Source organism: Schistocerca americana, chromosome 2, assembly GCF_021461395.2.
Source record: "Schistocerca americana isolate TAMUIC-IGC-003095 chromosome 2, iqSchAmer2.1, whole genome shotgun sequence".
Classification (NCBI taxonomy): domain Eukaryota; kingdom Metazoa; phylum Arthropoda; class Insecta; order Orthoptera; family Acrididae; genus Schistocerca; species Schistocerca americana.
Window position 1 is genome coordinate 615,064,879 of NC_060120.1, and position 505,980 is coordinate 615,570,858.

The window sequence follows — 505,980 nt, forward strand, 5'->3', positions numbered from 1 at the left end:
CATATGCAGTTCTTCAAGCCTGAAAATCGTTAATGATTTCATCATTGACAATTGTACCCGGCTAATTGTACAGCATATGAAGGTGTCCTCTCTTCAGTTCACTCCAGTAGTAGTACTCTGATTAGACAAATGCTTCAGCACAGATTGCAAGCAGTCATCTCTTCACAGATGACAAACTCTATCTCTACTGGATTGCCCAGTTTTATGACAAGTTATGTTGTAATTGCATTTAGGATATTGTTAGCTCGAGACTTGCCATTGACATTCTAATGTACCCACCTATGTACAGTCACTTATATAGCCAATTAATATAAATTATTATATTTGCATGTAATGTTAAGACAGGAGGAATATACAGAAAATAGCATTGGTGTTGCTTGTTGAATCCAGTGTCAGCAGGTACAGATAGGTTTCCCACGGCATCAAAATATGGCTGTTTTTAAGAGTAGTGGGAATTTTAAATCAAACACTGGACATTTTGACATTAATGTAGAGTATAAGATGCACCTCAGTTTTGGAGGCAATTTTTTGAAGAAAAAAGTACATCTTACAATCCATAAAATACAGTATCCCCTTTTTGCCTTCCTAAGAGGTCTTCATGCTCTCATTATTTCAGGTGTTTTGTTACCATCAATGTCATTCTAGCTGTTCTCTTTCTGTACTTTATATCAAGGTTGAATCTATTTCCATCATTCACTTAATGTCTTCTTTACACACCATGTCATTATTTGTTGTATTGTATCACCTTCAAAACATCATTTCCAGTTGCAAATTCAAGTCTAGACGTCCCTGTTTAGATTTTTTGTTATTCCTGTTAATCATCCAGGAATTCGAGGTCCAAACAGTTCTAGTGAGCAATTTATTCTTTCAGCTATAACTTAAAATTATGAAACCAAGTTACAGCCAAAAAAATGGAAAACCACACACCTAGAGTGGAATCTGAATTAGTGAAGTCACTGACAAGAGAGGTGTAATACTGCAGCTGAGGAAAAACGAAATACCTTTAATACATGAAAAAAAATTTATACATAAGTATGTATACAATCATTACTTTTTTCCTTTACATTTCTTAATTAACGGGTGTAATGGTATGCAAACATGTTGCTGCAGAGCAGAATAATTTTATTGTGTGGGTGCAAAATTTTTATTACAGTTCCTCCAGGTGAGCTGGGAATGAAGTAGTTTAGAACTGAACTGATGTGCCAATTGTGATACACTATGTAATCAAAAGTACCTGGACACCTGGCTGATAATGACTTAAAAGTTTGTGGTGCCATCCATCAGTAATGCTGGAATTCAGTACCGGATTGGCCCACCCTTAGCCTTGATGACAGCTTCCACTCTCGCAGGCATACTTTCAATCAGGTCCTGGAAGGTTTCTTGGGGAGTGGCAGCCCATTCTTCACAGAGTGCTGTACTGAGGAGAGGTATTGATGTCGGTCGGTGATGCCTGGCACGAAGTCGGCGTTCCAAAACATCCCAAAGTTGTTTTATAGGATTCAGGTCACGACTCTGTGCAGGCCAGTCCATTACAGGGATGTTATTGTCGTGTAACCACTCCGCCACAGGCGGTGCATTATGAACAAGTGCTCGATCATGTTGAAAGATGCAGTCGCCATCTCTGAATTGCTCTTCAACAGTTAAAAGCAAGGAGGTGCTTAAAACATCAATGTAGGCCTGTGCTGTGATAGTACCATGCGAAACAATGGGTGCAAGCCCCCTCCTTGAAAAACTCGACCACACAAAGTAAATAGGAATATAAAAAAAAGGGAGGAAGGTTTATCTGTTTAGCAAGAGTAATAGGGGGCAGATTTCAGACTACCTAACAGATCAAAAAGAAAATTTCTGATCTGACACTGACAGTGTTGAGTGTTTGTGGAAGTTCAAGGCAATCGTAAAATGTGTTTTAGACAGGTACGTGCTGAGTAAAACTGTGAGGGACGGGAAAAACCCACCGTGGTTCAACAACAAAGTTAGGAAACTACTGCGAAAGCAAAGAGAGCTTCACTGCAAATTTAAACACAGCCAAAACCTCTCAGGCAAACTGAAGCTAAACGATGTCAAAGTTAGCGTAAGGAGGGCTATGCATGAAGCGTTCAGTAAATTCGAAAGTAAAATTCTACGTACCGACTTGACAGAAAATCCTCGGAAGTTCTGGTGTTAGGTTAAATCAGTAAGTGGATCGAAACAGCATATCCAGATACTGGGATGATAATGGCATTGAAACAGAGGATGACACGCATAAAGTTGAAATACTAAACACCCTTCTCCAAAGCTGTTTCACAGAGGAAGACCGCACTGCAGTTCCTTCTCTAAATCGTCGCACGAACGAAAAAATGGTTGACATTGAAATAAGTGTCCAAGGAATAGAAAAGCAACTGAAATCACTCAACAGAGTAAAGTCCACTGGACCTGACGGGATAGCAATTCGATTCTACACAGAGTACGCGAAAGAACTTGCCCCCCTTCTAACAGCCATGTACCGCAAGTTTCTAGAGGAACGGAAGGTTCCAAATGATTGGAAAAGAGCACAGGTAGTTCCAGTTTTCAAGAAGGGTCATCGAGCAGATGCGCAAAGCTATAGGCCTATATCTCTAACATCAATCTGTTGTAGAATTTTAGAACATGTTTTTTGCTCGCATATCATGTCATTTCTGGAAACCCAGAATCTACTCTGTAGGAATCAACATGGATTCTGGAAACAGTGATCGTGTGAGACCTGACTCACTTTATTTGTTCATGAGACCCAGAAAATATTAGATACAGGCTCCCAGGTAGATGCCATTTTCCTTGACTTCCGGAAGGCGTTAGATACAGTTTCACACTGTCGCCTGATAAAGTAAGAACCTATGGAATATATGATCAGCTGTGTGGCTGGGTTGAAGAGTTTTTAGCAAACAGAACACAGCTTGTTGTTCTCAATGGAGAGACATCTACAGACATTAAAGTAACCTCTGGCATGCCACAGGGGAGTGTTATGGGACCATTGCTTTTCACAATATATATAAATGACCTAGTAGATAGTCGGAAATTGCAGCATTAGAAAATTGTAGCGAAATGCAGGAAGATCTGCAGCGGATAGGCACTTGGTGCAGGGAGTGGCAACTGACCCTTAACATAGACAAATGTATTGTATTGCGAATACATAGAAAGAAGGATCCTTTATTGTATGATTATATGATAGCGGAAGAAACACTGGTAGTAGTTACTTCTGTAAAATATCTGGGAGTATGCGTGCGGAACGATTTGAAGTGGAATGATCATATAAAATTAATTGTTGGTAAGGCGGGTGCCAGGTTGAGATTCATTGGGAGAGTCCTTAGAAAATGTAGTCCATCAACAAAGGAGGTGGCTTACAAAACACTCGTGCGACCTATACTTGAGTATTGTTCATCAGTGTGGGATCTGTACCAGGTCGAGTTGACAGAGGAGATAGAGAAGATCCAAAGAAGAGCGGTGCGTTTCGTCACAGGTTTATTTGGTAAGCGTGATAGCGTTACGGAGATGTTTAGCAAACTCAAGTGGCAGACTCTGCAAGAGAGGCACTCTGCATCGCGGTGTAGCTCGCTGTCCACGTTTCGAGAGGGTGCGCTTCTGGATGAGGTATCGAATATATTGCTTCCCCCTACTTATACCTCCCGAGGAGATTACGAATGTAAAATTAGAGAGATTTGAGAGCACACGGATGCTTTCCGGCAGTCGTTTTTCCCGCGAACCATTCGCAACTGAAATAGGAAAGGGAGGTAATGACAGTGGCACGTAAAGTGCCCTCCGCCACACACCGTTGGGTGGCTTGCGGAGTATAAATGTAGATGTAGATGTAGACACACCATAACAACACAGTCTCCGAATTTTACTGTTGGCACTACACACGCTGGCAGATGACATTCACCGGGCTTTCGCCATACCACACGCTGTTATCGGATCGCCACTTTGTGTACCATGATTTGTCACTGCACACAACGTTTTTCCACTGTTCAATCGTCCAGTGTTTACACTCCTTACTCGAAGCGAGGCATCGTTTGGCATTTACCAGTGTGATGTGTGGCTTATGAGCAGCTGCTCGACCACGAAATCCAAGTTTTCTCACTTCCCGCCTAATTGTCATGGTACTTGCAGTGGATCCTGATGCAGTTTGGAATTCTTGTGTGATGTTTCCACTTCACTATCAAATCGGAAACAGTGAACCTAGGGATGTTTAGGAGTGTAGAACTCTCACGTACAGATGTATGACACAAGTGGCACCCAATCACCTGACGACGTTCAAAGTCTGTGAATTCTGCAGTGTGACCCATTCTGCTCTCTCAAGATGTCTAATGACTACTGAAGTCGCTGATATGGAGTACCTTGCACTAGGTGGCAGCACAATGCACATAATATGAAAAACATGTGTTTTTGGGGGTGCACGTATATTTTCAATCACGTAGTGCATCAACATGGCATACCACCAACGCAGCAGACATCAGAACAGGTGAAATGCAAACACCTGTGGACTGCTTAGCAAGGCACTGCGTAACTGCTGACTGTGTCAGAGTAACAAGAGGACCAAGCTCGGTGACTTAAAATCATTGCTGAAATTACCACAGCAAGGCCTGGAGTGCCGATCAGTCTAGTAAATGGGGACAAATACGCTTATGTACTCGGAACCACTGTGTCATAGGTTGGGGGCTTGGTTCCTACAAATAACACAGTTTTCAGAGCACAAGACATATTCTGTCACTCTGCAATTCTGCCTGTCTCGAAGAACCAGAGAGAATGACTGTCTAATGAGTTTCAGTGAAATCATGAGCTGTTCGATATAAATCAATCTGCCACATGCTTGTTGACTTCAGCGCCGAGGCAGCGAAACCTGATGCTTACCACAGCCGTGGTCTGCCATTGCTGCCTACTGGGTCATCATGGACAAGGAGACTGGTGAGCAGCCAGGCCCCCATCATCTGGGTCATCACGCATGATCTACAAGCTGCCATCTTTGCACCTACAAGTCTAAGCTCAGCCACGCAGCCTCCTGGCTGACTTTTGAACATCTGCTACAGTCTTGGTCAATCCATGGTGGGTGACCGTGTCCTCTGTGCTTAAGTACTGGCATCCTGTACCACAGTAGAGAGACTCCATATGTGCACAAGATGGGGAGATCACAAAGAGTGCTGAGGTGGTAGCTGATTGTGTCAGTGTCATCCATCTGGTACCCACGTGTGTCTTCATTCTTTCGCAGCACATGCGCCCTCCCAATGCCTGCATATTTGGAAGCTAAACGTTTGTGAATTCTGCTCAACCAATGAATGTATTTACAGGTCACACTGTATAACGCATGCTCAGAGGTGTGAACTAAGCTACTCACCCTCGCCCTCACATGAAGCCATGCTGTAGTGCCGTCTAGGAGCACTAGTACAATGTATTGTGGCGTGTGAACTGTTTCTTCATTAAAGGTCTTCTTTTTAGTGGGTTTGTGTTACTATGGGCCATGTCAGTTTGTAGATTACTATAGTTTAATCCACAAATGGTGGTGGTTCGCGCAGCTCAAGACACAGATGGGTATTGCATTGTTGCCAGTTAGAAGCAACAGTTGTGGTAAGTGCGCAAACACGCTCTGTGCTTGAAGAAAGTTTGTAAACTAAAAATTGTGTCGCTCACTTGCTTGTGCAGATTTTATTGATTACCATCACCGTGAGCTGTGACAGCTCACAACAAATGAGTTAAAAATTCACTATTAAATTGCTATGATTATGTTTAATTCTCACATTGGCTACAACTTTCACAGGAGAGCACTGAGAAGACTACTGAATGCTTATTGGCTGTTGGAGAATGTGCATATAGGTGCACAGAAAAAGCCTAAACTCGATTGCCATCATTTGTAACAACAGCTATAGAGATGCTTAAACCCTTTAAAACGATAGGACTTGATATTTTAGGACCTTTCAGTAGGACATCCACTGGGAATAAATCATAGATCACTTTTTGAGGTTCTTAGGAATGGTGGAGATTCTTGTAAGCAGGCCAGTACAGTAGCCTAGGCTTTGGTGAACAGTTGGATACCATATTTAAATTTGGAGTACCTTATACCTTAGTTACGGATCAGGGCACAAATTTTGTGTTGAATTTGTAGAAACACTATGAGAAGTATGGAAAGGAATACAAAGGTATTAAACAAACAGGAGAAATCAGTCAAACATACAGTAAGTTTACTGCCTATGAAGTAGAGCAGTGGGTGATATCCAGTTCCTTGCATGCCAAAAGGGAAGACGAAGAAGTTTATCACAAGGGCCCTATCAGGTTGAGGAGACTACTTCACCAGACAACGTGAACCTTCTGCTGCCAACAAGAATGACAACCGTACATGTTGGACATCTATGACTTTTCCTGGGATAGTCTGGAGTTGATTCTGTGAGTACCATGGGTGGATCCAGAGATGAAAGTGAGGAGGAGGAGGAGGAGGAGGAGTCACAGGATAGAGAAGATGTGGTTGAGCCCATGCGTGAGGTACTGTATTCATTAAGGTCAAGAATATGTCTGTCAAGGATTTCTTTTTTTGTGTTTGTGTATGTATGCAATTGTAGTGAATAAGTTATGTTGCTGTAAAGATTTTTTTTTGTGTTGCTTTATTGTATTTGAATGGGCCTGCTAGTGGCAGCAGCCTTCTGAGGAGGGAGAAAGGGTGATATTTGTCTCTGTCCTTAGGTTGCAATACATCAAGGGCAAGACTGGAAGGAATTGAAATCATAGTAGTATTACATTTTGTCACCTGAACAGTACTTTTCAGCGCTACAGAAAGTATGGAACCAGCTACTGCCTGAATTAAGCCTAATCATAGAACCTGGTAGATGAAACCTACCCTTCTACTACCACATAGTACAAACAGAAGTGGAAACTGACCAATCATGATTATGTATTCTAATTTCAATTCCGGTAAAGGAACACATGCACAGTTTAAGTGTTACGTCATTCATACATACCCAGTGAAGCTGGGAATTCTTGGGAATTTCATGCAGACGAGGATCTACAGGATATTATTCATTTCTGAAGATGATAGCAGGTGTGCAGTGATGATGGAGGAAGAGATACATTGTTGGAGGGGGGAAGTAACGGTATGTCTGACCATGGTAATACAAACCAGGTTGGGCACATGTGCGGTGCAATTGTTCCTAGCGTGACAGAAGGAACTATATTGTCTGACGCATGTCCTGGGACCCAGACTGTATTTCCAGCAAGCATGTTGTCATTGGATTCATTCCACCTATGATGACGCAGCAGTAGTGGCAAGTTGTTAAAGCAGGTGTAGTCCACTGAGGCCAGACAGATTGAACTTTGGGCAAACAGGTTATTAATTAGCAACACTACATGTGATAGAACAGCACTGGCATTCCATCTACCAGCCACAATTATGGGGATCACGCAAGTGAACATCTCACAACCACAGTTGTATTTGGCCAGATGTACCTTTGGAATTATTGCCAGCACCTAATATAACATTACTAACTCAAACTCTAGGATCTGACCTAATCCATCCCCTGGATCAATTCCCGAGTAGTTAATGCAACACACAGAGCAGTTCATAGGACACTGATACATGACAGTGATTTTATAGTGCTGCAATACCAAGTGACACAGTGGCTCTAACTCTGCTGTGTGCGACTTTCATTGTTCTCAGGCAGAGAGCTGAGCATCAGCATGAACCATCAATAGCCCAGATTCCAGCGAACTGGATTCCCAGAGAGAGTAAGAGGGTAATCTTGCAGTATGAATGTAAAAGGAAAACATGTACATTTAGTGTTAAGGGAAAGGGAAGCCAGTGGAACGAGCTGTAAAGGTTAAATTGTCAGAAGTGCAGAACAAGTGTGATAATTAGATTGATATGCAAAGTAGCATTAAGCAGCACAGTAAGAAAGACTGGATGCAGTATCTAACCCATATTGGCAAGCCACCAATGGTTTTGGTTAAAATTCCTCTGTATTTTGCACAAACATGAAGCATAGTATGAAACAGATTTTAGGGTTGACATGAGGGAGTCGGTCTTGTTCATAGTAGAGGTAATAGTAGTGGACAGCCATATACGAGTACATTAATGAGAGCCTCAACAATATATTGTAGCAGCACTAACAGCGGGCAAGCATAAGAAGTTGTTACGTGTGTGTGTGTGTGTGTGTGTGTGTGTGTGTGTGTGTGTGTGTGTGTGTGTGAAGCTGAGCTTATGTAAGTATGTATATATGTACATGGAAGAACTTCTACCAGGGCCCTGGACCAAAGTGGGAGAAATGAGACACAAATTCCATGCCCTGAGAGGATCAACATAGGGGAGATTATAATGCTGCGTTTTTTTTAAGTACCTGCCTTATAGGCTGCCATCCATGACAGGTGTATTATGTGGGAATAGTATCAATTTACCTTATCAGCCTGCATTTTAGGGTAACTTTCATGTCATGGACAAGAAAAAGTTTTCCAATCTCCTTTGTGTAAGCTGTGCAGCACAACAATTGTGTTGTGTTGGAGTGATATTGGCATGGATTATTGGCCTAATTTGCATGGTAGCTTACATGTCATGGGAACAAAAGCATTTCCAAGCCCCTGACATATAGGCTATGCTGCATGAGGGACGTGTTATGGGAGTAGTACCAGCATGTTTTATCAACCTCTTTTGCGAGGGCTACAATTGCAGATGGGCATGCCTGAGAAATGGTGAGATGGACGGATGAGGTGAGAGAGGGGGGGGGGGGGGGGGGGGGGGGAGCGGGCAGAGGAGATGGATAGGGAGAGAGGATAGGACAAGGAGATGTGAAGATGGAGGGAGGGGGAGAAGGGGATGAACAGAAAGAGAGGAGGGAATGGACAGAGAGAGGTGGGAGGATGAGTTGGGCAGATAGGGAGGCGAGAAGGTGATGGGCAGAAAGAGTGTAGAGGAGGAAATGAACAAAGAGATGTGCAAATTATGTGACATTCATGTTTGTATGTCTGGGATCTCTTCCCAAAGCCCTGGATCGATTTCAACAAAAATTAGCAGAAAAATATCAAGTCTCACAAGTATCAGTACTGTAGGGTTCATAACCTCCCAGCTCCAATAGGAGCAGAGGTAGAGGCAAAAAGTGTTGTTTCTCAGCCCCTGAAATTTAGGCTTCACTGTATGTCAGACATGCTTTGTAGGGCAGCTTACACATCAGAGGCAACAAATGGTTTTCTACTACCAGCGTGTAGCCTCATTTGCATGACAGGCATGTTGTGGTTGTAGTATAGGTTTGCTTTACTGATCTGTGAGACGTGCTTCTGTCCGTCTCGTTTAAACATGCACCCTACTTACGCCTTGGCTTCCCGCCGGCGCCGTCTGTTCTCCTCGTCTCATGCCCCGCCCTCTAGGTCGGCGGGTTGGAGTGACCGAGTCGTGAAGCGTGGCAGTACGCCATCGACTCCGGAAGTGCTTGTTTACCTTACTTGCGGTGGTTTGTGTGGTGTCGGTCTGCTCATTCCACCGTGAGGTTCTACGGCATAGCGTGTCTAACTTGGAGAAGCTGTTAGCTCCGATTATGCTTGTTCTGGTCAGAAGATAATTGAAATAAGGAGCTGTGATGTTGCTGTTCCGGAGAATAGTGGGAGTCGCCAAGGACAGTTGCTCCGGGAATGTTTTGAGCACTGAGGGTGGCAGGTTTTCTTCCGGGACTGAAGTTGAGTATATTTCGCTATTGCCGTTGGGCTTTTGACTTGCTATTGCCTTGTATTAGGGTGGTGTTTGTGACTTCCTTTATGTTGCTGCCGCCGACATTGTGTGTTTTCCGTCCACCGGTTTAGCTCGCCGGTTCTGAACCTATGAAAGAAAAGGTTGAATGTTAGTTCTGCACTGTGTTTGCGGAGTTTGACTTCGAGTGTGTAGGTTGTTCTTGTACTGCTGGGCTGGTTCCTCAGTTAGGCGTCGACGTGAGTGTGAATTGCTTGGTTAAAATTTGCAGTAGGCACTCCGGGCGTGGTCGAAGCTGTACAACAAGGATAGTAGAACATGTTGAATCAAAGGCTGTGAATGTGAACTGTTGCTCTGTCATGTCACACTAGGAGACTGTCTAATTAGGTACTGATATATTGGTAGCTATCTATTGATTCTTGTGACCAATTTGGTAGTCAGTTCCAAGCCTTCGTGTTCTATGTATGTGAGAGAAAGAAAAGAAATTTGTGAAGTACGTGGCTGTGCACACCTTAAAAGTTGTTGGTGCATGTGTTTATCTTAAAGATTGGTTTAATACTGTACGTTATCATCAGCCCCCTTTAGACTGAAAATTTTACAGGGTTAGAAAATTTGAATTGTATGTTTGCCTATATGAACAGTGTCGATTGAGCTGGTGGCTTTTACGCCAGTTTGTGAAATGTGGCAGCTTTACGCTGCAGTTTAATGATTTGTAATTGAAGGGCATCATTTAATTCCTCTTTGGGGCGTGCCTTGTATTTTTCCTGTTTCGTACTACCTGAAGATTGTAAATCATGATATTGGGGCACGATGACTGATTGGTAGCCTTGCAGCTGCTTGTATTTCACACTCAGTAACTGTGGTTAAACTTTCGTAAATTTGCTGGCCATGTTGGTGTGTGATTGTTTGCACTTTAAATTTAGATTTTATGCAAGTTTACCTTTTAGAAGTATATGCATGTATTGTTCTCCCTAGGTTTTAAGCTGGATAGGATCAATTGATTGATTTAAGGTTGCTAAGTTTTAGGGAATTGCTTCTCTATATGATAGATCTTAATGCTTAATGTGGATTCTAAATGTACTGTGGCCCTTAAGGCTCGATTACTGATAAATTTGTTGATTTGCCTTCTATTTTTGAGAACTTGCCTAACCTTAACCATCGACCAGCCCTTCAGGCTGAGCTGTTTATTAAGTACCTTGATGAATTGGCCCTTCAAGCACCCTTTTGAAAGCTCTACAGCCCTTAAGGCTTTGAAATCCAGTTTTAATATTTAACCTCCCTTGTTAGTGTACTGGGACCCTTAAGGCTGGCTTACTGAAATTCGTGGGCATTACTTACTTATTGCAGAATTTGTTTGACTAATTTCATTTATTACCTGGCCCTCAAGGTCGAGTTGTTAATAAGCACTTATTTTCCATTTGATATTTTTAAGATTTTCTTATCTTGTTAATTTGGCCCTTCAGGCCCCTTACTTGGAAGTTGCACGGCCTTTATTGTTTCACACTGCCTTGCCTAAACTGTTGGTAAATCTGTTCTTTAACTAAAGTCTAGTTAACTATTTTGGTGGCCCTTCAGGCTCAACACGTTATGTGTATTCTTTATAACTTGGCCCTTCAGGCTTTCTTTGTGATTGTAGCCCTTAAGGCATATGCAGTACTGTTGCGTGGTACAATGTTAAATTGTTGATGATCTAGTTTCTTAAGGTTTGATTCTACCTATATTCATTATCTTGGCAGATTGTATATTATGTTTTAGCTAGTTTTAATAAATGCATTAGAAGTAAGGTGTTGTGTTACTTCTACCAGCACTTGGCCCCGCTTCCTTGCCCGATCCTAGTGGCTCCTTACTTCCTTGATTGTTAGAATTTTTGCCCGTTAGCCACTGTTATCGGTTTCAATCTGTTTTTCAGGTGCTAAATCTGCGGATTGGCATGGCTGGGGGACGTTTGAGATGAATTGAACAGGGAATGGACAGAGAGAGGAGGTGGTAGGTTAGGGGGAAAGGAGGGGGGGGCTAGAGGGGATGGAGCGAGAGAGGGGAAGCAGGAGATCAGGGAGGAGGAGGGAAGGGACAGCAAGAGGAGGAGGAGGAGGAGGGAGTAGAGGGATACGGAGTGGTGGGAGGAGCAGCTTAGTGAGTTGAAGAGAGGAGGAGGAAATGATTAAGGGGAGAGGGAGGTATAGAGAGGAGGGGCAGGAGATGGACAGGGGAAAGGGCAGGAAGGACATGTATATGGGTGATGATATGGAGGAAATGCTAGTCTAAAGCTTTATAAAGATGAACAAATTTATGTATGTGTAAGAACTACTCCTATCCCTTTGACTGCAATGGGCCAAATCTGACACACAAACTCCTTGCCCCAAGAGGACGAATATAGGGGGGTTTATAAAGATCTAGCTCTAATATTTACAGAGATACAAACATGCAAAATCTTTATTAGATCCCTCATTGGCACTCAGATAGGCAACCCACAATACATTGATGTGTTTCCCTCCCCCTCAGCCATCAGTGTTTAGCTCCAAGGCACAGATCATCAGTACATTAAAGCAAGCAAGCATGCTACATGCTTTGTGATTACACACCATGTTGACAGTATGGTACAATTACTGATTGAATGCTTGCAGTCACTGACACCACCTTTTCTGCCGTCATACCATTTTACACTGAAGGCAGGCATATGCATTGTGTTACTGTGAAATCAGAGTGCACAAAATGTGTGCAATGGAACATGACTATGCACGATGAAGGTATTACTAAATGTAACAGGAACAACTGTCATAATAGGTAGGCATGCTGGTGATTCAATATATGTACGATACACATACCTCGCATATCCCTAATGCCATCGAATGTCCTAGTACCATTTTTTAGACTGCAGATCACTGTACAATTGGCATTTGTCATCACTATAAATAAGGGCAATGGCCTTGCCGCAGTGGATACACCGGTTTCCATCAGATCACCGAAGTTAAGCGCTGTTGGGCATGGCTGGCACTTGGATGGGTGACCATCCGGGCTGCCGTGTGCTGTTGCCATTTTTTGGGGTGCACTCAGTCTCGTGATGCCAATTGAGGAGCTACTCAACCGAATAGTAGCGGTTCCGGTTTAAAGAAAACCATCGTAACGACCGGGAGAGCGGTGTGCTGACCACATGCCCCTCCTATCCACATCCTCAGCTGAGGATGACACGGCAGTTGGATGGTCCCAATGGGCCACTTGTGGCCTGATGACAGAGTGCTAAACCACTATAAATAAAACATGGGGGCAAACTGTGGATGAATGACTTACCAACCTTACAATATCCTGTTTATCATGTGGCTATTTGCATGTGGCATGCAGCAGAGTTAGCTCGCCCAGCAATTTACACATCACAACACCTAGGAATAGTAAGCCAGCTATTGTATATAATACTGTACTATTGTGAATCAATGTATCCCTACATATCAGTCATCGTGTCTTCATTCCGTGTCTGTATCGATTTCCACCAATCGCTACTGATTGGTGGAGTGTGGAGCACAAGGATGGTTGGGGCGGAGTACAATGACACAAGTGCAGCTGTGGTTTTTGGTCAAGGGGGGGGGGGGAGGAGATTGACAGAAAGAGAATATGAGCAGGCAGATGGTGCTTGTGTAGGGAGGTAGGGGGAAAGGGACAGGTTGTGAGGAGGCAAGTGGAAGAGGAAGCAACAAATAACTGGGTGGAGCTGGGATGTTCAGCTATATTTATATCTATCATAAGATATGTAAAGCTGAGAATATGTATGTTTGAAACTGCTCCCAGGGCCCTGGACTGAAGTGGAATAAGTTTGTCACAGGAAATCCTTGCTCTGTTAGGACCAGCAACAAGGGCGAGGGAGGGGAGGTTTAAAACACTCTAGCTTTAATATTGATGGAGATACAGACAAGGTTTTTTAAGTCCACACTGTATAGACTGCACTGCACAACAGATGTGTTGCATGGGAATAGTATCGATGTGCCTTATCAACCTGCTCTACAGGGCAAGCTACATGTCAGCCCATTACGGGCACTCAAGTAGCTAATCTGCCACACACAGCTGTATTGCGTACCCCCTCCCCCCTGGCACATACCCATCCATTCCCTTCCTTCTGCAGACAACAATGTATCATTTTCAAGGTGATGATCATCAGTACATCACAGTAAGCCCACTACGTACTTTGCGATTACGCAACTGGAATGTGCGTCATGTTGTGAGGTCACTGGATATATGCCAGGCTCTTAGTACAGGTATGTCCCAATATATTCATCCAATATGAAATAACTACGTGTTTCCATCTCCCCTTGTATGTATGTATGTATGTACAAAGGCTACATTTATTAAATGTTTGGCAAGGATGGCACAGTACACTGCTATGTCACTGAACAGCATTGTTACCTCCTGACACTGGACCTGAACACACTTCAAACTCCTCTACTGCAACACACATGATATACATGTGTGCAACTTACTGAGACGGAAGCATATGCCAGTAGATTAAGTGTTCCCCTGTGGTATATATAATATATATATTTATTGTGTACGCAGGAACATCCTGAAGATGTAAAACCACCTCATGCTCAGATTCTAACAACTGCAGCAACATGCAGAGTGTTAGATTCTGCTGGTGACAGTGCTGCAAGGCTTAAACAGTTAAGACAGTATGTCTCACACTTGCTAGTACATGGACTCCACTACAATGTGAGACACTTCTCAAAAACATGAGACATCATCAGGCAGAGGCATATAAACACCTATCCATGCTGGCCTACCTTTATATACCTTGTGAGATATATGCAGAGGTACCATTTGTTTGTCTGGATGAAATGTCAGCATTATGTTCGCATTGCTTGTGTAAAGTGGTTTCTGGTGAACCATCTAGCATGTGATATAGGGATGGTAAGGTTAAACTGCCACACCCTGCACCCACACCAGCCAAATTACATGCATTGACACAAGGGGACAAGCCACAGCTGAGACAATTCTTACAGCTCATATGAAAATGTAATGCAGCATTCCAGATGATGCCATTTGGTACATCAGCACCATGTACGAGGGCTATCCACAAAGTTCATTACGTTTTGGAATTAAAAATAAATAAAGTATTGGAAATTCTTTTTTATTATATACAGATGAAAGCCACACTTAAATACTACTTTTCTACATAGTTGCCATTTAAATTAAGGCACTTATCGTAGCGATGGACAAGCTTGGAAATTCCTTCATCGTAAAATTCGGCCGCCTGCACCTTCAACCACATGGTTACCTCTTCTTGAAGCTGTGCGTCGTCATCAAAACGCTGCATAGCCAACCACTTCTTCATTGCTGGGAATAAGTGGAAGTCGCTCGGTGCTAGGTTGGGACTGTATGGCGGGTGAGCAAACAACTCCCACTTAAAAGATTCGAGAACTTCACAAGTGGCTTTTGCCGTGTGGGCCCGGGCGTTGTCGTGAATCAGCAAGATCTTTGAGCCCAACTTTCCCCTGCACTTGTTTTGTATTGCTCTTCTGAGGTTGTGCAGAGTTTGGCAATACCTTTGAGAGTTTATTGTAGTGCCTCTTTCCAGGAAATCCACAAAAATCACACCTTTTCTGTCCAAAAGACAGTCGCCATCACCTTCCTTGCCGACATTGTCTGCATGCATTTCTTGGTTTTTTTTTTTGGGGTGGGGGGGGGGGATTTGTGTGCCCCCACTGCATTGACTGCAATTTTGTCTCGCAGTTCACATGCTTAACCCATGTTTTGTCACCAGTAACGATGCGATCGAGTAATGAGTTGCCATCTTTCTCGTAAGCGTCCAAAAATGTTAACGCTGCAGCCATTCGCTGATATTTGTGAATCTCTGTCATGATTTTTGGTATCCATCTTGCACAAAACTTGTGGTAACCAAGCTTTTCGGTAATGATTCCGTGCAACAAACTTCGTGAAATTTGTGGAAAACTCATAGAGAGTTCCGTTATTGTGAAATTACGGTTTTCACGGATCGCAGCATCGACTTTTTCGACAAGTTCGGCAGTCACTATGCTGGGTCTTCCACTTTGCTCTTCGTCGTGAACATTAGTTTGGCCATTTTTAAATTTTATGACTCATTGACGCACTCCACCTTCAGTGATTATGTTGTCACCATACACTTCACAAAGCTGCCGATAGATTTCTATCGGTGTACAGTTTTTTGCAGTCATAAACCTTATTACAGCACGCATTTTGCACTTCGCGGCATTTTCAATTAATGCTGACATTTCAAACTGTCACTGTAACTCAATGGAGTACAGCACGAACCTCTCACTAGCACGGCAGGATGCCGACTGAGCAGTGGAATGCCTTGACACCAAGATGGCTGTGCTAGCCCCGCCCCTAACGGACACAAACGAAAACGTAATGTACTTTGTGGATAGCCCTCGTATATACACTGGAGTGGGCACTACCAGTAATATTCTACATGAATTAGCGAATTTAATCATGGTACTTTTCTTGCCCTATGCATTAATAACTTTCAGAAGTTAAATTAATAATTAAATTAACTAATTTAATAATGCAGAAACTTAAATTCTGGTGTACCCTTGTAGCACCACAAAAAATAAAAACAGTGAATAGTTGAGGGAATATTAATGAGAACAGTGGCATATTTAAGTTTACAAAATAATGACAAGTTTTAAATATACCTTTAGTAACTACAACTTTCTGGAGAACCAGCTGATAAATGTTCCACAAAAATAACAAACGCCAATCGGTTAAGGAATGGTGTTTGATAGGAAAAGCATACCTCAATGGCAGTTCCATGAAGCAGTGTTGCATTATCTCCTTATGACTATACAGTTGGTCCAGATAACGATTCGTGTTGACAAGTGTTTTGAAAAACTGTACTGAACTGCAGCACTGTGATTCTTCATAATCTTCCCCTGACATAAACTCCTGTTTAATCCTTTCTTGGGTGTCCTGAGACCAATAAGTCTTTAGTTAAGTCTCTCTGAATTCACCATAGCTGGAGGAATTTGCTGCAGAGCTATGCATGTGCTCAGCTTTTGAAGTTTCCAGGTATCCACAGGTAAAAAACAGTTCATATACTAGTGACCATGACTTGGGTAGTACCCTATCATACTAACCACTCAATGACATGGAATGTAATGAATTGCAGTTGTCCTTGTAATCCTGAAAATTCTGAACTGAGAGAAAATGTTTTAAGTCAAAATACTTATCATTTCGCACCACTGGACTTCTCTAACTTCTGGCACATGTGTGCCCAAGATTTCATGGTCAACTGATCCCTGAATGCTGTTGTACCCTCGTTTCCTGTCATCAGAGTCACATGGCAATGTTTCTGTATGTCTGAGTAGCATGCAACCATGGCACGGCTGATTACTTTGTGCGCTACGTGCCACTGACTGTGTGGTCCACCGAGAGCTGTACACCATTACATGGGCATTCTTGCCATATATTGGCCTGTGGTGGGAACGTGGCTACAGATTGAGTTACAAAATTTTGTCTTTGACATTCCTGGTGACCAATGAACTCACAGCGACATGCTGTTGCTTTGGGCTGGATTCCTACACAAGTGACCCGTTCGCACATTTGTCTTATCTGCGTCGGCTCTTTCTAGGGTAGTGAGATGTGTTAGATCATCTTTGATTTCTAACATGTAATCCTTTGTCTTTTCAACTAATCACTGTCCCTATTTTTTAAGTGCAGGAATGACTGGTTGCACTCACTTCAACCTTTGCCAGCACTACCTGATCTTGTGCAATTTTGGCACTTTTTTGTGCATCTCGTGCTACTAATCTGGCTGTCCAAGCCTCACATTTTGACTTTACCGCTACTTCTCACTTCTCATCTGACGTTTTCCTAATGTCTTCAACCTCTGATATTACACCCTTACCTTCATTCCTGACTGATTTACATTTCTGACGAACTCATCAACCTCCTTCGAATTTCCTTAATTTCTTGTGTGACTTCATCCTGTCTATTTTCCTCCTCCTCTTGTCACTTCTCAGTTTCTCTGATTTCATTAATGAGGATTCTCTGTCTTTGGTCTCCCTGCCATCATCTCTTCCTGCCTCTTGCATAAACTGAATGATCGATTACATACTTCCAGTAACGTACTCAGGACTAGACACACACGACTCGACTACGACACCTTGCCCGTGAAATCAGACTGTTACTTTCCTCAACTGTATCTCTTTCTTGTATTTACAGAACCTACAAAACCTGCCACCTCGGCATCATTTTCACTTTCATTTCTTGAGTGAACTGAGCGTTGTCATTTAGTATTCTGGTTTTGATATTTGCGCCCTATTTGCAGACTGATTTAAATGAACGTCTTCCATCATTCTATCTTTTTCTGCCTCAATGTCTGGCTCATGTTCCATTTTAGATGACTTTAGCTTGCAGCCTTTCTCACCGTACGAAAGAGCTTTGCTTCTCGAAAGCATTCAAATCAATTGCTTCTTCTGCCAGTTTCCAATTCTAACGCATCATGCACCACACCTCTACTCTGATCTTCTCTTAAATAATGCACACTTTTATGCCTAATTCTATGAAACATAACTTTCTCTAAAATGTCGTACATATTCCGACAATCAAATACCTTCCACAAAAGGATGCATAACAGTGTTAGCAATGACACATCATCGGACAACGACAGACAACAGGTGATGCAGAAGTCACTTCCATAAAATGAGAAACAAATAAAGAAAAATAAATGACACTAAAAATAAAATGACTACAACATTCTGAGATACAATGCACGGTGTCAATCCTGAGTCTGAATGTTCTTGGTGCACCATAGCCTCACTCTGAAAAATAAAAAAGATAAACATCTGTCTGTTACATGCTGGTCGCGGTGGCTGAGCGGTTCTAGGCGCTTCAGTTCGGAACCGCGCGACTGCTACGGTCGCAGGTTCGGATCCTGCTCGGGCATGGATGTGTGTGATGTCCTTATGTTAGTTAGGTTTAAGTAGTTGTAAATTCTAGGGGACTGATGACCTCAGACGTTAAGTCGCACAGTGCTCAGAGCCATTTGAACTATTTGTGCCTGTTACATAAGATAACACGCTAAGCATCTCACAAAAGTACTACGATTAGAGATCCTGGCCAAGGGACACCAATTGCAAGCCGTCACTTGTGTTAATCAATAATATATGTCTGAGTAGGTTAGGTTAGGTTAGTGTTGTTCAACGTCCCGTCGACAACGAGGTCATTAGAGACGGAGCGCTAGCTCGGGTTAGGGAAGGATGGGGAAGGAAATCGGCCGTACCCTTTGAAAGGAACCATCCCAGCATTTGCCTGAAACGATTTAGGGAAATCACGGAAAACCTAAATCAGGATGGCTGGAGACGGGATTGAACCGTCGTCCTCCCGAATGCGAGTCCAGTGTGCTAACCACTGCGCCACCTCGCTCGGTATGTCTGAGTAAAGCTAAGTGTTATTGTCTTTGGATAAAAAAAAATTATCTTAGCAGAAACTTCAAAATATGTACTACTCACTTGAGTATTTTATACGAATTAGTGAAGTTACACATGGTACTTGTCCTATGCATATAATCACTTTCAGAAGTTAAATAAGCAGTCAAATTAACTAATTTAATACTGTTGAAACTTTAATTTCTTATGTTCTCGTGTAACACCACAATAAAATAAAAACAGTGAATAGTTTAGGAAATATGAACGAAAACAGTGGCATATTTAAGTTCACAAAATAAGTTTTAGTATACCTTTAGTAACTACAACTTCCTGTAGAACCAGCTGATAAATGTCGTATAAAAATTACAAACGTAAATCAGTTAAGGAATGGTGTTTGATAGGCAAAGCATACATTTGGATGGAAGCTATATAAATTCTCCCCTGAAATAATCCCTCCTGAAACACAATCTGACTTTGTGTACATGAATCCACTGCGACACCCAACTCTGTTCAAATGGAATCAACTATACCACAAACTATGGTTCACCTGAGAACAGGGAGCTGTGAATGTCATTGACAACTCTACACCAGTGTAGCAGTAGTTTCCTTTCACCATGATTCAGGTGGTAGCAGAAAACGACGCACTGTGTGTGAGAAGCAGTGCACTGCAGCTGCTGTAAAGTTCTGACGTGTCCATGGAAATATACCAATTAAGAGCTCCGGCGTTCTAATTATCAGTGTGTGGGACATTTCCCTATCATAGTCCTGACATCCCGGCAGATTTCAGTGTGAGATGCACTTGTACACTGGTCTGGCTAAACCAATTTGACTCACAGGCATAACGGTGCATGCTGGAATTGCCAAACATCAGGCAGCTGAATCAGGATGAATAAGTTCATCCTCGTGACACATGATATGACTGAGATGATGTGCAGTTCCACTGTTTGTACAGTTGGAAACTGCCATGTGCTCTTTCTCCACCATAAGATACAGACCCTAAGTCTTACTCACTAGGGATAGACATGAAGTTCTCCACCAGGGGAGAAACAGATGATGATTCCCTCCAAGAATCACCACCACTTTCCATCAAGCCTCAGTACAAGAAGTGAATTAGCAGAACGAAACTACTCCCACATTGTACAAACCAATGGAACAATGCTCTGCTCATTGAATCTCCTCTCTTCACTGTTTTGTTGGTGTGGGGTTCCCACACTGGGGATCAAGCTTCTCCTTTGCGTATACTGAGAGGGGCCAATCACCGCCTCCAGATCTCTCTTGTATGAAAATGAAAGACTTTAGGGTAGGTAAGCATCGTTCTCACAGTGTGGCCATCTACCTAGATGGGACCACAGTCCCTCATTTATGCAGCAATCTAATCTTTCCACTGTTTACACAAAAGCTCACTTTACAGCAGTCTCTCTTAAATAGCTTCGTCCACCCACTTTCATCCATCTGGCTGTCTTTCACAGTGGACTGATGCCTGGGCCAGGTAACATATTTTGCGAACTGGTGCCCTTCTGTCCGACCCTAAGCAGGAGGAGTAGACACCTTCGGCCAGAAGTCCCTCTGCAGGCAAGAACCATCTGCACAGGGCGAGACAGGCTCTCACGATTTTTTTAGTAAATGCTAGTATGATACAGCATTACATTGGTAAAAGGGGACCTGTCATTGTGTACAAAACAGCTATGTTCTCTTGAATTATAGCTTTTTGATGTGAAGCATAAAATGAATGTGTTTTTTTCCGACATGTGAGCCAATGGCATGAAGAACTGTATTCTCTAATGTTATTTCTTGTGCATTACAGTTTATTTACAGACACTAAACGCAAGAGATGCTCTCAGGTCGTGTAATTTGTTCAACAAGGTGAAAGAAATTGCTTAATATAGATTATTATTTTTTCTTCTTTCGAGTTTATTTCTCGCTTTTTCTGTACTCTGATGACGTTTTCGAGATAACGAAAACATTGTGCGGTGATCGGTAATTCGCACCAAAATAGTTAGTGTTTTCCATCGCAGAACGAGAGGCCTATTGGAGACGTTGGGAGCCTGCCTACTCTGTGTTAGGTCGGTAGGTCGGCGCCGCATGTGCGCTCCCTAACCATTAGAGGCGACTGTGTCACTATACTTCAGATGAATAAGTTGCACTTGAGGCGGCCCTCCTTTTATCGCCTATTGTTTAGTTGAATATACACGCTATTGTGTTGGCGGAGGAGCGTCGCTTTAATGCGGCGACCAGATGGTAGAAAGTTGACTGCTGCGGACCATCTGAGCCACTATCCAGATGGGCGGTTTTATGCTACTAAATTTCCCTTTTGTGCTAAGGGGCGCTGCCTCAAGGCATGCCACGTATGTCGCGAGTGACTGCCGAGGGCAGCGAAACACCTGGTGCGGCCAGCGGCCTTAGAGATTTGGTAGCAGGGGCGCGAGCCTCTCAGCGGAGCATCTGGCCGTTTCAATGAAGCCTCTCCCCCTCCCCGTAGGTGGTTGGGGGGGGGGGGGGGGAAGGGATGGAGGAAGGGAGGAAGAGGGCCTCGATTTTCGGCAGTTTGTGGACGGCTATCGAGGAGAACAAACGTTCAACTTTGTCTTTCGGGGGTGGAGGGGGCATGGGTGATAAATTGATCAATTTAATTAATTTTCATATCAACTTTGCAGTCTTTTAGGATGACGATTTTCCCCAGTACATGTGCTGCATTATGGCCCGTCCATTACGAGTACTGGTTTTTTCATGGCAATTTCGAAGTGAAATTAGAATTTTGACTCATTTTTCTCCATCAGTTGTGATAGTGTGTGTCGGCTTCGATTACCTGGGCTGTAGGATGATTTTTGAGCAGGTGTCTGTAGCGAACTCTGACACCAAACAGCGATAGATACTGTATGCTTACAGGTAACACACTTTTTAAATTCCTCTCTGTCCAACACCGGCATCTCGTCAGATGAGCGTATTTCCCACCATAAAGAATAAAGATAATAACCTACACCCCTGATTTTTTTCCCGCCAGCTTGTAGATGTAGGGTAGAGTTCTGAGTGTCATTGGTTTCGAGTGGTATTGCGAAATTTTTTCCCAGCATGATAATACCAGTTGCATGGCATCATCAGTTTTTGAGTGGTACTGCGATTTTACGCCATCCTTCTGTAGCTCTGTGCATATGGTTGTGTAATTAGGCCCAGTCTTTATGATTAATTACGTAATTTTACCGATCTTTGCGTTAGTTTCCCAACAATAATAAATATCGTATGCTAACCTAACCTTCCTCCAGCATCTAGACAGTTTCCATTTGCTGTGGGGGGAGGGGTGCACTCGGGCTTTCCATCCAGTAGAATCAGGGTTTGAGTCCTTGCAAAGGGCACCGCCATTTTTAATTTCCTATCAATGCCAAGCGCCTCTGGTGGTTTAATTGTGTTAGAAGGGCTTTTGGGCCAGGCAGACCAGTGTTCGAATCCCGGAAAGGGCACCACCAATTTTAATTTCTCGCCAATTCCTGGGTGGGGGATGTGGTGGGACACCATAATTCGAAATTTTCGCTAATAGGGTAGGTTGGGGTCGGGGGTGGCGCGGTCGGGGGCGGGGGTGGAGGGGGCATGGATGATAAATTGATCAATTTAATTAATTTTCATATCAATTTGATATCAAAATTGCGCTGACGCCGCCACTACCGTATACCGTACTACTCCCGGGTCTCACACTGTCTGAATTTCATCTGTGAGGCCCAATAAAGGATGTACTCCACAGGAAGCAGTAGGTGGATGATGGGGGAGTTATTGACACAGCAAGACGTTGGCTCCAACGTCGACCAGTAGAATGGTAGCATGTGGGCACACAGGCCTTCCCAGAAATGGGAGCGTAAGGCTGTTGCATTGAACAGAGATTATTTTGAAAAATAGAATTTTGTTGCAAAAAGAGTTGGGAATAACATGATATACTGGAATCCCGAATAAAACCAACCTGCATTTAAAAAATGTATTGCATTTCTTATTAAATGCCCCTCATACCACAGCCCCTCAGATATCCTCCCACAGAGATCGTGAGGACAAGATTAGATTAATTCCAGCACACACAGAGGCACTCATTCTTCCTGCTCTCCACACATGAATGAAACGGGAAAAAGCCCTAGTAACTGGTACAGTGGAACATACTCCCTGCCATGTACTTCTCAGAGGTTCGCCGAGTGTAGATGTAAATGTAGATCTGTGTACGTTTTGGTGGGTTTGGATATTATGGTATTCAGTCTCGCTACAAAGACCTTTTGGCCAGTAATTCTTGTATCTGTCATGATGCTTCCCATTTCCTCAGGATTATTTGTAGCTAAGAAAAAGTATGTTTTCGCAATCATTTACACTTTAATGAGTGGCTCTTGAACTAATTGTTCAAACTAATTTTTGGAGGAAAGCATTTAGCATAATTTTGGACGATGGTTTATACCTTCCACTGGTTTTAAACATGCATTTTCGCCAACATAACGATGACTGATTGAAGTCACTGCCCTACAACTATGTGAGCAAAGAACCTATTTGGAATGAGACTCAAGTTTTCCTTCAACTGTTTAGCGTTTGAATCATCTGAGTTGGTGCCTTGGTAAAAGGAAACAATACTTAATTTTTTTGTTGTTAAGTGTAACTACTATCCATACTAATTCACAGGACCTATCTACCATATTCCAGTTCCACTCCAAGAGAAACTGCTTCTAACAGCAATGAACACTCTACCACTCACTGTTTTTAGTCTCTCTCATCTTTGTACTCTTAGATCCTTTGCAAAATTTTGGCTAAACTTCTCTCTGGTTGTAGCCAGTTTTCAGCATGCGTAACGATTTGAGCTTCAGTGCTTCCTATTAGCACTTGGAGCTCTGGTTCTTTCTCAGCCCAGCTAGGCCACCAGCTATAATAACAATTCTTGCTAGGTCTACCCTTGTCCTTTGTTTTACACACAGCCTTTGAGACCAAAGATCTTTCTGTACTTTTCCAAGATTGTCTAAACAAAGAACGACGCAGTCCACTCCCCATAGTCTACGCCACATAGTCCCCATTTACACTGCCTCCTTTGTGTAATGGACCCTTGACCTACTAAGTAGAACCTGAAACTCCACCACCTTATGGCCCAAGTCAAGAAACCTGCAGTCTACACAGTCGCAGAACTGTCCAAGCCCCTGATTCAAACCCTCAACTCAGCTCTGTACCAGAGGTTCACAGCCATTCCTGTTGAAGGTGCTACAGATGATGAGTTCTGCCTTCATCTTGCAAGTAAGGTTGGCAGTCTTTACCATTTCAGACAGCTGCCTTAAACTGCAGGCAATCTCTTGTGATCCAAAGCAACACTCATCATTTGTACTGACATGAGCCACCATCTGTAGTCTGTTGCACCTGGTACTCTTCAAGGTATCCAGAAGCACCCATTTCACATTTGAGATTACTTCACCTGGTATGCACAATGAGAACACACTGGATTACTTCACCTCCTTGGCAACCATATCCCTAGGGGATCCGATTACACACCTAAATTTGGAGCTCCCAACTACCAGTAATCTCATCCTCTGTTAAGGCTCAGACCATGCAGGCCAAAATACTTCCTCTGAAATAGGATAAGCAACTGCATCTAGCTCAGAACCTTTGTCAGCCACAGATAGCACCTGAAATCTCTTTGTCAGAGGAAATGGAGAGACGTTTTGACTGGCCCCTTGGAAAGTCTTTCAGCACCTTTCACACCTTGAAATGACCTGCTCTCGACTACAGGTGTGGAATCAGCCTCAGTGCGGTCAGTAACTGGGGCTGCTGCAGTAGTGGATTGATTGGAGGAAACATAGGACGTTCTCACAATGATTCCCACTGGCAACCTCCTAAAGCTGCGTGACAGAAACCAGCACCACATCGTGGTGTGAGCAAAGGGTCATCAATTCAACTCACATCCGTACACAGCAATCACAGTTCTTAAACATACTAAGGGCAGCAGAATTATACAATACGCATTTACTAACATGTGGGACTGTGCCCAGTAAATACACAAACGCACAAAAAATTTGAGGACTGAAACTAAAAAGCACATAGATAGGCTAAAATAGCCCGCTGGTTAGAAGCTCACAGAGCAATTCACAGACGAAACAACGTGCCCTGCCATTCTGCTACAGGGATGGAAGCTGGTGCCTAACTGATATCAAGAAAGAGTTGTCAGAGGAAATGGAGAGGCATTTTGACTGATCCCTTGGAAAGTATTTCAGCGCCTTTCACACCTTGAAATGACCTTTGTTCGACTACAGGTGTGAAGTAAAAATGCAGTGTGGGAATGAAAATTAAGTTTCTTCAGCAGGCAAACCGTCATCTCAATCAGCCGAAATCGTAATTGGACTGAGGCGATTAAGGCATTGCAGAAGTACAACAACGCAGATGAAGACAATACTTCAGTGCTTCAGAGTATATCAAAGGCAAATGAAGACCTGTTCTCACGTAAGTTTGGTAAGACCAACGGTTGGCTCAGCTCTGAGGTCTTTTACACTAATATTTAACTAATATTCTACAAGAGCATATCATTATATCAGGGTATATTTGATTCTTGCTTACCATATCCTAGAACAACAAGTAAAAGGTATTTAAGTGATAATGGGGCACTCGGTTTCACAAGTGCTGTAATATGTCTGCAGAACTCTATGGATTTAATGGTAGTGAAATGGTGAGCGTGTGTATAGGCAAGACATTGTATCTGAACAGCTTGAGTGTCATAATGGCCCAAGGCACAGGCTTCTCTTTGCAGACAGAAGAGAGGGACATGAGGGATATGGGAAATCAGAGACCTCTTACAATTAGCTATTAAAGCGGCATTCCTTCTGTCTTTCATTTAGTTTTTGAGATCCCTCTGTGCCTGTGTTCTTGGGGGGGGACCTGCATCGCTGTTTGTAATGACAGATTCGTGGAACACTTTGAGCAACGATCAAGATGGTGCAGTGATTGCTATACTGGACATACATTTGGAAGAATGATGGTTCAATTTGTATAGTGCTTTGTCATAAAACCTGGCTGCCACAGAAACTATAAGACTGAGTCATTTACTTAAGGTGGCAGTAAAACTGGCCTGACTGCTCCTTAGAATCCTAATTCGGTCCATCTACACGAAGTGGCAGTTCTTTAGAACGCAAAAGTTTCTGGAGGAAATACATATTCCATGTGAGCTGTTCTAGTGCTACATCTATTTGTGATCTTGTGGCACATGTCACACAATGTAAACGCAAAGTAGAAAGTTCAAGCTCACAACAACATGACTTTGGCACGAATTGTGCCCTCCGCCACACACCGCCTGGTGGCTAGCGGAGTATATATATGTAGACGTAGATATAGTTTGGTACTTCCATTTAATTTTTATTAAAAATGGGACACTTTTAAAAGTTTATTATAAACTGGGACATTTAAGAAAAATAAACGGAACACAAATTGTACTGGCAAAATTTGATGGACACACAAGTTTACCTTTGTATCATGCATTCAGATGATCCCAAATGAATTTTTACATTTTATTCCGCTGCACTGTCACCATAATTTTCACTTTTATGGATTTAAAAAGAATTGCTTTTCTTTTACATTTCGCATAAAAGTCAGAACGTGAAACCCCATTAAAGTATTTTTTGACAGTGAGCAAGGCCTTAACTGTTCGGCATTGATTCTAATATTTTTTCAGCTGACCACAAAGTGTTCAGTAAGGTAAACACATGAACATTCAACAGTTTCTCCACTATCAGCGATAAAAGGAAATTCACTTTTTATATTGCAGTTAAATTCACACTTTCGTTTTGCTATGATAAAACAGTGATTGCGTAGGATTAAAGTTGCCATGTATTCACTATAACGTCTTCAGAGTTCTTACCACTATGGAAAAGGAATTTCTTACTATCTAAACCAACCGAAAATGCAACTCAGCATGAATCGATACAAACAAGAACGTAAAACATTAACAGTAAATAGACAAAGTTTGTAGAGCAAGTTGCCGGCCGAAGTGGCCGAGCGGTTCTAGGAGCTACAGTCTGGAACCGCGCGACCGCTACGTCGCAGGTTCGAATCCTGCCTCGGGCATGGATGTGTGTGATGTCCTTATAGGTTAGTTAGGTTTAAGTAGTTCTAAGTTATAGGGGACTGATGACCAAAGAAGTTAAGTCCCATAGTGCTCAGAGCCATTTAGAGCAAGTTGTGCAAGAGATGATTCCTCGCGTATGTGCTTGCACTGTTAACTGCGAGCGTAAAATACTTCAGCCAAGCGGAATCACAAAAAGAGGACATTTGAGCGTCCCAGAAAAAAAAAAAAAACTTTCGGAGCCGCGGGACAATATGGGAAAAAAAAGAACAGGGCTGTCCTGGGAAAAACGGAACGAACGGTCTCCCTAGTCTGATAACATTACCCTGATTACCGTGGATAATGACTTTGAAGATGTGAAGAAAAAAAAGCACTGATTGAATAGTCTGCCATATGGTTCCACAATAACAAGCTTATCCTAAACTATAGCAAGATTGAAACTATGTATTTCTTCCTGCACAAGCTAAATGAAAAAGTGAATGAGTCTGGATCTGTTAAACTTCTTGGGATCCACATGGATCCCAAACTGATTTGGAACAGCCACTCCAAACAGTTATGTATCAAAGTATCTGGAGTAGTCTTTTTGCTGAACAAATGAAGAGTTTTAGGAACAGACTACTACTTCTGTCTTCCTTTGTGCCTTCTTTCAGTCTCATAAGCAATAAAATTGTGGGACAACTCTCCTGGTGCTCATGCGGTGTTAATGTGACAGGGGAAAGTTGCAAGAGCAATCACAGGTATGACAAACTTAGAACCATGTCGAAAGCAGTTTAATGTTCTAAATATCTTGACTGTACCTTCTCTTTCGAAATTAGCCTCAAACACACAGAAATGAAGCTATATATCAATCTGCAATCATCAGTGTGTGACTTACCCTGTGATGTTTTCGAGGAGTACCTCCATAAATTGTTAGTTGCTGAGAATGTTTATAGTGTTAAGGAATTTGAAAATGCTTAACAAATCTCCTCATCCTCGTGTATTACTCAAACCCATTAACTACAGTAAAAATTAAACTAAGAAGAAAATAAAAAATTCATTATTGTATATTGCTGAAACTGTTAAATTGTACGCAAACATCGAGTATGTATAGTCTTACCAGTTCCCAGCGCATTTCATCTGTTTGACAGTAATAAGCAAATTTAAGCATCAAGATGGTAAACTATTAAATGTGTCGTAAAACTTCAATTGTAAAATTGTCTATTTCAACGTATGTTGGCTAACAACAAATAAATACACTACTGGCCATTAAAATTGCTACACCAAGAAGAAATGCAGATGATAAACGGGTATTCATTGGACAAATACATTATACTAGAACTGACATGTGATTACATTTTCACGCAATGTGGGTGCATAGATCCTGAGAAATCAGTACCCAGAACAACCACCTCTGGCCGTAATAACGGCCTTGATACGCCTGGGCATTGAGTCAAACAGAGCTTGGATGGCGTGTACAGGTACAGCTGCCCTTGCAGCTTCAACACGATACCACAGTTCATCAAGAGTAGTGACTGGCGTATTGAGACGAGCCAGTTGCTTGGTCACCATTGACAAGATGTTTTCAATTGGTGAGAGATGTGGAGAATATGCTGGCCAGCGTAGCAGTCGAACATTTTCTGTATCCAGAAAGGCCCGTACAGGACCTGCAACATGCGGTCGTGCATTATCCTGCTGAAATGTAGGGTTTCGCAGGGATCGAATGAAGGGTAGAGCCACGGATCGTAACACGTCTGAAATGTAACGTCCACAGTGCCGTCAATGCGAAGAAGAGGTGACCAAGACGTGTAACGAATGGTACCCCATACCATCACGCCGGGTGATACGCTAGTATGGCGATGATGAATACACGGTTCCAATGTGTGTTCACTGCGATGTCGCCAAACACGGATGCGACCATCATGATTCTGTAAACAGAACCTGGATTCATCCGAAAAAATGACGTTTTGCCATTCGTGCACCCAGGTTCGTCGTTGAGTACACCTTCGCAGGCGCTCCTGTCTGCTATGCAGCGTCAAGGGTGACCGCAGCCATGGTCTCCGAGATGATAGTCCATGCTGCTGCAAACGTCGTCGAACTGTTCGTGCAGATGGTTGTTGTCCCGCAAACGTCCCCATCTGTTGACTCAGGGATCGAGATGTGGCTGCACGATCCGTTACAGCCATGCGGATAAGATGCCTGTCATCTCGACTACTAGTGATACGAGGCCATTGGGATCCAGCACGGCGTTCCGTGTTACCCTCCTGAACCCACCGATTCCATATTCTGCTAACAGTCAATGGGTCTCGACCAACGCGAGCAGCAATGTCGCGATACGATAAACCGCAATCGCGATAGGGTACAATCCGACCTTTATCAAAGTCGGAAACGTGATGGTACGCATTTCTCCTTCTTACACGAGGCATCGCAACAACGTTTCACCAGACAACGCCGGTCAACTACTGTTTGTGTATGAGAAATCGGTTGGAAGCTTTCCTCGTGTCAACACGTTGTAGGTGTAGCCACCGGCGCCAACCTTGTGTGAATGCTCTGAAAAGCTAATCATTTGCATATCACAGCATCTTCTTCCTGTCGGTTAAATTTCGCGTCTGTAGCACTTTATCTTCGTGGTGTAGCAATTTTAATGGCCATTAGTGTAAATGTCACAGACCAGAACAGCTTCCGCTAGAGTGCTTCCTCGATGCGGCTGACGCCACCCGGCGTCCCCCTCCGTGATCGAAACTGATCACTCCCTCTGCTTATGAGCTACAGCTCACGTTTCTGCAGTCTATCGATTAGCAAAAAAAGAAATGATTTATTATTGTAGTCTGATTTTCAGCACGAAATATCATCGTTAATTCTAGGTGATACATTACAATAACAAGAGTAGTGTGACCACTTCTCATGCAGGGTATGACATCAGGAATATTGTAGTACGTAAGTTACCATTGTGGACAGAATTTACCCGAGAAAAGTAAATATTTGTGCATTAGTTTGTGGTGCTTTTGCTTGGCGTATTGTCATGGTGGTTGTGTGAGAGTACAGAATTTTTACGTAGTTAGATTTGGTACCTCACCTTTTCAGGTCCGAGATGCGAAGTTTTCTGTAGACTTGTTTTATGTCAATGAGTAGTCATGTAGTTTATTAATGGTAGGATAAAGATGAATGTTTCAAGGGAAATGCAGTTCCGTATTTTTGCATGGGATATATTATATCAGTACAGAGATTTTTTTGTGGTTAACTGTTATCTGTCTGAGGTACTCGTTGGGCGGTATGAGGCATCTAAAGTTCCCAAGCAACGCGCCACGAAGGAATTATGCAAATGCAACGGAAATCTGTAGATGTGATGTACCTGTGCAGAAAAATAACTGATCATAAATTCGGAAACATTTGATGACTTATTCGAGAGAAAGTGCTTCACAAATTGAGCAAGTCAATAACGCTTTGGTCCACCTTCGGCCATTATGCAAGTAGTTATTAACTTGGCATTGACTGGTAAGAGTTGGCGGATACCCTCTTGACGGGTGTCATGTCAAATTCTGTCCGATTGGCGTGATAGATCATCAAAATCCCAGCATGGTTGGAGGGCCCTGCCCATAACACTCCAGAAGTTCTCTCTTGGGCAGAAATCCAACGACCTTGCTTTCCCTGGTGGGGTTTTCCAAGCACGAAGGCAATCTGTAGAAACTCTCGATGTGTGTGTGTGTGTGTGTGTGGTGTGTGTGTGTGTGTGTGTGTGTGTGTGTGTGTGTGTGTGTGTGTGTGTTCCTGAGATGTAAGCTCAGGATGGCTTGCCAGGAAGGACAGTAAAATGGGGAGTAGAATGTCGTCCACACACCGCTGTGCTGTAAGGGTGGCGGCATGACAACCAAGAGGGTCTTGCTATGAAAAGAAATGGCACTCCAGACTATTGCTCGTGGTTGTCAGACGGTATGATACGTGACAGACAGGATGGTATCATATCACTGTCCGGGGTGTCTCCAGCCACGTATTCGCTGGTCAGCGGGGCTCAATTCAAAATGGTACTTATTACTAAGACAGTCCTGCTCCAGTCAATGAGAGTCCAGGCCGAAGACGTGTCTGGAGATGCCCCAGATAGTGATGGGGTATCAACCTAAAGCCCATCTCACACGGGGTAAGATTCTCTGCAATCTTGCTTATTGGCTCATGTGACACCTCCCTTGGTGGTTCTGTTTTCTGCTAGCTGACTATCCTGCAGGGAGCTGTGTATGTTCCCCATGGTACGTCCGGTGCTATTTTTTTTGTGAGACCTAGATGGGTTCCTTGCTTGCTACCTGCACTGGCCAAACAAGAGTCCTATTTGGTGACTGATGTCACAGCCTAAAGGGCAGGAACTCTGGGACAACTTCAGTTAACTTTCAAGACTAAACAGAACGTCACGTTTCCGCTGACTGACCTTCGATCTTCCTCAAACTATTGTAAAGGAACTATTCGGTAAAAAATTTAGTTCTCATACATATTATTTCGTTAACGGTCACATTTGCTGTGATATTTTAGGATTAAGTAAACTACTGCAAGAATTTCGGAAGTTTACACTGAAAAATAGAGGTCGCTATGAATTTGCATTTGGTGCATGTTATGTCATATTTTGCTGCATATGAAACGTAATTAACATGTTTGCTGCAGATGAAATGTAACTAACGTAGTGAAGGATGTTGCTATCTACCACCAATCTTAAGATAATGGGTCGTATGTAACGTAATTTTTGGAGCTGCGCGCCAGCGAAAAAGCCAGAACGAAATATTCACAAAATTTATCATATGTCGAAACAAGATTTTGGCAAATTACAGTATGCAAAAGGGAGAGTATCTCGCCATATGATTAATATGCAAAACTTCCACATGTACTGCGATATTCAAGCGACTGTCCTATACCCCAGTGTATTTTTAATAACAAATGATATGGACTAGGACTTGGCAACGGATTTTATTTCTGTTCCACAATAATCTAAGAATTATGAAAACCACAGGACATAGCATGCAATCTTTTCTTTCCTATCCCTGTACAGAATGAATGACTGCACTTTTTCACCCAAACATCCTTTAGTTTGTCAAAGGTATTGGTAATCTTTTTACGTCTTGATACGTAGTTGACTGGATTTTACAAATTTAAACGTCGTATCTCTCAGATCATTGAGATACAGAAATGAAATTCTTTGGTCGGTGTCACTCCACATAATTTATTATTAAACACACACTGGGGTACAGGATTTCATTAAAATTTTAACTGAATTATCGATTATTTTCGGCTGACTTCTTATTTCCTTTCATTTTCTTCATGGAGGCGTTATCAGTGGCGAGTTTTGAGTAATACCTAAAGTTCTCTTGTTTCCGCTTTCAAATCTGCTTCTTTCGCCAAATCACAGCAGAGTTTGTAAATATTGATGTCACTAAAATTCTAATGCAGTTGAAATTGCGACAGAATCATAAAACAGTAACTGATGGAAAGACAAGTGAGTAGTTTATGAATACACTGACGTCCAATATTTCAGCAGCAAAATGCTATTTCCCCTTCCTGTGTCTAATTCACGATATAATCACCAAACTGTCAACCAGATGTCCATACCATCGTGTCCAGCACGGAAAATGGCATTCCACTCAACAGACAACCATGCCATTGATGACGTCAGGGCACCTACGAAACGGGTAATGTTTCCGGGTAGCCCACATTCACAATCGCCGTGTACACAGTCACAGACGGTGCAGTATGGCACTCGGGCCTGTACTCCTGCCAGAGGTGGCCACACCCTATACTGAGCACATTAACCAGTTGTCAGATTGTGTGTGCAAGTCCGTTCAGTTATAAAAAAGCGAAGAACATTTTTTCTACCTTTATGCTTGTTGCAGTTGTTTACGTTCTGTATTTTTTACATTGTTTCTGCTTTACTATCACCTGTTTATACTGCTTTGTGGCAAAATGAAGACAACCTTGCACAATTTTCCGTTTTTTGCTTTAATTTTGGACACCAGTGTATGCCCAGTCTCGGTATGAAAGTAAAGTGAAATTTCAGCACATACGTTATTCCAAACCCACACTAATTCTCGTTTCACCAGCTATCAATCGAGCTTAGATATTACATCACTTCATTGAAAACTCTGTAGCCGCTTGAATATTTCGGTAGATATGGAACTTTTGCATGTTAATCAAACGGGAAAATAGTCTTCTCTTTGCGTTCTATCATTTGCCAAAACCATGTTTCAGTATCTGAAACTGTTTACGAGATACAACGAGTTTTGTGGATATTTCATTCTGGATTTTTCGCTGGCATTTGAGCTGGGGACGAAGCACTTTGTATACAATCCATTTCCTCGAGACTGGTAATACACACATCAAAAAAGGTTATGCATCACCTCGGTTCCTAGAGTTCCGGAACCTGTACAGAAAATTGGAATAGAGATCAACATAAACATAATTTCCGCCCTTTTTATTGCTCATGAAAACCACACGTTGCATGTTGTACAACCACACAGCGAGATCTTCAGGGGTGGTGCTCAAGACTGCTGTACACACCGATACCTCTAATACCCAGTAGCATGTCTTATTGCACTGCTGCATGCCTGTATTCGTCGTGGCATACTATCCACAAGTTCATCAAGGCACTGTTGGTCCAGTTTGTCCCACTCCTCAACGGCGATTCGGCGTAGATCCCTCAGAGTGGTTGGTTGGTCACGTCATCCATAAACAGCCATTTTCAATCAATCCCAGGCATGTTCGATGGGGCTCATATCTGGAGAACATGCTGGTTACTCCAGTCGACCGATGTCGTTATCCTGAAGGAAGTCATTCACAATATGTGCACGATGGGGGCGCGAATTGTCGTCCATGAAGACGAATGCCTCGCCAATATGCTGCCGATATGGTTGAACTCTCGGCCGGGGGATGGCATTCACGTATCGTACAACCGTTACAGCGCCTTCCATGACCACCAGCGGTGTACGTCGGCGCCACATAATGCCACCCCAGAACAGTAGGGAACTTTCACCTTGCTGCGTTCGCTGGACTGCGTATCTAAGGAGTTCAGCCCGACCGGGTTGTCTCCAAACAAGTCTCCGACGATTATCTGGTTGAAGGCATATGCAACACTCATTGGTGAAGAGAACGCGATGCCAATCCTGAGCGGTCCATTCAGCATATTGTTGGGCCCATCTGTACCACGCTGCATGGTGTCGTGGTTGCAAAGATGGACCTCGCTATGGACGTCGGGAGTGAAGTTGCGCATCATGCAGCCTACTGCACACAGTTTGAGTTGTAACACGACGTCCTGTGGCTGCACAAAAAGCATTATGTGATGGCGTTGCTGTCAGGGTTCCTCCGAGCCATAATCCATAGGTATCCACTGCAGTAGCAGCCCTTGGGCGGCCTGAATGAGGCATGTCCTCAACAGTTCCTGTCTCTCAGTATCTCCTCCATGTCTGCACAACATCACTTTGGTTCACTCCGAGACGCCTGGACACTTCCCTTGTTGAGAGCCCTTCCTGGCACAAAGTAACAATGCGGACGCGATCGAACCGCGGTGTTGACCGTTCAGGCATGGCTGAACTACAGACAATACGAACTGTGTACCTCCTTCATGGTGGAATGACTGGAACTGATTGGCTGTCGGACCCCCTCCGTCTAATAGGCGCTGCTCGTGCATGGTTGTTTACATCTTTGGGCGGGTTTAGTGACATCCTTGAACAGTCAAAGGGACTGTGACTGTGATACAATATCCACATTCAACGCCTATCTTCAGGAGTTCTGGGACCTGGGGTGATGTAAAACTTTTTTTTATATGTGTAAATAGCAATATCCTTCAAACTTAAAAAAAATTCAATATGTTAGCTACATTTCATATGCAGCAACCTATGACCGAACATGCATCAAACGCAAATTCATAGCAACCTCTATTTTTCACTGCAGACGTTCCTAAATTCTTGCAGTAGTTTACTTAGTCCGAAAATATCACAATAAAAATGACGAATGGAGCTATATCATGAATGAGAATCAAATCTTTTTACCGAATAGTTTCTTTATAATCGTCTGAGAAAGATTGCAGTTCGGCCGGCTCGGGGGCCCTGCCGTTCACGGAGTCAAGTCAGCCAGCTAATTTCTCCTGTCTCCCCGTGTGAGAGGTTCAGCATGTGAGGTAGCTGTCATCCCTCTGCTAGCCTGCAGCCGTGTGCGCTATCTAGCAAAAGTGCAGAGAGCCTTACACTTTGTGAGACGGGCTTAAATGTCGCCAGCGATATGGCCCACCAACCAGTGGTGCCATTTTTTTTCATAGCAGGACCACTCTGGTAGTCATCCATGGCACCCTCACAGCTCAGCGGTATATCGACGATTATCTATGTCTCGTTTTGTTGCACTCCATGGCAAGCCATCTTGGGCTTACATTTCGCAAGACAACGCCTAGCCGCTCATGGCGAGAGTTTCGACGGCTTGTCGCCAGACGTCTCCCCATTAGAGAACGTTTGGAGCATTGAGGGCAGGGGTCCTCCTACCATATCGGGATTTTGAATCTCTAACTCGCCAATTTTACAGAGTTTGTCATAGTATCCCTCAGGACGACATCCAACAACTCTGGCAATCAATGCCATGCTGAATAACAGTTTGCACAAGGGCCAGAAGTGGACCAATGCGTTATTGACTTGCTCAAGCAGCTTTTTCTGTTGAATAAGCCATCAAATTTTTCTGAAACTTTAATCATCTGTTTGTACATGTACGTCATGTATACCGATTTCCGTCCCATTCCGATAATTCTGTTGTGGTCCGTCGTTTTTTGTCTTTTTTGTCTTAGGATATACACATAAAAAACTGCTCAGAAAATCTGCGTTTTCGTTTTAGTATTGAAAGTGGTACACATTGTCAGATATCCACACACACAGCATTTTGCACAAGTTCACACAATAAATGTACACTGTTATTTAACCCTGTAGATAATCAAGTTCAAGTGGCTCTAAGCACTATGGGACTTAACATCTGAGGTCATCAGTCCCCTTGGCTTAGAACTACTTAAACCTAACTAACCTAAGGACATCACACACATTCATGCCCAAAGCAGGATTCGAACCAGCGACTGTAGCAGCCGCGCGGCGCTGGAATGAATATTAAATGAAACTTCCTGGCAGATTAAAAGTATGAGTTGGAGGGGGGACCTAAACCTGGAACCTTTGTCATTCATGGGCGATTGCTCTACTGACTGAGCTGTCCAAGCATGACTCACGATTCTCCCACGCAGCTTTACTTCCGTATTACCTCTTCTCCCACCTTCCAGACTTCACCAAGGCACTCCTGCATATCTTGCGGGACTATTGCGCTACAGGGGAATGGGGAGCCGTTCGTCCGGCGTAGTCGCTCTCTCAGTGGGGTATTGTAGATTTCATGGTCTGCCAGGAGAGACGGGATTCTGTTGGAGGTGGGGGTGGCTGCAGTAAGGCCCTTTATTGCTAATCAAACTGGGGCGGATGCTGATCGGGGCCTTCGTCTGGGAGCGCAGCTTGGTGTCGATCCATACCGTCTTTGAGTCAGTGTGGCGACCGGGGTCGTCGCATGGGATGGCACACGTCTATACTGGTGTTTGGGAGTCGTGAATCGATTAGCTGATCTGTTCAACGACATTCCAATTGTTATTGTATTAAAGTTAATATATATTCGCGAGGCGGCGTGTTTTGCCTGCGTGAGCGAAATACACTACTGGCCATTAAAATTGCTACACCAAGAAGAAATGCAGATGATAAACGGGTATTCGTTGGACAAATATATTATACTAGACCTGACATTTGATTACATTTTCACGCAGTTTGGGTGCATAGATCCTGAGAAATCAGTACCCAGAACAACCACCTCTGGCCGCAATAACGGCCTTGATACGCCTGGGCATTGAGTCAAACAGAGCTTGGATGGCGTGTACAGGTACAGCTGCCCACGCAGCATCAACACGATACCACAGTTCTTCAAGAATAGACCTAGTGACTGGAATATTGTGACGAGCCAGTTGCTCGGTCACCATTGACAAGACGTTTTCATTGGTGAGAGATCTGGAGAATGTGCTGGGCAGGGCAGCAGTCGAACATTTTCTGTATCCAGAAAGGCCCGTACAGGACCTGCAACATCCGGCCGTGCATTATCCTGCTGAAATGTAGGGTTTTGCAGGGATCGAAGGGTAGAGCCACGGGTCGTAACACATCTGAAATTTAACGTCCACTGTTCAAAGTGCCGTCAATGCGAACAAGAGGTGACCGAGACGTGTACCGAATGGCACCCCATACTATAACGCCGGGTGATACGCCAGTATGGCGATGACGAATACACGCTTCCAATGTGCGTTCACTGCGATGTCGCCAAACACGGATGGGACCATGATGATGCTGTAAACAGAACCTGGATTCATCCGAAAACATAACGTTTTGCCATTCGTGCACCCAGGTTCGTCGTTGAGTACACCATCGCAGGCACTCCTGTCTGTGATGCAGCATCAAGGGTAACCGCAGCCATGGTCTCCGAGCTGATAGTCCATGCTGTTGCAAACGTCGTCGAACTGTTCGTGCAGATGGTTGTTGACTTGCAAACGTCCCCATCAGTTGACTCAGCGATCGAGACGTGGCTGAACGATCCGTTACAGCCATGCGGATAAGATGCCTGTCATCTCGACTGCTAGTGATTCGAGGCCGTTGGGATCCAGCACGGCGTTCCGTACTACCCTCCTGAACACACCGATTCCATATTCTGCTAACGGTCATTGGATCTCGACCAACGCGAGCAGCAATGTCGCGATACGATAAACCGCAATCACGATAGGCTACAATCCGACGTTTATCAAAGTCGGAAACGTGATGGTACGCATTTCTCCTCCTTACACGAGGCATAACAACAACGTTTCACCAGGCAACGCCGGTCAACTACTGTTTGCGTATGAGAAATCGGTTGGAAACTTTCCTCATGTCAGAACGTTGTGGGTGTCACCACCAGCGACAACCTTGTGTAAATGCTCTGAGAAGCTAATCATTTGCATATCACAGCATCTTCGTGGTGTAGCAATTTTAACGGCCAGTAGTGTATTTATTCCTTGACTTAGCGCTTCTCCACGGCGAGCAAAGAAATATGAAAATCGGTATGTGTCGGGACTTTGTTGCGAGACAGGATAACGAGAGGACGTGTTGAGGTGTGTGCAATGAAACAGTCATTGTTGGGCGCCATATCGTATAATTTCTGTTTTCAGACATTCGCAAGCGGTATGTAACGTTGGTGTGGAGATTAGTAACAGTCATAATACAGTCTGGCGCATTTCAAAGGTAAGTTCACGTATTTATTTGTGATCAAAAGCTTCTGTGATGAACTGTAATATATGATAAGCTTGCATAGGACTTCGAACATTTGGTGGTCGATGTTTGCTGTAGAACCTGTTCCAATAACACAGTCAAAAGCATAAAGAATATTTTCTCTGCTAAAACGAACTCATTTTATTCGCAGTCATCGCATTATCAAATTCGGATGGCAGTATCCCAGTTCGAAAAGATCCTATAGAAGTTTTCTCCCTCTCTTAATTTTCAAAGAATTTTATAGGCGACCGTCGGAGTCGACAGCTGCTTCTATACCACGAGAGTAACTTGTCTACCTGTACGAAATTACGTACGCTGTGGAAATTGTCGACGCCTCTCTGGAAATTGATATTGTCCTCCACAGACATACAAACAGACACACTACACACACTAGTTCAATAACAACGAGTTTAATATTACCAGCTTAAAAACATTAATTTCATCTTTTGAGCCATAACATTATAAAAATGGCTAAAGCGTGACAGGATCTGCAAGGAGTGAAACATAAACACTGTCAAGTATTTCACGTCCAAAAACAAATTAATAGACAATCATTCAGTTATATGTATTTATTGTATATATTGTGATAAATGTGTATTATATGTTATGTATATGTACTAATGTTGTACTTTGTATAATTTCATGTACGACTGATGGAATCATTCTATGTGAGTTACATCCGACATCAGAAGGCCAAGACAGCGCGGGTCCATCACATATGAACTTTATGCGGCTCTACTCGACAGTAAAGGCAAGCACAAGAATGACACGCTAACTCATTGCACATATTAGTCTGGTCTTTGTAGATAACGACTGGGTTAGGAATATTTGTAGATTTAGTTATTTTATGTTTTAGTATATGCACAGCGATTTGTGTGTGTGTGTTTTTTTGTTCACTATTGTGGAGAGATGTTCTGGGGTATAGAATGTGATGTGTATTTTCGTAGGGTAAAGCTGAATTGTATCCAGAGTAAAGTAATTAAAAGAATAGCGAACAACTAAATTCTTGTGGTTAAAACCAGATCACAGTTTAAAATGCAGAGGGAACAGGAAGCGAATGTGCAGCCCAGTGGTGATGAACAACACCCAGGCAAACGGTAGATGTTAGCCAAGGAGAATCCAAAGATCCTATGGCTGAACTAGTAAATCAAATGAAACTTTTGATGAATACCGTAGTTAGTTTAGCTTCAGAACAATCTCACATGTCTGCTATTCAAATGACCATGTCTGCTACGCAAGCGAATATTTCAACAACAGTTGAAAATTTAGCTTTGGAACAGTCCAACATGTGTGCTACTCAGACGAAACTGTTAGCTGAGCAAACGAGTATGTCTGCTGCGCAGGCGGCTATTTCCGCAAATGTAGAAGCGATACCTATGGAACGGGCAAATATAGCAAGTAACAAATCTAACCACCTAACTACCACTGTGAGCAATTTAGTGGCAGAACAGGCAGAGTTAGCCGACAAAGTAAAGGGTATAACCTATAAAGCAAAGGAACTGCCCACAAGAGAAGATTTTTTTAAAAGTATTAGTTGATGTGAGTACTTTGACAGATGAACAGACAGAATTGAGGAACGAAATAAATAGTATGAAGCAAACCCACAGACAATTTCCGATCGAAATAGAGTCTAAACAGTGAAATTGAAACCGCGCGGAGGAGACAACAAACGGTAGAAATAGAGGTACAAAACCTGGCCTCAACAGTAAAGGAAATAGTTTCCGGATGTGAAGTGCGAATGGAACAAAAGTTCCAAGAAAAAAACTAGCAATTTAAGCAACAATTAGACGACTAGGCAGTGGATAAGGAACAGTAAGTGATATAGTCCATTAATAAAGAAATCAAATGGTTCAAATGACTCTGAGCACTATGGGACTTAACATCTGAGGTCATCAGTCTCCTAGAACTTAGAACTACTTAAACCTAACTAAAATAAAGGCATCAAGGAAGCGGTAGAGAATATAGTGAGTGAAGGCCTACCGTTACCTCGCCAAACAGACCAAGAGTTGAAGGAAGTTTTTGAGCAGATAGCAACCGAGTTCCAAAGATGGAAAGGAGAAGTTACACAGAATTTGCAAGCGGACACTCAAAGGATGGAGGAAGTACAGGGGGTGAAGAAAGAAAGGAAGCCAGCCCAGAGAGGAGACCTAGAGGTAGAAATCAGGGCTCAATATATAATTATGAGGGTGATGAGCAGTACCCAGATACAAGCTCAAACAAACAGATGTATGGAAGTATGTCACCTGTGAGTGATTACACCAGATCCATCATGGAAGAGAAAAAGCTGAAGCATAGGCAGTTCCAAATCTTTTTTCCGGAAGAGAAGACATTAAATCCTGTTATATTTATCAGAGGATTCAGAGGAGTGTTACCACAAGCTTGGTCTGATCGACAGAGAATCGAATGTGTGTCAGGTTACATACAAGCTGATGGTAGTCTGTGAGTGCCTGACGTAATAGACAAGTCGTCACTCCTACGAAGAATTTGAGAAGGCATTCCTCAATAGATATTGGTTAAGAGGCATTCAGGAGAGATTGAAAAAGGAAGTGCATAGCCCGGAACCCTTCTCTTACCGAAACGGGAACTCAAGAAGATACTTCAAAAATATTTGAATAAAGCAAGATATTGGGATCAAACAACAGATCACAAAAGGGTGATAATGATCATCAAAGCTCAGCTTCTGATGGAGATCAGGCAAAACCTGCTGCAGGTTTCAGAAGATAATCTGGATGAATTCATGTCTGCAGTAGATTCAATCGATTTGCTACAGGAGGAACGAAGACGAAGAAATAATTTGCAATAAATCCTATCAAATGGAAAATAAGCAGACAGGTTATAACAGTAATAACGGAAGAAATTATGAGCCAAACAGAAACAGACAAAGGCGATTTGAAAGGAGGTACAATTCTGTAAATAATGACAATAGACATCTGGGACAAAGTAATCAAACCATATATGAGGCGAGGCCAAGGCCAACAAATAATCAAGCCTGGAGAGAACAACCACCGGTCATAGTCATAACAACTGACGGTAACAACGGATCGGCTAGAAAGGGCAATTTAAACTGAATCCGACTGGATTACGCACCAGAGGTTCGGTCAATAAAAGAGTAATGGGGGGCAAGCAATCACTTGTAAACTGTTTGGGGTACAGCGATGGAATGAGGGCCATTGAGGAGTTAACAGAAGACTTAAATCCTGGGGAACAAGTTTCTAATAAAGTGTCAATATCAGCAAACTGCGCCGAAATATCAGATACACCTGTCAGAGTAATCTTGGATTCGGGAGCTTCGATAAATGCGATCTCCAACAATTTATTTAAATGGCTATCCAAGAAGACAAGTTATCGACGTTGCTGATACGAAACTCTGAGATCATTGGATCCTTAGGTACACACTCGTAACCAGTCTGGATACAAACTTTGCTAGATGTAACAATAGGAAATACAGCGATAAGATGTGTGTTCACAGTAATTCAAAAATTAATAGAAGATTGTATCATAGGATTAGAGACTATGGAGGAGAAGGACTTTAAAATAGACTTCTCGTCCGTTACAGTCAGTTTTTGTGGAAATGAGGAAATGGTACAAGTTGATCTGATCATGGAAAAAAGGAGCATTGGGAATTACTGTCCTGGGCACGGTATTAAGCTCATTAGGAAAGAAAGGAGATGTAAATGAACAAAAGAGGTAAAGGAAAGCAAGATACTCAGGATAACAGAACAAGTGGAAGAAAAGGCAAAGGAAGCTGATGGATTGGAAAATGAACAAAATGATCAACTGGTGGATCTTTTGGAGAAATATATCCAGGCTTTAAAGAAAGGCCAGGAATTATTAAGGGATTTATATGCCATTTGGAGGTGTCTTCTCATGAGACATATTGTTATAAATCATATCCAATTCCATGGAGATTGAAGAAATAAGTAGGTGAAGAAATAAACAGGATGATAAACTGGGACCTTATAGAACCATCAGTCAGTCCATATTGCATTCTGCTGTTATTTGTACCTAAACCAGGGGGAAAAGTAAGACTGGTATTGGACGCAAGAGTCATCAACACAATTATTGTACTGGTGAGAATTGACCCAGAAAATATAGATAAACTCATTCAGAAGGTTCATGGAGCCAAGTACTTTGTCAGTATTGACCTACAGACTTTCTATTGTCAGATCAAATTGGATTAACAATCAAGACAATATACAGCCCTCATACACTACTGGCCATTAAAATTGCTACACCAAGAAGAAATGCAGATGATAAACGAGTATTCATTGGACAAATATATTATACTAGACCTGACATGTGATTGCATTTTCACGCAATTTGGGTGCATAGATCATGAGAAATCAGTACCCAGAACAACCACTTCTGGCCGTAATAACGGCCTTGATACGCCTGGGCATTGAGTCAAACAGAGCTTGGAGGCATGTACAGGTACAGCTGCCCATGCAGCTTCACCACGATACCACAGTTCATCAAGAGTAGACCTAGTGACTGGAATATTGTGATGAGCCAGTTGCTCGGTCACCATTGACAAGACGTTTTCAATTGGTGAGAGATCTGGAGAATGTGCTGGCCAGGGCAGCAGTCGAACATTTTCTATATCCAGAAAGACCTGTACAGGACCTGCAACATGCGGTCGTGCATTATCCTGCTGAAATGTACCGTTTCAAAAAATGTTCAAATGTGTGTGAAAACTTATGGGACTTAACTGCTAAGGTCATCAGTCCCTAAGCCCACACGCTACTTAACCTAAATTATCCTAAGGACAAACACACACACCCATGCCTGAAGGAGGACTCGAACCTCCGGCAGTACCGGCCGCATAGTCCATGACTGCAGCGCCTTAGACCACTAGTGTAGGGTTTCATAGGGATCGAATGAAGGGTAGAGCCACGGTCGTAACACATCTGAAATGTAACGTCCACTGTTCATAGTGCCGTCAATGCGAACAATAGGTGACCAAGACGTGTAACAAATGGCACCCCATACCATTATGCCGTGTGATACGCCAGTATGGCGATGACGAATCCACACTTCCAAGGTACGTTCACCGCCATGTCGCCAAACACAGATGCGACGCTGTAAACAGCACCTGGATTCATTCGAAAAAATGTCATTTTGCCATTCGTGCACCCAGGTTCGTCATTGAATACACCATCGCAGGCACTCCTGTCTCTGATGCAGCGTCAAGGGTAACCGCAGCTATGGTCTCCGAGCTGATAGTCCATGCTGCTGCAAACGTCGTCGAACTGTTCGTGCAGATGGTTGTTGTCTTGCAAACGTCCCCATCTGTTGACTCAGGGATCGAGATGTGGCTGCACGATCCGTTACAGCCATGCGGATAAGATGCCTGTCATCTCGACTGATAGTGATACGAGGCTGTTGGGATCCAGCTCGGCGTTCAGTATTACCCTCCTGAACTCACCGATTCCATACTCTGCTAACAGTCATTGGATCTCGACCAACGCGAGCAGCAACGTCGCGATACGATAAACCGCAATCGCAATAGGCTACAATCCGACCTTTATCAAAGTCGGAAACGTGATGGTACGCATTTCTCCTCCTTACACGAGGCATCACAACAACGTTTCACCAGGAAACGCCCGTCAACGGAAGTTTGTGTATGAGAAATCGTTTGGAAACTTTCCTCATGTCAGCACGTTGTAGGTGTCACCAGCGGCGCCAACCTTGTGTAAATGCTCTGAAAAGCTAATCATTTGCGTATCACAGCATCTTCTTCCTGTCGGTTAAATTTCGCGTCTGTAGCACGTCATCTTCGTGGTGTAACAATTTTAATGGGCAGTAGTGTATATGCCAGAAGAAGTTATCATTCTGAAGTACTGCCTTTCGGTTTGAATGTGACCGCAGTAGTATTTATAATGACATCAGATGCAGTGCTAGGACCAGAACTAACAAGTCAGCTCACCCGGTTCGTCGATGACTTCTTAATGGCTACCGCAACATGGGAACAGCACATCTGCTTATTAGAGAGATTATTGTAAACTTTTAGGAGATCTCGAATAGCCGCAAACCTGCAAAAGTCTCACTTAGGGTTGAATGAGATAAACTTTTTGGTTCATTTAATTGATGACAAATGAATTTTGCCGGGTAGTGCCTAGATAAGCACTACTAAGAATTTGCCTACACCTAGGGATAAGAAACAACTTAAGGCGTTTTTTGGTTTAGCCTCATTTTTCGACGTTTCATAGAGGACCAAGGCATGAAAGCAGAGCCATTAGTAAATTTGTTAAGAAAAAATGTTTCTTGGCAATGCATTGGAGAAAATCAAATAAGCTCTGGTAAATGCGAAATTGTTGCATCACCCAGATATGGATTTAGATTTTTGCTTGATGACAGAGTCTTCAAATGTTGGATTAGGATCTTGTCTCTTCCAAATTAAGACAGTTAATGGGCAATCCACGATTTCCCTGCTAGCTTTTGCAAGTAGACTGTTATCGAGTTGTGAAAAGACATATACCACGACTGAGACGGAAGCATTAGCTACAGTTTGGGCTTTCAGGAAGTTCCATTATTATTTATATGGGGCACAAACAATAGTCTATTGTGATCATCAAGCTCTCAGCTTCTTGCAGTTGGTCAAGGTGCTCACACCAAGGTTATTACGATAGACAATGCCATTACAGGAGTATTGATTTCACATACCGTATATTAAAGGAAAGAACAGTCAAATTGCTGAATCCATATCTAGACTGCCAGAAGAATTAGATCAGGAAGAACAATTAGGTAAGTGCAGAGAAAAATTTGCTGTCATGTTAATGAAAGAACCAACGACAAGAAGGTATTATTTGGAATTATGCCAGAGGTTGGAGAAGTTACAGAAAAAGGATATACGCTGGTGTGGTATCCAACCTGAAAGACTATTTTAAGGTGATAAATGGAGTTTTATTCCATCAGAGGAATGCAAACAGAGATAATTGTGTGTATGTATTTCTGAAAGCCATGAAGTCAAGTTGATACAATATACACATCTAGCATGGGGCTCCTCTGGAGTGATTAAGTGTCCCAATAAGCTACGAACATATTGCTACTTTCCTAATTTGCAATGGAAAGTACAGAAGGTCATTAGAATGTGTGCAATATGTCAAAAACCAAAACCTAATAATAAAGGTAGCAGGAGTTTCCTCCATTCTGTATTACCGGAGAAATGACTAGCTTTGGTATCCACAGATGTCTGCGGGGAATCACCCAGAGCGCGATGAGGATGTAGATACATTGTAGTCTTCATGGATGTATTTATAAAACGTGAAGTTATATCCAATAAAAATCGCAATGAGTAAAACCATCTTAAGAAAATTATTGCTGGAATATATAGGATGAGTCGCTAACTATTGCCACCTAGAATAACTCCGAAAGTATGATAGTAACTGAAAAGTTTGTGGGACAAATATTGCATGGGACAAAGGGGGCCATATTGGTTTTTTGTGGTTTGTTAGATGGGGGCACGTCAGAGGTATGAAGGTCAACTTTGTTTTTTAAATGGGATGCTATAGTTTGGTACTTATTTTCTGATAGCGGATATCGAGACGAATTCAATGATGTGTAACAGTAAGGTCTTTGAAGGTCAATGAAGGTCACAAAGGTGGCTTGAACGTTCGTCCATTTGCAGAAGGTGTTCGAAGTGATGGCCATTGGTATCACTGCAGTGCTGAAGTCTTCATATCATGGATTGAGTGGTATTCCTTATCACTTCGGCACTTATCGAAGCAAATGCTCTGACAGTTCTCTCTTGTACATCGTGCAAATAGTAAAAATTAGCTGAATACGGCGTATCCATCTAACGTACCGTTGAAAAATAAACACCATTCAAGGGGTTTCGCAATACAACACTAATAGGAACCGTAAGAAAAGTATCATCGAATCAAGCGAATGTCAGTGATGTATTCCTTCGAAGAACAAGTCTATATGCTTCTCATTTACAGAGATTGCCAACGAATTGCCGTGAGAGCTAGAGTCTTATACGCTGAAAGATATTCTCAACGTACTCATCCTATACATTGTACATTTAAATATGTGTATGATAAATTGAGAACAAATGGATCTTTAATGCATTGGAAACATATCCGGCAAAGGAAAGTTACTAACAAGGAAACGGAAATGGGTACTCTTGCCACTGTGGTTCGAGATCCTTGTGTTAGTTCATGTCAAATCGCAATGGCATCTGGCATAAGCCAGAGTAGTGTTGTTTGTGTTCTGCATCGCCATAAATATCATCCTTAGCATAACAATCTCCACCAAGAATTAACTGGTATGGATTGTATGCATCACACTGAATTCTGCTGATGGGCTCAACTTCGGATTTAGTGGGATGACACATTTATTAATCTGATTTTATTTACTGACGAGGCTACATTCACGAACCGTGGAAATGTTAATTTGCGTAACATGCATTATTGGGCAACTGAAAATCCAGGTTGGCTGTGGCAAGTTGTACACCAAAAATCGTGGGCGGTGAATGCATGGTGTGGGATTCTGGAGGACAGAATTATAGGCCCCTATTTCATCGAATGTAATCTTAATGGTAGGGAGTACACTACATTCCTGCAAGAAACGTTAGGGTTGCTATTGGAAGAAATACGTTTAGGAACAAGAAACAGAATGTAGTATCAATGCGATGGGTCTCCAGCACACTTTTTGCTGATGGCTAGAAATTAGTTGTGGAGACAATTCCCAAATCGTTGGATTAGACACTCAGGAGATGTCATGGCCAGTTCATTCGCTAGACTTGACGCCTCTGGATTTTTTCTTGTGGGGATTCGTAAAAGACATTGTTTATAAAAAAATGGTTCAAATGGCTCTGAGCACTATGGGACTTAACTGCTGAGGTCATCAGTACCCTAGAACTCAGAACTACTTAAACCTAACTAACCTAAGGACATCACACACATCCATGCCCGAGACAGGATTCGAACCTGCGACCGTAGCGATCGCGTGGCTCCAGACTGCAGCGCCTAGAACTGCTCAGCCACTCTGGGCGGCCATTGTTTATAAAGACGTTCCAACTACACCTGAAGGTATGTGAGAGGGAATTATCAGATCATGTGCTTCGATAAGTGCCAATGTGATAAGGAATACCGCTCAGTCCATGATAAGAAGATCTCAGCGCTGCATTGATACCAGTGGTTATCACTTCAAACACCTTCTGTAAATGGACGTCATACCACCTTTGTGAACTTCGTTGACCTTCAGAGACCTTACTGTTACACATCATTGGATTCGTCTTGTTAGCCACTACCAAAAAATAAGTACCAAACTATAGCATCCCATTTAGAAAACAAAGTTAACCTCCATATCTCTGAATCGACCCTTCCTAGTAACAGAAAATCAATGTCATATTATGGCCCCTGTTGTCACATACAACTTTTGTCCCACAAACTTTTCAGCTCCTAACATACTTTCGGATTTATTATTGGTGGCAGTAGTTAGTGACTCACCCTGTATACCACAAGTAGTGAAACCACAAGCTATTATATAATATAATGGCAGTAATGTTACCCCATATACCTGGAGGAACGCATTGGAGCAAAATAGAATTAAACAAATACTAACACCAGGATATAATCCACAAGCGAGCCCAATTGACAGGGTTTTTCGCAAGCTAAATCGATTTATGAGGACATATTGTCCGAATAGTCAAATGTGGTGGATAGAATACGTGCAAGAGTTCGAAGACATTGTAAATAATTTACTCCATACCTCAACTGGTTTCACGCCAGAGGAATTTATGTTTCAAAAGGAAGAAAGAAATGAGTGAGAGAACTGGGAAGAAAAGATTAAGATGGCGAAAAAGGCCAGAAAGAGAAAGTTAAAATATGACAATAAATTAAGGAAAGTACAAACTTTTTATGTGGGGGATAGAGTGTTGTTGCTCACTCATCCACAGGCATATTTACTGAAGAAGATGAACAAGGAATGGCAATTGCTATTTGTTCGGCCGTTTGAAATAATATGGATTCCACACCCTGGGATGTATCTATTGGCCTACCTAGTGACAGGAAAGATGAAGGGACTCTATCCTCACCATGATATTAAAAAGTACTATTTGAAGATAAAATAGAATTAGTCCAGTCTCTAGTAAAGATTGTATACATTAAGCAGATTTTATTTCATTGAGTTTTTTTGTTGTAGGTAGGCTTAGTTAGATAACAAAGTGTATATATGTTTGTTTTTGGCAGAACCACAGAAGGAGAGCTGATGCTGCTTGTATACTTTTATGTGTGTATGAAAAACTTTTGTGTTTATTTCCAGATTGAATTTTAATTTTGTTCCTGTTCATGTTCTAGATTAAGTATAAAGAGTAATGTAGTTCATGAGCGATAGTGTCAGTAATTACTGGAAGCAAATACTTTGAAAGGAAATGGTTCCAAGTAGCTCTGGACATTGTACTTCATGCACTTGTCTGAGAACTATGCCAAGGGAGAATAATTTTCTGGGGATACTAGACAACAAAGTGTAGGGGTGTGCATGTCATCTCATGGTTGGCTTTAATACAATTAGGTGGACCTTTGCTATATAACTAAATGTTCATGTTATGTGTAAGGTAAACAAATGGTGGCTGAGCTATGTTAGATTCGGATGCTAGCAAGAAATTGTCATGTATTAGGGGTTAAATGTTTATATTACTTGAGCAGAATGAACTTCCAGTAAAGCAAGCTAAGTAATATGACAATGTAAATAAAGCCTAAGATTGTTGATAAGGTACAACCAATGCACCATAATTACAAACATTATGAGAATTCATATCGTGTTGAGACTGATCCACGGTGTAATTCAATGAAAATAGGATATAATAACAGTGACTTTTAATAGAAGTGTTACAAATGTGAAAGAATGGTGAAAAGTGAACAAAGAAGAACTCTATCTCAATCTATCATGCCAGCACAGATACATGTTAGCACGCCAATCTACTAACAATTAAAGGGTCAAGAAGAAATTCAGAATAATGGGTCAGAAGGCTCAGACTTGTTATTCTGTTTCATGTCCACCACATCCCACTCCTGATCCCGATGCAAGCCTGTAATCACCTGGTCCACCATGAGAGACAAACCGATCCTGATCCATCGACTATGCATTGCGGTAGCAGTCGTGGGGAGAGAGTCATCATTCGAGACCAGCCTGCCCTGTTGCGCCCAACTTCCTTGCAAGATCGACTGACGTCACCCATGTTCTCTGCAACAAATAATTGTGAAATAACTGAACATGAAGATTGTAATTTAGAGTCAGAAATTTCAGTCAACAACATTCGTTAATGTACAAAAATGAGAAATGAGATAGGAAACCAGACTGGCTGACCTCACTACCAGTTTTCCATGGTTTCCCGTGGAGGCTTTGCCCAGATGGAGGGGTCCTAAATCTAAAGGGGCCATAGCCTTGCCAATCGCCTATTGTCAACGGTGTTTGGCAAGCATAGTCCAGCCTGGAGTAAGGATAGGGAAAGGTTCTTGATAGAAGCCATTTATGAAATTAGGCTGAGAAATAATATTTTATGTAAAGTTAAAGTGAGTAGTGGGACCACCTTTGTGTCAGTCCAAAGTACCGTTATTCAAGATGGCGGCTGTGACGTTCATGTGATGAAGTCGCCCAAAATGGCGGCTTTTGGCGGGAAGTTTGAATTTTGGTGGGAAGATAGGTCAGTTGGGTTACCTCTACTAATCCAACACCCCCTTCCCCTCCCCCAGAAAATGGCGGGAAGCTCAAATTCCACCAGGACAGTGCAACACACCTCTACTAACCAAGGAAAATGGCGGGAAAAAAGTCACTTGGGCTACCTCCACTAAACTAAGTCATCCGACCGCCACCTCTTCCTAGGGATTGGTGGGAAACTGACTCAGCCTGCACTGGGCTGCTGGAGAGAGGAAGGAGTGTACTTTAATAATTTTGGAACAATTCATTCAGGGACGGATTTTGAAAGATGGTATATTTATCACAGTGATACAGAACACACACTCTGACATGCTTGGGGTTACGCCACACACCCTACAGACCTGCAAACCACTCGTAAATAATACAATACATTTATGTCCAGAGAGGCAAACAACACGTAAATCGTCAAAATAATAACCCATCTAAAACACTCTGCAAACATGCTTGCTAATCATCAACTGTCGAAATCATGCACCAGTCTTTATTTAAACAATTAGAGGCACTACCGCCATCCAGTGTGTTTGCCATGAGGTCCCGAGTCCTACTGACCTAGTACACAGTATTGTCACCAGAGGGTGCTGTCATCCATTCCATGACATAACCGAAGATGACTGTCTGGAGGGGAAAATGACTCAGCCTATGCTGGGCTGCTGGGGAGAAGACGGAGTGTACTTTATTTGTTTTGCAGCAATTTATTTAGGGATGGATCTGAGATAGTATATTTATCACACTGATACAAACACACGCTCTGACATGCTTGGGGTCATCCCACACAGCTCACAGACCTGCAAACTACACTTAAATAATGCTCTGCAGACTCGCAAACAACTGTTAAATTACAGAAATAATTTCAGTACAGATATTCAAACTGCTCTTAAATAATGCAGTACACTGATGTGCAGACATGAAATCAACTAGTTAACTGTCCAAATAATGCATAGCACAGACTACAGACCTGCTCGCAAAATAGTGCAGCAGACACGGAAACAATGTATGCAGGCACTGCCCACCACCCCCTGTCCATTGGGTTGCAGATGAGGCTGCCGCACACGCTCCCAGAAGTTGGGATGCACCGCCATCCCCCACAAAGTGATGCACAGGTGCCCATTTGGGTCCTGCAAGCATCATGTGGTGACATCCCATTCATAGTTTTTACCTGAGAAATTCCTCTCAAAGTACGTGTTCACCTAGGCACTGTTTCTGACACGACCAGACGGAGCAAAAGCCTACACTCCTGGAAATTGAAATAAGAACACCGTGAATTCATTGTCCCAGGAAGGGGAAACTTTATTGACACATTCCTGGGGTCAGATACATCACATGATCACACTGACAGAACCACAGGCACATAGACACAGGCAACAGAGCATGCACAATGTCGGCACTAGTACAGTGTATATCCACCTTTCGCAGCAATGCAGGCTGCTATTCTCCCATGGAGACGATCGTAGAGATGCTGGATGTAGTCCTGTGGAACGGCTTGCCATGCCATTTCCACCTGGCGCCTCAGTTGGACCAGCGTTCGTGCTGGACGTGCAGACCGTGTGAGACGACGCTTCATCCAGTCCCAAACATGCTCAATGGGGGACAGATCCGGAGATCTTGCTGGCCAGGGTAGTTGACTTACACCTTCTAGAGCACGTTGGGTGGCACGGGATACATGCGGACGTGCATTGTCCTGTTGGAACAGCAAGTTCCCTTGCCGGTCTAGGAATGGTAGAATGATGGGTTCGATGACGGTTTGGATGTACCGTGCACTATTCAGTGTCCCCTCGACGATCACCAGTGGTGTACGGCCAGTGTAGGAGATCGCTCCCCACACCATGATGCCGGGTGTTGGCCCTGTGTGCCTCGGTCGTATGCAGTCCTGATTGTGGCGCTCACCTGCACGGCGCCAAACACGCATACGACCATCATTGGCACCAAGGCAGAAGCAACTCTCATCGCTGAAGACGACACGTCTCCATTCGTCCCTCCATTCACGCCTGTCGCGAACTACTGGAGGCGGGCTGCACGATGTTGGGGCGTGAGCGGAAGACGGCCTAACGGTGTGCGGGACCGTAGCCCAGCTTCATGGAGACGGTTGCGAATGGTCCTTGCCGATACCCCAGGAGCAACAGTGTCCCTAATTTGCTGGGAAGTGGCGGTGCGGTCCCCTACGGCACTGCGTAGGATCCTACAGTCCTGCGTAGGATCCTACGGTCTTGGCGTGCATCCGTGCGTCGCTGCAGTCCGGTTCCAGGTCGACGGGCATGTGCACCTTCCGCCGACCACTGGCGACAACATCGATGTACTGTGAGACCTCACGCCCCACATGTTGAGCAATTCGGCGGTACGTCCACCCGGCCTCCCGCATGCCCACTATACGTCCTCGCTCAAAGTCCGTCAACTGCCCATACGGTTCACGTCCACGCTGTCGCGGCATGCTACCAGTGTTAAAGACTGCGATGGAGCTCCGTATACCATGGCAAACAGGCTGACACTGACGGCGGCGGTGCACAAATGCTGCGCAGCTAGCGCCATTCGACGGCCAACACCGCGGTTCCTGGTGTGTCCGCTGAGCCGTGCGTGTGAACATTGCTTGTACAGCCCTCTCGCAGTGTCTGGAGCAAGTATGGTGGGTCTGACGCACCGGTGTCAATGTGTTCTTTTTTCCATTTCCAGGAGTGTATTTACAGAGCGCAAACACTCCAAGGGCGCCCGCACATCGATGCCACCATGAGCCACAGCTTGACGCAACCCAGTGCGAGCCATCACTCTCACTCCACTGCAGATGGCATGTGAAAGTTCTTAGAGTGTTAAACTGATATCACATGTCTATCTAAATAAGGGCCAAGTCATCCTCTGGATTGTGTGTGCATATGTTCACCTTTGCTGGTGTGATGAGGCATAGCTGCGGTGCAGGTCCAGTGGGAGCACCATTCGCCCTTATTTTCTGCAGACGAGACTTTCAGCGGTAAAATTAACTGACAGTTAAACCCACAAAATTTGTCTACAGATCATCAAATACATACAAGACTCACAAGAATATTGGAAGCCAGGAACATATTTACCAGTGTAATTACCATTAAATATTCAGATTGCTGCTACAGTCTGACACTGATTGATGAACAATGATGCCTCCTCTTGACAGGTGGGAAGATAGGTCACTTGCGCTATCTCCACTAACCTAAGTCACCTAACTGCCACTTCTTTCTAGGGATTGGCGGGAGCATGACTCAGCCTGCACTGGACTGCTGGAGAGGGAAAGGAGTGTACTTTATTAATTTTGGAACAATTTATTCAGGGATGGATTTTGAAAGATGGTATATTTATCACAGTGATACAGAACACACACTCTGACATGCGTAGGGTCACGCCACTCAGCCTACAGACCTGCAAACCAGTTGCAAAGAATGCAACACATTTAGGTCCATAGAGCCAAACAACTCATAAATTGTCAAAATAATAATCCATCTAAAAGACTCTGCAAACATGCAAGCTAATTGTCAACTATCGAAATAATGCACCAGTCTTTATTTAAACAATTTGAGGCACTACCACCAGCCAGTGTGTTTCCCATGAGGTCTAGAGTCCTACTGACCTAGTACCTAGTACATAGTACCACCACCAGAGTGTGCTGTCATCTGTTCCGTGACGTAATCCAAGATGGCACCCATGATGTCTGTTGATGATGCAAGTACTGTTATCCAAGATGGCGGATTTTGGCGGGAAACAGTTAAACCCACAAAATTTGTCTACAGATCATCAAATAAATACAAGACGCACAAGAATATTGGAAGCCAGGAACATATTTACCAGTCTAATTACAATTAAATATTCAGATTGCTGCTACAGTCTGACACCAATTGATGTACAATGATGTCTCCTCTTGACGGCTGTGATTCTGGAACGAATCTCAGTATCTAGAGTGCACATAATTTTCCACATAAAAAAATCACTCTCATACCCTCATGGTTATCGATATGCTGAATCTATATACATCCCTCATGATAGTACACACACTCATCTTCTCTGGTCATACCACAACATAAGCCACAGTAACTTAACACTGCAATATATACACATTTTACACAAACAGTGCAGTTATGTTTTATATCTGCACAATGCCCGAAAAAATTATGGTATGCCTACACACTCACCAGCTATATGTCTCGATTCTTCTCGGTCCTAGGAAAGTATCTGATAAAGTCTTACAATCAGCACTTATGGAAGGTGATGCATCCTGCCAAGATTCTCTAAAAAAGTGTTATGAAGGGCAGGCGTCCGACACCGGGTGTGATAATGAATACCACACCCCTGGATGTAATGCTTGGAAAGACATCACCGATGCAGCTTGGTGTACTGTAATCATCATCACTACCGATACAACAACAAGAAAAATGCGAATTCCTTCTTCCTTGAGATCCTAAAAGGCCCCCATCCACCTCATGTTACCCTTCTTGCTTTCAACATCCACAAACGTGCTCACCGCTATCTAGAGACTCCTACATCCCAGCAAGAAGGATGTATTGTGAATGAATGGTGTCTTTTCCACCCCATTCCGTCCACTGGTATGCTGTTGGTTACCACATAATAATTGACTGACGTCGCTTGTTTGAGCTAGAGAAAGAGTTTTGGTGCAGGGACAACACATTCTGGGGATGAATAGCACCGAAACAACGATCGCGTACATGACTGCAATGAGAGGAATCAGTCAAAATGGAACACAAAGCCATTAGCTATTCTGTCAATGCTAAAGATGAGTTTAAATGTAGAGGTCGTCAATCACTTTCGGACAGCAGTTTGGAAACCCAGTACAACGCTGCCAGACTCTTCCAGTTTCCTTATGTCGTAACTGTCTTTTATTTAAAATCACCCAGTGTGTGTGGTGTGTTATGGTAGCCGCAGTAACAAGATGATTTACACGGTGCGACGTCTAGTTTTCTGCAAGAGGCAATGGATCAGAACGTGTTAATGTCAGTTTAGAACCTGACATGGCCCTGGAAGTCGTGGAGGAAAAACAAAATGTATGGCAGTGTACAGAGCATGTTACAGCAGAGAACAACCAATGCTTCAAACAACGACATGAGGTCACAGGGAGCGTCTCTTGCGACTTACAATACAGTTTGTGGGATACAGTCATCCTCCTACAGTACAGGTGATGACACTTTAAGCTGGTCTGTGTAGTGGATCAATAGCTGTATATTGAATGGGCTTGTGACATGTGCTCAATGCCGGCACACATGCGGTATTTGTTTTCGATACATGGGAGGAGAGAGATATGATCTTATCGAGTTCTCTATCGGATGAAGTTAATGGAGCTTTTATAGTTCGTAATTTTTCTCTGGTGGATGGAACAGAATAACGATGATAGAATGTTGGGGTGATAGAGGTGAATGGACCCTGAGGGACGTGGATCGGTAGTACCTGCTTGTAGTTTGGAGAAGCACCACAATGAAGTAGCAAAATCCATGTCCTTCCCCCAGTTCCTGTACTGTCTTTTATACTACCTCGTGTTGCAGGAGCAGGCTTCGTTTCCATCAAATGGTCCAAACACATATCTGTCACAGTAACTCATCTTCGCATGTTGTCGAAGGTGGTAGATATAGCTTTCTGCGACTTCTACTCAGTTCTGCCTTATATTGAAACAATGCGGAAAGCTGTAGGGATGGTAGCACAAAGTCTCAGGAGTAGTTGCAACATACATAGGGGCTGCCTAAAACAATGTTGTAATTTTACTGTAGTAGATAGGTTCGAGAAACGTGGCTCGTTTCGAGATATGAGAGTGCCAGAAATATGATATGGCTTCGAGACAGAATGCGTTACAAATACTGGAGAAATATCTAATGGCGGCGGCGTGAGGGCGTTGCAAATATCTGTTTCATACCACGCTCCTTAACCGAATCACTTTCAAAATTCGATAATTTTATTACGAGGGTTCACTGTCGAATGCGTGTAACCACACTCCTGGTGTGTTAATATACACTCCGGCGATCACTGTCTATATTCAGTGTCATGGTGTTTGTCTGGAAAAACCATGTCATTTGTAGGTAATGCCATACATGGATTTATAAAGCGAGTATAGCTTCTAACATGGATACTTGTGTGCACCTGTAGAACTAAGACCGCTTGTGATGATAATGTTGTTGTGTGTTTTTTTTTAACATATAGCGGTTTGTAAGACAATTACACCTCTCTTTCTAAGACGCGGTGGTAGCACTCGCAAGAAAAATTTATGAGACATGTCCACCCATCATTGATTTTCGGTTGGTATTATTTTGTATCGTCTGCAATCATTTATTGGTGATGTATTATACAGAGTAGTAGGTGGTGCATGATGGGTTCATCTTGAGCATCAGGCTTATAAAGTATGTGTTTGTGTTCCGACATGTGCAAAAGAAATGACTATGTCCAGCTGTAAGGAAGTTACGGATTTGACATGGAGTACTGTGACAACAAAGGGAAGAGTATGTCAAGTCACAAGAATGGTACAGGTATTTCTATTTCCAGAGCCACAACCATCAGCAGGGTGTATTTCCGATACTTCACTCTTTGTCAAATGTCCTTCAACTGAGACCGCCATTGTAACATTTAGTTGTAAGTGCAATGGTAAAACATATATTTGACCAGTTTCCTAGGACGATTCTACCTGTACGTGCTTGGCATGTAGCGCCGGTGATGGGAATGGTTCAAGTTTCTCGTTGACAGTAGAAACTGTCCTAATGTAGAGGCCTGTTGGAGTGTAGCAATGTAGCTGACTTAACCGTATTGTCCTGTAGACAGTTGAATAGCAAACTAGTACTTAGTATATATTGGGCAGCTTTCGTGATCAAGTGGAAATTTGACAAGATTCAATATGAACATGTGTTTGCGCTGGACCATTATTCCCTCCCATGTAAATTGTTTAGTTGACTGCTTCTTCGCATTTGACTACTTTATTTAGTTGAGTGAAGTTCGATTGTGGTGAGTGGATCTAGCAGGTGGAAGACACATTTTCCGGTTCTCTAGACATGAGAAACACCTTAGTCGAATTTGTAAATTATAGGGATAATTTGGAATCTGTTACATCACCGAGATCGGTATTTGCAAGTGGAAATATCATTTCCCTCCATTTAATTCGAGTTCTCACGTAAAGGTCTTCACAGACAGGATAAGTTTCTACTTACTCAGTGGTTTAGAGCACGCTCCACCTCGCTAAAGTTTGGGGTTTGTAGAGAAATAATTTCCAGTCTATATATTCGGAATTATGCTGCATGAGCGATCAATAGGATACTGCTGTGTGCTTGATATCGAGAATTACCGCGAAAATGGTGTAATATTATGGCAAACCATGCGAAAATACATGTGTTCTTGCAATCCCAGTGTCTGGAGATGGGTGTAGAAAAACAAGCGAGCAAGTAGGTTCGGACCAGAAACTGTAACGCGTTCTTGCCGAGGGGAAATAAGACCGAATTTGTAGAACAGTTCTGCCCACTGAGGGTGCTCTGGTCACCCGTCGGTAGTGGATGACTGCCGCCCTCACAGAGCAATATCTAGTGCTGCGAGGGCTGTATACGGTGCTGCCTGTCTTCGTGGTATATGTATGAATGCTGTAAGAGGGCTGATTTTGTATGGCACAGGATACGAATTATATGTTTACTACATTGCCAAGGTACGCGGTGATATATTGCTGGGTTGGAGATCGGTTTCATGCTCTAATATTCAATCTACTGTCTTCAGAGGGACAGCAGTGCAATTAAGAGTCTTTCCATATTTGAAGATATGTAGGGCACTTTGCAAGGTTTAGATGTCAGTGCAATATGGCGATTTGTGTAAAATAGTTTTCTGCTGCTGAAAGTCTTGTCTGCAGAAAAAAAAGAAAGGTGGACAGTGCTTCCATACCGGTGGCATCAGTAATTTGGGGGTTAAATTCGATAAGAGCCAATCATAATCCACCATTCATTCACAAGACATCCTTTGTGCTGGGAGTCTCTACATAGCAGTGAGAACGTTTGTGTGTGTTGAAAGCAGGAAGGATATCATGTGATGAATGGGGGCCTCATTAGGATCTCAAGGAAGAAGGAATTCGCATTTTTCTTGTTGTTGTATCGGTAGTGATGATGATTACAGTACACCAAGCTGCATCGGTGATGTCGTTCCAAGCATTACATCCAGGGGTGTGGTATTCATTATCACACCCGGTGTCGGACGCCTGCCCTTCATAACACTTTTTTAGAGAATCTTGGCAGGATGCATCACCTTCCATAACTGCTGATTGTAAGACTTTATCAGATACTTTCCTAGGACCGAGGAGAATCGAGACATATAGCTGGTATGAGTGTAGGCATACCATAATTTTTTCGTGCATTGTACAGATATAAAACATAACTGCACTGTTTGTGTAAAATGTGTGTATATTGCAGTGTTAAGTTACTGTGGCTTATGTTGTGGTATGACCAGAGAAGATGAGTGTGTGTACTATCATGAGGGATGTATATAGATTCAGCATATCGATAACCATGAGGGTATGAGAGTGATTTTTTTATGTGGAAAATTATGTGCACTCTAGATACTGAGATTCGTTGCAGAATCACAGCCGTCAAGAGGAGACATCATTGTACATCAATTGGTGTCAGACTGTAGCAGCAATCTGAATATTTAATTGTAATTAGACTGGTAAATATGTTCCTGGCTTCCAATATTCTTGTGCGTCTTGTATGTATTTGATGATCTGTAGACAAATTTTGTGGGTTTAACTGTTTCCCGCCAAAATCCGCCATCTTGGATAACAGTACTTGCATCATCAACAGACATCATGGGTGCCATCTTGGATTACGTCACGGAACAGATGACAGCACACTCTGGTGGTGGTACTATGTACTAGGTACTAGGTCAGTAGGACTCTAGACCTCATGGGAAACACACTGGCTGGTGGTAGTGCCTCAAATTGTTTAAATAAAGACTGGTGCATTATTTCGATAGTTGACAATTAGCTTGCATGTTTGCAGAGTCTTTTAGATGGATTATTATTTTGACAATTTATGAGTTGTTTGGCTCTATGGACATAAATGTGTTGCATTCTTTGCAAGTGGTTTGCAGGTCTGTAGGCTGAGTGGCGTGACCCCACGCATGTCAGAGTGTGTGTTCTGTATCACTGTGATAAATATACCATCTTTCAAAATCCGTCCCTGAATAAATTGTTCCAAAATTAATAAAGTACACTCCTTTCCCTCTCCAGCAGTCCAGTGCAGGCTGAGTAATTCTCCCGCCAATCCCTAGAAAGAGGTGGCAGTCAGGTGACTTAGGTTAGTGGAGGTAGTGCAAGTGACCTATCTTCCCACCAAAATTCAAACTTCCGGCCAAAAGCCGCTATTTTGGATGATGTCATCACATGACGTCATGGCCGCCATCTGGGGTGATGTCATCGCACTCATCTTGGATAATGGTACTTCGGGGGGACATGAAGGTAGTCCCACTACTGAAGTGAACGCCTTTTGGTTGACAAGGTATTGCATACGGCTAGTGCAGAGTGGGTTTGCGAAGCATTCTAAACAAAATTTCGCTCTTACGGGGGTGGCCACATAATATCGCTTGTCGGTGGGGGGTCTTGAATCGATCAGCTGATTCATTCAATGACCTTCCTATTGTTATTGTTTCAAAGCTAATATATACTGCGAGGCGGTGCATTTCCCCCGCACGAGTGTAATATTTATTCCTTGACTTATCGTTGCTCCATGGCGAGCGAAGAAATGTAAGAAAATCAGTATGTGGCTGGACTTTGTTGCGAAACTGGATAATGAGAGGACTTGAATGAAGTGTGTGCAATGAAAAGTCATTGTTAGCCGCCATATTGTATAATTTATGTTTATTGAGATCCACAAGCGGTATGTAACGCTGATGTGGAAATCAGTAACAGGCATAATACAGTCTGGCGCATTTCATAGGTAATTTCGCGCATTTCTTTGTGATCAAAAGATTCTGTGATGAACTGTAATGTATGACAAGTTTGTATAGGACTTTGAACATTTGGTGGTCGATATTTGCTGTAGAATCTGCTTCAATAACACAGTCAAAAGTATAAAGAAAGTTTTCTCTGCTAAACGATTTCATTTCACTCACAAACAATCATCGTATTATCAAATGCGAATGGCAGTATCCCAATTCGAGAAGATCCTATAGAATTTTTCTCTCTCTTACATTTCAAAAAATTTTCAGGCGACCATCAGAGCCGGCAGCTGCTTTTACACCACCAGAGTAACTTGTCTATGTGTACGAAATTGCGTATGCTGTGGATGTAGTGGACGTCACTCTGGAAATTAAAATTCTCCTTCACAGACATACAAACAGAGACACTACACATACTAGTTCAATAACAAAGAGTTTAATATTACCAGCTTAAAAACATTAATTTCTTCTTTTGAGATGTCGAGCTTCTCCTACATTACAGCGAGCTTCATCTTAGATTAACAACACACTTGTGTACTCTGCTATGATGTACTCAGGCATCCTGTTACTGCAGTACTAATCACCATTGAAGTGAACTGACACATCATCAGGAAGCACGAAAACAAGACAGATGAAAACAGAGAACATCACGTGACACCACGTCATGATACCATAAGTGAATGTAGATAGCCTACTGTAACAGACGAACAGTGTAACAAATATCTGTTGCTTGACTGAGGTCTTGTTTCCCTTGCAACCTGGAGACAAACCATTTCCGGACATGGGTTGCTATGTAAAACTTGTTCTACTACATCCCCTCTACAACCTCTAAAAGTGTGTAACATGAATTGTGAAACACCCTCTATATGTCTGTAGTGCCCATTCTGTTGGACGTGTCTGACAAAAGAGACACCATACTCTATTGTGATTCAGTGGGCGTGAATATCAATATTCGGGGAAATTTTTCCGAAGGTGGCTGCATTGGCGAACTAAAATTAATCAGTGTTGCGAGTTGAAAATTTGTGCTGGATCGCGACTGGGATCCGGACGCTTGTTTCTCTACAATGGTTGCCTTAACTGCCTCAACCATCCAGACACGCTTTCCGACCGACCCAACTTCCCCAGTCCAAATAACGTCAATACGGCCTTCTGGACCATGTACCTCTCAGCTGAATTGATTAATTTCAATCTCTAATGTGGTCACTGTCTGAATAATTTTTTAGAATATTGTTGTTCATAGCTGCTATGTTATAAGAGTGTAGAGTGTCTGTTCCGCCGGACATGGCCGACAGCATTGTCATTACACATTTTTCGAGATTATTAGTATTAATATTAAACACTGACATGGCTTTTATCGTCATGTAGATTGTAACTGGGTGTTTATATTCGATATATGTTTAAAACATGTGTAGCCTATGTCTGTCTGAAGGTTTAGTGGAGTATTGTGCAAAAATTTGAAATATATGAGTCAAGAACTTTTAGAGATTCTTGCTGTCAACATTTCCTCTTTTTATATGTATAAAATATGAAACTTGTTTCATCTGAACGTTTATTGAAGAAATATGTAAAACTTTGAAGTAAATTACTCAAGAACTTGTCTTTATATACTGGTAGTAGTATAAATGCCAGTTTGGCTACTGACATTATCAGGTCAAAACTTAGAACCTGTAAAACAAAGTTCAATGTCAGTATCAATAAAACACATTCTTAATTGTAGCATCAACAGAATCTTGTTTTCAAAGTTCTAACTTTTGATCTGATGATGCTAGCACCTAGAATGGCGCTATAAATAAAGACATATGTTAAGTGGTCTAGTCTGTTTTATTCACAAAATATTCACAATGATCATGAACTCATAAGGAAATTTAGTTCCTCTCTTAATAGGCTGGTATTTTCTTGTCACTTAGATTTAAAAATATTGAAAACGGTTCTGCCGTAAGAGTTAACGTAGACTTCAAAATTTTATGTTTTGTAGTACAGCAAGTTCATTCCACACTAAAGCTACAATTGATTTTATCTTCCAAATTACAAATTTCCTCTATAATCCATCACTGGGACGATCCTTGTGAATCCATAAGGAAACCCGAAGAAAATTTCTCCATCATAAGTCTTCTCGCCTCCTTGATTCCTTGAGTCAGTTACACATACAGATCTGTAGATGAAAAACTTACAATATTGCATTCTTGTTAATATCTGCATTTTTCTATCTCTACTAATGTAATTTATTAGTTTTCCATGAACCCAAATTTACTGCATTTCTGAAAAAGAGGACATTGTATACGTCTTAACACGAATTTAAAAGTTGCAGTTTAACTTTGTGCTGCAGTGAAATGTGGATGGTAGGCAATTTAGACAATAAGAAGATACAAACTTGTGAAAGGTATTCTATAGAAGAATACTGAAGATTAAATTGTTATATCGATAACAAATGAGGATGTACTCTACATCTACATCTATATCTACATCTACATTTATATGCTGCAAATCACTTACCACTGTGAAGTGCATGACAGAGGGTACATCCCAGTGTATCGGATATTAGGGTTTCCCCGCATCCCATTCACATATGAGATGCGAGAAGAATGAGTGTTTAAATGCCTCTTGTGTGCTGTAATTAACGTAATCTTGTCTCCCTATGGGTGCATTATGTAGGGGGAGTCATGTAGAATCATCATTTAAAGCTGGTCCTTGAAACATTGTAAGTAGGGCTTCTCAGGATAGTTTATGTCTACCTTCCTGCCAGTTCACTTTCTTCAGCACCTCTGTAACGTTGTCCCTTAATTCAAACAAACATGTTACCATTCATGCTGTCCTCCTCTATATCGGGTGGTCCATTGACCATGACCGGGGCAAATATCTCACGAAATACGCGTCAAACGAAAAAACTACAAAGAACGAAACGTGTCTAGCTTGAAGGGGGAAACCAGATGGCGCTATGGTTGTCCCACTAGATGCAGCTGCCATAGTTCAAACGGATATCAACTGAGTTTTTTTTAAAATAGGAACCCCCATTTTTTATTACATATTCATGTAGTACATATAGAAATATGAATGTTTTAGTTGGATTATTGCTAGGATAGTCTATAAATGCTGTCAGTCATTGAAGGAAATTGCTTACAAATCACACGTGTGACCCATTCTAGAATACTGCCGAATTGTATAACCAAACAGGACAAACAGGATGTATTGAACATATATAGAGGAGGACAACACGAATGGTAACATGTTTGTTTGACTCAAGGGACAGCATTAGTACAGAGATGCTGAAGAAAGTGAACTGGCAGGCTCTTGAAGGTAGACATATACTATCCTGAGAAGTCCTACTTACAATGTTTCAAGAAACGGCTTTAAATTATGGTTCTACATGACTCCTCCTGCATAATGCACCCACACGGAGACGAGATTAGGTTATTTACAGCACACAAGAGGCATTTAAACAATCATTCTTCTCGCACCTCATATGTGACTGGGATGCAAGGAAACCCTAGTATCTGATACACTGGGATATACCCTCTGCCATGCACTTTACAGTGGCCCGTGATTTGCAGTGTATAGATGTAGTTGTAGATATAGATTTAGATGTAATGGGAAGAACAAATGAAGTAGGCAATAAATCGGTAAAACTCTTAGGTATTCACATTGACTCTAAACTCTATTGGGAGGAACATATCAATCATGTATGTGAAAAAATATCTTGGGTGGCAGATCTTATCTTGAAACTAAGGGAGGTAGTGAGCTTGGAGCACCTTAGGGTGACATACTTTGGGCTATTCGAGTCACATATTTCATGTGGTCTGATTATATGGGGGGCACTCTCCTCACATCAAGAACATCTTGAAATTACAAAAAAAAAAAAAAGTCTTACGCATAATATGTAAAAGAGATCATAGGGAACACTGTCGTCTTCTTCTTTCCAGACTCATAACACTCACAATTATAAATTTATACATCTGTGTGTCTGTACTCTACATTAAAAATAATATTTCAGAATTTATTGCTAGAGGGGAAATACATGAACACAACATCAGGGCTAAGGGTAATTTAGACCTACTACGCCACAGATTAGCAAGAACAGGAAATTCCCACAAAGTTAACCCACTCAAAATATTCAATAAACTGCCAATTGATGTTCAGTCTATGGATATAATTTTTTTTTAATTGAGTGGTGCAGCTGGCTGTCAGATCATTCATTCTATGACGTTAAAGAATTCTTTGAGATGCCTGAGGAGAATATTAGCATTTAAAGGTTGTCTGTAGTTAAACATATTATTGTGTGCTGTGGTTAATCGTGTGTAATTACATAGTGTATACAATAATCAATACAATAGTATATTAATTAGATTAAAGTATAGCTTAATGCATTAACTTTCAGAAGCTATCCTGGTGTAATTTGGTAAGTTGCCATGCTTGAAATGTATTCTATAATATACTGACACTTGTTTATTTTATTATTCTGTATGTACTAGTACATCCTGTATGACGAAGCCAAAATAATTGTAAAATGACCTGTGGTGAATACAATTTTTGATTCTTGAGTATATCCTCATTTGGTATCGATCTAACAACTTAATCTTCAGCATTCTTCCATAGTACAACGTTTCAGAAGTTTGTATCTTCTTCTTGTCTAAATTGTCTACCATCCACATTTCACTGCAGTACAAAGTTAAACTGCAACTTTTAAATTCGTGTTAAGACGTAAACAATGTCCTCTTTTTCAGAAATTCAGTAAATGTGGGTTCATGGAAAACTAATAAATTACATTAGTAGAGATAGAAAAATGCAGATATTAACAAGAATGCAATATTGTAAGTTTTTCACCTACAGATCTGTATGTGTAACTGACTCAAGGAATCAAGGAGGCGAGAAGACTTATGATGGAGAAATTTTCTTCGGGTTTCCTTATGGATTCACAAGGATCGTCCCAGTGATGGATTATAGAGGAAATTTGTAATTTGGAAGATAAAATCAATTGTAGCTTTAGTGTGGAATGAACTTGCTGTACTACAAAACATAAAATTTTGAAGTCTACATTAACTCTTGAGGCAGAACCGTTTTCAATATTTTTGAATCTAAGTGACAAGAAAATACCAACCTATTAAGAAAGGAACTAAATTTCCTTATGAGTTCATGGTCATTGTGAATATTTTGTGAATAGAACGGACTAGTCCACTTAACATATGTCTTTATTTATAGCGCCATTCTGGGTGCTACCATCATCAGATCAAAAGTTAGAACTTTGAAAACAAGATTCCATTGATCCTCCAATTAAGAATGTGTTTTATTGATACTGACATTGAACTTTGTTTTACAGGTTCTAAGTTTCGTTCTGATGATGCCAGTAGCCAAATTTACATCTAGAGGGTGGACCATTGGTGACTGGGCCAAATATCTCATGAAATAAGCATCAAACGAAGAAACTACAAAGAACGAAACTCATCTATCTTGAAGGGGGTAACCAGATGGCGCTGTGGTTGGCTCGCTAGATGGCGCTGCCATAGGTCAAACGGATATCAACTGCGTTTTTTAAAATAGGAACCCCCATTTTTATTACATGTTCATGTAGTACGTAAGGAAGTATGAATATTTTAGTTGGACCACTTTTTTCGCTTTGTGATAGATGGCGCGGTAATAGTCACAAATGTATAACATTCCGCCAGTGCGGAGGTATTTGCTTCGTGATACATTAGCTGTGTTAAAATGGACCGTTTACCAATTGCGGAAAAGGTCGATATCGTATTGATGTATGGCTATTGTGATCAAAATGCCCAACGCGCATGTGCTATGTATGCTGTTCGGTATCCTGGACGACATCATCCTAAGTGTCCAGATCGCTCGCCGGATAATTACGTTATTTAAGGAAACAGGAAGTGTTCAGCGACATGTGAAACGTTACCCACAACCTGCAACGAATGATGATGCCCAAGCAGGTGTTTTAGCTGCTGTCGCGGCTAATCCGCACATCAGTAAAAGACAAATTGCGCGAGAATCGGGAATCTCAGAAACGTCGGCGTTGAGAAGGCTACATCAACATGGATTGCACCCATACCATATTTCTATGCACCAGGAATTGCATGGCGACGACTTTGAACGTCATGTTCAGTTCTGCCACTGGGCACAACAGAAATTACGGGACGATGACAGATTTTTTGCACGCGTTCTATTTAGTGACGAAGCGTCATTCACCAACACCGGCATAATATGCACTATTGGGCAAAGGAAAATCCACGATGGCTACGACAAGTAGAACATCAGCGACCTTGGTGGGTTAATATATGGTGCAGCATTATGGGAGGAAGGATAATTGGCCCCCATTTTATCGACGGCAATCTAAATGGTGCAATGTGTGCTGCTTTCCTACGTAATGTTTTACTGGTGTTACTACAAGATGTTTCACTGCATGACAGAATGACGATGCACTTCTAACATGAAGGATGTCTGGCACATAGCTCGCGTGGGGTTGAAGCGGAATTGAATAGCTTATTTCATGAGAGGTTGAGTGGTCGTCGAAGCACCAAACCATGGCCCACACGTTCTTCATCGGATCTGACGTCCCCGGATTTCTTTCTGCGGGGAAAGTTGAAGGATATTTGCTATCGTGATCCACCGAAATGCCTGACAACATGCGTCAGCGCCTTGTCAATATGTGTGAACATTACGGAAGGCGAACTACTCGCTGTTGAGAGGAATGTCGTTACACGTATTGCCAAATGCATTGAGGTTGACGGACACCATTTTGAGCGTTTATTGCATTAATGTGGTATTTACAGATAATCACGCTGTAACGGCATGCGTTCTCAGAAATGATAAGTTCACAAAGGTACACGCATCACATTGCAACAACCGAAATAAAATGTTCAAACATACCTACGTTCTGTATTTTAATTTAAAAAAGCTACCTGTTACCAGCTGTTTGTCTAAAATTGTGAGCCATATGTTTGTGACTATTACAGCGGCATCTATCACAAAGCGAAAAAAGTGGTCCAACTAAAACATTCATATTTCTTTACGTACTACATGAATATGTAATAAAAAATGTGGGTTCCTATTTTAAAAAAACCCAGTTGATATCCGTTTGACCTATGGCAGTGCCATCTAGCAGGCCAACCATAACGCCATCTGGTTTCCCCCTTCAAACTAGACAAGTTTCGTTCTTTGTAGTTTTTTCTTTTGACGCTTATTTCGTGAGATATTTGGCCCGGTCACGATCAATGGAGTACTCTGTATACTACTACCAGTATATAAAGACAAGTTGTTGTTTAATGTTGTTACCGGCCGCCCGGAGTGGCCGTGCAGTTCTAGGCGCTACAGTCTGGAGCCGCGTGACTGCTACGGTCGCAGGTTCGAATCCTGCCTCAGGCATGGATGTGTGTGATGTCCTTAGATTAGTTAGGTTTAAGTAGTTCTAAGTTCTAGGGGACTGATGACCTCAGCAGTTAAGTCCCATAGTGCTCAGAGCCATTTGTACCATTTTTTTAATGTTGTGACCAAAAATCTCGAAAAGTTCTAGAGTGATTTAATTCAAATTTTTATATGTTTCTCTAATAAAACTTCAGATGACATAAGTTTCATATTTTATTCATATGAAAAGAGGAAACATTGTTAGCAAGAATCTCGAAAATTTCTTGACTGATATACTTCAAATTTTTGTACAATACTCCACTAAACCTCCAGATAGACATAGGCTATACATTTTTTAAACTTATATCGTATATAAATCCATAGTTACAATCTATATGACCATAAAAGCCTAGTTAATGTTTAATGTTACTGCTAAAAATCTCGAAATGCTCTTGACCAATTTACTTCCTGTTTTAAACAATACTGTAATAAAAGTTCGGACTGTGCAAGAACGAAAATGCTGTGCTCCCCATTTGCAGAACAGAACTATGTGAAATACTGTCACTGAAGCCACTATCTTCACGAATCCAGCAGTGGGAGAGTTCACATACCCTGTGCACCAATGATCCTACCCGATTTACCCATTTATTTTAAGCGATTTTAATTCCCAATCAAGGTTTCGTTGGCTATAACAATAAACAAGGTTCAAGGTCAGTGACAGGGGGAGAGAGGAGATGGACAGAGAGTGGTGGAGGAAAAGCATGTGTAGAGGGTGGAGCAGAGATAGGACAGGAGGATATGTACAGATACAGAGAGGGGGAGGAGACAGATAGAGAGGGGAGCAGTAGATGAGAATGTATATCCAATTCCCATACACATTTAGCAATTGTGAAACATTAGGGGGTTTGCCATTTAAAAGTAGAAACATGCAGATTGTTGGAGTGTATGTACAGATACTTGTATTGGTGACTGAGGACCATGTACTGAATAAAATTACAACAGTATTTACTTCATATATACTAAGATGGTATCTGTTCTTTCTGACATGTCTGGGACAATACGTTGAGAATATGGGTTCCACGGGAGGCGTGCCAGAGATAAATCTCTGCAGTCGCACTATCCTCTGTGTCCTCAGTGACTCAAATGGATAGAGTGTCTGCCATGTAAGCAGGAGATCCCGGGTTCGAGTCCCGGTTGGGGCACACATTTTCATCTGTCTTCGCTGACGTATGTCAACGCCTGTAGGCAGCTAAGGGTTTTCATTTAATTGTAAAGTATTTACTTCATTTGCAGACTAATAATTGTAGCTATTGTGAGTGGTATGTGTTTAGGTTGGTTAGTATCTGCAAATACATTTGGCAGGAGCAGACCATTGATGTTTATTTTTGCCTTTGGCAATGGGCCAGGTATTGAAATGTGGACACAGAACGGTCAGCCTATACTGACATGTGTAGTCCACTTACTGCTGTAGCTACCACCAAGCAGAAAACATCAGGACTAAATTATGGGGAAGACTGATGGATGCATGAAAAACAACTAACACAATGAAGTGGGTACATGTTGCGGTACCAAGGGCACGTTATCTGCACTGATACCCCTTGCAATACGCACTTATACCCCTAACACTCTGTATAATAATCGATCTAGACGATTTTATTCGCAAAAGAAAATATCAGTTGACTATAGCATGATAAGTCTGAGACATTTGAGGAAGTGAGTCAATGATCACAGAGCTGTGATGTTCCCAAGTCTCAGTTACACTAGCGGTAGGAAGAATAAGATTCCGCAGTCAATCTTGAGTGTCTCACATGTGAGGAAAACGGCAGCTTGCACCTGGTAGCGGTGACCGTTTTAGCTGTTTAGTAAGACAGGTTTGTAGCCCATTTTATTAGTGCGCGAAATCAATTTTTGTAAGCAACATTTGCGTTTTCTTTTCTGTGTATTTAGCCCTTGGCTCAGTTGTAATATCACAGTATGTGCTACTACATTAGCAACTACGTAGCATTTGTGTCGTCCTGTGTGAACGGTAGCTGATGATGAGACTGCAGAACAGTGCGAGCTGTAGCGTGATTTTGGATGTAAGGACCCGGCTTCAAGAATAGATTTTGGTTTTTGAGTACTTATTCGTTTAAAAGTGTTTTTGATGGCGACGTGTTATTTCTTAACGAAACAAACTTCCTACTCTAACTTCCATGGTTTCTCTCCTTCTTACTGGATTCCTAACTCTGATCTAATGTCATAACCTAAATGCTAGCATCAGTGTCCGCCCGAATATCTCATTTCAGGGCATATTAAAATCTGTGCACCAGAATTTTGACAGGAGCGTACGGGAACCTTGAAGGTATTTTTAAGCCCAGTCCACACGCAACGATGTGTCTGCGCAGTCATTGGCGCAGATGTCTGTACATGCAAAAGATCGCTGCAAATGTGGTGTGTTCACACGACACAAATCCCAATCTAGTACTCGCCCGCCATCTGTTGGTGTAGAAAAGAAATCAGTGGCAAGCGACTACGCTCCCCGTAAACGTCAAAAATTTAATTCAGTTATTCTGAAATATAGAAATGGAGGAAGTTCTGTTGTGGTCTGTGTTTGCAACTTGTGTTGCAAAAAACATTCAGACCAACCGCAGGAAACAGTGAAAGCGGTCAAAATGGTGTAGACAGTGGCTGCTAAAGCGAAAGCAGTTTTCTCACGTAAATTTACTGCGAGATTTGCAGGGCGAACCTTAAGAAAGCCAAGCAGATCAAAATACTACGAGGGCAGTTCAATAAGCAATGCAACATTTTTTTTTCTTGGCCAATTTTGGTTGAAAAAAACCGGAAATTTCTTGTGGAATATTTTAAAACATACCCGCTTCGTCTCGTATAGTTTCATTGACTTCCGACAGGTGGCAGCGCTGTACGGAGCTGTTAAAATGGCGTCTGTAACGGATGTGCGTTGCAAACAACGGGCAGTGATCGAGTTTCTTTTGGCGGAAAACCAGGGCATCTCAGATATTCATAGGCGCTTGTAGAATGTCTACAGTGATCTGGCAGTGGACAAAAGCACGGTGAGTCGTTGGGCAAAGCGCGTGTCATCATCGCAGCAAGGTCAAGCAAGACTGTCTGATCTCCCGCGTGCGGGCCGGCCGTGCACAGCTGTGACTCCTGCAATGGCGGAGCTTGCGAACACACTCGTTCGAGATGATCGACGGATCACCATCAAACAACTCAGTGCTCAACTTGACATCTCTGTTGGTAGTGCTGTCACAATTGTTCACCAGTTGGGATATTCAAAGGTTTGTTCCCGCTGGGTCCCTCGTTGACTAACCGAACACCATAAAGAGCAAAGGAGAACCATCTGTGCGGAATTGCTTGCTCGTCATGTGGCTGAGGGTGACAATTTCTTGTCAAAGATTGTTACAGGCGATGAAACATGGGTTCATCACTTCGAACCTGAAACAAAACGGCAATCAATGGAGTGGCGCCACACCCACTCCCCTACCAAGAAAAAGTTTAAAGCCATACCCTCAGCCGGTAAAGTCATGGTTACAGTCTTCTGGTACGCTGAAGGGATTATTCTGTTCGATGTCCTTCCCCATAGTCAAACAATCAACTCTGAAGGGTATTGCGCTACTCTTCAGAAATTGAAGAAACGATCTTAGCGTGTTCGTAGGCACAAAAATCTGAACGAACTTCTCCTTCTTCATGACAACGTAAGACCTCACACAAGTCTTCGCACCCGAGAGGAGCTCACAAAACTTCAGTGGACTGTTCTTCCTCATGCACACTACAGCCCCTATCACGCACCGTCGGATTTCCATATGTTTGGTCCAATGAAGGACGCAATCCTTGGGAGGCACTACGCGGATGATGAAGTTATTGATGCAGTATGACGTTGGCACCGACATCGACCAGTGGAATGGTACTGTGCAGGCATACAGGCCCTCATTTCAAGGTGGCGTAAGGCCGTAGCATTGAATGGAGATTACTTTGAAAAATAGTGTTGTGTAGCTAAAAGATTGGGGAATAACCTGGTGTATTTCAATGCTGACTAAAACAACCCCTGTTTCAGAAAAAAAAATGTGTTGCATTACTTATTGAACTGCCCTCGTATAACGTTGGCTGGTATACTTGATCTACTCCTACACCAGATCTTCTAGATTTCTGAACTTTGGATAACTCTTTTCGGTAAACAGTTCGCAACGAAATTTTTTTTTTATTACTGTTTCTCTGTTTGCTGAGGCGTCAACTGCCCGCAATTTTTCAATTAGAGCATTGTATGGTGCTGTCTTTTTGTCTCGGTCACTATATTCTTTACTTCCACAAACATGGGTGGTTTCTACATATTTCAATGAATTCACTAACAAACTCTCGAGAACACTGATGATTTATCAGCCATTTTAATGCCCTGTGCGCACAAATTCAAACACTAGACTGAGCAAACAGCTGTTTCGCGCCAGATCTGCGGCGATCTCCTGTCCACACGCTCCAACTCGTCTGCGCAGATGTGGTTTGAACCCACAGATTTGAGAGGTTTCGCGCAAACCTCCAACTCCAACTTGCAGGTTTGCACACACCTCAGGTTGGTGCAAATCTTCTGTCCACACGCAACGATCTGTCTGCGCAGATGTGATGTGCGCAGACAGATCGTTGCGTGTGGACGGGCCTTTACCTCCATGTGGAAATAGTAACAGACGGCGCCGCTGCCGTATTAGCCGTCGTGCCACTTCCTGCAGCGTTACTTTAGCGGCACTATTACGAAGTGGCATTGCATTTCGGGGAAACCAGTAACTTCGGTGCTTCTCCCTCTTCTTTACTTTTTTGATTCTGGTAGCAGTAGTATCTGGTTCTCCTTGTAACCTAGCACTGACTTACAAAGATACGTGGTGTGCTGAAAACAAAGGAACGATAGTAAGTGATGCAACTCATCACAATAGCCAGATTTATTAAACGAATCATTTATGTTTGAGAACGAGCTATGTTCGCTTCTTCAGCTATCAGTTTTCGAATTGACCTATCTTTCAGATGTTGTACGAAGGGTCGTACATAAAAGCTAAAGTAGTTGCTAGTATCTATAAAGATTTTTTGCAAAAAAAAAAAAAAAAAAAAAAAAAAAAAAAAAAAAAAAAAAAAAAGAAAGGTGTATAAACACCCAGTCAGATTTTAATAAGTTTTCAGAGTGATGTGCAGATTGGCAACTTACTTCAAGTGGTCAGAAATATAAAATTGTGTTCGTTACAAAACGCAGAAAAACTTTTTAACAAATCTATGAGTCACAGGCAGTCATACAAATACTGTTCGCGGCTCGTGGTCTTGCGGTACGTTCTCGCTTCCCGCGCTCGCGGTGCCGAGTTCGATTCTTTCGATTCCCGGCGGGGTCAGGGATTTTCTCTGCCTCGAGATGACTGGGTGTTGTGTGTCTTTCATCATCATTTCATCCTCATTCACTCGCAAGTCGCCGTAGTGGCGTTAAAGAACTTGTGGAGCGGCGGTCGAACCTCCCTGCGAGGGGTCTCCCGGCCACCAATGCCATACGCTCATTATTATACAAATTTGTTTTAAGGCTTACTGGACACATACACTGTATTTGACATGTCCGATACTATTGTACTGAATGTTTTGAGAACAATGAATAAGTAAATAAATAATCACCTAGGTCTCGTGTGAAAAGCGGGAGGCACACCCTGGTGCATTGCTAGGATACTGCAAAAATGCAGTTAGGTAGTCTACAAAGGGGATTGCTTGCGAAACACTACTGCGACATACTGTTCATCTGAGTGGGATCCATAAGAAATAGGACTATCAGAATCAGAGGATACTGAAGAGTACAACGAAGGGCGGCGTAATGGTCATTTGACTCACGGGAGGACGCCACCAAAATGCTGATGAAACTGAGCTGTCAGACGCTTGAAGACAGGTGTAAACACTTTTGTTACTAGCGATTACAATAAGATGTATCACTTCCCGTTCTAATTCCTTTCCGGCTGACAATATCGCCTTTGAGAGCTTGAATTTAAGTACCGCTTCGGAATATCCTTACTAGCAATTACAGTTAAGCAATGAACAATGTTGCACTATTATCTCATTATGAAAGCTCCGTAGCGCCCTAAACCACTCTCAGTTCAAAGTCTTATTTCCGACGAGATGTAGAACATTAATATTCAAGTATTTTCTCATTGTCAGAGTTAAAAATAAAACCAATTTAGCTCAGGACCAGTGTACTTGGCAAACGTGGGTGACATGTGTGGGTTCTACATTAAGCATTTCATGAACAATACTTGGAAGGTAATGCAGTCCTGGTCTGCATATCGGTTATTGAAATGAAGAAAAGTTGTCTACATTTGCCTTTTCTCCTCCTCCAACAAGGCTGCATGTAAACTTTCTCGGGGGGTTTTGACAGCTATTCTTGGAGAAATACCTCGCCGTAAACGTAGACTCTTTTTTATTCTAGCGGAGATAAAATTCACTGACCGGCCACATAAATATGTAATAAACCAATATCTTTTGAGGAGACTCGCAGCACCAGAAGCTATTCTTTCTCGTACTTCAGCGATGAAATGGTTAGGGGATCGAATCAAAACAGATGGCAGCTCTAGTACAAGTATGTGGGAGGTTTACTGACAAGCAAGGTTTCGATACCTATTTTAATGAAACGTAAACGATAAAAATGTGTTCTTGAGTGAAATGAGCTGATTGCCCACTGATGGAATAGTTATGAATCTAATACCTTGCAACGCGTGCTGCTTGGACTTTGATCTGCAATAGTAGTGGGAGTTGGTGGGTTGTTGCGTCAGTGTAATGGTTAGAGCATGCAAGAAGTCGGTGGAAGTATGATGAAGAATCTGAAATGAATCTAAAAGAGAGCTGGAACATGCTGTCGACTTCATAGTATTCGTGATTGAAGTTACAGCGGCAAGTGTATGTAGTAGTGTGCTCAACATGGCTTCATCGAACAGAGGAATAGGATTGCAGATAGGTTCGGCTTGGTTTCAGAGAAAAATTAATCTCAGGCCACAACATAGAGGTGTACATCTAGTGACGGAAGAAATTTTAAGGCAAATGCCAGAAATATGTCAATTCTCAGTTGGACTGTTTCATGTACAGAGTAAGTGTAAAGCAAATTTCCAAACCAATTTACGTAATGTATGCTATTTCATTGTTACGGACTTGCGTAAATATTAGTGAAGCTGTAGCAAAGAAGTATGGGAACTGTGCGAGTGAACAAGAGCTGTGTTACAGAGTGTAGTTATTGTTCGCGTTGGTCAGATAACCTCTGCAGTTGTGAAGGGCGCGCGAGGTGGTTGGCATTATTTCACTACTAGCCTGTATTTCTGTTTTACTGCTGGAGGCAATCGCCTGTAGCAGAATTAGAACGTCATAATGTGATTGTTAGGTGTTACCTACAGTAGATCTCGTCGGTGAATGGAAAACGTGTAGTGTAAAATAGTCTTATATGATTGGGAACGTAATGTAAACATAACAGGTTTTGTTTTTACCTCAGTTTCCTGAGTTCTGTTGTACTGGCATGATTCTAATCATTGACTTGTTCATCCCAGATCAGTAGACTTTTGCAGTTGTATAGGACAATGTGTCATAAATTGAAAGTACGATAAAAATGACTCGTTTTTCTTATGTTCCCAGGACTTCATAAATTATTTGAAAAGCGTTTAGTGTTAGTGTCCTCCATTTAAGCTTGTTAAAACGTGGGCATAATTTTGCCAAATAAATTCACCAGTTTTGTGCACTGATGTGTGTTAATTTGCTAATTAATAATTTTACTCGGTTGAGTTGATGACCTCTTCTTTTAAAGTTTCTTAGTAAGTCAGTAATGAGTTGTAAGCCATCAGGCAACATATTATGTAGTCAGTAACACAACTCCATACCCAAATAACATTTTTGTTGCTATAACAAATTTACACATGGAAAGTTGTATGTCTTATAACTTTTGATACTGTATTTACTTATTTCTTACCTACTTGTGAATTACTGTTTAATAATAGAACTGCAAATCAGTTTACCTTTATAATTTCAATCTTTAATTATGTAAAGGAAAAAATTTATCCTGTCATCATTGACAGATTGATTGTCTAAAGATGTATTGGGGGGGGGGGGGGGGGACTAGCAATTGGGCAACTGCAGCACACAGGGCCTGTCATAATATTGCACAAATTCATATCAGTTCAGAGTCATGTTTTCATTTTCTGGTTCATAATGGGTCAAAGATAGGCAAGTGACTGTTTAATTACTTCTTCTGTTATTGCTGATAATTCATCAAAATTTTCATTTTCCTGTTATGTGTGTGGCTCAGTCACATTACTTAGTTTGGTGTAAACATTGGGAAATCAGCATTTCATGTAAATAAATGTTACTGGTTACTTTGGAGAAATTTTCTGTTTTTGTTATGAAGCCAACATTAAGATCTTTTTTGGGCTCAATTGGATATTTACTTGTGATTTTTTTTTTTATTTTGTTCAGGGAACATCAATAAGAATAATATTTCATGTCCTTGATTTTCTAATGGGATTTTCCTTCTTTGGTCCAATCGCATAAGAATCAATAAACTTTAGTGTAATAAATGACAGTTGCCATTATTTAAGTTAGACTTAAATATGACAGTTGATATTTAAAACAGTTTAAACATTTGCTTTATCTATATTTGATATCGAATGTTGAATTTTTCCCATAGAATGTGTTATAAAAAGTTGAGAGGAAGTTGTCATTGTGTGTTGGAGCACAGTGTCAAATCTGACTTGTGTTGATAATCTTGAACAGTTACCATTCTTACTGAACATCATTTGTCTTTAAAATTCTTCACCACAGAATGACTGTCATTTAGAGTTGTTGTATTTAAAATTACAATGAAAACTGTGATAACTTCCCCTTTCTATGCCTTTAAACTATGTTGACACTTGGTACAGTGCTTGGTGGGAGTGACTGTAAAGGCATTCCCCATTTCCAGTCACTCCCATAAGCCACAACCCGAATGTGAACATAGTTTGTGTATATAATGTATTCTTTTAGCTTGTCATTGTTGTTGTTCTGCCAAAAATAAATTCTAATTAAGGCCACAAAGTTCATTTTGAGTTAGGAAATAAATTTCCGAAGAACTACTTGTATGAAAATAATTCATTACTAAGATATTGTTACTGCTTCTGTATGAAGTAGTTGACTTATGCATTATTTCTACTGTCAAAACATTTTGAAAGTTGTTTTTTTTATCATGGATTTAGATGAATTTAATTATTGATAAAGGATAATCTGACTATGCTACTATGTTTCAAATATGTTTGTGTAATATCAGTAAAATAGAAAAATTGGTCTGAGTATGGGTGTTATACTTGAACTATAAAGTTAGTGCTTTCGTATTAGTAAGAAGTACAAAATATCAGCATAGTATTATCTACCTTTCTTTCTGAAACACTGAAATTTTTTAGCAAAGACAGTTACGCAATGCACTTCAGCTGGGACATTTTCTCTTTTAATGTGTGTCCGTTTCCATTACACTTCAGAACTCATGTCTGGTAGGTGGTTTAACTGTACAAATGATATTACCTGAAAAGATACACAGAAATACATAAGAGAGAAAAACGTATGCTTCTTTCTGCTCGTAGTGTGGCTGGGTGCTACAGACCCTCCAGCTTCATCTCATCATTATAATAGAGCAGTTGAAAAAACACACACACACACACACACACACACACACACACACACACACACACAGAGAGAGAGAGAGAGAGAGAGAGAGAGAGAGAGAGAGAGAGAGAGAGAGAGAGAGAGTCAAAACTTTCATACACTTGATACTTTGTGATTGAGAGAAACATCTATCCCTGTTTTACTTTATTGTAAAAATAAGATCTAACTTATAAATTACCGTAAGGATTCTGATGGCAACTCACAAACAATTAAAAACTCATTTCCCAAAATGTAAACAGTGCAGGAAAGCAAGTACTAAATTTAAGTTTTAAGTTTTTTTAAGGTCACTTCGGAGTACTCCGATCTTGCAATTAATTTCGTTTGAGGAGATTATTTTTACCAGGAGTTACAGGATGAAGTGCATTGCTACTTATGAAATGTTTTTCTTGGTTTTAATATGTAATTTTTGAGAATATTTCCTTGTTATGACTTTAATTTTAATTTGTTGCAGTTCTTCATACATCAGCTAGCTTAGCTCTTAATGAAAGTTGGTAATTTTAATTTGTTGCAGTTCTTCATACATCAGCTAGCTTAGCTCTTAATGAAAGTTGGGACCCTGATGTAAGGTAAGTATATAGAATAGCTGTAGTATATGGTATGAGAATGCTTATGTTTAGATCATTAAGTAGGAATGCTATGATATGGGTAATATTTTTTTGTAAAATCCAGGTCTCAAAACTCCAGATAAGAGACTAGAGTTAAAGTTTATTAATGTTTCAATAAGATACTTTTGTGTATATCTACCATAAGTCTGAATTTAGAGCAGCTGCATATCCATGCCAGTTCCAGAATTAGTACTTGTCACAAGTATTGATTAAATGGTGACCTAAAAACATTTCATATTCAGAAACTGTGGGTTTTTGATACAAGTGATTCACTTGAGGGTTGTACCATTTTTTCCAAATTTTTTTTACCATTCTAATGTGTCAACTCTTCTGCTGCAGAAGACAGACAAACTGCTATCACCTTCTTCTAAAGGAATTGCGTGTACCTTGACTTATTTTAATGACATGTAACTTATGACATCTTAGACTATAAGTAGTTGACAGTGGTTTGTGTAAATTATTGTGGTATTGCTTTGGGATCTCAGCACTCTGTCTGTCTGTCTGTCTGTCTCTTCTGTACGATGAAGGGCAATAACAGTGCTTCATTGCTCATAACGGAAGGAACAAATATCTTTCTCAGTATCAGTATTTTGAAGAGCCATTTCATGATCATCACCTGTTACAGTGATTAATTCAATAAAAGTGCACTTACAGTGTTAGGGGCTCTTGTGTTGCGTGGCAGTGTTGGTAACACTTCATGTGATGAACGAAGGGAACTGAATGATGATTGATGAGTTGGTTGTCAGTAACCACTCAGAATACCTGTTCCTAATTTCCTATAGTTCATGAATAAAGCTAGCTGGTATTTTAATAATGTAGCAAAAGATAGATTGTTATTTACCTTAAAGATGACACTTAATGTTTCAGACAGAAACATTTAAAAGACACTTAGATAAGTTTTGGCCACAGCCTTCATCAGAAAAAGAAACACACACACACACACACACACACACACACACACACACACACATGACCGCCAACTCGGGCAGCTCAGATCAGCTGTGGCCAAATGCTTGTGCGTACGTCTCTTGTAATTGTGCTTGTCTGCAACTTAACACGTCATCTTTATGGTAAGCAGTATCTTTTCCTACATTGTTGGTATTCCAGCCTGGACTTCCCATTGTTTGATTTAGCTGGTATTTCGTTATATTAGATTAGAATTTGACCACATCATCAGAATGTTCGGCAAAATAGGAAACAAGACACATAAATTGATCTTGCAATGACATACATATATCTTGGGCAATGCTGCACATCAATTTGTTGTGGCAGTCATGTTGTTGTGTTGAGATTTGGGTATTAGCTTCACCAACTCTCAAGCAGATTGTCACATTCCAACCTACAGGTCAGTTAAGCACATCTGTTTTTATTTCCATTAATGTCAAAAGCAAATGCAGTCGAGAAACATTAGATTCTGAAATCATTAGACGCAGCAATTCTTATTGACTACTGCTTGCTATCGCCAGATTGGCTCTCATCGTCAACGAATTGCAAATACCAGTATGTAACACAAGAACTGTGGACACTGTAAGATCACTTTAGCAATTAATTGTTCAGGTACATTTATTGTTTTTTTAATTAAGTAATGGAAATAAAATAATTCAGCCAGTTAGGAGACATAGAGTATATTTTAAATGTGGTATTGTATATAAGAAATGAATTTAGGTCCTGCCCTCTGACAAAATCAGATTCTTTTCACAATCTGCAGTCACTGACCTCATTCCACACAAAGTTTTTGCAGTTTTATATAGTGGTTTAGTGTTGTGATAGTCAGTAATGAATTTGGCAATGTAGTGTTTCATATGTGATGCTCTGCTCAACTTGCAAAAAATAGTTTATTTATAAAAGTAAGAATGCAAGTTGGTTGAAATGTGAAGTGAGGAACTTTGATTAATCAGAATATTATCACAATAAAACTGAAGAATTGCAACAAAGTTTCATGAAGGCAGTGTTTCTACGCTTGCAGGAAGTCTAGGCTTTATTTGTGCTTACCATAAGAAGGATAAGTTTAAATTTTGTGAAATGTCGAAATAAATAACACAGTGAAGCAGTGTTTCAGCCATCAGCATTTGAGGCTTTTGGCATGATACACATTATGACATAACCACAAGGAAAAAGCTTCGGAATATTCTTTAGTTTATACACTTAGGAGTAGAAAAAAAAATTGCTTTTTATTGAGAGAACATTAAGGGTAGTATTTTGCATTAGAAAGGTAAAATGGTTAAATGTACTTCTAATCAGATTCTTTAAAAGAACTAGTCATTAATAACAGTTGCTCATATAGTATATATACATATAAGCTAAAATTTAGTTTATGAAGTCTGTTTTATAAAAAAAGATGAATATTACTGCTTTTCAGCATCACCCTTATAGACCACTAAAAGATCCTACCTGGGAAAAGGAAAATTGCTGGTAATGTTCTTACCGTATTTAAGTGTTAACTTGTTTCCCAGGCATGGTCTTATTTATGTTCTTGTTGAAGATGTATTGAAAGTTAAAAGTAGGGATACTAATTCATTGTTGTTACATAGAGTGCAGTTGCAGACACAATTAAAAAAAATGTGGTAGGCCATACTGATTTTTTCATAGTGTTGGGAGTAGTTTGTCTACTAAACGATTGTTCACAAAATTTAAAGTGAATGTTACTGTTTGCGACTGGACTTCTCGGTTAGAACTAGCTATATTTTTGTAGGTAGCTATTTAACCAGTGTGTTTTTAAACCTCACTAAACATGATAGTTATTCTTTAAAAATAAACAAATTTTTATGTAGCATGTTGTGAAAAGCATAGGGTTCTCAAATATACATTCAGGAAACTGAGATGAAATTTCACTCATCTGATATGATAATTTGTGACAGTTTGGTAAGTGCTCATTAAGAAACGGAAGACTTTACACCTCATCACAAATGTCAAGTGCTCTTAAAAAACTGAACTTATGTATGTTGTGGAAAAAATTTATCGTAGATGTAGGGCCTTTAAATGTCAGATAATGGAGTGATTTATCTTACAGAACCTGCTCTAAAATGCAAATTTCCTCCCAAATCAACTCAAGAAATTTCACTAGAAATTAAGATGATGCCAAACATGTTTGTATGAGGCATCGTTATGAGTGTGTGAAGTATCAGTTGAAATGCTCGGAGGTATTGAGTATTGGAAAAGTGAGTTTTATTCTTAAAAACTTGTCCATTATTATGCTATCACACCAAACTATGTCAGCATCGATAGAATGTAGACATAGACATATCTTCCTTCTTGTTAAGAATTAGGTAACCAATCATAAAGGACAAAAAGTGGTTTTGTTGAGGTTAACATTCCACCATTGTCATCATTGATGACCTCAGGAAATTAGTTTCTCTTTTGTTAATGAATATTCCTGTTTTGCTACAGCAAAGTGAGACATGTACTTCCACATCTACATGGCTGCCCTGCAGATCACATGTCTCTGTTATTCCACTCTCAAACAGTATGTGGGTGAAACTGACACCTATATCTTCCCATGCAAGCTCTAATTTCTCGTATTTTATTATGGTGATTGTTTCTACCTATGTAGGTCACTGGCAATAAAATATTTTCACATTCGGAGGAGAAAGTTAGTGACTGAAATTTTATGAGAGGATCCCACTATAACGAAAAACACATTTGTTTTAATGATTTCCACACTGAATCCTGTATCATGTCTGTGGCACTTTCTCCCCAATTTCTCAATAAAAGAAAATGTACTCCCCTTCTTTGAACCTTACAGTAGTGAATTAGTAAAACTTATTGTTTAGGATATATTTATTTATTATTTATTTGTCCTGTGGCCATTTGACACAGCAGTATAGAACATGTTGTATACAGGGCAGAAATAAAATATGTACTGCATATATAAACATGAAGTAGGATAGAATTAGGCGAGGAAAGAACAGAAAGTAGGTCATTGCCTTATCAAGAAAACCACTCTAGCATTCACCTTAGCAACTTCCAGATACCATGAAAAACTTGGGTCAGGATGGCCTGACAGGGTACAAACCCCACTCCATCCAAATGTGCATCCAGTGCAATAACCATGATATAGTTATCTTTATCAGGATGTGATTTGCAAAGAAAACCACATGCACCTAGTTTACAAGGAACTTAAATCATACAGAAGTTATAAAATCAGTAATGTAAGTAGAACATGAAACTTGGTTACACGTTTCTGAAAAATGTAGACACATGAACACATGTCAATGTTGTATCCATCATAAATTTTCTTGCAACTGATTCCCTGCTCTGAGGAAATGTATTTTGCTGCATCTGAAACAGAAAATTGGAAACCAACGGCAGAAACATTGTTGTGCAAGGGTGCACAGGTCATAGGTGGTACACCCTATAACAGATGACAAAATACTCAGCAGGAAACGAATGCCTAGTATTTCTGCAAGACAATGTATTCACTTACACTGCAGATACATTTCTTAAAAAGAATTTTTTTTTAACTATGGCCTGAAAGCTGTTTCCTTCTTCAGCCTCGTCTTGTACATTAGCAGTGCATTATAAATAAAGACACCAAGTAAGAGTTGTTTTTATTTGTTCTTCGTGGAAGGACCCACGTTTGCTGTTGGTTTACAGGTCATAAAGTTTAGCTTGTCATCGGCACACATTTATATATAGGGAAGCTACAGTAAGAGCACACAACTTTTCAAATAGGGGCTTGCAGAACTATGTGACAAAATTTAAATTTCCATTTTCTGTAATATAAACATTTCATTTAACTAACTATTAGTGTTACCTCAAAAACACTAGTCTGTAAACTATAAGGGGCTGAAAGCAACCAAAGTAAGCCATTGTAGCACCTTGTGAGGGGCATACTTTTAAAGTGATTCTCAGAGCAAAACATGCTGAACTGAGTCTCTGGGAGAGTTCTGCTAAATGATCTTTCTAGTTTGTCTGGATTAACATACATTTTTTAAAGTTTTGTGCATCAAATTCTTTCTAACTCAGTTTCATAGAGTACCAGGTGGTTTTGATTCATTTTCCCAAGTTGAATGTAATGTAATTTGTTTCGTGCATATTAATGATTGGGGCATTGAACTATGAGTGTATGGCTTGAGAACTCGATCAGTTGTTGCAGGTGTTGACTTCTGAACATTGCTCATTATTTCAATAGTGTCACCTATAACCAACATGATTTTACTTGCAGTTTCTGAGGACTCAATATCATTTATATAAATAAGGAACAGAAGGCGGGCCTAACACACTGCTCTGAGGTACCCAGTATCTACTTTCTTTGCGTTTGATACAAATCTGATTTTCTGATTAGAATGAACCAGTGTGAGTTCCGCAACCTATGATCTATTGTACAAATAAAACTGAAACCATTTGTTTCTTATCCATTTGACACCCATTGCTACCAGTTTTTCAGCTTTCCCATGACATGGTCTGTCATCATTTAAATCTGCTAGTGTTCCCCTAAATTACTCCCTGCAGATATCAGGCTTTCTATTTTTCTTCCAGAAAGGTCACATCTGATTTTCTGTTCATGGCCTTGTCAAAACATACTCTCTAATTGATAAGCTGTTGATTATATAAAAAAGTCTTTAGAAAATGTGACCACCTGTCAAGGCGTGAATAACCCTTTTGCAGTGTGGACCACTTTGAGAATTACTGGAAGAGTATCTATGTGGTTGTGCAAGGTACCGACAGCAATGTGGAGTCGTACCAACTCCAGTGCCGTGGCCAGCTGCTCAAGGTTTCTCGGACGAGTTTCTACGGCATGAACAGTCCTATAGGGGTAGTCCCACAGATTCATGATTGGGTTTAAATCTGGGGAGTTTGGTAGCCAGAGGAGTATCCTAAATTCATTGTGGGCTCTTCAAATCACGGACGTACGCTACAAGCTGAGAGAGATGTTGCATTGTCCTGCTGGTAGATGCCATCATGCTGAGGAAAAACACACTGTATGTAGGGGTGGACATGTTTCCCAAGATAGATATATACCTGTATTGATCCATTGTACATTTGCCTGTACATTTCTCTGCAGTCGTTGTGCACCCATCAGCTGTTGCCCATGGTTATTTCAGCACCAGTTTTGGATAGCACCACTTTGCCATGCATGGTATATTTTACCCACGTCAGCATGCAGCCAGTTTACAAATTTTGCCATTTTGAAAATGCTTCCGTCCTTGGCCCAAAAGCCTATTATTGTGCCCCATTGAATGCCAGATAAATCACGACATTTCCAAATTACTGCACTGTTTTCAGATTCTCCCCTGACAAACTTTATATACACTCCACTGCTAGTGCTGCCACCTGTGAGTGGTTATGGAATGTTGATGTCAGAACATGCATGGTGCTCACATTAAAGTGACTGGACAGTATAGCTTGCTTTTTTTGTGTTTGAGGAACTTGAAGCATGGCTAGTGTGTATCAGTAAACTATGGAAGTTCAGTGCAGAATGTTATATGCAGAATTTGTGCCAGCTTTTGAAAGTTATGTCATTGTTGCCTTTGTTGTGGTCTTCAGTCCTAAGACTGGTTTGATGCAGCTCTCCATGCTGCTCTATCTTATGTAAGCCTCTTCATCTCTGAATAAATACTAAAGTATACATTCTTCTGAATTTGCTTACTGTAGTCATGTCTACCTCTATGTCTACACTTCGCTCCGGTACTAAATTGGTGATCCCTTGACGTCTCAAGATTGTGACCAATAAATCTATCCCTTCTCCTAGTCAGGTTGTGCCACAAATTTCTTTTCTCCCCAATTCTATTCGGTAATTCCTCATTACTTTCATGATCTACCCATCTAATCTTCAGCATTCTTCTATAGCACCACATTTCGAAAGCTTATGTTCTCTTCTTGTCTAAACTGTTTATTGTCCATGTTCCACTTCCATTCATAGCTATACTCCATACAAATATTGTCAAAAAGGACAGCCGAACATGTAAATCTGTATTTGACCTCAACAAATCTCTCTTCCTCAGAAATGCTTTTCTAGCCGTTACCAGTCTCCTTTTTATACCCTCTCTACTTTGACCATCATAGTTATTTTGCTGTCCAAACAGCAGAACTCGTCTACTACTTGACGTGTCATTTCCTAATCTCATTCCTCCAACATCACCTGATTTAACTAGACTACATTCCATTATCCTCATTTCGCTTTTGTTGATGTTCATCTTATATCCTCCTTTCAAGACACTGGGCATTCCATTCAACTGTTCTTCCAAGTCCTTTGCTGTCTCTGACAGAATTACAACGTCACTGGCAAATCTCAAAATTTTTATTTCTTCTTTCTGGACTTTAATTCCTACTCCAAATTTTTCTTTGGTTTCCTTTACTGCTTGCTCAATGTACAGATTGAATAGCATCGGGAATAGGGTACAATCCTGTCTCACTCCCTACTCAAACATCACTTCCCTTTGATGTCCCTCGACCCCTTACAACTGCCATCTGGTTCCTGTAGAAGCCGTAAATAGCCTTTCACTCCATGTATTTTACACCTACTACCTTCAGAATTTGAGAGAGAGTATTCCAGTCAACTTTGTCAAAAGTTTTCTGTAAGCCTACAGATACTATAAATGTAGGTTTGCCTTCCTTAAACGATATCCTAAGAGAGGTTGTAGGGTCATTGTTGTCTTGTGTGTTCCTACATTTGTCCAGAATCCAAATTGATGTTCCCTGAGGTTGGCTCCTATCAGTTTTTCCATTCTTCTTTAAAGAATTTGAGTTAGTATTTTGCAACCAGGATTATTAAACTGAAGGTTCGGTAATATTCACACCTGCCAGCACCTGTTTTTTTTGGATTGGAATTATTGTACTCTCCTCGATGTCTCAGGGTATTTCGCCTATTTCATACATATTGCGCATCAGATGGAAGATTTTGCCATGGTTGGCTCTCCCAAGGCTATCAGTAGTTCTGATAGAATGTCCTCTACTTTTGGGGCCTCGTTTCAACTTAGGTCTTTCAGTGCTCTGTCAGATTTGTCTCGCAGTATCTTGTCTCCCATCTATCTCATCTTGATCTGTGTCCTTTTCTGTTTCTATAATATTGCCTAAAAGTTTATCTCCCGTCTATAGACCCTCTGTATACTCCTTCCACCTTCTCAGCTTTTCCTTCTTTGCTTAGGACAGGTCTTCCATCTGGGCTCTTAAAGTTCGTACATCTGCTTCTCTACAAAGGCCTATTAGTGAAATATGCTTCTAAATCCTTGCATTTGTCATCGAGCTATTCCTGCTTAGCCATTTTGCACTTCCTGTCAATCAGATTTTTTAGACATTTGTATTCCGTTTCAACTTCTTCGTTTACTGCGTTTTTATATTTTCTCCTGTCATCAGTTAAATTCAGTATCTCCTGTGTTATACAAGGATTTGTGTTTGGCCTTGCCTTTTGACCTATTTGATCTTCTATTGCCTTCAGTATTTCATCTGTCAGAGCTAACCATTCTTCTTCTACTGTATTCCTTTCCCCCTATTCTTGTCAAACACTGCCTATTGCACCCTCTGAAATTCCCATAAACATCTGGTTCCTTCAACTTATCCAGGTGCCATCTCCTTAATTTCATACCTTTTTTTGCAATTTCTTCAGTTTTAATCTACAGTAAATATATTTTGATAGGGGTTCACATCTGCCCCTGGAAACGTCTTAAAATTTAAAATTTTACCATTACATAATCAATTTGAAACCTTCCAATGTCTACAGGTCTCTTCCATGTGTACAACCTTCTTTCATGATTCATAAAATAGGTGTTAGTGATAATTAAACTGTTCTCTTTGCGAAGGTGATTTCCTTTTCATTCTTTTCACCCAGTCTATATTCATCAACTATTTTTTTCCTTCTCTTCCTTTTCCTACTGTTGAAATTCAGCCACCCATTACTATTACATTTTCATTTCCATTAAATAAATCTCTTCTTCATCAGTGGAGTTAGTTGGCATATAAACTTTACTACTGTGATGGCAACTTACCCGAATTTGTATTTTCTCATTCATTATTAAACCTAGGCCTACTCCTGAATTTTCCCTATTTCACATTGTGTTTGTAACCCTGTATCCACCTGATGGGGAGTCCTGTTTCAGCTGCCACCGAGCTTCACTAATTCCCACAAAATGTAACTGTAACCTATCCATTTCTTTCTTTAAATTTTCTAACCAAGGTGCTTGATTAAGGGATCTGACATTCCACGATCTGTCGAACGCCAGTTTTGTATCTCCTAATGATGACATCCGCCTGAGTAGTTCCCACCCGGAGATCTGAATGGGGGACTATTTTACATCTGGAATATTTTACCCAGTAGGATGCCTTCATCATATAACCATACAGTAGAGCTGCATGCCCTCGGAAAAAATTATGGCTGTAGTTTCCCCCTACTTTCAGCTGTTTGCAGTAGCAGTACAGCAGCACCATTTTGGTTATGTTACGAGGCCAGATCAGTCAATCATCCAGACAGTTGTCCCTGCAACTGCTGAAAAGGCTGCTGGCTCTCTACAGGAGCCATGTGTTTGTCTGGCCTCTCAGCAGATAGCCCGCCTTCATGATTGTACCTATGGCACGGCTATCTGTATTGCTGAGACACGCAAGCCTCCCCACCAATGGCAAGAACTCTGAATAATGAATAAAATGAAAACAGACTTTACCTTCGTTGTGTCAGAAGTTTGTGAGAAACTTTTTCTATAAGTAAAGTGGTTCGTAGTAACTAAAGAAGACTCGCACCCAGTTAGCTATGTGGCTCAAGTATATGAACTTACAACAGTGTGTATTATGACACTTTGGCAATGTGGTGATTGTCCTTCTGCCACCACTCGGCACTTACAGACACTGACACCATTCATAACAACTTTGCAGCATGCTACAAGAAATCTTACGTTGAATGTCAGAGGTTTCACATTTTTTGCATGCGAAAATATAATCATGTCTCTAACTCTATAGTTGATGGAATTTGCAGGTACCATGTCTATTGGTTTGGTATCTTGCACCTTGCATGAAACAGTTGACAATATCAACTCAGCTAGACTTGTTTTACACATCACTGAACAAAGTGAACAAATTACCCTTCTGTTTTAAGCATTTGTATCTGTACACTGATGGCATCATAGGGATAATATGGCGTGTTAAAATGCTATTAAGGGGTTGTACAGAGTTTTACATGAATGGGTGTAGAGCTATTCAGATATTTTGTCTGACTTATCTTTGAACTTTTTCAGAATAGACAATTGAGAAATGTTGTTATTGAAAGTTTTTGGCAGTGTGTGTTATACAACCAAGGCTTTTTCATTTGTTCAGTGTGTTTAATGTATTAAAAAGTCCTATAAAAATCTTTAGCACAAATCTCCAGGCATAAGATCTTTGCAGAAAATTTTCAACAGTTAGTAGGCTTTTGTGGATTTGTGTTTCCTTATGATATTTCTTCTTTATCATGTCACCACACTGCAGATTAAGAAGTTAAGATCGTATGGCATGGTCTGGTGGATTTTAAAATACTAAACTTACTTCCACCCAGAAAATGCTGGCAGAAATATATCTTGAAAACATGGGACATATTCTCAATTGTCCACAAACTTGTGGCTAGGCCTGTTCCACTTTGTTTTCTACAGAATTAAAAATGCTTGGTACAGTTTTACATGCTTTGTGACTTAAGTCACCAGTAGTAGTTGCCAAAATGACTTCACTGGTAGATCAGTATCAATTTTATGTATAAACACAGTGTTTGTGGACAGTTAGTCTTCCCACATAGATGGAATGAAGGGTAGGCAATAATGATACCCAAAGTACCATACACAGTAATATGGCTTGTGGGGTATAAGCATTACTTAAATTAAATCCATTAAGAAATTCTCTGACATCTGCAGAAAGAGATACTATACAAAGCAATTAAGCAGGTGATAATAGCGTTTGCAGCTAGATTATTTCATTAAGAATAATTTCTATTTCTGCTCTAAGACAGTAAGAATTAATGTAACTATGAGAGTTGGAATTTCACTTCAATACGCAGAAATACAAAATACACAGAAAAAGCCTTTTGAACTGTCAGGATTTCCATGTTCTGACAAAAAAGTGCTTTGCTGACAATGATTTACTCCAACTAACAAAGTAAAGTTTGCAGGTAGTGCAAGTTTCACAGAAAGTGTGTGAAACTGACCCTTTCTCCATTTTACATGTACTTTTACCACTCACAGTTGTAAAATAGTAGATGATTTTGTTTTGATTGTTCTTTGTTAAAATTTCCTCAATTTACTTAAACAAAGAAATATTGGCAACTTCTTGGAACATCAGCAGTTTTTCTTCATATAAGAATAAGAAGTCACAGTGTAAGTCACAGTTCCTTATCTTTCTGTTTTTGGTGAGCAGTTTTGATTATCATAACCATTATCTGACAAAAATTAATTTGTCCAGATGACGTGAGGAGATGATGTCTTGAGCCATTGTGTGCCGCTGAAAGATAAGCTGTCACCAGCTGAGCAGTTGGTGATGGCTACATTGTAATCTGCCACCTTCAACAAATGTTTTTAATAATATTAAAGGTGTAGGGTGTATAGAAGACAAGTATGTCCAGAGTATTAATAGAGTACCGTACTTGCTGGGAGCAAATTAAGTTAGTGTGATCGGAATTGTGATTTTCTTGGGTGTTCTTTGGGTCTGTGTGATGTCTATTAATTAGTGACAGTGAGTGCTTACTTTTTTTTTGTTGGTTCCATATTAAACACAGTTACATTCTATAAGTCATTCGAGGGTATGGCAATACATTTTTCACACTTGATAGTGTTACCACTTCGTCATATTTACAGTGCTGCTTCTGCTCTATATGACTTTTCTTTGGTTCCAAAAGTGAAGACTCAACTGTAAGAATACGCAAGTAATTTATAAATTTTAAACATTTTTTTAAGTTCATTCACATAACAATTCTTACACAGCAAATACTGTTACAAGCAGTTGAATAAGCGATTGCTGTTGTATTGAGAATTGTCCATTCCTGTTCCTACGGTGAATGAATAGCGTTGTGTGTCACATGAATGGAATCTATGTCTATTTATGGTATATACTCCACAAGGTACTTTTCAGTTATGGCAGAGCATACTTCATGCCAGTGTTAATGATTATCTGTCCTAATACATTTGTATGGACATTAATGACAAAAATGACTCTCTGTGCCCCTGTACAAGTTGTAAACTCTCTTATCTTATTATATTGTCCTTTCATGAGGTAAACTGATCAACAAAAGGGCTGCACCATCCTCATGACTTGCAATGTTTGTGTTTTCGTGGTCAGAAACCCCTTTCTCAACCCTCATGTGACAACATAGCTGCTATGGTGAGAGATAATACACAGAATTGATCTGCCTCATCATGGTCACCTCAAGTCTACACCACCAACTGATGACCATTGTCTACATATTGTAGCTCACAGATACCTCAAGTAGAATGCAACAGAACTGTGCACTGCCTTCATGGAGCCGAGTGGGAGGGCTGTGTCAATCCATTCAGTAAATAATTGCCTCCATGCAATAGATTTGCTTCTAGGTGCCCATTACGAATAACAGTTCAACCCACCTGTTCCCAGCAGTGTGGTGTGTGACTGTGGGCAAGGAAATGCCTGGAATGGAACCAGGCTCCATGGCTTTGGAATGTCTTCACCAATGAGGGCAGTATTTCTCTGATAGCTTATAATCATTGTAGAAGAGAGTGAAGGTGCCAAGGACCATTGCACATCGCGGGCATGCAGTTTCATGTGCTCAACAGGGAGATGAGTTACTTATGTTCTGGAGCAGTGCCATGTACGGATGATGGGTGCTTCTCAACATTAAGAGAATTTGAGGGCTATGTGGTATCAGGACAGGATCCTCCAATCTACTGGGAAGCCCTGTCATCAAAGGTCAGTTATTCTTCCAAAATAATGCACATGCACAGATCACCCATGTCACGAAAACTTTCCTTCAGGAGGCTGGAATGACCTGCAGTATCTGCTGACATAAATCTGGGTAACCACTCATGAGATATGTTGGAACTTCTGTGTATTGTCACAGGAACTCTCATCACCAACTGAATTATATAAGTAGGGCTGATATTGAAGAGTAAGACAGTTATGACCAGCAATGTCTTGACCATGTTGTGGTGACCATGCAAAGGAGGAGCCAAGCATGTTACAGTGCATAGGGTGGAGCAACATGATATTGAATGTTAGCTATCAACAGACTTTGTGTGATAAATGACATTATTTGTGTACCTAGACGAGTATAAGGCTGCTTGATTTTTATACTTTTATTTTTCCAGGTTAGCTTCGATCTACATTGTGTCAGTGGTGTTTTATTTTCATGCCTTCACAGTATTTTTGCTTAGCCTCATATATACAATTACAAAGATATTCTGGAAACCAGATAAAATTAATAGAACATCTCCATAAACATCTGAAAACATTTTATGTGGGCATGAAAATAAAATAAAAGATCACTGATGATGAGCGTGTAGTTAAGTAATGTCTAAGAAAAATAAAAATATAAAAACAAGCTGCCTTGTCCTTGTTTATGTAGTTAATAAACGTTATTTGTATATATAAAGTCTGCAGGATGCTGTGAATTCAAAACAGATTTTAATCCCATAGATGTCCTCTTTTGAACAGAGTGCCTTTATTTTGGCTATTTTTTGCAGTAAAGCTACTTTTTAGCATCGTGGTGATTATTAATGCAGTCTCTGCTACCCGTGACTCTTAAGCTTGCTCACATTCGCAGATATGCAGGTGCTACAAAACTTATTTTGAGCAGTTTGTGTTTTTGTGGCATCAGAGTTGTCACCCAGTCATTCTTAATGCTATTCATCATAAATGTACATGACAAGGTCCTGTAAGAGCTATGTTGTCTTTCTTCCAAATGTTTCCATTTATGTTCAGTCAGCATCTTTATTATACACTCTAAGATAAAAACATCTTGCAACCATGAAGGAATTATCCTAAACATATGCAGACAAGCAAATGATTAAATTTCAGAAAAAACTGCTGATTTATTCAAGAGGAAGAACTTCACAAATTGGGCAAGTTAATTGTGCGCTGGTCCAACTATGACCCTTAGGCAAGCAGGTATTTGGCTTACCATTGATTGATGAAGTTGTTGGACATCCTCGTGAGAGATATTGTGCAAAATTCTGCCCAATTGGAGCATTAAATTTTCAAAATCTCAAGCTGGTTGGTGAGCCCTACCCATAATGCCCCAAATGTTCTCAGTTGGGCAGAGATCCAGCGACCTTGCTGGCCAATGTAGGACTTGACAAGCACAAAGACAAGAAGTAGAAACTCAGCTTGTGCGGGAGGTCATTATTTTGCTGAAATGTAAGCCCACAGGGCTTGCCATATAGAACAACAAAACGGGTGTAGAATATTGTCAGTGTATCACTGGGCTGTACGGATGCTTGCTTTGCCGTAGGGGTGCCACAGATGACAGCCAAAAGGATTATACTATGAAATGAAATGACACTCCAGACCATCACTACTAGTTGTTGGGCCCTATGGCAGGTGACAGTAGAGTTATTATCTCACCACTGTCCTGGGCATTCCCAGACATGTCTTCAGCTTGGATTTCATTGACTGGAGTAGAATTGTCTTCAGTGAGTCTCGCTTCAAATTGGGCCTGATGACCAGGAAGAAGTGTCTGGAGATGCCTTGGATAGTGATGGAATGTCTACCTGACTGTCACCCTCTATAAAGTCCTACAATCAGGAATCGTCATCTAGGTACCATTTCTTTTCATAGTAGTCACCCGCAGCACCCTTACAGCACAGCAGTATATTGACAATATTCTACACTCCATTTTTGTTGCCTTTCATGGCAGTCCATCCTGGGCTTATGCCCACCTGCACGCGACAAGAGTTTCTACAGCTTTTCTCTGTGCTTGCCAATCCCTACCTTGGCCATCAAGGATCTCTTCCCAATTGAGAATGTGTGAAGCATTATGGGCAGGGCCCTCCAATCACCTCAGGAATTGATGATCTCACATGCCAGTTGGACAGCATTTCACATGATATCCCTCAGGAGGACATCCAACAACGCTTATCTGTCAATGCAGAGCCGAATAACTAAATGTATATGGGCCAGAGGTGTGTCAGTGCATTATTGACTGACTCAATTTGTGAAGTTAGTTCTCTTCAATAAATTACCCAATTTCTCTGAAATTATAATCATTTGTGTGTCTGTAGATGCATGCCACATCTAACAAGTTTAATGAAATTTGGATAATTCCATTGTGATGTGTCTTTGTTTTGTATCAGCTGTGCTGACCTGTTCCCAGTTGTAACAATGCGTCTCCGAAAACACTAGCATTTTGTATGTATATTCCTTCACAGATGTACACACTTTCTCAGAACCCTGTCAACAGATCTAAATCCTCCATTAACTAACCCTACTACAAATTTCAGGGGCTCATACCTTTACATATTGTTTCCTAGTATTACCTTGAAATATTTAAATGATATGTCTTGTTAGATATTCACTGCTTATCTTGTAGTTGTACGCTACAAACAAACCTGGCAGTTTGTTGCAATTGCTTAATATATATAGGACTGAATATATGTCCTGATCTCCTCCTTCCCCATCTCTCCATCCATCTCCTGCTCTCCCATCTCTTTATGTCCTCCTCCTCCCTGTCTTCCTTATTAATGCCTCCTGCTGCCTCTCTCTGTGCATCACCTCCCACCTTATGCATCACCTTCCCCACTCCTTCTGTCCATTACCTTACTCTCTCCCTCTCCCCGCCAATCACTCCCAGCCAATCACTCCCCGCCAATCACTCCCAGCCAATCACTCCCCGCCAATCACTCCCAGCCAATCACTCCCAGCCAATCACTCCCCCCCGCCAATCACTCCCCCCCGCCAATCACTCCCCCCCGCCAATCACTCCCCCCCGCCAATCACTCCCCCCCGCCAATCACTCCCCCCCCGCCAATCACTCCCCCCCCGCCAATCACTCCCCCCCCCGCCAATCACTCCCCCCCCCGCCAATCACTCCCCCCCCCGCCAATCACTCCCCCCCCGCCAATCACTCCCCCCCCGCCAATCACTCCCCCCCCGCCAATCACTCCCCCCCACCAGTCACTCCCCCCCGCCAGTCACTCCCCCCTCAACCTCTCTCCCCCCATCCACCCTCAACCTCTCTCCCCCCCATCCACCCTCAACCTCCCCCCCTCAATCTCTCTCTCCCTCCATCCTATCTCCCCCCCAACCTCTCTCTCTCCCCCCTGCCCCCTCCACCTCTCCGCATCCCCCCTGTCTCTGTCCCATTCCCCCCATCTGACACCCCCATCTCCCCCCCCCCCCCCATCACTCACCTCCTGCCCCCTCCACCTCTCTCCATCCCCGCTCTCTCTGTCCCATACCCATTTTCCCTTGCTCCCATCACTGACATTGAGCCTTGTTTGTTGTTTACAGCCAGCGAATCCGTGATAGGGATTTGAAGTTGCTTAAAATAAATGGGTAAATTGGTTGGAATAATTGGTGATCAGGATATGAGAGACCTCTCCTGCTGCTGGATCTTTGAGGATAGTAGCTTCAGTGACAGTATTTCACGTAGTTTCTATCTGCAAATGGGTAGAACTACAAATTATCGGACAACTCAGATTCCGTAGTAGTATTATAATCATAAACCCATAAGCCATAAATACAACTTTCAGGTTTTCTGGTAAAACAGACTGTGAGGTAGAAAACAAACTAGTACATAATTTTGTACACAGTTTTTGTTTAAAGTTGTGTATAAGGAGAAAGAATATATGTGGGTGAAACAATTTGTGTAATGTTTTAAACATCCTGCTATCATGGTTAGAGCTGACACTGAGAAAGAAAACATAACCACATATTTTCACAGCACTGTATAGCATTTCTTTCTCACAGTCAGTTTTGACAGAAATATTATGCGTTGTTGTTTAAAAAAGTTTATAGCTTGTGTTCGTATGAATGTTTCTAAGAATGTTGTGTAAATTTTTAAGTAAATTGGTCTAGAATTTTTCAGGGTTTTTGGTAATGATGTTAAACATAGGTTTATGTTTCTGATTCCAAAAATATATTTACATACTACATATATTTAAAACATACTTAGCCTATATGTGTCTGAAGATTTATTAGAATATTTGTAAAAATTTGAAGTAAATGGTCAAGTAATTTTCGAGATTTTTGCTGACAACATCAGATAACTTGTCTTTATGTAGTAATATGGATTGGGTTCTCTCTGTTTATGGTCATTGCCTTGCTTTTATTCACATTGAAAGAGATCTAACATTCTTAACGCCAAGTTTTACTTCTTTCCAATATTTTCAACATTAATGCTTGCCTCGGCACATCACATCAGCAAACAGTATTACACTGCCGTGATCCTATCTGGAAAATTATTTATGTTTATTGAGAATGTTAGGTGATCCTATTGCACTTTCTTATGGCATATCCAATTTTACTTTCATGTCTGTTGCATATACCTCATCTAGAACATCATGTTGGGCTCTACTAGTAACAAATTCATCAAGCCAGTTGCATATCTGAAGATACTCCATATGATGGTATCTTGGTTATTAATTGACAGTGTGGTAAAATGAAACATGGTGTATGCTTATTTCAGTATCTCCTGTTTATGAGTGTGTGTAGTGATCAAAGACTAATATGATAGTATCTTCGTGCTGCTCTTTAACACAAGAGTCGTGTGCATAGTGGTGAAGATGTATGATATCAGTACATTTAATCTTGCTCAAATTGTAGGTTGCAAATCCATGGGACACTCAATACGTAATGAAGTGGAGACAGAGCTTTTCAAGTCACCTTCTTATCGATGTATGATGATTACTAGGTGAACTGTGACCACGAAAGTGGACTGTTGTGCGGGCAACAGTGTGTTTATGACAGGGATAATCATCACCTGTCTTGGATTGTAACACTGGATTGGTAGAGCACAGTGCAGCAAATCATGTGCACCTATTGATCACTCACTCATTCACTGCAAAACTGCCATTGAGCCAGCGTAGTGCACAGAACCACCACCTGGCTATGGGTGTAAAAGCAGCTTCCACACACCTCTTCTGTTCAGCACACATCACAGGGTACAGACATTAGTATGGATTCAGGAACACTGTCAAGGGCTGGTCAGAGTACTAGTAAATGTTGTCTGGACTGATGAGATATGCCTCACCTTGGTACATACTGACAGCAGGTTACCAAATGAAGTGGAATCATTCTGCTTGCCAACAGAGTAACATTTAGGCAGGTGGGTGAAGTATTTTCAAATGGGGCCATTGATACATTGGCAGTTGTATGTTACTGGGAAATGCAATAGAAACATATTGTACCGTAAATTCCATCTACATGTTCATCTAGAAAATGTAGCTGGCCACCTGTACCTTGTCAAGTCTGTGCACCATCTGATCATTTTCGAATTTTGCCTGAATGGTTTTGAGGGACATTCCACAGACATGATCTCAATCATATTGAGCATTGGGCGAGATCTGTGCACCTTGGATCCAACTCCGACCAGTCTCTGTGAATTTTGGGCAGTGGAGAGTGGGCTTGAATAAGCATGGATTTCAAATACTTTTGATATGTTGTAAAGACCATGCCTTGACACCACTCCACAGTTGTCAGAGCAGAAGGAAATGCTACATGTTGCTAGGCAGGCGCCTTAATTCATTTAGTCTGGAATGAATTTTTTTCATGTGTGTAAATGCTACTGTTGAGCAACAGAAATGCAGAACATGATTTGTATGTTTAGGTGCTGAAAATGAAGCATTAGTTCTTCAAATTAATGTGAATAGGTAGTTGAGGTGATAAAAGGTAAGTGTGTCTCAGTGAAAGAGAGGGTCTGGGTAAAGAATACTATGAATACTGAAGATTGAAAAGTAGAAAGTTGGCACTATAAATGCCTACGAAATTGACAGATAATATTTTATCTAATGAAGGAGTTTATTGAAGAATTCTCTTGCATAGATGTTGGAAATGATCATATATTAGAAGTCGATGCAAGAAATGAAGTTTAATGTGGAGGTAAATGTTAGATGGTAGACAAACAATAATGAAGTTACTAAAACAGTTCAATAAGAAGAATATTAGAATATAAATATAGAATATGCATCTTGGCGCTGAAGAAATGGCAGTAGGATTGTCACTTGTATGGGAAGGGTAGAGGAAAAAATTAGCCTGGAAAATGGAAATGTGTAGCTTCAGGAAAGATTTAAACAGATACAATGTTGCTGGGGTGACGTACAGAAAACGTGTAAAATTATTGGGATTGGCAGATGAGATAGACCGATAAAGTTTGATATGAAAGCATTAGAAGGAAGGTCAAGAAACTGAAGATTCTTTTAAGGCCAAGTGAAGAAGCAGGGCCAGACCGAGAGCATTTTTCCACAGAAGCGAACTACCATTTGGCACCTCCACCTCCCCCCCCCCCTTTCTTTCTCTTGTGCAGTTTCTCCTGTGTCAGTTTTTGCCACTAATTGTGCACTTGGGATGTCCTCTAAACCTGGTGCCCTAAGCAGCTATTACTAATTGTGATATATCCTGTTTGGAAATCTGACACTTGTGTTACCTCTGGTGCCTGAAGTAGCGACTTCTGTGACATATTAGCCGTAAACTGGCCCCGTGAAAAAGAATGTGATAGAAGCCATTAAATGTTAACTACAAAGAGTAATGCATTACATGTGCGATGCTGGATTTGTGGCTTACCATGTAGCTTCTAATATTAGCCTGGGTGTTCATGTCCCATATTGACGTCATATGTTGAAAAAAGGGGGGAGAGGGTTTATACCTGGATTTGTTGCTTTGCCAGTCATGTGATTGTTGCATCTATAAATCTATAATACTGTTGATAGTAAAAATGTTTTCAGGCCTAATGACCACACATAAAAATGCATAATTGTGTAGCGTGTAAAACAAGTCTTATAGAATATGTAGCCAATGCTAAAGTTCCAAATGCTCATGATGTCATGTGGGCTGGCTGTGGAGTGATGTAGCAGTATTTTGACAATTTCAGCATTGATAATGGCTTCAGTTGTGGAGCTTGATATGCAGCACATTTTTGGAAGATGCAAAAAATAATGTGTTCCTCCTCCTGTCACATTGGATATGTGAGAGTTGTGTTGGATGTCTTATTTATCGATTGTTGGTGAGTGTAATGGAGAGGTGTATAATGTAGTGCTGTGTTTCCATTGTATTATGATGGTGATGGTGGTGATGATGATGATGGTGGTGGTGGTGGTGGAAGGGAAAGGGTGAAACCCAGTGCTGGCACATAGTGTATTTTTCTCGATTAGTACCAAGCAGGCTCCGATCTTGATGTCTCCATCAGACAGACAGATCACTGTCAACATGTCACAGGTGCTCATTGTGCAGAGATTTGAAATTTAATCCAGGTAGTTGGTGCACTGATTGCTGGCATCTCTCCTGTCCTTGCTGGTGAAATACTGGAAGTGAAAATTTTGTCCGCCACCAGAACTTGGATTGGCTTACCTCCTAGTTGAGCTTCACACACAAACTTGTGTTAGTGACCTCCACATGGAGGTGAGTTACACAGGTGTATGTGGTTTGCATTAATAAACAACTAACCCTTTGAGCTTCAAGATTAACAAGTTTATCTATGTTTACATTTGGAATGTAGCATTGGAAAGTTCTTCCCCTGACTTTTAATACTACTGTATTTTCTGTTTCTGAAATATAATCTACAAATTACAACAGTGTGGCTCTGTTAATGAAATTCATTCTTACGTTGTTGTTGAAGTAGAATATTTGGTGTCTTTTTGGGTCCTTTCATTTTTGGATCAAAATGCAGGTGTTCTGCAACTAGTATTTGTGCACTTGGTCCAAGCTCCCATTATACCCATGTGTACAAACTTATGCTAATCCTGTAACAAAATTTAAAGCCAGAACTGTCTGGATTGAAACATAGATGGCATGCAACTTTCATCTCTGTCTCAAATGCTTGCACTGAAAAGCTAGAGTCTGCAAGTACATAAAGAACCTGAAGTGGGTTGCAAGGCGTCATAGCCAAACCTTTGTGGCATATCTCCCCACTTCTATGAAAGGGCAAAGAACCATGTGTAACTCTTCCAAAAAAGAAAGAAAAGAAAAAAAAACTTACTAAATATTTTCTGTATTTTTAGGGTATGTTTTTCAATTTTTCCTTTTAATATGCTGAAGAAGACTTTGGAAGTTCAAATTATGTAATATAACTTAGCCTAGAGATTTGAGTTGCATATAGGCACAAAAAAAAAAAGACTGTCAGAAAGTGAGCCTTCGGCCGACAAGGCCTTTGTCAGAAATAGAGAAAAACACACACACACACACACACACACACACACACACACACACACACACACACACACCTACCTCATGTGCAAGTGCAACTCATAGTATTACATTCCATCATTGTTTGATTTAGCATAGAGATTTAGTGGAAAAACGTGTGCAGAATTAGAGTGGCCATTTCTCGCAGGGTATTTAAATTAACGTTCAAGACTCGTGAATGAACTGGCCACATTGTCATGAGCCCAGAGATATCATAAATGGGAAAATTTGTTTAAAATTGTTACAGAAAGTGAAATCAATAAATTTGAGGGAATAAATTGGATTTTATCGGTTGTATTGATTTTGAATTAAAGAGGTGCTTTTACGAAGTTATTTAAGAGTGTTTCACTTTGCCTGTTGCATCACACTGATTGTTTTACATGTGTTCATTTGTGCTAGAGTGTAGTGGTGCGAGATTATTTCTATTCCCAAGCTTCCCTATTTTAAAGGCTTGCCAAAACAAAGCAGAGCTAGGTGTACATCAAAAGGTATACCATTGATACCTATTGAAAGTGGGAATTCCATCACTTCGGGGGTACAGACAAAAGGGAAAGAAGAAAAAATTTATCGAGGAAGTGAGAATAATGCATACTTCGGAGCTACAGTGCTAGGAAAGCCAAAGGTTAGGATGGTGCTTAATAGCTCATCCTGTCTTGTAGCATCTCCCTTGATCCAGAGACATGAATGATTTTTTTATTCAATTCCTGATAACGTCATTTTCCCCTTATTTTGGGAAAACAAACATTCCATTTCAGGAATGTAGTGAATGTGGCATCTTTTTTGTCGTATATTTATTGGCATCAATAAGTGCATAGAAAACTTCATGTAACTGAATTGCTACCACTGATGTCTGTGTAGATCAGCTTTGACATTTCAAATCTGACACATGGGACACTATAGTGAAAAAAAGTTCTGCATTCCAACTCAGGTGCTCCTGGTTTAACTGTGGGGAAACATGTGTCTGCAGTTGCCTCTCTTGCATCATAAACGTCATGAAAATATAATTCTAAGATGTATTTTTCTGATTTCCTTATTTTGTGAGAGATTTCAGTGTCACTATTAAATATTTTATTATTTATTTTTTATTCACTATTCAATACTTGGTTTTTAAGGCTAAATGGAAGTATGAATTTAACATTTCTCACAACATTTTTATAATTATCTTATCAAAAACTTTATTCTCTATGATTAAACCAGCAGGCTGACGTTATTTGAGGAAAGAATGATTTCAGTGAAGTTATCTACACGTTCATTTCCAGATATGACAGCTTCTTCGTGAGTTGCATGATACATATCTATAATGATTTTTTCTATTTGCAGTGAAGTATTTGAGAACCCTGAGCTTAGTAACACTTTAGCAACAGCTTTCATATGTAGAGTTAGGGTAGGAATCATCCCATGAGAGGCTGTGTGTTGTCTGGTTAGAAAACTTGTCATTTTCTTTAGATATAGGTGAAGTAGTGTTAGATGAACGTACTGTTGGAAATAACATTATTGATAGATTCTTTAATTTCAGAGGTCCTGTCAGTCTCAAATAGTGGTGCTGCATGGACAAATCTAATGCATGGATTCATTTAGTAATATACTAGTCCTAAATTTGTCATTATAGGTAATTGTTTGATGTATTTAAAGTACAGAAATACTAAGTTTATTGAAACTGAAAGAATAATATTTTCAGTGGAGAGTATCTGCTGGGTTCTGTGTGTACAAGTATGTCTGAAGGCAAAAGATTTAACTATGTAATTAACACTTCTGCTTATATATTTGTAAATTACTCATGGCATTCAGTACTTTAAGTTGTAAAAAAGCAAAATGCTGTATGGTTATACTGAATTCTATAGAGATTTTCAGGTTTCTTCTGTTAATTCATGCCATGTAGAAGAATTATTGAATGTTGTTTTTGCGTAATGTAAAACATCATGGTTTTGGTACTTTTTCACATAATGCTGCTGTGTTAGAATTAGTGCAGTAACAAAATGGAGAATGGAGTTCAGAATTATGTGAATGATTTTACCAAGAAATTTTTCTCTGAGGCAAGGCAGTTGTTATACTTACTGTTGAAGAAGTCAGAAATATCTTTATTTTTCATGTTATGGAAACCATTATTTATTTGTTACGTGAGGTAGCATTGCCAAGATATCTTTTTTCCCCCACAAGTTATACAGAAAATAACCTTATTAGAATGCAATGAAATATCTATCCATTTTTACCTCAATTGTTTTATTGTCTTATGGTATTGCTTGCCTCCCAGTGCAGTTCTTTTCATTATGCTTGAATCATTTAGACGCATTCTCCATCCTAATTTCATGACAGGAACTTACTTTTTAACTGTTCACATTGAGGAAGAAGAAATAGAGATCTACATTGTAGGGAAATAATGACTGATGCACTGGCAAGAGTTTTCAACTTTGTAATTTACCTGTTGTTTATCTGAAACATACATAGAGTTGAAAGTTTGACTCTTTGTCATAATCACACGTTATATGTGTTACATGTGTACATACTAATATGTATGGGAAATTAATTTACTTTCTTATTAACAGAGCCTGAAAGAATACTGCTCAAACAAAATACCAAACACCTTTGTTAAATCAATGATGATAGAACATTTGTCTACTTCATTTTAATCTGAGAAGATATTAGTTTTCTTAAACATCCCAAATTTTGGGTCACTAAGCAGTAGATATAAATTTTCCTACACAGATCACAGATTAGGATCCCGTGTTACATTCTTATGCAGTTTACTTTCTTTTCAAGCCTATGTAACCAAACATCTAAGAAAAGAAAACAGAAAAGAGGATTGTTTTTTTAAATATTAAGATTTCACTGCACACTGCTGTTGATATTCATCCAGAGAACATGTGATTATAATTTAAGCTCTGTTTAAATTAATAATATTCCATCTGCAGTTCTCTCTGTCCTTCTGTTTGTCTAAAACTATGCACGCACACAATAATTGTCAAATAATTATAGAGATGCCAATCACACCTGCAAATACTGATTCACCTTTATAACTTCCCTTGTGGAATATAGACTTTGAAGCACTGCAAAGATAATTATTTGTAAGGAAGTTCTTTTAATTAGTCTGTCCAGTGGATGTGCCATAGAATACATGTGTGTTTATGGCAGAAAATAATTGTTGCTACTGGATATCACAGGAATACAATTGTATGAACCACAAGCTGTACAGGAATAATTTTTCCATGTTGTAAAATAAAATTTGAAAGGTTTTTGCAGGTTCTCAGTTGCTGGCCATAGCAGAACTGAGCATTTATGCACGAGAGATAGATTTTAAAATGCTTCGTGGTTGGTTGTTTATCAGTTGTCATAGAAGTACATGGCAGTATGATCATCTGTAGATGATATTTGTTGTCTATACTTTGTAAATGTAGGCTAATTTGTACTGCTAGATAAATTCTTAAAGCAGTTCAGTGCATCTCTTGGAATTTCTTTTGAAGGAATGAATGTAGTATTTCATATGATTTTGTATAAAAAAAGGAGTGTATTTGGAGAAGATTACCAATTAGGCTGTGCTTAATAATTTTATGCTTGTTATATTTAACATATCAAATGAGCTGATAGCAATAATTCCATAATATTAATTGTATCATTCAGTAATTAAAGAGAGCTGCATAAAAAAAGTCCGTCTGTACAAAAACGTGTAATTTTTTCCCACCATAAGCTGTGCAATTCTGTTTGTATATTTTTTTTTCTTTACTTGGTTCTTGAATATCATGCTGTCATCAGTGTCCATTAGAAAATCCAAACATGGTGAGCATTTGTTAGTAGCTGATTATATAGTTTTTCTAATTGAACTTCAACATGTAACATTTTCTTTTTAGATGCACAGAAATTTGTGAATTATTTTGCTAGCTTAAATGTGACATTATAATTTGTCCTAGAATGGAAAGAATATAACGATGAGGTGTAATAACTTGTCAATCATAAAAAAAGGAGGAGGAAAACATTATTCTAGGAAAATTGTAACTACTCCTTTGTGCTCCGTCATATAATGGAGAAGCACGTTTCCACAGTCCAGAGGAAGGATACAGTTCATGGTTAAAAAAAAGTCCCATCTAACAAGCCACAAAGAGTCATTTCTTGAAAATTCTCACACTAATTGGCCACAATGAATTCTTTGTTATGTAAGCACATATTTTGTAATCAAGATACTATACTGCAATATGTAATGGAATACATGCATAAATCAGAATAAATCAGAAGATATACAACACAAATGTTGCAGTATTTGCAAAAGTGTGGGTTTAGTGCAGTTAAAATATTATTGCAAGGAAACACATCTGATTAGCAGAGAACATAAAAATTAAATGTTAGCCGACCTCAGTAGCTAATGTGCATACAGTGTGAAGACTGATAAAATAAATTCATGTGTACATTAAGAAATAAGATTCTCTCTCTGCATTTGATAAAATTAGACTATTTTACAAGCGTATCTTGCACTAGTGGGTTTCTAGCTGTACTGATGTGACAAAAATTACATTAAATGTTGGGAGCCAGTTGAATAAATGATGCCAGTTATTTTATGTAATTGTTTTGTTTTCGTTACACCATGGTGACTGGTCATGGTAAGAGAATACAGACTTAAATGTCTGGTAAAGACAATCTTAGCATTTGATTTAGGAGCAGTGGCCTAGGTTACTCTTTATTTTCCAACATCTCATGTGAATTTGAAGTGCAGATCTCAAGGATTTATTGTAACTGCTTAACATCCTTATTTGTAGTAATGTGTTACTCTAATCCCAAGTGCTGGGCACGTCCTGATTTTTTTATTTTATTATTATTTTTATTCAGATGGTTCCCATTGATGTTTTACTGGTATCTGTATTCCCAGTATTAAGGCTAACATCTCATAAAGCTTTACTCCATCCTCATTCTTCTTATTGGTATCTCTCCAAATGTGACATGACAGTTGTGAGCATCGTTCACGACTTTGGAGTCTAAAGTTGGTGTTATATATGTTTTGCTCTAGCTGATTTACTGATACATTGTTAACAGTACTGTTATTGAGATCTTTTCTTTTTATTGTTCATATCGATATAATGTCACAGGCATAATCCATACAGCAATGTTTTATAAGATGCTTAACTCATTTTGGAAGACCATGGTAGACGTCAGTCTGTCATTTTTCTTAAAAATGTAACGTGATTGGACAGATAAAAAAATATACTCACCAAGAGGTGTCAGCAGAACAACCACATAAAGGTATTAAAGTTTGCAAGCTTTCGGATTCGGTGGCTCCTTCTTCTGGCAGAAGGGTGGAAGTGGGAGGAAGGGGGTGAAGGAAAAGGAAATGAGGTTCGGGAAAAGTGGCAGAGTTCAGAAAAGTCACCCAAAACTCTGGGTCAGGGGAGACTCAAGGGACTCATCCTGTCCAGTAAGTCTCTCCTGATGCGAGATTCTGAGCGACCTTTGCAAATTCTACGCCTTTTTGTAAACCTCGCCAGTCCTTTCCCGTCACTCCTCCTCCTTCCCCTTCAACCCTTGTGCCAGGAGGAGGAGGAGGAGCCACTGTCTCCAAAAGCTTGCAAACTTTAATACCTTTACAAGTGTGTTCTCCTGCTGCTGCTTGGTGCGTAGATTTTTTTATCTGTCCAGTTACACTATATTTTCAAAATTTTATTAACTTCATTCCTGTATCATTTTCCTTAGTTTCAGTATTTTTTTTAATTGTATTTTAAACGCATTGTCCAAACAGTTCTTCTTTTTCACGAAAAAGAAAAGGCAGAGCTGTCTTTACATTCTTCACTTTCCTGTAAAAGCGATAATGTCTAACAATTTGTAGTTTAGTGGATGTCTAATAAGTTATTAGATTAACACCTTCTATATTTAATTGTTTGTCCTAGTAAATTGACAAATTTGTACTTGCAACTTGAAGCAATAGTTTTGTATAGTGAGGAACTCTCTAATGCAAGAAATTATATCATATTTCTCAAAACAATTTTACAATAACAGCTGTAATACAATAGTACTGATCATTGCTGTCTCTTAGTGAAACTAATTTGTAGGATCTGGTGGCTAACTCCACAAAAGGTATTACCCTAATGAGCATAATTGTTTTCTGCCTGTGTAGTTCCATTCCACAAGTTTATTACACCAACAGAAATTCTAGGACTTAAAAAATAAACAAAAATTGGTAAAGATAACTGCTCACTTTTGTCTGATTTTATGTCTAAAGCTTCAAACGCATAACAGTCATTAAAACATGCCGACCCCTCCCAAATCTCTCTCTCTCTCTCTCTCTCTCTCTCTCTCTCTCTCTCTCTCTCTCTCTGTGCTGTTGTGTCTTTCCATACATATCAGTTTTATTTATTTTTATACAGTTTCAAAGCTTCAAGGAACTAAGCATATCTTAATTCTTCCACAATTTACATCTGACTCCAGCCCTTGTAATACCGCATCATCTGAAACAAACTAGTTGAACCTAATTAAGTTATGAAGCTTCACTGAAGCTTCATTTCATATGCTCCTAGAGAACGTTTTGCTCTCCAAAGCTAACAGCAATAGCCACTAGTCTCATTTTCTCATCAATTTGACCATTTATCTCATGGCAGATGGTTGTGATGTTGCTTGCTGCTCTTAATTGTAATGTCAGTTCTCTTTCAGTGGAGGGCAGAATGGCAGTGTTCACAGTTGAAAATGTGTTATTTGCATCAGCATACACTGGCCAATAAATAAGAGCTAGTCCAGGAGTTATTTAAAACTCAATGTATCTTTATGGAATTTGAACCTATTATTGATGTACTTCATGTTGAATTACTGAAAACTAGAGTATATTTTGCTTAATGGGAACGGTTCTTATCTTGATATTCTATATGTGTAAAGGTGTATCCAGATAGTATCTCCTTACTTAGTGTAACATATAATAGTCAAAGGCCATTTACGTAACAAAACTTTCACAGCAAAACGAGATGAACATGTGCAATTTAAAAACTATACATCCACATTGCTGAAGAGCTAGTACATTGTACGCATATTAGTCACTATGTCAATGACTTTTTCAGGGGTGGATGTAAGTAAAGGTTGAATTCGAGATACGTATGACAACCTCAATTTTCTATGTAAAAAACATACTTTTTGTCACATGGAGTTGGAAGCATTGGGTAACATAGTTTCCCTTATAAAGGTGTTGCTTTGTGAGAAGGGATGAATCCTTATAAGTTGACACATAGTGAATTCTGACTGTTTCGGCAGAGATGTGTGTGTGTTCATTTTATATATGCTAAAAAAATTTCAGCTTCTTATCTTGCAGTTGCTCTCTGATGTTTACTTCAGTGGGTAGATATTAGTCAGACCTGCTGTTACACTGCATTCATATGTGTACATAGTGGATTTTCATTGGTACAGTTTTGTTGGTTTATGTAACATAACTGTAGTGATTTAAAAATGATATTCATATTACTCTGTAAGACAGTGCGAAATCGATCTCACCTATGCCTTGGCATTTTCTGTCACTTGTTTAAATGATCAGCTGTGAACTATTGCACCTCACCTGGTTCTCTTAAACATATACAGAGGACTCATTTCCGGAAAATGTACATTGCTACCTCACACATTTTATGTATGAGTTACCTATTACTGAATCTCATGATTGTGAACGTAATAGTGGGAAAATTGTTTTTGCAAGGTTATAAGAAAAACATAGAGGAAATTTTTATTTGATTTTTTTATTAGACTATAAAATTGCTGTTGGAAGCAAAAGTTGTACTTCTTATAATATACAAAATGATATCAGGTATTCTCAAAACTTTGTGTATTGTTCATAAATTGCCCATGTAAACATTAATGTATGTTTGCACCACTTTTAACAAATTTCAAAGATGGTACTTGTTAATTCAAGTTGCATTATTTTTTATTCATTAAGTTGAGTGATGTGGAGCTAACTGCACTTAGTTTACATTGTTTTCAGTTGAATGTTTATGTGATTCATTAATGTTGGCCTTGAACCTTTAAGCATTGTTCCAGAGTATTCTTAACAGAGAGTAGATATAGTTGTGTTGCTGATGCCAACTGCACATATTTTGTGTATAAGTAGGATAACTAGCAGTTCTATTACAGTAGCCATTCTGTTGCCTCTTTTAGAGTAAATCTTAACAAGTTGTGATTTTTCGAATGATTAGTTAGAACAAAAACCAGTGTCATGCTATCTCAGTTTGGTATTAAAATCTACCATGTGATTGTACACCATTAGAACATTGAACACTCTTTATGTGAATTATTCAGCAGCCACTTGTTACAGTTGTTATCTGTGCCACTAAAAGTGAAAGACTTTGAATTTGTAACCATTACTTTGTACACTATTGATATAAAAAAGATAATATGGAATTTTTATTGTAATTCCAAGTGACTGCTGTGAAATGGACTGATTTTGTTTTGGAAAGTGAAAGCTTCTTTGTCTAGAGAGGTCACACACTATTCCTGTTGCAACAGAAAGAGAGGAAAAATTGGTTAGTGTTCTCAAACAGGGAATAAACTATAAATTAGTATTGTTGTTGGTGCATTAGAAAGCACATTATATGAATTATCACCTCATTGTTATTTTTGACAGAGTTCTGTAAAAGTGGTGTGGTAGTGCCTTTAATTTCATTATCCTCTCCTGGATTTCAGACTAGTGTTTTATGAAGTATGTGTGTCTCATATTTACATGTAAGGAATTGTTAAGACATGAGTGTGCCCTTGAATGTCTTAAAATCTACTTACTATTCCAGCATCAGAAAATTATGCCAAAGTTTTCTGAGTCTCACACTATAGGGACTATTTGATCTATAAATTTTTTTTTCAATAATTGTAGTGGTACAATTAGCATTGAATGCTTCCTATTTTATACAGAAATGTTGAGTGTAAGATAGTGGAATGCCACAATATAGCTAAAAGCCTACACTGTGGATTACATTCACCTCTCTCACAGACAGGAATCAGATTTTCCAAAATTAAGAACATAATTACATTTCATGTAGAATGTGTTGTCCAGGCAAGATTTATGATCTGAAGACAAAGTTGGCAGCCAGGAAAATCCAGAGGAAATAGGAAATATAAACACTTAACCTCCTAGTTCCTATTCAAATACTTTGTATAAAACATTTATCAGGCTATATACATCACAAAATGTTAGAGAGTTTTCGATTTATGTTAAGTAAAATACCTTTATGCCTAAAATTCTTTTATATTTTTCTTCGTTAATTGACTTTGGATATAGGATAACACCATTTAGAACATACCTTCAATGAAATGTTTTCCTTTGCCAGTTCTCAATAGTTACACGTCTTAATTTTTAAAACTCACCTTGTACTTATATCTTTGTTCACAAGAATTTGACGTCTCTTTTCACCAGGAACACATTATGATTAAATCCCAGTAAGATATTATCTCTGTTAGCCAGTGATACAGTGTACTTCTTTAAAAAAAAATACTTCAAAAGTATTGGAGTTTTAGAACATCAGTTCACTGCATGCACACATTGAGCTATTAGGGCAAGAAAATACATAAAATGCAGTATTCAGTCAGAAGTGATACATTGTGCATATCCTACATTACATTTATTTTGTAGCACTATATTTAAATAAACTACAGATGAAAGAAATTTAATGAAGACATTATGCCTAGGTAGTAAAGAAAGTAGATCACTGCTTATCTTAAGCTTAGAGGGAAACATTCAAAAGGGTAAAACACAGCATTTAGTCTTCTCTATTTAAACAAAAGGGAAAAAGATGTCAGAAATTTACTTGCTGCCACCAAAAATTTTAATTGGAGTTGGTTTGCTGATTTTTAGTATGCACATTAATCAAATTTTCAGGTACCTCATAATGAATTCTGATAAAACAGAATGAAAATTGAATCCTAATTTTTGCAAATATTGTCATTTAAAATGTGCTGGAAATAAGGGTAGATCAAATCCCACTTTTGCATACATTGCAGTTTTCAATCTCATGGGAGTAAGTTTAAATCAGAGCCCACTTTTGTATACAATTGCCATTTTGAATGTTATGGAAGTAAGGTTGTCTTGCAGTGTCCCAGCAAACTTGATTATTTTTATTTGTTTAATTAAGTGTTTCTTATTGGCCATACCAAACCAAATAGAGGTATAATAATTGTGATAACTGTGAACTGTAAGACAGTGTTCGCCAACATTCTTTATGCTGTCACAACTTACGAAGTTCTTACAGGCTGTGAACATAACAATACAAGTTTTTATGTGGAAAGATAGTCTGTGAAAAATTTGATTCATTAAATATTTTTGTAGTTCTCGTTTTGTGCTTTGCTATGGAAAAAGATGTGTTCACAGGGCATATGCAGTTAATCTGAAGGAAGGATTGAATTCTTCGAATTATGCTAAGACTGATATTGCCTGAAAGAACTGAATCTGTACCTGCTGTAGTAAAGATGAATGTTTACGTTTTTATTTATAAAAGTGGCATGACCTAAAATATGGAATGAGAAACTTGTTTTCACATGTGTGTTTAATTATTTGATATTTCTGGGATTAATGCACATTAATTAGAGTGGTAGAAACTTCTGGATTCATAAATTTATTAAATAAGAGAAAATATCACCTGTAAGTGTATAACATAGAGTTATAGTTTTTATGTTTACTATGACACGTTATTTCTTACGCATTGGCTTTCCATATCATTCAGATACATTTAGAAAGTTTTTCCTGCGTACTGGTTTGCCACTGAATGTGCAATAGTTTCTGAACGTGACGTCACAGGTGCTACTGTGTGGAAATCTTTTTCCCCTCTTCCCTTTTGAGACACAAATTACATTTATTTCAGTGAAGTACAGCAACATAGTTGGTGATAACTTCTCTTACACTCAATATTGTAAATTAAATTTTTTAAAGTAATTATTGTGATTCCCACCAGCTACTAAAATACTAAATAATGAATTTCATAGCAGCTTTGTATCTGATGTATACTAGTACACACAGACACCTAAGGAAGTGCTTTAAGACAAAGTAAGGTAATCACTACAATGTTATAACTGTACCTCATTTTGAAAGAAAAAAAAAAAAAAAAAAAAAAAAAGGGCGATTTCTCCTATGTTATTTATTTTTGTATTAGGATTCTCATATAGCTATGGTAACATTGTGATAAGCAGTTTAGTAATACTGTGCCTTTAACTCTGGAATTAGGTATTTTTAATTTGTGGCACTGATAGTATGTTTGTAGTACATCCATATCAAAGTTAAAAAGTATTGTTGTCAACACTGTTTAATGTGTGTAGTAATGGCAGTGTGGTTTCATCTGTACTCAGTAATATGTGGTTTTCTGATATTACTTAGCTTTTAAACGTCAATACATCTGTATGATATAGCTCGTGATCAGTATTCTTAAATGGCTGGTTGTTGTTGCTTAATCTTATATGTAATGCATTACTGGTTGCTTCTGTGTGTCATCTTTACTTTTAGTTATTCTGACAGTGTATCAGAACATAAACTGCTCAGTAAATATTTTGTTATAGTTGATTTCTTAGTTTGACTTCTGATAATACAGAATGTATTTATGTGGACATCCTAGAGTTTTTGTATACATTGCTGAAGGTGCAACATGAAAGTCATATACCACATTGTTCCTAATTAAACTATTCTAGTGTATTCTGCAAAGAATACTTCATAATGTCAGGTGTTACAAGATACAGCATAATTAAGATTGTAGATCACATGGCGGAAATTCAGGAAAGGAAATACAGAATTTATAGGCATCACTAATGGATGCTATGAAATTCATTGGGAACACAGTCTTTTATTTAGTCTTACATACCCTAAAATCCAGCATATACCGTCTTTAATTAATAGGCGATTGTACAAAAAATAAAAAGTAGCAAAATAATCAATTTCAGAAAACACAAAAAGAGAGGTGTGTTCTAGTCAAACTTTGGCTTGTTGAAAACAACTGCAGCAATTTTGTACACAATTGGTTTAATTTCTGGTGCCTGTGAAGCATTAATAACAGATTTCTTGATGTTTAATGATTAACCTAATTATTTATTTTGTTAGCAACTAATTCTTAACATACAAAATTTGGTGCCTAACCTAAATATCTTTTGTGGGGAGCTGAATATAATACAAATTTGTATGGCTCGGAAAATATTTTTGTGAGGAGTCAATATGTAAATATTCTGCTAAAGTTCTTCCATTTATACAGTTAGCTTAATGATAATAATTTGTTTGTATATTTGAACAGCATTGTGTAGTGAATATTGTCCTCCCTTTTGTAAGTTGTACCTTTGTCAGGAATTCTGTAGTGTGCTTTTGAATGTTAATGTTGACGTTATGTACATAGTGATTCGATTTTGCTTTCTTTTCTAGGGATGACATGGAAATGATGCTGAATAAAATTGTGCCTGAGGTAAGTCAGAATGAGTGTACAGCACTGTAAAATATCTTATCATTTGGGTTACTGTCATGTTTCACACAAGAACATTGGGTTTTGGTTTATATGTTTTATTTAGTTATTCATTTTTGTAATATGATATTTAATATAATAATGATTTTTTAGCTACATTAGAATATAATTTTCCATTTGTTTTTAATACTTTAATGAAAACTTATCTTATTAGCAAATAACATATTTGTCAATAGAAAAAATGTAGCAGATAAAGTGCTTTATTCATACCCATTGGTGGTATGGTACACTTACTGAAAGCTGTGGGTTTGATTGCAGACAGCTGGCCACCATGAAAGACAAATGTGAAACTCAAATTAAGCTCACTCATGCCTACTTTGTGGTAATTAGCTTGTCTGATCACAACTCACAGTTAATCAAATTATGTAAAGTTGTGTATACAATTTACAAAAAAACACAAAGAAAAGAGTGAGACTGATTAACAATAGAACAAAAGCAAACTTAAGAGAGAGATTTAAAAATCCTTGACAAGAATGATTTTAAAATGTTTTTAAATAAGGTTCTTTTAAATACAGTTTAAAACAAAAATATTAAATGCCACACTAGGTAGTCATCAAGGATACTCGGATCACTACAGATTCAAGAGGTCTCAAATGAAAAAGTGACATCTACAAATTGTCAGAAGGAGTAATGAACTGGAAGTAGGTTCACAGTACTATTACAGAAAATGCAGGTTTATGAAAGAATTTTCCGTTGTAGAGATATTTAAAAAAAATTACTGTTTAAAACATGCTGAGGAAATTGGTTAAAATTGTTTGGGAGATACAGCAGTGGAGTACAATGAAAAAGCCATACAGAGGAATCAAAATTTTTCACAAGCCTTCTAAAAATGAGACGCCCTATCATTAACATGAAAAAAGTTTATTTGGTGATTCACGGTATTTCCAATAAGATATGTAAAAGATGTGATCCTATTATATGTAACTTTTGCAACCACATGTATAATTACACCATTAATCTGTGCTGATTTCCCAGACAGATCAAAATATACCATTAGTAGGCCTCACTGAGAAGGGTGCTCCGACAGGTGTGGGTGACTACTGGACATTCACCTAACTTCATTTCCCAGATTATTTTGAGGCAGTAATGTACTAACATACTATCAACAAATTACATTAGTCAGTTCTAGACCTATTTTGAATTCTAAAATGTTTGCTTTACCAATACTGCTATTCATACACTAATTGTGCACAATATAAACATTTTACTTTAAATGGTGTGGAGTACTGAAAGTTGGTATCTTCTTTGACGTATCCAAAGTATATCAGCCATAGCATTGTATTAGAAAATCTACATTTTTGTTGCATTTGTGGTTTGGCATGTGCCTAGGTTTGCTCCTGTGTATGAAACAGAATCTAGAAAGTTACAGTAAGGGATACAAGTAATTTGTAAAGACATTAGACAGCAGCTGCCAGGAGTAGGAATTACAATGGATGTTATGCAGGATCTCCTTATACAGTTACATTTGTCTGGTTGAGTAGAAGGTAAACAACAAAGAAAATTTTTCTCATGTGCCCTTTCAAAATGAAACACACCGTTAACCTACAAAGTAAAAGTTTCTTTGGTGATTTGCAATATTTGCAGTAAGATGTGAAGTTACGTGACTCTGGTATATGTAACTTTTGCAACTACATTGTATGTTTGTGAAAATTATTAGACTGTTTTACAGAAATTGGTGTATGTTAAACTTGGGGTGGGGGGGATGATGTAATCACCAAATTCTATATTTGAAAACAAAAATCAGGTAATTTAGTGTTTCTACAAGAAATAGGAAACAGAGCAGAGAGTAGCTAGTATTTCAGCATGCATACTGATTACAAACAAAAATACCACATAGAGATTTGCTCAAATGTTTAAAATCATTTGAATAAATCCAAAGAGTTGGAATTCATGTATAATGTTTGGCGGAATTTTCTGAGAAGGCAAAAAATATTTGTTTTCAAAAGATAAAAAATGAATTCTCTCTCTCTCTCTCTCTCTCTCTCTCTCTCTCTCTCAGCAACTGCACTGATATTGTGCATGTATTAATAGCCAACACTTCATCGGTACAATGTGACCAGATATGATTGTCATAGTCGTGTAAGACACAAAACTATTCAGTTTGCTAGGGGAACTGGATTGCTTTCTCCCTCCCCCCACCTCCCTCGCTCTCCCCCCACCTCCCTCGCTCTCCCCCCACCTCCCTCGCTCTCCCCCCCACCTCCCTCGCTCTCCCCCCACCTCCCTCGCTCTCCCCCCCACCTCCCTCGCTCTCCCCCCACCTCCCTCGCTCTCCCCCCACCTCCCTCGCTCTCCCCCCACCTCCCTCGCTCTCCCCCCACCTCCCTCGCTCTCCCCCCACCTCCCTCGCTCTCCCCCCCACCTCCCTCGCTCTCCCCTCCCACCTCCCTCGCTCTCCCCTCCCACCTCCCTCGCTCTCCCCTCCCACCTCCCTCGCTCTCCCCCCACCTCCCTCGCTCTCCCCCCACCTCCCTCGCTCTCCCCCCCACCTCCCTCGCTCTCCCCCCCACCTCCCTCGCTCTCCCCCCCACCTCCCTCGCTCTCCCCCCCCACCTCCCTCGCTCTCCCCCCCACCTCCCTCGCTCTCCCCCCCACCTCCCTCGCTCTCCCCCCCCACCTCCCTCGCTCTCCCCCCCACCTCCCTCGCTCTCCCCCCCACCTCCCTCGCTCTCCCCCCCCACCTCCCTCGCTCTCCCCCCCACCTCCCTCGCTCTCCCCCCCACCTCCCTCGCTCTCCCCCCCACCTCCCTCGCTCTCCCCCCCCACCACCTCCCTCGCTCTCCCCCCCCCCCACCTCCCTCGCTCTCCCCCCCCCCCCCACCTCACTCGCTCTCCCCCCCCCCCCACCTCCCTCGCTCTCCCCCCCCACCTCCCTCGCTCTCCCCTCCCACCTCCCTCGCTCACCCCTCCCACCTCCCTCACTCTCCCCTCCCACCTCCCTCGCTCTCCCCTCCCACCTCCCTCGCTCTCCCCTCCCACCTCCCTCGCTCTCCCCTCCCACCTCCCTCGCTCTCCCCCCCCCACCTCCCTCGCTCTCCCCTCCCACCTCCCTCGCTCTCCCCCCCCCACCTCCCTCGCTCTCTCCCCCCCACCTCCCTCGCTCTCTCCCCCCACCTCCCTCGCTCTCTCCCCCCACCTCCCTCGCTCTCTCCCCCCACCTCCCTCGCTCTCTCCCCCCACCTCCCTCGCTCTCTCCCCCACCTCCCTCGCTCTCTCCCCCACCTCCCTCGCTCTCTCCCCCACCTCCCTCGCTCCCCCCCCCCCCCCACCTGTCCCGCTCCCTCCCCCCACCTCCCCGCTCCCTCCCCCCCACCTGCCCCGCTCCCTCCCCCCACCTCCCTCGCTCTCTCCCCCCACCTCCCTCGCTCTCTCCCCCACCTCCCTCGCTCTCCCCCCCCCCCCCCACCTCCCTCGCTCCCCCCCCCCCCACCTGCCCCGCTCCCTCCCCCCACCTCCCCGCTCCCTCCCCCCCACCTGCCCCGCTCCCTCCCCCCACCTCCCCGCTCCCTCCCCCCACCTGCCCCGCTCCCTCCCCCCACCTCCCCCGCTCGCTCCCCCCACCTACCTCGCCCTCTTGCTCCACCTCGACCTGTCCAGCCATCCTGATTTAAGTTTTCCATGATTTCCCTAAATCGCTTCAGGCAAATGCCGGGATGGTTCCTGTGAAAGGGCATGGCTGACTTCTCCATGCTTTCCTAATCCAATGAGGCCGATTACCTCGCTGTTTGGTGTCCGTCTCCAAATCAGACTGCACCTACCCCTCCCCAAATCCTCTACCCCCTGAATCCTCCACCCCCCGAATCCTCTACCCCCCCAATCCTCTAACCCCCCCAACCCTCTAACCCCCCCAACCCTCTAACCCTTCCCCCAATCTTCTGCCCCCTAATCCTCTACCCCCCTTCTCCTCTGCCCCCTAATCCTCTGCCCCCTAATCCTCTACCCCCTAATCCTCTGCCCCCTAATCCTCTACCCCCTTCTCCTCTACCCCCCTTCTACACCCCACCACCCCATCTGCACCCCCCTGCCCCATCTGCACCCCCCTGCCCCATCTGCACCCCCCTGCCCCATCTGCACCCCCCTGCCCCATCTGCACCCCCCTGCCCCATCTGCACCCCCCTGCCCCATCTGCACCCCCCTGCCCCATCTGCACCCCCCTGCCCCATCTGCACCCCCCCGCCCCATCTGCACCCCCCCGCCCCATCTGCACCCCCCCGCCCCATCTGCACCCCCCCGCCCCATCTGCACCCCCCCGCCCCATCTGCACCCCCCCGCCCCATCTGCACCCCCCCCCGCCCCATCTGCACCCCCCCCCCGCCCCATCTGCACCCCCCCGCCCAATCTGCACCCCCCCGCCCCATCTGCACCCCCCCGCCCCATCTGCACCCCCCCGCCCCATCTGCACCCCCCCGCCCCATCTGCACCCCCCCCGCCCCATCTCCACCCCCCCGCCCCATCTCCACCCCCTGCCCCATCTCCACCCCCTGCCCCATCTGCACCCCCTGCCCCATCTGCACCCCCTGCCCCATCTGCACCCCCTGCCCCATCTGCACCCCCTGCCCCATCTGCCCCCCCCTGCCGCATCTGCCCCCTGCCCCCCTGCCCAATCTGCCCCCCCCCCACCGTGCCCCATCTGCCCCCCCCCCCCCACCGTGCACCATCTGCCCCCCCCCCCCCCACCGTGCCCCATCTTCAACAACCCTCCCTGTCCTGCCTACACCTCCACCTGCCCTTCTACACACTTTACCCTACACCTCCTACACCCCCACTCACAATCACCCACCCCCAATCCCTGACCCCCAACACCTCACCCTGTCTACACCTCCTAAACCCCCTCTCCCCTGCCCCGTCTATGCCCCTCTCCCCTGCCCCGTCTACGCCCCCTCCCCTCTCCCCTGCCCCGCCTGTGCCCCCGCCGGCCTCCGCTGCCCCGCCTGTGCCCCCCTCGCCCTCCGCTGCCCCGTCTGCACCCCCCTCGCTCTCCGCTGCCCCGTCTGCACCCCCTTCGCCCTCCGCTGCCCCGTCTGCACCCCCCTCGCCCTCCGCTGCCCCGTCTGCACCCCCCTCGCCCTCCCCTGCCCCGTCTGCGTCACCCTCGCCCTCCCCTGCCCCGTCTCGCCCCCTCCCCCGTCCCCTGCCCCATAACCTACCCCCGAACCCTCCTCCCCCGCCTACAGCCCCCTCTCCCTCTTCCCATTTACTCCCGCCCTTCACCCATCTCTCTCCCACCCTTACCCCTCCAACCCCAACAGAACGACCACCTATAATTTAGTTGCTCATACTGCTCATGAGTATATTTGTTTGTTATTCTCTAGTAAAAAGAAAAGAAAATGAATTTCTATGATGTGTGTTATAATTAATTTGTGGAAGTTGAAGATAGATAGCAGGTGGTTATAAAGTGAAGCTGCTCACAGAGGTGCAGTGTGGGCTGCAATTATCGTATCGCAACAAAAATTGGTAGATATTCTAGTGTGTTAATGTGGAATTTATTTATGCTGGAAAAAATTAGGTCCAGTTTTGGCCACCTGGTGAAAATCTGGTGCTGTGTATGTCAGCCAGGACATTATGACTTCCTACCTTGTAGCCAGTATGTCCACCTTGGCACAGAAAACAGTGACAACATACCATGACATGGAAGCAGTGAGGCCTTTGTAAGTTACTGGAGGGACCTGACACCACATCTGCAATCACATGTCACCTAATTCCCATATATTAAGAGGGAGGGGTCAATGAACTCTGACACCACATTTCATCACATCCCAGATGTGTTTGATCTGATTCAGATCTGGTGAGTTGGGGCCAGCACAACAGTTTGAACTCGCTACTGTGTTCCTTGAACCACTCCATCACACGCCTGGCCTTGTGACATGGCACATTGCATTGTTGAAAAATGCATGACACATGATCGACATGAAGGGATGTCGTGGTCTGCACCCAAAGTAGGATACTCCTTGACAATTATGGTGTCTTGCATGAGCTCCACTGGACTCATGGATGGCCAAGTGAATGTTCCCCAGAGCATAATGGAGCCGGTACCCAGCTTGTCCCGTCCCACTGTAAAGGTATCAAGCTGCTGTTACCCTGGAAGATGACGGATTTGTGACCCCCTTCGGCATGATGAAGATGGTATTGGGATTCATCTGACCATCAGTGCTCTGCCATTGTGCCGACGTCCAATGCCTGTGGCAGCGTGCCCATTTCAGTTGTAGCTGCTGATGTCATGGTGTTAACATTGGCATATGCAAGGGTCATTGGCTGGGGAAGCCCATTGTTTGGAGTGTTCAGTGCACTGTGTGTTCAGACACAGTTGTACTCTGCCCAGCCATAAAGTCTGATGTTAGTTCCGCAAAGTTTGTGGCCTGAACTGTTTTACCATTGTGCCCAGCTATAATGAAGGATGGCCACCCAAACCTAAGATGTCTGGACGTGGTTTCACTTTTGTTTTGCCATGTGAAGAAAACAATCACGACAGCACTCATCAAACAGCTGACAAGTTGTGCAGTTTCCGAAATGCTCATGCCCAACCTTGGGCCATCACAATCTGCCCTCAGCCAAACCCACATGGATTGCATGTCTTCCACTTTCTTCACACAGCACACTAACTGACACTACATGTGCCATTCGTGTGTCTGACTAGCAGTCATTCCTCACCAGGTGACATTGTCAGGGTGGGCTTATATTGATAGTAGGCTGGTGGTCATAATATTCTCCCTGATGAATGTAGAAATGTTTACATATGTAATGGATTAGGAAAGGGATGTGGACAGTAAAGCACAAATAAGTAAGGAAGGCATAATGTAGATTTTGTTCAGCATGAGCACCGGAGATGTTGTTGTGATGCTGCATTTGTAAGATGACACGATCAACAGTTGCTCACAGCAGTTACGGTGGAATCTGAGTGACATGTTCCTGTATACTGGCCTTCAGATCAGATAGAGACTGAATATATTCCTGCTAAACACATTCTTTTACATATCCCCAGAGCCAAAAGTCACAGTGATTTAGATCAGGTGATACTGCAGGCCATCCATAGGGAAAACCTATGGAGGAGGAGGGTTGCATTAAGCAGATCACAGGGAGAGCAACATGAGGTGTCACTCAATCTTGCATGAAAACAGTGGTTTCCACACTGTTCTGCTCTTCCAAAGCAGGAACCACATGCTATGCAAGGAGGTCTCACAAACATGCAGGCATCACAGCACACCTGACAGGCCCTCTGCGTGTATTCTCTACCAAAAAAGAAAGGACTGGGAATATAGGTATGTGAGAATCCACATTACTGTCACCTACAGCAAGTGCAGTGGCTCTTCATGCACATCATCACAACATGCGGTTTAACAGTATCCCAAATTTGATAGTTCTGTGTATTCACTTGACCCTTTAGTGTAAAATGTGCCTCATCACCTCATAGAATATTGCCCTGTCGCACATCATCAACTTCGATCTGAACCAGAAACAGAGGAGCAAATTCAGAACATTGCTGCAGATTGTCTGGTTTCACTTGCTGCACCATTTGGATCTTTCACAGGTGCCAGGGTAAAACTGCAAAACTTTCTGTACTGTAGACTGTGGGATGGACAATTCTTGTGACTCTGCAAGTGAACAAGCGCTACCTGGAACGTGGACTAGACATTGGATGTCATCTGACATGCAAATGTATTGGGACATTTCAACTCTTCCAAAGATTCCCAAGGTGACTGCTAGTGATGTGATTGTGAAGTCGAAACATGAAGGAACAGTCACGGCTAAACCAAGATCAGACAGACCTCCACGTACTGACGGACAGGGACTGTCAAGCATTACAGAGGGTTGGTGTATAAAATCACTTGAAATAACCGTCAGTTCCAAAGTGCAACCAGCAATGCAGCTGCCACAGTGATTTTGTGTAAAGACTTTAAAAGGAATGGGATACAATGGTCAAGCAGCTCCTTATAAACCACACATTTCTGTGTCATTGCTAAGTGACACCCAAGGTGGTGTAAAGTAGTGATCTGAACAAGAAAATGAAAAGAATCAATTGACTCATTCAGTTGTAGCTTTAGGTATCAGTTAATTAATTAATAAATTAATAAATCAATTCTTTTGAGTGAAATCATTCATGGGGTGCAGATGAATGAAAACAATCAATTCTATCAGCTCTAGCTTGTACATATCAGTTCGTCTACACATCCGTTCTTCTGATTGAAACCAATCTGTTGGTGCAACTCAATGAAAACAGTAATTTCGGGGGGATTGGGGGGGGGGGGGGGGGGGGGGGGAGAGAATGCTTTAAGAAATTTGAATGAAAAGGTATTAATTAGTTATTTACGTATAATTTTATAATGCAGCACCAGTACTTAATCTTTTAAAACCAACCAAAAATCTGTATCTGAAGTCAGAAGTATGAAAAAATCATTTTCATGTAAATAAATACATAAATTTAGAAAATACATAATTTTAAAATATATAGTTTTTACTCAACTATCCTTGAAATAATATGTGTTGTTTGACTCTAAAAAGATTATGGTTCATGTGTAACTGAAATGGCTGAAAAAGTATGGAAATGAAATCACTCAAATCCATTTGAGTGAAAAACTTATAGCTGACATGGCTGCAGAGACTAGTTCCATTTCATTCTTTCATTCAGCTGAAAAAATCAGCCTGTCAGTTTGTTTTAATTTCCTATCAGTAGTGCAAAGAGTGATGCCACTGGACAGAAGATGACTGGAAACAAGTGGTTTGAAGTGATGAATCACACTAGACCTTCTGACAATCTGATGAATGGTTTTGAGTTTGGTGAATGCCTGGCGAGTATTAGCTACCATAATGTGAAGTGCCAACAGTGAAGTATGGAGGAGGTAGTGTCATGATATGGGGGTGTCTTTAATGGTTAGGTTGTTGCCTACTTTTTGCACTTAAATGCTGTACTTAAAAAAATATGAACACATTACAGCATTGTGTACTGTGTACAGGAGAGGAAGGGTTCATAGACGATGGTATCAACATGACAACATAGTGTGTCATAAATTTGCATATGTGAAGCCACGGTTTGTGGACAGTAACATTCCTGAAATGGAATGGCCTGTCCAGAGTCCTGACCTGAACCCAGTGGAACACATTTGCGATGAGTTATAATGATGATTTTGCTCCAGACCCCAGTGTCAAGCATCGCCACCTTCTCTGGTTTTGGCTCTTTAGGAAGAATGAATGGAGAGTTCAAGCCTTCATAAAGGAGAATGCCCACTTGGTGGTGTTGGGATATATTTGATAAGATAGTATATATACTATTAGCTAATGTAAATGAAATGATCATGTTGTTTGAGCAATGAAATTTTACTTCACTTCATGTTGGGAACATATAACAGAATTTTTGTGTATTAGTAATCCATCATGGGTTGGGGAATAACATCATGAGTTAGTAGTGGAGGAAGTTGGTAACCAGCAACTTAGACAAGGAACTTGCCAAAATATGTTTACAGGGTTCGTTTATTGCCTCTGCAAACTCAGTTTTTGAGTATAAATTGATTATTTCATTGTAAAGGAGGAGCCAACAAGAAGAAGATATGTAGAATGACGCAAGCATACACAATGTCGGTGTAAAGGAACATGGCAATTTCAGTAACACATTTAAACCACTTATGGTTGATGTAATCTGAAAACAATGGCCCAAAAAGGTTTTTAAAATCGGGGAGAATTTAGTGAGTTACACCAGTTAAGATGACTTAATAGGGGATTATGTTGAAGAAATGTAACTGATTTCATTAGTTGAATAAAACCAGTGATATATTTGTGTTAGATGTCAATACCAATATGAATAAAAGCTGTTCGCATTGCATGTTATTGGCAGCAAGGCACAGTGAGCGCTTTACCTTCAACAGTAAACTTTATTTCTGTCAAATGCTCACATAAATTCCTTAATGGTTAGACTGGTGTCGACTCAGTAGCCATTGCTGTACACCAATAACAAGTAAGGAATGGTATACAAGTGGACTTACAGTGATGTTACACTGAAAATCTAAATAAATATTACTGAACTACTAAAATTTAAAAGTGATAACATAAGTAGCTTTTGGCTCATGGTTATGTCAGAACATGAGAAGCCAAGAATTACAGTTGCTCATACTAGGGGGTTGACATTTGGTTAGCCATTGTAAGTCCTTACACAGCGAGACCTAGCTGTGGAAGCCATGACACTTTGGTCACGTTCATTAGCTGCCTAAGAATAAGTGATGAGAATAGGAAATTGGTGGCAAAAGTTCAGATTCTGTACTGTTGTTTTTAAATCACTATTAAAAATGTCCAAGGAAGTGTTACTTGATGACAGTAAGATGCTTTAGTTAACCTGAAATTGTCACACAACTATTCAGTGGAATTAGACAAGAGATGATACAGAATGATTTGAACTTCACATGAAAATCTGCCATTGACATTTCAATCACATACTGTCAACAAAATAGTTATGAATGCCGAGTTTCTGCAACATCATGTATTGTGTAGGTATTGCTTTAATGAATTTTAAGTTGTTTGTTGTGTGTGTGTGTGTGTGTGTGTGTGTGTGTGTGTGTGTGTGTGTGTGTGTGTTTTCGCCCCTACACATCCTGCTCTGAGGAAGAACAAGAGTTTGAATGTCTACATCAGTGATTCCCGACCTTTGGAGTGTGCCCCACATGGGTGGGTGGGTGAGTGAGTGAGGGGGGGGGGGGGGGTTGTGAGAGATTTTATAGGATGAGGAGGGGGGAGGCAAGCAGCTTAGAAGAAAGCAGAAACTTGTAGTCAGAAAAGTCGGAAATTTTATATTCTTATTATTACATATAGTGAGTTCATTTTTTTGTAGTGTTGGCAACAGCAGCTTTGCCTCACGCATCACCAAATTATTGCTGACACAACAAATTCTTCAGTTTGCATTGTGCGTACTTAACCACGTATTATGCCTGTTGTGTTCCGTAGAAGTAAATAGTATTTTTATTGGTTTTGTACATTGAGTGAAAGTGTCTACTAAAAGGAGATTGAATAATGAAGAACATATCAAGTATGAATTCACATTTATTCAAAAATACAATGTCCAACCACCACAGTGTGTAGTGTGTCATAATGCCCTCAGTAACAACTTGTAGTGGCCTGGAACATCACCTAACAACAGCTCATACGGTGCTGAAAAATAAACCAAAAGATATTTTTTGTTGGAAAAAGACATTCTTTAAGTCACATGAAACTGGACTCTGCTGGGATTACCCTTTGCAATTGATGTGCGTGCACTTCCTTATGAATATGCACTTATATGCACTTCCTGATGAAATACTAGAGGATGTGGTTGAAATGAAATGTGATTAGGGTGCTAAAGAACAGTTTCAACAATTGGGATTGGAAGAATTTTGGGACAGTTTCCTTTCTATTTATCCAGGAGTGGCAAAACAAGCCTTAAACATCCTCATACAGTTCTCACCTCCATACCTATGTGGGACCAGTTTCTAGACACCAGCTGTTGCGAGGAGGGGGTGAACACTGCAGTTTTAATTTAGCTACCAAGTCTTTTGAAACACTAAAGTTTTGTACTACTCTGTATACGATAACCCTGTTTCTACTGATGTGTCAATTGCAGAGTGTCAAAGAAAATTTTCCGAAAGCAGCAAATAAATAAATAAAATAAATGCATGGGCATGAGATATTCTGGGGTTTTAAAGGTGGGCAGCAGAAAGAAATAATTGGGAAACACTGTTCTACATAGTCACCACAACATTTTGTGCCTCTCACCTCTAAGACCTTCACAATAAAAACACATGCAAACAAATATTTTTGCTGGAGGTCTTGGGCTTCATGCCAGCATAAAATAATACAACGTGTAGATAGTTAAGGCACAGTATTTTGATTGTGTCTGGGACTGTATGTTGACTATAAGCAACAGTTTTTTGATTGTCTCATGCATTTATGTTAATAATGGAAACATGTTTGAAGTACAGTAGGCAAGAGGAGCTGATACACAAGATGTGTAATAAAGTATCTCCAAACACATTGGTTGCTGCCATCTTCAGTAAAATGGTCACTATCAAAAATAGGTAATGCAGTATTTCTTTAGCATTCGAATTGTACAAGTTCGGTTACCTACTGCTGTAGTGAATGTGTCTCTTGCATAAAAAAATGACAACATTGCAATAATGGGGAAACTACTAGACACTGTATTCTGCTAACATTAAATGTGAGAATGCTTTCTGATGATGTCTTTGAGTAGTACACCACAATAGAGCCACATAAAGTCAAGACGAAATCGGTAGCTGTCAGGTATTTCTGAAATTACAGTTTGGGAAACACTGTTATCTTGGGGTGAGGGGGGAGAGTGATCCTGAGCAGTTAGATGGTCAGTGGAGTCATACTGATGAAAGTGTACCAGTATTGCTTCAGCATATTCAGTAGTGTTGGAATTTCATCTCCCTACCTCCCACTGCATAAGAATTTCCATTTGTAAAAGATTTCATACCTTAATCTGGGGGCTCAGTTTCGGGATTCCAAGTGAAAACTAGTGCAAAACACCTTTGAGAGAGGGATATTCCCCTCCCCCCTCCTCCTCCCCACTCCTTCTAGGGTTCTTGTGTGTGTAGAAAGTTGTCTTGGTTGACTTAGTATTTATCTGTACAAATCGATTACACACTTGTACAGACTGTCTTCCAAACATAATTTTAAACCTTTGGTCAAGGCAGTAAGGTATGTTGTGTAGTATCCAACATCAGTTGGAAGAACATGAAAAGACTCAAATACTTTCTGTTCCCATCACAGACTGAAATTTTGTTGGAGCACCACAGGAATGTCCCACCCTAAACTTATCTCCAAATGCTTGTCACAAACTGCCATCACTGTACATGTAACACACCCAGCCAATGTGGCATTTGTTCATATTGCATGCACACATTGATTGCTTTGACATAAATTAGGGGTTATAAGGAATGCAACTAGACAGTGTTACATGTTTTGATTTTGACCAGTGCGCACAAACTGTTCACTTGTTTCATAGATACATTGTTTGTTCATACTAGGAGGAAACTGAAAACAAGTTACACAGATGATAGGAATCAATCTTTTTAGAACTTGAGAAGATTAAGTTTGTGGACTATGTGATCTTAGTTCACAATATAAGTATTGTGTTGTTTGTAAATTTATACAGACTTTACCTGTAATATATTCTAAGATTTATTGCTGTGCTGCAATTGGCTGAAGAGTGGGATAACAATGACTGCTGCATTTGCTGATTTGTACAAAATGTGTACACCTAAAATTATAAATAAAACACTGAAATAATGACACACTAATAAAGAGGCTAGTTTTTAATTAATATTGCAGTGAACAATTTACTAAATAAATAAGAATTATTTAGGAATAAAGGAGGCGACTCACCGAAAAACAGAAGCAGTGTGTCGTTGATAGGTACACAAACAAAAGGTACAGAATGTTGCTGGATTTCGGAATGGGCTTCCTTTTTCAAGCTGTAGGAAGAACATGTGTGTGCATGCACACCCACACTATAGGGGTGGGGGTGGAGGGGGGGAGGAAGCGGTGCAGCGAGGTGCCTTAGGTTTAGGCCAGGAAGCTTATGGGAGCAGCAGATGTGCTGTAAGGATAGCTACCATCTGCACAGCTCAGAAAAGCTGGTGGTGGTGGTGGGGAGGATTCAGATGGCATTGGTTGCGAAGCAGTCATTGACATCTTGCATTTTGTGCTCTGTTGCCTATTGTGCCACTGGGTGTTCCACCTTGTTTTTGACAACAGCTTAGCGGTGGCCATTCATTCTAGTTGACAACTAGTTGGTTGTTGTACCAATGTAAAATGCTGTGTAGTTATTGAAGCAGAGCTGGCATATAACATGGCTGCTTTCACAGGTGGTCTGGTCTCTGGGGTAGGATAGGCCCGTCACGGGATTGGAGTAGATGGTGCTGGGTGGGTGGATTGGGAAGGTCTTGCATCTGGGTCTTTCTCAGGGTTATGATCCCTGTGGAAGGGGTTTGAGGGTGGGTGTGGCATAGGGTTGAACTAGGATGTTGTGGAGGTTGGGTCGGTGGCAGAACACTACTTTGGGAGGCGTTGGAAGTATTTTGGGTAGGATGTGCCTCATTTCTGGGCACGATGACACATAGTCAAAGCCCTGATGAAGGATGTGGTTCAGTCACTCCAGTAAAGGGTAGTATTAGGTGACAAAGGGGGGGGGGGGGGTGCTTTTTGTGGTTGATTCTTGGGATGGATGTGAAGATCAGGTAGGTGTGTGTGTGTGTGTGTGTGTGTGTGTTTGTGTGTGTGTGTGAAGTTACGGCATAGAAGATCTGCTTGTGACTTAGGTCTTGAGGTATAGCATGTTTGCAATGACCACTTTGAGGCTTTCAGCATACTGGGTGAGGGAGTTTTCATCACTGGAGATACCTCTACCACGGGTGGCCAGGCTGTATGGGAGGGATTTTTTGGTGCGGAAGAGGCAGCAGCTGTCAAAGAGCAGATGCTGCTGGTAATAGGTGGGTTTTATGTGGACCGAAGTGTAGGTGGAGCCATCTGAGAGAAGATCAACACCTAGGAAGGTGGCATGATGGGTGGAGGAGGACCAGATGAAGTGGATGGGAGAGACGGTGTTGAGCTTTTGAAGGAATGAGGATAAGGGGTCCTGGCCTTGGTTCCAGACTATAAAGAGGTCATCAATAAACCTGAACCAGATCAGGGATTTGGGTTTCTGGGAAGCTAGGAATGTTCCTCTAGGTGGCCCTTGATGAGGTTGGCATAGGAGGGTGACATGCAGGTGCCCATGGTTGTGCCACAAATTTGTTTGCGTACCATCTCTTCAAAGGTGAAATAGTTATGGATTAGGGTGTAGCTGGTTAGGTGTACAAGGATGAGGTGGGGTCTGGAATCTGCAGAGTGATGCGAGAGGTAGTGTTCAACCATGGCAAGGTCATGGGCATGAGGGTCTGCTGGTGTATAGGGAGGTTGCATCAACAGTGATGAGTAGGGATCCGGGAGGTAAGGGTGTGGGGATGGTTGAGAGCCGCTGCAGGAAGTGGTTGGTATCTTTAATGTGAGAGGCTAGGTTTTGGACCATTGGTTGGAGATGTTGATGAACAAGGATCAAGATGCTTTTTGGTGGAAGCACTGTAAGCAGACACAATTGGGTGCTCAGGGTTGTTAGGGTTGTGGATTTTGGGGAGCATCTAGAAGATGGATGTGCTAGCTGTTGTTGAGTGATTAGGGAGATTGGATTCAGGGGTGAGTTTCTGGGAAGGGCCTAAGCATTTCAGCAGATCTTGGAGATTATGTTGGATTTCTGGGATATGGGGTCACTTTGGCAGAGCTTGTAGGTGGAGGTGTCGGACAACTGGCAGAAGCCCTCTGCCCAGTAGTCACTCCAGTTCATTGCAACAATGGTGGAATATTCGTCTGCCAGGAGGGTAATCAGGTCAGGATCCGTTTTTAGATTATTTAGAACAGTCCTCTCTTCTGTTGAAAGGTTTTTGTTCTTAGGGAGGGACCTGGGGAAGGAACAATCTGGATTTCATGGGGTGTTTGTAGGATTATTTGGAGGAAAGGTTGGAAAGGGCAGTTAGGCAGCGTCTGGATTCTATGAAGGGTTGATGAGGAGGTACACTGTGGGTAGGATGGTGGTTGCACAGTAATAATAATAATAATAAAGATTTTATTGTCTTTAGGCCATTACAGCAATTGACAACGTCAAATGAAGTTACAATTTATAATACAGTGTGATAAGGTATTGACTACTGAAATATTTTAGCTTATATTGCAATAAATGTACAGTGGGTCATCCGTTGGATTACTGCATTTTACAGTTAAAGAATTCATTGATATCATAGAACGGATGGGCAATAAACCATTCATGCAATCTTTCTTTGAATGTATGTTCAGGAAGATCCTGTATAGCATGTGGCAGCTTATTAAATAGTTTGTGCCCTGTGACTTCATAGCTATTTATTGATTTTGATAGTCTGTGGTAAGGCGTGTATAAGTGTTTGATGCTTCTTGTGTTGTAACAATGTACATTTTCTCTACGTTTCACATCTTGTAGCTTCTTCTTTGTAAAGATTAAGACATTGTATATATAGAGGTTTATTACTGTCATAATTTTTTGTTTAGTAAATAAGGGTTTGCAGTGAGCTTTATGTGAAGAATTTGTAATTATCCTAATGGCTTTCTTCTGCAATAATAGGATGTCATGTATATGACTACAGTTACCCCACAAGATAATGCCATAGGATATTATACTTTGGAAAAATGCAAAATAAGATGATCTGATGTATGCTTCAGGTACACAATTTCTGAGTTGTCTTAATAAATAAATTACTCTAGATAGCTTACTACTAATATAGTTTACATGTTGGCCCCAGGATAACTTTTCGTCTAAATAAACTCCCAGGAATTTAACAGAACTAGGGTCATCAGATAGTGGCTTGTCTCTTAGAGTGTAGATTATCTTCTGAATTTTATTTTCATTTAGCAGGAAACCATTTGCTCTGAACAAATATGCTGCACGAGTGAGTGTATTTTCAGCACAGGTTTTAAGATAATTAAGATTGTTACTACTATGAAGAAAAGTCGTATCATCTGCATACAATACAGTGGTAGATCTAATAAACGAGGGGAGGTCATTGATCATTATCAGAAACAGGAAGGGCCCCAGTACAGATGCCTGAGGCACACCTACTTTAACATTTTCTATTTTTGACATTTCCTTACCAACACAAACTACCTGTTTACGGTTGTTGAGACTCTTTCCTTTGATGCCGTAGAATTCTAGTTTCTCTAGTAGTGGCGTGTGCTCAACACAGTCGAAGGCCTTGCTTAGGTCACAGAATGAGACCTGAGCAAAGCCTTTGTTCTCAAAAACTTTGAGGATGTAACTGACTACCGTGTTGATTGCATCAATGGTCGACAGATCCTTCCTAAACCCGTATTGTGTAGCATTAATTAGACCTAGATTCTCAAAGTGAGATGATAATTGTTGGTACATGATGCATTCTATTACCTTGGAGAATGCGGGTACTATTGAAATAGGCCTGTAACTAGTTGGAGAGTCTTTATCTCCCTGTTTGTATACTGGGACGATCCTAGACAGTTTTAACTCATCAGGAAAATATCCCTCAAGTAAGCACTTGTTTATGCAATGGGTTAAAGGGTACAGAATGCAATCACACACTTTTTTTAGCAGGTTGGAAGCTATCAGATGATTTCAGTTGTTTTATGACCCCTTGTACATATCTAGGTGATACTTCGGAGAAGGTTAGCATGCTTGTATGTAGTGACTGTCTACCCCAAGGTGTCCCAAGGTGGGAGTTGGATGTCAGCAGGCTGGATGACTTGTGGAGGTGGTGTCTGGAATGTTCTTCTAGGTGTTGAAGTGTTAGAATTTCAATTTGGGTGATGAGGTGTAGGTAGTGAGGATTGCATAGTAACAGTATTTTGCGGTGGTAATGAAGGTGGTTCAGGGATGCCTATGCCATAGAGATATGTTTGTATTGAATGAGGTGTGTGAGGGAAAGGGACTGGTAGAATCTGAAAAGATGGAGGTCGTTGCGGAAGGACAGGTGGGATTCAGAAATAACGATTTTGGCTAGGAATAGGGAAATTTTTCTGAACTGGTGCACATAAATAGAGCAGGGGTTCATTGTGGAGAGGTGGGAGGAGGGATAGTGCTGACGAAGGAAATTGGCATTGGAAGTGGTGAGTAAAGCTGTGAGGTGGTTGTAGGGAGGGTTGAGTAACTAACATTGATGGGTGTAACGAATAGAAGGAATTGTGTTGGGGGCAGGAGGTAGTATTGTGACTGGAGAACATCTGATCATTTCCCCACAAGCTCCTCCCTGCCTGCTGCCTCTCTCCATCCCTCACCCTCACCCCCACCCCACCCCACCCCAGTACAGTACAGTACAGTACAGTACAGTACAGTACAGTCTCCATGGGCCAGAAAAGAGCAGTTGACTGAACACAATGTAGGGAAACAGGTATGTAAGTACGTGTGTGTGTGTGTGTGTGTGTGTGTGTGTGTGTGTGTGTGTGTGTGTGTGTGTGTGTGTGTGTGCCTGCCTGCATATTTTTCCTTCAAGCTTGAAAAAGGAAGCACGTTCAGAAAGCCAGCCAAGCTGTGTACCTTTTCTTTTTGTACCTATTGACGACACAGCGCTTCTGCCTTTCAGTGAGTCTTCTCCTTTATTCCTAAATAATATGTAATTCTCAGCCAGAACTGTCTGTACATTACAATTTAATAAACAGTTTGTAGAAATACTAGTTCCATTATTTTGGTTGTTAATATGGCACTAAAGTAAAGTTGTACAGTATTGTTGACTGGGAGACCCCAAAGGGTAGGTTCAGCTGTCTTATTGAAAAAGTTTCTCTTATCCTTTAACAGAGTGGCACCTCTCATTTTTGAAGTATGATAGTTGTTGTTTTAACTGTATTTGATAAGTGTGTGTGACTTACTGGTGTATGTAGTGTTTTAATGATGATAATACATGGGAGAAGATGAAACTCAGTGCCAGCACATAGCTTTCTACTCTCAAATAGCAGCAAAGGGGGACTGAGCTTAACATTTCCATCTGACTGATGGTCACCATCAGCAGCATCACATGCCCTTACATTCAGACAGTGCCGAGAGGTTTGGAATTTAATCTAAGACGTTGGCACAAAGATGGGGTTCAGCAACTCTATGCCATCACCACTCCTCCCCTTTGCTGCAGAGGCAAAGGCAAAGCAGCCAATAACACATGACATTCATTGGCAATTACCCATCCAAGTACTGCCCATGCCTGAAGTTGCTTGACTTCAGTGATCTGATGAGAACTGGTGTATTCAATGAGGCTGCAATATGGCAGTAATAGATTGAGATTATGTGGCAGTTAGACTAGTTATGGTTAGCTTTCCAGCCTGTTCTATTACTGAATATGTAATCAGTCATCCTATTCATGTAAAATGTTTTAGTTTCATGCGAAGTATTGAGAGAAGTATTAGAAATTGTTGATAAGAATCAAATTCATATCCCTTCATCGAGGTGCACTTTTAGGTAGTTTTTTAGAGCATGCAGAGACTGGCAGGAAGAACAGTTTGATATTTTAAATAGTGACTCTTCTGATTGTATTATCTTCTCTTTCCTTGACCCTTTGCACCCACAAATGATGAAATTCCTGCTTAAATAATAGTTCATCTGACTGGTATTTAGTTTGAAATGAATAGTGGAACAGTCCATATTTGGAAATAACTGAGCTATGGTAAATATGAAACAGTTTACCGATTACCATAAACAGTGCAATGCTGAAAAATAGTTACCACATTCCAATTTTACCTCTTTTTTTTTTTTTTGCAAGTAATTGTCGGATATGACTTCTGTTTCCTAGTACCTTATTTTGTTCATTTGTATTTAGGTCACAGCAATTGAGACTGTGAAATTAAAATTCTGATAACTCGTTACCAAGGGAGTGGTCACAGGAAATATATTTTTATTCTGGTTTCTGGAAGAAAATATTATTTGCCATTCATGAATTGTAATGATGTTGCAGTGCCACAATATACAATGAGGTGACAAAAGTTATGGCAAGAGCTGATTGCAGGGTTAGAGTGTGACGCAGACCCCATGAAGCCATGGACCAAGTTGTCAACGAGGCAGTGTGCAATCTGGTGGTGGCTCCATAATGGTGTGGGTTATATTGTTGCAAAAGAAGCTGAGTAGTCACCTTGGTGTAGTGGTTGTACGGAGGGTCGTGAGTCCAGATCTCACCTGAACTGCAAAATTTTAATTTCTGTATTCGGTTTGAGTACATTATAAAAGTATCCACAAATGTCAGGAATCATTGTACTGGAATGTTCTGTAACTGTATATATACTGTATGTGTTTTGGCCGGAGGCAGTTCAATCCACACTCTTGTATGTGCAAGTGCTGAACAAACCTTCATTAAGTGAAGTTAGTGTTCGTCATTCATCTAATTATACCTTCTTCTATGTGACATTATTCTGGTGGAGACGCTGCTTATTGGAACGTGTGATAGTGCACGTTATCGATGACACAGTGGCGAGAAACCTGAGTTCGAGCCATATTCAATAGATCGCAATCTATTGGAGACAGAAGAAGAAGAAGAAGAAGAAGAAGAGGACGTTACAATGACAGCTACTGTGTGCTACCACATGAGACATCCTTCCGGATTCTCTGGTGGCCAAGATTCAAACAAGTGGCTGAAGGTCTATGAGCGTATTGCCAAATTTAACAAATGGGATGACACCATGTGTTTGGCTAACCTGTTTTTCTACTTGGAGGGCACTGCCAAGCAATGGTATGAGAACAACGAGGAGAAGTTCACAAGCTGGAAAGTATTGCAGGCGGAACTGTGCAAGGCTGAAGATAAAGTGTCCAGGAGAAACTACAGCATCCTACATTCAAGATGTCTTGGAGCTGTGTAAAATAGTGAATCCTAGAATGGAGGAGGAACATAATGTTGCACACCTCATGAAGGGTGTTGCTGAGGACATGTCTCATGCCTTACTCCTGAAGGACGTTTCGACAGCAGACGACTTCATAAAATGGTGCTACTATATTGAGACAATGCATCAAAGAAGAATTACATGCAAGAAGTTTGAGCACCTTCCAAACATCGTATTGATGTCTGCGATGGAGGAAGGAACTGATTTCACAAGTGTTCATCAGATAGAGAGAGAGGAAGTTCAGAAGGCACTGGGGTTGCACGACGAGCAAAAAACTGAGACTCTTCAGTAGGTCATAAGGGAGGAAGTGGAACAGACACCCAATCTCTTGTCCTTCATTTCCCTTTAAAACGGTGAAATACCAAGACCCAGGCAAAGTTATGTTCCTACAATGCCCCATGAGGAACCTGTTTGGGCACCAAGGAAGACTGCTGTCTGGAGGACCCAGGATAACCAACCAGTTTGTTTCCACTGTGGACGACCGGAACATGTGGTGCGCTATTGTTGAGAAAGGCGGCAGATATTTGACGACGCTCGTAACAGAAGACAGCAGACTGATCTTAGCCGATGCCAACTCCAGGACGATGAAGATGAACAAGCAGATGGGGGTGCAGGATGACATAGGTCACCATCGCCGCAAGCTAGTCACTGGAGAGGACGCTCCCCAACACGCCGATTGAGGTCTGCATCGCCGTTTAGAAGCTCCAGCCGATCACCTAGCCGCTGCAACTTGGAAAACTAAAGGGTGTGACCTTCCTTGGAGGTGAGGCCGCTGAAGAGAAATATCCTCCGCCATCGATCACTACAAAAATGATAGGAAACTATGTCAATATCCTCAGGGATGGTCGATCAGCCCATGCTCTTGTGGGCTCTGGAGCATCATCTTCAGTCATTTTGAAGAAGTATCGTCGCCAGTTGCAGAAAACCATATTCGTCAACAACAAAACATCTCTGCTGAAGGTGGCTAATGGGAAATATGTAAAACCTACAGGAAGATGTGTCATTTGTGTGGGTATAAGTGGCCATACACAGCCCTTAGAATTCATTGTATTACAAGAGTGTAGTCACGACGTCATTCTCAGATGGGACTTTTTGAAAGTTTCTGAGGCAATTATACATTGTAGTCACTCGAAGATTATGCTCGATGAGATGAGATACTGTGGACAGGAAGATGCGCATCTGAGTGTATGGAGACTGTGTGTGCTGGTTGAAGTGATGATTCCTGCAGTCAGCTCTAGAAAGGTAACTGTCATGTGCCATGCCATGCATCAACCAGTGGATCTTGTAGTGGAATGTAAGAGAAGCATAGTAGTGGAATGTAAGAGAAGCATAGCACTGAAGTATAACTTGGTCATCCCAGCCTCTGTCGTCTCGTTTAGGAATGGATTCGGTGAATTGTGGATAGTTAATGGTCGCCGAGAACAGCAGATTATGCTCGATGAGATGAGATACTGTGGACAGGAAGATGCGCATCCGACTGCCTACCATCTGCAAACTAATGAGCTTACTGAATGCCTTAACAAGACCTTGGCCGACATGCTATCAATGTTCGTCAGTGTTGAGCAGAGAAAGTGGGATGAGGTGCTACCTTTCATGATGTTTACCTACAACACCACCAAACATGACACCACAGGATTTCGCCATTTTTCCTGGTGCATGAGCATGAGGCGACTATGATGATGGACACTGTGTTTCCATTATATCCTGATGACGTGGATGTTGACTACATTGGCCAGGTGTTAACCAGAGCTGAGGAAGCTTGGCAGTTAGCTCAACTCTGCACGTTGCAGGCTCAAGAAAACAATTGCCGAAGGTATGACACAAGCCATCGCCCTACTGTCTACCAGCCCAGTGACCTCATCTGGATCTTCACTCCTCTTTGGAAGGTTGGTCTCTCTGAGAAGTTCCTCAGGTGCTACTTTGGATCTTATAAGGTTGTAAAACAATTGTCTGATGTTACTTATGAAGTTGAAGATTTTGACCCCAACACAAGACAACGAAAGACCAGGGATATGGTCCACATCCTTTGAATGAGGCCCTATAAGGATCCTGCAACCCAGGGTAAATTCAAAGCTCTGGTGACAGGCAACAAGCGGAAAGGTGATGAAGAACATAACGGCAAAGGAAGTTCTAAGATCGCCGCCAGGGCAAACGTCAGTCATCGGGAGTCGGAGTATGCAGGAGAGACGACTCGTTCCTGGACTAGGAGGACGTAACACTGAGACTCTGTTCTCTTAAGGAGGGAGCAGTGTTGCAAAAGATGTCGAGTAGCACAGTCACTGTGGTGTAGTGCTTATGATACTAGACTGTTGCATGGAGGGTCGTGAGTTCAAAACTCACCTGAACTGTAAAATTTTAATTTCTATATTCGGTTCCAATACATTCTAGAAGTACCCACAAATGTCAAGAATCATTGTACTGGAATGTTCTGTAACTGTACACATACATATGTGTTCTGGCTGGAGGCAGTGCGCTCCGCGCTCTTGTATGTGCAAGTGTTGAATAAACCTTCATTAAGTGAGGTTAGTGTTTGTCATTCGTATAATTACATCTTCTTCTACGTGACATTATTTACATGGGCTGGAACCGATCATTGACTGGCAATGGTTACCTTTGTTTATGAGGAGACCATTTGCAGCTATTCATGGACTTCACGTTCCCAGACAGTAATGGAATTTTTATGGATGACAATGCTCCATGTCACAAGGACACAGTTGTTCGTAATTGGTTTGAAGGACATCCTGAAGAATTGAAGCGAATGATTTGGCCATGCAGATTGCCTGAAATGAATCCCATCAAACATTATGGGACAAAATCAAAAGGTGAGTTTATGCATAAAATCTTGCACTGGGGACACTTTCGCAATTCTGGGCATCTGTAGAGGCAGCATGGCTCAGTATTACTGCAGAGGACTTCCAATGACTTGTTGAGTCCATGCCACACGAGTTGCTGCTCTATGCCAAACAAAAGGTGGTCTGACGTGATGTTAGGAGGTACCCTTGACCTTTGTCACCATTGTGGTATGTTGACCTATGTTAAAACTGCAACATCGTGATACAGTTATTTCTTTTATTAATCATTCTAGAGCACCATATAAACACTGTAAAAGTTGGAAATGTTTCTCTCATGGTAGTCTTAATTTCATTTGCTTCCAACTTCATTACTACCACAATGTCATTTTTTCTTATTTTTTTCAATGTTGCTGCATTGTGTTGAATTTAGCATGTATTGGCTGTATTGTGGAAGAACTACCTGCTGTGTTGCTTCATTCCAGGCCTGCTTGTTAACTGGTACTGACAGCTGGACATCATTAATTTAGTTGTGAAATAGTTAAACCCTACAAATGTTGAAAGAGAAAGGTATGAAAAATTGCGATTTCAGGAAACGGGCACCATCAGATGTAATTTTAAGACGACTTCCACATTCAGAGCATCGTAAAGTATAATATCGTATTGAAACATAATGCCTGGCGGGTGCTGAATGATGAGGATTACTTCATTTTCAGTATAAAAAAGTTGCTTTTATTCACATGCCCATTGTCATAGTGGACATAAGCCAAATAAATAATTTGTAAGTGTGCTCTTTCACGCCGTCCTTAATGTAACGGACACCTTAAAGTAATGAAAGTTTGAAAGACTCGTTGGTAGGCAACTCCTACTCTGTAGATGAATATCTTAACAGGGACTGTTAGATCAGCTTAATTAAAATTGACTGTTGCTTCATGACTAATATTAACTGAGAATCTTGGGGATAATGACTGTGGAGGCACTGATTGTACAGTGGAGACGAAGGGAGGTTGCAAGGTGTTTAAAACATTGGGCTTGCATTTAGGAGGAGTGGGGTTTAAATCTCTGTCTACCTATCCAAATTTAGGTTATTTCTCTAAATTGTTTAATGTGCTAGTTCCTACAGAAAGGATATGGCTGACTTCTTTTCCCATTCAAATAAAAATTATGCAGAACTCCTGTGGACCATTTGGTGAAATCCTTTTTCAATCTGAAGTACACATACAAAAGCGTGTGTGAGAGAGCCCTCCACCCTCCCCTCCCCTCCCCTCCCCTCCCTTTCCTCTCTCACCCTCGTCTCTCTCTCTCTCTCTCTCTCTCTCTCTGTGTGTGTGTGTGTGTGTGTGTGTGTGTGTGTGTGTGTGTGTGTGTGTGTGTGTGCGGCATTTCTCATTAAATGTTGTAAATGTTGCTTAATCGTAATTCGTGGAAATGATTTTCAAAAACTATGCCCAACTTTAAGAGCAATTGACTACCTTGTTGAAGAGGAACAAGGGATAGCTTAGGGAAGGAGGGCTAGTCCCGCATACCACAGGTAGGGAGGGACCCACTTGCTTTGAGGATGAACTGTAGACGAGGATGAAGGGAGAGGTATCAGAGAGATTTATTTTATGTAGGAGTAAGGGGGAGGAGAGTAGGTGATAGTCACACAAAATTATTGTGGAAATGATACAATTTTCATTTTGTTTACAGGGTTTGCCTTATAGACATTCCTGTGAAGGGCCTGACGACATGGTGAGTATTCCATTTACTTTTTGGCTCTAAATGATTATACTTCTATATAAGTTTATTTATCATTAGCCACATTCCATGTGGTGTATATCCATTATTTTTTCTAGGTTACTGCTATTGGCTTGTTTCATTTTCAAATTGTCAGTTTAGAGTAAATGACCTGTAATTGAACAGCTGTAAAATTTTTACTGTTAAACAGAGGTAAGCCTTGAAGCAATAGACCTAAGTGTTGTTTAAAATAAGAATGTACATGTTCATGTAGTATGAAGTTTACTGCAGTTTATATATCATTATGAATATGTTCTGAAATGTATAATTTTGTTACAGCCAGCTCATGTAAAAGCCTGCTTCCTTGGCTCTTCACTTACAATACCAATAACGGATGGTAAATTAAATCTTGGTACATGGCAGGGTATCTGGCTGTGTGAACACCGAGACCACGCAGGCTCTCGCAAAGTGGTAATTACAGTTAATGGTTGCCTCAGAGACTCGAGTCGAAGCCCATTGAGCCCCGTTTCACCGATAGCATCTACAAGTAGTTAAGGGTTCAGGGAGAAGTATATGATGTGTGGGCCGTAGATTTAACATTCCGTACTACAGAAGTGATTGATAATAATTTCATACATCTTCATTTATAATGAAGAGTGGTGTGATGGGAAGTTTAGGTGAGACAACGATGTTTCTTAGTTGCAAAACATTGTTAACAGGGAAGCAAGAAGAAAGTTGATAATGGCACAAGTGCAATTCTCTGATATGTTGTGTAAACATATGAAAAAGGCAGTTTTTGTGTGCTCAACTTGCTGCAACATTTCAGTGATCCTACGAATGTCACCCAGTTATCCCTCAGGGTACGAGTGTGTAAAAACACTACACTCACTTCGCCGATGAAGTTGTGAAGTTGAGAGTATTTAGTTAAGGAAACAGAGTTCATTCCTTGTTGTGCAAGGAACACACAGCAGATGGTAGTTTGGAAAGGAAAAAGATTTGGCCTTTCACTGCCACAGCACAAGAAGTATACTTTATTTTGTGAAACACAAATAACCACGTACGTGCTGTACCTGGGCTTTATGATATGACATGTACAGTTATATAGAAATAAACAAACTGGTCACTTATACATACATTAGTATCCTTCCACATATTTGCAAGAAAAAACACACAAATGTAAAAAAAAAGAAAAAAAATCCCTAAATGTTTTCTACACTTGCATTATGGTTTCCTGAGTATTGCATCATACATGAAAATTTTAATTAACATTCCATTTATGATTACTGTTCCTTGTTTTTGTGAAATAATTATTTAAGACTCTTCCTTTAAGGGGCTTAAGGTTTGGTATTATTGTTATAATTTGCTCACACTGCGGGTACTTTGAGTCTAAAAGCACATGTGTGACTGATGTTCGAGAGTGTTTCATATACAGGGTTTAGTTTGATTATTGTTAGCTTATTATAAACAAACGAATGATAAGAAATTCCTTCGTACCTGATACTTTATCCCAACGATGAGAAATAGATGTTTTGTAATGTTTTTCCAAGTCAGAATGTTGTTGACATGTATGTAAACCTTGTACACTCAATATTTTTTTAAAGGCCCAGGTGCCAGTGTGTGGAGGATGTAAAACCTCAGTGTGATGTCCCTACGTTTGGAGAACAGTGTGAGGAAAGTGTGGTAACTTCCAGTAAGCTAAATATTTTGTGACAGGTCCATTGAAAATCTTCACTTGTATTAATATGTTACCTTGGTTTATCTTGATGGTGTAATATTTCTCCTAAAAATTGTCACATTTGCTTTTTTTTCTCTTGCAGTCATGTCACAAAGTAGGAGTCTTCCACATGAATGTTAATTATGTGTAGGTTTTATCAGGCTTGTAAAAGTTAAATGAAAATGCTCACGACATATCGAATTTTACTTCAGAATTGGAAATTTCTGTCTGTGCATTTCATTGTCACATGGTAGAGCAAGCACATCAGTATCAATGCTAGAAAGCTGTGTGTATTGGTACAATATTACTGATGTGTACAGAGTTTTGTTAATGTTATCTGAGAGATGTAAGTCTGTTGACTTTTTTTAGTATATGTGTAAGCACAGTTACACATTGAAATTTTCAGTGGTGTGAAAGTTGACTAACACATGGACAGTTCCATTGAGATGTTGTCATTCCTTTTGATGTTCCTTTCTACTTAAATGGCTGCACATAATAACAACCACAAAAATGGGTGGTGATGGAGGGAGCAGTGGATAATGCAGAGGCATTGATATTGGAAAATAAAAATAGTTGGAGCAATTATAATGAGACTTGGTTTATTTAAACCCCTATTCCCTTCACACTGTGTAGTATTATTGTCTTTCATTTAGTCACTTCCAGAAGTTTATTTATTCATGATTGTGGGACATGGAAGAACTTCATTTTTGTGGCAATATGTTAAAACACTAAAGTCTTTTAGATGACTCAACTGAAACAAGGACTGCATCTTTGATCATTAATTGCTATGATTACTTTTTATAAAATTTTGCAACATTTTTTTGCAAGGAAATGTATCTCAAAGCTTTGACAATGATTTGGTCTTCTTTGGTATGTCATCCCTTAACTTTCTACAGGTTTTATTTACTCTGTGCTAATAATTATTACTAGACTTTGGCCCTGAATTTATCTCCCAGAATTACAAGTCATTATTCTGGTTGTTGCACTTAGTGCTGAATGTCTGATGTGTTTCTGTAATTAAATTATCGTCATAAATGAAATTGTAACAGATAAAAGGTGTGGCAGCTAAACAAAAACATTCGAATTTGAGCTTGCTACTCACTATGAATGCTAGCTGGTGTTAAAGTGGCACATGTGCACACACATACATCGATAAAGCAGTTATGAAGAATGAGTGACAGTTAACACAAATGAGTGTGGGCTGGAGCTGAAAAATTAAAAAATTATAATGTTTAAGAGTGTGAAGTTCTTTTGATTGCCTTAGTTTGTCAGTTTAATGTGTGATCCCGGAAGTATCTATATTTTCAATTAATACAAGGCGCAATCCTGTGGTTTACTGAGCAACACAAAATTTGGAACCCGGATCATTACTAAAAATCTTAGAGGTTTGATGGGAGCAATACTTGCATGCAAGCAGCTTGTGATATACCCAACATGTTTGACAAAGCGAGACATAAATATGAGGCAGAATGATGAGGTATTTGAAGTTTTGCAGAGAGAAATAATATTTTTGTATTAGTTAAATTACTTATTCATTTAACTGAAGTGGCATCCTTTAGAATAACTGACTTCAGGCTATGAACACACAACAAACAAAGAGTAAATGCATGCACATCTCAGAAAACTAGGAACTTTACCTTTATGCACACTGAAACTATATGCAAGCACTTAAATCATTTTCAACACTCCCTGTGCTTTAGTGATTGCATTAAGTTTTGAACACAAATAAATAATTTTTTTTGTATAAGATCACCTGCATAATCAGCATCAGAAAAATGCACTAGTTGTAGTTTGCTCATGTTGTTGGAGTGCTCTGTACCATTATCTTCTCTTTCAGTCAGTAATGAAAAAGTCCCTTAACCACTTGCCTACATGCCTTATTATGATCTACCGAAACCTATACTGTTTACTGAAAGTGAAGTATCTGATCACAAGATAATGGGTAAAAAGTAAGTGGTCCATCCACTTCACGGTACAGCATTTTCTCAACCTCTAAGTCTTTTTCAAAAAGTAGTAAATGGACGTGAGAATCAGCCACAACACTCAAGACCATCTGCATCACCCATTCCAAACTTTTAAATTTATTCTTCTTGTTTGTATGCACTGATTCATTAATATTTTCTCTTCTGCATGCTCTCTTTATTTCTGCCCTCATAAAACAATGACCATCTTAGATTGTAATACGAAACAATTCTTATAGTGATGTGACAACTTTACAAATCACTTTCCTCAATTTTGATGAAGCAATAAGTCCATCACCTCCAAATAACGACAACAAAAGAACTTCACCACTTGTTGGGGTAAGGAATATACATGAATCAGACTCATTTACTTCAAAATTAAACTGCAAAAGAAAATCTATAAACTTCTTGTTTCAGAACTGAGGAACCTGCATGAGCAGCTACAAAGACTTCTCAAGCTTGCAAACAGCAGGATTCTTTGTGTCAGTAACCAATCCCTTAGTTATTTCCATATAGATTTCTTCTTCAAGAAGAGTTGCAGTGCAGATGTGAAACTGTATCATCTTTGATTATTCATGTGTGTCAGCTGCCACGAAAGATCTGAAAACGTCATACCATATGACTGGTGAAAAGGTTTCATTACAGAGCGAGGTGGCACAGTGGTTAGCACACTCGACTTGCATTCGGGAGGGCGACGTTTCAAACCTGGGTCTGGCCATCCTGATTTAGGTTTCCCGTGATTTCCCTAAATCACTTCAGTCAAATGTCGGGATGGTTGAGGGCATGGCCATCTGCCTTCCCCATCCTTTTCTAATCCGATGGGACCGATGACCTCGCTGTTTGGTCCCTCTCCCAAATCGGTCAACCAACCAACCAATCCTAGTGCTCCATATATTAGAGCAATAACAAGGTTTCATTGTAGTTGATGCTGTACTCGTGTTTGAGGCCTCTTGCATGAAGCTGTACTTTGAACCCAGTGATCTTTGCTGTTTGTGTCAAACAAGACCTTGAAGTGAATAACTTGCCAGCTGGTGGTTGGAGGAAAGATCTTCCAAGTTTTGTTCTCCTCATGAGCTTCCAGGTTCAAATGGCTCCGAGCACTATGGGACTCATCTGCTGAGGTCATTAGTCCCCTAGAACTTAGAACTAGTTAAACCTAACTAACCTAAGGACATCACAAACATCTATGCCCGAGGCAGGATTCGAACCTGCGACCGTAGCGGTCTTGCGGTTCCAGACTGCAGCGCCTTTAACCGCACGGCCACTTCGGCCGGCGATGAGCTTCCAGTTTCTCTGTGATTGCCTCCCTCAAATATTTCGAGTCTGTACTGGAAACTGCTTCCTTCAAGCTACTGAGAGTTTAATATTGGATGAAATGAGCTTCTTACCTTACTGGTTGATTAGGATATAGTGTCTCTTCCTGTACTTACAATGGCCTGATATGAACTTGCTTGTCATGATCCGCAAATTCTTTGTCATCTTTGATCTTTTAAGTTACATGTCATCATTTTGTTGTATTGCTGGCATTATGCTGCTACTCAGGTCAATGAATGTGACATCTTGGGATGTGAAAACCTCTCAGTTTTCAGGGTAAAAAACCCAATAACTTGTCGAGTGTCCTTGGTATTCAGCAGACATAATTTTTGGCTTTGGCTTTGAGTGTGCTTTGAAATTATGTTGGCACATGAGCAAAACCATTAGATTAAGAGATGTGGGGGTTTACAAGATACGGTTTTCGTAGGTTCTGTAACTCGTATGGAGTTTGCTTCAGTGTGTGCTTCATCAGACTCCTGTTTACTATGTAGAAGGCAGTGTTAATTGCTTATGCCCTTGAAAACTTAGGAAGAGTCTCGGTTTTTAACAAGGTGTGTGTGCTTTCAACAATTGGTAGACTGTACCTCTTTAATCAACCATTCTGTTCTAGTGTGTATGGTGCATTGTCTCCAGCTGGAATCCAAGGTTTCTGACATGCTATTTCATGGCACAGTTAATAAACTTAGTTTCATTGTTCATGCACAGTGTTTTGATTCTTCGACCTAACATGTTCAACACGAGCACTGCATTCATGAAGTCAGTGACACCAGATTTGTGTATGAGAAAATAAAAAGGCCTGTGTCCTGTTGCATCATCTTTAAATGTGACAAAAAAAAGCTTTGCACCACTGACAGATTCAAGTGATATATCAGACCACAGACATATGAATGTATAAATTCAATTGATTTCGTAGAACAAATCATGTTTTTGTTGTTGAACTTCAGCAGATGTACCTTGTCTAGCTGACTTGACAGGCCCCCCCCCCCCCCCCCAAAAAAAAAAAAAAAAAAAAAAAAAAAAAAAAAAAAAAAAAAAAAAAAAAAAAAAAAAAAACCTACTTCTTTGATGATATTACGCTCAACGTACCCTTGGCGATCATTTGCTGATTTATCAGTTTATTGATGTGCTCCAGTCATTCATGTGACTTATTTCAGCTTATTCACTGCAACATTTACTTCATCTCACTCTCTTGAGTCACACCTTCTGCTACAGTTTGTCATAAACTAAAGTAACTTGATTGTTTTTGAAGTACAGTAAATAATTTAGTTTGATAGCTGATTAGAATGTTGTTGAGATGTGCCACACTCGTTTTCCATCTTATTATTTGTTGGGAGTGCCAGTTCCCCTCAAGGTGACATGGTATTCTTTATCATTACTAAGTGATAAATGTTCTGCTCTCTGAAGCAAAACGTCCATGCTTTCTGCAGAACCTTTGGTTTTATGAGGTGAAATTACCTTTTTGTTTTGCTTTCTGATCACCATCACTGCAAATGCACCAACTTTTTCACTATCCATGACCAACTGGCACTCTTCTTGATGAGACGTCCATCAGCGTTTCCACATTTTGTTGACCATCTGACACACTGTCTCGTGCTTCTTTGAACTTATATTACTTTGATGGCAATGGTGTGATGATTTTTGCCATTATGGCTACACCCAAGACATTTTTCCCAGTATTTTGAATCTGCAATGCCAGCTTTTCAAGTTTGGCAATGTGTGCAATGACTGAATCATTCACATCCATTCAGTATTCATGAAAACACTGCATCAAGGTTAACTTAGATTACTCTGATCATTGCTCTTGTATAAATATCAACTTTTTCCATATTCCATGTGCTGTTTCACAAATGAACAGACTTTGCATTTGATTTTGAAGTACTGACGTGGAAATCAGGGACATAGGCTTGGTATTTTCACGTGTATCTGCTTGTTATGTCCTCACCATCAATTTTATGTGTTTGAATTCATGCATGTTCCAATTGTACAAGCTCACCATACAGGCCTTCAAGGCCCAAGTAATGTTGACTGGCCACTGGGTCATCTTTTGCGTTGTGATGTCTTGCAATTGCGGTATGGGTGTGCATGTGGTCAACACAGTGCTGTCTTGGCCATTTTTCTAACTTTTCAGACTGTGGAGCTGTTGCTTTTCATGCAAGTACCTCCTCAACTGGCATCAAATGGCTGAGTGCATCCTGTACCAGGAATCAAACCTGGGTCCTTGGTATGGCAGTGATCTATGCTGGCCTGTCAGCTACGGAGGTACAATTACAACATTAAAAATTCAGTAGGCTTTGAGAATTGCAGGGCATGTAATTTCCAAGCTTGACACTTCATTTCATCTAATTTTGCAGTGAGCATAACAGAAATTTCTTTGGAGTTGTAGATTAGTTTTAATTTGAGCGCAGTGTGATTGGGGTTCTGAAACTTTGCTTAGTAACAATGGCCGACAATGATTTTTTTAACTTTTCATGGTATAACTTGTCCAGTTCTCTTTGACATATCATTCAGTGCCTGGGCCCGTAACCTGATGAGGTATTTGAAGATTTGCGATGAGAAATTACATTTTGTATCAATCAAACACCTGTTTTATTTGAGTGAACTAATGTCCTTTACAGTGACTGACTTAAGCATAGTAATACCAAATACAAACATGTAAAACTTTTTCAACTTAGACTCTTATATGAAGTGTGATGCAAGTTGTCACTTACTGCAAGGCCATTTGAGAAGAAGGCTGTGTCACTACTTCCATGACATACATCAGTGTATGTGACAGAGACATAACCTCTTGCTGCACAGAGGCCATGGTGAGCACATAAAATGTAAAATTATTTCCCCTACTTTTTAACTGCAGTAGTAGGTATATGTAATGGTTTTACTTTGTCACTAAGAGATTTATGTCAGTTAGTATCCGATATGTAAATAGTTTGCTGTACCTCAAGAAACAATTTTTCGGATGCATTTAAAAATAGCACAGCAACTGTCCAATACTACATGGTTTTAACTTTTTCAGGCGCTAGATCTGTTAAAATTCTATAAATAAATTTGAAGCTTGGTAAACACCATTTCATGAAATAAGGTATTAAAGAAGAATGAATTTTGTTGACAGTAGGAATCAAAGGGAATTTTGAGTTTTTATCTCACAGTGTAATGTCATGCAAAGTTACGTTTTGAATCTTTTACAGTTGGTAATATTTTTCTTTTGCAAAACATTATTATAGTGCGTATGTTAATTGAAAAATGAGCAGTGTTTGTACTGGGGGAAGATGCCTTTCCAAGACAAATACTGCAACTGCCATACAACATGACTAAGAGTCATTGTCCTGCCACAGACTATAACTCTCTTTGAGTAATTATGTTGTAATAATTAGGTTTATGGAGCAATATACAGTGTGATTGACAATGGATTTTACACTGATTGCTTATGCAAGTGTTCCTTTCACTATTTTGTTACAAAAGTAATTGTACCAGTATATCTCTCTCTGCCCAGTCTGTATATTTATATTTCTTGAGACGGTTGCACAGCCTCAGTGAAAAGTGTTAAAAAAAAAAAAAAAAAAATTGAAGAATTTGTTGTAGTTGGGTCCTGAAACATGTTCCTTAACCTCTGCCCTTCCAGCAAAATTTTTACATTAACAACACTCCACCACTTGCACATAGTTTCAGTGAATAATGGGGCACTCAGTGGTACATGGAGCAATATTCACTAAGGGCAATATTAAAAATTTTGACAGCAAGTTTAACATTTTGTCTCTCCAATGAAGATAGCCATGAAAATATCAATATCAGTCCATTACCACACTTTAATAAGTTCCCTTTTTGGACCATTTGCCATGTTTTCAGTGAACTGGCAGCTACAGTGTCACTGGGATTCAGCTAGTCATTACATATGCATTTTAAGATGTGCATGCTTATTCTAAAAAAAAAAAAAAAAGTTTGAAACTGAAATTTGCTACTAGCATCAAGATGGGTGCTAAAAATTAAACTTCATCTCAGGAGGATTATTGAAATATGACACGACCTTTCTGTTAATTCTTCTGCTGTTGAAAATAGCTTCAATACGTCATGTCCTGTTGCCTCCAAGTTAATGATGACCTGACCTTGTTTCTGAGTTCAAAAATAAGATGAAAAGACTTATCCTTAGTGCTTTTGTCTGGCAGAATGTGAGCCATGTTGTGGTTCTATACAAGCAAAATATGAATCATGAAGTGAAGCAGCATTGGATGATCATTCAGCTCCAGAATGTGCTTGGCCAACAATATTACCACCGTTGTAGTGTAGCTGTGACTTAAAGCACATTTTGTCAAAAAGAAACGGCAGTTCCTCATCGTCTCCATTGAGAATTTGGGCTATTTTGTGCTAGTGGGGGAGGGGGGGGGGGGGGCAAGGTAGCAAGGTAGCAAATATATTGGAGTCTTTTTTTTCTGATATCAGTCTTGTTGAAAGATTACTACACAGCTGTGACAGTTTTACATGACTGGGTCAAACTAACACAATGTAAAAGCCGGCCCCGAGTACTAGCCTGCTTCTTGTCAATCAACTGTTAAGTAATGATATACCTGTGCATTAGCTTAATAGATATTTTTTATTATCTAATTATTATGTGTTTATCTATTTGTTATTGTATATTCTCAAGGTGGGTAATAATTTATGCATAATTGGCAAGCAGTCCGTACTTGAAGCTGTTTTTTTGGACGCTGCCATGTAGACTAAAACAATAAACACACAATTGTTCACACACACACACACACACACACACACACACACACACACACACACAAATATTCTTCTTAACACTACAGCCATTCACCCAGCAAAGGTTATTGTGTGTTACATGAAACACTGAACTTAAATTAGTCAAATTCTCAATTTTAACTGGAAGATTTGTACTTCCCACACTCTTCACGTGCATATTGTCAAACTTAACACTTGGAAACAATCAACTATCAATAACTAAATGGCAGAAAACTTTAAAGTTCTGGACATCTTTCACAAGCAGGGGACCAGTGAGATTGTGATTCGTTTGAAGTAGCCCCTCACAGTGTATTTTACATTTCTATATCATCCCTTTCAGATCACATAATGTGGTGAACTATATATATTGTTCAAATACAAAATTACAGCACTTTTAAGCAGGGAGTTCTCCAAGTGTGCCTGTGATCTGTAGCATCTCTCCCAGATGATGATTTAGATAGATCAGTAATGCAGCAAAATATCACAAAGATTTTTAAACTTCTTTGCTTTGAGTGAGTAACAGTAAATGCACTGCATCATGTAGCTCAAAATGTAGTTCACACACTTGTAAACACAACAAAGAAGTTAGAATTCATATTTGGCACACACTACTACTGGACTTTGGGACAATTTATGTTAAAATTCTCAACATCACACAATAAATGTTGTTTTCACACTACTTCCACTGCTAATAAATTGAAAGCCAAAGGAAGAACAAATAAAAATCAAACTTACTATGGACTGTTGTGTTCTGATGAAATTTTATCTGTGCATTTCTCTCATAACTTTTTAAATAATGGAAAGTCTGGATTAGGATATCGACAACATAATGAAAAGGCTCGAGTGCTGTTCACCTTTAAGGCGACATGTTGAATTGCAAGCAGGCTCAATGAAAAGGCTGTTACATTTAAGTTTTCAGCCAAGGTATCTTTCAGAAAAGAGAAATGCACACAAGGAAGCACACCTCACGCTGCATGACTGCTCACTCCAGCCACTCTGGCCAGACTGCAACAAAAATGCGTTGAACGGAAGCGACAATCCGAAGTGGGGTGGATAAGGTGGAGGGACAGCAGGGTACGGGTGAGGGAGGAGGAATTGGTGTGGCCTGGCTAAGCATGGAGGGATTAGAGGGGCAGAGCATGAGTGACAGTCACAGCCTCGAGAGGCTGTGGGGGAGGGAGAGGAGGAGGGGGAACAGGAAGCAGAAGTAGAGGAGCAGAGAAGGGGAATAGAATGGTGGATGCACTGGCAGAGAGCAGGGTAGAATGAGAGTGAGGGGAGCTGAATTGAGAGGAGATGACAGGGCAGAGGCTGGAAACAGTTGGGTGGCAGGTGTGGGAACAGAAGGTTACCGTAGGTTGAGGGCTGATGATTTTGGGAGTGGAGAATGCATTATAAGTATAACTCTCATCTGCACAGTTCAGAAAAGCTGGAGGTGGAAGGAAGGATCCAGATGCCCCATGTTGTGAATCAAATGTTATGTACAGCTACATGTTGTGCCACAGGGTGGTTCACTTTGCTCTTGGCCACAGTTTGGTGGTTGCCTTTCATCTTCATAGACAGCCGATATAAAAAGCGGAACAATGATTGCAGAAGAGCTGGTATATAACAGGACTGCTTTCACAGGTGGCTCACCTCCCCCAGGGTGTTTTTGTGTACTACTGAATTAGAAAAGTTTGTTTCTTATATACCTGCAGACATGGCTGTTATCTAATTCTGATAGGTTGTTAAGGATGAAAGGGAGGGATGTTAGAAGTCTTTATTGGTGTTTTTATTATTTCTTTTCATTGGTGGAAACCCGACATTTTGATTGGTGTTTGCATTACTACTTGTGATTGGTGGAAATTGGCAAATTGAAAACCAGGCAGCAGTCGTGACGTGGTGTTGTTTTCCGGCTTTCTTGCACCAGCTGAGGTGCACCAGTACTCTATGTACCTGCAGCTGCTGCAGTCCGCTGCATGCCTGTGTGTCTTGCTTCATGTGAGCTGTCGTCCTGTAGCACTGTTATTGCTGGCAGTCAAGTCATCAGAAGTCATTACTGGTATTTACTGTTGGTGGGTCATTTGGCTATTTCTGTTGCCTCTCTGATCTTCCTCCTGGAAGTAAGAGGCTATTTCACCACTACGCGAGCTTCACCACTACACGAGCTTCGAATATTGCCCCATCTGTGGCATGCAGGAGCATGTGTGAAGGTGGTACTATGTGCACCCCCTCTGCTAGAATGCATATTCGTGGAGTTAAAATTCATATCTCAAATTAATAAAATTAATTGTGGCAGGATGTGTCATTAGGCATAAAATGTTTTCTTTCTGAAGATATTTAAGAAATCACTGGTTCCCATGGCCTTATCCAGTTGAAGGTCATCATCATCATTAATAAGATCTTCTGCCAAATGTATTTCCACAGTCTCCTTAATGACTGAATCCCAGAAGGATCTCAAAGCCAAGTTTTCCATGGGAGAATAATCTGTAGACTGTTCTGTTGAGATACATTGCTCAGCTATGGCTAACTTAGTGAGCTGTGAAGGATGAGTGTTGCACTTTTCATATAATGTGAGACTTTAAGGAGAGGGAACTTGATGTGGCAGAACCTAAACCAAAAGTCTTATGGTGGTATATTGATGATACTTTTGTGGTGTGGGCCCACAGTGAAAGAGAACTTCATGATTTTTGCGGTATCTGGATTCAATCCATGAGTATATTCTGTTTATGATGAAAGTGGAGAAAGGTGGCTGTGTGCTGTTTCTGGTTGTCTGGTCAGTCACTTCGTGACTGTGTCATTGCGTTGTTGTGTTTACCTTAAGCCCACACATATGGACCTGTATGTGCAAGCATCTGTCTGTCACAACCCTGCACAAACTAGGCATCCTTTGAACCTTGGTGCAGTGAGCATATGTTGTGTCTGATAGAGGTATCTTTGCAAAGGAGCTGAAACACCTCAGTTTGTATTCAAAGCTAATGGATATTCTCCACATTGGACTGGTGTAGTTTTTAGAGGAAGAAACGTGACCACTCTCAAGATGAAGAGGAGAAGAAGCTGTTCAAACCCAGGGCAGTACTCCCATTTGTCAGCAATATTTTGTTGAAACTGGGCAGTATCCTAAGGTAACATTATGTTGAAGTGATCATTCAGCCACCTATGAAGACTTGTGCTCTTCTTGGTTCAGTAAAGGATGATGCGGGATTTTGGAAGACAGGAATCTACAGAATACATTGTTAGTGTGGCAAAGCTTACATTGGTTAGACCAAATTCACAGTATGCGAAAGATGCAATGAATCTAATCACCACACTCACCTTTCAAGCAAGTCAGCCATAGCTGAGTATTCTACCTCCACAGCACATTCTATGCATTAGTCTTCCTCAGAATCTTGGCCCTGGCCTGATCCTTCTAGGTTTAAGTTATTAAGGAATTGGTGGAAATATGTTTGGCAGAAGATAAGGTGTGAGATGCGGTGATTTCTTTAATAACTTCAGAAAGAAATCATTTTATGTCTTATGGCATGTGTAGCCAGAACTAATTTTAATGCATTTTTAACTCCTTGACACATGTACCTGCACTCCAAAGATCTCTCATGCTCTTCAAATATAAAGAGGGTGCTACACTCTGCAAAGGGCACACATGTAGTGGCTGTGTATGCTCATACGTCTCTGCGAAAATCCATACATCTTATAAAATGGGTGTATGTATGTGTGTATGTTTCACATCTCCCAAACATCTGGGCCTGTTTCAACCAAACGTGGGACACACATTCCTTACTGTCAGACAACAGTCACTGTGGGGTAAGAACCACCTACTTATCATTATTCTGGAGATATGCTGTCATAAACAATGAGATGCATGAAAAATTGCCGCATCATGCATGATTGTGGAATTTATTACTTCTGGGCTACTAACACTATTCACAATGAATTTCGTAGACATTGCCACATATTCCACTTAATGCATCTACAAAATTATATAACGGTACCACACGCAGTTCAAGAGGTAAGATGCCATAAACACTTAGACATGTGAAAAAATGCAGCATCATGCATAAAGTTTGAATACATTTATTCTTTACTACTAAGACACTCCTGCAGTTAAGTCAACTGAAGGAAATCCGTGACACCTGTCAGTGCTTTTGACAGCTTTCAACTGTGATGTGCAAATGGCTGTAGGCAAAAACAATAGCTGGTTGTAGAGTTATGAAGAGGTGTTGCCATAGAGACATTTACAAAATCGTGTTGTAGACAGGCAAAGCAGGTGTGGCCAGCATACAGAAACTGTTTCATCATTTCAAAGATGTTTTTCATTTTTGATATTACACTACAAACACAGTTCATTTTTGTTTTTTGTTTCTAATAGAAAATTGGCAAAATAAATACCCAGGCAATGCAGGGTGTGTGAGCTAGCTTTTAGTATAAAATTAGTGATGTGCACTAAAATACTCATCTAAAAATGGCTGAAGAGTTGTCAGGCAAATTATCATGGCAAGACGCTGATATCGTCTAGATGCAGTCCCGAAACTTCTGCAACACTCTTCACATTGGAACACTTCAAGATTCAAATAATTCGGGTGAGTGTAATGACATTGACCCAATGTAAATTTAATTGACTGTAGATAAAATCTGCAAATTTTGTGTATTGTAGTTTAAATTTTGTTTCTGATTACAGTTTAATAATTTAACAATAGCTGCTCAGCAAATCTAGGCAGTTGATGCTTCCTTTTTCTTTCTTAATATTAAGTGTTACTGCTTAGTTTCTGCATCAGCTTATTTGTTTGAAGATAAAGCTCATCACTGGTGATAGAGAAGTAACAGAATCTTATCGTTTGATCCAATATCTTATTTCCAAAAATAAACATAAGGAAATTGAATATAAATTATTGCTGCATTACTTTTTCAAATAAATCCCAAGTAATGAAAGTTCCACTTGGATTTTTAATTGCTAGACATACAAGAGTATCATGATGAGGTAAGTGTGCAAGAGCTGCCAAACTAAACAAGATAGTCGCAGTGTTATATCAATGCAATTAATTACTGACTAATTTTATTTGGATTAGCAAAACCTGGCTGCATTTATGTAGGCAAACTCTGGTAATTATTTTATCCGTCATTAAAACAGCGTTACTGTATTCGGAATAGGTGACACAATTATATTAGCAACCAGGTATTAATCCTCTGTCATTATTGCAGTACAAAATTTTATTCATGGCTTGGTGCTCAGCACAGTATAAATTTAGTAAATGCTGACAAATCATGCCACTGTTGTCTACATCCCAAAATCGTTGTGATTTCTCTGTTTGATGTGATTGCGGCACTAACTCCAGCCCATTGGACACTGGACTTGCATTCTGTAGGATCAGAATTCATTTCACTGTCTGCTCATTCAGTGTTAGGTTTTCTGGGACTTGCTTAAGTCAAATCCCAGAATCAGTCTTTCTTATGGATGATTTTCTACCTTGCCATTCCTCACCCCCAAACAAGCTCAGTTTGTAATGACCTCTATGGGATGTTAAACCCCAGTCTTCCTTTTTTTCCTTTGAGGCCGTTGTATTTTAAACGTTCTTAGAAATCCTAAAGATAGTAGTGCAAAATACTAAAGATGAGCAGTGTGGTCTACATCTCGCTATCAAGCGACTAGTTGCTAGCATTACTGCATACACTTGTAAGTTTTGAACTAAGGGAAACCTCTCTTGAAGCCTGTATAAAATGAATAGAGTTGGACATTTACTAAAACACCACAATATAGTGTTATGTCAAGGCACTCCATTTCCATTTCTCGAAGTCCCTCCGAATAATTTACTATAACACTTTCAACAAGTCCGTTGCAACATGTTTTAGCAATTCCCTGTTAAAAATTAACAAACATGTCTTTGTTCGTGCTACTAATGAATTATAAAATTAAATTTTAATTTTATTAAATGGCTAATTAGATCCAAAAAATTGTTAAATTTACAGAAAGATGGATGTGTTGGCCAGTGCTTACCTCAATGAGCCGCAGCTGCTAGTACTGTTAACAGAACCACACAAAACAAGATCTTGTATAGTTTCATTTGGTAAGGCTCAAGTTTTGTCTGGCAAATTCTTACAGTGGTTCCCTGTAAGCCAGCTGGTTTACCTTATCCGATTACATTTAATTTAGTGAATTCAGAAAAGCCCCTTTAACTTCAACCTTTCAATGAAAACATTCAGTAAGAGCAATAAATTCCTTTCCTCCCATATGTTACATTATATAACACATTTGGATGACTACCGGCAGGGTCAGGGATTTTCACCTTCCTCAAGATGATTGGTTGTTTGTATTGTCCTCATCATTTCACCATCATTACTGAAAGTGGCGAGAGTGGAATGACCAAAGGTTGGGAATTTGTACGGGAGCTGATAACCGTGCAGTTGAGCGCCCCACAAACCAAATATCATCATCATCTGGATGACTACACACAAGCAACTGCACACTGCATATTTGAAACTTACAGCAAATGGATTATGGGAGGTATGTTCAGTATCACTGATGCATGCTAGCTTCAACGAATTGCCGCTTTCATGTAATTTAACATTCTGCTCAAACTCTCCTCAAAAACTGAAATGTTTACTTTGGTTCTGAACTGTATTATACTTCGACTTCTTTCGTGAAGGCATTCCGGAAAACTGTATTTAGTAACTCCGCTTTAGTGGCACCATCATCGGTAACATTTTCATCGCTATCGCGCATTGACGGGATTGACTGTTTTTTGCCACTGGTGTACTTAACATACGACCAGAATCTCTATGGGTTTTCTACCATATTTTGAGACAATATTTCATTGTCGAAACTATTAAAACCATCTCACATTGACGTCCGCACTAAATTTCAAGCTTCCATGAAACTTAGCCAGTCTTGAGGATTTTGCGTTCTTCTGAATTTGGCATGCTTTTTTCGTTGCTTCTGCAACAGTGTTCTGACGTGTTTTGTGTACCATGGTGGATCAGTCCCGTCTCATATTAACTTATGCGGTATGAATGTATCTATTGCTGTTGATTCTGTATCTTTGAATTTGAGCCATATCTGGTCTACACTTACATAATTAGCTTGGAAGGAATGGAGACTCTCTCTTAGGAAGGCATCAAGCGAATTTTTATCTGGTGTTTTAAATCGATATATTTTGCGTTTATTTTTAGTGGTTTTGGTTGATATGGTTTCGAGCCTCGCTACAATGACCTTGTGTTCACTCGTCCTTGTATCCATCATGACGATCTCCATTAGATCAGGATTATTTGTGGCTATGAGGTCAAGAGTGTTTTCGCAACCATGAACTAATTGTTCAAAGTAATTCTCAGGCAAAGCATTACATCTTGAGTTATTGCGATACAGGGCAGTGTTTTCTAGTGGTGACTTGTTGGAACCATTTTCAATAGTGAAACGACTGTACCGAGGGGCGATTAGAGGACCTGCTAGACAGCTGCGCTATGTGGGTTGCATTCGAATCAGGCGAAATGCAATTCAGGTCGTTAGGATACTTTTGAGCATGGCTGTACAGCGTGTGCAGGCACTATCAGCAGCTAATTGGCCTCCACGGGTACACTTCGGCGAATGGTTCATCCAACAATGTGTCAATCCTCATTTTAGTGCAAATGTTCTATTTACGGATGAGGCTTCATTCCAACGTGATCAAATTGTAAATTTTCGCAATCAACATGTGTGGGCTGACGAGAATCCGCACGCAATCGTGCAATCACGTCATCATAAGAGATTTTCTGTGAACGTTTGGGCAGGCATTGTTGGTGATGTCTTGATTGGGCCCCATGTTCTTCCACCTACGCTCAATGGAGCACGTTACCCACATAACATATTTTCTTTCTTTGTGTGTGAGGAATGTTTCCTGAAAGTTTGGCCGTACCTTTTTGTAACACCCTGTATAAGACGAATTCTGTATGTCAGTAAATTTCTGACAATTTATTTATACAGGGTATTACAAAAAGATACGGCCAAACTTTCAGGAAACATTCCTCACACACAAAGAAAGAAAATATGTTATGTGGACATGTGTCCGGAAACGCTTACTTTCCATGTTAGAGCTCATTTTATTACTTCTCTTCAAGTTACATTAATCATGGAATGGAAACACACAGCAACAGAACGTACCAGCGTGACTTCAAACACTTTGTTACAGGAAGTGTTCAAAATGTCCTCCGCTAGCGAGGATACATGCATCCACCCTCCGTCGCATGGAATCCCTGGTGCGCTGATGCAGCCCTGGAGAATGGCGTATTGTATCACAGCCGTCCACAATACGAGCACTAAGTCTCTACATTTGGTACCGGGGTTGCGTAGACAAGAGCTTTCAAATGCCCCCATAAATGAAAGTCAAGAGGGTTGAGGTCAGGAGAGCGTGGAGGCCATGGAATTGGTCCGCCTCTACCAATCCATCGCTCACCGAATCTGTTGTTGAGAAGCATACGAACACTTCGACTGAAATGTGCAGGAGCTCCATCGTGCATGAACCACATGTTGTGTCGCACTTGTAAAGGCACATGTTCTAGCAGCACAGGTAGAGTATCCCGTATGAAATCACGATAACGTGCTCCATTGAGCGTAGGTGGAAGAACATGGGGCCCAATCAAGACATCACCAACAATGCCTGACCAAACGTTCACAGAAAATCTGTGTTGATGACGTGATTGCACAATTGCGTGCGGATTCTCGTCAGCCCACACATGTTGATCGTGAAAATTTACAATTTGATCACGTTGGAATGAAGCCTCATCCGTAAAGAGAACATTTGCACTGAAATGAGGATTGACACATTGTTGGATGAACCATTCGCAGAAGTGTACCCGTGGAGGCCAATCAGCTGCTGATAGTGCCTGCACACGCTGTACATGGTACATGGTACGGAAACAACTGGTTCTCCCGTAGCACTCTCCATACAGTGTTATCGTCAACTGCACGAAGAATTGCCTCGTCCATTGCAGGTGTCCTCGTCGTTCTATGTCTTCCCAAGTCGCGAGTCATAGGCTGGAATGTTCCGTGCTCCCTAAGACGCCGATCAATTGCTTCGAACATCTTCCTGTCGGGACACCTTCGTTCTGGAAATCTGTCTCGATACAAACGTATCACGCCACGGCTATTGCCCCGTGCTAATCCATACATCAAATGGGCATCTGCCAACTCCGCATTTGTAAACATTGCACTGACTGCAAAACCACGTTCGTGATGAACACTAACCTGTTGATGCTACGTACTGATGTGCTTGATGCTAGTACTATAGAGCAATGAGTCGCATGTCAACACAAGCACCGAAGTCAACATTACCTTCCTTCAATTGGGCCAACTGGCGGTGAATCGAGGAAGAGCAGTACATACTGACGAAACTAAAATGAGCTCTAACATGGAAATTAAGCGTTTCCGGACACATGTCCACATAACATCTTTTCTTTATTTGTGTGTGAGGAATGTTTCCTGAAAGTTTGGCCGTACCTTTTTGTAACACCGTGTAGACATAGGAAGTGACAGGGAGATTCTGGGTATGAAGGCTTAACTACAAAGAGAGAACAGGTAACATGATTTAGAATGTCCTGTGTTAAAAAGGGCGCTAATATGTTCGCATACGAAAAATTTTGGCAAAGAAGGTAAAATAAGGATTGAGGCAACTGGTTCCCCCGTTTTCTGTCTGAATCTTTTAAAGGGGAACATATTCGCCTTTTTTATGCTCTGACAGGACCATTCTTCCTCTTGTTGTTTTGATAGTGTACTAGACAGCTCTTTTATTGTTGCTGCCTTCGGTTATCGTATGCACTGTTAGAATAAGTTTGAAGATGTCTCGGCAGAGTCCACCAGAACACGGTTGCATGAGTATCACTCCGTTTGTGGGTAACTTGCGTTATTAGTAAGTTTCTTTTTCGTGTGTGAACCGTGCCAGAGTTTAGGGAGTTTTATTTTCTTGTGATTAATTGAAGCATACCACGAGTTCGAAAGCAGTACAATATGAATTCATTGTGCCATTTATTAGGTAAAAATTTGGAACATGTGGTTAGGATGAAACTGAATGGACTTGGTGCGCCCACACCTGAGCTAAACACCAGTCATCAACAACAACAGAGTAAATCCAGGCAAGGGTATACACGCTATTTTAACAGAGCAATGTACAATTCAGTTGTGTGGTTGTGAATTTAAAAATTCATTACTCTGTTTTTCCTGTCTTGTGACAAAAAATAGCGATAACTTATGGACTGGGAATGGTATCAAAGACTTAAGAAATTTTCGCGCAAAGGTGAAAAAAGACAATTCCAGTGAAAAACATGTAAATGGTTTTATTGAATTTTCAATGCTAGGGAAGTGGGCATTACTTGCCAACTAGGGATTTCTTACTGCCCTAATACGGAGACGTATAATGAAAATGTGTTAAAGCCCGATACATATTGAGTTAACTGATAGACTGCGTTAAATTTTGCCGCAAATTTGTGCTTGGTTTAAGGGCCATGTCGAAACAGAAAATTCTAAGAATCTGGGAATTTTTCGAGGTCTAGTTGATCTGATATCAGAACTGAACCGCGTCTTGAAACAACACATTTAAAAGTAGGCTTGTGCAAAACTGTTTAAAATGAACTGCTGGAATCAGTTTATGAGGTATGCCTCAGTATCATTAGGAGTGAACTCTCGAAGACAAATTTCCTCGCAGTCGAAGTTGATGAAACCACTGACTGTAATAATTCGGTATGAGCTACTGGGGAAAATAAACGAAATATTTATTTCTTTTGTCACTGCAGACGAACTAACTGTAACTGTTCTCAGCGATCCAGAGAAAATGAACATAAATGAAACACCTGAAAAACTGATAGGTCCATTGTTTCGACGGTGCTCCTGTTATGAGCAGCTACAAAAGTGAAGTTCAAATCAGAATTAAAGATCTGTATGGAAATGCTTACTTCGTTCACTGCTACACACATCAGTAGAATTTAATTGTTGAACGTTGTGTGACAGGCAGTAATCAAGTGCGGATCTTCTTCAGCAACTTGGAAGGCTTTTTTGCCTTTCCTTTCCAGTCTGCTAAACGCACAGCCGTCCTTGACGAGATAGTGAAGAAACGTATTCCTGCCTGTGCTCAGTTCATCACATGCAATTTCAAGCCACTATATACAAATATCAAAAGGTAATTGTTGAGTGCATGGAAATAAATATTGTTGATGATACTAATGATTGCAGGACTATAAACAAGGCTGTGGGACTGAAGGGTTCTGTGCAGGACGTAATTGTCCTCTTCTGGTTACACCTTTTCTTTTTTTAATAAAGTTATGCCTCATTATGATTCAGCTCAATCATCTATAGCAAAGAAATGCTGACGCAGTTAAAACTGTTGAATACATACCTCACTTTGCAGCTTCTGTCCAACACGTTAGGGCCTCACCTAACACCTAAGATCACTGGAAATAGGAAGAACCAACTGCAAAACGGGGACGTGTCATGGAATCAAGAATGATGTGTGCGCAAGACGTCTGCAGCCGCATCATGACTCAGATCAGTAATCTATTCAGTTTTAATGATCAGTTGTCAAATGCACAATTGTTTGAACCGTTGTTGTTTTCGAAACATAAAATTATTTTCCCTGAAAAATAAATGATATTAGCTGTTAATATATTTAAATTACATTCTTCAGACTGACGTCGTGAACCGATTGTGTATATAGCCGAAAGGAGTTTGTGACAGCGTCATGTGCTTTGACCTCGTTAAAAACATTTTGGTAAAAGCTTTTTTTGAAAATGTTTAATTCCTACAGATAGTAGTTACTAGCATCAGACTTTAATGTTGGGGAGAGTATAAGCATGTCTGAAGACTCCTAACGATGGGTCTCCATAGCCGACGACCCACGCATGTTCTAATGTTAACACTACGACATCGGCAACTATTTTAGTACTGAAATGGCCACGTGACTATCGGCATTGGTCGTTGGCGCAGTGGCAGAGCGTTTCATGGTCTGATGAATCCCGATACCTCCTCATCATGCCGACGGGAGGGCGCGAATCCGTCGTCTTCCAGGGTAACAGCTCCTTGACGCTTATACGGCGGAACGGGGACAAGCTGACGGCGGCTCCATTATGCTCTGGGTAGGTCCAGTGGAGCTCGTGCAAGGCACCATGACGGCCAAGGAGTATCGTATACTGGTTGCAGACCACGTATACCCCTTCAGTAGTGTTTTTCATCAAGATAATGCACCATGTCACAAGGCCAGAATTGTCATGGAGTGGCCCGAGGAACACATTGGCGAGTTGCAATTGATGTGCTGCTCTCCTCAACTCGCCAGGTTTGAACCCGATGTAACAAATGGCTCTGAGCACTATGGGACTTAACTTCTGAGGTCATCAGTCCCCTAGAACTTAGAACTACTTAAACCTAACTAACCTAAGGACATCACACACACCCATGCCCGAGGCAGGATTCGAACCTGCGACCGTAGCGGTCGATGTAACACATCTGGGATATGATTGAATGTAGTGTCAGAGCTCATCACCCTCCTCCTCAGAATTTACGGGAATTAGGTGATTTGTGCGTGCAGATATGTGTGCCAACTCCCTACCAGAGCCCATTGCTTGCATGCCACAACCCATCCCCGCTGTTATCCATGCCAAAGGTGGACACATCGGCTATTAGATAGTTGGTCATAATGTTCTGGCTGATCAGTGTAAAGTTCTAATGTTTAGAACCGAAAACACCAAAAAAATTAAGCATGGAACGGAAAGTAGACGTAGTATGTAAACGTTTGGCTAGAGTGTGATATTGCAACCTATCCCTGAAATCTTGGTTGTGGTGACAGACTGATCAGTAGCGTAGCCCGAGGTCTAAGTTACCTTTCCATCGATGTATGTCGCAGCCTTCCCCAGTATGGAAACCATGAGCTTCGCCTGCTCCATGGCATGCTTTACCTATGCTCCTATGCATTACATACGCCGCTATTATCTGAGTCTCAACACATAGTTTGTTATAGAAGAAACCACTCTGTCTACCAGCAACGTTGTCGAAGACGAAAAAACTATCCTGATTCGTTGTGCTGACCACGTGCAAGCTTGAAAGAGCCAAGGCAGCTTTACCACAGTGGTTGAACAAATTACTGGAGCAGCAAATTCGTGAAGCTATATACCGAGTGATCAAAAAGTCAGTATAAATTTGAAAACTGAATAAATCACGGAACAATGTAGATAGAGAGGTACAAATTGACTCACATGCTTGGAATGACATGGGGTTTATTAGAACCAAAAAAATACAAAAGTTCAAAAAATGTCCGACAGATGGCGCTTCATCTGATCTGAATAGCAATAATTAGCATAACAAAGTAAGACAAAGCAAAGATGATGTTTTTTACAGGAAATGCTCAACATGTCCACCTTCATTCCTCAACAATAGCTGTAGTCGAGGAATAATGTTGTGAACAGCACTGTAAAGCATGTCCGGAGTTATGGTGAGGCATTGGCGTCGGATGTTGTCTTTCGGCATCCCTAGAGATCACAATACACTTTCGACTTCAGGTAACCCCAAAGCCAATAATCTCACGGACTGAGGTCTGGGGACCTGGGAGGCGAAGCATGACGAAAAAGGCGGCTGAGCACACGATCACCACCAAACGACGCGCGCAAGAGATCTTTCACGCGTCTAGCAGTAGGGGGGGGGGGGGGGGGGGGGGGGGTGGAGCGCCATCCTGCATAAACATCGTACGTTCCAGCAAGTGTTTATCAGCCAGGCTTGGGATGATGCGATTCTGTAACATATCGTCGTACCTCTCACCCGTAGCAGTCACAAAGCCAGAATCACGCATTTCCGCGAAGAAAAAAGGCCTGATAACGGTAGATGTGGTAAATCCAACCCATACCGTGACTTTCTCGTCGTGCAATGGAGTTTCCACGACAGTTCTAGGATTTTCGGTAGCCCAAATTCTGCAGTTTGTGGGCGTTGACAGACCCTTGGAGCGTGAAATGAGCTTCGTCGGTCCACAACACGTTTTACTCAACCAATCCTCATCTTCTGCCATCTTTTGAAACGCCCACACCGCAAATGCCCTCCGCTCCACTAAATCGCCAGGTAACAGTTCATGATGCCGATGGATTTTGTACGTATAGCATCGGAGGGTACGCCTCAGTGTCAACCAAACAGTAGTGTATGGAATGCCGGTGCGACGTGCGACTGCACGAGCGCTGACTTTCCCGTGCATAGACGAACCCGCTACAGTCTCCATTTCTTCCTGAACTGTCTCAGCAGCATACGCCTTGTGCTCGTTCGGCCACTACGGGGTCTATCGTCTAAACAACCCGTGGCTTCGAACTTCGAAATCATTCTCGCCACATCTGCATTTGTCAACGGACCTTTACCCGTTGGAATCCCCTTCCTGTGGCGATAGGATCGTAACGCTGAACTAGCAAATTCCCCATTCTGATAATACAGTTTCACTAAAAGCGCCTTTTCAGGTAACGTCAACATGCTGCGACTGCTGGCGCATCTGATTTTCTCTCTCATTACAGCTCCTTTTATACACGATTGTCATGCGCAGTCACAGACGTTTTGCTGTCCAGTGCCATCTGTCGGACATTTTGTGAACTTTGTTTTTTTTTTTTCTTTTTTGGTTCTAATAAAACCCCATGTCATTCCAAGCATGTGTGTCAATTTTTACCTCTCTATCTACATTATTCCGTGGTTTATTAAGTTTTGAAATTTATACTGACTTTTTGATCACCCGGTACATAGAAAAATTGAGCAGTAGCGTAACTTCCCAGTTCAGGCGTCATCTAAAGGAGTTAGTTGACTCTAAGCTTATGCCTGATGATGCCCTGGGGGTGATATGGATAAGAAAGTTGTCCCCTCAAACCCAATTTCTTTGATTACTAACGAGAGCGACACGCACAATAATGATTTACAGATCGCCGACTAGTTTTTTGCACTGCAAGATACACGCCATTATTACCATGAGTAACAGGTGGTCTACGACAGGAACAGCTATATTACACCGCGACACAACAATCAGAAAACCGGTAAGAGCCAAAGAAGTCCGGAGAAACATGACGCGTTCGACTGAGATCAACACTACTCGACTCTCAGATTTAACGGAGAGAATACTTGACAACAGACGTACTGGTGATTCCATTCCTGGTGTTATCAGCCAACCACCAATACCTACTCTATCGATGTTGATAGACTCCTCTGCATCAGCAACTAAAGAACTTCAAGACTCATACCGGTCGCGTACTAAATAAATGGCTACTACAGCCTAGTGTACATAGACATGAAAATGGAACACGAAAAATTAGGGGACGAAAATTTGGTGTTATACAAAACTTTACATGAGAAATGCCGCAAATTAGCTGAGGTCAAGCACTGACTATCACTATTAACGGTTAATGCAATTACTGACACCGAGCTTCATCTCCTCTTCTCCACACCACGTTACAAACCATGGAGAAATTAAATATTATGACAAGCAACTTTAGTGGATCACTTGAGGAATATGAAGAATATAAATACATGGACGAGAAACTCTCTCAAACCTTATTGGAACCAGATGCTGTGTACACTCGAGATAATGAGGACATAAAACGGTTATGTAAAGACGTAACAGTCACTAATGTATCACCTAGTTAGAATTGTCGGTAACTTCACTACACGTACTCTCCCCAACCATAGAATCGACGCCGAAGCCACGGAGCAAATACAGGTCAGATTCACAGGTCACAGCCACTGTGACATCGGTGAATCTTCTCCCCTTCCCAGTGTTACTTCCATTTCGTCCAGTGTTTATATATTATCAACTCAACGTGGCACTAGGATGGGAACCATCCACAGGATAAACATTTCTGAAGAACCCACAATCTTGTAGAAAGCACGACACCTAACTTCAGCTGAGATAAATGCATTGAAAGCAGTTGTCACAGAATTATTAAATAAGGGTATCGTGCGACCATCAGATGGTGCATGGGCTCCACACACACTTAGTGCCTAAGAAATCTGGCATATATACGAAGGATGTGCGGTGACTACATAGTATTGATCGCCAGAATGGTACCAGATGCGTATTCAATCCATTGTTCAGTCTCTGGTTGGCACTTCGACATTAAATGTTGACGACTGTGAAAACGTATACCTCCAGAGCCCAATGGCAACGGAAGACATTTCCAAGACCGCCATAATTACTCCTTTTGGATTAAGTGAATTCTTGTATATGTCATATGGGTTTAAAAAAACGCTGCCAAAACGTGGCAGCACTCTTCAGTAGGGCTCTCAGTCACCCTCCAGTCTGTTTTCTGTACCTATACGATATACCGATTTCTTCTTTTTCCCCAAGCAATACCAAAAACTGGTTTTCTGGGCGCTAGGAAAATTTGGTGTTGTGGTAAGCGAGGAAAATTCCAATCACACAAGAAAGAGTTACATTCTTGGAAAACGTGATGACATGAGATGGTATCAGACTGACACAAGTTTGCATAGAACTCATCCGTCAGACACCACACAGCTTTAATCGGCCAGGAAGTTGCAGTTACTATTTTGCTTAATGGAAAACCCTCAGTATGAGGACTAGCCCATCCACAAGAGGACCTTACATCTGCGTTTGGTACAGCCAGCTATGGTTTGCTGCCCCACTCCCCATCCCGTGTCAGAGAGACTGTTGTACAGACGTCATCACTTCGACAAAATGCCGACGCCTCTACCCTAGAGACAGAGAGTGATTCATTGGCATCATCGCTTCGAGAGGATGCTGTCACCCCTCTTCACTCTTGCTACAACCAGCTCCTCAAGACCCCGCCTTCCTGCACGTACGTTAAGAATTAATGGTGCCTCCACCTTCCTTTTCTTCCGTGCTCTGCATTGAATAGGTGACTCTGTGGGGAGCATGACTTCAAAGGTCGATTCAATGACTGAAATGAAGACCAAGGAACGTAAGGTGCGTTTGTTTGAAAGTCTTTATCTTTGTAGCTCTTTGACCAGTCCGTTGACGGTAGGTGACTTTAATCAATATTCATTTCGGTGTCTCCCATTTTATACAAATGAAATGGATCAATCTTATTGCAACAATATGCGAGTGTTATTGCGTCTACTCACATACACGGAATTTCCAACAAACATTTAAGAACAGTTTTGATTCTGTCCAACAGTTGACAGCAGCCACTAGTTTGGCCATCTACCATCTTGAATACTGTCTGTAAACCAAATTTATGCCACTTTATTTTGAGCTACTTTTTGTCACAAAAATGTGTAATTTACTACCGAAAAACTGTTTAAAATTAAGATGCATGCCGTTTACTTATGTGTAGAAATTAGCTATTGACTAAACCATACCCACCATTGTAAGCAATACATTATTTATCACTCTGCCGTTGAAAACAGCCTTGTGAGTTATTTTGTGGCAAAACTGGACAACTTTACACCACTAAGAGGTTGGAGTAGAATATTCTTAGCTTATTTTAGAGTTGATTAAGCCTGGGATGAATCTCATTACATTCAAAAAGAATATTGCTCAGAGATTAATGATGTTTTACTTTGATGCAAATGTAAACAAAAGCCAGGAGCTTGCTGATACGCAGTTTACAGCACTGGAAACCTGAAAGACTGCTTAGAATTCATAAGAAATAGAACACTTGCTTGAAATGTTTCAAAATGTATTTGAGTCAGTGCTTGACACTAGTAAATAACCTAAGAAGAGAAAAATCCAGACAGTGATCGATAATTCTAGTGACGAAGACATGTTCGGCGAACAAATTCTTCAGGAAAGTCGATAATAATCAGGCAAAAAAAAAAAGTCAGGCTTTGTCCCCTCAGAATGGAGAGCCTCAACCGAAACTACAAGAAGAAATAAAATCAACCAGCAAGCCAATTAGTGTGTTTGTGGTTATACATTACACCACTGTTACGGTATTGAAATTTAAATTATGACAATGTAACTAAATACCATGATGACATTCTTAAAAACCGGAAATGGCCTGTAAATGGAGATGTCGAAGGTTTAATGTCCCCCAAAGTTTTGAGCAAAAGAGGCATTTTCTCAATCCCAGAGCTGGTTGATTGTGATGAATATGTGTAAAATACTCGTATTTTCCCGTCACTTACATTTTGTCACACGAACTAATTACACATTGGTGTTCTATTTGTTGCCAAAACAATACCAATTGTAGTTACTGTGCTATGCTTTTCTTACATGTCAAATAAAAAATGTTGGACTGTCATCCATTGTTATTATTTTTCGCTTTATTACCCAGAAAACAGCGAACTTACATGAAGTGTTGGGAACCCGTCCATGCATAAGGGATGTGATAAACTTTTTAGTTTCACATATAGTTTAGCTCTGTCATTACTTTATTTGTGAATTCATATATGGCTTTCTATGTAAAGAATCTTTCTCAAGGCCAAACTGAGATGTGATTAATAAGCTACATCCTCAAAATTTACTCTGTGTTCTGTTGTAGATTGTTGTTGTTGTGCTCTTCAGTCCAGAGATTGGTTTGATGCAGCTCTCCATGCTGCTCTATTCTGTGCAAACTTCTTCATCTCCCAGTACTTACTGCGACCTATATCCTTCTGAATCTGCTTAGTGTATTCATCTCTTGGCTTCCCTCTACGGATTTGACCCTCCACGCTGCCCTCCAATGCTAAATTTGTGATCCCCTGATGTCTCAGAACATGTCCTACCAACCGGTCCCTTCTTCTTGTCAAGTTGTGCCACAAACTCCTTTTTTCCCCAATTCTGTTCAATACCTCCTCATTAGTTATGTGATCTACCCATCTAATCTTTAGCATTCTTCTGTGGCACCACATTTCGAAGCTTCTATTCTCTTCTTGTCCAAACTACTTATAGTCTATGTTTCACTTCCAGCATGGCTACACTACATACAAATACTTTCAGAAGCGGCTTTCTGACACTTAAATCTATACTCGATGTTAACAAATTTCTCTTTTTCAGAAACGCTTTCCTTGCCATTGCCAGTCTACATTTTGTATCCTCTCTACTTCGACCATCATCAGTTAATTTGCTCCCCAAATAGCAAAACTCCTTTACTACTTTAAGTGTCTCATTTCCTAAACCAGTTTCCTCAGCATCACCCGACTTAATTCAACTACATTCCATTATCCTCGTTTTGCTTTTGTTGATGTTCATCTTATATCATCCTTTCAAGACACTGTCCATTCTGTTCAACTGCTCTACCAAGTCCTTTGCTGTCTCTGACAGAATTACAATGTCATCGGCGAACCTCAAAGTTTTTATTTCTTCTCCATGGATTTTAATACCTCCTCCGAATTTTTCTTTTGTTTTCTTTACTGCTTGCTCAATATACAGATTTAATAACATCGGAGAGAGGCTACAACCCTGTCTGATTTCCTTCCCAACCACTGCTTCCCTTTCGTGCCCCTCGACTCTTATAACTGCCATCTGGTTTCTGTACAAATTGTAAATAGCCTTTCGCTCCCTGTATTTTACCCCTGCCACCTTTAGAATTTGAAAGAGGGTATTCCAGTCAACATTGTCAAAAGCTTTCTCTACGTCTACAAATTCTAGAAACGTAGGTTTGCCCTTTCTTAATCTTTCTTCTAAGATAAGTCGTAAGGTCAGTATTGCCTCACGTGTTCCAATATTTCTACGGAATCCATTTTGCAGCGGTGACTTATTAAACTGATAGTTCGGTAATTTTCACATCTGTCAACACCTGCTTTCTTTGGGAGTGGAATTATTATATTCTTCTTGAAGTCTGAGGGTATTTCGCCTGTCTCATACATCTTGCTCACCAGATGGTAGAGTTTTGTCAGGACTGGCTCTCTCAAGGCCGTCAGTAGTTCTATGGAATGTTGTCTACCCCCGGGGCCTTGTTTCGACTCAGGTCTTTCAGTGCTCTGTTAGACTCTTCACGCAGTACCGTATCTCCCATTTCATCTTCACCTACATCCTCTTCCATTTCCATAATATTGTCCTCGAGTACATCGCCCTTGTATAGACCCTCTATATACTCCCTCGACCTTTCTTCTTTCTCTTCTTTGCTTAGAACTGGGTTTCCATCTGAGCTCTTGATATTCATACAAGTGGTTCTCTTTTCTCCAAAGGTCTCTTTAATTTTCCGGTAGGCAGTATTCCTTTTAGTCTGCTTCATTTACTGCATTTTTATATTTTCTCCTTTCATCAATTGAATTCAATATTTCTTCTGTTACCCAAGGAGTTCTACTAGCCCTCGTCTTTTTACCTACTTGATCCTCTGCTGCCGTCACTACTTCAACCCTCAGAGCTACCCATTCTTCTTCTACTATATTTATTTCCCCCATTCCTGTCAATTGTTCCCGTATGCCCTCCCTGAAACTGTGTACAACCTCTGGTTTAGTCAGTTTATCCAGGTTCCATCTCCTTAAATTCCCATCTGTTTGCAGTTTCTTCAGTTTTAATCTACAGGCTGCTGCTGCCACTCTTCAGGAACCACACGTTTGTCTGGCCTCTCAAAGGCATGCAAGCCTCCACACCAACGGGAAGGTCCATGGTTTATGGGGGTGTGGGGGGGAGGGGGGGGGGAGGGGGGGGAGGGGGGTAGATAACTTTCTCAAATTTTTCGGAAAAGACAGGAAGGAATGAAACTGCTTTATAACTACAGGTCTCATTTTCATTAACTGTGTTCCTATTGCATATTTAAGTCTGGCAGGGAATATCAATTAACACATTGATTTAATACAACGACAGCTCAGTGGTGGTCCTACCAAATCAATGCAAAATTTTGATACGCTTCATAGAAACACAAATCACAGATAACAATAACAGCATTGTGAGAAGGCTTCCGTTCCACTTCCATTTGTAACAGGTCTCCCCTGACATCAATCTATGGGGACATATTTTCTACCAGCGTGAACAACTACTACGTGGAGGTCTTCTGATCGAGGACATGATATACAGCTCTCTCTTCCAAAGAAGAGATAATTTAATCCCACGTGCTACCATCCTTGCCCCTATATCTGTTTATCGAAATTTGTTTACGGAGAAAACAGCATACCAATTCCTATAGAAATATACTTTCAAACAGTTAAAATTTTCAGCTACATTGCTAAATTTGTTCATCTCTTACCATTCTTTTTCCCTCGAGTTGTCCCTGAATTCTGCAATGACTCTGTTTATACAAAATTCTGCTTCCATGATGTAAACGCAACTGGCGAGCACGTTTTATTGTTAAAATATGAACTTCTCGAGCAGCTAAGCCATTTACTATCAGTGTGACATTACAATTACTTGGGTTAAAAAAAAATTCTGACTGATTTTTACTTTGTTGTTTGGGTCAGATAATGAATATATCTGACATGGAAACTCAAATATTTATTACTGCAAGTTTTCATTACCGTGGAAATCTAATAGCTTCATACTAATAGGCAATTCCTAAATTAAAACTGAAGTACAGGCCATTAATGGTACATTTGATGTTTAGTGCTACTATATTTTACTTTTCCACTGCAATCATTCTTATAAATAGAGATTTTTCTTTCTTTGTATTTCTAATGACACTAATTATAAAACAGCTGGGAAATGAATTTTTTTACTTTTGTTACAGGACACACACACATGTATCAAACTTCGGTTTTATAGCGCTGTTGTTAATGCACTTCATTCTTCTACCTGCAACACGTACATCCTTGTTAAAATTTTCAACGTTTTAGTTAGAGGGTGAAATATTACATTTCAAAAGTATTGTAATCGCATTTATTCTGCTAGTAGAACTACCAAGGTTTATGTGATTTTCTACTGGTTGAACAGTTGCATTTTGAGTGCAATTCACCCTTGAATATGAAATTACTCTTATATGATAGGTCAGAAGAATAATTAAACACAATGAGAACTATATTAGCATGTCCTGGAATGCATTTTTGCAACAGGTTTTGGGCTTAGAGAACGTCAAACACTTTTTATTCAACAATGATTTTTTGAACAGTCTGAAGACGTCGTGATGAGGAGTCCTTTGACTCCCTGAGAGACCAACCTTTTTATGGAAAATTTTGAGAAGAGGGCACTCAACTTAGAAGCTTTAAAACCAAAAGTATTTTGTTGATACATATATAATTTGATCTATTGGTTCAGACAGCCTCCAAGAGTTCCACCAGCGCCTTAATTCCATATATGAAAATACAAGATTTGCTGTGGAGATGGAGAAAGAAGGTTGTTTGTAACTTTTTGATGTCTTAGTGTATGATAAGAACAATGATGTACTCAGAAATGTGGGGTACCAAAGCCCACTCATACAGACCTGCATTTAGAGTCTGCCATAGACCCCAAGCTGATATGCGTTTGTTGTGCCGTACATTTCACATTGTTTTTGGGGGATATGCCGAAGCTGTAATGTTCACCTTTGGCATACTAGTGTAAAAGGGGAAGCAGCATCATTAACTGGCAAAATCTGTACAGTTCGCACTTCTGTTTACTTATAATTACGTTTATAAGCTGACTCCCAGCATTACCTTTGTCTTCGAATAAAATCACTGCATTACATAAATTTATTTGGAAAGCTTCGTTACAAAAACTTGATGTGTTTTTGTGCTAATTTTATCAAAACTCATGCGAGTACCATGATATTTAGTGTAGTATTGTTGTAATTTGTAAACATAGCCTGTGATTTACGGTGAGGTGTTACAGACTGTTGTGTAATACTCGTATATTGTCAGCTGTGAACTCAACTTTGTTATCCAGCGCACAAAATGGGCGTTCTCAACACCTTGGGTCACTTTGTTCATAATGTAAGCTGCTAAAAACTTGCAGGCAGAGTTGGGACACCTCCACACCACGTTCTTAGAAAATTGATATTCGTCTCGTCTCATCACACACAGAGAGCACAAAGCGTCTAAATAGAAAAAGAGGAAGAGGATGAAACCTTCAAGACAACAGCTTACCTGCTATATGCGGGAAAAGTTTCCGCAAAAATAGGCAGAGTACTAAGAAAAAATTCGAATATGCTCCACAGTTTTGTTTCATTATAACTTACTGAATGACCAGTAGAATACAAAATTAAACGATGGCGGATTTGCCAATTTGGAGAAGACCAGTATGTCGCTGCTGCTCCACAGTGTGCTCCCAAAGTTTATGCATGCACAGAGTCCTATTAACTCCTACCTTGTGCTGCTCTAAATCACATTTGACCTATTCCACAAGTGCGGATATTTTTTGCTGGTGGACGAAAGCCAAGGTTAAAGCAGTAAACAGATAACATGACTCAGCACAATCGTCACTTGTAAAGCGAATTTTAGTTTTCCTTGATAGTTTCTCTGAAACAACTGTCTGTAGTTACTGTTCACTCAAATTTGTAACTCATTTATTTGATATCCACCATGATTACCAGCTGCTTTTGCTTTAATTTAAGTGTTAGCAATGCAGATAAAACTGAGTTAATATTCCTTCTGTTTAACACTTAATGTTAAGCGATGTGTCACCCTGTATTGCTTCATAAACTCTAACCATGAACTGTACAAATGGATAAAAGACTCACATGAAGTAATAAACACGTGCCAAAATGAAACTTACAAACCTGTGAAAGAAAAACTACAGAAAGATTTACTGTACAGGATGACAACGAAGTTCATCCCCCCCCCCCCCCTATAAATGACATGAACAGCGGTTCTTTAGAGGAGTTTTCATGAGTTATGAACCTTGTAGAGCTGTCCGCGAGAGGCAGTTTACGTTACCGATGGCAACGTAAATTCTACCGCTTGCACAGCTACAGGTTCCGAGTTCGAGTCTCGGTCCGGCACACAGTTTTAATCTGCCAAGAAGTTTCATATCAGCGCACACTTCGCTGCAGAGTGAAAATTTCTTTCTGATAACGATACCTCTGTCTTTCAGGAGGACGAGGGAAAGACTATTGATGCAATTTAGATTTCACACGAAGCAACCGAAGTGACTCTAGATAAAGAATTTTTTCGACCATGAAAAGTATTTTTAATAAACTGTCAGACAATATAATTTCCGACAGCTCTGTATCATTTGAGGTTTATCACGAGAACAGTGTTCTCAAATTTCAGTCATTTGTGCCTTATCGGTTTGCATCGGCACGTTTTATGAATTGCCTTGCGGCACAATAAGCAGAGCAACGGTCAGGATCATTTCTTACTCCAGCACAATTCTGTCTAAAAACTAATTACTGTGACGTGCCCGAAACCATTCATTGTTCTTTTGTCAGGTGTGCCTGGTATAAGAAAAATGTTTGTTTTCGTCATTCAAATGACACTTCGCTTTATTTTAATCACTATGGAGAATAAACAAGGAACGGTTTCATTGTATTAAAATATGCGTTACTCAGAAATTATCGTAAGAACTGTGCTACAGGAGTTGTTATAAAATACCGTAAGTGTGAGAAATATTTCATTTCAATAAATTGAAGTCACGATTGATGGAAGTCGTCTGCAACGTAACGTCTTTGTAAGAATTACATATGCATCAGTTTAGCTGTCGATACGAATTGCCTCTTGTTCAAAACATAAATAGTACGTGATACTCTTTAGGTGGTTTAGGAGCTTCACGTTCGCTCGCGCCGCACTTGCTAGCCGCGCGGTCTTGGGCGCCTTGCCATGGTTCGCCCGGCTCCCCCCGGCGGAGGTTCGAGTCATGCCTCGGGTATGGGCGTGTGTGTTGTCCTTAGCGTAAGTTAGTTTAAGTTAGATTAAGTAGTGTGTAAGCCTAGGGACCGATGGCCTCAGTAGTTTGGTCCCATAGGAACTTACCACCGGCACATTCGCTTGTGTCATCCCGGATATTAGCACTATGTGGTGCTACGCTCTCTTGTCATTGCCGATCGCTCGCTGGGTAGCAAGGACTGTACAGTCCCCTGTGATAAGCGGTTCTTTGTGCGACAAAAACGAGTAACTAGAACAATTTTCAATACTACCAGTCAACCTTAGCAGCTAAAATTTTACCAGTTTCATTTCTTTCGTTGTATTCTTCCTGCTAAAATTCTGACAGTGCATTTCTTTTGTTGTATTTTTCCTGCATAAAAAATTTGAGCGTGGCTTTATACATGCCGGACTGGACCATTCCCTTGTCAGTGAGTACACCTGGTGCCTCATACAAAACGTTAAAGAGGCCATTCCCTCAGCCATTGTGGGGACATGGTACATACAACCAACTGCACGTGGAGCACGTTGGAACAGATCATACCTCTTCGTCTGGGGTCTGACCTCACTCATGGCTCATACCAGTGACTGGCAGAGAAGGTTGAGAAGAACAGTCTTATTCGTGGAGGATCAGTTACGTTTACATTTTCCAGCATTGTCCCCGGCCCTGAAGCAGAGGCTTCGAAGATTCTATGAAAATCTAGCCTGCGTCTGCCTGGACTTGAGCCACTGGGTTGACAACTAGATGGTCCTCCTAAATGGGTCAGATGTGCACTATACATCAGAAGCTGCTTCCTAGGAATGTGTCTATGCCTCAAGCGTTCCGTTTTGGAAGTTTTGACTCTTGAATTCCTTCGTTGTAATATAGTTCACACTCTTTTATTTCTGGGTTTCATTTGTATGAGAGGTCTATGCGGCGTGTCGCCTGCTCAGACTATTCATCACAAAATATGAGTCGTGTGGTAAGAATAGATTACGTAAGTAAATGCGATGAATAGTGAGAGCAGGCGAGATGCCGCATAGACCTCTCACAGAAATGAAAACAACAAATAAACGGGTGTGAACTATGTTACAACCAAGGAATTCTCGAGTCAAAAGTTCCAAAACGGAACGCAAGACGTAGCCTATAATATGTGGTACCTGTGTAGAGCAAATAGGAGATACGTTTATCAGGAGGTCCCTTCGTTACACGTCGCTGTTGCAAACTGACAGTATGCCATGACACATACACAAATTTTAATACAGCGAACAGACACGTCAATGACCTGACGGAAAGTCCATCACAACGACCACACAACCATGACACGACGAACATATACATCCCTTGACACTGCACATATTTCATATGGACCGTTCACTGTTTCTGCTGTCCTTTTTTCCGCTGTTACAAGCCATTCATGTTTTCATGTTCGATCTGTGTTCAGTTTTGACGGGCTATCCAATGGGCCAACTTACCACTGAATCTGAGGGGGGTGCGATGGGGAGATTCCCTTGTTGGAACAGGTTGTTTAGAATCCGATGTAAATATATCGGATCTAACAGCAAAAAATAGGCCTGACCTCTTGAAGTCTGTCCATAAAGACACTGGACTCAGTGGCCATGAGGCAGTTGTAGCAACAATGACTACCAAAGTACCAACTAAAATAAGTAAATGGATTCATATATTCAGCAAACTAGATAAGGAGGCAGTGGTGTCACATCTCAATAATACGGAAATCGAAACACTTGTCTCTGGAGAGGAACATTTTGAAGAACCGTGGCTCCGGTTTAGCTGGCTCGATAGATATGTTTCTAGTAGAACATTTCATAATGGGAGAGATCCCCCATGACAAACAGTCACTGTAAAGAAACTTTTAAAGAAACAGGGACCGCTGCCTAATAGGAACAAAACAAAGCATAAGGATAGAGACAGAAGTTTAATGAAACGCGCTTGTCTGTCAAGAGGCAAAAGGTGAATCCTTCAGAGACTACCGTAACAAGGACTATTATAGAAAGATCTTTCACCAAACCCAAAGAAATTCTGGTAATGTGTAAAGGCTGTTAGTGCTACCAAAGAAGACAGGAACTGAAACTGACGGAAGCAAAGCTAAAGCAGAAATGCTGAACTCCGTTCTCAAATGTTCCTTTATAAATGAAAATCCAGAGTATTGCCCCAGTTTGATTGTCATGCCACCGCAAGATGGGTGATATAAATATTAGTGTTGGTGGTTTCGAGAAGAAGTTGACACTGCTAAAATTAAACAAAGCTCCATGACACGACGGAATCGCTATTAGGTTCTTTACCGAATTTGTCGTTGAGTTAGCCCCTCTTTTAATCATGAACTATCACAGATACTTCGAAAAAAATGTGACCAGTAGTTGCAAGAAAGCACACACCACAAGAAGGGTAGCAGGAGTGATCTTCAAAACTACCTTGCAACATCCTTGACATCTGCTTGTTGATGAATCTTAGAACAAGTTCTGGGCACAAACATAACGAGGTATCTTGAAAAGAATGACCTCCTCCACACAAGCCAGCATGGGTTCTGAAGATTTCGATCGTATGAAACCCAATGCGCATTTTTTTCACATGATGATGTGTAGGCTCTGGATCAAAGCAGTCAAATAGGTGCAATGTTTCTCATTTTCCGAAAAGCATTTGATTCAGTGGCACACAGATGCTTATTATCAAAAGTACGGTCGTATGGGGTATCAAGCGGAATTTGTGACTTGATTAGAGATTTCTTGGTAGGGAGGACGCAGAATGTTATCTTGTCTGGAGAGTCATCGGCAGATGTAGAAGTAACATCAAGTGGTCCCCAGAGAAGTCTGTTGAGACCTTGCTGTTCGTGCTGTGTAGTAATGGCTTCGCAGTCAGTATAGATAGTAATTGCAGAATTTTTGTTAGTGATGTAGTTATCTATAATGAAGTACTGTCTCAAAAAATTTGCACGAATGTTCAGCCAGATGTTGATAAGATTTCAAAGTGGTATAGTGTTGCAGTGGCACAATTTGTAGTATGCTGCCTGCTATCTGTTTTTAGCCCATTTTTTGTTCCCACTATCTACTGTATTTGCGACAGGAATCTGAGAATTTCTCATTTCTTTGACAAAACTGCCTTGTAATGTATTCAAAAATGCAGTTCAAAATCAGTCTATCTCACTAACACATCAAATGTAATAATTTCTTGTGGCTCAGTGGCCTCGACCGGTGAAGGGGGACTTCAGTTCAACGTGGAATACGAACCTCGTGTTGTTTCTGGTGAATCTTCACATCACTGACACTAGAATACTAGTTTAAAAGCAAATTGAAAAACTCTGTGGATCGAGCGGGATTCCATCCCGCGACCTTCCTGTTTCCAGACACGTTCATTATCAGTTTCTTTTTTCTATCTATTTGAGTGTGGCCTGTCCCCTGACGGAAAATGCTGAGCTACCGTGCCGGTGCTGGTAGACCACCGCATAACTGCAAAAAGTGCACCTACAACAATGTCAGCTACTGTTAGTTATGTGTGTCACTTTGACAATTAGTAACAAACTTCTTAAAGAATATTGTTATAGAATTTCCTTTTCGTTAATAAAGGTACGAATACATGCAAGTAAAATGCAAATGCTTTAATTGAATTTTTGAGGACAATTAACTTGAAAGGAAAATCACATGTCAGAATTTTTGCTGGAAGAAGGTCAGTCTGATAACGCTGTGTTTATGAAGATTCATTGTATAGTCATTTTATAACAGGTCCGTTGTAGATCTGTTGGATTAGTTAACATATTTTGGAAGACGTTTTTATTTGTTCCATAAATCATTACAAGTAAATATGTCCAGTGGAGTTTATTTATCTCAGCTCAAATTGCACTGTACATGAAGTCTTGAAGTACAATTGTGGACAGAATATGTTATACAGATGAGCAGGGCTTTACAAATCACAAGCCATTCACATTTAGGACATCAGATATTATATAACTGCAGAGTGTTAGAATAATGAAGTCTTCTTCACAGTGCACCTGCACAGTGTTGACCGAGGTTAAGGCATCTCTGAGAGAATACAGAGACTGGAGCTGTTGCATGCTACAAAAAAGCAAAAGTCTTACCTCCTCCGAAATTATATGGTAAGTACAAACCAAAAATGGAATACTTACGGTTATAATAAGTTGCACCTGTTAACTGTTTGTGAGTTCAAAAAAAATTATTGTAAGAAATCTTGCCTGTTACTCTACATAAAGACAAGTCACATAAATATTTACAAAAATACTACGTTAAAGTTAGATTGCAGTGATACATGTGGCCCTACAGTGGAGTACTAACGTTGGTATCTTCACAGGAGCTCAAAAGAGCCATTAATTCTGTGTCTGGTGGTAATTTTTCCTGACTTTGTTTCCGACAGTAAAAACCACCATTCATTCTTCAAGGTTACTACATGAACTTGACTCAATGTTTGATGTCATAGTCATCATGTAGCAGTGTTACTTGGCATTTTGTTGACCGAGGTTCAGGTTCCTATCCGGGATTTCATGGGGGCCTGGACTGAGTTCTTTTATCTTGTTCTGTGCTTCGAGGAAGCTCGACCTGATGTTTTCCAGAGCTTCCCCTAGCCCTTGTTTGACATCGTTGAACTCGGAGCCGACGAAAGCGAGTCTCTTGAGCAGGTAGTTGAGGTTGTCGTCGACGACGCTCATCCGGCTGGTGATCTCCCCGACTTTGCCCTCCATGCTGTCCATGGTGTGGAGGCTGCCGTTGACGTACTGCTCCGTCTGCTGCTGCAGCCGATCCAGCGCCGTGGTGGAGGCGGACAGCTGGTTGTACATGGTGCCGATCTGGCGCCACACCTGGCTGATCTCCTGCTCGATCTTTGAGCTCAGGTTCGCCAAAGCGCCTGTCTGGTTATCCAAGATTGTTGCCGAAATGTCATCGAAACGCCGATTGAAGGTGTTGTTCAGGTCTTTGGAATGGATCTTGACTGTATCTCCTACCTGAAAAATAGAGAGAAAGACTTCAGAATCAAATCGTCGTGGTGCATCAATCTTTCAAGACTGTAGGGAATGATAAGACATTAAGTCAACTGGGTCAATGCAAAAATCTAAAATTGCCAACATTATTCTCATTGCTAATTTTGTTGCTATGTCTTAATGAAAGTTGTTTGGTATTAGACGTCTCAACAGCGAAACAAGACTGAGGTGTCAGATACATAACTGCAATCAGTGGCTTACTGTGACACGTGTTTTGAAGTTAACGCTGTTTTTACGTCGCCACACTTGACTTTGGCAGCAAAAACGGACACAGCTTGCTTCTCATGAAGAGCATGAAGGCAACAACAGACCATGTGTCCTCCATATTATAAGCAGTTTATCATCAAATATGTAGGTAAGGAGAGGTTAGAAATATAATTTATTTATTGCAAATTTTGAGAAGATCTGAAAGGCAGCACTTAATGACATTATATTCCGGTTGCAGCACCATCTGAAGGGGTCTTTTGATTTGATATGTCTGAATGAAACGTATATGAATCATTTGTGCTCTGTCGGCCGGTGTGGCCGAGCGGTTCTAGGCGTGTCAGTCTGGAACCGCGCGACCGCTACGTCGCAGGTTCGAATCCTGCCTCGGGCATGGATGTGTGTGATGTCCTTAGGTTAGTTAGCTTTAAGTAGTTCTAAGTTTTAGGGGACTTATGACCTCAGATGTTAGGTCCCATAGTGCTCAGAGCCATTTGAACCATGTGTGCTCTCCAGTGTGTTTATCTCACCCTCTTGATTAGAAAGCACAATCCCAAGCTGAAAAGTGGAACCCGCCTTAGTTTGCTCCCTGACATAGTGAAAACTTGGCAGGGTGATAGGATGAAAATAAAAGGACAACCACTTTGGCTTAGGTACCAACAGGCAACAGTTTCCGAGAAACTGATGGTCCAAGCTTCCACGCGACCTCATCAGGCCACTCGCACGTCGTGAAGTCAGCTGCGTTGGTAGTGCAGTCACTAAGAGCACCGTTTCGAAATTTCACTATGCCTGTCCAAATCCAATCTTACGTTATGTGTTTCTTTTGTTTTGGTGGAAGTAAGTTATCACAATACCTTTTTTTGACGTTGTGAAACACAATGACAAAAGAAATAATAGTCTGATATCTTATTAAAATAGATTTTGTTCTCACAGTTGACACGGATTAACACTTTCTAGAAAACTGATACCATGTTTCCGCTTGTGGCAGGCAACAGTAAGGTTGGTATATCTTCACTTTCCAGGGCGTCTCCAGATACGTTTTCGTTGGTCATCTGGGCTCAGTTCGAAGTGGGACTTATCACTGAAGACAATTCTGCTCCAGTCAATGAGATTGCAGGTCGAAGACTTGTCTGGAAACGCCCTGAACAGCGGTGGGATACCAAATTGATGGTCGTCCACCATAGGGTCCGACATCCAGGAGTGATGGTCTGGGGTACCGTTTCTTTTCATAGCAGGACCCCCTTGATTGTCATCTGCGGCTTCCTTACAGAACAGTGGTATGATGTTGATACCTCGTTGCGTTTCATGGAAAGCCATCCTGGGCTCACATTTCAGCAAGACAATGCCAACCTGGACACTGCGAAATTTTTTACTGCCTTTCTTCGTGCTTGCCAAGCCCTTCCTTGGCCAGCAAGGCTGCCGGATCTCTCCCCAGCTCAGATCGTTTGGAGCCTTACAGGCTCGGGATTTTAACGGTGTATCGCGCCATTTCGACAGAACATGGCATGATATCCCTCAGGAAAACATCGAACAACTTTATCAACAAACGCCAACCCGAATGACTGCTTGCATAAGGGCCAGAGGTGGACCACTGCGTTATTGAGTTACCCGATTGTGAAGTTTTTCCTTTTGAATAAATCATTCAGTTTTTCCTGAAATTGTAATCATTTGTTTGTCTGCACATATGCATCGTTTCCACCAGTTTCCGTCGTGTTCGGGTAATTCCTTCATGGTGCTGCGTTATTGAGTTACCCGATTGTGAAGTTTTTCCTTTTGAATAAATCATTCAGTTTTTCCTGAAATTGTAATCATTTGTTTGTCTGCACATGTGCATCGTTTCCACCAGTTTCCGTCGTGTTCGGGTAATTCCTTCATGGTGCTGCGCTTTTCTTTTTTCTTGTTTGTCTTAGGGTGTGTTTACCCTGAAACAACTGATAGAACATAGAGCCTTAAAAACCAAAAGACAGTAGTGAACTTTGCGAAGGCTTATGAGTCCATCGACATATAGACTTTTGGAAGAATTCTGAAGAACACAGAACTAGAAGGCACTATATGAGGATTGACAGCGGGAATTCTAACAGCCGCAAAGGCAAGGGTTAGATCCGGAGGAGCATAATCGGAAGAGTTTGATATCAACACAGGCATTAAACAGGGAAATGGACCGTCACCAATTTTGTTCATAGCACTGGATAGAGTGAACAAGTAGTGCAGAGGAATACAAGAGGGACAAAAAGACGATAGAGCCTATAGGCACTGCTTAGTCTTTGTGGATGACACAGCAGAAGTGAGACAGAAGAAGTCGCGAAGATATAACTCGACAACCTAGGAAAGGCTCACCTAGAACAAGACAAAGACATTGTATACCACTTGAAGTAGGAAAACACCAGAAGACAAACTTAAATTGTGGTGTCACCGCCGGACACCACACTTGCTAGGTGGTAGCTTAAATCGGCCGCGGTCCATTTAGTACATGTCGGACCCGCGTGTCGCCACTGTGTGATCGCAGACCTAGCGCCACCACAAGGCAGGTCTCGACATACGATAGAGCACTCGCCCCAGTTGTACGGACGACATTGCTAGCGACAATACGGACGAAGCCTTCCTCTCATTTGCCGAGAGTCAGTTAGAATAGCCTTCTGCTAAGTCCATGGCTACGACCTAGCAAGGCGCCAATTGTAACAGTGCATGTATCTTACGAGTCTCATTTGTATAGCCAAGAGAGATGTATCACAAGGAATAAATAAAGTTAAGTATATTCCAAAGCTACGTATTTTCTTGATAGCAGTCATAACGTATCTTGTTCCAGACTTGACGCCATTCGGCGTGTGTGTACGCGTGCCTTTCTTTCGGCTACTTCAGTGTGGCGTAACAGTCTTATTACGTCACAACAGATTGGCGACGAGACAACGGAAAGGGTCTTGTTCTTTCTAATTGCTTACATTTACTTGTGTCATGGCTTCGCCAGATGTACTGTCCGAATTTTATCGCTTGCAGAATCAGCAGACGCAGGCGTTATTGGATGCCCTTGGACAGCTCGTCCAGGGTCAACGTGCCATTCAAACCGATGCGGCAGCCGCCGCTTCACCGCTCCCGCAGCCACACCATGCCGTTGCACCGCCGTTTCGCAGTTTTAACGCGGCGCACGAATCGTGGCCAGAATGGTCCCGCCAGTTCGCCTTTCATCTAGGCGCCTACAGAATTCAAGGTAATGAGCGGCAGCCGTTTTTGCTTTCTTGTGTCGGTGTGTCCACCTACCGTGTGTTGGGTAAAATTAACTATTATCATAAATATGTGCGCAATGCCTCTTCCATTTCAGCTCCGCTTCATCGCTTACGCCGTAAAGGTGTTCCGTTCGTCTGGACGACGGAATGCGAACGCGCCTTTCGCCAGTTGAAATCGGCGTTGCTTTCTAATACTTGCCTCACGCCTTTCGATCCCCAGAAACCCCTTTTGTTGATGGTAGATGCATCGGATTTCGGGATCGGTGCTGTGCTTGCGCACAAAGTTGGCTCCCATGATCGCGCTATTGCCTTTGCGTCCAAATTGCTCTCGTCTGCGCAACGAAATTACTCGCAGATAGAGAAATAAGCTTTGGCTCTCGTGTTTGGTGTTACTAAGTTCCATGATTTCTTGTATGGTCGTCACTTTACCATCATCACAGACCACAAACCTTTGACGTCACTTTTTCATCCGACCAAGACTGTACCTCCACGTACAGCGCAGAAATTCATTCGCTGGTCTATTTTCCTCTCGCAGTACCGCTACGATATCTTGTATCGGTCCACTGCTAAGCACGGAAACGCCGATGCGTTGTCCCGTTTGCCTGTTGCTGAGGATAACGCATTCGATTCTTCCGAACTTGCTTGCATGTTCATTGATTCGGAAACCGATGAAGTGGTCGAATCGTTTCCGATTGATTTTCGTCGTGTCGCTACAGCCAGAGCTGCTGACCCAGTCCTTGCTACCGTTTTGCGTTTTGTTGCTACGCAATGGCCTTTGTCAAAGTCTCGGATCGAGGATCCGTTGGTTCGCCGATTTTTTGCTCACACGGAGAGACTTTTTGTTCGACGTGGTGTTTTGTTGTTGCGTTCTGATAATGATCAGTCCCGAGTCGTGGTCCCACGCTCGTTACAGTCCTCTGTTTTACGGCTTCTTCACCAAGGACATTGGGGTATAGTGCGAACGAAACAACTTGCTCGTCAGCACTGTACTTGGTTCGGAATAGATGCTGCGATTACGAATATGTGTTCTTCTTGCATGGCGTGTGCCGAACAACAATCCGCACCGCCGCGGAAAGTCTTTGCATGGCCAAAAGCCACTTCCCCTTGGCAACGCTTGCACATTGATTTTGCTGGTCCATTCTGGAATGCTCGATGGTTGGTTCTGGTCGATGCCTTCAGTAATTTTCCTTTTGTTGTCCGGATGCCTTCCAAGACGTCCTCCGCCACCATCCAAGCGTTGTCTGCTATCTTTTGCATTGAAGGTCTACCGCAGACTATTGTTTCCGACAATGGCCCACAATTCATGTCCGCAGAATTTCAGTCATTCTGCCAGGCCAATGGTATTCAACATCTGACATCCGCGCCGTTTTCGCCTCAGTCAAACGGTGCCGCTGAACGATTGGTCCGGACTTTCAAGTCACAGATGTTGAAATTGAAAGAGTCGCATTCTCGGGAGGACGCATTGTTGCTCTTTTTGTCATCGTATCGCTCTCAGCCCCGAGATGGTCGCTCGCCGGCTGAGTTGCTCCACGGTCGTCCTCATCGAACCCTGATGTCTTTGCTGCATCCGCCGCATCAGGTTCCTGTGCAGCGGCAGACTCCTGCTTTTGCTCCAGGCGACGTTGTATTTTATCGCAACTATCGAGGATCACGGCGTTGGCTCGCAGGGCGCATTCTTCGCTGCCCCGGCCGCGCGATGTCTTTGGTTTTGGGGGCATCTGGTGAGGTGCGTCGGCATCTCAATCAGCTGCGCCTCTGTCGTCGCATGGGTTCTGCCGCTCCCCGTCTGCTTTCAGCGACGGTGCCGTCCGGTCAGCGCCCTGGGGACCCATCTACTGGCTCGCCTCATCCCCAGGTGTTACCGACGATGCCTTCCATTTTGCCCCATGGCGACGCGCCGCCGCAGCAGCCGCCGCCGCTGCCGCCGCCTGTTCTCCCGCCGGCGCCGCCCGCATTCGACGCTTCGCTGCAGCCGCCGAGCGCCTCCCTGGGTCACGCGCCGCCGATCGCTTCCCGTGACCAGCCGTCCTCCGCCATGGACCTCTTGCCCGCTCCGGACCACATGACGTCATGGCGCGTCGGGTACCCCGACGCAATGGAGGTCGACCCTTCGGCCCCTCCTGTCTCATTACGGGCGCATACACCGCATGTTGACGTGCACCCTGGACTAGGTTTTCAGGCGTTTCCTAGATCCCCTCGGACCGAATGGCCGGGTGCGGGTGGCACAGCCTCGCCTGTTGTTAGGCTCCCCACCTCATCGCATACGTCAACATGGGGTCCTCCCCACGGCGGGCGGAAGCCTTATCACACGACCGCTCGCCGATTTGCGGGGGAGGAATGTGGTGTCACCGCCAGACACCACACTTGCTAGGTGGTAGCTTAAATCGGCCGCGGTCCATTTAGTACATGTCGGACCCGCGTGTCGCCACTGTGTGATCGCAGAGCTAGCGCCACCACAAGGCAGGTCTCGATATACGATAGAGCACTCGCCCCAGTTGTACGGACGACATTGCTAGCGACAATACGGACGAAGCCTTCCTCTCATTTGCCGAGAGTCAGTTAGAATAGCCTTCTGCTAAGTCCATGGCTACGACCTAGCAAGGCACCAATTGTAACAGTGCATGTATCTTACGAGTCTCATTTGTATAGCCAAGAGAGATGTATCACAAGGAATAAATAAAGTTAAGTATATTCCAAAGCTACGTATTTTCTTGATAGCAGTCGTAACGTATCTTGTTCCAGACTTGACGCCATTCGGCGTGTGTGTACGCGTGCCTTTCTTTCGGCTACTTCAGTGTGGCGTAACAGTCTTGTTACGTCACAACATAAATATTTGGTAGAACTTATATAACAGGAAGAACCGTGAGCTATGAGGACCGCGCGGCCACTACGCCATGTCGCTGACTGCGTGGCCCATCCCGCCGGAGGTTCGAGTCCTCCCTCGGGCATGGATGTGTGTGTGTTGTTATTAGCATAAGTTACTTCAAGTAGTGTGTACGTCTAGGGAACGATGACCTCAGCAGTTTGGTCCTTTAGGAATTCACACACATATCAACAACATATGAAGCTATGAGGGACTAAAGTCTGATTTAAAGTAGTCAGTCACTTGACGTATGCGCTGCGAAGTTGCGGCGTTGTCACGTCAAGCACTAGCTGGAGGCAGCCGCCTCAGCGCATCGCTAGCCCCGGCGATAGAAAATCGTTTTAAAGCCTTTATGTTCTACATAAAGTAAGTAAAAAATTTCAAACCCACATATGATGTATATCTCTACAATGTCTCTCAATCTGTCAAATATCTATTCTTAATTTTAATTAGGACAAGAGTTACGTTAATTTGTTTGAAACCATTTAAATTCTCGTTTTCGCAAACAGCTTCTAACTTATCACGTCATTACTGAAAAACTATTGGTGTCATAGCAAAATATTTTTTTCCATTCATTGCCAAAATAATGCACGCGGCAAAGAATCCTTAAAAGTCTTCGTAGTACATTACGTTTCCCGTAGATAAATTTCTGAAAACAGCGTTTTTAAGCAACCCTATCAGTACTGAACTCGAAACAAGTATGACGTTTAAAATCTCTATCTCCTATAAATATTATGTAAATATTTTGAAATTTACGTACAGTATCGGTCTCAGTGGTATCGATAAGCATATCAAATATCTTGTCTTAATTTTAATTACGGCCGTTGTTACATTAACTATTGAAGTGTGAGAAATTTTTGCGTCCGGAAAAGTTTTCTTCTTTGGATTGCAAATCTCGAAAACTATTACACACATTGAATAACATCTTGGTGTATATACAAAATGAAATAGAATTAAAATTCAGTCTAACTTAACGTAAGGAGGTGATGAGAGCTGGCCAAACAGTATTTCTTAGTCTCACAACAAGAATAAGAATTAATCGAAATAAATTCACAAACACAATATTTAATGGCAGTAAGTACACTACACACTAATCAGACAATGCGAAAACACCGCTTAATTCAGAGTCAGTGGAACTATCCGTGTCGCTGCTCGTATTGACAGATATAATCAAGTCTTCGAGACTTTGTTGTAAGATACCTTCGTTGTTCCATGCGTCCTGTATCACTCTTTCACGTGATGCACTACATTCTGCCAGTCTTCCGATGTCACAATTTCAACTGCCTCTTTCAAAAGGAGTTCCACTCCGGTTAATGTGAATTTCTTATTTCCTGCCGTTTAACCCGAGCCCAAATCAGCTCTATTGCGTTGAAAGGGCAATGGCGAGGAGGCAATCTGAGCACTTTATGCCCGTATTTTTTTGCTACTTCATCCACAATGTAAATCGGGTTCTTTGGCTTGTGTTGCGATACAAGTTCTAATACTTCTGCCCTTGTCAAATTACTGTCGAACTTTACCTTATGTTTCTGTAGCCAGCTAACAATGTCGTTTTTCCTCGTTGCCTTTGTGGATGCTTTATCTTGTATTACTGAGTGATAAGGAGCGTTATCTATAACAATGATAGGGTTTTTTGTTAAGTTCTGGAGCACACAGTCTTCAAACCATTTCGCAAAAGTATTGTGGTTCATCTCTTCGTGGTAGCCGGAGGTCTGAACTGAATAGCAGCAGACTATATGGAACGAAACCTTTTGAATTTCCGGCATGTGCTACAATTATCCTTTTTCCTCTGCCGATCTGAGCTGCCATACTGCTGCTGATGGTACCGTTTGTCCAGCCTTTTTTAAAACTGTGTCCTACATTCACCCACGTTTCATCAAGCCAAACGATATCATCAAAATTTGTTCCCACTAATTCTCTAAGAAAGCGGCATCGCCAGGCTGCCTTATCTTGGCGCTCCATTAGTAGCTTTCTGCCAGAGATGGATTTATAGCGGAATCCTAACATTTTCACGACTCGTAACAATGCCGATTTACTACCCTGAAACAGGTCAGCCTCTGTGAGGGTAGCATGTAGTTTTTTGAGTGTCGGATACTGCTTCCTCGAATAAATTGCCTATATTTGATGACGAATGGCGTCATCCTGAAAAGAGTCAAGTTTTGTGACCCTCTTCTCTAGTCGCCTCTTTTCCCCAGGTGTCTCCAATTTAGATGATTCACTTGAGCCTTCTTTCGTGAATTTCTCCTTGCAGATTCTTATTACTGATCGTTCGCTAACTTGCAGAGCAGCTGCAGTTCGCTCCACCACCTTATCCAAAGGAACGAGAGGCCCTCCTGCATCCCTCTCTCTCTCTCAAAATACTCCCTTAAGGAACACACGTACTCACGCGCCCGCCTGCGTATAACGACGCCATGTCCGCCATTTTGTGGAGGTTACCGAGGAGTGTGCCACCTCGGCCTCCCTCTCTTGCGACTGCTTTCATCAGACATCGTAAACACGCGAAGCTACAAGTCACTCAAATCTCTCACCCGCACGCCTACAACGGCTCGCTGAGGACTGGCTGGCACAATGCCTTAGTCAGCTCAGCAGAGCGAAGTGGCAACGCATTGGCAGCCGACAGCGCCGGCTGCCATTGGTTTATTGGTGGCGGGAGCCCTGCAGCCCGTTGCCTGTCAAGTGACAACTAGTTTAAATAATAGTATAATACAGGACAACGAACATGAAGTCCGTCTTGTGCATGGCCAAAGACATATTCAATAAAAAGAAAATATTAACAGATGCAAGGATAAGACATTAAAAGGCAGCTGTGAGGCATACAGTACTATATGAAGCTGAGGTGATAACACTAGGAAGAAATAATGCAGAACAACTGCAGGAAGAAGAGAGAGAAACACTGAGGGAAATACTAGGTCTTAATAGAGGTAGTGAGGGATGGATGCAAAAACCTAGGGAAGAATTATACCGGAGCGTGAGGACAGCATCAGGAGAATCAGGGGGAAAGGGCAAGGATTGCTAGACATGTGATCGGGATGAATATGGATAGAATGACAAAAAGAATATGGGAAACCACGGACAGGACAAGAGGAAAGACAGGAACTAAGCGGGTTGTTGAAGAACTGGGCGAAATTGGGGATCAAGGTGCAAGTAAAGGAGAAGTGGAGAAGCAAGTACACACCGACCGATAAGCCAGCAATCGACAACAGAGGACAGATAGTTACCAGTGGAGAAGATAAGTGAAGAAGTTACTGAAGACGTCGGAAGGAGAGTGGGAGAGACGAAGAGAAAGGATAAAGATGTTCTGGGAGGAGAAGATAAAACTGCAACCCTTGAAGGGTCTGCCTGTCGTCCTAAAGCGACCAAAGGCAAGAAGAAGAAGAAGAAGAAGAAGAAGCTGCCGCAAAAGGGGATTTATTGAAAAGTGTTTTAGTGGCAGTACAAGAAGGGAGTACAGTAAATCAGTTTAGGGCTGAAATACGTCGAATTGCTCCACTCAGGTATTGCAGGAACTCGTTTACAGGGAATATGGGAGAGAATAAGGTTCTCATGAGTCAGTTATTAAACACGTGCAGGGAGTCAGAGAAAGCGTATTCCTGTTGTGTTTACCATACCCTCAAAAACAAACTGTATAATACATTGTTAATCTTTTAAGGCTCATAGGTAGACAGAGAACTATTTTTTGTAAATTTCCTAACACTTTGTGCAGTTATATGACTTAGTGCAAAATATTCAAGCAATGAGGAGGGGGGGGGGGGGGGGGGGGAGGAAATTGTCATCGAGATAAAGAAAATGGAAGAAGTCTGAGTGGGAAGTGTTTTAGCTGTGGTAATACATATCATCAGTAGAGAGAGGATTGACTCTTATACTCAGAAGAAACGTAAGAAAAAAGTAACGTACTAGGATTGTCGTGATACAGAATATAAGTAATAACTGCCTGCAGAAGGAATTGGGTCTGGAGTTTTGAGAACCACTACAAAGAAAGCAGAATGAGGGAAAGGCAGTTTGCGCTGTGAGGACAGGTGAGCTGCAGAATTTACCTTTTGTTCGTTATGCTGTTAATAACGAACCAGTTTGTGCACTACTTGATTCAAACTGACTGTAAATGGGATAAGTTGAGACAAGAAGCAGTGCAGTATAAAGTGGCAAATCAATCTAATATGGGGGTAAAAGGGGTGGTTTTGGTAAAGGTTAGAATAAAAGTATTTATATGGGAAGTTAACATTTGTGGCATAATAATTTGGCAACTAATGGCACTTTGCGGTCCAGTTTTATATCCAGAGCCAATCCAGTTACCAGCTGGAGTGATAGTAAGTAAATTTCCCTTTAAATTTAAGCCACAAAAGAGTTTTTGTTTTATAACCACAAATGTTGGGGTGCAGCGGTTATTGCAAGTAGTAAACAAGTACTTCTAATAATTTCCGGGTACGCAGCCGGATCCCGTCGGCATTCTGCCACGATATTTCGGCCCAGAGACGTCCGGCCATCATCAAGTGAGTACACAACTACTGAAGAGCCCAGGTGCAGTCGCGGTTTTTATGCCGAATCTCGCGCAAGCGTAATGTACTCTGGGCCGAAATATCGTGGCAGAATGTCGACGGGATCCGGCTGCATACACGGAATTTATTAGAAGGAGAAATACACCGGGAAAATTTCAGAAGTCACAGTTAACAAGTAGTTCTAACGTAAGGATAGGGAGAAGAAAATGTATTAGAAGAACAATTGGGGCACCTAAATATAGGAACTCAATCGGTATAAAAAGTCGAATGTGTTAACCCCAACCCCCGCCAGCCGCGGTGGCCGAGCGGTTCTAGGCGCTTCAGTCCGGAACCACGCGACTGCTACGGCCGCATGTGCGAATCCTGCCTCGGGCATGGATGTGTGTGATGTCCGTAGGTTAGTTTGGTTTAAGTAGTTCTAAGTTCTAGGGAACTGATGACCTCAGAAGTTAAGTCCCATAGTGCTCAGAGCCATTTGAACCATTTGTTAACCCCCCCCCCCCCCTCCCCACCCAAGTTAGGGATTACTATAATATTAGAATATAATACTGAACTGACTGATAATATTCCAGTTAAAAGACAACCCTGTAAGTTAGCCCATTCCAGAATGAAGGCATTAGAACAGTTGACTGATAGTATACTACTGCAAGGGATCATTCATCCTTCAAAATCACTGTATGCCTCATGTATATTCCTGACACCAAAGCGAAATGGGGAAAATGTAGGCTATTTTATGCTCACGAGTAGAACACGGCAAGTGCCATAACCCGATTTATCATAAACGTCGCTCAGTGGCTTATCCATAGGTATTCAGCCGTTTCTGAGAAAAAGACGGTCAAAGTTTTCCAAGTAATTTACGTGCCTTTTAACGCGGAATCAGTTCAATAGAAGCGGTGGCGCCGTGGCTTGCGCTTGTGGCTTCACAGCTTCGCGCTCCATGTTCGAAACCAGACTATTATTTTTATTTTTGTTTTTCATTTATCTACTCATATCCATAGAAGAATGTTTTCCAGTATATACCGAACTATCGTTGCCCTTATTCGTCTACTAATTCTATCTCTGGTGAAGGAATTTAAAGAAAAGAGAAGAAGAAATAAAAATAAAGGAACGAAAAATATTTGAAATTGTTTTCAGTGATATTTCTGTAGCGTATGTTGATTCATAAACAGTAGCAAGCGCCCGTTTTCGGAAAGGTGATACGTTATGCGTGGTGCACCGCAAAATTATTGCCAACGCGTGAAATCTTTGGCAAAGTTAACGAAGTTTCTTTCTCGAGTGAGAATCATACCAAGAAACGTAGCTGTGGCAAACCTGCCACCGCGCGATGCTTGTCGTGTTCATAATTTGTATGGTTCGAATGTTTCTACAATCGATATCATCCAAGGGAATGCAATAAATCTTCCTGACGAATAAACACAAGAAGAAAATTTAGGAATCAAGGATTGAAATAAGAATGAAATACAAGAATATGAGAATTTTAAAAGTTTCTAATACATGATACCACACACATATATACTGTATAATAAATGTATGGCATTTATTGTGAAACCCAGTTGTAATTTTGTTATTAATATAATGCCCTGGCATCCGCTAACATGAAAAGGAATTTTCGCATAGTAACCTTCTGTGGGCGTAGGTAGCTAAATGAAGAACATAAAATAAAATAAATAAAAACAATTATCGGGTTCCGAACATGGGACGCGAAAGTGAGAGCCCGCAACATTAGCCATCATGTCACCAGCTGGGCTGAACTTGTGGCGCACTAAAAGGCATTCAAATAGCGCCGAAAATCTACGACGGTCGTTTTCGTAGAAACGGTCGAGTATCTGCGGATAAGGTGAGACACATGTTTGCTTATTTTGGCTCCTCTTCCACTGAGAAAGTTTTCTGGGAAATCGGGTTACGTGACATGCCGTCTTCTCCTCGTCAGTGTGTCTACCGGACCTACATTCCTGCTTCGTGTGGTTTCATGGAGCAAGGATATATACCACATTGGATTTGGATCAGACATACAATCAGATCCCCCTTCCTGAAATTTCAAAATCGATTACAGAGTTTGCCAAAACTGGAACATCTTTAAACCCTATAGAGTTCGTTTTGGACTCTCTAGGGGCGCGTCTGTATTTTCTCAATTGATGGACAGCACATTTTCCGACATTAAGTTACAGTTTGTTTATCACTATACAGACAATTTAGTGGTTTATAGTCAGGGTGAGCATTTCCACCGTTTGTGTGAGTCTTTTAAAGCGTGAGGAGAGCCAGAATAATTGCGAATCCACGCAAGATTAAGTCTGACGGCGCCTCTTAGAGCCGGGACTCAGGGGATAACCGTTGATCCAGATCGGGTTAAAGCTTTTCGTGAGTCGCCGGTCCCTAAGGATAGGAAGGCGGTTCCCAGGTTAACTCGTACGGCCAATTTATTTCGTTAATTTGTTCCGAGTTTTGCAGATAAGGCTCCACCATCGAACGAATTGTGCGGAAAAGGATGAACATTTGAACGGTGTCCCTCGAGAGAAGCATCTTTTTCGGCGTTAAAGCAGGCATTAATGACAATACCTGTTCTGATACCTACTGGTTTTAATCCGACATTTATATCCCAGACTGGTGCTCTGGCTGTAAGAATAGGGACTATTTTAAACAAAAAAGCAAAGAGAGAAGAAGGCCGATTGTTTATGTTTCTAGAATACTGAACGATTTCTATAGTGTTATTCTGTGTATAATTTGGATTTCAAGCGTTGGCAGACTGTTCGGAATCTAGAAATTCAAATACCGTCTCGGACACACTCTATTTACTCTTTAAACCGACGACCTGGTTTTAAGTTGGGCCCGAAAGACAAGAAGAATCACGCTTGGTTTTTCAGTTCCAGTTTCATAATACTGAGAGATTGAATAATCTAATAATTGATGGACAGAGCCCAATGTTTGAGCGTGAATTAGATAGGTAGTTACCACACAATGAGCTCACTGTATCCGGGGAAATTCCACCTATCAGTTAAGTAATAACTGAGTTTCCACAATTGCTTAGAGACATTAGATAATATTAAAATATTGTTGAACATTCGGGAAAATCAAAGGTCTCTCGAACGGACAATGTGTGAAGCCTTATTTAATTAAAGATAACGTAGTTTGTTGTTGCATGCAGTGTGACAGTAGTGAATCTACCGGAATTGGTGACCTCTTTATTTATTTTCACGAACCACTGATTGAGGGGCATTTAGACGTTTACAAAACGAGGGTCAAAATCAAGCAACAATTCATTTGGAAAAGAACAAATAAAGACATTAAGACATGAATAGAGAATCTGAATGTGTCTACGATGAGCAGACCAACTGAAAATATCAGGGTAACCTTATTTTCTTTGAAGCCAATTGATCGCCCATTCCTAAAGAGCTTTTTTTAACATTTTGTTGGCCCCTAGTAGGTCAAGGTAGAGAACGGTTGGTGTGCGTGGACGCTTTGACGAGGTTCACTTGGCCTTTTCCGATCATGGTTGCTACCACACACTCTAAATTTATAATCTACAGAATATTTTTAGTGTTTTTGGGCCTCCCACAGTGAGTTATAAGAGACGATGCTACCTACACTAATGGCCATTAAAATTGCTACACCAAGAAGAAACGCAGATGATAAACGGGTATTCATTGGACATATATATTATGCTAGAACTGACATGTGATTACATTTTCACGCAATTTGGATGGATAGATCCTGAGAAATCAGTACCCAGAACAACCACCTCTGGCCGTAATAACGGCCTTGATACGCCTGGTCATTGAGTCAAACAGAGCTTGGATGGCGTGTACAGGTACAGCTGTCCATGCAGCTTCAACACGATACCACAGTTCATCAATAGTAGTGACTGGCGTATTGTGACGAGCCAGTTGCTCGGCCACCATTGACCAGACGTTTTCATTCGGTGAGAGATCTGGAGAATGTGCTGGCCAGGACAGCAGTCAAACATTTTCTGTATCCGGAAAGGCCCATACAGGACCTGCAACATGCGGGCGTGCATTGTCCTGCTGAAATGTAGGGTAGAGCCACGGGTCGTAACACATCTGAAATGTAACGTCTACTGTACAAAGTGCCGTCAATGCGAACAAGACGTGACCGAGACGTGTAACCAATGGCACCCCATACCATCACGCCGGGTGATACGCCAGTATGGCGATGACGAATACACGCTTCCAATGTGCGTTCACCGCGATGTCGCCAAAACACGGATGCGACCATCATGATGCTGTAAACAGAACCTGGATTCATCCGAAAAAATGACGTTTTGCCATTCGTGCACCCAGGTTCGTCGTTGAGTACACCATCGCAGTCGCTCCTGTCTGTGACGCAGCGTCAAGGGTATCCGCAGCCATGGTCTCCGAGCTGATAGTCCATGCTGCTGGAAACGTCGTCGAACTGTTCGTGCAGATGGTTATTGTCTTGCAAACGTCCCCATCTGTTGACTCAGGGATCGAGACGTGACTGCACGATCCGTTACATCCATGCGAATAAGATGCCTGTCATCTCGACTGCTAGTGATACGAGGCCGTTGGGATCCAGCATGGCGTTCCGTATTACCCTCCTGAACCCAACGATTCCATATTCTAACAGTCATTGGATCTCGACCAACGCGAGCAGTAATGTCGCGATACGATAAACCGCAATCGCGATAGGCTACAATCCGACCTTTATAAAAGTAGGAAACGTGATGGTACGCAATTCTCCTCCTTACACGAGGCATCACAACAACGTTTCACCAGGCAACGCCGGTCAACTGCTGTTTGTGTATGAGAAATCGGTTGGAAACTTTCCTCATGTCAGCACGTTGTAGGTGCCGCCACCGGCGCCAACCCTATGTGAACTCTCTGCAAGGCAAATCATTTGCGTATCACAGCATCTTCTTTCCGTCGGTTAAATTTCGCGTCTGTAGCACGTCATCTTCGTGGTGTAGCAATTTTAATGGCCAGTAGTGTAGTTTACTTTCCAGGGTTCAAACAATTTTGTACGGGCATGGGGATTCAGCATCAGAATAAATCAGAACACATTCTGAGTTATAATATAATAAATTTCCTTGAGGCACGAAAGGTACTGTCCACAAATCAACACAGATTTAGTAGGCATCGCTTGTACGAAACGCAGCTTGCTCTTTTTTCACATGGTATCTTACAAACCATTGATGGTGGGCAACAGGTAGAGTCTATATTCTTAGATTTGCGTAAAGCCTTTGACACGGTGCCTCTCTGCAGACAGTTGGCGAAGGTCCAAGCATGCTTAATAGATTCCCAGATATGACGAGTGTTCATCAGGACAAGGGTATCTGCGGTGCACGGGAAGGTGTCTTTGTTGAGAGACTTAGAGAAAATTTCTAGCTGTTGTGATGACGGGCAGCTTGTTCTAAATGTAGAAAAACGTAAGTTAGTGCGGTCGAGAAGGAAAAACGATCCTGTAATGTTCAAAAATGGGTCAAATGGTTCTGAGCACTATGGGACTCAACTGCTGAGGTCATTAGCCCCCTAGAACTTAGAACTAATTAAACCTAACTAACCTAAGGACATCACAAACATCCATGCCCGAAGCAGGATTCGAACCTGCGACCGTAGCGGTCTTGCGGTTCCAGACTGCAGCGCCTTTAACCGCACGGCCACTTCGGCCGGCCCTGTAATGTTCGAATACAGCAATAGTGGTGTGCTACTTGACACACTCACATAGATTTTTTTAGTTGGCGTAATTTGCAGAGCGATATGAAATGCAATGACCACGTCAGATTGGTAGTATGGAAAGCGAATGCTCGGCTTTGTTTTATTGGGAGAATTTTGGGAAAGTGTAACTCGTCTATAAAGGAGACGGCGTATAGAATGCTAGTGCGATCCATTCCTGAGTGCTGTTCTAGTGATTGGGATCCTCACTATTCCGGATTAATGGGAGACATCGAAGGAATTCGAAGGCGTGTTGCTAGACTTGTTACCGGTAGGTTTAATTAGCACGCAAGTATTACGGTGGCGCTTCGTTTACTCAAATGGGAATCTCTGGAGGGAAGATGACGCTCTATTCGCAAGAAAATATTGCGGAAATTTAGAGAACCGGTGTTTGAGGCCGACTGCAGAACGATCCTAATTCTCGCAGCGCACGTTTCACGTAAGGACCATAAAGATAAGACGCGAGAAATTATGGCTCGTGAGGATGCTCTTAGACAGCCGTTTTTCCCTCGCTCTATTTGCGATTGGAAAAGGAAAGGAAATAACTAGTACTAGTACTACAAGTAGTAGTGGTAGTAGTAGTACTAGTACGCGGGCCCTCCACCATGCACTGTACGGTGGCATGCGGAGTATGTACGTAGATGTAGATGTACAACTCACTGCTATCCCAATACCTCCCACAGGTAAACATTAATAAGAATTTAAGGGCCACATTGACAGCCAATCATAGTAAGGATCAGAGGGGATGGAATCGTTTACTCCCTTGATAGAAATTAGCCTTTAAAACGCTAAGCATGAAAGCCATAAATCCAAACCTACCGAATTCCTCTTGAATTTTCGAATGACCACACCACTTGGTTTATTAATGATCTGTTGCCGAAGTGGATCGCATCACCTCAACTGACTGCCCGATGGAGGAAAACCAGAAGAAACATTAAAACAGCTCATCAATTTGAAATCAGAAATAATAAAACGCTGTAGCTAAACCCTAAAGTCCATATTACGCGGTGCATCTAAGGAGTACACGTCTGCGCAACGCCCCAATCTTACATGTTTGGAATTACAGACTGGTCGCCCGATAATACGATACACGCAGGATGTTAACGGCGCGAATCCGCGCATGCGCGCTAGACAGAAATAAGACTTGAAATTCGAATGGGGATGTTTGATTTCTTGTAAAATGTTTCAAATGGCTCTGAGCACTATGGGACTTAACTGCTGAGGTCATCAGCCCCCTAGAACTTAGAACTACTTAAACCTAACTAACGTAAGGACATCACACACACCCATGCCCAAGGCAGGATTCGAACCTGCGACCGTAGCGTCAGCGCGGCTCCAGACTGTAGCGCCTAGAACCGCTCGGCCACTCCGGCCGACGATTTCTTGTAAAGTCGTTCATTCGAATTAAAAATTTTTGAGCGCTCGAGATTCCTATTTATTACGAATAAATAGCTGTTGGTCTCTTATGTAGGTAGCTATCAAGGAATTTCGTTATTACTGTCCTGAATTATGGACACAATTATTCCTTTTATTTTATGACACTTCGTTGCACAAGTGTACGTTTAATTTACGTTTATACAAAATTTTGCATATGTAGGACAAGTTGTTTCTGGAACCATTGACCTGGCAATGTATATAACCCACTGGCCGACCGTTGTGGCCGAGCGGTTCTAGGCGCTTCAGTCCGGAACCGCGCTGCTGCTACGGTCGCAGGTTCGAATCGTGCCTCTGACACGGATGTGTGAGATGTCTTTAGGTTAGTTAGATTTAAGTGGTTTTAAGTCCAGGGGACTGATGATCTCAGACGTTAAGTCCCATAGTCCTCAGGGCCATATGATTTTTTCTATAACCCACAGGATTAGAAGGCGACGACGGTGAAGAGCCAGATGTTATTGAGTTCGCCGCTGGCTGGGAAGAAGGGACGAAAGCAGGAGCACATATTCCCTATTAATGAAGGAACTCATGCCCAAAGATCCACAGGAATTTCTGAATTTCGTGAGAATGGACGTGGCTTGTTGATGATACAGGAAGGAATTTGCTGAAGTGACACAGTAATGTAGGAGGCAATTTCAACTAGTTGGAAGTAAGAATTAACCCATTCGTTTATTCATTGTATGAAGGAACTCTCTCACCAACTACTGCCACTTTCTCCCTCCTGGCATGCAATCAAATCAAACGTGAACTTTCGTCTATTAAGGCGCTACCTATACAAATTGAAAATCACACATGTAAAGTTTATGTACGTTTACTCAGAAATAAACGACTGCCAGCATGCCTTGTTGTGATAAAGAGGGTCGTGAGGATCAGACACCTATTTTCGACAGCCATAGGACGCTTAACACTTGTTTGGTCCATTCCATTTCTGGAATACGAAGTAATCAGTATTGGTGCTAAGAATGTTTTTTTTGCAAACAGCTTGTGTAGAAGAAAGTCTACCGGCAAAAAATGTTGCTTTTCTTTAAATACTGCACTTATGAAAGTTTACTCGCTGAAAAACAAGTAAAAGCACCAATATGAGCACCTGAAGGTACGTGCTGGCCACAGATGTCAATAAGGACAGTACAATGTGCACGCGCGGATTCAAGGCAGTTTAGAACTGCTGTCTCCTATCGCCAGATGGCTATCGCGGTGGACCTGTAACGTTTGTCCTATAATACTCCCTCTGATAGGTTGGAGATAAGGTGTTTGAAAAAAAAAAAAAAAAAACAGATCTTTAGTAATGCAGCTGATAAAATTACTAAAAACCTTATGTCTTTCTAAACCGTTATAAAACCGATTTTTTTTAACTTTGTCAGGTCTGCAAAAAGTAAGGGGGATCCTTGCTCACCTCTCGCAGATTAACCCAGGCACCAATCCAGTAAGTAAAGAAGTCATGATCAGGAATTGAGGCGTGTGGGGGGGGGGGGGGGGGGCATATGTGCCATGGTTGACATTATCATACCTACACTCTTCACAACTTTCATAAGCATTATGTCAAAGATTCGAGCGAGATATTTGTCCTGGTTTGGGATACAGCGATATAGCGGCCAGTTGAAAAGGCAAGAAGTGGCGGTTCTTGCCCGCCAGTCATGATAGGTGCCCGTGATTCTAGTGTATGAAGTAGCAGTCATAATGTGTGCAAAGAAAAAAAGAGCTATGTGCACATAGTGGTGTTCAGCCCATCTGTCTGCGAGAAACAGCTTGTAATGGAGTCACGTAGCAACAGACGCAGGTATGTTGGTGTCTGCAGCCAGTGCCTGATACTACATTGAACGGTAGGTGCCATTCTGCCTCTATTTATGGCTCTATTGTGCTGGTGTACGCTGGCGCCAGCACGCCATGTGGCATAGAGGTTACGAGAGTATCGACAGAGGCCAACGACAAGACTCGCTGGAAATGCGATGCCAACGTCATCTCCGCCGCCAGTATTTAAGATAGCCGCTGCGGACCGAAGGGCCAGTTCGTTCGAGTTAGTCACTTAGTTCGTTCCAGTTAGTTCAGTTAGTTCGAGGCTGTATGCTGTGTGAATTCCAGCGTGTCACCGAGACGGAGCCGCAGACTTGGCCTCTAGCACAGAGACAGGCAGCACATAGCAAACTTATAGTGAACACAGCGGGCTCCTACTTCAACAGTATTGAGGCTACGTGGTCTATACAGAAGAGAGCTTGTACCACAGCACATGGAAACTCTCTTTTTTATGAATAAAGAACCCAGTTATTAATTGCATGCAGTTTGTGTTATGGAACGAGGATACCGGCCACCAACCAACATCCTCTCCTTGCTTCCCATGGCACAGCTCTACAGAGAATACAACATCTACACCATGCGTGAAGCATAGTATGTACCGCTGAATACTGAACTGCTCATTGACAGTAGAGTATACCCTCATTAAGCAATGAGGCTCCAGGTTGTGGCAAGCATGTGCTTTCCCATGTTGAGTTAGATAATCTTGATTGAATTTTCTCATTCTGAGAGCATTGAAGGGCGATCTGTTTTAATTGTTAAAAACCATTCAAAAGCCATGATCGCACAAAATATTTTTTATTCAAGACAATCGGTTTCAACAGTCTTAGTTGTCTTCTTCAAGTTTTAAACATTTTTTTGTTGCAAAACATGTTCATTTTACGCTGAACCTCATGCACAACATTCAAGAGGATAAACTCAGCGCCGGCCGCGGTGGTCTCGCGGTTCTAGGCGCGCAGTCCGGAACCGTGCGACTGCTACGGTCGCAGGTTCGAATCCTGCCTCGGGCATGGATGTGTGTGATGTCCTTAGGTTAGTTAGGTTTAAGTAGTTCTAAGTTCTAGGGGACTAATGACCACAGCAGTTGAGTCCCATAGTGCTCAGAGCCATTTGAACCATTTTTTTGATAAACTCAGCACATTATAAACGTTTGTCATCGGTAAAATATTTAAAAACTCACAGCACCTTGTCCAAAAGGCCATGTCTATATAGAGGATGACTATAATTAAAGTTAAACTTTCAAAACACTGTAGAAATAACACCACTGGTCAGAATGACGTCAAATTGGAGAAGAGGGAAAACGTATGGCAGAAGAAAAAATATAGTGTGAAAATTGATCAATAGATGGCAATGTATGTGTCAGAATACGTAAATGAAAACACCTGTCATGCGCACGATCCATTGATATTGCTATAAACACGCCGGGTTGTAAAGCTGGAAATGCATATCCTCCTATTTCCATCTATTGTACTATAAATTTTTTCCTTATTTTGTTACTTGAAGATATGACATTTATGTGTCTTTATATATTGTAATTGTTTTACTATTTTTATATATATATTTATGCATTTATGTCGATGTATAATTGGTTTGTTTTGTAAATATTATTTGTAATTTTACGCTGGGTCTTGCCTAGGGAAAACTATGCTATCGAACGATTACATCGATAGGTCGTGTGGAGAACCAAAGTATTTAGGATCTTTGGTAGTGTTAACTCTGCCGCATGGAGCGCGGGCAGAGAGAGTCTGGCTGGAGTAGGGCAGTGGAGCAGGTGTGTTGTGTGACGCTCCCGCGAGTTGCCGCGCTTTCGGGGTTTGGCAGCATGTAATTGCGCTCGACTTGCTAAGATAGTTTCTGACACGGTGTCGCGTACGGGAAGCATTAGCTGGCGCTCATCAAGAGCCCGTTTCGCCTGGTGACCGTGTCGAGAAGAAGGCGCGCCAACATCCAGCTTCTGCAACAGTGACGGCCGACAATGAGTGACTGTCGCCACCTCCTCGACCGACGACTTCAAACCTTCAATCAACCAACAAGGAAGACTTGAAGCACGTAAAGTTTTAGAACTGTATGGCAGACCTCAGCTTTTAAAATTGTTCCATTTGCCTCACATAATTACAGCAACTTAGTATGAACCTTTGTTGCTCACTGTCCCAATTGGATTACCAAGCATGGTCCCTTCCTTTTCCGGAATGAACCCGAGTGTCGTTGAAATTCAAACGCCAGCATTAAAGTAATATCATTCGATTTCACTGCTTTAATTTCAAAGTTCAGTTAAGGTATTCATAGCTGGCTACAATATTTAGATTACACAAGCACAAATTAAGAGTGCGAGTTTTGTTACCATATTTTAGCTTACCTGTGACTGCAGCTCAGCTTGGTATGTACTAAATTTTACTATTGTTAATTGTTCAGAATCATTTAATTCAAGTTCAAAGTTAAATCACTTATTTCTAAATTGCGTAGATTCAAGTAGCTTTTGAAATGATTGTTGAGGTAGCCCAAGACTAACCTTATTTTGCTGAATTTCGTAGTGCTTCAGAAACAAAGCTCACTATTAATTTCAGTCACTAAATTAACTTTTAATTTTCCGGTTTTATTAATTCTTTTGCTAAATTAAGTCAGAGTGTAGCGAAATTTATTACTTCTGACAAACATCCAGTTTTCACACAACATGTGTCAACCTTCAGTTCCCACGCTTTTAGTGCTAATTATATGTTCAATAACCTTTGGTTGGTTCAAATCGCTCTGAGCACTATGGGACTTAACTTCTGAGGTCATCAGTCCCCTAGAACTTAGAACTACTTAAACCTAACTAACCTAAGGATATCACACACATCCATGCCCGAGGCAGGATTCAAACCTGCGACCGTATCGGTCGCGCGGTTCCAGACTGTAGCGCCTAGAATTGCTCGGCCACCCGGGCCGGCTCAATAACCTTTCTTTTTCAGTTATTATAGTAGTTGTCCATAGGACTGGCGACCGTAATTTCCCCCAAAACTCAAATATCAAATTAACGCCAGTTAATTGTTAACGTAACGACCGCACATTTACTTTCTTTATTAATTTTACCCTCTTCTCAAAATTAATTTCCACCAATTTCATTTGCATTTTTCCTTTCATTTAGATGTAACCCTTTCCTCCCTCTTTACCGACAAATTAACTTCGGTGACGATTGCTTTTCCCAAATTTCCATTAGGTGGACGCGGTTTAATTTTTCACTGTCGTTAAGGTCGATAAGTGAGAGGGAGGTTACAGGGTACGCGGCTTTTCCTCCTTACGCGTCTCCGACGTTTGCCATGACTGTCTCAATGCAGGATCGCGCTCTGTTTGTAAAGCTGTATTACAAGAATGATGACTGTGCACACGTCACTCAGCAGAAGTTCCGGACACTGAAGGGGTTGAAAAAAGGCGTTGGTCCGATGACTGCCGTGGGTCTGGAGAAAATGATTCGGGAATTTGAAAACACAGTTTCTTTTGCTGTGCAACCTGGTAGAGGGAGGAAACAAATTGATTCGATGTCAGTGGAAATAGTGGCCACAGCAATGGAGGAAGAGGCGAGTGGTGGTGTACAAAAGAGGTAGTGCGTGGAAAATTGCCCGAACATTGGACATATCCGTGATCACGGTGCGAAAAATCCCACGAAACATCCTTCTTTGCTACCTATTCAAAATTGCCTATGTGCACGAGTTGGCCGCGCGGGATTAGCCGAGCGGTCTAGGCGCTGCAGTCATTGACTGTGCGGCTGGTCCCGGCGGAGGTTCGAGTCCTCCATCGGGCATGTGTGTGTGTGTGTGTGTGTGTGTGTGTGTGTGTGTGTGTGTGTGTGTGTGTGTGTGTTTGTCCTTAGGATAATTTAGGTTAAGTAGTGTGTAAGCTTAGGGACTGATGACCCTAACAGACCAGTCCCATAATATTTCACACACATTTTAGCATTTTTTTTTTTTGCCCGAGTTGCTTCCTGTTGACCTGCCAGCAAGAGAGACCTTTGCTTTAGAATTTCTTGCTCGCATGGAAGTGGACAATGATTAACTGTGGAAGATTTTGTGGGCAGACAAAGCCCACTTCCATGTGACAGGATATGTCAATACACAGAACTGTCGAATATGGGTAACGGAAAATCCACAAGCAAATCAAACAGTATCACTTCATCCTGAAAAGGCCACTGTGTGGTGCGGGTTTACGGGCTTATTTATCATAGGGCCATATTTTTTCGAAGAGACAGGTGCTTCCGGTCCCATTACCTGTAGCATCACTGATAAGCGCTATGAGTGTCTTTTGCGCAACCACGTCAATCCAGCTCTTCAACAGCGTGTATGTGTGAATGGAATCATTTTTATGCAAGATGACGCACCTCCGCACGTTGCAAATCCAGTTAAGCAGCTGCTGAAGCGCCATTTCGGAAATGCTAGAATTATCAGCCGCTATTTCCCTACAACCTGGCCGTCCCGATCACCTGATCTTAATCAGTGTGACTTCTGGCCGTGGGACTATCTGAAAGCTGTTGCGTTCAGTGTTCTGACTGCAAACTTAGCTGCATTGAAGGCACGCATTGCACAACACATTCTGAACGTGACCGCGGAAACACTTCAATCAGTTGTGGAACATGCTGTTTCTCGATTTCAACTTATTGCAAAAAACGGTGGACAGCCTACTGAACATGTTTTGCGCCAGTCACACGGAAATTAATAACCCAATTTGATTTTTATTTATGCTTTGTATGCGGTTTTTGGTCTCAGTACAATTAAAAACCGATTTTTCCCATCCGATGTTGTATGACCTTTCCGTGGTGGATGGGCTTACGTAACTAACAGTAACACACCTGTACATCAATGCACACTGAGTAGTACAGTTTGTGTAACGTCAAACGCATACCTTAGGCATTGTTGTATGATTCATTTGTCATTTGTAGTCGACCACTATTAAATTATGATGCTTACAGCGCCATCTATCGCTACATTTTGTAACTATTTATTTTTCTTCTGCCATATGTTTTCCCCCTTCTCCGATAATATTCCGTTGCAATTTGACGTCATTCTGATCAGTGGTGTTATTTCTACAGCGTTCTGAGAGTTTAACTTTAATTATAATCACCCTGTACATATTGCTGACGGATGCTTGTTACATGGTACAAATACAGTACACAATAGCACATCTGTTTACCTATATTGGACACTTAATAAACAATCGTTTAGTCAGTTAACATCTGACGCTTCAAGGATCAGCTAGAGCAGCAACCATTTAAAACCATTCTTAAAATTAAGCAATTCCTTAGCAATATAAAAAACAGCTTAGAATAGGACAACTTTTCAAATTTATTATTGCTACTTAATAAATATTTTGGTAAAACTGTATCAAGTTTTTAAAAAGTTTCAATTTTGCGCTGTATGAATGTAGAGTTTTATTACTAAAATCAAATGTATTTATTGATATAAGCAGATTAAATAGTAGTTATACTCTTTTTCCGTCACAGTCAACTTGGATCACTATGGAGAAGGTCCACTAGTGCCACCCTATAACGCCAGCTATTTGTTACTATTTCTGCTGACACCTCGTTTATACTTGGTGCCTTTCCTCCTTTCATACTGCACAGTGCTGATTCTACTTCTTTTCCTTGTCGTTACTCATGTCCTCATTGGGCCTCTCCTCCTCACCTATCCAATCTAGATTTAAAACTGATTTGAAGTGATCTTTCCACATGACTTTCAATTTCTTCTTACCATTTACATCCGGAATAGTGAGATTGTCATTCACAACTTTCCTGTTTCCCGCCACTATCCCATGTAGTATTTCCTGTTGCTTTTGCTGTGCTACTCCATCATCTCTGCCCATTTCCTCCTCTCCTCTGCCAACATCTTCGTGGCAGCCTCTGAGTCGTAAACATCCATTCAAACAGTCTATTACCCGCTTCGAGTGGTTGATGTGTATGCTAGGCTACTAGTTAAGTGACTTCCCCTCACTAAAAGGCGTCATGTGGCAGGGAAAATTTGTTTTCTAGCAATCTGTCATTGAACTCTGGGTGAATACGGTAGAGTACAGTACTGCGGCGAGCCGCAGTGCAACTGGGAGAGTGACTATATCAGTCTGTTCATCTGCGGCTCTCAAAGGACACGTCACAAGACAAAAAGTCTTTTGGGTAAAAAGGCCGATTTGATTGCAGCTGTTCTCATCTAGGGGTGTATCATGTTAGAAACACGTAGAAGTTCCCTAGGAGTACTGTGACAGATGCAATTTTTGGGAATGGTCTCTCACAACAGTATGTATTCTCTTTACATGATGCAAGTGGAACTGGTCTCCATCTGACTCTTGCTAATGCCCACCACACTGTGTTGCTTTATTGACACTCTCTCTGTGTGTGTGTGTGTGTGTGTGTGTGCGCGCGCGTGCGCGCGTGTGTGTTTTGAGGACGAGTAGATGAACGTGAGAACACACGCGTCTTGAGGGCCTAGCAAGCTCTAGGATCTACATTCGATTGAAGAGGCATGGTCTATCAAAGAACCATTGCTGACCTCTAGAAGGTGTCTGTCCAGCAATGGTTAGCAGTACTGCGAGACGTGCTGGACGACTTCTTCTGTGTTATGGGGAACCTTTGTGCATCCCGTACAGCCACGTGAAGATGTCAAAACTCTTATTGACATTATCTACGTTTTTAGCGAAAGGACTGCACACAATATAAACCCTACCCGAAAGGCACGACCAGTTTTCTGATAATTCTTGTATCCATATCACTATGTCACGTGTCGGAATGTTACGTAGGTACCTATTACTGACCAAATGCTCTCTACGGTTATGGACATGAATGTGGATTAATTCAACAAACGCCTGACATCGCTTTCATTAGCAGAATGATGCAAATTTAATCAAGGAATTTAATAACAACGAAGTTTTTCACGATGATGGCATCCTTATATAAAATCTTCTCGTAGTTGAGACTGCGTCAGATAGGAGGCAAAACTCGAGCTTTCAAAGATCACCACCATCTTCTTCGTCAGAAGATGAATGTTTGCTGGGAGCGAAGCGTTCAAGCTTCTTATTGGTCGGGTGACGCCGCCAGGAATTCGAATTTCTATTGGCTGTGTGACGTCGCCTGTAGGGTAGGATCTGTATGGGCAAATACAGGATATAGGCAATGTGGCAGAGAGCCCTCCGCCATTCACCGGGTCCCAACTGAAGAACGGAAGGGGAACTGAGACCAACCCCAGCATCACCTCTCCCCTTAAAAGCTACGATTTTGAGTGTATTTCTCTAAAGACTATCTCTTTTAACGGCTGGTCTCCAGGTAAAATTCAGTTTAAAACCTCCATCTCTGTTAAAGTTGTTATTGCACATTTTAATTTCAATCGGTCCTTTTATTATTCTGGCAGTTGTCCCTGAAAGTAAATAAATTTAACATATGGCGCATTTGTAGAAAAAGAAACTCTACTATCAATGTAAAATCGCCGGAAACAGTAGCTACCGTAAAATATCTAGGAGTAGCTATCGAGAACGACTTTAAGTGGAATCATCACATAAAACAAATAGTAGGAAAAAAAGATGCTAGACTGAGAGTCATAGGAAGAATCTTAAGAAAATTTAACTCATAAACGAAAGAAACGGCTTACAAGGAACTTGTTTGACCGATTCCTGACTACTGTTCACCAGTCTATTGATTCCTTCCACATACATCTCATGAAATAACCACGACGAGAAAACTCGAGAAATTGAAGTTAAAACAGAGACTTAGCGACAATCGTTCTTCCGACGCGCCATTCACATGTAGAACAGGGAAGGGGGGATAAGTTAGTGATAACAGGAATACCCTCCACCAAATACCGTCAGGTGGCTTGCAGAGTATTGGTCTAGATGTAAATTACGGAATGCTAGTAAGTCGATACCTAACCCGCCCGGCTAGCCGCGCGGTCTAACGCACTGCTTGCCGAGCGGGAAGGCATGCCGGTCCCCGGCACGGGTCCGTCCGGCGGATTTGTGTCGAGGTCCGGTGTGCCGGCCAGCCTGTGGATGGTTTTTAAGGCGGTTTTCCATCTACCTCGGCGAATGCGGGCTGGTTCCCCTTACTCCGCCTGAGTTACACTAAGTCGGTCGGTGATTGCTGCGCAAACACTGTCTCCACGTACGCGTACACCATAATTACTCTTCCACGCGAACATTTGGGGTTACACTCGTCTGGTATGAGACGTTCCTGGGGCGGGTCCACTGGAGGCCGAACCGCACAATAACCCTGGTGGGTTCGGCATGGGGCGGCGGTGGGGTGGGTGGACTGCTGTGGCCTATTATGGGGTTGTGAACCACTGAGGCCTACGGCGGGACGAAGCCTCTCCGTCGTTTCTAGGTCCCCAGTTTGCTACACAGTACACAAGTCGATCCCTGGGAGAGGACTTTCGTTTCCTCAAAGTTTATCTTGTGCTCTTCTGTGAGGCTGTTCTGCTATCGCTGGAATCTCAATATTTCTGTTCTTGGTGTGCCATCTATTTTGATTGTGGGCTGTCCATTGACAATCAACACTCCGGACAGCAGGTACACTCGAATCCAGGCCGTCTTTCACTGGACGCATTAATTCCTTTATTTTCAGTGGAGGTCGGCATACTTGTCTAATACCACATAAACGAATATACTCCCAATCTTGCTTGAGGTGGCCCTGCAGAATGTTGTGGGTTTGCTTCCTTTCGTTGCTACCTAATGGGTTGTATAGACTTGTAAGCTCCAACTATCGCAGCAGATGCCGTTTTCAAAACTTCCGTAATGACAGAAGGCACCGTGCTGTTTCGAATAATATGAGCCCGTTTCATGCCTACTTATACCAGAGGGACGTGGCATCACATCTGAAACTCTAACTCCTCCATAATGCCCACCTGCAGTAGAGACAAAAAATATTTTGAAAAACACATTTTCATAAGAAAAACACCTTACTCAGCAGAAAATCTTTACAACTGTTATGTAGCTTGATTTACAGCGCAATTGCGCTAATATCACAAAACAAGGACCACTGTGTTCCATAACTGGCGACATCACAATAATTTCACAAAATTACAGTAGATTGTCAAAGTCATATTACATCTTACAAGACTTGCGGAAGTCAAATTAGTGTACACAGCCATTAGTGCATGATTGCGTAACCTTTCGCTTTAATTACAGCTGCTTAGCGCTATGATACGGAGTCATAGCGAGCAGCCAAATGACGCAGGGGGATTTTCTACGGTCTTTAACCAAAAATTGCTACAGCTGGTCGTGGCTGGGGAATTTTCGTTCCTTAGCCTTCGTTCGAATTCATCCCACAGATGTTCAATACGAGTGAGATCTGGGCTTCGGCTGGGGCACTTAAGCATCCTTACTCACATCCTTCTCAAAATGTCTGTTCCATGGGCAGAGGTGTGCTTAGGATCATTGTCGTGCTGAAATTCCCAGTTTCGTCCCATTTTATCTTTGGCATGTGGCAACATGTGCATCCTCAAGATTTCAAAATATTTGAAGCGATCCATATTCCCTTCAATAGGCACCAGAGGGCCGACTCCTGAACGGGAGAAGCATCCCCCCATCACGACGTTCTCATCACCACTTGGGTACTTGGTAACGGGCATCGTTTCTTGCATTGAACGGTCGTCGAACATACTGAATCCAATCGAAAGAAAACAAATTAAAGTTACTTTCATCGCTCTAGAGCACACGCGACCACTGTTGAGGTGTCCAGTCCTTACGCGCTCTGGTAAACTCAAGTCGGGCTTTCCTTTTCATTGCCGACGTCAGTGGGTTTTTGATAGGGCAGCAGCTATGAGGATTAGACTCTCCGGGGATCCGTTTTACGGTACTGTCCCATTTTTCAACGTTGTGTAGTTCACGCAGCTCTCTGTTTATGTCAACGGCAGTCTTCTTTGGGTCATTCTTTGACATCCTCCTTATGAGATTATTCGTTCGGAGGGTGACATTGCTGGGCCGACCCATTCTTTGTTTATTATCTTTGATTCCTGTGAATCGTTTCTCCTTGTTCCAGACTTTCACAATTTGTGTCGACAAACCAAAACTTGCTTTGCTGTAGGACGAAAATTACCGCATCTTTGAGGTCTGCTGAATGCTTAATGACCTTCGGTATGTCGCGAACTGCGTAAAAACAAAACAAAGGCTAATGTAAACCAAAGGTATTCGGCGGAATACTGGCGTAGCCATTTGTTTCCCGACAATAAACCACAGTGTCAAAATACTTTTGGATGGACTACAACAGCACTGTCAGTGTTGTACTTACCGCCACTACGCTGAATCCTGATGCATGTGTTTGTATGGATGCTTGCCATTGCACAGTCAGCCAAGACGGGCTGGATAGGCAGGAAAGCGCACGGCGCACACCCTTGCGGCGAAAATACTTATTGTCGCTACTGTAGATCTATAAACTCTTGGCCCAGTTCTTTGAAGCCTTCACCAAAAACGGCATTAAAAGCTCTCATATCTTTACCTCTCTTTGTAGCACATTTTGCTTTAATACTATTTCTCGTTACTGCCAGTAGATCGTTACTGCCGGTAGACCTGAAGGAGCTGTGTCAGTGTGGGATTTCTTACAACTAGTTTTCTTCAAACGAGTTGTTCACGACTGAAAACCCAAAAATGTTGAGCAGTTTATGCACGACACCTACCCAGTAGACTTGCGGTTTTCATTTAAAACCAACGGAAATATATATTTTTAATGCAGCTGCTTCCTCACAATTCGTGATTACAGTTAGAAGCGCTAGGAATGGGGAATCTGTGCTGTTTGTAGCCACCTCTTTGCAGTCAAACATTACCAAGCCTCCGTTCATGTTTCCTATCCCGAGCCACGAGACCTGGTGCGGGTATCACATCCATTTCGGCTGTGCTCTCCCCGTCTCGCTTACTCGGTAATGCGAGACTCTAGCACGCGCCAAAAAGAGCCCCGCACCGCAAAAATTCGACAATTTCTTTAAAATGCTATTTTTGCGTTTAGTTGTCGCAAAATTTCCTCTGGTAGGGCTCACAGCACGGTCTTAGCCTAGGCATCTGCTCTCACTAAACGTACAAATAGGGTGAAGTCCATTAATTACTTGAGAGGTGTTCTTTAAAATTTGGACCGCGCCTCTCCTTTTGGTGAGATTTGGTTAGGTGTGGTAGGACACCCCTCCCCCCCCCCCCCCCCCCCCCAACCTCCTCCTCGCTCCACCCCCACGTGAGAATAACACAGCAGTTGCTTAAAAATATGTAAAAATGAAATTTTCTTATTTATTTTAAATATTGATTAAAACCTTTAATAAAACGTTATTCTTATAAACGTGCCAGTCAAGAGTAGTATTCGGACGGACAGACAGACAGCCAGAGACAGACAGGCAAAAAGGCTCTGTGTAAATAGTGTTAACCATTTGAATGGTCTCTAAAAAACTGACCATTTACTAGCGTATTACATACATCAAATGTCACTGGACCTTGTTTGTAACTTCCTTTGATCGCTGTGTGTACGTGACTTTTCAGTTTCCTGATTTACACGACCAGTACGAGAATTCTGTCAATGAGCTTCAGCATAGCTTCCTACCACAAACAATTAAATTTCTGCTAACACGTGTTATTCAACTTGTCGGCTTGCCGCTTAACGTACGCTTCTAAAAGTTTTGATACAAATTGATGTTGAATGCAGTAATATCGGATTTATATGTGTTACAAGAATATCGCGACTGACTTACTGACTGGGACGTAGAGTTTTAGAGTGGCACGGCAGAGAAGTCCTCGAATTAAATCTGCCACTTGTGCGGCACTTGTTTCAAATCGGGGTATCCTGGGGACGAACATGTATAAGGCCCTCAATCCAGTGCAGAGTGGCCATAAAGATTGCGGGCGCTTAATATTTTCTACGCTTGGGATTAATTTTATGAAACAAAATTTTAACCATTTTAGTAATGTATATTCTCTGAATGAAAAAGTTGATGTGAGATGATCATTGCTGCCCCCCCCCCCCCCCCCGGTCCGTGACCCACATTTAAATTGAGCACCTTTCAGCCCACCATAAACATTACAATATTTTCACAAGCTGTGACATGGTCGCGAATTGAACATTGACCCGAATATAGAACACATTTCCTTTACCTGACGTCTATGGTCACAACTACTGGACAATTAATCATTGAAGAATGTGTGTACGCCTACGCTAACGACATCTGGCGAACTTGCAACACAAACATTTTGTGGCTACTGTACGGCAGTTTGTTTCGAACAGTAGTGTTGCTGACAAGGTGACTATTGTATATACTATTATTTATAAATATATTTGACGATGCTGGCGCTGATTTTGTGTTTAGCATTTGACGATGACACTATGGTTCCAGCGCGTTAGGAAATGTTTTTATAAAACAGGTATGCCTCTTCATATTTAAAGCGCACACACGCACATATATATCAATAATTCTTCTCACTGTGGTCTATTTTATTGTTTTAAGCTGTAGACAAACTGCTAGTGTATTTGTGTTTTTCCCAAGTTTTTCTGCAGATCTGAAGATGGTCATTATAGACCGAAACCGGTAGTCTGATGACACGAAATTTGTGACCATAGACGTGAAGTAAAGGAAACATTACAATAATTTGGGACAGCTCTGTAGAACTGTACGAGCACTTAGGATATTTTACAAGAAATGTATTCGCAGTTGCGTATATGGACAACCGTCAGCTGTATAAGGGATTGAGGACGTTGAAAACTTGTGCCAGACCGGACTCGAACCCGGATTTCCCGCTTATCGAGAGCGGTCGCGTTACCAGTTGGTTATCTGGGCGAGGCTCACGGCCATGCATCGTGCTCCGATAACCAAAAGGTGAGGCGACAATTCTCGATAAAAGGGGAAACCCGGGTTCGAGTCCGGTCTGGCAAAAATTTTCATCGTCCTCAGTGCACTATACAGATGATGGTTGTCCTTATTTGCAACTGCGAATACATTCATTGCATTTCATAATGGCTGTAGTCACCGCAGTGTGCATGTCCGAAGAAATATTGCAGCGTAATTCGGAATAACACAGGCACTCAATATCGGTAGGGTATTTTGTATGACATGCAACAAAACGAAGTGTTGAAAAATCAAACAGAGGTCTGGTTAGGTGGAGGTTAAGGTGAGGTAAGGTGTGATTCAAGTAAAGCTTCAGAATGAAGAGTCCGGGTGAGATATGTTAGGTTAAACGGATGAGTAAAGGTAAGGTAACGTAAGGTAAGGGGGAGGTAGGTCTGGGAGCGGAGCACCCACCTGCAGCAGGATCTGATGGACGCCGTACTCAATGCGGCGCTTGGTGTCGAGCACGTTGTCGGCCGTCTGAATGAGCACCCTCTCCACCTTGGCGAGCGCCTGTACTTCGGAACGCAGCTGCTCGTAGCTGGCCGTCACGCCCGAGAAGAGCGTCTCAGCCGCCTGGTTGCCTTCGGACACGGCGCGCACCACCTGCACAGTAGCACGCTGTTCAGAGCTCCCCGGTCAAACTGTTGTCACCCAGGCAGCAGTAACTGCTACTCTCTGCTACTGCGTCACCTGGTGCATCTTCCTAACGTACTCACTAGAGCTGGACAAGATAATTTATGGACTTCTACATAGAGCAAGGCCACCTTTGACATCGAAGTCTGTCAGTGTCTTTCTGGAGATCATTGCATATAAATCCTGATTGGTAGTCAATAGGATCTTGCACCATTGCTGAAAAAAATGTGATTAGGACTCACGAACTGAGGGTTCCATACAAACTTAATCATGTATACAGACAGTTCTTCCAACCCGGGAATCGAGAATCTCAACGACTTTTGCCTGTCGGAATAGACAGGCCCCCTGGCTCAGCAGCTGTTGTGGCAGAACACCTGAAGGAAAATTTGGAAAATATTTCGAGTAGATTTCCTGACCATGTTATAGTTCTGGGTGGAGATTTTAATTTACCAGATACAGGCTGGGAGAATCAAACGTTTATAACGGGTGGCAGGGACAAAGATTTCAGTTGTGTCGCAGGGGAGTGTTGTATGACCATTGCTATTCAAAATAAATGATCTTGTGGATAACGTCGGAAGTTCACTGAGGCTTTCTGCGGATGATGCTGTAGTACATCTAGAGGTTGTAACAATGGAAAATTATACTGAAATGCAGAAGGATCTGCAACGAATTGGCGCATGGTGCAGGGAATGGCAATTGAATCTCAATGTAGACAAGTGTAATGTGCTGCGAATACATAGAAAGAAGGATCCTTTATCATTTAGCTACAATATAGCAGGTCAGTAACTGGAAGCAGTTAATTCCATAAATTATCTGGGAGTAGGCATTAGGAGTGATTTAAAATGGAATGACCATACAAAATTAATCGTCGGTAAAGCAGATGCCAGACAGATTCATTGGAAAAATCTTAAGGAAATGCAGTCCGAAAACAAAGGAAGTAGGTTACAGTACATTTGTCCACCCACTGCTTGAATACTGCTCATTGGTGTGGGATCCGTACCAGACAGGGTTGATAGAAGAGATAGAGAAGATCCAACGGAGAGCAGCGCGCTTCGTTACAGGATCATTTAGTAATCTCGAAAGTGTTACAGAGATGACAGATAAACTCCAGTGGAAGACTCTGCAAGAGAGACGCTCAGTAGATCGGTACGGGCTTTTGTTGAAGTTTCGAGAACATACCTTCACTGAGGAGTCAAGCAGTATATTGCTCCCTCCTACGTATGTCTCGCGAAGAGACCACGAGGATAAAATCAGAGAGAGAGCCCACACAGGGGCATAGCGACAATCTTTCTTTCCACGAACAATACGAGACTGGAACAGAAGGGAGAAACAATAGAGGTACTCAAGGTACCCGCCGCCACACACCGTCAGGTGGCTTGCGGAGTATGGATGTAGATGTAGAAGATATTAATCCTGGAAATTCCAAGATCGTTTCGAAATATGTACAATAGGTCCTGAGACTAGCCCGTACATACAAAAGAAGCGATCTGGGATTCAGTTTCTATATTTAACGAAGTATTTTGTTTACTTACTAAAACATTACTGCAACTAACAGTTAATGTTTGAATGAAGTAGTGTTTTTCTGTCATGTGTTTTTCTGTCATGCTTTTGACCGATGATGAATGCAGTATAAATTCCAATGGTAAAAACATATTTTTTATGTAATATAATTAAAATGTAACAATTTTTTTATTTTATACCTTTACTTGTACTGTGAAACTTTGTTTCTTGCCAAATCTCATGATTCTAGATCACCGGGAAGTTGATGAGTGATTCTGCGAGTATCAAAACATGTGGCATAAACGACCGCATCTTTTAACTGCACTGATTTAAAAGTTTAAATGTTTTACCCCACCAAGGTGTCTTAGACTTTAGTGAGTGTCATAAATCAGAACTTGATACTCCTCTCCGTTACTCAGAAAAAGGAGTCTTCAGACGGACCATGAAATAGACGAAAAAATGACAATTTTTTTTCACGTTATGACTGTTTAGAGCGCCATATTTTCGCCTGGTGGCAGAGAGTGGAACTGTCATTTTTTCAGCATACTTTGCGAATGCTTGGATTAATGAACATACCTTCGATTCTTGGGTTACCCATTAGTAAAGGTGTCAGTGTCTCATAAAGGAGTTCAATCCATATCAACAAAATTTTTCGATTTATTGCCCAGTAATATGAAATGTCTGAAAGGTAGCAAAGCAAGGTTTAAATTCAGCTTAAAAGCTTTTGTTCTGACAACTCCTCATTCCCACAGACGAAATTTTATCTAATTACCTGCAAGAGAAACCTGATTTTTAAATATCATAGCAAAAGTAGGTCAGTAAAATATTACATTCATTATTGTTAAAACTAATAACGTTTGTAAACTGACTTGCTCCACTTTATTTCGACAGAGAAATCGTCCAACTGTTCCATCGAACGTGTAATTAACTACTGTACGTAACTTTTCCCATTCACTTACTGTACTTGCTGCCCACTTAAGTCTTTGCCATCACACTTGAGTTCTATGCTGCTCGTTTCTGTCTCGGGTTTACTTTTTCGGCCGTGTTAGTTGCTTGCTGACAGTGATACACAGCACTGCGGACAGGTTTATTGATGAACAATACATTTAAGAGAACAATTCTGGTGCGACCCCTCCCGCCGGTGGTTCGAGTCCTCCCTCGGGCATGGGTCTGTGTGTTATTTTCACCGTAAGTTAGTTTAAGTAGTGTGTAAGTCTAGTGACCGATGACCTCAGCAGTTTGGTCCCTTAGAAATTCACACACATTTGAACATTTGAACAAAACACTTCTATATTTACTCATCATATAGTTTTGCAGCTATTGCAGTACCCATGTATCGGTGTTTGTAGACAAAATTACTGGATATCAGGTCTGCCTGTTATGAAAACAACTGTTTTTTGCATTAATTCAAACATGTTTCAGTATCCTTGTGACATCGTCAGTGGATATTCTTTATTCAGTTCTTTAAAGTGTAAACATGTTTAAATAATAATTATTTAACGAAATGAAAGCGAAAAAGAGTTTTTGTCTGTTGTTGTCATTTTGTACGTTACTTTTTCTACATTTCTGGGTTGTTTAGGACCTTTGTACATCAATGGATATTGTTAACTTGGCAACCAAACTCACAATATTATCATTTAATTACAGATGACGAGCTAACCAATATCCAGTGTCTTACAGAAGGCCCGACATAATGTGATGATGATGTTTGGTTTGTGGAGCGCTCAACTGCGCGGTCATCAGCGCCCGACCGAATAATGTAGAAGAATAAACGTAATGTCAACAACAGACAAAAACTGTTTATAGGCCTAATGTCGTTAGAATAATTACAACTTAGAATATGTTTACATTTTACAGAACTGGGTAAAGAATATCCACTCACGGTGGCACAAAGATGCTGAAACGTGTTTCGATTTGTATAAAACACAGCTCTTCGTATGAGAGGCGGGCCTGATATTCAGTAATTAAATTCTGCATTTGTTATATAATGTACTGTACATCGACAGTACATTACGTATTTCCTGCATCACCCTTTGTTTTGTGTTGTACGCTTTGGTGATTGCTTATATAGGCATTTTCACTGTCACAAAGGTACGAGGGCGGTTCAGAAAGTAACCTCCGATTGGTCACAGTGCGGGTTGTGGGGGGAGTAGCGACGCCATCTGTGCGTTCACGCACTCAACAGGTCAGTCGGCATCAAGCCGTGGTCGAGTGAACGTCGTACCTGCGCTAGTTTAGTTTTTGTGGCAGTTTGAAATGTGTGCTGCAATAGAAAACCCCGCCAAACGTGAAGTGCGTGCTGTCATAAGGCTTTTTACAGCCAAAGGATATTCTGCAGCAGCTATTCATCATGAGCTTTGTGCCGTGTATGGACCAAGAGTTATGAGTGAAGGAGTTGTCCGTGAATGGGTACGTTTATTTAAAAGTGGACGAGAAAACGTTCATGATGAAGAGAGGAGTGGTAGACCACCATTGGTGACTGACGAATTCGTTCAGACAGTTGATGCAAAAGTTCTTGAAAATCGACGTTTCTCAATGTCGGAGTTGTCTACTGGTTTTCCACAGATTTCTAAGACTCTCTTGTACGAGATAGTGACAGCAAGATTGGGTTACCGTAAGTTCTGTGCACGATGGGTGCCCAAAATTCTTACCGACCACCACAAAACTCAAAGAATGGCCTCTGCATTAGACTTTCTGTCACGTTATGAGGACGAAGGAGAACCATTGTTAAACAGAATCGTGACTGGTGACGAAACCTGGATTAAGTACGTGAACCCTGAGACAAAAGAACAATCAAAGATGTGGGCACATTCAAATTCGCCTACCAAACCAAGAAAAGGCTCGCAAGATTTTTCTGCCAGAAAACTGATGGCAACGGTGTTTTGGGATGCCAAAGGGGTGTTGTTGGTTGAATTCATGGAACGTGGTACGACCATTAATCAAGACGTGTACTGTGAAACAATAAAAAAGTTACGACGGGCTATACAGAACAAACGCCGTGGTATGCTGACTTCCGGTATCGTTTTTTTGCACGATAACGCCCGTACTCACTCTGCTCGCAGAACAACGGCCCTTCTTGAGTCCTTCAAGTGGGACGTTATCAACCATCCACCTTACAGCCCAGACCTGGCGCCAAGTGATTATCACCTCTTCATGCATTTGAAGAAATGGCTCGGGTCACAGCGGTTTGATGACGACGAAGAGCTCAATGATGCGGTCACAGGCTGGCTCCAGGCACAAGCGGGTGATTTTTATGCAGAAGGAATTTCAAAGCTTGTGAAGAGATACAATAAGTGCCTCAATCGCTATGGAGACTATGTAGAAAAATAGTGCAAAGATGTAGTTGGAAGATGTATATATTAAAATATTTTTATTTAACTTGGTGTATTTTTTTAAATCAACCGGAGGTTACTTTCTGAACGGCCCTCGTATATTCAAAAAAACAAGGGCGATCGCCGTAACAAACCGAATAAATTATAATTACATTATTACCGTAACGATCCACTGAAGAGCACCAGTCCATTATGGCAAAACATTCCAGAGCAACCATCGAAATTTTGTCGGAGGAGTCTGCTTTCACTCATTATACAGTGTGGTTACAATTGAAATACAGCTATTCGCGGAGGTCCAAAGTGAGCCGTAATTATCGTGTGACAGCGAAACTTGGTAGATATGCTAATGCCGTAACGCGGATTCGATTTACGCTGGAAAAATGAGTTCCAATTTTGGTCACCAGGTGCAAATCTGGCGCTGTACACAGTTTGTTTGACGGTATGACACCCACGTTGTGATTTGACAGGCCACAGCGTGAGTGAACAGTATGGCTGTCGAGAAGAGAGACCGTGTGCTTTTAGTGAAATTGTTTTTAGCAAACGAGGTTGCTGTTGCTGTAACTGCCCATGCAGCAAGTGTCCCAGCCAGTGCTAGCGCTCGTGTAGTGTCACGAGAATTGTCCATCCCACGGTCAACAGTACGAAAAGTTTTGCGGTCCATTTTACGCTGCTACCCGTATGAGATCCAGGCGGTGCAACAACTGAAACCTCGTGATCCGCAGCGACGCGTTGAATTTGCTTTTCGGTTTCTGGCACGGATCGAAGTTGATGACATGTGGCCGGGCAATATTCTGTGGAGTGACGAGGCACATTTTACACTACAGGGTGGAGTGAATGCACAGAACTGCCCAATCTGGAGTACTGCTAAACAGCGTATTGTGCACGAACGGGCACTGCACTTGCCGTTTGTGACCGTGTGGTGTGGATTCACAGGCAGCTTTTTTTCACTGTCATTTCTTCTTTGAAGAGAATATATCCAGAGGGCCTGCCAGTTGTACCGTGACGTCTGCACGTTATAGAGACCTCCTTGTGCAGCATGTGATTCCTGCTTTGGAAGACAGTAAGTGTGTGGAAACCACTGTTCTCATGCAAGATGAGGCGTCACCTCTTGTTGTTTACCCCGTAAAATTTCTGCTTAATGCAACCTTCCACGAACGTATTATCTCCACAGGTTTCTCAGAAGGTCTGCAAGATCATCTGATTTGAAGCCACGTGAAATTTGACTCTGCGGATTTCCAAAGGAACGCATTTACCAGGGATATGCTTGGGTTCTATATGATCTGACGGTCAATTGCTCAGATTCCACGGGAACTGCTGTGAGCAACTGTTGAGCGCGTCGTTTTACGTACGGATGAAGTAACTTGTCAATGTCTCTGGTGCTCATACTGAACAAACTGTATAAGCGGTGGTTAATAATAAAATCAACATCATGCCTTTCTCATTTGTTTGGCCTTTTCTGTGCACGTCCCGTTCCTAATCTAGTACATATGGAAAGATTTCCACGTGCCTTGTTTGAATTCACAGCGCCAGATTAGACCTAGTGGCCAAAACTGGAACTAATTTTTATTCAGCCCAAGCTAGTTCCACATTAACGCATTAGAATATCTACCAAGTTTCGCTGCTGTACGATAATTACAGTGAACACTAGAACTCTGTGAGTAGCTGCACTTTAAACATAACAATCTGGTACTATCACTGCTCTAGGAGAATTCGTAGCAGCTAGCACGTGGCGCCGACACTACAGTCTGATCAACATTTGGCCATTTACTACGCTGGTAATGAGGGCTCCACTACTCGTGTTGGGCAGTTTGTAAGTAGGCTGTTTAGGTTTTTATGTTGGTAACGCCACGTAGCGCTCTGTATGAAAATCACTGACTGTGCTGTGTGCAGTCTGTGGCTGGTTTGGATTGTTGGAATATTGGCTATTGTAGTGTTGGGCAGTTGGATGTGAACAGCGCGTAGCGTTGCGCAGTTCGAGGTGAGCCGCCAGCAGTGGTGGATGTGGGGAGAGAGATGGCGGAGTTTTGAGATGTTAATATGAGCAGACGATCTTGAAGTGTGTCGGTCAGAAAAAGGAAATTTGCCAAACTGGATGTCACAAATTATACATATATATTATGACTTTTGAACACTGTTAAGGTAAATACATTGTTTGTTCTCTATCAAAATCTTTCATTTGCTAACTATCCCTATCAGTAGTTAGTGCCTTCAATAGTTAGAATCTTTTATTTAGCTGGCAGTATTGGCGCTCGCTGTATTGCAGCAGTTCGAGTAACGAAGATTTTTGTGAGGTAAGTGATTTATGAATGGTATAGGTTATTGTTGTTGTTGTTGTTGTTGTTGTTGTGGTCTTCAGTCCTGAGACTGGTTTGATGCACCTCTCCATGCTACTCTATCCTGTGCAAGCCTCTTCATCTCCCAGTACCTACTGCAGCCTACATCCTTCTGAATCTGCTTAGTGTTTTCATCTCTTGGCCTCCCTCTACAATTTTTACCCTCCACGCTGCCCTCCAGTACTAAATTGGTGATCCCTTGATGCCTCAGAACATGTCCTACCAACCGGTCCCTTCTCCTTGTCAAGTTGTGCCACAAACTCCTTTTCTCCCCAGTTGCATTCAATAGCTCCTCATTAGTTATGTGATCTACCCATCTTCAGCATTCTTCTGTAGCACCACATTTCGAAAGCTTCTATTCTCTTCTTGTCCAAACTATTTGTCGTCCATGTTTCACTTCCTTACATGGCTATACTCAATACAAATACTTTCAGAAACGACTTCCTTACATTTAAATCTATACTCGATATTAACAAATTTTTCTTCTTCAGAAACGCTTTTCTTGCCATTGCCAGTCTACATTTTATATCCTCTCTACTTCGACCATCATCAGTTATTTTGCTCCCCAAATAGTTAGTCGGAGCAACTCTTTTGTAGGGATTGTTGAAAGTCAGACTGCGTTGTGCTAAAAATATTGTGTGTCAGTTTAGTGATGATCAGAATAAGTAAAGAGAGAAATGTCTGAGTACGTTCAGTTTTGCTCAGCTGTTTGAAAATCAAATAACGTCAGAGGTTTATCAGCACAGTCATTTATAACATTTTCTAAGGACGCGTTTCAACTTTCGTTCTGCCATGCTCATCGCCCCTCTGACCACAGTACAAAAGCTAGTCGAGCGGGAGTTCGTGGCTGCAGCACCTACCTCCTCGTGGTCCTGCGCGGCGGCGGCGCGCACGTCGGCCAGCTTGCCCTCCAGCACGCCGGCGGTCTTGTAGGTGACGGCGGCCAGCTCGCGGCGCACGTCCTCCAGGCGCTCCAGCGTCGCGTTGGCGGTCTTCTCCAGCTCGCGGTGGACGGCGTGCCGCGCCTCGCGCGCGCCTTCTGCCGCCGCGCCCGCCAGCCGCCGCGTCTCCTCCAGCGACGACCGCTGAGACTCCAGCGCCTCCAGCACCTCGGACCGCCACTCGGCGGGCACGGCCGCCGCCGTCGGCGCGCACGGGCGCTCCGTGGCCGTCTGCTCCTGCAACCGCCGCAGTCTTCACTCACTAACATGTACGGAGCGTCCCAAAATAACGATTCATTTTCATATAACGCATGTTTAATATACACAGTGTTTCAGATAAACTGTATCCCCCCTGTAACTTACAAAATAATAAGTGACTGGAATATTTATTGAGATAGGTCCCTAAAGCAAAAATTATACTTCCTGTGGTGCTATGAACATAGTTTACTGACTTATTTTCCGGAGAGTTACAGTAACGAGATACAATTTTTTTAAATATGTGAGCGTGGGGTTGATATGAGATTCTGTTATTCTGCGCAACGGATTAATCTGAGATGTACCCTTTACCCTGTGGCTCCTGCAAGATGCAATTTCCACCCCCACACTACTACAGAAGTCAGACAGGCGCTCCCAACGTTCTAAAGAGAAATGCCTGAAAAACTTTCAGCAATAAATATCTTCTGGAGTCGTCCGCTGTAAGGAAATGACACAAAAAATTCACAAAATTTCTTACGTAACTAGTGGGATACTTGGGTACTGGAGTAGTGCTAGTTAGTGTAAGAAAAACATGAAACTAACGAAAGTTATTATTTATTTTGCAAAAATTCTGAGATATCACAATGGCACTTTTAGTTATGAATTGAACAAGATATATCCTGATTCTTTTCAGTATGTGAAGTTACCTCTTAAGGATAGGATTCATTAATGAAATTTCTGTACAAAGTTTGACATTGTTATTGACTTGGCAGAATGGTTGAGAGGCGCGCCTACTCAACTTGAATAATTATCCTTTAGAATGTTGCTAGGTACAGTCGAGTCTGTCGTGTGTGGAATGCAGTGAAGTGTACTGTTGTGGAGGAAGCATGGGGCTCGCAATAGCTGTAGCGCACAATACCGTAAGCTGCGATAACTGCTGTCTGCGCCACTCGCTGCTGACAAATAAGATAACTCTCGTTCTATCTGGATTGACCTTCGCCAATCAAACTCTCCCTACGCCTTGATGAAGTCAAGGATTCCTATTCGTCCCTAGTCTAACTATTGGCGTGGTACACCGGTCAGATAACCAGTCCAATGCAATGCCACTGAAAAATTCGCTCGCAGGCGTTTAACTATAGCTCTGTCCGTTCACACCGCACAATAAGTGTGTCGGCCAATACAGTGAACAACGCTTAATCGCAAGGACTCAATATAGAGAGTCGCACTTAGATTCGCTCCCGACAGAGGTGCTCTCCCAGTGAAGTACTGAGGAGAGACTTGTTCCTCACTCCAAAAGCGACAACGGAACGGCACCTCTCCACGCCAGACGTGAAGGGGTATATCTTTCGGTCTCTTCCATTACTCCTTCAGCTCAAGGCGTCAGAAATATCGTTTGCCAATCATCATTGCTCTTCTAAAACTGGAGAATGACGTTTCGTTTAAGGCGACCAATCTGGATATCTGTAGTATCAGTTTTTGGCGTTTGCTGTCTCCCTGTGAAAATCTCTGAAACTGCGTGCTATGTGTAAGGAATGCGTAGGCTGGTCGCTCCTACATATCATCATCATCATCATCATTATCATCATCAGTGTTCTGCCTAAAGGCAGGTTTTCACATGGTAGTTCTCCGGGCTGTCCGGTCTTCTGCCATCCTCTTCAGATCTGCATAATTTCCTATTCCCTTTATGTCGTCTATCGCCTTGTATCTCCTTCTTCCTCTCAGTCTTATCCCACAAACCAATCCTTCCAAAGCATACACAATGTAACGGAATTTGATTTTAAGCCGAACACGGGGTCGTTCCTCCTTTCCCTCGAGCGAACGCTGTCCGCTCCACGGGCGGCCACCGGCCGACATAGATGGGTTGGGACTGGCCTCCTGGCGTGCAGTTGCCTCTCTCGAACTAAAAGTTCCTGTGACCGTCGTGTCTGGAATGTATGTGTGTACGCCAGCCTCGAGTATTTCAGCCACGGTGCGCACTTGCGATTTATTAGTTCTTTGCATATCGTTTACATGAATTCATACAACATTGACTTTATCTTATCGAGTTTGGGTTCGAATGAAGCGTCTTGATGTGCGGAATATGATTGTGAGGGCGGAATATGTAAGCAATGAGGGTCAGGAGACCACGACGTCTTACAAATACAACATTAGTTTTTTACTGTGAAGCGCCAAAGAAACTGGTATAGGCATGCGTATTCAAATACAGAGATGCGTAAACACGCAGAATACGGCGCTGCGGTCGGCAACGCCTATATATGACAAGTGTCTGTTGCAGTTGTTAGATCGGTTACTGTTGCTATAATTGCAGGTTATCAAGATTTAAGTGAGTTCGAACGTGGAGTTATACTAGACGCATGAGCGATGGGACACAGCAGCTCCGAGGTAGCGATGAAGTGGGGATTTTCCCGTACGATCGTTTCACGAGTGTACCTTGAATATCAGGAATCCGGTAAAACATCAAATCTCATCGTTGCCACCAGAAAAAGATCCTGCGAAAATGGGACCAACGACGACCAAAGAGAATTGTTTAACGTAACAGAAGCGCAACACTTTCGCATATTGTTGAAGATTTCAGTGGTGGTCCATCAACTACCGTCAACGTACGAACCATTCAACGAAACATCATCGATACGGGCTTTCGCAGCCGAAGGCCCACTCGAGTACCCTTCATGACTACACGACACTAAACTTTACGCTTCACCTGGACTCTTGATTAGTGGAAACATGTTGCCTGGTCGGACGAGTCTCGTTTCAAATTGTATCGAGCAGATGGACGTTTAGAGGTATGGAGACAATCTGATGAATCCATGGACCCTGAATGTGAGCAGGGGACTGTTAAAGCTGGTCAGACTCTGTAATGGTGTGGGGCGTGTACCGTTGGAGTGATATGGGACCCCTGATACGTCTAGATACGACTCTGACAGGTAAGCATCCTGTTTGATCACCTTCATCCATTCATGTCCATTGTGCATTCCGACGGACTTTGGCAATTCCAGCGACACCCCACACGTCCAGAATTGCTACAGAGTGGGTCCAGGAACACTCTTCTGGGTTTAAGCACTCCCGCTGGTCACCAAACTCCCCAGATATGAACATTATTGAGCATATCTGGGATGCCTTGCAAAGTGCTGTTCAGAAGAGATCTCCACCCCCTCGTACTCTTACGGATTTATGGACAGCCCTGTAGGATTTTTGGTGACAATACCCTCCAGCACTACTTCAGACATTATTCGAGTCCATGCTGTCGTGTTGCGGTACTTCTGCGTGCTCATGGGGGCCCTACACGATATTAGGCAGGTGTACCAGTATGTTTGTCTCTTCAGTGTATATCATGTAGCTGTGTACAAATCAGTTCAGTACTTAAAAAATTGTTCAAATCACTTTGGAAGCTATAAACTCTCAAAATATTGTGCATAATACTTGGATGCTTGCAGATGAATAGTCTGGTGGCGGAATTGTTAATGTAACTGAAGTGTTCAAATGTGTATCCATGTTTCTGATGCACAACGCAATGCGCCTTCTAAATAATCTGCAGACGTCGTCGGTGTCACAGAGCGACATGCTTCCTCGATGCCCTGTCTGAAGTCATCTAGGGTTTTGGGTTGACATAAACACGACTCTTTAGACATCCCCACAAAAATAATTCTACTGTGTTAAATCGGGAGACAATAACAATCATTCCGCAAGACCATAACACTCTAATCGTCTTCCCAGAGGACCTCAATTTTCGACGATAAAAGCTCCATACGTCTTACTGGTCGGTCTACCTGCGAAGTAGTATGGACCGACCATTTTATCTCCAAAGATTCACACAGACATTAATGGACTATCTCCATTGACGAGCGACAGGACGTACCAACATAGAATTTTCTGTGACCCAGTAAAGATTATTATGACGGTCACTGACCATGATTTGTTAACGTGGGTTCGGAGAAGGCGTGCAGAGTGAAATTATGCACGGCCCACTCGCAGAAAGTAACTCTCCAATTGAAATCGTTCCCATTGAGCTCCCGTATCTGTGACAGGTGGTACGCCTGAAACCTGTAAGCCTGACTATACGCCACACAGATGAAAGGCTGATACCAGTAACTGCAGCAAACGTCTCGTAAGCTGACATGGGCATCGCGATGTGCTGCAGCTAAAACAAATTCCTTCATCTCTTCACTTCTTGCTGGTCTTCGTCTCGTACTTCCACGCCTACTGAAACTGCTTGTTTTCGAAGTACTTGTTGAGCACGCAAGAACGTAATGGCTGTCAGAGAGAGCTCTTCAGCCAGGATATCTCGTGGCATACGCCATGGTTGCTTCATTGGCATCGTGTCGCCAGTCGCCGAGCATCAGCAACATATCAGCGTACCCGTTGGATGTGTATGCCATGTTTATTCGACGTCAGTATCGCGGCACACCTCGTTTGTTTGTGAGGTCTGATCTTCCATGTATTTGGCGGTGTATGACAACGGTTGGCAGTCTAACGAAAGTGACATACACCGATGAGCTAAAACATTATGACCACCTGTTTAATAGCCTGTTTGTCCGTCTTTTGGCGAAATACCTCACTGATTATGCTTATCAGGGATCAGACAGTTTGTTGTTTGCTGGTAGATAAGTGGGATATGATGTCTACGCACAGGTCATGTAAATCGCGTAAATAACGGGACGCTGATTTTCGTACGCGGTGATGGCGCCCGAAAGCGACGCAGATGGGTCCCATAGGATTCACATCAGGCGAGTTTGGTCGCCTAGACATCAACTCGAGTTCACTACACGCATACCATCATACAGGGAGACATTCAGAGGTAGTGGTCCAGATTGCTGTAAACACGGTACCTCTAATACCCGGTAACACGTCCTCTTACATTGATGCATGCCTACATTCATCGTGGCATACTATCCACAAGTTCATCAAGCCACTGTTGGTCCAGATTGTCCCACTCCTCAGCGTTGATTCGCCGTAGATCCCTCAGAGTGGTTGGTGGGTCACGTCGTTCATAAACAGTCCTTTTCAATCTATCCCAGGCATGTTCGATAGGGTCCATGCTCGCCACTCTAGTCGAGCGATGTCGTTATCCTGAAAGAAGTCATTCGCAAGATGTGCACGATCGGGGCGCGAATTGTCGTCCAAGAAGACGAATGCCTCGCCAATATGCTGTCGATATGGTTGCACTATCGGTCGGAGGATGACATTCACGTATCGTACAGCCTTTACGGAGCCTTCCATGACTACCAGCGACGTACCTTGGCCCCACATAATGCCACTTCAAAACAGCAGAGAACGTCCACCTTGCTGCACTCGCTGGACAGTGTGTGTAAGGCGTTCAGCACGGCCGGGTTGCCTCCAAACACGTCGCCGACGATTGTCTGGTTGAAGGCATATGCGACACTCATCGGTGAAGAGAACATGACGCCATTCCTGAGCGGTCCATTCGGAATACTGTAAGGCTCATCTGTACCGCACTGCGTGATGTCGTGGTTGCGAAGATGGACCTCACCATGGACGTCGGGAGTGAAGTTGCGCATCACGCAGCCTATTTTGCACACAGTTTGAGTCGTAACACGGCGTCCTGTGGCTGCACGAAAAGCATTATTCAACACGTTGGCGTTGCTGTCAGGATTCCTCCGAGCCATAATCCGTAGGTAGCGGTCATCCACTGCAGTAGAAGCCCTTGGGCGGCTTGAGCGAAGCATGTCATCGACAGTTCCTTTCTCTCTGTATCTCCTCCATGTCCGAACAACATCGCTTTGGTTCATTCCGAGACGCATGGACTCTTCCCTTGTTGAGAGCCCTTCCTGGCACAAGGTAACAATGTGGACGCGATTGAACCGTGGTACTGACCGTCTAGGCTTGGTTGAACTACAGACAACACAACCTCCTTCCTGGTGGAATGACTGGAATTGATCGAGTGTTGGACCCTCTCCGTCTAATAGGCGCTACTCATGCATGGTTGTTTATATCATTTCGGTGGGTTTAGTGACATCTCTGAATGAAAGGGATTGTGTCTGTGGTAGAATATCCAGTCAACGTCCATCTTCAGGAGTTCTGGGAACCGGAGCGATGCAAAACTTTTTTTATGTGTGTATAAATGTTCACCATTTTGATGGTAACGAAGACATCGAACTTGTTGCAGCGAGCTTGTTGGAGCATCTGTCAGACGATTTCTTGACAGATGGACTAGAAAAACTGCAACATCAATGTTTAAGTGTATCAACCTGGCGTGGGGAGAATGTTGAATAGATGTGTACTGTCATAATACTGACACTATTCTGCTTTTCAGCAACCCAGTGTAGTGTAAGAAGTGGCTACTCAGCTGAAAATGATTGTTTATGATGGTAAACTATTTGATCAAAAGTAACCGCACACCCCTATGTGATGCAGAACTGACCACTAGAGCTCACGAGATGCGGATCCACCATACAAAATGAGGTGGGGAGTACTTTATCGTCAGCAGAGATGTAGTAACAGCAGAATAGCTCGGCCAGGAGACCTCAATAAGTGCGAATGTGGAATAGTTCTTGAATTTCAGCTGAGTGACAAATCCATCACGGACACTTCAACCCGTATACAACTGCTCAATCGACTGTTGTTGATGTGACTGTGAATCAGTTATTTTGCTCCCCAAATAGCAAAACTCCTTTATACTTTAAGTGTCTCATTTCCTAACCTAATTCCCTCAGCATCACCCGACTTAATTCCACTGCATTCCATTATCCTCGTTTTGCTTATGTTGATGTTCATCTTATACCATCCTTTCAAGACACTGTCCATTCCGTTCAACTGCTCTTCCAAGCCCTTTGCTGTCTCTGACAGAATTACAATGTCATCGGCGAACCTCAAAGTTTTTATTTCTTCTCCATGGATTTTAATACCTACTCCGAACTTTTCTTTTGTTTCCTTTATTGCTTGCTCTCTAACTGGTGTCAGGATATATTCGTTCAGAAAGTACGTCTGCCTTGAGGAGAGGCAAAACGGGAAGCACAAAAGAAGAAAACAATAAGGCGTGCAGTAAGAATGGAGAGTTACCATGGCGATGCGGGCCTCGAGACGGTCGACGGAGTGCGCGAGCCGCGCGGCGGCCTCCGCGGCTTTGGCGGCGGCCGGGCCGTCCTCCTCGGAAGAGGCCTGCACCTTGTTCTGAGAGCGCAGCGCCTCCTCCGCCACCTTCTGCCACGACTCCAGGCGCTCCAGGCCCGCCTGCAGCCGCCGCAGCTGCTCAGCCTGCCGCTCCTCGCGCTGGAACACGCCAACAGCCGTCTCTCTCACTCTCCCACTCATACAAAACATGCGAGTATACATATATCGAACAAAACGTTGTTTACATTCAAGGAGGGATTACGCTTCACCGTGTAGCACAGTGTCTACTGTTGGTGACGTCCTCAATTCGGTGCAGAAGTGAATGCACAAGTTTCTTCGTGTTTGAGTATCTAGTTGAAGTCACTCACTGATGATTACACCCTGTGGAATTACCAAACTGCGGGGATATTGACTGCTACGTTTCACCCACTACTCCGAGTAGATCTAAACATTTTCAATGGGATTATGACCGATCGATTTAGGGTGCCAGGTGAGACGCGATATGGTGTCTGAGTATTCGTCAAACCAGGAACCTATACAAGCAGCCCTGTGAACACGGCTGTTGTCATCTTGACAAGCGGGAGTGTCCACGGCACATTCACCACAAAACTTTAGAAGAAAGGGCAAAACTTGATGACCGAGCACGCTGAAATAAACATCCTGGCTCCAAAATGTTCAAATGTTTGTGAATTCCTAAGGGACCAAACTGCTGAGGTCATCGGTCGCTAGACTTACACACTACTTAAACTAACTTATGGTAAGAACAATACACACACCCGTGCCTGAGGGAGGACTCGAACCTCCGGCGGGAAGGCCCCGCAATCCGAACTTGGCGCCTCAGGCCGCGCTGCCACTCCGCGGGGCTCATCCTGGTTACAGTCCATAGTAAGTTGAACGAATGTGTCTAAGTCATGGTACGAAAAGCACCGCCTAAACATCACTGAACCACTAATGGCATGACCTGTATCCTCCGAATACTGCAATTCCAATGCGTTATCCGGCCATCGGTGCAACCGCACCTTGGATCATTTGAAAAGAAACAAACTGGAGATTAATCGGTTCAGACTACAGCTGCTGTCCAGTTTCTGTTTTGTTCGACCGGCTGAAGACGTGCAGCGCTATGAACCCCTGTGAGCAGTGGTCTATTGCCAGTTACGAGACTCCCCCCTGTGTGCCGTTCTCTTCGCAGTATTCGCTCGGAAACTGGTTGGCGTGCACTTAACATTCACTGGAAATAACAATTCATGTCGGGATTGGAAGAGAGTGGCATTGACAATGCATCTTCTTTCAGCCACTGTTGTTACGCCCTGTTAGCTGGGAGCGACTGGTACACCATTTCTTGTGGACACGTTGTAACCTCCCAACAAAAAAATTCCGTAACTTACCAATAATACAATGCGACTAATTTCTCAATAAAATTGTGACTCACTTATAACCTTTCAATAATTGAGTGTGAACTTAAACTGGTAAATTCTGGACGTCAGCAGTGCTGCGTCATGGCCCTGAGAGATCATACTGAATAGATTGAAATTCTTACCTCAATAAGGTCGCCGGATAACGCGTATATATCTGCTCCTATAAGAAATTTTTCTGGCACAGCCCTGTGCAATGCTGGCCGATAGATTTGTCATGTATAAAAAGAAACAACTGATTTTTCTTTACAATAATCGGGATGACCATGGATTAGAGAAATTAGTAAGTTCTTTAAATTGAGATGAATGATTATCAAAAGTTTATTTTTTATAAGAAATATTATTATTAAGAGATTTTTTAAAAACATTTACATGGGGCTTGACATAACAATAGTACATATGGGCGAGGCTGCTTTTACCTTATACTACAACGCTCAGGCTCCGCCATCGCTCCCCACGACCGGCCCAGCCAACACGATACACCAGACTGATCGCTAGCAACAACTTACTCCTACTGCTGACAACACTGCTCTCTGGTCTGAGATTCTCTTATACCTCACATATCGCAGGCAGCGCATGAGCAATCCATCGAAATTACATCTGCTCGAGTGCACTAGCAACAAATTCCTTAATCATGGACCTCTTACAACGTAGGATCCTCCCTGCTGATACCCAACAAATCAGACAACTTCATTCACAGTTTCGTAATAGGCACGTCCTAAAACCATCGCTCCTTTCCACCATTTTGCCACGTCTCCGCTTCGGCCCATTCTACTGCGTTGATTCTATACTTTGCACCACTGCCTGCCATTCCTTGTGTCAGCGACTGAGGGTCACAAGACCGCCTGGTACCAGGTCTACACCATCTACAGCGTTCCAAAGCGACCAGTGTGCTCTTTTGAGGAAGTGACCAGTATCTTGTTTAGTGAGTTTATTTTAACCCTGATTTGTGGGCGAAAGCGGGGCAGGTCGCCCTTAAAAAGACAGTGTGAGGGAGGCAAAATTTTGAGGAAAATTTTCGGAGCAAAAAGGGATGACATTAGCAGAGAGTGGCGAAAAGTGCACAACGAAGAGGTTCACGAACTCTATTCAAGCCCTGACTTAATCAGTATTATTAAATCACGTAGGCTGCGATGGGCGGGTCACGTAGCTCTCGAATGGATGAGGGCAGGGCAGCGCACAGAGTACTGGTAGGGCACCTAGAAGGAAAACGTCCTGTGGGGAAACCGAGGCGTAGATGGGAGGACAATGTGAAGGCTGATTTGAGGAGCCTAGGTATTCAAGGTGAATGGAAGGAAATAGCCCAAGAGAGGGACAGGTGGCGAAAATACGTTGCTGCGGTAATGGACTCTCGAGTCCGGTATGACCAGTGAGTAAGTAAGAGGGAGGCAGAAGTGCTGAGAATTGATACCGCCCGCCTACAAACGTTCTCTTGTTAATCGGGTGTGTAATATGTTGCATAATTGCCGCACGTGGCTAGGAGGGCTTATATTATGACCACCAGCAATCTCGAGATTTCGTGCGACACTACGGCGTGTCTCAGGACGAGTCGAATGAACGTCTCACATAATTTTTGACGTGCTACAGGTAACACATGCTCTGCTCTTACTCACCGCAAGTGCGCGAGAATCTTCGTGTGTCGCTTCCTGTCACCAGGGCCGTATGAAGGCTGGCGGAACCGCTGTGTAATACCAACACGTGCGCGTGCACGCGACACACACACACACACACACACACACACACACACACACAGAGTGGTGCTCACCAGCCTGTCCTCCTGCTCCGACCTGCGCATGCGGTCGTCCAGGATGGCGATGGCTGAGGCGAGCGAGTCGAGCGCCGCGTCGGTGGAGACGGCGCGCTTGCCCAGGTTGGCCAGCGACTTCTTGAGCTGCTCGCCCAGCTGCCGCTCGCGGTACTCGTGCCGCTCCAGCTTGTCCCCCGTGTCGTGCATCACGCGCACCAGCGACACGATCGCGTCGCGCACGTAGTCCAACCTGCAGAAGGCGACGGCGGTCACTCGACTACTATCTTTTGCGTAATATTTTTATTCCTTCTCCAACAGAAATGTCCATTATGTGAAGGTTCTTTGTGGTCTAGTTCAGAGTCTGTGCAGTATAAATGTTCCCAGAATGAGATTTTCACTCTGCAGCGGGGTGTGCGCTGATATGAAACTTTCCTGGCAGATTAAAACAGTGTGCCGGACCGAGACTCGAACTCGGGACCTTTGCCTTTCGCGGGCAAGTGCTCTACCATCTGAGCTACCCAAGCACGACTCACGAAGTTAGGAAAGTAGGAGACGAGGTACTGGCGGAAGTAAAGCTGTCAGGACGGCGCGTGAGTCGTGCTTGGGTAGCTCAGATGGCGCCGGCACGGTAGCTCAGCGTGTTCGGTCAGAGAGCTGGATGGCCTCTGTAATAAAATAACTGAGTGGAAGGATCAACAAACGAACTTAAACGGATGTCATGTGACGTCCGCAATGATCAAACCCAACGATCAACAACGAACAAAAATGCAAAAAAAAAAAAAAAAAATGATAGAGCACTAGCCCGCGAAAGGCAAAGGTCCCGAGTTCGAGTCTCGGTCCAGCACACTGTTTTAATCTGCCAGGAAAGTTTCAGTATAAATGTATTTATTATTTCTTTTCTTCATGACTGATGAGTCATAAGTGAAGTTCTTGATTCTGATACTAAAAGTGATGTTAAAATACAAAAAAAAAACATTGAAATTTATTCTGTCACTAAGAATAGGTCCTAAATGATAAAACCATTTTAAATATTCACCGTAACCTGTCATATTCTTTATACGGGATGACCTTCATTGCGTCGTGTATTATCTTACGCCAGCCAGTGTGGCCGAGCGGTTATAGGCGCTTCAGGCTGGAACCGCGCGTCCGCTACGGTCGCAGGTTCGAATCCTGCTTCGGGCATGGATGTGTGTGATGTCCTTAGGTTAGTTAGGTTTAAGTAGTTCTAAGTTCTAGGGGACTGATGACCTCAGATGTTAAGTCCCATAGTGCTCAGAGCCATTTGAACCATTTTTATTATCTTACGTTACTGACCGGTAGTGGCCTGCAGTCATTTTCGAATACAGTTCAAAAATGGCTCTGAGCACTATGGGACTCAACTGCTGTGGTCATCAGTCCCCTAGAACTTAGAACTACTTAAAACTAACTAACCTAAGGACATCACATACACCCATGCCCGAAGCAAGATTCGAACCTTGCGACCGTAGCAGCAGCGCGGCTCCTGGCCTGGAGCGCCTAGAACCGCACAGCCACGGCGGCCGGCGAATGCAGTTGTGTGGATGATAAGTGCGTCAGATTTAAATACTATTTAGCGCTACGTCCTTAAAGTTGTAAATAGTTTTTAAATACAACAAACTTAGAACGGAAACAACTGCATTCGAAAATGTCCACATGACGAAACTATCCAGTAATATAAGGTAATACACGATGCAGTTAAGGTCATCTTGTATGAAGAATGTGATAGACTACGGTGAATAGTTAAAATGGTTCCATCATGCAGGAATTACGTTAAGCTGTGGATCCACACGTGAAGAAACTAAGAAAAGCACTTAAACGTATCAGAGAACTATTTGTGCCCGGATAATCAGACACACATGTAATTCACATCGCACACTTCTACAAAGTTGGAGACAACTGAACTATTTTTTCGATACATTCATTGCTTTAGAAGTCTAACAATGTCGCTGGAAATACTATATTACTATTAATTACAAATCCTTCGCAAATGATAAAGGCGCACCGAAAGAAATGAAAGATTCAGTTACATTAAAGGGAACATATACAAAACTCTGAATAACAAGGTGAGGAAATGAACCTTAATAAAGTCCTACAAAATAGTACCAGTCGCGTCTATACTTTTCGACATTGAGACCTAGCCAATAGCAGCTAGAAATTATCGGAAATACAAGCTGCGGAAACATGGTTTTTGAGAAGAGTAGTATCAGATATGATAAGGGATACAATAATTAGAGAAGACTTAGCGCTTACAACCATAACAGAACAAGGGCTATAGATACAATGCAGAGACCACGTCACAAAAATGAATGAAAATAGAATGCCCAAAATAATAATGAATTATTGGCCACAGGGAAAACATCAATAGGCAGATTAGGAAAGAGGCGGAGAAATAAACTGAAGCTAACCACATACAGTAAGAAGACGTAACATGCAAATGCCTAACACTTACAGCAAGAAGAATAAGAATAAGAAGTTATAATTTTCGTGTCAGTAAACCCTCAAGTTGTTGACAATATTTGCATTTCTACACACCGTAAACTCGAACTCAGTTGATGGCTAAGAATAAAGGGACCATTACCGTTATCAACAAGTTCTGTGAGTGAATCAAATAAGTTAATTTCTAGGCTGGACACATGGCGCATTCCGTCGACATTTATAAAGTCGTGCAGCATGTTCAGAACAATATATTAACAAGGTAAGTGAGGGTAAAAACTCAGACGAAGTTATGAAATTCTATAACTATGCATCGGAGAGCACTTCATACTAAAGTATAAGGGGCGAGCAAAAAGTTTACGTTAAAAGGCCACACTACCTCCTTGCCTACCTGTCGGTGCTTATATACCAGCGTTGCAAATACGCTGAAGCAAAGTCTTTAACGGAAAAATTTTGATTACCCCTTAGGTAATATTCCTGAAGAACACAAGAAACATTGTCGACGGAGTTAGTGTTCACCCAGTTTACATTATTAACCTAGATCACCAGTTCAAGTACGAAACAAAAATTCTAAGGAACAGTTTTGGATCATGAGGAGAAGAAAACAGTCTTGGTTGTGACGTTGAAAATAATGTTTTATTTATTCATCAATTTCGCGCGTTTCGGCCAATTCAAGGCATCTTCATATTGGCTGATAAATGTTGATAAGCAAGTTATGGATATCGTTGATAAAAAATCGGCACAAATAAATCAGTCGAGGCGAATGTACGCTCCCGTCATGTATTAAAATCAAAACACCCGATAATCTTGCCGGGACGCGTAATGTTTCATTCAATGAAACAAATGTTTTTGCTGATTAATCTTCGACGGCGAAATGCTGCGCATTGTTGTGGCACGGTGCAGTGTCGTCTGTAGAACGACCAAATAAGGAAATGTTTCAGGGAACCTGCTGGTTGGTGGAGACAGTGCGAAGACCGATTTGAACTTTTGAAATAAGAATGCCTTACACAGGGTGATTCAAAAGTAACTATTGACGTAATGGATACATAAAAAATGGTTCAAATGGCTCTGAGCACTATGGGACTTAACATCTGAGCTCATCAGTCCCCTAGAACTTGGAACTACTTAAACCTAACTAACCTAAGGACATCACACACATCCATGCCAGACTCAAGAGCCTAGAACCGCTCGTCCACAGTGGTCGGCCTAATGTATGTATCAAAATGAGATTAAAATGTTAAGTAAAGTTTTGTCTGAAATTACTTTATTTCAGAGTTATGTAGTAGAGTAGGGACAAGTGCAATACAAACACTAAATAAATTCTTTGCGGAAACAACAACGCGGAAGGGTCCGAAATTTAATATAAGTGCGTACTGTACATTTGCCGCAGAATGTGTTCAAAAGGATGTCCACACAGACGAAGAACGTGACGTGCTCGACGTGTTGCTGCTCTCGTAATGTAGCAGGCTCCGTTCACCTCACTGTGCACAGCTGCACAGCCATTTTCAATTTGCTGTTGTAGCTACGCTACTTCCTCATTGCAACACTACACGTTAGCTCCTTGAGACGATCCCAAAGACAGAAGTGCAAGTATTTAAGATCCGGAGATCTGGCTGGCCAAGCAATTTGTCCACCACAACCTATCCGCTTATTTGGATAAACAATAGTGAGATACTCTCCTGCCTCCCGACTGAAATGCGCAGCGGAACCGTCTTGCATAAACCATAAGTTGTTTTGTATATCGAGTGGGACATTATGAAGCAGACGAACCAGTTCATGTTCCAGAAACGGTCGATACACTCTGCCTCTCAAGCTCTGTAGAAGAACATGTGCGCAGAATAACTAATTGTCTATTATACCACATCAAATGGTCACTGCAAAAGTATGTTGATATCCTAGTATTGTAGTTATTCGAGGGTTGACATGCGCCATCACGTACATGTTAAAAGCTTTCACGATAGCCACACGGGTAAACAGGCTCCTGTGCCTTCTTCAGGTGAAATGGGTGGAATCGCTGTCTCCAAAGCAGGCGCCATGCAGTTGATTGTGAAACCCCTACAGTGGAGCGGGTGCATATGGTTGGATCTTCATCTACCAATTACAGAACCCACTCCATTCAAATTAGGTTGACATAACAGTGGAGCAACATGAATGCTATATTCCCTTAAACGCCTGTCCACGCCAGTCAAAGTCTGATTGTTTGGTACTCTTCTGTTTGGAAAGATTTCCATGTATCGTCGTCTTGGTACTTGTACACTGCCTTCTGTTGCGCCGCGAAGGAAGTGCATGTCAGCATATTCACCGTCTGAGTATCGTACACAACGACTGCAGTCTATAAACTACCGACAGAATGAATTTACGTAGTACCTCTGGTTCTGCTATAGCACAACAGCACGATAGATTACAACAGATAACACCGTAGTCAATACGTGCCAAAAGGAACCAAACAGTACAGAGTGGTGTACTAAGCAACATCAGTCGACATGCCGACGAACGTGATACGCCAGAAGCCTGTACTGGCCCAGGATGTGATGCCTGTCACAAATGACGTAATGCAGCACAACTCGGAAATAAAGCAATTTCAAACAGAACTTTGTTTAACGTTTTACTCTTTTTTGGATGTGTACATTACACCCACTAAGTGTTACTTTTGATTCACTCGGCATATTAAAATGGAAAGACATTAACTAAACTAAAACGTAAAGTAAATGGAGTCTATGAAGATCTGTATATCACGTGTGTGTCAGAAAAGATACAGATTATTAGAACATTTTCTGTTGAAAAGATATGTGTAGATGTCAGCCAGGGAAGGTAAGTGGATCAGCCATACGCCCTCTTTCGTCGTAGCGAGATAGGCAGGAGGACGGACAATGCGACTCCAGGCGTGGGGTAGCCGACGTGGATGGCGGAAGCATTGGGTCGCAAGAACGGGTGCGTTGGCGTCGTAGCACAAACTTTTTTCGCAGTTAATGCGGTGATGTGGTCGTACCTGTGATCTGAGCATGAGTGAAGATGACTGGCTGTCTGGGATGAGGGCCGCAGGAGGGGCTACAAAATTCTGCCTCATCCGACTTAAATGCAGGCGATCTTGGCTAGGCGTACAGGGAAGGACTGAAACGTAGGCATCTGAAATATTAAACGTAGACGTCCAGTAAAGGGACATACATAAACAATAATATCATTAAACCTGTGAACCAAATCGATTATAGAATCAATAGTATTCATACTATTTACCGTTTACATCTCAACAAAGTCTACAACTGCGTACGAGATCTATGTGGAAAGAGTGCTGGAATCTCGGATCAATAATAGCAAAACTAATCGTATTTGAAGTCTGAATTATTGTGACTGAGCACATGAGGGACTTATCCTCTTAGAATGAAAATAGAGGAAGATATTGCAAGCTATATTGGGTCTAAAATATCACAATAACATAAGACTGAATGACTCCAAATCAACGAAACGCATCTACAGCATCTTCGACTCGAATCCGATAAAAAGATTACCCTGATGCCTACGTGAGCTTCAAAATAGCTCTAGAGGAAATAGACGTACAGGCAAAAGAAGCACAAAACCGGAACATCTTTAGAACAGCAGTAGTAACATTTGGGACTTTTCGGCGCCAGAACCGACCAAGAAATGAGTATTTTGTTATACTCAATAAATTAATAAAAAAACATCTAGCTTAAGAGAGAGCGTAATAACTGGGAACTGACATGTTGGTATCAACAGCCACTATTCCGTCAATCGACCTACATCACTGTTAAATACAATATTTGAACTAACTTCCCTACTACTAAATTCTCAGGTGAAATACTTTTTAGAAAGACATAACTATGCCTCACTGACTGTTCTAAAATTTGTTTCTGCTTATTTTTAACAGTAACTGATAGTTTCAATACTTTTGTGCTTGTTGATAGGTATGCACTCTAAGTGTTTGAAAATGACGTCAATTAAGATACTGTAACTCAGTTGGTAATATTGCCGTACGGTAAAATTGTAACTTCGTAAAGACAGCAGGCATGAAACGTTAAACTAAGATGAAGTGTATGACGTGGATGGATATGGCAATGATTGGCCTTTCAGAACAACTGCTCGAAGAAGGAAGGAATAATACCATCCAAATTCTGTACGTAAGGAAAGTTTAACATTTGAATGTACTTTGCTTGTGAGAAGACGGTGTTATGCCTCGTATAAGAAATTTCTAGTTGCACCTGTCAGAATTTGAGAACGGCAGGATCATGACCCGCGTCCGTGAAAACTGCTTCTCACTTTGGCCGGAATCCCTCGTTTGTCACAGGAGGATCAGACTCAACGCCATGCAAGAGTTATATGGCCCCGCGTTACTAGCGCCCAGGAGGACAGAATAATGTTCGCTCGACTGTGAAATGTCGTACAGGCACGCCACATACCTGAGTCAATGAAGTTTTTTTTTTCAGCAAGAATGATTTCAATACCGACAGTGTGGCGACGTCTGGGCTGGTAGCGCGCCAACCATAGTTGCGGTTCCCTTGACGTGGCAGGAGAGAGTAATGCATGGACAGTTATAAACCCAACAACGCAGGACACAGGAGTGGCGCCACGTCGTCTTTTCAGACGGTTCTGCATACATAGTCATGTTAGGCGCATCGTTGTGTGGAGGCTCTGAGGAGAATGAAAGTTGCCAAATTGAATTCGTGATCGTCTTACAGGCCCATGAGCTGGTGTGATGGTATGGGGTGCCACTGCGTGTACGACACGATCACCCCCGGTTCGCATAGCCTGTAGTTTGGACAGTAGATGCTACATTTATGACGTGTTAAGGCTGGTGGCTGCGCATTATCTTTGAAGTCGCTGTGACGTTACCTTTCTACAAGATAACTCGAGACTTCATGTTGCCTGTGCTGTTCTGAGCTACCTCAAAGCAAGGTCGTTCAACTGTTGCCCTTGTCAGCACATTCACCAGAACTCTCACCACTGTTTGCCTTTGTGCTTGCGAAGGTTAACTCTCGTCGCCACATAAACCATAGTCAGATGCGTCTTTGCTAGGGCTTACCGCAAAAGCAACTGTAACCAGTTACAAACACGGGGTGATCTGTTGGTGATGTTAGGAAAGTAAAACACTGTATACAAGAAATTATGCAAATTCATTGCTTTTTAACGGTATATACGTGTGTAGGAGAGTCTGCCGTTTGTGTCACAGCCAATTAGCACTCAACGTGTCCGCGATTGAGAATGCGGTATGTATCATACGTCGCGTCTATGTTGCGCCATGTGGTCCCTCAGCTTTTTTTGGAGTGATTTGCTGAAAGGCAGCTGTAATCTGCCTCCGTAGGTCGACTTGATTCTGTGGTTTTTGTACAAACATTGTTGACTTGACATATGCTCACCCAAAAAATCTGTAGGCGTTAGGTCGGGGCTATTAGGAGGCCATGGGATAGATCCAACACGGCTGCGCCAACGATCGTTGAGTATCTGGTTTAATCGTTCCGGCGCTATGACACCCCAATGTGGTGCAGCGCCGTCCTGTTGACAATGGTGCCTAGTACCCCATCTTGTAATTATTGGACCACATGCTGCTCGATCATATCAAGGTAAGTGACGACACGAACAGTCTCCTCCGCAAAAAGGAATGGGCCGATAACATTGTAACGACGTCTGAGAGCTGTCTGGGTCCCCACTACACACGAAAACTTCGCATGCCCTAAGACACTTAATATGAGCGCGTTGTTGTACAGTAACGACTACTTTCACTTAACTACCGAGACACGCTGAACGTACTAACGTATGCCACCTACGAACATTAATTTAATAAATATAGCATTATACTTTTCTGACACCTCAAACGGAACACCCTGTAGTTCGCATTTTTGGTTTGAGTGATTAATTAAAATGAAGACGACAGTTAGATTTCACACTGAAAGATGTTTCAAAAGTTCTACGTTTTAATCTGGCGATGGCAGTAGCTGAACGACGTTATAAATAAAGTAATATATGAAGCGATCTAGACGGTTTCATTTACAAAATAACCACAATGGTCGTAGACTCCTTCAGGAAATTTGTTTCCTTTATCCATTTTCACGTACTGGAAACAGAAATTAAGTCGCCCACTTTATTCCATCTCTGCTTCATAATACTTCTTCTGCTACCTACCAGAACAAGATGAAAGAAACATTATATTTAAGAATAAATTTATATCTGATGCTGATCAGTCGATAGTAGTTGGCAACATTCTACTTAGACTGGGCAGAAAAAGAACTTGTTCCGAAGTACGAGTAATAGCAATTAGCTTTAGTTTAATCATAAACTGTTCATTCTTCCCTCTTTAGCGATGTGTCCGCAATTTGTCGTAATTTACCTGCCAGGCACGAAGCTGCTGCGCCGTGGGCAGTTCGGTGCCTAATGGCGCAACGCTGGAGGTACAGCGGCGGCTGCAGCCGTTTCTAATTACCGGCGACCGTCCCAATTGGACGCAAAGTGCTGCCGGCGGTCGTTAGCCTGATGGCTCTCCCGGGTGTTCGCGACTCTACGAAGCGTTTCCGCGTGGGGCGGTGTTTCGCGCTCGGCTCACGATCAGAGAAGGCTGCGACTCAAGCGTTCTATAGGTTGTGGAACATTATTTTCGTTCCGGTGTTCAAAAATAAACAACTCACTAATATTACTCTCAAATAATCTGTTACAATGCTTTTACTATAGCGGAGCGGGTGTCAACATTATTCGTCCCACACTAATAATGTAGTGTTGGCAGAAGAGCCAACACTGTTTTTCTAGAGGAGGCCGAAATGCACGCGTTTAATTACACGCTGACTGGCGTGAGGTCTGGAACAGGACAATATCTTGAGAATTGTAAATAAAGTACATAGATGATGTAATACTTAACTTTAATCCACAATTGTAGAACATCTCTCGTTACGGTACATGCTTCATAATATTAATTATCAATTGAATACGGCGCCTTGCTAGGTCGTAGCAAATGTAGCTGAAGGCTATGCTAACTATCGTCTCGGCAAATGAGAGCGTATTTGTCAGTGAACCATTGCTGTGAACGTCGGCTGTACAACTGGGGCGAGTGCCAGGACGTCTCTCTAGACCTGCCGTGTGGTGGCGGTCGGTCTGCAATTACTGACAGTGGCGACACGCGGGTCCGGCGTATACTAATGGACCGCGGCCGATTTAAAGGCTACCACCTAGCAAGTGTGGTGTCTGGCGGTGACACCACAAATAACATTTGACAGAGAGAAAGAGAATGTATCAAGGACAATACAAAGGGACTGAAGGCAATGTCGTAGAAAGGGAAGAGGAAGTAAATGAAGATAAGCTGGGAGATATGATAGTGCGGGAAGAATTTGACAGGACACTCAAAGACAAAAGTCGAAACAAGGGCCTTGGAGTACATGACATTCCATCAGAATTATCGAGATCCTTGGGGGAGCTAGCAACAACAAAATTGTTCCATCTGATGTGCAACACGTGTGAAACACGCGAGACACCCTCAGATATCAAAAAGAAAGTAATAACTCCAGTTCCAAAGAAGGCAGCTGCTGACAGGTGAGAATGTTACTCAAATATCAGTTTAATATGTTAATATTGGAAAATACTGACACCCATTATCTATAGAAAAGTGGTAGAGACCGACCGCGGGGAAGATTAATTTGGGTTCCAGAAACATAGGAAGACTTCAAGCAAAACTAACTCGGCGACTTAGAAGATAGGTTAAAGAAATGCAAACCTATGTTTACAGCATTTGTTGATCTAGAGAAAGCTGTTGACATTGTTGACCGGAATACACTAAATTTGTAAAGGTAGCTGGGATAAAGTACAAGAAGCGAAAGGTTGTTTAGGACTTGGCAGAAATCAAGACAGCAATAATAGTCGAAGGACACGAAAAGGAAGCAATGGTTGAGAAGGGAGTGAGACAGGGTCGTAGCCTGTCCGCGATGTTATTGGCTCTGAGCACTATGAGACTTAGCATCTGAGGTCATCAGTCCTCTTGAACTTAGAACTACTTAAACCTAACTAACCTAAGGGCATCACACACATCCATGGCCGAAGCAGGATTCGAACCTGCGACCGTAGCGGTCGCGCTGTTACAGACTGAAGGGCCTAAAACCGCTCGGCCACTAAGGCCAGCGCGATGTAATTCAATCTGTATACTGAGCAAGCAATAAATAAGATCAATAAAAATATAATAAGGGAATTAACGTTCAGGGGGAAGAAATGAAACTTTGAGATATCCCGATGACGCTGCAATTCTGTGAGAGACGGCAAAGGACCTGGAGGAGCAATTGAACGGAATGTTCAGTGTCTCGAAGAGGTTATAATTTGAACATCAATAAAAGTAAAACAAGACTAATGGGATGCGTTCGAAGAAAAACAGTTATGCTGAGGGACTTAGATTGAAAAATGAGACACTAAACGTAGTAGATGAATTTTACAAAATAAGTTACGGTTTTCAAAGAAGAGAGGATGTTAAATTCAGTATGTCTCTGGCAAGGAAAGCAATTCTGAAAATGACGAAGTTGTTAAGAATACAAATCTAGGAGTTAGGAAGTCTTTTCTGAAGGTATTTGTTTGGAGTGTAGCCTCGTACAGTAGTGAAAGTTACACAATAAGCAGTTCAGAAAAGAAGAGATTAGGAACTTTTGAAATGTGGTGCTGCAAAAGAATGCTGAAGATTAGGTGGATAGATCGAGTAACTAATGAGAATGAACTGAGTTAAGCTGGAGAAAAAATAATGATGCAACTTGATTAAAAGAAGTGATTAAGAGGAGACATACTGAGGTATGAAGGAATCGTCAATTTGCTAATGGAGGGAAGTGTGTGACGGTAAAACTGCAGAGGGAGTAGAAGGAATGGAAACAATAAGCAGGTTCAATAGCTATTCGGATACAAAGAGGCTTCACATAGAAGATCACAACAACAACAGCGTTGAACATCGGGTATTTCAGGATAATTTGTGTCTACCCTACCCACTGCGTAACAGGAGTTTCTTTCAGGACAAGTCTCTTTTTCTATGCGAAATATTTTAATATCTGAAAGGGTCCTCTACAGTTCATGTTCTTAAAATCACATTATTGTACCCGTTGGAAAAATGTGAGTTGATGCGGATGAGTAGGAAGATCAAACCTGTAATGTTCGGTTACAGTATGACTAGTGTCCTGCTCGACACAGTCACGTCGTTTAAATATCTGGGCATAACGTTGCAAAGCGATATGGGATGGAACGAGCACGTGAGAACTGTGATCGGGAAGAAGAATGGTCGACTTCGGTTTATTGGGAGAACTTTAGCAGAGTGGTTCACCTGTAAAGGAGACTGCATATAGGACGCGGGTGCGACCTGTTATTGAGTACTGCTCTAGTGTTTGGGATCTGTATCAGGTTGGATTGAAGGAAGACAACGAATCAATTCAGAGGCGGGCTGCTAGATTTGTTACCCGTAGATTCGAACAACACGTAAGTGTTGCGGAGATACTTCGGGCACTCATATGGGAATCCCTGGGGGAGGGGGGGAGAGAGGGGGGAAGGCGACGTTCTTCTCGAGAAACACTATTGAGAAAATTTAAAGAAACAGCATTTGAAGCTGAATGCCGAACGATTCTGCTGCCGCCAACATATTGAGCGTAAGGATCACGAAGATAAGATACAAGAAATTAGGGCTCATACGGAGGCATATAGATAGTCGTTTTCCCTCGCTCTATTTGCGAGTGGAACAGGAAAGGAAATGACTAGTAGTGGTACAGGGTACGCCACGCACCGTACGGTGGCTTGCGGAGTATATTATATATATTATGTTGATGTAGATGTAGATGTAAATATAGATGGAGACGTAGAAAATCGCAGTCATTGACTCGTTAGAAAGGGCTGCCTTTGTTTTTATACCTACCACTAAGTATGAGTGAATATTTCCCGTGCTTTGGAGCGACGCTCTCACTCGGGAAGCGAATATTCCTTGCTATTTTGTTTAAACTTTACGCTACTGGGTCATGATGCAAGCAAATAAAAAATTTTGGGAGGGTGAGGGATATGTCATCACTGTGATTTGATGCGGTCTACCATGATTTTATATCCTGCGCCAATCTCTTCATTTCGTTTTAGCACTTACACTCAGTCCATTCAGTTATATGTTCTATGTACTGTATTGCCAATCTCTGTCTTGCCTTACAATCTTTGCTCCCTACGTCTCCGTCTAGTTCCATGTAGGTCATTTATTAACGTCTTAACACATGTCCTATCATCTTGTCCCTTCTATTAATGTTTGCGACACATCCCTTTCGTCCTCAAATCGGCGGAGAACCTCCTCACACTCATGTCAGTCCACTTAAATTTCAGTATTCCTCTGTTGCTACTACATCTCAGACGCTTCGATTGTTTTTATTTTCCGGCTTTCTCACAGCCCATTATTCAATTCCATACAAATCTGTGACCCAGATGTACATACAAATTTACATCTATGTTTGAAGCTAGTAGACTTCTTTTAGCCAGAAATGCCCTCTTTGCTAATGGTAGACTGCTTGTCATATCCTCCTTGCCTTGTCCATAATGCAGACAACTTTCTTCACTTCTTCTAATAAGATGTCAGTAATTTTAATGAGAAGTTCGTCACTAATTCCATTCTCGCTACTCCTCAATTCATTCACCTTTTTTTAGTTTACTCTCAGTCTATGTTCTGTACTCAGTAGAATGTCCACTCCGTTCAGCAGATCCTATAATTCTTACTCTGGTTCGCAGAGAATAGCAATGCATTAATTTACCAGAAAAAGATGATTATTTTCATGCAGCAACTGATTTAGAACAATGGAGCCTCTTCTTGTTGACAGCTCTTTGTAGGGAAACAATCTAAGAAAGTGCTTTTCAAAGTCTGAGCGAGGCTGTGAACATTTTCTTAGCGATTCACAGCAGGACAGCGCAGTAATACGAACGTGGTGTCGTTATCAAGGCCACCATTTATTTTTGTACGGTTCGTCATGCTCCTGAAAAAAAGTGTCAGTGTATTTGTAAAGGTCACATTAGTGTAGTCAAATATAAACCTTAGGTAACTGCAACCACCGTAAAGCTGTGTGTACCTCTAGTCAAAACTGCACCCTGCGCAGACTCCATAACAGCACCATCCATTATACGGTCACTTGGACAAGGAGACGGCCATCCTAGGCTGAAATCAGATTTGCGCGCTCCAATATCCGCAACAGCTAAGCCCGACCGTCTTGTAACAACTGGTTCCACTTACACATTCCCTGGACGAGTCCAAATATTGGAGTATCACAGACCCATTTCCCAGTGGCCACTTCTTCTACTTGTTCGGACTCACATGAAGATGATTTCGCGCCGACGATCTAGATTTCCACTTACTTTCACATTTCCACTTCGTCTGGCTGCTCAATACGTGCCCATCTTGGCGCAACAACGATCTTTTCGGTCATTGGAGACTGCTGCTTCACTGTTTCCATTTTAATCGCTTAATACTAATACATTGTCCTACAGGTCCTTCTTTCAGGATGCTGCAATTATCAAGTAAGTAAGTGTAGAAAGAAAACAAACAGTTACAACTTGTAGCTACTTCTCGTGTTTCATAACAGCGTAAAAATATTTTGGGGCACAAAAGTGATGGTGTACCACCACGCTGCCCAGCGTCACCCTTCGGCATTATAGTGACTCTACCCCCCCCCTCTCCCCCCCTCCCCACGCAACGTCTACTCAAGTAATGAACTGTTCGATACCATCTGAATTTTAGCCCGACTTGAGTTGACTTTATTACGTGAATTATTTATTTCCCATCTATGAACGGTTATAAACTTTACCGTAAATATATTTGCCACTTGTATTTTGATATCACACCATGAAAATTAGTAGATACAATTCTTAAAGTATATAATATGAAAAGAAGTCTATCTTAACTACAATAATTTGTAATTTTCAGTGTTAACTGTAAACAAAATATCTGTTTCCATTTATAATTTCGTTAATTTTGCCATCGATAACGAAACCTGATATAATGAAATGAGAGGAAGCTTCTATTTTTAATACGTTTGTTATTAACCATTCGGTCTATAAATCTTTACATAGGCCGGCCGAAGTGGCCGAGTGGTTCTAGGCGCTGCAGTCAGGAACCGCGCGACCGCTACCGTCGCGGGTTCGAATCCTGCCTCGGGCATGGATGTGTGTTATGTCCTTAGGTTAGTTAGATTTAAGTAGTTCTAAGTTCTAGGGGACTGATGACCACAGCAGTTAAGTCCCATAGTGCTCAGTGCCATTTGAACCGTTCGAACCAATCTTTACATAATTATTTTCAGAAAACAATTTATAAATCAAAACCGACAAATAATGAAAGCCACCTTAATGTGAAATTTATTTTCGGTTCTAGACGATTCTGGAACCTGAATGTATAATACACTCGTATACACAATTTTATACGGCAAGTGCGTCAGAGTGGGATTAGCATTTTTAGAATTTTGTTCACGTTGCTCTCAGCTTATGATCGGAAGGTTTTTCGGTGAAAGTCTTTGTGTTGTATGACTAAGGTACCTGTTGTTTCCGAAAAATATTTATACAGTATTTGTGAGAATATGGGTGCTCAATTGAGAAGATAAAAAAGGAAACAGCTGTGGTAAACTGAAATTCTGAGTGAACGTAAAGCAACCGCCTCAGCTGCTGTAATGTTACACTTGGGTGGACAAGCCCCAGTCAACACACGACAAGCTTCCCTCCTAACCTCTTCCGCAGCCTCGGAAGGTGGTTTATAAATAGCCTGTTCAATAGAACTAACAAAATCAACGACTGGCAAACTCTTAGGCGACGGTGCGAAATTCAAACCTTTCCCCAGCACAGACAAAGCTGCGTCGTCAAACGATTTCTCCGTGAGATTGATCACAGAACGTCGAGAATTAAAATTATTGTAATTCCCAGTCCAAGAGGCACCGTCCACCTAACTTCCAAGAAAATTCAGAAACATTAGACGCCATCATTAAATGAAGCTGAAATAATTCCTTAGAAACAAAATCTAATTGACGGCGAGTATAGTGGGTCCTTTCACGAACAAGAGCTAAACCAGCACGTTGCTTGATGCGATTGGCGGCACGAGAATTAATATGATGCACAACCTTAGCAAACGTTGGAACCACACTATGATAAATAAAAACGATAATGCACATTCCAGCTTAACTCTACTGCTGCGAAGTTTATCCAACCTCCGCAAGCAACGATACATTTCCTCTCCGTAGAGGTAAACAATGTGAGACCTTAACTTTTCCCGGCGAATTGAATGTTCAAATAATTTACGGGTTTGCTGCCGGGTGACTTTGTCGATCACCGCCGATATTTCGGCAGGAGCACTGTGGAAGACCGGTGTATTGAACATAAGCGTCACACACGCTTACAACAGCCGAGCAAATCCGATACTGCAGAACATTGCCTTGACACCGGTCATCCTATGGAATACAACACGGAGATTCTGGCTTGCACGTCCAGCTATTGGGATAGTGTCATTAAGGAAGCTGTTGGCTCAAATGGTTCAAATGGCTCTGAGCACTATGGGACTCAACTGCTGAGGTCATTAGTCCCCTAGAACTTAGAACTAGTTAAACCTAACTAACCTAAGGACTTCACAAACATCCATGCCCGAGGCAGGATTCGAACCTGCGACTGTAGCGGTCTTGCGGTTCCAGACTGCAGCGCCTTTAACCGCACGGCCACTTCGGCCGGAAGGAAGCTGTTGAAATCAAACTATCAAGCAACCTTATAAACAGAGATGGTGGGTTTTGTCTAAATGCTGCTTGGAATTCGGCTCTATCTCTCATCAAAAAACAGAGGGACAGAATTAGGGCTACCTCACCTGTTGATTAATAGTCACTATCGATATTTCTGATGTTGGTTATCTTTGGTTGTGTGTTGACTTTGCGGTTACTTGTTCTGTATGTGGTATCTTCCTTGTTTCTCCTCTGTGAACCACGGTATTAAATTCCCTTGCACCTTACTTCATCCTTGCAGTTGTGGCTTGAGAATGGCAGTGTGTGCTCCTTCCGAAATATCGGCGGTGGTCGACGACGTCACCCGGCAGCAAACCCGTAAATTATTTGGACATTAAATTCGCCGGGAAAAGTTAAGGTCTCACATAGCTTACTTATTATTTCTTCACTGCCTAATTATTACATGTTTATCTCTTCTGCTCGTAGCGGTCATCAAATCGTGCGTAATTGGCATGCAGTCTGTACTCGGGGCCGGTTTTTCGTGCGCCACCTTATATTATTTTACTGCGATCAGCCACATAACGCTACAGTTGGCTAAACGAAAAGTTTTGCAGAATCACGAAAATTACAAGTGTGTGATAATTCTGTTATGAATAAAAACTCAGTACACGAGAGGGGGGGGGGGGGGGGGGGGGAAGTACCTTCCATCTTCAGTCACCTATACTACTAATTTTCAATTTTTCATAGGCACGATATACAAAGTAAAATGAACGGTGAATGAATAAAAATGAACTGTTCCCAAAAAAGAGCGATCACCAGTGAACTAGCGCCCAAGGATGAACGACTTTGCCCATCTGTAATCAAGACCGCTTGCACGCAGCGTAACATGGCCGTGGCGCGAGAATGAAGTGTTTGTTTGCTGTTGCTCTATATATAGGGTGTTCATTTTAACTAAAGACATTGAAATATCGCGAAAACTACTCATCGGATTAAAAAAAAAGGTTATAATTTATAATTCCAGTTTCTCTGTCTCGGAGGGGGACATCCAATGATACCACACTCGACCCGCCACCACACCTCGTGCGTGGGTGGCGGGGGACAACTTTGAAATCTTCAATGGGAACCCTGTTTTAATTTATTTAGTTTTTTGCAGATTACGATTCTACGGCAAAATTTACATGTTTTGTCTGAAGCATTTTCTTCGTTTCGCCACAGATGGTGCTGCAATCGGATGAATAGAAATGGGTAGGCAATCATAATTTATGACATGCTACTCAATGGCCCCCTCTCTGCATTCTGCAAGGGTAGGACAGGCAAGTATTTCATAACTTCTCATAGGAAACCCCATTTGCGACACTGTATTCCTCCGACATGTCGGACAGGGGACTGACTACTGGACGCGCACTGTGACCGAGGCTCCAGGCGAACGCCACTCTACTCTTCCAATTAGAGAGAGTGTTCAAAAGTAATACCACCAACTTAGCGATCTCCGTTTCAAATGACAGTACACAGGACAGAAGCATATCTGCGGGAATGTCAGCACAGGCGCTTCTGATACGGTCGACCATGTCATAACGGCTGTTGGCACTTGTCGGTACACCTTTTCTTTTAAATACCCCACAGAAAGATATCCGGCGGCGTCAAATACGACGACATAGCGAACCAATTAATAGGGCCCCCTTTGCCTATCCACTGACCAATGTAAATACGACCTAATACCTCCAGTATTTCAATCGCGTGACGCGCTTCGCAACCGTCATGCTGAAACAACATACTATGTCGAACGTCCACGGCAACATCCTGCAGTAGTACCGGTAGTTCCTCTTCCAAAGACGTTCGATATTTGCTTCCCTTCACTGTGCCGCCGATAAATACAGGGCAGTGAGTGTGTTCCCCACAATGCCACAACATACGTTAAACGATCAAGGACGTTGTTTCTCAACTTACCGCAAGCAATGGGGTGTGTTTACACTCGAGTAATACATGTTATCCCGGTTAACGCTACCATGATATGTAAAAGTAGACTCATCGGAAAATAGTACTTCGGCGAAGAACGTGGAGGGAAGTTTGCATTTGTTAATGTGCACGTTGACAAAACAATACCCGGTGTTGGCAATCGGCGACGTGAAGTTCTCGAAGCGCTGTCACGTGGTATGGATGATACTTATGACGATGCAGTATTGTGATTACACTACCTGCGGACAAACCGGATTTGCGGTGTAATTGCCAGGCGCTTGGCCGTACGGAGTGGTGCACTGCCGCTAGTACACCTATTTTACTATATTCTCCAGTAACTCGTTTGCTTCGTTTCCTTTTGCTCGTCTGTGCGCTGCCATCAAACATAAAGGAGCTCACAACGTTGTAAAAGAACGAACGAGAGCGAGATTTTTCTGGAAAACAGCAGCCTCAACATTTCTTCTACATTATCCGTAAATCAGGATAATTTCAGTTGTTTTTTCTGTGGTTACAATATTCATCATCCTCTTTCACGTCTGTTCTCCGGATGTTTAGAGCCAACATCTGTACTACGTCTGTACGGTACATGAGCTTCGGTCGCAGTGTACTGCCTGTTACGATACTTCATATTTCGCTACACGGCTACAGTGACGCGTTGAGTAGTCCCCTGTTCGATATGTGGGAGGAATACAACGTTGCGAATGGGATTTACAATTAGAAGCAATGAAATACAGGGCTCTCCTACTCTCACACCATGGAGGTGATGTCCCACGTGCCATTGGATATTCAAGGGCCATTGAGTAAAATGTTGTAAATTACCATTGTGTACCCATTTCTACTCTTCCAATTACAGCACCATCTGTGGTGAAACGAAGAAAATGATTCAGACAAAACGTATGTAGATTTTGCCATAGAATCTTAATCTGCAATAAAAAAGGGGGGTTCCCATTGAAAAATTTAAAGTTGCTCTCACCACCCACGCACAGGATGGGGTGGCGGATCGAAGTGTGGTATCGGTGGATGCCTCCTTCCGAGACAAGCAAATTGGAATTATAGCTTTTTTGATGCAATGTGTTGTTTTCGACATATTTCAATGTCTCCAGTTAACATGATCACCCTGTATGTTCATGACTATTTTGCCAAGAAATAAATGTCACCTCAACACGGCGGATTGTATATTGAGTTTGGATAGATCAACCACTAAGAACATTGCCCGCGAAGACAACGAACTGTGCTCAGGTCCCAGTCTGGCAGACATTTAACCGGCTACGAACTTTCCAAATAACGCACACATCGCTATAGAGGAAAATGTTTATTCGGCGAAACCTTCCCAGGACAGGCGCGCCTGAAGGAAAAGAAGGGCAGGTGTATGAGTACCATGAACTCTTATGCGAAACCAGCACTAAGCAAAGAAGTGAAGGCTGGGAGGAGCATATAGAAAAAAATAAACAACGGAAACGAACTTCAAGACAATGTTATTGAGAGAGGCGAGGAAGTAGATGAAGATGAGATTGGAGATACGATAGTACGATAAGAATTTGACATAGCGCTGAATCCTCGAAGTCTAAACAAGGCGGTGCAATAGACGACATTCCATCAGAATTACAGAAATCATTGGGAAAACATACCATGACAAAAGTAATCGTCCTGCTATGTGAGATACATGAAACAGGCAAAATGCCTACAGACTTCAAGAATAATAATTGCAAATTCAAAAAAATGCAGGTGGTGGAAGATGTGACTATTGCAGCAGTGTCAGTCATGGCTGTAAAATACTGACACGAATTGCTTGCAGAAGATTGGAAAGACTGGTAGAAGTCGACCACAGGGAAGGTCAATTTGGGTTTCGAAGAAATGTAAGAACCCGCGAGGTGCTACTGACCCTACGACTAATATCAATAGACTGAAGAAAGGCACACCTGCTGTATAGCATCTGCATATTTAGAGTAAGTTTTTGATCATGTTTACTGGAGGTGATAGGTATAAAATACACAGCGTGAATGGTTATCTATAACTCGTCTGCACAAGACGTAGATAACCATTCGCTCCCTGTATTTTGTCCCTCTACCTCCAACGAAGGAAATGAAAGGGAGGCACTAGTGGATAAGGGTGTCATAAAGAGTTGTAACCGTCCCCAGTATTATCCAATCTGTGTGGTGAGCAAGAAGTAAAGGAAACTACGGACGAAATTATAAATGGAATTATAGTTCAGGGAGCAGAAATAAAACTCTAAGGTTTGCTAATGACATTGCAATTCTGTCAGACATGGCAAGGAATTGCGAGATCATTTGAACAGAATGGAAAGAGGATGCAAGACGAATATAAAAAAAAAGGAAAACGAGGGAAAAGGAATGTAGTCGAATTAGATCAGGCTATGCTGAGGGAATTAGATCAACAATAGAGTCACTAAAAGTAGTAGACGAGTTTTACTGTTTGGGCAGCAGAATAACTGACGATGGTCAAAATAGAGAGGATATAAAACGTAGACTGGCAACTGCAAGAAAATGTTTCTTAAAACGAGAAATTTGTTGACATCGAATACAAATTTAATTGCTAGGAAGTATTTTCTGAATACATCTGGAGTGTAGACTTGTACAGAAGTGAAACGTGGTGATGGACAGTTAAGGCAAGCAGAGTACAAAAGAGTTTGAAATTTGGTGCCACAACGGAATGCAGTAGATTGGATGAGCGGATGTGATAACTAATGAAGAGGCACTAAATAGAAAATAAATTTATTGCAATTCATTGAAAGAAGGGATCGGTTGACAGGGCGCATCCTGAAGCATCAAAAAAACGTCAGTTTGGTAGCTGAATGAAATTTTGGGATGGGGAGTAAAAATTGTAGAGGAAGACCAAGGCAGGTTCAAATGGATTGTAGGCTGTAGAAAGTATACAGATACGTGGAAGTTTAGACACGACAGAGTAGTGTGGAGGGCTGCATAAACAAGGACTACTAGAGCAACGGAATGAGAGTGTGGAGAGTGTACGATGGAAGGAGCGTGTTGTGAGTACTCACGTGATGGCCGGGCCCCTCTGCGGCGGCGCGGCGTGCGCCCCCAAGCAGAGCAGTCCCACCCCCAGCCACAGCAGCAGCAGACACGGCGCGCCCCCTGCGGTCTTCATGGCTCTACTCGCCTGCAACACAAGAAGCGCCTTGCCAAAGCTCTTTCGTCTCTTCACCATGGCTGACTTGGCTTATTAACGGAAAGACGAGACTTAGGGAAAAACCAATGACAGTTCTAATGAACTGAGTCATTATTCTGAATGAAATTATATCCTGTCAGAGGAGACACGTGAATGACTTAATATAAACTTTAAATGTAGGAAACATAAAAACTATATATAAAAGCTACAATGAAACGCAAGAATGCAACAGTGACATTCATCAGTGAAGCCCTTGACTTATAGAATTCGAGGAAAATTTTAAAATCTACTTCAGTCCAACGTTTGTCTTTAAATTTAAAGATCTGGCGTGTTCTGCTTTGGTGTAAAGGGAACGCGCGCGTCTATGTACAGGGTGACTCACCTAAAACTTGCACCGCATATATTGCGGAAATTGAGTGCTATTGATGTGTAGTTTTCACAGAATAGATTGGTAGTCAGGGGCCCGTATTTTTAGTCAGTCAACAGATCATAATAATACTTACAAAGTGTATTTTTTGTGCACATATAGACTGTTTTAAATGGAACAATGACTGTTGACATTAATATACTAAAATGCGGGTAACTAGAATGTCAGTGGTGTTTGTTAGACGAATCTAGTGCGAGTCGTTTACGAGATAACGTATTACGAAAAATTTCCACACCGGCACTTGTTTGCGTCATTCAACATTCGTAGTTGCTAGATACGATGTTGTTATGTTTGTTTACAGTGTGCTTTTATGTTCCTTGAGGACACTGTCACTTGCTAGTTTGTTAGTGTGTGACAGTCTTAGCACTAGGTCGTCAACGGACGATGCGATTTACCATTTCAGAAAAAGCCGACATGCTCATGGTGTGCGGAGAGTGTAGGAAGAATGTAATTTGTTCTTGTACGGTGTATGTGGCAAGATATCCCAATAGACATCAACCATCTCGATAAATTTTTATCACCCTCTTCAGCCATTTACGTGAAAGTGGTAGTGCAACACCTAGACAAAGTAGCAGCAGGAAGCAAGTGACGAGACAAGAGGGGAACATTAATACTCTTGCTCATGTTCTAGTTGATCCGCACGCTAGCTGCCGCGCAGTCGCACGAGAAAGTGACGTGAGTCAGGTAAGTTTCCTACGCAATCCCCATCGACAGCTGCATCCCTGTCACATCTCTCATCATATAGAGCTTCACAGAAACCATTATGAGAATCGGGTTTATTTGTGTACATGAGCATTAAGACACAACACTCCAGAAGTGTCATGTATCTTGCTTATTGATGAAGCAACTTTTACCAATAATGGCCAGGTAAACCGCCGAAAAATGCACTGTTGGTCTGTTGAAAATCCCCGTTGGATTCATTAGGTAGAACGTCAGCTTCTATGTAGTGTAAACGTGTGGTGTGCGACATTGAACCATCAGCTCATAGGCCTGTTTTTCAAAGACGAAGCACTGAACGCGCACAAGTATCACGGCCTCGTAACCGACCATCTACCACGAATGCTAGAAGACTTTCCTGTGCAGATTACGGGGAACCCGTGGCACCAGCATGATGGGTGTCCAGCCCATAATGCACCAAGTACTACAGCATGTCTTCACGAATTGTTTCCAAATCGTTGGACTAAAGTCAGAGGACCTGTACCTTGGCCTGCCTGTTCGCAGGATTTGACACCTATAGACTTTTTTCTGTGGGGAAAGCTGAAAGACGCTGTCTACAAGAAAGCACCAACGACGAATTACTGCAGCCTGCTCGGACACCTCCACTGACTTGGTAACACATGTGCCGCATTCGTTCAATACTAGAGTGGAAGCGTGTATTTGCGCTGCCGTTGTCATTTTGTAATAACATGTGATGGTCGATTGTCTCGTTACTGGTCAGAATCCATATAACTGGTGGGTGCAGTTACGTTGCAGGAAACGTACAAGTATCGGGGTTTTTCAAGACACGATGTCTCTTAAACGACCCACATTAGAATCCTGCAACAAACAGCACTGACATTGTAACTGACCCTACTTTAAGTTTTTTAATCTAAATAGGCATTGCTCCATTTAAAAAGTGCAGGTTTGAACAAAAAATATACTTTCCGAGTCTTATTACAATCTGTTTATTAGCTAACAAAACGAGGCCCTCACAACCAGTCCGTTCTGCGAAAACCGCACATCGATAGCGCTTTTCATTTCCGCAATGTTTGCGGTGCTGGTGCTACTTTTAGGCGATTCGTTCTATATATATGGATATAAGTGCAGATATTTTTATATGTGGTGTCTTAATACGTACACACATCAGTGTGCTGGTTGTTTTTTCCTGCGTGTCTTCCCACAACACGCAAACTTTACGACCTGATGTTTCTGCACTGTTATAGCTCCCCCTCTCAGTGGACTACGCCAGTCAGTATAGACTGGTCGTTTTGCAACACACTTCAACAGCTGATCTGCTACCCAGGGGAAAAAGCATTAATGGCTTGCTTGTACCACGCATATATGGAGGTACTACTGAACCTAAAAACATACGTCTTGTAGTAACTGTAATTATTAACCTGCAAATGACATAAATACATCATCCTCAGTGAACAATAGAAAAATCTGTACTTATACCTGTTACACCATATATTAAAAAAAGGAAAGGAAAGAAGATTAGGTTTTGGCGTCCCATATATATAGTGCTTGCTTTGTAACAGTACGCACTGGTACCAAATACCGGTACTTCAACAAGAAAGTCAGAACCGCAGATTTTGTGGTGTGCTACGATAGAACATCCTTTTTTAAATTATTTACTAGTACTAATTTTGTACTCACACTTTATGTATGTGTTTGTGTGTGCGTGTGTTTGAAAAAGAGGGAGAGAGAGAGAGAGAGAGAGAGAGAGAGAGAGAGAGAGAGAGAGAAGTGACGTAATTCACGTATGAATACCGTTGGCATTTAATAGTTCGATGAAAGAGTCATGTTAAGGTGCAGTCAGCCGACAGTGCGCACCAAAACACCTATCGTCAGATCATGCAACGGCTCTTCAGAGTACTGATGGAGATTTTCTAATGCGTAATGACGGTAAAAATAAAATTCGCACGATAATATTTATACCGTTGATGCGTAATTGACCCTTGTTAACGAAGCTGCATTTGTATTCTTATAATTTTACTTTTGTGCAGGAGTTGAAGCGTCCAGATGAAATTTCGCGTGTTAAGTTATGCCGGTGATCTCTGACTCAAGTCGAATCAGAATTTTTGGGTCCTCAGTGTTTCTGCAGATGAGGTCTGGTTCAGCCTGTCATGGATGCGAACTCACTGAACATGCGCAATTACGAATTAGAAGATCACCTTCATTAATTCGAAGTGCCGTTGCATGATATCAAGATTGGTGTTCGCTGCGCAGTGTCTAGTGTGTCAGAAACTGTGTAATCCATGTGTGGATCAACTCACAGACATATCCGGCAGTACGGAACAGCAGCACATGCCGCCCTGCCACTGAGCAGAGGCGGTGCAGGCTCCTGGCCACCGTGAATGCCTGAGCTCTCTCCCTTTTGACTTTTAGCTTTGGAGCACATAGGAGGAGCTGGCGTACTCAAATAATCCTCACAGGTTGCAAGAGCTACAGCAGAATACTGAAAACGCTATTGCTGCCATCTGTCCGGCAGGACTGCTGGTACGTCACATAGTTTAATTACCCGATAACAAAGGTCTATCGACGTGGACAGTGCCCATGTGACCATGAAATTCATTAGCAATGGTCAATCCGAAACAGTGTTATCGTATTTATTTTCTGGATCTGCTTTATTTTGCACACACAATACTCATATAACATACAAATAGAAGATTCTAACGTATAAATATACGCTTTTCCTTCTTTTTGATTTGTAGATTCTGTAAATGGACAACGTATTATCAAAACTAGTAATCATATTCTGGAACTATTTCTAAAATTTGAAAGGTCTATCATTATTTTGCGCTTATTAAAAAAAACTGTTACATACCATAACCTAATTTGTGGACACACGATAATAGCGCACCAGGCGTATCCTCCATGTGAGGTTCGCTAGTGAATAAAAGTATTTTCCTGGGTTGCTTGCAGTAAGAAGATGTGCTTCACGATTTAGAGCTTGTATTCAGTCTCTTCTCCCCAATTCTATTCAGTTGGGGAGAAGAGAAATTTGTGACATAACTTGACTAGAAGAAGGGATCGGTTGGTAGGACATATTTTGAGGCATCAAGGGATCACCAATTTAGTACTGGAGGGTATCGTGGAGGCCAAAAAAACGTGGAGGGAGACCAAGAGATGAATACACTAAGCAGATTCAGATGGATGTAGGTTATAGTAGGTACTGGGAGATGAAGAATCTTGCACAGGATAGAGTAACTTGGAAAGCTGCATCAAACCAGTCTCTGGACAGAAGACCACAACAACAACAACAATGCAGTCTCTAAAAACATCTTCATGGACGGGAATTTAAATATTAATGTTCCTTCCTTCCTTCCTGCCACGATAACCTAACCTAGGTCTGTACATGTTATAAGGTGCAGTAAAATGAAAACGAGACAGATGGCAAAAAGTAGGTAACCGTTTCTCGCTTCAGTGGTTCACGGGGGTGACTTCGGATGACGTTGTGAACTACTGAAGCAGTTAACGCAAAAGTCTCAAACAACACAGACTATTCAATTTTTTCAAAAGTAATCGCCATAACTGTTAATACTCGTACATTTATCCTACTGTGAGCCAAGACAGTCGGTACCTTCATGTAGGAAAGCTTGCCGTCGCATGATTGCACCCGGACGTGCACCTCTTCCTCCGAAGCAAATCGACAGCCATGAATGTCTTTCTTCAGCGCTCAAAAACTATGGAAATCACACTGGGAGAGAAAGGGACTTACGGAGGATGTGTAAGGGCTTCACACAGAATCTTCTACAGCGTAATCACAACAAACTTGGCAACACGTGATCCCGCCCACATGTTTCGATTACGCTGCGGATGTTTCGCTGGGAAGCCCTTATACAAACTCCATACAGTTCCGATCTGTCCACATGCGATTTGAGTATTTTTGGAGCCCTGAAGAAGGACAACCGCGCCGTCGATTTGCTTTAGACGAAGGTCTGAGTACGATCATGGTTCCGCAGGCAACTACAAACTTTTTTCCATAAAAGCATTGATCGTCTTGTCACACAATGGGATAAATGTGTAACAGTTACGTCAATAAATTTGGAATAATGAACAGTTTGTATTGTACTGTATTAAACCGGGGATCTAGAAATGACGGAGAGGCTTCGTTCCGCCAGAGCCCTCAGTTGTTCACAAGCCCTCAACAGGCCACAGCACTCTGCCCGCCCCACCGCCGCCCCACACCGCAGCCAGGGTTATTGTGCGGTTCGGCCCCCAGTGGACACCCCGGGATATTATTTTACAAGACGAATGTAGAATAATTATGGTGTACGCTCACGTGGAAATGGTGTTTGCGCAGCAATCGTCGACACAGTGTGACTTAGGCGGAGTAAGGGGACCCAGCCCGCCGAGGTAGATGGAAAACCATCCACAGGCTGGCCAGTGCACCGGACCTCGACACTAATCCGCCGGGCGGATCCGTGACGGGGACCAGCACGCCTTCCCGCTCGGGAAGCAGGACATTAGACCGAACTGTTTACTTACATTTTCTTCCATCCGTCTCGTTTTCATTTGACTCTATATACCGAATTAAACTACTGGCCGTTAAAACTGCAGCAACAGCAAGAATAGCAAGAAAAGAAATTTTACTTATTGTGCGTATGTATACGAGGAATACATTATTAAATATTTAGATGATTTCCGTGTACACAGGATGCCAAATTTATTACACAGAGCTCTCAATTCTGGTAGCACAACGTCTCTCACCATGCTGGGAATCATCTGAGCCTGGCTGAGAGATACTGGTTCGTCATTCCACGCTGCTTAACCTCTGCGCCAGAGTTCTTCAACTATAATGACCGGCGAATGACGGCATGCCGGTCTCACGGCAACCTGAGATAACCACATGTACCCTAGGAAACACAACTAAAGAGTCACTTTTTCAAGTCCATGCAAATGTCTCCTATTGCAAAGTAGGCGTTTGAAATTTGGCTTAAAGGTGCCTACATTCTTCCTCAATAATAGTGCAGAAGCGTGGCGTCCTGAGATGTCACCCTCGGCTTGGCGACGCTTCAAACTCCAAGGTGTGGACACGTACGAAGAAAACACCAGAGATCGGAAGCTTATGTGAGGTGTAATGTGGGAAAATGACGTCACATTGGCGCCAAATTTCACCACAATTCTGCCCGACGGCACCGTGGACATGTCACACGTCGGAGAGGTCGCCACAGCCCTCCCGTTGACACCTCTGTGATGGAAGTCAGAACCGTGACGTCCAGCGTTGAACTCATGCAGTTTTCTTATTTCTTATGGGTGGCAGAGGAAAACATTTCAGACACGCTGCCTCTCAGATTAGACACTAAAAGGCCTCAGCGGGTGGCGTAAAAGGTGTAATTGAAACAACCCCTTCCTTTGGGACGTTGATTCCCACACATTACGAAATAGAAAACGACAGTTCGCAGTGCGATGAGCAACAGGACAACACTCTTGACAACCATTGACACTGCTGACACCCTCCGGACGATCCTATGCCTCTCTAAGAGCAATGAGCTCCTACTACCCACTGAATGTGATAGCATCCCTTTGGAACGTAGCACGATCGCAATATTTGCCCTTGTGTACAAAGTGGAACCACTCGGGACCGTGCAAAATCATTCGACGAAATTCGAACGTGGTTAGAAGCAACAAAGGGTGTTCATGCTTTTTCAGTCCCCCTGTTTCGCGCCTTCCTGTGGCGCGATCACGGGGGCGTGCGACATTGGTATGGAAAACGGTCCCACTAGCATCACCGAGTTTGGCATCACCGTCAGTGCCACACGCGCACATTTGTTGGACACTTTAAACATATTCTTGTATACAGACAACTATCCACTGATTCCTAGGTACTGGCGTGACAGGCGCCGTATCAGCACACCTCAGCTGAATGGCTCTGTATCACTGAAATAGCGCCTGCCGGTGGCATGCGAAATCTAACGGGACGAAATGGACATCTGTCTCACCGGCGCCTAGGAATCGCTGAGAAGTTGTCACTGCACAGGGCCATTGTTAAAGTGCCCAACAAAAGTGCGCAGTTGGCGCAGAGGGTGTTGCCGAACTCGGTGAGTCTTAGAGGGATCCTTTGCCACACCTGTATCAATGTAACACCTCGCCATGATCACGCCACATGAGGGCGCGATGCAGGAGGGCTGAAAAAGCATAAACACTCTTTGTTGCTTCTGATCATGTTCAAATTTCGTCGAAAGATTTTGAACGATCCCTAGCTGTTCCATTCCGTACACCTGAGGAGAATCTGCGGTCGTGCTTAACTCCAGTGGGGTGTGATCACGTTCAGTGTGGTTGGAAGCCCGCGGTTTACGTAGAGAAGAGGTGAATTGTCTGGGTGATGTCAGCAGTGTCAAAGGTTGTCAAGAATGTCGTCCTGTTGCCCATCGCAAAGCGAACTATAGTTTTAGACTGCGAAATGTGTGGGCACGAACGCCCCAATGGAAGGCAAGGTTTCACTGACGCCCTTTACGCCACCCCTTGAGGCCTTATCGTGTCGATTCTCAGTGGCAGTGTGTTTGAAATGTTTTCCTCTGCCATTTATAAGAAAACTGCGTGCTGCAACGCTGGGCGTCACGGTCCTGACCTTCATTGCAGAGGCGTCAACAGAAGGGGTGAAGTATGAGTAAGAGCGATGTGGCCACTTTCTGTCCACGGTGCCATTGGGCACAATTGTGGGGAAATTTGGTGCCGATGTGACATAACTAACCCACCTTACAGCTCACATGAACTTATAAGCGCAGGCCTTTTATTTCGCATGTGTGCATACCTTGCCGGCCGGAGTGGCCGAGCGGTTCTAGGCGCTACAGTCTGGAACCGCGCGACCGCTGCGGTCGCAGGTTTGAATCCTGCCTCGGTCATGGATGTGTGTGATGTCCTTAGGTTAGTTAGGTTTAAGTAGTTCTAAGTTCTAGAGGACTGATGACCTCAGAAGTTGAGTCCCATAGTGCTCAGAGCCATTTGAACCATTTGTGCATACATTGATGTCTGAAGCGTCGTCCAATTGGAAGGTGACCTTGCAAGACGCCACGCTTTTGCATCATTACAGGAAGGTTGTAGGCACCTTTGACCCAAATTTCAAACTTCCACGTCACAATGGGAGACAGTTACGGGGTTTCGAAAAACTGACCCTTTAATTGTGTTGCACGGCGTAGATGTTTACAATGGGTACGTGGTCTAGAAAACTGGCTGATGTTGGCAGCAGTCTAATACCCTATGTACCGAGTGAGGTTAGAACAGCATGGACACTACACGATTTTGCGTTATCTTGTTGAGGGATAACATCATGGAGATCTCGAAGACAGGGCACGGGCACCGATCTTAACACGTCAAAAATTTAACGCTGTTTTCCAAATTACCGGCTACGGGAGCAGAGATAATGGTGATGTGCAACCAGGGGCACCATGGTGAGACGACATGACGTTAACAAATGGTATCTGGCAAGGTTCATAATCTCATAGCCTTCATACAAACTTACATCCATTCAGAGGCCGTACACAGAAGCGGCACTCGTCTGAATATACACTACTGGCCATTAAAACCAAGAAGAAACGCAGACGATAAACGGGTATTCATTGGACAGATATATTATACTAGAACTGACATGTGATTACATTTTCACGCAAAAAAGTGGTTCAAATGGCTCTGAGCACTATGCGACTTAACTTCTGAGGTCATCAATCGCCTAGAACTTAGAACTAATTAAACCTAACTAACCTAAGGACATCACACACATCCATGCGTATTGTGATGAGCCAGTTGTTCGGTCACCATTGACCAAACGTTTTCAATTGCTGAGAGATCTGAATAATGTGCCGGCCAGGGCAGCAGTCGAACATTTTCTGTATCCAGAAAGATCCGTACAGGACCTGCAACATGCGGTCGTGCATTGCCCTACTGAAATGTAGGGTTTTGCAGGGATCGAATGAAGGGTAGAGCCACGGGTCGTAACACATCTGAAATGTAACGTCCACTGTTCAAAGTGTCGTCAATGCGAACAAGAGGTGACCGAGACGTGTAACTAATGGCAACCCATACCATCACGCCGGGTGGTACGCCAGTGTGGCGATGACGAATGCACGCTTCCAATGTGCGTTCACTGCGATGTCACCAAACGGGGATGGACCATCATGATGCTGTAAACAGAACCTGGATTCATCCGAAAAAAATGACGTTTTGCCATTCGTGCACCCAGGTTCGTCGTTGAGTACACCATCGCAGGTGCTCCTGTCTGTGATGAAGCGTCAAGAGTAACCGCAGCCATGGTCTCCGAGCTGATCGTCCATGCTGCTGCAAACGTCGCCGAACTATTCGTGCAGATGGTTGTTGTCTTGCAAACGTCCCCATCTGTAGCTCGGGGATCGAGACGTGACTGTACGATGCGTTACAGCGATGTGGATAAGATGCCTGCCATCTCGACTGCTAGTGATACGAGGCCGTTGGGATCCAGCACAGCATTCCGTATTACCCTCCTGAACCCACCCAGTCCATACTCTGCTTACAGTCATTGGATCTCGACCAACGCGTGCAGCAATGTCGCGATACGATAAACCGCAATCGCGGTTTATCAAAGTCGTAAACGTGATGGTACGCATTTCTCCTCCTTTCGCGAGGCATCACAACAACGTTTCACCAGGCAACGCCGGTCAACTGCTGTTTGCGCATGAGAAATCGGTTGGAAACTTTCCTCATGTCAGCACGTTGTAGGTGTCGCCACCGGCGCCAACCTTGAGTGAATGCTCTGAAAAGCTAATCATTTGCGTATCACAGCATCTTCTTCCTTGTCGGTTAAAGTTCACGTCTGTAGCACGTCATCTTCGTGGTGTAGCAGTTTTAATGGCCAGTACTGTACGACATAGTGTCGTCGATGGGAGAATCACTGTCATGGCGTAATTGCTGCCGCATCCAGGGAAGCTGCAATAATGGTCGCCGTGCAGACACTGCGTGGTGTCCCAGATATCGTGGCACTGTCCGTGTTAGCGCTTGCCTTGCTGTAAACAAGCCAGTTCCCTGACTGAACGTAGGTGGATCGTTTGTGCGATCGTTTGTGGGCGAGCGAATCTCTGTCCTCTCGAGCGCCAATTGAGGCGAATCAGCCCCTCCTAAGCTCAATGATTTCACATTCGCACGACACTCGTGGGATCCCGACTAACGAAAGCAGCGATATCACTAGACAATAAATCGTAGTCTCGACAGGCCACGACCCTGCCACTGTCGAATGCCTACACTTTTTTCTCCATCTCACACGAGGCTTCACACGACCTTTTCACAAATATAAGGATATATATCTCAACTGGCGTAGCTTTCATCATCCAGCTCATAAGAGAGTTACGCTGAACATTCTAATACACAGTGCCAGGGCTATTTCGGACTAGGACCACTTCGACTCCGAAATTAACCACCTGACGACATCTGACGACAATCTTAAGAAGGGACGGGTATCATTCCGTGACATCAGATCAACTCTGTCGAGGAAATCAAGAGGCCATGTCGTTCAGCCAAGAAGTCCAGCACATAGCGTGGCTTCCATTCTGCAGCGCAATGTCAGTAAGACAAGTAAAGTCCTAAACAGGCGGCGAATCAGACCAGTGTTCCAGCCACCCATAAACATTAAAGAAATGTTACGACCCGCTAAATGGAATCTCGGCCTGAGAATACCAGAGATTTGTAGTATTTCTGATCTGGCAGTCGTTAGTGTAGAGTATGAACAACACAGACGCCAACAGACTTTCCTGGTGCACACATGAAGTACTTCTACACCTGTAAATGACTCTCCATTCAAGGTAAAATGCTACACCATCCCTGCAAAGGAAACCTCAGTCCAGTCACAAATTTTGTTGATAGACGATGTAAGCGTACCCTTGTTACCAATCATTGATGTAATACAGAGTAAGATGCATATGCCTCTACACCCACACCGTGTAAACCACTGTAATGAGCGTCTCAGAAGCATTTCCCTTTGAACCAGTGGCTAGGGGTCTTTTCCCCCTTCCGTTCATGTTTGGAACGCGGGAGAAAGATTGCTTAAACACCTCTGTACACACTGTTGTTAGTCTTATCTTCACGATCCTTGTGGGAGAAATACGAAGGAGACTGTAGTATATTCCTCCATTCATCAGTTACAACTGGTTCTTCACACTTACGAAGTATGCTTTCATGGGATACTTTTCGTCTATCTTTACGTGTTTACCAATTCTCTCAGTGCGTCTGTGACGCTCACACATGGGTCAAGTAGACCTGCTGCGATGCGTGCTGCCCTTCTTTGTATTCCCTGTTCATCATGTTTGGTACGCACGAGCAGTTGTAAGTAATCTCCTCTGTGGACTGCATTTCCCTGTTATTCTACCAATGAACCAAAGTCTGCCTTCTGATTTACCTACAACTGATCCAAAGAGATCGGTCCATTTCATATGCCTTCAAATTGTTACACCCAGTTTTTCCTATGAGTTGCTCAATTCCAACTACAACTCATCGGTATTGTTGTCATAGGATGCTAAGGTTTTCCTTTTGGTGAAGTGCAAGATTTTACATTTCTGAACTGTTGTGCAGCAGAATAATTTTATTGTACATTTAAATCTTTTAAAAGTTCTACCAGGCGACGTCAGAGCAAAGCAAAGCAGAGCTCAGAGCGTGGCCGGTTTGCCAATCGGAATGTCAACAAGACGTACCGCCAGTGTAACAGACGTCAGGGAAAGAGGGGAGCACCTAAGAGTGAGGCCGGGAGCAACGAGAAAGTTGCCTTGTACATAACAAGGCAATGTGAGGTAACACTACGCAATTCAAAGCCCGAGTACCACCTCAAAATCCATAAAAAAACACGTGAATAGACCACGAATTAACGTGCTGCAACAGAAACTGTTTTGCAGAAGAAACGTTTTGCTGAGCCGCTCAAACAGCTAAGTTCAATAACATTTGGTTTTCGTACAATTTCTAGTTTGCGAGAAACCACATCAACAAACTAACGTATTTTGCACATTGCAGCATAGTACATATACCCACACAGTGTCCGTTGGAACAGCGATCAATACAACGAGAAAAAAAATTATTTGCTGTAGTCTATCGCCACACTTTTATTTTGCGTAATGCGATCGTAAATGATGGGCTCACTGTGTCCTCGTGGCAATATTGATTGCACTGTACCTCGCAGCCATGCATTATGAGACATTGTCAGTAAACAGTGCAGGTGTAGTACTTAAACACATATTGGACGGAAGACTACATATGCAGTCCAGACTCCATTCTAAAACTTGGAGAAATGCATAAATACACACAGTGCTGTCTTACAATACGCTTACTCAATACTAGTTTCGTTCATGGACCATATTCACAGTAGAAAACTGTCTACTGCAACAACTTCACATGGCAGACATGCTATTTAACCAGGAAAGAATACACAATTTCTGACTAGAAAACGTAAGAAAACGCCCTAATACAAACTTAACCACACAGAAAACAATGTTGAACACATGAAAACGTTGTCCATGATCGAAACCAGTAGTGAATAAATATATTTGTAAGACAGCACATTATGTATCATGCATTTGTCCAAGTATATCGATCCTGTTAGTTGCAGGAAAAAAAAAATTTGATCCATTCTAAAAGGTTCACAAATCTCATCCACGTAAGACAAGAATGCTAAGAATGCCCCTCCAGTTTATACACTCCTGGAAATGGAAAAAAGAACACATTGACACCGGTGTGTCAGACCCACCATACTTGCTCCGGACACTGCGAGAGGGCTGTACAAGCAATGATCACACGCACGGCACAGCGGACACACCAGGAACCGCGGTGTTGGCCGTCGAATGGCGCGAGCTGCGCAGCATTTGTGCACCGTCGCCGTAAGTGTCAGCCAGTTTGCCGTGGCATACGGAGCTCCATCGCAGTCTTTAACACTGGTAGCATGCCGCGACAGCGTGGACGTGAGCCGTATGTGCAGTTGACGGACTTTGAGCGAGGGCGTATAGTGGGCATGCGGGAGGCCGGGTGGACGTACCGCCGAATTGCTCAACACGTGGGGCGTGAGGTCTCCACAGTACATCGATGTTGTCGCCAGTGGTCGGCGGAAGGTGCACGTGCCCGTCGACCTGGGACCGGACCGCAGCGACGCACGGATGCACGCCAAGACCGTAGGATCCTACGCAGTGCCGTATGGGACCGCACCGCCACTTCCCAGCAAATTAGGGACACTGTTGCTCCTGGGGTATCGGCGAGGACCATTCGCAACCGTCTCCATGAAGCTGGGCTACGGTCCCGCACACCGTTAGGCCGTCTTCCGCTCACGCCCCAACATCGTGCAGCCCGCCTCCAGTGGTGTCGCGACAGGCGTGAATGGAGGGACTAATGGAGACGTGTCGTCTTCAGCGATGAGAGTCGCTTCTGCCTTGGTGCCAATGATGGTCGTATGCGTGTTTGGCGCCGTGCAGGTGAGCGCCACAATCAGGACTGCATACGACCGAGGCACACAGGGCCAACACCAGGCATCATGGTGTGGGGAGCGATCTCCTACACTGGCCGTACACCACTGGTGATCGTCGAGGGGACACTGAATAGTGCACGGTACATCCAAACCGTCATCGAACCCATCGTTCTACCATTCTTAGACCTGCAAGGGAACTTGCTGTTCCAACAGGACAATGCACGTCCGCATGTATCCCGTGCCACCCAACGTGCTCTAGAAGGTGTAAGTCAACTACCCTGGCCAGCAAGATCTCCGGATCTGTCCCCCAATGAACATGTTTGGGACTGGATGAAGCGTCGTCTCACGCGGTCTGCACGTCCAGCACGAACGCTGGTCCAACTGAGGCGCCAGGTGGAAATGGCATGGCAAGCCGTTCCACAGGACTACATCCAGCATCTCTACGATCGTCTCCATGGGAGAATAGCAGCCTGCATTGCTGCGAAAGGTGGATATACACTGTACTAGTGCCGACATTGTGCATGCTCTGTTGCCTGTGTCTATGAGCCTGTGGTTCTGTCAGTGTGATCATGTGATGTATCTGACCCCAGGAATGTGTCAATAAAGTTTCCCCTTCCTGGGACAATGAATTCACGGTGTTCTTATTTCAATTTCCAGGAGTGTACACCCGCAGAGCTGAATCTGTCTGTAAGTTATTACAGTCGCGCTTATGAACGGTTTAGCCTGACCATCAACATCCCAAACACTAAAGTACCCGCACAGAGAGACTGGTCCTGCCTATCCGGATTTCAATACCTCTATTTCCAGCGTAACATTGGAACAAGTAGATCACGCAGGTATTCGAATTGGCATTGATTGATACAGTTGTTGCCGGCCGCGGTGGCCGTGCGGTTCTAGGCACTGCAGTCCGGAACCACGTGACTGCTACGGTCGCTGGTTCGAATCCTACCTCGGGCATGGATGTGTGTGATGTCCTTAGGTTAGTTAGGTTTAAGTAGTTCTAAGTTCTAGGGGACTGATGACCTCAGATGTTGAGTCCCATAGTGCTCAGACCCATTTGAACCATTTGATACAGTTGTTGGATGTGCCCTGAGGGATAACGAATCAACTTCTGTCCGTTTGGCGCGCTAGTTCGTAAAAATCCGGAGCTGTTTGGAGGGCCCTGCTCATAATGCTCCAAACGTTCTCAACTGAGGAGAGATCCCGCGAACTTGCTGGCCAAAGCAGGGCCAGCAAGCATGAAGACAGGCAGCAGAAACTCTCACCATGTGCGGGTCGGCATTATCTTGCTGATACGTAAGCTTAGGATGGCTTGCCATGAAGGACAACGAAACCGGGCGTACCGACGTACCGCTGTGTTGTAAGCGTGCCACAGATGACCACCAAAGTGGGCCTGCTATGAAAAAAAAATGGCACACCAGACCATCAGTCCTGGATGTCGGGCTGTACGGCGGCTGACAATCTGGTTGGTATCCCACCGCTGTCCCGGGAGTATCCAGATACGTCTGCGCTGGTCATCGGTTCAAAACGGGACTCATCACTGAAGGCAATTCTAGTCCACTCAATGACATTACGGGCCTGAGGTGGTCCAATTCCGGTTTTTAAGGCTTTCGTTGTCGGACATCACAGAACCTATGTGAACCAGAACGTTTAGTAACCCTTCCCTTTCTGATGAGTGAAGACAGCTAGAGAAGTAAAGGTTACTTATAATCTGTCTTGATTGCAGAAATGTTTATTCACATGACCGGATTCGGTTCCTCTAGAACCATCTTCAGATCTGCAATTTCGGTTACAGAAGTAACCTGTCCATACACAGCAACCTTCACATGCTGCTGCGAAGGTTGCTGTGTGTGGACGGGTTACTCCTGTAACCGAAATTGCAGATCTGAAGATGGTTCTAGAGGAACCGAAACCGGTCATGCGAATAAACATTTTTGCAATCAAGACGGATTATAAGTAACATTGTATAACCAGTAATTGCGGTATCCCTTCAAACATTATGTCTGTTTTTGCAAAAAGTGAAGGTACTGTTCTGTGTGTGTGTGTGTGTGTGTGTGTGTGTGTGTGTGTGTGTGTGTGTGTGTTTTTTCGATAGACACTGCGGCCCAATATTCCATACGGTTTTATCCGTGTGAGAACCTCCAAGAATGGCAGCTGACCACCCGTGGTGAACTGAATTTGATTGTGCGTAGAGTTCAGGTGTTGCAAGAAAACCTGAAGCTCATCGTTCCTGTGAGGCCAAACGACGAACGTATAGTAAACATATCTGTAGAAAACTGCCGATTTTAATGGTGCTGCCTTGTTCTCAGAGTTCTCCATGTACATATTGATCATCACAGGTGAAGGAGGACCATCCATATGGACGCCATTTGTCTGTTAATAGTAACGTCCGTCAAAATGAAAATGTGTGGACGTGAGCACGAAACTGAAAATTTCGGAGAACGAGGGCTCAATTTCCTTTCCAATTGTTCCAGCAACTCCTTGAGTGAATATCTGGTGAAAAGTCCTAGGGATGGAGACCCCAAAACAATTGTCAAATAAATCCCAAGTTCCAAAGCCCTAAGATAAAAAGAGGGGAAGACAGAGTGCAACTGGCACTGGTTCTTCTAAAACATGGGATAACCCAGCTAATTCGAGTCGTGGCAGCACCATCCAGTGACTCAGCCGAGTGTAACGACTGAACACACTGTATGGTGACATGTGGATCAGAATAACATACAGGTAAGGGGATTGGGAGACGAGGCTAGTCGCGCTCAGCGAAAAACTGCACCACACAGCGGTAATGACTGCAGCAGGTGGGCTGATCTCACCATATCAGGGCGATTCCTACATTATGGGCGACGTGACTAGGTGCCGGGGTTTAGTGAAACAAAAACGTCTCTGAGCTGTATAAATATATCTAAATCTTGAGGCAGAGGCATTCTCGTCGTCAGGGCTACCCCAGAGAGCGAGATGTCTGGGCACCACCAGCAGCAGCCGTGGGTTCGAGACCGGGCAGCGCCTACCTCCAGCAGTGAGTACCTCGCGGGACCTAGTGCCACAGCCCACCAATCTGCCGTCCGCACCTGTGGCTGCCAGTACTGAGTGCGCTCCCCGCGACTTAGTACCGTAGTGGCAGGAGCTGTACAACTCCTGCCAGAGAGCAAAAGCTCGAGTTCTACGCACGGCAGTCTGCACGTGTCACCGCGATGGCGAAGTGCGGAACTGGGGGGTCGTTCCAGGGACAGTCACCGACTGAGCAGTAGCGCACCGATGACGGTGATTTACAGAGGCCACCAATCGTCCACGGGCTCGCCGACATCACTGCGGATGGGACTACTGATATTTCTAAAAGTATCGGGAATCCGATATATCGATACTTAAGAAAGGTATGATTATCGGCCCTCGATATATGGAAAAAGTATTGATATCTCGATGTGTGACGGAAAAATATCGACGTATCGACCTACAAAAACATCAGCTGCACATTGTAAACATGCTGTCGGTTTTGGAAGATTATATACATGTATACATGTATAGGAGTATACATGTATAGGTGTTATGTACATCAACAAGTTAGCACCCTGCTGAAACACAGAGCAAGAATCGAAAGGAAATGATGCAGGTTCACGGTTGGCTATAACCACTTTGCTAACAATGGTAACTGCATGTAAGTGGCACAATAAAAGGTGCCCGATGGGTCCGTCGTTCGATTTCGTCACATATTGGATTTGACTGGAACATTTCATGTCGACCCCTGTTTTTTCCATTTCTGCAAACGCCAGAAACCTAGCAGTTGCAGTATCAAAACTGCGCGGCGAAGTTAAACATTACTGTTTCTGTTAGCAGCGGCGATTACGTCCGCAATTCCCTTCACACGTCTCCGCCCACCGCAAGGACCAAGCCTGTCAATTCCATTTTTGTTCGTCATTTTATGCGAGTGTTTTTGAAGAGTTACGATGTGAAGAAATAGCACACTAGTTACATAAAAGATTATTTGGTGTGCTATTTCTTCACATCGGAAATCTTGTGTTATTCTATTTCTATTCACTCCCCCCTCTCCACCTGCCAATGCAGTCGGGCTTCTTCTTTGTGCCACCTGTACTTGCTTCACACAATCAAAGAGAAAGACTGGACGTGATGAAAGCTCAAATACCAGTAACGCTCCTTCACACAGTGAAAATAAAATTATGGCTCTGAGCACTATGGGACTCAACTGCTGAGGTCATTAGTCCCCTAGAACTTAGAACTAGTTAAACCTAAGGACATCACAAACATCCATGCCCGAGGCAGGATTCGAACCTGCGACCGTAGCGGTCTTGCGGTTCCAGACTGCAGCGCCTTTAACCGCACGGCCACTTCGGCCGGCAAAATAAAATTATGTTCTACTACAATTTCAAAAGACCAGTTTCAAATATTAAACGAAAATTGTGAAAAAATATAACATAGAATAAAAATATCGGCTCTTGATATTGCGGTTTCGATCGCGATATATAGGAGAACAGGATATCACCAATATGTGTCGATGTTTGTAGCGTAAACGTCGACATATAGATGTTGTTGTTGTTGTGGTGTTCAGTCCTGAGACTGGTTTGATGGAGCTCTCCATGCTACTCTATCCTGTGCCAGCTTCTTCATCTCCCAGTATCTACTGCAGCCTACATCCATCTGAAACTGCTTAGTGTATTCATCTCTTGGTCTCCCTCTACGATTTTTACCCTCCACGCTGCCCTCCAATACTAAATTGGTGATCCCTCGATGTCTCAGAACATGTCCTACCAACCGATCCCTTATTATAGTCAAATTGTGCCACAAGCTCCTCTTCTCCCCAATTCTATTCAATAGCTCCTTATTAGTTATGTGATCTACCCATCTAATCTTCAGCATTCTTCTGTAGCACCACATTTAGAAAGTTTCTATTCTCTTCTTGTCTAAACTATTTATCGTCCACGTTTCACTTCCATACATGGCTACACTCCATCCATATACTTTCCGAAACGACCTCCTGACATTTAAATGTATACTCGATGTTAACAAATTTTTCTTCTTCAGAAACGTTTCCTTGCCATTGCCATTCTACATTTTATATCCTCTCTACTTCGACCATCATCAGTTATTTTGCTCCCCAAATAGCAAAACTCCTTTACTACTTTAAGCGTCTCATTTCCTAATCTAATTCCCTCACCATCACCCGACTCAATTCGACTACATTCCATTATCCTTGTTTTGCTGTTGTTGATGTTCATCTTATACCCTCCTTTCAAGACACTGTCCATTCCGTTCAGCTGCTCTTCCAAGTCCTTTGCTGTCTCTGACAGAATTGCAATGTCATCGGTGAACCTCAAAGTTTTTATGTCTTCTCCATGGATTTTAATACCTACTCCGAACTTTTCTTTTGTTTCCTTTATTGCCGGCTCAAAGTACAGATTGAATAACATCGGGGAGAGGCTACAACCCTGCCTCACTCCTTTCCCAACCACTGCTTCCCTTTCATACCCCTCGACTCTTATAACTGCCATCTGGTTTCTGTACAAATTGTAAATAGCCTTTTGTTCCCTGTATTTTACCCCTGCCACCTTCAGAATTTGAAAGAGAGTATTCCAATCAACATTGCCAATAGCTTTCTCTAAGTCTACAAATGCTAGAAACGTAGGTTTGCCTTTCCTTAATCTTTCTTCTAAGATAAGTCGTAGGGTCAGTATTGCCTCACGTGTTCCAACATTTCTACGGAATCCAAACTGATCTGCCCCGAGGTAGGCTTCTATCAGTTTTTCCATTCGTCTGTAAAGAATTCGCGTTAGTATTTTGCAGCCGTGACTTATTAAACTGATAGTTCGGTAATTTTCACATCTGTCAACACCTGCTTTCTTTGGGATTGGAATTATTATATTCTTCTTGAAGTCCGAGGGTATTTCGCCTGTCTCATACATCTTGCTCACCAGATGGTAGAGTTTTGTCAGGACTGGCTCTCCCAAGGCCATCAGTAGTTCTAATGGAATGTTGTCTACTGCGGGGGCCTTGTTTCGACTCAGGTCTTTCAGAGCTCTGTCAAACTCTTCACGCAATATCATATCTCCAATTTCATCTTCATCTACATCCTCTTCGATTTCTATAATATTGTCCTCAAGAACATCGCCCCTGTATAGACCCTCTATATACTCCATCCGTTTTCTGCTTTCCCTTGTTTGCTTAGAACTGGGTTTCCATCTGAGCTCTTGATATTCATACAAGTGGTTCTCTTTTCTCCAAAGGTCTCTTTAATTTTCCTGTAGACAGTATCTATCTTGCCCCTAGTGAGATAAGCCTTTACATCCTTACATTTGTCTTCTAGCCATTCCTGCTTAGCCATTTTGCACTTCCTGTTGATCTCATTTTTGAGACGTTTGTATTCCTTTTTGCCTGTTTCATTTACTGCATTTTTATATTTTCTCCTTTCATCAATTAAATTCAGTATTTCTTCTGTTACCCGAGGATTTCTACTAGCCCTCGTCTTTTTGCCTATTTGATCCTCTGCTGCCTTCACTATTTCATCCCTCAAAGCTTCCCATTCTTCTTCTACTGTATTTCTTCCCCCATTCCTGTCAATTGTTCCCTTATGCTCTCCCTGAAACTCTGTACAACCTCTGGTTCTTTCAGTTTATCCAGGTCCCATCTCCTTAAAGTCCCACCTTTTTACAGTTTCTTCAGTTTTAATCTACAGTTCATAACCAGTAGATTGTGGTCAGAGTCCACATCTACCCCTAGAAATGTCTTACAATTTAAAACCTGTTTCCTAAATCTCTGTCTTACCATTATATAATCTATCTGATACCTTTTAGTATACAGATGTATCGACATTTTATAAACATCCGTAATTGCGGAGCAGCAACGCAGCATGCTCTCACAAAGGCCGCCGCCTTTGTCAGCGCCGGCCAGGGTCAACCGCATGAGACGTGTTTTGCCTCACCAAGCCACGGCAAATTTTGTACTGATACTGAACAAAAGCCTCTTTGTCAGCAGTTTTACCTCTGGACCCTCCGGCCCGTCACAGCCGCCTCTCACCGCTCCAAGTGCAACTGCAATCTGCAGAGTGCTACGCCATCTACAGCGCCCCACAGCGACCAGCGTGTTATTTTAAGGACGTGAAAAACATTTTGTTCGGTCGGTTCGGTTTACCGCAGGAAAACCGCGAATGCAGGTATTCTATAGTGTCTGTTAGTATGATAAGGTACTCTTCACACTCAAGAGCTGCTCAAGATAAACGATGTCAGACCATCAACTGTTGTCGTTTGTGACACAAGGAGAAAAAAACAAAAACAACAAAAGGGGAAGCAGCCCGAGCGGAGTGTCAGCTCTGGCTGACGGTGCGGGCCTGGCCAGGCCACGGCTGCAGGGCCCCGCTCTCATTTGGCCGCCTAGCCGAGCCGCCTACCTGTTGTCGCTAATGAGCACTGCTACGCGACAACGCGCTGCTGGCGCTCTTAATGAAGGGGTCGGCCCACTGTCTGGTGACGGGCGGCATCGCTTTAAATGCTAATAAACAACTGTTAATGCACCTACCGAAGGTACGGCACAAAGGGGCACTTTGGAAAGCATTATTTCTGCATTTTGTCGCCACTGAACTGCGCGACTTTTGCTCGAGTATCTCTTGTTTTAAAGTTGAACGTATTTAAACAAGTGGTCTTAATGATCGTGGCAAGTGAAAGAAGAGGGTCTATAAAGAGGTTATTATCTACATCTACACTCCACGAACTAGTGTGAAGTGCATAACAGAAGCTATGTACCACTGTACCAGTTATTAGGACTTTTTCCCGTTCCACTCACGTATGGAGCGCGGGAAGAATTATTGTTTAATTGCCTCAATGCGCACTGCAACTAATCTAAGCTTGTCCTGGCTATCCATGTGGGAGCGATACATACAGGGTCATAGTATACGCGGTGATTCAAGAAGATACGCAAATATTTTAATATATTATTCTGCAAGTAAAACTAAAGAAAAAGTTCGTATAAACATAAGTCCGCAAATGTTTAGTTGCGGAGTTAGGGATAGTAAAAGATTTTACCGGAAATATAGCAACTTCGCTAATATGAAGCCATCGCAAAACAGTACGAGGTTGAAGTAAAGCACGATTTCGATTTATTTTGTTGTTATTGATCTGGTGACTCTAGTAAAATATGTCTCAGGCGTGTATCTGCAGTAGTTTTCTAGAACATTCAGAGAAGTAAAGCAGAAATTTCGCAAAATTTTTAATTTATTAAGTACTTTTTTTAAATTACAGACAACAGCACAAAGCTTTCAACAGAAGTTGTAGAGAATTTAATTTTGGAAAAATGATGGTAATAACGTTAATTGAAACTGTGTGAATGTGTCAGATAATCTGCTTTTATTAATACGATAGCATACGTGAATTCATGTTAAACCGGAAAGAAACAAAACTCAGTGTTAGGCAAGTTGTACAGTGTAAATACAATTTCACTGAACAATGCAGCAAACTAACTCGTTTCAAGGTTAGGAAACGACTAAACAACTCACTAACGGTTGCCAACAATGACATAAACGTTTCTACATTCTTAATGGAAAGTAAACAAATTTACTTGTGTAATGACATCTTGGGTTGTCGGGTGTTCTGCCAGATATCAGCGTCGTACTTGCACGATATTTCGGTAGCGTAGCTCTTTACCTTCATCAGGTGCGACCTGAGACAGTCTCAGGTCACACCTGATGAAGGTAAAATGCTACGCTACCGAAATATCGTGCAAGTACGATGCTGATATCCGGCAGATCACCCGACAACCCAAGATGTCATTAGATCGCCGGGAAAGCCTGAAGAATTATACTTGTATAATCTTTGCTTCTCTGGATGTTCTGGAAAACTACTGCAGATACGCGTGTGGGACATGTTTTATTAGAGTCACTAGACCAATAACAACAAAATGCACTCCTGGAAATTGAAATAAGAACACCGTGAATTCATTGTCCCAGGAAGGGGAAACTTTATTGACACATTCCTGGGGTCAGATACATCACATGATCACACTGACAGAACCACAGGCACATAGACACAGGCAACAGAGCATGCACAATGTCGGCACTAGTACAGTGTATATCCACCTTTCGCAGCAATGCAGGCTGCTATTCTCCCATGGAGACGATCATAGAGATGCTGGATGTAGTCCTGTGGAACGGCTTGCCATGCCATTTCCACCTGGCGCCTCAGTTGGACCAGCGTTCGTGCTGGACGTGCAGACCGCGTGAGACGACGCTTCATCCAGTCCCAAACATGCTCAATGGGGGACAGATCCCGAGATCTTGCTGGCCAGGGTAGTTGACTTACACCTTCTAGAGCACGTTGGGTGGCACGGGATACATGCGGACGTGCATTGTCCTGTTGGAACAGCAAGCTCCCTTGCCGGTCTAGGAATGGTAGAACGATGGGTTCGATGACGGTTTGGATGTACCGTGCACTATTCAGTGTCCCCTCGACGATCACCAGTGGTGTACGGCCAGTGTAGGAGATCGCTCCCCACACCATGATGCCGGGTGTTGGCCCTGTGTGCGTCGGTCGTATGCAGTCCTGATTGTGGCGCTCACCTGCACGGCGCCAAACACGCATACGACCATCATTGGCACCAAGGCAGAAGCGACTCTCATCGCTGAAGACGACACGTCTCCATTCGTCCCTCCATTCACGCCTGTCGCGACACCACTGGAGGCGGGCTGCACGATGTTGGGGCGTGAGCGGAAGACGGCCTAACGGTGTGCGGGACCGTAGCCCAGCTTCATGGAGACGGTTGCGAATGGTCCTCGCCGATACCCCAGGAGCAACAGTGTCCCTAATTTGCTGGGAAGTGGCGGTGCGGTCCCCTACGGCACTGCGTAGGATCCTACGGTCTTGGCGTGCATCCGTGCGTCGCTGCGGTCCGGTCCCAGGTCGACGGGCACGTGCACCTTCCGCCGACCACTGGCGACAACATCGATGTACTGTGGAGACCTCACGCCCCACGTGTTGAGCAATTCGGTGGTACGTCCACCCGGCCTCCCGCATGCCCACTATACGCCCTCGCTCAAAGTCCGTCAACTGCACATACGGTTCACGTCCACGCTGTCGCGGCATGCTACCAGTGTTAAAGACTGCGATGGAGCTCCGTATGCCACAGCAAACTGGCTGACACTGACGGCGGCGGTGCACAACTGCTGCGCAGCTAGCGCCATTCGACGGCCAACACCGCGGTTCCTGGTGTGTCCGCTGTGCCGTGCGTGTGATCATTGCTTGTACAGACCTCTCGCAGTGTCCGGAGCAAGTATGGTGGGTCTGACACACCGGTGTCAATGTGTTCTTTTTTCCATTTCCAGGAGTGTAAATGGAAATTGTGCTTTACTTCAACCTCGCACTGTTTTTCGATGGCTTCATATTAGCGAAGTTGCTAAATTTCAGGCAAAATCTTTTATTAGCCTAACTCCGTAACTAATCATTTGCGGACCTATATTTACATGATTTTTTTGTACTTTTACTTGTAGGATAACATATTAGAATATTTGCATGTCTTCGTGAATCAGCCAGTATTCCTAGAGTCATCATTTAGAGGCGGTTTTTAAAATTTCCTTATCAGACTTTTTCGGGATGGCAGATTAGTTCTTTCATCATCTCTGGGACACACTCCCGCCGCGGTTCAAGCAAACCTGTGACCATTCGTGCCACAAATCTCTGTATAAGTTCAACATCCCCTGCTAGTACTATTTGGTCCCACATATCTGAGCATTATTCTATACCGAGCGAGGTGGCGCAGTGGTTAGCACACTGGACTCGCATTCGGGAGGACGACGGTTCAATCCCGTCTCCGGCCATCCTGATTTAGGTTTTCCGTGATTTCCCTAAATCGTTTCAGGCAAATGCCGGGATGGTTCCTTTGAAAGGGCACGGCCGATTTCCTTCCCAATCCTTCCCTAACCCGAGCTTGCGCTCCGTCTCTAATGACCTCGTTGTCGACGGGACGTTAAACACTAACCACAACAACAACATTATTCTATGATGGGTCGCACGAGTGATTTGTAAGCAATCTAATTTGTAGAATGATTGCATTTCCCTAGTATTCTACTAATAACCCGAATTCTGCTACCTGTTTTACCCAAGACCGAGCCTATATGTTCGTTCCATTTCTTATCCCTACTGTAACACCCGGGAATTGGTGTGAGTTGACAGATTCCAGATGTGACTCACTAATATATTCATGGCACACTATGCTTTTTCGTTTTGTCAACTGCACAATTTTAAATTTAAGAACATTTAAAGCATGATGTCAACTTTCGTACCACTTTGAAATATTATGAAGGTTTGACTCAATATTTGCAGAATTTCGTTTAAACTGTACTTCGTTGTCGATAATTACATCATCTGCGACTGGGAAAAGACATCAGTCCACCGGAGTGCATTTTAAAATCGTACCTTATTCAGCACTACTAGTTTCAAGCATGATCCATTTTCAGGTGCATCAATAAAAGATGTGGAACCATCGTCCCTGTCCCGTCATACAAAAGTCGTGTACCATGTGTAACTGTGCATAGCACGGTCGTCAAAGTGCATCATCTCGTGATTTAAAGCTATAAAACATACCAACAAATATTTCTTTACCATAAACAGATCCACAACCGTTACTAAATGTAATACCAGAACCGCCGTTTATGCCAGCTCAGTACATGCAGGCTGTAAGGTGGATATAATTTCGCACCTTACAAGAACTCATCCATATACTGTGCCGTGATCTACAAACACAATTAGGTATCATATGACAGGTTGTACATCGTATATATGAATATATAAAGGAGACTGACATTGTCACGTACGTCTCGTAAATAATTGTTAACGCTTATTGGATGAAAGGTGACGGAGTGGCTTTATTATAAAAACGGTGTAATGAATTACTGCCTATACTAGAACGCCAGTGGCGATGAAACAGCAGGCAGAATTCATGCCCTGGGTGGAAGGCCCGCACAGGTGTTGGTCCCGCTTAAACAAAGGAAGTAGCTAGGCAGACGTCGTGGCACCTGAGCTCTGGAGCACAGTAGGGTGACGGCCGGCCGCTGTTGTAGTAAGGGCCGGAAGGATAACCGGATAACGCTGAAAATCTTGGAAGCGGTGAGAGGAACGAAGAAGCGGCACCTCGGAAACCACGCAGGCTGCGTTATTTCCAAGGATTTTTACTCAGAAGCGTACGATTGTACGAATATAGGCTTTTCCTCGCAAATATTCCGCGCTGGACGATAAAAGACTAAAATATGGTTGGTCGGCGTTCGGAAGAATCTGTAGAGAGGGAGAATATTCCGTGGTTTCGGGAATATGATTCGTTTCGGAATTAAGATGGTGGGGAGCCGAGCCTTGCTGGGAAGCCAGCGCTGGAGAGACGAGGTCTTCCGTTGTGAGCGCCCGTGTGTGACGGTCGCTTGATATCAGCTTTTGTTGGTACAGATGGACTTGCTGTCTTTGTTCTCAGTAGATTTTATAGTAAGAACAGTTAGGAACTGTACTGGTGCGAACCTATACGATTCTGCACTTCACCTCCGGGTTGGAAATCGTCGTTTAGTATGCAGCCTATACCTACGTTGAGACGTTACCTGAACTCCGCTCTTGTGGTTGGGAGTTCGCGTTTCTCGTCTGTAGAAGACAGAGAGGAGAAGACAGTATTAGAGTGTATTAGTCAGAGGACCGCCTTCTGCCGTCCTAGTGTTTGAAAGAGTTTATTTGTGGCTGGAGTTCTTCCATCGTCGCAGACGAGTACGAGAACCATCGCTTCGACGCACCGGACGCAGTACATACGGTGATATCGCAAATTGCTTCGGCTTATTAGGGCTATAAAAGCTAAACAGCTGTGATCGCGTTAGTTTATTTCCACTGAGGTTCTACACCACCGTCGATCATCTTTGAAAGTAGTGTCTTCTAGTGTTTGTTATGTAGATGATGTCAGTCATTCCGCTTTATTGCCATTAGACCGCGCAGTCATAATAAGGGGTAGAGTTGGGCAATTGATCAGTAATTTTACTTAGGAAGTGTAAACTTTGTAATATAAAGTTTTTTTTTAAATCTACAATTAATATATAAGCAGGAAAAACGTTTATCATTTAGTAGGATTAGTTGCCTTCATCATTCATTTATGTTTAGATTGTAATTTATATGTTAAAGTCCATTAAGAGATCCTAAGATCTGCTTCAGAGGGTAGTCAGACAGGGCCAAATCTTCATTTTAGCCTTTATTATTTTCCGTTGCGCACATTCGTTTTACACCCGCCTGGAGTAGCATCTTGGAAGACAATAGCTCACTGTCTGTTACAGAAATGGAAGACAAACTCCACCTAGACCGTTGGAGAAGAAATGCTATTAGACGACCACAAGCCCCGGTATCGATCACGTCTTTTCTGAAGGACCCGTCTCGAGAAAGTTCTCATTTTTCCCGAATGTGACTCAAATGTTTTAACCACTGCCGCACGTCGCTGAGTTACTTCAAAGAATAACATGGTGGAAATCTTTCGAAAATCATTTTCCATAGTACAGTTACTTCTGCACAATACGGTAAAAGAACTGTGTACATAAATTCTGCACTATACGGAATTAAGGTACTTCCCAAAAATTCTTATTTGACATCATACCGCTTCAAACAACGAAAGGAGTCCGCAATGAAAGTGTACTACATTTAAGGGACAGTCAAATGACAACCGAACACCCGTCACAACGGAACGATGGAATGATTCCATTGAAAAGTAACTGCCACACGCGTTAAGATATTCATCCCACTGAAAGACGAAACGACCAATTAATGTTTCACAGAACGCGGTCGGCCGCTGACGGATCCACAACCGCACCACTCTTGCAGTTCCTCGTCTGACTGACACAGACGTCCACGGATGTCTTTCTTCAGGTCGCCAAAGATGAGAAAATCACATGGTGAAACATCCGGGTTGTACGGAGGATGTTGCAGTGTATACCAACCAAATTACTGAAGCGCGGAGTGGCCTTCGTCCGATTGTTAGTGTGGGGGCGGGCGTTATCTTGCAACAGGGTGATTTCGCCTGACAGCGTTCTTGGGCCTTTCGACTTAGAGGCGCAGTCTCTGCAAAGTGTCTTGTGGCGCTGCGTATCGATTCTGATTCAACGTTCGAGGAACTCGAAGAGCAGAGAGCCCCTGGAGTTGAAGAAAGATGTCATAATGACCTTACCAGAACTTGTGTGAAAAGATTTGTATTAGTTTGACGAGTGGGATGTTTCCACTACTGGCTTTGCCGTTTGCCCTCGGGCTCGCAGTGGTGGTGACCTGAAGATGGACAGACGCGCACGTCGGTTGCAGTCGGACGAGGAAGGGCGAGAGCGGGTACAGTTGTGGATATGTCAGCGGCCGACCGCGTTCTATGAAACATGGATTGATCATCTCGTTTCCCCGTGGGATAAATTTCTATATGCTCTAGTGATTACTGTTGAATGAAACCATTTCATGGTCCCCTTGTAACGGGTGTTCGGTTTTCATTTGACTGTCCCTCATAGTATCTCTGACGTTTGTATGGAAAAGACTGAAACAAAATATAGACAGAAATAAATAAGCAACATTGCTACCAACATAAAGTATTGTCTTGTTTTGGTTACACTGGAACTATCCTAAGAAACACCTCGTCGATGGGTCTACAGAGAGGTAGAAAACTGATTGTGGTATGGGAGCAAACCTGCTATTTCGTTCTTATGTCAGTCCTGTGACAAAGTACTGTAATTATTTCCTCTATCTTCGATATCCTCATTCAAATTGTGTCTAGTCCAATTTAATTTTTCCCTCTTAGATTTTTTTCTGCTACAGTTATGTAATATTTCATTGGTTTAAGATTTTAATAAAATTGTGTCCACAACCATACAAATATTGCGAATGATAACAGTCATTCATACTAGGAGTCAGTCATTCCATGCCAGGCTTTGGATATCGTACCTTTACTACAGTCTGCTCATACACGTCCCTGATTTTATGAGCTCCATTTCTAGTATAAATTTATATCAGAAGATTTCTTTAATTACCTACAGTCCGTCACATCCTCATTCATGTTCATCACTCTTTGATGCTGTCTACATTTGATATCCATACTGTTGTATTATTAATCGGCTATATAATTTTTTGAGAAGAAACCTACGAATGAAAAACCTTAGGCGATGGGTGCAAAGTTACATCACTTTGATATCGGCAATAGGTTGTAACAGTAATGATTATACCTGACCAGAATAACGAAGTGGTTTATTGTTGAACATGGGAGCAACGGTGTTGTCGTTTCACGTTTGTCTGCGAACACAATATGGCTGCGGCAGCAATGGCGGGACGTTTTTGTTCTGGAGACATCCGCTGTTGGTGAGCAATATCAGGTACCCTATGTGAGGAGAAGTATACGGATACCCGGCTGAAAATGACTTACAAGTTCGTGGCGCCCTCCTCCGGTAATGCTGGAATTCAATGTGGTGTTGGCCCACCCTTATTCTTGATGACAGCTTCCACTCTCGCAGGCATACGTTCAATCAGGTGCTCGAAGGTTTCTTGGGAAATGGCAACCAATTCTTCACGGAGTGCTGCTCTGAGGAGAGGTATTGATGTCGGTCGGTGAGGCCTGGCACCAAGTCGGCGTGCCAAAACATCCCAAAGGCGTTCTATAGGTTTCAGGTCAGGACTCTGTGCAGCCCAGTCCATTACAGGTATGTTATTGTCGTGTAACCACTCCGCCACAGGCCGTGCATAATGAACAGGTGCTCGATCGTGTTGAAAGGTGCAATCGCCATCCCCGAATTGCTCTTCAACAGTGGGATGCAAGAAGGTGCTTAAAACATCAATGTAGGCCTGTGCTGTGATAGTGCCACACGAAACATTAAGGGGTGCAGGCCCCCTCCATGAAAAACACGACCACAACATAACACCACCGTCTCCGAATTTTCTAATGGTTCAAATGGCTCTAAGCACTATAGGACTTAACATCTGAGGTCATCAGTCCCCTAGACTTAGAACTACTTAGACCTAACGACATGCCTGAGGCAGGATTCGAACCTGCGACCGTAGCAGCCGCGAGGTTCCGGACTGAAGTGCCTAGAACCGCTCGGTCACAGCAGCCGGCTCTCCGAATTTTACTGTTGGCACTACACACGCTGACAGATGCCGTTCACCGGGCATTTGTCGTACCCACACCCTGCCATCGGGTCGCCACATTGTGTACCGTGATCTTTAGGACAGTGTGTCACGTAAAATAAACACACCGCCCAGAGAAACTATGCAGACAACGAAAACGAATCACAGTTGTTACGTCAGTGGATGCAAGTGTTTTCTGCAACTAACTGGCGACTGGCGCCTGAGATACCTAGTAGTGCGACTTAACAATGGTGAACGTAAAGAGCCCTACATATCCACTAACCAACCTACCGACAGACCGAGGAATTGGTCGTGTGCAGATGTTTTGGTCAGCTGACCGACCGACTTCTGTTCGTCTGATCCTGTTATACACTCCTGGAAATGGAAAAAAGAACACATTGACACCGGTGTGTCAGACCCACCATACTTGCTCCGGACACTGCGAGAGGGCTGTACAAGCAATGATCACACGCACGGCACAGCGGACACACCAGGAACCGCGGTGTTGGCCGTCGAATGGCGCTAGCTGCGCAGCATTTGTGCACCGCCGCCGTCAGTGTCAGCCAGTTTGCCGTGGCATACGGAGCTCCATCGCAGTCTTTAACACTGGTAGCATGCCGCGACAGCGTGGACGTGAACCGTATGTGCAGCTGACGGACTTTGAGCGAGGGCGTATAGTGGGCATGCGGGAGGCCGGGTGGACGTACGGCCGAATTGCTCAACACGTGGGGCGTGAGGTCTCCACAGTACATCGATGTTGTCGCCAGTGGTTGGCGGAAGGTGCACGTTCCCGTCGACCTGGGACCGGACCGCAGCGACGCACGGATGCACGCCAAGACCGTAGGATCCTACGCAGTGCCGTAGGGGACCGCACCGCCACTTCCCAGCAAATTAGGGACACTGTTGCTCCTGGGGTATCGGCGAGGACCATTCGCAACCGTCTCCATGAAGCTGGGCTACGGTCCCGCACACCGTTAGGCCGTCTTCCGCTCACGCCCCAACATCGTGCAGCCCGCCTCCAGTGGTGTCGCGACAGGCGTGAATGGAGGGACGAATGGAGACGTGTCGTCTTCAGCGATGAGAGTCGCTTCTGCCTTGGTGCCAATGATGGTCGTATGCGTGTTTGGCGCCGTGCAGGTGAGCGCCACAATCAGGACTGCATACGACCGACGCACACAGGGCCAACACCCGGCATCATGGTGTGGGGAGCGATCTCCTACACTGGCCGTACACCACTGGTGATCGTCGAGGGGACACTGAATAGTGCACGGTACATCCAAACCGTCATCGAACCCATCGTTCTACCATTCCTAGACCGGCAAGGGAACTTGCTGTTCCAACAGGACAATGCACGTCCGCATGTATCCCGTGCCACCCAACGTGCTCTAGAAGGTGTAAGTCAACTACCCTGGCCAGCAAGATCTCGGGATCTGTCCCCCATTGAGCATGTTTGGGACTGGATGAAGCGTCGTCTCACGCGGTCTGCACGTCCAGCACGAACGCTGGTCCAACTGAGGCGCCAGGTGGAAATGGCATGGCAAGCCGTTCCACAGGACTACATCCAGCATCTCTACGATAGTCTCGATGGGAGAATAGCAGCCTGCATTGCTGCGAAAGGTGGATATACACTGTACTAGTGCCGACATTGTGCATGCTCTGTTGCCTGTGTCTATGTGCCTGTGGTTCTGTCAGTGTGATCATGTGATGTATCTGACCCCAGGAATGTGTCAATAAAGTTTCCCCTTCCTGGGACAATGAATTCACGGTGTTCTTATTTCAATTTCCAGGAGTGTACATATCGATCCGATATTAACAAGCAATTCTGATTATTTCAGTGAGCCTACAAGATGAACTATCGGCTGAAGTGAAACGCAGGTTAAGGTGTGACCAGATGAACGGATAACGTCACTTTAATAAAATATATGCTCTTCACTTGCTGGCGGGAGCATTTCCACTGAACTTACCTCTGCTGCAGGCAACCCGCACACCTGTACAGTTCTCCAGGTTGCAGGCCGACAAGTGGTACCGAAACTAGAGTGCTGGAGAACGCGTTCCTGATATCGTAGTCTACAGGTAAATAGACATGAAATTATGCGATTTCAACATTTTGAAGTGGTTCAGTTTGATTTTGACTTACATAGTGGGCATGTGCATATTATGACATTATCTACCGTCTCTGTGTGGTGCACGTATTGCCAATTTTAGATCGTTGTCATTAAGATGAGGCACTTTCACTGCAGTCTCAGTAGATTAGGTCTGAGAATGAACCAGTCGGTTCGAAACTAGTCGCCAAAATATGTGTATGCTACTGCAATTGTGGCAGATTTGTAATAAAGACTTCAGACGTAATATTATCAAAATTTTGCTTCGATACAGATGCCATGAGTTCTGCTTCCGAAATAATTTAATGCTCTTTTCTATTATAAGCAAATTGCCTGTGATTTACAAGAGGTAGGAACCAGTGGAGGACATTGGTTTGGCATGATATACTACTTATTAATTAATAGTTTCACCTTATTAATTAATAGTTTCAAATTATTAACTACAGATAAAAGAAAAAGGTTTGTAATTAAGAGATGAGAACAGACATTGTGTCTGTTATACAATTTTTATGTCATTCAACTGAAGTTTAACAGCTTGAGCAACGTAGCAGATTACCAATGGCAGTTACAGATTTGTTTAAACGTGGGTTCGCTTTAGATGAAGATAGTTAAGATGTCAATTGGCAAAACGATGAACAACTCTCGTAACATTATTAATCAGCCACAGAAGGCTTAGTAATGAATTCTTTCCTAGTTGCACAGCAGTTCGTAGCAACCCAAAGTTGGCAGCAGCAAAAGTACAGACAAGGTAATTCCAAGTCCCATCCACCGTTTTTGCACAATCGCTCGCCGACCTGTAATAGCCTACAGTTCCATAGCGTGCTAGCTCCTACAACTCCTTTATTGGACCTAAACGACCTGTGTAGGCGGCAGTTGTATGAGCCAATGGCACGCTAATGCCGCGTAAACCATCTTAGACGTGCGTTCGGTAGCGGTAGGCTCTTCATGATGCTACTTGGACGAAATGACGCTGTAGAAATGAGATGCTTTACCTACTACCCTTGCGTCGATACTCTGCGGTTAGCTTTAGGTGTGTGCTCGATCTGTAATGACCTCGACGTCGACGATACGATAAGCCCTAAAGTTTCCTTACAGGAATTTATTTTAATAGTAACTAATTCTTATTATTTAGTCTAGTCACACAGTTTTGCTGTCACGGAAAGGCTTCTCGTATGTGGAAGATGGGAATACAAGGAGAAGAGGAACTTATGTACCTCTGCCAGTTTTTTGTTTTTGACCTGGTTTTGCGCTTCCTCTGTGGCTACACCCTTGACGGGGGCCTACCTCGTCACCTTTGGTACGGCCATGCGCATGCAACATTCATACTACAGCGTAGAATTCATCCATTTGTAGTTTCTTATTCTTGATCCGTATGAGAATACACTTTTCACAGGCAAAACAAGGTACAATATCGTTGATTTTTTTCCTTGACATTAAAATCTAAACCCAATTACGCTGTAGCTGTCGACTTCAATCTGACTTCTTGCATTAGTGGAGAAGAAACTTAAGTCAGACGAGATAACTCACTGACTCAGGCTGCCGTCACGTTCTCTCCAGGCGTCAAGCGTTGTCGCATCAGCTGTTGATGTGACGCAGCGGGCAGGCGTTTCTTGCGATCCCCGCGTGACACATGGGGAGTTTGACCTTGACCGTTTGAGCTTCCTGCTGTGGAGACGGGGGCGGAGGTGGAGCAGGGCGTGAAGCAGAGCGCAGCAGAGCAGAGAGGCGGCAGCCGTGGGTTTTTTGTGGCGACCCCTGCCGGCTGTGTCCGTCGGGGCTGTTTGCACTGCGCCTCCCGTCTGGAGACACAACAGACGCCGACGCCATACGACGCACGAATCCATCTGCCGCGGCACACCGCCTCCGAGCAAGGCTCAACCAGACCGCTGGCGAAACTCTTCTTGTCGTGTTAGTTGTTTTACGCTTCCGCTCATGCGTGACTGAAGAAATGTCCACTGCATGCAGAAAGCTGCATTCACCTTGTGACTCTGGACCACACCAACGATTATTAACGAAACTACGATCATGTGGTGTATCAAACGAAATTTATGATTTTGTTTACGATTTTTTAGCACGGAGGACGCAGCATGTTATCTTCGATGGAGGGACATTGACAGATGAACTGACTTCAAGGCGAAGTGTGTAGGGGCCAGAGTTGTAAAACTACCTTAGTGTACAGTAGACTATCATAAGTAAGCGGAGACTATGGTGGATTACCTAGTAGCTTTGGTCAGTAAGATCGTACCCGCGTTACCTGTTCGTTAAGTGTGTTGCATACGTATTGGGCGTTACCTCACATGACTTTCTTTGAGTATGCGACCAGTGTTTTCCTAGATTCCCCTAGAAACCGGAAGAAGTGAAACGTCTAGAAACTGAATGACGATATATAAAGGGCCGCGTAACTTAGGGACATCTTTGTTCTATATAGTTTTCTTCCTGTCTATTACTTAAAAATAAACAGTATTTATAGCAACACTGAAACTGTCAATGATTAACTCAGGTTTTATTCGAAAATTGTTGATTAGTAACAAGAAACAGAGAGATGTTGTGGTAAAAATAAAAAATACTGATTTATCACATAGCTCTCGAATCTCAATTTCATGAAAAAAAACGTACAAATAAAAGAAGATGCATAACAAAAACACAGCAGACATCGCTTCCGTGCTTCGGGGAGCTTACATAAAACATATTTATGTTATTCATAAATTCATAACAACTTTCGTGCATAGTAACAGGAAACTCCTGTCTTTGGTCATGATGAAACCTTCTATTGAGTACAAAATAACAACAGTAATTATATAGATTTTTTATGATTGTGTATGTAAACTGTACTTTCATCAAAAGTAATTACTTTGGTTGCATAGAAAGCGCAGAATTTACGGATCAACTAATTTTTACCACCTGTGAAATGAAATTTATACATTGCAGCGCCAAAGAAAATGGTATAGGCAAGTGTATTCAAATACAGAGATATGTAAACAGGCAGAATACGGTGCTGCGGTCGGGCTGGTGGAGGGGCGTGTGCCTGTATAACACAAGTGTCTGGCGCAGTTGTTGGTTCGGTTACCGCTGCTGCAATGGCAGAGTATCAAGAATTAAGCGAGTTTGAACGTGGTGTTACCAGTTCCCGTGTTCACCACGTGAATATCAGGAATCCACTAAAACATTAAATCTATGACATCGCTACGGCCGCGAAAAGATCCTGCAAGAACGGGACCAACGACGACTGAAGAGAATCGTTCAACGTGACGGAAGTGCAACCCTTCCGCAAATTGTTGCAGCTTTCAATGCTGGGCCATCAACAAGTGTCAGCGTGCGAACCATTCAACGAAACATCACCGACACGGGCTTTCGGAGCCGAAGGTCCACTCGTGTACGCTTGATTACTGCACGACACAAAGCTATGTGCCTCGCCTGGGACCGTCAACACCAACATTGGACTGTTGATGGCTGGAAACATGTTGTCTGGTCGGACGAGTCTTATTTCAAATTATATCGAGCGGGTGGTCGTGTACGGGTATGGAGACAACCTTATGAATCCATGGACCCGGCACGCTAGCAGGGGATTGTTCGAGCTGGTGGAGCGGCGTGTGCAGTTGGAGTGATATGTGATCCCTGATACGTCTAGATACGAATCTGACGGGTGACACGTACATAAGCATCCTGTCTGATCACCTGCGTTTGTTCACGTCCATTGTGCATTCCAACGGACTTGGACAATTCCAGCGGTACAGTGCGACACCCCACACGTCCAGAACTGCTACAGTGCGGCTCCAGGAACACTCTTCTGAGTTTAAACACTTCCGCTGGCCACCAAACTCCCCAGACATGAACATTATTGAGCATATCTGGGATACCTTGTAATCTTACGGATTTATGGACAGCCCTACAGGATTCATGGTGTCAATTCCCTCCAGCACCACTTCTGATATTAGTCGACTCCATGCTACATCGTATTGCGGCACTTCTGCGTTGTCGCGGGGCCCTACAAGATATTAGGCAAGTGTATCAGTTTCTTTGGCTCTATAGTGTATTTTGTGTTCATATAAAAGGGACAGTGGACTAACACTAAACGATGTATGGTGCTAGTTACACGAAAAACAAACAAAAAACAGAGAGAAGTTGTCGGTTCCCAGTTTACCTCTCACACATTCATTTATGTTTCTTTGCGTACCAATGCTATCAGTAATACCGGTAATCCTACCATTTACTGCTTCATTTATGTGTTATACCACAAATACAGAACTGTAGTTTTGGTAGAGCGCAACTCTAGTAGGGACCTACGCTGCTCATGTTGCATGTCAGTGACTTGGCAGATGATACTGATAGTAAACACATAGCTTTTGTAAACAGTGCAATCTACAGGATGTTCCAAAATGAACACAGGTTTCAAGGCTTTGTAGAATTTATTGCATTCAACTTGTAATTATAAATAATACATCAAATAAAAGAGCGGCTCAAACAGTTTTGTTTGTACATATTTCCGCAAAGGGAAGAGTATGGAACGACCAAGAGTGACGGAAGAATGTGTTGAACGAGTAAGAGTCTTTCCGCGAAGCCCCAAGTAATCAGTTCGGATACCTAATCGTGAAAAAGCAATTTCAGGGACGTCTATATGGAGTCTTAAAAAGTGCTTACTACTAGTCCTTATTGTTTGCAGTTGTTACAAGCTCTAAAGCATACAGACTACGGTTTAGTGCCATCTTTGTAAACGAAATGTTGCTGCATAACAACCAAGATTTTCGGGATCGTGTCGTCTTCAATGATGCATCGACATTTCACCCATGTGAAAACGTGAGCACAGATATCGGGGAGTCAGAAAATCCTCACGAGATAGTACACACTGCCACGAGCCCCCCCCCCCCCCCCCCCAAAAAAAAAACAATTGAATCTTTTACCATATCCCGGCGAAAATTTATGGGCCTTTCTTCTTCGTTGAAGCAACTGGTGTGTGTTATCTTGATGCATTAGAACTACGTCCGCCCTTGGTAGCTGAATGGTCAGCGCGACGGAATGTCATACGTAACGGTCCGGGTTCGATTCCCGGCTGGGTCGGAGATTTTCTCCGCTCAGGGACTGGGTGTTGTGTTGTCCTTATCATCATACTTTCATCCCCATCGACACGCAAGTCGCCGAAGTGGCGTCTACTAGAAAGACTTGCGCCAGACGAACGGTCTACCCGACGGGCGGCCCTAGCCATACGGCATTTCCATTAGAACGACAGCTCTTTCCTCAATTGGAAGAAGCTGTACAACAGAACTTCATTTGGTAGCCAGATGGTGCGCCGCCTCAATGGCATAACTCAATGCGCGATTGGTTAAACGACGTTTCACCCGACCGCTGGATTGGCCGCATAGCTTATTTTGCGTGACCCGCACATTAACATCCGAAGTGACACCAAGCGATTTTCACCTTTGGGGGTTCATAGAGGTTCATGCGCATGTGCTTCCGCTACCTGACTTCAGCAACAGCATTTTTGCAACAATTATTTCAGACACCCTGATCAAGGTCTGGGAAGAATTCGCCTATCGACTCGACGCGTGACGAGCTGTGCTCACAATGAACACTTGTAATGTAACGGGCTTACCTGTCTTATCTTACTATGTGGTACACCTACTACTACTGATCGTTGTCCTTCTGTAAAATATTAATGAAGTCTGTATGTGCTTCCTCCTGTACTTTTTTTCCTTTTCTGCGTTAACGTTGCTTATCTTGGATTATAACCATTTTATACATACAGATGAAATGTAATGTATTATGATGTAGAATCAATATTATTTACGTTGTAATGTTGTTCCAATACATTATGCAATTTCGTTGTAATTCGAGGAGCTTCGACATGTTAGAAAAGTTAATGTCTACAGAGAATGCTAAAAAGAGCAGCTGGGGAGCAATAGTGAGTGATCTTATGCTACAGTTGCGAGTAAAGCTGAACACTACGAGTGAGATTGACTGTCGTCATTTCAGACTGTCAGCCGTGTATGGTCAGATTCCGTACGCTCAAAACTGTATCTGAATATTATGTGAGGCTGAGTTGCTAAACAATTTAATTCCGACGTCGTGAAAAATAAACGGGCGGACTGCACGCCAGGGTGAATATTCAGCCAGCCATCCACTGTTGTTTTCTGGAAATCATCTTGTGTTCTTAATAAATTTACTCCATCTGCCTGCCCCGTCCTTCTGAAAATGGAAAGGTTTATTATGAAGTATTTCGGCGGGTCAGCGAACGACGAGAAACGGACCATGGACGCCAGAGATCCTACAGCACTCGTCTTAGGTAGGAAGCTGCAGCATACACATCTCTGCAATCACATTGCCGATTGTCAACCGATATTACATTGCTAAGAGTTGTCAACAGGAATGCCTTTTGATAAACATTATTAAAGTGCGTTAATAAATTCAAATCGATTCTCAATTTACCGTTCAGCATTTCGTCTGCAGTAACATCTCGGATTAAATTTTCGTTATGTGCTGTAAAAGTCTATTTAAAATGCCAGAACTTTACGTAGTCGTCTTATAAAAAAAGTGTGTTGATATGATTGTTCATGCTGAGATCTTGATAATCAGTTAACTACTTTACATAATCAGTTCACTACTTTACATAATGTGTCTGTAAGGATTTATCAAAAATCCTTACAGACACATTATGTAAAGCCAGGTCATCACTCATTTTTTAGTGCTGACACTAACTTCATTCCTATCAGGGATCATATATTTGTTTGTTGATTGGTCTGCTTAATAATTAAGAAATGACGTTCTGAATTCTAATAAATACAAATTGCTAATACACATTGCAATACAATTCATATTATCTGGCTTGGTGAAAATGTCCAGTCAGACGTTGAGCTCTGAATGCGGTACAAACATAGACAATTTGTTTTAAATGGTCAGAAATGTAAAACTGGGCACTTTACAAAACGAAAAAAAGTAGTTTCCTTTTTTTGGTCATCAGTCTACTGACTGGTTTGATGCGGCCCGCCACGAATTCCTTTCCTGTGCTAACCTCTTCATCTCAGAATAGCACTTGCAACCTACGTCCTCAATTATTTGCTTGACGTATTCCAATATCTGTCTTCCTCTACAGTTTTTGCCCTCTACAGCTCCCTCTAGTACCATGGAAGCCATCCCCTCATGTCTTAGCAGATGTCCTATCATCCTGTCCCTTCTCCTTATCAGTGTTTTCCACATATTCCTTTCCTCTCCTATTCTGCGCAGAACCTCCTCATTCCTTACCTTATCAGTCCACCTAATTTTCAACATTCGTCTATAGCACCACATCTGAAATGCTTCGATTCTCTTCTGTTCCGGTTTTCCCACAGTCCATGTTTCACTACCATACAATGCTGTACTCCAGACGTACATCCTCAGAAATTTCTTCCTCAAATTAAGGCCGGTATTTGATATTAGTAGACTTCTCTTGGCCAGAAATGCCTTTTCTACCATAGCGAGTCTACTTTTGATGTCCTCCTTGCTCCGTCCGTCATTGGTTATTTTACTGCCTAGGTAGCAGAATTCCTTAACTTCAATGACTTCGTGGCCATCAATCCTGATGTTAAGTTTCTCGCTGTTCTCATTTCTACTACTTCTCATTACCTTCGTCTTTCTCCGATTTACTCTCAAACCATACTGTGTACTCATTAGACTGTTCATTCCGTTCAGCAGATCATTTAATTCTTCTTCACTTTCACTCAGGATAGCAATGTCATCAGCGAATCGTATCATTGATATCCTTTCACCTTGTATTTTAATTCCACTCCTGAACCTTTCTTTTATTTCCGTCATTGCTTCCTCGATGTACAGATTGAAGAGTAGGGGCGAAAGGCTACAGCCTTGTCTTACACCCTTCTTAATACGAGCACTTCGTTCTTGATCGTCCACTCTTATTATTCCCTCTTGGTTGTTGTACATATTGTATATGACCCGGCTCTCCCTATAGCTTACCCCTACTTTTTTCAGAATCTCGAACAGCTTGCACCATTTTATATTGTCGAACGCTTTCTCCAGGTCGACAAATCCTATGAAAGTGTCTTGATTTTTCTTTAGCCTTGCTTCCATTATTAGCCGTAACGTCAGAATTGCCTCCCTCGTCCCTTTACTTTTCCTAAAGCCAAACTGGTCGTCACCTAGCGCATTCTCAATTTTCTTTTCCATTCTTCTGTATATTATTCTTGTAAGCAGCTTCGATGCATGAGCTGTTAAGCTGATTGTGCGATAATTCTCGCACTTGTCAGCTCTTGCCGTCTTCGGAATTGTGTGGATGATGCTTTTCCGAAAGTCAGATGGTATGTCGCCAGACTCATATATTCTACCAACCAACGTGAATAGTCGTTTTGTTGCCACTTCCCCCAATGATTTTAGCAATTCTGATGGAATGTTATCTATCCCTTCTGCCTTATTTGACCGTAAGTCCTCCAAAGCTCTTTTAAATTACGATTCGAATACTGGTTCCCCTATCTCTTCTAAATCGACTCCTGTTTCTTCTTCTATCACATCAGACAAATCTTCACCCTCATAGAGGCTTTCAATGTATTCATTCCACCTATCTGCTCTCTCCTCTGCATTTAACAGTGGAATTCCCGTTACACTCTTAATGTTACCACCGTTGCTTTTAATGTCACCAAAGGTTGTTTTGACTTTCCTGTATGCTGAGTCTGTCCTTCCGACAATCATATCTTTTTCGATGTCTTCACATTTTATCTGCAGCCATTTCGTCTTAGCTTCCCTGCACTTCCTATTTATTTTATTCCTCAGCGACTTCTATTTCTGTATTCCTGATTTTCCCGAACATGTTTGTACTTCCTCCTTTCATCAATCAACTGAAGTATTTCTTCTGTTACCCATGGTTTCTTAGCAGCTACCTTCTTTGTACCTATGTTTTCCTTCCCAACTTCTGTGATGGCCCTTTTTAGAGATGTCCATTCCTCTTCAACTGTACTGCCTACTGCGCTATTCCTTATTGCTGTATCTATAGCGTTAGAGAACTTCAAACGTATCTCGTCATTCCTCAGTACTTCCGTATCCCACTTCTTTGCGTATTGATTCTTCCTGACTAATGTGTTGAACTTCAGCCTACTCTTCATCATTACTATATTGTGATCTGAGTCTATATCTGCTCCTGGGTACGCCTTACAATCCAGTATCTGATTTCGGAATCTCTGTCTGACCATGATGTAATCTAATTGAAATCTTCCCGTATCTCCCGGCCTTTTCCAAGTATACCTCCTCCTCTTGTGATTCTTGAACAGGGTATTCGCTATTACTAGCTGAAACTTGTTACAGAACTCAATTAGTCTTTCTCCTCTTTCATTCCTTGTCCCAAGCCCATATTCTCCTGTAACCTTTTCTTCTACTCCTTCTCCTACAACTGCATTCCAGTCGCCCATGACTGTTAGATTTTCGTCCCCCTTTACATACTGCATTACCCTTTCAATATCCTCATACACTTCCTCTATCTGTTCATCTTCAGCTTGCGACGTCGGCATGTATACCTGAACTATCGTTGTCGGTGTTGGTCTGCTGTCGATTCTGATTAGAACATCCCGGTCACTGAACTGTTCACAGTAAGACACTCTCTGCCCTACCTTCCTATTCATAACGAATCCTACACCTGTTATACCATTTTCTGCTGCTTTTGATATTACCCGATACTCATCTGACCAGAAATCCTTGTCTTCTTTCCACTTCACTTCCTATGATTACACAATTGAAATCAGTCAAATCATGCAAAACTGGGTGTGACAATTTGCCAAGATATTAAAGCGAATGGTGACAAAGGCTAAATCGTACGTAAAGCAGGTGTCAGGTGAAAATTCATTGATAAAATAATGGTACAATGCAGTCCTTCTATAAAGGAAAGTAGTTCCAAAACACTCTTGTGCCCCGTCCAACAATATAGTTCAAGTGTGTGATCGTAAAGGATGAGTCATGAAACTCCTCGGAATGTAAACACTCTTCCGACGTCACAGTTATGTGGCACTCAGAGTGTGTGTAATCCAAGACTTTTCTATGATATATAACAGTGTAGTGCACTCCGGTTGCGTGAAAAGAAAGAATGTTTAACCACGTAAGAAACTTTATACATTAACATCAATTTTCCTCAGTCATTTGCTCCCACTGAAGTGTTGCTTAGGTAAAGGACCGTCAGAATGGTCATGTTTAATAACCTAAATTACACAGCATAAAATCGAAGAGCTTGTTCATCATTAGCTGTATTTCTCTTAGAATTGGGCCTGTGAGCACAGCTCTATAGACTGTGGTATGCAGCCGGGATATGTTGTTTATTCCTGTAGTTTCCACCTACGTTTGGGAGCGCCAGCCTTCCTGTTACTGTTTTCTTAGTAAAAGTCTTGCTGTCGTTTCCCATCTCTACCAACAGACTTATGAATTGTGTCGGACTTGTTGCTGACAACAAGTAACCTAGTATGTGGGCCTTTCGTGGCTGGTATCTCCTCTTCTAGTGGTCAGGTGAGGAACCAACAGAGAAATACCTTGTGTTAACTATAGCTTGTAATTTTTAGAATACCTCGCCATTTCTGAGCCTTCCAATTTTCCTGCCACTATATTCTCCGGAAGTTAGCTGAGAAGTTTGGAAATTTGTGTACATAAAAACGTAAAAGCTTTAGTTAAGTGTTCTTCTGAGGTGGGTCATGATCCAACGATGCACCCTCGCCCCAACGCCCCTCCCTCCAGATCCCTTTCTGCACGATAGTTCCTCTTGGTAACAGGTGTGTCCACTTTACTATTCGCCTTCAAGCTTGCATTCAGTACTGTTAAGCTCATTCTTGGGTTTGTTTTACAAGAGTCTTACAAGGAACCCCTTGAGTGCGAGGTTGCAGGTTCAGTCTTTACTAAGGCTCATTTGAAAATCTTGTGTTGATAGTTATGACACGAAAATTTTTTGCTGCTAATGACCCACCATGTGTATCAGGAGGGTGACAGAAAATCAGTCTGGAAGATGCAGAGATCAACCTTCTATGGGATGTATCTATTACACTTCACAATACAGACATCGTCGACATCCAAGAAATGTTCAAATCAAACCATTAACTTGCACCATGAAAACCGAATTAAAAATGGCGCGCCATAGTGATCGCAAAGATTCGCACCATCAAGATCGAAGGCGAACTCCTTAGGAGTTACAAAACGAGGAGGATTTTCAGCTAGGTATACAATCTTAAGGAATACTTATAGAATCATATTGATGTATTGCAGGTGATGTGACGGCATGCGACAAATGCGAAGCAGTCTGTCGTGGAGCTTATCGTGAAACTGGCTCTTCTTTAAGGTGTTGCTGCAGACAGGGCGATATGTTTTATAAGAACGGAAAAGACAAACATCCAAAAGCTGAATCTGTCCAGAGTTTCCAGGTGGTATAAATTGCAATGTCACACACTTTTCAGGAGGGATAGTTTGCTCTAAAGGAGTATGCTATTTATATGCAGACCAGGGATCAAGCAAACGCAAGTTTTTTTGATCAGCTATTGGCCAAAAGCTGTCCTCATACCATAGTTACTATTTTCTAGCTCCCATTTTCCCAATCTTGCTTGCTATGACGTAAATATTGTCTACTGCCTTTGCAAGGCACGTCCAGCTTCTCGGAGCACAGTAAATAACTTTACTGGCAGTTAACCATCAATCTACCATCCAGGTCAACAGTCGGCATAATTGTAAACGTTAAGTCATTGACAATAGTTGACCATGAAACAACACTCTTGGTACCTTTAATTTCCAGGGTTCTTTTCATATGCGTTTCCTCTTAAATCCCGATTGGGTGGAGTTGGAAATAAATTCCTTGCTGAACGATGAGATAAGTTTGTTTATCTCATCTACAAATTTTCGGGCCGATTCCGCAGTTTGCTGTGCATCGTCAAGTTGACGTTTTGTTTGAAATGTTATCGTGCGACCTCGAATTCTGTAGCACTGTTTGAAGTTATGTAACCATCCACTGCTTCCCTTGAAATCACTGTATTCTGTACCTTGCGGAGTTTGATGCGCATAGCGTCGTGGGTCACCACCATGCAATATTGTAAATAGTATCGAGCATCCTTCAAAAGCGCAAACAACGGTTTCGGTAACAAGTGTGCCTTGACGTCCCTTGAATATCAGCAGTTTTTCTTATCCACTACACGATCATATTGCTGCAGACTTATTCGAAATCTGTTTTTTTTTTTTTTTTTTTTTTTTTTTACTATGCTGCGGATGATCTTCCACTTGGGTTTCTTTCTGACGGAATGTCAACTTCGGCAACTGTTGTTGTAGATATAATGCAATGTTTGCTTTGTTTATCGTTGCTATTTCTCTGCTTTGTATCAACGCCACTAGCACTGCAGCACTGCTGGGAGTTACTCGTCGACAAAGCAGTTCAACTACGCACCGTTACCTCATGCTGTGCTCGCCATTGGATACCTCCAGTCCCGCCTCTTGTTGCCATTAGCAGCCAATATTGTGGTTGCACGGCAGACAATGTGTGGGACGTCGAATGCCGTAAGCCTCATTGGCCTTTAGCGACGGGTACTGAAAACTGCACACACTGAAATTTACGCCCAGTGAAATTTTCACCCAGAAAGGGTCGAGGAAGGATCCACTAATCCCCTCGCCCGGCAGGTAGGAGAGCTGAGGGACGCTACGTAAAGGTTTCCAAGGTCGCACTTTCAAGCCGTACTATGCAGAACACTGCGAACTGAGAAGGTCAATATTAAGACTGCATCGACAGCTTTCTACAAGAATCGATACACATTGTAAAACTAAGGAACGTGTAATAGATCTGTTTTAGATCCTAGTCATTTGATTAAAACTTCAGAAACGAAACTTCCGACGGTTATACAAAAGTCACTTGGCAATTATCATGAGGTTCCTGAAAACGGTATCCTTGCACAAATTTCGCGACTAAGAAGATTTTTTCCGAAACTGTTCCCAACTTTATTTTGGCGCTAAGATTTTTCTTCGTATGTTTCGATAGCATTATGTAAGAGAACTCCCTTTTTCAAAAAGTCAAATTAATTAAGAATTATCTTAAGTCCGACTATGAGTCAGGCACGACTGTCTAATTTAGGTGTTAGTTAATAAAAAAATGGGCTATCTAAAGACATCGATACTGATGAGGTAATTACAAAATTTGCATCCGAAAAAGAAACAAGAAATTCTAAGCTACGTGCTAGTCACCTGTCACTAAAAAGATATTGGGTGAAGATCTCCGGTTAAAAGTCCTGCTTTCTTAATAATCACTTAAACTATGCGTTTTTTAAAAAGAAAAACGCATATTATTTATTCGTTTTCATCCATAAAAAACTATTTGCCAGGTGGTTAACATTAATCTTTGATTACTTAATCACGCATATCATAAAACTCCTATACACAAATGTTGTACTTCGTGCTTTTGTGAGGTTGGCAATTTGGAGGAGGGGAGGGGGGATTATTAAGAAAGCGAAAACAAATGTTGCGTTTGGTGTTTTATTATCGTTAGAGATGTAGCTTTCGCTCGGATTTGTGGTCATTGGAGGCGGAGGAAGCAACCATGGCCTCTTTAAGGAACCATCCCAGCATTTGCATGAAATGATCTGAGAAACAAAGGAAAACTAAATTTGCTATGGCCACAGAATTGAGCCCAAGTTTTCAAAAAATCAGATTTATCCAGGCTTTGGACAGGCTAAATGGCAAAAGTAAATTATTGACATTTAGGTGTATTTAAAATCACCGTATAAGCAAAATCCATACATCTATTTTCAGTTTTTTATTTACAAGTTGCTATTCACATTTTGTACATTTTTCTATCTATATGCAGCTTCTGATAAATTTAGTCAGGTTTTTGTAGGTAGGAGATAGCTTCTAAGCAGGCCCTGATCTCACCACCCTCTTCGTACATTTTTACTGCTTATTTCCAACCTATTATCCCGTTTCATGTAGACTGTTTATTTTTCGTTTGCGTTCCATACTCAGCTCTGCCCTCATTAACGCGCAATATGAATTTTGATACACCTAATTATGTCATTGAGTTTAGGATTTGGTTTAGCAAGCATGTTATTAATTTTGTGGTGCCAGCCTTCTATAGCGTTGGTCGTTCGATAGCACCGTTTGTAGCAATTCCAAAGTCTGATAGGGTTTTCTTCATTTTCCAACCATCTATCCACAAAGTAGTAAAAAAAATCAGAAAGCCTGGGGATATCTGGTGTTTGTGAATGTATGTCGAGGCAGCCATCACATACGTCTTCAGCCCGTAGAAACGCCAATGCATCACTTCCCTGTTTTCTTTGCATTCATGAGTAACTCCTAGATCTTGTATTTTTCTCCAGTGACACTTTTTCATGTGGGAATAACATCCATGCTCTTCCGTTGTCGATAGCTTAACTTTAAATGCAGAAATCCCTGCTGACTAGGAACCTACGGTCACGTTTGCTGGTTTCCATTCTGGAATAATTTCCACCAAATTTCGGAAAAGACGGATGTAAGTCTCCTTCGTTTTGTTTGGCAACAATGCGAAGGCAACTGGATAGATGTTTGTCTCTTTATCTGTGCTCCCAAAGACGGTCGTGAGTGCTGTATATTTGGGAATACTGTTTCTGCAGCACTTGAACTTGCCACCCGCAAAAGAGTTTTGTATACTTCTTCGAGTCTCTGTCTCTACTCTTCTGCTAAAATCTGTTATCCTTTCTCCTAATTTGTCGTTGCTTAACAGAAAACTGCTGCCATCATTCATTGCTACTAACTCTGCCTTGAAGCCAGTTTCGTCTCCTGTCTGCGGGTGTCTCTCATTTCCCCGTCGTTTTTCCCGTTGCTAGCATAAAGTTGTCTTCGTTGCTTGCTGCTCTGGCATTTCAGTGACAAAATCACACCCTCGATTACGCAGGCATCCCAGCTCCTCTGGATATATTTTTGAAATCGAAGTCTCTTCCCTCGTGGCCTTTTCTTCCCTGGTTCAAAGTCTTCTTTACTTTCAACCGAGCGTCATTCGGAGCTTCACACTGATGCTCCAGTGAAAAAAGCACCGTCGAATTTTTGGATTTAAGCATTCTTTCAGCAATGGTTTGCTTTCTGTCTTCAGCACCACGTCACAGACGCGTCTTCTTTCGTTCTCTTCACCGTATAAGAATAACCTTCATAGCGGTAACATGGCTTACAGCGAATAGTCGTTGAAACTTCCATATCGAAAATGTGACAGGAATACACAAGTTGCACGATAGCAACTCTACGACAGCTAGTGCGGTACTAGGGTTGTTTGTGCAGATAGTCAGCTACTGTGGTAGATGAGGTCTACCGGGTCGCGTTTTGGCCGTGTCTAGGAAGTGGGTAGTTTACATAATTACTACAGTCCGGGCGCAGGTAAGCCGTGACACATAGGGACCAGGTGTTGGGCGCAGATTTCACAGGTTTCTGGTTGGGCTCAAATTTCACTGGGCGCAGTTTTCATGCATTCTTAGTGATCTCGCAGTCAAGGGGTTCCTTGTTAAATGTTAATATGCAGTGATACACAACAGTGTGATAGGTTTACTGGTGTGAGGGCCAGTATTCGCCTCTTGGGTGGGTTCACTGAATACAATGGAAGAGCGGCGCAAGGACGCTACCCTGTGCTGTTCCCGCAGCCACGGCAGCTGCATCGCAGTGCTTCGGCATCTGCCCGAGGGTTGTTACATTATTTAGTGTTTCGTGTTCTACATTTTGGTGGTTACATATTACAAGCCTTTAAGCTGTCGTGAACGTACTTTCGTAGAAACAAGGGTAACTGGGGTAACAAACAGAAAAAATCACAATTATAATAGCGACCTGCCCTGGCTTCGCGCGGCAAACGCTAACAAGAAGAGGGTGTGATATGTGGGCCACCGATTTTTATCAAGTTTTATAAGGACGTTCTAGTTTGAAAATAAAGAGACACATGTTTCGTCTTTTTGCTAGACACTCCCCAGATTTTGAAAAACATCTAGGTCAAAATTCGTGGCGGAAAATTGTATTTTCTATTGTGTATATCGAATGATCGCCTGAAAACAAACATTTTTATTAATATAGTTTAGGGTCCAAAGTTAGTAATATTTGAGCTATTAACAGTTTAGTGTTTTCACGGTGCAGGTCGGTTGAACATCATCATCTACGAAAGTCCTATCTAGAGCGTCATGTATCGCGACGAAAATAACTATTAATACATTGTATATATTATTTGATTGTTAATGACACACCTCCCAATGATTTACTTTTAAAAACTGCAAAGAAAAGTGTTCCGATTTTCAGAATATTATCATAAACACCTAAAAATGTAATAAAAAGATTCTACGACCAAGAATCGAATACGATGTCGCTATGATAGATACCTTGAATGACGGTTACCCAAGCTACAGCATGAAAACACAAAAATGTTAATAACTCGAACGTTATTAACTTTGGATCCTAAATTACGTTAACAAAAAAATGTTAGTTTTTAGACGATCCTTCGATGTATAGCATCGAAAATACGGTTTTCCGTCGTCATCTTCGACGTCAATTTTTTCAAAACCTAGGAACGTATAGCAAAACGCCGTAACTCTTGTCGCTTTATTTTCCGTACAGAACGTCCTTGCAAAACTTGATCAAAATCGATGTCCCACATGTCAAACCTTCCCCTTATAAGTAACAACGGTCGAAACAGTTATCTGGCGTAAGGTATTAAATTACGTACGCAAGTCCTCATCGTGAATCAGTCTTTCTATCCGCGAAAACCATATCAAAATCCTGAACAAACAGACAGAAACCACTGTGGGGGATGTTAATTTATAATACAATATGTATATATATATAGATTATTACTCTCTAACTAGCCATTGGACACCACAGATCCCTCATACAAAAATATTTAGTTTACATTCCTCAGAATTTCCGAAATTTCACCGGCCAGATTTCAGGTTCATCCTTTATATCAAATCCTTCAAGTGATGTTACACAAATTAGTTCACTATCGACAAATATGGTGATTTTGGCGGTACTAGCACTCAGAAAATTAATTGTTGCCTGTACTTTGACGTCTACGCTTACGTGTAGTGTATACTCTATCATCCCTGTTATAATGTCACGTGTTGAATCTCCGAAATATCCTTTCTTCTATGAGTGTTAGTCTCGTAAGTTTCGCAGGAGAACTTCTGTGAAGTTTGGAAGGTAAGAGACAAGGTGCTGTCGGAAGTAAAACTGTGAGGAGACTGCCTGAGGTGTGCTTTGATAGTTTAGTCAGTAGAGCGCTTGTCTCAGAAAGGCAAAGGTCCCAAGATCGAGTCTCGGTCCGGCACACAGTTTTAATTTGCAAGGAAGTTTCATATCAGCGTCCACTCCGCTGCAGAGTGAAAATTTCTTGCTTGTATCAAATAGTTCACTCGTCTTGAGTGGTATGGGCGATCGGTATTGATTACTCGAGCGTAGGTGAACTTCTTAGCCAAGATCGCTTGTAAACAACCTTTATTGTCGATTACCGGTTTCTGTAAGCATGGTTACCATCTTCAGACCTCGATAAAAGATTATTACATGTCTCCTATATCAGCTGTACAAGTACTGTTTTTAAGACTTTGCCAGGTATGTGAGGGACGAAATGGACGACGCACTGGCAAGCCAAGGTTAAAACCACGGTATACAGAGTAATTCGCCAAATGCTGGTGTCCCATACCACAAGCTACCATGTACTTCATTGCAGCTAGGGCACCGCTAGAAAAAATGGCTCTGAGCACTATGGGACTTAACATCTGAGGTCATCAGTCCCCTGGACTTAGAACTACTTAAACTTAACAATCCTAAGGACATCACACACATCCACGGCCGGCCGTTGTGGCCGAGCGGTTCTAGGCGCTTCAGTCTGGAACCGCGCGACCGCTACGCTGGATGTGTGTGATGTCCTTAGGTTAGTTAGGTTTAAGTAGTTCTAAGTTCTAGGGGACTGAAGACCTCTGATGTTAAGTCCCATAGTGCTCAGAGCCATATGAACCATTTGAACACACATCCATGCCCGAGGCAGGATTCGAACCTGCGACCGTAGCAGTCGCGCGATTCCGGACTGAACCGCTCGGTCACAACGGCCGGCGCACCACTACACAGTTCAGCTAGTATAAGAGACTTTTACTTAGATCTGAAGATGGTAACCATACTTACCGAAACCGATAATCGACAGTGAAGGCTGTTTACAAGCGATCTTCACTAAGAAATGCCCCTTCTCTCATGTTGTATCAGATCCTTCAGCTGGCCTCTCCAATTCGGCAAGCAACCAGTTACAAAGAAAAATTAAAAAAATAAAGGGAGACTGTCGTCGTTATTACATACAGAAACTGGTTCATTTGCGAAAAAGGAGTAAATGGAAGTAGCCGGTTGAAGAAACTACACCTCAAATAATTTCGTTGAAGTGCAGAAAAGTAAATCGGTACTGCCGGACGTGCATTTGATATTGCTGCTCCGTCACGATAAATATACTTGCTGTTATTTCATTGATACTCATTGTTCGTGCTGCTTTCCCGGTGTGAAGCTTGGCGGCTAAATTGCGCCTCTTGCAGACGCTCCTGCAGCCACCGTGCTACAGGTGTCTGGTTTCCCCGGTGCGGCTGCGACCCTCGCCGTCGCCATGGCAACGTGCAGTTCCCAGTCCCCTGCTGCCCAGACTCGGCGCCTTACGCTGCAACGTCTGAGCTGCCACAACAAGTGATAGAGTACGCTGTGGTGGATCATTCACGAAATTGGAATTTGACGTAAACATTTACGAACAGAGGGTTCAGTATTTATTTATTATAAACCAAAACCCCAGGCCTATAACGTGACCCACTGAAATCCATCACGATCTTACGATTTGGACTGTTCGCAGTTTGTACGAAGCACTCAGAAAGCAGAAACTATGATACGTCTCGGCTGTGTGGCGTTTGTTACGTTTATCTGGAGCAACATGATTTCAGCCTTTAAGCACGCTGGGATATGAAGTGGAGTTCCTCTCTAGCCCACCTCCTCTAGCTCAGCCTGTGAGATCCTCCTGCAGTCGACCCCTTGATTCCTGTCACAAGTAAAAATTTGACTGATTAACCATGTGCCTATGTTTAATCTATATGTTGCATCACGGTGCGCTACCAAGCTCTTACTCAGGCTCCACCACTACTATCGATGCCCTCTGCAATTCTGTACCTGCAGACAGCTGTTTAACACACGGCTGGGTGCACTCTTAAATCATAGTGTCAGATATCTGATAAATACTGCATTGTAAGCTCGTTAGGCATATATTAGTCGTTCCCATAAAAGAGCGAGTAGGTCGTTTAGGAGCAACTTAAACAGGTCTGGAACCGGTACCAGGCGGTCATGTGTCTCTTCACCATTGACTTAACTCATGGCAGTGAGGCGGTGTGTGTCCTCAGTCAGTTGTACGGAATCAGTGCAATAAGATGGGTCCACATGAGGACGTGGCACAATGACAGAAGCATTACGTTTAGAGGTGTCCGTGACTACACTGTGTATGAAGTTGCCCGATTTGTTGGTATATCAACGTCGAATGTCCAACGTGTCTGCAAGCAATGGTGTGCCACTTGCAGCCATGTAACACGTCGTAAGAACAGTGGTTGCGAAAGCATCCTAATCGAGACGGACAAGAGACGAATGTCACGCCTGACCAATGACAACCGGTTTCCAACTCGACAGGAACTGCAACTGTTAATGAATGCAGGTCTGTCTCAAGCAGTTTCCGAGCATGTAATGGACTTTTTGAGTAACGTACCCCGCAAGAAGTCATTGGTCACAATGGTACGTAAAGCTGCAAGTCTATAAAGGGTCACATGACACATAAACTGGATTGTAGCTGGATGGAGGCGTGTAGTATGGTGGAATGAGTCGCGATTTTGCTTCTTTTTCAGTATCTGGAGTGTGTAGCTCGGGCTACATGTCCAATGTGCCTATGTTTCGAAAAAAAAAAAGCAATGTTCATCAACGTTTTTCACAATATTTTACACTTTGTAAATGTCAATCCTCTGGGTGTCAAGATGTTCCGTTTTGACTAATTACGTCATGCGACGAACAAGTAATTGAGCAGACTGCGCAAATGGCTTGTCAAACACGTAGTAAGCACTGGAAAACTTGCAGTGAGCGTCGGGATGATTATGTAGGAAATCGATACCGCTTTTTTCCGTGTGTGCCCTATAAATAATTTTTTTAATGTATATAGTTTTCATTTGTTTCACATATCCTGTTCTGACTTACGACAACTTTCTTCAAAACAAGGTAATTGTCTTCGAGCTATCTTGGAACTTGATGAGGAAGGAAACCGTTCCCTTCTCTTCAGCTTCCGAGGTCGTTCTGTGCGGTCATCCAGACCGCAGGCTGAACCGGTAGCTTGGGACATCGACACCTGGCCGGACACCGGATACCGCCATTAACACTGCAGCAGCAGCGGCAGCCACGCGGGCTACCCCACCCACAGCCGGTGCCACCACGTTCTGGCCGGGCTGGTCCGGCGCGGCAGTCTACCACGTAACAAGGCCCGAACGCTGTTTCTACATCTAAACTCTCAACGTAATTGTGAAGTGCGTGGCAGAGGGTGTTTTTTAATGAATGACACAGCAAGGTTTTTTTCCCATTCCCTTCTCGAGCGAACGTGATAAGTTTGTTTGTTTATCTCCGTTTGTGTTGTTACTAGGCTGACCTTCTGTCCACTGTCCTACGAGCACATGGCAGGTGCAGTCCGTACTACTGTATTTCCAAAAGGCGCTCGACAGTGTACCACATTCTCGACAAATGGTTCAAATGGCTCTGAGCACTATGCGACTTAACTTCTGAGGTCATCAGTCGCCTAGAACTTAGAACTAATTAAACCTAACTAACCTAAGGACATCACACTCATCCATACCCGAGGCAGGATTCGAACCTGCGACCGCAGCGGTCGCTCGGGTCCAGACTGTAGCGCCTAGAACCGCACGGCCACTTCGGCCGGCTCATTCTCGACAGATGACAGATTTAATCGTACGCAATATTATGACAAGTATTCGCTTGCTTCCAAAATTTATTCTCTAACAGAACCCAGGATGCGGTACTGAGAGGGGCAAGTTCAGTCTAAACGACAATAACGTTAGGTATGCCCCAAGAAAGTATAACAGGACAGCAAATATTCACAATATACAATAATAGTAAGTGCTGCTCTGAGATGAAGAGGTTAGAGAACGAGAGAAAATTACGGGAGGGTACGCATCAAACCACTATCAAGATTAAAAAAAGAAAAATTAAAGAAGGTCTCTAGTGATGTTCTATAGGGGTAGGCATCATCATTGTATTATCGTAACTGAATACGGAGCAACATTGGCTGCATTTCCACTTGATGTAGCGAAAATCAGCTCTTTTTAAATGTGGATAAATACTTGATAACGCTCAAAACAAAGAGAAGAACCCGACAGTATCTGATTAGAATATTAATGATACATTACACATACTGCCAGATCTGTCAAATATCTAGGACAGCGTGTAAAAAAAGATTTATCGCATATCTTAGGACTATATTTTGTCTGTGAATGCAGATAGAAACTTGGGGCTCATTTTAAGTTATGCGTCGAAGTTAAGAGCTTCCCTTCGCGGCAGCTGTGTCGCCGCTTCATGTGGCTGCTGACTGGGGACTCCCTGGTGCAGCAAGCTCTTTCATTACCCAACCTGCGTCTAGTTTCGCACGGTAACAAAATGTGTTTTGGGGTCTCCGTTTCAATAGGTGCAATTCAGTTACAGCTGTGCGACGTGTTTTTTGTCGAGAGTACGGCTCATATGCTCCCTCATCGATTGATCGGCTACAAGGGCCGTACGGATCACGTATTGCAACACTGGCTCCAGAAGTCGCATGGCCTAACAGCATTTATTTATCTTACGTGCTTTGGAAGGACTCCGTCTTTGTATGCCTCCCATCAAGATGCAGTGAACTGTAACGCGCATACACTAACTTCAAATATGGTCGCCAAATCGCGGAGCGAGTATGACTATCACCTGGATGTTTGTCTTACGTCCGATGGAGAGCACATCGTATCTTTATGAAAGGTAAATAAAAACTTTGTTGCGAAACGGAATTGTAAAAAGTACCCCAAGATTGTCTGTGCAAGCGCATAAATGATATTTTAAAAAAGAGCTACTCGTCAGGCCGTAAAGGCTCAAGGGATGTTTACCGACCGCCGTGTCATCCTCTGCCTTGTGGAGTCGTGCCGATGCGGTATGCAGGGTCATGTGGTCAACACACGGCCCTCCTGTCGTGTTGTAGACTTTCCACGCCGTGCAGCAGTTAGTACTCGGTCAAGCAGCTCCTCGAATGACCTGACGAGGGTGAGTGCACCCGACACCAGACCTGCCACCAAGGAAACATCCTTGACAGTACCGGGAATCGAAACCGGGTCCTCCACATGACGGCCATCTAACAGTCAGCTACGGAGGCAGACGTGTAAAACATATACCCCTGTAAACTTGGATAGTTCTTCTGAAAATAAAATTGTTGTAGTCCTGTGTAAGGTAAAACTCACCCCATGTTGCTGTCGTTGTTTTGGTAGAAGATATACTGTAGTCTTATGAAACAGGATAAATCTTTCTGAAACACCCTTTGCTACGAAACAATATCAAATACGATAAACATGTGCAGTCAGTATGCACGGCAATTGGAACACGAATATTTGTTGCAAAGATTCTACGAAAGTGAGAGGCATATATAGAGAAATCTGCTTACAAGAAACTAGTGCCAAGTATTCTGACGCGCTCTTTCATAGTTTAGAGTCCAATCATGCAGACGTAAGTGAATACATTGAGCGAATTCAGAGGAGTCCTGCTGGAGTCATAACAGGCTTGTATAGCTCATACAATGGTGTTATAGAGATGCTCAGATAACTCGAATAGTTACAGTCTGATATAATATAGGTACACAGCTTTTATGTAACTATTTAACAGAGTAATTACTCCTTACAGTTTTCAAATTTTTTATTGTGAAACCAACAAATAAAATGTTTTGACAGACTTAAGATGAAATTTCTTAATTAAACTATAATCTCTGAATCAAAGGTGAAGCTGTCTCGTGGTCAATTTAGAGAAATGATAGTCCTTAGACGACCATGGGACAATTCTAATGCCCGCATTGTATAGCTTGCTTAGGAATTAAAAGAATAAAGAGAGATTTTTACATTATAAGTTTTCCGTTACCCCTTTCAAGATAGAATAGGTGAGACTGTCTGTAGTATTTGTGCGAAGCAAATACAGCCATGGTCCGTACAGTGGCTTCTGGAGTGCATATGTAGACGCTGCTGCCTGTGCGCGCTTCGTACCGCTCACTCTGTCGAGAACGAAAACTACAGCAGAGTGGGATTCTGCAAGACATACTGTGGCCAGCCCAAAGTAACCCAGATTTAAAAAAAAAATGTTCGTTGATGGGATGAACTTCTCACAGAGAGACAGAGTAAAGCTTAGTTCGGCTCCGCAACACTTAAATCAAACTAAAAATAAAGATCGCGTCCGTAAAACATAGTCCGTGAAGATGTTGCTATCCGTATCCTTCATCTACGAATATTGAGTTGATGAAAAACAAAGCGTCACTGCACCCTTTCGGACATCCAAAGGCAATGTAGAGTAGTTTTTAATAGGGATTCGCAACACAAGAGGACTATAATAAAAATGTGAAAACGTACAACCGGCATTTCATCATACGGTTTCATTCCTGGAATATATTCAAGTATCTGTATCGAAGTACAAGCATAACTGGTAATGCAGTTAGGTTATAACACTACAGAACTAATAACATCGCTTGAAAATATAATTAGTGTAGTGTTTGTTAGCGTGCTGGTTGAATGCAGCGGTGATGGGGAATACGAAAAAGACGGTTTCATCAAATAATTATACTTTTATTACCTGTTTACTTAGCTCCCAGTTCCACACTAAAATTTTGTAAATTTGTAAAAATAAATCTATAATTTATAAATGGGCCCAGTTTTCATAAGCAAGTGATTATGTAATTATGGCTTCATACACTATGAGATCAAAAGTATCCGGACACCCCCCAAAAAATGCGTCTTTCATATTAGGTGCATAGTGCTGCCACCTGCTGCCAGGTACTCCATATTAGCGACCTCAGTAGCTATTAGACATCGTGAGTGAGCAGAATGGGGCGCTCCGCGGAACTCACGGACTTCGAACGTGGTCAGGTGATTGGGTGTCACTTGTGGCATACGTCTGTACGCGAGATTTCCACACTCCTAAACATCCCTAGGTCCACTGTTTCCGATGCAGTAGTGAAGTGGAAACGTGAAGGGACACGTACAGCACAAAAGCGTACAGGCCGACCTCGTCTGTTGACTGACAGAGACCGCCGACAGTTGAAGAGGGTCGTAATGTGTAATAGGCAGACATCTATCCAGACCATCACACAGGAATTCCAAACTACATCAGGATCCATTGCAAGTACTATGGCAGTTAGGCGAGAGGTGAGAAAACTTGGATTTCATAGTCGAGTGGCTGCTCAGAAGCCACACATCAGGCAGGTAAATGATACACGACGCCGCGCTTGGTGTAAGGAGCGTAAACAATGGATGACTGAACAGTGGAAAAACGTTGTGTGGAGTGACGAATCACGGTACAGAATGTGGCGATGCAATGGCAGGGTGAGGGTATAGCGAATGCCTGGTGAACGTCATCTGCCAGCGTGTGTAGCGGTGTTATGGTGCGGTCGTGTTTTTCACGGAGGAGGCTTACATACCTTATTGTTATGCGTGGCACTATCACAGCACAGGCCTACATTGATGATTCAAATTCAAATGGCTCCAAGCACTATGGGACTTAACATCTGAGGTCAGCAGTGCCCTAGACTTAGAACTACTTAAACCTAACTAACCTAAGGACTTCACACACATCCATGCCCGAGGCAGGATTCGAACCTGCGACCGTTGCGGTCGCGCGGTCCCATACTGTAGCGCATAGAACCGCTCGACCACAGCGGCCGGCACATTGATGTTTTAAGCACCTTCTTGTTTCCCACTGTTGAAGAGGAATTCGAGGCTGGCGATTGCATCTTCCAACACGATCGAGCACCTGTTCATAATGCAGGGCCTGTGGCGAAGTGGTTACACGACAATAACATCCCTGCAATGGACTGGCCTGCACAGAGTCCGGACCTGAATCCTATAGAACACTTTTGGGATGTTTGGAAAGCCGACTTCGTGCCAGGCCTCTTCGATCGGCATCGATACCTCTCCTCAGTGCAGCACTCCTTCAAGAATGGGCTGACATTCCCCAAGAAACCTTCCAGCACCTGACTGAACGTATGCCTGCGAGAGTGGAAGCTGTCATTAAGCCTAAGGGTGGGCAACACCATATTGAACGTCCAGCAATACCGTTGGAGGCCGCTACTAACTTGTAAGCCATTTTCAGGCAGGTGTACGAATACTTTTGATCACATAGTGTATATGGATGTTTCAAGAGGGAAAGTGAATAGGATGAGGTAGTCAAGACTAAATCGAATAAAACATTCCACATGAAACATCTAGAATGTCTATTGCTTACAAATTTGCTAGAACAAACTCATAGAAAGTGTTAAAGCAAAAGCAGATGACTATGTTCTAAGTTGGTTCTCATAAATTTCTACTCCGACATGAATGTGATTTCGAATTATGCTGAGAACATTGCATGTAGCTCTTCTGAAGTCGTTTTGACATTCTTTTATGAGGGCAGCATTGTTCATAAACCGAACGATCAATTCATCTCGTGTATTTCCTTATTGTACGTAGGCTTCGTCTTTCAACCATACTTACAGGCAAAAATCTAAAGGGGGTAAGGACCCGGGACCTGGGTGGCCAAAAAACGTAACCACTTCTGCCTATCCATCTTCCGCTTACATTTATACTCCTGGCCATTAAAATAACTACACCACGAAGATGACGTGCTACAGACGCAAAAATTACCAGACAGGAAGAAGGTGCTGTGATATGCAAATGATTAGCTTTTCAGACCATTCACACAAGGTTGGTGCCGGTGGCGACACCTACAACGTGCTGACATGAGGAAAGTTTCCAACCGATTTCTCATACGCAAACAGCAATTGACCGGCGTTGCCTGGTGAAACGTTGTTGTGGTGCCTCGTATAAGGAGGAGAATTGCGTACCATCACGTTTCCGACTTTGATAAAGGTCGGATTGTAGCCTATCGCGATTGCGGTTTATCGTATCGCGACATTGCTGCTCGCGTTGGTCGAGATCCAATGACTGTTAGCAGAATATGGAATCGGTGGCTTCAGGAGGGTAATACGGAACGCAATGCTGTATCCCAACGGCCTCGTATCACTAGCAGTCGAGATGACAGGCATCTTATCCGCATGGCTGTAACGGATCGTTCAGCCACGTCTCGATCCCTGAGTCAACAGATGGGGACGTTTGCAAGTCAACAACCATCTGCACGAACAGTTCGACGACGTTTGCAACAGCATGGACTATCAGTTCGGAGACCATGGCTGCGGTTACCCTTGATGCTGCATCACAGACAGGAGCGCCTGTGATGGTGTACTCAACGACGAACCTGGGTGCACGAATGGCAAAACGTCATGTTTTCGGATGAATCCAGGTTCTGTTTACAGCATCATGATGGTCGCATCCGTGTTTGGCAACATCGCGGTGGACGCACATTGGAAGCGTGTATTCGTCATCGCCATACTGGCGTATCACCCGGCGTGATGGTATGGGGTGCCATTGGTTACACGTCTCGGTCACCTCTGGTTTGCATTGACGGTACTTTGAATAGTGGACGTTACATTTCAGATGTGTTACGACCCGTGGCTCTACCCTTCATTCGATCCCTACATTTCAGCAGGATAATGCACGACCACATGTTGCAGGTCCTGTACTGGCCTTTCTGGATACAGAAAATGTTCGACTGCTGCCCTGGCCAGCACATTCTCCAGATCTCTCACCAATTGAAAACGTCTGGTCAATGGTGGCTGAGCAACTGGCTTGTCACAATACGCCAGTCACTGCTCTTGATGAACTGTGGTATCGTGTTGAAGCTGCAAGGGCAACTGTACCTGTACGCGCCATCCAATCCCTGTAAGACTCAATGGCCAGGCGTATCAAGGCCGTTATTACGGCCAGATGTGGTTGTTCTGGGTACTGATTTCTCAGGAACTATGCACCAAAATTACGTGAAAATGTAATCACATGTCAGTTCTAGTATAATATATTTGTGTAATGAATATCCGTTTATCATCGGCATTTCTTCTTGGTGTAGCAATTTTAATGGCCAGTAGTGTAGATGATCTGTCACCTTACGACTAGACTGTCCAGGGGCGCATTCCTGCAGGTAGGACATACATATCATTATAGTGAAAGCAACCTCTTCCATTAACGGTGTGTGCTCGATTAAGAGGAAGTCTATTTAATGTGTCCCTGTAAGATGATGCGGTAACACAAAACACCGTAACAGACATGTACATAGAAGCATTGTTGCAAATGTATCTACAGAAAGGCATGTGAGCTCCCGTCGGCCTACCGATGCGAGCTACGAGTGTTACTGATAGCATCACAAGTGAAATTGGCTTGATGAGTAAACAGTATTAATGGAACTACTCGGAAATTTGTAATCAGTCAATGAGAAAATTTCAATCGTCTACCTTTATTTCCATTTCGAAGGTGTTCGCTGAAAGTGGTAAGAATAGAGGCCGGGCATACCACATTCTTGTACGAGGGACGTTCAATAAGTAATGCAATAGATTTCTTTCTCGGCCAATTTCGGTGGAATAAATTCGGAATTTTTTGTGTGATATCGTGTAATATTCCAGCTTCAGCCCCTATAGCTTCACGAAGTTCCGGTTGGTCACGGCACTATACACCGATGAGTCAAAACATGACCACTGCCCACCGCGACGTTGAATGCCGCTTGGTGGCGTTACGATCACGTGACGCGGTAACAAAAGTATGTAAGCGGAGCAGACGCGGACGGGGGCTTTACACTAGCGAAAATGTGGGTTTGCAAATGGGGAAATCCACTGAGATAAGTGACTTTGATAAAGGAGAGGTTATTATTACGCAGAGCCGGTGAACGAGTATCTCGGAAACGGCGAAGCTGGTCGAACGGTCACGTGCGCCTCTACGGAAAGAGGTAGAAGGGCAGTGAAGCTACCATTAGGTGCTAAATGGTTGGACGTCCACGACCTTACACAGAACGTGGGGTTCGGAGGCTTATCTGCTCTGTAAATTAGGACAGATGGTGATCTCTAACATCTCTGCCGAAAGAGCACAGTGGCGGTGCAAATGCAAGTGTATCGTAGCACACCGTTCCTCGCACACTGTTGAACAAGGATCTCAGCAGCAGACCACCCCTACGTGTTCACGTGTTGAACCAACGAGGTCGTCAGTTACCATTGCAATGGGCACGGGACCATCGGGACTCGACGGTCTATCAGTGGAAACGTGTCGGCTCTTCGGGTGAGTCACACTTTTGCAACGCTTGGCCATCGATGTGATCGGTGGCTCGAAACACGCGCTGCGCCACCGACGCAGGCTGGTGGGAGCAGTACTGTGCTGCGGTAGACACGCTCCTGCGCTTGCACGGGACCTGACGGCTGCGAACTACTCGCATCCCTTCGTGTTTGATGTCTTCCCCGACGGCGATGACGTCTTTCACCTGTTTAATTGTCCGTGTCTTAGAGCCAGAACCGTCCCACTGTGCTTTGAGAAGCATTATAGTGAACTGACGTTGACGTTTCGGCGACCAAATTCGCCTGATGTAAATTCTATGGGACCCATTTGGGTCCCTATCATGCTACATCACGGCTTGCGTAAATCAGCGGCCTGTTATTTACGCGAATTACATGACCTTTGCGTAGACATCTAATGCCACATACTTCTACAAACCTACCAGCAAATTGTCATATCATTGATGCGCAGAATCAGTGATGAATTTCGTTCCAAAAACGGACAAACGAGTTATTAAGCAGATGTTCATAATGCTTTGGCTCATCAGTGTACGTACAGTTCAAAAACACTTATCTCTGTAACCAAAACTGGATACAAGCTATATGGAATGTTTTATTTAAATTAGTCATACCACCACCTACCAAAATATCTACTATTCCTCCTAGAACAACCTACATAATGTAAAATACCTTGTATATGCCACCACACATATCTCTTTTATGACTGCTGATAGTAAAACTCATCATGTACTAACTTCTCAGTTTTATCTCGTACCAGCTAACCATCTGCAACGGCCTGGGTCCTAATTTTTCCCAGAACAAAAATACCCCGAGAAAATGATTTCCCACATGTTTAGTTCTTGTAGAAATTCCTAGAGAGTTCTGTTCGTTTCTAAAATTACTCAGCTTTATGTTCTATGTATCATTTTGTATGATTAATCATAATGATATGGAGCGAGTCACTTTACATTCACGTTACACATTCATATATAAATATGACAACAAGCTATACACTTTCCTGTTTTTTACAGTTTTCTAGTAGATTAATAACAGACTTAAATATCATCGGAACTACCCCCCATCAGCCTAGTGATTCCGCAAACTGTACATTTCTTACTCGTATTGGCGTGTTTCGAGTACTCTTGCCCACCCCAACCGCCACATCTTAACGGTAAAATGTCATTGTGTCCGTCATCAATCACCTCAGAGATTTAATATTGGATATTATGAAATGTCTTCTTGTCACCTTCTTCTCACGCCCACTGCCTCTTATATGGAGCTAAATGTGCCTTATTCCCACAGAGCGTATGTACCAAGTTTGGTTGTAATTATATAGGCATTCTATAATTATGCCGCAAAATACACACATCTAGCGATAGGCGTTAAACATAATTGTTACTGTTGTATATTACTGTTGCAACATGATCTGCTGGCACTGAACTGGTTTAAGCTCATAGTTTTGTTTTCAGTTTACTACTTTGTAATGACAACAGTTATCTACTTGGCACTATTTATATTCGCATTGTGCCAGTGATAAATTGTGTCTTTGTTTATTCTGTTGTTAAAATGAACGGCTGAAATGATGTTTTGTTTATCTTTGCATATCAGTGGTGTAGAAATGCATATTCCTATTAACTATGGAGTGATGTTAATATAACCATAGCTATTGTTTTACTTACTTATGCATCGTAATTTTAGTACTTCTTGTAAAAAAATCAACTTCGCTCAGAAAAAAACACAAAGGTGGAAAAGATACATACTTGATGTTGAAGTATGAAGCTTCGATAGAGATATTAGGTTAAATTATTTCGTGCTATGATGCAAAATTTTTTGCTTTTTTCAATTGGGTTACATAGAAGTGGAAGGGCGAAGACACAGTTGATGTAGGAGAGTTGTAGCAGAAAGGTTAAAAGCAGCGTACAGCGAGGTCGTGACACGCAGTTGATTGAAAACTTAACAATGAAGTTTATGTGCTTCTACAAGAGACATTGGACACAAATTATGCGCGGGGGACTTAGAAATCACTTAATGTTCCTGAATCACTGAGGTTAAACGTTTGTGACTAAAAACCATAATAAAAATTCAGTTGCAGAAGGCGAGTACAAACAGTCATTCTAACCTAAAAGATTGAGAGCAATCCTGAAGAGATTATCTTAATTGGAAGCGTGGTGAGCGTGTTTAAAAAAGGAATGAAAGACTAGAACTCTTATAGCAAAGCAATGATACAGATTTTTTTATCTTAATGTTTTTAATAAACTCTAAAACAAAACAAAAATGACTCGCCACAAACGAATTAGACAGGACCTACATCTTCAGACAAACAAATAGTTCCAATTTCAGAATAATTGGATGATTCATTCAAAAGAAAGAGGTTCACAGATTGAGCAAGTCAATAACGCCTTGGACAACCATTGGGCCTTATACAAGCAATTATTCGGCTTGGCATTGATTAAAGAGTTGTTGGATGTCCACTCGAGAGATATCGGTCCACATCCTGTCCGATCAGAGCGATAGATCGACAGAATCCTCAATTGGTTGGAGGGCCCTGCCCATAATGCTCCAAACCATCTCAACTGCCAGACATCCGGCGACCCTGTTGGCCAACGTAGGGACTGGCAAGCACGAAGATAAGCAATGGAGACTCTCACCGTGTTCGGGCTTGTACTATCGTGCCCAAGATCACCATGAAGAGAGACATAACTGGGATAGAATGTCGTCGACGTACCGCTGTGTTGTTAAGGGCGCCGCGACTGACGACAAATGGAATTCTGCTATAAAATGGAGTGGCACCCCAGACCATCTCTCGTGGTTGTCGGGGCGTATGGCGAGCGAGAGACAATTGGATCTCCCACAACTGTCTGCGGCGTCTCAGACAGTTTTTAGCTGGTCATCGGGGCTTATTTCCAAGTGGGTCTCACCACTGAAGACTGTTCTACTTCAGCAAATGAGATTCCAAGCCGACTTTGCCCGACAACACTGCAAACTGGATTCTTGGTCTGCAGAGATGAATAGTAGTCGGCGAGAGGGGCGCCGTGAATCCAACCTCCATTCTTTACAGACGAATGGAAAAACTGGTAGAAGCCAACCTCGGGGAAGATCATTTTGGATTCTGTAGAAATATTGGAACACGTGAGGCAATACTGACTTAACGACTTATCTTAGAAGAAAGCTTAAAGAAAGGCAAAACTACGTTTCTAGCATTTGTAGACTTACAGAAAGCTTTTGACAATGTTGACTGGAATACTCTCTTTCAAATTCTAAAGGTGGCATGGGTAAAATACAGGGAGCAAAATGCCATTTACAAATTTTACAGAAACCAGATGGCAGTTATAAGAGCCATGGGGCATGAAGGGGAAGCAGTGGCTGGGAAGGGAGTGAGATAGGGTTGTAACCTATCCCCGATGTTATTCAATCTGTATATTTAGCAAGCAGTAATGAAAACAAAAGAAAAATTCGGAGTAGGAATTAAAATCCACGGAGAAGAAATAAAGACTTTGAGGTTCACCGATGACATTGTAATTCTGTCAAGAGACAGCAAAGGACCTGGAAAAGCAGCTGAACGGCATGGACAGTGTCTTGAAAGGAGGCTATAAGATGGACATCAATAGAAGCAATTCGAGAATAATGGAATGTAGTCGAATTTAGTCGGGTGATGCTGTGGAAATTAGATTAGGTAATGAGACGCTTAAAGTAATAAATGGGTTTTGCTATTTGGGGAGCAAAATAACAGATGATGGTCGAAGTAGAGAGGATGTAAAATGTAGACTGGCGATGGCAAGGAAAGCGTTTCTGAAGAAGAGAAATTTGTTAACATCGAGTATAGATATAAGTGTCAATAAGTCGTTTCTAAAATTATTTGTGTTGAGTGTAGCCATGTATGGAAGTGAAACATGGACGATAAATAGTTTAGACAAGAAGAGAATAGAAGCTTTCGAAATGTGGTGCTACAGAAGAATGGTGAAGATTGGATGGGTAGATCACATAACTAATGAGGAGGTATTGAATAGGATTGGGGAGAAGAGAAGTTTGTGGCACAACTTGACTAGAAGAAGGTATCGGTTGGTAGAACATGTTCTGAGGCATCAACGGATCACCAGTTTAGTATTGGAGGGTAGCGTGGAGGGTAAAAATCGTAGAGAGAGACCAATAGATGAATACACTAAGCAGATTCAGAAGGATGTAGGTTACAGTAGGTACTGTGAGATGAAGAAGCCTGCACAGGATAGAGTAGCATGGAGAGCTGCATCAAACCAGTCTCAGGACTGAAGACCACAACAACAACAACATCCTGTGATCCATCTATTAATGATCCTTCTGGTCACTGAAGCACCAGTTGCATACCAGGTCAATGACAATGATGAATCCAGCACTCTGAGTGCTTCTCTGACGATTGCTCAGTCGTCATGCTCTACCGTCTCTCTAGGTCGACAGCTTCGGTATTCACCCTGTGTTGGCTATGGTTCACCCATCCCTGCCAACATCGTTGAATTGTGGTATCGCTCCTCTTCAGATGTCGAGCGATTCGCCAATTACTCCAACTGTCTTCTTTGAGCCCAAGTATATGTCAGATGTCGAGCGATTCGCCAATTACTCCAACTTTCTTTGAGCCTAACTACATGTCCTCTTCCAAATGCTGACATCTGTGAATATTGTTGACGCGCCTTTCTACGAGGTACGATTATTGTCCACCTGAGTACACGGATAGATATTCGAAAAGACTTTATGGCCTGGTATCGACATGTCTTCTGTTTACCCTCCCTACCAGTTGCGCCGAGAAAAAGCGCTGCACCCTCACACGTTTAGACTATCCATCGGCAGCAAAAGTTAACAGTTTTACATCTTTCGTCGATTCCTGTATGAATTTGCATGACTCCTTCGTGTTTTGCTTCTGGTTTTTTCCGTTGGAGTGTACATTTCTCCTGTATGGTATCTAGATGCTTGTCTTCGATCACAAACTGTTGATAATTCAAACATCAGTTACGATAAGATGTTTATTTAGAATGGCAATTGTTTTGCAAGCAACAGTTAATGCCCTTAGTCTGTATTGGTGTAGATGGGAGATGATGATGAGGTCCCATATCCCGAGGAGCGTAGGTGACGATGCGAGAGCCCCTCACCGCCGACTAGTCAAGGTCCTGGCGGAGGTGGTTTGCCATTGCGTTCCTTAAACCGTAATGGGGATGAATGATGAGGGTGAAGACGACACGATAACACCCAGTCATCTCGAGACAGGGAAAATCCCTGACCCCGCCGGGAATCGAACCTGGGACCCCGTGCGCAGGAAGCGAGAACGCTACCGCAAGACCACGAGCTGCAGCCGTACATGGGGTTCGAGGTTAATTACATTCATCGCCAGTTGTACAAAAGGGGACTGCGCACTTCGTACCACTGCTATTTGTGACTCAGACGTAAAGAAAATCTCGTTTAATGTCGTTTTCGAGGACAACTTGGCTATCAAAATTGCAAATGAGACGAATGTTCTCTGAGAAGTCGTACAAATATAAGTACGATTAAAATTCTGTGAGTGTTCGTGAAGCCACGACTGCGCCCGGCGTCGAATCTGGAAGAGACCTGGGGAGTCGCTCATTGTTTCTTTCGGCCCCGCGTCGCCGTAACTGTCCCGTGCAGTAATTTGTCGCGCTGTGGCCGAAATCCCAGCAAGACAGCGACTCCGTAACCGCGCTCAGTAGTCAATGAGGCACTTTGTATGAAGTGGACCGGAGCGCCACGGTACGCGAACAGTAAAAAGCCGCCGTATTCGCCAAGGCGACGGCGCCACAAAGGCAGCGTAATGTGCCAGCGACGCGGACGGCATCGCTGAGACGGCCGGCGCCCACGTGTAAATGCACCGGCCACAACTTTCTTCTGCCGTCCCGTTTCGGGGACACCCGGCCGCCCTTCTGTCAAGGCGCAGCTGTTCCCACGTTGTCACTCCCACAAAGAGCGAATTCCCACGTATGCTTCGACACTAAGTTATCATACTGCTCATTTTGCATATTTGCTAGTTAAGCTGTCGTAGCCGGCCGATATGGCCGAGCGGTTCTAGGCGCTTCAGTCCGGAACCGCGCTGCTGCTGCGGTCGCAGTTTCGAATTCTGCCTCGTTCACCGATGTGTGTGATGTCCTTAGGTTAGTTAGGTTTAAGTAGTTCTAAGTTCTAGGGGACTGATGACCTCAGACGTTAAGTCCCATAGTGCTTAGAGCTTTTGAACTATTTTTTAAGGCATCGTAGCAGAAATTACACTGACACAAATAAAAATTTCCAAGAAATAATGTGAAGTAATAAAATTTCGTAAATGCATTCGTCTAGGTAGAATATTTAAATGATTAACGTTACAAGACCACACTTTAATGTAAGTGTGAAATAAGACATTGCAAATGTGAAATGCTGGTACATTAATAACCGGTCTGACCCTAGAATGTTGAATGCAAGCGTGCAAACATGCATGCATTGTATCGTACAGGTGCCGGATATCAGTTTGTGGGATGGAGTTCCACACCTGTTGCTTCTAGTCGTCAATACAGGAACAGTTGATGCTGGTTGTGGATGATGCTGGCTAGAGTTATCGTCCGTAATGTCCCATACGTGCTCGTTTGGGGACAGGTCTGGTAACTGAGCAGGCCAAGACAACACGCCTTGGGCTACAGCATTGGAACGTGGGCGACTTGTATCCTATTGGAAAACACTCGTAGGAATGGGAGCACAACAAGCCGAATCACCAGACTGGCCTACAAATTTACAGTCAGGGTGCGTGGAATAACAACGAGAGTGGTCCTGCTGTCATACGAAATCGCACCCCAGACCATAACAAGAGGTGTAGGGTCAGCGGGTCTAGGCTACAGACAGGTTGGGAGCAGGCCTTCAAGTGGCCTGCTTCTAACCAACACACGGCCATCACTGGCCCAGAGGTGTGACCAGATTTCATCATACAACTCAACAGACTTCCGCTCTGCCCTCCAGCGAGTTCTCACTTGACACCGCAGAGATCGCAAACGGCGGTGGTTTGGGGTCGGTGGAATGTACGCCATAGTGCGTCTGGCTCAGAGCTGTCCTCTAGGTAATCAGTTTGTAACAGTTCGTTGTGTCGCTGTGGTGCCAACTGCTGCTCAGACTGCTGCTGCAGATGCAGTGCCCCAGAGCCATACGCCTAACACGATGGTTTTCCCTCTGGATATTGCAACGTACCCATCCGGAGCCCGGTCTTCTTGCGACTGTGCATTCTCATGTCCACTGCTGCCATCAATCATGACAGTGGCTACATTCCTGCCAAGTCTTTCTGCAGTATCGCAAATGGAGCATCCAGTTTCTCGTAGCCCTATTACACGCACTCTGTCTTCAGGCCACAAGTGGCCCATCGGGACCATCCGATCGCCGTGTCATCCTCAGTGGAGGATGCGGATAGGAGGGGCGTGTGGCCAGCACACCGCTATCCCGGTCGTTATGATGGTTTTCTTTGACCGGAGCCGCTATTGTTCGGTCGAGTAGCTCCTCAATTGGCATCACGAGGCTGAGTGCACCCCGAAAAATGGCAACAGCACATGGCGGCCCATCCAAGTGCCGGCCACGCCCGACAGCGCTTAACTTCGGTGATCTGACGGGAACCGGTGTATCCACTGCGGCAAGGCCGTTGCTTTCCTATTACACGACCTCATACAAATTCAGTGAGGTGCTGATAATGGCATTTTTGACTGACATTGGACTAACCTCCAATGTCAAAGCTACTAACGCTCACGACCGTTGAAACGTGTATTTAAAGCAAACCTGGTTTTCATCGTCATAGAGGTGCTAGTAGCGTGACAGACACGGAATTTGAATAGAGATCATCTCCCAAATGTAGCTCGCTTCTACCGACTTTCGTTTACGTCGCACAACTTCTTCTTCGTGTTGCGATCTTCATCTGTCAGTGTATTTGTCATAATGTAGCTTAGATTACACAATTTCCGCTCCATAGACCTCCAACGAAAAGAGTCAAGTACGTATGAAACATATCGCACAAACAAAATTACTTATTAGACTTTTACATATGCTAATGCTCTTGTCAGAGTTCCTAAATGAAATGCTCCCCAAGGAAGTGGGAAGTGGAAAAAGTAAATATATATATATATATATATATATATATATATATATATATATATATATAATTTAATGAATGAAAAATTAAAAGTTTGTGGCAGACTGAGATTCAGATCTGGATTTCCTACTTATGACAAACAATCTCTTTAGTCATTACGGCATCTTTCTTTTTCATTAAATTATATCATATTTTCAGTTTTTACACAGAATAACATTAAAGTCATAAATAATAAATGCATCCCTTCTTCATTAAGCATTAAGAATTTTATTGAAAGCCTAAATTACTCTTCCAAACCTGAGATCTTCTTGAGTACTAGATTTTCTTGAAAAATAAAATTTCTTCTGAGGACCTAAGTCGCCTTTGGAGGCTAAAAGTCGTCTTTTGAATAGAAAGTCTCTAAAGTAATGGTCCTCTTGAAATCTAACTGTCGTTCTGGTGTTAATGCTATGTGTAGGTAAGCCTGAAGTTTGTTTGTGCAGCTGTCTCCATTTCGTCGTTTCAACATCTAATCCTGCAGAAGAAGGAAGTATGGGAACTCTTCCAAGGTTGGGCTGTAGTTTTGGTCTTCACAACGTAATACGTAAAATGTCCGGGTGGCCAATTGTAATAATTGTATCTGACGTTGGGAGAGAGCTTCCAAGATATTTCATATTGATTTTAATTATTTGAGGTACGGCCTTCGTGATTAAGGCTTTCTCTTTTCTGGTCAAATTCTAAACTAAAATGGTTTCCTTGCATTGCATAGGAAGACATGAGGTACAGTAGCCTCCAAACTGAAAAAAAAGTGAACTCGGAATCAGGTGAAGCTTGTGGTTGTTGCCGGTACCGGAACTGTCTCAGTGACTATTTTGTAAAGAGAGCTCTGATATTTGTGGCCAGGATCGGAGATTGGAAAAAGATTCCTATTTGAGGTCAGTTTGTTCGTGGATACTTGACATGCATCATTAAACTTTTTTTAAACTTGATTTTAGATAGAAAGATCGCGACACGTGGGCACTCCACTGGTTGACATGTATTGGCTCTCTGGTCTCTGCTTCAAACTTTTGTAACAATTGATGTTTCCACTTAGGAGTTGAGAACAAAACTACGAGAGGCTGTCTCACGAGGCGTGTGGAAACAGAACGGGGAAATAGGGGGAACTCAGTCGGTCCAGGCCCTTGACTTATTTTACAAGTTAATTGAAAGCTTACCATAAATGCTTTCAAGTACTCACACTCCGAAGGCTTTTGAAGCCAAGCATCGTCAAAAACAGTTTCATAGATCACATTATTGCACTGAACCTGTGCCGCAGTCAGGCATTACGTATGATTCATATCATGAGATATAGTTAAAGATACAATGTGTTAACTGCAAGCATGGCGATACCAAAGGAAATTGCGTGGAGCGGAGGAAGAAAGTCTGTTCGCCACATAGATCGCCACGGGGTTGCTACGTTGTAAGTACATCATTTAGTTCTTCTAAGAAATTCATCAGTGGCTTAGGAGGAACAGATCAGTAATAAATCCCTTAGGCTCCTCTTAAAACTTTACCGAATGATACAAAGAGAAAGAACAGGTTTCAGTTTTTATTGCAAACTGTAAAAGATAGATACATATTGTGCATCCCACTGTATAGAAGAAGGTCCAAAGCTTTGACACAGCTGCGCTTTTATTTGTTTGTAGCAACACGGCGACTACACCAGAAGAGAAATAATTTCGTGTGTTGGAATGTGCTCGAAGTCAATCCATTGTTCAAGTGCAGCGCACGTGGCGTCGTTGATTCAGCAAGAAGCCGCCTCAGTACAAGCACATTTAAGAGTGGCACGTAAAATTCTTGGAAGTTGATTGCATACGGAAAGGGAAGGGTACTGGTCGCTTACGCACGTCTGATGAAAATGTCGAGCGTATCCAATATGCGTCCACACAGAACCCTCGGATGTCCATAAGAAGGGCTGGCCATGAACTTCAGTTTCCTCAAACAACGGTGTGGCGTGTTCTGTAACAACGCCTGCATATGAAGCCTTACAAGCTGCAGTTACTGGAATTGCGTTCCGGTGACCGTAACAGAAGGTACGAATTTTGCATCTCATTTCTCCTGGATGTGGCAGAGGACACTGTTTCCGAATGACTCTTTTTTCGGACGAATCGACGTTTCATCTACTGGGTAAAGCAAACCGCCCTAATGTAGGCATTTGGGAGTCACAAAATTCTGGCGTCATCGTAGAACTTGAAAGAGACTCGCTGAAAACGAATGTGTTTTGTACCGTTTCTGTTCACAAAGTTTACGGACATTTCCTTTTTGAGGAGGAAACTGTGGCAGGAATGTCATACCTGGACGTGCAGCTAAACTGGTTGTTTCCTCAACTTCACGAAGAGCCCAATGATTTCGTTTTTATGCACGACAGCGGTGCGCCTCACTTTCACCATGAGATGCGGCGTTATCATAACAACACCATCCGAGAACTTTGGATTGGAAGAGGTGGACAACGTGATCTTTTTCATTGCTTTGGCCAGCCAGGTCACCGGACTTCACACCCTGCGATACTTTTCTGTGGGTGTACATAAGAGAAAGGGTCTCTTCAAGAGCTGAGAAATCGGATCTGAAGCTGTCGATCAATAAACAGGGACCTGTTGGTTCGAGTGTGGAATGAAATGTACTACCGTTTCGATGTTTTTCCAGAGATACATGGTGCTGATGTTGAGTGCATGGTGTAGTGTCTGACCAGGGACAAAACTTTCCACCTTCATTCATCCAGTGACATGCGCAATGTGTTTCTATCTTTCATAGATTGTCTGTAACAGACAACTGAAATTTGTTCTTTCTTTTTGAATCACTCTGCACTTTATTAACAGCAAAACTATTTATGGTTGAAACTTCGCGACGGATTAAAACTGTGCGCTGGACCGGCAGTCGAACACGAAACTATGTCTTTCGCGAGCGATGTTCTTACTGACTGACCTATCCAGGCACAAATAAATCCATTTTCCTCATCGATTAAAGTACAATTTTAGGCCTATTGCTATGCCATCGGAGTTTGCAAAAGTTTTTGAACATGCTTCTTTGCAAGGGTAATTAATCATTTCAGTACACGTAGTTTTCCGTCAAACGTCTAGTTTGGTTTCAAAGGCTCAACCACTGAAAACGCTATATTCTCTTCTCTCAGTGAGGTACTGGACAGATTAAACAAAAATTTGCGAATACTAGGCATCTTCTTTTATTTAGGTAAGGCGTTTGATTGTGTGGATCACAAAATATTACTACAGAAATTGGCCCATGGTGGAATAAGAGGAGTAGTTCACAGTTGGATCATCTTATACTTTAAGGACAGACAGAAAAGGTCATTTTCACAGTAATGAGAACGGCTATGAAGGGGTGTCTGCCTCTTGGGGTAGCCGTGCGATCTAGGGCGCCTTGTCACGGTCCGCTCGGTTCCCTCCGTCAGAGGTTCATGGGTGCGTGTGTTGTCCTTAACGTAAGTTAGTTTAAGTTAGATTAAATAGTGTGTAAGCTCAGGGATCGATGGCATCAGCAGTTTGGTCCCGCAAGATCTTATCACAAACTTCCAATTTCCAAGGGGCGTCTGATCGTGAGAAGGGTAAGTGGGTGGTGGGGGGTGGGGCGGCGGGGAGGGGGGAAGGGTGCTTCAGGTGTCATTGTTGTGACCACTACTGTTTCTCATATACCGGGGATCTCTCTTAAGAGACGTCAGGAGAATTTTTTCTAGTGCTCTGGCAAATATTTGCAATTTTGTTTTTGCAACGTGCAGCTAGCGTCAGCCCAAACAAATGCTGCTCAGCACATGTTTGATGCGACGCTCAACGTCGACGGAATGCATCGGTTTGTTTCCTACTTCAAACAATATTTTTTTAATTTGAATTTTAGATGCCCAATCGATAGAGCGCAACCAGATGAGTCTAGCACCAAATTCGTTTTAAGATGTGTATTAGCAGAAACAGTTAAATACGAGGAATGACAAGTACTCCAGCAGCGACTGAGCAGCGCGCCTCTCCGAGGCGGCAGCAGTCAGGGCGGGCCAGTGCAGTGCCGTGGCTGCTGAATTACTCGTTCTTCCTAATGTTTTACTGTGTCTGCTAATACATACCGGTAAAACGAATATCTCAGTACACTAATTTGGAGGCTCTCTGTAGAATGGACAAGTAACCTCCACCTTAAAAATCATTTTGTTTTGTAAAGGGAAACAAACCGACGCTCTTCATCGACGCTGGGCATCGCATGTAAAAGGAACGTGCTGAGCAGTATTTGTTTGGGCTGACTCCAGCTACGCGGGGTAAAAATTAAATTGCAAATACCTGCCGAAACACCAGAGAAAATCCACCTGACGACTCTAAAGAGAGACCCGGTATATGAGATATTTCTCGTAAAATTGCAGACGATTCTAAAATATTTCTGTTTTCTGATGATACCAGCTGCTGAATGGTACAAAGGCAATGTATCAAATACTACAGTTGTAAGTTGATGTCTTCTAGGAAATAAATTAATGCTAAATCACAGTAAGACTCAGTTTTTGCAGTTTCTAACACACAATCTAACTAAAATTGGCATTTGGATTATACATGATGGGCATATGATCGGTGAGTCTGAACAATTAAAATTTCTGGGTGTTCAGATAATAAACTGTCATGGACTGCCCATGTTCAGGACCTTGTTCAAAAACTGAAAGTCGCTTTGTTTATCAATAGAACAGTAACTACAATAAGTGAGGGCCCAACACGAAAATTCGACTACTTTGCTTACTTTGATTCGCTTATAACATATGGCGTTATATTCTGACGTACCTCTTCCCATTCAGAAGCGGTATTTTTAACTGGTGATCGTGCATTCGAGCAGTATGTGGTCTAAGCTCGCAGTTCGCTCGTTGAGCCCTGTTCAGGAGTCCGAGAATTCTGACATTGGCCATTGGATATTTACTTTCTTTAACGTCGCTTGTTGTTAATAATGTGACCTTATTGCCAAGAACAAGCAGCTTTCACTCAGTTAATACTAGGCAGAAGTACAGTCGTGGACAAAACGAGCGAGACCCCTCGCCTTTTCGTTATGCTGATCCGCACAGCTTTAGAGTCCGCTACACAGCATAACAGGCAAGGCGACGAAGTGCTACCAACATACTATGCAAGTTCGCTGAGCGGATGTGCTTAGATAGCTAGCGCTGGAGAAACTCGCGCTTCGAAGACGCCACAGCATCGTCTGCCACCACTTCGTGGGAAATGAAATACCTCAAGTATAATCCAATGAGTTGTATTCGCATATCTGTGACTATGACTTGGATCTAAAGTATGGTAATGGATAGTACGTAAGCTCAGATTGCGAATCTAACACCATGAATAAAGGCAAGGGGAAATGAATTAGGCGTCCTTCCTCTTCCGTAACATCAAATATATTTTAGTTATTCTTTTTTAAATGAACTGCGCAGAAAATCATTCACCAGAACTGAATAACTTTTTAGTAACACCAGATGATATTAACAACTTGCCGGCGCGGGTTAGTCGTGCGCTCATCGGCGTCATATCGCGAACCGCGCGGCTCCTTGCGCCGTCAGTTCGAATCCTGCCCCAGGCATGGATGTGTGTTAGGTTCGGTAGGTTGAAGTAGATCTAGGTGTAGGGGACTGATGACCTAAGCAGTTTGGTGGCTTAGTTCTTAGAGTCTTTTCTGACCTTTCGCGTAGATTTTCTTTACATAAACGGTCGTATCTTTAGATTGCGTTGACATAGCTCACTTTTTACACCACCAAGGGACCGTATACCGCAGGAAGTGCGATACGTTTCCGCTTATTATGTCCACCCGTACTCGAGGTAAACGGGTTTTAAGGGTTGGGTGGACAGATAGACGGTTAAGAAAGTGAGACTAGTTCCATTTTTACCGATTTTCGTGACGAAATCCTAACAACGAAAATAGTTACCACAGTTACTGAAGATGAGGGCCGCACAATAATTCCCCCTACTCTTTATTCGAAATGTTCCAGTTGAAGTCGATACATCAGTATACTAACCGTAGCTACGCTTTCTATCCAAATCACGTTTAAAGGAATGCAAATGAAATCCATTTGCCTATACACGTGGTAATTCAGATCCCACTTTTAATGCCACCGCGTTTTAAATGTGCGAGCATTCCCATTATTAGCTACCTTAAGGAACACTTCGGCTAATGAACGTTTTCTGGCTGTGGCACGTCTAATTGAGAAATCGAAACATTGTAGAATACGTTTGGCAGCTACGTCGCCTTTTATTTCCTGGGGTGGTGCAGAATTATCTTACTAAATTTACTCGCTAATAACAGTTTTTTGTTCAAAATGGTTCAAATGGCTCTGAGCACTATGGGACTTAACTTCTGAGGTCATCAGTCCCCTAGAACTTAAACCTAACTAACCTAAGGGCAGCACACACATCCATGCCCGAGGCAGGATACGAACCTGCGACCGTAGCGGTCGCGCGGCTCCAGACTGTAGCGCCTACAACCGCTCGGCCACTCTGGCCGGCTCAGTTTTTTGATATTTCGGTACACATCCCGAATTATTTTCACATAAGCGGAGACATAAAGGTAGACAATTCATGTTTTTGAGTCCAGAAAACTCTGTGCAACAGAAAATGCAGATCATTTTGCCATTGTCATTGCGAAATTGCCGGCTTATTCATGTCTGGGGCAATAATAGAGGGCCGTTTGACTGGGTTGTCTGCTAGCGAAGTGAAAGGTGTTTGCTACTGCAAGGGAGGTCTGGTTTGTTTTCGATTTCAATTTCGATGGAGGCAGATAGACTATCAGTAAAGGAGTTTTAAGAAATTCTCGCGCTCCCAATACGTTTTATTGCTACCTTTATTCTGTACTGGCGCTCTGTGGATGTCGATATGAAACTCTTGTAGAATTTCATACTTGTTACTGCCTACTTTTTCCGCTTCTTTCAATAATTGAATTGACTTAGGTGTGGCACTGAATGATTTTTAACTGAATTTCGTTATGAATCTTCACGCATTGCTACATTGCAACGGTAATCCAGTATGACTGGTCTGAACGTTGACGCAGACCATTTCGGGGCCGAATGCGCGTAATATTTTGCTAATTCGTAACGATCTGGGGTACTTTGTCTTACTAGAACAGTTATGTTATCTCGATAAGCTGAAATTCATTTTTATTAGTACAGTTCATACTAATTAGCGTTTCTTCTTTCGTTTATATCTTATACTTAGGTGTTGTGGTTAACACACTAATTAGTATTAATATAGTCTTACACATGATTGAAAACAGTCTGATAAATTTCGGATAGTTTTTCAATTTTGCGCCTGTGCATAGTATGTTGGTAGCACTTCGTCGCCTTGCCTGTTATGCTGTGTAGCAGACTTTAAAGCTGTGTGGATCAGGATAATGAAAAGGCGAGGGGTCTCGCTCGTTTTGTCCACGACTGTACATTATGCATTTGGATCGCACCCACTTGACTTTTGTGCAGAAAGGCGTGCAGTATACTGCTGCATCCTTTTTCAACATACTCTCACAAGAATTTAAACGTCTTAGTAGAATACCTTATACATTCAAGTCTAGACTGAAGAATTTCTTCATGGATCACTCCTTCTGTTCTGTCGGGGAGCTCACGAAAAAAAAAAAAAGTTTATTCCTGTGCTATTTCGATGATTGTGGTAACATATACTCGCAGCTTGTCATATGCATGGAATTTGTCTATGTTTTATTTTATCTGCGTTAGTTTCAAGTACTGACTCGTTCAGTGACCATAGAGATTTGCTGAATCTGTAGAACAAAAAAATAAATTTAATAATCCTAAGACTAACCGAGGATCGAATCCAAGTCTTTTTGATCCACACTTTAGGACCTAACGAGTGATCTACCAAGACACACCGAGCGGCTCACGTATCCACATCCAACCATCCTGAATCTGTAAAACACAACAGGTGAATGGTAGGATGACGATTTCGCATTGTAGAACTGAAAATGAGCTCCATCCCGAAGTCAGAGTGACATTAGACCATATCCCGCCGTCCTCTTTTTCTCGTGCAAAGGGCGATGAGTGTATTATTTGTTGGGGACGTTTTAATGATGGTACACGTTTCCTCATGAGGTGCCAGATACCTGAAATGGAACGGTTGTATCGAAATAATGAACAACTATTTTTTGCCGTTACCCCAACTTCTTACTGAGACCCCAATATTACTAGCCCCCACTTCCAAGAACAGAGTTCCTTAGCCTACCGCCGCGCGGCATTAGCCGAGCGGTCTAGGGCACTGCAGTCATGAACTGTGCGGCTGGTACCAGCGTAGGTTCGAGTCCTCCCTCGGGCGTGGGTGTATGTGTGTGTCTGTCTTTAGGATAATTTAGGTTAAGTAGTGTGTAAGCTTAAGGACTGATGACCTTAGCAGTTAAGTCCCATAAGATATTACACACAATTGAGCATTTTTAGTCTACCATACTCAGTATTAACTCTGTCACTGTCGGATTCACGAGTAACATGGCTCTGAGCACTATGGGACTTAACTTCTAAGGTCATCAGTCCCCTAGAACTTAGAACTACTTAAACCTAACTAACCTAAATACATCACACACATCCATGCCCGAGGCAGGATTCGAACCTGCGACTGTAGCGGTCGCGCGGTTCCAGACTGTAGCGCCTACAACCGCTCGGCCACTCCGGCCGGCTATTCACGAGTAACGATGCATTGTGGGTGGCTCGCGATGTCCCAGGATTAGAACCCAATGAAAATCACTGTGGTCGCGTCGATCAAGTGTACGACCAATTCCATTTCTGATTCGCGGTTGAACGCCTCTTGTTCCGCCTTCAGGCGGTATCAGCGTGACGGCGTCTGCGTAATACGCTTCATTCGTGCCTCTGATAACGCTGGTCAGAGGCCGGCTGCATCTTTTTAATTGATTTGCCTTTTCACGTGCACTGCGAGGCGCGACCTCTCACGCTGCTGCTGTGTGCTCACCAGCGGGCTTTCGACTGGACGAGCAACTGAAATTGATGAAACTTTTAATAGGCAAGATCACATTCGAAACTGTTTATTCTCAATGACCGGTTTCAACAGTTAAGTTTGTCGTCTCCTGATCTTCAAAAAACTTTTTATATGTCCTGTTCCGTTATGGTTCAAATGGCTCTGAGCGCTATGGGGGTTAACATCTGAGGTCATCAGTCCCCTAGAACTTAGAACTACTTAAACCTAACTAACCTAAGGACATCACACACATCCATGCCCGAGGCAGGATTCGAACCTGCGACCGTAGCGGTCGTGCGGTTCCAGACTGAAGCACCTAGAACCGTTTGGCCACCACGGCCGGCTGTTCCGTTATGACTGTATCCTACATGTCATGGTGGCATTAAAGTGGACTGTATGTAGCACACTCGACACAGGTTGCTAAACTGTGGATGTATACACACACACACACACACACACACACACACACACACACACACACACACACACACACACCTAACATTCGACTGGTACTTGTTAGATGTTGAATTGTTAACAGTGCACATTTGTGCTTATGTTTACCTTTATATGATGAGTGAAATGCATCATAAAACCACATCGCTTGAAGTACACAGTCAGAAGCATTAATCGGCGACAATATTATTGCACCTGTGAGTGAGGGTGCTTTGGTCGGTTATCGTGATATTTCACGAGGACACACTGAACGCCGGCCGATGTGGCCGAGCGGTTCTAGGCGCTTCAGTCCGCTGCGGTCGCAGGTTCGAATCCTGCCTTGGGCATGGATGTGTGTGATGTCCATAGCTTGGTTAGGTTTAAGTAGTTCTAAGTCTAGGGGACCGATGACCTCAGGTGTCAAGTCCCATAGTGCTTAGAGCCATTAGAACCATTTGAACACGCTGAACCAGTTGGCTATCCTGAAAGCATTCACGGTGCAATGCGTTTTCCTTAGAATTACCACTGTACTTGTTCACTGTAAGGTCACAGCGTGTTTCTGACTGCGGCGACGAAAGGCCAAGTGCAGTAATATCGTGGTCGGGTAGAACTGTGAGTCGGCTATACTGTGTACTTTAAAAAATATTGATCCGTGTTGTATTTAACTCGTCAACTAAAGGCAAAAATTGTGCACAAATGTTCAGTGTTACATATTTCAACATTTAACAGGTGTCAATGGAACGCTATTTTGTGGGAACTGTAGCTAGACAAGGCGCTTTTTAACTGCATTGTTTTTATTTGTACTGAGCGAGGTGGCGCACAGTGCTTAGCATACTGGACTCGCATTCGGGAGGGCGACAGTTCAAACCTGCCTCCAGCCATCCAGCTTTAGGTTTTCCGTGATTTCTCTAAATCGCTCCAGGCAAATGCCTGGATGGTACGCCGATTTTCTTCCCCATTCTTCTCTCATCCGCGCTTGTACTCTGTCTCTAATGACCTCGTTGTCGACGGGACGTTAAACACTAATCCCTCCTCCACCTCCCCCTGTTTTTATTTGTAACAAACCTGTTTTTGTTTTTAACAAACCTGTGTGGAATGTGCTACATACTACCCACTATTTCAGCATTGCATGTATGATAGTCATTATGGAACAGGACGTATAACAAAAAGTTTTTTGAAGATCAGTAGATGACAGTCTTACCTGCTGCAAGCGGTCATCAGGAATAAATAGTGTTGAATGCGATCTTGGCTAATAAAATTTTCTTCAAAGCAAGTACAGATCGCTCCTTCCAATCTCTAATTATGAGAAACTGCAAACAACTGAAATGAATACAGTACAAGTGGCACTCGGCTGAAATCGGCTCATTAAAATATGGCGCAAAGTAAATATTAGGCTAAGCTTCAAGTCAATGTTACCACAACATTTTCCTTGAAATTTCATTGTTGTGCTCCTCAGTAAAGTATATGTTGTTACAAACATTTGTGGAAAGTTAAAACTGCGTAAATAATAATGTTTGGCGGATGATATATTCCACTAAACAGTAAAAACCCTGAGGCTATAGTTAAGTCTTGACTCTGAAACTTTCCCTTAGAAAAATTAATGAATTACTGTGCTGGTAAACACCTTACGTTATTTGATTTTAAAGCAGCTGAGCAGAACTGAACGTACTCAGACATTTCTCTCTTTACTTATTCTGTTCAACACTAAATTGACACACAATAATTTTAGCGCAACGCAATCTGACTTTTAATAATCCCTACAAAAGAATGGCCCTGACTAACAATAACCTATACCTTTCATGAATCACTTACCTCACAAAAATCTTCGTTATTCGAACTACTGCAATACAGCGAGCGCCAACACTGCCAGCTAAATAAAAGATTCTAACTAGTGAAGGCACTAACTACTGATAGGCATAGTTAGCAAATGAAAGATTTTGATAGAGAACAAACAATGTACGTATTTACCTTAATAGTGTTCAAAAGCCATAATATATGTATCAGTTCATGACAACCAGTCTTACAAATTTACTCTCTCTGGTGGACACACGTCCAGATCATCCGCTCTCAAAGCTCCGCCATCTCTCTCCCCACATCCACCACTGCTGGCGGCCCACCTCCAACTGTCCAACGCTACGCACTCTTCACATGCAACTGCCCAGCACTACAATAGCGACTATTCCAACAATGCCAGCCAGCCACAGACTTCACACAGCACAGTCAGTGAGTTTCATACACAGCGCTACGTGGCGTTACCAACATAAAAACCTAAACAGCCTACTTCACTGTAGCCTTTCTACCAAAGATGTTTGCGCTGCCGCTCGCTTGGGCAGTCTCTTTTGAGTGACGGAGGCGAGGAGAGTGACTAGTGACATACAGTTTTAACTTATCACAAATGTTTTAAGTAACTGCTTAGGTCTTAACGATGCATCCTCCTGAATCAACAGATACATTAAACCAGTTGCATGAAAGTGCAGAAATGCTCACTACAAGTAAGACGTTCATACCTTTTGTTGCTTGACCTGTATTGCTTCCTGCCGTAGATTCCGGACGTTTTCTTACTGCAAAAAAAGAAATAAGTGCTATGTTTTCTTTAGATGATAGCAAACGAGTAAACTTATCAACAGGAAACAAAGTATGTAAGCTATGTTTTAGTCTATATATCTTCCATCACCATAGTATGACGCACATCAGCCTTTATAGTTTCTTGGTGCCAGGGCATAGCGCAGAACGCATTGCACGTCAATGAATGAAATACTGACTGACTTAATAACATGTGCCAATTGTATGGAATGAATTAGGGAGTTACCTGATTCTGTTCAAATATTAGAAATCAACTGAGACGACGAGATGCATCCCGTATTATCGTTTGGCCTGCTCCATATGGCCTCCTACAACATGTGTGCAGTATTCGACAAGCGTTACTGTTGTGTATGACGACGGTATTTGGTGGCAGTTCAGAGTAGCGTCAGGTCTTTGTTTGTGAGAATTGTACGAGAAGAGGACAAAGGATGAAAGAACACACAGCCTACTTATTGCGGAGAACATCGGGAGAGATACCGATCTTAATGCTTCTTTCCATCTGAGGCCTTCACTTCTGTCTCTCATTAGTTTTCGGACTGGCTTCTTGTTATTAAAATATCCACTAAAACTTGAAGTCATGCAGTACCTGACCGCACGCGCAGGCGTTCCAATGTTCTGGTACAAAAGGTAGCCGTATAATAATGCGAATATTATCTAGTCCTTCTTCTTTTGTTGCCATGTTATACCGGGTAGACAATGACTGACCTTGCCTTTGAATTCCTTCCGTCCCAATTAAGCGTGCTTCTGTTCTGAAACCATGTGCCGTTCACTTACGTACTCCTTTCCACGACATTGCAACATAATATGTCATCAAAAGAATTTTGGAATTGGTGTGTCCCAAACTACTGCAGACTTTGTTACCGCTTTGACAAAGATTTTATGAATTTCAGTAACAGCAGCTGCAGTGGCCAGTGAATACGAACGATTTCAAAAAGCTGCACAGGAGACTGACCGGACATTAAATATCACTATTTTGACAAACCTGCTGTTGCCGAACACAGCATCATAAACATACGAAAGTGTTTAACGAAATTAATGTCTTAGCTCACGCATCTACGTGATAGGATTCTGTCATCAAGAAAGTTGTGGGAACAAGAGACCGACCAGTGAAGTGCATTGTTTATTCCTAGGGAGAGTAACTAATTATGACAGTTGGGTGTTTATTCTTTGTTTTTTATTTCTTTAGAGCTGGTGCTTCCAACTGTAAGCTAACTAAATAAATTTCTCGAGTTACATGTGAGTTTGATCTTTGACATACATAACTGGTGAGCGCGAAATCAAGAACGGTTTAAGTCGCAATAACATTTTTCGGGTTACATCTGTTAAGCATGGAAGACGCAATAAATTTTTTACAAACTTCTGGTGACGAGATCCGGCAGACTATCTCATAACGGCATCACTACCACCTCAAACGGAGCTACCACTACTGGTAAAGGCATTCGTGACGATTGGCAAGGATGAGAGGACCACCAGCGTCCCGCCATGGGGAACATCAGGTTTTCTGGCAAAAAGCGTTGGCGGATTGCTCGAACGTCAGGTTGCGCACAGATGCCTTACGGGCTCCTCTAGAACCTCCTTATACCGGATCCTACCAGGTACTGCGATGTGATACCCATACCACAGACAACTTGCAAAATAGAAAAACTGTCAGTGTGTACAGTGAAAGAGTGAAACCAGCATGGATCTTACCATCGCCGATGCACGAAAGCACTACTATAGTTCAGGGTGACCTCGGGGCAGTCGAGCCAACACCCAGTCGAACGGAAGAAACAACGCCAAGATGCCAGACGACTGCGGAACAACCATTCACATGTGTGCTCATGCTGACACAACAACCGGTCGTCCGTATAAGAGCTAGACGACAAGTCAAATTCAAGTACCCATGCATCTCAGGTGCTCCGCATATTTTAAGGGTGAGCAGTGTGGGTACAAGAGACCAACCAGTGAAGTGCACTGTTTATTCCTTGAAAGAGTAACTGATTTTGAGTGTTGGAATTTTATTCTTTGTTTTTTTTGTGTAAAGCTGTTACTTCCGATTGCAAGCTAACTAAAATGACTCTGAGCTACGAAGCTGCTGAAATCAGAATGTACAACAGCAACTACTTCAACTGGGACAGCGGCTACACCCTTCGTGGTTTGTGGGAAACAGGGGCGTGATGCTGAAAATATGCCTTCAAATAAGCTATCATATAAAGACATCAGCATCAGTTCTAATTTTCCTCCATCACAGACGTATACATAATCTCTGGTATCACGTGGAAGATCCGTGACTTCATGACGTCTAGATGACATACTTCAGCGAACAAGAATATACAGCACCCAACGGCCAGTTCGTCAGGTGGTTAAAAAACCACGAGCTTTCGACTGAGCTCTTCTGCGCCATTGTTAAGTGGTAAATGACTACCGAGTCGCCGTGGCCTCGCCGTTATATAGGCTGTGACGTCACTGGTGCTCACTTCCTCGCTGTGTTGAGTGACCGTGACGGACGGTCACTGAACAGGACTGTGACAGAAAACAAGAGGACGACAACTGCAAAACTCACTACATCATTGCATGTCACGCTCGAGAAACTCCATGAAGACCAAAACAACACGAAGGGAGCTCCATAAGCTGAGAATTGCAGGGACAGCCGCAATTCTAAAACCAACCAACAGTGATGAAAATACTCGTAATATGAAAACGTGGCGCGAAGCCGTAAAACATTGAGTAAGGAGGAATGGAAGGAAATCATTTGGTCGAATGAGTTTCGTCTCACACTGTCTCTAACTTCAGCCCGAGTCAACGTCCCAAGCATGAAATATTGCGGAGGTTCGGTGATGATTTGGGCAGCCATATTATGGTATACCATGAGTCCCGTGGATAGTACGGAAGGTTGCATTACTGTGAAGGATTATGTGACCATTCTGGTGGATCAGGTCCACCCCATTGTTCAATGTTTGTTCCCCAGTGGTGATGACGCGTTCCAAGACAACCAAGCCCCTGTTACGCAGGTTCCTTCGTCAGGACTATAGTAGCTTCCTGAGCACGAGGATGAACTGGTCATCACAGTCACCAGATCTCAATGTTATTGAGCCTTTGTCGTATACTTTGGGGACAGGGCGGGATGGCTGTCCACCTTCACTTGCCATTATTTTGCAGGAAGAGTGGAATAACGTTCTCTTGAAAATCATTCAGGACCTATATTTATCCATTCCGAGACCACTAGAAATTACTTTGAATGCCAACGTATTTTCCTATACAATGTTAGACATGGCTACTCGTTGTCTTATTGGTGTTTCCATTTTTTGTCCAATCCCAATTTGTTCGACTAGCACTGTAGTGCTCAAGAGGACTGATATTAAACTTTGATATAACAGCGAAGTTTCCATCGGAATAGTAATCGATTCACACACTCGCTAACGACTCTTCTCCATCTCCATGTTATCAGTCTGTCCACAAAAGTAGGCAGCATCACGAATCAGATGGGGGATACACTGCTATGCATGTAGAGCAAAACATCGACTTCACCATGCTGTACACGCTTATACACAAACTATCTGAGGCAAATGCCCGTTCTGGCCAAGGTTTTCAGCAGGTGGCAAGGCAGATGCCGGGACTGGAAGTTGCGTTCCAAACATTTACGGTTGGGAAACCCAGCTGCCTCACTGCCAGCTCGTTGGGATGTACTTGAAAAGAACGAACCACTCTGCCAGGGAACGAAATGTACACTGCTGGTCGTCAAAATTGCAGCGCCTGCAACACTAGCAAATAACGTTATATTACTTATTTTGCATAAACCGTGTAATGGCAATAACAGATAATTAAATTTATTGGCGATTGGGGTTTCCAACGTGCGGAATTTACTACGCAGAGCTCATACATCTGGCACCAACAACGGCAAAAATCAGAATGGGCTTCGATTCCAAATGAGCTTGGGTGAGAGATTCGGATCCGTCATTTCATGCTGCTTCAACTCTAAGCAAGTATTTATAAATGGTAATAGCTGACGGCATGTGGCGGGCCACTGTTTCGCCAGCCGACGACCAGACAGTTTTAATGGGCGAGAGATGTGAAAACGCGCTGGCCACGTCAACAGTCGAACGCACTCTTTGTATCGATGTGAGTCTTTACAGCACGGCCAGCATCACAATCTCGTGTCGTATTGTTGGAAGATAACATACCGCAGACCTCGAAGACAGTGCACAGCTACCGGCCTTAGTAGGTCAGAAAAATAGCGACTGCTGCCCAAATTACCGATTGTGTGAAGCATAGGCGCTCGTGTTGCCTAACCAAAGATACCCCATAACACGCTAAGTGCAGAGCTCGTAGTGCGATGACGAATGCAATCTGGCACGTTCGTTCACCTCGTTGCCTCCAAACACTGATACCTTCATCGTGGCGCAGTGCGCAGATCAGGGACTCGCCTGAGAAGATGATACGGTGCCGCTCCTGTCTGGAATGTTGTCGTTGGGAGCACCAGTTTTGGCGCTCCTCTTCGCTGCTGCGTCAAGGGATGTTGCAATGACGATTGCTTTGGTGACGGTACGTGGAGCTCCAGACGTTGTCGCACTGTCCACGTGGTTACTTGTCATGCTTCTATAGCCCATTCCCTGACTGGAAGTAGGTGACATGGCTGTGCCATCTCACACGTCCTCTGAGGGGCTAGCCGCTTGGAGTCGTTGAGATGTCAACGCCTGCTTCGCGTTGAGTGCGGCTTTCCTCAACTCCTGAGTTCCATATTTTCACGACAGGCTTCCTGTTGAACGCCAGCAGCAATATCACAGAAAGTTAAAGCGAAGTCTCTTTAGGTCACAGTCCTGCTGTTTTCGAATTCCAACTCGGACTGTTTGTCGTGTCTCCTTCTTACGCGAGGCGGAAAACGATCATCTCGCAGCCAACATTCAAATGTGATTTCTAAATGAGGAACACACTGTGTACCCTTTCTTCATGCACAGAATGTATACAACATTACTCCTATCTACTTTGTTCAGTTGAGTCGAAATGTTTATTTACGTGTCAGAGGCTGTAGTACACTTCGTGCTAATTTTTCTTTTGTTGAATGCCGTCTTCGTGGAGAAATAACCTGCTCATATAGGATAACGCGTACTGGGGAGATGAGACACATCCGGATCATATACGCTCTGCTGATTAGCGACCGAGGGCTGATGCTCAGACCAGCCTGATTGTGCTTTCTAAGTAGTTTTCCACGTCCTTTGAGGCATATGCTGGGCTGGTGTCTAAACTTCAATCTCACAGGATACGATACACAAACATATGTTAACACACAGGACAAAAATTTACACGATCGCGGAAAGTCGGCACACACAGCTGTGTGTTTAGTCAGGCATCCGGCTGCAAAGTTAAATCCATACATATAATAAAAATCGAAGTACGTATATACAGTATATATGTATGTTCGACATCTCCTACTAAAGCAGCGGATCGATTTCAACGAAGCTTCGTAAAGAAGTCACTTACTGCCTGGAAATCATCGCTGTGGTGCTAAGAACCATCTACCTATCAAAGGCGTGAGGATGACGGTGAAAGAGCAGTGTAGCCCACGACACGCAAATTCCCTTACTTTCGTCACCAAGTATTTGAGAATAGGACCACTTAGAGCCACCCAACAATCTTTACACATATTTTCAAATCTTCTCGAAACTTTTTCTCGCTGATAAATGCCACAAAATGACGAAAGGAAAAAAGTTTATCCCTTACTACATTTTCGTTGTTCTTGCAGTAAAACTGGCTCATGAAGCACGGCATTTCACTTTATTACTCTTGACGACTAACTGTGCTCGTGACACGTTTTGAAGACAGTGTTCATACATGGCACTGAATGTACCAGGAAAATTATATCATTGTACGACACATAGTTTAGGAGATTGACGTCAAACACAGGGATGCGTGAAAAACTGTCAAATCATGAATGACGTTTTAATTTATTGATTCTTTACTACTTACTCTATTCGAAATGAATTTCGCAGAGAGTATACATGTATATTGCTGAATGTACCTACAAAGATAAACAATTGTACGACATAAAAGTTTAGCATATATGACGTTAAATACTGAGATGTGTTTCATCTGTGATATCATCTATGACGTTTTAATTTCATGATTCTTTACTACCAACTCTTTTCACAAAACATTTTGCACGCAGTAGCCGCATCTACCATTGGATGTACCTGAAAAATCATATCATTGTTGAGCACGTAGTTCAGAGATATGGCATCATAAACATTGAGCTGCGTGAAAATGAAATACCCGGGCGAAATTCTCTAGAGATACAGGCGACATATATGTGTGAAATATGTTAAATATATGCAAAATTTATTTAACATTCGCATATGCGGGCAAAGCCACACGTAAAAAGCTAATCCTAAAAGCCTGGAACGATTTCAGCCGAATTTGGTACATGTATTAGTTATAATACTGTGCGGGTAAAAACCACCAGCCTCATATTGGACTGATCGTGATAGCTTGGAGAGAAAAAGATAGAGGAGGAGATGAACAGACAATGGAGGTGAATGGGCAGATTGGCACTGATATGGGTGAGAAGGAGATGGCTAGAGAGAAGTGGTGCGAAAAATGGATAGAGAGAGGAGAATGGAAAAGATAGACAGAGAAAGGAAAGAGGAGGAGATAAACAGAGAGAGGGGAGGAGGAGGTAGGCAGAGAGAGGGGATGGGGAAGATGAAGAGACAGAGGGGGAGGATGAAATGGAGAGATGAAGGGAAAAGATGGACAGAGAAAGGAGAGAGGAGGAGAGGACGAAATGGAGAGGTAAAGGGAAGAGGAGAAGATGGACAGAGAAAGAAGAGAGGAGACAGACACAGAAAGGAAAGAGGAGGAGATAAACAGAGACACGGGAGGAAGAAGGAGGCAGAGAGAGGGGAGGGGGAAGATGAAGAGACAGAGGGGGAGGACGATATGGAGAGATAAAGGGAAGGGGAGAAGATAGACAGAGAAAGGAGAGAGGAGGAGAGGACGAAATGGAGAGGTAAAGGGAAGAGGAGAAGATGGACAGAGAAAGGAGAGAGGAGGAGACGGACACGGAAAGGAAAGAGGAGGAGATTAATAGGAAGAGGAGCGAGGAGGAGATGGATAGAGGGAGGGGGAAGGAGGAGAAGGACTAATGGAAGATTGGAATCTGTGCATTTCCGTGAAATGGCAGGCACTCAGCTAGTAGAAAAACAAAACTTGTTATATCCTGATAAAGCTGATGCCGTGTTGGACGGGATAAACGCTGCGGGGAAGAACGAAAGACAGGAAGAAAGAAAGAAGGTACAAAAGAAGTAGTCAGTTTTTGTAATGGGCAGAATGAAACAAATGCTTTGAAAAGGCAGAAACGCCTATCTGAAAATTACGTGGATTTTCACAGAGTACTAGCGAAACTAAGAGCCTAATGACAGTGGAGTGTATTGGTGTATTTGCTCATGGCGCCTTCTTCCTACTTTCAAGACGGGTCACTGTGCTCCTGATGGAGCAGAGGCACGTAATAGTAGCACGCCACGTCACTTAGGGCGGCGCGTGTGGCCTGGGAGTCGCAAGTCGCACACGTGCAGGCGGTACGTGCTCCAGTAAGGCGGCAGCAGCCGGCCATCAGGAATGGCCGAACTGTGCTCCCGTAAGGCGAGCGAGCCCAGAGTGCTGCTGAGTGCCGAGCCGCGGGCAGCGTGGCACGTGTCCGTCGGCGACAGAGAGCAGCCCTTATTGAATGGCCCGGCACGCACGCCAGTGACGCGTCGGTTCGCCTTTCATGTCCATAACTCTATATCGGGACATCAAAAGCGGCAGCACTCGTCTTTTCCTTGAGAGCTCTCTCGGGGCGCTGATGAAACGCGTCTATTTTAAAAGCGAGTGATTCACATGTTTCACTCGAACTTAAATACGACGGGAACATAGGGTGTAAAGAACACTCACGAAACGCATTCGAGAGCTCTGCGCTCTAGACGTCTTTTAGGTGTTGTGTTGGAGCATAGATATACCGGGTGATCAAAAAGTCAGTATAAATTTGAAAACTTAATAAACCACGGAATAATGTAGATAGAGAGGTAAAAATTGACACACATGCTTGGAATGACATGGGGTTTTATTAGAAACACCCCGTATTCCTAGACGCTTGAAAGATCTCTTACGCTCGTCGTTTGGTGGTGATCGTTTGCTCAGCCGCCACTTTCGTCATGCTTGGCCTTGGAGGCCCCAGACCTCAGTCCGTGCGATTATTGGTTTTGGGGTTGCCTGAAGTCGCAAGTGTATCGTGATCGACCGACATCTTTAGGGATGCCGAAAGACAACATCCGACGCCAATGCCTCACCATAACTCCGAACATGCTTTACAGTGCTGTTCACAACATTATTCCTCGACTACAGCTATTGTTGAGGAATGATGGTGGACATATTGAGCATTTCCTGTAAAGAACATCATTTTTGTTTTGTCTTACTTTGTTATGCTAGTTATTGCTATTCTGATCAGATGAAGCGCCATCTGTCGGACATTTTTGAACTCTTGTATTTTTTTGGTTCTAATAAAACACCATGTCATTCCAAGCATGTGTGTCAATTTGTACCTCTCTATCTACATTATTCCGTGATTTATTCAGTTTTCAAATTTATACTGACTTTTTGATCACCCGGTACGTGTTCTTGATCGAAAGAGCTAATGTGTCCATCATTATATACACTGAAGCGCCAAATAAACTGGTTTAGGCATGCGTATTCAGATACAGAGATATGTAAAGGGTCAGAATACTGTGCTGCGGCAGGCAACGCCTACATAAGACAAAAGATGTCTGGCGCAGTTGTTAAACCGGTTGCTCCAGCTGCAATAGCAGATTATCAAGATGTAAGTGAGTCTGGACGTGATATTATAGTTGGCGCACGAGCGATGGGACACAGCATCTCCGAGGCGGCGATGAAGTGGGGATTTTCCCGTACGACCATTTCACGAGTGTACCGTGAATATCAGGAATCAGGTAAAGCATCAAATCTCCGACATCGCTGCGGCTGGAAAAAGATCATGCAAGAACGGTACCAACAACGACTGAAGAGAATCATTCGACGTGACACAAGTGTAGCTCATCCGCAAACTGCTGCAGATTTCAATGCTGGGCCATCAACAAGTTTCAGCGTGCGAACCATTTAACGGAACATCATCGATATGGACTTTCGGAGCCGAAGGCCCACCCGTGTACCCTTGATAACTGCACGACACAAAGCTTTACGCTTCGCCTCAACACCGACATTGGATGGCTGATGACAGAAAACATGTTGCCTCGCCGGACGAGTCTCGTTTCAGATTGTATCGAGCGGATAGACGTGTAGGTATGGAGACAATCTCATGAATCCATGGACCCTGCATGTCAACATTTTAAAAAGCTGGTGGAGGCTCTATAATGGTGTGGGGCCTGTGCAGTTCGAATGATATGAGACCCCTTATACGACTCTGACAGGGGACACGTACGTAAGAAACCTGTCTGATCACCTGCGTCCACTCATGTCCATTGTGCATGCAGGATAATGCGGCACCCTACATGTCCAGAATTGCTACAGAGTGACTCGAGGAACACTCTTCTGAGTTTAAATACTTCCACTGACCACCAAACTCCTCAGGCATGAATATTATTCAGCATATCTGGAATGCCTTGCAGTGTGCTATTCAGAAGAGATCACCTCCTCGCACTGTTACGGATTTATGGACAGCCCTGCAGGATTCATGGTGTCGATTCCCTCCAGAACTACTTCAGACATTAGTTGAGTCCATGCCCGTCGTGTTGCGCCACTTCTGCGTGCTCGCGGGGGCCCTACACGATATTAGGCAGATGTATCAGTTTCTTTGACTCTTCAGTATATTTCAGTTGACTTCATTTCAAGCAATTTTTTTTAAGAAATGCAGAAGACATTTGGAAATACCCATCAAACGAGTACACAGCAAGGTTAATTTAAAACAGGCCGTGGGAAGAGAGCCGATTGATAGATTAGGATAGATTAGTCCAAAAATATAATGGTAATGTCTAGAACAGTAGGAGACTACTATGAAAAAAAAAGAAGGAAGTGTAGTTTAACGTCGAGGGCAGTAGAGATGTAGAGTAAGCTCGCATTGGGTGAGAATGGGAAAGAAGTCGGAAATTGTTATTTTTCAGTATGCAATACACGAGCAGTTTTCTATTACTTGGAGGATGTTACCACACTGTTTCGAAACCACGTAAATGTCTCCCATAGCAACACGTAAGTTTGATATTTGGCTCAAAACTGCCTACAATCTTCATCTGCAATGATGCAAAAGCGTGGTGGCGCCTTACGACAGCATCCTCGGACTCGGCGATGTTTCAAACAGCAAGGTACCGACACATACATAAAAAAAGGGCCACAGCTCAGAAGTTAACACGAGGTGTACGGTGGGTTAATGATGGTTAGGCACCAAATTTCACCACAATTCCGCACAACGCCATCGTGGGCGTGTCTGACGGTGGGGATGTTGTCACACCTCCTCTTACCCAAGTTTCGTCCCTTCTTTTGGTACGTCGGTGGTGGAAGTCAGCACTGCGACACCCAGGATTGAAATCAAGCGATTTTCTTATGGGTCGCCGAGGAAAACTATTCAGACACACCGTCACTCAGAATCGACACGAGAAACCCTTAGGAGCTGGCATAAACGCCGTCAATGAAACCATCCTTTCCCTGGCAGCGTTGATTCCAACACATTTAGCGGCCGACAACGACAGTTCACAGTCCGACGAGCTACAGGACGACGTTATTCACCACCTTTTCCACTGCTGCCACCCTCTGGGCGATGCAACGTACTTTACAGAAAATCATGGGACTGCAACCCCGCTGAACGTGATCGGACTCCTTTGGAGTGTAGTGTAACCTCAACCTTTTTCGATGGGAAGTGTTTGATCACTCACAATACAGCTCTTAATTGGTTCCCTCCGATGTTCATCGCTGCTCACAAGAACAGCTGGCTACGAAGACAATATTTTGGCACAAACAACGAAAGGCAGACCAGCGTAGATAATTGGCGGGAAGCACAGGCGACTGCTTTCTGTGACGAAGGTACTAGAAAGTTTGTACAACGCCACGAAAAATGTCTAAGTCAGATCTATGATTAATTAGAGAGGTAGCTCTAAGGTTTGGCTAACTATTGCGAATAAAAATTTTTTGATTTTCACTGCGGTTTCTATTTCGCGACGGATCGGACCTTACTTTCCGAACAGCCCTCGTACAAATAACGTTCTAACAACAAAACCATGACTTGACAAGTGTATGATCCAAAGTAGACAGGATATAAAAAATATGATACATAAAACTTCCTACAATAGCGTTCCCGTCTGCCAGATGTTCTTGCTAAACTGGATACCGTCTTAGAGCTTCCAGTGCTGGCCATGACTCAGACATCAACTTGCTCTCTAGCTTAATCACTGTGATTATGGTCAAGCTACAGGAGCGCAGACTGCTCAAAGAAACTGATACACAGAACAAAACGCACAAATACACAAACAAGAAACTCATTAATCAGCTGACGTGACAGCCTTGTAATAACTGGCAAAGTGAGCTTAAACTGTTGAACCTGCGCCGGTTTTTCGACGTGCAGTCACGGCTCGATCCACAGAAGGATGTCACATACAACAAATGCTGAAACATGTGAGAAAAAGACGACATAGATTCCGGTTAATAATACTACGGATGCAGCAGAAGTGTTAGCGTCACCTGACAGGCAACTTGGATGACTCCGAGATTCGGTTGCGGTCATACTTTCGAACTATCATCATAACATTTATTAATCAACTTGTCACGACAATTGAGCAATATGGTGCCTACAGGGTTTGTTCGTTAAAAAACTGGCAAGCTTCAGGGCTCAAACTGCTACAAACTATCATCCAAACTGTTGGCTCATGTGGCTCGGAGGATGACTGCACCTGCCCCAAAAAGTGCGTGATTACTTCTTCACAAAGATTTGAAAAGTGAACATGAGTGAGATACTGTTCGCGGAGGGAAGTGGGGAATTGGAGTGCTATTTAAAATCTCGACTCCCAACGAAAGCATCGGCTGTCCAAAGTCTAACTGCTTTTTATGGTCAACCTAATTATTTTTTGCAGCAGTTCCGAAAGTACTGCTCTTGAACATTAAGTTGGCAGGCACTAGCGTCTCCTAACGACCTGCTCCAGCTTACAGGTGTGTTCTTGTGCGTCAAAGCATTCAAGTTCTTAGAAAAACTTGGTTTTAATGAAAGACCATCTTGCCGAAAGTCAGTAACGTTTTCATACAACTAGGTATCAACTCCAAAACATCAGGGGTAAATAAGCTATCCTGGATATAATCATTAGCTATTTATCACCTCTCTGCTGCCCTCGCGTCACACATAATATTGATATTCAAATTTTACAACTTCTTGGTTCTAAAATAATATTTATTTTCAAGAGCGTCATTTCTTTTAAAACAAGTAAAGTTTTGTCACTCTCCATCAAATTTGTTCCTTACATCTCCAAATAAATTACATTCCATCTAGTCCGTAATAATGGAGCCGGTCTTTGTGGCCGAGCGGTTCTAGGCGCTTCAGTCCAGAACCGCACTGATGCTACGGTCGTAGGTTCGAATCCTGCCTCGGGCATGGATGTATGTGATGTCTTTAGCTTAGTTAGGTTTAAGTAGTTCTAAGTCTAGGGGACTGATGACCTCCGATGTTAAGTCCCATAGTGCTCAGCGCCGTTTTTTGTAATAATGGATAAAGTTAGTTTATAACAGTCACAGAGATATAGCTTAAGATTTTTCTAAGGGCCTTCTTTTATGTCAATGACGTCAAAAAACGTTTCTCAAGTTAGTGAGCTCATATGTGGCAGCCAGTTAAACGTATTTTTCTCCAGCAGCAAATTATTTGTTGTACATGACTTCTTACTCTTGGCGCTTCCTTAACTGTTGCCTAAGGTAATGTTCGAGTCGATGTCTTAAGAAGCGACGGACAGGTTAACACTTGAAACTATATGGGAAAAAATAGGTTATGATCTTATTGGTGTTCGCTTGTAATTTTTTACCACGATGTAGACACCAAATTACTAACACACCAATGCAGCAAGGACAATAGCACAAGCCGACCGGTGTGGCCGAGCGGTTCTAGGCGCTACAGTCTGGAACTGCGCGACCGATACGGTCGCAGGTTCGAATCCTGCCTCGGGCATGGATGTTTGTGATGTCCTTAGGCTAGTCAGGTTTAAGTAGTTCTAAGTTCTAGGGGACTGATGACCTCAGAAGTTAAGTCCCATAGTGCTCAGAGCCATTTGAACCATTTGAACCACAATAGCACAAGATATAGCTCACAGATACACTCTAAGACAAAACGCAACACTAAGGAATTATCCGACTGGGACGAGAATCTGTAGATGTGATACACATGTAAATACAAACAAATCAATACAGTTTCGGAAAAAATCGATGATACATTCAGGCGAAAGAGCTTCACAAATTGAGCGAGTGAATGAGGTTTCTATCCTCTTCTGGCCCTTATGCAAGCAGTTATTCAGCTTGGAATTGATTGTGTTCCTGAGGGATATCTTGCCAAATTCTCCCCAAGTGGAGCGTTATATCGTCAAAATCCCGAGATGGTTCGAGAGCTCCGCCCGTAATACTCCAAACGTTCTCAGTTGGGCAGAGGTCCGGCGACCTTGCTGGCACGGAGATAAGCGGTAGAAACTCTCGCCGTGTGCGGGCGGGAATTGTCTTGCTGAAATGTAAGCCCAGGATGGCTTACAATGAAGGCAACAAAACGGGGCGTAGAATATCGTCCACTTACCGCCATTCTGTACGGGTGTCGCGGATGGCAATCAAAGGGGTGCTGCTACGAAAAGAAGCGGCACCCCACACCATCACTCGTGGTTGTCGCGCCGTATGGCGGGCGTCAGTCGGGTTGGTATCCCACTGCTATCTGAGGCGTCTTCAGACGCGTCTTCGCTGCTCATAGGGGCTCAGTTCGAAACGGTCTCGTCACTGATGACAATTCTACCCCAGCCAACGATATTCCAGATCGAAGACATGTCTGGAAACGCCCCCGAGAACACTACATGTATATCACGTCTACCGTGTTTCGTAATTCCTTACTTAAAAGTGTATCCAAACATACCAATAGACCTCGCATCCATCTCAGTCTTACACAAATGCGAATTACCAACAAACAAACAAACAAATAACAAAAATTGCAGTAGTTAAACAGTAATTTCCGTGGAGCGTGACATTCGGTTCACGCTTTGAGGGTGAGCATCTGCAGACATTGCAGAGTGAGCAAAAGAGTTATAGGGTCTTTTGTAACAAATACCGACAAATATAAACTTCACAAACGCATGAGTGGAAATAGTTGCATCACATTCCCATCATGCAATTGCAGGCTCATTATTTACCCTCCCTCAAATTGTGATTCGTTCACATCTTCCTGGTTACTCCTTTACATACGTCACTATTATCCCTTGTTTGACTGTAAACTCACTACACGCAGCATGTCGGTAGCTCGCCCTGCACTTTGTTTGTTCGTCTGGTGATAAGATGTTTGCCCGTATGTACACTAGGAATCGCTCACCTCTGTACGTGTTTGTTTGTTTGTACACTTAGATATGTAATTCTCCATTTCTTACATCCATATAGTCAAAAGTTTCAGACTACTAAACAAACTGCAATCTCGGTATCTTCAAACAAACAATTCTAAATCACAAACTAATAACCAAAAATTGTAACAATGGAAGACTAACACACTTACTTTGAAACAAACCGAATGTAATGAAGATAGAGAAAACTATCAAAAACGTTTTGGTTGCATAAGGAGCACTTAAGGCCGCCATACAAGCTGGCATCGACCATAAAAGGAAGGGATTGAAAAGTGCAAATAAATATATAGTCTACATACATACACAAAGAACTCCTAGAACACTTATAATTTCGTAGCGGTACTACCTACACTGATTCTGTACAAAGATTATTTTTAGTCTCATTTGTGGACGGACCAAAGAACTGAGGAGGAAATGACAGATATCTCAAAACATAATACCCCCAAAGTATGCTGAAATAGTACACACGTAAAATGGTCAGAAATTATTTATCACGACATTCAGCAGCTACAGAAGACTTCAAAAAGCGGAGCAGGGGTTCTGAGTGAGGTGAACAGCTTGCTGAGAGAGCAAGTGTGGATGTAAACTAGGCAGGAGATTGTGCAGATTAAATATCGGGCACTTGTTGAAGACTGTGGGCGACGCTTGACAAAGAAGCGCTGCGGCCGGCTAACTCATTGCTTGACGATAGAGAGAGATGACTATAACAAAACAGTAAAGGCCATCAGCCGGCCGGAGTGGCCGTGCGGTTCTGGGCGCTACAGTCTGGAGCCGAGCGACCGCTACGGTCACAGGTTCGAATCCTGCCTAGGGCATGGATGTGTGTGATGTCCTTAGGTTAGTTAGGTTTAATTAGTTCTAAGTTCTAGGCGACTGATGACCTCAGAAGTTAAGTCGCATAGTGCTCAGAGCCATTTGGACTATTTTTGAAGGCCATCAGAAGCGTATTTGTAAGAATCTTATGGTAACGATATTGAGCTTTTGGGCTTCATTCCCGTGACGTGCTGGTACAGCCACCGTATCAGATAACAAGGCGGGCTGGCACGCACTTCACCGTGGAGAGGAACAGTAGCCCTTTGATTAGTGCGTGTGTCGACGGCCAGCACGGGAGCTGGCGCCGGCGGCAGGCCTGTCAGCCAGGGGTCACGCCCCGCGGCCGGCAAGTTCATTAGCCCCGCGCAAAAACACGCGGCTGACAGGGCGCCTCTGTCGGGCGCACCGCCCGGTTCAAGGGTGGCCGCGGCAGCCGCCTACACGCACGCCAGCAGAGTCGCTTCTGATATTACATCAACAGCGATGCAGTCATCGATGCCGTTACATTAGGAAAAGGAACGCTCGACTGCCGGGAAGCAGCAACGTGACTTTACTTCGTTCAACGACGTGTTTCGATAGCTTCGAAATCACCATCGTCATATTGTCAGTGTAGTTGAGTCATACTGGCTAACTATGGCGAGCTATTGTCATCATGTGCAATAAATCACTAAACGTTTCAAACATTACTGTATGTACGGGAGAGGCGGGCAAAGTGGACGGACTAACGTAATCCTATTTTTAAGCTTTGTAGCAATAGAGGTAAATGCATAGAAATCAGCGATTATAATCCATAACAATTGAAGCACAATATAGAATAGCTTAATCACCTTAAAATAAAATGAAGTACTTTAAGCAATTCACAAAGTGACAAAACAGTCACTCTGCCATACATGAGCAGTGAAAAGTGACCATTAGGCTATACACTCAAAAATAAGGGATAAAAACCTGTATTAACAAGGATCTAAATGTATCTTATTTGCGAAAGGTGATTCGAATTACAGTTTTCACAAGTAAAACTCAAACAGTGTTCCTCAACTCCTGTAGAGCTCTTGTTACCAGAGGGAGCACAGTCGACACTTAATCCACTGTTCCTATAGTCTTGAATTTGAAAATTTTTCTTCACAGTCGTCGTCGTCGTCGTCAAAAAGATTTCTTCTAGGATGCAGTTTCCTGCTCTCGGCAACTTTCTTTGTACTGCCTTTCTTCTCTTCGGCTGCTTTCCATTTTTTCCTTCTTGTTACTTTCTTTTTCTTATCTTTCTTTATTTACTTCTTCTAGGTCTCTGTTATAACGACTTGCTGTACGTATCGCAGCGGAGGCTTCTTTCTGTCGTTGCCTTTACGTTTTCTCCATACACAGAGTGGCCAGAAGACACCGCCGATATGGTTACCTTGCCCGCACTGACTCCTTTACACAAAAGCTGCGTACCCTCTAATGACCGAACTTCCAGTAACTAAGGTCAACATATTTTCAACACAATTTCATTAAAAACACGGTAAGTGACATTCACTCTCAATAACAAATACACAGTGTGTCCCCTTGAGTTACATCAGGATAACTAAAATCCACAAATATTGTTATAACTCCGAGAAACGGCACAGCAGACAGCTCAGGCTTGACGGGGTGACTGGGCTTCCAGGGAGAATAAGTTGAGAGATTTTTCGCTCGATGTCAGCTCCCAGGCCCCCAATAGCCACTTTGCCAGGCATGGCCACTTTACCCGGTTCTCCTCTACCTACATAATTAGCATATTTTATAAAAATAGTTGAGAGTTTAGTGGCCGTTTGTTGACGTACTTGCCTGTTGGCTTTTGACTAGGGATCTTCTGCCGAAGTTTAGTTAATGGTGTGCTAGACTTGACACCATGTAAACTTTAGGTGTGGTACAGGTACGCTGACGACAGCTTAGCCACGTAGAGCCGCGGTGAGGAACATCTCGGTGGCTATCTAGGACGTCTCAGCAGTATCCATGCCAACAGCAGATTTAGTGTGGAAGTAATAAGCATCAACAGCTAATCTATCTAGATGTGCTAATTACGAGTAATAGTGAGAAACCCAATACACACAAACCTATGCTTGAGTGAACTTTCAGATTATCGCCAGAACAGAGGAATGATTAATACGCTTGTAATGAGCGCAGGACGAATGTGTGAGCGGCAGCAGCTGGGACGCGACGTGCAACGTCTGGGGTGCCTTCTCAGGAGTTGTGTAAAAAAAATCACGAAATCTAAGTCGGCCGCGGTGGTCTCGCGGTTCTAGGCGCGCAGTCAGGAACCGTGCGATTGCTGCGGTCGCAGGTTCGAATCCTGCCTCGGGCATGGATGTGTGTGCTGTCCTTAGGTTAGTTAGGTTTAAGTAGTTCTAAGTTCTAGGGGACTGATGACCACAGCAGTTGAGTCCCATAGTGCTCAGAGCCATTTGAACCATTTGAACGAAATCTAAAATCCGGCGAAGTGACTCGCTGGAAGAAGAAATGTGCGCTATGGCCTTTTTTCCGAGAAGGACTGACACTCCCGCTTGTCGGGAGAAACCATAGAAATTCACAAAAATGAAAACATTTTCGACAAGCAAGGAGAACGCTCCAAAGTAAAAACATCGTGGATTGTTGTACTGCAGTAGCCGTCCATTGCCGGTAATAAGGGGAGAATCACAGTGGTAACGACCAGGGAAAGGTCCTCACACGTTGACACAACAAGTGTGCGCGGTTCGATTCCAGTCCGCCATCAGAATGGAGAGTGAATCTTCGACAATGCTAGACACCAGTGCTGGCAAAAGTCAGAAAAATCTTTCACCAAAGACGGCCGAAGATCCCGAAACGAAAGCGAACAGGCTGTAAGAAAGTCTATCAAATATGTAAACTTTATAAAGGACAGGTTAACGTTTAAAAAATCAAAATACGTTTGATTATATTCTCACTATCAGGTGTCACAGTCATGTAGAATTGTCTAAATCATAACGTTTTCGTCATGTAACAATCATTTTTAGTTCCATTTGGACACTACAACGATTTCAGCTCTGTTACTATTTTAAAATGTTTCATTATTCTTTTGAAATTGGTTACTGCATGTCGTATCATATGTGAAGAACATTCTGTTCCTTATTTGAACATACAGGAATAGTCATGTAAACACCAGTTACATTACCTGATTAAAAGTATCTGGTCACTGCTACGTAATGTGGAACTGACTGCTAGGTTTCACGAGAGACGGACCCGTCAGTGTAAAAGGAGGCGGAAAGCGTTGTTAGTAGAGAAGCACTAAGAGCAGAGAGGGCCAACCCGGAGTGGTCATTAACTTCGAATGTGGACTAGCCACTGCACATCACCTGCGGTACAACCCTGACAGGGCAATTCAACCCTACTAAAGCTCCCCACGTCGACTGTTGGTGACGTGATTGTGAGGTGGCAATCTGAAGGAACAACCACAGCTAAACCAAGACCACGCAGAACTTGCGTACTGGCGGACAGTGACTGTTGAGGACTGCGGAGGGAGGTTGTAAGAAATCGCACGAAATCAGCGGAAGGAATCACTCGTGAGCACCAGAGTGCTATCAGCTGTCCAGCAAGTGCAATAACAGTGCTTAGGTAGTTATGAAGAATGGAATGCAACAATCAAGTCGCTTCTCATAAGCCACACATTTCTGTACTCGAAGCTAAGGGACACTTGAGATAACGCCGCTGGATGAATCTCGACGTACCCTGTGGCAATTCAACGGAAGGGTTCGGGTTTGCCGAATCCCTGGAGAACGCTACCTACCATCATGTGTAGTGTCAATAGTAAAGTACTGAGGACGTGGTGTTACGGTATGGGGGTGTTTTTCGTGGCTAGTGCGTGTCCCCTTGTTACGTTTAAGAAAACGCTAAATGTGGAAGGACAGGAAGACATTTTACAACACTGTGTACTGAGTACAGAAGAGAAACAGTCCGGAGACGATGCCTGTTTGTATCCCGTAAGACAATGCAACCTGTCATGAAGCAGCATCTGGGGGGTAGTGGTATGTGCTCAATAACTTTCCTGAAATGGACTGGCCTGTCCAGAGTCCCGACTTGAACCCAATGGAACACCTCTGGGAGGAGTTAGAACGTAGGCTTCGCCCTACATCTCAGCATCCAACAAGACCATCTCCTTTAGTTTCGGCTCTTGAGGAAGCAAGGGCTGCCAATCCTCCATAGACATCCAGGCACCTCCCTGAAAGTGCTCCCAACAGATTTCAACCTGTCATAATGGCGTCGGATGGGCACAGTCATTTTTAATATCCACTAGTAGATGTTAAAGCAGTGTTTGTGGTACGTAAAACATCCAAATGCGTCGGGTACGACAGTACCAAGCTACTGTGTTAACACGGCCCAGCTATACATGTATAACTCTGCTGCGGAATGTGTGCAACCTTTTTAGATTTGTTTGCTGTCAACATTCGCGTAAGTTTTTAAATTTCAATTTTTTCGTTGCAAGGCAGTAAATATGCCCCGTTGTAAATCGAATGTGAGATGCTAGACTCATCCCTCTTCCGTACTATTGCGGAAGCAAATTATCCTGTGACTTCTTGCAGTGAAATTTTTGTTCGCAGTTTTTCATGTGATTATACGTCGTCAGCAACTCAAAAGTAAATCATATGGTCTACAGCAACGGTGATGGAGAGTTCTTTCCAGTGCTACAGTGTGTGAAATGTTTAAGTATCAATTCAGGGGATAAACTTCCGGTGCTAATGTTGTACTCCCGGTGGGCTGTTACACTCACAGAAAGCTGTTTATACTGACATACATTGACTGTTGATAGGTCCTACGGCAAATCAACACTTGGGAGGATATCGAGTTGCAAAGAGGCTTTGATGAACAGCCGAAGGTGGCGCTGACCTGTTAAGCATACGTCGTTGTACACTTCCAAATAAACAAGAGGGCCGTTTGTTGTTGCTGCTCTGTATGCAACACTGAGCTAACGCGATTTCAGTACACGCAGAATTATCAGCAGTTATTGCACGTCTTTGTAACTGGCTCTCCAAAATTATTTGCTTCTGCTGGATGGTTTCTACTCTTTCAAGAATTCGCTGGTTATGACTGAAATCTGTGACTTCGTGCTGGGGGATGGTTCTCTAGTATGCATTCGTTTTTAAAAATAAGGTAATAATGAACCTCAGATGTTGAGTAAGTTTAGGTAGTCTCGTACACCCACCATAGCCTTTTTTTTTTTAAGAAAATATTCCGCCAAACCTCGAGCGATTTAGGGAAATTACGGAAAATTAAATCAGAATAGCTAGAAGGGAGCATGAACCCCACTCCAGCCGAATGCGAGTCAAATGTCTTATTCCTGCGTCACTCTGTGCGTTTTTTTAAACTTTGATTTCGTTCTTTATTAGTCGAAATATGCTTACCTATTTATACGTGTCAGTTCGTTTAGTGAAGGTCAAGAGAAATATCAATCTTTTCTCTAGCACAACGTGACAAATAGTTCTTTCATCCTGTTGAACCGGAATGACAATATATTTGTCTCCATTTTTCCAGTCTATGTTCTCTGACGACACAGGTATGTCACCAAACGATACCTCGATTAAATATTAGTGATTAAAGCCAGGTACCAATCACATTCGTTACCTAATAGTGTTAGGAGATAATACTTAGCTCTCAGCACGGAACGTTTGTTACACATCCGGTAAAGCACCTGCTACATTGCTGTTTAAAATGGTTTAAATGGCTCTGAGCACTATGGGACTTAACATCTATGGTCATCAGTCCCCTAGAACTTAGAACTACTTAAACCTAACTAACCTAAGGACAGCACACAACACCCAGCCATCACGAGGAAGAGAAAATCCCTGACCCCGTACATTGCTGTAAACGGACCTTTATGTACTGGAGTTACGCTGGATTTACGACTAGTTATTATGTAAGTTATGATAGACCTTAATTGGCTAATACCGAGCTGTTGATACATGTCTTACATCACGATGTCAATATGCAGTGCGTCCATTGAATAAAAATAAATGACCTTCATTATTGAAAGGTAGCGTTGGCAGGTAATGAGGGCTTTTATCAGGAGAGTAGATATTGGCTGGGAGCTGGTCGTCTTTATTGGACAATTTAGAAAGCAATTTGGCCTCATTACAACTGAACTGGGCGCAGCAGTGAGGAAAATGATACAGACTTAGAAATGAGTCAGTGACAGACGCCTTCGAGCTAATATTCAGCTTTTACTGTCCTTTTTCTATATCTGAGAAGTACAGTTCTAGAAACAAGAGCATTTGCTTTAGTGAAGGTGACAGTTAAACGGAATTAAAGATACGAAAAATTTCTGCGAGTAAAGGATTATTTTATCAGAATTATGATATTTATATTTGTACAAAAATAGAAAAATTCTCTTTACAGATATGTTAGTAACATATTTCATAAACGGTTACATTCCTAAGGATGTTTGATGCTAAATAATTTCATTTGAGGGAGTTATGTGCTTATTTACAGCAAATTTGGGAATCCTGATAGCTACGAGATGTATCTTTCTAGTGCAACATAACGTAATGTGATCATCAATGCACACCTTTATCTACGAATCACAATGATGACATTTATGCATTCTTGCGGATCGTACTCTTTAAAGCCATGGATGTTTAAAACTTACAACACATGCTAAATAACAATGTGCGTTTGAAATTACTAAGGCAACGAAACTGTCAATAAGATGAAAAAAACACAAATGATATTTCTAAAATTTCCAGAAAAAACCCACGGTTAATAATGTGCTTTCAGAACATTGACAGTGATTTTTGGGAGATGAACGAGAAACTCACGTGTCGTGAGACAGCCATTTTTGTTTTGACCTGTCCTTCAGGAATGACATCTTAGAACAGCTAAAATCTGCTCTGTAAATAATATATTACTTACAACTATTTTCGGATGTTACGATCAGGTCCGCTATACAACAAAACATATGAAAGTACACGGAATATGCAAATGAACATAGTAATAAAAGGATGTCGACTCTCGTGATACATAGAATAATGCGAATACTCAGTATCATAATTAATATGACGTGGAGGGGAAGTTCACTGACACTGAAGGGAGATGTATGAACCTCCTTATTGAGGATCATGATTCCAGAAATTCTTCAGTTCGTTGATATTACATGTACAAACAGATTATGAATGACCACTTTATTATACATAACGGTTCTAAAATGAACGATAAATACAAAATAAAGAGTTTGCATAATCACGAATGACAAAACCATAAAAGCCAACCACAACTCCTCATCTGGATGAAGGTGGGAATACCACTGAAGTCACTACAGACTTCAGTGAGGTGAGCTAGAGTCTTGTATAGACAGCAACACGAAACTAGTCGTAAATAAAACAACGTTGATACAGCAGCTTTTAGCAGTTTAAAATGTGATCCCTGAGTAATTTCAGAACTAATGAACACTGCTTGCAAAAATTATTTTAGTATGTCTGTTTTTAAGTTGTAGTATTATCTGTAACAGGTACCGGAAATGTGTATGTATCTTTCGTGGTACTTTATTGTAACGGTCCGTCTCCATTGGACGTCCTTACGCCTCTATTATTTCCTCCATCAGGTAATAAGGCAAGGAAGATGGTGTAAAGAGAAATGTTCCTGAGCGACAACTCAAGGTACGAGTGGGGGATTAAACATGTATTCATTGTTTTAAGAACTGTCGTAAAAAAAATGATACGCCGTCACACAGCAGCCTGGAGCGCTGGAGAATGACGCACCTGGTCTCACCAGCACGTGCAGTGACAGCAAGGCGGCAGTGGACCTGCCGCCAAGGAGCGTGAAAAAATGATAAAGAGAAGTTGTAACCGTCAGTCATACTATTTAATTATCTGACTGACGTATGCTTTTATGTTCCGCCAGGCCATACTATTTAATGAAGTGTATTGTAAATGCTAAATGAGAAGCTCCACGTTATAGACAAAGTTACGTTTTAACAGTATTCATTGGTTCTGGTTAGTAGTTCGAAGTTATTGGAGAGATAGTAATGAACTGTGATAACCACTTTGAAGAATAATATACAGTACAACTTTTATTTCATGTGAGTAATAGTTACGAGAACTGATCAGAACATTTATTCTCTGGAATTTATAGAAATACCTAGGATTTTTAACTTTAGAACTGTGTAGGGAAGGACTTGTTTCAGTACGCAGTTAGATGTATATCCAGGGCCAAAAATAAAAATATTATTATTCACTTATTCAGTATTTAACACGAGCATCTGCAAATCGTGTGGTTTTTTACTACAAATTTCTGAGGTGTTTTAACGGCATGCCATTCGCAGTCGTCAATTGTTTGTGATTAGTTAAGGTATGTAAAACTGTCAGAGGATGAAATTTAGAAAATGGAAGGCTTCCACATACAACAGGGCGTTTACTAGGGCCTGTAAAACCCCAAGAATATGCAAACCTCTTTGCTTCGTCTGGTAGGAGTGTAGTATTCTGCAATACAGCTACATCTTAGCTTGTCATCTTGTCTGTGTGGAAAATGTCCTGCTCTTTATTCAAATAGGTTTACATCATATGAAAATGAAACAATATAATTTAAAACTTGATATATTCAAAATGAGTTTAAGATAATTATTTCTCTGAGAGTATTAAAGAAATGAAATGTTGACCTTCTCCCTTTCTAAATTAAACAATAAAAGAAATTTAGAAAGATACAGATAAAGATGAAAGATATTTAAAGAGAAGCGCTACACATTTACTTAAATTGGAAGGACATGCACTGGGAAGACGTATATTTAGGACGGGAAGGATTAGAGGGATCCTGTAGGGTCATAACGCGTGTATACAAACAAACAGACCAGGTGAATTGAAATGTGGAAGTGAGGGAAGATGGGCGCGTGACTAGTAGGGGACAAAAATAGAGTAGCAGTCATGATATGAAAAGGAAAGGAACAGGAAAATGTGATGGAGAAGTCCTGATGTCGTATAGGATAGCAATGGCAGCATACCGTTCCTGTCGCCACCTCGTTACCCTCCGGAACGGAATATATGTATCCCAGCTGTCTGTTTGTAGTGTTATTTATGTGCAAAGGACCGAAAGTTTTCTAAATGTTTGCAAATCGTGTAAATAACGTGGGACTGGGGTACCAGCCCGGTATTCACCTAACGGGATACGGGAAACAGCCTAGAAAGCACGTCCAGGCTCGACGGCACACACATCCATGCCCGAGGCAGGATTCAAACCTGCGACCGTAACGGTCGCGCGGTTCCAGACTGTAGCACCCAGAACCGCTCGGCCACTCCGGCCGGCTAAATATCGGTACCTGTTTGCACTCTAAATAGTCGAGTACATTCCTACCAACGAACTTAGTATAAATTACGAAGTCGAAAGTCCGTCAGTTCGCCGTGACGTCGGAGTATGGCTTACGCAGTGGACAGTAAAGCCTCACGTGCGCTGTCCATTGGTTGCCAGCGAGTAAGTCGACAGCAGTCAGGAGGTATTAGGTATGATGTGTGCGCTTAAACGCCCGGTCAGCAGAACCAACGAGTCGCCCGAGACTGGTATGCACTCCCAGTCTCGTCTGACCACTGGATTTCAAATCGGGAAATGAATCTTTGTGGTTCTAAACTGGATGACGAAGGATGACGCTTTTCGCGGATGATGCTGTAGTATACATAGAAGTTGCAGCATTAGAAAATTGTAGCGAAATGCAGGAAGATCTGCAGCGGATAGGCACTTGGTGCAGGGAGTGGCAACTGACCCTTAACATAGACAAATGTAATGTATTGCGAATACATAGAAAGAAGGATCCTTTATTGTATGATTATATGATAGCGGAACAAACACTGGTAGCAGTTACTTCTGTAAAATATCTGGGAGTATGCGTGCGGAACGATTTGAAGTGGAATGATCATATAAAATTAATTGTTGGTAAGGCGGGTACCAGGTTGAGATTCATTGGGAGAGTGCTTAGAAAATGTAGTCCATCAACAAAGGAGGTGGCTTACAAAACACTCGTTCGACCTATACTTGAGTATTGCTCATCAGTGTGGGATCCGTACCAGATTGGTCTGACGGAGGAGATAGAGAAGATACAAAGAAGAGCGGCGCGTTTCGTCACAGGGTTATTTGGTAACCGTGATAGCGTTACCGAGATGTTTAATAAACTCAAGTGGCAGACTCTGCAAGAGAGGCGCTCTGCATCGCGGTGTAGCTTGCTCGCCAGGTTTCGAGAGGGTGCGTTTCTGGATGAGGTATCGAATATATTGCTTCCCCCTACTTATACCTCCCGAGGAGATCACGAATGTAAAATTAGAGAGATTAGAGCGCGCACGGAGGCTTTCAGACAGTCGTTCTTCCCGCGAACCATACGCGACTGGAACAGGAAAGGGAGGGAGGTAATGACAGTGGCACGCAAAGTGCCCTCCGCCACACACCGTTGGGTGGCTTGCGGAGTATCAATGTAGATGTAGATGTAGATGTAGATATCAATTTTTATTCAGTTTCCACATCCACAGTCTTCTAATACCTCTCCTCGAAATTTTTTTATGTAATTACCTTTTACCTGAAATAGTTATTAACATTTTTTCGCTGTTTTCTAACAGCATAGTTCTTGGAGTAATGTTTCACTTGTTTCCAACAGTATTCAAGAATACAACAAATTAAAATTACTGAAAGATTCAGTTCCGACACTTTAAAGCTTAAAATATAGTATACACTCAAGCGCCAAATAAACTGGTATATAAGACAAGTGTCTGGCGCACTTGTTGGATCCGTTACTGCTACTACAATGGCAGGTTATCAAGATTTCAGTGAGTTTGAACGTGGTGCTACAGTTGGCGCACGAGTGATGGGACACAGCATCTCCGAGGAGTCCTATAAAACATCGAATCTCCGACATTCCCGCTGCCGGAAAAAGATCCTGCAAGAACGGGACCATCGACGACTGAAGAGAATCATTCAACGCGACAGAAGTGCAGTCCTCCCGCAAATTTCAGAATTTTTCAGTGCCGGGCCATCAAAAACTAAAAAAAAAGCGTGAGAAGCATTCAATGAAACATCATCGATATGAGCTTTCGGAGCCAAAGGCCCACTCGTGTACCCTTGATGACTGCACGACACTTAGGTTTACTTCTCGCCTGGACCCATCAGCACCGACACTGGACTGTTGATGACTGGAAACATGTTATCTGGTCAGACGAGTCTCGTTTCTAATTGCATCTAGCGGACGGGCATGTAAGGGGATGGAGACAGCCTCATGATTTCGTGGAACCTGTTTGTCAAGCTTTTGGAGGCTGTGTAATGGTGTGGGGCGTGTGCAGTTCGAGTGATATGGAACCCCTGATATGTCTAGATACGACTCTGACAGGTGACACGTGCGTGAGCATCCTGTCTGATCACCTGAATCCATTCATGTCCATTGTGCATTCCGAAGGACTTGAGCAATTCCAGCAGGACAATGCGACACACTACACGTCCAGGATTGCTACAGATTGGCTCTAGGAGCACTCTTCTGAGTTTAAACACTTTCGCTGGCCACCAGACTCCCCAGACATAAACATTATTGAGCACTGGAATGCCTTGCAACGTGCTGTTCAGAAGAGATCTCCACCCCCTTGTACTCTTACAGGTTTGTGGACAGCCCTGCAGGATTCATGGTGTCAATTTTCTCCAGCACTGCTTCACACATTAATCGAGTCCATGCCACATCGTGTTGCTGCGCTTCAGCGTGCTCGGGGGGGCCCTACACGATATTAGGCAGGTGTACCTGTTTCTTTGGTTCTTCAGTGTATTATAATGAATCAATAAGATAAGTTCAATATAATTGTTTTATGTAGCATTCTCCTGCCGTTCTAGCTCCCCCTTATTTTTGAAAAGAATTACGAAAAAAATCTATCCTGAAACTATCTTTGCTGGAATTCTCGAGTAATTAGAAAGTTTGCTGCCATATTTTCTCCATTCATTACAGAAAGTAGTAAATGAGACATTGAAAGTAGTAGACTAGTATTGTTATTCTGGCAGCAAAACAACTCATGATGGTCGAAGTACGAAAGACATTAAATGTAGACTGTCAATAACAATAAAAGCTTTACTGAAAAAGAGGACTTTGCTAACACCAATGTAATTTTAAGTGTTAGGAAGTCTTTTCTGAAGATATTTATATCGAGTTAAGTACTGTAGGCAACGCGAAAAAAAAATAGAAGCTTTTGACAAGTGATGTTGCAGAAGCACGCTTAAAATTGGATGGGTAGATTGAATAACAAATTCAGAGGTACTGAATCGAACTGGGGAAAAAAGAACTTTATGGCACAATTTGACTAAAAGAAGCTATCGGTTGAGAGGTCACACCCTGGCGCATCAAGGAACTGTCCATTTGGTAATGGAAAAAAATATGTGTGTGTGTCGGGGGGGGGGGGGGGGGGGGGGAAATTGAAGACCGAGACTTGAATACAGCAAGAAGATTGAGATTGAAATGGATATGGACTGCGGTAGTTATGCAGAGATGGAGAGGCTTGCACAGGGTAGTCTAGATTGGAGAGCTGCATCATCAAACCATTCTTATGACTGAAGACAACGACAACAGCAATCATAGAAAACTGTAACATTCCCCTTACTTCTTCGTTCTATTTTTCTCCGTTTTCTTGGCTTTTTTTTCCTAAGCAATCGCAAGAATTCCTACGACTGCGTATACTGCGTCCTTCTCACTGCACACCGAAAGCGAAGAACCCAGATTGGTTGTTCTCTGATCTTCTCCTAGTAGTTGCTTAATTCTTTTCGTTACTAGCAATCATGAAAGAAATATCGTGGTTTGTTATACTTATCGTTTTCAGGCTCAGGAAGTAGTTCGTTTCGTTTTTGTTATTGTCGTTCCATCCTCCTCGTTCCACGGACAAACAGTCCGTTGTCATAGGCATAACTGATATACTGCTCTTGGTCAAATGGGTGAGAAATTGATAAAGACGAAGCAATATAATTAAAAACGTGAAATATTAACAATTATTAAAAAAGCTCCGGATAATTTCAAACAACAAACTATCGGTTTTTCCCGTTTTTAAATTCGACAACACGTATGATAAAAATAAAATACAAGAAGCGTATCATATAAAAACTAGTTTTGGACATTCACTGAAATTAGAAGCAACTGCTCCGAGAAGGGACATATCTAGGAAAGCAAGGAATAGAGATTATGAAGTATCTACATCTTCCTATACTACTGGACAAGCTACTTTATATAGCATGCTGGAGGGTACCGCGTACTAGTCATTTTTTTCCTCTCCCACTCGCAAATAGAGCGAAGGAAAAACGGCTGTCTATAAGTCTCCGTACAAGCCCTAATTTCTCTAATCGTATCTTCGTGGTCCTTACTCGAAATGTACGTTCGCGGCAGTAGAATCATTCTGTAGTCGGCCTCAAATGCCGATTCGCTAAATTTCCGCAATAGCGCCTTACGAAAGAAGCATCGTTCTCCCTCCAGAGAAGCGTGCTAATCGGATCTACCGCTGACAATTCTAACAGCCTGCCTCTGAATTGTTTCGAAGTCTTCCTTTAATCTGACCTGGTCGCGAACCGAAACATTCGAGCAGTACTCTCCATTATAAATGAGCTGCTCTTTCCCATAATCCTCCCAATAATACGATGTCGAGCATTCGCCTTCACTACTGGCAACCTGACATGCTCATTCATTTATTATCGCTCTGCAACGTCACTCCTAGATCTTTAATAGATTTGACTGTATCAAGCAGCACACGAACAATGCTGTAGTCGAACGTTACAGAGTTGTTTTTGCTACTCATCCGCATTAACTTACATTTTCTACATTTAGAGCAAGCTGTCATTCGTGACACCAAACAGAAACTCTATGTAAGTCATCTTGCATCTTCCGACAGTGACTCAACGACAACACATTCCCGTACACTGCAGCGTCATCAGTAAACAGCCGTAAATTACTGCTCACCCTGTACGTCAGATCACTTATGTACGCTCTAAGACAAAAAAGACGCACCATGAAGGAGTTATGTTCACACAGGTACCGACAAAAAATGCAAAACTGTAAACTCTGGTGGCTGATTGATGAATGTGTGATACTTGAGCGCAGTTTCACCGCTTAGCTGGCAGGGATAGTAAAGAGGGGACATGTCGATACCTGATTATAAAGTTTTTGCGTATTTCATTCCGTGTACCCAGATGGACAGTAACTATACCTCGCAGAGAGATGCGTGAATAATATACGTAGGTATCAGCTTCTGAGAGAAGTCGTATATTTAAGCTTAAAGTAGCCGGTAGGAGTGACTGGCAATTCGCTCGACAATGGAATACGAACTATGCTACTCTTCGACGATGGTGGCAGGAATGGGTCAGTCATGACAGAATACAGCGTCGAGAAGGAAGCAGTCGATCTAGAGAAACGACAGAAAGTGAGGAAAGTCCGATCATGAGAAAGATGCTCAGCGCCCATGATGTATCATCATCATCGATCTGATGTGCAACTGATACTTCAGGCGGCTCACAGAAAGAGGGCTGAGCTCACGAAGCCCCTTGCGTCGACTACCATTGATCTCTGTACCCCAACAAGCCGATCTGCAGGGGTGTTGGACGCATTTGTCCTGGAATCTACTTGACTGGAGTAGAATTGTCTTCAGTGATGAACTGAATTCCGATGAGCACCGAAAACGTGTCTGGAGACGTCCTGGACAGCGATGGGGTAACGACCTGATTGTCGCCTGCCATACGGCCCGAGAACCAGGACTGATCGTCTGGGGTGCCACTTCTTTTCGTAGCCGTTTGGCTTTCATCCATGGTACCCTTACAGCACAGCGGTACGTCTTCGATATTCTACGCCCCGTTTTGTTGCCCTTTATGGCAAGCTACTCTGGGCTTATATTTCAGCAAGGAAATGCTCACCCGCACGCTGCGAGAGTTTCTACTGCTTGTCTTTGTGATTGCCAAACTCTATCTTGGCAAGTATGGTCAACGGATTTCTTCCCAATTGAGAACTTTTGAAACCTTATGGAAAGAGCCTTCCTACCAGTTCGGGATTCTGACGATCTAACGCGCCAATAGGACAAAATCTGGCATGTTATTCCTCAAGAGGACATCTAACACTCTATGAATCAAAGACAAGCCAAATAATAGCTTGTACAGGGCCTACAGGTTGACCAGTGCTTTACTGACGTGCTCAGTTTTTGAAGCTCTTTCCATTGAATAAATTATCCAGTTGTTCTGATATTTTAATAATTTGTTTGTCTGTACATGTACACCACATCCACCGACTACCGTCCCCGTGTATATAAACAGACGAAACACGTGGGTTGTAGTGTGGAGATGAGGATAGATAAGGGGATGGATGGTAGAAGACATCAAGAAATGGAATAGGACAACGAGGTGCGTTCCCGACTATTGTGGGAAGAGGAAAGGGACGGGGACACATGGAGAGGAATGTGGACAGCCCTGGTATGGTGCGGGATGGAGAGGAAAGAGCTGATGTGATAGGTAAGTATGGGAATGTGCAGTATTGTCTTGAGGAGGTAATCTGTTGAAATTTCGTCGGGAGGGAGTGTGGAGAGTTTGCAGGTGTTTGGTGTACAGTGCGCAAGAGACCTCATTAGGTCTCCCGCACAGTGTCGGTATCGGTCTGGATAGCTCGCTGCGTCGCTGAAATCCGTTGCATGTCACAAGTGCTTCCTTGAGGGACGTGGGTGTCAGCTTTCGCTAGCCATCACGTGCCGCAGCTGGCGCTGTTGCGCAGAGACGAAGCAATAGGCGACGGCGATTTGCTGGGAAGTCGTAGGCGGTGAGGGCCGCGGCACAGCCACTTGTTTGCAAGCAGACGCAGCTGCGTGTGGTGCGTAGGCTGCGCGCCGCGGCCAGCATACTGTACAACCCGCTACAGTTAGCCACGCACATTCACTGGCAGGCCGGGTCTCCAGATTCTCCGCCGTTTTAAGTGTCTCACACACTATCGCGAAAAAAAAGTTGTCGTTTTCAGTTCGAACACTGGTTTGATGCATCTCTCCAAGCTAGTGTATCCTTTGTAAGCCTCTTCAACTAACTACCGCTACCTACATCTACTTAACCTGCTTATGGGGTGGTGAAGCTTTGGTCTCCTTCTACAATTTTCACTCCCTGCACTATCCTAAATTACAAAATTGGCAGTTTCTTGACGCCTTAGGATATGACCTGTCAAACGAACCCTTCTTTTAGTCATGTTGTACGATATTTTTTTTCTTCCCAATTCTTTTCAGTAACTCGTCGTTGGTTGTACCCATTTAATCCTCGGCATTCTTCTGTAGCACCATATTTCCGAAATTTTTATTGTCTTCTTCTATTGACTATTTATCGTCGACATTTCACTTGGGTCCAAGGCTAAAATACTTTCAGAAAATACTTCTTAAACTTAAATTTACGTTAGAAATGCTTTTCTTGCTATTGCCGGTCTGCATTTTATATCCTCTCTAGATCGTCAATCGTCAGTTATTTTGCAGCTCCTAACAGAACTCTTCTATAATTTTAGCGTCTCATATCCTGATTTTATTCCCTCAGCATCGCCTAATTTAATTCGACTGCTTTACTTTTGTTCATACTCATCTTACACAGTCCAGTCACGTTAATGTGACCATCGTCTGTGTTCGACATCAGCGTGCAATAACCACTCAAAGACGGTAGGCGGCAGCTATTTGAAGAGGGTATATGAAGCGTGTCGGGGAGACGGTGGTGGGGGTGGAGGAGGAGGACGTGGATAACACTGCAGCCATTGTCGTAATGCGGAAACGGAGCCATTTATCAGATGTCCAAAAGGGCTTGATCGTTGGCGTTCGGGCCAAGGATGGAAGCATTTTCTAAACCAATAAGTCTGTAAACTGTTCGCTTGCCGCCATTGTTAAAGTATACCGTGCATAGCAAAATAGCGCTATCCAAAACTGGCGCCAAGGCAACTGCGGTGCACCACGGGGCCGTAGATGACACGGACGAACGACAGCTGCGGAGATGCGTACTGGCGAATATACATGCAATTGTCGAATAGCTGACTGCCCAGATGAACCAAGGGGCTATCAACAGTGTCTCCTAACGACCGTTCAGGTAACGTTGTTTGGTATGGACTTCTGCAGCAGGCGCCTGGTTCCTGCACTGATGCCAACTGCTTTTCATCGGCGACGAAGGCTGGAATTTGCACGCCAGTACCGCAAGTGTACTTCCACTGAGTGCCGACGGGAGGCCTCTCGATATGATTCACTTTTTATGCTCCATACGGCGTGGAACGTCTGAAAGCAAACACCCTGCAACAATCGTCGGAAGGATCCAGGCAACAGGAGGGAGCGGTATGTCTGCAGAATGTATTCGTGGTATTCGCTGGGTGATCTCTGTTGTGTACATAGTTCTGCGTAGTCAGTGCGTACACAACTCTCCCACTAGAGCGCGCCCCGCTAAACATAACAGCGCAGGCGCAGCGCTCGTCCGTCTCCGCACTACGAGATGGTGCTGCCATAGAGACGGACCAAATTCTGCTTCCGCCGATCTGCGTATTAATATGTAACGCAGCCAATGAGATTGCTGCTAACGTAGAACCTTTTCTCCTGGCGGATCACACTCACGCAATGATACATGAATGCACGAGGTATTATAACGAGTGTACAGACCTCCTATTAGTCAGTCTGCATTTGTCTGCACCAGTCTGTACCAGTCTGCATTTGTATGTACCAGTCTGTACGAGTTCTTCTTTTGTCTGTACCAGTCTATAGTCAAGTTTCAGTCTGCGCCTAATAAGATTACCATATACCTGTACATAGCCATGAAGATAAATGTATAGACACTTTTGTCAAGTATCAGAGATATATGTGAGAATAAGATTAACGTACCAATACCAAAGGAACTTCAGATTGTCAATTGTAAATAGCATCCAGAACCAAGTTAAGTAATTTTTATGCTTGTTATTATTTTAATAAATGTGTGTGAAAATTAATCAAGTTCTGTTTAAAGTTGGTCACCGTCAATCTGCTACTCTAAGCATGCAAGTGGCATTTCTATCGTCTGACCTAATGGCAGAAGATAAACACGCCAAAATAAAACCACGAGACATATTTCTGACACTCGCCTACTTCGTTAGAGCGACAGGTCAAATAATCTGATGGTGTGTGTACTGAAGGTCTTACAGTACGCACACCACAATCTCGTTATGCTGAAAGGCACAATGGTTCAACAGAAGTATCCATCTAGCCTAGGGGACCGTGTCCACACCTATATCCAGTCTGTTTTCCTCAGCACGATGGCATCTACCAGCAGTACAATGCAATCTGTCACACTGTTCGCAGCGCGACTGCATGGTTCGGAGAGCACCACGATGAGTTTAGCGTACGTCCCCCGCCATCAAAGTTCTCGGATTTAAACTCAGTCGAGAATATGTGGGACTACCTTGATCAGGCTGTTCGCGCAATGGATCTTGAATCGAGAAAGCTAATGCAACTTGGCAACGACATTGGAGTTGTCTCCCATCCTGTTGGAGCCTTCCAGAATCTCATCTTCCCGCATGTCTCGCAGCGGTCCGAGCTTGAAAATCTCGTTATTCAGGCTTTTGACAGGTGGTCACATTATTGTGATCAGACACTGTATAACCTCTTTTCAGGATAATATCCATTGCATTCAACTTATTTTCCAAGTTGTTTGCCTTCTCTGACAGAATTATATCGTCGCCAAACCTTAAAATTTTCCCCATCTGCTTTATAAAAAGAAACAGTAAATAAAAAAAGATGGAATAAAAACAAAAGCATCCGTTCATACGCTGTTTAGCATTGTGGAGTAATGTTGAAACGCTGCCACTGAAACCACCAGTTTTGTAGGCTCTGTGATGATCTGTTAACAAATGCGCCAGATCATAATCCACTACGATTTAGGAACTGGTTCTGCTAGAAAATTTCTAATTTTTGTGGACGAGTGTCCCATCTCGATCTTTCACTCATGTCTTAGTAGTGTAAGAGGTCCATGATTAAAGAATTTGTTGCTAGCGCACTCGAGCAGATGTAATTTCGATGGATTGCTCACGCGCTGCCTGCGATACGTAAGCTATAAGAGAATTTCAGACCAAAGAGCAGTGTTGACTGCAGTAGGAACTGTGTAGCAGTAGGAGTAAGTAGTTGCTAGCGAGCTGTCGTGTGTATCGAGTTGGCTGGGCCGGTCGTGTGGAGAGCAATGGCGGTGCCTGAGCGTTGTAGTATAGCCACGCGCATATTTAGATTGTTATATCAAGTCCCATGCAAATGCTTTTAAAAAGAAATCTCTTAATAATAATCTTTCTCATAAAAAGTAACTTTTGACAATCATTCATTTCCATTTAAAGAATTTACTAATTTCTCCAATCCTTGGTCATCCCGATTATTGAAAAGAAAAATCAGTTGTTTCTTTTTATACATGACAAATCTATCGGCCAGCAATGAACTCGGCTGTGCCAGAAAAATTTCTTATAGGGGCAGATATATATGCGTTATCCGGCGATCTTATTGAGGTAAGAATTTTCAATTTATTCAGAATGATCTTTCAGGACCATGACGCAGCACTGCTGACGTCCAAAATTTACCAGTTTAAATTCACAGTCAACTATTGAAAGGTTGTAAGTGAACCACAATTTTTTATTGAGAGATTAGTCACATTTTATTATTGATAGGTTACGCAGTTTATTTTTTGGGAGGTTACGCTAAATGTCAATGTTATGGTTATATTTTTTACTGTTGGGAGGTTTCGGAACTTTTACTGTTGGGAGGTTACACTAAATGTGAATATTATTCATAATATTTAATTGTGGGGAGGTTACAGTAGCATTCTCGCAGGATCTCACTGAATAAAAACATTAGAAGAGGATGGGATCCGAACCCACGCCTGCAGAACACTCTGGGTAAGTAGTCCAGCGCTTTAATCGCTCTGCCTCCATGCTTTACTCTTTTTTATGTTTAAATGCAACGAGCTACAATGTTGTAAAAACGTTGATAGCTTAGCCACTGTCGAAACATCTCCCAAATTATTTACATTTAGCAATAAAAAAGTCCAGTTTTGCACAAAACAATTGTTTTGTGTCTACAGAATTCCTTTATATAGTGTCAAAACATTCTGCATTTGAAGTGTATTTACTTTCTCATTTTAGAAGATAATTTTCCCAACCAATGTTCTATCCGGTGATGGTGTTACTGGTTGGAATGGAAACTCTTCGTCATCGTTTTCAATTCTTGACCTGTCTTGAGAATCAAACGCAGACAGCCATGTAATTATGGTCCATACATGACCCTTAGATGAGATTTTAGACTTCACTGTCGCAATGATTAGAAAATGGATAAATTCCTGTATGTATCTACGGTTGAGTCTGACAAGAAAAAATGACAGATGACTGACATTCTAGCCAAATGCATTGTCTTGACAACCCGGGAGAAATTACTAATCCGGCAGCAAAATTTGATCGTCGTCTATCATATTTCTAGCAGTTCTCGTGGTGATACAGAGATTTTTCGTTCGCCCTATTCCAAATGTCCCCCCCCCATGAACCATGGACCTTGCCGTTGGTGGGGAGGCTTGCGTGCCTCAGCGATACAGATAGCCGTACCGTAGGTGCAACCACAACGGAGGGGTATCTGTTGAGAGGCCAGACAAACGTGTGGTTCCTGAAGAGGGGCAGCAGCCTTTTCAGTAGTTGCAAGGGCAACAGTCTGGATGATTGACTGATCTGGCCTTGTAGCAATAACCAAAACGGCCTTGCTATGCTGGTACTGCGAACGGCTGAAAGCAAGGGGAAACTACAGCCGTAATTTTTCCCGAGGGCATGCAGCTTTACTGTATGATTACATGATGATGGCGTCCTCTTGGGTAAAATATTCCAGAGGTAAAATAGTCCCCCATTCGGATCTCCGGGCGGGGACTACTCAAGAGGATGTCATTATCAGGAGAAAGAAAACTGGCGTTCTACGGATCGGAGCGTGGAATGTCAGATCCCTTAATCGGGCAGGTAGGTTAGAAAATTTAAAAAGGGAAATGGATAGGTTGAAGTTAGATATAGTGGGAATTAGTGAAGTTCGGTGGCAGGAGGAACAAGACTTCTGGTCAGGTACTACAGGGCTAAAAACACAAAATCAAATAGGGGTAATGCAGGAGTAGGTTTAATAATGAATAGGAAAATAGGAATGCGGGTAAGCTACTACAAACAGCATAGTGAACGCATTATTGTGGCCAAGATAGATACGAAGCCCACACCTACTACAGTAGTACAAGTTTATTTGCCAACTAGCTCTGCAGATGACGAAGAAATTGAAGAAATGTATGATGAAATAAAAGAAATTATTCAGATTGTGAAGGGAGACGAAAATTTAATAGTCATGGGTGACTGGAATTCGAGTGTAGGAAAAGGGAGAGAAGGAAACATAGTAGGTGAATATGGATTGGGGGACAGAAATGAAAGAGGAAGCCGCCTTGTAGAATTTTGCACAGAGCACAACATAATCATAACTAACACTTGGTTTAAGAATCATGAAAGAAGGTTGTATACATGGAAGAACCCTGGAGATACTAAAAGGTATCAGATAGATTATATAATGGTAAGACAGAGATTTAGGAACCAGGTTTTAAATTGCAAGACATTTCCAGGGGCAGATGTGGACTCTGACCACAATCTATTGGTTATGACCTGTAGATTAAAACTGAAGAAACTGCAAAAAGGTGGGAATTTAAGGAGATGGGACCTGGATAAACTAAAAGAACCAGAGGTTGTACAGAGATTCAGGGAGAGCATAAGGGAGCAATTGACAGGAATGGGGGAAATAAATACAGTAGAAGAAGAATGGGTAGCTTTGAGGGATGAAGTAGTGAAGCCAGCAGAGGATCAAGTAGGTAAAAAGACGAGGGCTAGTAGAAATCCTTGGGTAACAGAAGAAATACTGAATTTAATTGATGAAAGGAGAAAATATAAAAATGCAGTAAGTGAAACAGGCAAAAAGGAATACAAACGTCTCAAAAATGAGATCGACAGGAAGTGCAAAATGGCTAAGCAGGGATGACTAGAGGACAAATGTAAGGATGTAGAGGCCTATCTCACTAGGGGTAAGATAGATACCGCCTACAGGAAAATTAAAGAGACCTTTGGAGATAAGAGAACGACTTGTATGAATATCAAGAGCTCAGATGGAAACCCAGTTCTAAGCAAAGAAGGGAAAGCAGAAAGGTGGAAGGAGTATGTAGAGGGTCTATACAAGGGCGATGTACTTGAGGACAATATTATGGAAATGGAAGAGGATGTAGATGAAGATAAAATGGGAGATATGATACTGCGTGAAGAGTTTGACAGAGCACTGAAAGACCTGAGTCGAAACAAGGCCCCCGGAGTAGACAATATTCCATTGGAACTACTGACGGCCGTGGGAGAGCCAGTCCTGACAAAACTCTACCATCTGGTGAGCAAGATGTATGAAACAGGCGAAATACCCTCAGACTTCAAGAAGAATATAATAATTCCAATCCCAAAGAAAGCAGGTGTTGACAGATGTGAAAATTACCGAACTATCAGCTTAATAAGTCACAGCTGCAAAATACTAACACGAATTCTTTACAGACGAATGGAAAAACTAGTAGAAGCCAACCTCTGGGAAGATCAGTTTGGATTCCGTAGAAACACTGGAACACGTGAGGCAATACTGACCTTACGACTTATCTTAGAAGAAAGATTAAGGAAAGGCAAACCTACGTTTCTAGCATTTGTAGACTTAGAGAAAGCTTTTGACAATGTTGACTGGAATACTCTCTTTCAAATTCTAAAGGTGGCAGGGGTAAAATACAGGGAGCGAAAGGCTATTTACAATTTGTACAGAAACCAGATGGCAGTTATAAGAGTCGAGGGGTATGAAAGGGAAGCAGTGGTTGGGAAAGGAGTGAGACGGGGTTGTAACCTCTCCCCGATGTTATTCAATCTGTATATTGAGCAAGCAGTAAAGGAAACAAAAGAAAAATTCGGAGTAGGTATTAAAATTCATGGAGAAGAAATAAAAACTTTGAGGTTCGCCGATGACATTGTAATTCTGTCAGAGACAGCAAAGGACTTGGAAGAGCAGTTGAATGGAATGGACAGTGTCTTGAAAGGAGGATATAAGATGAACATCAACAAAAGCAAAACAAGGATAATGGAATGTAGTCTAATTAAGTCGGGTGATGCTGAGGGAATTAGATTAGGAAATGAGGCACTTAAAGTAGTAAAGGAGTTCTGCTATTTGGGGAGCAAAATAACTGATGATGGTCGAAGTAGAGAGGATATAAAATGTAGGCTGGCAATGGCAAGGAAAGCGTTTCTGAAGAAGAGAAATTTGTTAACATCCAGTATTGATTTAAGTGTCAGGAAGTCATTTCTGAAAGTATTCGTATGGAGTGTAGCCATGTATGGAAGTGAAACATGGACGATAAATAGTTTGGACAAGAAGAGAATAGAAGCTTTCGAAATGTGGTGCTACAGAAGAATGCTGAAGATTAGATGGGTAGATCACATAACTAATGAGGAAGTATTGAATAGGATTGGGGAGAAGAGAAGTTTGTGGCACAACTTGACCAGAAGAAGGGATCGGTTGGTAGAACATGGTCTGAGGCATCAAGGGATCACCAATTTAGTATTGGAGGGCAGCGTGGGGGGTAAAAATCGTAGAGGGAGACCAAGAGATGAATACACTAAGCAGATTCAGAAGCATGTAGGTTGCAGTAGGTACTGGGAGATGAAAAAGCTTGCACAGGATAGAGTAGCATGGAGAGCTGCATCAAACCAGTCTCAGGACTGAAGACCACAACAACAACACATTCCAAATGTTTACAGTTTAGATCTAAACCCACGTAAATCTAGGGATGGCTCCACTCTCCTGAAGGACAGAAATTTCATTAACACACAATGGAAGGACCATTTTCACCAACTCCTGTAAAAAGACCCAGCAGTGAAAAAAAGCTTTCCACCTGTAAAACCTCATCCTGGCGAAGTTCCAACTCTACAAGAATTTGAGACAGCTATTAAATAACTCAAAAAGAAAAAAAAAAAAAAAAAGCTGCTGGATCAGATGGAATCTCTGCTGAATTTTTCAAGGAGGGCAGAGGAATCATCGTTGACCATATACTAACGTTCAGTGTCAAAATATGGAGCACTGAAACAATTCCTCCTGATTTCAAAGATATACTAACGGCGACAATCTTCAAAAAAGGAGCAGAAATGACTGTGGTAACTACCGTGGATTATATCTTCTATCTGCTGCTGGAAAAATACTTGCTCGAATTCTACCCAACCTGATGATACCTTTTGCTTAAGAGTGTCTGAAAAACAGTAAGGATTTCGCCCTAATGGCACTGCCACAGACATGACTTTCTGTGCCACACAAACATAGGATAAGTGCAACGAACCACAACATCCTCTATACATGATATCCGTAGATATTGACAAGGTCTTCAGCTCAGTCAAAAGAGAAGCCTTCTGGAAGATCTTAGCTGAAATAGGCTGTCCTGTGCCGGACATTAACATTGTTAGACTGCTGCAGAATTACATGAATGGCATGGTTCTGGTCAACAATAGCGCTGGAGAGAATTTCGGAATGACGGTGGGTGTGACGCAAGGTTGTATAATAGCTTCTACTTTGTTTTTAACATTTGTTAGAACTGTGCATCATATTGTCGATGAGAAACTGCTAAGGGGCATAGAAATAGAACGTAGGACTGATGGTGGGTTGTTCAGTATTAGTAGACTATGCGCGAATACTAAAGTACCCACTGCAACCATCATTAAATTTCAATACGCAGATGATAATGTCGTTCTTGTCAACTGAGAAGAAGATCTACAAGCAATCCTAAACGCATTTGATGAAGCCTATGGGCGCATTGGACTAAGCCTTAACGTTCAGAAGACGCAGGTCGTACGTCAATTTGCATCTAACTCTATCATCACACGACCAACAATCACAGTCCAAGGCAATGTGCTAAAGAACACCGAACAATTCCCATTCCTTGGGCAACCATCTTTCAACAAATGCAAATATTGATGATGAAATCCAACACCGCTTCAGATGTACCAGTACGGCTTTTTGTCGTTTTCGTGTAAGAGCCTCCTATAACCATAACGTCAGCATTAAGACCGAGGTCTATGTCTGTTATAACATCTATTACAGAAGGCCCATGCATTGTCTGGAAAAGAAACATTAGCGCTGCCTGACAAGGATCGTAAGGGTGAACATTGACGCGCTAAAATCAGTGTTCAGGAAGAAACAAACTCTATCAGCTTTGAAACCATGATCATCAATCATCAGCTCGATTGGACGGGCCACATTGTTTGCATGCCTGAATCCCAGCTACCAAAACAAATTATGCATTCCCAGCTAAAGATTGGTTTAAGGAGACCACAAAGACGATATAAAGATCTATTAAAGGACAACGTGAAAATATGTCCGGCTCAAACAGGTAACTCGAAAACCACTGCACTTAATCGCCCAGTGCGGTGTCGTAATGCTTGGGAGGAAATTCAGCGCTTCGAGAACCGAGGCGAAAAAAAGAAACTGACAAGCGCAATGCTAGGAAACATCGGGAGCTCGTAAAGGTAAGCAACATTAAACAGCCAGTCCGCACCAGAAAAAATGTATATAAAAAATGTGGGAAAATCAGCAGCTCCAGGATCGTCCTGTACAGTAACTTAAGATCCCATAGCAACTGAGTTTCGAAGAAGATAATCACACTCGTCAGCGAGTGGCAGGCAGTCTGATCTGAATAGTTTTACCGTAAAGTGGTCACTTCAGTTTTATATTTCTTTGTGACAGTTTGGTAGATTTCGCCACTTATGTTTTGCCAAATAGGTCTAATGTTCGTTATAACACTAATTCGGACATTTCTTCAAACTTCTATTTACGTGAGGATATTTGATTGTCACCGAATGGTTTGCGTATTGCAACGTACCGATGACCTACGTAACGCTTAGTACTCATCGTTGCATAATCGGAAGACATTGGCGCATAAAAGCGTTCGACGAGGATGGGATTCGAACCCACGCGTGCAAAGCACATTGGATTAGCATTCCAACGCCTCAACCACTTTTTTTTTAAATATAAAAACCTTTATTAAAAAAAAAAAACAATGTTACACATTCCAAATACATACTAAGTTATACATACATGAAGTTGTTTAAACAAAACGGTTTGATCATTTCAATTACGCTGACGTTAAGGAAAGACAACAGAAAATTGTGTTACTGACTAAATTACCAGAAAGAATTAAATTAAACACCAAGAAAAAAAAATTTTAAGACATTCAAACTTCAACCTGAAGAAGTAAAATCTGCACTTTGAATTATGAGCTGCAATCTTTACAGAAGCATAATTAGTTCTTTATGATGGGTATCAGCAAGTTGGTGGGATAATTTTAAATATAAAGCAGTTGAATAATCATATTAGACAATTTCTGAAACACTTGAGAATGGCGGAAAGGAGATATATAATAAAATTGACTAGCCTTCCAACTACACTTTCTGGACATTAATTGAATCTATGTATCTGAAGTGGTCAGATCTATATAATCAGTCTTTCACTGCAAAAATGAACAGGGCAATGTGCCAGCCATTGAATATTACATTTATCAGATAGAATCTTATGATTTTAACCAATCAATAAGGACATTTCTATAAAAACTGTCTATTTCCAAATTTCTAGTATAAGCCAATAACGCACCTTTAATGTTTTGTGTTTGGCATTATTAGACACACAATCTCAATGTCACATAAGTTCTGTACATTAGCATGTAAATTTCAAAAAACTACTCTCTGAAGTAGAAAAAGCTCACATCATAAATATACTGTAAAATCTTGAATAGTATCCTTAAGGTAACTACAATACATCACTGTCAACACAGTCTTCTTTTTTTTTTTTTTAACCAATGCCCATTCTTTCAAATACAATTTTTAGCATTTTACCGAACTTTTTCTTGTGATTCGAATAGCTTCTAATTTTGTGGAACTCACACAGCATGTGTACCTTGAACTCTATGATGCTATCGGATCCTAATTTGTTAAGGACGTAGTTAACAAAGTTTCCCAGCAACCAGTACACAGCGTTATTTTTTGCTTCTGGGAAATAGCGTGCTTCAGGCCTGTGTATCAATGACAGCGATGTATACTCAGGGGATGTTCTTGTAATCAGAGCTATTTGCTCCCGGATCCACTTCCAACTATTCATGTGACCACTGCAAGTATATCTATGAATTACTGTGTCAACTAGATGGCATTGTTGACATAAATTTGTTTCACAGAGTCCGATTGCGTGCAGTCTTTCATTGGTGCTAACTATGTTGTTAATTGTCTTGTACCATGACGTTTTTACATTAAACGTGAGCACATTAGAACTAATGTTTTTCCAAATCTCAGTCCACTCAATGTTTGGAAACTGTCGTTCTATTTTGTTTCTTCCTTCGCTTTTCTTTCGTTCCCGCATTATGGCTCTCGGTGTTAAGTGTCGGGACTGCCTGAGTTCGACACTGACATAACTTAACATAGAAAATCCTCACGTGCTGTAAGCGACTGTTGATATTCTGCACGTCAATCGGGGGAAGCAGGATTGGAGGTTTAACTATCTCGAAAAGTTGGCTGGTTATGCTTTCTCGCAAGTCTCTTATTAAATTGACTTGCCTTTTGATAAAAAGAGCAGAGGCTCCATCCGTTATATCAGTTAATCCTAGTCCACCATTTTTAGGATCTAAAGTGGCTACTTTAGGAGGTACTCTGAACACTTCACCTCTCCACAAAAAGTTTGTGATTTTGGACATTATTCTCCTCGCTATCATTCTCGGTATTGGAAACATCTGGGCAGTATAATAAGCCTTAGCAAGGATGCACGAGTTGATACACTGTGTTCTTTGAACTTGGTTCATATATCGAGTTAAATTCTCTACAATGGCTCCTTGCACTTTATCTGCTGCAACTTTCCAATTTAAAGCCGTCATTTTCATAGGGCATGCTGTCAGGGTGATCCCAAGTGTTTTATGTTGTCGGACTAATTTTGCCCACTCGACGTTGATATTATCAAAACCTCTGAGATTTAACATCTTACCTTTTTTCCGTTCGCATTGTCTCCAGATGCTAGATTTCGCCACTTGTGTTTTGCCAAATAGGTCTAATGTTCGTTATAACACTAATTCGGACATTTCTTCAAACTTCTATTTACGTGAGGATATTTGATTGTCACCGAATGGTTTGCGTATTGCAACGTACCGATGACCTACGTAACGCTTAGTACTCACCGTTGCATAATCGGAAGACATTGGCGAATAAAAACGTTCGACGAGGATGGGATTCGAACCCACGCGTGCAGAGCACATTGGATTAGCAGTCCAACGCCTTAACCACTCGGCCACCTCGTCCCACGGCAGCGGGAGCTTACGTAAGTGTGTGAGACTGTGTGCAGGCTGCTGCTATTGAGCGTAGTTGAGCGGCCGTAGCCCTCTACAGGCAGGAGGGTCTGCGTCGCCGGACTGTGCCCTGTCGCTGCCCCTGCAGCTGCGCTCACCCCGCCACGCCTCTTCCCCTTTCTCTCCCTTTCCCCTTCCTCTACAGCTTTAACGAGGCGCCGTAAAAGGCCACACTGCACACAGGAACCGCGCTCCCCTTCTGGAGAAACGCTGCACAGCTGTGGTCGCCTGCACCGTCACACACACACACACACACACACACACACACAAGCTTCTTCCTCGTCTCCTTCTTCTTCTTCCTTTTTTTTTCTATTTTCTTTCGCGATGTGAAAGACGAGCTTTTCCGTGGCACAAGTAAAGTGGCAACGCTTATCTTTTCAGCAGGGGGTTCCGTCGGGATGGTTGGCGTTTAGTGTCAACGTCGGGAACATTAGCGACGGAACACGACTTTGACCTGGCCAAAGCCGTGGCTTTGTTCGAAGGTCCATCCCGACACAAGTAATTCACGGAACAGTAAAACATAAAACTGAAACTTGCTGTCAGATTAGAGCTCATACCTCGCATAAATTATTTATTCACTACGCCGCTTTCGACCGTGCAGCCATTTTCTTAATAGTGCATAAGGTTTAGACGCAGCCATCGGCCAGAGTCCTCTCGCCTCAATGAAATGTTGGCTTCCAGCATGCTTTGAAGCTGCTATCAGCCAAGCCATATTTGCGAACCTCTGATAACGATCAGACTGTCGATACCGATATGGTCTTAAACGGTTACGCCAGCACTCACTGAAGTAAACATTATAAGAGAAAGTAATGAACCAAGTGATCCTCCCAGCCAATAACGTGGTAATTACGAACAATCAACTCCCCTCGTTAAGCGTATTATCAGCGAAAGGCGAGGCTTCGGATTCGAGTCTGATACGCGGTTTTAACATATTATTTTAAAAGTGTGGCAAGAGCAGCCAAAATTCCACATGGTGAATAAAATCTTCTGCATAGCTGTTAAAATACTTTTATTAAAAGTCACTAACTGTTTCGCATCCATAGAGATGCATCTTCAGTTGATAGGTTGTTTGTTTCAACAGTCATAGTGCGACAAAGTGATCACTTACAGCCAAATCCTATCGTCTTGAAAGATGAACGATAAATTTACACATTGTCCTCTATACATGACCCCTCAGAACGCAATAGCTGCATATAGGGAGAATAACCAAATTCGGATCGAGACAACAACCACTCGAATGGTACATTCGGTGGCCTGGATTTTCTTTATAGGTGCTTCGCTCACAACAGTTTTGTGGAATGCTGGGCTGGTTCCACACCTACACTTCAGTGCCACTTTAGCAGTCAGTTTTACAACAAAACGTACTGAACACAGTTTGAACTGGGCTCAGACATGCGGAAAACATTGCATTCCGCCCATTACGTTACGGTAAAGATGGGCATATGGTCTCAGATCCAGATCCACGGTGAGAAGAAACTCATTCCCCACGGAATCTGAATGGAAACATAACTATATAGGCGTAAACAACAATGAAACCTCAAAGCAGGCGAAATTACTGAAAATTTAAAAGATTAAGCTGTGTAGAATACCTTTATGATTTAACATCTCTCGAACAATACTTAGCGTGGGTCCGTCGATCAGACATTTAGCTCGAAAAACTGGAAATGTACAAGAATATACCTATGTGCGAGGGCATGGTGAAGAGTAAAGCCTCCGAATTTTTTTATGTGGAAACTCCAAAACCTTTTTAAATAAAACGAACGCTATAAAATTCTGCGTCTTTATTCTTCATGTCTACATACGAGGGTTGGAACTTAAATAGTGGCAACTATTTATTCACAACCAATACAAATGAGTTACATGTTTGAACGTATTACTGACCTTCAAAGTAGTGACCAGCGTTGTGTATAACCCGTTGCCAGCGATGTGGAAGGCGTAGTATACGGTTAGCAGAGTCTTTTCTGTTGATTGTGCGAGTGGAGCGGTCTATTGCCTGTCGAATCTCTGGAACAGTTCTGAAGCGAATGCCACGAAGTGGTTCCTTCATTTTCGGAATCAGTCCCATCGACCGATCAGAGCAGCCACAGCTTGCGCTGTATGCGCCCGCGCATTGTTGTGCAAAATGATGGTTGAGTTGCGTAGAAAGCGTGGCCGCTTCTTTCGCAAAGCTGGCCGCAGGTGAATCTCCAAAAACGAACAGTAATACTGTGCCTTGGCGGTCAATCTTGGAGGAACGTAATGCGCTAGGATATCACCATCACAGTCGTACACGAGAATCACCATACCTTTAGACCGCTCCATTCGCACCATCAACAGAACAGGCTCTGCCAACGGTATACTACGTCTTCCACGTAGCTGGAAACGGGTTCTACACAACGCTGGTGACTACTTTGAAGGACAGTAACAGGTGTAAACACGCAACTTTTTAGTGTCGGTTGTGAAATAAATAGTTGCCGCTCTTTAAGTTCCAAACCTCGCATATGCAGACCCCTGCCGCTAGAGGGCACCGACTTGTAACGTGCAACGTGGCTGTGTGTAACTTAACTGTGTCGGTACTTTAGGTACAGCGTGTTGTAGTCGAGTTTCGAAGTCGAAGAGTTCATTCGCACATGGAGCGCCCTCTCCTGCAGCATGACACTGAGAGACCACTCTCGAGCGCTGCGACATCTACAATAATCCGATTCTCCGTACAATCACGACTTGGTCCCATCCGATTTTCGTGTGTATCCAAAACTTTGATAGTGGTGAAGCAGTACATGCAGAGGTGAGGCTGTCGTTCCGTCAACAAATTCAAACATTCTACAGTGACGGTATCAACAAACTGGTCTCTCGTTGGAAGAAATTTGTTCGACGCCAGGGTGACTACGGGCATGGATGTGTGTGATGTCCTTAGGTTAGTTAGGTTTAATTAGTTCTAGGTTCTAGGCGACTGATGACCTCAGAAGTTAAGTCACATAGTGCTCAGAGCCATTTGAATCATTTTTGAACCAGGGTGACTATATTGAGAAACAAATACATAGGCATGAAGAATAAAGAAGTACAATGTTAATAACGATTGTTTTATTTTAAAAGATTTAAGAGTTTTTCACATCAAAAGTTGGGAGGCGTTACTTTTTACCACGCCCTCGTGATAAGAGAGTACTGTCTTTTTCACTATAATATCGTCCCATGTACACCATTACATAATTCTACAAGATATTTGTAAATATGTGCATTATAATATGTGCTACGTAAAATCATCAGTCGTGTAAAATCCATATGATGCTTTAAGTAATCTCATACAAAGAACTGTCGATCATTGTAACAAGTGAGCAATTTTCTAACAGTATTACGTTTGGTAGCAAGCTGACGTCTACAAGGAAAATACACAGCTAAACAGGAAAAAGAAATTGTGGTGCGCTGCGTCAAACAGTTACACTGATGAACCCCTCCCAATAAATAAACAATAATAAAAATAGATAAAAGCCTCTAACTCAGTCATTCTCTTCAGTTACGTTATTCGAATTCCTGTGTTGAATGGTCCTTGCAAAAATTCAAGGCTGAACATTTAATTTAAGTGCAGTACAGTGAAACGACATACCATTAGTGTTTTACATTGCTAATTCTAATTGCACATTAACCTAAAAAATAAATTTAGGAGTATCTATGAAGATATTCTTAAATGAAATAGAATGAGTTACCAAACAGAAAGCTCATTTATTCAGTCTCAATCTCCACTGCATTATCTGCTTGGAATTTAATTTGCTATGGTAGGTTATTGAATAAATGTGTACCCAAGTACCTGACTCCTCTGTGCACTAATCTTAATTCCATGAAGTCTTAACAAAAGTTGTTTTTGGTCCTAGTGTTATGTTAATCGTTTTTATGAAGAGAGAAACTATTGGTAATGAGAACGGACATTAATGAATATACGTATTTTGAAGTAGTTGACAAAATACCTTGTTGCCGCACACCGCTGGCCGAATCCAAGATATCCTCCCACAGCCTGAAGAAGTCAACTAAAGCAGTTGTCGAAATGTTGTGCAGAAACATAAACTCACTCAAACACACCGAAAAACCTCAAAAATCAAACATGCACCCGTGGGTGTTGATTCAGTTGTGAGAATAGCTCTATGTCTAATAGATCAGAATTTTGAGTTGACAGTTATCAACACTCACAAATCATTTAAAAGAGTATGAGCAGGACTTTGAGGTTTTTAATTTATTGAGGTAAAAATGAAAGACCCTAATAAATAAACAATAATAATGACTAATAAGGAGATTATTCTGCAACACAGGCACTAGTAATACTAGGTCCTGTGTTGCGCAGAAAACAGGATTAAATAATGTCTATTTTAAGAACTGACAGCTAAAGCTGTACAGGAAGTCCTTATCAGCGCGATTGCGCAACCGGAAGTGAGTTTTCCAGCAAAAGTCCCTATTTCAAAACATTGAGTTCTGTAACTCTCATAGAACTCCACAAGCTATGTCGATAGTCTATTCAAACAATGAAACACAGGAAACAGGTACAGATAGACGGCAACACGAATTGAAAAACCCACTTGAATTAATGAAGCGACTTCATTCAGGTAAAGCTACAGTACGCGTGAGTATATCTGTATGTGATTTAAAAATAAAAAACTTTGAAAGTAGGCAGAAGACAGTAAGTTCAGAAATTACGTTTTTGTGAAAACCAGCTTACAGGGTAATATTTTCTCAAAACGTTCGGTGAGGCTAGGCTAAGGGGGAAATTTAAATACTTCAAGGGATACGCTACGGATAAAAGTTGCATTATCCTCACGTGACAACAGTATGGGGCTTTGTGCGCCATTAGTAAGTAGACACAAACAACGACGCTGATTATTTCATGCAATACCACTGTAATCAGTTTCTACGTAAATGATTATAAATAACTTCACTTGTTATGAACTACTTTGTCCACATAGCAATAAGACGCATGACCGTTATCTGACAGAAATGCTTGGATTTAGATGCAGGGGAATGGAAATTGTGACCCTTTCTGAATATAAAAATATAATAAAATTGTAGTAGTAGTGTTACGATTCGTACCTAATATGAATTGTGCGACAGAGAAAGATAAGAGTAACGATGGGACGCTACGTTGGTTGAATCGATCACTCAAGGTCAATAGCGGGAGTAGGCGCTTACGCAACGTTTGATCGATTTATTCGCAAGTACAGCCCAAATGTATGAGACATCGGTGAGGCTAGGCTAAGGGGGAAATTTAAATACTTCAAGGGATACGCTACGGATAAAAGTTGCATTATCCTCACGTGACAACAGTACGGGGCTTTGTGCGCCATCAATAAGTAGACACAAACAACGACGCTGATTATTTCATGCAATTTAGAGAATGCAACGTAAGAATCTACTGTAGCCCTATTTGTATTACTCGAAGAAAGATATAGTTCGTGTCCACGTATCACAACGAGAATAGAATGAGGGGAATTTAACATAGGCGCCGCGCGCAGTGAGCGCGCGATTTGAGGCGCCATGTCACGGATTGAGCGTCCCCTCCCGCCGGAGGTTCGAGTCCTCCCTCGGGCATGGGTGTGTGGGTGTTGTTCTTAGCATAAGTGAGTTTAAGTAGTGTGTCAGCCTAGGGACCGATGGCCTCAGCAATTTGACCCCTTAGGAATTCACACACATTTGAACATTTAACTTAGGCCTACTACTTATAAAAACAAATCAGCTGTCCCATTAACTTCCATGTTTCCCAGAAATGCAAATATCGTCTCAGCTGATCCCAAAATTATTTAAGAACGGACCTACAAGTTATGTGTTGGCTCATTTCACAGTAACATCACTCACTGACAGTAAGTCATTGATAAAAAGGAGAAATGGTGCTTTTAGTTCATACTACACAATCCGAAGAAATGCGTTTTGCCATTTTACTGAATAGTGAACAGTCTATACATCTTAAAAATTGAAGTCCCTCTATATGTATTATAAATTAAGGTCCCTCTGTATGTATTATAAATTAAAGTCCCTCGCCGCTTCTTTCTGCTTGTATGTGAAGGTTAATCTCAGGAACTACTGTAGGAATTTTGACATGGTTTTCACTAATAGACTTCCTCTTTTAAGAGGAGAGTTTTTATATACCTGTAACTATTATAAACAAGTCGTCGGGTCAGTACTTATTGCTACTCGTGCGGAATTGCGGCGGGTCGTTAGTTAAGCATAAAACATTTAGCAAAAGTCCCTATTTCAAAACATTGAGCTCTGTAACTCTCATAGAACTTCACAAGCTATGTCGATAGTCTATTCAAACAATGAAACACAGGAAACAGGTACCGATAAGATTTTAGGTCTACAGATAGACGGCAACACGAATTGAAAAACCCACTTGAATTAATGAAGCGACTTCATTCAGGTAAAGCTACAGTACGCGTGAGTATATCTGTATGTGATTTAAAAATAAAAAACTTTGAAAGTAGGCAGAAGACAGTAAGTTCAGAAATTACGTTTTTGTGAAAACCAGCTTACAGGGTAATATTTTCTCAAAACGAAACCGTGTTATAAGAATAGTTAATATTACACTGTATGAAATACTGCAACCAGCTACAAGTTTTCTCGAAATGATTTTACTATACCATTACTAATTTCGGGTCTGAGCTCATCGTCAGATGGCAGGGTTGACTTCTTGCCTGTTTTACATTTGTGTCCTAAAATGAAACAAAATTTTTGTGACGCATAATTTACAAAAGATCTTTCATTTTACACTTGCGTCCTAAAATGAAAAGTCTTCAGTAAGCTATGAATCACAAAAACTGTGTCATATTTTAGGACAAAAATGTAAAACAGGCAAGAAGTTGACGCTACAATCTGGTGATGAGCTCAAGCCTGAAATTAGTAATGGTAGAGTAAAATCATTTCAAGAAAACTTGTAGCTGGTTGCAGTATTGCATACAGTGTAAATTACGATAATAGCCTCGGTGTTCTCCAAACACAGTGGGTAATATAGGTGGTATTAGTTATAGAGCATGGTGAAGACTGTTCTTCAAAAATTTGGTATTTTGGCAACATCTTTACTATCTGAATACGTCATATATTCAGCAGTGTACCTTACCGTTACCAACTCTCTTTTGTTAAAAAAAAATAATGGGTTGCATCAGTGTAATTCGTTCTCAGTGGCAGAATGCGTCAGGTTGTAGAAATGATGTAGCGACGTTTCAGCTATGATTGGCAGTAGCCTTCATGCAACGTTATTGGGGGAACGCAAGTATACCTCACTATGGAAGCGTTTGAGGAATCACCACTTCATTCCGCATAGCTGAAGCTAAAGTGCTGGTTTCTCTGTCTCGACGATACTTTCGCAATCGGGCCGCATGGTGGAATGGTACTCTGCCCCCCCCCCCTTCCCGCCAAAAAAATGGTAAATTTCTTTACGCTAAGACGCGGGAAACCTAGCTTTTGCTTAAAGTAACGCCCAAATTGCCCAAACCCTACTCATCCAGTATTTTATAATGGAAGCAGTTAGTGACTTCCAAAAAACTTTAAGAACAGGTAATTTGAAATATGTCCTAATTTTTTCTCGATTACGTGCATAAGTCAGATACTTAAGATATTAACTCACTTCTAAGGTAGTCAGGCGTTTAAAGCTGTTTTACATATGGGAGTTCGGTTCTTTAAAGAATCGGGGACTACAGTGGGAATACTCTCAGCCTCTTCTTTAATCAGATAACAACATCTTGCCAGTCTAATATTTGGCAAGAATGTAAGTAAATTTGTCTTTAGCCAACCATTTTTAATTTATTTTATTTATTTCATGTCTTAGTGTAGTGTAGATGAGAATGTAAGGTAAAACGTTTTTAATATTATTCCGTCAATGCAATTACATGCATATTCTGAAGCGTCGGGCCGGTAGGGAACGTTTAATCTGTGAAAAAATTTGACTCGGATGTGCGAGGACGGATGGGTGCCAGAGCGGAGTTAGTTAGTGAAAAATTAATTATTTTTGTGAATGGCAGAGTAGTTTTAGTGGCGCTTGAATGTGAAGAAGCTCAAGGTCACAGAGGTTGTGTAAGAAGACAGAGAACGCAGTAATAACACGGGGAGGCAAGAAGAACTCAGAACTTTATAGAACACGACTGCTTCGCTATTGTTGCAATAGTTTACCGGAATTTTTTGAGTGGAGAACTAATTCTGAAAATCGCAGAAGAGAAAATTGGAAGAAGTGAAAGCTTTAAAGAAAAAGAAGAGAAGCGAAGATAAAGGATTACAAGAAAGAAAATGTTTCAAGATCCAACGCAAAAGACATCGGGAGACAGAGCCGATGAATACATCAAGCAGCATAAAACCAGAAGCAGATTCGTCAAGAGAATTCTTACCAGTATACCAAGCTGTTTTTCGTGTTACTTTTGACAAAAATATCGACTCTGTTACGAATAGAAGGCGACAGTTATTGTTTGTGTATTGAATTGTGGAACGTTTCAAAAGTTAGCTTAATCAGGGTAAGGACCAAACCATGAAATAATCAGTGAAGGCCTATAAAAGACACGTTTCTCCATTTGAAAACATATAGTTAGCAGTCGTCCAGTGTTATACTATAAAATCGTATCTACAAAATTAAAGCCGGCATAATCCAGTTGTGCATCCGATTCAGAAATAGTTTCCAAGATTGGATTCAACCACGAGACGGTGTGTCGGAGCAGCAGCAGAAATTGTGCTTTTTCTAATTAGCTTTACTATTGACAAGATAACAACCACCATATTTCTATGGTCCATCGACTGTCAAAAACAGATGCAGAGTGCCGGGATAAAAGTACATTTAATTCCGCCAGTATGACGACAGGTGAGACAGATGAATATTCCAGCGTTTCCTACGCAGTGAACAACTGTGTTTGGCAACAGGTAAAAACTGCATTTTATATAAGACGCAGACGTTGGAAAAGACTACAGAACTGCGTTCTGTATTACTTAAGAAAAGAAACGAACATAATTTAATTGCATAGCAATTCATAATCAGCATAAAACTTTCGCAGTTAGAATTTGTAATCATATCACATAACAGGGACTGTCTAAGCATTAGAGCTTGCGTGTAACGTTACGTTTAGTTGAAATGATTGACAATCATATTATGAAATTAATTACTCTTTGAATATATTTACCTCCATTAGAAGAAAGTATCACTTTTGTCTAGAAACAACAAGATTTAACGTGTAACATCACGAAAATATCCCATTATAACGTTCACTCTCTATCCACTTTGAATCTCATTTTAACTCGTTAATGCTTTTTTTCAATCATTGCTAGAAGTTTCGTTTTGATACTACGATAACTCGGTTCATGCCTAACTTCGCATTTTGATACACAACAGATTTTTAAGAGGCAATGTTTATTATAAACTTGATTCAGGATATCTTACTAAGTACCAATCTACCGATGTACACTGATAATTCAGATAATTGTCGGATTCTATCGGACACTAGAACTGACCCGATATTTCTCAGTGGTTTACTCGCTCTTAGTCCCACAACATACCTGACATAACCATCGTTAGTATCAACACAGACGTCTCCTATAGCAAACAGTTGACCTTTTAAATAGTTGTTGTTACGAAAGAAATTCAGATGCGTTATTTTGAAAGAGTGCGTGTGTGTATTATTTTGCCCATCTCAAACAGAAGTAGGTGGAAAGCTAACCACAAGCCAGTTGTGTAGCTATATTCACTTAGCATCCTGTGTTAAGCTGAATCTGGTTTAAGGGGCGTGGCACATTGAGGATATTTTAAGTAGGAAGATTCAATTGCAGGCTCGGTCTGGTTGGTCACTGGTGCACTAAATATTTGCAGCAGTGCATCGAAGTCTTGCCATTGGTGTTTTATACTCAGTGAGTTCACAGAAATGAATCTGATTGTCTTAGTCAGTTTTAGTAGGAAACATTTTGGTTCTTATCAAAACAATTTAAACTTATTAAAATTCGTGAAAAATGTCTCAATTAATCTATTTCAGCTTAGTGGCTCAATAAAGGATTTCTTTTTTAAAAAAAATTAATTTTTTTATGAGATCAGGGTTATTATATGGTTAAAAAAACATTACAAGTATTTCAGGATTTAATATTGGTGCCCAAAGGAGTCAGATACATGGGTACATGGGTACACCTGTATTCAACAAGCAGTCATGCATCGGATCTTCATATTGAATTACAGAATTTGCTTGCACAACTCTTTCTGTTCAGTGAAGATTTTCTTCAAAAAACATTAAAGTTAATGTGTTATGTCTAAATTAATGTTTGTTCTAAATATTGTAATCTTTCTTAAATTTAAGTCATTTCATTCCATTCCCCACGTTTCAGAGACCAGTCTTCACGGTTTGGATAGAATACGATGTCTGTAGTATGATGTAAAAAGAACCGTGGATAGTAAGAGATTAATTTTCGTTTTAGTATACAAAAATAAAGAGTAAGTTTACGTTTCATAAGACATTTGTAACATGTAAGACGATGGCTTATTCAAACAGAAACGGGAGTATTCGTTTCTTTGGATGGCAGTCTCCTGCAGCAGGGGACGAGCCGGCCGGAGTGGCCGAGCGGCTCTAGGCGCTACAGCCTGGAACCGCGCAACCGCTACGGTCACAGGTTCGAATCCTGCCTCGGGCATGGATGTATGTGATGTCCTTAGCTTAGTTAGGTTTAAGAGTTCTAAGTTCTACTGATGACCTCAGAAGCTAAGTCCCACAGTGCTAAAAAAAAAAAAAAAAAAAAAAAAAAGTAGGTGACGAAAGTCATACGCTAGCGATATGCACACTCACAAATGGCGGTACCCAAGGTCTAAAAGGGGCAGTGCATTGGACAGGCTGTCATTTGTTCTCCGGTGATTCATGTGGAAAGGTGTTCGACTTGATCTTGCGCGCACGACCGGAATTAACATACTATAAACGCGGAACGGTACTTTTTGGAAATCGTTAAGGAATTCAGTATTCCAAGATCCACAGTGTCAAGAGTGTGCCGAGAATACCACATTTCAGGCATTACCTAACACCACGGACAATGCAATGGCCGACGGCCTTCACTTAGCGACGGAGAGCAGCTGCGTTTGCATGGAGTTGTAATACTAACAGACAAGCATCATTGTGTGAAATAACCACAGAAAGCAATGTGGAACGTACGATGAACGTATTCTTCAGGGCAGAGCGGCAAAATTTGGAGCTAATGGGCTGTGGCAGCAGATGACTGAAGCGATTGCCTTTGCTAAAAGTACGAAATCGCTTGCAGCGCCTCTTCTGGGCTCTTGACGATATCGGTTGGACCGTAGATGACTCGAAAACCGTGGTCTTGTAAAATGAGTCGCGAGTGTGGCGCAGACCCAACGAAGTCATGGACCCAAGTTGCCAAAAGAGGCACTGTGCAAACTGATGGTGGCTCCATTGTGGGGTGGGCTGTGTTTACATGGACAGGACTGGATCCTCTGGTCATGAACCGATCATTGGCTGGGAATGTTTATATTCGGCTACTTGGAGGCCATCTGTAGCCATACAAGGACTTTATTTTCCCAAACATATGACCGGGCCACAATCGTTCGCTGTTAGTTTGAAGAACATTCTGGGCAATTCGAACGAATGATTTGGCCACCCATATCGCCTGACATGAATCCTGTCGAACATGTATGGGCAGAGAGATCAGTTCGTTCACAAAATCCTGCACCGGCAACACTTTCGCAATTATGAATCGCTATAGAGGCAGCATGGCTCGATATTTCTGCAGGGGACTTCCAACGACTTGTTGAGTCCATAACACGTCGAGTTGCTGAATTACGCTGGGCAAAACGAGGTCCGACGCGATAATAGGAGGTATCCCATGACCTTTTTTACCTTAGTGTATATCAGTAAGAATAATTTTTCTGTCTTAAACTTACTATAATTTAAGCCAGAGTGCGCTAGTGGAGTAACATTCTCTTAAATTTAAGTATACCTAAGAAAAAATAATAGTAGTTGTAAATGTGTGATTTCTACACTGCAAATATGAGTGTATCGGGTGAAGTGGCGTAGCTACCAAATATTGTAGCCGGCCGCTGTGACCGAGCGGTTCTAGGCGCTTCAGTCTGGAACCGCTCGACTTCTACTGTCGCAGGTTCGAATCCTGCCTCGGGCATGGATGTATGTGATGTCCTCAGGTTAGTTAGGTTTAAGTAGTTCTAAGTTCTAGGGGACTGATGACCTCATATGTTAAGTCCCATAGTGCTCAGAGCCATTTGAGCCAAATATTGTACTCCTCCGTAAGGGCCTCGACCTCAGTCTTGATGTAGCGTTCCTGAATCTGTACTAAATCACTGCCATTAAATGGTGGAGTGGTTCTTTCAATGAAGCAACATGCGAAACCTGTGTTTTCATATCGTCTACAGTGATCTAGCTGGATGTGACTTATAGTAAATCTCCCATACGATTAGAGATAATTACAACAAAAATTGAAAGAAACCTGAAACAAGATAAGACTTAAAGACAACGGAAATATAAGTTGGATATTATCTGTTTACTGAATGACATACACTTCGTCTGCGTATCTGCGTATCGAACCAGTATCTTTAGTTGGTGAGACATATACATTTCTTAGTACTCAGTAACATAAAATCAGACTCTGGTGTAAAATAAAATTTCTTCACTACAACTTCTAAGTTTCAAGTAATATATTCCGTGGGTTGAACAAATCCTCCATATTCATAGCTCTGTTCCAACCCTGCTGTTTCAGTGGGTGGTTTGTCATACTGAGCAGTAGCGTGGGAGATGAGTTGTTCTGAGGCTAGTGGGAATTAAAGTAATGTTCGTTAAATATGGAAATAAGAGGGGTTTATGGACTGTATGGTTGCTGGAGGTTTATCTACATCCACTTATACGCCGCGCGGGGTAGCCGCGCGGTCTGGGGCGTCTTGTCACGGTCCGCGCGGTTACCGCCGTCGGAGGCTCGAGTCCTTCCTCGGACATGGGTGTGTGTGTGTCGTCCTTAGCGTTAGTTAGTTTAAGTTAGATTAAGTAGTGTGTAAGATTAGGGACCGATGACCTCAGCAGTTTGGTCCCATAAGACCTTACCACAAATTTCAAATTTTTCCATTTATACTCTCCACAAGACGCTGTAGAGTGCACAGCGGAAAGTACAAGGAGCGATCAAAAAATTTCGGTCTGAGAGCGTTGCTGAAGCGAATATTCGACGTAACGAAACCACGCTGTGGATATGTAAGCACCGACGTGTAGCCAAGGGATCAGTGTGGTAGTCTGTCTTTCCGACGCGCGCGCGGTAAATACGGAAACGTGAGCTGTAGTTACGTCATTACTAAATGTATTCAAACAGGACCAATGACCAGTTATTCTTTTCTTGTCTGCCAAAGGACAAACGCCGGTAGGTATCCATCGGAGAATGAAGAATCTGTATGAGGCAGCATACACATCTACATATACTCTCCGCAATCCACCGTACTGTGCGTGGCGGACGGTAGCCCCCACTACTGCTAGTCATTTCCTTTCCCGTTCCATTCGCAAACATAACGAGGGAAAAATGACTGTCTCTATGCCTCCGTATGAGCCCTAATTTCTCATACCTTCGTGATCGTTATGTGCAATGTATGTTGGAGGCAACAGAATGGTTCTGCATTCAGTTTCAAATGCCGGTTCTCTCCCACTTGAGTTCCGAAGCACCTCCGTAACACTTGCGTGTTGTTCGAACCTTCCAGTAACAAATCCAACACCCCGCCTCTGAACTGCGTCTTACTTCCATCCGACCTGGCGCGGATCCCAAACACTTCAGCAGTACTCAAGAATAGATCGCACCAGTGTCCTATATGCTGTCTCTTTTACAGGTGAACCATACTTTCCTATAATTCTCTCAATAAACTGAAGTTGACCATTTGCCTTTCCTACCACAATCGTCGCTCGCTCATTCTGTTTCATATCGCTTTGCAACTCTACGTCCATATATTTAAAAGACGTGACTGTATCAAGCAGGACACTACTAGTACTGTATCTGAACATTACAGGTTTGTTCTTCCTTCTCATCCGCATTAACTTACGTTTTTCTACATTTAGAGGTAGCTGTCATTCATCACATTAATTAGAAATTCTGTCTAAGTAATCTTGTATTTTCCTACAGTCACGTAACTTCGATACTTTCCTATACACCACAGTATCATCAGGAAACAACCGCCAAATCATTTATAGAGAATAATAGCGGTCCTTGCACACTTCCCTGGGACACTCCTCACGATGCCTTGGTCACTGGCGACCACTCGCCGTCGAGGACAGCGTTCAAAAATGGCTCTGAGCACTATGGGTCTTAACTTGTGAGGTCATCAGTCCCCCAGAACTCAGAACTACTTAAACCTAACTAACCTAAGGAAATCACACACATCCATGCCCGAGGCAGGATTCGAACCTGCTACCGCAGCGCCTAGAACCGCTCGGCCACCCCGGCCGGCAGGACAACGTACTGGGTTCTATAACTCAAGAGGGGTTCGAGCCACTCACATATCTGTAAACCTATTCCATATGCTTGTACCTTCTTTAATAGCCTGCACTAGCGCACATTATCAAACGCTTTCCGGAAATCGAGAAAATGGAATGTGCCTGTTGCCCTTCATCCATAGTTCGCAGTATATCATGTGAGAAAAGGGTAAGCTGAGTTTCGCACCAGCGATGCCTTCTAAAACCATGTTTCGGGAACATTAACTTCTCGTTCTCAAGAAAATTTATTTATTCGAACTGAGAAATGTTTAAGGATTCTGTAAAAAACCTATATTACGGATATTGATCTGTAATTTTGCGGCTCTGTTCTTTTGCCCTTTTTATACGAAGGAGTCATTTGCGCTTTTTTCCAATGTCTTGGGACTTTGCGATTGGCGAGAGATTTGCGATAAGAGCAAGCCAAGTAAGGTGCTAAAGCTGTAGAGTACGCTATGAAAGACCGAACTGGGATTCCATCCAGACCTGCTGACTTATTTTTCTTAACTCCTTCAGTTGTTTCTCTATGCCACGGATGCTTATTATTATGTTCAAATCAAATGGCTCTGAGCACTATGGGACTCAACTGCTGAGGTCATTAGTCCCCTAGAACTTAGAACTAGTTAAACCTAACTAACCTAAGGACATCACAAACATCCATGCCCGAGGCAGGATTCGAACCTGCGCCCGTAGCGGTCTTGCGGTTCCAGACTGCAGCGCCTTTAACCGCACGGCCACTTCGGGCGGCTATTATTATGTCATCCAAAGGAAAGTCCGTACGATGGTCAGACGACGGTATGTTTTTACGATTGACCTGTGTGAAGGATTTCTTGAACGTGAAATTTAAAATTTCGGCTTTCGTATTGGTATCTTCAACGGACACACCGGACTGCTCAACAAGTAGCTGAACGGAAACCTTAGACCCACTTAGCGACTATATATAAGACCAAAATTTTCTCGGGTTCTGTGCCAGATCCTTTGCTAAGGTATGTGTGGTGTACGTACTGTGAGACCTTCAGTACACACACCATCAGATTATTTGACTTGTCGCTCTAATGAAGTAGGCGAGTGTCGGCAATATGTCTAGTGGTCTTATCGTGGCGTGTTTATCTTCTGCCGTTAGGTCAGACGGTAGAAATGCCACTTGCATGCTTAGAGTAGCAGGTTGACCGTAACCAACTTTAAACAGAACTTGATTAATTTTCACACACATTTATTAAAATAATAACAAGCATAAAAATTACTTAACTTGGTTCTGGATGCTATTTACAAGTGACAATCTGAAGTTCCTTTGGTATTGGTACGTTAGTCTTATTCTCACATATATCTCTGATACTTTACAAAAGTGTCTATATATTTATCTTCATGGTTATGGACAGGAATATGGTAATCTTATTAGGCGCAGACTGAAACTTGACTATAGACTGGTACAGACAAATGTAGAACTCGTACAGACTAGTACAGACTAATGCAGTCTGGTACAGACAAATGCAGACTGGTACAGACTGGTGGAGATAAATGTACACTGACCAATCAGAGGTCTGTACACTCGTTATATTACCTCGTGCGTTCATGTATCACTGCACGAGTGTGATCCGCGAGGAGAAAAGGTTCTACGTTAGCAGCAATCTCATTGGCTGCGTTACGTATTAATACGCGGATCAGCGGAAGCAGAATTTGGTCCGTCTCTATGGCAGCGCCATCTCGAAGTGTGGAGACGGACGAGTGTTGGGCCTGTGCTGTTGTGCTTAGCGGGGCGCGCTCTAGTGGGAAAGTTGTATAAGCGCTGACTACGTGGAACTATGTGCACAACAGTATGACGGTGGTAGCTGTAGTATCCTTCGTGCATAGATCTTTCCACATACGCATGAATCTCTACTGACCTATGCTTGTCATCATTTGCGCATTCTTTTTTGAACCGAGAGCGCAATAGTCTTCGCTTCCTCAGCAGTTTCCGAATCTCGTTGTCTAACTTCTTTGTGTCTTTCCCGTCCTTAATCCACTTGCTAGCCACATCATTCTCCAGACTACTACTTATACTCTGGTAAAACTTTGCCCACAATTCCTCTACGTATATCCCATTGCAACTAAGTGATTTCGCTTCACTGTCTAAGTGAGATACTAACAACTGTTTATATGTTCTCAAGAGCAGCAACACTCTCTTAGCTTTCTTAACTGATTTATTAACTTAACCAAAGTTGCTATAATAACATCATGATCTCTAATACCTATTTCTATACTGACGTTGACGATAAGGTCCGACCTATTTGTAGCTACGAGGTCTAATAATTTTCCATTGCGTGTGGGCTGCCGAACTAGCTGCTCAAGACAGTTTTCAGAAAACGGTTTCAAAAGCACTTCGCATGTCTGTCTGTCTGTATACCCTGCAATGAATTCACAGATATTCCAGTCTGTACTCGGTGCATTAAAGTCGTCTCCAACTAACAATACAAGATCTGGGTATTTACACGCTTCTGAACGTAGACATTCTTTGAATGGCTCTAGAACTGTCACAGCAGAATCGGGTTGCCGGTTAAAAATCCAACAATTAACTTAGTTTTACCTAGACAATTATACGCGGCCAGATAACTTCCTACACTCCATCTCCTATGGCCTCTTATCTGTCTTTCAAATATACGTTGCATGACTCACTAAATATCTCAGAGTTTTCCATTTCGGCGGTTTGAGCCAGCTCTCGGTCCCGAGAATAATTCAAGCGTGAGAACGTTTCTGGAAGGCAATACATTCGGGACCTGTCGAATACCGTGATTGCGACAGGGAGTGCTGCTGGATCATGATAACGCACTCCCATATCGCAAATGTCCTAACGCAGAAGTTTCTCCAATTCAATTGGGAGGTACTAGAGCACCCTCCCCCCCCCCCCCCTCTCCCCGACCATATAGTCCTGATCTCCCCTCATGTCATTATCAAGCCTACGAGTCCTTAAAACTTGCCCTGAAGGATCAACGATTCCTGTCGGGCGAGTGAGTGCAGCAGGCAGTTACGGACTTCTTCATGCAGCAGGACACGGCGTACATACAAACAGGTATTTTTAGCCTGATGCGTTCAAAAATGGTCCAAATAGCTCTAAGCACTATGGGATTCAACATCTGAGGTCAGCAGTCCGCTATACTTAGAACTACTTAAACCTAACTAACCTACGGACATCACACACATCCATGTCCGAGGCAGGATTCGAACCTGCGATCGTAGCAGCAGCGCGGTTTCGGAGTGAAGCACCTAGAACCGCTCGGCCACAACGGCCGGCAACCTGGTGCGTCACTGGGATGGTTACTTCAATGCTCAGGGCGATTTTTGCTGATTAGCATATCGATTCTCGGCTGTATGACCTAAGAGCGGTAACTTTCTGATGGCCCCTAATACCTCCAACCAACATGAGCCACTTCCTCTCTAGTCGTCAACGGAGAGAGTATAAAAATGGCGCCCTGTTTGTCTCCTATATGTGCAATAACAACTCCGAACCGGTTATGATTATCCTTATGACGGAAATGTAACGGTAACTGCAGGACTGTTACATCACTTACCTCGAATACTGTTTTCTAGATTTACCCGACAGCTTTTCAGAAGAAAACAATGTCTTTCTCCCAACGGTTCCCGGCGTTTCAGTTACAGGTTTTTATGCGCCGTAAATATATGTTACGATCTGAGCAGCATGCTTCGGAATTCCTTCCACGCTTCCGTCTGGGTCACGTGAAGAAGTTGCCAAATACTAAAGCAGCGCTCCAGGAAAACATACTGCCTACTATGTCTCTGCAATAGCTGCGATGCGCTTCCCCTGGATTCGTCAAAAGTTCTGTCTTCCGACAGCCTAGTCTCCTACTTCTTTCAAGTGTGTTTTCAAAAAATGGTTCAAATGGCTCTAAGCACTACAGGACCTAACATCTGAGGTCATCAATCCCCTAGACTTAGAACTACTTAAACCTAACTAACCTGTTACTGCAAGACTGTCGCTGTTCAGTATGGAAAAAAACTAAAGAAAAAGCTCAGAAACCCCAAAATAGTAAATAATAGACGTGTGGGGATAGAAGATCCCCACAACGAAGAGATTTTGATAAAGCCATTTACAAAACATACAATAAAGAAGATTTACTTAAATAAACTTAAGTAAATATTTCAGAACCCACTTATATTACGAATAAACTGCAACACGAAAAATAAAATCTACAAAATACAGGGTGATTATAATTAAACTTTCAAACCGCTTTAGAAATAACAACACTGGTCAGAATGACGTCAAACTGCAACGGAATATTATCGGAGAAGGGGTAAAACGTATTGCAGAAGAAAAATAAATAGTTACAAAATATAGCAATCGATTGCGCTGCAATCATCATAATTTAATAGTGGTCGACTACAAATGACAAAGCAATCGTTCAACAATGCCTAAGGTGTACGTTTGACGTTAAGCAAACTGCACTACTCAGTGTGCATGGGTATACAGGTGTGATACTGTTAGTTACGTAGGTCACATCACATCGGATGGGAAAAGTCTGTTTTTAATTGGCTTTAGGCCAAAAACCGCTTAAAAAGCATCCATCAAAATCAGATCGGATTATTAATTTCCCTGTGACTGGCGCAAAACATGTTCAGTATGCTGTCCACCGATTTTTGCAATATGTTGAAATAGATAAACAGCGTGTTCCACAACTGATTGAAGTGTTTCCGGGGTCACGTTCAGAAACAGTTGTGCAATGCGTGCCTTCAATGTAGCTAAGTTTGCAATTGGAACACTGAACACAACAGTTGTCAGATAGCCCCACAGCCAGAAGTCAAACGGATTAAGATCAGGTGATCGGGACGGCCAGCCTGTAGGGAAATAGCGGCTGATAACTCTAGCGTTTCGAAATGGCGCTTCAGCAGCTGCTTAACTGGATTTTCAATGTGCTGAGGTGCGCCATTTTGCATAAAAATGTTCCCATCCACACTACCACGCTATTGGAGATCTGGAATGACGTGGATGCGCAAAAGACACGTATAGCGCTTACCAGTGACGATACAGGTAACAGGACCAGAAGCACCTGTCTCTTCGAAAAAATATGGCCCTATGATAAATGATGCCGTAAATCCGCACCACACAGTGACCTTTTCAGCATGAAGTGGTACTGGTTGATTTGCGTGTGGATTTTCCGTTGCCCATATTCGACAATTCTGTGTATTGATATATCCTGTCACATGGAAGTGGGCTTCGTTTGTCCATAACATCTTCCATGACCAATCATTGTCCACTTCCATGCGAGCAAGAAATTCTAAAGCAAAGGTCTCTCTTGTTGGCAGGCCAACAGGAAGCAACTTGTACACATGGGTAATTGTGAATGGATAGCAAAGAAGAATATTTCGTTGGATTTTACGCACAGTGCACTCGGGTATGTCCAATGTTCGGGCAGTTCTTCGTACACTACACGTTTGCTCACCACCACTCGCCTCTTCGTGCATCGCTGTGGCCACTGCTCTTACTGACGTCGAATCAATTCGTTTTCTCCCTCTACCAGGTTGCGCACCAAAAGAACACGTCTTTTATAATTTTCGAATCATTTTCCCCAGACCCATGGCACTCATCGGACCAACGCCTTTTTTCAAACCCTTCAGTGTCCGGAACTTCCGCAGAGCAATGTGCGCACAGTCATCATTCATGTAATACAGCTTTACACGTAGAGCGCGATCCTTCGTAGAGACAGTTATGGCGAACGTCACAGAGGCGAAAGGAGGAAAAGACATGTACTCGGCATGTGTATACCAACTTCAATGGGTCGTACGCATGACAGGTGTTTTCATTTATGTATTCTGACACATATAGCGCCATCTATTGATCAGTTTTCACACTATTTTTTTCTTCTGCCATACTTTTTCCCCCTTCTCCGATAATATTCTGATGCAATTTGACGTCATTCTGACAAGTGGTGTTATTTCTACGGCGTTTTGAAAGTTTAACTTTAATTATAATCACCCTGAATATTAAGATAATAAATACAATAAAATTATTTATATTAAATAATGAAATAAATAAAGAGCTAATATAATGGAATCAATTATAATCAGGATATCCAGATTCGCACAGAACGCTTTTCAGCGTAAGTGGAATGCTTCCTTGATAAGTTATATCCTGAACTCACAAACCCAAGCTCGCGAAACTGGCGGAAGTCTGCTATGAGCTGTCCGAGCGAACGGACGTGGAAGTCAGAGTCTCTGATGTCGCAGCGTTATGCAGACTTACAGCAAAGTCCACTGGAAGTCTGGCGGTAAGGGATCGCGATAAAATCGACTTAACGTCTTCAGTAACGATATTCATCAGCTGGTAGTCTTCAGCCAAAGACTATCATCTGAGCACTATTTGCACTTGCTACACTACAGTACCAGTGCCACAAATCAGGACTGTCTGAACCTTGTCTTCAGTATACCAAGGTAGTGTATACTTTTCCAGTAGGGATTCATTGGGACGTGGATCAGCGAAAATATTATGTTAATATACGTTCAAATTTACCTAGAATCACTGTAGTGTTACTATTCTGCACCTGTTCCCTAACATTCCAAAGTTGTATCACTAAACTAACTAACGTACTCGAATAATATTTCAACACCTCTCATTAATATAATCTGAAAATTACAATTTCATTTAGTAATATTTCAGAAGTTTTGCTGGGTACTTACTGCTCAATTGTGATTTATTACTGTGTTTACTATCATGTATACATATTCATGTTTTTTGCTTCAATGTTTCACTGTAATGGCGTTGTGATAGCGTTGATGGGTTTTAACTTTTCAGAAATGTCAGTACTGAAATCACGGTTAGTGAAGTTTATTATAAAGGCTTGCATGGTTCCGAACAATTATAATTAAAGTTTGAAACCAGGTACACCTTGCATGTTCTGCTTAATTGTAATTAAAGTGTGAAATATATGTATATACTTGAAGTACACATTGATATGAGGTAACATAATGAGATCATACTATCTAAATTTCACATGTTTGATTTCTACTCATTAACTAACTGTTGTCACATAAACATCAGAAACGATTTAAAACCTTAGCGGTTTTAACAAATATTACTGTAGTGAATAAATGTTGAAGTTTCGTGTTTCTTTGTTTATTGCTTGTAGTATTTCAAACCATTATCGTTTCTTAGTAAGTAAGCAAAATTTACGGAGATGACGAGCTCTAACCAGCGTGTGGGGACCGTTTTTATCCAATGTGATTTGAAATAATGAAGAGTTTTATGGATGCATCATTTCAATACACTGCTTTCTATCCTTATGTATGTGAGAACACTAGATCTTATCAGTCCGATTAGACAAAATGCAATCACCGTCAGTCCAAGTTAAATACAGTATGTGATCAAAAGTATCCGGACAACCCTAAAAACATACGGTTTTCATATTAGGTGCATTGTGCTACCACCTACAGCCAGGTACTTCATATCAGCGACGTCAGTAGTCATTAGACATCGTGAGAGAGCAGAATGGGACGCTTCGCGAAGCTCACGGACATCGAACATGGTCAGGTGATTGGATGTCACTTGTGTCATACCTGTGTACGCGAGGTTTCCACAATCCTAAACATCCCTAGGTCTACTGTTTCTGATGTGGTAGTGAAGTGGAAACATGAAGGGACTCGTACAGCACAAAAGTGTATAAGCCGACCTAGTCTGCTGACTGACAGAGACCACCGACAGTTGAAGACGGTCGTAATGTGTAATAAACAGACATCTATCCAGACCATCACGCAGGAATTCCAAACTGCATCAGGATCCAGTGCAAGTACTGACAGTTAGGCGGGAGGTGAGAAAACTTGGATTTCATGGTCGAGAGGCTGCGCATAAGCCACGCATCACTCCGGTAAATGCCAAACGACGCCTAGCTTGGTGTTAGGAGCGTAAACATTGGACGATTGAACAGTGGAAAAACGTTGTGTGGAGTGTCGAATCATGGTGCACAATGTGGCGATCTGATAACAGGGTGTGGGTATGGCGAATGCCCGGTGAACGTCATCTGCCAGCGTGTGTAGTGCCAATTCGGAGGCGGTGGTATTATGGTGTGGTCGTGTTTTTCATGGAGGGGGGCTTGCACCCTTTGTTGTTTTGCGTGGCACTATCACGGCACAGGCCTACATTGTTGTTTTAAGCATCTTCTTGCTTCCCACTGTTGAAGAGCAATTCGGGGATGGTGATTGCATCCTTTAACACGATTGAGCACCCGTGGCGGAGTGGTTACACGACAATAACATCCCTGTAACGGACTGGCTTGCACAGAGTCCTGACCTGAATGCTATAGAACACCTTAGGGATGTTTTGGAATGCCGACTTCGTCCCCGGCCCCACCGGCCGACATAGATCCCTCTCCTTAGTGCGGCATTCGGTGAAGAATGGGCTGCCATTCCCAAAGAAACCTTCCAGCACCTGATTGAACGTATGCCTGCGAGAGTGGAAGCTGTCATCAACGATAAGGGTAGGCCAACGCCATACTGAATTCCAGCATTACCGATGGAGGGCGCCACGAGCTTGTAAGTCATTTTCAGCCAGATGTCCGGATACTTTTGACCACATAGTGTAGGAACGTATGACGACGCTTGGTTACATTACTGCGGGATATTGCACACGTGTTGTCCATATTCCACACCAATTGTGACAGCGGCCAGTTCCTTAGGGAAAAGGAAAACTGTCTTGGCTGACGAATGAGGTCTTCATAATTGTACAAAAATCACAATAGGACGAAGAATACAGGGTGATGAAATGGTAGTCAGAAACCTGTGATGATTTGAAACCCAGGAACTGGTCACTCACAGATCCTGCTTTATTTTCACTTTTTTATTTCACCGTGGGGGTTCGTGTAATGACCAGATATCTGTGTGTGACAGTACCAGTCGCCTCGATCTGTAAGGCAAAGCTCAAGCACAGCCGGTACGATACGTCACGCATAAACAAGTTCTCGCGCGTACAAACGCAGAAATACAAACACGAAGGGAGAAAAAACCGATGTTTGTTATTAATACCTAGCGTGTCAGAAGCGCGGAGCGCGTCGAGTGTGTAATTTGAGTTCAACGTCCGCAGCTGGTGTAATCAACATGCGCGAAAGCGCATGACTCAGACAGTGGAGCAGTGTTTACACACGTGTCGGCTGGAGTCCCTGAACCTTGTTTATGTTTCTATTACGGTGTAATTACAGGAAGGTTTCAGTTGCCAAGAACAGCAGTGTTCCTTCCTCAGAGCCTACGCGAAATGGACCTCATGGACGCCGAATAAATAAAAAATCTTAAACATTTTCATTTGAGCGGTAATAACAACCATGTCAAAGAACATGTAAGTTTATAATACACTCGGGTACATATCACAAATGGTTCTGAGCACCATGGGACTTAACACCTTAGGTCATCAGTCCCCTAGAACTTAGAACTACTTAAACCTAACTAACCTAAGGACATCACACACATCCATGCCCCCGGCAGGATTCGAACCTGCTACCGTAGCAGTCCCGCGGTTCCGGACTGTAGCGCCTAGAACCGCAAGACCACCGCGGCCGGCTACATATCACACCCCGGCAAGAACCATAATACAACTCAAAAATAGAATACTTGAGAGTGTTTTTCTTAGGAGGTCCCATGGAATACTTTTGCCACTTTCCACCCAAGGTAATTTTAACTTACCGTATTATTATACGATAATCGATCTTCCATCAGGCAAAATTAGTACTTAGGATTAAAAATGAAAAACCAGTTGAAATGGTTTAATTAGAAAAATACAAATTTATGAAAATTAATACAGTTTACTAAGGAACCTCAATAAGGTACAATTAAAGAAACACAATTTACGAAAAAAAGGTCTCATAAATGGGTCTTTATGGTGTAGGAATATATTTCGCAGAGAAATGGATTCAATATGAGTTTCCTTTATGGTAGAAATTTTCATCTTTTCCTTGAACGCTGCAACACATTACATTACAGAATCATATTTTTTTTTTCTCCTGGTGCTGCTGATGATGATCAGTGCATATTCTTTTTGCTCCTATGAGATTTTCATAAAAAAGAATGCTTGGGTCACACTTCTTCACTTTGAGTACTTTTATGTCACGCATTTGTTCATTTAATTGTTTGGCGTTTCGTTATAGTTTGATCCTACCTTCTGTGAGTGTGTTTTCAAGTCCACATAGTTCTGATCACTCAAATTTGTTACTTTTTACGGATTTCCTGTTTTTCTTGTAGGTTAAAGTAATTCGACTTAATCATTGGGAATATAGATGGTACCTGCTTTTAAGCACTTGCTTAATTGATTTCTCTATGGCGGACGGGACATTGTTTCCTTCGTTTTGGGTGTTTCCGTAATCAAAAACTTGTGTGAGTTCGATTCGGTCTTAAATTTGCGCGCAGCAAAGAGGTGCATTCCCATTATGAATTTTTTCTTCTGTTGTCTATATCAATTATTATTACAATGTTTGTGTTCAGACTGTTTCTGTAACTCACATTACAATGTTCCTCAGAAATGCAAGCATGTTTTAAAGACATTGTAATTTAAGGTAAAGAAAATGTATAAACATAGAAATTGTAATGCTCAATTATTTTAAAAATTATATTCAACGTACCTCATACATAAAAAGTGTCACAACTCAGAATCAGCGCTATTACTGAATGACCCATGCACACCTGGTTCAGATGGCTCAAAGCACTACGGGACTTAACATCTGTGGTCATCAGTCCCGTAGACATAGAACTACTTAAACCTAACTAACTTAAGGACATCACACGCATCCATGCCCAAGGCAGGATTCGAACCTGCGACCGTAGCAGCAGCGCGGTTCTGGACTGAAGCACCTAGAACCGCTCGGCCACAGCGGCCGGCCATGCACACCTGGTAGTAGCAATGCTGAAGCGACACTATTCTTGCCATTGTGGATCATGAAACAGCCTGCAACAACACAAACACAACTTCTCTCAAGTTGACAAACTGTGACATACAAATGCGACGCTTTTCGTGTACGTTGGGGCATTTCACACGCATTTTCCAGTGACATAAACTAAAAATTGCCGTTTTTCGACTTCAGTCACTTTTCTTGAGGGGTGTAACATCATCTACATCTGTACTCTGCAAATCACATTTAAGTGCCTAGCAGAGGGTTCATCGAACCACCTTCACAATTCTCTATTATTCCAATCTCGTATAGCGTGCGGAAAGCACGAACACCTGTATCTTTCCGTACGAGCTCTGATTTCCCTTATTATATCGTGGTGATCGTTTCTCCCTAAGTGGGTCGGTGTCAACAAAATATTCTCGCATTCGGAGGAGAAAGTTCGTGATTGGAATTTCGTGAGAAGATTCCATCGAAACGGAAAACGCCTTTCTTTTAATGATATCCAGCCCAAACCTTGTATCATTTCAGTGACACTCTCACCCATATTTCGCGATAATACAAAACATGCTGCCCTTCTTTGTACTTTTTTGATGTACTCCGTCAGTCCTATCTAGTAAGGATCCCACACCGCGCAGCAGTATTCTAAAAGAGGACGGACAAGCGTAGTATAGGCATTCTCCTTAGCAGATTTGTTACATTTTCTAAGTGTCCTGCCACTACAACGTAGTCTTTGGCACATTTTCTATGTGTTCCTTCCAATTTAAGTTGTTCGTAATTGTAATTCCTAGGTATTTAGTTGAATTTACGGCCTTTAGATTTGACTGATTTATCGTGTAACCGAAGTTTAACGAATTCCTTTTAGCACTGATGTGGATGACCTCACACTTTTCGTTATTTAGGGTTAACTGCCAATTTTCGCACCATTCGGATATTTCTTCTAAATCGTTTTGCAATTTGTTTTGATCTTCTGATGACTTTATTAGTCTGTAAACGACAGCGTCATCTGCAAAAATTCCTAATCCGGCAGCTCAGATTATATAGATAATACAGATTATATAGATAAGGAACAGCAAAGGGCCTATAACACTACCTTGCGGAATGCCAGAAATCACTTCTGTTTTACTCGATGACTTTTCGTCAATTACTACGAACGGTGACCTCTCTGACATGAAATCACAAATCCAGTCACATAACTGAGACTATATGCATACGCACGCAATTTCACTACAAGCCGCTTGTGTGGTTCAGTGTCAAAAGCCTTCCCGAAATCCAGAAATACGGAATCGATCTGAAATCCCTTGTCAATAGCACTCAATACTTCATGCGAATACGATAATTCTTAGGCTATTATAGCCATGCAACATCAAACAGAAAATCTGTTTACAACACTTATTTACATTTATCACACTACTGCACTGAAGATGTGCAGAATTAACATTTTACTTAATACTCACATTAGTTGATATTATTAATAATGTATGTGCATTAATTGGTTCTACTAGGGAATTCGTCAATGGAGTAAAAGGAGTTGTCCTCAGTAAATCCTCCACGCTCCACTTAAATTGAAGAGTTTTAGTACTTCAGCTTTTTTATGGATGTAATAACATTTTTATTGCAGTCTATTTTCGGATTTGTCCTGATAATAACTGCCGGCTTCGCTCAAATTTCGGACCTCTGTAGACCAATTGTAGTTGCAGAGCAACCCGTCAGTTCTATGTGTTGTGAGCTGATTCCCTAAGTCACTGATGTGGTTTGTTGGTGAGTTACTTAAAACGTGAATTATGGACACCTTTCTGGCTCAAAGTAAGCGATGATTGTTTTTTATTTCTTATATTGATTCCATGAGCTTTGTTGTTGTTTCATATTTTTAAAATATCCCTTCATCTTCGTTCCATATTGTGTCCATTATTCTCCCAGCGACGTTGTTCCTGATTCTTTATTTTCCTGCCTTGTAAGTCTTTTGAATGTAGTATTTTAGTCTTAAACTGTTTCTTTCTGTTATTTCCAGTTTTTTGACATTTTTCTTTCTAGGTCTATTCTTATTTCTGTAATCCATACTACTGCTGATTTCTTTTCGTGCAACCACAGGTATGCTAGTTCTGGCTGAGGTGTCTAAAGAAGATTAAGCTATGGCTTGCCACTGCTTCTGCTGTTTTCTGTTCTTTTTGGTAGTTCTCGTCACATCTCATTTTCCATACGTCTGTTGTTTGTTCTACAGTCATTATTTTTCTAATGACCTCTCTTTCGAGAATGTCTATTCTGTGAAGTAACAGTTAATTGTTCAGCATTCACATTGTAAGGTGCCAACTGAGCAGTTTATCGTACTCCTCGTGCAACAGATGTCGGCTTATCTGATGAAATTTCCGCGGGTGTCCCAATTAAGCATAGAAGTATGGGTACCGCACCTCACATAAGCATGTTTACAGCGGGATACATCAGATTTCGAAAGAAAGCTAGCAGTCACTATAACAATCTGATTTATTGGTAAAAGACATCAAAAATGTTTTTCCCACTGACTCAAGAATATAATCAATTATTAAGCACACAAGGGATACATGATAGAAACGATATACAGGGCGAAAAAAAAATTCTTGCACTCGGACTTCGCAGCATAATTCCTCACTTACTAGCAATACAGAAATGTCTGTCTCAAAATTTCGTCCTGCGCGTGTTTCCAGCAATAAATGGACGTTACGCCAGTTACCTCTGTCAGCAAGTAAAGTCAGTGCTATGCCGCTGGTGCAGTGGATAGCACTGTGGGTTAGCATGCAGGAGGTTGCAGATTCTGGATCGAGGCGTAATTGTTTTTATTTGCCAGTTTCATCTTGCCCTATAATACACCGTTTCTTAAACCACATGATCCGACTTTTGCATAGTACATGTTTGGAAATTATTTGCGAAGCGCGTTGCTAGCCCTACTGGTGACGTATGGCCATAACGAACTGTAACGGACCTGAACGTGGCAAGAATAATAGTTGGTACTAATCGATGGGATGCAGAAAACAGGTTTGAAATCTAGTGGGTGCAGTGATGTGAAATATTTCCGTCCATGACGTGTAAAAGGCTTTTTTAAAAGCTGCCAGTGAAAACGATTGTGCTTCGATTTCTGTTTCCGTAGTATGCATGTGCAAATGTTTTGTAGAAGACCCACTGTAAACGCTATATGGCTATTAAGACACTAGGTACCGTACCATGTAGACTACATTTATCAACCAAAAATAAAAATGCCTCGAAACAGAATCGAGCCCTTGACCTCCTGCACGCTAACGCAAAAGGATATCCATGGCGCCAACTACTATAAGCTGTATGCTGAGTGAAGTAGATTGCTAATCTTTAACGTCCATTTACTGCCGGAAATATACGAAGGGCGAAATTTTGTGAGAAAAATTTTGTATTGATAGTATGTGAGGAATCGCACTGCACAGTCCGAGTGCGCGAATTTTTCTTCACCCTGTATAACTGTGCACAAATATCACCAACGATTGCAGAAAATGTTAATGAATTAAGAAAAGTCCCAGAAAAGCAAGAACAAACACAAGTCCTCTCGCCTAAGTGAGTGGTTGGTGCCGCTATCTGGCTGTGAAACTTACATCAACAAAAGGAAACCCTAATGCAAAATAGATGACTTCGCACTCGCCTCATCTCAGTGGATGAAAATACAGTCCATGCTTACCACTCTAACGATGTATGAGAGTAGAAGATGGCTGCAGTAGGAGCTGAGAATCTAAGTTCAGCCGCCGGCCGCGGTGGTCTAGCGGTTCTAGGCGCTCAGTCCGGAACCGCGCGACTGCTACAGTAGCAGGTTCGAATCCTGCCTCGGGCATGGATGTGTGTGATGTCCTTAGGTTAGTTAGGTTGAAGTAGGTCTAAGTTCTAGGGGACTGATGACCACAGATGTTAAGTCCCATAGTGCTCAGAGCCATTTGAACCATTTTAAGTTCAGCCCTGGAATCTGAATTCTGCTCTAAGTTGAAGACATCTTGCTCTGCTGCTCTCTACAATGACCTATGGAGAAATCTGTGATGCCCGGAGAAAAAATGCCTTCTACAGCCTTCTTACTCTCCTGCACAAAATGTAGCTGGTTCGGCCGGAAGCAGAATCTCCCCGGCCAGTTGCAGCAGACATTGCGTATACCGACCAACGATAATTTAATAAACATTTTTCTTGGTGCGGGGGAGAAGACGAGAATCTCCTACTATGTAACAGATTTCTAGTGTCAATCAAAGGCGATGTATTCATAGAGAGATACACACACACACACACACACACACACACACAAGAACTCTCCCTCAAACTAGCAATATACTTATTAAGAACCAATCACAGATCTCCTAACCTTTGAACATTGCAGCTGGACTGTGACTTAACAGCTGGTCCCACATTCGTGGTCTCATGTTTTATCGCGTCCTCCAAATCTCTATCTTCGCTCAAATGGTTTCTTTACACTTAATACTCACATTAGTTGATATTATTAATAATGTATGTGCATTAATTGGTTCTACTAGGGAATTCGTCGATGGAGTAAAAGGAGTTGGCCTCAGTAAATCCTCCACGCTCCACTTAAATTGAAGAGTTTTAGTACTTCAGCTTTTTTATGGATATAATAACATTTTTATTGCAGTCTATTGTCGGATTTGTCCTGATAATAATTGCCGGCTTCGCTCAAATTTCGGACCTCTGTAGACCAATTGTAGTTGCAGAGCAACCCGTCAGTTCTATGTGTTGTGAGCTGATTCCCTAAGTCACTGATGTGGTTTGTTGGTGAGTTACTTAAAACGTGCGTTCCTGAATTATGGACACCTTTATGGCTCAAAGTAAGCGATGATTGTTTTTTATTTCTTATATTGATTCCATGAGCTTTGTTGTTGTTTCATACCTTTAAAATATCCCTTCATCTTCGTTCCATATTGTGTCCATTATTCTCCCAGCGACGTTGTTCCTGATTCTTTACTTTCCTGCCTTGTAAGTCTTTTGAATGTAGTATTTTAGTCTTAAACTGTTTCTTTCTGTTATTTCCAGTTCTTTGACATTTTTCTTTCTAGGTCTATTCTTATTTCTGTAATCCATGCTACTGCTGATTTCTTTTCGTGCAACCACAGGTATGCTAGTTCTGACTGAGGTGTCTAAAGAAGATTAAGCTATGGCTTGCCACTGCTTCTGCTGTTTTCTGTTCTTTTTGGTAGTTCTCGTCACATCTCATTTTCCATACGTCTGTTGTTTGTTCTACAGTCATTATTTTTCTAATGACCTCTCTTTCGAGAATGTCTATTCTGTGAAGTAACAGTTAATTGTTCAGCATTCACATTGTAAGGTGCCAACTGAGCAGTTTATCGTACTCCTCGTGCAACAGATGTCGGCTTATCTGATGAAATTTCCGCGGGTGTCCCAATTAAGCATAGAAGTATGGGTACCGCACCTCACATAAGCATGTTTACAGCGGGAACATCAGATTTCGAAAGAAAGCTAGCAGTCACTATAACAATCTGATTTATTGGTAAAAGACATCAAAAATGTTTTTTCCACTGACTCAAGAATATAATCAATTATTAAGCACACAAGGGATACATGACAGAAACGATATACAGTGCGAAAAAAAAATTCTCGCACTCGGACTTCGCAGCATAATTCCTCACTTACTAGCAATACAGAAATGTCTGTCTCAAAATTTCGTCCTGCGCGTGTTTCCAGCAATAAATGGACGTTAAAGATTGGCAATGTGGCAACACTATAATCACATGTACGCCAGTTACCTCTGTCAGCAAGTAAAGTCAGTGCTATGCCGTTGGTGCAGTGGATAGCACTGTGGGTTAGCATGCAGGAGGTTGCAGATTCTGGATCGAGGCGTAATTGTTTTTATTTGCCAGTTTCATCTTGCCCTATAATACACCGTTTCTTAAACCACATGATCCGACTTTTGCATAGTACATGTTTGGAAATTATTTGCGAAGCGCGTTGCTAGCCCTACTGGTGACGTATGGCCATAACGAACTGTAACGGACCTGAACGTGGCAAGAATAATAGTTGGTACTAATCGATGGGATGCAGAAAACAGGTTTGAAATCTAGTGGGTGCAGTGATGTGAAATATTTCCGTCCATGACGTGTAAAAGGCTTTTTTAAAAGCTGCCAGTGAAAACGATTGTGCTTCGATTTCTGTTTCCGTAGTATGCATGTGCAAATGTTTTGTAGAAGACCCACTGTAAACGCTATATGGCTATTAAGACACTAGATACCGTACCATGTAGACTACATTTATCGACTAAAAATAAAAATGCCTCGAAACAGAATCGAGCCCTTGACCTCCTGCACGCTAACGCAAAAGGATATCCATGGCGCCAACTATTATAAGCTGTATGCTGAGTGAAGTAGATTGCTAATCTTTGACGTCCATTTACTGCCGGAAATATACGAAGGGCGAAATTTTGTGAGAGACATTTTGTATTGATAGTATGTGAGGAATCGCACTGGACAGTCCGAGTGCGCGAATTTTTCTTCACCCTGTATAACTGTGCACAAATATCACCAACGATTGCAGAAAATGTTAATGAATTAAGAAAAGTCCCAGAAAAGCAAGAACAAACACAAGTCCTCTCGCCTAAGTGAGTGGTTGGTGCCGCTATCTGGCTGTGAAACTTACATCAACAAAAGGAAACCCTAATGCAAAATAGATGACTTCGCACTCGCCTCATCTCAGTGGATGAAAATACAGTCCATGCTTACCACTCTAACGATGTATGAGAGTAGAAGATGGCTGCAGTAGGAGCTGAGAATCTAAGTTCAGCCGCCGGCCGCGGTGGTCTAGCGGTTCTAGGCGCTCAGTCCGGAACCGCGCGACTGCTACAGTAGCAGGTTCGAATCCTGCCTCGGGCATGGATGTGTGTGATGTCCTTAGGTTAGTTAGGTTGAAGTAGGTCTAAGTTCTAGGGGACTGATGACCACAGATGTTAAGTCCCATAGTGCTCAGAGCCATTTGAACCATTTTAAGTTCAGCCCTGGAATCTGAATTCTGCTCTAAGTTGAAGACATCTTGCTCTGCTGCTCTCTACAATGACCTATGGAGAAATCTGTGATGCCCGGAGAAAAAATGCCTTCTACAGCCTTCTTACTCTCCTGCACAAAATGTAGCTGGTTCGGCCGGAAGCAGAATCTCCCCGGCCAGTTGCAGCAGACATTGCGTATACCGACCAACGATAATTTAATAAACATTTTTCTTGGTGCGGGGGAGAAGACGAGAATCTCCTACTATGTAACAGATTTCTAGTGTCAATCAAAGGCGATGTATTCATAGAGAGATACACACACACACACACACACACACACACACACAAGAACTCTCCCTCAAACTAGCAATATACTTATTAAGAACCAATCACAGATCTCCTAACCTTTGAACATTGCAGCTGGACTGTGACTTAACAGCTGGTCCCACATTCGTGGTCTCATGTTTTATCGCGTCCTCCAAATCTCTATCTTCGCTCAAATGGTTTCTTTACACTTAATACTCACATTAGTTGATATTATTAATAATGTATGTGCATTAATTGGTTCTACTAGGGAATTCGTCGATGGAGTAAAAGGAGTTGGCCTCAGTAAATCCTCCACGCTCCACTTAAATTGAAGAGTTTTAGTACTTCAGCTTTTTTATGGATATAATAACATTTTTATTGCAGTCTATTGTCGGATTTGTCCTGATAATAATTGCCGGCTTCGCTCAAATTTCGGACCTCTGTAGACCAATTGTAGTTGCAGAGCAACCCGTCAGTTCTATGTGTTGTGAGCTGATTCCCTAAGTCACTGATGTGGTTTGTTGGTGAGTTACTTAAAACGTGCGTTCCTGAATTATGGACACCTTTATGGCTCAAAGTAAGCGATGATTGTTTTTTATTTCTTATATTGATTCCATGAGCTTTGTTGTTGTTTCATACCTTTAAAATATCCCTTCATCTTCGTTCCATATTGTGTCCATTATTCTCCCAGCGACGTTGTTCCTGATTCTTTACTTTCCTGCCTTGTAAGTCTTTTGAATGTAGTATTTTAGTCTTAAACTGTTTCTTTCTGTTATTTCCAGTTCTTTGACATTTTTCTTTCTAGGTCTATTCTTATTTCTGTAATCCATGCTACTGCTGATTTCTTTTCGTGCAACCACAGGTATGCTAGTTCTGACTGAGGTGTCTAAAGAAGATTAAGCTATGGCTTGCCACTGCTTCTGCTGTTTTCTGTTCTTTTTGGTAGTTCTCGTCACATCTCATTTTCCATACGTCTGTTGTTTGTTCTACAGTCATTATTTTTCTAATGACCTCTCTTTCGAGAATGTCTATTCTGTGAAGTAACAGTTAATTGTTCAGCATTCACATTGTAAGGTGCCAACTGAGCAGTTTATCGTACTCCTCGTGCAACAGATGTCGGCTTATCTGATGAAATTTCCGCGGGTGTCCCAATTAAGCATAGAAGTATGGGTACCGCACCTCACATAAGCATGTTTACAGCGGGAACATCAGATTTCGAAAGAAAGCTAGCAGTCACTATAACAATCTGATTTATTGGTAAAAGACATCAAAAATGTTTTTTCCACTGACTCAAGAATATAATCAATTATTAAGCACACAAGGGATACATGACAGAAACGATATACAGTGCGAAAAAAAAATTCTCGCACTCGGACTTCGCAGCATAATTCCTCACTTACTAGCAATACAGAAATGTCTGTCTCAAAATTTCGTCCTGCGCGTGTTTCCAGCAATAAATGGACGTTAAAGATTGGCAATGTGGCAACACTATAATCACATGTACGCCAGTTACCTCTGTCAGCAAGTAAAGTCAGTGCTATGCCGTTGGTGCAGTGGATAGCACTGTGGGTTAGCATGCAGGAGGTTGCAGATTCTGGATCGAGGCGTAATTGTTTTTATTTGCCAGTTTCATCTTGCCCTATAATACACCGTTTCTTAAACCACATGATCCGACTTTTGCATAGTACATGTTTGGAAATTATTTGCGAAGCACGTTGCTAGCCCTACTGGTGACGTATGGCCATAACGAACTGTAACGGACCTGAACGTGGCAAGAATAATAGTTGGTACTAATCGATGGGATGCAGAAAACAGGTTTGAAATCTAGTGGGTGCAGTGATGTGAAATATTTCCGTCCATGACGTGTAAAAGGCTTTTTTAAAAGCTGCCAGTGAAAACGATTGTGCTTCGATTTCTGTTTCCGTAGTATGCATGTGCAAATGTTTTGTAGAAGACCCACTGTAAACGCTATATGGCTATTAAGACACTAGATACCGTACCATGTAGACTACATTTATCGACTAAAAATAAAAATGCCTCGAAACAGAATCGAGCCCTTGACCTCCTGCACGCTAACGCAAAAGGATATCCATGGCGCCAACTATTATAAGCTGTATGCTGAGTGAAGTAGATTGCTAATCTTTGACGTCCATTTACTGCCGGAAATATACGAAGGGCGAAATTTTGTGAGAGACATTTTGTATTGATAGTATGTGAGGAATCGCACTGGACAGTCCGAGTGCGCGAATTTTTCTTCACCCTGTATAACTGTGCACAAATATCACCAACGATTGCAGAAAATGTTAATGAATTAAGAAAAGTCCCAGAAAAGCAAGAACAAACACAAGTCCTCTCGCCTAAGTGAGTGGTTGGTGCCGCTATCTGGCTGTGAAACTTACATCAACAAAAGGAAACCCTAATGCAAAATAGATGACTTCGCACTCGCCTCATCTCAGTGGATGAAAATACAGTCCATGCTTACCACTCTAACGATGTATGAGAGTAGAAGATGGCTGCAGTAGGAGCTGAGAATCTAAGTTCAGCCGCCGGCCGCGGTGGTCTAGCGGTTCTAGGCGCTCAGTCCGGAACCGCGCGACTGCTACAGTAGCAGGTTCGAATCCTGCCTCGGGCATGGATGTGTGTGATGTCCTTAGGTTAGTTAGGTTGAAGTAGGTCTAAGTTCTAGGGGACTGATGACCACAGATGTTAAGTCCCATAGTGCTCAGAGCCATTTGAACCATTTTAAGTTCAGCCCTGGAATCTGAATTCTGCTCTAAGTTGAAGACATCTTGCTCTGCTGCTCTCTACAATGACCTATGGAGAAATCTGTGATGCCCGGAGAAAAAATGCCTTCTACAGCCTTCTTACTCTCCTGCACAAAATGTAGCTGGTTCGGCCGGAAGCAGAATCTCCCCGGCCAGTTGCAGCAGACATTGCGTATACCGACCAACGATAATTTAATAAACATTTTTCTTGGTGCGGGGGAGAAGACGAGAATCTCCTACTATGTAACAGATTTCTAGTGTCAATCAAAGGCGATGTATTCATAGAGAGATACACACACACACACACACACACACACACACAAGAACTCTCCCTCAAACTAGCAATATACTTATTAAGAACCAATCACAGATCTCCTAACCTTTGAACATTGCAGCTGGACTGTGACTTAACAGCTGGTCCCACATTCGTGGTCTCATGTTTTATCGCGTCCTCCAAATCTCTATCTTTGCTCAAATGGTTTCTTTACACTTCAAGCACAATAAATCTATATAAAGGGCTGGCCATCCTTGGTGGTCCCTCTTACCGTCCTTGGTTGGCAGAAGGCTCTCACCTGCTTTATCTGCACGAGGCTGTGGTTTTCAGTGGACACATCTTTACAACTTGTGCGGTTCCACCAAGTGACTCTTCCCTTTCACCAGCCAGCTAACCCCAAAGTTGCCACAATTACATGACTCCTTCACCATACCAAAAGGAAAAGACAGAGTTAATTAATATTGCAATCTTTGGTATTTTTTACTATTGCTTACAGCTTTTATGCAGCGTAAGTGTTTTGATTTGCTTTATTAGTCAGATACGCATACTGGATTATTAAACTGGTTACGTGACAGTTTTTGGAAAATAACACAGTGGAAATAATTTATTCAGAAGATAATTCTGGTTGTTAATTACTGTGGTTTTCTCAACACTAGTGGGGAACTGCCTAGCATTATCGTGTTTGCGTTCGACAGCTTCATACAAGGTAGTTTATCTGTTCCTCCAGGTCGTTAATTTAAGCTGCGGAAATTTGTGTCTGTAAAATATGCAGTTATTTATTTATTTATTTAGCGTATGGCATCTACAGAGTAAAACTGCACACATACTATTAATTAATATAATAAACGAATTACAAATATATTATTAAATGATTCATTGCAAACAACAATAATCCGAAAGATTAGGGCGGCAGCCATTGCAGCTATTACAAGTCCACATCTAAGCAGGTCACCCACTGAACAGCACGTGAAGTAGCATTCATGATTTCCATCCATTCTCCTTCAAACCTCCTCGCAGGACATTCGAAGATCAGGTGAGGGATTGTTTGTTCTTAGGCACCACAGTCGCATCGTGGGTCACCATTGAGTTTCCATTTGTGGAGAGTGGCCTTACACCTGCCGTGGTTGGTCCTCACACGATTAAGTCTGCACCAAGTTCTTCCGGGCATTTGCATTCCTTCCACCGGTATCGAAGGATCAAAATCAGTGATGAGAGGATGGTGATTATTCAGCAACCAGTACTGCCTCCATTCCCTTGCTGTGTCGTACCGGGGACCGGTCCGTGACGACGCAACGGCAAACAGTCTACACACTAGGCGACCGAACTAGGATGAATTTCTCTAACGGTCAAGAAAAATCTGCAAAGGAAAATATTCAGTTGATGCAGCAGAATATTAAATACCTGTTGTTCTACTGCGTTCTTAACTGCTGCTAAAACACTATGATTTAAAAGTTCTTAAGCAGGACCAGCTTTCATTCATCGCAATGCCCTGGCCTTATTACATTTCCTCGTAGGTTCCAAGCAGTGATCAATCTTTCTGTTTGTCAAAATCGTAACAGGCTCAATGGAGACAGTTGAAGGTGGCCAAATTATGTCTCAACGACTGATTTCAGAAGAATAATGTGGTCGGAAATTGTTAAATGGTTTCTCAGATTCTTCACAATAAGAGCTACATCAGATATGAAATATAGATTCTTAACGCCACTCTTGTGATTCATCTCAAACTGATCGGGCGTAAAATAAAGCTAATAAATGATTATTAATATGTAATGTAATAAAGGATTTAAAGCTCCTACATAACTGTATTACGAATAAAATAAATTGGAGAAAAACAGTAGTATTAAGCGAAAAATAGCACCTAATGAGGTTCAATTTTAGGAACATTGCATTAGTAGGTCAGAATGCTGCATATTACGCTATAAGCGATAACGCGCTCGTATGGAGTATTTACTTACATAAAAATGATCGTTACAAAAATATACAGCGTCCCATTTGGATCTCTACGAACAAGTTACAACCGTATTTCACCCGTCTTTTCATTCTTTGGAACACTCAAAAACAATTTTTCAGGCCTTTTTATAGATGTATTTGTACAAAGTGGTACTTCACGCATTTGTAACAAGTTTTTCGAAACAAAATTCCAAAACAAAACTTTTCCTGGATTGAGTTCTACGGCAGCAGCAGCAGCTTGCTAACCGGTGACGTCCAAGGTACCACATGGCTCAAATGGAGCGCTTTAGCGGGATTTCAAAGTGTTAGAATTCGATTTCCGTCTTTTTTTAAAAAAATACTGAAATTCATGGGGTGAAAGAGCGTATTATGAACATAAAATGACATAATTAAGCGTTTAAAACGATTTCCGGAAAACAGTCAGATAGTGTATTCTGTGATCCGCAACGCAATGATCAAGGCTGTTTCCGGACACATAGCCGTGTTCCTTACACGCTCCAGAGGCGGCCGTGGCAGCGTCAGGGTTAGCGTCTGTCACATGTTCGCTGAGGTGCTACGAAATGCGATGCAGCACCCGATTACCATAATATATGAGAGACCATTATAAAGCATTGCCCGTCCTGCGCATCACACGAATGTCACTGCAATATTGCCGCTCTTCAGTAATCTACCAAATCAATCGGCCTGACGCCAATAAAACATGTTTTCGATCACCTAACACGAAACATAGTACCCATCTCGTAGTGTTCAGTATCTCAGGATGCAGTTCCCACTGAATGTGATTGGCCACGCCTCCGTGTCTGTCAGGACCACAGCCTGTACCCACTCACAGTAGCCGCGTTGGGCGACTGGAGGTCCATTAAAAATTAACAGACTTCCAGCAACAGACCGTACGCTTGCTTGGTAGTGTAATAATTTGCTTTTATCTTCATACTACTACGAGGGTTGTCCAGAAAGTAAGCTACGATCGGTCGCGAAATGGATACCACTGGGAAAATCGGGTAAAGCTTTGCACGGACGTGTTGGGCAGTGTCTCTAGTATGCCCGTCGATCGTGTCGCGTCGCTCTTTTCAGGTTTGAGTGAATAGTGAGCACGTAAAGATGCATAGGGAATAGCGTCTCCCACCAAGTATGAGGGCCTGGTTAGAAATTTCGCCTGTGTCATGCAGCCCACATAACACAACTGTCTAGCATTTCCTTCTTCGTGCCAATTCTTCGCCGCACATTGCAGGGGTAATGAAGACACTCCTGCAGCGTTTCCGATGAGAAGTGTTTGATACCCACAATACAGTCCGTAATCGGCTCCCCCTGAGTATCATTTCTGCTCACAAGAACCGCTGGCTATGAAGACAAAATATTTCCACAGACAACGAGCTGCAGACCAGTGCAGATAACTGGCCGGAGGCACAGGCGGCTGCTTTCTATGACGAGCATATTGGAAAGTTGATACAACACTAGTACAAAACTCGAAGTCGGAGCGGCGACTATATAGAGAAGTAGGTGGAAGGTGTACCTAACTGTTACAAATGAAACGTTTCTCGTTTTCACTGTGGTTTCCATTTCGCGACCGATCGGAACTTACTTTCTGGACAACCCTCGTAATTCTGCGTAGAGTGCAGGCTGCTAATGTCTACTTTCTGGGTACGTAGTTTTTAATTTGGCAGTTAATGTGTGGAATGCAGTTTTGCATGTAAATGGATAATGGCAATATCGCATCTTTCTTTGTGGCCAGTAAAGCGATTCAGATAAAAGTTGCCAGAAGTGAATGGGTGCAATAGGTGGCGGATATACACTGAAGCTCCAAACAAACTGGTACGGGCATGCGTATTCAAATACAGAGATATGCAAACAGGCTGAATACGGCGCTGCGGTCGGCAACGCCTACGTAAGACAAGTATCTGCCGCAGTTGTTAGAACGCTTATTGCTGCTACAATGGCAGGTAATCAAAATTTAACTCAGTCTGAACGTGGTGTTATAGTCGGCGCACGAGCGATGGAACACAGCCTCTCCGAGGTAGCGATGAAGTTTGGATTTTCCCGTACGATCATTTCACGAGTGTACCGTGAATATCGGGAATCCGGCAAAACATCAAATCTCCGACATCGATGCTGCCGAAAAAAGATCCTTCAAGAACGGTACCAACGAAGACTGAAGAGAATCGTTCAGCGTGACAGAAGTGCAAACCATCCACAAATTGCTGTAGATTTCAATGCTGGGCTATCAACAAGTGTCAGCGTGTGAGCCATTTAATGAAAATCGATGCAGGCTTTCGGAGCCAAAGGCCCACTCGTGTACCCTGATGACTGCACGAAACAAAGCTATACGCCTCGCCTGGGTCCATCATCGCCGATATTCGACTGCTGATAATTGTAAACATCTACATGGATACTCGGCAAATCACATTTAAGTGCCTGGCAGAGGGATCATTGAACCGCCCTCACAATTCCCTGTTATTCCAATCTCGTATAGCGCTCGGAAAGAATGAACACCTATAGCTTTCCGTACGAGCTCTGATTTTCCTTATTTTATCGTGGTGATCGTTCCTCCTTATGTAGGTCGGTGTCAACACAATATTTACGCATGCAGAGGAGAAAGCTCATGATGGTAATTTCGTGAGAAGATTCCGTCGCAACAAAAAACGCCTTTCTTTTAATTAATCTCTGCATTATTTCAGTGACACTCTCACCCACATTTCGCGATAATACAAAACGTGCTGCCCTTCTTTGTACTGTACGGAGTAGTCAGTCCTATCTGGTAAGGATCCCACAGCGCGCAGCAGTATTCTAAAGGAGGACGGATAAGCGTAGTGTAGGCAGTCTCCTTAGTAGGTCTGTTACATTTTCTAAGTGTCCTGCTAATAAAACGCAGTCTTTGGTTAGCCTTCCCCACAACATTTTCTGTGTGTTCCTTCCAATTTAAGTTGTTCGTAACTGTAACACCTAGGTATTTAGTTGAGTTTACGGCTTTTAGATTAGACTGATTTATCGTTTAACCGAAGTTTAACGAGTTTCTTTTAGCACTCATGTGGATGACCTCACACTTTTCGTTATTTAGGGTCAACTGCCACTTTTAGCACCATTCAGATATCTTTTCTAAATCGTTTTGCAGTTTGTTTTGATCTTCTGATGACTTTATTAGCCGATAAACGACAGCGTCATCTGCAAACAACCGAAGCCGGTGCTCAGATTGTCTCTCAAATCGTTTATATAGATAAGGAACAGCAAAGGGCCTATAACACTGCCTTGGGGAACGCCAGAAATCACTTTTGTTTTACTCGATGACTTTCCGTCAATTACTACGAACTGTGACCTCTCTGACAGGAAATTACAAATCCAGTCACATAACTGAGACGATATTCCATAAGTACGCAATTTCACTGTGAGCCGCTTGTGTGGTAGAGTGTCAAAAGCCTTCCGGAAATCCAGAAATACGGAATCGATCTGAAATACCTTGTTAATAGCACTCAACACTTCGTGTGAATAAAGGGCTAGTTTTGTTTCACAGGAACGATGTTTTCTAAACCCATGGTGAGTATGTGTCAATAGACCGTTTTCTTCGAGGTAATTGATAATGTTTGAATACGATACATGTTCTAAAATCCTGCTGCATATCGACGTTAACGATATAGGTCTGTAATTTAGTGGATTGCTCCTACTACCTTTCTTGAATTTTAGTGTGCCTGTGCAACTTTCCAGTCTTTAGGTACGGATCTTTCGTCGAGCGAACGGTTGTATATGATTGTTAAATGTGGAGCTAATGCATCAGCATACTCCGAAAGGAACCTAATTGATATACAGTCTGGACCAGAAGACTTGCTTTTATTAATTAATTTAAGTTGCTTCACTACTCCGAAGATATTTACTTCTACGTTACTCATGTTAGCAGCTGTTCTCGATTCGAATTCTGGAATATTTACTCCGTCTTCTTTTGTGAAAGCATTTCTGAAGGCTGTGTTTAGTAACTCTGCTTTGGCAGCACTGTCTTGGATAGTATCTCCATTGCTATCGCGCAGAGAAGGCATTGATTGTTTCTTGCCGCTAACATACTTCACATACGACCAGAATCTCTTTGGATTTTCTGCCAGGTTTCTAGACAAAGTTTCGTTGTGGAAACTGTTATAGGCATCTCGCATTGAAGTTCGCGCTAAATTTCGAGCTTCTGTAAAAGATCACCAATCTTGGGGATTTTGCGTATTTTTAAATTTGGCATGTTTGTTTCGTTGTTTCTGCAACGGTATTCTAACCCGTTTTGTATACCAAGGAGGATCAGCTCTCTCGTATGTTAATTTATTTGGTATAAATCTCTCAATTGCTGCCGACACTATTTCTTTTAATTTAAGCCACATCTGGTCTACACTTATATTATTAATTTGGAATGAGTGGAGATTGTCTCCTAGGAAAGCGTCAAGTGAATTTTTATCTGCTTTTTTGAATAGATATATTTTTCGCTTATTTTTCGAGGATTTGGGGATTACGATATTCAATCTCGCTACGACAACCCTGTGTTAACTAATCCCTGAATCGGTTTTGATGCTCGTTATTAAATTAGGATTATTTGTTGCTAAGAGGTCAAGTGTGTTTTCACAACCGTTTACTATTCGTATGGGCTCATGAACTAACTGCTCGAAATAATTTTCGCTAGCGAACACGGTAAAGCAAGATTCGTAGCACGCAATGGAAACATGACATATAGCCACGCTGTCAAAACTTTACTAAAAAGTGATGACCATACTCTTTATTAGACTCTCTGTGCTACTTTCTGACAAACGGAGAGTATTTCACGTTTGTCGATACTTCGAAATCGTTCGTAGAGATTGTCAGCTGACCCGAACGTTTTACCGGTAGAGTCAGTTTGTAACCAGAAAAACCACGACGCGATACAAACGATACAAGAGTGAGTGGAGCCCCAAGCTGCGCAGCGCGCAACTGTCTTCCATACGAGCTGGACCTGTCGCCTTGTGACTGAGTAGTGTTTCGGATGGCCAGCTGGTTGCGCTCGAATGAGGCTTTATTGAAGAACTGAAGCTTTAAAGCATTTGAGCCAAAATACTTTTATGAACAAGGTATGTGCTAAAAGTCTTGTCGTGATTGCTTTGAAAAATTAAATTTATCTGTTTGACAAGTACACTGCAGGCCATTTAGAACTGCAAATAAGGATATTATTCTTACTGAGTTTACATACTATAGCACGAATAATGAATGATTAAATTTGTCGGTGATTTGAAGGGTATTTTTGGGGGGGGGGGGGGGTCGACATCAGTATTCTGACTGCTTTGATGCGGCCCACCAGAAATTCCTCTCCCCTCCGATTCTGCGCAGAACCTCCTCATGCCTTACCTTATCAGTCCACCTAATTTTCCTCATTCGTGTATAGCACCACCTCTCAGATGCTTCGATTCTCTTTTGTTCCGGTTTTCCCACAGTCCGTGTTTTACTACCATACAACACTGTGCTCCGGACGTACATTCTCAGAAATTTCTTCCTGAAAGTAAGACCTATGTTTGATACTAGTAGACTTCACTTGGCCAGGAATGCGCTTATTGCCAGTGCTAGTCTGCTTTTGATGCCCTCCTTCCTCTGTCCGTCATTGGTTATTTTGCTGCCTAGGTAGTAGAATTCCTCAACTTCATCTACTTCGTGACCATCAATCTTGATGTTAAGTTTCTCGCTGTTCTCGTTCTCTTACTTCTCATTACTTTCGTCTTTCTTCGAGTTACTCTCAATCTACATTCTGTACTCATTAGATTGTTCATTCCATTCAGCAGATCATGTAATTCTTCTTCACATTCACTCAGGATAGCAACGTTATTAGCGAATCGTAGCACTATTTTTTCAAAATGGTTCAAATGGCTCTGAGCACTATGGGACTTAACATCTGAGGTCATCAGTCCACTAGAACTTAGAACTACTTAAACCTAACTAACCTAAGGACATCACACACATCCATGCCCGATTCAGGATTCGAACCTGCGACCGTAGCGGTCGCGCGGTTCCAGACTGAAGCGCCTAGAACTGATGGGCCACACCAGCCGGCACTACCTTTTCACCTTGAATTTTAATTCCACACGTGAACCTTTCTTTTATTTCTATTATTGCTTCTTCGATGTACAGATTGAACAGTATGGGCGAAAGATTACATTACTGTCTTACACCCTTTTTAATCCGAGCGCTTCATTCTTGGTCGTCCGCTCTTATTATTCCCTCTTTCGCTCTTGTACATGGTGTAAATTATCCGTCTCTCCTTGCAGCTTAACCCTGTTTTACTGAGAATTTCGAACGTCTTGAAACATTTTATATTGTCGAGCTCTTTTTCAGGTCGACGAATCCTGTGAGTGTGTCTTGATCTCTCTTTAATCTTGCTTCCATTATCAACCACAACGTCAGAATTGCCTCTCTGGTGCCTTTACCTTTTCTAAAGCCAAACATCTAGCACATCCTCAATTTTCTTTTCCATTCGTCTGTATAGTACTCTTGTCAGAAACTTGGATGGTTGAGCTGTTGTGCGATAATTCTTTCATTTGTCGGCTCTTGCAGTCTTCGGGAATTGCGTGGATGATATTTTTTCGAAAGTCATGCGGTATGTCACCGGACTTTTATCAAACTTTCACCTCCCTTTGCGTACTGTACTACCCTTTCAATATTTTCATATTCTTTCTCTATCTCTTCATCTTGAGCTTGCGACGTCGACATGTATACCTGAAATATCGTTATCGATGTTCGTTTGCTGTCGATTGCGATAAGAACAACCCTACCACTGAACTGTTCACAGTAGCGCACTCTCTGCCCTACCTTCCTATTCATAACGAATCCTACTCCCGTTATACCATTTTCTGCTGCTGTTGATATTACTCTACACTCATCTGATCAGAAATCTTGTCTTCTTGCCACTTCACTTCACTGACCCTACTATATCTAGACTGAGCCTTTGGATTTCCCTTTTCAGATTTCTAGCTTGCCTACCACATTCAAGGTACTCGTAGAACGTTATCCTTTCGTTAATTATTCAATCTTTTTCTCTAGGACACCTCCTCCTCTCCAGTCCCCTCCCGCATATCCGAACGGGGGACTATTCCGGAATCTTTTGTCAATGGAGAGATCATCATGACACTTTTTCAGTTAAAGGCCACATGTCCTGTAGATAACAGTATATGTCTTTAATGCAGTAGTTTCCATTGTCTTCTGCATCCTCATGCCGTTGATCATTGCTGATTCTTCAATTGATCACTGCTGATTCTTCCGCCTTTAGGAGCAGTTTCTCACCCAAAGGACAAGAGAGTGCCCCGAACCTCTGACCGCTCCTCTTCTCTCTTTGATAGACCGTTGGCAGAATGAGGGTGTCTTGTGATGCCGGAAGTCTTCGGCCGCCAATGCTGATTATTAAGCGAAAACTAAACGGTGGCGGGTTTGGAACCCGGGACCGAGAACATTCTGATTACCAAACAAAATCGCTACCAATTTTTTGTGTTTTTTGTTTTGTTTTTGCAAATTGTTCGTTATTGTTCGTTGTATTTGGTCGCAGCGGACGTCACATGACGTCCATCGAAGTACGTTGTTGATTCCTTCACTCAGTTTTTTTTACTACAGAGACCAGCCAGCTCTCTGACCTAACACACTGAGCTATCGTACCGGCATCTATAGACCGCGGACACTTGGATGCGCAGCACGTGCGAAATTAAGTACTGAATGCTGCCTCCTTTGGCAGCCACAATTGCCCTGACCCAGGTGGGCACAGTGTCGAACTGCACCGGGATGACTTACACGGGTACGTCGTTCCATGCTGTTTCAGATCTTTGCCAGATTTAATCAGTTGTTGGAGATTATCAGTCACTGAAGTAGACGTTGGACTGCGGCTGGTCATAAACTTGTAGAAAAAATAATACCAAGAGCCATACTTTTTATGAAATATATTAATTACGCGACCAGTTTCGACACTAGATTAGTGTCATCTTCAGGTCCCTAAGTATACTGAATGGTGCAACACATCTAGCAAATAATGTTGCTGTGAGATACACACTGTTCCATGAAATCAATGAGAGCAGTGAATATTCTTGGTACCTGTCCGAGGGTTGGATATTACCCTTCAGTTATCACAGGGTCCTGAAGATGACACTAACGTAGAGTCGAAACTGTTCGCGTAATGAGTATATTCTATAAAAAGTGTGGCTACTGATATTCCTAATTTCTACAGGTTCATCACTTGTAGTGTCTGGCGTGGTGGCGTGAAAGCCTGTTGGCACCACCTGCCCATAGCCGAATGTTTTCACTGGGAACGTTTAGCCCAAGGAAACGGTCGATCACCCATTGTGGCGATGTTGGGCAGGACAGCACAAGGAACATGTGCAGTACCGTTTTCTTATTGAAAGACGAACGGATACCACGAAGGTATTACACAGCCACCGACACTAACACGTCAGAAAGCTGTTACCCAAATTACCAGCTATGGGAATCAGAGATGGTCGCGCAGTTTAAACAATAACATCCCACACCACATTTCCAGATGATGGACCCTTATATTGATGACAAACCTAACCCAGCAACTTTCATTCTCCTCGCAGCTTCCGTATGTGCATACTGTGCGCAGAAACGGGACTCGTCTGGAAAGACGACGCGGTGCCACTCTTGTGCCGAATCGGTGTTGTCACTGGGCGCACCCCCGTCGGTGCGGCGCCCAGGGAAGCCGCAGATGTGGTAGCCGTGCCGCTGGCAGCCTGTGCTGCTCCGCAAGTTGTCGCACTGTCCTCCTGCACACCTCTCCTGTTGCAAAGAAGCCCATTTTCTGACGCAAGGTGCTACGGTCGCAGGTTCTAATCCTGCCTCGGGCATGTATTTGTGTAATGTCCTTAGGTTAGTTAGGTTTAAGTAGTTCTATGTCTAGGGGACTGATGACCTCAGATGTTAAGTCACATAGTGCTTAGAGCCATTTGAACCATCTGACGCAAGGGGTGTAACAACCGACTTTCAAATTCGATTCTCTCATGAGAAACCCGCTGCGTATTGTTTCCTAAAATGCAGGATGTAAATGTCGTTACTCCCACGTACTTCGTGTGGTAACGCTGAAATATTAATCATTTACATATCTAAGCATTTTGTATACTTAGTGCTCATTTGACGTCTGTTGTAAGTCACCTTCGTGGATTGAAGACTTTAATGGCGCCATTGCTGAGTGGCCAGTGTAGATGGCTGCCATGCGGATGACCCCGGTTCGATTCCCCGTGCCAGCCGCTGTGGCCGTGTGATTCTAGGCGCTTCAGTCCGGAACCGCGCTGCTGCTGCGGTCGCAGTTTCCAATCCTGCCTCGGGAATGGATGTGTTTGATGTTCTTAGGTTAATTAGGTTTTAGTACTTCTAAGTCTAGGGAACTGATGACTTAAGATTTGAAATTTCGGTTCCCCGCACTGACAAGGATTTAGCCTCGGTAAATGGAGCAATCAGCTTCGTGATGTCGACTGAGGAGCTAGTTGACCGAGTAGTAGTGACTCCGCGGTATGGAAAGTCCGCCAAATGGTCGGGAGAGCGGTATGCTGATCACTTGCCCCTCCATACCACATCCGCATGACGTGGCCGATGTATAAGCCTTGGATCTTCACGGCCTGGTCGAGGACGTCCTTTAATGGATAAAAAGTATTCTTAGTCGTTTGAACGAGACTCATATTTGAAAGTCAAGGTGTAATACCCCGAAACTTGGGATTCGTAAAGCAGCAGTACGACTGGAAAGGAAATGTTACTAGACCGACCTATTTTCGTAGTTGTTGTAATTCTTTGAGTGTGTTACGGAATAGTTTATGGCAAAGATGTGGGAGACATTTTGGTGGATTCTTGGTGATTTTTGTCGTACGCGCATTTGGCTGTGGCTCAGAGAGTCATCAGATTCGTTTCTTTGAGACTACAGGATGATTCAAAATTCCTATTACAGGCTTCTAGGGGTTGCAGGCAGAACTTAGTACATATAGTCTTGATAAAGAAGCCAAGTCTGAAAAATGTACCATTTGGATTTAAGATCAGTTTGAGGATCGAATCACTTTCAAATCTCCCGCTGACTTACGTGCTATACTTGTCCTCGGGTTCTCTTCTAAGCGACGAAGGACGTCCTCTTCAAAGTCGGGAGTGCACCACTTCAGCGTCTCGAACGCACCAGCTTCTCGCAGCTGTTGTTGTAGTCAGACGAAGGCGTTACGTGATGTCATAGTAACGACAGGAACTGACAACGACGCCCTCTTCTCAACTTGTGTGCATACCGTGAAGTGGGAGCTATGAAAGTGATCCGATCCTCACACTTATTTTATATCCAAACGGAACGTTTTTGAACATCGCTTCCTTATCAAAATTTCATGTACTAAATCCCCTCTACAACCTTTAGAAGGATGTAATAGGAATTTTGAATGACCCTTTGCAGTCTTTTGGTCAAATGTTCGAACATAAATAAAACAACCCAATCGAACAATGGGTAACAGACAAATGAGGTATCAAATTGAACGACCTGACGTCTAGATTTGCAGAGAAAGATTTAATTGCTTGAAAGTAATCAGGGTAATTAAGTAAAATTTAATTAGTGATCTGAGCGAAAATTGAAATATTTCATGAACACCTGCTGCTAGCTGCGTGAAGTATCAAAAAGTATGAAATGACAGCATAAATTTAAACCTTTCTGCTTTCTCTTAATATATATTCTCTTAGTAATAACAGAATACCGATTCATATTTAAGTACATTATATTTCATTCTTTCTGAACAAAACTTGATAACAAAAAAATAAATAACTAAAAAAAGCGATCGAATATACTGTGAAATGATTTCTCTAGAAGTGATAAATAAAAACACATTAGCGAAACAGTCGACGTGTCTTTGAATGTTGCTCGAAAACATGTACAGTTACTAAGAAGCTCGTACGTTAATGGCTTAAGGACACTAGTGAGTACATTTCCACAAGACAAATATTCTCTAGAACTCTGTAAAATTCTAAGATGCTAAGTTAAATGTAAATGTCGAATGACTAGGGCCTCCCGTCGGGGCAAGTCTTTCGATTTGACGCCACTTCGTCGATGGGGATGAAATGACGATGATTAGGACAACACAAAACCCAGTCCCTGAGCGTAGAAAATCTCCGACCCAGCCGGGAATCGAACCCGGGCCCTTAGGATTGACATTCTGTCGCGCTGACCACTCAGCTACCGGGTGCGGACAGATGCTAAGTTAAACAATGAATTTTAAATTCTCAGTCGCTACCTCATTTGCTGTACATTATTCCGACCACCAGTTAAAGGCGCATCAAATGTTTCTCTAATCCGTTTTATTTCTTAGTTTTAGACAAATCATTTCACTACACATGCGCCTGGTTTTATTTCACTTCTTTTTATCAATGTCCAATCATTACTATGCTAGGACATACACAGACAACAGAAATTCAAAAGCACAAAAACAACTTTAACAGAAGAAGGACTCAAATTGAATAAATTGTGGGCCTTGCTGCTACATGAAGAAACAGCGCCAACTCTGTCGCACTACAAGCTCCATAACACCGGTCGGCGCGACTACGCCATCTTACAAGGAAACCTCCCCATCGCACCCCCCTCAGATTTAGTTATATGTTGGCACAGTGGATAGGCCTTGAAAAACTGAACACAGATCAATAGAGAAAACAGGAAGAAGTTGTGTGGAACTATGAAAAAAAAAGCAAATTAGACAAACTGAGTAGTCCATGCGCAAGATAGGCAACATCAAGGATGTTCTAAGCTCAAGAGTGCCGTGGTCCCGTGGTTAGCGTGAGCAGCTGCCGAACGAGAGGTATTTGGTTCAAGTCTTCCCTCGAGTGAAAAGTTTACATTCTTTATTTTCGCAAAGTTATGATCTGTCCGTTCGTTCATTGACGTCTCTGTTCACTGTAATAAGTTTAGTGTCTGTGTTTTGCGACCGCACCGCAAAACCGATTAGTAGACAAAAGGACGTGCCTCTCCAATGGGAACCGAAAACATTTGATCGCAGGGTCATAGGTCAACCGATTCCTCCACAGGAAAACACGTCTGATATATTCTATACGGCATGTGCGCTACATGACAGGAATATGTTGTCGACCCACCTAACTTGTACACTTGGCGAACGGGTAAAAAGATTCTTGTACCTTGCCCGATTTAGGTTTTCTTGTGGATGTGATAATCACTCCCAAAAAAGTGATGAAAACATAAGAGTTTGTCACATAAACTGCAACAAATGAATGGTCTGAAAGTAAAAAAATCGAACTTTTCACTCGAAGGAAGATTTTTTTTTTTTTTTTTTTTTTGTAACCATATATATTTATTTAAATATTTTAACAACGATACATTTAAAAAAAAAAGACATTTTTCTATTAATCTATTATCCTAGTGATGGTTAATATTATTGTCATTTTATATGTTTTCGTTTTTATATTTTCCTTTTTCGTTTTTCTCTTATTGTTTGTTCCTTAAACCCTTTTACATGGCCATTTGTCGTCTTTTTTTTTTTGAGGGGGGTAGACATTGCAGGACAGGCATAACAGTTTATATTTGGCATCGTTGCATTGATTTGAGTTTATGTTTCTGTATGTGATGCACTTGTGATGACATAGGCACATTGTGTATTCTGGTTTGATCTCTTCCTCTAGTTACACTGTTTAGTGGGACAGTATGAAGGAGCGTCACCATGATAGATGGAGCAGAAGTGGAAGAAACTTTTTTTTTTTTTTTACATATACTACAGAATATACCTAACTGAAGAAGGGAGAAAATTTTGTCATATTACATAAGAGAAGCAGAAAGGATAGTGTGAGTAATCAATAGAATTTTGTAGGCACAAAGTAAAGGAAATCAAATATCTAATAATAATGAGTAGTTGGCACTTTCCACTAGGGAGCACTTTGTGTCACTGATTCCACTAGGAAGGAACACTTTATAGTACTATACTTCACTATTTGATGCGAGAAGAGAAAGCTCTTTATCTTTTGTGTTGCACTTGTTCACTATCACTGCACACGTTATTCTTGTGGTGAGTGCGGTGAGGTGGCTGGTGGCGGTGCTGGGGGTCACAGGCTGGGGAGGACTCTGGCGATTGCTGTCTGCAGTGGAATCTGCAGGAAGTTTTTGAAGTTCTCGTGGTATCGCCTGTGCTGCTGGGCCGTCTTGTTCTCCTCCCAGAGGTCCATCAGGAAGGCCAGCCGGTCGGTCTGCCTCCGCGCTACGATGGCGTGTGCCGTCATGGCGAGGATCCAGAGAGTCGCCAGTCGCTTGGGTCGTGGAAATGGGTTGCAGTCTGGGGCGGTGATTGCTTCCACTGTGATGCTTCCCGGCGCCGTTCTGTTGATGTGGGCCACCATCTGCTGGCACGCTTCCCAGATGTTGATGGCATTCCCGCACGTGAATCGGTGCTCGAGGGTGTCGATCATGCCACATACGTCACACTTGTCACTTGCGACGAGTTTTATCTCCGCCAGTCTTTGGTTGGTTGGTACCGTTCTGTTAATTATTTTGTACCACGTCTCCTTCGCATGTTTAGGTAACACGTTTTCTGAGACGTTCCCCCATATTTGTTTCCAATTGTATTGCGGGAGTTTTTGTTCAATTTTGTTTTTTTCCGGCTTCCCCCTGAGGGCCCAGTATATTCTCTTGGCTGTTCTGTGGCTGGGATTCGCCACGGTGTCCAGAACGTAACTTTTGTTGGCGTAGTGCAGCCTGACGTGTCGCATTTTGCAGGGAATGTGTCTCGTGTCGACCGGCGCTTCTTGTGATGCGGGCTTGTATCTTCCAATTATCTTGGCTGTGACGCTGTCAGGGTTTTTGTCCTGGATGGCGAGCGTTCGTTTCAGTAGAAGGGCTGCACATTTAGTCTTTATATCAACTAGACCTAGTCCCCCTTCTTTTGTTGGCAGCGAGCACGTTGCTTGCGCCACTTTGAATATATTTCGACGCCACAACAGGTAGTACACTGCGCTCGTTAGTGCTCGCGCAATTTCTGTCGGGATGCTTAAGATTTGCGCCAGGTACCAAGCTTTCGACAGGATCGTCGTGTTTATCAGTTCTGTTTTCTGGTGGATTGTTAGCTTCCGGTTCGCGTGCTGTCTGGAGAGACCTCTTATGGTGTGTAGCACGTCCCTCCAGTTGTATGCGGCCATTCTAAGTGGACAAGACTGTATATATATTCCAAGAACTTTATGGCTTTCTGCTATTTTATACCATTGGCTGTCTGGTTTGAGTCGTTGATTCCCTATCGGCAGTAGCACTGTTTTTTTGGGGTTGGTTTGGGCGCCTGACGCTTTTTGGAATGTATTCATGATGGTTTCTACTCTCCCAATATCTTCCTGGTCTTCAATAAAGATGCCTAGGTCGTCAGCGTAGGCTACACATGCTACTGCTTTGCCTCCTACGGAGAAGCCTCTGATGTCGTTTGTGAGTTTCCGCAGGAGTGGGTCCAGTGCTATAGCGAATAGAGCCATTGACAATGGACAGCCTTGCCTCACGGATCTGTCCAGTTTTATCAGTTTTGTTTCCCAACTATTGATTATTACTGTCGATCTTGCAGTACTTAGTATCTTATGGATGATTGCGATGAATTTTTGCCCAAACCCGAGTCTATTTAGTGTCTCTACGAGATATTTGTGGTCGATCCTGTCGAAGGCTTTGTTGAAGTCCACCGAAATTATGGCACCTGCGCTTCTGGTGGTGGCTGCCTGTGCTATTATGTCCCTGTAGGTGCATGTGGCGTCAAATATATTTTTCCCTGGTACCGCACATGTTTGCCACGGACTGATGACTAGGACCTCTCGTTCCTCAGCTGCTCACGCTAACCACGGGACCATGGCGCTCTTGAGCTGACGCTATCCTTGATGTTACCTATCTTGCCCATGGACTACTCAGTTTGTATATTTTGCTTATTTTTTTCATGGTTCCACACAACTTCTTCCTGTTTTCTCGATTGACCTGTGTTCAGTTTTTCAAGGCCTATCCACTGTACCAACTTATTACTAAATCTGAGGGGGGTGCGATGGGGAGGTTCCCTTGTTAGGAAGCGGTCCTGTGACGTCACGACCCGACTCTTGCGTGGATATGTCCCAACAGTTAGGCTGGCTGAGCTTATTTTAGTTTGAAAGTACTGACTCTTTTCAGCACCTGATGATGTCGTTAGCATTAGGAGACGAAACGATATATGCAGAAACATGCCTTACATCACGGCGTCATGCCCGAGTAACAAAATTCTCCCGAAGATGCAAACACTGGCCATGAGAGCCTTCGTGTATTACACTCTTTTGGCCGAGCACCCTTCTGAACTTGGTGCTTGCGTTGTGAAATGACGGTATATCAATGCTGTCGCTCGCGTGACATTTGCCATGACGGGTTAGATAACAGGGCTTTTTAACAGGCGAACCGAGTCTGGCGGAGGTCAAGGCGGCGCCGGCCTATCGCTTGTTTACGAGGGCGCTTTCAATTAGTGCCTCGCCCAGCGCTCGCGGGCTGCCGCTCTTCAATGGTCGCCCCCGGCGAAATAATGAATGCGCTGCAAATCGTGACGCGGTGCGGTCACTGAACGCCAAAGGCTTCCGTCTCCGATAGAATTTCATCGATAACGCGAGGCACAGGGTACTGGATTTCCAGTTTGCTGTGGTACCTAACAAGCCAATGTGTGATCTCTCGGGTTTCCTAGGCGGGCTTCATTAGTTGTGTGCTTTTCGTGATTAGCCGAGTTGTCGATTCCATTTTGCTGCGCAGTATTTCGGTTACTGACCCATCCGTCTTCTTCAGGCACTGCCGCGGGTAGTTTATCACCTGTCGTGGCGAAGCTAAACGTGGAAAACTTTGAAGCAAACACGCTAAAATCCACGAGGTTCAACTCAAAGTGTTTCTACCGATACGTGGACGACTCGCTTGTGGCGTGGCCACAAGGAACACTCAAACTCTGCCCACCGCAACAACAAATTGACGATGGAATTAAGTGTTAGTTAAGAGAATAACGTAAGTTCCACGAGTCGTAATGCATATAGAAAACTCGCAAACCGTGACGTTTGTTCAGCGTCTCGAGCCATCACCTTCCGATCCGCAGAAATACTGTGCCAAACACTCTGGTCCACCGAGCTCGAACGCTTTGAGACAAGGAGAACTTAATTAAACAAATAATGTTTCGAAGGAATGGGTACTCAGATCGTCAAATCGAGAGACCGTTGCAAGTAGTATTAATAACGCCTTGTGCTAAGAAAGAAAAAGCCAAGAATCATTTACATACGTTATGGCCATCCAGTCTCCGGAAAGATCGATAGATTTCTACATAAACGTGGTATCCACTGTATTTCGCTCCAAAGATAAAAAGTCCTTTTTTAATGTGAAAGACGAGTTAAGTCCCAGAAAGCCTAAGAAGTACTGCAATCCAGGCATATGTGGCATGACATGTGCGGGGCAGATTATTACAAAAGTCGAGGAGAGGTTCAAAGAAGATCAACGACACACGTAACTAAAACAGCTGAGGGAATCAACTGTCGCGGAGCTCTGTTTCGAGTATAATCATCAAATGAAGTACGATGAGACCAGTTTCGTGGACAAAACGTTACATTTTATCGGGAAGGGTAACTCAGGAGTCTATCGAAAGACAGATATCGGAAAACCTATTGAACCGAGACGGAAATTTCTATTCAAGCAGGACTTGGTATCTGACACTCAATTTCTTAAGTGGCCGCAGACTATTCCATAAGAGCTGGAAAATGCTGAGACGATGAGTGTTTCATGGCATAATAATGCGGGCTCCGAAAAACAAATGAGTATAGTAGAGCTAGAGGGTGCCGGCAGTAGAACAACAAATGGTAGCGAGACACCAACGATACTTCAGTGTCTGGTTGGTGTCTCAGCGGCGAGTACACGAAACAAAAGAACTCAAAGTACCTGCAGAAGACGACTGTCAAGGTCGTCGAAATATTTTGCAAAAAAATGGAATCAACAACGACTGATCACTCGCAAGCACATCATAAGTGCACCCTGAAGGGGCAGCCATATCGTAAATGGTCCAAATGGCTCTGAGCACTAAGGGACTTAACATCTGAGGTCATCAGTCCCCTAGAACCTAGAACTACTTAAACTTAACTAACCTAAGGACATCACGCACATCCATACCCGAGGCAGGATTCGAACCTGCGACCGTAGCGGTCGTGCGGTTCCCGACTGAAGCGCCTTTAACCGCTCAGCCACACTGGCCGGCGGGCATATCATGCATTTAATTAAATTACACGTAGAAACAAGGAGAAGAAGTAACAAAAATTTAAAGTTAATTCGGAAAACAATATTATCGTGTTAAATATTGAAATTATAGTATTTTATATTTGTTCCGGAGGGGGCAGAGTGGTGACGATAATTCGGGTATCGGGGAACTTTTCCCCTGCAGCTCAATAACTACTGGCATTACTAAGCTATAAATTACCGCCAGGATGGCGAGTTCCGTTGAAACTAAACTTTTGTGAGAAGTAACTCACCTTCACAAGGAGGAAATTCGTAGTAAAATACCGCCAGAACCTAGCAACCTAATATTACAGAAGAGTACCTTAAGAACTTACCGCAAAAAGAATCAGTTGAGTTCGTCATTCAGCTTTCGTCATCAACTGTTTTCCTTGAGATGCCAGTCTTTAAACAGGACTCACAGAGACCAGCCACCCTCACGTTTTTAACTGCTGCTGCTATCGGTATGGCCACACGGACCTGCGAGTTAGGCACCATGTTAGTGGAAGTTTCAGGAAGTACTGAAACTTTAGAAGAATATGGAAAACAATCGATAAGCATCAATTCCACTCATTTTATTATTCGTGAGTCCAAAAACATGTTGGCTGATTTAACGACGGTAACACGTTCGCACGGTCATCTCCGAGCCTCGAAACCGACCAATAGTGCTGCTCAGGTAACGCCACAATACTCTGCTGCCGCTTCATCATTACTTGTCCGTTTCTCTCTCATATTCTCTTCATTATCTAACGATTATTGTTACCTGTAAACTCCTTTTCATTCAATTATCAGAGTAATGTCTGCCTGATTTCTTCTCGTATTCATTTTTGACGATTTAAGACGCCTTTGTCGCCTTTTAAGTTCGATTATCATTATTATTCAGTTGTTGTACTTTAATTGTACATATATTTGAAGACCTGAGTATATCTGTTTTATTCGAGTCTATGTATGACTCTCCTCTGAATAATGTTCGTGAAGCTGTTCTATAACTTTATAAGTAGCTCCAACCATGCAAAATGTGATTGAGCAGAAAGAGTGGACGCAACTTAACCTCGAAAGTAGATAAAAAACCTGATGCTTTAGTTATCACGGTATTTTTTCTGGCATTTTCGGGCCTTTGTAGGACTGCACTGTGGGCAGGAGATACTGGAGTCGTTATTCCACCTAAATAGAAACAGTATTTTTACAACCACGAACAGTGACCATATCCTCAGGAACTCAGATATTACCTCACATTTTTATTGATGCACAAATGATCAAAAATTCTCGATATGTAAATGTCTGAATCTGCTCCTGAACTCATTGCCTCTCTGAGCTAGCTGTTTAGTTATAAAGGTACCATAAAGAAAAGGTGTTGTTCCAAAGAGTATTGCATTCCTCCAATGATTATGTGAAAGACGGATGATTTGTTACTGTCAACATCTGCATTCTGTTCACGTCATCACAGAGTGGAATGCAACTAGAGGCACGCGGCTGAAGGGGTATCATGCCAGTGTGATTCAGACGGTAGCATTGAGAGGGCACAGATGGATATTTACCAAAGAGGCATACCAAACAGACGTATATTTACAGAATTTTTTATTTATTTACACGACCAGTTTAGGCATGTCATTAGTGTCATCTTCAGGCCCCTATGCACACGATGTATAGATAATCATATACATCGATGCTGCTTGACCGGAGCCATAAATAGTTGGATTCCGTCAATTTTTTGTGGATTGTTTTCTTCGAAGACTTGGCAGCAATCCAAGTTGTTGTCAATTCTTCGAAGAACACGCTCTACGAAAAAATCACGGAATTCAGCTATTGATGGCTCCGGTTATGCAAGCATCGATATATCTGATTCTCTATACATGGTGTGCATAGGGGCCTGAAGATGGAATTAATGAGATGCCGAACCTGGTTGTGCAAACAAATAACAACTGAAAACATACTAGTCGACATCGGACCATCGTCTTGCTGCATCAGTAACCTCCGCTTCATCCACGTACTTCTTCCCGCGGAGAACATCCTTCACTGGGCCAAACGGATAGAAGTCGGAAGGTGCAAGATCCGAACTGTTGGGCAGATGAGAAAGTTTTGCAGGACCTTGTTGCCACGCTCAAAGACTCACCGTGCTTTTGTTCACTGCTAGGTCTCCATAGACATTCTGCAAGCGCCTGTGAATATCTGCGTTGCTCTGGTTTTCCGCCAAAAGAAACTCAAAGACAGCTCTCAGCTTGGAACGCACTTCCATTACAGATGCCATTTTGAAGGCTACGTATAGCGCTGCCACTTATCAGAACTTCATGAAACTATAGGGGCTGATGTGGGGATGTTATTGATGCCCCACAGCAAAGTCGGAATTTTTTCACCGAAATTGGTCGAGAAATAAATGTGTTACTTTACTTATTAAACGCTCCTCATGTATGGCCTCCTGTGCCAGGATATTAGAGCGCAAATTTTATTTTTAAAGTACCAGCTGCATTGCTTAAATGATTGTTGACTAGTTTCGTTCATATACAATGTTCATCTTCAGATCAATAATCAAGATGCACCAGAGTACTTTTTAGACAGCTTGAATGAAGAAGTTGCTCTTTTCCTTCTTCCACATCACGGCTGACAAAGATGGGGCTTGGGGCTGCAGATCTAATCACACTGTTGGAGCCGCTACCATTTCCAATAGGAGTGTTGGTATGTTCCTTCTTACTATCTGGTATCATTAGCTAGACAAACTATGCCACTTCATTTACAGCTCACATTATACACACATCAAAAACAGTTTTGCATCACCCGGTTCCCAGAACTCCTGAAGATAGATGTTGACTGTGGATATTGAAAAGAGCTGTTTATGGACGTGACCCACTAACCACGCTGAGGGATCTAGGCCGAATCGCCGTTGAGGAGTGGGACAATCTGGACCAACAGTGCCTTGATGAACTTGTAGATAGTATGCCACGACGAATACAGGCACGCATCAATGCAAGAGGACGTGTTACTGGGTATTAGAGGTACCGGTGTGTACAGCAGTCTGGACCATCACCTCTGAAGGTCTCGCTGCATGTTGTACAACACGCAATGTGTGGTTTTCATTATAAATAAAAAGGGCGGAAATGATGTTTATGTTGATCTCTATTCCAATTTTCTGTACAGGTTCTGGAACTTTCGAAACCGAGGTGATGCAAAACTTTTTTTGATGTATGTAGTATCAACGATGGTATTGTCCGCTTATGAATGTTTATGTTTGCTAACATGGGCTGTAAATGAAATGGTGTAGTTTGTAGAGTTGTTGATAACGCATGGAGAGGAGGAAGCACGCCAACACACCGTTTTCAGTATGACAGTGCCGCCTACAGAGTGTGAATCTGATGTCTAAGTGCCGGCACTGGCAGTCATGAGGTTGTAGGAGGAAGAAAAGAGCATAAAAAGCCTTGTATTTTGAAACATCACAATTTACAGCACTCTAGCAAATGCAGCACCAAGATATCCATTACTCTGCTTGATATGTACGACCTTCATTGAAGCGAGATGGATATTGCTAATGTCAAGACGATTATTATAAATAATCTAAAATGGTCGTCAAGGATTTATGTTGTGCAACTGAAACTACAAAAATAAAATTTTCGTAAAATGTTAAGTTGTTATACTGAGCAGAGATATCGGTACGATATAGGATAAAAGCCGTGGTCGATCAGCGAGAAGAGAGCTTTGAGCCCCGTCGCTGAGTGAGCTGCTTTACTGCAGCCTATCGGAAACCTTAACTGGTAGTCTGAAAACAAGGATGTGATTTGTGTAAGCGGGAGGGAAAGCCATCTCGAAAATGTGTTATAGATCGCGAATTGTTAATGTGGTGGACGTGTATGGTCCAGGTCAGGCTGAAGTCCCTGTCTCGTAAGATATCGATCTGTACTTTGGGATTCACGGATAGTTCGTTCATTGAGTTTGTTGGGTGGTAAAAAAAATCTTCACAAGTAAACAAACGTCATTTTCAACACAAAGTTAGGTTTTTTTAAGTGATACATGTAAGTTTTTTTCAACCGAAATGAAAACTAGAGGTAGAATTAGTGATGGCAGACTTGGTTTCACTGCCGTAATCCTTATGCCGTCTGGAGTACTTACACTTTAAATAAAGGAAATGGTGCTACAGTTTCTGCCGAAATGCCGTAATGCGGATTGCCTGCGCTGTTCTGAAGCCTGGTATAGGCAACCCTTGATCTGCGCATATGGCAGAAACTTTGGAGCCGTAGGCATCATTTACAGTCTACGTATTTCAGAAGATATGGGGTTTACAACAGTGAAAACAAATCAACCGTCACTAATTGAACTTCAAGTTTTCATTTCCGTAGAAAAAAATATACATGTGGCACTTAAGAAAACGTACCTTTGTGTTGAAATTGATGTTCGTTTACATTTATGGCTGCTCAGATCTGCCTATTGTGTGAGCCCCTGAGATAGGTGCATCCCTGGACAACCGCATTTTTCACATTTTTTATCGTTTCAGAAACATGTGAGGTGGCAGATTTAGGCAATACGATACGTATGTGTGAATGTAACACTTTGATGTCTTTTTCTATGTGTCCCTTACGGCAAACACTACATTTATAACCAAACGACACTAAATCGAACTGCCGAGCGGTTCTAGGCGCTTCAGTCTGGAACCGCGCAACCGCTACGGTAGCAGGTTCGAATCCTGCCTCGGGCATGGATGTGTGTGATGTCCTTAGGTTAGTTAGGTTTAAGTAGTTCTAAGTTCTAGGGGACTGATGACCTCAGATGTTAAGCCCCATAGTGCTCAGAGCCATTTGAACCAACTAATACGAACTGTTCGCGTTTAATTTTCAGTTCCTCACTTTTTTAACACCATGTTCAATAACACTTTGCTCTTAACAAACCGCAATCATTAGATATAGTAGCACCTTCTGGCTTTCTCCGAAGAGTGCTGTAGGACAGCTAATATTCGCGACATATATAAATGATCTGGGGCATATTATCGGAGGTTATAAGATACTTTTCGCGAATAATGCCACTGCATACAGGAAAGTCGCAATGACAGAAAACTGTAGCGAAATGCAGGAAGACCTGGAGAGGATCGACGTTTTGTGCAGGAACTGGCCACTGATACTCAGAATTAATAAGTGTGAGGTACTACACACACATAGGCGAAAAAGCCAACTACTGTTCTACTACACGACTAACGGTCCGTCTCTGGGAACAGTATCAACCGTAAATATCTATGAATATACATCTAGACCGATCTAAAGCGAAAGGAACACATAGTGCTAGTTGTGGGAAAAACAGATGGCAGACTGGGATTCAGGGAAGAAAAGAAAACGTAAATCACCCACAAAACAGGTAGGTTACCAAATCTCAAATCCTCGTTCGAGCATTTCTTGAGTATTGGTTGTCAGCTTGAATCCCATAACGGAAAAGAGTAATAGAAGAGACAGAAGGGAGGAACGCGGTTCGTGATGGATTCGGTTAGCAAGTACGAGATCTTCTCGTACGTAAATTCTCTTGTAACTCTAGGCACAGGCTGAACAAGCACATCACGAAGAGATTTACTATTGAAATTTCAAGAGCGTATCTCCCAAGGAGAGTCAAACGACATGTTACCTCCTCTGATCAAAATTATCTGTACACCTATTAGTGGGCATCAACATAAGGTGTGTCTAAGCGTTGCCTTTATGGCGGCTTGAACTCAGATGGGTACGCTTCAATGAGATGTCTATGGAGGAATGGCAGGCCATTCATCCTCAGGAGCCGAAACGAGATAAGTTAGAGATATTGGACGCTGGAGTCTGAAGTCGACGTTCTAAGTCATGCTTGAGGTATTGCATTGGTTCAGATCCAGACTCTAGGCAAGCCATTCCGTTTCAGAAATGTTGTTTTGCACAATCCACTGCTTCACAGATGCTGCTGTCTGACAGGGGACGTTACCACGCTCATACAAACATCGTTGTCTCCGAACTGTTCCTCTGCTGTACGCAGTACACAGTGCTGTAAAATGTGTTCTTATCCTTCTGGGTTTAGCATTTTTCATTAAGCCCAATAAGGGGACCACACCCTAACCACGACAAATACACTCATGCTGTAATCCACCCACTCCATATTTCACCGTTGGCACTACAAATGATGGCGCGTAACGTCCTTCCGACATTCGTTAAATCTAACCCTTCCCATGTTGTTTCCATGTGGTACAGGGTGATTCATCACTTCACATCATTGCAATCCTCTGCAACGCATGACGGTTCCTTTCCGTCTGCCTGGCCTGGTCTGGTACAGTTCCATCGCATTTCACTTCACAATCACATCACCAACAGTAAGTTTTGGCAGGTTCAGAAAGGTTTCAGTTCGCAAGATTATTTGTTACTCAGGTGACAACCAATGACTAGTTCACGATGGAAGTCAATGAGCTCTACTCATTGAGTCATTCTGCTGTTACTGCTTCTGTATTGTCAACACAGTACTGTCCGTCTCTTTTCATACTGGCAGGCCGCCTGTAGTAACATCTAGTGGCTAGGTTTAGTAATATAACCCATGCTAATGTACAAGGAGCGTTCAATAAACAATGCAACGCTTTTTTTTCTTAAACCGGGTTGGTTTTGTTCGGGGCTCCACGTACACCATATTATTCCCCACTCTTTTGGCTAGGAAACCCTGTTTGTCAATATGAGCTCCGTTCAAAGCTACAGTCTCACGCCACCTCAGCAATGCCTCTCCGACGCGGTTACCGTCGTCGCTGGCGGGGTAGTGCTCCAGTCTGCAAGACTCTAAGAGCAATAGACAATGATTTGAGTGGACAGTTTAATAAGTAACAGCCTATGGGTGGTCCTAATGTTTTTCGTGGACTACGAATGGAGTTAACCTGTGATGTACAAGCTGTATTTGGAGGCAGTACATGGCTGACCTTGGCTGTTGTTTGGGGCAATCATGCAGATTATGATGGCCTTGAACCTTTCCCTGATGCTAATGGTACCACTCTACTGGTGAGATTCGGAGCCAAAGTCTTGCTGCGTCAATAACTTCCCCATAATCGACGTACTGCTTCCCGTGAAGTGCATCCTCCATTGGGCCAAGCAAATGGAAGTCGGAAGATTTGAGATCCGAATCAATTCCGCATTATACTTTTCATTACAGGGTCTGTTCATATTAATGTGACCACCGTCAATATTCGAGCCAACAAGCAACAATCATTCACAGACGGGTGGTGGCACCGCTAGAAATGGGGGGTATATCAAGTGTTTCGAGGGAAAGGGGGTAAGGGGGTGGCGCAGACGACATCCAAGGATGGAAGCATTTCCGAAACGTCAAAGTTAGTAAACTGTTCGCGTGCCACCATGGTTAAAGTATGCCGTACATGACAAATGGGACCATTCAAAACCGGCGCCTAGGCAACTGTATGTAGTGCACTGCGGTCCATAGACGATAGGGGTGAGCGTCAGCTGCAGAGATGTATACGGGCATGTAGATGTGCAACTCTTGAACCATTGACCACCCAGGTGAACCTAGGGGCTACAAACAGTGACTCTTCAATGAACGTGCAATAAACGTTCCTGCATATTGGCACCTGTGCTGACTGCTGTTCAACTACGACGAAGGCAGGAATTTGCGTGCCAATATCGCAACTGGACGTCTGCTGAGAGGCGATAGGTGATCTTTTCGGGTGCAGCGCGGTTTATACTCCGGCAGAGAGATAGTAGTTGGTGTGTATGGCCCTGGAACAATCATCGTGAAGGTTCAAGCCGTAGGAGGGAGCTTTATGGTGTGCGAAATATTTTCATGGCATTACCTGGCTTGTCTTGTTATTCTGGTAGGCACGTTGGGTCAACACAAATACGCATCTGTCTTTGAGGACCATGTCCACCTCTACATGCAGTTTGTTGTTTTCTCAGCCCAATGCCATCTACAAGCAGGACAATGCGACGTGTCTCACAGATTGCAATCTAAGAGTGTAGTTTCAAGAGCACCAGGATAATAATAATAATAATAAGGGCGTGTGACGAGGGCCTCCCGTCGGGTAGACCGCTCGCCTGGTGCAAGTCATTCGATTTGACGCCACTTCGGCGACTTGCGCGTCGATGGGGATGACACGATGATGATTAGAACAACACAACACCCAGTCCCTGAGCGGAGAAAATGTCCGACCCAGCCGGGAATCGAACCCGGGCCCTTAGGATTGACAGTCTGTCGCGCTGACCACTCAGCTACCGGTGACGGACAGCACCAGCATCAATTTACCGTACAAAACAACACAGATTTATACCCAATAGAGAATCTATGGGATCAGCTCGGCTGGGCTGTTCGCGCAATGGATCCTGAACCGAGTACATATCGCAGATGGCTACGGCACTGGAGTTGGCATGGCTCCACACCCCTGTCCGCACCTCGCTGACAGCTGGCCGCTGTGGCCGAGAGGTTCTAGGCGCTTCAGTCCGGTGCCGAGCTGCTGCTACGGTCGCAGGTTCGAATCCTGCCTCAGGCATGGTTCTGTATGATGTCCTTAGGTTAGTTAGGTTTAAGTAGTTCTAAGTTCTAGGGGACTGATGACCTCAGATGTTAAGTCCCATAGTGCTCAGAGCGATTTGAACCAACGTCGCTGACTCTCTTCCTTCACTTCCGCGCCTCGAAAGATGGTTATTCAGGCTTTTGACAGATGGTCACATTAAGTGGCTGAACAGTGTAGATAGCGAATCTCTCGAGAAAGGAATATGATAGAAAATCTGTAATATTAGACCTCGTACGGTAACTTACCAACAGTTTAGCTTCCCGTGCACCTTTCGCAGATGGAACAGGGAAAGGGGGCTGTATGATAGTGACACCCAAAATACCCTCCGCCACATACCCTAACGTGGCTTGCGGAGTATAAAATAATGTATGTATGAATACGGAGTAACACTTGAGCGCCGCGCGCATGCGTACGGCTGTTGCACATGCAGCGCACACGCGCGTGGGCGAGAGTTACGGATCGCGAGTACACGGCTACTATCAGCCGGCGAGGCGCGGGCCGAGGGCAAAGATGAACCGCGCGCCGCCCTGCCGCCTTATCGCGCGCTTTGACTGCTGCGACGGCTCCGTTGCAGTACTGGCTGCTCCTGCGACAGCAAAATGTGGCGCACGCACCTCAGTGCACACATAGTAACTGGCTTCCGAAATATGTTATTCAACAGCTAAGTTACTACAAAATACATTCACCGCTATTCTAGCACCATCGGCAACAGAAACTTCCGACTTCCAAGGACGTGTAAGAGATAGGCTCAGACTGATAGCTGTACGATTAATGTTATGCTGAGATTTCTCTCGTTCATCAATCTTTACAGTCAGCGTAAGATCGTTGGATTCTTTCGAACGTAATGAAATACAGCTTATTTGACACACAATATTGATTCTAATATGTCGTATGCTGAGTGCCGTGTACAAATTTTTGGTACTTCCTGAAAAACTTTACTAAGCCACGTTCGCAAGAGGTATGTTGCGAGGGGCGTTCAGGAAGTAATGCAACACATTTTTTCGGGATAATTTAAGTTGAAAAACTACGAAATATGTTGTTGGTCATCGTAGAATATTCCCATTTCAGCCAATATAGTTTCATGAGGTTCCTATATGTGGTGGCGCTATACATACCTTTCAACTTGGCGTCTGTAACGAAGGTGCGTTCCAAGCAGAGAACTGAGTTTCTCTGGGCGGAGAACGAGAGCATCGCAGATATTGATAGACACTTGTAGGTTGTCTACGGAGACCTGACAGTGAACAAAAACACGGTGGGTCGTTGGGAGAGCCATCTGTCATCATCGCAACAAGGGCGCACAAACCTCTCAGATCTACCGCGTGCCGGCCGACCCCACACTGCTGTGACTCCAGCAGTGATGGAACGTGTAAAGTGTCCATTCGAGGTGATCCTGTGTAAGGGTTCTTTAGCTGAAATGGTGAGCAGTGTCCTGGTCCGTAAGCGTGATTTGCTTGAGCTCCACTCCATGATCCTTGAGCAAAGACTGACTGCTCGGGTCTTACGAGTACATTAGGTTGGGGAACCCCTTATTGATTACATGTGGGAAGCGAGTACTGGCGCCCTTGCGTTCGATGTGCAACTTTCGGAGGCAGCGGTAGTGTCTACCACTGTGCACAGCATCAATCAAGATGACCGCTCCCGGGTTTTGTTTCCAGAAAGGCCTGCCACGTATCAACACTTAGAGCGTCTGGTCTCTGATGTCATTGGGATTGCTCAGGCGAACCCTAGACGTGAACGTGTGAGGGAAGCCGGGCGTTCTCCCCGTGATAGGACTATAGCTCCTAATAACGTCACTCACAGTAAGGGATGATCTTTCCATTGTGAGGAGCCAGGGCATTTTGCCCTCTCATGTCACATGAAATCTAAATCGCCGCAAAACAGCTGACGCCACAGGACAAATAGACGTCGCGGCTCAGCCTCTTTCCCTCGCGTTTGTATCCCCTCCCTTGCGCTTGCGCGTTTATTAATCACGAACCTGTGTGTTTTCTTGATTCTGGTGATTCGGTGTCCATGTTGAGCTCAGACATCATGCTATCTGTAAGTCTGGGCAGTTCGCACGTGCTAACCGCTTGTCGCACAGATAGCATGCATCAACTACCACCCTCGGCTCATTGCGTGTTTATTGTTGCTTGGGTGATTTTTTCTGGCTTCTTCCAGCAATGGTCATCAATGGTCTGAATGTCGATTTCCTGAGGATTGTGATTTTATTAGGAAGATCGGCGTTGTCTTGGATTATGACCAAGGGCAGTTTCGTTTTAAGATCGCGCCCTCCGTAAGATTTACCTTTTGCCGACATGCCCATTGGTCCATTCGGCGGCTGGGTATGGGAAGTTTCTCGGTTGAGCAGGCACATCAAGTGTGGGCGCTGACGAATACGATCGAATACAGGATCGAATTGACGGATCAGGTTCCAGTTAGCCAAACTCCCTGCCGCCTGCCACCACCGAAAATGAAGGCGTTGCACCAGGCAATAGTGAAAATGTTGGCCGAAGAAGTTATCCTACTAATCATTTCATCTAATGATTCACCCCATTTTTCTTGTGAAAAAAGCCCATTGGAGGAGGGGTAGACCCGTTGTTGATTTTAGTGTATTGAATGACAAGGTGGTACTATAATCAGTACCGATGCCCGATCTGTACCATTGTTTCATAAGATTTGCCGGGGCAAGATATTTTACCGTCCAGGACCTCAACCAAGCCTATTCATTCTCATTTAGCCAGTGTTCGTTAATACTTAGATTTTTGCTTTGTCCCAGTAGAACGCCAAGATCATCGACCTTATATCTTAAGGATCTGATGTTAACACGCAGTTCACTTTGAACTTTGTCAGCACAGTTAGTCTCCACACATAAACTAAAAAAGAATTGTAGAGAGAGTGTTGATACCATCCTAAAGTTATTTTCTGTGCATTTAATACATGTTAAAAAGAATTGTAGAGAGAGTGTTGATACCATCCTAAAGTTATTTTCTGTGCATTTAATACGTTTGTTTGCTATTATACAAAGCACTTTCTTGGTTAGTAGATGTTCATTTAAAAGTAAACTGTGGCGAGTGTGAAATACACGTCCAATTCCATTTACATTTATCATAGTATTTTGGAGTGTATACATATGCTTTCCAACTGTTCATTTGCTACAGTTATTTCCTGGTTAACATAGGACAACCATGGCAGATTATAGATGTGCAGAGTGTTGAAAACTAGGAGTTGGTATATGTCAGTAGAGCCAAACATTTCTTCAATTCCCAGATGGCTAACAACATTTCGTTCTTATACAAGCCTCTGATGAGCACAACAAAATTGTTAGAAAACAGCTCATCTGTTTCTGACTGACCAGTTGCTCCCCAAGAAGCATGTATGCTCATCCAGATACCACTACCACCCCGCCAGCTTCGTCCTCCTCTGTCTCGCTCGCTCCACTCCTTTCTTCCTACCACTCAGAGAGACCAAAGACCTTGAACCGGCAAAGAAAGTGATCGACTAGCCGGGCGCGAGCTATCGACCTCGCAGCACGGCTCAGCCTTCCCCCTGTTAACTGAACTCTCAGGTAGAAAGGCCAGTAAGGGAAAACAAAAACATATCAGTTAATATTAGCAGGTTTAACCTGACATATGTACCCTTTGCACATGGTCAGATGCCTCGTTTTTCACTCTTAGCGTGACTGGAGCAGAGACCTCAAGGGTGCCCCACAGACCCACACAACCCGGCATAAATTTATCCAATACCTTGACCCTTTTGTCACGAGATCCTAGGCTGCGAATGTAAACCATGTCTCATACCTTGAAACTGGCAGGCCGTCGCCCACGATCGTAGAGTGTCACTTCCCTTTGATGGAATCTCGCAATGTTCACTCTCGCCATCCGCCAGTTGTCCTTAAGAGCCTCAGGAGTCACCTGATCAGGAAGCAAGTCCGCTATTTCCCATGGGTTGGACAGTTCAAGTTTACAAGATGGGTGGACACTAAGGACGCCGGAACAGCTTGATGAACTTAATGCCACACTGTGTTAAAAGCAAAGTTCAATCATGGTAGGGAACGGTCCTTCTTCGACTGCGCCTCCGAGTCGTAAGTAAAAAGTGCAGCTCTCAAGTTCCTATTAACGCTCTCCTCGAAAGACGGTTAAGGGTAATAGGAGGTAATAGGGTGATGGATCCCATGCCAAAAACAAAACCTACGGAATTCCCGGAACGCTGGAGCGTTATCGCTGGCGGGAGTTACTAAGATGTTTAGTTCTGGCCCCCGCAATTACCCCTCCGCTCGGCATCAACCACACACAACGCAAAAAGCGATCCGCTACAACAAAAATGTAGCGGTAACCCTCCAGAATCTGGGTAAAAGAGCTGACAGAATCAATCAAAAGACATTCTATGGGACATTCGGAATGGGTGGAATGCAGCAATCTGCCCTTACAGCCTGAACTTGCTTCTCGGCACTGGCCAACCATCCTGCTTATATCTTTACAGAGTGAGGATCAGGTCACATGTCGCTTGATCTGGTGTTTGATTTTATAAATGCCTAAATTTACATCTAACAGCAACTGATGGCAATGTTTAAAGACAGAGGGAATGAGATCTCCAGGCAAATTTTCCACTGACCATCATCCTTGGTTTTCAAACACAAAATTCCTTTTTTAAACTGGTATCAGAGCACTGCCTCCCCAGACTGAATACGCTGTTTAATATGTGACAACCTAGAGTCGGGATCTTGTTGCTGACTAAGATCACCAAACAACTCCGGCACATCAAGCCAAGGGTGCGCTAATAGTGCCTCCTTTGTCGGACACTCTAGGAAATGAAATTTTCTCATCACCCAACTCAAACATACAGCTTAGTGCGGCAGCAACGACGTTTTCGCTGTCCCTTATATGCTTTACTGAGAACATGAATGCAAAAAGACGCACCGTCCACCTCACAGCCGGCCGTGGTGGCTGAGCGGTTCTAGGCGCTCAGTTCGGAACCGCGCGACTGCTACGGTCGCAGGTTCGAATCCTGCCTCGGGCATGGATGTGTGTGATGTCCTTAGGTTAGTTTGGTTTAAGTAGTTCTAAGTTCTAGGGGACTGATGACCACAGCTGATAGGCCCCATAGTGCTCAGAGCCATTTGAGCCATTTTGAACCACCTCGCAATTTTCCCCGTCGCGAAGTGGCGCTCTAGGACCCATGAGAGAGCCTGGTTGCCGGTTTCTAAACTAAACGGTGCTCCAAATAAATTTCACAGTTTTTCTGTCCCGAATAGGACTGTGGGGGCCTCAAGCTCTTATCTCGAATACCTGACCCCTGCGGTCGTTATAGCGTCTGACGCATAAACAGTAGGGCGACGCTCTCTGTCCTGTTACTGCAGCAACACGGCTGCTATTCCCGAAACACACGAACCCTATGAGCCGAAATTAAATGACCCAAAAAAGAGATCTCTGACCGCACTAATTTAACTTGTGAGTGTTTCACAGTTAACCCCGCCTTCCCCAACCTCGACAGTACCTGTAGGAGGTGCTCCAGATATTGGGGAAAAGTCTTGCTGTAATTGACGACGTCATCCACGTAATTATAAACAAATTGGAACTTGATATCTCTTAAAGCAGAATCGAGCAAACGGGAAAGGATCGCACCTCCAGTGGACAACCCGAAAGGGACTCGATTAAATTCATACAGGTTCCAGTCCGTATTAAACACCGTCATAGCTTTCGATTGCCGGGGAAATGAGAATCAACTATATTTGTGTGAGCCATCACGCTGTTGTTTAGTATCAAGTTTTTGTAGAAGTCTGAACAACTATGGAGGTATTTTGACATACGTCAGCAATAATCTTTCGGCAAAATGCACTAATTCTCGAAGTGCAGCTGCAGTGTTGCTGTTGTTTCGATAACAGAGCTTCACCAATAGTGCCCTACTCCTTTTGTCCAAGCTCATGTTGCCTCGTCAACAAGACTATAATTCGCAATGACTGATCACGGCACCTGGCGGCCATAGTTGGAACTGGACGGTGGCGCTGTGACGCATGGAAATCATTCACACCTTATTCTGGAGATTAATGCTACCATGTTTGGTACTCGTACAGTAATTAGTTTCTGTTTTATGAATGTTAAATAGGTAAAGTTTAATTATAACCACCCGGTGCATGTTGTAGCGGTCAATTTACTCCACTTGCCTCTTTGACGCCAGGAGCTGGTAGCCGTGGTCTACGCCTGGAGTCTGTCGTGTTGCCAGTGGACTTGAGTCCCGATCTGACGTCCGAATGGTCAGTTGTAATTTATTAATGTTTAATACGTTTGCTCTTCTGTAATCCTTTTAGAAGTGTGAAGCATGTTGAAACTGTTTGGAGTTAAATAATTTTTCTTAGAACTGATCTTTAATATTTTTTCTTTTTTAATAGAAAAGGAAACATTGATGGTTGTACCTTGTTACTGTTTACGAAAATAATTTCTTGTAGGTTCACAAATAACAAATTATGGTCAATGGTTACCCTCTCCTTTCTATAAGACCTGACTGCTTGTGTCCTGTAACACGTACACGTCCTTGTTGCGAGTTCCACCCACTTCATTACGGTTTCTTTTACTGGCAGTATTAGTTGTATGTTAACAATGACACCCAGCAGTAAGCCTAAGTTTAGTTATAGAATATTAATTACATTATTGCGAAAATTCTCCAGAACATATCCCTGAATAATCTGAACAACAATTTTGTCGGTGGATTTCTGGATCAGTCTGTACAGTCTCAGCACACTGAGTTCATGCCGTATTTGGTAGCTATCTACCTTTTAGGTAGACCTCGCATGGTCGTCATCGCCAAGTTGTGATCTACCTGTGGCATACACAGCAATCGTATTCTGCCGTAGTCTTTAGTAGCTCTACACTTGGTCAGCGTTCCTAACGATATTTGTACGGAACGGGAGGTACATCTGCCCTTGATTACAATGACAAAGGTGAGCGCAAGCAGTACTCAAACGAGGCAACGCAGTGTGTAATCCAGTGGATTCAGCTTCGTGAGGGGCGGGGTCAAATCTGCCCGAGTTTCCATAACTGGCTTAAGGAGGCTACGGAGATGATTTCTTTTCAGAAGACATGGCCGATTTCTTTACCACCTTTCCTCAGTGAGAGCTTATCGTCCATCCCCAACAATCTCTTCCTCAGCGGAATTTTAAGCCCTAATCTTCTCTTCATTATTTTATATTTCTTTGTAGATGTAGCTTGACGTAACAGGCAATGTGAGACTGCTGAAGTTAAACGTTCCAAGCCCAACTGATCCTTACTTTAAAGGACATTGTTGCTTCTCCATCAATTAGACTGAAGCCCAGGAAATGCTCAAAAAAATTGTGTTTTTACGTGGTTGGACTCTTCATTCAGAATAGTATTTTGACCACAACAAATTGCTGTGTAGTGAAGGTAAAAGTGAAGTTACACTATCAGTGCAGTTCAGTATATTACGTTGTATGTCCACTTGTGAACATAATAACCATAATAATCTGTTAACAGAATCAAGGGTAATTTCAAGTTTAGGTGGCGTGCCTTTGTCATTTTACGGCAACAGGGACTGTCCCCACGGTAAATTCCCTTTTCATCTGGGTGCGCTTCATGCGAAGATTCAACCGCTGTCAGTGGCTCCGGGTTCTGTTCAGCGAAAACTGCATGCGTTCTCTGACGTCTGATTTTCATGGAGGCAGCGAGGCACCGCTTTAGAAGGCACTCCCTTGGGTTGAGCAGGGAGATGGCTCAGTCACATTTTGGTCCGATACTGTTAAGAATGTCAAACATCTCGCATATCTACAGAGGGTAATTTGAGGGCCGAGCCTCCTCGCAACAGGATCCTCGATCCTAGCGTCCAGTCGTACGGTCAACATTTCTGAGGTGAGTTCGTTCCTCAAGACGATAATGTACGAACAACTTCCTGTCCTCGCAAGCATAGAGGCAGGGACCGAATAGAATGGCCTGCAGTCTCTACTGTCGTGAACCAGACTGAGCGTGACCGGGATCAGCTGAAACTTGCCGTGCATGGTCGTAGCAGCCCTCCTCACACATTGGGTACCACCTTCGAAGAGTGGGGCAGACTCGTAGGGTCCGCGCAGGATACGGTGGCTGATGTTCATTGACAAATTTTTGTCCCAAGCGTTGAGCGAGCTCATTCGTTTGTTCAGAAGGGGAGGCCAGCAGTGTCTGACACCTTTAGGCCGGTCAGCGACGACAGAATTGAGGCGCACACCCTGCAATCTTTCTCAAACGATTTTACAGAAACTATTCGGTAAACGAAACTTCTTTTTTGCTTTACTTGTAGCTTTATATATCAGGTTCATGATGGTGTGCCCGTCACTTCGTTAATGGTCATAGTTATTGCGATATTTACGTGGAAGTAAGACACTGCGTGAAATTCAAAAAGTTTTCGGTGAAAAATAAGTGTCGCAGTAATTTTGCATTCGGTGCATATCACTTAATATGTTGCTGCATATGAAATTTAACTAACATATTGAAGTTTTCTTTAGTCTTGGGTGGAGGTCCCTATCTGTTAACAATGTCGAGAAAACTGATCTGTCGTAGCATACTCATTTGCGATCCCGCCGCACCAGCGATAAAAGCCAGTGTGAAATATGCACAACATTCCTTATATTTCATAAACGGTTTGAGATATCGAAATGAGATTCCGGCAGATGATAGCAGACAAAGAGGGGAGTATTTTGCCGTATGGCTATTATGCAAAACTTCATTATCTACCGTGATATTCCAATAACGATAGACTTTTTCGATGCTGGTGAAACAAGAAGTGCTATAGGTTTTGGAACAACAAAAGTGACGACATTGCACATTTATTTTGTTCCGTGGATGTGCCTTTTTATAAGATACTGACCTTTCTTTTCCTCAGTTCCTCCACTGTTTCAGAATTCTCTCGCAATTGCGCATACACAACATGTTAGCGAGATGAGACTGTGTAAACTCCACTGTGTTTTGGCAAAAGAAGCAAATTTTAACGTGGTAGCAGGAGAAATGTGTAGATTTTACTCAAAATTCGTCACTCACGTCTCTTCTCTGAAAGTTTCAAATGGTTCCCAACGCAGGCGATATTAAATCGCTGCATTTTCGGCGGAATTCATTTTAGGTGTTAACCAAAATACACTCCTGGAAATGGAAAAAAGAATACATTGACACCGGTGTGTCAGACCCACCATACTTGCTCCGGACACTGCGAGAGGGCTGTACAAGCAATGATCACACGCACGGCACAGCGGACACACCAGGAACCGCGGTGTTGGCCGTCGAATGGCGCTAGCTGCGCAGCATTTGTGCACCGCCGCCGTCAGTGTCAGCCAGTTTGCCGTGGCATACGGAGCTCCATCGCAGTCTTTAACACTGGTAGCATGCCGCGACAGCGTGGACGTGAACCGTATGTGCAGTTGACGGACTTTGAGCGAGGGCGTATAGTGGGCATGCGGGAGGCCGGGTGGACGTACCGCCGAATTGCTCAACACGTGGGGCGTGAGGTCTCCACAGTACATCGATGTTGTCGCCAGTGGTCGGCGGAAGGTGCACGTGCCCGTCGACCTGGGACCGGACCGCAGCGACGCACGGATGCACGCCAAGACCGTAGGATCCTACGCAGTGCCGTAGGGGACCGCACCGCCACTTCCCAGCAAATTAGGGACACTGTTGCTCCTGGGGTATCGGCGAGGACCATTCGCGACCGTCTCCATGAAGCTGGGCTACGGTCCCGCACACCGTTAGGCCGTCTTCCGCTCACGCCCCAACATCGTGCAGCCCGCCTCCAGTGGTGTCGCGACAGGCGTGAATGGAGGGACGAATGGAGACGTGTCGTCTTCAGCGATGAGAGTCGCTTCTGCCTTGGTGCCAATGATGGTCGTATGCGTGTTTGGCGCCGTGCAGGTGAGCGCCACAATCAGGACTGCATACGACCGAGGCACACAGGGCCAACACCCGGCATCATGGTGTGGGGAGCGATCTCCTACACTGGCCGTACACCACTGGTGATCGTCGAGGGGACACTGAATAGTGCACGGTACATCCAAACCGTCATCGAACCCATCGTTCTACCATTCCTAGACCGGCAAGGGAACTTGCTGTTCCAACAGGACAATGCACGTCCGCATGTATCCCGTGCCACCCAACGTGCTCTAGAAGGTGTAAGTCAACTACCCTGGCCAGCAAGATCTCCGGATCTGTCCCCCATTGAGCATGTTTGGGACTGGATGAAGCGTCGTCTCACGCGGTCTGCACGTCCAGCACGAACGCTGGTCCAACTGAGGCGCCAGATGGAAATGGCATGGCAAGCCGTTCCACAGGACTACATCCAGCATCTCTACGATCGTCTCCATGGGAGAATAGCAGCCTGCATTGCTGTGAAAGGTGGATATACACTGTAGTAGTGCCGACATTGTGCATGCTCTGTTGCCTGTGTCTATGTGCCTGTGGTTCTGTCAGTGTGATCATGTGATGTATCTGACCCCAGGAATGTGTCAATAAAGTTTCCCCTTCCTGGGACAATGAATTCACGGTGTTCTTATTTCAATTTCCAGGAGTGTAGATCATTTTGAATGACCACCATGCAAGTGTGGGTGTATAGGTGCCCCACTTAATATTTACAAATAAGTGTAGACTTCAGTTTAGAACGGCACTTCCCTCCAGCATTTGGCATTTTCCCTACAGCACCTTCCTGCCACCTTCACCACTACCACTCTCCCCACAAATGCCGTACCGTCTGCGCATCTATTGGCCACGGTATTCTGCACGGGCTGTAGAGCAATGTGTCGACCATCATAGCAGGCAAGGGGGATCCAAACGTTTTACAGTGTACCAACGCACAGCATGTAGCAACACAGTACTGAACATTACCCAGCAGCAGATTTTGATATTACAAATATATAAAGAAGCTCTTTTCATAGCAGACTGTCTCTGTTTTCATTAGTGACTTGTTCTGATTTCACAGTAAAGCATTTTTAATTAAATGTATTCTTTCTGCTCCCCTAGACACTAAGCCCATATGTCACAGACAGTCCCACCGTGCAAAACTTTTTCTGAGCAGTTTATTTGAAAATTACACGTTCTAGTGGTGCTTCATAACACAAAACAAAAAAATGATATCCGAATAACCTAACACGAGTTCCATCGCCCAACATCCCCATCAGCTATCAAAGCCTTCCCTCTGTTCCAGTGATAAATCCCTCTATAATAAATCACATACTTTTCAGAACAGGGTTATGGTGATGATATGCAGAATGACTCCAGGCAAGATAAGAAGACTACGGTGGCTTACTGTGACGCGATAATTCTTTTATGAGTGTAAGGTAAGTACCAATGGACGGTAGCTACCTCACAAGCAGTATTCCAGTAACACATCGACACTTGCCAGATTCTACTTTCTGATACGCAAAAAGCACTGCCTGATTTAAAAGTGAAGCACCCAGAAGCCATAGTCGAATGTACACATACACACCATCGGTGAATACACATTAGAATAGCAAGTCACTGCTGTAGATAGAATGCCCAACACAGTGCATTAATGTTGTTCGCATTAATGTTGTTGTCAGATCTGATAGCGCATGTAAAGGTCACTTAGCGTCAGATGTCGAGTGATCGCTGTGAAGGACGTGGAGATGACGCGTCTCGTGTGTGACAGCGTTATCAACAGCTTACAGAACTGAAGGGGATCTCACTGTGGGTCTCCATTTGGCCAGAAAGACAATTCATGCAAAATCAAAATCTGTCTGGCATTCAGATGTGATAGTGGCCAGTGTTGGACTACATGGGTACGTGAGGTCAGACGTAATCGTTGTCAAGTTTCTGGTCCACCACGTCTCACCACATAAGGTAACAAGGTCGTATTGTGCACCAAGCACTTCGTAACCCCTCACATCTGCAACTGACAGCCGAGAACAAGTAATGGGCCCCCTGCAATATTGTGTGTCATCGCGCACCATTGCTCGAAGACCAGAAGCAACAGGACAAGGAAATTACCGACCTACATGTAGGTTGCCGTTACCATTACCAAAGCAAACGGTTGCATTTGGTGTCGTACAGGACCAGGAAGCACTGAATGCTGGTAAATGTCGTCGCATTGTGTCTAGTGATGAAACGTGATTTTGTACGAACCCAGATGGCCATCATCCGAGAGCACGGCGGCGACCTGGGGAGAGGCGCCATCTTTTCAGCATTTTGGAGAGGCACAGCGCTGCTACTCCTGGGGTCATGGTGTTGGGAGCCATTTAGTATGGCTTGAGGTCACGGCTGGCTGTAATTGATGAAACTGTGAAGGCACAATGGTACAGACACCCTGTCTCCTCATGCATTGCCTCTCATGTGACGGTACCGTGGGGTCACGGAACGTGCTTCTATGATCTGTCTCCGTGATTCTGAGGAAGTCTAGTGGCCAACAAGATCCCCAGATTTGTCCCTGATAGGACATGTGTGTGACAGATGACCGGAAGCATCGTCCTATTACCAGTACCCAGGATTTCAAGATGGAATGGACAGTGTCTTGAAAGGAGGATATAAGATGAGCATCAACAAAAGCAAAACGAGGATAATGGAATGTCGTCGAATTAAGTCGGGTGATGCTGAGGGAATTAGATTAGGAAATGAGACACTTAAAGTAGTAAAGGAGTTTTGCTATTTGGGAAGCAAAATAACTGATGATGGTCGAAGTAGAGAGGATATAAAATGTAGACTGGCAATGGCAAGGAAAGCGTTTTTGAAGAAGAGAAATTTGTTAACATCGAGTATAGATTTAAGTGTCAGGAAGTCATTTCTGAAAGTATTTGTATGGAGTGTAGCCATGTATGGAAGTGAAACATGGATGATAAATAGTTTGGACAAGAAGAGAATAGAAGCTTTCGAAATGTGGTGCTACAGAAGAATGCTGAAGATTAGATGGGTAAATCACATAACTAATGAGGAAGTATTGAATAGGATTGGGGAGAAGAGAAGTTTGTGGCACAACTTGACCAGAAGAAGGGACCGGTTGGTAGGACATGTTCTGAGGCATCAAGGGATCACCAATTTAGCATTGGAGGGCAGCGTGGAGGGTAAAAATCGTAGAGGGAGACCAAGAGATGAATACACTAAGCAGATTCAGAAGGATGTAGGTTGCAGTAGGTACTGGGAGATGAAGAAGCTTGCACAGGATAGAGTAGCATGGAGAGCTGCATCAAACCAGTCTCAGGACTGAAGACCACAACAACAACAGGACTTCAAGAACCAATTACAACAGTTGTTGGCCACTTCGCCTTAGGGGAGCACATAACAACTTTATGAGACACTTCCGGACCGAGTCCGCAGGTCGTGGTCTAGTGGTTAGCATTGCTGCCTCTTGATCGTCGGGTCCCGGGTTCGATTCATAGCCGGGTCGGGCATTTTTATAGCCTGGGGACAGGATATTTGTGTTCTCCTCATAATTTCATCATAATTCGGGAAAAAGGCCAGACTGGGCAGTGAAAAGATTGGGAATTTGTATGGGTGCGTCGTTGAACGCTCCACAACCCAAACGTCATTATCATTTTCCGAACCGAATTAGCGCTTGTTTGCAGGTAACAGGGGGAGCAACATCATACTTATTAGTCAGCCCTACTGGCAAGTTCTTTGTAAACTTAAGTATGCTTTAATTACTGACATAATTTACTCTGTTAGTCCGTGAAGTTTCATTCCGTTTCCTCGTGCTCTTTGGAGCGCCTTTCTTTTTTGTCAAGTAGTTTACCTTATTCTAGCTGATGGCAGCCTCTTAGTGTATTCTGTTGTGTCGGTTTATACTACCATGGTTTAATTTTACAGCTCTTAATTATTTGCAGAGGCAGCTTATCTCCCCAAGAAGAATTTTCTCGTCGTGTTGAATTCTTTTGTGAAGCTGCGCATTTCTAAGACAGTACTGGAAATACGGATCCAGTGGTCTGGAATTCGATCCCTGGGCAGTTATAGTGTCACTTACCACTTCTTCCGCCTGTGACATCATTCGTTGATGTAAAAAATTCCTAGCTGTACAGTGGTTTGGAGCTCATGTTCAGCTGTAGGTCGGATAAGTCAACTCAGAAAGCAGGGGCGTATCATCTTCAGCAGGCTCACACATACCACGTTCGCACTGATCACACACACACCAAAAGATAGAATTTAGAAGAAAGTTTCCCCACTCCACCTGGCTTTAACGGTCAACTTCAGAGAACAAAAACTTTCGAAATTCCATACAACTCAGTAATTTTGTAAATAAATTTACCAACGTGAGTACATCTACTCCGCAATGAAAATGAAGATTCAGTTCGAACACTAGAGGTGTTCAAGTCTAATTGGAGCCTCGTGGTTTACAAAAGAACAGACCTGGCGCTGCACAGTACAAACTGAAAGCTAAAGTAAACAAAATTTAACACAGCATTCCACAAAGCACACGACACATTCTTACATGATGTACACGAAACTGGATAAAACTTTACACCGCGTAACGGCACCACTCTTCCACCCCAAGTTGCAGTTGCACAAAAGATCTCATCGAACAAACTGAATACTAATGAAACTAATACCGTTCCCTGACTGAAAGAGTGGGTGCGGTATGATTATCAATGCCACACACCAGGGTGACTACCAGAAACTGAAACAAAGCTGTTACATATTTCAACTTAGCAACTAGAGATACTACTCACATCACACCTACTCACCGGCGTCCTATGGAAGAGTGAAACTAACCTGCCCTCGTGGTCTACGCAGCAACCCGGAAGGGCTCAGAGAGCATAAGCGTTTTCTACCTGTAGCAGCCTCACACTGGATGCTGACCAGTGACCAGTAATGCCACTCTGGCCGAACGTAGCCGTATTCAAAGCTGTACACAAAGGTTGGCTAAATTGTCCTTAATATTCAATGGAACCTCCTGGCAACTAGGAAAACCGGTAGTGCCAGCAAAAGACAAACCACACATTCATAATAGCAGACGACAGTGGGGACAGGAAAGAAGTGACATGAATGCATGGTAATGGGTTACACAGATACATACAGAACATATTTATGAATTTGGAATTAAAAAAAGACAATCTCCTTTGACGTTGAGATGCCACTGAGAAAGACCACTGAATATCACGCACTCTCTTGTCTACCTTTCTCTCCAAGCGTCATACAGAACATTTGAGTCGTTAAGAATCGTAGCGAAACCGAAGGCTACTTTCCAAGATCAATGGAACCGCTCACATGGAGAAGTTTGATAGCCTTACCTTCACCAGAAAAAAAGTGAGCAAGGAGCGTCCCTGCCATGTAAGCGCATTTCAATCATTTTTTTTTATCAAACGAAAAATTGACGCAATATAGAGATAAGAAAAACATGTGTCAATCAGAAACCATTTATGATAAACCAAACATTATGTATATATACTTACGTATTGTTGAAGCAAACACGGACAAAAGAGCTTCAGCCGCAACATGATTAAACATTTTATTTTATGCAGAATGTAAGACAGGTGAGTGCAAAATATAGAATTTGAATGAACTCATGAGCATGATCATTTACAAAATTGTCAAAGAAATCAAATGAATGAAATATATAAAATTAAGGTAAAATCACATAAGGACATCAATAAAAACTAAGGATCAGCTACAAAAAAATTCAAGCAAAAACCACAGAAATGTGCAAAATCGCCATAGAAAGAAAATACAGATAAAAATGCAAGTTACAGAGAAATAAATATACAAAGCACTGTGGTGTTGAAACCAACCATAAAGTTTGTAAAGGTTTTTTAAATTACCGGTACCAGTCACAAACTTTGCTAACTATTGTATTACTTATTTATTTAGCGACATGTTTAGAGGGACTACGTCATCTCCAGGCTAAATGGCATTACAAAAACAATTTTACAGTAAGGTCATACTGACGTTACATAGTCTTTTCATAAATGTTGGGCCGGCCGATGTGGCTGAGCGGTTCTAGGCGCTTTAGTCCGAAACCGCGCTGCTGCTACGGTCGCAGGTTCGAATCCTGCCTCGGGCATGGATGTGTGTGCTGTCCTTAGGTTACTTAGGTTTAAGTAGTTCTAGGTCTAGGGGACTGATGACCTCAGATGTTAAGTCCCATAGTGCTTAGAGCCACTTGAACCATAAATGCTGTGGTTTGTTCTTCTGGCGTGGCAGTCTCGTTGTGATGCGCTGAGGTGTTTCCATTTCCGTTGCTCTCTTGGCTTTCTTGATCACTGTTCACAAATTTTCACTATCGTAACATTAACTTGGAAACACGATCACAAAAACAAATCTGTAGTGTCAACATGGTTTTTGTAACGTCATTTAGCCTGAAGATGAGGTAGTTCCTGGAAACTTGTCGCTAAATAAATAAGTAATACAATAGTTGAATTCAAAATGATTCAAATGGCTCTGAGCACTATGGGACTTAACATCTGAGGTCATCAGTCCCCTAGAACTTAGAACTACTTAAACCTAACTAACCTAAGGACATCACACACATCCATGCCCGAGGCAGGATTCGAACCTGCGACAGTAGCGGTCGCGCGGTTCCAGACTGTAGCCCCTGGAACCGTTCGGCCAACAATAGTTGACAAAGTTCGTGACTGGTAGCGGTAATTTAAAAAGCTTTACCATATTTCTTGAGACAGCGACTGTCGAAAAATAGTCAAAATGGCTTCAAAAACCGTAAATATGATGACAGCTTTAAATTTTACATTAAATAACGTTTAACAAATTTAATTTGAGGTTGTGTTTCCTTTGGATAAAGTTCAATAGATGTCTTCTGACAGTTTTTACACACAACATCAGCATCGATGGATCGACTTCCTTTGTGTGCCTTTGCGCCAGCGTGTTAAGCACTTCATGCGTTAACGGTCAACCACTAGGAGCAAGACAACCAGATCAACTGGAGTTACGTGAGACGCAAGTCGATGCCCCCATCACGAACATGAATTAAGCAGATCAATGTGTGTTCGCGTGCGTGTGTGTGCGAGCCGGCAGTGCGCTTCCGGCTAGCCTCATTACGGAGGCACGGCCGCCCCTGTCCTGCTTTAATATCTCCGGCCGTCGGCTCGACTGAGCATCTGTTTTTCCCTTCAGCAGGATGAGGAAGCTGAACATAAGCGCCGCACCGCCTCATGTAACTGTAATCTGAAATTCCTGGCGCAGAGGGATTGCTGCGCTTCGCTTTACCATACAGCCCACCAGTTAACAACTGCGTTCCAAGTAAAAGGCCGCAGTGTTGTATAATGAGGCAAGAAGCGACCGACTGCTTTAACAGTTCATATGCACGTCGGGGAACAACAGGTTTTCTCTCAGTAACAATAATGTGTTTATGTCTCTGTATACATCTTCTAACAATACCAGCACTTGCAAAGTAGGTTAAGAATCAGATTAATAATGTTTCTCACGCAGCGTATGTTCGCTTTATCGGGCAACAACAAAGTTATTGACTGTGGATGGTATCGTCAGAATGGAAATAATGAAGTCACTGTAAAAAAGTCATTAATTTTGGCACTTTTCTTGAATGGATTCACACGTAGATTTCGTGGAAGTTGTAATGGCTCATCTTGTTGATTCTAGGGAGATTCCAATTTGACTGCTAGAAGGTCCAGATTTGTATTTTAGCAATATTTCAAGACCTAACAAATGCATTTTTCAGGAAATTCTTAATGATCAAACAATCCCAGATCAGAACAATGATACGGTAGAAATAATTTTTGACTTGGTGTTCACGATCCACATTTTTATTATTGTAAATTCACATATACTTCTTCTTAATTGTCACATCATCAAGAAAACAGTTTTGTATCAGTCTTCATATATTTAATTTCCACTTTAACCAAACACAAGACTTGACTGTTCTTTTACAAAGCGAAATAACAACTTAACTTCTGCAAAGTGAAACAAAGACTGCTCTGTGCGCATTCGCACCAAAACGGTTACAAGTAAGTCAAAGATTATGAGAGTCTCACAGAAATGAATACACACAAGAATCATAGCACTGTAATATATCGATACATCGGAGTACCTATACATTAATAAAACCAAATGTGAAAATTGTCACAAAAATATGTTTGTTACTTCGCAGAAAAGTAGTACTATATTACTGGTATCGAGAACTGGGGTCGGAGTGCCTAAATGGTCACGTAAATAAAGAACCATTACAATCTCCAGCTACTCTGTGCAATTCATCGCTAACCGCTGAAGAGTGGTTTTTTGTTGCTACGAGGGGCGTTCGGTGAGTAATGCAACACATTTTTTTTTCCTGAAAGCATGTTGGTGTTATTCAAGATTTCAACACACCATATTTTTCCCCACTCTTTTGGATACAAAAACCTATTTTTCAACATATCTCGTTTCAAAGCGACTGCCTTACGCCACCTTATTGGGAGGGCCCGAATGCCTGCATGGTATCACCCTAGTGGCCGACGTCGGAGCCAAAGTCTTGCTTCATCAATAACCTCAGCATCATCCACGTACTGCTTCCCGCTGAGTGCAGCCTTCACTGAGCCAAACAGATGGAAGTCGGAAAGTGCGAGATTCAGATTGCAAAGTGGGTGGGGGAGAAGAGTCCAGTGAAGTTTTGTGAGATCCTCTCTGCCGGCCGAAGTGGCCGTGCGGTTAAAGGCGCTGCAGTTTGGAACCGCAAGACCGCTACGGGCGCAGGTTCGAATCCTGCCTCGGGCATGGATGTTTGTGATGTCCTTAGGTTAGTTAGGTTTAACTAGTTCTAAGTTCTAGGGGACTAATGACCTCAGCAGTTGAGTCCCATAGTGCTCAGAGCCATTTGAACCATTTTTTTGAGATCCTCTCTGGTGCACACAGGCTTGTGTGAGGCCTTTCGTTCGCATGGAGGATGAGAAGTTCGTTTGCATTTTTGTGTCGACGAACACACTGAAGCAGCTTCTTCATTTTCCTGAGGGTAGCAGGACACGCTTCAGAGTTATCGTTGCACCATGAGGTAGGACATCACACAGGATAACCCCTTCAGAGTCCCAGAAGACACTCATCATGACTTTACCGGCGAGGTTGTGGCTTTGAACTTTTTCTTCGGAGGAGAAGTGGTGTGGCGCCACTCCTTGGATTACATCGTGAAGATGTTCGACAAAAAAATTGTCACTATCTGCATCGCAACGCGCAATCAATTCCGTACAGATAATCTTCCGCTGCTCTTTATGGACGTCTGTTAGGCAGCGGGGAATCCGGTGGGCACACACCTTTGAGTACCCCAACCGGTGGACGAGTGTGTCAGCGCCGCCAGCAGAGAGTCTAGTTGAGCAGCGAAGTGGTCGATTGTGATCCATCGATTAGTTTGAATGAGAGTGTCCGCACGTTCCGATATTGCAGGAGTTCAGTAAGTAATGCAATACATTTTTTTCTCGGCCAATTTCGGCTGAAAAAAAAAATGCGGAATTCGTTGTGCGACATCGAGGAATATTCCCGCTTCAGCTCCTGCAGTTTCGTGAAGCGGCCCCTCCCGCCGGAGGTTCGAGTCCTCCCTCGGGCATGGGTGTCTGTGTTGTTCTCAGCATAGCTTAGTTTAAGTTAGTTTAAATACTGTGTAAGCCTAGGGACCGATGACCTCTGCTGTTTGGTCCCTTAAGAACTCACACACATTTGTTTCGTGAAGTTCTGATAGGTGGCGGCATTATAACGGAGGTGCGTTCCAACAGAGAGCTGTCACTGAGCTTTTTCTTGTCGGAAAACCAGAGCCACTGTATAGAGTCTACGGAGACCTGGCAGTGCGAGGTGTCTTGTCATCATCGCAACAAAGTCGCGCAAACCTGTCTGACCTCCTGCGTGCCAGCCAGCCGCACACAGCTGTCACTCCTGCGATGTTCGAACGTGCGGACATTCTCATTCGAGGTGGTCGACGGATCCCAAACACCTAGGCGCACAGCTGGGGTGGGACCGTGAAGGGGTTATTCTGTTTGACGTACTCCATCATGATGCAACGATCAACTCTTCTGTGCTTCCCTCAGGAAACTGAAGAAACAACTTCAGTGTGATGGTCGCGGCAAAAATGCAACCGAACTTCTCATCCTCCATGATAACGCAAGCCTCACATAAGTGTGTGCGTGCGAGAGGAGTTCACAAAACTTCATTGGACTGTTCCTTTTGATCCGTCTTACATACGGAATCTCGCATTTTCCTACTTCCATCTGTTTGGTCCAATGAAGAATGCACTCGGCGAGAAGCAGTACGCGGATGATGGGGAGGTTATTGATGCGGCAAGACGTTGGCTCCGTTCCGACGTCGACCCGTGGAGTGGCACCATGTGGAGGCATACAGGCCCACCCAGTAAAGGTCGTAGCATTGAACGACGAATGTGTTGAGAAATAGGGTTTGCAGCCGAAAGAGTGGGGAATGCTATGCTTTACTGAAATCCTGAATAAAACCAACCTGCTTTCATAAAAAAAAATGTATTGCATTACTTAGTGAACTCCCGTCGTAGGCTATCACGGTGATTACTTCAGTTAAAACTGCCGGGCTGAGAGACCGTGGTAGATGTGTATAGTTAGCTCCTGTCCCTTACCTCCGAAGATGTCTACAGCAGTCGGAGACAAAGTATCAGGGAATAGTTTTATACACAGTTCACGGCATCTCAGCAGGGAAGTTTTAACTGAAGTGTTCACAAGAATGCACAAACACTCAGGCACCCTATCGCACATTGACGTGTCTGGTATATTGTCCGATCTTCAGAGCACAGAAATTTCTGGGATTGCCCAGGACAGCGGCTGAAACGTAGCAATCAACATCCTTGCAATTTGGTGGGTCTTCTGGACGTGACAGACCTGAAGAACGTTGTGGACTCCCTTCTTCGCCGAATTATGTCCGTTTATCAAGTCTAGAGGTGGTGCCACACTGCTTTAGGGTGGTATCTCCTGGGGCTGACTAATTTCTTCGTTTGGCGTGCTTAACTTTAAAATCGTGTGTAGGTTATTAGTCGACATTGACTGATGCGACCATGACATATAAACGTTGAAGGACAAGAAGCTTGTGTTCTGTTACGTTCAGTGACTGATGATTCGAAGATGACTGCCTGGATGCACTGTCAGATCTACTATTCGCCTCCTTATATATCGAAGTGACAAATATTTTTTGATAAGAATTTTTCTGATCGCAAGATATATATTTTTGTCTATAAAAATGTTTCTTGAAATTCTTCCAGTCCATCTGTGGCATACAGCAAACCAGTGCTTAACAGTATTGGTTGAAAACAGTCTTGGTTGCAATTTTAGTTTTTTTATTTTTCGGCTACGGGCTTCCCCTTATTTAGGCATCTTCAGGTTGATCTTAATTTGGCATTTCTTAGAACGATCCTTTAGACAGTGTAGCCAAAGGACATCGTCAAATACATCGCCTTCGTTAAACTCAGTATAAACTTTCTAAATGGACGTGAGTGACTCCAAGACCTGCATAACGCGTTCCCGTTCTATTACTCGCTCCTGTGAATGGGAACGCGGTATGCAGGTCTTGGAGTCACTAACGTCCATCTAGACAGTTTTTACTGAGTTTAACGAAGGCGATGTTGGCCTAATGTACTTGACGATGCCCTTTGGCTACGCTGTCTAAAGGATCGTTCTAAGAAATACCAAATTAAGATCAACCTGAAGATGCCTAAATAAGGTGATACCCGTAGTGGAAAAATAAAAAACTAAAATTGCAAGCAAGGCTGTTTTGAACCAATAATGTTTCTTGAAAGTTCGTTTTACCTCGTGCATTCCTTGCTAGTGTGTATTTCTAAATTTAATTATTTTGACATTATTTACAGAATCCTGACACATTTGCAGGAAGGAAAGCAAACTGGTGTAGGCAATACAATGTCAGTACCGGTTTCTTTTCTTCTCGCTTTTAAGTACCGTCGCGGACAGAGCCTGATACACCTCATGCGAGCTGCACAATGCGCCGCTGCCCCGACTGTCGCAGGTGGGGGCGTGCGCAGGCTGTGGCTGCAAGCGAGTTGCGGCTGTACACACAAAGGCGGCGCACGCACGCTCGGCAGGAAATGCGTTGACCGGCGCTTTTGAGCGGTGAGGTACGGCGGCATCTTTGAGCCAGTCTTCTCCACTCAAATACAAGCTCTGTCCAGACAATGGGTGGTCCAGGACCCCACCGAGGCTCACATGACATGCGCGTAACTTCCAAGCCATCGGCAAGAGGAGTACTTAATCCTCTCACTCTGCTACGACCATGTCGGCATCACGCAACGCTCAAAATACATTACTGTCGAAACTCGTAAAGAACCCCGTGATAACGCGCTGAGGACCCAGCGACGCCGGTTGTCCGCGGTGTCGTATTCTGCCGTAAGGCGTCGCGCGGGTGCGGTTGGAGATGCACGGGTCAGCGCACTCCTCTCCTGGCCGGTTGTCGACTTTTCAGACCTTCGAGCCGCTGCTTCTCATTCAAGTAACTTCTCACTTGGCATCGCGAGTCTCACTGCACGCCGTTCCAGCCCTCTCACCAAACGAAAATGCCTATCAGTACCGGGATTCTAACTCGCGTGCTCTGCATGAGAATCAGGCATACTGATCACTCAGCTACTTTTTGCCTTTCGATCTGTTTCTTCGTCACTGGTTCTTTGCGTTTGTCGCATAACATCGTTCACATTCGGTCTTTGAAAACAACACTTCGTTTTTTAATACACAGAATGGCCAGCTCCCTAATCGAACACGCGGAGATACCGTGCCGGCAACTACGGAGGAGAACTTTTATAAATGGTTTTCAGAAAAAAAAGCCCCATATCGTTACCGGAGAGAGTACTGGTCAAAACTAGAAAAATAGTTCAGTAAGCATATATCAAGATAAAAGGCGGTTGTGGATACAGTATTGAACTTCATCACTGCTGTATTTATTGTAAAATAAAAAATATTAGGTTGCTGCATAAGTTCGTAAAATGTTTGTTTTCATGTCGGTATTCCGGTTCCTATGAGTTTATTTATCGATTTTCATTTTTTATTTGTAGTTCACTGTTGTTACTTGAGTTAACATATTGTCATTTCATCATTTACAGATATCCTTCTGACTGGGTTCTGTAGAGGTGTGACAGCAGCGGAGGCAATCAGTAACATTTGCGCTGCGTATGGCATACCACAGGACAGCGTACGGCAACAAAATGATTTTCTCGTTTTAAGCAGGATCGTTTTGACACTAGTGGCTCTCCACGTTCAGGGAGACATTCGGGGATTGGATGAAGATCGTTCAAAAGCATTAATCCACAATGATACACGTCAGTGTACTCGAGAACTGGCACATGTGATGAACTGTGGTCATTCCAGCGTCGAAGATCGAGAAATAGAATGTATGGGTACCTCATGCTCTATGTCAAAATCATAGAAATCAACGGGTGGCTGCATGTGCGTCTCTGCTCGCTCGTCATCAGTTGGCTCGTGAATAACACCGACTATTCCTACCCTGTATCGTTACTGGTGACAAGAAATGATGTCTTCATGCTAACTTCAGGAAAAGAAGTTAATGGCTGAGCCCAAACAAAGCAGCAGCTCCCCATATAAAGACCTGTGCGCATCCACAAAACATAATGTTATGTATCTGGTGGAACAGCGACGGTATGGTGTACTACGAATGGCTTTCCCGAGGTGTGACCATCACTGTTGACATTTATTGTCAACAGCTGAGACATCTTGCAGATGCAATCCAACAACAACGACCACGAAGTGAAGTGATGCTACCCGACGACAACGCCTGCGTGCATTCTTGTAGACTGACAAAAAACACCATACAGCACTTGGATTGGGAAGTCATGCCGCAACCACTTTACTCAACTGATCTTGCGCCCTCAGACTTTCACCTGTTCCTCTCTCTTTCGAACAACCTTCAAAGAACTTCCTTTCCGGATGAGAATGTGCTCCGGACATGCCCCGAGGAATTCTGAGCCATTAAACCACGTGATTTCTACAGTCGCGGAATCAAAACGTTACCACAGAGGTAGCAAACTGTTGTAAACTGAGAAGGGAAATAGTTTATTGATGACTTAAGTCTCTGTTATGTCTCTCTTATGTGTTTCTGTTACGTTTATTAAACTTATGGAAAAACACTACGAACTGATGCATCACGTACAAAGTGTTTCAAAAGTACACCGAGAAACTTCCAGGGGATGTAGAAGACGTATCGATAAACAAAATGCGGATTGGAACCCGTCCGGAAACATCATGCAACGACCCTACAGAGCGCCGAAGCTACTGGAGCCGGCATCTGTATATGTATGTGTATACTGGGTGATAAGGTGATGATACTACAAGGGATCATCGAGAAAGGTAATGTGCTAATTTGAGGTGAGGGACACTAGCCCGGAAATGAACGAGTCGAAATTTGCAAGCGAAAATCGTTCTGATACCTCCGATAGTGAAACACATTTACAAGTACTGTTGTTGCTAAGATTTTATTGTAAGTAACTTTCAAGGTTTTAGTATGCACCCAAACAAGAAAACGAATGTGCAGTAAATATGAACTCTAAAATGCATACGTTAAGAGCTACGAAAGTTTGTTCATCTTAGCTACTGTGAAAATACAACTCTTCTACTGAACAACTGCTAATAGCTCTTCAGGTTGTAGAGCCCGTATTTACTGGACATTTTTACTTGTTTTGGTCCTTACTACCACCTCTGAGGGTCGCCTACCCTTCAGTCTTAGCAACAACAGTACTGTTGCATGTGTTCCACTGTCAGAGGTATCAGAACGACTTTGACTTACAATTTTCGACTCGTTCGTTTACGAACGAGGGTTTCTTATCTCACATTGAAACACTTACCCTTCTCCTTCATCAACGAAAATTTGTAACATCATCACCGAATCACCCTATATATAAATCCACACACAGGCAATGGCACCTACAACTTCGACGCTCTATAGCGTTGTTGGGTGACGTTTCCAGGTACAGGTTCCTATCCTCATTTTTCTCCCCAAGACACCTTGTATATCCCCTAGAGGTTTGTCGATGTAATTTTGAAACATCCTGCATATATCGCTGCTTTTACTGCTCTAGAAAACGATGTCTCCAAAATGCAGAGACATGTCCTACACCACCGCCACACATGAATCTGGAAGATGTTTGGGACTGGGCCGTGCGCATTCGACTTCACTTCGCCCAATTAAGATGGTCGAGACGTGTCTTTAGCTTTCTCTGACTCAGTGGCAGGTAAATACTTTGTGCTTTAGATTCGGCGTCCGAAGGAGGAAGATGTGTTCGTTGTCTAGGTGCTGTCGACTGCGTCGCATGTATTTGAATTTGTAAAAAGATTCTCAGTATCATTAAGCTCTTTGCAAAACAGCCTTCAGCCTTCAGCCTTCAGCCTTCGCCAAGAAGGCGAGAATTTCTGTGTTTGACGGCGCCATAACTTTTCATGTATGCTGTTATCTTTTGTTAACCACTACCAGAAAATAACTTGACAATCTGATAAAATTCCCAGCTTAGATACGATGGTTGGAACTTAAATGAGGCAGAGGCACTCCGTCATCAGGCCACAAGTGGCCCATCGGGCCCATCCGACTGCCGTGTCATCCTCAGATGAGGATGCGGATAGGAGGGGCGTGTGGTCAGCACACCGCTCTCCCGGTCGTTAAGATGGTTTTCTTTGACCGGAGCTGCTACTATTCGGTCGAGTAGCTCCTCAATTGGCATCACGAGGCTGAGTGCACCCCGAAAAATGGCAACAGCACATGGCGGCCCGGATGGTCACCCATCCAAGTGTCGGCCACGCCCGACAGCGCTTAACTTCGGTGATCTGACTGGAACCGGTGTATCCACTGCGGCAAGGCCGTTGCCTTTGGAACTTAAATAGTGGCAACTATTTATTCACAACCGATACAAAAGAGTTACATGTTTGTAACTGTTACTGTCCTTCAAAGTAGTCACCAGCGTTGTGTACAACCAATTGCTGGCAATGTGGAAGGCATAGTATACCGTTAGCAGAGCCTGTTCTGTTGATGGTGCGAATTGAGCGGTCTGCTGCCTGTCGAATTTCTGGAACAGTTCTGAAGCGAATGCCACGAAGTGGTTCCTTCATCTGCGGAATCAAATCAAAGTCACAGGGACTTAAGTCCGGGGAGTATGGTGGATGATACAGTACTTCCCAGTCCCATCGACCGAACAGAGCAGCCACAGTTTGCGCTGAATGCCCCCGCGCATTGTCGTGCAAAGTGATGGGTGGGTTGCGCAGAAAGAGTCGCCGCTTCTTTCGCAAAGCTGGTCGCAGGTGATGCTTAAAAAACGAACAGTAATACTGTACATTGACGGTCTGTCGTGGAAGAACGTAATGCGTTAGGATAACACCATCACATTCGTATACGAGAATCACCATAACTTTAGACCGCTCCATTCGCACCATCAATAGAACAGGCTTTTCTAACGGTATACTATGCCTTCCACATCGCTGGCAACGGGTTCTGCACAACGCTGGTGACTACTTTGAAGGACAGTAACAGGTGCAAACATGTAACTCTTTTGTATCAGTTGTGATCAAATAGTTGCCACTGTTGAAGTTCCAACCCTCGTAAGTGGATAGTTAGTGATGGCATGCCATGTATTCGTATCAGAATTTACGATCTGGTTGATCGATAATACAAATGTTCTTTTTGCTCGTCTTTCTTTCCCACATAGTTCAGATGTTTGCTTAATCTCAATTTTTCATCACCTTGAACACATTATGTTGTAAGTATCACATGCACACGCATTTGTGAGCCTTCAGCCACTGGCCAAGCATTTTAAGAACGTTGGATGCTTTTGCTATTTGTTTTTTGATTATAAAAGTATTCAGAGAAGTTTCTTCATTATTGTGTTCAAACCAAGTAAGAAATTTGCTGCATTTCCTCTCCATAGACTTGATACTTACAACCTCACGTGTTAGCAAAATATTACACTAGTCACACTACAAGTAACAACAGTAATTGTTTTTTCTTTCAGTTAAAAAGGTTAAGTTCAAAAAAATGGTTCAAATGGCTCGGAGCACTATGGGACTCAACATCTTAGGTCATAAGTCCCCTAGAACTTAGAACTACTTAAACCTAACTAACCTATGGACGTCACACACACCCATGCCTGAGGCAGGATTCGAACCTGCGACCGTAGCAGTCCCACGGTTCCGGACTGCAGCGCCAGAACCGCTAGACCGCCGCGGCCGGCAAAGGTTAAGTTCACCGCTGAACTGGACCACGAGTTTCAGACGATACAGGGTCTGTTGTGCTAAACATTTGTTTGGACTACAGTGCGAGGTTAGTTTCTAGTAAGAGTTTCAGGGCATCACATAGCCATTCCACTTTTTGACACAGTTCGAGGTATGTGTAGAGAATAGAACACTTTCTTTACAGTTGTTCATGATTTTTCAGTCTATGCCGTTCTATGCATTAGATAACTTGTACAGCATTCGATCTTTTAGATAATTTTAAAGAAATGAAATAATTGTTGAGATATTGGCTATTCCTGTTGAGATATCGGCCATTCTATAGTATTCAAGCTGCCTGCTTACTAACACTACAGGAAATACTCATCGAAGTTATTAATCACTATGAAAAATCATTCAGCTCTCTTCCTCAAAGAATCACTCGAGCGAACGTACGTGGTGCACTCATATTTGTTCACCGGCAAGGGACACGCGCTCCTATAACGTGTACAATTTGTCGATGGTCGTGGAATACACCACTGGCCCCAGAGGCAGAAATCTTAGGCTTAAGGTCAGCTGGTCGGAAAGGCTGTGCTAGTGGTTCTCCCCGTACAATCCACCCGTCATTGAACGAATATGTTAGGTATTGTCTCGTACGAGGCGTAGAAGTAGGAGACTGTTTTGAGACTGTTTTGTGACATCTGGCGACACAACCAGAAGACTAAAGTGCCGCACAGCCAAAAATAAATGAGCCACAAACGCCATAAGGAAGGCAATCACAACATTGGGTATTGATTGTTCTCATCATAATTAAAATTGTCCATACCTTGACAACTTTTTAATAGCTGAAATTTTTTGTTATTTATTTATTTTTGGTTTTGACTAGTACTACCAACTATAAGATTGTGGGACATTATTTCTCTTTTAACAAAAACTTCCGGTTTATGGTACCAATCACACCCAGTGCAGACTGTACGCACGTTTCTCGCTGTCGTCGAAAACGGTGGGAACATCCGAGTTGCTAAGGTCCATACTATTGGTTCTGTGGAAAATGTTTGTAAAATATCCCTTTGGGACGCTTCGTTTCAGATAGGCTGAGTTTCTCCTATTTCAAGACGCCACTAGTTAATTTCATGTAAATGTCACTCCCTGACTGCTCGGCACGGAACTTAACCTAGTTGGTCGCAACAATAAGCATACTTGACGATCATCAGCAGTCTGTGGAAGCGCTTTAGATTCTGTGTCTCTTTATAGCCTTGATTGTCTTTGTGACCTACATTCCACTGTACCTGGAGAAATAATAATGACACGGTTGAACAGACCATCACTGGACGTGGTGGAATGCATGCGAACGAGCTATTGATGAGGCAGACAATGGGGAACCGCTAGATTCTTCAGCTATAGGGCAACAGCCAAGGCCGTCTACGTCACGGGTAGTACTGTCACACTTAACGGGCACATTACTACATAACTGCTGTGCTCGAGAACCACACAGGAGACTTCCTCTAGCACCCTGATGAAAAAATTTATGTTCAGATATGATCGTGCAACTGCGCGAGAGTGTGTTTGTGTTATCTACCCAGCTGTGTTAAGATGTTCCGGCCAGTATCCTGAACGAAAAAAAAAAAAAAACTGCGAATGGCACCTCACGGAGGGCCCCCTGCTCAGGCTGCCATAAGCAACAAAAGTTACCGTTCTCACACGCTGTGCTTTAGTCGGCCGACGAGAATTCGTTGTCCTTGGTATCCGCCAGTCACTAGTAAACGTACTGGAGACTAGCATATTCGCAGTTTCAGGTTAGCTCCAGAACGGAAGTCCCAGACCGTGAAGAGTGTAGACGTTCTCGCTTAAATGTACTTCTACATTTACATGCATACTGTGAGGTTCAGAAGGCATTTACCGTTGTACCACGTGATAGGATTCCTTTCCGCTCCAATTGCGTAGGCAGCGACGGATTGTAGACTATTGAAACGCCTTTGTGCAACCTGTAATTGCACTCGTCTCGTGTCCGCTACCCTTACGGGAACGATACATAGGGGACTGTAATATACTGCTGGTTCTCGAAACGTTGTAAGTAGGCTTTTGACTGAACCCCAAGCGTTTATCAGTTGATGTTTCGCAGTATCTTGTCACCCTCTCCATTTGGTCAAAATAATGTGACCATATTCTTTTAATTACATTTGATAGATGTGCCACACACAACATTCTAGCGTGGCACGCACAAGTGTTTTTTCAGCTGTCTCCTTTGTAGACAGGTTGTAGTTTTCCAGTATCTTCCCATTAACCCTAAGTCGGCCACGTGTCGTACCTATAATTGTTCTTATGCGATCATTCCATTTCATATCAAACGAAATTGTTACACCCAGACATTCGTATGATCGTCATTTCTTTATGTTTTCTATCATTGCATAGTTGTTCTATATGGTTGGACATATGGTTCGTCTAATGGAACTAAATGAAATGTTTGTATTGTGACATACACGTTTCACTTCTTTTTATTTGTGAAGCATCTCCAGTTGCGATTTGTGACCTTATTAGTGCACATGTGCCGTCCTACAGTTGTACCACGTTGGTCCGCTTACACAGGATGTCCGATTTTCGGCGTTTTACGAACTCATTTCGATTTGTCAGAAATCAAAACACAGTGAACAGTGGAATCCCAAAGATCATTTGCAGGCATTGACTGATTTTCGTGCGGTTTATGAGGTACACAATTTTACATTTCGTACATTTAAAGCATGTTGCCAAATTGCACCACTTTGAAATCTTATCAAAGGCCGGCCGCTGTGGCCGAGCTGTTCTAGGCGCTTCAGTCTGGAACCGCACGACCGCTATTGTCGTAGGTTTGAATCCTGCCTTGGGCATGGATGTGTGTGATGTCCTTAGGTTAGTTAGGTTTAACTTGTTCTACGTTTTAGGGGTCTGATCACCTCAGATGTTAAGTCCCATAGTGTTCAGAGCCATTTAAACCAACTTATCAAGGTCTGACTGCATATTTGCGCAACTTCCTTGCACAAAGAACTTCATTATAGATAACTGATGTTACTGTTAATATTGTTACTGTTAGTATTGTCTGTCAGGTCATTAACTTACAATATGAACAGCAAGGCCCCTAACATGCAACTCTGGGGCGCACCGCAAGTTAGTACTGCTTCTTTCGACAATTCTCCGTCGAAAATAGCACTCTGCGTTCACACAACCAACAAATGCTCAACCCTGTCACGAATTCTTTTTGATGCCCCTTATGACCACGCTAAACAAACGTGACCTACCACACCGTTGCATCAAGAAGTCTCTTAGTCTTCTCCGGTATCTCTGGTTTCTGCTTTCAAAAGATGAATTCAAAAGGAAAAATTTATTATTGGACCGTAATTTGAAGACATTCAGATTGCAGTAACGACCAGTAGACTATTTACTGATTTCCTTAGTCAACTGGACACAACTGGACATGTTTGACTTGTGAAAATGACCTCACACTTTATAAGAGAGAGAGAGAGAGAGAGAGAGAGGGAAGATGGAAGTTTTCTGTTACACTCTAGGTGCGCATACGTAGTCCAGATCTATGGTAGTGTCTGTGATAAGCTGTCGCTATAACATAGGTCTAGGCTTCAATGACAAGCTCACCCTCCTCAAAAGAATTCAGCATGTTCGGATGGACTCCCTGATTTCCCATTACGAAAAAAATGGCTCTGAGCACTATGGGACTTAAATTCTAAGGTCATCAGTCCCCTAGAACTTAGAACTACTTAAACCTAACTAACCTAAGGACATCACACACATCCATGCCCGAGACAGGATTCGAACCTGCGACGTAGCGGTTACGCGGTTCCAGACTGAAGCACCTAGAACCGCACGGCCACACCGGCCGGCTTTCCTATTACGGTCAGTGTCACAACACAGCAATGACGAATCTGGATTTGACCAAATTTCACAGGATATTCGATAGCAATTAAATCAGCTAATGTATTATTATTATTCTGAGAAGTAAGATAGTACTTGAAGTGAAATTTCATTGTTTCCATATCTGACCACCAAAGAGCTGTGGCGCATACACGCAACTGCAAAAGATGATTTCTGTCGCGGCTTTCGATGTATGATCTTGTAAGTTAAAAAAAGACATGTTGAACGTTAGACATAGATTCCTCACTTCTTACACGCAAATTCATTTTTATCATCCCATTTTTATACTTTGTGTACGTTTTTGTAATATCTGGCGAGTGAAGAAAATGTAGAATTCTGAGCAGCAGAAGACCTTGAAGGAACAGTCACGCAAAACCGTGCAACAGGAGCCGTCTGGACCATCCAGAAGGTTTGCACCTCGTACATGCCTCTTGCTTGTATTATTTTCTATGGTACATAATTGAGAGCAAGCTTTGCACTGGACATTACTTTGTGGACCGCGTGTCCTACTTGTATGGACTATCCCAAGTGCTTTTAGAGTGTATTGTTGAGCCTGTATTGTTGAAGATAGGGATAGGTGAATGGAAGTTAAAATCCTATGCGGACACATTTCTTGGTCCTCTGTTTCATAGAGCAATTACTGGATACTAACAACTGAAAAAACCACCTACATATCCGCGAACGCGTTTGGGCTTAGATTTAGGGGAGCTGTGAATCAAAAAATAAGACTTACGAAGCTGAAAATTAACTAAAACGTCAAATAAAAACAAAATAATAAGCAAGGTAAGGCAATATTTTCGGAAGCGCACATCTTCCTGAAGTTTCGTTGCACCACGGAGTGCTAAGAGACTTAATTTGTAGGTAACGGTCACCAGATGGTGGTGTTCACCAGGGGAGTCTACTACGACTCAGATCTTCAACAAAATTTTGTGTTTGTGGGGATCCACACTCTCTGGATGTTTAATCAAGGTAAACATTTTCCATAGTAGGCTGTAATGTGATTTTTATTTAATCGTGCCATTAGCTTATTTCGACTACTTGTCATTGTCAAATACCTGCAAAACCAACATGTAGAGACACTACGTTGTCTGCATACGTCGCCATGTATAAGTAACACGTTACACATCTCACACTAAGGTAAAACATTACTGCATAAATTTCTTACAACCACATCTAATTGAGACGAATTACCATGTGGTCGTAAGAAATTGTGCAGTAATGTTTTATCTTAATGTGAGGTGTGTAAAGCGCTATTTATAGATGGCGACGCATGCAGACAATGTAGTGCCTTTCCATGCTGGTTTTACAGATGCTTGGCAATGGCAAGTAGTCGAAATTAGCTACTTGCACGATAATAATAAATGTCGTGTGACTAGGATCTCGCGTTGGGTAGACCGTTCGCCGAATGTAGGTCTTTCGATTTGACGCCACCCCGGCGACTTGCTCGTCGATGGGGATGAAATGACGATGATTAGGACAACACAACACCCAGATCCTGAACGGTGAAAATCACCGACCCGCCGGGAATCGAACGCGGGCCCTTAGGATTGAGATTCTGTCGCGCTGACCACTCAGCTACCGTGGGGCGACATCGCATGATTAAATAAAAAACACATTACAACCTACTATGGACCATGTTTACGTGTATTACAGATTTTCAGTATTTCATACCTCACAACGCGGTTGAATGTTCTAATCAAATCGCTGCGGCATAAACCAATTCGACGGGGAACTTCCTCGTCTGACATACCTTCTTGCCGTAAAGTGACAGCGTGTGCACTGTCTAAGCTGGAAGCAACCCTTGGAGACCTACTGACAGGCTGAACGGAGCACACACACCACGCCGCCCGTTCATCAGCAGAGACACGGTGCTCTCTGCAGAACTGCGCTGAGAATGCGGTTTTGTTTCTAATTCCTGTGCTAAAAACAATGTTCATAAAGAATCGTCTTGGGAAAGAGTTTGTGAGGGTACGAGATTTTCCTGATATTTTGTACCCAAAGTTTGGAAATAATAATTGCCTTGAGTGGAAATGAAATCTAGTGCTAATTTTAAATATAAATGAACAAGCTTTATTAGTATTTATTAGTATTTATTTGCTATTTTTCTTGACTTCCGGAAGGCGTTCGATACAGTTCCGCACTGTCGCCTGATAAACAAAGTAAGAGCCTACGGAATATCAGACCAGCTGTGTGGCTGGATTGAAGAGTTTTTAGCAAACAGAACACAGCATGTTGTTGTCAATGGAGAGACGTCTACAGACGTTAAAGTAACCTCTGGCGTGCCACAGGGGAGTGTTATGGGACCATTGCTTTTCACAATATATGTAAATGACCTAGTAGATAGTGTCGGAAGTTCCATGCGGCTTTTCGCGGATGATGCTGTAGTATACAGAGAAGTTGCAGCATTAGAAAATTGTAGCGATATGCAGGAAGATCTGCAGCGGATAGGCACTTGGTGCAGGGAGTGGCAACTGTCCCTTAACATAGACAAATGTAATGTATTGCGAATACATAGAAAGAAGGATCCTTTATTGTATGATTATATGATAGCGGAACAAACACTGGTAGCAGTTACTTCTGTAAAATATCTGGGAGTATGCGTGCGGAACGATTTGAAGTGGAATGATCATATAAAATTAATTGTTGGGTAGGCGGCTACCACGTTGAGATTCATTGGGAGAGTGCTTAGAAAATGTAGTCCATCAACAAAGGAGGTGGCTTACAAAACACTCGTTCGACCTATACTTGAGTATTGCTCATCAGTGTGGGATCCGTACCAGATCGGTTTGACGGAGGAGATAGAGAAGATCCAAAGAAGAGCGGCGCGTTTCGTCACAGGGTTATTTGGTAACCGTGATAGCGTTACGGAGATGTTTAATAAACTCAAGTGGCAGACTCTGCAAGAGAGGCGCTCTGCATCGCGGTGTAGATTGCTCGCCAGGTTTCGAGAGGATGCGTTTCTGGATGAGGTATCGAATATATTGCTTCCCCCTACTTATACCTCCCGAGGAGATCACGAATTTAAAATTAGAGAGATTAGAGCGCGCACGGAGGCTTTCAGACAGTCGTTCTTCCCGCGAACCATACGCGACTGGAACAGGAAAGGGAGGTAATGACAGTGGCACGTTAAGTGCCCTCCGCCACACACCGTTGGGTGGCTTGCGGAGTATAAATGTAGATGTAGATGTAGATGTAGATGTAGTAGAATTATATACATTTTTTGCTACCCAGAATAATCGTTCGGAATATAAAGTTTTAATTAATATGTAAGAAGATTTATTTGGGGGAAAAGCCCTGTTTTATTGTTTACGTGAGGTATTCCGCCTGGTCTCCGTGCCGTTCTAAGAGAGGTGAAGAAGTACTTGGAGTCTTGACCGGCAAAGCAGCCGAAGGCGGCAAAGAGTCGTCTGCGCCAGCCATGCTGTCAAGGAATACCAAAGAGCAGAATTTTACATCAATTATGCGTATATTTATGCATTTAAAATACGCTTGTTATTCGTTATCCAGAAGGTCTCCAGTAACAAAAATGTTCAAATGTGTGTGAAATCTTATGGGACTTAACTGCTAAGGTCATCAGTCCCTAAGCTTACACACTACTTAACCTAAATTATCCTAAGGACAAACACATCCACCCATGCCCGAGGGAATATTCGAACCTCCGCCGGGACCAGCCGCACAGCCCATGAGTGCAGCGCCCAAGACCGTTCCGCTAATCCCGCGCGGCTTCTCCAGTAACAAGATACTTTTCAAATAATGTGCGTTATATTTACCTTAAAAGATCGGAGTTGCAAAACTCTGGTTTTAGTAAATATTAAGTTATTCTACAGATAAAAAGAATATTTAACAATTTGGGGGTTCGAAAACTACTTTAACTGAAAATAACAATGAGACAACTTAAAATATAAACAAACTCTCACAAGATGTCCGATTAAAAAAAAAAGGAATGTATGGAAATTATGTATAACTATACTGCGCAAGAAAACTGTAGGATCATTTTTTTTTCGAAACCCCGTAATTGTCTCCCACTGCGACGAGTACGTTTCAAAATTGGCTTAAAATTGCCTACAATCTTCCTTTGTGATGGTGCAAAAGCGTGGTGCGCTGCGACGTCATCCTCGGTCTTGGCGACGCTTCAGACAGCAAGGTGTCTACATACGCGAAAAAAAAAGAAAAAAAATATATATATATATATATGTGGCCAGAGCCCACAGTTCATGTGAAGCGTAAGATGGGTTAATGAAGTCACACTGACACAAAATTTCACCAGAATTCTGTCTGACGCCACCTTGGAATGTCGTCACTCTCACTCTTACCCACATTTCACCACTTTTTATCACGCACCGGCTATGGAGAGCAGAACCGCGACACCCAGCGTTCAAATCAAGCGGTTTTCTTACGGGTGGCCGCGGAAAACGTTACAGACACAATGCCGCTCCGAATCGACACGAAAAGTTGTAAGGAGGTGGCAAAAACGGCGTGAATGAAATTGCCCTTCCACTTGGGGCCTTGACTCGACGCTGGACAATTTAACCCTTCTACAAGGATATCATGGGCTACAACCGCAGTGAACGTTGTCGCACCCATTTGGACTGTAGAGCAACCGCAGTTGTTGCTTTGGTGTACAGCGTGGAACCAGAAGAGACTATTAAGAACCATTCGACGAAATTTGAACGTGATCCGAAGCAACAGAGGAGTGCAACATTGACGTGTACGTGAATAAATCGGAAAAAGGTCCTTCTAAGATCCCCCCCCCCTCCAACTTGGCAAAACCCTCGGTGCCACCCGTGCAAATTTGTTGAGCACTTTAAAAATGTGTCTGTGCGGAATGTACAACCATTCAGCGGAGAGGTTTTCCGTTGCTGCTGTAGCGCCTGGCGGCAGGCAACTCGACCTAAGGGGTTCCGCACAGGTTGTCTGCTCTCAGGCACTAGAGCAGCAGCGAGGCACCACTCAGCTGAATAGGTGTCGAAGTCTTCGACAGGTACATCATTAACATTCTCAACAAAGGTGTCAAAATTGAGGTCCTCCATCATTACGCCACACGAGTGTGCGAAACAGGGGCTGAAAAAGCATAAACATCCTTTACTTCATCGGATCATATTCAAAGTTGGTCGAATCGTTTTGAACAACCTCTAGTGGTTCAACGCTATACATCATACTAAAAATTGCGGTTCTAGGGTCAGATCATGTTCAATGGGGTTGCAACCTCACAATGTCCTTTGAGTAAGGTTGAATCGTCCGGGGGATGCAAAATGGCAGGAATCAACGCCCCATGCGAAGGGGTTGTTTCATTGATGTCTTTTATGCCACCTCCTGAGGGATTCTCATGTCGGTTATGAGCGGCGGTGTGTCCGAAACGTTCTCCTCGGCCATACATAAAAATTCGGCATGATTTCCATGCTAGTGCCGCCGTTGTGACTTCCATTGCAGAGCCGTCACAAGAAGGGGTTAAATATGGTTAAGAGAGCGTATGACGACCTTCCCATAGTGTGGCACATCCATTATGTAATTGGACAGAATTGTGGTGATATTTGATGCCGATGTGACTGGAACTTTTGAGTATGTGTCGACACCTTGCTGTCTGAAGAGTCGCTGAGCGCGAGGGTAACGTCGCAGACCGCCATTCTCTTGTACCGTTACAGACGAAGGTGGTAGCCACCTTTGAACCAAATTTCAAGCATACGTCGCACTTGGAGGCACATACGAGGTTTCGATAAGTTATCCTTTAATTTTGTTGTGCATTGTATTTTTGAACATTATATAAGACTAGCCGACAAAGTTGGCATTGCCCGCGTATTCATTTGGCATATTTCTACTAGAAACGAGAAAAAAATGAAATGTATTTGTAGTGTAATATCGAAAAAATTTCATCTTCGTGTATTCGTGGAAACATCTTTGAAATTATGCATTAAACTAGATGTGATCCCGGACAGTTTCTGTATCATGTGCACAGCTGTTTCTCGTGTGTACAACTCGAGTTTGTAAACGTGTCGCCGGCCGAAGTGGACGCGCGGTTCTGGCGCTGCAGTCTGGAACCGCGAGACCGCTACGGTCGCAGGTTCGAATCCTGCCTCGGGCATGAATGTGTGTAATGTCCTTAGGTTAGTTAGGTTTAACTAGTTCTAAGTTCTAGGGGACTAATGACCTCAGCAGTTGAGTCCCATAGTGCTCAGAGCCATTTGAACCATTTTTTGTAAACGTGCCCATGGCAACTCCTCTTCATAGTTGTATACAGGGTGTTACAAAAAGGTACGGCCAAACTTTCAGGAAACATTCCTCACACACAAAGAAAGAAAATATGTTATGCGGACATGTCTCCGGAAACGCGTACTTTCCATGTTAGAGCTCATTTTATTACTTCTCTTCAAATCACATTAATCATGGAATGGAAACACACAGCAACAGAACGTACCAGCGTGACTTCAAACACTTTGTTACAGGAAATGTTCAAAATGTCCTCCGTTAGCGAGGATACATGCATCCACCCTCCGTCGCATGGAATTCCTGATGCGCTGATGCAGCCCTGGAGAATGGCGTATTGTATCACAGCCGTCCACAATATGAAAACGAAGAGTCTCTACATTTGCTACCGGGGTTGCGTAGACAAGAGCTTTCAAATGCCCCCACAAATGAAAGTCAAGAGGGTTGAGGTCAGGAGAGCGTGGAGGCCATGGAATTGGTCCGCCTCTACCAATCCATCGGTCACCGAATCTGTTGTTGAGAAGCGTACGTACATTTCGACTGAAATGTGCACGAGCTCCATCGTGGATGAACCACATGTTGTGTCGTACCTGTAAAGGAACATGTTCTAGCAGCACAGGTAGAGTATCCCGTATGAAATCATGGCGGTGAATCGAGGTAGTACAGTACATACTGAAGAAACTAAAATGAGCTCTAACATGGAAATTAAGCGTTTCCGGACACATGTCCACATAACATCTTTTCTTTATTTGTGTGTGAGGAATGTTTCCCGAAAGTTTGGCCGTACCTTTTTGTAACACCCTGCAAACGGCCGTTTGCGCTTCGCGGTTGAAAGCTGTCAAAAGCGCTGCCAGCTGAGAGGGGTTTTCCTTAAGTTTTCTCGACTGTAGGAGTGTCTCAGAAGTAAAGAATAAATCTTTATTAAACTTCAGCATGATCGGGCATTTTTTCACACATCTCAGTTTTTATGACATCATATCTCTTGAACAATGTGTCATACAATGATATATTGCATAGGTAAATTCAGCGGCATAAATGGATACTGTCTGAGAAATATATTGTGAATGGAGTTAATACCAAAGAAGTAATCAATTTAAACATCACTAATGATGGCGCTGTTTTTCACGCGCCTCATTGTTTATAACGTCATATTCAGAAAATAATCCTTACCCCTCTCCCCCCTCCCCCCACCCCTCGGCTTCGTCCAGCAATTGTTGCCTGGCAGTAAGGAATATGTGGAGCAAGTTGGGTTGAAATCGGTCCAGTGATTAAGTAGGAGATGTGGAATATAAACACATACATACATACGTTTTTGCAATATGTATGTATTTTTAGATGTATGACTTGATCACAGTTAATCGGTTTAAATGTAGATTAGAAGTACCAACAGAAGTACAAACCACTGTTTTTAATGGTCAACAAGTACACATACCCACCGTGAGCGTGTGCTATTTTTGTATATCAGCTGTCACATTCCACATCATACCAAGATATTACGAATATGATCCAGGGATCACGAAAACTGACTAACTAGGAGTAATGGGACCTCTGAGCTCGACGTCCTCCTTCGAGGCACGAGTATAGGCATCACTATGTTGTAGGTTCATTCCATGTGGAAACTGTGGGGAGACGTGGAACTCATCGCGAGACAGTGTGACACTTTCTGGGGAGCAGAAACTGCACATCGCCATCTGTATTCCCATATTCCCATTGCTAGTGAAATATGGAAACGAATTTTTCCCACCAACAAGATATTGCTGGCTATGCATTATCAAGCCACGAAAACTAGTTTGTGGGGTTATGGTGCAATCAATCGTTGAGTAATTTCATTCTGCCACTCTAAAAGATAGGCTGTGCATCAAGTGAAAATGCTCAGCTTTGTTATGTTTTGTTTTGCACTTACTTTTCACTTCTATTCTACGATAAAACATTAATTTCGCTTTTTTGAGACAAACTCACAGACTTTTGAAGGTCTATTTCTACATGATCCATATGGGAAGTACCCCTTTCTCAAAATATTTTATCCATTTAGAGCGATTGTTTGCAGATTTAGTTCATCGTTAAATAAGAAGCATCTGTCTGAAGGGGAATAATTCATCGTCTTCAACAATTTCACGCCGGAAGGACATCGTCTGAACAGGAAGGTCAGTGCTATGTCTCCTCCCTACCTGTTACAGACTGCCTTGAAACGCTGTCTCGCCAGCTCTCTGTATCAAATATCACACTATAACGATAAATTACACTCTCTCTTTATCACCTCACTGCCTCTCCTTCCGCTCTGCACCACCTCAGGTAAGTTCTTCATCACTGCCGCTCCTTCCGCTCTGCACCACCTTAGGTAATTTCTTCACGACAGAATGATGCATCTCGGAGGCGACGCACTGATCACGGTACGAAAGTGCGAAGTTCGAATTGTGTTACATGTTCCCATGTTCTTCCTAAATCTGCTCACGAGAATACAAGCACGAATTCTCGCTAAAGGCTAGGTTCTTTTCCTTTGCACATCCTGTTGCAATCTGAAATGACTTCCCGTTTGCAATGTTCTCTATAGAAAGCTATATTACACCCAGATCTGCTTCACTATCAAAATAAGTTACCGTATCGAGAAATATTCTTGGCTTTTGTATATTATTCAGCTCGCATGAGTGTGCTGGAGGCTTTATCACTTAGTGGACTTCTGGTTACTGGCTATTTTCTCAGGAATACACAACAAGGGTAATCAGTTGTCTGCAGCTCCTCTGAAATGGTACAATTTGGTTTCCAAACGAATACTTACGTACTGTAGAAGTGTTATTCTTCGTCACTTTTCCAACGTTTTCGTGTTAGATGCACAAGGTGAAGAAGAGATCTTTGAGAAACGAACCAATGTTGTGGTTAAGTAAAACCTGTTTCAGGCGACGAGGGAAGAAGAAAGATTAAAATTTAACGTCCGTCTAGGAAGAAATAATTAAAGACAGAGGACATCTAAATATAAAAGAAAATGTCCTGGCTGGCATACTCACCATCGCCCAGGCGAAACAGCTGAGGACAGAAACTTTAAATTTGGAAATGGTGTTGATGTTATACTAAAGGCACCGTTTAAGACGGAATATTTCGAAATTCCATCCCTGAGGGGGCGAAAAAGGGGAAAAAGTTTTTTTGAAAGTATGTCGCTGTTAAGGCAATTTTGAAGCTAGAACTACGAAAACTGATATTTGATTTCTCAGTCATTTTTGGAAATTTAACCCCCATGGGGGTGAAATAGTGGGTGAATTTTTTAAAAAATAAATTATTGTTAAAGTACTATTAAAGCATTTTTAAAACTACATCTATGAAAATTTGATTCTAGCTTCTCGGATAGAAACAAAAAATTACGTCTTTCAGTGTTTTTGGGAATTCAATCCCTAAGGGGGTTAAATAGAGCTCGACTGATACACTGACACATCATCGCCCAGCCCAAACCGCTAAGGACAGAAACTTAAAATTTGGAGGGATGTTTATCTTATACTATAGGCATCGTTTAAGAAGGGATTGTTCGAAATTACGCCTCTAAGAGGGTGAAGTACGGGATGAACAGTTTTTTGAAAATGTGTCGCTATTCAGGCAATTTTGAAGCTAGAACTACGAAAATTGGTATTTGGCTTCTCGGTCAAAAATAAAACAATATCTGCTTCAGCATTATTGGGGGGTTGGGTTATTTGGGGGAGGAGATCAGACAGCGAAGTCATCGGTCTCATAGGATTAGGGAAGGAAGGGTAAGGAAATCGGCCGTGCCCTTTCAAAGGAACCAACCCGGGATTTGCCTGGAGCGATTTAAGGAAATCACGGAAAACCTAAATCAGCATTTTTGGAAATTTAACTACTAAGAGGATAAAATACTGGGATAAATTGTTTTTTGAAAATAAATCATTATTAAAGGGGTACTGCTAAAACATTTTTAAAGCTACGTCTATGAAAACTGATATTTGACTTATCGGTCAGAAATAAAAAAAAACTACGTTTTTCAGTGCTTTTGAAAATTTCGTTAAATTACATTCGTAATGTGCTTCTAGGGAAATATCTGTTACGAGAAGCAAGTTTCTGTGGAAGTATCACCACAAGGAGTCAAAGGGCAAGATTAACAAATACTGCCGGCTCCAGCGACCGGAATCGCTTTTTGGTCAGAAATAAAATCTGAAAAGTTCCACGCTTCTGGCGGCTTTAATTAGCGTGCAAAATTTAGCAGACATTGTAGTTTGAGAACAATATACAAATTAGATTAAAGAAAAACAAAAAAAATTGTGCAGTATGCTAGTATGTTCTAATACAAGGATAGGGACGGAAATTCACCCCGTTGTTTTCAAAGCAGCTCTCACGACTTTTGCACTGATCAGTGTAGGGAAACAACAGAAGATTTAAACGTGCACAGAGATTTGAACCCTGCTCATCCCCCTAGCGAATCCAGTCTCTCGAACACAAAGCCACACAGCTCGGTATTAGGTTTCAAATAAGGGTGTTTGAAAAGGGAAAAAAGCAGGAAAAAATGTTTCCAGTGCGGTAATATTTATCAATGCATTGTCAAAAAGCGCAATAATGTACTTGAAGGATAACAGAAATCCCTGAGGTGTTACTCGTTCGGAATTAGAACTATAGAAAAAAATTCTGATCAGCTTCTCGGGTTTACTAACATCGAAAAAATTTAATTTTTCAATTTACTTAATGTAGTATCAACAACTTCCTATATTAAACACTAAAAGCTAGGAAAACCGTTACACTGTATAGATAACAAAATGGAACTCCTGGTTGAATATAATGTTCGTGTATCTGAGAACGTCACTGACAGACAATAGATACTGAGTTCCGGATTGTCTTATAATACTCACGTGTGATAAGAGATGGGCCAAACAGGGGTATAGTTTGAATTGTACATCATTTAAAAAACATCAAAAACTCTGGTGTAGCGCAGCCGCTTTGTATTTGTAGCAGAAGAATAAATTAATAGATTAAATTAAGTTTGTGTTACGAATATGCACATGTTTGCTCTTTTCCACAAATAAAGTGTGTCCGCTATCTAGTCGAGCCGTTGTCCTTTTGCATAGCTCCTAATTCTTTGTCCCAGCTACTAGTGCAACAAGCAGCAAGAGGCACGATACGATATCTCCTTAATTTTTCAGCTGTTCCTTTGACTGCAACTCATTCCAAAGGTCTTAACCCCTAGCACTCGAGCGTGTTGTCTCGTCTGATAATGAGGTGCTTACAAGTCAACTAACTTTTACAAAATACAAGGTTTCAGAGTCAACATTCGGAAAACATAACGAATACGTCTGGAACAAAGGAACCCGGTACAATACCAAATCTGTCCACTGATTAAAGAAAATACACTCAACTTCTAGATTAAACTGAAAATCCTCAAGAAGTATTTATTTTTCCAATATCACGAGTCTGAAATTTGGTTGTTAGTTGCAAACACCAGCTTCTAGAAGATGGGAGTAATCCAGAATAAATTACTACGTGTTCCTACTCCTGTTCCCCGTTTTCTGTCAAACTCAGAAATACACACAGGCTTTTAAATCCGTAAAATTCCCGAAAATATTCGACACCAAGTCTATAGTTTCCATACCATGGACGACTGTCTCGTGCAAACCATGGGTAATATACTGCCTGACTGTAGATACAGATTTTGCTGAGTGGTTCTGAATGGTCAGTTCATTATTCAAATTATTCTATACCTAAATCCGCAGGAAAGCAAGAAAGTGACACTCAGGAAGGGGTGAAATCTTAGTTATGTAGCCCTCCTTCCTTCAGTTCGGACACAATAATGAGACCCTTGCTGTCCAGAACCTTGAATCTCAACGGGTCTTGATCCCCTCAGATTGTTCGTCGGTTGGATAGGGTTAGGTTGTTACATACATCAGAGATACACCATAATGAAACTTTTTTTTACAAAATTTAACATATTTTTTTGTTTTGTGGAGGAAACGCCAACCAGTACTTGTGCAAAAACTTGTAGCGTCCGTCTAGATTGCATATATTTCTAATATTACTGCCCATTTTATTTCAATCGAACCATCTTCAGATCTTATTTTGTCGGCTACGTCTTTGCACACATACTGCTCATAGAAATTGGCGGGTTACTCTTGTAGTCGACATTCCGCTTCCAACACGCTACACTGACGCATACTTAGACACTTCCTATAGAAATTGATAGATTACTCTAGTAGATGACACTTTGTATTCGAAGATGATTTGATGAAACTGAAACTGCTCATAACATTAGAAATATAGGCAGTCTACATGGCCAATATAATTTACAATGTCTTTATTTTGTACACCCGAAATATCGTATCTCCTGTCTTATTTTATTATTGGTGATGTGCTAGTGTTGCCATGCATGAAACTACTACAGACGGACCGTTTCAGTTTAGGTGTTTCCATTTCATTGTAAATCTCGACAGTCGTTAATGACAGTATACAGCTACCACATGCTGTGGTATTTTTACCGGTCCCAACCGTACTAAGAGGCTCCTGCGGCGAACACACTCCGAATGTTAATGTCAAGTAGCTTGAGTTCATGGGGCCTAAGTCGTTGTTCTTATTGAATAGTTGCAAGAACATCAGCTCTACAATGATAGGATAGTGCGTGTTTGGCAGTCGGGAGGCTCCGGCGTGTGCTGTGAGGTGGGGCGGAGCTAGGCGGCAGGCCGCGCGCGCACGTACCTGGCGTGCCGTCGCGAGGTCTCGAACTCGGAACCGTGGGAGTGTCGGCTGCTGAGCTCCACCCGCCTTCGCCGGCCGCCGACAGACGTCTGCCTCGGCCCTGGTCGCCACCGCCGCCGCTGCCGTCGTTCCGCCGCTTCCGACGTACGCCACCAGAGCGCTCTGTCAACGCTCACCCTGCGTCCTTACGGGGCGCGTTTTTGTAGATGGAGCATCGTCTCCCTCAACCCTCGACAGCAGGAAAAGCTACAGGCGTTGAGCAAAATGCTCTTTTAATACGGCGATATCGCAAACAGCCCGATCGAAGCAGATCTATGTCTACATTTGCATGTACAGATTGGTCAGTGTTCAGGAATAGACAGGAACGATAATTCGAAGCAAAATAGTCTAGTAAAAGTGGGTTCTAAAATGCACACCTTAAGAGCTATGAGCACTTCTTCATCTTCGCTACTCTGCAACACATCTCTTCTGCTGTAGGAATAGCGGTTATAGCTGAAACAACCAATCTTCGGTCAAGCGGTTCTTTCGTCTCTAATCTGTTAAAACCTCTCAAAATAACTGATTTCTGAAATAACCGATTCTCGGTTTTTATTGCTATTATTGTAGTAATAAATCTAACTCTGGACAAAGATTGAAAAATTCTAATGAAGGTGAAAGAGGATGAGATCTCGATCAATATGGTGTTGAGACTGTGACAGAAATCCGTCTCATTGTCTCCGGCAAAGATGGCGAAGTTGTAAGAGAAGCTTGTGGCAACAACGAGAACGAAATGTCACAAATTAATGACTTATCTGAATCGTCACTTTTGGATGGTATAAATTTTTTGCTCTGAAGCAACCACAAAACAAAGGATTCAGTTATTATCCCAAGTTTATGCATGTCAGTAAAACTATGGTTATATTTTCAGCGGACACTGTGGATTTTTCCTCCTTATACGTTGTCGCAAGTATGTTGTGTCTCATTTTTAACTTTTTGAGGCAAATAAAGCTCTGAACTAAAATACCGGTACCGGTGTTTTCCATCCCTATTTTACTCAACAAGTGCTCATAGATCTTAAGGGCTGTATTTTAGAGCCCATGTTTACTTGACTTCTCCTTCGAATGATCGTTCGTGTTTATTCCTTAATACTGACCATTCCTCCTGGGACTCCCTCTGTATCACGTAGCCCGCTGTACACTGCTTGGTGGAGGATACATAGAACCAATATTACCGATTTTTTCCTATTCCATTCGCATATAAAATGAGGGGAAAATGTCTTTATGCCTCTGCGCATGCCCTAATCTCTCTTATCTCAAGTCCATCATACCTATACGTGATATACGATGATGGCAGCATGAAGGACGTACAGTATTTTTAGAACACAGGTTCTCTAAAACTACCCAACAACTTCTCACGAGAACTGCGCCGTCTTTCTTCCAGCGACTACCACGGTTATTTCCCGAACATTACTGGCTCGCTTTAGAATGGACAGCGATCTGCCACGACCTATTTGAAACAGTTAGATGTCTGTTGTCACGCTTTCTTCACTTCTTGACCCTATCTCCCTAACAATGAAACAGTAAATACTCTAGAACTGGTTGCGCTAGCGTCTTGAAAGCGACTCGCTTGATAGCTGCACTGCATTTACCTAGGATCCTTTCAACAGAATAGGTCCATACGATGTGACGTGCGCAAGATTTTGACCACAAACGTTGTATCAGATATTGTCCGGTTCTTTCCCTTTGTTCGAGCCACACATTCCTCGAGCCAGCCACATATTTGGGAAAACGCTGGTACCATGGGTAGAAGTCAACGATTTGATACGAAGTCGAAACCCTTTCGGAAACCTGGAAAGACGGAATCTATCCATCCTATTCGCCTGCATCTGTTATTTGCATGAGGTCGACTACATCGAGTGCCGGAGGTGCCCTGATACGGCAAGATCCCTAATGCACCCAGCAACATTGTCGAACATGATCGTTCGGTGGCCCAGGTGTTATACTGTAGGGAAGGATAATGTTGTATCGGCGTACTGACCTCAATCTGAACACGGCACTCTCTCCGATCAACGTTATTATGACTCTCCAGGTCTTTCCCCAGTCCGTCTTGTCAGAGGTGCGTTCGGCGCTGACTTCATTTTTATCGACGACAGGGCGCGACCGCATCCAAGAGCGCAAGAGAAGAAGCTCTTGAACGAGAGGACAGTCGGCGAACGAGTTGGCCTGCCCGTTCCTCCTTCTTAAATCCCATCGCGCTCGTGCGGGATACGTTGGGAGGAAGTTCTACAGCACGTCCAATTGCAATAACGGCCATCCAGCTCTTGGCAGCCGCACTGGCGGAGGAAAGGAACGCCCTGTCACAAGAACTCGTTCTCAACCATGTGGCCAGCATGGAAGCACGATGCAGAGCATGCGCTGCTGTCCATGGTGATGACACACCCCATTAAGAACCACGTCGCGCCCTTTGTAATGTCCAGGGGCCATCCTAAATCACATTGACACCAGTGAAATATTATTGTCTTTGTATAAAAATTTCATTTCTGTTCATCTCATTGCGTACTTCTTTCAGTTACTTTCTTAATAGACTCCATCAATTCTTTCTATGTACAGTCCAAATTTCAAAGAGCTATGTACTTGGCAGTAATAGTTCAAGTGAAAATTAATTTCCTTCTTACGTTTTGCATACTAGCGTATGAGCTAGGAAAGAAGCTAATTCACAGGGTATTCGATGTAAAATATAGTTGGAATTCGTCAGAGCCTTCCTTACACAGGTTGTTACAAAAAGGTACGGCCAAACTTTCAGGAAACATTCCTCACACACAAATAAAGAGAAGATGTTATGTGGACATGTGTCCGGAAACGCTTAATTTCCATGTTAGAGCTCATTTTAGTTTCGTCCACCTACGCTCAATGGAGCACGTTATCATGATTTCATACGGGATACTCTACCTGTGCTGCTAGAACATGTGCCTTTACAAGTACGACACAACATGTGGATCATGCACGATGGAGCTCCTGCACATTTCAGTCGAAGTGTTCGTACGCTTCTCAACAACAGATTCGGTGAACGATGGATTGGTAGAGGCGGACCAATTCCATGGCCTCCACGCTCTCCTGACCTCAACCCTCTTGACTTTCATTTATGGGGGCATTTGAAAGCTCTTGTCTACGCAACCCCGGTACCAAATGTATACCCTTCGTGCTCATATTGTGGACGGCTGTGATACAATACGCCATTCTCCAGGGCTGCATCAGCGCATCAGGGATTCCATACGACGGAGGGTGGATGCATGTATCCTCGCTAACGGAGGACATTTTGAACATTTCCTGTAACAAAGTGTTTGAAGTCACGCTGGTACGTTCTGTTGTGTGTGTTTCCATTCCATGATTAATGCGATTTGAAGAGAAGTAATAAAATGAGCTCTAACATGGAAAGTAAGCGTTTCCGGACACATGTCCACATAACATATTTTCTTTCTTTGTGTGTGAGGAATGTTTCCTGAAAGTTTGGCCGAAACCTCTTTGTAACACCCTGTAGATACCGGTATTGCTAATACTGGTACTCTCCTTTGTGGGTCTGTGCGGCAGTCCAAAATTGGTACCGTAGTATCCTCTGGAGAAAATACGTTTTTAAATGCAGAATTTAAAATTTCCGCTTTCTGTCTGCTGATGTCTTCATTTTCAACACCAAATGGATCCACTAGAGATTGAAAGTAAGGTTTGGACCCATTCGTTGTCTTTTGCACGAAGCAAACTCTCTCTTCCAAAGAGATATGTACCACCAAACGACTAACCCGGTGCGTGGTTCATACACTGAAGAGCCAAAGAAACTGATACACTTGCCCAATATCGTGTAGGGCCCCCGCGAGCACGCGGAAGTGCGCAACACGACATCGCTTGGACTCGACTAATGTCTGAAGTAGTGCTGGAGGGAATTGACAGCATGAATCCTGCAGGGTTATCCGTAAATCCGTAAGAGCACGAGGGGATAGAGATCTCTTCTGAACAGCACATTGCAAGGCATCCCAGATAGGCTTAATAATGTTCGTGTCTGGGGAGTTTGGTGACCAGTGGAAGCGTTTAAACTCAGAAGAGTGATCCTGGTGCCACTCCGTAACAATTCTGTACGTGTGGGATGTCGCAATGTCCTGCCGGAATTGCCCAAGTCCGTCGGAATGCACAATAGACATGAATGGATGCAAGTGATCAGACAGGACGCTTACGTACGTATCACGTGCCACAGTCGTATCTGGAAGTGTCACGTGTCCCATATCACTCCAACTCCACACGCCCCACACCATTTCAGAGCCTCCACCAGTTTGAACAGTCCCCTGCTGACATGCAGGGTCCATGGATTCATGAGGTTGTCTCCACACCCGTACACGTCCACCCGCTCGATACAATCTGAAACGAGACTCATCCGACCAGGCGACATGACTCCAGTCATCAATAGTCCAATGTCGGTGTTGACGGGCCGAGACGAAGCGTAAAGCTTCGTGTCGTACAGTCATCAAAAGTACACAAATAGGCCTTCGGCTCCGAAAGCTCACATCGATGCTGTTTTGTTGAATGACTCGCACGCTGACATTTGTCGATGGCCCAGCATTGAAATCTGCAGCAACATGAGGAAGGTCTGCACTTCTGTCACGTTGAACAATTCTCATGAGTCGTCGTTGGTCCCGTTCTTGCAGGATCTTTTTCCGGCAGCAGCGATGTCGAAGATATGATGTTTTACCGGACTGCTGGTATTCACGGTACACTCGTGAAATGGTCGTACGTGAAAATCATCATTTAATCGCTACCTCGGAGTTGCCGTGGCCCATCGCTCTTTTGCCGACTATAACACCACGTAACGGCAGTATCCTTTAACAACTGCACCAGACACTTTTTGTCTTATATAGATGTTGCTGACCGCAGCGCCGTATTCTGCCATATTACATATCTCTGTATTTGAACACTCATGCCTATACCAGTTTCTTTGGCTCCTCAGTGTAGTACACGTCCCAATTGCAGGTTGACTATCTAGCGGCTTCCTAGGCAACAAAATTTGATTTTCAATTTTCCATATAGTTAGCGACCTAATTTAAAAATTTAAAATGTTGTCATAACGTAGTAATTAAGAGGTATAATCTTACGTAGTAGATTTAACACAGTAAGACAAATATTACTGTTGGAATCTGTCTATATAATGTGTCTTGCGGCAGAGTCACACACGACGAGCGAATTACCCGGCTGTTATTATCCAGTATTTGAGAATGAGAACACTTAATGACTTACAGCAAACTTTATACGTAATTTCAAACCTTTACGACACTTTTTCTCGTTGATTCTCACCACAAAACGATGAAAGGCAAAACATTTGTCGCTTACATTTTCTCTGCTCACGCAGTAAAACTTCAGTATCCAGCATGACGCTTTAATTTACATTTTCTATGCTGCTAACTTTATTCGCAAGATATTTTACAGACTATATCCATATATATACCACTGAATGTACCCGCAAAATTAATCATTGTATGACACGTAGGTCATGAGATGCTGCGTTATATACATTTAAGTGCGTGAAAAACTAGGTTTTGCTTAAAATGAAGCGCAAATTGCTGAGAAAGTCATCTGGTGTTTGGTAATGAAAACACTAGCGACTTCCAACAAATTTTATGTATAATTTCAAATCTTCCCTTAAAGTTGTTCTAGCTAGCATTCTCAATATCAAATATTTGACAGATTAACTAATTTGTAAAGCAATCGGACGTTTGAAGATCTTTTACACACAGGATTTCGACCCTTTAACGAATCGGGTGTTTACTGCTTATTACTAAAGACTGAGGGATGCTAGTGAAGGATAATGGATCCTTTCTCGTTTTTGCCGATAAAGACTACAGTAACTACACGATATGCGCTTGCGGCATAAATGGAAGCTTGATTTTATCTTCGTCCACATCAAATAAATCTAAAATATTTTCAGCCGACTGAGTGAGGAGTATAGTATTCCTAGAAGAGATTCGTTTTGGAAACAACGCATCATTGAATGATGATGATAAACCAAAGTGGTTTCATAGAACTCACTTCTCATCTTTCCTTTCTGTGTGAACTCATCACCTACAGAAAAACACGGCATGACAGCCAAATAAATTACAGAACATCCACCATGCTTGACATATGGAAGGAGACTGACTGTCGCACACTTCTCCTGCTCTTCTCCAAGCATAAACACTTCTCTGATAGTGAACGATATTAATTAGACTCGTCGGGTCATATCCCAGATACTTCACTGTCGGTAGTCCAAGTTACGTGCTTGCTGAAGTATCTTCTTGACATTCTCGATGTTCACAGTGGTCTTGACGTTATTAACTCTATCATGACTGTTTTGATTACGTATTTTTCCTCAGTGTTATGGTGGACAATGTTTATACACGTATAAACTGCAGCTGTCCTCTTTGTGGTTATTAGGATGAACAATACTCGAAAAAAAAATAAAGTTATGTTACCACTTTTTGTTTGTTTGCCAGTACAGGCCTATTGTCCCAGTAAACATTTAAATCTTCACGCCACAGTATCGTAGCACGCCGCCAGAGATCCAAAACAAAATGACACGATCCACAGATAAAGGGGAGACAGACTGCGTAGGCTATTTCTAGAGGGTGTCCGGGAAGTGGGGACGAATATTAAAGTGCTATGGAACATACAAAATTTAATAAAAGTGTAATGTTTTTTTTACAAATACATTAAGTAACTTCTTCCATTTACGTATAAAAATTATACCCTCCTTATTACCACTCAAGGTCGCGCGTCAGCGAGCAATGCGTCCATTGAAGTTCTAGATGACGCTTTCACGAACATTTGGTGGGATGCCGTTAATAACCTTTTTTATTTACTGCATCCTTCACAAATCTCCACAAAAAAAGTCACAAGGCCATTCCTGGTTGCCACGCAAAACTTTTTGGGGAAACTTTTCGTTCAGCATAGCAATCGTTTTACCGATTGGATGACATGTCGCGTCAACTTATTAAACCTCGGCATTTTCGATCATTTCTTCCGCCCAGAAGCCATACCACACAGTCGTGCGTTGTGGATGCATTTCCTCTTCCACAGTCAATGCGGATTTTTCTTAACCAAAATTCTGCAGTTCTGCTTATTCATGTGTGCACTAAGGTGGAAGTGTGCCTCATCTGAGAAAATTATTCTTTTTGTGAAGTTCTCGTTCTCCGCTTGTCGAGCCAAGATCCACTGAGCAAATCGATATCTCTTTCCATGATCTGTAGGCTTCACCTCTTGTGTAAGTTGAACCTTGTACGCATGCATTTTCAGATCTTTTGAAAGAACTTCGTGCAGTGAACTTGGTGACAAATTCAATTGTTGAGCTCGTCGGCCATCCGATTTTCTGAGGCTTACGGCCACGTTGTCACGCACGACACAATGTTTTCTTGTGTTCGAATAGAACACGGTCGTCCTGTTTTCTTAACGTTTGAAACAGGTCTCAAACTTCCGGATCAACTTCCAAACTGATGATTCGGTCTGGGCAGCATTACGTCCGAGTATCAAAGAGTGGAATAAAAAACATAAGAAATCATTTACCTATCTTTACTTTTTCGAGGCGTTCATTAAAACTTTACGACTATCCCTCTTAGCCCTCCCCCGCCCCCCCTCCCCCCCCCCCCCCCCCCCACGTCCGTCAGCAAAATTTTCATTTTTGCAGTTTAGATATGAACTTTGTACGCAGTGATGGCACAGGGAACAACGGCTCTCGTTGACCAAAGTACTTTTGCTACAATGTTCACAATTACACCAACAAAGCGGGCAGCGTTAGTTTGCTTTGTTTCAAGTGCCTCTTTTTGCGAAAATATTGCTTACCGTGCTGTCAGTGTGAGAGTTTCAGCTTCAAGACTTTCATGAGAATCTATAAATGAACTTTCAGGGTTACATACAGCAGAAAGCATATGTTCTCCAGAGGCGAGATGCCGAACGAATTATTCTAAAGAATATAACAGAACTATGTTCTGTCCGTAGCTGCCTACATTGCTACGTATATAAAGTCTGCGATAGTTAAGACATTATACTTGTTTCACTTAGATAAGAATTGTTTGGTTATTGCTGTTTGTGACAAAGTCTGATTAAACTAGCTTGAAGAATGTGTCGTGTAAAATGTACTAATTCAGTATCCTGACACTCACCAAACCACTGTACTACGATTTCTTCTTTCTTTCATAGCATAACCGTTGCGAAGTTCTGTAATTACCAGTTAACAACAGTAAGTATGGAACCGACATATATTTACGAAATGAGGGTCACTGGGAAGGTAAAGAACGTTTGCAAATTGACCCTTGTGTAGTTGCTTCATTGTGTTCGGCCATGTTTCTTTGTGACTCGTAAAAAGTAGAGGCTTGTCAAGAGCTAATCAATCGTAAACTTATCCTCACTGGGAGTATAATGACTTACGACAAAGGGACGATTGCAGATCCCATGGATTTTTAAGTACAAGACATCTTTGATCCATGTGGCATTCATCACCGACTTGATGCTGTCTATGGTTGAGATACTGTGGACACAGAGCAGTGCAGAAGCGATGTTTAAGTACTTAGAAAACATTTCCAAAACATGTATAGACTGAAATTAGGGGATCCGTGTCGCTAAACAGAATCACCCCTTGACGATTAGTGAACGAAAGGAAAACGAAGGAAGCGAGGAATACGAGGGTTCAACCACTCGTCGCTTATGAGGACGTAAGAGATAGAAAATTGTCAGGCATTTGCGGTTATGTGAATTAAGGAGATAATGGGAAATCTAAAAAAGGATGACCTGATGAGAATTTTAACCCTAATTTTCTCCCTCGCTCGATAACTGGCGAAGAGATCAGTTTGCATGTCACGAACAGCTGTTTGTGAAAGAGTCTTGCAATGTCAGGACTGCATCAATATCTGTGCACAGTGGGCACAGAAAATATTCGTAACGGATCTGCAGAAACGGCAGCTTCCTTGAAAGTTACGAACGTGAGTGCGAATTCTTAACTGCCAGTAGCTATAAGACGTGTATTTCACACTTCCTCATAACGGAAATGATCATCACTGCAGTGAAATGTTTCTTCGCCAGAAAAAAGACCAAACAGTACAACTACAGCACCGCAAATACTGATGATCTTATCACGTGGCGCAAGTCAGTGCTAAGTGTCGCTGGCTATGACATTACTTGCTTATGCAATCCGTAATGTTATTATGTTAGTTTACACTGACCATAATTAAAAGTGTTACAGTACGAAGTATGAGTCCGAAATTTATCTTAGTTTGTGGAAATGTTCATAACAGGTATTGAGTGACTTAACGTCCAATCCAGTCGTAACTGATGTCTATGTCCGTCATCGGTACAGGATGACACTCCCAATGGCACGAATATCGCGTTCATTGTGGCATAGAAGAGAACAGCCTCCGAATGTCATCTTGTCATGCCTGAAACACTTGCTGTGTCATTTCATGAGAATTCATGCCTGAAGGCTAGTATGAATGTATCCGTCTTCGCATCGCAATCCAGACATGCTACTTCTACAATTTGCAGTCAATCCTCTTTCCCCAAAAGTTGATTTCAGGTGTTGGAAAAGTATTGATATCGAGAATCTCTGTTTCCTGGGATCTCTAACTAGTTCGTCTACGTACTCGACGTTGATCTGATCGACATAAATAGAAAACCATGTAAGCCTCTGCTTCCTGTAGTGCGGTAAACGCGGAGAGAAACTCTAGATCTCCACTCGACTACCAATAAGATTCGTGGAGGCACTCTGCCTTGATTACCGGCCTGGATTACTCTGCCTTTGTCATTCACTTATTCGTCAGAGCCAATCGAACAGCCCTACGACCTTCTCGTTTCGTAGTCCTTCTGGAAGCACCCGTGCTGCTCTTCTTGCCAGACTTTTATCGTGACCCCATCTTGTTACCAGTCATTGTGCAGTCATTGCACTATAGCCAAGTGTCTCCCTCTTGCCAATTATTCTGTCTTTCTCAGTCCGACACATCGCCATAAGTTGCAAGTGTACGTCCCTTGGGCATACGTGCTCCGTTCTCCACCTGAAAAGGTCCATTAACGTTAGACGAACCTAATAACCATCACGTACCAGGTGGTTATCATTGAAGTGCAGCTACTCACAGAGGTCCAGAGTGGGCTGTAATTATCGTGTGGCAGCGAAACTTTGTAGATATTCTAATGCGTTAATGCGAAACCATTTACGTTAGGAAACAAATTAGTTCCAACTGTTGCCACCAGATGCAAATCTGCTGCTGTGAATGCAAGAAATACGTATAAAAGTGTTTCCATACGTAATGGATTAGGAGCGGGACATGGACAGAAAACGCCAAACATCTGAGAAAGGCATAATATTAATTTTATTATTAACCAACGCTTACACAGTTTGTTCAGTATGAGCACCGGAGACGTCGTCGACATGTTGTATCCGTAAAACTATGTGATCGATAATTGTTCGCAGAAGTTCCGATGTAATCTGAGCAACGTGTTCCTGTATACTGGCCTCCAGATGAGGTAGAGACCGAACGAATCCATAGTGAACGCTTTCATTTAGATATCTCCAGAACCAAGAGTCACATGGAATGTCATCAGGTGATGAAGCAGGTCATGGACCAGGAAAACCTCTGGAGATAATCAGTTCGTGAAAGACTGCAATAAGCAGATCTTTCACTGGGCGAGCTTCATGACGTGTTGCCCCCTCTTGCATGAAACAGCTGCGCTTTTCAAAATGGTTCAAATGGCTCTGAGCACTATGGGACTTAACATCTGAGGTTATCAGTACCCCTAGAACTTAGAACTACTTAAATCTAACTAACCTAAGGACATCACACACATCCATGCCCGAGGCAGGATTCGAACCTGCGACCGTAGCAGTCGCGCGGTTCCGGACTGAATCGCCTAGATTCGCTCGGCTACCGCGGCCAGCAGTTGCGCTTTTCGAAAGCGGGAAGACACACTATACAAGGTCTTGACAACTGGACAACGTACAGACATCACTGTACACCTCACAGGCCCTCTGGGTGTAATCTCGACAAAGAAGAATTGACCAAGATTAAAGCAGCTTGTGAATCCACACCACATATGACGAGCACAAAACGCGGTTCAACAATACCCCAAATTCGGCAGTTCTGTGTGTTCAGTACACCCGGTGGTGTAAAATGTGCCTCGTCACTCCATAGAATATTATCGACTCACATGTCGGCAACGTCGATCTGTGCCAGAAACCTAAGAGCAAATTCAAAACCTTGATGCGGAGCGTGAAGTTTCAGTTGCTACACCTTCTAGAACGCGTACGAGTGGCAGTGTAATACAGACCGCAAAACTATACGTACTGTTCACCATGGGATGCACAATTCTCGTGATGTTGGACGAGTCTTGGGACTACACGGGGTTCGTGCTGCGTGGTCAGCTACAGCAACAGTGCCTCGTCTGGAGTAATGTTCTACAATATTTATTGTATGTTGCACGAACTGGTTCGTATAACAACTAATAAATACTACACCAGTGTTGTGTTTGTTTCATTCGTAATGTTTAAAATGTTCTATTAAGAACCGACGCAACAGTCAAGCAGCCTCGTCAATAACTTCCACAGGGATAGGACGCCTTCCTGTACCAGGCGCCACACCAAGCTCACAGGTGTTTTCGAATTTCATTATCATCTTTAATGATATTGGGTCTCTCCTCAGATTTTTCAGGTACCCTCTCAATACTGCACTGTAATTGCTGCAGTCTCCACAGGTTCACTAACAATGCACGGTCTCTCTTCTTGATAGACATGCTGTTCAATCACGTTGCGGCATGTCAAATGACAGTGTGGATGTCACACTGTCACACAATCAGTTTTTTTAATCTTATCGGACTTATCTGCTAAGGTCATCAGTCCCTAAGCTTACTCACTACTTAACCTAAATTATCCTAAGGACAAACACACACCCATGCGCGATGGAGGACTCGAAGCTCCGCCGGGATCAGCGGCAGAGTCCATGACTGCATCGCCTTAGACCGCTCTACAATCAGTTTACAGCGCCAGTTTTGTATCTGGTAGCCAAAATTGAAATATACTTTTTCCAGGGTAAATGAGTTCTGCATTAAAGCAGTAGCATATCTACCAAGTTTCGCTGCCATACGATATTTACAGCGCACAGAGGGCCTCTGTGAAAAGCTGAACTTTAATTATAACAATGCGATACCATTCTTCATCTGCAGGAATACTTTTTTACTACAACGAAAATCAGTTCGCATAAGGATGAAATTTTAATCATCGTACCTCACGAGCATGGAAATACTGGAGCATCAGCCTGGTGGCGATCGGTCAAGTCGATCATCGCGTAACAATTTACATTTTCGGCCGAGTAGATGACAAAACATGCTCTAATTCTATCAGGCAAAATAAAGATTTCGTTGCTAGAAATTAATCTGCTTATTCTTCGATCAATCTGTGCGCGTCATGTGATGGCCCAGTAACATGCTGACATAGATTGGTCTCGCAGCTCCATAGGATGTATAATGACAACTACAAATGGGGAGGTGAAATGCAAAGACGAACATGTCCACTAAATGCAGTTTTCACAATCAACATAAAACTTACTTCAGGCGCACATATGAATGAAAATAACATATTGCAGTGCAAAGATCGTTAATGTTGTAGCAGGCATGCGGTCTCTAAATGAAAACTACAACGAAAATCTTCCTTTAAAAAGTCTGTTTAAATGTGGACATGTTCTCGGTTGCATGAACCGCCTGGACACGTTCGTCTTTGAATAATTTTCAGAGCAATTTTGTTTTTCAAACTAACTTACATTTTATTGTATAATTATTGCTATTCTGTATCATATTACGTATTTGTAACAATTTTGCCCAGTTCTAAAGCATCGACTGCACACCGGCCAGCACAGCGCCGCGAAACGGAATTAAGAAGGCGCTTTATTTATTTACTTAATCGTACGGCTAGGGCCTCCCGTCGGGCAGGCCGTTAGCCGGGTGCCGGTCTTTCAATTTGACGCCACTTCGGCGACCTGCAGTCGATGAGGATGATAGGATAATGATGAGGACAGCACAACACTCAGTCCCTGGGCGGATAAAATTCCCCGACCCAGCCGGGAATCGAACCCGGGCCCAGAGGATTGACAATCCGTCATGCTGGGCGTTCAGCTACCGGGGGCAGACAAGAAAGTGCTGACCCGCGCGAAAATGGAAAGAGCGGGCAGTGCGACACCTCCAGGAAGACAGACCTCGGGGCCCCCTGTGAACGCTGACTGAGCAAGCCGCCCATTGTTGGTGGGGCCCAGTCCAATCGCAGACTTCGATAGCATCAGTACTGAGTAATAGGAAGATGATACTTACCTTCCGTTCTGGGAGTCGTAATAGTGTATGTAGGTAATTGCATGTAGGAGCGAAGGACGTCACTTCATAACGAGAAGTTATGTTTCTTTCCTTAATAGAAATAAAGTGTTCTACTAATCTATGTTCTGTACATACCATTTTGGTTTGCTACGACCAGCCATCGTAACTTCTCTCCTTCCTCGTTTGTGTCAGTGCTGATTCCCAGTAACTGACACAACAAATTTAGTATAAGCTGTCATGGAGAAAACGTAAGTTGACAACTATAACGTTCATATTCCTTTTCAGTATTTTACCAAAGGTTCTCATTTTATTGTTGCTTCACAATTATTTAAATTTTCCAAATCGTCATGACAGCATACTGTGATGCACAATGGTGTTACCAATTGTTAGGGAGGTTCTCTGAGCTTCCTGTTCGACTTCAGCATAAACAATCACAAGCAATTTGCTCTATCTCTGTGTTCAACATTGTGGATATATCGTCAATGATGGATTTATACCAGCTTCAGTCCTCTTGATTTCGCCAGTCTCCTCCGAAAATAATTTTGAGCAAACAATCAACATCCTTCTTCTTGTCATCTGACGCTACATGGTTGAGAAGTACTTCAGTTCGCGACTAAGAGAAGAGCTTCGTAGTGGTCCATCCGTGTTTCAGGAGAGACTTCCGCTCCTGTACATCTCCCTGGGACTATAGAATGCAGTTGTCCCCACGTTAATATGATCGTTTTACTTTAAATGAAAATTCGTTGCATTTCACCTAAGAACTCTCCAATATTCACCAAGGTTTCTTAGATCACCCACTGACTGGTAGATCTCATTATATTAGCCTTTTGTTGCAGTTGTTGTCCTCTTGCGTAGAAGTTTCTCTACTCTGCCGAAAACACGATCAGCAGGTAAGTAACTTAACAGGATAATCATATGTTTCAAGAAAATACATGGGAGTAGGAAGCACGATACTGTTCTTGATAAAGCCCAACAATCATAACAGACAAGTTTTACCAGAGGCTTATCGTTAAAATCAACAGATATTACAAAGTACAATAAGCCTTAAGCCATTTCTGTTTAGCACAGAGCCCAAACTATTGCTAGCAGCTGCCCGTGGCAGGAATGAAAATACGTAACTTGAATCAGTGCCTCCTATTGGTCGTAGCCGAATAGTTCTTCTTTACAAGAAATGTATATGTTAACAGGTTCGTGTTTGCTCTAGACCATGTATTCTCACAGGTTTTTATCATAAGACATGTGCGAATTCGTTTAAATTGTGTCATGTGTTTAGATTCTGCTTAACCTATATGTACCGTTCCGTTTTGTATTTCATTTGATGTACAATGTGGATATGTTCAGCTTTGCTTGTCACCCCTCAAATAGTGACGAAGTACAAAAATACTTCGTTATCGAGGTTACTATATGGTGAAAAAGATGAAAATATGTGGCAAATCGTTTGTATTCTGTTCTGTAATATCGATAACGTATATTTTAAATGACGAAACATTCTGTACCTGCCGCATGATAGACGTTAAGTAGAGGGGTAGTGGGCAACATACCGAAAGACACAGAAATAGCTACGCTTTCCAAAAGCCCTCTCCCGTCACATGGGTCACCATAAAAGACGCCCCCTGAGCGGTGGCTATGCCAATTGCCTGCATTATCCTTTCTTCCAGCGGTGCTTGTTCCGCAAGGTATGTACGAGGACTTCTGTGACGTTTGGGAGCTAGGAGAGAGCTAAGGTGGAAGTGCTGAGGGTGAGTCGTGAGTGGTGCCGGCATAGCTCACTGGGTAGAGCGTTTGTCAGCGAATGGTAATGGTGCAAGGTTCGAGTCGCAGTGCGGCACACAGTTTTGATCTGTAAGGAAGTTTCAGATCAGCAGAGCGAAAATATCTGGAAATGATGCCATTTACTGATTACACTTACCTTTCTGACGATGGAGCTGAGACGGCCGCTTCTCTGTCATAATCCGCCATCGTCTGCTACGTTACAGTTCAGTGGATGGTCTCGTTGGTGATGGCGATTCCAAAGTATTCAATTTCACGATACTGGCATCTGATTTGACCCATGACGACATCAAAATGGCACCAGAGAACCACTCATTGAAATCCAATATGCATTAAATATGCGTCGTAGCACGATTTAGAGACATTCCGAAGACATCACTTTCGTTGGCTTCGTCACTTCACAACCATATTGTTAGTTTTCATACTATGTTTATAGACGGCTGTCCACGCAACAGGTAAGTCCGTCGCCACAACCTACATTTCGAAAAATAGTATCTACATATAAAAGGAAAATGTCCTAACTGATAGTCTCATCATCGGCCAGACCAAATCGCAAAGGATAGAAACTTGAAATTTGGAGACTGTGTTGATCTTACATTCTAGGCATCATTTTGAAGGAATTTTTTCGAAGTTCCACCCCTAAGCGGGTGAAATAGGGTCTGAATGGTCCACTGACTCGTCATCGCCCAGTGCAAACCACTAAGGATAAAATGTGAAATTCGGAGAGGTGTTGCTCTTTTGTGTAGGCATTGTATAAAAGGGATTATTCGAAATTCCACACCCAAGGGGTTGAAATAGGGGGAAAAAATGTCCTTTGACATATGTCGCTAATAAGGTAATTTCGTAGCAACAGCTACGAAATTGGTGTTTGATCCTCGGTCAGAAATAAAAAAATTACTTCGTTCGGCATTTGTGGAAACTGACCATTAAGGGGTTAAACAGTGGGTGAAAATTTTTTTAAACAAACCATAATTAGAATACTACTAAAGCATTTTTAAAACCACATCTATGAAAATTGATATTTGAATTCTCGGTTACAAATAAGAAAAGTAAGTGTTTCAGTGTTTTTGTCAGTTCATCCCCTAAGGGGGTGCAATAAGGGATGAAAATTTTTATGAAAATACTTCATTATGAAAGCATTTTAAAGCTAAATTTATGAAAATGTATATTTTTTTCTCTTTTAGAAATGAAAAGTACGGGTTTCAGTGTTTTTGGAAATTCAGCCCATAAGGGGCTGAAATAGAGAATGAAGTTTTGCGCAAATATTTGAAAATTTGTATTTGATTTCTCGGTTTGAAATTAAAAAATACATATTGCAGTATTTTTTGGGAATTCAACCTCTAAGAGGGTGAAATTTGGGAGAACATTTTCATGAAAATGTTTCATTTTATTAATACATTTTTCAAGCTAAATCTTTGAAAACTGGTATTTGACTTCTGAAGAGATACGTGTATGTTAAGGGATGAAAGTTTCTATGGAATTATCACCACTAGAACTGAAAAGGATGGATTAACAAAGACCTCCGACTGTAGCTACTTGAATCGCTTTTCGGTCAGAAGTACATGCTTCTACACACATCAAAAAAAGTTTTGCAACACCCCGGTTCCCAGAACTCCTGAAGAGAGACTTTGAATGTGAATATTGTATCACAGACACAGTCCCTTTGACTGTCCAGAAATGCCACTAAACCCGCCAAAGGATCTTAACAACCATACATGAGCAGCGCCTATTAGACGGAGTGGGTCTGTCAGCCGATTAGTTCCAGTTATTCCGCCAGGAAGGAAGTACACGGCTCGTGTTGTCCGTAGTTCAACCATGCCTAGACGGTCAATACCGCAGTTAGATCTCGTCCGCATTGTTACTTTGTGCCAGGAAGGGCTCTAGCAAGGGAAGTGCCCTGGAGTCTTGGAGTGAGCCAAAGCGATGTTGTTCGGACATGGAGGAGATACAGAGAGACAGGAACTGTCGAAGACAAGTCTCGTTCAGGCCACCCAAGGACTACTACTGCAGTGGATGACCTCTACCTACGGATTATGGCTCGGAGGAACCCTGCCAGCAAAGCCACCATGTTGAATAACGCTTTTCGTGCAGCCACAGGACGTCGTGTTACGACTCAAACAGTGAGCAATAGGCTGCATGATTCGCAACTTCATTCCAGACGTCCATAGCGATGTCCATCTTTGCAACCAAGACACCATGCAGTGCGGTACAGATGGGCCCAAAACATGCCGAATGGACCACTCAGGATTGACATCACGTTCTCTTCACCGATGAGTATCGCACATGCCTTCAACCAGACAATCGTCGGAAACGTGTTTGGAGCCAACCTGGTCAGGCTAGAAAGCCTTAGACACACTGTCCAGCGAGTGCACCAAGGTGGAGGTTCCCTGCTGTTTTGGGGTAGCACTATGTGGGGCCGACGTGCGCCGCTGGTGGTTATGGAAGGCGCCGTAACGGCTGTACGATACGTGAATGCTGTCCTCCGACCGATAGTGCAACCATAACGGCAGCATATTGGCGAATCATTCGTCTTCATGGGCGACAATTCGCGCCCACATGGTGTACATCTTGTGAATGACTTCCTTCAGGATAACGACATCGCTTGACTAGAGTGGCCACCATGTTCTCCAGACATGTACTCGCCACCATGTTCTCCAGACATGTACTCTATGTAACATGCCTGCGATAGATTGAAATGGGTTGTTAACGGACGAGGTGACCCACCAACTACTCTGAGGGATCTACACCGATTCGCTGTTGAGGAGTAGGACAACAGTGCCTTGATGGACTTGTGGATAGTATGCCACGACGAATACAGGAATGATCAATGCAAGAGGACGTGCTACTGGTTATTAGAGGTACCGGTGTGTACAGCAATCTGGACCACCAACTATGAAGGTCTCGCTGAATGATGGTACAACATGCAATGTGTGGTTTTCATGAGCAATAAAAAAGGCGGAAATGATGTTTGATTTGATCTCTATTCCAATTTTCTGTACAGGTTCCGGAACTAGCGGAACCGAGGTCACGCAAAACATTTTTTTTATGTGTATATAACCTTAGTTAGTGTGAAAGATTTAGAAGATGTTGCAGTTTATGAACACCATGAAAATGCGATTAAAGAAAAAAATCTGTGCGGACCATACAGTGGACACGAGCCGGGGAGCGGGCGCTAATCTAGTGTACAAGTAAAACAAATATGGCAGTGTTCTGTTCTATTTCTGTTTGTGATTGTACGACGTCACATGCCAAAGTCGACGCACTCTACTAGCAGTTTCAACCCGACCGGTCATTCATTACACTGAGAGATATGTCGGATATGAAGTGCAGGAAGACTGGCTACAAATACCAAGATAATATCAGGAACATGGCAGTTGTTACTGCCTTATTAGCAACATTTTCCTCCGGCTACTCCAAGTAGTCACAGCATCTGCATCTAATTAGCTACGTTCGTAATAAATCATGGTAATAATGACGATGCTGCGGTCGGCGTCTCCTCATACAGTCGGTATGTAAATCCCTCTTAACATATGGTGAGTTAAAACGTTTCCTTTTGTCTGTCAGAGTCTCGATGGGCAGACAGAAATACTCGCAACCCGTTATACAGTAAATGACTACCTCCGTAGCTGTATATTTTTCGACTCTGTAACTCAGTTCTAGTGGTCTAGTAGAAGCGTATTTGACTAGTGATCAAAACGTCCCGTGTCCCACACGCGGAATCAGTCACTGATTATTTTTAAATAAAAATCATCGGCAACTGCGGCCGAAAACTTCCGGTGCAAAGAGTTGGTCTCGTTCAGGCAACGATCCTATCAAAGAGAGTGACGTGAGAACAGAATTTCAGGACAACATTATACCCATGATGAGTGGGAAACTGCCCTGATAAGATGGAAGTATCAGCAATGATCAACGGCATGAGGACGCAGACGGCAGTGGAAACTACTGCATGAAAGGAACATAATGTACACCCATGGGAAAATGTGTCACGATAATCTCTCCACTCGGATCTTCTAGAGGGACCGCGAAGAATGATTTGACTACGGGGAAAAGAACGGGTTACGTTCTAAGAACTGGAGCGTGGAATGTCAGGAGTTTGAATGTGATAGGTAATTCATGACGTTTGAGCATGTATATGTTCCAAAATCCTGCTGCAAATAGACGTCAGTGATATGGGTCTCTTATTCATCGGATTACTCCTATTTCCTATCTTGAGTATTGATGTGATGTGTGCAACTTTCCAATCTTTAGGGACGGATCTTTCGTCGAGGGAGCGATTGTGTATGATTCTAAGCATAGAGCTATTGTATCAGCATACTCTGGAAGGAACCTAACCGGTGTGTTGTTGTTGCGGCCTTCAGTCCAAAGGTACTGCTCTATCCTGTGCAAGCCTATTCATCTCTGAGTAACTACTGCACCTACATCCTTTAGAATCTGCTTACTGTATTCTTCTCTCGTTTTCCCCCAACTCATGATGCCTCAGAATGTGTCCTATCAACCGATCCCTTCTTCTAGTCAGGTTGTACCACGAAGTTCTCTTCTCCATAACTCTATTCAATACCACCTCATTAGTTACATGATCCACCCATCTAATCTTCAGCATTCATCTGTAGCACCACATTTCAGAATGTTCTATTCTCTTCTTGCCCAAACTGTTTATCGTTCATGTTTCACTTCCATATGTGGCTACACTCCATACAAATTCTTTCAGAAAGGACTTCCTGACACTTAAATCTACACTCGATGTCAACAAATTTCTCTTCTTCAGAAACGCTTTTTTTGCCATTGCCAGTCTACATTTTATATCCTCCGTACTTCGATCATCATCAGTTATTTTCCTTACCAAATAGCAAAACTCATCTGCTACTTTAAGTGTCTCATTTCCTAATCTAATTTCCTCAGCATAACCTGATTTAATTCGACTACATTCCATTATCCTCGTTTTGCTTTTGTTGATGTTCATCTTATACGCTCCTTTCAAGACACTGTCCATTCCGTTCAACTGCTCTTCCAGGTCCTTTGCTGTCTCTGACAGAATTACAATGTCATCGGTGAACCTCAAAGTTTTTATTTCTTCTCCGTGGATTTTAATACCTACTCCGAACTTTTCTTTTGTTTCCTTTATTGCTTGCTCAATATAAAGATTGAATAACATCGGAACCGTAGCTCCCTCTCTTTTCAACCATTGCCTCTCTTTCGTGCGTCTCGACTCTTATAATTGCCACCTGGTTTCTGTACAAATTGTAAATAGCCTTTGGCCCTGTATTTTACCCCTGCCACCTTTAAAATTTGAAAGAGACTATTTCACTCAAAAGCTTCCTCCAAGTCTACAAATGCTATAAACATAAGTTTGCCTTTCATTAACATATCTTCTATGAGAAGTCGTAGGCCCAATATTGCCTAGCGCGTTCCTACATTTCTCCGGAATCCAATCTAGGCGGCAACTATCTTACCCCTACTGATATATGCTTCTACATCCTTGCGTTTGTCCTCTAGCTATTCCTGCTTAGCCATTTTGCACTTCCTGTCGATATCATCTTTTAGACTTTTGTATTCCCTTTCTCCTGCTTCATTTAATACCTTTTTATATTTTCTCCTTTCATCGATTAAATACAATACCTATTCTGTTACTCAAGGGTTTCTACTAGCCCTCGTCTGTTTACCTACTTGATCCGTTCCTGCCTTTACTATTTCAACTTTCAAAGCTACCCACTCTTCTTCTACAGTATTCCTTTCTCACGTTCTTGTCAATCGTTCCCTAACGCTCCCTCTGAAACTCTCTGCAATCTCTGGTTCTTTCAGTTTATCCAGGTCCCATCTCCTTAAATTCCTGCCTTTTTGCAGTTTCTTCAGTTTTAATCTGCAGTTCATAACCAACAAATTGTGATCTGAGTCCACATCTGCCCCTGGAAATGTTCTACAATCTAAAACCTGGTTCTGGAATCTCTGTCTTACCATTATACAATCAATCTGAAACCTTCCGGTTTCTTCAGGTCTCTTTCACGTATACAGCCTTCATTTATGATTCTTAAACCAAATGTCAGCGATTATTAAATTATTCTCTGTGCACAATTCTACCTGGCGGCTTCTTCCATCATTCCTTTCCTCCAATCCATATTCACCTACTATTTTTCCTTCCCTCCCTTTCCCTACTATCGAATTCCAGCACCCCATGACTATTAAATTTTCGTCTCCTTAAGTATCGGAATAATTTCTTTTATCTAATTATAAATTTCCTCAATCTCCTCCTCATCTGCAGAGATAGTTGGCATATAAACCTGTACTACTGTGGTGGGTGTGGGCTTCGTGTCTATCTGGGCTACAATAATGCGTTCACCATGCTGTTCATAGTAGCTTATCCACGTTCCTATTTTTTTATTCGTTATTAAACCTACTCCTCATTATCCCTACTTGATTTTGTATTTATAACCTTATATTCACCTGACCAGAAGTTTTGTTCCTCCTGCCACCGAACTTAATTAATACACACTATATCTAACTTTAACCTATACAGTCCACTTTTTAAATTTTCTGACCTAATTGCCCGTTTAAGGGATCTGACATTCCACTCTCCCGTACTTAGAACGCCAGTTTTGTTTCTCCTGATAACGACGTCCTCCTGAGTAGTTCCCGCCCAGAGATCCGAATGTGGGTTATTTTACCTCCGGAATATTTTACCAAAGAGGATGACATCACCATTTAACCATACAGTAGAGCTGCATGCTCTCGGGAAAAATTACGTCTGTAGTTTCGCATTGCATTCTGCCGTTCGCAGTACCAACACTGCAAGGCTATTTTGGTTGATGTTACAATGCCAGATCATTCAGTGGTCCAGACTGTTGCCCCTGCAACTACTGAGAAGGCTGCTGCCCCTCTTCAGGAACCACGCGTTTGTCTAGCCTCTCAACAGATACCCCTCCGTTGTGGTTGTAACTACGGTACGGCAATCTGTATCGCTGAGGCACGCAAGCCTCCCCACCAGCGGCAAGGTCCTTGGTTCACGGGGGGAGGGGGGGGGGGGGACTAACTGAACCGGAAGACTTGCCTTTATTGAGTGATTTAAGCTGCTTCGTAACGCCGAGGAAACCTACTTCTTTGTTACTCATGTTAACGACTGTTCTTAATTAGATTTCTGGAATATTAACTTGTCTTCTTTGGTGAAGGAATTTCGGAAGGCTGTGTTAGTAACTCCTGTGTTAGTAACTCCGCTTTAGTGGCACTGTCACAGGTCACATTACCATCGTTATCGCGCAGTGAAGACATTGTTGTGTCTTACCACGGCTGTACGTCAAATACGAGAAAAATCTTTTTGTATTTTCTGCCAGACTTTGAGACAGAGTTTCGTTGTGGAACCTATTAAAAGCATCTCGCACTGAATTCCGTGCTAAATTTCGAGCTTCAGGAAAACGTCGCCATTCTAACAGACTACGCGCTCTTTTAAATTTGGCATGCTTTTTCCCGTTTCTTCTGCAGTGTTATTTTGTGTACCATGGGAGATCAGTATCATCATTTATTAAGTGATTCGGTGTAAATCTCTGAGTTGCTGTCGATATTATTTCTTTGAATTCGAGCCACATCTGACCTACACTAATATAGTTGGCAAGGAATGGAAACTGTCTCTTAGGAAGGCGTCAAGTGAATTTTTATCTGCTTTTTTAAATAAATATGTCTGCATTTATTTCTGGTGTATTTGGATGTTACGACGTTCTGTTTCCCTACTGTCACCTTGTGGTCATTAGTCCCTTATCCATTTTGATGCTCCCTATTTGCTTAGGATTATCTTTTCAGAAGAGGTCAAAAAGTGCTTGGGTCAAAAAGAGTGTAAGTCGCATATTCTGTCTTTCACTCCTCCTCAATCTATATATAGGAGAACCACTGTCGGAAATATAATAAAGGCTCATGAGAGGCATTAAAATTCAGGGTGAAAGGATATCACTGATAAGATTCGCTGATTACATTGTTATATCCACTGAAGAAGAGTTAGAATTATGAGACATATTGGAAGGAATGAACAGAGTGATGAGCACAGAGTATCGATTGTCGGTATACAGAACAAAAACGAATGAAGAGTAACAGAGATGAGATTAGCGATAAACTTAAATTAGCGATAAACTTAAAATTAAAACTGGGGACCACTAAGTACATGAAGTGAAAGATTTCGACAAACTTTGAAGGAACAGTACCTCATGGTGGACGAAGGAAGGATATATAAAAAGTAGACTAGGACAGGCAAAGAGGCCACCCATCGCCAAAAGAAGTTTATTATTATCAAATATAGGCCTTAATTTGAGGAAGAAACTTACGACAGTGTACGTTTGGAGCACAGCATTAAATGGTAGTGAGTCATGGAGAGTAAAAAAGTCGAAATGAAAGAGAATCGAAGCGATTGAGGTGCGGTGTCTTAGAAGGTTGTTGGAAACTGGATGGACTGATAAGATAAAGGAGGTTCTCTGCCGAAGAAAGAGACAAATAGAAAACACAAGAAGAAGGGAGAGGATGATAGGACGATGAAGTGATGTCACGGAATAACTCTAATAACTTCTGTGGTACAAGAGGGAGCTGTAGAAGATAAAAACTGTAGGGGAAGATATATGTTGGAACATATCCAACAAATAATTGAGTGTGTTGGATGCAAGTGCTACTCTGAGATGAAGAGGTTGGCACGAGAGAAGACTTTATGGCAGACCACATCATCGACACAAAAAGGCCGTCGTTGTGGACACAATACGAAAAAGTTTGTGTTTGACTAATGTTCACATCTCATGTTGCTTAAAAACAAAGTTTGGAAATTTCATAGATCAGAGAACTGAATGTATGAAACGGATAGGGTAAAATTAGATACAATGGGAATTAGTGAAGTGCTGTTTCAGGAAGAGCGAGGGTTCAGGTCGGGCCATTACAGGGTTACAATAGAAAGTCAAATAGGAGTTATAGAGGGATAGGCCTGATACCGAATAAGAAATACGAAAGCGGTCGAACTACCGTAAACAGCGTAGTGAACGGATTATCATATCCAACCTAGAAATGAAACCAACACTCACCACTGTAGTACAATTTCAAACGCCAACAGCTATGTAGACGAGAAGAGCTTGAAGATTAAATAAAATAAATTGTTCAGATAGTGAAGAGAGGAAACTTTAATTGTTATGGGGGACTGGAATTCTACAGTAGGGAAAAGACGTTACGGAAAAATAGTAGGAGAACATGGGTTGGGGAAAAGGAATGACACAGGAACCCGCCTGGCAGAATTTTATACGAAGCATAATTTAATCATCGCTAACACTTAGTTTAAGAATCATGTGAGAGGGTTGTTCTCGTGGAAGAGACCTGGAGACGCGGAAAAGTGTTTGGTTGATTATATAACGGTGAGACACAGATATCGGCAGTAGATTTTAAAATACAAGAAATATCCAGGGCAGTTGGCGACATAGTGTATTGGTTATGACTGCAGATTATAACTGAAGAAATTGCAAAAAGGTAGGAATGTAGGAGGAGACGGGACCTAGATAAATTGGAAGAACCAGAGGTTTTTGAGAGTTTCAAAGGGAGCATTAGACAAAGATTGACTGAATCTGGGGAACTAATAACTTTGAGACAGGAAATAGTAAATGCAGCGCAGGATCAGTTAGGTAAAAAGACAAGGCCAACTAGAAATCCTTAGATATCACACGAGATGTTGAAGTTAACTGACGAAAGGAGAGAATATAAAAGTGGAGCAAATGAAACAGGCCCAAGGAAATACGATGTCCAAAACATGAGATTACAGTAATAGCAACATGGCTAAGCAAGAATTGCTAGAGGACAAATACAAGGCTATAGGAGCATTTATAACTAGAGAAAAATATACGTATACCTCCTATAGGAAACTTGTAGAGACCTTCAGAGAAAAGAAAATCAGCTGTATGAACATCAACATTTATTAAATGGTTAAAACATGATGATATTTGTCTATATTATTTGCAAGAAAGATGTATTTATATATGATGTATTTAGATGTATTTATGTATGACTTTTATGTCTTGATAGTAACTGTTCCACACTGTCACAGTTCAGTACAGTGGATTACTACCAGCGGTTGAAAGGTACAGTCATTTGCTAGTTGTTACCAGATAAGTAGCTTTGTACTAGAGCCTTCTGTTGTCACTGCAAGTCCTCCGAGGCGTTCTGGTGGCGGAGCCCGTTGTGCGGCATCTTAAAAAGAAGTGCGGAGGGTTACATTTGCATGCAATGAGTCGAGGCGAAGACGGCGTTTCCTGAGGCGTCCGTGGTGTCATCCATATGAAGACGGCGAGAGAGCGTGGCTTGCAGTCTTTTTATGCTGCGAGACAATTTGCGTGACTAGCGACGCGTCGTGGCCGGTCGACAAAGACACCGTCGATACCGCTGAAAATGAGATGGGAGATATGATGTGAGAAGAATTTGATGGGACGCTGAAATATATAAGTCGAAACAAGAGACCCAGAGTGGACGATATCCCTCAGAACTTTTGATATCACTTCGGAGAGCCAGCCACGACAGAATTATTCCACCTGGACTGCAAGATATATTTGAAGAAGAATGCAATAATTCGAATTTCTAAGAAAGCAGGTGCTGAGAAATGTGAATATTACCGAACTACCAGTTTCATAAGTCATGTTTGTAAAATACTGACGCGAATTATTTACAGAACAATAGAAAAAATTGGTGTAAGCTGAAGATCCCAATTCAGGAGGAATGTAGGAACACGCCGGAAAACACTGACCCTACGAATTACCTTAGAAGAGAAGGGTAAAATCCTAGGAGCGAAGACTTTTCCACAACTTGTACAGAAACCAGACTGCCGTTATAGAGATGAAGGACATAGAAAAGAAGGTGTAGCTGAGAAGGGAGAGAAAAAATCCCTAATATTGTTCAATCTGTACACTGAGAAAGTTGTGAAGGAAACCAAGGAGAAATTTGGAGAAGGAATTGAAGTTCAGACAGAAGAAATAAAAACTTTGAGGTTTTCTGATGACATTGTAATAGTGTCACAGACGGCAAAGGACTCGGAACAGCAGTTGAACGGAATGTGTAATGTCTATAAAAGGTTATAGAAGTAAAACAATGGTAATGGAACGCAGTCGGATTAAATCAGACGATGCCAATGGAATTAGTCTCGGAAATCAGACGGTAAAAGTAGTACATGAATTTTGCTCTTTGGGCAGTAAAATGACCGAAGTAATAAGGACATAAAATTCAGAATGGCTATAGCAAGAAAATCATTTTGAACAAGAAGAACTTGTTGACATCTAATGTAAATTTAAGTATTGGGAAGTGTTTTCTAAATGTACAGGGCTATTACAAATGATTGAAGCGATTTCATAAATTCACTGTAGCTCCATTCATTGATATATGGTCACGACACACTACAGATACGTAGAAAAACTCATAAAGTTTTGTTCGGCTGAAGCCGTACTTCAGGTTTCTGCTGCCAGAGCGCTCGAGAGTGCAGTGAGACAAAATGGCGACAGGAGCCGAGAAAGCGTATGTCGTGCTTGAAATGCACTCACATCAGTCATAACAGTGCAACGACACTTCAGGACGAAGTTCAACAAAGATCCACCAACTGCTAACTCCATTCGGCGACGGTATGCGCAGTTTAAAGCTTCTGGATGCCTCTGTAAGGGGAAATCAACGGGTCGGCCTGCAGTGAGCGAAGAAACGGTTGAACGCGTGCGGGCAAGTTTCACGCGTAGC

The 505,980-nt window shown here is 42.6% G+C and overlaps 2 protein-coding genes, 1 non-coding gene and 2 pseudogenes across 3 annotated transcripts; 2 read left to right on the plus strand and 3 right to left on the minus strand.

Annotated features, from left to right (window-relative positions):
* The first annotated feature begins 12,578 nt into the window (after positions 1–12,578).
* LOC124597372 lies at positions 12,579–12,696 on the plus strand (annotated as a pseudogene).
* A 61,121-nt stretch (positions 12,697–73,817) lies between these two features.
* Positions 73,818–138,475, plus strand: LOC124594892 (UPF0047 protein YjbQ). The gene is made up of 5 exons (XM_047133365.1): positions 73,818–74,386; positions 77,486–77,540; positions 111,154–111,193; positions 136,147–136,188; positions 136,513–138,475. Exons 1-5 carry the CDS (start codon positions 74,221–74,223, stop codon positions 136,726–136,728), a joined length of 519 nt encoding a protein of 172 aa, XP_046989321.1. The 5' UTR covers positions 73,818–74,220; the 3' UTR covers positions 136,729–138,475.
* Positions 138,476–174,232: 35,757 nt separating this feature from the next.
* LOC124594252 (myosin-7B) lies at positions 174,233–479,271 on the minus strand. Its single transcript, XM_047132616.1, has 8 exons — positions 479,171–479,271; positions 328,311–328,364; positions 248,152–248,270; positions 227,089–227,320; positions 223,861–224,070; positions 216,568–216,885; positions 208,321–208,512; positions 174,233–175,386 (listed from the first exon to the last, which is right to left on the minus strand). Exons 3-8 carry the CDS (start codon positions 248,256–248,258, stop codon positions 174,880–174,882), a joined length of 1,566 nt encoding a protein of 521 aa, XP_046988572.1. The 5' UTR covers positions 248,259–248,270; positions 328,311–328,364; positions 479,171–479,271; the 3' UTR covers positions 174,233–174,879.
* Positions 372,005–372,086, minus strand: Trnas-gcu. Its single transcript has one exon. It is a non-coding gene; the product is annotated as a tRNA-Ser (tRNA).
* On the minus strand, positions 460,944–461,061 carry LOC124597642 (annotated as a pseudogene).
* Positions 479,272–505,980: the final 26,709 nt, after the last annotated feature.

Excerpts from the sequence above, each read along its gene's own strand:
- LOC124594892 (XM_047133365.1), top strand. The coding sequence starts at position 74,221 with ATGGCTTCATCGAACAGAGGAATAGGATTGCAGATAGGTTCGGCTTGG. Across the intron at positions 74,387-77,485 it reads TGGACTGTTTCATGTACAGA|TTCTTCATACATCAGCTAGC; the intron begins GTAAGTGTAAAG and ends AATTTGTTGCAG. Across the intron at positions 136,189-136,512 it reads GTGAAGGGCCTGACGACATG|CCAGCTCATGTAAAAGCCTG; the intron begins GTGAGTATTCCA and ends ATTTTGTTACAG.
- LOC124594252 (XM_047132616.1), bottom strand. The coding sequence starts at position 248,258 with ATGAAGACCGCAGGGGGCGCGCCGTGTCTGCTGCTGCTGTGGCTGGGG. Across the intron at positions 227,321-248,151 it reads CAGAGGGGCCCGGCCATCAC|GTTGGACTACGTGCGCGACG; the intron begins GTGAGTACTCAC and ends CGCCTTCTGCAG. Across the intron at positions 175,387-208,320 it reads TCCATCAGATCCTGCTGCAG|GTAGGAGATACAGTCAAGAT; the intron begins GTGGGTGCTCCG and ends TCTATTTTTCAG.